At 43.2% G+C, this 576,716-nt stretch overlaps 1 protein-coding gene and 1 pseudogene across 1 annotated transcript; both read left to right on the top strand.

Annotated features, from left to right (window-relative positions):
- Nucleotides 1-63,840: 63,840 nt before the first annotated feature.
- On the top strand, nt 63,841-63,958 carry LOC126203352 (5S ribosomal RNA; annotated as a pseudogene).
- Nucleotides 63,959-193,038: 129,080 nt separating this feature from the next.
- LOC126224580 (uncharacterized) lies at nt 193,039-575,544 on the top strand. The gene is made up of 5 exons (XM_049942206.1): nt 193,039-193,238; nt 297,349-297,650; nt 561,541-561,690; nt 572,542-572,654; nt 574,706-575,544. Exons 1-3 carry the CDS (start codon nt 193,039-193,041, stop codon nt 561,684-561,686), a joined length of 648 nt encoding a protein of 215 aa, XP_049798163.1. The 3' UTR covers nt 561,687-561,690; nt 572,542-572,654; nt 574,706-575,544.
- Nucleotides 575,545-576,716: the final 1,172 nt, after the last annotated feature.

The raw sequence follows: 576,716 nt of genomic DNA, 5'->3' as shown, positions 1-576,716 counted from the left end.
AGGTTTAGGTTTACAAATAATTATGTACCGTACACATGTTTGAAGACATGAACAACTATATTTTTAGTTTCGTTTACAACTTACATAGACTGTTACAGCAAGATGAACCTCAGAAAATCAAGAACAGTAGAAGACAAAAGAACAGAAAGTTCAGACACAGAATCTCGAATGTCCATGGGGTATATTGCAACACAATGCATTTGTTTATTCTTTGGCATACATCGCCAGCTATTCATAGAATAATTATCACTACATTGCATTTACAAACTTCAAATTCATGACTACCCTAGGAGATTCAGTACAACAACAAAACAGTATATCTCATTATGATAGTAATGAACAACAACATAACCAGCGAGAGACTGTTTTAGTACTACGATTTCGTGCAAGCTGTTTCCTAAGGCAACGAGGCGCAGTCTCATTCGACTCGTACTGACAGAGCCCATGAACACCAGTTTTTGATAGATAACAAAATCTATTTACCTGTTCAGTGTTTATTCTGCCTGCTGCAGGGTCAGCTAATGATGACTATTGGCTCATCTATGATTTGTCAATATACTGTTCTTAATTTTGTGTCTGAACACCCATCCTACTACTGCTACGATTGGATTTTCAAAGAGGAGTCTTCTACAGCTGATTGGTTTACAGAATTCATTATGATGAAATTTTCTCGGATTATCGGGCGAGTGAAGACGTCATTTTGTGACAACGTTTCAAAAAGTTTCCTACTACCCATCTTCAGACTAAGATGACGAATAGGAAACTTGTTGAAACGTTGCCGCAGAACGACGTCTTGACTTCACTGCTAACCCGAGAAGACTTCATCATCCAGATTCGCGAGAATGCCTAGATTCCTAGACTTAATAATATTTCTAGCGTTCGTACAACTCATTTATCCTGTCATGCTGCCTTCATGCTTAATGCTGTGCTTTTCTTCGCATTTTCAGTTATGGCCACTTAGGAAATCAACAGTGTAGCCGTCTTGTGTGGAAGCTGCATTGTAATTTCGAACCTTCGTGTTTCCATCCGCGCTCGGTTTTCCACTGTCTGTAGTGCTTACTCGAATATGAGTATCCTCAGTGCAATCTCACACGACTACGTATTGCTCGATTACACGGTGGAGCAGCGCTTTGTACGAAGTGACACCGAGCCGTTTTGACAGGTTGAAGGGGTTTCAGCGCACTGGGCATCCGGTGGCTTTGTTTCGGATGCATCGGGTGAGCTGATGGCACGTTAGACGTGGATCTAGAGTGACACACAGATATCACACAGTGTTGTTCCAGTAACGGATCTACCCGCGCAGCGCTTCAGGAATTGTGCACTTTCTGACGACCAAACGATTGCGTTCCGTTGGCTTTACCTTTGATGAATCACTTCACAGTCGGTTATTTCTCGCAGTCATTGCTCTGTATATCACGGTGTCTTCAGCCCTGAAAAATACAAGGTAATGCAAAATAAAATATGGCGTTCCAGTCTTCGATCGCTATACTTTATTTTCAATTACCGGTTTCGGGCTAGCTGCCCATCTTCAGATCTGTTAGACAAAGTTAAAAATGTAATTAATAAAAGAGATACAGTTAGTGATAGAAACATCTTAGTTTACAAAAAGAAATTTTGGAACGTATTAAATGCCAACATTCCATATATTGTAGTTACAGAGTAACTTGTCCGTACAGAACACTCGGTTCGCTGTCATAAGTAAAGTAAATTTCAATCTGTTAAAACCTTATATCGCAGTTTTTAAGAGTAACCTGATTGGTAACAGTAAAAAGTGCCCTCTACCTATAACAATTGTGAATCTGTTATTATTTCACCGTATATATTAATGGCGAATATTCTTTTTAATAAAACAATTTTTTAAGGCAATAACATATGAATAATCTTTTTTGAGTGGACCATGAAACGAAAAATTTACACTAAATTAAAATTTCTTTTTAAAGAAACATAAAATATAATTAAAATGTAGATATTCATAAAAATTTCTGCTAAAATGCCTGACTTTGAGAACAAAGATTTTAGCTCTTTTCCAGAAATTAAGGAGAAGTTAATTTATTACAGACGGTATGTTGACGACACTATTTTATTATTCAAAGGGAAAAAAGAAGACGTAGAGGAAATGACTAAAGTTTTAAACGAAAAGCATCCAAAAATTCAATTCACACTAGAAATGGAAAACAATGGGGCGATTAAGTATTTAGATTTGACCGTCAGAAAGGAGGGAGGCAGGCACGTTTTCGGCGTCTATAGAAAAGACACTTGCTCCGACAACATCATAGTAGCGACGTCGCACCACCCGGCACAGCATAAAAGAGCGTACTTTCATGCAATGTGCAACAGAGCCCTCAGATTGCCATTAAAGGAAGATGAGTTGCAGAAAGAACTAGGTATTATTAAGCAAGTAGCAGCACCTAATGGATACAGGACACAAAATGTTACACGTATGTTTAACAAGATCAAAAACAAATCCGCGGGTATCAGTAGCGATTCTAGGAAAATTAAAGTTAAGAAGAAGTTTGTCACCCTGACATACAAAGGGCGTGTGTCGGAAAGAATTGCTAAATGCTTTCCAAAAAACATCGCAGTGGCATTTCAGAATGAAGGGCAAATGGCACATAGACTAAGACATAAACCAGCAACGACAAAACAAATGAAATACAATAGTTCCGGAGTATATAAGATTAAATGTGCTGAATGTGACAGTTATTATATAGGACAAACAGGGCGGAATTTTGAAATTCGATATAGGGAACATTGCAGTCATAGCAATCGAACAGCATTTGGAACACACGTAAAAGACAATAGACATGAAGTGAGTAATATAAATGAACAAATGGAGGTGCTACATAAAGCTCCAAAAAGTCTCTATCTCAACGTGCTCGAAGAGATTGAAATATACGCTCATCAAAGAAAAACCCCAGGCCTACTACTTAATAAGCAAAGTGATTTTATGCACAGGAATTATTATGAGATTTTTAAAGACCTGTTTTAGGCTTACTCTTGAAAGCAACAGCACGCCCCAGTAAGAACCAGCTGCAGCGGAACGGCCCTCAGCGTACTGGCGGCGAGATGAATTGGGCGCGGCGGAAGAGGACACGGCGTGGCGGTGTATACGTTCTGACGTAGGGAAATCCACTCCACCACCAATCAAAACAAAGAAGAGGAAACGCACATTTTCGAAACAATATCTACATTTTAATTATATTTTATGTTTCTTTAAAAAGAAATTTTAAATTAGTGTAAATTTTTCGTTTCATGGTCCACTCAAAAAAGATTATTCATATGTTATTGCCTTAAAAAAATTGTTTTATTAAAAAGAATATTCGCCATTAATATATACGGTGAAATAATAACAGATTCACAATTGTTATAGGTAGAGGGCACTTTTTACTCTTACCAATCAGGTTACTCTTAAAAACTGCGATACAAGGTTTTAACAGATTGAAATTTACTTTACTTATGACAGCGAACCGAGTGTTCTGTACGGACAAGCTACTCTGTTACTACAGTATATGGTATGTTGGCATTTAATACGTTCCAAAATTTCTTTTTGTAAACTAAGATGTTTCTATCACTAACTGTATCTCTTTTATTAATTACATTTTTAACTTTGTCTAACAGATCTGAAGATGGGCAGCTAGCCCGAAACCGGTAATTGAAAATAAAGTATAGCGATCGAAGACTGAAACGCCATATTTTATTAATGAACGATCGCGGAATTCCCATTCAGACAATTATGTCTAGTTTTGATAAACAAGGTAATGCGCATAATTAGGAAAAAGCACACCATAGTCTCGGATTACAGGATTGGTGACGAATATTTCGAATGGGTCACACCTTACGAGTAAGATTGCTGGACAAAATATTATTCACTCCCTTAATAAGGCACATTCGTCGCTTTGGAACGCTGGTATCAGGTGGACTTGTGACCCACCACTGATGACGTTCACCATCTGTCCAGAAAGTTCCGGGACTATTTTTTTTCCTGTCGTAGAAGCGAAGTTAGTGCAGTACCTACGGTGGAATATTGAACTAACAACTGTAAAAAGCACATGTATACTCGGCCTGTCGGTTATCAGCAGGCAGAGTTACATAGCTGCATGTAGGGATTTACTTAACGAGGCGAGAATCAGGGAACAGCCAGGAGTGATTTTTGATCGCAATAAAAGTGAAATAGACGTAATCGGAAAAGGTATCTCAGTGGACGGTACATGCGCCAAGGAAGATGTTCGCTGGAGCCTTATAGATTACAAAAGATCGTGACTATGACCGGAGGGGAGAAATATGAATGCCTGTATTTGGAGACAGAAGTACTTCCTACTCTGACGTCAAATGCCTGATGATGTTGTTATGATGTTGATGATGACGCTGATGTAGGAAAATCGTTATTAGTATAATGTCCGTTAATGGTATTCACACAGCTGCCGTACTGTTACTCATTTTAAGAGAGTATGAAGGCAATACAGGCGTACTTGCAGAAGTAAACTCCTGGAAGCACATTAATGAAACATTAGAACTTGACTCTTTTTCAGCTTTCATTGTTTACATTTCTTGCCTTCCTAGGGTACTAGGAAGGATGTATAGTATGATTTTGGTCGTCGGTGCAGTGTTAACACTAATTACAGTTTGTTACTCTCTCTGAAACGTAAGTTATTATGTACTGTAAGTTACAGAACCCGACGGAACGTATTTGGAATGAGTTAGATCACTGCAGACCTCAGCATTCAACGTCACTATTTTCTCTTGTTTTGACTCTTGAGAAAGGGTGGGCTGCCATCACTCCACAGACACTGAGATGACTCACTGAAGCAGGAGACCTCGCTCTCATAAACGCCCCGTATTAATTTGAAAATGTTGCACTTTTTTCTGTAACATGGAGAGCAATTTGTTGTATGACAACAATAGCAGCATGTGAGGTGTATTATTTGTAGCCATGGGGGATAGATAATGAAGATTCTCTTGAAGTTTGCAAAGGGAATAATTCCGATGAATTGGTGAAACAGTTAGTTTTCTTGCTAGGTTCGGAAGCAGGGGGCAATATTACGCGAGATCATGAAATAATGTTTACTGAAGAAGAGCTTCGATTATTGCTAGAAGTTTACGATGGTTGTCCCCGCCCGGACATATAACAGAGGGCAGCATCTGAGGTAACACCCAGCTATACAAATACCTTACCTCAGAGGAGCTCGGCGAATGCTGATGGCTGTTTTGACATGAGAGACATGTCGCCCCCGATTATCATAAGCACCTCAAACATTGGTGATTAAATAATTTTTAACTTCAAAATTGTGGTCAGACGTAGCACAGGGATGCAGAGAGGCATGTGAGTTCCTTGAATATGTATATCTGATTCCTGGTATTTTCAAATGCAGAGATGCAACACGCACATTTAGGATTGATTTTCCTTTATTATATGGTACCTCAAAGCTTGCGTTCCTCCGAGATGGCAAAAACTGAAGTACGATGCTGGTGTCAACAAGTCAGGACTTGCTGATTAATGCTAACTAATCAGCATTTTTATCTATCAGAACTTGTTGACATTTGTTGACTTGGTGGTGTGTTATAAAAACTTGAGGCTCACTGCCAGCAGCTTTTCATTGTTTCTGCATCATCAGAGACGTCCCCATCATTGTAGTCGTCGTACTCATCGCCATCATGTCTGAAGATCCACCCAACAAAAACCAGGATAAAGGCAGTCACCCAATCAGCTGAGCACAATTGCTCTCGACCCGTTAGCATCCAGGATAATGGCAGTCATTCGATCAACTGGTCATAATTATCCTTACCCACCAGCACTGTGTGTGTGTGTGTGTGTGTGTGTGTGTGTGCGTGTGTGTGTTTTGAGAGAGAGACGGAGCTCACATGTGAGGTGATACGTACAGTGCCTAATGTCCATCATTGCCCATCCTGTAATTGTGGGATTTGGCAGCTGCCATAAATGGGTCACAGTCAGCACAGATGTATTACTCAAGTGTTCTGAATGACTTCAAATGCGGATCTAGAAATTTACCTGTAAGCGTGTATAATACGTCGCAACTTTTTATAGCTCTCAAAGCTTTTGTTCTCCACATACTAAATATTACGTGCTAAAAATTTGATGCTCATATAAACATGTAGACAGAAGTATTAACCCATAAGTGTTTGTGACATGTAACGTTCTAAAGATGAGAGATTAAGATATACCAAAGTAAGTAAAGAAAACAAGCTCAAGGGAAATAAAACGGTGAGTTAATCATAATAATCAATACAATAAATTTTGTCTTTCCGGGAAAATTTATAAATAAAAAGAAGAATTCGAGCAACTTCACCGACATTCTAAAGAATATCACGCAATACTTTGTGGATATATCTGTTCTGTATATCATGATTCTGAATCTTTGTAACGCAGAATAATTTGTGACTCGTCCAGATTAACATCCCTCCATACTTCAAAAACTGTACCTTCCTCAGACGCCTATTTCATCTCTCAAATGCTCGATGTGGTTGTCATGAGGGCGTGTGGAAACGTTAGTCCCGTTTTAGTGGTGCAGATGTCACTGGAAGATTATGTCTTACATCGCTGTCATACTGACATTTCTAAGCTTCACACTACTTTTCTAGTTGCAGTAATAGTGTTTTGCCATCTCCACACATCACTCATCATAATATGAGGGAGTGTTGAGGAGCAATGCATCCAAATTTTTATGTGAGAACTCTTAAAGCTTTCTAAACAAAACAGACATTATTAACTTTCTACACCTTTGTTCTTCATGTCTATACAATTATTTCTCAACGAGAAACATGTTCGTTGACACCATCACTGTAGAATATTTGTCTGTGCTCACAGAACTGCAATCACCTTTGCTTGCATCGCTCCATCACTATAAAAATGGGGTCCTCGGAGATTTCCTTTAAGTTTCGGAAACAGATTAAAGTCGAATGGAGTCAAGTCGGGAGCGTATGGAGGATGATCGATGTTGCAGATGTTGCAGCGCTCGTGTGGTCGGGCTTTGTCATTCTGAAGGAGAGGGCGCTCCATGTGTGGACGAACTCTGTAAATTCGAAACTCGATTACAGCTCGCTATTTCTCACCCTCCGACATAGTTACGTCACACACCGCCATGTTACACGCTACAATTCGGAGCCCTCTAGCTGCGTAGGGCCGCAGATATGTAGACTTGTTACCTCTGACATAATTACAACGTCATCGAGAAATCTCAAAGATTTTATTTTCTTCTTCTTCAACTTTAATTCGTTCTCTAAATTTGTCTGTGCTTTCCTTTACTGCTTACTCAGTCAAGGAACAAATCGAATAAAATTGAGGATGGGCTATAAACATGTATAATTCCATTCTCAACCACTGCTTCCCTTTCATGATGCTGAACATTTCTCACTGCCGTCTGGTTTCTGTACAAATTATAAATAGCCTTTCGCTCCCTGTATATAAGCTCTGCTACCTTCTGAATTTTAGAGAGTGTATTCCAGTCAACATTGTCAAAATCTTTCCCTCAGTGTACAATGCTATAAAGATAGATTTGCCTTTCCTTAATCTAGGGCAGGTATTGTCGCGCGTGTTACTATATTTCTCCGGAATCCAACCAGATCTTCCCTTCCGGTGTCTCGAGATCTCTTCCATGTATACAACATTCTTTCATGATTCTTAAACCAAAGGTTACTGATAATTAAATTATGCTCTGCACAAAATTCTACCAGACGTCTTCTCTCCTTATCCCAGTCTATAATCACCTTCTAGTTTTCCTTCCCTTCTCTTTTCTACCACCGAATTCCAGTTCCCGACCACAATTAAATTTTCATCTCCCACCTATCCGAATAATTTCTTTAATCTCATCACACATTTTCTCAGTTTCTTCAACATATGCGGAGTTAGTTGGCACAAAAACTTCAGCCTACCCACATCGATTTTTAAATTTTCTAACCTACCTGATCGATTGAGAGATCTATCATTCCATGTTCCGACACGGAGAATGCAAGTTTTGTTCCTTCTGATGACGATATCCTCCTGAGTACTGCCCGCCCGGACATCCGAATGGGGGACTATTTTACCTCCAGAATATTTTACCCAAGAGGATGCCATCATCGTTAATCCATATGTTAGAGTTGCACGTCCTTGGAAAAAAATTATTGGCGTAGCTTCTCCTTGTTTTCAGCCGTTAGCAGTACCTATATGCAAGACCATGGTGGCTGATGTTACAAGGCCATATCAATCAGTCATCCATACTGTTGCACCTGCAACTAATGGAAAGGCTGCTGCTCTCCTCAGGAACTACACGTTTGCATGGCTGTCAACAGATACACTCCTGCTGTGGTAGCACCTACGGTACGACTCTGTGCTTCGTTTGGACACGCAAGCCACCCCACCACAACGGTTCGCGGGTGAAGATAATTATTTCTTGTCATACTCAAGAATAGTAGAAATCTATAGATATCATTCCACAATTTCTATTGAGGTATTGTGCATCCTTAAAAGACAAGAGGAAAGAATTAATAGTCTCGCAATATGGTTGTTTATAACATGTTGCATTTTGAGGACACTTGTGATCATCAGGGACGATCCATTCCCTCAACTGTTAGAAAATTCCAGAAGACGCAATCTTTGTTTGTTTTTGAAATCTGTTACGTGCTCGTCCCCATCCAGGTAAAGGACAATATTGACTTCTTTGGTTTTGTCTCCTTTCTCAGCCATTTTATGCTTTTCCTTGTAGAGGTTCTGGAACCTGATGCACGTCTGATCATGCAGAAGCCAACTGGTGCTGCAGAAATTGACGGACTTCCTTGTTACATTTCTCATCGGCTTCATGGATGCAAAGCAAACGTATTGGTTCATATGGTTCAAATGGCTCTGAGCACTATGGGACTTAACTTCTGAGGTCATCAGTCCCCTAGAACTTAGAACTACTTAAACCTAACTAACCTAAGGACATCACACACACCCAAGCCCGAGGCAGGATTCGAACCTGCGGCCGTAGCGGTCGCGCGGTTCCAGACTGTAGCGCCTAGAACCGATCGGCCACCCCGGCCGGCAAACGTATTGGTTCAACGTCAATAACGTAGACGATGAAAAACGTTTCCGACTCAGGCAGATGTCTCTAGTTACGACGAATAGTGTCTTCATTATGTGGAGGAAACCTGTTAGAATCGCTGTGTACGACTAGTAGTTTCATTGGAATATTCTAGCACTATTACTAAAGGAAAGGTAAGCTACATGACAGGATTCATTCGCATATGACTCTCCTCGTATTTGTGCCGGTTTTAGCAGAATTATTTTGATACTTCAGGCTTTATCGGGGTGATTTATTAATGGTATGTTTCCAGGTGTTCTTCCTTATGCTGGCCCAGTATCTTATATGATTGGTAGACTCCTACTGAAACATAGCATCCACTGTATTTCGCTCTCTGCGACTAAAATAAATATCCTTCGTAATGTTAAAGGCGCTCTAGTTCTGCGAAAGCCGGGTGTGTATTGCATTTCTTGTAAATATGTCATGTCTTACGTGCAGCACACTATCAGAACAATAGAGGGGAGACCCAAGGAAGATCAGCGACACATCCAACTGAAACAACGAAGCAAAACGATTGCCGCTGACCACTGCCTGAGATGTAATCATGAAATGAAATACGGTCGTGGTGAAAACGCCAAGTTTCTGGGACGGCATAATTAATGAGTCTGTTCAAATAAAGACGTCAGGAAAGCTAATAAACGAGGAGGGCGTGGAGCTTCCAGTTTAAACAAGGCTTGGGATCCGGCCATCAGTTAAGGTCTCGGCTGCCATCACGTCCACTGGTGTTGAGAAACGCGGAGAGAATGTGCGTTTCACGGAATATCAGTGCTGGATCTGAAAAACAGAAGAGCTTGAAATGAAGTAGCGGTTGTCGGTAGTCGAATTCAGCTATAAATAGCGGCGCGAGACCACCAGTAGCTCAGAATCTTGTTGGAGTCCAGGCGGCGAGTACACACGAACAGCAAAACTCAAAGCACCCTGAAGAAGACGGGTAGGACAGTCATAGAAACGTTGTGCATAAAATGTAAACAACTCGGCAGCACGCTGGGAACCACACAATTAGTAAAATTCACAAGAAGCTCTTCTTGTGTGGCACCCGCAACTGTACAAGTTATTTTTGTAAAACGAAGAAACAGCACAACAGCTGCTGAATCAACAATCTTTCTTGCACACACGACCCGCTTCGGAACGCTTTTAATTCCACCGCCTGGAGTAAATTGTGATAGTTAAAATATCGTATTACGAGACAATAAGATGAGATGTTCAAGTTCCAAGTTGACAACCAATACCAGCTGCTGCAAGTTAGCGATAATTCAACTGTCTTACACAATGAACAGAAAGGTCGCATACTCAGTGACCTGGAAGAAATTGAAATAATAGGAAGTCACCTTTCCTATCTCTAGATACTGTTAATGAACGCGCTGACTTTTATCACAAAAATATTTTAGTTGACTATAACATTATGCAGGCAAATTAAGGTGTGTCCGTAACGTAATATTTTCCCTTGTTTTTAGACGTACGGGTTCTCTTCCCTCGTAACGTTATGATCGTACCGTCTGCTGTCACTTCCCGCTTTTCCAGTTTAAACCCTATATTCATCACATATCTGATTCATAACACGCCTACATTGTGGATCGTGTGCTCCCTAAATATTCACGCCAGCAAGTATTAATTGTTGCATAGTTTTCCTGCTAATGTTCCTAGTAGGGCGGCATTGGGGAGCGGTTTTTTATGAGATTTATGTAAGTAATTCCACACAATATGTATTTTCTCTTCCAGTCATTATTGCATCTTACATATTTTATGATTCTGGTGACTTTCGGTGTCGGGTCGTTACGTCGAGTTTTGGGATTTTTCTAGGTCCCCCCTTCTCGTTCTTTTGCACCTTGACAACATTAGAACAAGGATGACCTCAGATGCTTGCAGTTTATTTGTAAGCAACTTCCTGTTCTCTCTTCTATTTTATTTTAGAAAGTTTAACTGTATAGGTCCCATCGAGTCAGGTAAAGAACAACTACAGCGTAAGGCAAAAAGAAGTAGACTGGAGAACATAGTTCCAAGGTACAAAGAAACCCAACAGAGGAAAGGAAATACGTACTAACCTGACTATAGAAGATGTTGAAAGTGACCACCATCCATCTCTTGGCACTTTTGAGCTCTGGTCAGCAATTGGCTGAAGGCGTATCGAAGCTGAACTGCTTGAATTGCCGCGTCTCATCCGAAATGTTCTGCTGCAGTTCTTGAAGACTATGAGGGTTGTTGCGATACACCTTAGACATGACTACACAACATGATCGCACACTGACACATCTGGTGACCTGGGGAGCCAGCTAGGGCCGCGAACAGACTGACCTCTGCTAACGACTACGTCATGCGTGAAGATTGTGTAAATGCGCTCCAAAGTACGGCCGGCTGTAAGGGCAGTTGCTTCATCCTGTTGGAAGTAAATGGAAGTATTTTCCTCCTCAGTTAATGTTGCCACAAATGGTTTCAAAATGTTGGCAATGTAACGCACCGAAGCGAGCGTCTGATGAAAGAAACGGGACCAATTATACGGGGTGCAGACACAGCACACCAGACTAAACCTTCTGATCATGCAGTGGTGTTTCGTGGAAGCTATGCAGACTCTCCGCTGTGCAGAACCTGTGATTCTGTGAGTTGACATAACCACTGAGGTGAAACTAGGCTTAATAAAGAACAGATCCGTGTCCAATCCATTGACTGTTATGTCAGTGAACAGCCACTCACAAAACTAGAGGCGCTGAGGAGCATCTGCTGGATTTAATGCGTGAACAGCAGACACTCAGTAGGGTTGCATGTGCAGGTTCAGGTGGAATATTCGCCCGCTTGATCGACGTGATATGTCGGTCTCTTGTGACGGCAGTAGGGTTGATTTGGTAGAACTCTGAAGCATTTTATAGTGAACTGCAGCCACTTTTTCTGGTGTGTGGGCACGTTTCGCACTGTTTTTTGACTTATTGAAAATAGATCCCTTTTGACGCCATTTTCGGACTAACCGTTGCATGGCTTTCTTTTCTTGCGCTTTGATACCGTTAAACTTCTCAGAAAACAACTGACAAAACCGTTTCCACGACTCTGTTGTCGTGTAACTTTCCACAACGAACACCCGCTGCTCCACTTTGAGTACCCTCCTCCCCTTTGCACTGCTCCACTTGCACTGACACAGCCGGCACTACACTCTGAACCGGCGTGGATCACGTGTCACGGGGTGTGGTTATAAGAACACGTTCACGACCAATCGCATCCAATTGTCCAGACCACTTTGATTTGCCCCACCCTGTAATAGTTAGCACACAGTTCCATTGGGTGGTTTGTTGATTTGGGGAAGGGGACCAAACAGCGAGGTTCAATTGGTTCAAATGGCTCTGAGCACTATGGGACTTAACATCTGAGGTCATCGTCCCCTAGAACTTAGAACTACTTAAACCTAACTAAGGACATCATATACATCCATGCCCGAGGCAGGATTCGAACCTGCGACCGTAGCGGTCTCGTGGTTCCAGACTGAAGCGGCTAGAACCGCTCGGCCACACCGGCGGGCAAACAGCGAGGTCATGTGTCCCATCGGATTATGGAAGGATGGGGAAGGAAATCGGCTCCTCTCTTTCAAAGGAACCATCCCGGCATTTGCCTGAAGAAATTTAGGGACATCACGGGAAACCTAAATCAGGATGGCTGGACGCGGGTGTGAATCGCCGTCCTCTCGAATGTGAGTCCAGTGTGCTAACCACTGCGCCACCTCGCTCGGTCACACAGTTCCATTTACATTAGACTTCAATGGAACGATCGAGTTACATTTAACGTAAACTATTTGATGATTTGGAATAGTACAGCAAAGGCATATTTAGAAGTAGGGTCTTGTCCAAGGCGGCATTCTAATATGAGACCTCCGGTAGACATGTGCAGGTTGTCATTTCCGTACTATACCAATTTCGTCACTCGTCTCTACGAAATCTCCCTTAGAGCAGGAGTGATACACAAGACAGCAAGATTTAAGAACATGCCTCTGCAAGCAGACGTGGGGGGCGCTCTCTTGGCCTAACACCCATGCCTTCTGATTGATTACTGAAAGTATATGTTGGGCTCCGCTGCGTCTTAGCACGGGCCCTATATTGACCTTTGGATTTGGTCCAGCACTTCAGCACTTACATGCGTAGCTGGATAGAAGAGCTTAGTGGTGAACGTAAGATCGTACGGTGAAAGGAAAAGTTAATAAAAACTGAGTTATGTGTACGAATCCACTTTGCGATTGATAACTGGGTTTGTATATTCATACGAGTAGCCAGCCAAACAGTACGTTCTAGTTGCTACGGTTGTCTTACTGAGATTCACACTGCCGGAATATTTCATGTCTGTGGTTACTCCTACTCAATAGCAGGATTGTCAAGTACAGCCCTGCTTTGTGTTCAAGAGTCCTAAATCACAGCGGCGTGACGTCTAACAACCTCTGTATTACGTGTGCTGTTGCAGCCTCTCGTGCGTCATCACCAAGCCACGGCCCCGCCGTTCGCTTGACTGCTACGCGGGGGACCACATTTGTGTAAATTAGGCACTATTCTTCTCCGTGCCTGGTTTTTCCTCTCGAGTGTCGTAAAATCCTTAACAACTTGTTGGGGAACTGAATTGAATGCTGTGCAGTGACAGATTATCATTTATCCAGTGTATTCGTTAAAACTACCATTGCTACGCTCTTCACGCTGTATGTCCAAAATAGAAAATAATAAACGTTGTGTGTGTTTAGCTGATTATTACTTAAGAAAACTGACCGAGACTTGTAGAATGTCTTCTGGCTTTAAATGCTACCATATACATAGCCTGACTTAAGGTTGCCCTTTCTGTCTGTTTCGTAAATTAATTGTTTCGTAAATTATTGTTTCGTAAATTAATCAGTTCAATTTCTGTCAGCTACACTTCGTAGTTAACTGAGAAAGTTATAAATACTGGAATATGAAAGTTTCCTCGTGAGATTCAATCGATTGTAACAGTGCACTCCCACGTCCATGTCAAACAAACGGTTATTGCACCAGCTACATCAGAAACAGACGCCATGTAGACGGAGAACAGGAACTGAAAAAATCAGCGGAAATATCAGATGAGATCTTAGAAATTTTGCGGCACCTCCTACAGACTACGTAACACAGTAACCATCGATTAGATGGGGTTCAACTACAGAGACTGCTTTATTATGTTGTTTGAACTTGAACTCGTGCTGTTCTTCAACTCTCACCTCATGTTTTCTATGAAACTTTTCAACCATTACTTTTTGGCTGGGTTTCGTCTGCTTCTCACTGATACCGGTGTAATAGCAACTTGTGCACTCGCAGAGGAGATAGTACCTGAGGATGAATTTATAATATTCCGTTGTTGTGGTCTTCAGTCTGAAGTCTGGTTTGATACATCTCTCCATGCTACTTTTTCTTGTGCGGTTCTCTTCATCTCTGACTAACTACTGCAACCCACATCTTTCTGAATCTGTTTACTTTATTCATCTCTTGGCCTCCCTCTACAATGTTTACCACCCACATTTCCCTCCAATACTAAACTGGTGTCCCTTGATGTCTCAGAATGTGTCCCATCAACCGATCGCTTCTTTTGGTAAGGCTGTGCCACACATTTCTTGTCTCCCCAATTCTATTCAATATATCCTCGTTAGCTACGTCATCGACCCATCTAATAGCGAGCATTCTTCTGTAAGACCACATTGCGAAACTTCCTGGCTGATTAAAACTGTGTGCCCGACCGAGACTCGAACTCGGGACCTTTGCCTTTCGCGGGCAAGTGCTCTACCATCTGAGCTACCGAAGCACGACTCACGCCCGGTCTCACAGCTTTACTTCTGCCAGTATCTCGTCTCCTACCTTCCAAACTTTACAGAAGCTCTCCTGCAAACCATGCAGAACTAGCATGTTGGGAAGGTAGAAGACGAGATACTGGCAGAAGTAATGCTGTGAGACCGGGCGTGAGTCGTGCTTCGGTGGCTCAGATGGTAGAGCACTTGCCCGCGAAAGGCAAAGGTCCCGAGTTCGAGTCTCGGTCGGGCACACAGTTTTAATCTGCCAGGAAGTTTCATATCAGCGCACACTCCGCTGCAGAGTGAAAATATCATTCCACATTGCGAAAGCATCTCTTTTTGTGTAAACCGCTTATTCTCCACATTTTACTTCCATGCATGGCTACACACCAGACAAATACCTTCAAAAAAGACTTCCTAATACTTACATTTATATTCGACGTTAACAAATTCCTCTTATTCACAAATGCTTTTCTTGCCATGCCATTGCCAGTCTACATTTTGTATCTTCTCTACTTAGCGCATCATCAATTATTTTGTTGCCCAAAGAGTAAAACTCATCTACTACTATAAGAGTCTCATTTCCTAATCTAATCATTGAGCATCACCTGATTTAATTCGACTACATTCCATTATCCTTGTTTTGCTTTTGCTGATGTTCATCTTATATCTTCCCTTCAAGGAACTGTCTATTCCATTCAACTGCTCTACCAAAACCTCTGCTGTCTCTGGCAGAATTACAATATTATCGGTAAACCTCAAATTTTTATTTCTTCTCCTTGAATTTTAATTCCTTTCCAATTTTTGTTTGGTTTCCTTTACTGCTTGCTCAATATACAGATTGAATAACATCGGGGATAGGCTGCAGCCGTGTCTCACTCCTTTCCCAACCACTGCTTCCCTTTCGTGCCCCTCTATTCTTGTAACGGTCATCTGGTTTCTTTACAAATTGTAAATAGCCTTTCGCTCCCTGTAATTTACCCCTGTTAACTTCAGAGTTTCAAAGAGAGTATTGCCGTCAACACTGTGAAAAGCTTTCTCTAAGTCCACAAGTTCTATACATGTAGGTTTGCCTTTCCTTAACCTGTCGTAGGGTCAGTATTGCCTTGCGTGTTCCTACATTTCTTCAGAATCCAACTGATCTTCCCCGAGGTCTGCTTCTATGAGTTTTTCCATTCTTATGTAGAGAATTCGTGCTAGTATTTTGCGGCCATGACTTATCAAACTGATTGTTCGGTAATTTCACACGTGTCGGTAGTTGCTGACAGACGATATATCATCTTGTAATTTAATTCTAGGTTAACTTTCGTTAGGCTTGGAACCTCAAAAAGTTACGTAGACATAGAAAATGTTCAAAGAAGAGCAGCGTTATTTGTAAGCGGTATGTGCACAGAGAGAGGGTGTAGGGAAAATGTTGTCAGCACGATAAGGGTAACTCTTCAATTGGAAGCGCAGACGAGCCAAGAAGCATGTTACTGTCGCTCATATACACTGCACGTAGTAAGCACGACTAAAATGAGAGGAACTCGTGATTATTGAGAGATCTACCTACAGTCAATATTCCCCCTCAGCAGTCACGAATGTGATAGGAAAGGAGGGAAATGGCAGCCTTCGATGATGAACACACAAAACCTAGAACGGGCATTGCGCGAACGTTACAGAAATTCAAAAATTTAACTTGTAATCGTGTTCTCTAGTTTAAACAAGCTAGGTAAGTGTTATCAGAGCTGCTATGTCAAGTAGAATCTTGGACAGCTGAAATTTCGTCGCTAAACAGACTGGAAGCGTTTGAAATGTGGATGTATCCCTGAAAGCTAAAGATCCTGTGGATAGATCAAGCATCTCTTCACTGTGCTGATAAAAATCACAATCAAACTAAGCAAACCAATATATTTTCGGCACATCTCTTTGGCGAGATGTGCAGCTTAAAGCAAATGACTTTTGAAGAAAGGATAGAAGAAATACGTGGACATGGTTGGAGAAGTTTGTGGTCGCAGCATCTTCGACAGTGACTCGATAACATAACATAAATATTGCCACTTTGATTCGAATAACTGAGAAGAGAATCGATGTGGGTACTCGATTATGATAATCAGTCTCCTGTAAGAAGATGACACTCCAAGAGCAGCAACGAGAAGGCTCTTTGTATACTGCACACTGACGTAAAGAGTACTGACATGGCTGGATGAAGCGTACTATGTTGGTAGGTTTGGCCTTCACATTTACATTTCCAACTTCTCTGCGGAACTGCTACTGAAAACTTGTTTTTTTGGAAATTTTTTAATAAGTGTCACATAATACAGTCGTCTTTTGATAAGACGGATGCTGTCAAAACACTCCTATTTCCTTCGTTGTCTCAGCACAGTTACGGTACTAACAACACAGAGGTACACTACCATGTTAACTAATTCTTCCACCTCTTCTTGACAGAACAACTTCATAATTATATCCGAAAGACAGAATGTCGTGTTATGTTCTCAGTGCCGTAGAATGTGCACAATATTTTGCTTTCACATGTTTCACCATCGTTAAAGAACTTTCCACAGATGCTCACGACAGTAGGACACGAAAAGCCGATCTGGTTCGCCGTTTTCTCAAATCCTTCTATGTCTTGAGTCCAGGTTACATTGAGTTGCTGTAGGACAAACATACGGAACTAGCAGCAAGGAAGTTTAATGGATACTTGCATTTTCTGGGATGATTCCGGACATGTACAGTAAAGCTTATAAGGAAGCCGAATACAAGACTAGTATGACCATATCTATGTTTGGGTTTGTCATCCTGTTAGTTTGAAGAAAGACGTCTAAGAAATTCAAAGACTGTCCTGTAAATTGCACACAGCGAAATTTACACCCAATGAAATTTGCACCCAGGGAAGGCTGAGAAACGGTTCATAATGTCCCCGTCCCAACTCCGTGACGAGGACACGCGCTGGCCCGCCCTTATGTGATGTTGTGTTGATGAAGCGGCCTGGAGATGCTCGAACAACAACCGTAATGCCTAAATTTAAACAATCGGAAGCGATTATAGTTTCTTCTATTGTCTGTCATATCTTTTTTTTTCTCGATAAAGCACACTTTAAAATAAAATATGGTCTATTCCCGTGCGTCAGCTTATGGTACAAGTAATGTGCGTGAGATGCGTTGTCATTCTAACGAAAAGGCCACTTTGCATGTATACATGGTGAACCAGAACTTACCGAGAAAATTTCACCGGTTGTCCAGAGATACTTTCCGACTATTTTGGTATGAAGGTGGTCTCCAGTGGTTAGTTACAGAGTAATCACATTTCGTTTCTTACCCTTTGTACCGGTACTGTATTGAAAATATCTGCACAACAGTTACACTATGACGGTATACATTGTGTGTCTTGTTTTGAAGACAAAGTATTCCGTTCACTCGTGGTACTTACTGTTGACAACAGTAAAGTCTGCTTTACTCTTGGTTCTCAAACTTTTATCCTCTACTGCTCGGTCCAGTCTTTGGTTGGTTTTTCCAGCAGGGTTCGTATGTAAACAGTCATACACAACAATATGGTTAGGTTTACTCATGAAGAATCAGCCGATATGCATCTCGTCTATGGGTTCACTGAACACAGTGGACAACGTCACGATGATAGTATGCTCTGCTACTTCTTCAGATTTTGGATGATACCTCTGTGATCTGGCCTCATGGTACGAAGACGCTAAATAAGATTTTGGAACATCTTAACTCACGCGACCTAAATAAGAAGTTCACTGTGGAACTCGAAAAGGCGGTCAGCTGCCGTTTCTGGATATACTGGCCCAATGGACATCAGATGAGTCATTTGGTCACAGTGTGTATCGCAATCCAATAAACATTAATTTATTCCTGCAAGTTGCATCTGTCATCACCCAGCACCCACATCTCAAGACACTGGCCCACAGGACACGCACCTTGTCAGACCAAAACAGTTTGACATCAGAAATAATTTCCTCTCAGTCTTCTGCAAAAATAGATACACGGTCAAACAGCTTCAGGCCTTTCAACCGGCCACTATGCCACACTATAGAGAAAAAGAGCAAGAGGAGGCAAAGACTGTGGTTTACCCACCGTATGTTGGATCTATTTCTGCCAAGATCAGCAGGATTCTGAAGAAAAATAACATCAAGTAAGTGCTCTACCCATCCATTAAAATAAAAACGAGTACTGGTGTTATGCCAGAGCCAAGGTAGCCCCTGGGGGCCGGCAACCCATATTACACCACAGAGGACGAGGTTGTCTATGTTCAAGGCGTACCAAAAGCACCATGGTAAACAATGGCTATTTACATGCAAGATAATGGAAACAGACATTCCGAGCACTACTCCTGCAGCGGGAGCTTGAGACACGGCCTGCAGCAAGTATCACTACGCCAAAACGTGATTGGCTGGAGACAGCTACACTCCTGGAAATTGAAATAAGAACACCGTGAATTCATTGTCCCAGGAAGGGGAAACTTTATTGACACATTCCTGGGGTCAGATACATCACATGATCACACTGACAGAACCACAGGCACATAGACACAGGCAACAGAGCATGCACAATGTCGCCACTAGTACAGTGTATATCCACCTTTCGCAGCAATGCAGGCTGCTATTCTCCCATGGAGACGATCGTAGAGATGCTGGATGTAGTCCTGTGGAACGGCTTGCCATGCCATTTCCACCTGGCGCCTCAGTTGGACCAGCGTTCGTGCTGGACGTGCAGACCGCGTGAGACGACGCTTCATCCAGTCCCAAACATGCTCAATGGGGGACAGATCCGGAGATCTTGCTGGCCAGGGTAGTTGACTTACACCTTCTAGAGCACGTTGGGTGGCACGGGATACATGCGGACGTGCATTGTCCTGTTGGAACAGCAAGTTCCCTTGCCGGTCTAGGAATGGTAGAACGATGGGTTCGATGACGGTTTGGATGTACCGTGCACTATTCAGTGTCCCCTCGACGATCACCAGTGGTGTACGGCCAGTGTAGGAGATCGCTCCCCACACCATGATGCCGGGTGTTGGCCCTGTGTGCCTCGGTCGTATGCAGTCCTGATTGTGGCGCTCACCTGCACGGCGCCAAACACGCATACGACCATCATTGGCACCAAGGCAGAAGCGACTCTCATCGCTGAAGACGACACGTCTCCATTCGTCCCTCCATTCACGCCTGTCGCGACACTACTGGAGGCGGGCTGCACGATGTTGGGGCGTGAGCGGAAGACGGCCTAACGGTGTGCGGGACCGTAGCCCAGCTTCATGGAGACGGTTGCAAATGGTCCTCGCCGATACCCCAGGAGCAACAGTGTCCCTAATTTGCTGGGAAGTGGCGGTGCAGTCCCCTACGGCACTGCGTAGGATCCTACGGTCCTGGCGTGCATCCGTGCGTCGCTGCGGTCCGGTCCCAGGTCGACGGGCACGTGCACCTTCCGCCGACCACTGGCGACAACATCGATGTACTATGGAGACCTCACGCCCCACGTGTTGAGAAATTCGGCGGTACGTCCACCCGGCCTCCCGCATGCCCACTATACTCCCTCGCTCGACGTCCGTCAACTGCACATACGGTTCACGTCCACGCTGTCGCGGCATGCTACCAGTGTTAAAGACTGCGATGGAGCTCCGTATGCCACGGCAAACTGGCTGACACTGACGGCGGCGGTGCACAAATGCTGCGCAGCTAGCGCCATTCGACGGCCAACATCGCGGTTCCTGGTGTGTCCGCTGTGCCGTGCGTGTGATCATTGCTTGTACAGCCCTCTCGCAGTGTCCGGAGCAAGTATGGTGGGTCTGACACACCGGTGTCAATGTGTTCTTTTTTCCATTTCCAGGAGTGTATTTAGGGGCTAGAACCAGCGCCGAAGTTCAGTTCACTCTGGATGCCGAGCTCGTGTCCTTCGACCACTGAAGACTGCGTCTTCGTCTCTGAATTGGACTTTTACTAGTGTGTGTGTGTGTGTGTGTGTGTGTGTGTGTTACCACGAGCCTTTGTGGCAAATTAGAAGTGAACTTTTGTTTGCCTCAATTAGGAGACTTTTACTGGCATCATTGTTGTTACCTTTCCTTTGTTGTTCAGTCATCAACCTTGTGGACTTACATCAATAAAAGTTGTGTTTGTGAAAAATTACGAATTGTCAGTCGAAACAACTCAAAAATGTGAAAGATGACCTTCGTTTACCAAAACCTGAATCTATGCTATATATTGCCAGTGTGGTAAGTTGTACATTAGCCGAACAATCAGAACAGTTTACATCAGATGCCAAGAACATCAGAAGCACATCTGACACGGATAATTAAATCAGCTGTTGCCAAGCACTGTCTGAAACTTAGTGATAACAAGATCCGTGAGGAATCGGGGTTTCTGGCACAGACCCTCAGATACCGTAACAGCGTTATAAGTGAGTCGATAGAGATGAATTGGCGGAAAAGATGAATCGTGACACTGGGTGCCAACTCACCAAAGCTTCTGATCCTGCATTCAAGTTGCTATAAACGCAACGGATGCAGCACCAGAACTCAATAAAAAGGAGACCTGAGAATGTGGACATGGGGAACGAACCTCAGATAGAGCATCAGGCGCACCATATTGAGAACAGAACACCAGTTCGCTGTCGGGCGCACCGGATTGAAAACGAAACGCCACTCAAGGCTAGGAGCGCTGGACCGAAGGTGAAACGTCTTACGGCGTTTCGAGTGGAACGACCTGCAGCCGGAGCGCCTAGAATCGACCGTGGAGGGGGAAGGCCGTAGGTATAAATGCTGGACCCGTTCTACCCTACTAGCAGTTTACGAGTATAGTTGCTCCTGATAAAGACAACGAGGTACGTCATCGAAATATTGTGTACATGGACGACACTGATACCCGTCGAAGCTCCCGACACCTCAAAATGCCAACAGATCGCCGGGAAAACCTGAAGAAATATCAAGCTTGGATGATACGACATGACAGGACATGACACGACATGAAACCCCCTAATAACAGATTTCATCCAGCTAACGGATGTTTAGGTATTTAACTGATATTACTATGTCAAGCAGCACACCACTATTGCTGTATTCGAACATTACCGGATTGTTTTTCTTATTCATTTGCATTAACTTACTTTTGCACATTTAGGAAAAGCTACCCTACACGAAACTAGTTAGAAATTTTGTCTGAATCACCTCTATTCTCCTACAGTCACTCAATGACGACACCTTCCCGTATACCACAGCGTCATCAGCTAAACGCTGCAGATTGCCGCTCAGTGCTCACCCTGTCCTTAAGATCATTTGTGTATACACAGAATAAGAGCAGTCCTACCACATTTCCATGGGTCACTCCAGACGGTATCCTTCTCTCTGAACTCTCAGCGTAGAGAACAATGTACTCGGTTCTATTACTTATGGAGACTTGAAGCCACTCACATAACTAGGAACCTAATCTGTATGCTCGAACATTCTTTAAAGTCTGTAGTGGCACATCGTGACAAAGGACTCCCTGAAAAGATACAAATATACAGTCTACTTGTTGACCTTCATCCACGGTTCGCAGGTTATAATGTGAGAAAAAGGCGAGCTGGGTTCCGCACGAGTGATGCTTTCTAAATCCAAGTTTAATTGTGAACAGAAATTTTCCCGTCTCAAGGAAATTTATTACACTGGACCTCAGAATAGGATTCTGCAGAAAACCGATGTTAAGGATATCGGTTTCTAATACTGCGAGCCCGTTCTTTTACCTTCCTTGTATACAGGATATAGCGCTGGGAGGAAATTCACGATAAATGAAGCTAAGCAAGGGGCCAAAGCTGCAGAGTACGCTCTTTAAAAACAAATTTAGATTCCATCTGGAGCCGGCGAATTTTTTTGTTTTACCTCTTTCAGTTGCATCTCTATGCCAGGAATACCTATTACTACGTCTTCCATACGGAGTCAGTGCGACAGTCGAACGGCGGTATGTTTTTATGTTCCTTCGTGCGTGAATGATTTTTTAAAAGTGAAATTTAAACTTCACCTTTCCTTTTGCTGTTTTGTAATGTCACGCCAGACTGCTCGACGAAAGACTGAATAGGAGTCTTCGCTTCACTTAGCGATTTTACTTAAGCCCAGGATTTTTTCAGGTTATCGGCAAGATCTTTTGCTAATGTATGACGCTCGAAATTGTATGCTTCACGCATCAATCTTCCTACAGACACACAATTTTCAACTAAATTTTGCCTGTCACTTTGTGTAATGAGAATACGACAGTCTCTGCCTCCTCAGGATTTTACGGATTTTGCTATTAAACGACATTAGGTATTTTTCCGTCCTTAATTCACTTACTCTGCACATACTTCTCCAGAGCATGATTTACAATCAGTTTCAACTTTGCCCATAATGCCTCCACGTCCATCATAATGGAATTAACAGTCGGTTGTGTTTAATGGAAATATGGTACATGAACTTCAATTACTTTCCTATTCTCTTACAATTTGCTCTTTATTTGTTCCTATGCAACTTGTGCTTACTCTTTTCACTACTCTCTCCATTTTGTTAGGTAAATCTCAGCCTCTTACTGTATATTATGGTTCTTGGTACATAGCTATCATCTGTCAAAATAATGCTGATTTTATTAGTGTATTTAATAGTACTACACTGACCACGAAAGTTAAGTTAATTAACGATGCAACGTATATCGCTTACTTCACCTGGAACCAAAATATTTAGTGGAGGGGGATTAACCTTTTAATTACTCATGACCATACCGAAGCTTTCACTGGTTTTATTCCATTAATCCTTTGACTTCGCCTTAGGCAGTCTCTTAGCTATCTTTGAGGCAATACCCCACAGGGAAGTTGAAAAACACAATCTACACTGATTGAGAAAAGTGACCGATAATTTTCTTATATCGATAGCAAATCGTGGTACTTTACAAGTGTCTGCTTTTATTATTCTCGAAACAATTTTCAAAATGGGGTTATGTAATAAAAATTCTTGGTGTATCTAGCGATATGGCTCCATATAATGAAAACAGTTAAGATATCCCGTTGGTCTGCTACGTACAAAAGAATTTTGGTCACACTGTAAGATAGGGGCATAAGTTACTTTCAGTATCGTGCAGTGTCTCAGTATGCAACACAACATTCATACATGGGCACGCATATACAAGTGGAGGGGAGGGAATAGCTAGTATTCAGGCTAACTGCGCCAGTTTACACTGTCGGAAAACAAAGCAAAACAAAGATTCCTGAGGGGACTGACGCAACCGCACATTGACTGATACACGCATTATGGTTCTCACCATTGAGGTGGGCCATCGAATCCGATATTATTGCCATAAAGGGAGAGAGGTGGCTTGGCTAAACAAATAAAATCTTACTCTATGTTCGAAATATGAGGTACGATGGTTCCGATTGGTTGTTATTTCGTGCCAGGAGATTGAAACAAACTATTTCAACATGCACGAGTAGATGTAAGTCACACACGGAGGGAGCACGCGGAGTCCGTTGGCACTCACAAAAACAGCCAACATATAAATGCCAAATTTTTAGGTAAAATATGGCTGAGGTTATCAGCATAATTATATGAGACTGTAAGAAGTCAAGTAACATTTGAATTACTCTCGATGCAATTACTACATGCACTATGGTCAGATCTTACTAACAAAGAAATCATTAGATCTATTTACAATACTCTAATGCCTCACGGGCATTTAGAATAGATTTCACACGCATACTTGGTGAGCCCTGTGACTGTAGCACAAGTCACAAAGAAACGATCCACACTTCACAAAATGACTGAATAAAAATATTCTTGCCCCACCTCTGTTCCCTTTAACAAACATTTAGCATGGGTCAACCCACGCATAAATTTGAATTTCTGCTCGTTAAGCTCTGCTCCCACAAATTGGCACGAACATGTGCTCATACCCTCTTCACGAAGAAACCTGCATAAATATCAACTTTATGTCAAAAAGTATGCTTGAAATACAACATCACCACACGTTATCTCAACTAAACAAATTTTCACCTACAAATATTCACGGAAGAGAGTGCAGAGCTGATGATCAAACTCAGTTTCAACGATCACAACGCGATATCAGTTAAATCATCATAATTACCACGGTTAATCCGTCTTCTAACATTTCCCTGACAACACATTGCGAAAGTTGTCGAAGATGATATAATTCACTTTGATACCTCCGTCTCACGGTACCAGCAAGAGCTTGACGAACTTTCCGGAGACAATGTCTCCTTGTTTAAACTCCAGGGAGGGTAATGTCTCCTATTGGCTGTGACCACCTGAGATCCTCTAATTCTCTATTCTGTCGATCTTTGACGAAGCCCTCAGGCAGTTTCTTTGCTTGGCTTTACCCACAGGTTTGCTTCGGCAAGACCACCACCTGCTAAACGTCTTTGGTCAGTCCCTCATCTTTCTATATCCCATATATACAAACTTCACGCAGCCATACATACACGTATAGGTATGGACAAGGAATAGGAAGAGTGACACATCAGACTGAGAGACAGATGGGTCCATTCTCATATCCAGACGTCATAACTCATGAGAATTAAGTGAAGAAATAAATCTCCTTATACCACAGCATACCACGGCAATCAATCTAGTGACAAATAATATTGGCAAGCATGGATCAAATGGAGCGTACTGACAGTATCGCTTCAGTTATCTAAGTGGGATGCTTACAATGTTTGTCTGCTGTTTTTCTAGAAAATAATACTTACCTAGCCTTCTTGATGGATTTATCAACTCTTGTTATAACTGTCGCTATGGTGACATAATGATCACCTATCCCTGTCTCTGTTCTGCACTATCGAAAATGTCAGGCCTGTTGGTAGCTACAACGTTTCAAATATTTCCATTGCATGTGAGCTGTCGAGCTAGCTGTTCGAGACAGTTTTCAGGAAACGTGTTCAAAAGCACTTCACAAGAGTGCCTCTCCGTACCCCTGCAATAAATCCATAGACGTCCCAATCTTTGCCCGGTAGGTTAACGTCACCTCCAACGAATATTGCATGGTCTGGGTGTTTCTGTTCTACTGACCGTAGAGTTTCTTTGCATGATTCTAAAACTATTATGACGGTACCGGGTGGTCAGCAAAAGCATCCGATAATTAACTTAAGTTTCCCTAGACTTATCAGTCGCATCCAAATAACTTTAAAGTTAGACTCAATGTCGGCCACGATAGATCATGTTTTTGTCGACTACAATGAACATTCCCGCTGCTTTGACGCCTAATCTGTCTTTTCGACTTACGTTCCATGACTACATAATATTTTTTAGCGTTCTATTTCGGATTCCAGCCAGAACTGTGTTCCAAGAGACAGTTTTATATGAAGTTAGTGTGCTGTGTCTAGGGAATGACTAGTTTTTTGTGCCGTGTGCTCACCCAATACCCCATAGACATCCATTCAATATATTGTCCCATATCAGGGCGATTGTGTATCATATATCACTTTGTTAAGAGGTTTGGTTAGTTTGGTAAAATGTAGCCAAAGATATCAGCCGGCAAGAGTGGCCGTGCGGTTCTAGGCGCTACAGTCTGGAACCGAGCGACCGCTGTGGTCGCAGGTTCGAATCCTGCCTCGGGCATGGATGTGTGTGATGTCCTTAGGTTAGTTAGGTTTAATTAGTTCTAAGTTCTAGGCGACTGATGACCTCAGCAGTTAAGTCGCATAGTGGTCCGAGCCATTTGAACCAACCACAGATATCACACCATATCACACGTAAACGTGACATGTCGGGTTTCCTGTGTCCTGTTCTTGTTTTCACTGGACGAACCATCTAACATTGCATGGAGGCATTATGTGTACTGTGCGATTCCTGGAATGTGTACCGTTTACGTATGACTTCAAAGCTTAGTTCTGGAATTGCTGCTGAAAGTTGTCTACAGAGACGCTCAGGCACGAGGTGACTGATGACACGATGAAAGGCACACCACTTACGTGAATCTCGTGTTAAAGAGTTTAAAATGTATTAAATGTGTCGCAAGATGCTAAGGGGCGAGCATAGCTCGGTCTTATCCCGCGTGGTCCACAACAGCTAATTGAAATGCAAGTGACTCTTTATTAATAATAAAAGAGATTTAGATACATAAAAGTCTATCCGAGCAGCAGCACGCTATCAGAAGAAGTAGCAGGACACTCCGCGGAATTTACCCTCTGGAGCTTCAGATATTTCACTCAAAGTCTGGATTATTCTCCCTTCAAGGGTTTCGAGGGAATGGTAAAGCTCTCTCCGAAACTAATTCATGCAGATAGGAACGGAGCAAGCGCAAATCCTTATTAACAGTACGCGACATCGATTTGATATTTGCATTATAATTCGAGGTGACCTTACTCCTTATTCCAGTTGTACTGCAACGCGTTTGCTCTAATGTTCGCCAGGAAAACGGTGCATTAACATAAAGTATCAGGACCGCGTTCCTGAGAGAGAGTAAAATGCAAGGAGATTTTAATACTGTTTGTTTACGGGACCAGAACAGACGCACACCACAAAAGCAATATGGGCTCCACAGCACAGAGAATTAAGCAGATGCACTTTATTAGTAACGTAAGTGTAACAGCTATACGGTGATTGTGACTTTTTGGTTGCGTTACTTTCCAATCTGAGGGTTTTCATTTACGGATAGAAAATGGGTAGTATTAAGTTACAATATATTTCAACCTCGCCTACGCAAACACAGTGCAAGCTTGCAGTAACGAAACCAATATATAGGAAGCAGATGGGCTTCTTGTTACAGAAGGACAGAAGATGTAAGGATAAATCCACAGGTCGCCTTGGCGTGCTCCCTCAAGACGTACGGCGCCTTCAACAGAGTTTTGCACATACTCCGCACACCTTTCACAACTGTGCCAGAGGAGATTTACCCAATTCTCATGTGTCTGTCCGGCGTGTTTGACGGCGACTTTTGTGCTTCAAACCACACGCGGCTCACGTACTAAATCCAAATCATTATGTTGAAAAATAACGCTTAGTGTTTAATGGATTCCTTCTAGGCTCCGAAATGGGAGACAACCGTTTCATTTTACTTTAATATTCAGTAATGAGCTTACGTTCCATTTATGCAAATAGTGAACCGCCGCAAGGTGGTAATATAGGGAACACAGCCTTCGGCACGAAATCTCATTGACTAAAGTAGAATAGTCTTCAATTATTAGTTCAGCTTCGAAATGAACACACGTGCCAGCGAAGACATGTCTGGTGACGCTTAACATAGACAAATGTAATGTACTGCGAATACACAGAAAGAAGGATTCTTTATTGTATGATTATATGATAGCGGAAAAAACACTGGCAGCAGTTACTTCTGTAAAATATCTGGAAGTATGCGTACGGAATGATTTGAAGTGGAATGATCATATAAAATTAATTGTTGGTAAGGCGTGTGCCAGGTTGAGATTCATTGGGAGAGTCCTTAGAAAATGTAGTCTATCAACAAAGGAGGTGGCTTACAAAACACTCGTTCGACCTATACTTGAGTATTGCTCATCAGTGTGGGATCCGTACCAGGTCGGGTTGACAGAGGAGATAGAGAGGATCCAAAGAAGAGCGGCGCGTTTCGTCACAGGGTTATTTGGTAAACGTGATAGCGTTACGGAGATGTTTAGCAAACTCAAGTGGCAGACTCTGCAAGAGAGGCGCTCTCCATCGCGGTGTAGCTTGCTGTCCAGGTTTCGAGAGGGTGCATTTCTGGATGAGGTATCGAATATATTGCTTCCCCCTACTTATACCTCCCGAGGAGATCACTAATGTAAAATTAGAGAGAATCGAGCGCGCACGGAGGCTTTCCGGCAGTCGTTCTTCCCGCGAACCATACGCGACTGCAACAGGAAAGGGAGGTAATGACAGAGGCACGTAAAGTGCCCTCCGCCACACACCGTTGGGTGGCTTGCGGATTATAAATGTAGATGTAGATGTAGATGTAGACGCTCTGAACAGCGGTGGGGGACCAGCCTGACACCAGCCATACGGCCCAACAGCCAGACATGATAATCGGGGATGCCATTTCTTTTCATAGCAGGAAACCTTCATCCGCAGCACTCTTACAGCATAGCGATGCGTCAGAGATATTCCACGCCTCATTTTGTTGCCCTTCACGGCAAGCCACCCTGGGCTTACATTTCAGCAAGATTACGCCCTTTCGCACACGACGAGAGTTTCTACTGCTTGGCTTCCTGCTCGCCGAACCCTACCTTAGCCAGCTATGTCGCCAGATCTCTTCCGAATTGATGACGTTTGTATCATTATGAGCCGGGCCCTCCGACCACCTCGGATGATTTAACGCGCCAATTGGACAGAATTTGTCACGACATCCCTCGGAGGTGCCGGCCGCTGTGACCGAGCGGCTCTAGGCGCTTCAGTCCGGAACCGCGTGGCTGCTAAGGTCCCAGGTTCGAATCCTGCCTCGGGCATGGCTGTGTGTGATGTCCTTAGGTTAGTTAGGTTTAAGTAGTTCTAAGTTCAAGAGGACTGATGACCTCAGCTGTTAAGTCCCATAGAGCTCAGAGTCATTTGAACCATTTGAACGAAGATGTTCATGAATGGCAACACAGCATATCGCATCACCAGACTGATGTACAAATTTGCAGTCGGGGTGCATAGGATAACCACGTGAATGCTCCTGCTGTCATATGAAATCATACCACAGACCACGACCCCAGGTGAAGGTCCAATGTGTGTAGCACGCAGACAGGTTGGTTGATGACCATTAACTGGCCTCCTCCTAAGCAATACACGGCCATCACTCGCACCGATGCAGAACCAGCTTTCATCATAAAACACAACAGACCTCCACCCTGCTCTCCAATCAGCTCTCGCCTGATACCAGTGAAGTCGCAGATGGCGGTGGTTTGTGGTCAGTAGAATGCACGGAACAGGGCGTCTAGTTCGGAGCTGTCCCTGAAATAACCGATTTGTAACAATTCACTGTGTCAGTGTGGTGCCAACTGCAGCTCAGACCGCTGCTGCAGATACAGTACGACGCGACAGAGCTACACGGCGAGCACGATTGTCTCTCCTCTCTGTTGTACCACGCGGCCTTCCAGAGCTCAGTGTTCTCGCACTTGTACATTCTCCTGACCACCACTACCAGTAGTCACGTATAGTGGTTACATTCCTGCCAATTCATTCCGCAGTATCGCAGAAGGAACATCCTGCATCTCATACCCTATTACACGAATTCGTTCAAACTCAGTGAGGTGATGATAACGACGTCTTTGTCGTCTTACAGGCATTCATTACTAACATCAACTCGTCACGCCCAACCGCAAATGGAACTAAAGCTCATGACCGTCACAACGTATATTTAAAGCAATCCTGATCTGCATCATCATGATGGTGCTACTGGCGCCCCCCTTACTCTTCCTGATGAAACACGCCTACCAACTTTTGTTTACGGCTCGCAACTCCTTGATGTTTCGATTCTTTTCCCGTCAGTGAATAACCTAAGGCAACAATGCCATTGGCATCATGATGTCAATGAACGGTTGCGTAGAATGGAATATCTAATGTGACATACGGCAGTGCCAGAAATATTATCTCTGTAGGGGCTGCGAAGACAGTAACTGATGAACTACGCCTTAGGCAGTGACCGCTATCCACAAGCACCAAACCATATATACAAAATGCCACTTCAGCTCAGTATAAAGTATCTTCCTCCTTGTAATTTCAGGTTATTTACATGTTATTGACGTATAACATAAAAATTTGACGATGTTTCTCTTTCACTCGGAGATTAATAAACCGGTTAAAAATAATCAGTCTGGATGGTAGATTTAATCTAATTCTGTAACCTAACAGAGTCTACAAGGGAACATATTTCTATGCCTACAATATCTGTATTCAGGATTACAAATTTGTTTCAACGTCGATTAAGACTTAACTTGCGCGCTTGCTAATTTTCTAACGATTAACATAATTCTAATTACACTACTGGCCATTAAAACTGCTAAACCACGAAGATGACGTCCTACAGACGCGAAATTTAACCGACAGGAAGAAGATGCTGTGATATGTAAATGATTAGCTTTTCAGATCATTCACACAAGGTTGGCGCCGGTGGCGACACCTGCAACATGCTGACACGAGGGAAGTTTCCAACCGATTTCTCATACACAAACAGCAGTTGACCGGCGTTCCTTGGTGAAACGTTGTTGTGATGCCTACCATTGTGATGCGTACCATCACGTTTCCGACTTCGATAAAGGTCGGATTGTAGCCTATCGCGATTGCGGTTTATCGTATCGCGACATTGCTGCTCGCGTTGGTCGAGATACAATGGCTGTTAGCAGAATATGGAATCGGTGGGTTCAGGAGGGTAATACGGAACGCCGTGCTGGATCCCAACGGCCTCGTATCACTAGCAGTAGAGATGAGAGACATCTTATCCGCGTGGCTGTGACGGATCGTGCAGCCAGGTCTCGATCCCTGAGTCAACAGATGGGGAAGTTTGCAAGACAACAACCATCTGCACGAACAGTTCGACGACGTTTGCAGCAGCAGGGACTATCAGCTCGGAGACCATGGCTGTGGTTACCCTTGAAGCTGCATCACAGATAGGAGCGCCTGCGATGGTGTACTCAACGACGAAACTGGGTGCACGAATTTCAAAACGTCATTTTTTCAGATGAATCCAGGTTCCGTTTACAGCATCATGATGATCGCATCCGTGTTTGACGACATCGCGGTGAACGCACATTGGAAGCGTGTATTCGTCATCGCCATACTGGCGTATCACCCGGCGTGATGGTATGGTGTGCCATTGGTTACACGTCTCGGTCACCTCTTGTTCGCATTGACGGCACTTTGAACAGTGGACTTTACATTTCAGATGTGTTACGACCCGTGGCTCTATCCTTCTTTCGATCCCTGCGAAACCCTACATTTCAGCAGGATCAAGCACGACCGCATGTTTCAGGTCCTGTACGGTCCTTTCTGGATACAGAAAATGTTCGACTGCTGCCCTGGTCAGCACATTTTCCAGATCTCTCACCAACTGAAAACGTTTGTTCAATGGTGGCCGAGCAACTGGCTCGTCACAATACGCCAGCCACTACCCTTGATGAACTGTGGTATCGTGTTGAAGCTGCATGGGCAGCTGTACCTGTACACGCCATCCAAGTTCTGTTTGACTCAATGCCCAGGCGTATGAAGGCCGTTATTACGGCCAGAGGTGGTTCTTCTGGGTACTGATTTCTCAGGATCTAAGCACCCAAATTGGGTGAAAATGTAATGACATGTCAGTTCTAGTATAATATATTTGTCCAATGAATACCCGTTTATCATCTGCATTTCTTCTTGGTGTAGCAATTTTAATGGCCGGTAGTGTAATTCTGTAACCTAACAGAGTCTACAAGGAAACAGATTTCTATGCTTCCAAGATCTGTATTCAGGATAACAAATTTGTTTCAACGTCGATTAAGACCTAACTTCAGCGCTCGCTACTTTTCCAACGATTAAAATCATTCTAATTATCTACAAATGTAGTGTGAAAGTGGGTTTCAAATTTACGTTGACTGTCTTTATCAGCAGGAAAATAAACGAAGCAACTAGACGCACGTCTTCTTGACGGAGGGTACCGCTGAGAGCGTGGCTCCCCCTCGGCAGACACGGCTGGGCAGACGAGGCCTCGTCTCGTCCTCAGGCGTGGAGCGGCCGTTCTTGGCGCGCAGGTGGCTCTGGGAATAGCCGCCGCCACAAATGGTGAGCCCGGGGGTAGTAAACGCTTTTAACGGTAGCATTTTACGGCGCAGTAACTGTGCTTATAAGAACGGAAGCAACAGATTCCGAATTATGGTCTCAAGATAGCGATCAAACTATATTGCAGTTGCATTAGAAATTCACGTAGGGTAACTTTAAGAAGAGACAGTATTCTAAATAATTATCAGCGATGAAAAATTTTTCGCAGTCATCGTTTTTCGCGGCCATAGGGTACAGATACCTTTAGAGGTATGCTCTTGATGTTATTAGGAACGCTTGTCTTACGTCCACAGCTTAGGTATGAATTATCATTTCGAAACTATAATGTCGTCAACAACAGATCCAACGTTTGAGACATTACTTCAAAAAAATGGTTCAAATGGCTATTAACACTATGGGACTTAACATCTGCGGTCATCCGTTCCCTAGAACTTAGAACTACTTAAACCTAACTAACCTAAGGACATCACACTCATCCATGCCCGAGGCAGGATTCGAACCTGCGACCGTAGCGGTCGCGCGGTTCCGGACTGAAGCGCCTAGAACCGCTCGGCCACCGCGGCCGGCTGACTTTACTTCTACAGAACTAATTGTTATTGACGACTGATAGTTCAATGTAATTATTTAATAATTATTTACACTAACTTTGGCATCGGAAATAATAGTATAATAGTACCGAGGTACGAGGTTAGGTATATACCATGACTAGTCAATGAACGTACATGGTGAACCAGAACTCCACTGACAAAATTTCGGAGACTGTTCAGGGATATTATCTGAATGTTTTGGCATTAGGAGCACATGAACCGCGATGGCTAGTTAGAGAGTAATATGGTAATTATGATTTATAGTGACTTGTTCCAAGAACTGTCTTTGCTTCTGTGAAAATACTTTCACAACAGTAGGAAATCCTGTAATAAGCAGTCACAAAAAATATTAACACGAAATGTTCCGGTTATTCGTGGGCGCCTATGTACAGCGGCAAAACTACCATGGTGTGGTCGTTACGGGAACAGCTGACCATATCGTCGTCCTGCTGGTTTTCCACTACATTCAGTTAACCCGTAGTCGAGATGCATATCGGCTGATTCTTTATTAGGAAATCTGTTGACGTTCAACTAACACTGCCGGACAAACCAGCCGAGGACTTGACCGAGCGGTACTGAACGCATGGTTGAGGACCGGGACTACAGTAAAGCATTACTGTTGTCGACAGCAGGTGCCGTTACTGAATACAACAAGTTTGTTTCCAGAAAAGGTATATACAGCACGTACATTAGACATTTGCACAGTTGTGCAGATATTTTCTATACGGTATCGATACAAGCAGTAAGAAATCAAACGAAATGTAACTACTGTATAACGAGCCACCGAATATTCAGAAAATATCCCTGAACAGCCTCAGAAATATTGACGGTGGAGTTCTGATTCACATTGTGTAAAACTAAAGGTATCCTCAGTTTGAAGTTTGAGCACCGTAGTGTACGGGTAAGCATTGTCCTCTTGAACATGGTTGCCTTTGACTTCATTCGAAGTGAACTCTGTGCCCAGCTAGTTGTATGGGAACCTGCAGTTTTACTTGGAACACAAACCACAATGCTTATTGGCAGTTTTCACGTTTACAGATAATTGTCAGACCGAGGGTAGCGCAGGTCGAACTGCCAGTATTTGGCTGGCAAGCGGAAGAGAGGTAGCTGCGTAAAGTTCCCGCTCATCAGATCTTGCGTTGATGTCCTGGTTTAAATATCAAATCTCTCCGCAGTGTCTCGTGAAATGAGAGCATGTGATACTGTTGGTTTAGATCCGTCACCCGAATGGGGACGCTAAATTTGGCGACCCCGTTGGTTCTATTCGCGAGGACTGCGCTATGTGCCGGCACAAGCACACAACACAAAATTCATACATACTGAAGGATCCACTGAGGATTCGAACTTATAACAATAATTGTATTATCTACCCACTTAGCCCCAAGCCGTGTACATACATGTGTGGAAAATACTACTGTCATTTTTGTACTTACAGTAGTCAGTTTCGCTGTCTCTGCTTGTTATTGCTCGCGTAACAACAAATATATTGTTATAAATGGATGAGATAAAATATATTGCTACGAAAAGAGCCCTGAAGTACTTTTTAGGGATGGTGTGCTGTGACTTTCTTTGGATCATTAATTTTCAACAAAACAAAATATATTATGTTCTTATTAATCTGGAGATGGCTTTCTATAAAAGGAACATTGTTTCGTTACTGTAACTCGCTATAAAGTTCGACACATCTTCCTTACTTTACAGTTATTGAAAAGGTTACTGAAAATTATTTCGTTATCAATGCTGATCATACAGTACGCAATGTTTGTTCAACATCAAAATTTTGCAGTGGAGTTTTGTTAACAGTATAACACCAACAAGTACCACGACTAACACGAGAACATGAGACTATTATCAGAGAAAAAATGTTTTTACTAAAATGTTTGCCAGACCAGAACTACGCACAGCAAGATTTCTTTTATGTCATGAAGGTAAATTATCTTTTTGCACTGATAGTAATATATCATCCGCAGCCCGCGTCCATCTGTAAAACACATCATAAAATCTGCTGCTCTGCCCTGCAATCCCAAAAGCTGAAAGAAATAATTTTAGTTCACTATTACCTGTCCGCTTCTTTGCCGTTCGATTGGTTTCATTTAATACAGTTTGAACGCGCCGTGGCAGCGGCTCGTTCGTTCGTAGCGCAGCTCTGCACCACGAATAATATTTAAATGGCTGAAAATGTCTTAAAAGGATGGGATAAAATACCAGCCAAGCTTATTACAAATCATAATGCAAGTTTTCACTAAGTAACTCTATTCAAAACATTTAGACAGATTAAATTCTTACACACATTTACAAATCATTACCTAATGTCGTCCTTCTCTCAATCTTGAGAAAAGGATGCTACACAAGCATACAATATAGCGTCACAGGCACTTCCTACTCACGTAAATCCAAAAAGACGACAGAGAAATTAATGCTCGGTCACTACTATTTATACTCGTTGTGACATATTCTCATCTTTGTTTGATATTTAATAAGTATCGTCTGTGGCGGTTTCAGTACTCGCCAACACAGATATTATCATTCTAAAATAGCGGTACATAATTCTATACAATTATAAAACATGACACATAATGGTTTTTCTTTATTACACAAAGTTCACACAATCATTGTCCACGCAATTACAATCATCCAGTTCAATTATACTTTTCTACTTTTTTTTTACCACATATAATATGTGTTTTGTCAGGAGACGCTACAGCAGTTTTCAGGAATTTTGTAACACGTGCGTGCCGTATTATTTCTGCTGGAACACTGGGCGCTGGAATCCCAAAAGTTTCCACTAACACAAATTCTGCCAGGTGTTGCATCTCAACGATAGAACCAGGACCCGAACCATTGTACACCCATCCACAGCGGAATATGCATAGGGTTTTATATTATTTGACAGACGAATGTATTCCTACTCTCGCGTGTCAGTCAGGTTACGAGATTAGTTAGGAATTTTTATTCCTGTGCATGAAGATTATATACAAACATAGAAAAGACATTTGATATTTTATAAACATGTAAGTAAAGCAATCTGCTTGTATAAACAGTTTTTTCTTCACAGCAGGTTTCAGTTATACAACACACCACATACAAAGTGGATTAGCCTCACACGTTTCATGCGTAATATCATTACATCGTCACAGTCTATCGATTAACATCAATTTATGCATTTAATTAAATTTAGTTTTCAATACGTATAAACGATCTGACAGAAGAAAGATTTTAGTTACCATCTTAAATGAAGCATTTTTGGGTGCAGTACTCTGTGTTCTGGAAGAAAACTCTTTCTGATTTATGAAAGCGTCACAGACAATGGGAGTTCCTTATCGTGCGCTGGACAAATAATGGACACCCTCCCCCAAACTAGGCTAATCGTGATATCGATCCTGTCGTGTGAGGCCGGCAGACTGATACGAAGCCGCCGCTACAGCGGGTTTGGACATTCATCACGCTTACAAAACAACAAAATTTATCAAAGATGAATGCTACGATAAGTGAATATCGAACTCGCGTCCTTCACGAGTGCCAGCGAAACGAGGCAGCAGTAGACAGAGGACAATATCCCTACGCAGACAGTGCAATTACCGTGATTGTCACTTATGATGATGATGATGATGTTTGGTTTGTGGGGCGCTCAACTGCGTGGTTATCAGCGGCCGTACAATTTCCCAACCTTTGCTCAGTCCAATTTCGCCACTTTCTTGGATGATGATGAAATGATGAGGACAACACAAACACCCAGTCATCTCGAGGCAGGTGAAAATCCCTGACCCCGCCGGGAATCGAACCCGGGACCCCGTGCTCGGGAAGCGAGAACGCTACCGCGAGACCACGAGCGGCGGACGATTGTCACTTATTATAGCAACTCTCGACACTGAATCATAAATTCCCATACATTAACAGTTATTTTAAATCAGACGCTAGCAAGCAACTTAATCAAATCCGAAAGTGGGTACTGTCAATGAAGGTAGAATAAAAAATTTTATCTGAACTTTGCATTTCATATTACATACGTAATCAAGTAACCGATTATTATTTTCACCAACACATTAACCGATAACATGGAAAATTGATTCCAAAATGATCAACGCTATGAACTCCCGTTACCATCCATAGTAGCTGTTCTTGCTGAGTTCCCCGTTGGAGAATGTACCGACGCAAGAGTGGAAAACGCAAACGGTACCTCAAATAGTGCAAAATACAGGGTGTTCGGAAAGTTTCTGTATACTCACAACGTATGTTGGAAGTCACATCCACGGTCGCCTATACAAGTCTGAACCAGTCTAATCTTACTGGAAAACACTTTCTGGAGACATTATTGTGCTATGCTCCTCACGTACGCAATTATTTCAGTTTTTAAGTCATAAAACCTGCTTGGGCGATTGCAGTACACTACAAAATTTGCTGCTCCCTAAAGAAAAAAATCTGGTGGAGTAAGGTCCGGAAAGCTAGGGCGCCATAGGTTTTTGAAATGAAGCGTTCCCCAAAAACACCTTTCCAGAAGGGCATAGTGTTGTTAGCTGTTGCTAGTTGCGTGATCTAGTTGAAACGATGAGTAGTCGATTTCATCTTTTTTTAGCTGGCCTATGAAATCGTGGATATTGCTACCAACGCTCCATCATATAATGGCGTTTCAAGCGTTGCACGGAAATTGTCCGTTGACCATATTATCGTATTCTGTGCGTTAATATGATAAGAGAGGTGAAACCAGGACTCGTCTGTATAGAAGATGACATCAGTGAAAGACGTAAGCCATCTGTAACAACAAATTCACTTTTCATTATAAGTATTTTTCAATTCTTGCACGGCTGTTACTGTACACGGGAACAATTTCAGTGTTTGGCTAACCGTTTTATGCGCGGAAGCCCGATATCTTTTCCTTGCGCCAACTTGCGCACTGATTTTTCTGGTCTCTGTTGAACAGAGTCAGAAATATCCAACAACTTCTGTTCGCTTAGTACAGACGGCCTTCCAGTTCGTCCGGCGTCTAACCATGAACCAGTCACTGGAAATTTATTATTAAGTCGAAGACCCACTTTACAATGAGGTACATCTTTTTACGGGAATTTTTCAGCAAACGCATCCTACACTACACTCGTGTCGAAACACATATTCAGCAAGAAAAATAAATTCCTTAGTTGACAGCACTAAATTTTAAAAACAAAATGAACCTCTAAACATTACACACCACATTCAGTAACATCCATCAACTGAACCAAACAATTAGACGATGTGTAACAGTAGGACGAATCAAAACACAATAGCGTATATATGCCAAAAACAGTTCTGCCAACTTCCGTTCTGTCAGTTTCGAAATTCCAACGTAATCTACATCCGCAGTCCGTTGTCCAGCGGATAATGACTTTCCGAATATACTGCATAAGGTTGAAAGTTGTGGAATACTCGGTGTAATAGTTCAATACAACGTACAGTTGTCTTTGGTCGCAAATTATAATTGAGATTTTTTAAATGTTGCTAGTATTTTAGGAAAGACATAGATTAGCTTAGAAAGGCAACGCTGTGATCATATTGAAGCAAACTGAACAACCATCTGCCATGTTTTTGGAAGTCAGACGAAAGGGACGTGATGTAGGATACAGGCAGATTATGTGTCAGATAACTACGAAATGACGCAAAACTGTTAATGTTTAGACGTTACAAATTTTGAAATTGAAATTTGTGGTAAGATCCTATGGGACCAAACTGCTGAGGTCATCGGTCCCTAGGCTTACACACTACTTAATCTAACTTAAACTAACTTACGCTAAGGACAACACACACACCCAAGCCCGAGGGAGGACTCGAACCTCGGTCGGTGGCAGCCGCGCGAACCGTTACAAGGCGCCCTAGACCGCACGGCTAGCCAGCGCGGCTAGCTGTTACAGCAAGAAGGGAAATTACTCTTGATTGTGACAGACGAACACTTGATTTACATCGGGCTTCAGCAGCTACACATACATACAAAAACTTCAGTCTCAGACGATGTATTGCGTGACTTTCAGAATAAGAAGATGTCGTCTGGAAAATGCAGTTTAGGATCAGTCTTCGTGTGGTTTTAACACACCCTTCACTATACAAAGACACATACAATACAGAAAACTTCCAAAATCAGTTGGTGCTATATGAAACCTACAAGTTACGATAAAAATAGTTAGTAGAAAAACGTTTTGGAAGAAGTATGCTTTTATATAAATTGTATGTAGTATATGGCTAAAGTTGTATATGAAATAAATAGAATAAACTGTGTTTTACGTGGACACTGACTGACGGATCAGGTACATTACGACCTAAGCCACCTCGCCAGTCAAATATACAATTAAGTTGTTGGATAATCTTAAGCTTTTGAAATTAATACTAAAGGCATGGACTATGTAAACCAGCTTTCTTAAATTAGCTTTCTCCTGCATTAATTTATCATCTGCCCATTACGTAGAGCCAAACTTTGCAAATTAACTACCCCTGAGTAAAATCATATTAATATTGTTCCATAGAGTAATTTACACTTTTTACTTGACATGGACAAGGCTCCTGTTATTATCTGAAGAAATAATTTAAAGGAAGTAACTATCTGTTCATAGTAAATTACAGGCCTTTCTGTATGTAATCAATATTTTCGGGCGTGAAAGCATACTTCATTTAAAATTTCGAGAGAGCAACAGAAACAATTATTGGTGTAATGCCTATTGTTAAGAGTCGAAAAGTGTATCACTTACTTTATAATATTCATACAAAAAAGACATAATTCACCGTACCTTATGTCAAGCAACTGAGTTTCCAGTCACAACAGAACTTACGATCTTATGATTCTGTCGTTTCGGAAATGTTGAAAACTATGATGCAAGCCTTTGTCAAACTTCTTCATCGTCAGAAAATTCTGGGAATATCATACGGCTTAAGGTATACGCCATGGAGAAATTGGATAAAATAGGCTTTGTTACACAAGTAAGCAAATACGTCAATGTATACAATTCACAGCGAAGTTACACAACACGTGCAAAAATAAGTACACTAATTTTCAATCTTTTTTCGAGATACATACGTGCATTTATACTCTGAATACACGGCAGGCATGATTCTGAAAAGAAATTCGGTAACTGCATAGCATACAAGAACATACACGAACTTCCCCGCTTTCAATATAACCGCATTAATGACTTCCCGAAACATGGTAACTAATAGTACTGCGTGGCACCGTAGGGAGCGCTGAATAACACTGAGTCAGCCTCTTTATGTATTCTCTACCTCTCTGATATTTTACAGATTTAAGTTTCCGACACTACGATATTTCACATCCCAAACAAATATGTCAAGTGTGTCCTGTCCAGTTTACATAAAAATTAGAACTGTGCAGATGGTGATTGCATTCGTCATGTAGAATTAACATTTTGCAATCCCATACCTGTTCCACACACCTGACTTTACTACTGGCCGTCAGGATGTCGAATATGGTCCTCTGCCTCCTCTCATTCCCTCTCGTGTCTGCCCTTCTCCCCCTTTATTAGTCCTCTCCCTCCTTCGTCCCCCCTCCCTTTTTCGTTTTTTTCCTTCCTCCCTCCTTGTTCTTCCCCCTCCTCCAGGTCCCCCCCCCCCCCCCTTCTGCTTTCGGCTCGGGAGTGTCATCTGTGTGCCGCCATTTTCGTGCAGTGTTCTACAGTGAGTGTTCTACAGTGCGTGTTTTACAGTGAGTGTTCCGTGTTGTGTTTTATGGGAAGTGTTGCGAACGGCCATCATACTGTCGCTGGGTGTGCCTTTTATCTCTTGAGAACAGAAACCAGACTGTTGCCGTGTTTTTTAATTGTGTGTGTATTATGTTACTTGTCTGATTCCTGTGTCTTTTATTAACGTTGCCAACCCCTTTTGCTTTCTGTTTTAACTTCCCCCATTTTTCCGCCATTTTCCACTTAACGTCACCGTTTCATCGCCTGTTTTTCTTGTTTCTTTTCTTCCTCCGTTCTTTAAAATAAAAGTCTGTAGGCTGTAGAGCAGCGTACTAAGCTGCTGCCTGCCCGCCCCCTTCGGGGGGAATTGAAAATCAATAAAGGAAAAAAAATCGAATATTGCTGAGCACCAGGAATGGGTAAGACCGGGTTCGCGGCGACTGCGAAGCCAGAGAATGCTCTCAGACTATAAACGGTTTTCTATGTTCAGGGGGTCCTGCCCAACAGCTCTTATATATTTGAAAAATATCATATTAGCGCCTTCAGTAGCTGGTAAAATTCTTTATTTACACAACCAGTTTCAGTCGTCTGACCATCATCAGATTCTAATATATCAAATAAAATAGTATTGTAGAAGCTTTACTGGTTTAAGCTGTCACAAATCTGTTAACTGATGTAAATGTTAAAAATAACACACGGACAATAAAATGTCACGTACTCACATAAAAGTTTTCACAGCCTCATGTTATGAGAAATGTTGTTGTTGTTGTTGTTATGGTCTTCAGTCCTGAGACTGGTTTGATGCAGCTCTCCATGCTACTCTATCCTGTGCAAGCTTCTTCATCTCCCAGTACCTACTGCAATTTACTTCCTTATGAATCTGCTTGGTGTATTCATCTCTTGGTCTCCCTCTACGATTTTTACCCTCCATGCTGCCCTCCAATACTAAATTGATGATCCCTTAATGCCTCAGAACATCTCCTACCAACCGATCCCTTATCTAGTCAAGTTGTGCCACAAACTTCTCTCCTCCCCAATCCTATACAACACCTCCTCATTAGTTATGTGATCTACCCATCTAATCTTCGGCATTCTTCTGTAGCACCACATTTGAAAAGCTTCTATTCTCTTCTTGTCCAAACTGGTTATTGTCCATGTTTCACTTCCATACATGGCTACACTCCATACAAATACTTTCAGAAACGACTTCCTGACACTTAAATCTATACTCGATGTTAACAAATTTCTCTTCTTCAGAAACGCTTTCCTTGCCATTGCCAGTCTACATTTTATATCCTCTCTACTTCGACCATCATCAGTTATTTTGCTCCCCAAATAGGAAAACTCCTTTACTACTTTAAGTGTCTCATTTCCTAATCTAATACCCTCAGCATCACCCGACTTAATTCGACTACATTCCATTATCCTCGTTTTGCTTTTGTTGATGTTCATCTTATATCCTCCTTTCAAGACACTATCCATTCCGTTCAACTGCTCTTCCAAGTCCTTTGCTGTCTCTGACAGAATTACAATGTCATTGGCAAACCTCAAAGTTTTTATTATTTCTCCATGGATTTTAATACCTACCTTTTGTTTCCTTCACTGCTTGCTCAATATACAGATAGAATAACATCGGGGAGAGGCTACAGCCCTGTCTCACTCCCATCCCAACCACTGCTTCCCTTTCATGCCCCTCAACTCTTATAACTGCCACTTGGTTTCTATAGAAATTGTAAATAGCATTCCGCTCCCTATATTTTACTCCTGGCGCCTTCAGAATTTGAAAGAGTATTCCAGTCAACATTGTCAAAAGCTTTCTCTAAGTCTACAAATGCTAGAAACGTAGGTTTGCCTTTCCTTAATCTAGCTTCCAAGATAAGTCGTAGGGTCAGTATTGCCTTACGTGTTCCAATATTTCTACGGAATCCAAACCGATCTTCCCCTAAGTCGGCTTCTACTAGTTTTTCCATTCGTGTATAAAGAATTCGTGTTAGTATTTTGCAGCCGTGACTTATTAAACTGATAGTTCGGTAATTTTCACATCTGTCAACACCTGCTTCCTTTGGGATTGGAATTATTATATTCTTCTTGAAGTCTGAAGGTATTTCGCCTGTCTCATACATCTTGCTCACCAGATGGTAGAGTTCTGTCAGGACTGGCTCTCCCAAGGCCGTCAGTAGTTCTAATGGAATGTTGTCTACTCCCGGGGCCTTGTTTCGACTCAGGTCTTTCAGTGCTCTGTCAAACTCTTCACGCAGTATCATATCTCCCATTTCATCTTCATCTACCTCCTCTTCCATTTCCATAATATTGTCCTCAAGTACATCGCCCTTGTATAGACCCTCTATATACTCCTTCCACCTTTCTGCTTTCCCTTCTTTGCTTAGAACTGGGTTTCCATCTGAGCTCTTAATGTTCATACAAGTGGTTCTCTTTTCTCCAAAGGTCTCTTTAATTTTCCTGTAGGCAGTATCTATCTTACCCCTAGCGAGATAAGCTTCAACATCCTTACATTTATCCTCTAGCCATACCTGCTCGCCATTTGGCACTTCCTGTCGATCTCATTTTTGAGACGCTTGAATTCCTTTTTACCTGCTTCATTTACTGCATTTTTATAATTTCTCCTTTCATCAATTAAATTCAATATTTCTTCTGTTACCCAAGGATTTCTACTAGCCCTCGTCTTTTTACCTACTTGATCGTCTGCTGCCTTCACTACTTCATCCCTCAAAGCTACCCATTCTTCTTCTACTGTATTTCTTTCCCCGATTCCTGTCAGTTGTTCCCTTATGCTCTCCCTGAAACTCTGTACAACCTCTGGTTCTTTCAGTTTATCTAGGTCGCATCTACTTAAATTCTCACCTTTTTGCAGTTTCTTCAGTTTTAATCTACAGGTCATAACCAATAGATTGTGGTCAGAGTCCACATCTGCCCCTGGAAATGTATTACAATTTAAAACCTGGTTCCTAAATCTCTGTCTTACCATTATATAATCTATCTGATACCTTTTAGTATCTCCAGGGTTCTTCCATGTATACAACCTTCTTTCATGATTCTTAAACCAAGTGTTAGCTATGATTATGTTGTGCTCTGTGCAAAATTCTACCAGGTGGCTTCCTCTTTCATCCATATTCACCTACTACGTTTCCTTCTCCCCCTTTTCCTACTACCGAATTCCAGTCACCCATGACTATTAAATTTTCGTCTCCCTTCACTACCTGAATAATTTCTTTTATTTCGTCATACATTTCTTCAATTTCTCTGTCATCTGCAGAGCTAGTTGTCATATAAACTTGTACTACTGTAGTAGGCGTGGGCTTCGTGTCTATCTTGGCCACAATAATGCGTTCACTATGCTGTTTGTAGTAACTTACCCGCGTTGCTATTTTCCTATTCATTATTAAACCTACTCCTGCATTACCCCTATCTGACTTTGTATTTATAACCCCGTATTCACCTGACCAAAAGTCTTGTTCCTCCTGCCACCGAACTTCACTAATACCCACTATATCTAACTTCATCCTATCCATTTCCCTTTTTAAGTTTTCTAACCTACCTGCCCGATTAAGGGATCTGACATTCCACACTCCGATCCGTAGAGCGCCAGTTTTCTTTCTCCTGATAACGACTTCCTCTTGATTAGTCCCCGCCCGGAGATCCGAATGGGGGACTACTTTACCTCCGGAATATTTTACCCAAGATGACGCCATCATCATTAACCATACAGTAAAGCTGCATGCCCTCGGGAAAAATTACGGCTGTAGTTTTCCCTTGCTTTCAACCGTTCGAAGTACCAGCACAGCAAGTCTGTTATGGTTAGTGTTACAAGGCCAGATCAGTCAATCATCCAGACTGTTGCCCCTGCAACTACTGAAAAGGCTGCTGCCCCTCTGCAGGAACCACGCATTTGTCTGGCCTCTCAACAGATACCCCTCCGTTGTGGTTGGTCCAACGGTACGGCTATCTGTATTGCTGAGGCACGCAAGCCTCCCCACCAACCGCAAGGTCCATGGTTCATGAGGGGGGGGGGGGTTATGAGAAATATAAAATCAATATCATTAGGTAATAAAACCAGAATTATGCTTGAAAGTAAGAGTAGCGTAGCTCACTGATGTGAGTCATTACGAAAACCACATATCATAAAAAGGTAACAGGTTAACCTTTGTGCAGAGTTACTCATTATCATATAATAAGATAAATTACATCTTCAGTGTTTAAAAACTGTGATAGATAGCGTACTCATACATGCTAAAACTGTAATCGGCGTTAACGCTGTGAACAGATTCATACCACGAACAGACGACTGCACAGCTGATCACCGTTCATTAGTAGAACCAAAGATGGCCACAGACGTCCACATACATCGATAGTGACTATTATTTTACTTTAATAAGTTGTGTGTCATCTACTACGATAAGTACATGTGACGATCGTAGCAGTTACTATTAGATGGAACATATGCATCATCTTTGTTTCTGAAACGAACATTAGAAGAAAATTACGAAGAAATACTTGTGACATCTATGTGAGATTTGGATTCCAGGTCAGTACCATTAGGTAAGGCTGAGTTGCAAAAGATGCGTAGCTTACGATGTGGCTTACGATGTGCCTCGCAGAATGGAGAAAAAAAATGGGCTTGTAAAGATTTTCATCAAAACTTTGTGAAGGAAGTCACCATCTCTCTTTTCCTCTTTGTCATTGTGATAGACTCTGTCTCTCACCACTGACTCTCATCCACTTCCACTTTCTCCTTCTCTTTATTCTTTTCCCACTGGAACTGTCTCCTTCACTCTTTTCCCACCATCACCATCACTGTCTACTATCTTCTAGTCTTTATTACTTCTCCGCATCTTTCCCGCTGCCACTGTTCTCCTTTTCTCTCAGTATAAAAGCGCGAATATGTTGTAATGCAGAAAATTATTACGAGTTGTCGTCTTGCATAGAAAGAGTAGGTTGCCGCGCAGCCGAGAGGAGAGCAGATTTTGGTTCTCACGCTGGCTACTGGACCGAGGGAGCAGTGCACCTGCCTGATCCTGCGTGCAAGACGTTACACATACTCTCTCTGAATCTGAAGAAGTACTATTAAATATTAATTGATCTATTTCACACTTAGTATACCACATTCTACGGCTAACGCAACCACACTGTTAAAATTTCAAATCAATAACTTCTGTACTCTTGGAGATATAAATTTTTGCCTAAAACACTTAATAACCGTGCTGGTATTGTGAAACAGAGATATAGACTGTAACGTTTTCACCTGTAGTATCATTTGAAACTGTAACCAAGAGGATAGGTTCATATAAATAAATGTTCTGGAATTTTTTCTAATTTCATTACTACAGGTTTCTGACGTAATTAAAAGTACTTTGGAAAATTATTATTTCATCGTGTTTTGGTTGTGTGAGTATTTTGGAGAGACTGAGAGAGTGATTGGAGGACATAGGTAAAGTGAGAATTTTATTAAAACTAAGTAAATGTATGCGTGAGAAAGTTGTTGTGCAGTCTCGGAATTTGTGACGTATGTCCGAGTGAGGTTTTTTGTAGGCAACCAGAAGAGACGATGAGTATTAAATTAATTGGTAAATTTTGTTGTGGAAAGGAATCGATTGGCTGCTTAATATAATAGCCCACAGGAATTCAACATTTCCCGGGCGCCTGAATAGGTCTTTGTGCCTCAGATCTTTGAGTTGATACAGTCACTCGGGAGCCGTCTACAGATAAACATCTAAACAGAGCTGATCATATTTGTACCGAAAATAAAAAATTCTCACGTTTGATTGGTTCTCGCGTCGCTGACAAAAAGCGACTACAGTACTGAATACTTTGTGAAAGTGTGAGCTTTGTAAGTAGTTCATTTTAGGAGATATTCACTTGTGGACATTTCACATCGTACATAAATTCCGCATGGGGTGTTTCACGGAGATTACGAGATATTATGACGAGCACTTCTTTACAAGAAGCCTACTGAGTGACTGAATTGTTAACGCGCAATTAGGAAATTTTAGACAGTTTTCAAACGAGTTCTACAAGAATCCCGAACGCTCGAGAGTTCAGATAACTTTCAGCTACTGCTCATGGACTGGAGAGATGTGGCCTTTGCCTGGTAGGTATTTAGTCAAATTTTCGTCAATGCTGCTTTTATCGGCTAAATGAATATCTTACCATCGCAGAGTGAAGACGCAGACAGCGGGAAACATATCCAGGTAGGTGGACTGATTGTTTAAACGATAATGAGATATCAACCCGCCCCGAAGCAATGTTCGCATGCCAATATTTTTGCGAAAATTTTTAAAACTATTGAGGAAGGTAGAATGAGACGGCTGGTACCTCACTTTTTAGTCAGAGTCGTTTAATAAAGAGGAGCATATTCGCCTTCTTTGTTCTCCAATAAGAGCATTTTTTCGCTGGTTCGATTGTTTTCCCTGCACAGCAGAGCATGTCACTCATATGAAAAGAACAAGATAGGTCAGTAAAATTTTGATAGTTTACTTACGTGAAACTGAAATAATGCAAAACTTATTTTACTCCTCAGACCGGATTTTACGTGCACAGAAATTTCGCATGTGCTTCAGCACTACAAAAAGGAGTTCTCAGAACCTTTCTGATGATGAGGGAGACTCTTTACATGATATTTCTCAATGGTACGTCACTTTATAAACTACGTTTTCGCCTCACACCGCATTTCACGTGTGTATTTTATGTGCACAGGTAGAATAACTTTGAACCTCAGTATCTCGGAAACGGGTAAAGATATCTAGAAAATTTTACATATTTTTCGAAACTGGAATCTTAGGAATATATCGAAAAAATGGTGTAGAACAGTTTTTTGGCGATTCCTCAGGAACTGCGGATGGATTTACGCAAATGCATCATTCATTCATTCACTCAAGCAATTAAATTAAATCATGAGTTCATCATCGGTGTATCAAAGATATACTCGCCATCAATCAATTTATTAAATTTTACCGCATATTTAACTGTATGAGTCGGGTAACCTTGAACCTCTACATCTGGGATAGGGATAAAGACATCAAGAAAGTTTTCGAGGTTTTTCGAGTGCGGGACCTTACGAATATCGTAAAAAGTTCAGCCATTTGCTGTGTATAGCAGTCTTGTTATCAGCGGCTGGGACTTGCTAGTAAAATTTACGTTTCTAACAATTTTTAAGCCTAACTTACGCATGTTCATCATTCAATCATTCGTCACGAATATAACTGTACATCTAAATCAAGGGATATCAGGATATAGCCGTCATCATCATCATCAGTCCAATTACTTAAGAATTTTTGCGTGCGTATTTTACTTAAACAGGTATTGCTACTCTGAACCCGTATATCGTGGAAACGGATGAAGATATCAAAATTTTTAAGCTGGTTCGAGGTCGGGATCTTAGGTGTACATCGTAAACACTTCAGCCGTTTGCTCTGCGTAGCCGTCTTCGAATCCACTGCGAGCGTTTGGTCCGCTGGTAAAGGTGAAAAAATGGTGAAAAACGCTTTTGCGGGTTTTTCTCAGGAACTGTCCATCAATATAAGCAAATGCATCATTCAGTCATTCATTCATTCATTGGGCATATCCGTCAGTTTAATTAAACTGCAGGTTTACCACGAGTATACTTGTCATCAATAATTCTGTTTAATTTTTACAAGTATTACGTCTGCGAGTCGGCTAACTTCGGACCTCTGTATCTGAAAAGGAGAGAAAAATATAAAAAAAATTCCAGATCGTTCGAGATCCGTATCTTAGGAACATATTGTAAAAATTACAGACATTTGCTGTGCGTAGCTATCTTAGAAGCCACTGCTGGGTTTTGGTCCGATGGTGACTGTGAAAATATAGTACAAAAACCCTTTTTTGGGGTTTTCCGAGGGAATGCCCGTGAACTAATGGTACCTCCAGAAGTCCCATAAAACTCACCGTAGACATTAAATACAAAAAGAACCAACCGATTTGCTCCATTTTCCTAAACAGGAGGACGTGTGTAATATTCATACTTTGACCCTGCACTGTAGGTTAGTGACCCCAAAACGATATTTCTGTCGGATATACAAGGGCTGTTCAAAACATCTGACCCTATGTTTTTATCACCAATAGAACCGGAGGTATGAGCTCCGGAAAATCTCGTTTATATGCGTAGCGTTTTGGAACGTGTTGGTAAGCGTTCTGTCGCATGCATGCCGATCACTAAGATCCTTCAAACATTTTTCATTTTCCTCTGGAGTATATGTCGTGGTGTTTCTTTTTCTGCGAATGATAACGTTCTTAATTTATAGTTAGTAACAAAACAACGAAAAGTCCTCGAAAGCTGAAGAGAAGCTGTTGACCTTGTACCTACACACGCTCTTTATTATATTTCCAAAAATTTAGTAACCCATTCACAACGTGTACCCAAGAAGTGTTTCGTAACTCTTTAAGTTTCGAGTGACAGTGCGCATCAGGTCGTCTTATTTTATCGCCCGACATTGATTCTCGCCCCTATCGTAACGATCACACTCGAAAACAAACGGTGAAATTAAAGTTTGGGTGTCCTTATTAAAGATTTGTATTTAGCACTACTCGTACTTTCAAATTAGGTAGGGCGTTAGTAACAATAATCCTGTCCAATTGAGGCCGTGTTTTGTTTGATCTTTATTTGAAGTGTTGTCAAAAACTGTCGGATAAAATTCCGAAGGGCTGGAGTTCGGTTCTTTCCATACAAAATAAAAACACATCATTGCATTACCTAACTGCGTTGTCATTTTGATAAATTACGTGGGGCTGCTGGAAAGTATTTCCCGTGAGCAGTAGTAATGGCGATGAACTAGAACTAGATAACACAGTTTCTTCACATCTCTTTTGACATAGACAGATAGGGTTCGTCATGACGTCGTCCAGAGCTATTCTTCTTGATATGAGAGTGACGCAATTACTTCGTCCCAATTTATGTCCGGAAAATCTTGCATCTGCGACAAGTTATACACTGAGACTACTTATAATTCTGCAGATTATAGCCACACAACTTCCTTAACCTTGTTAATAAAGTTTCGGCGCACTGTAATGACCTCTTTCGACTGTGCGCGCCAGAGCGCTGACTGCACCACAGTACTGCCGACAAGCGAGTCTCACTCTCTTAATCTCTGCCATCGGCCACTAAGAGCGTCGAGGTTATCCGAAAAGCCACAAAAGACATGGTGTTGATGAAGCATTACAAAAATGTTTTGTTATAGCTTTAAATAGCAATTTTATTACATTTGAATTGTTAACAAACAATAATAGAGAATTACAGAAAAATAAATCACATTCTGCTTAATTCACAATATTTTGGAGGAAAAAGCATACAAGTGCATACAAACTTTCACGAATTGTGATTTAAAACACATCATTTATATTAACCTGTGTAATCTCCCCACTGGAAAATTACCCTCTATCACGCAATAATTAATAATGGTCAATCAAATCATCCACATTTATTTACGTTTGAAAAGTATCTGATCAGATTTCCTAGTAATATATGCGCCGACAGCTCGTCGACGCCAAGGTATTTTTCTAGTACGTTTATTCCTTGGAACAACAGAGGTACGAAAATGTATGCTCCATGGTTATTATAGAGAGAGAGAGGAACAGCTTCGGAAGTATTCGTTTGAAGATTATCGGATTGCTAAAAGAGTTTTATTTATTCTTCTTCGCGCTAAAGCGGGATAGGAAAGAGGATAGTTTGTGCCGTTAGCGCGATAGTAAAGAGAAAGATAAACTTGTACAAGTAAATTGCAAGAGACTTGGAACCAACACCAAACGGAACATGTATGGAAATGAATCAATATAATTTTGCCTCTGAAATAAGGTTTGTGACCATTTTATTCTAGAGTGAATGACGAATGAGTTCTCTGTCTGAATCATTGATGATTGTCTGGGCCCTGTAATTAATTGGGAAGTTTCAGCTGTGACGAAGAGAGCCTGCAATCTCTGAGTTTAGAAATCGTCCAAAAAGGCTTCGTCCACATCTGAAATTTTAGATCTGTCGTAAACTGAACGAATTGTTCAAACGATCGATTTTCCCAACTGAATGCAGCGCTTAATAATAATAACCAATGCAAAGATCTTTTCTAGCAAGCCAGCCGCTGAATATTAAGACGAAGGGCTCCACCAGAGATTCTACTAGGCTGATTTCAAGTAACTAATATAGTTTAAACTGTATACAGATAAAGAACATTTCTGTGTGAGAGTGAAAGAGCGATAAAGGCGACAGATACACTTCTGTACAGACAAAACATTACACCGAGTTAGCGGCAAGCTGCATTCATATAGACTTTCATCATTTACAAAAGTAATCAAGAATTCAATTATAATGGCCAATCCGTGACAGGACACGTTTTTGGACGTTGTTAAAATAATTTTGTTCTCTGTTTCATGTGAACTACGACGAGACAACTTAACTTGGAAAAGAGAAGAGATACTCGCAGGTGAATTAGTTGGATCTTCAAAGAAAAGCAGCACGCTGGGCGCAGAAAAATGGCCAGATCTATAATTTTGCATTAAAGCTTGCTAGTATTGAGGAAGTAGATGTAGATTTGAACATTTACGAATTGTGTTCATGCTACATGTAGAATGGTTGAACTGCCCTAGTTGCATTTACCTGAATAAGTACTATAAGAAAGTAGCCACAGAAGTATTATTGTGTGAAAGGAGATATATACATATTGACTGTAGAATATTTATATGGTTTTAACTAGGGCAATGTTTAAGATGAGTCAAGCAGAGCAGAGCAACACGCAACAGCCTTCAGCTGTGAGCACGGATGATAGTGATGTAGTAAGAAGTGTGGTAGAACCGATCGCTACAGATAGCGTAATAGAACGCCCTGTAGACACGGCTGGAGATGTAACAGCAGGTATGCAACATGGATTAGATCCATTAGTAATTATCATGAGACAGATGCAGATGATAACCGAGAGCATGAATAATATGAAAATAGATATTAACGCGAAATTAGCCTCAGTTACTGAAGGGCAAAACCATTTGAATACAAAATTAGCCTCAGTTACTGAAGGGCAAAACCATTTGAATACCAAATTAGCCTCAGTTACTGAAGGGCAGGAAAATTTGAAAACCGACATTAACGCGAAATTAGCCTCAGTTACTGAAAGGCAAAACCATTTGAATACAAAATTAGCCTCAGTTACTGAAGGGCAGGAAAATTTGAAAACCGACATTAACGCGAAGTTCGCCTCAGTTAATGAGGGGCAGGAAAATCTGAAAGCTGAGATTAAGCAGCAGTTACACGACAGTTTTTCCGAATTAGAGCAGCGGATAGAGGCGAAGACAAAGGAACTTAAAGATCAGGCCGAAGAGACGGAACGAAAATTAACTGCACAAATAGAATTGGTTAAGGCTCAATGTGAGGAATCTACTCACCGCGTACGTGTAGAAATGAAGGAGTATGTGGCTATTAAGATAGACACCGTACGGGAACAGGTGGAAATGGTTCCGCAATTAGTACAGAAGGAAGATGCCATGTCATGTGCAATTGCGCAACTTCCTGAATTGGCACGTACGCAGACGAACTTAAAGGAAAGTGTGGAACATCTGACAGAACGTCAGGACGTTATAGACCACCAAATTAATGTATTAACGGGTAAACTATCCGAAATCACATTAGAAAACAAAAGGCTAATGTGTGAAAACGTTGAGCAAAATGTTAAAGCAGCATTCCAGAGTCTATGCGGCAAACAGGAAGAGAATTTGTTTGCGAAAGGACTTGAGGAAGTGCGATAGCAGTTAGGTGCTGATTTTGAGCAATGGAAACAAACGATAGCAGAGTCGATAACGCGTTTCACAACAAGGCTCAGAACAAATGAATACCGGCCAGCAGCAGAAGTTGCCAGCGACTATAGAGCCAGTTACTGCACATTCGCACACGATACCGACTTGTGTGAGTAACTCGAATATTAAATTGCCACGAGCTAGTTGTTCGCGCGAAGTTTTATCGGACGGAGATTACGAAAGCCTGTGCCATGCCGAAGAAAAAATGATAAAGCATCGGCAATTTCAGATTTTTAACACTGACAAAAGGGGGGTCCATCCGATTGTTTTTATCAGGAGTTTTAGAGGAGTGCTACCCAGAAATTGGTCGGAGTGGCAGAAGATCAGTTTCGTTACTGGGTATATACAAGGTTCGGGGGCGATCTGGGCCTCGGACATGACGTCTGTTTGTTCGACCTATGACGATTTTGAGAAAGCGTTTTTAGCAAAATTCTGGTCAGAAGGGGTACAGGAACGCCTAAGGCAGGAGGTGCTCTACCCAGAGCCTTTCTCTTTTTCGAAAGGAAGCCTTAGGAAGTATTTTGAGAAATATATAAATAAAACTAGATATTGGGACAGACCTATGCCTTTGCCAGATATAATAAACATACTTAAGGCAAGACTACCAACTAGTATACGGAATCAATTAATTTACGGCAATGATAAAGACTTGGAGTCGTTCCTCACGACGTTAGATCATATAGACATTATAGAAGAGAACAACCAGAAAGCCCACAACAATAGATTCCAATATAGGGAGATAGAACCTCCGCCAAATGGTAGGCAAGGGAACGCACAGAGATCGATAAATAGTGGAGAAACCCCTCAAAATATCAACAATAATACCGGCAATAGTCTTGCGAGGGGCTATCCAAGGAACAACAGGAATGGGAAACGATACAATCCCGTATGGGGGAACGAAAGGAATTTCAGACCGCAAGCATGGAACAATAACGGTAATAGAAAGTGGAACCAACCGGGGGGAATAAACTCAAATAACCAACATCAGTGGGGACGGACATCTACGAATCAACCGGTGATTACCGAAGTGACGGATGATGTCAACCACCAGGCGAATCAAAATCCAACAAACTAGTAAGGACCCACTCGTGCCCCGGAGGAGCGGTCAACAATAGGTTGAGGGGCAACAGGATATGTGTACCAATGCTAACGTACAATGATGGACGATTACTGGCAGATGAATTGACCGAGGAATTAGAACCCAAAGATGAAGATAAGGAACAGGTGGCAGTAGCCGAAGTGCAAGTCATTTTGGAGACTGTACCTATAACGGCGGTTTTAGACACAGCTGCAACCACGAATGTTATTTCGGAGGCTCTATTCAACAAGATCAGAAATATAAGACGAGTACCAATTTTTCCAGTTCAAAATTGTAGAATAATAGGCGCCGTTGGGGCCAGATCGGCTAATGTAAAAGTGCAGTCACTACTTAGTGTAGAAGTAGGAAATGTAGCAATATTAAGCACATTCCTTGTTGTGAAAAATTTGGTGGTAGACTGCATTATCGGAGTCGACAGCCTACGTCAATACGGATGCAGAATAGATTTTAAAACAGGAAAATTTTGGTTAAATGTAAATAAACAAGAAATTGAGTTGGACTTGTTGAAAAAGGAAAGCCTTACCAGGAAATATAATAGTGGGATCAGCGTGCAAGTAATCAGGACTGCACAGAACTCTAAACAGCACGTAAATAATGAGGTCCAAGTCAAAGGAGATTTCGGTCAATTAGTGTATGAGAAGTTAAATGAATCCAACTGCATTACGGAAGATCAGAAGAAGCAGCTCAAAGAATTATTATTAGCGTATGAAAACGTGTTTGACGAAAGGCCAGGAGTTATTAAGGGATACATATGCCATCTCTACGTTAAGCCGCACGAAACATATTGTAGAACTTTCTATCCTGTTCCCTGGAGGTTAAAGGCTCAAGTTCAAAAAGAAATAGATCGCATGTTGAAATGGGATTTGATCGAACCCTCCACAAGCCCATACTTCTCCCCATTGTTGGTCGTGACTTAGCATACCCGGTGTCGAACAAAATAAAAGGATTATTTTCTCATAACGACTTAAAAAAGTATAATGAAGATTAGAAGATAGTGAGTAATGGTGTTCCGAGTGACAGAAATGAACGCTCGTAAAAAAACATAACCATAAACTCTGTGTGTAGTGATAGAAACCTTTAAATTGAAATAGTGAATCAGTAATATAGAGTATAGAAATAGTGACTAACTATTATTATCGAGTGTTGTAAAGAAGATAGTGGAGATAGGCTTCACCTGTGTTGGGGTGAATATAGGACTTTAGCATTGCTAATGTCATCAAGAATGATTAAGGATCTGACTGAACTTCAAGAAAATGAAATGTTTCACGCAATTGACGCTGAATAATCTAAAGAGGTTCCGAGTGAATATTCATATATAATCTCATGTGAACGCTTAGATGTGTAAACGTGTGAAGGAATGTGTTGTGGTAGTGAATTGTGAGTGACGGTTAACGCCGCAAAGATAATTTCCCGCGCAAAACAGTTGACGTTGGCGCGAGAATTAAAATCGATATAGACGATACAGAGATGCTTTGTAAGAGACTCGCACCAAACGCGAGGATAAACTGATTCATGTTGCACTTTAAAAGGAATAGGTGTTATAATTAGAAGTTAAGAGTTTTTAATTTATTAATGAATGATTAAAGAAAGTAAATATTCATAGATTCAGTAGTAATTTAATGGTTCGTGTTCGTTTGAGAATTTTTTGTGAAAAATCCATTTCCATATATGAGCATGGATGAACACCGTATGAATCAGAGAGTAAATGAAAGAGGTGAATCCGCATTTCTCAATGCTAACAACTTTTACATTTCAGCGCTCAAACGTAAAAATATATGTATTTAAAATAAAAGGTTTTGAGTATAGCTAAATTATATGACTTATCAAGGAAATATGGATGATGTCTTGGTATAAAATGAACTACACTTTCCATTATTCGATGATTTGAATCCAAAATCTATAGTAAGTTACATGAATCCTTTAAATTACGAAGAACAAATCAGTGATAGAAAATCTGTGAAAACTTTTGGACTTATAAGCACAAGTGGGGAGGCAAAGTAAAAAAGAGTATTCAAACGAGAAAATCGGATGATGCTTTTGGCAACATCATTAAGTAATCGTTGAATTCCGTGAAGTATGTCGTAACAAAAAGGATCCATGAAGCCATAAGGATTTTGCTTTCAAAAAGGAGAATCTTGGACGGTGCAACCTAATCAGTTCTCTTACAGGAAGAGTTTCCCTTTTGGTCATTGCTAATTCTTTTGGAATGAATGTTGCATGTGAATTCGAGTATCCCTGTTCCTTCTACTCTTCCCATTGTGGGCCGCGTAGAAGATCAACTACAGAGTGGGCCGCGTAGAAGACCGACTACAAATGTGGACGTCGGGGACATGCAAGACCCGGGGGAGTTTAGCACCGCAAGATATTGTACTAGAAGCAAGATTGTAAAACGCGAATTCACGTTATTTATTGTAAAACGTTTTTTTTGCTAGAGGCACAAACCACTCTTCTCCAAATTGTGATACAAATTGATCCCTGTCTTTCCTTTAGAGATGAATTTCAAAATTATTTTTGTTCTTCTATAGGCTTTCTTATCTTCTATGTACCGTAGGCTGGGGGTCTAAGCTTAAGAGGTTTTCCAAGGTTTCCCTGCTTAAGAAAGTTCCCGAATGGGTAGACCCTCACATCCGTTCATGAAAGATCATCTTCCTTGGTTGTGCACAGCAAACATAACACCTAGATGCACGTAAAAGCAATACAGCCGCGGTACCTGTCTCTTCATTTCTTCTGTCTTCAACCTTTCTTTCCTTCGTCTGTCTCAAACATAATATTCCTTTTCAGTCGGAGGACTGACAATCATCACTTCCGGGTTATCCACGCTAATAGATAGCTCGCGAAGTGTGTTCGGTAAATCAAAATTGAGCTCACAAACTTCGCTCGCTGCGAGGGGCATTGTAATCTCCCCACTGGAAAATTACCCTCTATCACGCAATAATTAATAATGGTCAATCAAATCATCCACATTTATTTACGTTTGAAAAGTATCTGATCAGATTTCCTAGTAATATATGCGCCGACAGCTCGTCGACGCCAAGGTATTTTTCTAGTACGTTTATTCCTTGGAACAACAGAGGTACGAAAATGTATGCTCCATGGTTATTATAGAGAGAGAGAGGAACAGCTTCGGAAGTATTCGTTTGAAGATTATCGGATTTCTAAAAGAGTTTTATTTATTCTTCTTCGCGCTAAAGCGGGATAGGAAAGAGGATAGTTTGTGCCGTTAGCGCGATAGTAAAGAAAAAGATAAACTTGTACAAGTAAATTGCAAGAGACTTGGAACCAACACCAAACGGAATATGTATGGAAATGAATCAATATAATTTTGCCTCTGAAATAAGGTTTGTGACCATTTTATTCTAGAGTGAATGACGAATGAGTTCTCTGTCTGAATCATTGATGATTGTCTGGGCCCTGTAATTAATTGGGAAGTTTCAGCTGTGACGAAGAGAGCCTGCAATCTCTGAGTTTAGAAATCGTCCAAAAAGGCTTCGTCCACATCTGAAATTTTAGATCTGTCGTAAACTGAACGAATTGTTCAAACGATCGATTTTCCCAACTGAATGCAGCGCTTAATAATAATAACCAATGCAAAGATTTTTCTAGCAAGCCAGCCGCTGAATATTAAGACGAAGGGCTCCACCAGAGATTCTACTAGGCTGATTTCAAGTAACTAATATAGTTTAAACTGTATACAGATAAAGAACATTTCTGTGTGAGAGTGAAAGAGCGATAAAGGCGACAGATACACTTCTGTACAGACAAAACATTACACCAAGTTAGCGGCAAGCTGCATTCATATAGACTTTCATCATTTACAAAAGTAATCAGAATTTCATTATACCTGCTATTGCAGCATGCAAACAGGAAATGATACACAGTATTTTTATGTCTAATATACAGAAAACAATTTGAAACCCCGTCTTCCAATCTCAAGAAAGTTCTGAAGCCTTGTGAACTTTAGTTTTCAAACTACAAGAAGGGTACTTATACGCCTTTGCTGCTGATGCCCTCAATTAATAATCCATGTGCACAATTAAAAATCGTTCGATGTTTGATTTCACAGATAGTTCAAATGGTTCAAATTACTCTAAGCACTATGGGACTCAACATCTGAGGTCATCAGTCCCATAGAACTACTTAAACCTAACTAACCTAAGGACATCGCACACGTCCATGCCTGAGGCAGGATTCGAACCTGCGACCGTAGCGGTCGCGCGGTTCCAGACTGTAGCGCCTGAATCGCTTGGCCACACCGGCCGGTCACAGATAGTAACATAGTTTTACAATCTTTCATGTCCGCTTATTATTGATTCACAATAACAACACAAGTTAACAATAAATTTTAGGAAAAATTTGAAATTTATGATCTTGTTACTTTATAACTTTCGCGTGAAACAATAAGCTTACAGGCTTGGAAAGATTAGTATATCCAAGAAAGTAGAATATGTGCAAATGCTGTCATGTTCGAATTTAAGCTCTGTTAGTGTGTTTGCATGAAAATAATAATGAATTAATTTTATAATAACACAATTTTTGTTGTTTCATTTCTGCTCACATGAAGACAACATTTTGCCACGTTGTTGTTGTGGTCTTCAGTCCTGAGACTGGTTTGATGCAGCCCTCCATGCTACTCTATCCTGTGCAAGCTTCTTCATCTCCCAGTACCTACTGCAACCTACATCCTTCTGAATCTGCTTAGTGTATTCATCTCTTGGTCTCCCTCTACGATTTTTACCCTCCACGCTGCCCTCCAATGCTAAATTTGTGATCCCTTGATGCCTCAAAACATGTCCTACCAACCGATCCCTTCTTCTAGTCAAGTTGTGCCACAAACTTCTCTTCTCCCCAATCCTACTCAATACCTCCACATTAGTTACGTGATCTACCCACCTTATCTTCAGCATTCTTCTGTAGCACCACATTTCGAAAGCTTCTATTCTCTTCTTGTCCAAACTGGTTATCGTCCATGTTTCACTTCCATACATGGCTACACTCCATACAAATACTTTCAGAAAAGACTTCCTGACACTTAAATCTATACTCGATGTTAACAAATTTCTCTTCTTCAGAAACGACTTCCTTGCCATTTCCAGTCTACATTTTATATCCTCTCTACTTCGACCATCATCAGTTATTTTACACCCTAAATAGCAAAACTCCTTTACTACTTTAAGTGTCTCATTTCCTAATCTAATCCCCTCAGCATCACCCGATTTAATTTGACTACATTCCATTATCCTCATTTTGCTTTTGTTGATGTTCATCTTATATCCTCCTTTCAAGACACTGTCCATTCCGTTCAACTGCTCTTCCAAGTCCTTTGCTCTCTCTGACAGAATTACAATGTCATCGGCGAACCTCAAAGTTTTTACTTCTTCTCCATGAATTTTAATACCTACTCCGAATTTTTCTTTTGTTTCCTTTACTGCTTGCTCAATATACAGATTGAATAACATCGGGGAGAGGCTACAACCCTGTCTCACTCCTTTCCCAACCACTGCTTCCCTTTCATGCCCCTCGACTCTTATAACTGCCATCTGGTTTCTGTACAAATTGTAAATAGCCTTTCGTTCCCTGTATTTTACCCCTGCCACCTTCAGAATTTGAAAGAGAGTATTCAAGTTAACGTTGTCAAAAGCTTTCTCTAAGTCTACAAATGCTAGAAACTTAGACAACGAATTACAGGCAAACGTAAAGAAGTGGCGGAAAGCACAGGCGCCTACGTTATATGAGGAGGTTTTTGGAAAGTTGGTGCAAAACTACGACAAATTGTAGGTTAGCAAACTTTTGCAAATATATATTCTTTTGCAAATACATATTCTAAGAACGAAATCGGTCATAGCACTGTAAATATGGTTAATTATACTGTTGATTTTCATTAATTATCAAAACAATAAATGTTCTCGCAAAAAGGCGGACCCTCTTTAATTCAGAGGTACTTGTTCACTCTTTTGGGTGCTCGAATATTTGCATTCGAACGTAAGGCAAATCTCATTTGTACAAGTTCCCGCCTTGGAGGGAGCGACACAGGTCTCGGAATCAGTTTATGTAGTACTAGCAGCTGCTACCAGGCACGGCGAGCACGCTCAAGTGGGAGCACGTCTCGTGACGGCGTTATGCCGGCAGCTGGTGGCCGGAAGGTCGCGTGCTGAGGCCGGCGGCTTTGCCTCGCTCCGCCCTGCTGTGCTGGTGCTGCCTCATTAGGGCGACTCGCAATCAGGGGTCGGCGAGGCCGGCAGGCAGGCAGCCCGCGGTGCTGCTCTCGATAGCGCCGGCACGTGCCTGGCTGCCTGCCTGCTGCCTGCCAACAGGGGCGCCGGCACTGTGTCGTCTTCTGCTGTGCCGCTGCCGCCGTCACTGCCAGGGGCACCGTCTCCACGGATAAGATCGCGGACAACTGTAGCTGCTCTCAGAACACGAAGACGTTTATCAAAAAATATGCTACTTACCATTACAACTGCAGTGACATGAAGGGTGGCAGTTCACTAAATTACCGCGCTCATTTTAACGTGGCCGTCGACTTTTACAATGTAAGCACTTTTACCATTAGGACATATTGATCATAGGCTAATTGGTCACCCATCGTCGAGTTACAACAGAATTATTTCAAGCACACGTAGTAGCCTGCGAGTACCCGCCAGGGTAGCCGAGCGCGCAAACGCGCTGCTTCCTGGACTCGGGTAGGCCTGCCGGCCCCGGATCGAATCAGCCCGGCGGGTTAACGCCGACAGCCTGGATGTGGTTTTTAGGCGGTTTTCCACATCCCGATTGGTGAATAACGGGCTGGTCCCCACGTTCCGCCTCAGTTGCAGATATTTGCAACACGTCCGCACTATTTCACGATTTACACTAGACGCAGGCAGTTGGGGTACACTGATTCCGTCCTGGGGGGTACAGGGTGGCGGCAGGAAGGGCATCCGGCCATCCCTAACACTAACATTACCAAATCAGTTTCACCGCGCCGATCCTGCGATCGCTGCGGGACTATGGCGTAAGCGAAAGAAAGCCTGTGGGCACTGCGCACTATCTGATCAAAAGTGTCCTGACACCCCTGTGTAATCCGGAATTGACCACCAGATGTCACGATAGATGGACCCGCTAGAAGAAATATAGGCGAGGAGTATTCTGTTGTCTGGTGACAAGCAATAACAGAGAAATAGGCGAGTCAGCAGGTCTCAGTGACTTCGAATGTGGGCAGGTCTGTTCAAAATTACTCTAGGATTGACAGCTACGACCTAGGTAGTAGGGGTAAAGCCACACGTAAGGCACAGACGGCATACGGCCAATCCCACGATTGTAGCAGCAGGAAGCACCCGAAACTGCCAAACCTCCACCCTACTACCAAAACACTTCGCGCCTGCACGGTTTCGAGTTTTAGGCACCTTGCTGTCCTGTGTAACCGTTACAGTCTGTTATTGTCCGCCCACCGGTAGACGAGTAGTGCCGGCACGGTAAGTCAGCGTGTTCGGCCAGAGAACTGGTTGGCCTCTATAATAAAAAAACTGAGTGAAATGATCAACAACTAACTTCAACGGATGTCATGTGACGTCCACAATGACCAAATACAACGTTCAGTCACGATAAAAAAAAAAAAGTGGTCAGCGCGACAGACTGTCAATCCTAAGTGCCCGGGTTCGATTCCCGGCTGGGTCGGAGATTTTTCTCCGCTAAGGGACTGGGTGTTGTCTTGTCCTAATCATCATCATTTCATTCCCATATTCCCATCGATGCGCAGGTCGCCGAAGTGGCGTCAAACCGAAAGACTTGCAACCGGCGAACGGTCTATAGTCTGTCTGTAAACTCAAGAGCGAGCAGCGCTTTTGGTGGGGGAAGTGGCCTTTCCCGGAAGAACCCTGCCACTGGCCTACAGGGCAACCGAAAATCAGTTGCCCGTTGCCTATCTAGCGGTGTAGTTCGGCGTGCAGTGGTATACGTCGTTTCTGTTCGTGGGATCCTAGTTGCCAATCTCAGTCAGTTGACTCAGTGTACTCACCGATATACTTCGGTATCCGGAAGTGATGCATAATCGCACTGCATTGCAAGAAAATGTGCAGAATACGAAGAAGATATTTGTGCAGAACGAGCGTTCGATCGTCTCTAACGTTATTACCGCTTGTGTTTAGGAGGCTACACAAAAAGAACTGTTGGCTAATATTACCAGTCCCAATCAAAGGGCTGCAGTTTATGCAAACGTCAGCCTCGCCAAAATAGGACGCATAAGGAAAAAGAAGGCGCATGGATTACTGGAATTGCCGCGAAGGAAAACTAATAATTTAGGAAGGAAACCCATCGTTATAGACAGTTTCACAAAATCGGTCATTCGACAAACGATGGAGGACTTTTACGTAAACCAAAAAATAATGCCCACATTACGGAAATTACTCACTGGCGTGGAACAATGAATACATTTTCGTTGAAGAAAGATGTTTTACACAAGACATTGCGTGAAATGGGATTTACCTGGAAATAGTTTTCAGACATGTTTACGAAGACAGTGACAAAAAAAGCAGTGCGAATCGAACTAATACAACACACGTAATTATAAATTTCTGGTTACTTTTTAAACACTGTTCGTGTTGCAAGAAAAATTCTGCTCTTTAGTAGAAACACAAAGTAAGAACAAGCCTTAAATTCTACAGACTGATTGCACCATATCTGGTTCGTCTTACGAATAGAGGAACATACATTCATATGAATAGGCATTCGGTTCTATGTTTGTAGTAGAATCCTGACTTCAGTTCTTATGTTACTATTATTTACTCTATAATGTTTTGTTTCGAAGAAGCTATCGTCTTTTGTTTTCCTTATAATCTTAACGCATTTGTCTAAAAATAAACGCAGCCGAGACGTATCTGTACACGGTGTCGTCACAGATTTAAAGCGCGCGCCGCGGCAGGACCGGTACTACGTTGTGGAACAGCCTGTAGAAGCGCCCTGTGACGTAGCTGGGTAGGCAGAGTGGGGACTCGCGCGCTCGCTCTTCAGTTTACCGACAGACTATACCCGACGGGAGGCCCTAGTCACACGACGACATTCTGTTATTTTGTTTGTTGTCGTTTCTACTGTTCCATGAGTTATGTTATCTGTTGTTACTGTTATTTGTCCTGTGATACTGAACAGTGTCAGAAAGAAGTTCGCGGAAAATTATCAGTAGAAAAGTTCAGCGTCACTCTCTTGGTCAGGGCATTACCGTTTGAGATCAGTTGAGAGAATTTATTTGGACGTTGTGTGCCTACTTTGAGACTTTCATTTTCATAGGAAAGCTCCCCTTAGAAAAATTAGTGAATTACTGTGCTGGTAACCTCTTACGTTATTTGATTTTCAAACAGCCTAGCAGAACTGAATGTACTCAGACATTTCTCTCTTTACTTTTTCTGATCAACACTAAACTGACACACAATATTTTTAGCGTAACGCAATCTGACTTTCAAAAATCCCTAGAAAAGAATGGCCCTGACTAGCAACAACCTATACCTTTCATGAATCACCTCACAAAAATCTTCGTTACTCGAACTACTGCAATACAGCGAGCGCCACTACTGCCAGCTAAATAAAACATTCTAACTACTGAAGGCATTAACTACTGATTGGCATGGTCAGCAAATGAAAGATTTTGATAGATAACAAACAATATATTTACCTTAATAATGTTCAAAAGTCATAGTATATATATATATATATATATATATATATATATATATATATATATATATATATATATCAGTTCATGATATCCAGTTTTACAAATTTACTCTTTCTGGCGGACACACGTCCAGATCGTCCGCTCCTGAAATTCTGCCATCTCTCTCCCCACATCCACCGCTGCTGACGGCTCACCTCCAACTGCGCAACGCTACGCGCTGTTCACATCCAACTGCCCAACACTACAATAGCGAATATTCTAACAATGCCAACCAGCCACACACTGCACACAGCACAGCCAGTGATTTTCATACAGAGCGCTACGTGACGCTACCAACATAAAAACCTAAACAGCCTACTTACAGTATGTGTACAATTACAACGTCCTTTACACACACGTTTCTGTTTCTAACGTCCCGTACACTGTTTTAGCTCAGTATATAAAGTGCGCTTTTACTCGCCGATAGCGACGTTACAGCAATCAAGATCACGAATTCACAGTTCTGGCGGAAACAGTGCCACACGTCATAAGCAGTTTAAAAGTATCCACAGCGACAGGTATTTAATGCGTGCAGGAGTTCATTAAGCCAACGGCCTCGCCACAGTGGTAACACCGGTTCCCATCAGATCACCGAAGTTAAGCGCTGTCCGGCTGGGCTAGCACTTGGATGGGTGACCATCCGGTCTGCTGAGCGCTGTTGGCAAGCGGGGTGCTCTCAGCCCTTGTGAGGCAAACTGAGGAGCTACTTGATTGAGAAGTATCCGCTCCGGTCTCGTAAACTGACATGCGGCTGGGAGAGCGGTGTGCTTACCACATGCCCCTCCATGTCCACAGCCAGTGACGCCTATGAGCTGAGGATGACACGGTGGCCGGACGCTACCGTTGAGCCTTCCAAGGCCTGTTCGGACGGGGTTTAGTTTAGTTTTAGCAGTTCATTATGTTGTAAAAGAGATAGTAACTCGAAAGCATATTAGTCTGTGCAGTTCGGTTAGCTGCAAACATTTCAGGTCTCACAACGAAAATCACAGTCCATTTGCACAAGTATTGTCACAGCTGTTTGTAGTACTCTACGATATTCACAGTACTTAAACTGTCTAACATTTTGTTCCAACATATTTTCAATATCGAAGACAAGATCCAACTATTAGCCAGCTGTGGGATGTACAATATTATTTTCCCTGAATGATAGGTTTTATACTGGTCAGTCAGGCAGAGATATAGCAACTAGGCAGACTGAACATGAACGCAGCTGGAGGTTACACAATTATGACTTCCCGTTTGCTGAGCATGTACTGAATGAAGGCCACAGCAATCAGCCACAGTTCCATGTCCTTCACTTAGCTAAGAAAGGTCAAAAACTCAACATATAAGTATCCCTGTTAATCAACAAAAACCTGGTCCGCAGTCCTGGTTTAGTATTCAATGACCAAACATAGCACAATGCTTCTCTTCTAAATTTCCCTTAACCCTCACAGTTTTCAAATGGTTCATATACTGAGTGTTCCTTTCTATTTCTCCATTTTTTCATTTATTTTATTTTGATTGCCTATGTAGCCTATATATTCTGTTGTTACAGATTTAATCTGATACTGTATCCCTTTCCATACAGAATACCTCTTCACGCTATTCTGTAGTGTGCTTGCCAAGTACTAATTTTATTTGAATTGAGATTCCTAATTTAATTTTAATTGCTATATAGTCCCTATTTTTCGAGTTTAATTTTAAAGTCCTTCGGGGTCTGCTCTCTTTATTTTTATTTAGTTTTCAAGTTTTAACAGTTTAATTGTATTACCACTTCAATGCCAAAGATGACATTTACGTTGAGTAAATGCCTCTCGCTAGATCGGCAACACTTTTCCAATATTATCTACAAATTTGCTTCTTTAACAGCGATAGCGAGTCTATTAACGATCTTGTAAGCCGAAAACCAGTTAGCTAACTAAACTAATCCTGAGAACATAGACAATATTTTGCCTTCCATTTAAGATTATTGTTATTGTTTGCATCAGCATGACAATGCACGCTGTCATAAAGCAGCACCTGCAAGTTACCATTCCTGAAAAGGACTGGCCTACACAGAGGCCCGACTGGAACCCAACGAAACACATTTGAGATGAGCTGGAACTTCGACTTCATTCCGAACCCCAGCGTTGAACATCACTACGTCCTCTGGTTTCGGTTGGGGAAGACTAGGCCGCCATTCCTCCACAGACGTTCAGACTCCTCACTGAAAGCGTCCGCAGCAGAGTACACATTACTGGATAAATCAAGTCTTTCACTCACTTTCAGTATTTCATTAGAGATATAATTTTATCTTTGATGGGTTAAATAGTCATTAAAACAATAGGATCAGTCACAGTAGGTATTTTGGAAATTCAAAAAAATTTAAACTTGCATTTACAAAGTTTGAACCATATATCTGTGCTGCTGGGTTTATGCACTGTCAAAGTAGGCAACGTAATTTTTGTTATAGGTTGACATTCCCCCTCCCCACCTTTCTGCTCTTTCTCTCTCTCTCTCTCTCACTCTCTCTCACACACACACACACACACACATACACACACACACATATTCACACACCGACACACACACACTCCCACTCTCTCTCACTGTGTCTCCAGTGTAATTTTATGTTTAGTACTCTGTAGCGTTAAACTGCTGGGGCTCTCTTTACCCCACTACCAGTTCGATTGGTATTGGCTGAAAAGTCTCTGACTGTGCAATGAATGGTTACACTTTTACAGAAATAAAAAGTATTAAACAACGGCTACTCCGTCCTTTGACTTTATTGCCCCATATAATAGCATCCATCAACCGCCATTCCACAGCATTGGTCGTCACATAAAATGCCGACCACTGACTACGCGTCTCCATAGCCAACAACAGATAATTTCTTTGACCTACGTAGTGCTGCTCTGTCCTAAATGTTAACAAAATTCCTAAAAATGATGATGCACTCTTAGTACACCTTCGAGTGCTTCCATGTTACACTACTGGCCATTAAAGTTGCTACACCACGAAGATGACGTGCTGCAGACGCGAAATTTAACCGACAGGAATAAGATGCTGTGATATGCAAATGATTAGCTTTTCAGAGTATTCACATACGGTTGGCGCCGGTGGAGATACCTACAACGTGCTGACATAGGAAAGTTTCCGACCGATTTCTCATACACAAACAACAGTTGACCGGTGTCGCCTGGTGAAACGTTGTTGTGATGCCTCGTGTAAGGAGGAGAAATGCGTACCATCACGTTTCCGACTTTGATAAAGGTCGGATTGTAGTCGATCGCGATTGCGGTTTATTGTATCGCGATATTACTGCTCGCGTTGATCGAGATCCAATGACTGTTAGGAAAATATGGAATCGGTGGGTTCAGGAGGGTAATACGAAACGCCCTACTGAATCCCAATGGCCTCGTATCACTAGCAGTCGAGACGACAGGCATCCGCATGGCTGTAACGGATCGTACAGCCAGGTCTCGATCCCTGAGTCAACAGATGGGGAAGTTTGCAAGACAACAGCAATCTACACGAACAGTTCGACGACGTTTGCAGTAGCATGGACTATCAGCTCGGAGACCATGGCTGCGGTTACCCTTGACGCTGCATCACAGACAGGAGCGCCTGCGATGGTGTACTCAACGACGAACCTGGGTGCACGAATGGCAAAACGTCATTTTTTCGGATGAATCGAGGTTCTGTTTATAGCATCATGATGGCCGCATCCGTGTTTGGCGACATCGCGGTGAACGCACATTGGAAGCGTGTATTCGTCATCGCTACACTGGCGTATCACCCGGCGTGATTGTATGGGGTGCCATTGGTTGCACGTCTCGGTCACCTCTTGTTAGCATTGGCGGCAATTTGAACAGTGGACGTTACATTTCAGATGTGTTACGACCCCTGGCTCTACCCTTCATTCGATCCCTGCGAAACCCTACATTTCAGCAGGATAATGCACGACCGCATGTTACAGGTCCTGTACGGTCCTTTCTGGACACAAAAAATGTTCGACTGCTACCCTAGCCAGCACATTCTCCAGATCTCTCACTAATTGGAAACGTCTGGTCAATGGTGGACGAGCAACTGGCTCGTCACAATACGCGAGTCACTACTCTTTATGAACTGTGGTATCGTGTTGAAGCTGTATGGGCAGCTGTACCTGTACACGCCATCCAAGCTCTGTTTGGCTCAATGCCCAGGCGTATCAAGGCCGTTATTACGGCCAGAGGTGGTTGTTCTGGGTACTGATTTCTCAGGATCTATGCACCAAATTGGGTGAAAATGTAATCACATGTCTGTTCTAATATAATATATTTGTCCAGTGAATACCCGTTTAATATCTGCATTTCTTCTTGGTGTAGCAATTTTAATGGCCAGTAGTCTATTTGAAGCTTTATACAATAACCGAAAAATTGTCATTGATAAATACGAAAAATGAAATTCGTGTTTTGCACAGACAATACAAAAGCTGAAATATTTCCACGTGCCACTAACAAGTGTCATTGGTTGCTAGTTTTGTAACACACTGTCGCATATACTAAGTCGTTTCAAAGAAAGTTATAGAATAAATGGAGTAAGGAAAATTAATTATGTGTCTGCGCCTCGAATTTACTGTCATTACAGTTACTGTATAGCAGGAAGAATACATCATTAAATTTGTAGGTGATTTGCTAGTACAGAGCACGCAAATTAAGTTCCCCGGGCAGCTAGCTCCGGCAGCACGAATGGCTCTAGCCCAGCTGGGCATCGAGTCTCCATGCTGCTCCAACTTCGTACCACGGTTCATCAATCGTAGTAATTACCAGCGAGTCTTTCTGAAACACCCTGACAAGATGTTTACAGCGGCAGAGAGTTCTGGAGAACCTACAGCCCAGATTAACAGGCGACCAACCCTGGGTCAGGACCCCGCGCGTAACATGGGATTTAGTTCTGTTCAGTTGAAACGTAACGTCACGGAGAACTCGGAGGTAATTCACAGCTACTAGCTCTAACGAGTCAGGAAAGTAAAACGTGTCGCCGAAATAGCTATACGAACTCATGCCATTACACCTGTTTCTAGGTCCATATCTGCCAACTTTAGTTCCTCTCGAAGCTTACATACGGCTGCATCGATCATGATGCTATTTACAGATCCAGGACTCGCCTGAAAAGATGACGTGGCGCTACTCAGTTCCTGATAACTTTTTTTACATCTTGGTTTTGTTACCTCCAATAGATCTACTATTTCATTTGTAGGCTTCCTGTTGCTTTTCTTTTCCTTTTTTTTTTTCGGGTACCTCTGATCATGTCCCGGTACAAAACACCAATGCCCAAACGCACATGCTTCAAAAAAAGTAAATGCACTTTATCTCCGTGGCGAAAAAATTCAGTATAAGACCAATCTTTGGCATCATGCAGGGATATCAGGAATTGCATGTTTTAATTACAAGACCAATATTTCGGATCAGTGGAAGAATTTCTATTGTAGTGTTTTATGGCAGCCTATGCATGGGTCGGTAATTCCCTACCCTGTCTGTTGCTCATCCCCGAGCAGAGGTGAGGGCTGATAATGAATGCTGCAGGGAGTCCAGTGCTTGTTCTCTTATGGCAGGAGCAAATGTGCAGTTTACGCGCCTTCCACGGCAAGGTTATTAGAGTGCAAATATGAACAGGTTACGATGTGCGTACGGTAGTCAGATGTGATTGACCGGAACTTTGATGATGAGTATATCTGCCCTCAAGTTCCCATGCAAACTAGCATCGAGCCATTGTCTTATCCGAGTCGGTCCCTTTAGCTGAGTGGTCAGCGCGTCTGACTGTAATGCAGCAGGCCTGAGTTCGATTACCGTCCGTCTCGAAGATTTTCTCCAGTCGGGGACTGGGTGCTGTGGTACCTTCATCATCATTTCATCATCATCGACATGCAAGTCGCCCAATGTGGCGTCAACTGAAACGACTTGCAACCTGGCTTGCTGAGTTTCCCCTGTTAGGGACTCCCGGTCATCAGTGCCATAGTATTATTTTTTCTCATTCCCGAATTACCCACACATCTGGAGATTGTACGATTCTACCAGCGATCCAAGCGTAGCACAACTATGAAGCCTCTTCCAAACTGTATCAGATGCTGATAAATCAGTCTCATACGACTACGCAGCATCTCCCTGTCTTTCACAGTGACCACTCAAAATCTGACGCTGCTCCCGCTGCTTTTAAGCCCTGTCAGCACTAAACACGAGCAACACTAATGCACCCTGGTGGCCGTTCTACCTGTTGCAGTATTGCAACTCTCATTGTTTACACGCTCTCCGATGGTGTGTAAGTGAACGAATCTGCACTGAAATCCGACCAAGTCTTCTGATGGTTCAAATGGCTCTAAGCACTATGGGACTTAACATCTGAGGTCATCAGTCCCCTAGACTTAGAACTACTTAAATCTAACTAACATAAGGACATCACACACATCCATGCCCGAGGCAGGATTCGAACCTGCGACAGCGGCCGGCAAGTCTTCTGAGCGCTACATTTTTCTTGTCAGGCAGTTTACATGGTGGTTATAATGACAATTTCGGTACTTAAACCAGTGCAGATGGAGAACTATTTACCGTATTTATAGAAATTGTGTTCAGAATGTGCACTGAAGAATTTTCGTTGCTAGGTGTGTCAGTATCGTGACTGGCCGTTAGGCGCCTGTACTGGTACGGTCACGTAAGGTTGAAACACAAACATCAGTGTGCGTTGCAACTGCAGGCAGTCAACATGGGTCTGAGCAATGTGAGCAGGGCTTCACTTGTAAAACTGTTGTATCAAAACAAAAGCAATAACGCTGCTGGTCTTTGCGAATATTGGCGCATTAAAGGAGTACAGAGAGGTTCTCTTTCCGCGCCGAGGTGGTTCAAATGGTTCAAATGGCTCTGAGCACTATGCGACTTAACTTCTGAGGTCATCAGTCGCCTAGAACTTAGAACTAATTAAACCTAGGTAACCTAAGGACATCACGCACATCCATGCTCGAGGCAGGATTCGAACCTGCGACCGTAGCGGTCGCTCGGCTCCAGACGCCGAGGTGGAAGAACATGATTCGAAAACTCCGAATTAACTGGCGTTTTGGGAATTGATCTTCAGAGAGTCCGACTACTAATTGTGCTACAAGTTGTTCAAGAAGTTATTGTTGCAATGGCTGAGAATACTGGACGCAATGTGCCATCTGCAAGCAGTAAACGACTGTGTCACGACAGCTGAATATTCCATGGTCCACAGTTCGAAATGTGCTTCGAACTTTTGTGAAATCAGGTGTAACAATAATAAGCCAGTTGCAGTTTTTCATATAAAAGAAACAAGTCAGAGTCGACTTGACTAGGATTAACGTACTCGCTCTCCAACATAAGAGGCTGTTACCTTTAATTGTCACGTGAACAATTTGTTTTTTAGACAACCTTATTAATGAAAACATCGAAACTGAAATTCTCACCAGTGTTTTGATTGTTTTTATGTCGTCCTCCATTCCTTCCTATTTTGTGATAACCTTTCTCTTTGCATTTCTACCATATTTAATATTCTCGATAATATGATTTATATTAGGCTGTTCTACCTTCTCTCCACTGCTCCATTTGAACTACTTGATTCACTTATAATATGTCCAATCAACAAATCACTCAGCTTGATAATTATTTTCTTATATTCCTTTTATCGGTAGCTTACCTGTGCACTTAATTTTGACTACTCTCTTGCATCATTTCTTTTCGTCTAGTCTTTTCTTGGCACTGGCTTACGTGGCTTGCCGGGGATGAAACGGTACACGGCAAATAAACAGTTTAGGCAACTGCGTACTACTCATAGGGTACAACAAAATCATTACCGTCATAATTTTTCATCCTTAGAGCCAGCAGTATAATATACGTTTGATAACGATATGATTATTGGAATAGATGCACCAACTAACCTTTATTCACGACAGACTGTTTCGCCCTTTATCGCCATTGCCAAGTGCGTCTAGAATGACGTGACGTCCATATTACGTGAACTGTCTTATAGAACTGTCACTGTTTTAATAAGATGGTAAATACGTTGAAAATAAAATGTTAATTCTGGTGTTACAGTATTTCACAGTTCCACTCTTACGACGCTACGGCCGCGGTGGTCTAGCGGTTCTGGCGCTGCAGTCCGGAACCGCGGGACTGCTACGGTCGCAGGTTCGAATCCTGCCTCGGGTATGGGTGTGTGTGATGTCATTAGGTTAGTTAGGTTTAAGTAGTTCTAAGTTATAGGGGACTTATGACCTAAGATGTTGAGTCCCATAGTGCTCAGAGCCATCTTACGACGCTATATCTTTGTAAACACATAGCAGGCCGCATCGTACTTCAGCCTCATGGAGATATCCACGGCTCATGCGCTGTCTGCATTGTGCAGCTGCATTTCGTATTTCCTGCAGTCGCTCCAGGAGGTGGTTACGCAACTTCATTAATATACCTGCCATTTGGTGCGCTACAAACAGCACTTTGTTCTTTATCTCCTTCCTCCAGCGGAATGAAATCGTGGGCAAAGCGTTGTAAAGGGAGAAAATTGCGTAACAAGCGTTCGTTTGCAGGGCTTCCTTGGATCTGCGTTTACGTAACGTAGCTCAGCGGGCTGGTCGCCTTACTTCGCTGCCTTTGTCGAGCACTGAGAAGTGAATTTGGCTCGTCAGTCTCTCTGAGTAACTAAAGAAGAGAGAAATGAAGATTTTATGTAACTGTAACAGTGTGACAGAAGAGTGGAGGTGCTGGTTGATTAAGTGGGTTTGTAACACATCGACTAGACGTAGGTTTATATTATGTAACTGTGTACCTGCAATTTATGAGGTGTGCATTCTGTGTTGTTAAAACTCCTCGATGTATGGCAAGAAAATTAGAGTTTTGTAACATAAATATGAAAAAAGTGAAATAATACGTTGAAATTGTAAATTTTTATAATATGACTGTTTATGAAAAAAAGTACGTTTGTTAAACGCTGGTTCATGCTTAGGGCACTTGTATTTGTAACATGTAAGGTAGAGGGAAGTTCCTCCGCAACGGAAGTGACATGGCGCAATGTAAAAAGTAGGTTTGGCTGTCGAACTGAGCGGCTCCCCCGTGTGAAAGACACGCGGTATGTAGCTAGCCTTAGCACAGTACACATATACGGTGCTAAGAGAGGCAACGGGAAGCTGCATTATAAGGAATTTGCCTAGGATGTGTATCTGGCTAGTATTTGGTATTCAAGGCATAATTTATAGGCTCTAACATGTTGAAAATCCGAGGCCAAGAACAGATTTTATAGAGCATTCGTACATCAAGAGCCATGAGTACCGTTGGCCGCCATGTCGCCTGCCACCAATCTTCGCCACTGCTTCAAAAAAACTACATACATTCAGCTAAGTAATGTATATGGGCGTGGACCAGTTAATTTGTGTGTTGTTTCAATAATAATAATATAAAACCCAAATTGGCGTCCGGAACCATATTTTATATTTTGATCACGAACCTATGCAGGGTCCCCGCCTAAGTGCTACTAAAACCCAGTAGCCTGATTTAAATGAACAATTTTTGCATTCATGTGTTTAAAAGTGATTTTTTTGCCTAAAGTAAGAGGAGTAGTAAAAGTTAAAGCTAAAACTACAAAAATGAAGTTGGATAGACTTTTGCTAAAGTGTCCTTAGTTTATTACAAAATATAGTTTTGTAGGATTACAGTGCAAGATTCAGTAAATATTATTGCAAAGAATACCTGATTCAGCCGGCCGCGGTGGTCTCGCGGTTCTAGGCGCGCAGTCCGGAACCGTGCGACTGCTACGGTCGCAGGTTCGAATCCTGCCTCGGGCATGGATGTGTGTGATGTCCTTAGGTTAGTTAGGTTTAAGTAGTTCTAAGTTCTAGGGGACTGATAACCACAGCAGTTGAGTCCCATAGTGCTCAGAGCCATTTGAACCATTTGAATACCTGATTCACAGGTAATTAAAGTTCAAGTACATATAAATCTTTAATGAACAGATTTACGATAGTATTGTTAGAAGAAAAATTATGCACATTTTTAAATAAGGTGTATTTTTGGCACCCATCATGAAATATTCCCTTTTTTGAAGTTAACTAAACCCAGTGTTGTATTTTATTGTCTTGCAAAGTAATTTATGAACTACTCCAAGTGAAGTGAATGATTAGCCTTTAGAGTTAGTCTTCACTATTGTAATAGTCAAAGAGCTTTGACTAGTGAAGGTATACTAGTTTATGGGTCCCCATCATATTCTCCATTCATTAAGAAAAAATTTAACTATTACAGTTACTAAGGAAAACTGCTATATGTAGAGGAGCTTAAACAGTGTACTTACGGTGTTATTCATCTTTATTTGTGTTTTTCATGTCAGCTAAGAAGGAAGCCTGTCATGTCCAGATTTAGCTCTGCATTTCATGCAGTGACCTTTCAGTATTTAACTAATTAATGCTCTTGATTGTGGCTGTCATTAGTATGAACTTCGTGAAAATTTGCTCCACATGAGTTACTGGTGTGTGTATTACTGGTAACTGCTGATACACACAGTACAGAATGCTCTGTGTCAATTTGTATCCCGTTTGATATTCAAAGCGAAATCTCAACAAAAGTAATTTCAATAACTAATATTCAGTTTTCTCAAACATTTATTTCCAAATTAATGTGACCAATTAGGCTGGCGACCGTTCATTTTTTTCATTCATTTACGGTCTTACCCCTTTTGTTAACTCCCAAGGTTAAATTCCGTTTCGTTTTTCTGTTAATTTCGCCAAATTCGAAATTATAGTCCGATACCTTTGTCCATTAGACGTACATGCGCTTAAACTTCGAAACCCTCTCAGAGGGTAACATTAGCGTTTTTACAGCACGTCAGTGTTATGGGTTTTTCTCAAAAACTTTTATTGAAAATAAAAATGTCAACAAATTTTATTCACTCCCTAAAGCAGTTCGGAGCAGTGGCCACTTTGCTAAAAAAATTAAATTGTGTTTAACAATAACGAATCTCAATTCAATGGTTAGGCCCATCGGCCACTTTACCAAAAATATTAAAATTTGAGTTCACTGATTAAGCCCAATGGTCACTTCACCAACGACACTGACGGAAAATAATCGCAACACCAAGAAGGAGTTGCGTGACATAAATGAAAGTTGGTAGGCGTGTTTCCACATCACAGATATGATGCCTTTTCCAGTTTCGCGCCAATCGCGTAAGAGTGGCGCTAGTAGCGACACTATGAGGACGCAAATTAGGTTTGCTTTAAATGCACGCTCTAAAGCTCTTGAACGCTACCTACCTTTGAGACCGGACGTGGTGAGCTGACGTTAGTCAAGAATGCCTTTAAGGTGACAAAGACGCCGTTATCAGCATCTCACTGAGTTTGAACGAGAATTTGTAATAGAGCTACGAGAAGCTGGATGTTCCTTATGTGATATTGCAGAGAGACTTAGCTGGTATTTGGCCACTGTACATGACTACTGGCAGCTGTGGTCACGAGAATTAATCGTCGCAAGAACACCGGGCTGTGGACGGCCACGTCGCACTATCGGGAAGGAAGACCATTACGTTCGGCAGCTGGCGCTCGCGCATCGTACTGCACCTTCGGCAGCAATCTGAGCAGCAGTTGGCACCACAGCGTCACAACGAACTGTTATAAATCGGTTACTTCAAGAACAGCTCCGAACGAGAACCCCTGTAACATACATTCCAAGGACACCAAACCACGGCCATTTGCGACTTCAGTGGTGTCAAGGGAGAGCTTGTTGGAAAGCCGGGTGGATGTGTTTTGTGTTTTTTGATGAAAGCTGGTTCTACCTCGGTGCCAGTGATGGCCGCCTCTTGGTTAGGAGGAGGCCAGTTCAGGGCCTGCAACCAACCTATCTCCGTGCTGCAAACATTGGACCTTCACCTGGAGGTATGGTCTGAAGTGTGATTTCGTATGAGAGCAGGAGCATTCTCGTGATTAACTCACGCACCCTGACTGCATAATTGTACATCAGTCTGGTGATTCGACCTGTTGTGCTGCCATTCCCGAACAGATTCCAGGGGGTGTTTTCCAACAAGATAACGCTCGCCCGCGTACCGCTGTTGTAACTCTACATTCTCTACAGACTGTAGACATGTTGCCTTGACCTGGTTGCTCACCAGATCTGTCTCCAGTTCAGCATACATGGGAAGTTGTCAGACGGCATCTCGAACGTCATCCACAAACAGCGATAACCGTACTTGTATTGATCGACCAAGTGCAACTATCATGGAAATCCATCCCAAAAAGTTACATCCGACACCTGTGCGACACAGTACATACATGTTTGTACGCTTGCATTCAACATTCTGGAGGTTACGCTGATATCAACATTTCACATTTTCAATGGCTTATCTTGCGATTACATTAACCTGTGATCTTGCAATGTTAATCACTTAAGTATAATACCTAGACGAATGTATTCCCGAAATTTCATTACTCCACAATAATTATTTTTTAGTGTTGCGATTTTTTCGTCGGTGTATTTACTTCCCCCATGAAACATGGACCTTGCTGTTGGTGGGGAGGCTTGCGTGCCTCAGCGATACAGATGGCCGTACCGTAGGTGCAACCACAACGGAGCGGTATCTGTTGAGAGGCCAAACAAACGTGTGGTTCCTGGAGAGGGGCAGCAGCCTTTTCAGTAGTTGCAGGGGCAACAGTCTGGATGATTGACTGATCTGGCCTTGTAACATTAACCAAAACGGCCTTGCTGTACTGGTACTTCGAACGGTTGAAAGCAAGGGAAAACTACAGCCGTAATTTTTCCCGAGGGCATGCAGCTTTACTGTATGATTAAATGATGATGACGTCCTCTTGGGTAAAATATTCCGGAGGTAAAATAGTCCCCCATTCGGATCTCCGGGCGGGGACTACTCAAGAGGACGTCGTTATCAGGAGAAAGAAAACTGGCATTATACGGATCGGTGCATGGAATGTCAGATCCCTTAATCGGGCAGGTAGGTTAGAAAACTTAAAAAGGGAAATGGGTAGGTTAAAGTTAGATATAGTGGGAATTAGTGAAGTTTGGTGGCAGGAGGAACAAGACTTTTGGTCAGGTGAATACAGGGTTATAAATACAAAATCAAATAGGGGTAATGCAGGAATAGGTTTAATAATGAATAGGAAAATAGGAACGCGGGTAAGCTACTACAAACAGTTTAGTGAACGCATTATTGTGGCCAAGATAGATACGAAGCCCACACCTACTACAGTAGTACAAGTTTATATGCCAACTAGCTCTGCAGATGATGAAGTAATAGATGAAATGTATGATGAGATAAAAGAAATTATTCAGGTAGTGAAGGGAGACGAAAATTTAATAGTCATGGGTGACTGGAATTCGTCAGTAGGAAAAGGGAGAGAAGGAAACATAGTAGGTGAATATGGATTGGGGGAAAAAAAATGAAAGAGGAAGCCGTCTGGTAGAATTTTGCACAGAGCATAACTTAATCGTAGCTAACACTTGGTTCAAGAATCATAAAAGAAGTTTGTATACATGGCAGAATCCTGGAGATACTAAAAGGTATCAGACAGATTATATAATGGTAAGACAGAGATTTAGGAACCAGGTCTTAAATTGTAAGACATTTCCAGGGGCAGATGTGGACTCTGACCACAATCTATTGGTTATGACCTGTAGATTAAAACTGAAGAAACTACAAAAAGGTGCTAATTTAAGGAGATGGGACCTGGATAAACTGACTAAACCAGAGGTTGTAGAGGGTTTCAGGGAGAGCATAAGGGAACAATTGACAGGAATGGGGGAAATAAATACAGTAGAAGAAGAATGGGTAGCTCTGAGGGATGAAGTAATGAAGGCAGCAGACGATAAAGTAGGTAAAAAGACGAGGGCTAATAGAAATCCTTGGATAACAGAAGAAGTATTGAATTTAATTGATGAAAGGAGAAAATATAAAAGTGCAGTAAATGAAGCAGGCAAAAAGGGATACAAACGTCTCAAAAATGAGATCGACAGGAAGTGCAAAATGGCTAAGCAGGGATGGCTAGAAGACAAATGTAAGGATGTAGAGGCTTATCTCACGAGGGGTAAGATAGATACTGCCTACAGGAAAATTAAAGAGACCTTTGGAGAGAAGAGAACCACTTGTATGAATATTAAGAGCTCAGATGGAAACCCAGTTGTAAGTAAAGAAGGGAAGGCAGAAAGGTGGAAAGAGTATATAGAGGGTTTATACAAGGGCGATGTACTTGAGGACAATATTATGGAAATGGAAGAGGATGTAGATGAAGACGAAATGGAGATAAGATACTGCGTGAAGAGTTTGACAGAGCACTGAAAGACCTGAGTCGAAACAAGGCCCCGGAAGTAGACAACATTCCATTAGAACTACTGACAGCCTTGGGAGAGCCAGTCATGACATAACTCTACCATATGGTGAGCAAGATTATGAGACAGGCGAAATACCCTCAGACTTCAAGAAGAATATAATAATTCCAATCCCAAAGAAAGCAGGTGTTGACAGATGTGAAAATTACCGAACTATCAGCGTAATAAAGCTTTTGACAATGTTGACTGGAATACCCTCTTTCAAATTCAAAAGGTGGCAGGGGTAAAATACAGGGAGCGAAAGGCTATTTATAATTTGTACAGAAACCAGATGGCAGTTATAAGAATGGAGGGGCATGAAAGGGAAGCAGTGGTTGGGAAGGGAGTGAGACAGGTTTGTAGCCTCTCCCCGATGTTATTCAATCTGTATATTGTGCAAGCAGTAAAGGAAACAAAAGAAAAATTTGGAGTAGGTATTAAAATTCATGGAGAAGAAATAAAAACTTTGAGGTTCGCCGATGACATTGTAATTCTGTCAGAGACAGCAAAGGACTTGGAAGAGCAGTGGAACGGAATGGACAGTGTCTTGAAAGTAGGATATAAGATGAACATCAACAAAAGCAAAACGAGAATGATGGAATGTAGTCAAATTAAATCGGGTGATGCTGAGGGAATTAGATTAGGAAAAGAGACACTTAAAGTAGTAAAGGAGTTTTCCTATTTAGGGAGTAAAATAACTGATGATGGTCGAAGTAGAGAGGATATAAAATGTAGACTGGCAATGGCAAGGAAATCGTTTCTGAAGAAGAGAAATTTGTTAACATCGAGTATAGATTTACGTTTCAGGAAGACGTTTCTGAAAGTATTTGTATGGAGTGTAGCCATGTATGGAAGTGAAACATGGACGATAAATAGTTTGGACAAGAAGAGAATAGAAGCTTTCGAAATGTGGTGCTACAGAAGAATGCTGAAGAATAGATGGGTAGATCACATAACTAATGAGGAGGTATTGAATAGAATTGGGGAGAAGAGGAGTTTGTGGCACAACTTGACAAAAAGAAGGGACCGGTTGGTATGACATGTTTTGATACATCAAGGGATCACAAATTTAGCATTGGAGGGCAGCGTGGAGGGTAAAAATTGTAGAGGGAGATGAAATGGTTCAAATGGCTCTGAGCACTATGGGACTCAACTGCTGAGGTCATTAATCCCCTAGAACTTAGAACTAGTTAAAACTAACTAACCTAAGGACAATCACAAACATCCATGCCCGAGGCAGGATTCGAACCTGCGACCGTAGCGGTCTCGCGGTTCCAGACTGCAGCGCCTTTAACCGCACGGCCACTTCGGCCGGCTGTAGAGGGAGACCAAGAGATGAATACACTAAGCAGATTCAGAAGGATGTAGGTTGCAGTAAGTACTGGGAGATGAAGAAGCTTGCACAGGATAGAGTAGCATGGAGAGCTGCATCAAACCAGTCTCAGGACTGAAGACCACAACAACAACAGTGTATTTTAACATTTGAATTTTATTAAGACACAACAGACAGTTTGAACTCAGTGATTACAAGCGATGGCCAGTTTACCAAATAAGCATTTTAAAAATTGAATGTATCTAAGGAGGCAACACCAGCCACCAAAAGAAAAGAGATACAATAACTTATCCGATAATTTGAATCTCCACAGTTTGGATTTTAATTTATACATTTATAAACGTGGAGTTCTGCTTCAACACCTGTTTGAAAGGAAAAATGTATCCTTCTTCAGCTTTCTTCTGGATTACTGACAGTGGCCTCAGGGGCGCGGCGCAGCAAGACACTGGCACACCGGGTAAGACTTTCACGTGTTAGCAGAGGTGAAGCCGTTGCTCCCTACCAGTAGTGGTCACGGTGGGCCGGCAGTACGATTTTGACCATTTGACTCGACGCCGAGGAACTTTGTGATTCAAAATGCCTCTCTTTTCCAGCCAGCCGTCGTCGCGCATCCTCTAAAGCCAAGGCGGCGGTCGGTGCAACACTCGGTAATCCACGTCCAATACGGCACAGTAACTTCCAGACAACGTAGAGGTCATTGGAAGTGGATTACACAACGATACAAAATGGTATCGGCCGTGTCTGTTTCAGAGAAATGTAACCTATTCGCTCCCCGCTAAAGAAGGAAATTAAGAAAATTCTAATACTTAATAAAGTGTGCAAATGCTGCTTTCGGGGGCACGGTGGCCAGGTCTCGGGATGCTAGGCCTGGCCAGTTTGCCTCCACCCCTCCCTTTGGGTGCCGGGAAGGTTCCTACATAAAAAAAAGAAAAAAGGAAAAAAAAAACTGTAAAGGCACTCACTCGAGTAAAGCTGGAAATCCGGGTTTGAGTCCTGTCTGGCAGAAATTTTCATTGTCATCATTCCATTATACACTTAATGATTGTTCGTATTCGCGACGGCGAATAAATTTTACATAAACCTAAGTTTTAGCTATATCTACAAGATAAACAGAAAAATAGTTATAGAAAAAATTATTATACACATATTAACATACGGCAGGGTTCTGTGTCGTCGTCAAACGAAATTCTTGTTTAAACTAAACGTTTCGTCACTATTTGCAGAGGACATATTCAAGGGGGTTGCAGCTTTTTCGAAAGTTCGTCCACACTCTGGCTGGCTAGAAAAATTGTCGTCGGCAAATGAGGACGAAACGTTGAGTTTGAACGCAGAATTTACCCGACCACAGCATAACAGCGCGGAAAACTTCCGTAAGTGAGACATTTCCGGACGTAGAATTACTATAACTTGTAAAGATTGGCGATCACCAACAGACAAATGTTTTTATTTGCCATGCATAACAAGTTTATTAACAGTAAAAAATACCCATGTCACTAAGTTACAGATATTGAAATTCATGGGTATAGAAACAAAATGCAACAGTAGCTGGATTTTTCATTTATGGACGACAGTCAAAATACACGTGCATTAGTAAAACAAGTGAAGCCTCTATACATTGTGACGGCCGGTGTGGCCGAGCGGCTCTAGGCGCTGCAGTCTGGAACCGCGCCACCACTCCGGTCGCAGGTTCGAATCTTGCCTCTGGCATGGATGTGTGTGATGTCCTTAGGCTTGTTAGGTTTAAGTAGTTCTAAGTTCTAGGGGACTGATGACCTCAGATGTTAAGTCCCATAGTGCTCAGAACCATTTGAGCCATTTGAACCATTTGAACCTCTATACATTCTTTTCTTTCCAGCATTTCATTTAGAGGCTACTATTAAGAGTGAGTATGAACAATATTTATCATATCGATTATTAATACTAAGTAGGTTATTAAGACATTGAACCGTAAATCTGGAAGACAGGGGTTCAGTCCCAACTAAACGAATCTGATTTACCTATCTGTGCTTTCGCTAAATTGTAAAGATAGTTTTCCTAAAAGAAAACGGCAGTTTTCCTTTCCCTCCATCATTAATGTCCTCGCTGTCAAAGGAGTGTTGACACTAAAATACCTTCCTTGACAAATTCCTTATTCTCTTTATTTTTTTCTGTGTTGAGTAATGGGAGCTGGAGGAGAGAACATACACTGCCTGGCAAAAAAGGTGAAGCACCCAACAGGAGGAAAGGAAATGAAACTTCACGGTTTGAGAGGATATGTGACGTTATTTCAGTGATCATAACACAGAGTCAAATTGACAAAGAAGTTAACGGTATCAGTCCAGTTATCAGAACAACTTGCGCTCCTTCTGGCCTGGATTCATGCACCACTTCAGATGGGAAGGGTGTCACAAAGTCGTTATATGCTCTCCTGAGGCAAGCTGGTACACAGCTATTGTAGCTGTTCCTCAATATCCTGGATATGGCACTGGGATGATGTTGACATCCGATATCGTTCCACGCATGTTCAACTGGGGACAGATCTGTAGCTCTTAATGGCCACTGGAGTACCTTACCATAACGCAGACAGAGACACGGGCCATGGGTGTACGACCATTGTTCTGTTGAAATACGATACTTTCGAACGAGAGGTAATGCTTGAGCGCGCATGGTGTCCGTAACGTACCGTCACAATTCCTTCAACTACTATCAGCCGTGACAGGAAGTCATACACGTACTACACGAATATGAAATAAAAAATGGGGGTTCCTATTTAAAAAAAAAAAACGCAGTTGACATCCGTTTGACCTATGGCAGCGCCATCTAGCGGGCCAACCATAGCGCCATCTGGTTTCCCCCTTCAAGCTAGACGAGTTTCTTTCTTTGTAGTCTTTTCGTCACGATCAATGGATCACCCTGTACGGTCATCATACAAGCGAAACAAATTAAAAACGATTTGGCAAGTTATCTGTATAGTGCGAAAAGTGGCAATTGACCCTAAATAATGAAAAGCGTGAAGTCATTCACATGAGTATCAAAAGGAATGCGCTAAATGGCGGTTATACGATAAATCACATCTAAAGGCTATAAGTTCAACCTCACCCGCCGCATCCACCAGCATCTCCGCCAGCACCGCCTCCTTCCCGTTACCCAGTGTGGCTTTCGGCCGTCCTTCTCTTCCGACGACCTTCTCCTTCACCTCACTCATCTCCTTTCCGAACAGCTTAATTCCCGTCGCTCCGCAATCTTCCTCTCCCTGGACCTCGAACGTGCCTATGACCGCGTATGGCATTCCGGTCTCCTCTTCAAGCTCCAAACTTCGCCCTTCCCATTAACTACGTCCGTCTGATCGGCTCCTTTCTCTCCCGCCGTCCTTCCTATGTCACCATCCATAACACAGATTCCTACACCTTTTTCCCCTCCGCCGGTGTGCCCCAAGGCTCCGTCCTCTCCCCCCTTCTGTACCTTTTGTACACGGCGGACATGCCGCCGCCGTCACCCCCCGTCCACCTTCTCCAGTTTGCCGATGACACCGCCTTCCTTGCCCTTGCCCCCACCCTGCAGCGCTCCCAACACATTCTCCAATCCCATCTTGACCGGTTCACCGCTTGGTGCAACCAGTGGTTGCTCAAGGTCAATCCCTCCAAAACCCAGGCGATCATTGTAGGCAAAACCACCCCTTCCTTCCGCCTCCTTGAATTCTATCTCACCATCTATGGCCGTCCTATCGCCCTCACTCCCACCCTTAAGTACCTTGGCGTCACCCTCGACCGTCGCCTCTCCTGGACTCCCCACCTCCGGACACTCCAAGCCAAGGCACGATCCCGACTCAGTCTCCTCAAGCTCCTCTCCGGCCGTACGTGGGGTCTGGACCCCTCCACCATCCTCCACACCTATAAATCCCTCCTCCGCCCTATCCTTTGTTATGCCCATCCGGCTTGGATCTCCGCCCCCCTACCTTTTATAAATCCCTCCAAATCCTTGAACGCCATGCTCTCCGCCTCGCCTATCGCATCCGTCTCCCCTCCCCCACGCGGATCCTGTACGATCTCATCCCCTTCCCCCACCTCCTCCTTTTCCTTGAAAGGATACGGATCCTGTACACCTCCCGTAAACTCGATCCTCCTCACCCGCTCGTCTCCCCGATCCTCTCCCACCCCCGCCCGCTGCCGCGCCTGTATTCCCACGTCCCACCCGGTCTCCATCTCTCCACCCTCCTTACCCTCTCCCGAGGTGGCTTCCACCAGCTCCCCCTCCCTGATGATGTCCTCCTCCCCTCCATCTACCCCTCCTATCAACTTTGACCCTGCACTCCCCCACTTCTGGTGTCCTTTCCTTTCGGCACCCTCCCTCCCTTCTCTTCCCTTCCCTTCTCTTTCCTTTTCCCCCGTCCCCTCCCTCCACCCCTCTTCCCCCGGGCTTCCCCTCCCCCTTCCTCCCTCCCCCTATCTCCCCTGCCCGTGGCATCTCTGCTCTCCCCTCTCGCTCTCCCACTCCCCTTCCTCCTCCTCCTCTCTTGGCAGGTCCCCGGACTCGCACACGCACAGTGAACATTTGCGCGCCGGAGGTCATCGCCATCAGTGTCTCGTGTGAGTGCCTTCGTTTGTGTTTAGTGTTTGTTCGCCGAAACGCCGCCACTGTTCACGTGTACCATCGCCATCATCCCTGTTTTGTGCGCCGTGTCAACTAGTGTCAGTGATGTTTTCTCGTCAGGCGTGAACGGCTCCGTGTTTTTTGTTTTTTGGTGTCTACATTGTTTTGCCCGCCATTTTGATTGTATTCTCTGTGTCCCCTCTATTTATTACTTATTGTAAATCTCAAGGCTGAAGAGCGGCGTACTCAGCTGCTGATAGCCCGCCTTGTGTAAGGTGATAAAAATCACAATAAAGAAAAAAAATATATAAGTTCAACAAAATACTTAGGGATTACAATTACGAATAACTTAAGTTGGAATGATCAGGTAGATAATGTTGTGAGTAAATCAAACCAAAGACTACCGTTTATTGGCAGAATAGTGAGAAAATGCAACAGGTCTACTGAAGTGATTGTCTACACTATGTTCACACCTCCTCGTCTGCAGTACTGCTGTGCAGTGTGTGATCTGTATCATATACAATCGATGGAGGACATCGAAAATGTTCGAGCAATTCGTTTTGTGTTATCTGAAAATAGGAAGAGAGCGCCACGGGTATGATACGTGAATCGGAGTAGCAGTCATTACAACAAAGACGTGTTTCGTTGCGCCACGATCTTGTCATGAATTTTCAATCGCCAGATTCCTCATAAATAATTAATCATGGATCTAGCGCATTCGCCCTTAAAACAAAATAACAAACATTATAGGTAAAAATACACGAAATTATAAACTTGACCCACTCAGTTGATTCATCTTTTCATGCTCAATCTAGTGATGGTATAAAATTCTGCAGGTAGTTTACCATTTTTACGTTACGACTGTTTTTAATAGTCTTAGTTAAAAAAAACAAACAGAAAACGGTTAATAGTCTAGACAAATGCAACTTGGTAACGTATGACGAAATATGAGAACTGATGTACTACGTTTATTTCGTAATACTGTGGAGCATATCTTGTTCTGACACATTTCCATAAATAAAAATATTTAAACCATGTAAACTGCGTTAAATAAAGAATGTCCTGGCTTTCTGTAGCGCTAGTATTTCATCCAACATCTTCTTTGGTTCAAAATGGTTCAAATGGCTCTGAGCACTATAGGAGTTAACATCTGAGGTCATGAGTCCCCTAGAACTTAGAACTACTTAAACCTAACTAACCCAAGGACATCACACACATCCATGCCCGCGGCAGGATTCGAACCTGCGACCGTAGCGGTCGCTCGGTTCCAGACTGTAGCGCCTAGAACCGCTCGGCCACAACATCTTCTTTATTAGGTCGTATAAACTGTTCAACAACAGTAACATCACAAATTAAGTCCGCCTTGATGCAAAACACCGTGTTATTTGTTTATTTCTTTATTATCCTAAACTCGTTTCGGCGACAAATATCACCATCATCAGTGGTGTTTTTTAATTTAAAACTTGCAGAAAATGGTATGGTTGTACAAACACAATAAAACATTATTACATTTTTTTTAAATCTAAAACATGCAGAAAATGGTATAGTTGTATAAACACATTAAAACATTATTACATTTTTACAAATCGTCTTTTGAAATATAGTTTTATATTGATACTTTTATACTACCTTATTTATTGTATGCTACACCATGTTTTAAGCTATTATTGGCTCTGTTTGTGACATATTTTCTGTGCTCTTTTTTTCTGTTGCCGTCTTTTTAGTTAGCGAACATCATATCATCTTCAACCATGTGAGCGGCTGTTAGTAAACAAATACTCAAAGGTGAACTTCGTATGTGAGCAGTATATACTTGGGGTTGAGATAGTTGTGGAAACCAATTATTTTGGTGTTTATTTAGCTGTCGCTTAGCTATTCTTGTACTTACGTTCGTTGGATGGCGTATGGCTGCTTTTTACACATAAAAACAAAACTTTAGCACTTTGTTTCTGATCCAGAATATTACGCCATCTTGCTCTTCGCGTGTGTCGCGAGAGGCGTATCGCAAGTGGCGAGAAAGGCTATGAAAAACTGTAGAGCGAATTACGACCACTTCTGTTCATTATTTATGTCTCTGTGTGTGATGGGGAAGTGGTTCTTTTGCGTGTGTGTGCTTTCTGTTCTGTCTCTCCGGCCGGAGTGGCCGAGCGCTTCTAGGCGCTTCAGTCTGGAAGCGCGCGACCGCTACGGTCGCAGGTTCGAATCCTGCCTCGGGCATGGATGTGTGTGACGTTCTTAGGTTAGTTAGGTTTAAGTAGTTCTAAGTTCTAGGGGACTGATGACCTCAGATGTTAAGTCCCATAGTGCTCAGAGCCATTTTTTTTTTTATTCTGTGTCCTTGGTCAGTTCTCTCAGAGCGGTAAAGAGTGTGTTGTTGCAGAGTGTTGTGTTTTCATTTATTACGTTTTTCCCTTCTACTATAGCCTTTTGCATGTGGTAGTCTTCTTCTATCGCTAGTTGACGGTATAGACTGTTGCTGTTTCTCAGAATGCGTTGATCGTTTTCGATATTAGTGAGGTTAAGGTTTTGGTTCATTACGTGTTCTGCAAAAGTTGAGCTCTCATGTGCTCTGTGTACCTCGTACGGAAATTTCTGCGTGTTTGTCCTATGTAGTGGGCCTGGCAAGAGTTTAAAACATGCTGTAGCATACAATAAATAACGTAGTATAAAAGTTTCAATATAAAACTAAATTTCAAAAGACGATTTGTAAAAATGTAATAATGTTTTACTGTGTTTGTACAACCATACCATTTTCTGCATGTTTTAGATTAAAAAACCCCACTGATGATGGTGATATTTGTCGCCGAAACTAGTTTGGCATAATAAAGAGCCGCGCGGGATTAGCCGAGCGGTATAAGGCGCTGCAGTCATGGTCTGTTCGGCTGGTCCCGGCGGAGGTTCGAGTCCTCCCTCGGGCATGGGTGTGTGTGTTTGTCCTTAGGATAATTTAGGTTAAGTAATGTGTAAGCTTAGGGACTGATGACCTTAGCATTTAAGTCCCATAAGATTTCACACACAACTGAACTGAACATAATAAAGAAATAAACAAATAACACGGTGTTTTACATCAAGGCGGACACAATTTGTGATATTACTGTTTTTCGATGTAAACGCGGACCAAATGGAAGAGTTCCAAGATAATATGAACTGTTCAACAGTTAATAATTTTCGGTTATTATCGCAAGACTTCTTTAGTTCCTGTGACAATTTTAACATTAAAGTCTTCATAAATGCACCTCAGTGTCGTGGTACGTGATGGGATTTGCGTTACGATTACATATAAAAATACTACTGAATTATACAGTATCTGAAGCAGCCATTTTCCATCATGTTGCAAATACCACCCTTGTACAGACGCGTCACGCCAGAACAGGAGCACAGTCTTGCTGCTGGTCAGCCGTTCCCTGCTGCTTGGGAAATACCGCCTTTTACCTGTGCTGAGCACTCGCTTTGTTGGGTGACCGCACGGCCTGCTCTGAAAGCCGTAAGTCGCATATGGACTGTCGCTGGAAACATGTTTCTGTTGGAAACATTTGTGACGCGGTGTTTCGTAACATGTTTCAGACTTTGTTTATTGTCTCTATTATGTCCACACTGGCAACAAACATTTTTCACAATGTATTCGCATTGTCTGCAATGCTATTGGTCCTATTATTTTCGTATCGTTGCTATGTTGCGTCTAGACACGAGAAACCTGTAATATTGGTGCTGCATTATTAACACACTTAAGGTTGACGCAAGCAAAATTAAAGACGTAGTCGTCGTTGGTGGACCAAAACGTACTACATAAGAACTGTTGGGAATAATTTTCCACGGGAGGCGAGTATGGATGACGGCTCTGATTTCCATAAATTCTCTAGGACGTGATTACCGCTTTTGAAATTCTGGCAAGTACCATTCGTAAAAAATAAATAAATAAATAAATAAATAAATAAATAAATTTCAAGAAAGCAATTACAGTCAACCAATGACATGCTGTTACTCATGGATTTTGGCTACAGGAGCTTTATTTCAGAACCTTGCGTATTTATATCACATTTCGAAGCAAGCTTCGACAAGGGACCTTGTTTTCTTTTCCAAGAAGTTTTTGTCAAAACAAAACGTAGCAGCAATTCTCCGTAGACTACCTTGTTTTTAGTTTGCTCCTGTCGTACTGTTGCTTCGTATATCACACAAGCTGTCCTCACTCAGATACGTACAGCGATAACAACTCGACAATCTGCTGCCTCAGCCTTTTCATTTTTTTTCGGAGAAACTTAATACAGCAAGCGAAAACAAAAGACGTATCGACTCTTCACAGCATAAGCCACAACACGATATATAAACATACGTGCAGTGGTGACATATTGTTGCTAGTCTGAAACATTGTTTTCTTCGATCTTTACCGACACTGCTACGGATAGCTGTTTCCATGTTTCCAAACATGTTATCAGACGGCGTCAACATACAATATTTTTGAAAACATGTTTCAGGCTCAGTGCGTACGTGGCTCTATCCACCATCCGTCGCATAGCCGCTTCAGCCAAGTCAATTCTTAACTTCTACATCTCAAAACTTCCGTCTGGCTGCTATCTCACTAGCATGTGAGTTACGTTACACTCTGCAGTCCAACATCGGACCACTGTCGGATCCGAATATGCCACAAATTTGAATATTTCACGATTCAGTCCACCAGGCAAATGGAGACCCGCAATGAGGCCACTTTCAATGTCTGGCAGGAGCTGATAACACTGTCTCGCACCGGTACGTGGCCTCTCTCTGTCCTTCCCAGTTATCGCCCAACATCTGAAGCTGTTCCCGCCCCCTATATACCCTACCAGGTCTGGCGACAACAGTAAAAGTGGACAACACTAATGCACCATGGTAGCCGTTCCAACTGCTACAGACAATTGCAACTCTATAATTATTTACGTACCTACCGACAACGTGTACGTGTACGAAGTTACATTTGCATCCGACCACTCTTTTCGTGCTTCAGTTTTTTTGTTTTTTTTTTTTTATCATGCAGTGTATACAATTCACAGTCAAAATACAGTCTGCTCCTCTCGGAACCACTCAGCAATCAACAAGGCTTTAATTCTCCGTTCTAAAAACAGATTACAATAACCAATGATAACATCTCCTGTAAGATTCTGAGAAGGTATTTCGAACGTAACCGACGGTAATGGTTGCAGCTACATTCTCAAACCGCATCCCATCCTCTCTCTGTTGAGTAATTTTCAAAACGTAAATCCCTTTCTTCACTGGAATTCGAACGCACTGCTTCTCAGGAGGACACAGTTACAGATTAACAGGACAAGTTAGAATTTTCCGTTCCAGAGACTGTAATGTTCAAAGGAAGTTCTTTGCTGTATTCCACGAGAGGTGTACAGCCCTAGGCGACGACTTAATGATAGGTGGGCAGATGGCATTAGAAAACAGCTGAACAGCATGAACTTCTATATGTCGCAGTGCACGCAAAAGTCTAGAAGAAGCTCTCATTCAGCAGCCGATGACAAATCACTGCTGATGATGATGATTTTTATTAATGAGATAACTAAAGAGGGAGCAAAGAAAAATCCGAACGACAGAAATAAATCTACATTATTGGATGTCATGAAAATGGGTTATAAGATGAACATCAACAAAATTTCAACTAATGGAGTGTAGTCGAATTAGAACAACTGATGTCGAGGAAATCAGATTAGCAAATGGCGCACTGAAATTATTAGATAATGACTGATGATGGGTAGACGTACAAAGCCTATACTCTGATACCGTAAAAATTATCATAACAGCCGATCGTGAAACTGAATGCAATCTGAAGGCGATGTGGACACGTGGTTCAGTAAGGGAAGTGTGTAAGCGGGGCAGAGACGAACGGAGAATTTTCTAGCGTACGAACCACAAATTCGGAAATCCGTTCACATAAATGGCTTTGACGAAGGGTAGATCGCTATGGGCAGGCGCCTTGGAACGAGCATCTCGCAAATGGCCAGAAGGATCACGATCAGCGTGATAGTGTCGTGACCATCTGTCGAAAGAGATTGTAGGAAACCAAGAGTAGGCGACAAGGTGTCGGACGTACACGCATGACGCAACATGGAGGTTGGAGGCTTACTCATGGGGTAAAGCGGAATGGGAGGCGATCAGCTGTAGATTTTGCGACAGACTATAACGCTGGCGCAGACACATGTCAGAGCACCCCGTTAAACGTGAGTTGTTGAGCAAGAGTCTCCACTGCAGGTGATCCCTACGTGTTCCTTCGTTGACCTAAGGACGTCTTCAAGTAAGACTGCAGTGAGCATATTCACATCGTGACTGGACCGTGACAGAAAGGAAACGTTGCCCCTGGTCCAGTAAAGCACGTTTTTTGTTACAAGACGTCAATGACTGTGTCCGGCCATGCCGTCATCCAAGCGAACGGCTACTCAAAATTTGCACCACACCACAAACGGAGCAGGATTATACAAAGAGACATATACATAACCGGGCGATAACATTAACACTGCGAATCTCCTGGCCCTCGGTCAAAACCAGTAGTAATATCTGAGAAAACATAAGGTGGCAGACGACTCTTAACTACGCACATCAAAAAAAAGTTTTGCATCACCCCGGTTCCCAGAACTCCTGAAGAAACACATTAGAGATATTGTGTCAGAGACACAGTCCCATTGAATGTTCAGAGGTGTCACTAAATCCGCCCAAATATGTAAAAAACCATGCATGAGCAGCGCCTATTAGACGGAGGGGGTCCGACAGCCGATCAGTTCCATTCTTTCCACCAGGAAGGCGGTACACTGCTCGTGACATCTGTAGTTCAACCATGCCTATACAGTCAATACCGCGGTTCAATTGCATCCACATTGTTACTTTGTGCCAGGAAGGGGTCTCAACAAAGGAAGTGTCCAGGCGTCTCGGAGTGAACCAAAGCCATGTTGTTCGGACATGGAGGAGGTACATAAAGACAGGAACAGTCGATGACATTCGTCGCTCAGGCCGCCTAAGGGCTAATACTACAGTGGATGAACGCTACCTACGGATTATGGCTCGGAGGAACCCTGACAGCAACGCCACCATGTTGAATAATGCTTTTCATGCAGCCACAGGACGTCATGTTATGATTGAAACTGTGCGTAATAGGCTGCATGATGCGCAACTTCACTCTCGACGTCCATGGCGAGGTCCATCTTTGCAACCGCGAAACCATGCAGCGCGGTACAGATGGGCCCAGCAACATGCTGAATGGACCGCTCAGGATAGGCATATGAAGGCATATGCCTTCAACCAGACAATCGTAGGAGACGTGTTTAGAGACTGTTCGCGCCCCCATCGTGCACATCTTGTGAGTCACTTCCTTCAGGATAACGACATCGCTCGACTAGAGTTGCCTGCATGTTCTCCAGATATGAACCCTATCGAAAATGCCTGGGATAGATTGAAAAGGGCTGTTTATGGACGACGTGATCCACCAACCGCTCTGAGGGATCTACGCCGAATCGCCGTTGAGGAGTGGGACAATCTGGACCAACAGTGCCTTGATTAGATTAGATTAGATTAATACTAATTCCATGGATCATTAATACGATATTTCGTAATGATGTGGAACGAGTCAAATTTTCCAGTACATGACATAATTAAGTTAATTTAACAACATAAGTAAGTTAATATAACAACTTTTTATTTTTTGTTTTTTTATTTTTTTATAATTTTTTTTTTTTGGTTTTTTTTCTTTTTTTCTTAATTTATATCTAAAAATTCCTCTATGTAGTAGAAGGAGTTGTCATTCAGAAATTCTTTTAATTTCTTCTTAAATACTTGTTGGTTATCTGTCAGACTTTTGATACTATTTGGTAAGTGACTAAAGACTTTAGTGGCAGTATAATTCACCCCTTTCTGTGCCAAAGTTAGATTTAATCTTGAATAGTGAAGATCATCCTTTCTCCTAGTATTGTAGTTATGGACACTGCTATTACTTTTGAATTGGGTTTGGTTGTTAATAACAAGTATATATACTGAGAAGCTACTGTGAATAGCCCTAGATCCTTAAATAAATGTCTGCAGGATGATCTTGGGTTGACTCCAGCTATTATTCTGATTACACGCTTTTGTGCAATAAATACTTTATTCCTCAGTGATGAATTACCCAAAAATATGATGCCATATGCAAGCAATGAGTGAAAATAGGTGTAGTAAGCTAATTTACTAAGATGTTTATCACCAAAATATGCAATGATCCTTATTGCATAAGTAGCTGAACCCAAACGTTTCAGCAGATCATCAATGTGTTTCTTCCAATTTAATCTCTCATCAATGGACACACCTAAAAATTTTGGCCAGCCGGAGTGGCCGTGCGTTTCTGGGCGCTACAGTCTGGAACCGCGAGACCGCTACGGTCGCAGGTTCGAATCCTGCCTCGGGCATGGACGTGTGTGATGTCCTTAGGTTAGTTAGGTTTAAGTAGTTCTAAGTTCTAGGGGACTGATGACCTCAGAAGTTGAGTCCCATAGTGCTCAGAGCCATTTTTAAAAATTTTGAATATTCTACCTTAGCTATATGCTTCTGATTAAGGTCTATATTTATTAATGGCGCCATACCATTTACTGTATGGAACTGTATGTACTGTGTCTTATCAAAATTCAGTGAGATTCCGTTTACAAGGAACCACTTAGTAATTTTCTGAAAGACATTATTGACAATTTCATCAGTTAATTCTTGTTTGTCAGGTGTGATTACTATACTTGTATCATCAGCAAAGAGAACTAACTTTGCCTCTTCATGAATATAGAATGGCAAGTCATTAATATATATTAAGAACAACAAAGTAGCCAAGACCGACCCTTGTGGAACCCCATTCTTGATAGTTCCCCAGTTTGAGGAATGTGCTGATCTTTGCATATTATGAGAACTGATTATTTCAACTTTCTGCACTCTTCCAGTTAGGTACGAATTAAACCATTTGTGCACTGTCCCGCTCATGCCACAATACTTGAGCTTGTCTAGCAGAATTTCATGATTTACACAATCAAAAGCCTTTGAGAGATCACAAAAAATCCCAATGGGTGGTGTTCGGTTATTCAGATCATTCAAAATTTTATTGGTGAAAGCATATATGGCATTTTCTGTTGAAAAACCTTTCTGGAAACCAAACTGACATTTTGTTAGTACTTCATTTTTGCAGATATGTGAAGCTACTCTTGAATACATTAGTTTCTCAAAAATTTTGGATAAATCTGTTAGAAGGGAGATTGGACGGTAATTGTTGACATCAGATCCCCTTTTTTATGCAAAGGTATAAGAATAGCATATTTCAGTCTATCAGGGAAAATGCCCTGTTCCAGAGAGCTATTACACAGGTGGCTGAGAATCTTACTTATCTATTGAGAACAAGCTTTTAGTATTTTGCTGGAAATGCCATCAATTCCATGTGAGGTTTTGCTTTTAAGCAAGTTTATTATTTTTCTAATTTCAGAGGGAGAAGTGGGTGAGATTTCAATTGTATCAAATTGCATAGGTATGGCCTCTTGCATTAAGTGCCTAGCATCTTCTAATGAACACCTGGATCCTACTATATCCACAACATTTAGAAAATGATTATTAAAAATATTTTCAACTTCTGACTTTTTGTTCGTAAAGTTTTCATTCAATTTGATGGTAATACTGTCTTCCTGTGCTCTTGGTTGACCTGTTTCTCTTTTAATAATATTCCAAATTGTTTTAATTTTATTATCAGAGTTGCTGATTTCAGACATGATACACATACTTCTGGATTTTTTAATAACTTTTCTTAATATAGCACAGTAGTTTTTATAATGTTTGATAGTTTCTGGGTCACTACTCTTTCTTCTGTCAGATACATTTCCCTTTTCCGGTTACTAGATATTTTTATACCCTTAGTAAGCCATGGTTTGTTAGATGGTTTCTTACGAGTATATTTAACTATTTTCTTGGGGAAGCAGTTTTCAAATGCATTTACAAAAGTGTCATGAAATAAATCATATTTTAAATTGGCATCAGGTTCACGGTACACCTCATCCCAGTCTAACTGCTGTAGGCTTTCCTTGAAATTTGCAATTGTTAAATCGTTGACTGAACGTACTACTTTGGAGGACTGTTTAGTATTGCTGAATGGAGCTATGTCATATATTATAACTAGCTGTGCACCATGAACTTGTGGATAGTATGCCACGACGAATACAAGCATGCATCAATGCAAGAGGACGTGCTACTGGGTATCACAGGTACCGGTGTGTACAGCAATCTGGACCACCACCTTTGAAGTTCTCGCTGTAAGGTGGTACAACATGTAATGTGTGGTCTTCATGAGCAATAAAAAGGGCGGAAATGATGTTTATGTTGATCTCTATTCCAATTTTCTGTACAGGTTCCGGAAATCTCCGAGCCTAGGTGATATAAAACATTTTTTTGATGTGTGTATGATCATACACGACTGTGTGTTAGTCTCCTGCTACTACGGTCGTCCGATTGTTACCAACACAACCTGCGCAAAACTCTGTACCCAACTACCTACGCATCTTAATAAGTCTTACGCAACAGCGCCAACAGTGGGTTATCCACATAGAACAAGTAGCAAGATAAATTCTCACCAGAATGGGACAACGTAAGTCGCTCACATCGTAGTTTAAACAAAATACTTTAGGATTCATTCAATTAATAACGCTCCAATGGTGTAGACCACAAATCTGTACTGTTGTCGCCCACAGTGCACACAATTCACTCTTTGTAAAGAACCACATCTTGTCAGACGGCTACGGACTTCCGTTGCAGAATTTGCGGCTGGCAAACACAGTGCATTGCACGTGTACCACACAGTGCAGTATCAGCCACAAAATCACCAGCGTGCAACCGTCAGCTGCAACAGTACTTCAGTAGTGCTCCACTTGATCTGCAGAAGCCCCACTCTCCGCATCGACTGTGTTCGAAATTCTTTCAGCCGGGAAGAGACACTAGCCGCCCCACCTGGCTGTTGTCTCCACACAGCAGCCACGCCACGCGCAGACAGTTGTCAGGTCCGGCTGACAGTCCCGCAGGACACAAGATCCCTGAGGCCCACGCGTGTGGCTCTGCCCAGGACTCCTTCGTCTCCGTCCAGCACATGACAACCCACCTTTGGGCCCACCCGGGTGGCCCCGGCCCCGGCGACGTACCGTAAGCTGCCCGGCGCTTCCACTACAGCCACGGTGCGGGCCTCCGGTAGACGCTGCTGGCTCCACCAGCTCTGCAATCACGTGTCCGTACCGACCGTCTTGTCGCCGACATTCCATACAAAATGACTCTCTGAAGGCGGGCAAATCAGCAATGCTTCTTGACTCGTCGCAGTGACGTAATGAAACAGGAGCACTTGTTGGAAGGGGCGCCTTGACTTTCACAAGATTTTGCAATAACCGGTTTTGCTGTGCTTCGAGAAAACGACAGAAAACAGCAAATGGTTTATATGTCCTTCTTTCTACTTACAATCGCAGAAAGGATTATCTTTGATGCCTAACCCATGTAAGTGAGAAGGAGCTGAACCATGACGCGGAAGCGTTTGCACGCGTTTTCTGTTCAGCCGAAATTTTTGAAACCAGGGGTTGCTTCTAATTACTGGTTGAATCCCAGACCTCGACGGCAGATATAAGGAAGCCAATATTTCGTCCATTCACCTGTCAGTTTCTGTAGTACCGTAGCTTATAGACACTGCCGGAGCCGGTGGCTCGAAGATTTACTAATACCGGCACCGAGAGCGGCGCTTTGAACATCGCAACCAATGCAGAACCTCTGGGCCGCTGATCAATGAAAAACGTCAGGACAGTGTTATAACCGGCGCGTACCTGAACACTTGTCTTCCAGCTCAAGATTTCTTCGAGTTGCTAGTTGGTCTCGAACATTACACCGAATTGTTGATAGGTGGCTCTGCCGTCAAACATTCGGTGTACTTAGAATGAAACTTTCACTCTACAGCGGAGTGTGCGCTGATATGAAACTTCCTGGCAGATTAAAACTGTGTGCCGGACCGAGTCTCGAACTCGGGACCTTTGCCTTTCACGGGCAAGTACTCTACCGACTGAGATACCCAAGCACGACTCACGCCCCGTCCTCACAGCTTTACTTCCGCCAGTACCTCGTCTCCTACCTTCCAGGTTCGCAGGAGAGCTTCTGTGAAGTTTGGAAGGTAGGAGACGAGGTACTGGCGGAAGTAAAGCTGTGAGGGCGGGTCGTGAGTCGTGCTTGGGTACCTCAGTCGGTAGAGCACTTGCCCGTGAAAGGCAAAGGTCCCGAGTTCGAGTCTCGGTCCGGCACACAGTTTTAATCTGCCAGGAACTTTCATTCGGTGTACTTAGACAAAGGCCCTTTTTGGGCCTCTGCTTACAGCTTGCCACGTCTGCCGTAAGTTGTAAACGGTGTGGAAGTTCTTTTGCACGTGTTGTCGGAGCACTCCCTTAAACGTATGTTGTTGAATAATAGGCGCCTCTGCAGGCGATCCCTACGTGTTCCAATTTAAAATCCACCTGTATCAACTAATCTCTTGCTTACCTGTCCAGATTCCTATGCGACAGATCCTTTGACCACCTTCCATCCATTTATCATAAGCAACAAGGACGTAACATGTGGCTCTTCGGATCGTAGTGGCTACCGACTCGCATCATAACAGTTTTCGAATGGAGAACTTGAAATCGTAGGATGACAGACTTAGGTTCACGATTTTTGTATGCTTTCCAATATTTGACTATTGCTTGTACTTTTCCAGTTAGGTTTTTAAACAGACTAGAATACGCTTTTGGAGAGGTACACAATGTGATCAAAAGTATCGGGACAACCCCAAAAACATACGTTTCTCATATTAGGTGTATTGTGCTGACACCTATTGCTAGGTACTCCATATCAGTGACCTCAGTAGTCATTAGACATCGTGAGAGAGCAAAATGGGGCGCTCCGCGGAACTCACGGACTTCGAACGTGGGAACGTGATTAGGTGTCACTTGTGTCATACGTCTGTACGCGAGATTTCCACACTCCTAAACATCTCCAGGTCCACTGTTTCCGATGTGATAGTGAAGTGGAAATGTGAAGGGACACGTATAGCACATAAGCATACAGGCCGACCTCATCTGTTGACTGACAGAGACCGCCGTCATTTGAAGAGGGTCGTAATGCGTAATAGGCAGACATCTATCCAGACCATCGCACAGGAATTCCAAACTGCATCATCATCCACTGCAAGTACTATGACAGTTAGGCGAGAGGTGAGAAAACTTGGATTTCATGGTCTAGCGACTGCTCATAAGCCACACATCACGCCGGTAAATGCCAAACGACGCCCTGCTTGGTGTAAGGACGATTGAACAGTGGAAAAACGTTGTGTGGTGTCACGAATCACGGTACACAATGTGGCGATCCGATATCAGGGTGTGGGTATGGCGAAAGCCCGGTTAACTTCATTTTCCAAGAGTAAAACTAGGAGGCGTTGGTGTTATGGTGTGGTCGTGTTTTTCATGGAGGGGGCTTTCACCCTTTGTTGTTTTGATTGGCACTATCACAGCACAGGCCTACATTGATGTTTTAAGCACCTTCTTGCTTCCCACTGTTGAAGAGCTATTCGGGAATGGCGTTTGCATCTTTCAACACTATCGAGAACCTGTTCATAATGCACGGCCTGTGGCTGATTGGTTACACGACAGTAACATACTTGTAATGGACTCGCCTGCGCAGAGATCTGACCTGAAACCTACAGAAAACCTCTGGTATGTTTTGGAACACCAACTTCGTGCCAGACATCACCGACCGACATCGATACCTCTCCCCAGTGCAATACTCAGTGAAGAATGGTCTGCCATTTCCCAAGAATCCTTCCAGCACCTGACTAAACGTATGCCTGAGAGAGTGGAAACCGTCATCAAGGTTAAGGGTGGGCCAGTACCATATTGAACTCCAGCGTTACCGATGGAGAGCGCCACGAACTTGTAAGTCATTTTCAGCCAGGTGTCCGGATACTTTTGATCGGCTAGTGTAATTTAACATCTAATACAAATTTTAGTGTTAAAAGTGTATTACAAAAGATTGGTTACCACTGTATGAATAGATCAAATAAGATCTGGAATCGAACTATGGAGAAAAGGAATTTATAGCATAACTTGATATGAGATAGATTGATAGGTCACATCTTCAGACATCAAAAAATAGCCTATGATTATGGAGCGAAGTGTGGGGCAGGGTAGCTGCAGTTATAGCGGGAGATTCAGACTGGACTACAGTAAGTAGGTTCTAGTGGATATGAGATCCAACAGTTATATAGAAACAAGGAAAATTGCACAGAACAAACGTGCGTGGTGAGCTGCATTAAACCAAATTGAGTTCAATGAAACACTGTAGTTAATTTTCTGGGACATCCGTGTAATATTTTGGATCCATATCTTCTTCTTTTTAGCCGAACTGGTATTCAATAAAGTTTAATGAATTTTATATTGAATTCTTATTGAACAAAATATTTTCGATTTAGTACCATCTTGATAACTTGCATGCTAAGTTTCAGAGCTTATTTCTCAAAGAAGCTTCTCGTTTGGCCTGCTAATCAGAGGACATTTCATTATAAAATTAATTTTCCTACAAAAAACACAGTCTACTTGGACTCGATAGAAGGAAACCTGTATTATTATTCACCCATGATAACCACTCGGATGCGCCACATCTTACGACGTTCTCTACACAGCTCTCCTTATTCCGAAATTTGAATAAATAGTTTAAAATATATGACATACTTCTTTCTCGTAGGTTGCATAGTGTTTCAGTCCTACTAGTGTGATCGTACATTGTTTACTGTGGTTGGAAGACTAAACCTCCGTTCATGATTCGCAAGGTAAGAAGCCTCGTGACGTATGCTTTGGGGGAAAGCACTGAGGAGTTCAGCAGCTTCTCGAGACAGGCACCCTCTTTTCCCACGACTAGATGATAGTCAAAGTACTATTCTGGAACCACCAGCAAAACAAATTAATTACTAACCGTAATATGATGGTTCCATGGCGCACGCCAAACAAACAGTAAAGTCTGGAAATGCAGTATAGGGAGCTTGCGATGGAGATGGGCACTGTAAATCACCCACCGTATACTTGCTCAGTTTAATTTACTTTCTTCTGATTGAATGACTACAAGCGGAACTCGCAGAGTTTTTCGACCATAAAACCGCATCCGATAATGCTTAACGGCTCTCTAAAGGCTCTGGTGGCGGTATTTCATTAAAATAAATATTAAAATACGATTCAGTAGAAGATTGCTGAAGTGGAAATGTTTCAGATGTTTCTTATATTCGCAAAACTTAGATTACCTAATTTCAAAACTTCCAGGAAATTACAAAATGTAACGTTAGAAAATACAAGACAGTGTAGAAAAATTATGCTTATAATCATGTGTATTTCTGTTTCATTAGTCTCAAAGTCCATTTCTTTATTGATTATTTTTACATGCTTTAATTCCTTACTTAATCCAATTTCAGTATTCACGCAAGATATAAACTGACTCAAGTATGTCAGTATAATATTGTTTCAAAATGATGTTTCAAACTCATTTAAAGGAAAAAAGCTCAACGTTGTCTATAATTTTCTGTTCAGTAAGGGGTTACAGAAAAAAGACCTGTTTCAATCGATGCAGACAGAGTAGAGTCTTTAATCTTTATTGCTATTGATCCCTCTGTTGCTGGTACCGATACAGGGTAACATCCGTCTTTTCTGCGTCGTTGTAGCATACACTGCATGACAGACATGACCGCTTGGTAAAGAGTAGATTAAAATAGGCTTTTATAGCTCCTGAATTGATTTTTCTACTTCGAACCTGCAAGTAAAGAACACAAATCTACACGTCGTGTTACTGGAGTCATTGATAGTCATTGAAAGAGTGGGACAACCCTAATTTTTATTTTTTGAGTCATCAGTCTTCTGACTGGTTTGATGCGCCCCACCGCCAACTTCTCTACTTCGCCAACCTCTGCATCTCAGAGTAACACTTGCTCCCCACGTCCTCAATTATTTCTTAGATGTATTTCCATCTCTGTCATCCACCACAGTTTTCACTCTTTACAGCTCCCTCTAGTATCACAGTACTTATTTCCTGATGTCTTAACATCTTTCTTTTCATTCTGTCCCTTCTTCTTCTCATTGTTTTCTAAATTTTCCTTTCTTCATTGATTCTGCGGATTCTTCCCAATTCTTGTCATTACACCTATTTTTTAATACTCTGCTGTATCATCACATTGCAAACGCTTCGAATCTCTTCTGTTTCGATTTTCCCACTGACCATGATTCACTATCATGCCTTGCTGCCCTCCAGACGTACATTCTCTGAAATTTCTTCCTCAAGGCGTATGTGTGATATTGATAGACTTCTCTTGGCCAGGAATGTCTTCAATGCCCGTGCTAGTCTACATTTTATGTCCTCCTTGCTTCGTCCGTCATGTGTTATTTTGCTTCCAAGGTAGCATAATTCCTTACTTTTCTACTTCGTCATCAATAACTTTGATGTTAAGTTTCTTTCTACTCTCATTTATGTTGCTTCTCATTACTTTGATCAATTTCTGGTTTACTCTCAATCCATATTCTATACTCAATGGACCGTTCATGTCACTCAACAGATCCTGTAATTCTTCTTCACTTTCACTGAAGATAGCAATGTCATCAATGAGTCTTATAGCTGATATTCTTTCAACATGGATTTTAACCCATTCTTGAACATTTCTTTGATTCTTTGATGTATAGATTGAATAGTAGGAACGAAAGGCTGTAACCCTGTCTTACACCATTTTTAAACTGAGCACTTCATTCTTGACCATCCACTCTTATGGTTCCTTGTACGTTCTTGTACATACTGTGTATTACTCTTGTATCCCGATAACTTACTGCCATTTTTCCCAAAATTTCAAACATCTTCCACCACTTTACATTATCGAAAGCTTTTTCTAAGTCGAGAAATGCTATGAGCGTGTCTTGATTTTTCTTTGTCTTACTTCCATTATCAAACACAACTTATGCATTAGCTGTTAAGCTGATTGTGTGGTAATTCTCGTACTTATTAGCCCTCGCTATCTTTAGAACTGTGTAGCCCAGTATTCCCCTAGTGGTATGTGGGAAACCGCCTAGAAACCACATCCAGGCTGGACAGCACACCGGCCCTCGTCGTTAATCCGCTGGACAGCACACCGGCCCTCGTCGTTAATCCGGGGCTGGCACGCCTATCCGAGTCCAGGAAGCAACGCATTAGCGCTTTTGCCTAATTTGGCGGGTCTGAAGCTGACCACCACTATTTGAAGGTAATTCGAGTATTCGCAAATTTGGAACCTAGTCTCGTTTCGTTAACGTCAGGACGAAATTTCCTAGTTCGTAATAAGATAACAAGTAATCACGGAAAACTAAACAAAAAGTAAATAAAGTGGGAACAAACAACAACATACGCACATTTTGTTTGACGTTTATCTAATCTAATATGTTTTCGTGAGCAGTCTTCTGCTCTACCCTCTATGAAAAATATTTTCTTACCAGTGTAGGAAAAGAAGCCACACTAGATAATGTTTTCTTCTCCAGCAACTCTTATCTGACCTCCGCAAACACACTCTTCTGCCCTACACTGTGGAACGTACACTACTGCCATTAAAATTGCTACACCACAAAGATGACGTCCTACAGACGCGAAATTTAACCGACAGGAAGAAGATGCTGTGACATGCAAATTATTGGCTTTTCAGGGCATTCACACAAGGTTGGCAACGGTGGCGACACTTACAACGTGCTGACATGAGGAAAGTTTCCAACCGATTTCTCATACACAAACAGCAGTTGACCGACGTTGCCTGGTGAAACGTTGTTGTGATGCCTCGTGTAAGGAGGAGAAATGCGTACCATCACGTTTCCGACTTTGACAAAGGTCGGATTGTAGCCTACCGCGATTTCGGTTTATCGTATCCCGACATTGCTGCTCGCGTTCGTTGAGATCCAATGGCTGTTAGCAGAATATGGAATCGGTGGGTTCAGGAGGGTAATACGGAACACCGTGCTGGATCCCAACGGCCTCGTACCACTAGCAGTCGAGATGACAGTCATATTATCCGCGTAGCTGTAACGGATCGTGCAGCCAGGTCTCGATCCCTGAGTCAACAGATGGGGAAGTTTGCAAGACAATAACCATCTGCACGAACAGTTCGACGACGTTTGCAGCAGCAGGGACTATCAGCTCGGAGACCATGGCTGCGGCTACCCTTGACGCTGCATCACAGACAGGAGCGCCTGTGATGGTGTACTCAACGACGAAACTAGGTACACGAATTTTAAAACGTCATTTTTTCAGATGAATCCACGTTCTGTTTACAGCATCATGATGGTCGCATCCGTGTTTGGCGACCGTGGTGAACGCACATTGGAAGCGTGTATTCGTCGTCGCCATACTGGAGTATCACTCAACGTGATGGTATGGGGTGCCATTGGTTACACATCTGGGTCACCTCTTCTTCGCATTGACGGCACTTTGAACAGTGGACGCTACATTTCAGATGTGTTACGACCCGTGGCTCTAGCCTTCATCCCTTCATCCGATCCTTGCGAAACCCTACATTTCAGCAGGATAATGCACGACCGCATGTTGCAGGTCCTGACCGGGCCTTTCTGGATACAGAAAATGTTCGACTGCTGCCCTGACCAGCACATTCTCCAGCTCTCTCACCAATTGAAAACGTCTGGTCAATGGTGGCCGAGCAACTGGCTCGTCACAATACGCCAGTCACTACTCTTGATGAATTGTGGTATCGTGTTGAAGCTGCTTGGGCAGCTGTACCTGTACACGCCATCCAAGCTCTGTTTGACTCAATGTCCGTTATTACGGCCAGAGGTGGTTGTTCTGGGTACTGATTTCTCAGGCTCTGTGCACCCAAATTGCGTGAAAATTTAATCACATGTCAGTTGTAGTATAATATATTTGTCCAATGAATACCAGTTTATCATCTGCATTTCTTCTTGTTGTAGCAATTTTAATGGCCAGTTGTGTATTTCTAGTTCAAACTGAAGACGTACAATCTCTGGTTACTTGTCTATCTCCGTACTTGGCCCGGAAGTGAAGATATAGGCGTCAACTGCCTCTTTTTTACTGACGTCGGTGTTGCAGGCTAGGTAGGAACGCCATGACGGCAGAGTCATTCTGTCGACGTCGACGTCGCCAGGCCCTCGTATCGGATCAGGGGCTCTTCTGGGAGACGGCCCATCCATCAGCGGGCGGTCGCATATCGAATTGCCGGCAGCCACCGCACAAGGAGCAGGTCGATGCCGGCGCACGTGTCCGCACGGTTTCTCGTCAAGTCGGCGAGCGCTTTATGGACGTCGCCCCGCTTTACTCCAATGCTGTGTATCGATATTGAATCCAGGCGGGACTAGACTGTCTGAACGAGTGTTCAGTGGCCAAGCGAGCTGGCGCAGTCACAGGCCGCACTGCACACGTATTTAGCATGAGGATGTTTCATATCACAGCGCGGACATCAAAATACGTGCGTTCTGTGGTTTCTGTAAGTCAACTAACGTGCTACAAGCTGCGTCTGTAAAGTTCGGTGAATGGCGTCAGAAAATGAAGGAGACAAGAGTTACAAAGAGAATACTTTTACTTCCTTTCAAAGTAATAAGTGTCAGCTACAACACACTTCTGACATCGGTTGTAGAGCTGTTGAAAACTGTGACTAACCGCTTGTTGTGGAATGACTTGAAGGACTGTGGTCACGCGTTGTTGGATATCCACATCATTACAGGAGATAAGACCTCGTGCTACCAATAGGCCCCTGAGACAAAGCGACAGTCAATGGTACGGTGCACATCGTGTGCACCGCTTACCAAAAAATTTCATATGACAAAATTCAAAATGAAGACGATGTTGATCGCCTTTTTCGACAGCAAAGGCTTCAATCATCACGAATTTGAGATGGGGAAGACAATAAACACCGTGCCACAGACGGTCGCTTGGCTTCCGTACCGTACTAATAGCACCAGGTCTAATCTGTAATGCTGCGGATACCAAACAATGGTGACGACGGCGCATCGAGCGATTCCACAAGAAGAGTTTGCTGACAGGTTACAAAAACTTTACTACCGATATCAGAATTGTGGCTAATTGTGATTATTTTCAAGAACAGTAAAGGTATTTTACTCGTAACCCTTCTTTCTTTTATTTCCTGATATCATTCAACGAACTCTTCTGTCGCTCCTTGTATACTAAGGTGACAAAGGTCATAGGAGCCCTTCTAACATCGTGGCGGACCTCGTTTTGCCCGACGTAGGCAGCAACTCGTCGTGGCATGGAGGCAACAAGTCGATGGGAGCCCCGTACAGAAATATTGAGCCATGCTGCCTCTACTCTAAAGCCGTCCATAATCGTGGAGTGTCACCAGTGCAGCATTTTCTGCACGAACTGACCTGTCGATTATGTCCCATAAACGTTCGATGGATTTCAAAAATAAAAATGGCTCTGAGCACTATGGGACTCAACTGCTGTGGTCATAAGTCCCCTAGAACTTAGAACTACTTAAACCTAACTAACCTAAGGACAACACACAACACCCAGCCATCACGAGGCAGAGAAAATCCCTGACCCCGCCGGGAATCGAACCCGGGAACCCGGGCGTGGGAAGCGAGAACGCTACCGCACGACCACGAGATGCGGGCGATGGATTTCATGTCTGGGGATCTGGGTGGCCAAATCATTCGCTAGAATTGTCCAGAATGTTCTTCAAACTAATCGCGAACGATTGTGGCACCGTGACATGGAACATCGTCGTCCATAAAAATTCCATCGTTGTTTACTGCAAATGGTCTCCAAGTAGCCGAACGTAACCATTTCCAGTCAATAATCCGTTCAGTTAGACCAGAGGACCCAGTCCTCTCCGTGGAAATACAGCCCACACCATTATGGAGCCACCGCCACTTTGATGATGATGATTCGTTCGTGGAGCGCTCAACTGCGCTGTTATCAGGGCCTGTACAAAGTCTCAACATTTACACAGTCCAGTCTCTCCACGTTCACGAATAATGATGAGGTGATGAGGACAACACAAGCACCCAGTCCCTGGGCAGAGAAAATCTCTAACCCGACCGGGAATCGAACCCCGAAACCACAACTTTGCAAAGTGCCTTGTTGACAACTTCGGTTCATGGCTTCGTGAGGTCTGTGCCTCACTAAAACTCTCTCATCTGCTTTTCCAACTGAAGTCGGGACTCATCTGACCAGGCCACGGTTTTCCAATGGTCTAGACGAGTCAAACCGACATGGTCATGAGGCCGGGAGAGACGCTACAGACGATGTCGTGCTGTTAGCAAAGACACTAGCGTCGGTCGTCTGCTGCCGTAGCCCAATATCGCCAAATTTCATCGCACTGTCCTAGCGGATACGTTCATCGTACGTCCGACATTGATTTCCGCGATTATTTCACGCCTCTTACAAGGCAAACTTCCACCGCGCCCCCCTCAGATTTAGTGGTAAGATGGCTCAGTGGATAGCCCATCAAAAATTGAACACAGACCAAGCATGAAAACAGGAAGAAAGTGCACTGAGTTGTGACAAAAAAAGAAAAATAGAAACAGTGACCGGTCCAAGCACAACAAGTGTTATAAAAGGAAGCTGAAGCAGCACTGGCGTCGTGGGGAAGTGGGCGTGGTGTTGGACTGCCAAGTGGTCGAGTCGTGTTCAAAATTGCCTATTGTCATTTTTTTCTCAACATTATTAACTGCCCGTCCAGTACATGAAGTTTTTGTTCTCCTTCTGTAGTCTTGGCAGTTGTCATACTATACAATGGTTATACAATATGAGTCATTCGATAATACGTTACCGTCGAAAGCAAATGTAATGAATAGTGAGAGCAGGCGAATTGCCACATAGACGTCTCACAGAAATGAAAACAACTAGTAAACGGGAGTGGCCTATGTTAAAACAAAGGAATTCAAGAGGCAAAACTTCCAAAACGGAATGTTGCTTCAAAAACATTAAAATCATATCCATTGACAGAGCACAGAGCAACTGTTTGATTGTGAAACTGTTGCGTTTATTTGTTGCAGCTTATGTGACAAACTATTAAGTTTTTGTCTTTTCTTGGGAGTGATCACATTTGCATTCATACGAACACCTTTATCGGGCATGGAGGTGTATAGCATTTACTTACCACTTGTATAAATTAGGTGCACCGATAAGAGATTCCCATCATATGACACACGTACTATCACTAATGCCGTGTATGTCACAACACACGTCTTTTTCGGAGAAGGATTCGGTTGACTTGTCGCCTTGTCATCAAACGTTTGTGCTACCCATTCGAAAGCCACTACGTTTCGGCTGCTAATGGAGTAGTTGTGCAGAATCAACTGTCATTGTAGGTCCCTATACCTCGCTGTTGCAAACAGATGTTACAACACGACGCAGAAACAAATTTGAATGAAGTGAACAACGAAAAAAAAAGGAAAAAAATTCGCATGAGGGAGGTTTAAACATGGCTTGTCTCTTTGGCACCGTAACCACTTAATGACAACGCCATTTTTCTTCCCGTCTGTTTTATATTGCACTTGTTGTTATTGGCCCGCTCACTGTTTCTATTTTACCTTTTTTTTCACAGACCAGTACACCTTCTTCCTGTTCTCATGCTTGACTTGTGTTCAATTTTTGATACACTGGGCCCTCTTACCACTAAATCTGGGAAACGGCGGGGGGGGGGGGGGGGGGGGGGATGGAGGGGGGCGAGGGAGCGCGGGAGCGAGATGCGATGGGGAGTTTCCCTCGTTAGCAACAAAAACTTTACTCGAGCGCCACTCCTCTTCGTCCTTATGTGAAGTAGGCACTGCGTTGCTGTGGTAGTAAAGCCTAAACTAAAATTTGGTATTCTATTCTCAGCACACTCTTGACACTGTGGATCTCGGAATACTGAATGCCTTCAGGATTTCCAAAATGGAGTGTCCCATGAGTGTCCCATGCGACTAGCTCCAACTACCATTCCCCGTTGAAGTTTGTTGCGACCATAATCACGTCGTAATCTTTTTCACATGAATCACCTGAGTAGAAATGACAGCTCCGCCAATGCACCGCCCTTTTATACCTTGTTCCCGCGATACTACCGCCAACTGTATACGAGTACAATATCGCTATCCCATGACTTTTGTCACCTCAGTGCATATACAGTACTTTTCCCATAGATCCGTAGTGAGGAGATCCTCAAGGATGCAGGATGTCTCGTAAAACAAGAATACGTAATACATACGTAAAAAAACTGGAACAGGTGAGCTAAATCCTAAATGAAACGCTTAACATGGATGTGCAGTACGTCAAAAGAATGACAGAATGGCTTCCTTCGAATTGAACCAGCAAGTGTCCTTCCCTAAATTTATTCAGTCCAAGCTTGCTTTACATTCCTGATGACTTAGCAGTCGACGTGATCTTAAAAGCCTAATCTTCCAATATTCACAAATTTGATAATCACAAGGGGTATTTCACAACGCCTAAGATGTGCCTTTATTGATATTTTGTTTGCAGGATATTATTTCCGTATAATCTGACGTAGGTGCTCTAATTATTCCCAAGTCGAGAGGATGTTTTAGAACTAGTTAAATAGCCGTGAAAGAAGTGACAGCCTTATTTATTTCTCCTAAAGTATGGTGCCATAACTGGCAACGGCCTGTATTGCTGTCGACCTACGTGGCTGCTCCCTAAAAGTTTTCTGAACGTTTGGAAGCACTGTTCAGTACTTCTTACAGGCGGATCCTCAAAATTTTTAGTTGAATTTGGGTCCTGGTGTTCGTGCTGTACCCTTATCCTGTAGCATGTCGTTCACAAAATTATCTCTGCTGGGGTGTAGATAGTCGTCCGTTTAGGAAAATATTCGCTGGTAATACGATCCTATACATCAAGTGCTGTCGAAAACCGTTGTGGATGACATGAGACACCGCAAAGGCTTTGCTGGTCAGTCAGTTTGTCAATATGCAGTTTGGGGCATCCTCCCGGCTCTGACAAATCCCGCCTCACAAACTAATCTGGAAAAATCAGCGAGTCAAATAATCTGACCCAACAAAAAAGTACCTTTATCCACTAGTCAGCAGTAATAAATCACCATGACGATATGTTGGTTTGGGGTGCGAAAGAAATGTATTCAGCGCCCGTACTAACAAATGCCATAAAGATCGCGAAATTATTCAAAACCATAATTACAAATAACGCCCTAAAACACACACAAATGCACACACCACACATGCACACACACAACACACACACACACACACACCACACACATACTCACACACACACACACACACACACACACACACACACACACACACACACATGACTACGAAAAGCATGTATACTGTTAGATTGAAAAGTTACAGGAAAAAGCAGGGGAATCTGAATAGTGCAGAACTTTGTAGCTCTATCCAGTCGAACGTTAAAACTACGTGAAATAATAGATGAAATATATTCGCAGTTACCAATATGGGCAACCATCAGCTGCATGTCCGAAGGAACAACGCATAGTAATTCGGAATAACACAGACACTGCAATTCGTATACGCGAAATAATGTCTTTGTAGCTACTACGTTCACTGGCCCATTAGCTGAAGAGGTGTCTCTCATACCCTGTATACGAATGATACCAACCGATGCATCCATTTATTTTAAGTGACTTCAGTTACCAAACAAGACCTCGTTTGCAATAACAAAAAATAAGGCTCAAGCTCAGAGAGAAGTGTAAAAGGACAGAGTGAAGGAAAAGAAGTAGATGAAGAAAGAAAGGGGGAGGAAGGAGAGTAGGCGTGTATCCAATTTCCATATGTATTTAGTAATTGTTAAGTGTTGCCGGGTTTTCTAGACACAATATAAAATGCACGCAGTTAGAGTGTGGCACACAGTGACTTGCACGCTACAGGCATCACAGACTGGGGGATCCTCTCTAGAGCATGAAGCCATGCGTGAGCGGACAGTTCCCAATATAGAGGCGGTTTAAGGTCACTTCATCCGGTCTTAATGACCAACATAAGAAGCGCAACGGTCGGATAATTTGCTTCAGCAACCGTAGCTTGTTGTATCTCACTGCAAGTTAATCCTTCTCTCAGTTGCGTAGATCTCCGGCGAAATGACAGCCTGTGAGGACATGGCACATCATATGACATCATGTTCGCTGAAGTGTCTTTTGCGGATTGGTCCGCTTGCTCATTTTTCCAAATTCCCACATTACCCATTTTGCAAGAGAGTGAATAACACCACAGTGGTCTAGGGCGCTGCAGTCATGGACTGTGCGGCTGGTCCCGGCGGAGGTTCGAGTCCTCCCTCGGGCATGGGTGTGTGTGTTTGTCATTAGGATAATTTAGGTCAAGTAGTGTGTAAGCTTAGGGACTTATGACCTTAGCAGTTAAGTCCCATAAGATTCCACACACATTTGAACATTTGAACACCACAGACCAGTGTCAACGGAAAACCACAGGGAAACGGTGCCGGCTGAGTATCTGTGTATTTAGAGTGGTCCGATGATTCATGTTGTCTAGTACCCCGCCTTTCCAGCACCATTCAGGTTATGGCAGCGATAGTACTAATGTTGCAGCCATTTCCGCTGCTGGCTGTCGGCACTCCTGGTATCACGGCAACAACGTCACTCGCCGATGGTCATTGACCCGTTAAAGGAAACAAATACCTTCCCTGGGGGTGGATCGTCAGTTCACACCATTCTTCTGAAGCCTTTGTACGTCATTCCCCAAAGAGAACTCTTACCCCACTATTTGGACCTGGGCTTGGATTTGAATAGATGCTTGTTGGTGTTTAAGGCGATCCTGGCTCACGTTACCTGTAGTTGCCATGTTTGCTGTCTTCAGTGTTCCCTGCCACAGACTCAGCGTCGATTTCAGTTTCCATACACTGTGTAGCCTGTGACAAGAACTTACATAGTTTGTGTCACGCTGCGACACAAAAGTAACGATGACGATTCAATTGTTTGCATGTTGTTATTGTGTCATCAAAGCAATGTTTATCGAATTGTGGCGATAGTAGAGATATGCATATGTTGTTAGAACAAGAAAAACACAATCTGACGCAAGAAAACGGTGTAGTATAATAAAGGCTCATTTTGTACCTTACAAAAAAGACGTCTATTTGGCTTTAAGGCATGTAGTTGGACAGTATTTTACTTCTGTAAACGAATATTTATAACTACACTGATGAACCAAAACATTATGATCCTACTTAATAGAGTGCAGTGTATAGGTCCAACTGTAGAACTCAACAGAGCGGCGATTCGTCATGGTATGTATTGGACAAGCAAGTGTCTGGAGAAGACACATGAGGTTTACTCACTGGTCCCGCAGTTCCCCTAAACGTGGGCGTGAAACTGGCAACCGCTATTATCCTACATGTGCTCCACTGCGTTAAGATCAAGGCCAAGATATCGCTATCAAGCTCCTAAAACCACTGTAGCAAGGTCTTGTCATGTGACCCGGGCGGGTATCAAGTATCAAAGAAAACAGATGGCCCACAACAGTGTTCACGTAGTCTACAGGTGTCACGGTGCATTCGCTCACTAGCGCCGGACCCGTGGAAGCACAAGTGAATATCCCGCGCAGCATAGTATTGCCCCTTCTGTGGCGCGGCGTCATGTTCTGAGCAGCTGTTCGCTTGCACGGCGGCATATCTGGACCTACCATCGACCTCGTGAACAAGAAACGTGACTTATACGACCGGACGACACGTTTCCGTTCTATTAGGGTTAAATCTCAATGATTCTGTGCTTCCAGCAGTAGTAACTGACGATGTCGTTACGCAAAGATGGGTAATTCCATGTCAACTCAACTCAGAAAGGTAACATTGAGTAGTAGTGCATTCATTCTTGAAGTCGTCTCTTTGAATAGTTGCTGTGAGCCTTAGTTACAAAAAGTATTCATTTCCGATCTCTAAATCCATATCAAAAACCAGTCAGTTTAAGATTCTCTATCACGTCTACAACTGCGAGCGTAAATTTTTGAAGGAAGAAGGAAGGAAGATTAGGGTTCATCGTTCCGTCGACAACAAAGTCATTAAAGACGGGGGATTAGGGAAGCATGGGGAAGGAGATCGACTGTACACTTTTAAAGGAACTATCCGGCATTTGCCTGGAGCGGTTTAGGGAAATCGCGGAAAACATAACTCTGTCCAGTCGGATGTGAATTTGAATCGTCGTCCTCGCCAATGAGAATCTAGTGTGCTAGCCATTGCGTCACCTCGGTCGGTATAAATATCTGAGACTGCCAGTGTAGATTCCGACTAGCGAAAGAAACAGTAAATAACCAACAGCCGATCAGAAGCATTCTGCAACGCACTTCTTTAACTCTCCAGTTGCAGAGTTTCCAAGTGCAATAGATGTTTCACTGCGAACCTCCACATAGTAACATAATGTTGGAAAATGTCTTTTTGGAGGAGTGTAATTAACCTCCCATTGATGGAGACCTCTGAAAAGTCCTCTTCTGTGTCCCGTTATGCGGGATTTGCGGTCTCGGAGGCGAATCGCTGAAGTTAGCAGCGGCACCGTAATAAATCCACAAAGTTCTGTGACAGTGGATTTCCCAACAGTGGGCATGTTTTTCCTGCCTGTAGAACTCGTTTCCTGCACGGCCCGTAACGGAGATAGAATTCAGAAGTCAATTCAAAGTTTTGTCGGGACGTACATCACGGTAAATTTATCATCTGAAATAAATGTCGCTTAAGGTGCATTTACACCTGTGCCCCTTGCGGCTAGTCATCGTGACGCTGTTGTACTTGCCCCACACACGTAAAGGCATATTTCTGACCGTCTGGTATCGGAAGAGTCTCCTCCTTCACATCTCCCTCCCTCTCCCCCCCCCCCCTCCCCGTGTGCGCAATTCAAATTTGTACCGGTGCATACGCGTCCTTCCCTATTCGTACAACCGCACCATGCGCCTAGTGCTCACGGAAAGTCCCACACGTATAAACGGATCTTTAGAATAACAATTAGATGTAATCTTAATATAATAGATCTGTGCAATAAAGGTCGTTATATTTTGAACACTTTTGCTTCGTATATCGGACAACGATGTTGGAAAGTGATCTAACTCGTCGTAAACTATATGTCACTGCCAAACTGTACTGTCTCAAACTGACATGAAAAGAATATCTCAGATTCATCTGTACTGTTCGTAATCAGTTCTTGTGATACTTCATAGGACCCCACCAGTGTTTGTAATACAGAACCGTCAGTGCTTTCAAAAAATGCATAAAATTTCAGTTTACTTGCACTGTCCACTTCAAGGCTATAACTTCCTGTATCAACAAAAAGATTAATGTGTCATTAAATATTTATTAATGGTTTAGAAGATAGGTCATCGGATTATTGGGATTTAAGCAAAAATACCTAAGATATCTGGCATTTTTATTTCACATTAAATTTCTGGTTTATTTAATACTGAATTTAGAAATGTTTAAATGTCCATTAAGAGAAGAACACAAAACAAGTACACTTACAAGATCCAGAAAAAATGCTTCCAAAATATATCCTCCGTGAGTATGAGTTTCTGTCTGAAAAATTTGAAATTTCCATAGAGAAATTTTTACTTCTCAATTCTTAATTTACGCTACCATAACTACAGTCATTTCGCCTGCTTTTGTTTCATTATTTCGCCTATAGATTGCGCTTCCATCAACTGGCAAAAGCAAAAGTTTATCTCGGCACTCTGCTCCAATAAAGCTTCCCTAAAAAAAATCGTATTCTTTTTCACTTTTCTATTTTAAAGAACATTATTTCGTTTTCAAGTTAGGATCTTCTTAGAATTTCGGAGGCGTCTATTTGTAGCTCATTCCAATTTGTGACGAAACACACTGGAGGAAAATAAAAAAAAGTTAAGATGCATCAAGTTATAAAACTTGTTACACTATTAACAGGTCAAAGTATACCGTGACACGGTGTTGTATACAGAAAATCATCATTGTTATATTGCTGTTAGAGAATGCAAAATGGCTGAGACATCTTTTCCACTTGGTGTGCTGAGCGGCAGTTCACTTGAAAATGACAGATGTAAGATAAGTCAAATAAACAAAAGAAACAGCATAAAAGTGGCAGATAACAGCGTTATTCGTCGACTTCAGGTGACTTTCACAAGATCAAACGATCTAGAGTGTAACACTACGAAACAACATGAAGTGGACGATGCTGGGAAGTTTTGTTAAGGGACCTGAGTATTAAAAGAGTAGTGCGATTTATTCTAGCGTATTGTTGTGCCGTTAGTGGTCCATACCGAAAGTATCGTTTGAAAGACGTCTAAGAAGTTTACTAACGACCTTTTAAAGTCGTGACTGACAGGTTTAGTGCTCAGGAAAGATAAATGAGAATTTTTGAATGAATTGAAACCCTATTCTTGTGGATTCTTGATGGGCAAATTCAGAGGGTCAATATTCAAGACTAAGTGAAATCTTGCTGTATCCATCCATCATATATCTCCTCTACGTTTCATGCGAGTATTATATGAGACACGGCAGTGTATAAGTAGAGATACACTCTCGTTCTTGCCTTGCACCTAATACGAAAGCCATGGGACAAAGGATCGCTACAACCAGAATGAAACATTCTTCACTGTGTCCTGAACAACGTGTTGCGAAATACATGTAAAGATTTACTTTTAGCAAGTACTGGAGCGCTTACATCGAATGCACTGTAAATAGTCCTTGCTACCCTTACTACCGCGCGGGGTAGCCGTGCGGTTTGAGGCGCTTTGTCGCGGTCCGTGCGGCTCCCCCTCTCGAGGTTCGAGTCCTTAGCGTAAGTTAGTTTAAGTTAGATGAAGAAGGGACCGATGACCTCAACAGTTTGGTCCCATACGACCTTACCCCAAATTTCCAACTACCCTTATTTTTCGGGCTTTCAGATCAGCTTCAGCATTACTTCCCTCATCAGATTAAGCTTCACGAAAAGTTATAAATCTTTCTCTTACTGGTCAGTCAAAATCAGCATTCAGCTCTTTAAAACTGATTCCTACATTATAGATCTAAAAATCTGAACTTTCATGAATGTTACACCCAGAAACGAAGTATACCTTAAAAATTTCCATATTGAGTTTTCCCCTAAATGAAATATAGTGAACACCACAAAAAATATTGCTTTCAAAATGAAATTTAGTTCAGTAAACATTCAGATACTCTAAGTCACTCTCAGTTACTTTAGATGTAACTGAGTTCAAGTGTTCAGTAATGTTTTCTTCCTTTCATCTCCATTTAATCACAGAATATTTTGGCATGAACCACTGCCCCTCGGTGTCGCTTTTATTCTCAAATACAATGTTCTGCATCTTCATGGAAACTTTTAAGTCCTCCACAGAATAAACAATAACGTCATTAAAGAGGCCTAAGTCAGTTCAAACGATACAAAATATTTACAAAATCATTTTACATCACGAGAATATACGCACCTAGAATAAGTATCAACTTTCAAGTTGCTATTAATATCTGAAATCATTAAGTATGGTAAAGGCCATAGCCACACGACATTTCACTTCATTTCAGTTTGACCACTAAACGTACCTTTATCATCACCATCCCCAGGATAGACTTTCTTGGCTATTCTCTCACCTCAATTTGACAGATGTGCCGTCTCATTAAATAAGTATAGGAAAATACAGAACATTTTGTCTGGGTGGCTGTAGTTCAAAAGCACTTGAAACTTAAGAGGTATTTATTTCCGTTGACCAGTTAGGTTCTTAGTAAGACTGCTGAATGTCAAGTTTCGCCTTGTTTTCCTACTGGCCAGACCACAAAATTGTCGAGTATCCTTTCTGATAAGCTTGTGTCCGCAGCTATTTTAGTGCCGTGGAGCTATCCCCAAGTCCAGACGCAGCTGCACTTCAGATACATCTTCCACAGAACCGTCACCATACTTTTCTATACTTTTCATCCCCTTCTCCATCTTGTTGTTTGAAACCACGGCCCTGAAGAGAGCATTGTTCACCCAGATAACAGGCAGCTGAAAGTGAGGTAGGTTTCGCAATTCCTCATCAGCAGTATTTAATTAACGCCGTGCTAGAGGTTCGCAGAACAAAACGCCCAAGAAATTGCTCGTTTCTTCAACGATTCCTTCCACTTCTGATTTATTTATTCTTAATTGGGGGTTCCGAGACTGCAAACTAAATTTTGTTGTGGTGCTTATTCAAAGAAATAACAATCGTTAATATCTCAGTCCTTAGCCGTGGTTTCATTGCCTATTATAGTCTTACAAGTTCACTAGTAGCCTGGTTATACAAACGCATACTGGGAAAGGAGCTATCTGAGTTCCATTCCCTTTGTGCCCCCTTCATCGTTGTTAGTATCAGGTATGTTATTTATACTTCTTGTTTATAAAATAAAAGAATAAGAAAGCACTTGTAAATGATCAGCATCTAGCCATATTTACAAAACACTTTGTGATGTGAATATAAACCGACCCGTTCCACATCATTAGGATCTATTTTGCAAATGATGCATGGTACTTGGAACTATAGCTGACTGACTACTAGCCTGTTATCTGGGCAACTAAAATAGCCCATACAACCCATTGACATGTGTATAACAAATTTTGTTTATTATAATAATTATTATTTCATACACGCTAATACATTAGAAGCTGATAACACGAATAAGAACAGATGAAGAAACTAGAATAGTAAAAGTATTACCTACCACTATGAAGCTGCGGTTGACTCTTCAACCAACTTCCCAACTACTGCTACAGCGATTGCTATTAGTACACTTTTCTCATTTGTTTCTTCGTTAGGATCACCGTTACAGTGTGAAGCTAATACTTCTAAACTACTGAAGGTCGTTTCCCAAAACTGGTTTCATCGTTAAACTATCCCGGTCGACAGCCATTTTCTAATGAATTCCTTGGGCTCAGGACAGCATATCAGCAATGTTTCCACTTTAACAGCCTGTTTCATAATTTAGTGCACAATCTCACATCCACATTTTTTTGTAATCGTTTCCATTAACGCGGCACAGATTCTTCCGGACTGTTCCTACTGGTAACCGATCACAACTGACTTCTCTCTATCTGTACCGGACACTGATTGACAGGGAAGGCAGCAAGCTCTCGCGTGAGTGGAGTATCGTGACGTCATTCCTGGCCTTCATGGATACTACGACGTCCGCCCCAATAGCTGAATGGTCAGGGCGATGGAATGCCACGCACGGGGGCCGGGTTCGATTCCCAGCTGGGGTGGGAGATTTTCTCCCCTCAGGGTCTGGGTGTTGTGCTGTCCTCATCATCATTTCATCCCCATTGTCGACGCGCAAGTCGCCCACCGTGGCGTCGCACTCAATAAGACATGCACTTGGCGGCCGAACTTCCCGCCTGGGAACTCACGGCCATACACTCATTTCCATTTCCATGAATAAGTGGCAAACAAATTCACCGCAAAGGCCTGCAACATGTGTTCGATAAATGATAGTAAATTTAATAGACTGATGGGAAATATACTTGGCGACAGAGGCAGGGATGGGAGAATGGTCTGGGAATTCCTACTCCTATCACGAAGGTGATGGAGAGGATGAAATACGTTGGAAAATGAGTCAGAATTTTGTTATTAAGAACTACAGTGATGATCCAGAACATTATGGTCACTGCCCAACGTGGGATTGAATGCCACCTGGTGGCGTTTCGGGCACATGAAGCGGTAAGGAAAGCATAGCAGCGACAAATGGGGAATCAGTTTCAAGACGATTCGGGGAAATGCATTGACATAAGCGTATTTGCCGAAGGTTATATTAGGCGGCAAAAAGGAACAAGCATCTCAGAAATGACGAAGCCGATCGGGTGTAGGCGTGTTACTGTCGTGAGCATCTGTAGAAAGTGTTTGAAGGACAGTAAAACCACGAGTAGAAGAAAAGGTCTCGTGCTCCTCATCTCTAATGACCTCGTTGTCGACGGGACGTTAAACACTAATTTCCACCCTCTCCTCTAGTGCTTCACGCCTAAACAGAACGTGGAAGTCGGAGGCTTGCTTGCCTTGCAAAGTAAGATCGGTTGCGATCTTTGGCAGATCTAATGACAAAGTGTAATTGCGGTGCCGGCTCACCATTTAGCGCACATTGCTGAACATGCCTCTCCTTATGTGTTTCTGTATTTACCCAACAACGTCGCCAGTTATGACTGCAGTCGGTACAAGACCGCCGAGATTGCACTGAATCGGCGGAAACATGACACCTGGTCTGGTAAACCATATTTTTGTTACATCAGATCGATCGTTGTGTTACCATAAGCCGTTATCAAGCCTCAAAACGGATGCCCGAAATCTGCAGCTTACCATGAACTGTGGCCAATGGGGGCAGTATAAGATGACGGAGGACTTTCACCTAGGCATCCATGCGACACACTGAGAGCACTGTGACAGTTGTGAACTATGTGAACATTACTGCAGACCACCTGCAAGCTATCATACTTCCTCTCATCACCGAAAGAGGTAGCGCGGTGGTTAGCACACTGGACGCGCATTCGTGAGGACGAGGGTTCAAACCCACGTCCGGCAATCGAAATTTAGGTTTTCCATGATTTCCCTAAATCACTTCAGGCAAATACCGGACTAGTTATTTTGAAAAGACACGGCTGATTTCCTTCCCCATTCATCCCTGATCCGTGCTTGCGCTCCGTCTCTAATGACCTCGTTATCGCCAGGACGTTAAACACAGATCTCCTCCTCCTCTATGTCTTCCTCGACAGCGATAACATGTCCAGCAGTAATCTGTGTCACAAGGACTGATGTGTGCTGCAGTGGGTTGAGGAGGATGTTAGCGCATCTCCTGACCTTCATTGCTCACATATTCCGCCCTCCCAATCGTATTCCGCACATAAAGACGCTTCATTCGAACCCAGACTCGATAAGATAAAGTCAATGTTGCATGAATTCATGTAAGCGATGGGCAATTAACAACTAAGCGCTCCATGGTTGAAATACTCGAGGCTGGCGTACGCACATACATTCCAGACACGACGGTCACAGAAGCTTTTAGTTTGGGAGAGAAGCCGCACAATGGGACGCCGGCCCTTCAGAGGATGACCCAGCCTATGTCGGCCGGTGACCGCCCGTGTAGCGGACAGCGTGGGCCCGAGTGAAAGGGGGGAACAACCCCGTGTTCGGCTTAAAGGCAAATTCCGCTACATTGTGTGGGAGTGGCCAGCCTACGCATTCTTTACACATAGCACGCAGTTTCAGAGATTTTCAGCCGGCCGCGGTCGCCGTGCGGTTCTAGGCGCTCCAGTCCGGAGCCGCGCTGCTGCTACGGTCGCAGGTTCGAATCCTGCCTCGGGGCATGGGTGTGTGTGATGTCCTTAGGTTAGTTAGGTTTAAGTAGTTCTAAGTTCTAGGGAACTGATGACCACAGCAGTTGAGTCCCATAGTGCTCAGAGCCATTTGAACCAAGAGATTTTCACAGGGAGACAGCAAACGCCAAACGCCAATGCTACAGGTTTCCAGATTGGTCACCTTAAACGAAACGTCATTCTCCCGTCTTCGAAGAGCAATGCTGATTGGCGGACGATATTTCTGACGCCTTGAGCTGAAGGAATAATGGAAGATACCGAAAGATATACCCCTTCACGTCTGGCGTGGAGAGGCGCCGTTCCGTTGTCGCTCTTGGAGTGAGGAACAAGTCTCTCCTCAGTATTTCACTGGGAGAGCACCTCTGTCGAGAGCGAATCGAAGTGCTACTCTATATTGAGTCCTTGCGATTAAGCGTTGTTCACTGTGTTGGCCGACACACTTATTGTGCGGTGTGAACGGACAGAGTTATAATTAAACGCCTGTGAGCGAATTTTGAATGGCATCGGGGTGGACTGGTTATCTGACCGGTGTACCACGCCAGTAGTTAGACGAGGGGCGAATAGGAATCCTTGAGTTCATCAAGGCATAGGGAGAGTTTGATTGGCGAAGGTCAATCCAGATAGAACGAGTGTTATCTTATTTGTCAGTAGCGAGCGGCGCAGACAGCAGTCATCACAGCTTACGGTATTGTGCGCTACAACTATTGTGAGCCCCATATTTCCTCCACAACAGTACACTTCACTGCATTTCACACGCGACAGCCTCGACCGTACCTAGCAACATTCTAAAGGATAATTATTCAAGTTGAGTAGGCGCGCCTCTCAGCCATTCTGCCAAGTCAACAACCATCTTAAACTTTGTATAGAAATTTCATTAGCGAATCCTATCCTTGAGAGGTAACTTCACATTCCGAAAAGAACCAGGATATAACTTGTTCAATTCATAACCAAAAGTGCCATTGTGATTTCTCAGAATTTTTGCAATACAAATAATAGCTGTCGTTAGTTTCATGTTTTTCTTACACTAACTAGGACTACTCCAGTACCCAAGTATCCCACTAGTTACGTAAGAAATTTGTGAATTTTTGTGTGATTTCCTTACAGCGGACGACTCCAGAAGATATTTATTGCTGAAAGTTTTTCAGGCATTTCTCTTTAGAACGTTAGGAGCATCTGTCTGACTTTTGTAGTAGTGTGGGGGTGGAAATTGCATCTTGCAGGCGCCACAGGGTAAAGGGTACATCTCAGATTAATCCGTTGCGCAGAATAACAGAACAACAGATCAACCCCACACCTCAGCATGTCTTGGAGACCAAATTCAACAGCTTTCAACGCGATACGGCCCACCTCAACAAGTCAATTCAATATCCGCATGAGAGTCCTGGTAGCTGAACCAGCGCAAGCACCAATATCGGGGAACAATAAACAGCACCCTAGATAGGTCACGATCCTGCCACTATCGAATTCCAACAAGTGCTGGCCTAGCATGACATTCCCACTAACAGCCAACAATCAAGATCTGTTTCTCAATTAGACTAATTGCTTCTAATACAGGTTGTATCTTAATCGACGGGGTAAACGCATACAGTTGAAGGTACACGATACTAGAAACAAAAAGGTTTCAGTAAACAATGGTTCGCAAATGAACCGTTTGCGAGTTAATTGCGACTTCGTGGTTAGCAGCCACTATCGACGTGATTCCTTGTAAACACTGCTTGTCAGTCCGTAGTGTGTTTTTTTTTTTTTTTTTTTTTTTTTTTTACATTTTTCAGAGTTGTAAACAGAAAGAATATGACATTATAGTTCACAGTCAGAGTGCCACTCATGTCGGTTATTTGCAGAGTGTCGGTTGTTTTTGTACGAATGTTGGCGGTAACACGGAACATTACAGTAACAAGGAGTATGTGAATATGCAATTCGTGTGTAGTAGAGCAATGCACGAGAGGCTGAACGCTTCTCTGCCCAAAGGCACCCGAGAGTCGAACGTTTACAAGGGTGCATAAATGCCTTCGAGAAACTGGGAGCTTTGCGCCTGCTGCAGGAGCAGATTGAGCGGCACGAATTACACCTGCGCATTCAGGTGTGGTGCTGGATGCTGGCGAATACTCTCCAGGAATCTCAACGAGGAGACTTGCGACACAAATTCATGGAATGAGGCACAGTAGTGTTCAGAGAATAATGCATCGTAATGCAGTGCACCCGTGCCACCTCCATCTAACCCAGTGTCTCAGTGAGGAGGACTTTGCTCCTAGTCTAATGTTCTGTCAGTGAATGCAACAAGCTGCAGGCAACCCTTCGTTGGAAAATAATATTTTATTTACAGACGAAGCAGGGTTCACTCTTAATGGCGTGTGTACTTATTAACAGTTCTCTCGTTTGAGCTCATCTCGGCTCCAACTCACATGTCATGCGTGAGTGTCCACATCAGCGACGTTTCTCTCTGAATATGCGGTTAGGGGTACTAGGTGATCGTCTTATTGGATCGTACACTGTATGTTACCGAAAAGCTCAGTGGACGGAATTACGTTCGGTTTCTGCGGCATCATTTTGAAGGAATGCTTCAGTATGTTCCCGTAGAGCAATGCTAGAAGGTGTGGCACACACATAATAGACCACTGGCACATTTAGCTGCTATTGTGAGACGACATCTAATTCGCCAATATGACCGAAGATGGATGGTGGAGGAGGATCTTTACCGTGGTCTCCACGATCACCTGATCTGAACCCCATGTAGTTCTGTGTTTCTGGACACCATAAGGGTGTACTGTACGCCAGCAGTTGAAGAATTGGAGCAGAGACTTGTGAGCTCTTTCTAGAATTTTTAAATGATCCATTCCTCTTTGAAAGGATTCTAAACTCATTACGGTGACGGGTCCAGGTGTGCAGTCGGGTACAAACACGATACTTTGAACACCTCCGCTAACTACGAGTAGAGTCATGTAACTGTTGCTGTATTCATTCCAAACACCTGCACTTCTACCAAAGTATCTCTGATAACTTTTCTTAGTATTGTACAGTACTCTTACCGTTTCCTAAGTGACGACGTTTACACGTCAGTGATGGCTGGTAACAACAGATTGGCAGTTATCTCACAAACGGTTCGTTTGTGGGCCGGTGTTTACTGAGACTTTTTAGCTTCTGCTATCGTGTATTTTCTACTGTATGCGTTTACCCCTTTGATTATGATACACAGTGCGTATATGGCGTTAATCCTACTGACTTCGTGCAGTTGCACTGAAATGTTGGTAATTTATATATCCGAGCATGTAGTACTCTTCATGACAGTTTGAAATTTCTTGCCTGCTGTAATCATGATGTTGCCATTTTAATGGGTGGCAGAGTATTTCAATGTCGAGAGTAATGCTGCAAAAAGAATCAGTCTGAACAGTTATATACTGCGCTGTTTTAGTGTGTGTGTGTGTGTGTGTGTGCGAGTGTACATAAGACAGAATTAAGATCGGAATGTGGACGTTCAAAAAAGTTCATAAAGGAAGTGATAACCTAGGTCTGGTCGTATACGACGAGGCCACGAGACGTCATCGGGTGGAAGTGTTAATCGTTGAGGCGTGTTCTAACATCAAAGAACAGGTGCGTCCGCGCAGCCGTCGGGCAGCGGCGTTGACTGACGATGCCCAGACGCACCGTGCCTGCTGAGTAGACGCTCAGGACCTCACAGCCCTCATTCCTCAAACGTGTCCATCCCGCATCTACAGCCGTTTGCTGCTGCAAGCTACGTCGCACTTTGATAATCGTAATTCTCATCTCAGTCTTACTCGAAAAAGCCTCGGAACTTATCACATAAAAATAGGTACGACAGATGTCAACGTCCATTTCTAGTTTTATCGCAGCCTACCGGCAACCCCTACTCCAGTCAAATTGCTGTACTACCTGTTTTGTAATAAATTAGAGTCACAATTATTGTACCTAAACTGGTACTGGACTACCTCAGGTAGTCGAAAATATCAGATGAATGGAACAATTTAGAAAAAAAATGGTTCAAATGGCTCTGAGCACTATGGGACTCAACTGCTGAGGTCATTAGTCCCCTAGAACTTAGAACTAGTTAAACCTAACTAACCTAAAGACATCACAAACATCCATGCCCGAAGCAGGATTCGAACCTGCGACCGTAGCGGTCTTGCGGTTCCAGACTGCAGCGCCTTTAACCGCACGGCCACTTCGGCCGGCAACAATTTAGAAAACCTCGTAAAAGAAGGCAGTAAACAGACTGTCGCAGAATCCGTACCACTCTTGTCTTCACGCACTTGAGGAAGTAAATAGTTGTTTCATTCGTATTCCTGCTTTGAAACCGACGAAAAGAATTAGACCGTTGTTTATGAACGAATTACCTGACAGTGACAGGGAGCAGCGAACTGCAGCCTACCGTGCTTTCTTGGAACAATTTTCAAACGCCATTTCTCGCTCAAGGATACTGCTTCCCGGTTAGTGTGCGACATATTGCATTCTATACAAGAGATACGTGCTTCCCTCGTCTTACACAAATCTCTATTATGCTCAAGAATTGGAAAGGAACCCAGCTCACGTAATGATATAGCCCGGGATATCACCATCATACCTGTAATAATTTTTTCATAATGCGCGGCCACAGTCATATATAATTCTTTGAAGTCAATACCGCCATTAGACTGCTGTTTATTTACAGTGTTACATTTACACTTACACAATCATGATTTTGGCTTCATAGCTGTCTAATGGCGGTATTGACTTTAAAGAAACCATCATACCTGCTATGACAATATTTTTTTAAGGGTACATGACTGTAAATTCTAGTTTGGAACCGATGACCTCAGCAGTTCGGTTCCATAGGAATTTATCATCTAGTTTGGATAAGTTTCAGAGATGGTTAATAACTCAGCTCGAAGACAAGGGAATTATGAATCATGAGTGATTACAGTGGGACTGAGACCTGCCGCATTTTGCTACTCAGGTATGTGAGTTCATTGCTGAACAGTATCGAGGCGCGTTTCATCAACTTCTCCAGTCCCACAGCCTCATTGAAATAGACACCGCGAAGTCCTGACGATACCACGGCAGGCAACTCGATACGGGGAATAATGAAATCCCACGTCACCCAGGCTCATTACAGCAGTAATGAAGAACTGCGAAAAAGATTTGTGGAAGGCTTTCGAAGTAAGTAGAAAAAAATATACATATGAGTTTTGGCTGTGTTAGTTGGTTTAGTTTCTTTTGATATCGTAAGGCACTATTTGACTTGCATCCTGCGCCATGTGTCACAATGTTTTGTTGAAGACTTATCTTTTCTTGATTAACCTGGCTTGTATGTAAATCGGTCGCCGCGTAGAATTTTATGGATCAGCCACGCTGTGCAGCTCCCGTGCGGATGTCACCGAAGCGTCTTCTGTGCTGAAGGAAATTGCTAATGCTTTCCGGGTAATGACTTATTCCAAATTGTCAAATGACGACTGAAGACGTATTTTTACTTTCAACCATGTGTTTACAGATATTTATTCCATAACTGCATTTTCAATTCAGTCCTTTAACATGACGCTAACACATTTTTTCTCTATGAGAATTCAAACAAGAACGCACTCGATCTAACAGTAGTACAATAGCTTTCTTACAGTACATTAAAAACCATCATTTGTTTTTTTTTTCCTACGAGATTCCATAATAATGTCATAATTCTGTTTATTCTGTCCGCGTCTTCTGGATCCATGGACTGCATACCAGACGACCAGCACGTATTCAGCATTCTCCTGGCTTTCGCTCACTACGGCTACATCTGCTCTTTTATGCCCTCTCTGTAGGAATACGTACGGTACGCACAGTATAAATGTCGATAAAAGTTTGACCTCCCCCCCCCCCCCCCGCTACTTTACTTAAATGTTGCGAACATCTTTAGCTGACGCGAAGAGTCTTCATATAGCGGAACAGGACTTGACCACAGCGTCCTGTTACACTACATAAGCATAACTCCTGAGATGCTGCCCAACGTCTCAAGACGGGTATGGAGACGAACGCAAGGTACAATTATCGAAATAGAGGTCCTCCGGATAAATAGTTTCGGTGTACAAGAACTTAAAAATACAATACACTGTTCTCACTTACGGTGTACGGAGACTTCTCTGACACTCCGTTTACTGTATTACTAAAACAATGCCATTTCTACGATATTATCGGTTCAATTGTACAAATATCCCGAGAAAAAGACGGTCCAAATGTCATAAAAATAAAATTTCTCAACGTGGTCTGTTTGCTTGGTGCATGACGTTTTCTCGTTATCGACGAGATTTCAACACTTTCTAGTGCTTCAGTCTAGCTGTTGCTTCATGCAGATTAACTCCATTTCTGACGCACTTAATCCTTAAATATGAACGATCTTTTTCTCGTTTATTTTTTCATCCTCATTTTTGTTACCAATCAGGAAATAAAGAGTGAGATCGAGCTATTAATCCTGTGCACATCGGTTTCATTCTGAGTCGTAGCATTTTTGTACAACCAGGGATACTCTTCGATGACAGAACTTTATCGTTATTTTATTCTACAACTCTTCAGTTTCAACTTTACTCAGCGATGTTTCAATATTTTGCTAATTTCATGTTTCGACTTCTCCCCAACTCTGGGCCACCCAGTAAGCTGTGTTCTTTGCGTTGACGTATTTTAATTTTATCACGCTTTGGCTTTCCCCACTGTCTCATTTGTGGATGAAAGAATTTGCCACCAATATTTCCTCTTCCATGTTTCCAGTGCGGTTTATTTCTATGGCTCACACAGCAACGAGGCTAGACTTTTTTTCAAGAGGAGCAGACTGCAAATCTTTGTCCGCCCAACCAGATTTCGATTTTCGCAATTCACCAGATATAAAGGATGGCCACAGCAGACGGAATTCCTATTGCACAACGTCTGAGATTGCCGTATAAACTTTGCTAACATCACTCTTAAACAAGGCATGCTTTAAGTATTATTGTTGAATTGTACGGTATACCACATACCAGCCTTTAAAGTCTGCTATAAGTAACAACCCCTACCAGCAAAGTGCGGACGGAGTAGTACATACATCTTAAAAACTTTTGAATCATGGCATCTCAATACACGAGCAAACATCATTACACAGCTCTACAAAATAAAATTTTTTTTTCGTTGCCAGGGAAGTTTGAACGAAAATGGGATATTGTTATGATACTCATTCCGAGTATATTTGTACTTTTTCCAAATTGGCTCTGGTTTTTGAGATATAGGTTATTTGTGGAAATGAGAGTTTCATGTGGATAATATCGACTGCAGGGTCCATATATGGTGTAATGTATTTGCTACCTGTTTTTTAATTAGAGATATTGTACTATCTTTATTAAACAATTGTGCTCAGGGAGTGCATCTGTGTGGTTGAGGATTACATCATGCAAACATCACACTGTCAGCATGTGTTCAGTCCTGTTGTGCGGTGCGTGTGTTGAAGATATTGAGGGTTGTGCAGATTTGAATTCGGCGGTACTCGACATTCATTTGTTGGCCGAGGTAATCCCCGCAACAGCCGATAGGTAGCGTTCAGTGTAAACAAGAAAAATGGCGATGGTCGAAAGTCACACACATGTGCAGTGCAGCTTCAAGGAGATAGAACCTTTTCATCGTGACGTAGCAAATAAGAGGTGAGTATTCATTTCACACAAAACAATTAATGATGTTTGTTGGATGTGATTGACATGCAAATACAAGAAAGTTCTGCATAATATGTAGTATTTGTGCAATTTTGTTTTAGGAAAACATGAGTTCTTCACGCCGTCTTTGCGTGAACCATCCAGATGAGTTCTGTTACATTTGTGGTGAATACGTTCTTCAAAAGAACAGGAAGAATATCACTCCTTTTGTGAAGGAAGCGTATCTGGCATATTTCGGAATTAAACTTGGAGATCAAGACAAGGCGTGGGCACCCCATAAAATTTGTAAATGCTGTGTGGAGTGCTTACGGCAGTGGACAAAACGAAAAAGGAGAAGCTTAAACTTCGGAGTGCCTATGGTATGGCGAGAGCAGAAGAACCATACAGATGATTGCTATTTTTGCATTGTTAATGTGAAAGGTTTTAATAGGTTCAAAAAACGAAAGTGGGAATATCCCGATTTGGAGTCAGCAAGAAGACCGGTGGTGCACAGCAACGATGTTCCTGTACCAACCTTCACAACATTACCCACGCTAACATCATCAGATGACGATGTGCACGGCGAGGAATGTACAAGTAGTGGTTCAGAATACGAAGGACGTGAGACACAACTCCAGCAGTTCGACCAGAAGGAGCTCAGTGACTTGATACGAGAACTCAATCTTTCAAAGCAAGTATCAGAACTCTTAGCATCCAGGCTTAAGGAAAAGAACTGTCTTCATCCAAGTGTTAAAATAACAGCTGACCGGACGAGAGAAGAAAACCTTCTTCCATACTTCAACCAAGAAGAGGTTATAGTGTATTACAGCAATATACCTGGACTTTTACTTGAATTGGGGCTGCCGGAATATAGACCAGAGGACTGGCGTCTCTTCATAGACAGTTCCACTAGAAGTTTAAAATGTGTTCTCCTACACAATGGCAATCGTTACGCATCTATTCCAATTGCCCACTCAACTAAACTTTGTGAAGCATATGCTAACATCAAGATGGTTCTGCAGAAAATTCAGTATATGCAGCACCAGTGGTTGATTTGTGTTGATTTGAAAATGGTGAACTTGGATACACAAAGCACCCATGTTTTATCTGCATGTGGGATAGTAGGGCAAAGCACGAACATTGGAAGCAGAAAACATGGCCTCCAAGGGAACATATGGCTGTTGGTGAAGCAAACATCATTAATGAACCTCTGGTTAGTAGGGACAAGATTGTTCTTCCACCATTACATATTAAGTTAGGACTAATGAAGCAATTCACCAAAGCTTTAGACAGAAATGGTAATTGCTTCACATATATCTGCAATACATTCCCTGGACTCAGTAGTGAAAAACTTAAGGCAGGAATATTTGATGGTCCTCAAATTCGCAGGCTCATCAACGATACCAATTTTACAAGTGTCATGACTGTCACTGAAGCATCGGCCTGGAACAGTTTTGTCGCTGTTGTAAAATGTTTTTTGGGCAATCATAAAGCTCCCAATTACGAGGAACTGGTCAAAAACATGCTCACTAACTTTCAAAACTTAGGAGCTAACATGAGCATCAAATTGCACTTCCTTCACAGCCACTTGGATCGATTTCCTCGTAATCTAGGTGATTTCAGTGAGGAACAAGGAGAGCGGTTCCATCAAGATATGAAAGGAATAGAGGAAAGATATAAAGGAAGATGGGACAGGCATATGATGGCAGATTATTGCTGGAATCTGCAACGTGACTGTTCTGAAGAGACCTATAAAAGGAAAGCGTGCAGGAAGCGGTTCGTCATGGACGGAAAATGATATACTTATAGAGAAACTTTTCAATTATGTTTTATACATGGACAAATGCCTATTAGGTTTTCATAGAAGCTATTTATAAAGATTATTTTCTTTTTTCATTGTAGTTTGTAGTGCTCCAGTTCAGTATTAGCAATTTTTTCTAATTTTTTGAATAAATCATGCATTATCTCAAAAACTAGAGGCAAACTGCATAAATGGTTGCTATATTCATCCTCAGCACCACTAACCCATCCTAAAGCCACTCAAATATCCTTGGCAAGAAAATGAGTGTTGACCAGTGTTATATTTGAATAAGGCACAATCATTATCCATTGTACAAAAGTGTACATTACTCCATAAGCAGTGCTATTCCATAAGCAGTGCTATCAAACAAGCACTAACTGAAGACCCAGCGTGAGGCACGCCATGCAACGTAAATATTTTGACAATTTATTTAATAAAATACTGTTTCGCCTTTGGATCACGACACAGCAGTCATAGCGTGTAGGCTTTCACGGCTGGCGTCTTCAGTAATTAAAACTTCCGGGCTAAGAGGCCGTGGTCCAATAGTAGAAATACTTCTCCCTGACGTTTCAGTCGTAGACTCACCTCAGATGATGTTGCCCGCAGCTGGCAACGAAACGTCAGGGAGAAGTATTTCTACTATTGGACCACGGCCTCTTAGCCCGGAAGTTTTAATTACTGACGACACAGCAGTGTTTATGAGTTGCATAATTTCGATAAGTCTTTGGTAGGATTCGGAAGTTCTGCAACGACAGATGTCTACGTACCGGTCACGCAATTCAAGTCAAGTACGGGCCAGTGGTTTGTGAACCCGAGTATGGTCCCTGCTGGCACCCAGCATTGATTGCATCAGGTTCAGAACAGGCGAATTTAACAGTCAAGGCAGCAGTGTCAGTTCACTATCATGCTCCTCAAAGCACTGTAGCACTATTTTGACCTTGAGGAATTGACATTCATCCTGCTGCAGATGTCATCACCGTGGGGTAGACATCTGCACGAAGGGATGCAGGTGGTCTGTAGTAATATTCACTGGGTCGCAGGTTTCATGGCCTCTTCATTTACAAACTGTGGAATCCCAGGTGAATGTCCTCCTCGTCATAACACTACCACCAACGTGCTGCTTCCGTGGTGCGGTGCATCTGTGCCTATCCGGACACGACCACTGACCTGGTGTAACACGAAACGTCGTCCATCGGAACAAATGATACGTTTCTATTGATCCTCCGTGTAATCTTGATGTTGCTGTGCCCACTGAAATCGTAACTGACAGTGTCACTGGGTCAAAAATAAAACACGTGGGAGTCGCCTGCTGTGAAACCCCATGTCCGACAGCGTGCATCGAACAGTGTGCGATGCACTTGTGCCTGCGCCACATTGGACTTACCGTGAAACCTTTCACAGAACATCGGATATACTACTTTGCAGACTGGAAAACCCTCGTACTTCCACATTCTGTGATGAGCAGTGGACGTCCATCTCCTTGTAGCCTCCTCGTGGTTCCACCGTCCTTCGACCTCTTTCCATAGATACTCAAGACAGTAGCACGAGAAATAGCTGACTATATTCGCCGTTTCCGATATGCTCTTTCCCAGGCGCCGGGGTCATAACTATCTTCCCTTTGTCAAGATCTCTTATGTAAGAGGATTTCCCCATTTGCGACCGATATCGTCGCTTGAATGATTCCCCGTGTTGCTCTCCTAGTTTTACATGCTTACCTGACGGTGTCACGTGCCTGCTACGTCACAAGACGGTATTGAGCCTCGCGGTGGGCAGTGGTCGTAATGCTCTGCCTCATCAGTATGAACTGAATCTTTATTAATAGGCGTGTAACAACGTCTTCTAGTAACTCGGGTGTCAAAACTTTTATCTAAACTTAGCAACCTTAAAAATAGGACCTGATAGTGACTGTTATTGGTAATTCCTCTTTTATGCATACTGTAAAGGTAACAGGATAAGAGATATCTCTACCACCGTGCCAAAGTTTGTGTAGAATATTGCACCGAAACTACTGCTTTTAATGCACTTCAGACTCCTACGAATCCTATAAGTAATTTTTTAAATTTAAGTTTTCGTGGGGATCTACAGTTCCCAACGACTTAATAAAGGAAAATATAGTCCGTAGGCTGTAATGTAGACGATCTTTATTTAAATCGTACGATTAGCTGATTTCGACGATTTGTCATTTTCAGGCACATATAAAGCGTGGAAGATTATCTCATTGTCTGCGTACATCTCCATACATCTACATTTATAAGTAACACATAACACCTCTCACTTTTATATACCACTTTACAGTGGAAAACTCCTACTTACATGTAGTATTACGTATTACATGTATGCGTATTACGTATTACACGTACAGCAAATATACAGACATATGTTTATGTGTGTAAACTGAGAATTCTGCTGGTTCGTCAGTAATAATATGATAAACAAATGAAAATGTATTTCTACGAATTTCTCTGCTGCAAAAAGTGTCAATAGTTTGGCTTCTGGGTCTATATATAGCATTCAGACAATGATGACCTACGATGTAAGGTGTTCCTTATGTCTGGCTTGCTTGCAATTAATGGATTGTCCATTTTTCAATATTTTGTGAAATTTTTTACTTATTTCATGTGTTATTATTAATGTACTGCATAAAATATTTTAATATTGTATGTCTGTCTGTACGCTCTTAAGTAGTCTTTGGTCGCTGATTGATATGCAACACATCAAAGCCAGCAGATACAATATGTAATGTGCCTCTGACATCTGTTATCGATAGTCTACTAGTGTTTTAGTGTATGTGCATCTTTTACCAGGAAATATCAGCTGCTGTGAGATGGCAACCTTCAGTACTTAGAGAAAAGTTGGTAGTATGATATTTAAAGTTGTCACGTTAATGAGGATCCTTTCGTAATGTAAGGAATATAACGTCAAATAATTTGACAGTTACACATGTGATACGTAATATTAGAAAAACAAATGAGAATTTTGCACGGTAGGTGGTATGTTAATGTGAGGTGTGTTCTGTGCCACTTACACTTGATGATGTATGCTTCCACGTTGGTTTTACAGGTGCTTGGAAATGACAAGTTGTCGAAATTAGCTAATCGCACGATTTAAATAAAGATCGTCTACATTATAGCCTACGACGTATTATGTTTACTTTTATTAATTTTGTTTTTGGTAGGAGCGATTATTAAATTTCGGCTAGAGCTTCGGAGAAACTGACTTCGATAAGTGCAGGCTTACTACAGATATTCCAAATGATCACCTTCTGTGACGTCTCACATATCTATGGAGACCCAAGCACTGTTTCATGGTATTAAGTTATCGGACGTTTTAATTTCTTCTGCATTTAAGGAGAAGCACAGAGTATCGTCCTCTTTTAGTCTAAGTATTTAGTTCATGATTATAATTAATTTATATATTTATGACTGATTCGACTGCAGTAAGAGTTGGAACGAGCGTTTGCTCCTCTAAATTAATGAACAGAAGACTTGTAGCGAGCTACTTTCAAAGTTATAAAAGTTTTCAAAGAAAATTCTGCTAACTGCCTCCCATCACGTTCGTTCATTAAAAGTGGAACAATATAATTATCGATAAGATGTCAGATGTCAATTATGTCGGAACAGAAGCAGTAACCCGCCACTTCATACAATTTGTTGTCTCGGCCGGTGTTTTCTGCTGCACAATAACTGTCTCCCAGTTGTACAGCTATTTTGTATAACTACGAGAGGAAGCTCATACTTAACCCTCAAAAACTATAACAGTCGTCTTCACACTAAAACATGTCTGTTTATTTCCTTTGCTCCCCTCCTGATTTAACTGTGAACGGGGACCATAGCAGTTCTGCAAATATAAGAAATCTTGTGCTGAGTCTCTTATATACTTCAGGAGCTTTTCTTCCTGGGAGGATATGGTTCTTCGAGCACTTGACCCATAGAGATCTAGACGCTCCGATTACAAGTTATCGGCCTAGGGAGTTGCCACACGAATATGCGACCGTAATGATAATTTCCGTAATATTTGCTATCTGACTATAGTAATCCAGACCATAGTAACTTTGCCTTATTCCTCAGAAATTGGCGAAAACGAAAGTGACTATTATGAGTCTTAAGAAATGACCACTCTCTGAGAATAACTCACTAACACAGAATAAATGAACTATCTTTTCTGAAAAATGCTTTCAATGCTCTATCCTGACTGGCTCTAATTAAGCCAACTTTCCAATCAAGTAGTCGGACATCACAATTGTTAAATAGCGTAAAACATCAAGAGTCTAACTATAGACCACTCAACGAGAAATTATATATCAACACCGCTACATTTTCCCGTAATACATACAGCCTTACACCACTAGCTTCAAAGTCAATCGTCACATTCACGAAAAACTTCAGCATCACACTTGGCGCAATACAGATCATTACTACATCAAGTACAAATCAGAACAGAACTTTTTTTTCAAAATCTTAAATAATATCAATCTATGGCCGGCGAGGTTATGGTCTCTTTGATGGCTACCTTATTCCCACCCGGCAGTGGGTTGCATGCTGCTGGTGAAAGGTCAGTTACCCCGTTCACCATTCGATTTACATTATGCTTCCTGCAACATTTGTCAGTTTCTATTAATAGCTGGAAAATCCAACTTGACCGGACAGTGGTTGCCATCTCAGCTATGTAACTTCACATCATTACGTGCCTACACCGCGCGATTCCGTGTAATGAAATTTAAAGACGGTCGATAATCCATTACAACCATTAAAATTTACCGGCTCTAGTTGTTATGCTTGAGATCAGCCTCCCAATGAGACATTAAGTCTAAGTCGTGATGAGGCTCGATAGTAGTGTGTGCTGTCTGCCTACCATTCTGAACGACTTTAACTTTAAAATGCTATACGAGCGAGTCCAGAGCTCATTAACCATAATTTAAACAAATTAACAATATCTCCTACGCGTGGGCACCTATTAAGCGAAAGAAATGTAGTCGCAGTGTGACAACAAACTATATACGCAAATAACTCATATTTCTTACCTGAGGATCATCTAGTCAGGATTGGTCACAGGACAATCGGGTTATAACTGCAAAGCAAGTGTGCACTGGACAATACGATTTATTTTAATCAAAGTTCTACACTACTGGCCATTAAAATTGCTACACCAAGAAGAAATGCAGATGATAAACGGGTATTCATTGGACAAAGATATTATACTAGAACTGACATGTGATTACATTTTCACGCAATTTGGGTGCACAGAGCCTGAGAAATCAGTACCCAGAACAGCCACCTCTGGCCGTAATAACGGCCTTGATACGCCTGGGCATTGAGTCAAACAGAGCTTGGATGGCGTGTACAGGTACAGCTGCCCATGCAGCTTCAACACGATACCACAGTTCATATTGTGACTGGCGTATTATGACTGGCATATTGTGACGAGCTAGTTGTTCGGCCACCATTGACCAGACGTTTTCAATTGGTGACAGATCTGGAGAATGTGCTGGCCAGGGCAGCAGTCCAATATTTTCTGCATCCAGAAAGGCCCTGCAACATGTGGTCGTGCATTATCCTGCTGAAATGTAGGGTTTCGCAGGGATCGAATGAAGGGTAGAGCCAAGGGTCGTAACACACCTGAAATGTAAAGTCCACTGGTCAAAGTGCCGTCAATGCGAACAAGAGGTGACCGAGACGTGTAACCAATGGCACCCTATACCATCACGCCGGGTGATACGCCAGTATGGCGATGGCGAATACATGCTTCCAATGTGCGTTCACCGCGATGTCACCAAACACGGATGCGACCATCATGATGCTGTAAACAGAACCTGGATTCATCCGAAAAAATGACGTTTTGCCATTCGTGCACCCAGGTCATTGTACACCATCGCAGGCGCTCCTGTCTGTGATGCAGCGTTAATGGTAACCGCAGCCATGGTCTCCGAGCTGATAGTCCGTGCTGCTGCAAACGTCGTCGAACTGTTCGTGCAGATGGTTGTTGTCTTGCAAACGTCCGCATCTGTTGACTCAGGGATCGAGACGTGGCTGCACGATCCGTTACAACCATGCAGATAAGATGCCTGTCATCTCGACTGCTGGTGAGGCCGTTGGGATCCAGCACGGCGTTCCGTATTACCCTCCTGAACCCACCCATTCCATATTCTGCTAACAGTCATTGGATCTAGACCAACGCAAGCAGCAATGTCGTGATACGATAAACCGCAATCGCGATGGACTACAATCCGACCTCCATCAAAGTCGGAGACGTCACGGTACGCATTTCTCCTCCTTAGACGAGGTATCACAACAACGTTTCACCAGGCAACGCTGGTCAACTGCTGTTTGTGTATGAGAAATCGGTTGGAAACTTTCCTTATGTCAGCACGTTGTAGGTGTCGCCACCGGCGCCAACCTTGTGTGAATGCTCCGAAAAGCTAATAATTTGCATATCACAGCATCTACTTCCTGTCGGCTAAATTTCGCGTCTGTAGCACGTCATCTTCGTGGTGTAGCAATTTTAATGGCCAGTAGTGTACATAAATCAATGAAAATGACTCAGTCAGTTACAGTCGTACGAATATCAGTTTTCTGAGTATTAACAGGAAACAGTTCCTCACTAGGAGCTTAATTGCATCTGAATGTACCGCTAACACATTGGGGTATACTTCAAATCTAACAGGAACAGTGTTTGGTAAGCGCTACGAACTTTCTGAACAGCTCGCAAATGCAACGAATGCAATGCCCCCGAATTAACACAATCAAGCAACCCGAGCTGAGCAGCAAATCCTGCAAATTGTGAGCTGCTCAGATAACGGACAGTGCTAATTGCGAAATGCGAAACTTCTCAGAATTCAGCGAACGTGCCCCATACCGCGGAAGTCAGCACCGGATGAAAACGGCATACAAATGCTGCCACCGTCGTCTTCTGGATCAGGAGAGGCTCAGACATATTCCGCGTGACAGGTCCCGAAAAACACCGTCCTCTGAGCCTAACTACTTTTCGAAAAATTCAGCAGGGACGGGAGAACCTCCAGCCATCGCCACAATGACCAGAGAGAATTTCGCTGTCTTTTCCAGAATACGGGGGAATCGTACACCAATTTGCCATTCCTGGCTCAATGAAAGCCTTTTAATATGCAGAAAGTGGTATGGCTCCAAGCCTAGTTCTACTCATTGGTCGTGCCCTTCGCACCAATGAATGGAGTCAGTCAAGATTCATATGTTTGGATAACAATATTCTGGAGCAAAGCTATGAGCTTTTTCAGGGCGGGCTGGCAATGCCGGGTCGGCCTCTTCTGCGATCTGCGCACAGGAGGGTGAATTTGTGACGAGCAGTTATGATTACATTAGGTTGTGGTAAGCGCCTATAGGACCAAACTGCAGAGGCCATTGCTCCCTAGGCTTACACACTACTACTAAACTAACCTACGACAAGGCCAACACACACACCCATGCCCGAGTGAGAACTCGGACCTGCGATGGAGGGAGCAGCGCAAACCGTGGCAAGGCGCCCAGAATACGCACCTACCCGCGCGGCGAGCAGTTATGCCCTGGAGACTTGTCAGCAGCTTCTTTCAAAGGAGAAAACCGCGTTCGCAGACGAAACGAATATCCCGCAGCTTACTACGATCGCTTTTGTGAAAAGTGGTGCCCTTTCTTTCACCAGAGACATTGTGACAGACATCCTCTGTCAAGCCAGCATTACTAGACGGCCACTTGGCCCATTGGCTGCCCTCCAAGACAAAGTGTAACCTTTTTTCCAGAGCTAGCCAGCCTTGTGCTTTCCTCAAACATAGCAAAATGAGCAAATAAAATCATTAAACATCACATAGCGATATGTGACTGCAACGTCGCAGCTTAGTAACAGTATCTCAACACAGCACGTTACAAATCAGAAGTACCAACTACTAGTATCATACGCGATCCGAGGAAATATCCAATGTAATGTGGAAGTCTAGAATGTCATCTTTTCTAATTGGAAACACCATGATTTTAATGAGTAAGAAATTGCATCAACCAGTCACTATTTATGTTACTAAATATGATAACATAAGCAGCAACTGTTTACTTTTATTACTTCTTCAATAACACGGAACACAGTCACAGTGTTCCTTAACATGTTACGGATAACATCATCTTCCATGTTTTACATCGTGATAGGAACATTATTTGATACTTCCTGAAATTTTTTCGTTCGTCTTATACCGCAAAGTGACTTTAAAAACAGGCTTTTTTGAGCATATCTCATTAAAACAAGGAGGAAATGAGCTAACACTTGAACATGGTTGTAATGAAACAAAAGGCTCATTTAGTACCTTACAAGAAAGGTGTTTATTATTGTTAATGCTGTATATTAGCACAATACTTCATTTCTCTAAACGAATATTTTTATCCACGCCTACAAATATACCTCACAAGTTACTGTATGGTGGACGGCAGGCGGTACATTTGCTTTCGTGTTCCAGTCGCAAATAGAGCGAGGGGAAAACGACTGCCTACATGTCTCCACACGAGCTTTAATTTCTCTTGGCTTAAGTTCCCGGTTCTTTTGCGAAATGTACGTTGGCGGCAGTAGGATCGTTCTACAGTCAGATTCAAATGCCGATTCTCTACATTTTCGCAAGAGCATTCCTCGACACGAATGTTACTTTCCCTCCTAGGATTCCCACGTGACTTCCCTAATCACAGCCGTAACACAATATCACAGTGCATGTGGTGTTACAGGGTGACCATTATTGAACTATATGAAAAAACTTAAACCAGTTTCAAACTATGGCCCGCACACATTTTATTCAACATGTAAACGTCACTACACCCATTCGGATGTAGGTTATGACATGTTCGATATGTCTGCCATCATTGGCGATGACGTGACGCAGACGAATAGCGAAATTCTGCATGACCCGCTGAAGTGTCGGAACATCGATGCTGTCGATGACCTCCTGAATGGCTGTTTTCAGCTCAGCAATGGTTTTGAGGTTGTTGCTGTATAACTTCTCTTTAATACACCTCCACAAAAAAGTGTCGCATGTGTTCAGATCCGAAGAATATGGCGGCCAATCGAGGCTGATGCCAGTGGCCTCTGGGTAACCCAGAGCCAGAAACTGCTCCTCCACGACATCAAACACTCTCCTGCTTCGATGGTGTCGAGCTCCATCTTGCATGAACCACATCTTATCGAAATCAGGGTCACTTTCGATAATGTGGACGAAATCGTCTTCCAAGAACACGTAATGTTTGGTAATCACCGTGCCATCAAGGAATATCGCATCGGTTATTCCGTGACTGGACATTGCACACCACGCAGTCACCCGTCGAGAGCGAAGAGACTTTTCGATCGCGAATTGCGGATTCTCAGTCCCCAAATGCGCCAATTTTGCTTATTGACGAACCCATCAAATGAAAGTGGGCCTCGTCGCTTCGTTAAACCAAACCATATTCACCTCATACTAATGCCCATCATGCCCTGCACCCAACGGTGCAGTTTGAACGTCCTATAGCAAACTGTTCAGAAGTTATAGTTCAATAATTGTCACCCCGCAAGAAGAACGATGCAATGTTTCTTTAAAACATGAAATGTATTCGCAGTTCTGAATACGAACAGTCATCAGCTGTATAAGGGAAAGACGACACCAAAAATCTGTGCCGGGCGGGACTCGAACCCAGGTTTCCTACTTTAAGCGAGCGGTCGCCTTAATCGCCTTTCCTATCCATCCAGACCCAAACTTCCATATGTTGTCGTTCCTGAGTCACAACCTGTATTTGTACACATATTATGTAATTTCCGTAGAGGAGAGGACATTTTAATTGAATGGCGCCGCCTGGAACCCGATACCTGGCATGGCTATCAAGTGACCCACAGAGACAACCAGGTCTGTGGGGCCAGTAACATTTGGCGGCGCTCGCCCTGCTACCTTTTGGCCTAGGCAGTGTTGTCTGTTGACATAAACTCCCTGAGATTAGGCCAACTGGTATACCATTGCCATTATAAAGGTTGCCAGTCTGTAGGGCGTACAGCCCATACGCAACAATCCTCCACCATCTCGAAGGACTTGAAGATGTAGCTCATCTTGACATCTGAGGAATCGAGCGATCCTTCGTTGGCCGCCTGTGAAATTGGTGACCCCAGCAGGCTGAGATCGATGTCCATCAGAGATGGTATCCAGACCAGGAACGGGCTGACCTCGTCAGAGACGATAGGGTGTGTATCCTGTCACTGTGGTAGTTGTGTTGCAGTGTCCAAGGTTCTGGGAGCGGGTGATGGCTAACTCTGGAACAAGAAATCGTGATAATTCACTACTAGGAGGCGTTGCTGTTTTCCGTGGGCGCAGCTGGTTGACAGGCCTGCGGCAAATGGAGCCATAGTGTAGTCATACTGGCCTGTCCCAATAAGTGGGTTACTACAGCTGGGGTCCGTCGGTAGCGATTTTTGGAGAAAACTAAAGCCCAGACGTCATTTCTGAAGGCATAAAGGTGGGTTGTAGGATGGAGAATGTAGACTTTGGACCAATGCTGCCATCCATGGAGTTTTTGGTGGGGTTGACTCCATCCGGAGGAGAGGTAAGAGACCAAAAACAGAGTGAGACTGTGGTGTCACCGCCAGACACCACATTTGCTAGTTGGTAGCCTTTAAATCGGCCGCGGTCCGTTAGTATACGTCGGACCCGCGTGTCGCCACTGTCAGTGATTGCAGACCGAGCGCCGCCACACGGCAGGTCTAGAGAGACGTCCTAGCACTCGTCCCGTTGTACAGCAGACTTTGCCACAGATGGATCAATGACAAATACGCTCTCATTTGCCGAGACGATAGTTAGCATAGCCTTCAGCTACGTCATTTGCTACGACCTAGCAAGGCGCCATTACCAGTTTATATTGAGATTGTAATTATGTATCATCAAGAGCGATGTTCTCCAATTATGGATTAAAGTTAAGTATTCCAAAAGCTTCGTACTTTATTTATTAGACTCAACTCCTTTAATTGTTCCAGACCTCACGCCAATCTGCGTGAGCTTAAACGCGTGCATTTCGGCCTCCTCTAGCAACACGGTGTTGGCTCTTCTGCCAACACATCAGAGACCTTGATCTAAATTATGATGGCAGGGCAGTTTTGATAATTGTGACTTGAACAAGTGATCAAAGTGTTCCGCTAACGAATTGGATGTGGGATGAAAATGCCCTCTATGCGTTAGGATGATTCCATTGAAAGAAAGAAAAAGAGATAAATTCGGAAGGTATTAACTCAGCCCCAATGTTAGTAACTGTGGTTTCCAGAAATCCTCCTGTAGATAAGATCCATGCCAGAGTCAGGATAGTCTGTCGCAAGGATGTTGAAGACTTCAGAGAAACATAGGGGAATCCATTTCCCACATCGATCACGATAAAACAAGTATAGCCAAGGAGGGAGCCTGTAAAGTTTAAATGGACTTGTGATCTGGTCACTGAGGCATACGGCAACAGGAAGTATCTGTGAGCTGGTGCTGCTTGTTTGCTTTGGCAGGTTTTGCGTGGCACCACCATGCTGGCAGTATCCTCATCGATCTCAAATCAGTACACTTGCTGATGGGCCAGTCTCTTTGTGAGCTGAACTCCCCAGTAGCCCTGATACAGAAGGGTCAGGATGCAGTGCTGCAAGGCAGATGGGGTCATGATGTGGGTGCGCTAGTTTTTTTGCTTGCTATAATAGGACTCTTTGAGGGTGGATAAATTCTGGCGCAATTGCCAGAATGCTTGGCCTTCTGGATGTGCTACCTGTTTCCAATCTATCAACCACCCACCGTGCGCCAGACAGAGTAGTTCCCGAATAATAATAATAGTGACAGGCAATTACCTTTGTATCCAAAGCTACAGCTTCTTCTGCTTCTGTGTTCATGTGGCAACAGGCCTCTGCTTCCGAATCGAATTTCATTTCCTTTCCCGATGGCAACATTGAGAGGATGTTGTTGGTATTTTGGGCTGTTGAATGATATCTCATGTCATATGAGTAGCTAGAATAATACATATCTCTGGAGGTGACACGCCGATTTGGTCTGAATTTTCAAGTCTGCTTTGAGTAATGGTAGAAAAGGCCTACGGTCAATCAATAACATGAAACGTCAGCTGTACACGTTATCGTGGAATTTCTTGGGCGTAAACACCATCATCAGAGCCTTTTGTGTTTGGCTGTAATTGTGTTGCTGCTGCCTTTGAGTCGTGGTTGTGAACGAAATAAGACCTCCTACACCACCTACGTCGTGAGATAACATCTCACCCAACCTTAATAAGAGGCATCAGTTGCTACAATTAATGGTCTTGATGCGTCATAGGCCATAAGACCTGTCAGGTGGAGCAGGACTTGCTAGAGATTTTGGAAGTCTTTATCGTTCTTTATTGTACACGGAAGTCTAATTCCACTTCACATTCTTGCTTAACAACTGATGGAGCGGTTTCGCTAAGGCCATGGTATTTAGCGTGAGCTTGCAATAATAATTAAGTTGAATGAGCACAGATTGTAGCTGCTTAATGTCCTTTGGGATTGGAAGTTACTGGACAGGTTGAACAAATTGTGGTGTAAGTGGTATTCCTCAAGCAATGTGAACATGATCAAGATGATCCACCTGAGGGACGAAAAAAAGGCATTTATCTATATTTCACTTGATATTGGCTTGTTGGAGAACAGCTATAAAGACATCAAGGTTGGCTGCCAAATCAAGCGTTTTTACCAGTATGAGAATGTCTTCCAGATAATTCGGCAAGCCAGTTACATCCCACATCAGCTGTTCCAAGTACCACTGAAAAATAGCTGGGGCACTGGTAATGCCAGAAGGAAGCCTGTGATCCCTGAATAGTCCAAACATAGTGTTAATGATTAGAAAGTTCTGTGCTGCCTCGTCCAGTGGGAGCTGAAGGTAAGCATCCCACAAATCACTCTGTGATGAGAATGCCTTCCTCTTGAAAGTACTGGAGTTCCAACTGTAGCTCATTTCTTAGCATTGAAGAAACAGGCTGTGGCTGTAATTGTCTCAAATCCAATGACGCCGGTGGTAAGATGAGAAAATAACTCATACTTGGAGCACATTTAGTAAGAGCTAGCCCCTGACAGATGAATGCTGTAGGAAGTCATGTGCTCTCAAGGGTAATGTATTTAAAAGGACTAACTGGGGATGTTGGTGTAACTCCTTCAGTGTTTTCCGCCAGGATACTTGCCATGAAGACAGTAAAATGCCAGTGAATGCTAGCTGTGAAAGTCCATCTGAAGTATTCTTGTAGTGCAGGTGAGTCTGACTATAGTTTCCCAAATTACGATAGACATGTAGGAACCTGTATCAACCTGCAACTCCATCTTAATGGAGATGACTTCCACTGTGATGGTTAAAAGTCTATCAGTGGGGAAGGGGGATCGATGCAGGCATAATGTACGTTCACCATTAGGGAAGATTGACAGACTTCCCCCTTGTGTCTTTTCTTGCGACAGGAAGAAAATTTAGCCAGGCGATTGTAACACCATCGACGTGGGTGGGTGGTGATGCAGTTGCTGCATGAGGATAACCTCTGCAGGCGATGCACATTGATCGAGAGCTTGCCAGCCGAAGTTGAATCGGAATGTAGAGCAGGAAATGGCTGGGATTGGGGTAGGCGAGTTGGACGGGCTTCAAACACCTGCAAAGGTCATTACTTAACGTTGCTGATTACACAAAATCCTGTACCGGCAACGCCGGCCGCTGTGGCCGAGCGGTTCTAGGCGCTTCAGTCCGGAACCGCGCTGCTGCTATGGTCCCAGGTTCGAATCCTGCCTCGGGCATGGATGTATGTGATGTCCTTAGGTTAGTTAGGTTTAAGTAGTTCTAAGTCTAGGGGACTGATGAACTCAGATGTTATGTCCCATAGTGCTCAGTACCGTTTGAACCATTTGTACCGGCAACACTTTCGCAGTTATGGGCAGCTATAGAGACAGCATGGTTCAATATTTCTGCAGGGGACTTCCAACCACTTGTTGAGTCCATGCCACGTCAAAGTGCTGCAGTACGCTGGGCAAAACCTCTAATGATGTGATGCTTGACTTTCGCGAAAGTATAAGAACAGTTCTCTATAAGAGAGTCGTGTAGGGATGTTTACATGGCTGATACACTAGAAGTGAGAGTCATTAAATAAACCCTGCAATTGGGCTACCTATTCTCTGTAATATTTTCCACTTAGCTTGTGGCAACTCAGAAATTCATGGCAGGCCACTGCAACGTGCACTCGCTAATCAAAATATTCTAGTAAACAAGTCTGAAGGCTGTAATAGAGATGGGAAGGAGACTCCACTTTGGGCCAGAGCTGCTGTAGTACGAGGGCAGTTCAATAAGTAATGCAACACTTTTTTTTCTGAAACAGGGGTTGTTTTATTCAGCATTGAAATACACCAGGTTATTCCCCAATCTTTTAGCTACACAACACTATTTTTCAACGTAATCTCCATTCAATGCTACGGCCTTACGCCACCTTGAAATGAGGGCCTGTATGCCTGCACGGTACCATTCCACTGGTCGATGTCGGAGCCAACGTCGTACTGCATCAATAACTTCTTCATCATCCGCGTAGTGCCTCCCACGGATTGCGTCCTTCATTGGGCCAAACATATGGAAATCCGACGGTGCGAGATCGGGGCTGTAGGGTGCATGAGGAAGAACAGTCCACTGAAGTTTTGTGAGCTCCTCTCGGGTGCGAAGACTTGTGTGAGGTCTTGCGTTGTCATGAAGAAGGAGAAGTTCGTTCAGATTTTTGTGCCTACGAACACGCTGAAGTCGTTTCTTCAATTTCTGAAGAGTAGCACAATACACTTCAGAGTTGATCGTTTGACCATGGGGAAGGACATCGAACAAAATAACCCCTTCAGCGTCCCAGAAGACTGTAACCATGACTTTACCGGCTGAGGGTATGGCTTTAAACTTTTTCTTGGTAGGGGAGTGGGTGTGGCGCCACTCCATTGATTGCCGTTTTGTTTCAGGTTCGAAGTGATGAACCCATGTTTCATCGCCTGTAACAATCTTTGACAAGAAATTGTCACCCTCAGCCACATGACGAGCAAGCAATTCCGCACAGATGGTTCTCCTTTGCTCTTTATGGTGTTCGGTTAGACAACGAGGGACCCAGCGGGAACAAACCTTTGAATATCCCAAGTGGTGAACAATTGTGACAGCACTACCAACAGAGATGTCAAGTTGAGCACTCAGTTGTTTGATGGTGATCCGTCGATCATCTCGAACGAGTGTGTTCGCACGCTCCGCCATTGCAGGAGTCACAGCTGTGCACGGCCGGCCCGCACGCGGGAGATCAGACAGTCTTGCTTGACCTTGCGGCGATGATGACACACGCTTTGCCCAACGACTCGCCGTGCTTTTGTCCACTGCCAGATCACCGTAGACATTCTGAAAGCGCCTATGAATATCTGAGATGCCCTGGTTTTCCGCCAAAAGAAACTCGATCACTGCCCGTTGTTTGTAACGCTCATCCGTTACAGACGCCATTTTAACAGCTCCGTACAGCGCTGCCACCTGTCTGAAGTTAATGAAACTAAACGAGACGAAGCGGGAATGTTTGAAAATATTCCACAAGAAATTTCCGGTTTTTTCAACCAAAATTGGCCGAGAAAAAAAATGTGTTGCATTACTTATTGAACTGCCCTCGTAAATGATAAATTTCCAGGCCTTCATAGGCTTGGAATAACGCACGCTACTGTGTATCACGTGTAGTACTATAGGCCAAGAAGTGTTGCTTAAGTCTGGTCACGTAATTGAACCACGGCTCTTTCTTCTGGTCAAACACCTGGAACAGCGGCTGCGTCCCTCTGAAACCTTTTACCAGGGAGTAAATGTAGGACAACTAGGTTGGACGCGGTGATGGTCGCCATCTTGTCCTCTGTCACTTGCATAATCTGTTGCATGTTATGGAGAAGCAACAACACTTGGGCAGTAACATCTGAAGAGATAGCCATAATGAAACAAAAAATCATTTTCCAAGTTTTCACGATGTAGCATTCACACACACACACTGACCCTGTCAACCTGGGGCACATAGCACGTGCGAAGGTTTTCATTTCGTAGAAAAATTCATCATCGTCCCTCACTAAGTCCTGCAAAAGTTGAGGTGCAATGACAAGACAGCCTGGGTAAACAATATATAACTGTTTTATTGAAAAGTGCATAAACCAAAATACTTCTCTTTTGGAGAAAAATTACTCTAAGTTTGTTACTATTACTGATTAACACTGAACTCGTAAAAGTCCAACTTAGTCTGGGTTGCTGGTCTATAGGGCATACAGTCCGTACACCACCAACGACCTACGAAAAACTGCTTCTAAAACCTCATAGGTATGCCACCTTTTTTTTTAGTTTATCACTTATTCCAATATCTACCACTCCAGCGCTCACGCAGTGATTGAAAGTAGGTGCCGTGAGCTCATGAGATGAAACGGTTCTGGAAGATCGAACTATGTATTTGTTTCCCTCCTGCCCATTCTGTGATGTGCTGGTTTAATGCTGGTGTGTTGGTAGAGCTTGGAGTGAATGATTTTCCACCACAGTTGGATGTGGTTGTAGCAGAAGGTCAGCTCAAAGAGACAAATACCATTTATTTTTATCACTGTTTATTCATTATTGTTTATTATTATTATTTACAATCATTTGGTCTTATTGGCCATGGGTACTGATCTCGCACTTCGAGAAGTGTGGCAAATAATCCACCACAGCCTCTCACAGCTCAGTTGTCTTTGCAGTTCCATCCTTCTCAGTGGCAGGGCATGCCGAGCATCTGTTGATACTGTGTCACGGACCTATAGACATCTTGCAACCGAACCAGTAGTAGACCAGCCGAGACATCTGTCATTGTCGCAGGGAAGGCAGCTAAGTGACGGCAGGGCGACCTAGTATTCCAGACGCCACACTGGATAATACAGGGTGTCCAGAAAAGGACTCCCTGATTTCAAAATTAAATATCTCGAAAACAAAGACCGATAGAGGAATGCAGTAAACGGTATGTTTATTGTGAAAGCTGTAAGAAGTTTATACAGCAGTTTGAAATAATAGTTACAAACGCTGCTAACAGATGGCGCTGTAATCGCCATACGTAATGCCTAGTATAAATAGTGATCCGAAGGCCAGAGCGATCAGTTCCACTATTGAAACGTGAAAGTAGGTTAGCGTACCGAAGGAAGAGATTAAAACCATGTACTCCATTGAACAACGCGTTTTTCTGGTGCTAGAGTACCACAGGTTAGAAGAGAATCCTACGGCAACAAGGCGAAGTTTTCAAGCACGATTTAATGTTCCGAAAGGACCCGATGCGAAAACCATTCGTACGCTCTTCGCAAAAGTTCAACGAACAGGCAGCGAAACTGATGATCTAGTGGGGCATGTTGGCCGCAAGCAAACCGCAGTTACGCCTGAAAATATCGCCACAGTTTCTGGAATTATTCAGCGAAATCCAATGTCATCTGTCCGTAGAATTGCATCTGAGACTGGTTTGAAGCGTTCCAGCACGCAGAAAATACTGAGAAAGAGCCTACACATGTTTCCATTCAAAATTCAAACGCACCAGGCATACCCGTACGAGCTGTGCAACAAAGGGTTGCCTTTGCTAATCAGGTGCTCACAATGATTGATAGTGAAGGATTTGATGTTGGCTGCATCTGGTTTACAGATGAAGCACACTTCCACCTGAATGGATACGTGAATAAGTAGAACTGGCGATTTTGGGGTTCCGAAAAGCCATATTGGTGTGAAGTGAAACCCCTGTATTCTCCTAAAGTTACTGTGTGGGCTGCAGTATGCAGCAGAGGCATTATTGGCCCTTTTTTCATTCGAGAAACTGTCACTGGTGCACGTTACGTTGCAGTTTTGGAACAATTTGTCGCCACACAGAAAGCGTTAGAGGATCGACCAGATACTGAATTGTTTATGCAAGATGGAGCCCGACCACATCGGACCGAACAAGTGTATCGCTTTCTAGAGGAATACTTCGGGAATCGAGTCATTGCTTTGGAATACCCCAAATTTACTGGTGCAGGCATGGATTGGCCTCCATAGTCGCCGGATTTGACTCCCTGTGACTTTTTTTTGTGGGGCACAGTGAAAGACATGGTCTACCCGAAGCATCCCGCCACTCTGGACGAGCTTGAGTCGGCGATCTCTGTGGCATGTGAATCTATTTCGGTTGAGACACTACGAAGTGTGATGGAGAATTTCATTCTTCGTTTGCGCCACCTCTGTAGTGCCAATGGTGAACATTTTGAAAACATTGTGATGTGATTGTTTGCAAAGATTGTTCAGAAATGGTTCAAATGGCTCTGAGCACTATGGGACTTAACTTCTGAGGTCATCAGTCCCCTAGAACTTAGAACTACTTAAACCTAACTAACCTAAGGACATCACACACATCCATGCCCGAGGCAGGATTCGAACCTGCGACCGTAGCGGCCGCGCGGTTCCAAACTGTAGCGCCTAGAACCGCTCGGCCACCCTGCCCGGCGCAAAGATTGTTTTCATACGATTATTTCACTTGTGTATGCTGATATGAGGTGTACAGCGTACAGCGCCATCTGTTAGCAGCTTTTGTAACTATTATTTCAAACTGCTGTATAAACTTCTTACAGCTTTCACAATAAACATACCGTTTACTGCATTCCTCTATCGATCTTTGTTTTCGAGATATTTAATTTTGAAATCAGGGAGCCCTTTTCTGGACACCCTGTACATGACTGCAGCTGGCTGCTTCATTTACACCGAATGAAAATCTGTCAGCATCTTTGTAAAACTACTATAATCTCATCAGTTCATTAGGCTTAGAAACCCCAAATCCGCTTCACAAACTACCAAAGATGAATCTCACACGACACTTTAGAGACCAAAACACATTTACAGACTACACAAACCGTAGCACGGTACACAGTTCATGTCCTCCCAGTTTTCTACTCATCCATAGCACAGTCTGGAACAAAACAGGCATAATACGCTGTGGAGCTTCTGACCAACAAGCACAATGGGGAATTATTTTAGTGATGATACGCCCTGCACATGGGGAAATCCGTTGACGTAAGTGAATTTGACAAGGGCAGATTTGTAACGTCCAGCTCCTGCAAACGTGCATCTTGGATAGGTCGAAGCTGGTCGGCTGTTCACGTGCTATTGTCATGAGCTTCTTGGAACACTGGATGAAAGACGGTGATGGCCACGTCTCATCACAGTCAGTGGAGGTCGGAGGATAGCCTCCTATGTATAGAGCGACAGGCGATGATCTGTGGCTAATATAACGACAGTTATGATATTGGTGCAGCGACCGTTCAGAACATGTTGTTGAACGTTGGGCTCCACAGTAGACGACTGCTACTTGCACGCACTGAATTTAGAAAAGTCCAACTTAGGCTTAAGGAGGTGTGAAACAGTCAGACTTAATGTTCACTCTGGAGTAGAACAAAATAAAACAGCGCTGGCCTATGGTATTTTAGATTACATTGACGAACATAGCGAGCTGTATTTCGCAAGATCTCTGTTTATGGACTGCGTGCTCAATTTCAGTCTGAAAATTTTTGTCGGCCCATAAGCTTCATCAATCACTGCTGCATAGCGCAAGGGATCATCGAGATTAGATCATGAATCAATGTAAACGTGTTGTCTGGTGGGCTGGATGACGCATCTTGTAACACCACGTCGATGGTCGTATCTGGATACACTACCCTGCAGGCGACCAGCTGCTCGAAAGATGCACACACACAGGCCGGTGGGGCGGTATTTTGCATGGTGAACATTCACCTGGGTTCCCTAGAACCTGTGCTAGCAATCGACATCAACAGGGCAGCTGTGGATTATGTGAAAATTATTTTGGATCATCTGCCTCCCTTCATGATGGTTGTCTTCCCCAGTGGCAATGACATCTTCCAGCAGGAAAACTGTTCACGTCACAAGGCTAGAATCGTGCTACAGTGGTCTGAGGAGCTTGGTAGTGAACTCGCGTTGATGTCCTGGCCACCAAATCCGCGTGGACGTACTAGGAGCTGCCTTGGAAACAAGCTCGAGAAAATATTTGCCTTCGACTGTTGGGTCAACAGCATCTGCTCCCAGACCCGTGCACAAACAAAGAGAAACCTTATCAAGTAACTTGCATCGGCTAACCAATTCAGATACTGTTGCTCACAGACAGGAGAACAATTGGCTCTTGCAGTCTATACACAAAGGAGAGAATGATCCTGTAACGCACTTTCTTTCCGATGAAGCATGGCAGTGTACATAAAATCGTCGGCAGTTACATCAAAAGGCTCTGTATGAAGTGTAAACAGGAGTGTGGTGTGCAGTTAGACAAAAAATTGTTGGACCATCTTTCTCCAACAAACTATAAATTCTGATAGATATGTATTTTCAGAGAACTAACTATCGAAAATATGTGTGGTTATCTCGTGTAGGTCAACGCAGAGGCACACAATCCCCCTGTACACTGGGGTGACAAAAGTCATGGGATACATCCTAATATCGTGTCGGACGCCTATTGTCAGGTGTAGAGCAGCACATTTACGTGGCATGGACTCAACAAGCTGTTGGCAGTCCCCTGCAGAAATATTGAGCCATGCTGTGTCTTACAGCAGTCCACAATTGCGAAAGTGTTGCCAGTGCAGGATTTGTGAAAGAAGCGACCTCTCGATTATCTCACATAAATGTTCGATAGGATTCATGTTGTGCGATCTGGTTGGCCAAATATTTCACTAGAATTATCCAGAACGTTCTTCACACCAATCGCGATCAATTGTGGACCAGTGACATAACATCGTTGTTTGGGAACACGAAGTCAATGAATGGCTGCAAACGGTCTACAAGTAGCCGATCATAACCATTCCAGTCAATTATCGGTTCACTTGTATCAGAGGATCCAGTCCAATCCACATAAACACAGCGCACCCCATTATGGAGCCACCATCAGCTTGCACAGTGCCTTGTTGACAACTTGGGTCCATGGCTTCGTGGGGTTTGCGCCACACTCGAAGCCTACCATCAGCTTTTAGCAACTCATATCTGGCCTCTTCTGACCATCCCACGGTTTTCCAGTCGTCTAGGGTTGAACCGATATGGGCACAAATCTGGGAGGGGAGCTGCTGGCGATGTTGTGATGTTAGCAAAGGCGCTTTCACCGGTCTTTTGCTGCCGTAGCCTATTAGCTCCAAATTTCGCCGCACCGTCTAACAGATAAGTTGGTCGTACGTACCACGTTTATTTATGCGGTTATTTCACTCGGTGTTGCTTGTCTGTTAGCACTGACAACTCTACTAAAAGCCGCTGCTCTCGGTCGTTAAGTGAAGGCAGTCGGTCTCTGCTTTATCCGTAGTGAGATGTAATGCCTAAAGTTTGGTATTTTGGGCATATTCTTGACACTGTGGATCTCGGAATAGTGAATTCCCTAACGATTTACGAAATGGAATGTCCCATGCGTCAAGCTTCAACTACGATTCCGCTTTCAAAGTCTGCTAATTCCCGTCGTGCGGCCATAATCACGTCGCACACCTTTTAGAATGAATCATGTGAGAAGAAATGACATTTCTGTCAATGCACTGCCATTTTATACCTTGTCTACGCGATACTATTACACTACTGACCATTACAATTGGTGCACCACGAAGATGACGTGCTACAGACGCGAAATTTAACCGACAGGAAGAAGATGTGATATGCAAATGATTAGCTTTTCAGAGCATTCACACAAGGTCGGCGCCGGTGGCGACACCTACAACGTGCTGACATGAGGAAAGTTTCCAACCGATTTCTCATACACAAACAGCAGTTGACCGGCTTTGCCTGGTGAAACGTTGTTATGATGCCGCGTGTAAGGAGGAGAAATGCGTACCATCACGTTACCAACTTTGATAAAGGTCGGATTGTAGCCTATCGCAATTGCGTTCGTCGAGATCCAATGTCTGTTAGCAGAATATGGAATCGGTGGGTTCAGGAGGGTAATACGGAACGCCGTGCTGGATCACAACGGCCTCGTATCACTAGCAGTCGAGATGACAGGCATCTTGTCCGCATGGTTCTAACGGATCGTGCAGTCACGTCTCGATCCCTGAGTCAACAGATGGGGACGTTTGCAAGACAACAACCATATGCACGAACAGTTCAAAAATTGTTCAAATGGCTCTGAGCACTATGGGACTTAACATCTATGGTCATCAGTCCCCTAGAACTTAGAACTACTTAAACCTAACTAACCTAAGGACATCACACAACACCCAGCCATCACGAGGCAGAGAAAATCCCTGACCCCGCCGGGAATCGAACCCGGGAACCCGGGCGTGGGAAGTGAGAACGCTACCGCACGACCACGAGATGCGGGCACACGAACAGTTCGACGACGTTTGCAGCAGCATGGACTATCAGCTCGGAGACCATGACTGCGGTTACCCTTGACGCTGCATCACAGACAGGAGCGCCTGCGATGGTGTACTCAACGACGAAGCTGGGTGCACGAATGGCAAAACGTCATTTTTTCGGATGAATCCAGGTTCTGTTTACAGCATCATGATGGTCGCATCCGTGTTTGGCGACATCGCGGTGAACGCACATTGGAACCGTGTATTCGTCATCGCCATACTGGCGTATCACCCGGCGTGATGGTATGGGGTGCCATTGGTTACACGTCTCGGTCACCTCCTGTTCGCATGGACGGCACTTTGAACAGTGGACTTTACATTTCAGATGTGTTACGACCCGTGGTTCTACCCTTCATTCAATCCCTGCGAAACCATACATTTCAGTAGGATAATGCACGACCGCATGTTGCAGGTCCTGTACGGGCCTTTCTGGATACAGAAAATGTTCGACTACTGCCCTGGCCAGCACATTCTCCAGATCTCTCACCAATTGAAAACGTCTGGTCAATGGTGGCCGAGCAACTGGCTCGTCACAATACGCCAGTCACTACTCTTGATGAACTGTGGTATCGTATTGAAGCTGCATGGCGGTCAGAGATCACTGGGCAGCTGTACCTGTACACGCCATCCAAGCTCTGTTTGACTCAATGCTCAGGCGTATCAAGACCGTTATTACGGCCAGAGGTGGTTGTTCTGGGTACTGATTTCTCAGGATCTATGAACCCAAAATGCGTGAAAATGTAATCACATGTCAGTTCTAGTATAATATATTTGTCCAATGAATACCCGTTTATCATCTCCATTTCTTCTTGGTGTAGCAATTTTAATGGCCAGTGTTGTACTATTTGTATATGTGCGTATCGTTGTCCATGATTTTTGTCACCTCAGTGTATATGTCACAATATTCAGAGGTGATTTTCATGGTAGGATAATTGACTGGCCTCCTCAATCCCCAAACCTAAATTAGATGCATTAAGCTATTCACAGGACTGCAGTGTAATCTTCTGTAGATAATTTTCAGTTATTTGCTAGTACATTCTTCATTGTACATCCACCGTGATTGATAATAAATAATATGACAAATCTGTTAGCACTTTTAAACTAAGAATTTCACAGAGAGTACCGTTGAACTCAATTTTCACTGCTTCTGCAGCCATACTTCTGTTCGTCATTGCATTTCCAAAACTTTATATTCGAATCAGTCTTGCGTAAGATGTTACATAACGCCACGGCCCGGCGGACACCCTCTGTCTGCTCGCCAGGTGTAGCACATACACGTCTTCCCTCTTGCAGCACGGTTTGAGGTTTCCGTTCAAATACAAGAGAAGAGAATTCTTCTTTCTACGTTTTTCTTAGTTCAGTAACCAGTCAAATCGAGCGCTGAGACTATATATCCATCGTGTCTTGTAATTAGTAATTAAAAAAAATACTGCTGTAAATTTACTATCTGTTCCCCGAGATTGATCTCATTTGAATAAGTTAAATACTCGAGAATGACAAGAGGAGGCTGGTAAACTTGGAAAAGGCCGGGCGATACGGTAAGATTTCATTGGATTACATCATGGTCAGGCAGAGATTCCAAAATCAGATATTGGATTGAAGGCGTACCCAGGAGCAGATACAGACTCAGATCACAGTTTAGTAAAGATGAAGGGTACGCTGAAGTTTGAGACACTAGTTAGGAAGAGCAAATACGCAAAAAAGAAGGATACTGAAATACTAAGGAATAAAGAGCCAAGCTTGAAGTTCTCGGAGACAATAGATAATGCAATAACGAAGGTAATGACATCTCCAAACGGGTCAGTCGTAGAAGGTGAGATGAGAAACGTAGGTGAAAGGAAGTTAACTGCAAAGGAAATCGTGGGCAACGGAAGAAATGTTTCAGTTGATCAACGAAACAAGGGAAATGTTCAGGAAAAACAGAAATATAATGAATGAAATAAATAGGAATTTCAGGAAAGATAGGGCGAAATGGCAGCATGAAAAATGTGATGAAGGTGAAAAATGATCTGACTCAGTATGTAGGAAAGTCAAAACAACTTTCGGTATAATTAGAAGCAAGGGCGTTAACATTAAGAGCGTAATGGCAATGCCACTTTTAAATGTCGAGGAGAGAATGAATAAGTTGAAACGGTACACTGAGGGCTTTAATGAGGGGAAGGGATTGTCTGATGACGCAGTAGAAGAGGACAAAGGAGTCGAAGGGAAGATATAGGGTACCCACTATTAGAATAGGACTTTAAAAGTGGTTTGGAAGACTTGAGATTAAATGATTAAATAATGCGGAAGAGATAGGCAACATTCCATCGGAATTTACCGAGCGAAGTGGCGCAGCAGTTAGCACACTGGACTCTTGCCGGGAGGACGACGGTTCACGCTGGCCGTTGTGGCCGAGCGTTTCTATGCGCTTCAGTCCGGAACCGCGCTGCATCAGCGGTCGCAGGTTCGAATCCTTCCTCGGGCATGGATGTGTGTGATGTCCTTAGGTTAGTTAGGTTTACGTAGTTCTAAGTCTAGGGGACTGACGACCTCAGATGTAGAAAAGTCAAAACAACTTTCGGTAAAATTAAAAGCAAGGGCAGTAACATTAAGATCGTAATGGCAATGCCACTTTTAAGTGTCGAGGAGAGAATGTCTAGTCTGTTTTGTTCTGTTCGTTATGGTGTTATCTGGAATAAGGTACGCAAGCTATTGTGCTGCGCTAGCATTTGTTTCTGTCGTAACGTAATTGCAAATATTTAATGGTGTAAACTGTGTCCTAGTAAGAATACATTAGTAGAAAGTGATCTCCGTATGTTATTTCAAGAACCTACGCCACATTTATCTTATGAAAAGAATATTTATTGAAAATTATTTAGCATGTTTCCAGCTGCTGCGGAGCGAGTAACAGTGATCTCTGTGATACGCTCATATACACATAGTACAACACTGGCCATTAAAATTGCTACACCAAGAAGAACTGCAGATGATAAACGTGTATTCATTGGACAAATATATTATACTAGAAATGACATGTGATTACATTTTCACGCATTTTGGGTTCATAGATCCTGAGAAATCGCCCACCTCTGGCCGTAATAACGACCTTGATACGCCTGAGCATTGATTCAAACAGAGCTTGGATGGCGTGTACATGTACAGCTGCCCAGTGATCTCTGACCGCCATTACGCGGTACATTTAAAAATACACTCCTGGAAATTGAAATAAGAACACCGTGAATTCATTGTCCCCGGAAGGGGAAACTTTATTGACACATTCCTGGGGTCAGATACATCACATGATCACACTGACAGAACCACAGGCACATAGACACAGGCAACAGAGCATGCACAATGTCGGCACTAGTACAGTGTATATCCACCTTTCGCAGCAATGCAGGCTGCTATTCTCCCATGGAGATGATCGTAGAGATGCTGGATGTAGTCCTGTGGAACGGCTTGCCATGCCATTTCCACCTGGCGCCTCAGTTGGACCAGCGTTCGTGCTAGACGTGCAGACCGCGTGGGACGACGCTTCATCCAGTCCCAAACATGCTCAATGGGGGACAGATCCGGAGATCTTGCTGGCCAGGGTAGTTGACTTACACCTTCTAGAGCACGTTGGGTGGCACGGGATACATGCGGACGTGCATTGTCCTGTTGGAACAGCAAGTTCCCTTGCCGGTCTAGGAATGGTAGAACGATGGGTTCGATGACGGTTTGGATGTACCGTGCACTATTCAGTGTCCCCTCGACGATCACCAGTGGTGTACGGCCAGTGTAGGAGATCGCTCCCCACACCATGATGCCGGGTGTTGGCCCTGTGTGCCTCGGTCGTATGCAGTCCTGATTGTGGCGCTCACCTGCACGGCGCCAAACACGCATACGACCATCATTGGCACCAAGGTAGAAGCGACTCTCATCGCTGAAGACGACACGTCTCCATTCGTCCCTCCATTCACGCCTGTCGCGACACCACTGGAGGCGGGCTGCACGATGTTGGGGCGTGAGCGGAAGACGGCCTAACGGTGTGCGGGACCGTAGCCCAGCTTCATGGAGACGGTTGCGAATGGTCCTCGCCGATACCCCAGGAGCAACAGTGTCCCTAATTTGCTGGGAAGTGGCGGTGCGGTCCCCTACGGCACTGCGTAGGATCCTACGGTCTTGGCGTGGATCCGTGCGTCACTGCGGTCCGGTCCCAGGTCGACGGGCACGTGCACCTTCCGCCGACCACTGGCGACAACATCGATGTACTGTGGAGACCTCACGCCCCACGTGTTGAGCAATTCGGCGGTACGTCCACGCGGCCTCCCGCATGCCCACTATACGCCCTCGCTCAAAGTCCGTCAACTGCACATACGGTTCACGTCCACGCTGTCGCGGCATGCTACCAGTGTTAAAGACTGCGATGGAGCTCCGTATGCCACGGCAAACTGGCTGACACTGACGGCGGCGGTGCACAAATGCTGCGCAGCTAGCGCCATTCGACGGCCAACACCGCGGTTCCTGGTGTGTCCGCTGTGCCGTGCGTGTGATCATTGCTTGTACAGCCCTCTCGCAGTGTCCGGAGCAAGTATGGTGGGTCTGACACACCGGTGTCAATGTGTTCTTTTTTCCATTTCCAGGAGTGTACATCATTGACAGATTTCTGGAGATTGCAAGAGCCGACTAGTGCGAGATTGTCGCACAATCACTTTAAAATCACATGCAACCAAGTTGCTGACAACAACGGAAAAGAAAATTGAGGAAGTTTTGGATTACGATCTTTTTGGCTTTACTAAAGGTATATGCTCTAGATAGTCAGTTCTGACATTGCAGTTGATAATGGATGCAAGACTGACGAAAAATCAAGACATGTTCATAGGATTTGTCGACCTGAAAAAAGCGTTCGACAATGTAAAATTGTGCAAAATGTTATACAGTTGAAGAAAAATAGGGGTAAGCTGTAGGGAAAGACAGGTGTTACACAATATGTATAAGAACAAAGATCAAACCATAAGACGCAAAACGAAGGACTTGTTGCGCCGTAAAGTCAGCGCTGGCACGCCAATCGGCAACGACAGAGGTGAGACGGCTGTGAGAAGAGGTCAGCCAATCGCACACTGACCGGCCTCCCTCCAGGACGACAACGCAACAGCAGCGGCCCCTGGGTGAAGAGGACGTAAGCGCCACGCCCGACTGGCGGCAGCCCACTTCGATAGCAGCTTCAGTGTTAACCACTTCGCCAGCTGACGCATCGAAGCCTCTATCATTAGCAATCTCTATGTAGCACAGACTTGCGTTTGTCTATTCTGAAGAAGACTGATTTTTTGTATGTCGCCCTTTGCTTGCGACACATCTATCAAAGTTAAGTATTTGTAATTGTCTTGTTATAATAAAACTCATTAATATGAGTTGTTTGATTGTTTGTCTACTGAACTGATTATGCAGGATTCCTAGACACAAGAGGACGAGGTGCTCGGATTAAAGAGGATTAAGACAGGGCTGTAGTCTTTCACCCCTACTGTTCAATCTTTCCATCGACGAAGTATTGAAAGAAATAAAAGAAACGTTCAAGAGTGTGATTAAAATTCAAGATATAAGGATATAAATAACAAGATTCTCTGATGACATTGTTATCCTTATTGAAAGTTAAGAAGAATTAAAGGATCTGTCGAATGGAATGAATGGTCTAATGAGTGCAGAATACGGATTGATAATATTGAAGAAAGATGAAAGTAATGAGAAGTAGCAGAATCAATATTAAAAAGAAAAGAAAACATCGAATTTGGTGATCACGAAGTAGATGAAGTTAAGATATTCTGCAACCTAGAGAGCAAAATAACCCGTTGCGAATGGATCAGCTGCTTCTAGATAGCAGCCATAGAACGGGTGTAGGCCAGAGCTCCAGGAGAAATTTGGTGCAGGGTACCAGGTCACGACCCTACGACTTATCTTAGAAGAAAGATTAAGGAAAAGCAAACCTACGTTTCTAGCATTTGTAGACTTAGAGAAAGCTTTTGACAATGTTGACTGGAATACCCTCTTTCAAATTCTAAAGGTGGCAGGGGTAAAATACAGGGAACGAAAGGCTATTTACAATTTGTACAGAAACCAGATGGCAGTTATAAGAGTCGAGGGACATGAAAGGGAAGCAGTGGTTGGGAAGGGAGTGAGACAGGGTTGTAGCCTATCCCCGATGTTATTCAATCTGTATGTTGAGCAAGCAATAAAGGAAACAAAAGAAAAGTTCAGAGTAGGTATTAAAATCTATGGAGAAGAAATAAAAACTTTGAGGTTCGGCGATGTCATTGTAATTCTGTCAGAGACAGCAAAGGACTTGGAAGAGCTGTTGAACGGAATGGACAGTGTCTTGAAAGGAGGGTACAAGATGAACATCAACAAAAGCAAAACGAGGATAATGGGATGTAGTCGAATTAAGTCTGGTGATGCTGAGGGAATTAGATTAGGAAATGAGACACTTAACGTAGTATAGGAGTTTTGCTATTTGGGGAACAAAATAACTGATGATGGTCGAAGTAGAGAGGATATAAAATGTAGACTGGCAATGGCAAGGAAAGCGTTTCTGAAGAAGAAAGATTTCTTAGCATCGAGTATAGATTTAAATGTCAGGAAGTCGTTTCTGAAAGTATTTGTATGGAGTGTAGCCATGTATGGAAGTGAAACGTGGACGATAAATAGTTTAGACAAGAAGAGAATAGAAGCTTTCGAAATGTGGTGCTACAGAAGAATGCTGAAGATTAGATAGGTAGATCACAAAACTAATGAGGAGGTATTGAACAGAATTGGGGAGAAGAGGAGCTTGTGGAACAACTTGACTAGAAGAAGGGATCGGTTGGTAAGACATGTTCTGAGACATCGAGGGATCACCAATTTAGTATTGGAGGGCAGCGTGGAGGGTAAAAATCGTAGAGGGAGACCAAGAGATAAATACACTAAGCAGATTCAGACGGATGTAGGCTGCAGTAAGTACTGGGAGATGAAGAAGCTTGCACAGGATAGAGTAGCATGGAGAGCTGCATCAAACCAGCCTCAGGACTGAAGACCACAACAACAACAACCAGGTCACAAGTTTTGTGGAACCAAGTGCTAGCCTTAGGCAGACGAGAGAAAACTTAGCTCATCAATGAAGGGACTTTGAGAAGGAAGATCAGGTAATTATAGTTGGGGGAGCAGGAAACAGTCTGACTATGAATCCAATATATAATATTAGGAGTGACGTGGACAAAATAGGAGCAGAACCTGGGTACACATACGTGGGTTTTGTGGAGATCTTTCAGCACCGTGATCGGCCCTGCGTAGACACTGCTGTAAGACATGTTAACAGTGACCTGATCAGGATGCTCCAGACACATGCAAAACCTCAAATAAGAGTTGTTCCACTTGATGCAATTGGTACGTGGGGATACACTACATAAGGCCTGTGCCTAAATAGGAAGGGGGAAGATAAGTTAACTTCCATACTAGCGGATACTGTAAGAGGGGCCACAGTCACACATGGGATGATCCCTGTGGTTAATGGGCGCAGGCACAGAGGTTTTTTAGGTTAAAGCCCAAGTCCAGACAAACAACAATCAAGAAAAATAGAATAAAAGAAGTTTCATGTACACTAAATAGGGATAAAGTAAGGGTAGTATCAATTTACTTCATCAAAAGATCAGGGGAATAAAAAATAAAGTAGATGAGCTATTAGTGTATTTAGATGATCTCAAAAATAAGAATGAGACTGATATACGTTGTCTGTCTGAACACCATGTAACTGTGGGGATGGAAAGTGTCAGTATAAATGGGTATAATTTAGCATCTTACAGTTGCAGATCTAGCATGGATACAGCAGGAGTTGCTGCATACACAAAACAAGGGTATAAGTACAAAACTGTAGAAGTAAGCAAATTTTGTGTCGATCAGCACTTTGCAGTTTGTGCATGTGGACTACAGCTAGGTAATGTTGTGTTGATATTAGCAACAGTGGACAGGTTCCCATTAGGAGATTGGATGCCATTCATAAAAAAGTTTTACTCCCTACTATGCTGTCTGTCAGACAAAAAGAAGATCTCAATGTAAACTTTCTAAGCAGTTCTGATAGGAAAAGTGAAAAGTGATTGACATATAACTTAGAATCAGTATCAACATCCCTACACGTATAGCTCAGGACTTCAACACTCTAATACGAGGCCTGTTCAGAAAGTAAGCTCCGATCGATTGACAAATTGAAACCACAGTGAACATCAGAAATGTTTTACTTGTAACAATTAGCTACACCTTTCAGCTACTTCTCTACGTAGTCGCCGTTCTGACTTAGACTTTTGTCATAGCGTTGTACCAACTTTTCAATAGCCTCATCATAGAAGGCAGCCGCCAGTGCTTTCCGCCAATTCTCCACGCTGGCCTACACCTCGTTGTCTGTGTCAAAATGTTGTCTTCAAAGACAGCGGTTCATGTGACCAGAGATGAAACCCAGGGGGAGACAATTGCGGACTGTATTGTTGGTAATCTCACATTTCTATTTGAAAACGATGCAGGAGCATCTTCATTGCCCCTGCAGAATGCGGCTGAGAATTGTCTTGAAGAAGAAACACCACGACAGTTATGTAATGTTAGCTGCATAGCTTCAGGCGAAATTTCTCACCAGGCCCTCGTACTTGGCGGCAGACACTATTTTCTAGACATCTTTACGCACTCACTGCGAGCTCAGAAATGAGAAGAGCGACGTGATGCTAACTGGGGTTATACTAGAGACACTACCCAACACATCTGTGTAAAGCTTTATCGGATTTTCATAGTCGTTTCCATTTCGCGACCGATCGGAGCTTACTTTCTGAACGCCCCTCGTAGATAATGTATTTGTACAGCAAGAGTATGTAAAACTAACACATGCCTTCCCTGTGGTAAATGGATAACAGACCATGACGCAGAACTGATTAACTCACAAAAGCAATGTGTACAATTCAGAAACTATTAAGTATAAGTGTAAGGCTGACCCAATTAGTACTGTATGGCTAAAAATGTTACGTAACAATGCTCTGCGGACCCCATTCCTGAGCTGTTCCCTTTCAATTTCGTGATTCCCCTAACTTGCAGCTTATCTTCTCAGTTGCGACACATAAACTTTATTGTGTTTTATGAATGAAGAGAAGTTTATCGGTTAATAAGCTGAAACTATAGCAACAGCTGCCAGTATGACACTAGTAACAAACAGTGAATAATAACGGTCCAGTCGCATTAATGTGACCATTGGCTTTGTCGGACATCAATGTGCAATAACCACTCACAAACGCAGCTGGCAGCACTAGCGTGGACGGTATGTAAAGCGTGTCGGGGGAACGCTGAATGTAGTGCGATCTTTCTCGTAATGCGGAAACGGCGATTTATCTGACATGGAAAAGGGCATGATCATTGGCTTTCGGGCCAGGAGTGGAAGCATTTCCGAAACAGCTAAGTTTGAAAACCGTTCGCGTGTCGTCACGGTTAAAGCATATCATGCATGACAAAATGACGCTATTCGAAACCGGCGCCTAGGCAACTGTGGTGCACCACGGGCCTTAGACGACACAAGTGAACGTCGGCTAATGGGATGTGTACGGGCAAATAGACCTGCAACTGCCGAACACCGTACCACCCAAATAAACCAAAGAGGCTACCTACAATGAATCCTAAACGACCGTCCAGCGAACGTTGTTGCATATAGACCTCCGCAACAGATGAAACTTCTTTAATTAAATGTGTGAGTCTCTACTAACATTTCTGAATGACTGAGAAGATGAAACTTCCACGTTATTTGATTCTGAAACAGCTGAGTAAAACTGAACATACTGAGCCTTTCTCTTTACCTTTCTTTATCATTTCAACATTGACCCACAATATTCCAGCGCAACGCAATCTGATTGCTCAAAAAAATTTCAACCTGACTTCAAATAATTAATTCAAAAGAATGGCCCTGACTAAAAAGAAATCTTAACAATAACCTATACATTTCATTAAGCACTTACCTCACAAAACTCTTCATTACGCGAACTACTGCAATACAGCGAGCGTCAATGCTGCCAGCTAAATAAAATATTCTAACTACTAAAGCCACTAACTACTAATAGGCATGTGGTTAGCAAAGGAAAGATTTTATTGCAAACCAAATAATGTATTTTTTCCTTAATAATGTGACATCCAGTTTAGACACGAATCTAAATCGCCATTGATATCCAGTACAAGGATATATAATCATGAATAATTTTCAGTCTCCAAGTCGGATACTTCCAGATCGTTAGCCTACGCTAACATTCCAGACCTCCGCCCTCCATCAATGCTAACTTCTCACATTTAACATCCATCACTGTTGGCTGTTCACCTCCAACTGCCCAACAGTACTTCCATCACTGCTGGCGACTAACTTCCAAGTGCCCAACACTACTGACGATTAACTTCCAACAGCGAATCCAACCAGCCACAGAGTCTCTTACAAAGAAAGCGCAGTCAGAGATCCAATGCAAAGCGCTACACATCGCTGCCAACACAGAAGCAGCCCACTTACACAGGCACTGGTTCATGCACCCATTCTGATTGCTGTTCATCGGCAACGAAGGCTGGAATTTGCACGGTTATACCGCAGCTGGACGTCCATTGAGTGGTGATAGGTGGCTTCTGCAGATAAACCACGTTTTTTGCTCCATCGGACAGAATGCCGATGACGTGTACAGCTTGAAACGTTTCATCAAAAAGGTCCAATCCGGTGGATGGAGCGTCTTGGTCTGGGAATGTTTTCGTGACATTCCCTGAGTGATCTCGTTATTCTGGAAGCCACTGTGGATCAACGTTAGTACGTATCTACCCTGGAGCACCAAGTCCATCACTAGATGCAGTTTATTTTTCCTCGGCACGACGGCATCTATCAGCAGAACAATGCAAGGTGTCACACATCTCCACTGCAAGTACGTGGTTAGAAGAGCGCCACTATGAACTCACCGTACTCCCCTAGCCATCAAGACTCCCGGATTTAAACTCAATCGAGAATAAGTGTGGCCATCTCGATCGGGTTACACGCGCCACGGATCCTCAACCGAAAAACCTGTCACAGTTGGCCACCGCACTGGAGACGGCATGGCTCTACATCCCTGTCGGTTCCTTGCAGAACCTCATTGACTGACTTCTTGCATATCTCGCACCGGTCTGCTCTTCAAAAGGTGGTTATTCAGGCATTTGACACGTGGACGCATTAATGCTACTGAATAGCATAAATTCCACTCGACATTGAAAAAGGACATTTTGAAAGGTTGCTTCTACCAGAATGTAGCTAAAACATGTCACGTACAGCCAATGGACAATTTTGCACAATCTACTATGAGTGGAAGTGGATTTCTTGCAAAATTCAACATCACTTGTACACTGGCGGAACCGGAAATATTATACTAGGAAACGCTTCTCCGATGTTTATCACACGTTGTGGCGATGTTCATAACAGATATTGTATATGCATCTTCCCGTCACATCCCACACATGCGCCATGGGTGAAAAATCTAGGGCTGGGTGGGCCACCCAAATTCCCGTACACTCCACTAGGCGTTTGTGGTGTGAACTGCAGAGCAGGATCTTGTGATATCCTGCTGGGGTATGCTGTTCGGTACTCAGGTAAAGGAGGGCATGACAACTGGATTTATAATTCTTGCCATTCTTCCCATTTTTGCTACTCGGACCAGTCAGTGTGCTTTTAAAAACCATTAAATGAGCTTGTCGTATCCAACAGCAGTTTGCAGAGTATAGATGTAAAATTAGAAGTAGAATCCTCATTGTCTCGTATCCATGTGCGAGTTGTTAACCACCAGAGCAATGAGTGTAAACTCCAGTCTAGTACCACTCGACACTGCACTCAAGAGGACGACCCTCATTGAATGACTACCAAGTCTTTTATGAAAGTATTTGTTTGGAATGAAGTCTTATGTGGGTGCGAAAGGTGGACAATAAACAGTACATCAAAAATAGGTTATAAGTTTTTGTAATTTCCTGCTACAGAACAATACTAAAGATGACTTTGGCAGAGATGCCGTAATGAGGTACCTGACAGCTCGCAGCACTATTGTCAGCCTACTACATCTGGGGAGAGCTAACGGCTTCAGGAGAAAACAGTAGCCGCATACGGAGCTGCGACAACACGGAGGTGTTTCCATAGAAACGTTCACAAATTCGCGTTACATTATTGATTGAATTAGGCCCACGAAGCTGTAGTGCTCGGCCCACTGCAACCTTCAGCGATCAAGTTAAGCCGACTGACTGTAGATTAGATAACTAATGAAGAGGAATTATTTTCTTCGACACAAAACAACGCCATACGTTTTTATTGTTCAGCCGGGTCAACAGAAACCTCCGATCTCACGCGTCGGCTTTGACCCGTGGCGTAAGGGTGTTGTGTGGTCTGTGACGTCATTACGGCGCGGAGTTTGGTTTGTGAGCGTGGCGTGTTTGTAGATGTTGCCTCGTTGACGTTACCTTAGTAGGAGTTTTAGGGCCTGTAATATATAGTTTACCTTTTTACTGTACTTTTTGTTTTAACGTCGTCTATGAGGCTTTTATCAGTTTGCCATTAGATTGTTCAATCTTTATGGTCTATATGTTTTGTCGCTACTCGTTATGTCTAATGAATCAATATTGTTTTTTCTTTTTTTTTGTTTCTTTTTTTTATCTTTTGATTGACCTACACATTGATCTGTAGCGTAGCCCTGAATACGAGGTTAGGTTGGGAGTTTTTTTTTGGCGGTGGGGGGGGGGGGTCAGGGGGGGGCGCAGCCCCCCCCCCCCCCCGCCTGGCCTTGAGTACCACTTGTTTATTATTATCTTTGTTTGCTATCAATGTTAGCAGATTGTTCTTGTGAAACCTTTGTGTGTGTTGTTTTTCTATGTGTTTTCGTCTTTGTGATACGTATGCAACGTTTCTATATCCGCCATATTGGAATTGTCGTTTCCGCTATATTTGTGACGTCATGGGTCAAAGCCGACGGGTTAGATCGGACGCTTCCGTATTTCCGTTCAGCCAGGTATGTAAAAATGATAGTCTATATTTTGTATGTCCTTAATTCTTTTCTTTAATTTCAATGTAAATGAAACTTAGTATATTCTGTAAATATGTTGCCACATGCTACTTACATTGTATGCGATTTATATGTGAAAGTGGGATAAATTCTAGTACCCGATACCACCCGTCGGCTTTGACCAATGACGTCATACGTAAGGCAAAGATGCTGCAATGGACAATCTATGAATGGAACCGATCATACTCTTAAACAAACGAATGTAGCGTGCCATAAAATAACGCATTTAACGCTACTATTATTTACGCGCGAATTTCATTTAAACTAGTTGAAGATGACTGAAATAAATAAGAACATCAGAGCAATTACGAGTGCATATATTATATTACATTTTCCGCACGTACTGCCAAAATGGTCTGTATAATGAACCGTCGAATAATTGGAATCGGTAACTAGAAGCAACCTATGTAGGACGTCTTTTCTAGTTACCGATTCCAATATTGCTGCTTGTTGCTCAAAAATCTTATAACATATCAGATACGTGCTTAAAAATGATCTTGTTAGTGATCTACAGAATACGACTAGACTTTCAAAAAATGAAAATCTTTAGCACATTACTGCACACGCAAAGAAATAAAACGCAAAAATGACCAAACCTTGCAACCGATAACTATACAACACTAAAGTCACACCAACTACAGTAGCTCCAAGTAACACTCAGTAAAATCGATACACTAGGAGTGACACTAAAAATAAGAGAAGTGTAGCAGAAACATCGAAAAGGAAAACATAAAAGTGGCTACATAAAAAGGAACTTACAGCATATGAACTTCCAAAGGAGTCCAAGATCGAGGCTGACATGAACGAAATAAGGACATAACAAGAAATAATAATGTTAGGAGGTCAAACTGTAACGAAAGAAGCAAAATCAAGAATAACTTATGAGAAAATAATAAGAAACACAAACTATCAAGCACGAATGAGGTACCACCCAAATCACTTCTTCCCTACCACCCGCCCTCAATCAGAAGAAAAATTTTAAAATAGTAAAAAGAATGAAAACACGAGTCAACAACATAAATCGTCCGGCAAAGACACAGCAATACCCCTCGGAACACCATTGTAACCAGAAAATATTAAAACGGCAGAAAACCTCCCTCCAGAGAAACCAAAAAAGTAGCACTGGCATAATACAGTAACATAAAAAAAACGCAACGTAAAACAAGAAAAGAGTATCAGACCCACTAGCGCCTAACTAACAAAACGAGGCTTGTACATTTTGCTGACTACTTTCATAAATGCAAGAAATAAACAATAACCTTTAGGAATACTCTTCCTACAACAGTATTCATCTAAATGGCCTAGCAACACAGAAAGCCTTCTCTTTCCCCGCCCGACAACAGATTTCACAGCCCCCCAATGCCCCTCGATAGTATTAGTACATGCCCCCGTCTTACAATCTTTAAACTGAATATTGTCATTCACGACCAAAACATGATAACCCCTCTCACCCAACCCCTTGTACGAAGCAAACGCATCCGACATGACTACAGAACCTTCTTCCACATATTCTTCTATTAAAGATGTCAAGACTTCCTTTGCCCGATTTGGTACAACCCTAAATACAACATCAGCACAATCTCCTCCGGAAACTACTACTCCAAAAACCCAAAGCCCAACAACCTCGTACCCCCTTTCGTACTTTCTCTTTCAAAAATGTGACTCATCTACTTCAACTATAACCCCTGACCCTCCCAATGACCCCCTATACTTCATAAATTCCCCGCAGACTTCTCTACAAAACGACAAACGGTCGACTACAGTGCCACACGAAACCCCTGCTTCCTGCATGACAGATTTGCAAGAATATTCATAGCAAAAATAGTAGCCACGATATTTCGAACCACGTCCCCCTGCGTATAGATCTCCATAGGTTATTTATTCTGCACCTCCACATGAATTCGTCGGATGTTCGTGATGACGCATCCTTCATCAAAACCATATAATTTCGACAGACACTGCACTTGTAAAATTCAGCAATGATGCCCAATGGTTGCAAAAGTTTTATACTTGATTTACGGTCACTCATTTTCTGAAGCAGAATTTTCGCAGTAAAAACAACTGACTCATCCATAACGAACAGCGTCAGAAATCAATACCTCATAAATCGCAACTACTTATAAATAACGACTACTTTCATTAACAAGAGATGCCGAAAACAAATTACGAGATGAAAACAAAACAATCTACATCGAATTTTTAATATATGCACGTAACGAGGAAATCCAGAGATATCATTTAACGTTCCTCGACAGCAATCTGCGGCCCAAACAAAATAACATCATACATTACGTCATTGGTCAAAGCCGACGGGTGGTATCGGACACTAGAATTGACCCTAAAAGTGCTTTGGTAAGGTAGGAAAATTTGACTATGTTAAGCTTTAACCATCGAGAAAGCGGCAAATGAAAACAGTCAGTCGATGCTGCGACTCTATAGCGTAATGGCAGACGGATGAGAAATGTTTTTAGGTAATGAAAATGTGGTAATTTCTAGGAAAATGAGGCAGTATTCGTTGTGGTGAAAGTAGAACCTTTGAAGAGGTGACGAGGATTATAACACTGAGGCATACGACGTAGTTTAAGCGTGCAGAGATGGGCGAAATGCAGAAGTCGCTAAAAAATCTGCATTGTCGCAGTAAAAAAATAAATTATGAGAAACACGATTTAGATATTTCAACGAAAAAGTGGTGTCACATGAGGAGAAGACTATAGGAAAGAAGAAAATAAGAAAGAAGATCTTCAAGAACATAAAAAGAGACCGACACAGAAGAACAAACTAATTAAGACGCTGAAAGTACGAGAAAGAACAAATCATCTTCACAAAACGCAGGTAAACGGTGACCTTACTGAGGCAGTGTACTGAACAGTTGTGTACTTTCTTTTGGTTGAAATGAAAATGTGTGCTACAGCTCTTTTAGGGACTTTTATGAAAAGTGTCAGTTAGTAAATATTTCGTATGTAAAGAGTGAACTGTGAACAGATTATCTACCTGTTAATTTCTTTGGCGTGAGGACCAAAACGTGCACTAACTTTTAGAATTAAAGTCTTAGTGTAATTGGCGCCATCCTTACTACTAGAATACATCATAATATGAGCTTCCTTAATTGGGAGCATAAAACAAGTTCGTATCTCAGCCTTAGCACATCCCAGTTTCACATCCTTTTTGAAAAGCTGTCACAGGTTTAAACCTGGTGAGAGTTCTATGATGGGAAGGTGCATCGAAGTGAGGGGGGGAGGGGGCCGGGGGGGGGGAATACTTGATATTTTTATATTAATTCTTCCATTGACAAGTCACCACACGTCCTATTGTCCTTTTCCCGCAAATTTTTATGTGGTCACCAGTATTTGTCAGCTACAGCAACAGTATCACAGATGCGTCAAGGTGGCGTTGCAGTTATTTATCTGTGGCTGTAAGCATCCCAGGAAATACTTATCTCGTAGCACATTCTCCATGTGATCATCAACTAAAATTAGACGAATGTGGAGACTGTGTAGATTAAAAACAGTTTTCCAAAGTAATAGTTGCTAGGCTCAATATTCGTTGTCTTCCACTCGGAGTTAAAGTCTCTCACAGTTAAATGTTGTTGCCACGTTAAGTTGACTGTAGGATCAAACGTACGTGATTGCAGACTGCTTGATGTCATGTCTGTCTGCAACTAAACAGAAAGCACTTGTTATAAATCGCAAAATTTTGACATAGAGGTTGAAGATGGTATAAGCTACCACAGGCAATGGTACTCTGTGTATCGATGGTGCTAATCAAAACTTTCATTCGAATTATGAAAAGTACAGACTGCTTAGTAATTATTTATAGTTATATCGTTGTACACTTAGTTCCATACATTAAAAGGTGCTCTAAATGTATCGCTACACAGACATTCAGTGGCATCCAGAGTACCAATTTATCCCTCCAAGTAGTACATCATTGTGTTACTAACTGTATAAGTTCTGTTCTAAGTGTGAAAGAGTGCGTGAGTGTGTCTGTCATCGCCTGTCATCGACAAAAGCCGGAGTGAGGCTAGCGGTGTATAGGTTCAGCTGAATCATCAGTCTAGCACTGAATTATTTTGCTGAAACTGCAACAAGCAAAACTACGGCGTTTTGAGAGACAGTTTCTGACACTGACATACAGAAGCCATTCTATGAAGAGGGACCAAAAAATTTCCGTTCTAAGGCCGTATAGTCTAGAATCAGTATGCCAATCAGGCAAAATCGCCGTGAGCACTGAGGCAATCATTCCACTGACTCGCCGGGTTGAAAATAACCGTCTGGTAAAACATCTTTTTCTACTCGTGAAGAAGTCTGTAACTGTTGCACATACTCGCCCAACAGCAATCGTCGACACTTCAAGGCCTTTCTAAAAGACCGAAGGCCTGATAATCGCTTGGGAGGGGATGAGGACTATAGGGCGGGTGCTAGAGTGTCTCCTACTTGAGTTGTCGTAACTTCCACGCTACGATATGTGCGATGTGGGAACTTCAGTTATCATGTAGCAGCAGCATCCCTTGTCGCAGTTTTCCACAACGGTGGTTTTCTATTGATATGCTGTCCCACACAGATACTTCATTCTCCGATCGATGTCTATCAGTGTTTGTTCTTCGGTAGCCACGAACGGAATGACACCACGTTGGTCCTTTTTGGATGCATTTCGGGAGGACGACGGTTCAATCCCGTCTCCGGCCATCCTGATTTAGGTTTTCCGTGATTTCCCTAAATCCTTTCAGGCAAATGCCGGGATGGTTCCTTTCAAAGGGCACGGCCGATTTCCTTCCCCATCCTTCTCTAACCCGAGCTTGCGCTCCGTCTCTAATGACCTCGTTGTCGACGGGACGTTAAACACTAATCTCCTCCTCCTCCTTGGATGCATTTGGAAATATAGTCACCGAACTTCATGTTTCCGCATTTACCTCACGCACGTCGGAAAGACACGAATTTTACACTAATCCTTTGCCTACATGTCGATTCTTATATACCCGCGTCGGAGGCGCATTACGTTGGAATACGCTGCCGCAACGCCCGCAAATAAAAACTTTTTTGTCGCTCCTTATTAGGGAATTCAATATTCCGAGATCCACAGTGACAAGGATGTGCAGAAAATACCAAACTTTAGGCATTACCTCGCACCACGGAGAAAGCAGTGGCTGACTGCCTTCACTTAACGACCGAGAGCAGCGGCGTTTGCGCAGAGTTGTCAGTGCTAACACACAAGCAACACTGCGTGACATAACCACGGAAATCAATGTGGAACGTACGACGAACGTATCCATCAGGGCAATGCGGCAAAATTTGGCGTTAATGGGCTATGGCAGCAGACGACCGACGCGAGTGCTTTTTTCAACAGGACAATATCCCTTCATCGCCTCTCCTGGCTTGTGACTATATAGGCTACACCATAGGCGATTGGAAAACCATGGCCTGATCAGATGAGTCCTGATTTCAATTGCTAAGAGTAGATGGTACGGTTCGAGTGTGGCGCAGACCCCACGAAGCCATGGAACCAATCTGGCAACAAGGCACACTGCAAGCTTATGGTGGCTCCATAATGGTGTGGACTGTGTTCACGTGGAGTGGACAGCTTGCTGGTTATATTCGGCTACTTGGAGGCCATTTGCAGCCATTCATGGACGTCGTGTTCCGAAACAACGATGGAATTTTTATGGATGAAAATGCACAATGTGACCGTGCCACCCTTGTTCTAGATCGGTTTGAAGAACATTCTGGAAAACTGGAGCGAATGATTTGGCCACACAGATCGCCCGACGCGAATTGCAGCGAACGTTTATGGGCTATAATCGAGAAGTGAGTTCGTGCACAAAATCCTGCACCGGCAAATCTTTGGTAAATGTGGGCGGCTGTCGACGCAACATAGATCGTTATTTCTGCAGAAGACTTCCAGCGACTTGTTGAGATCATGTCACGTCGAACTGCAGACTACACTGGGCAAAAGGAGGACCGACACGATATTATCAAGGGCCCCATGACTCTTTGCACCTCACTGTAATGCGTTCCAGTAGTGAAGTTCAGGAAGTCATTTATCCTGTGAAGCTCTGATATCCACTGTGACACTCCACTGGCTTGCCCTGGTGTTAATACATTACCAGCCCTTGTAAGCAAAACATATAAGGTGCACTCAAAAAGAATCTAGCCAGTGACTATAAAATTAAAACCCCTGAAGGGATCGTAATACCATTGTCTACCGAAAGGCGTGTGGTCTCTGTGAGAGCGCTGAGCCCCCAAACTCTCCACTAGAGGGGCATGTGTGCACACCCAAGTGACGACAGAGCGAGCGCTTGATACTCGACCGTTCACTGCACTCAGTATTGGTGAAAACAGAGAAACGGAGGCATGAAAGGAAGAGCAAACTAGTTTAGTTCGTCTTGTGACATTGGAAGCAATGCGAGGTACGGAAATTCATGGAAAAATAGCAGAAGAGTGCGGAGAAAGCTGCATGTCGGTTACGATTCCTACGCTCAATCCGATCTCTGGGGCCGGCCGAAGTGGCCGAGCGGTTCTAGGCGCTACAGTCGGGAAACGGGCGACCGCTACGGTCGCAGGTTCGAATCCTGCCTCGGGCATGGATGTGTGTGATGTCCTTAGGTTAGTTAGGTTTAAGTAGTTCTAAGTTCTAGGGGACTGATGACCACAGCAGTTAAGTCCCATAGTGCTCAGAGCCATTTGAACCGATCTCTGGGGCAATAGCTGCCACCGTTAATTCGCCCATCTCCAATAATGGGGGCATACACGTACTGGACAATGGTATAGCTAATGCTGTATGGCGTTATTGAGAGTGCGCCATCGGCCATCGGCCATCGGCGTCCTTGGGTCAGCCACGCCTTCAGCCTTGCACCGGACAAACAATGTTCTTCGTACACTACTGCGTCCTGTGATGAATTTCCGTTCCCCCCACCTATCTTTGACGTATTTCCTGATAACTACCAAAAATTAATTTTTTTCTGCTTCACTCAACTACGTACTCCGCATGTAAAAAGAATGGGTCTGAGCACTATGGGACTTTACATCTCAGGTCATCAGTCCCCTAGAACTTAGAACTACTTAAACCTAACTAACCTAAGGACATCACACACATCCATGCCCGAGGCAGGATTCGAACCTGCGACCGTAGCGGTCGCGCGGTTCCAGACTGAAGCGCCTAGAACCGCTCGGCCACCAGCGGCCGGCTTCCGCATGTACAAACCCCTTTTATTCAGTATTTTCAGATTAAAGAATTTATTTGAAATATTTCGTTCTTCTGTAAACTACGGAGAAAATTCCTTTTTCCGCTTATCGTCCTTTTGTTAGTCAAACTTTTGGGGCCGTCATACGACGGATGGCAGCAATCTGTCGCACAGGTTGCCCAGTCTGTCCACAGATCGCACGTGTGTGCGCAGATCGTAGGGACCGATCGCTGATTGCTTGTAATTTCTAACAGCGGACATTCACGAAAGTGACGTTCGTAATACTGGGTGAAATTGCTCGGTAAATCTCTCGTGTACGTTTCTGCAACTAGTTATTTACAAGTAATGAGGCGCAAACAGGACTGAAGCGAAGGACGATTGCAGGCAATATCGCTTTCGATTTCTCCAGCGATCCATGGCTGGCACCCATTATCAAGAAATCAGCTGTGATATATCATTGCGAGCAATCCTTTCCAACCTGAGGAAAGCGGACCCTTGGGAGTGGGGGGGGGGGGGGGGGGGAGGTGGCGGGGGGCGGGGGGGGGGGGAGGCAGAAAGATCAAGAGACAGCAGAAACATGTGGTAAGGCCTGTAATAAGATTTGTGCTCAAATTACAGTTAGCGAGTGCATTTTCTGTAGATTTTCCAGCATCAACTTTGCCTCATGCGTTACCTACTTACTGCTGACACAACGCATTCTTCAGTCAGCACTCAACATTTTTTAACTCATTATTTCGCCTATTGCGCTCTACAGAAGTTAATAGTATTTTTATCGGTTTTGTACGTGGAACGAAGAAAAGTCCGCTAAAAGAAGATTGTATAATGTAGACTACCTGTATACTAGTATGAATGTACGTTTACTGATAAAGGTAACGTCCGATTCCCACAGTCTGTTGTGTGTTATGATGTCATCAATAACGACCCATTGCGACCTGTGCGTCTGGATCGTCATCTAACAACAGCTTAGCCAGCGTTGAGAAACAAATCAAAAGAGTTTTTTGTTGGAAAAGAAATTTTTTAAAATCGCATGAAGCTGGACTGTACTGGGATCTTTCAGCAGGAAAATGAGAATGTTATTGAAGCATCATACGGAATTTCTTTCTTAATAGTAAAAAATAAACAATCTTACACTATTGGTGATACGTTTATCAAACCTTCCATTCTTAAAGCAACGACAATTGTTTTTGGAGAACATAGTCAGCGAAAAATGGATTAGATAAATCTTTCTTGCTTTTTGTGGCAAAACAGCTTTCACCTCCTTAGGATAACACAGGAACCGCCATCTCTCTATAGAATTTAATTATGGTCTCTTTTTCAGTTTTGTCGCCAAATGTTCTTATGAATATAAAAGAACATCCAGTTGAAACATCTACTTTTATATTACTTTACCTGTGATAACCCTCTTTTACTAAAGTGCGGATTGCAGATCGCTATCAGAAAGGTTTTTCGAAAGAAGCAAAAAAAAAAAAAATAGTAATGATTTCCATCATACATCTGACTCCATTATTATTCTTTCCATGGTACTGGAATTAAATTATCTTCTTCTTCTTCTTCTTCTTCTTGTTCTTTTCCAGGATTAAACTACTGCCGGTTCCGAACTCCCAAACAAAATCATTCCCATTTTTTTTCAGATCTTCCAGTATCTCTTTTTCCCATTCGGGATATAGTTCGGGATCTCATGGAGAATTCTGTGACCTGACGTTCTTATGAGGTTTTATCTCTAATGTATATGATGTTTTTGTATTTCTTCTTTCATGTTGAAAATATTTAATTCATCTACATACTCTGCTATTCACAATAAAGTGCCTGGCAGAGCGTTCAATGAACCACGTTCAAGCTGTCTCTCTACCGTTCCACTCTCGAACGGCGCGCGGGAAAAAAGGGCACTTAAATTTTTCTGTGCGAGCCCTTATTTCTCTTATTTTATCGTGATGATCATTTATCCCTACGTAGGTGGGTGCCAACAGAATGTTTTCGCAATCGGAGGAGAAAACTGGTGATTGAAATTCATGAGAAGATCCCATCGCAACGAAAAACGCCTTTGTTTTAATGATTGCCACTCCAATTCAGGTATCATGTCTGTGGCACTATCTCCCCTACTTCGCGATGATACAAAACGAGCTGCCCTTATTTGTACTTTTTCGATGTCATCCGTCAGTCCCACCTGACGCGGATCCCACACCGCACAGCAATACTCCAGAATAGGGCGGACAAGAGTAGTGTAAGCAGTCTCTCTAGTAGATCTGTTGCACCTTCCAAGTGTTCTGCCAATGAATCGCAGTCTTTGGTTTGCTGTACCCACAACATTATCTGTGTGATCGTTCCAATTTAGGTTATTTGTAATTGTAATCCCTAAGTATTTAGTTGAATTTACAGCCTTCAGATTTGTGTGATTTATCGTGTAATCGAAATTTGGTGGATTTCTTTTAGTACTCACGTGAATAACTTCACACTTTTCTTTATTCAGGGTCAATTGCCACTTTCCGCACCCTACAGATATCTTATCTAAATCATTTTTCAATTCGTTTTGGTCATCTGATGACTTTACAAGACGGTAAATGACAGCATCATCTGCAAACACTCTGACGACTACTCAGATTGTCTCCTACATCATTAATATAGATCAGGAATAACAGAGGTCCTATAACACTTCCTTGGGGAACGCCGGATATTACGTTCTTCTGTTATACTCGATGACTTTCCGTCTCTTACTACGAACTTAGACCTTTCTGACTGAGGCGATATTCCATAGGCACGCAGTTTGATTAGAAGTCGTTTGGAGGAACGGTGTCGAAAACCTTCTGGAAATCTAAAAATATTGAATCATTTTGACATACTATGTCAATAGCACTCATTCCTTCATGAGTATAAAGAGCTAGTTGTGTTTCGCAAGAACGATATTTTCTGAATCCCTGCTGACTATGTGTCAATATATTGTTTTCTTCGAGATACTTCATAATGTTTGAATACAGTATATGTTCCAAAACCCTACTGGGAATTGACTTTAGTGATATGGGCCTGTAATTCAACGGATTACTCCTACCTCCCTTTTTGTGTATTGGTGTGACTTGAGCAATTTTCCAGTCTTTAGGTGCGGATCTTCCTGTGAGCGAGCAGTTGAATATATCTGCTAAATATGGAGCTGTTGTATCAGCATACTCTGAGAGTAACCTGACTGGTATATAATCTGGACCACAGGCCTTGGCTTTATTAAGTGAATCAAGATGCTTTGTTACACCGAATATATCTACTTCTATATTTCTCATCTTGTCAGTTGTTCTCGATTGGAATTTGGGAGTACTTACTTCATCTTCTTTGGTGGAGGAATTTCGGAAAGCCGTGTTTAATAACTCTGCTTTAGTGGCACTGTCATCAGTGACTTCATCGTAGTTATCACGCAGTGAAGGTATTGATTGCGTCTTGCCAGCGGTGTGCTTTATGTATGACCAGAATCTCTTTGGGTTTTCTGCCAGATTTCGAGACAGAATTTCGTTGTGGAAATTATTATAATCATCTCACATTGAAGTACGCGCTAAATTTCGAACTTCTGCAAAACTTCGCGTCTTGGGGATTTTACGTTCTTCTAAATTTGGCATGTATTTTTCGCTGTTTCTGCAACGGCGATCTGACCCCTTTTGCGTACCATGGGGGATATTAATTTATGTGGTATATATCTGTCAACTGCTGTCGATACTATCTCTTTGAAATCATTCCACAACTTTTCTACGCTTATGTTGTGTCTAGACAAGACAGCCTAGACACAATGAGAGGAAGCCGAAAGGCACGCGCTTAAACTCACGCAGGCTGGCGTGAGGTCTGAAACAGGATACGTAATGAATGCTATAAAGAAAAGTACGTAGCTTCTGGAATACTTAACTTTAATCCACATTTGTAGAACATCGGTCTTGATGATACATTAATAGAATCTCAATATCAATTGAATACGGCGCCTTGCTAGGTCGTAGCAAATGTAGCTGAAGGCTATGCTAACTATCGTCTCGGCAAATGAGAGCGTATTTGTCAGTGAACCATTGCTATGAACGTCGGCTGTTCAACTGGGGCGAGTGCCAGGACGTCTCTCTAGACCTGCCGTGTGGTGGCGCTCGGTCTGCAATTACTGACAGTGGCGACACGCGGGTCCGACGTATACTAACGGACCGCGGCCGATTTAAAGGCTACCACCTAGCAAGTGTGGTGTCTGGCGGTGACACCACAGCTTACATGATCAGATCGGAAGGAGTGAAGACTGTCTCTTAAAAAGGCGTTTAGAGCATCATGTTCTAATATCTTCATTTCTAATCACGTCTCTTCTTGCACGCCCCTTCGTCTTCCTTAGGAACTTCATCTCTGTTGTCAGAATTTATTTATTTATGTTTTGTAGGAACCCGGCTTTAGCGTCCACAGGATAGCGCAGGAACCGCCATCAGTTTATAGAATTTCATTATGGTCTCTTTTTGTACTTAATAGACCAATTTTCAGCTAATGATACCACAGACAGCGTATTTTATTTTCATATTAGAATCAAAATCAAAACTTGTAGCACAGCTTAAATAAGAGATTTGTGAGACTTGTTCTACAACTGAGTTGTTCAAAATAATTTTTGGCCTCTGGTACCACTAGGACATACATTGGTCAGTTCTTGATGCTGATAGTAAATTTAACTGTTCAAGCGTCTCTCGCCGGTGCACTGAATAACTGTGTTTTCTTTAATTAATGGCCATGTTTTATTAAAAAGCAAAGTGTTTGCTGTTAGTAACTTTAACTGTGCTACACCTCTCACCGGTGTACTGAATAACTGTATTTTCTTTCATTTATGGTCATGTTCTATTAAAAGGCAACGTGTTTACATTTAGTAAATTTAATTGAGCAAACACCTCTCACCCGTGCACTGCGTAACTATGGGTCACGTTTTTTATAAAAGGTAAAGAGCTTCTGACAATGTGTATTTAGTTGTGTCCAGTATTTTCTCAGTGTGTCGCAAGCTTAAAACTGATTGACGCTTTTCTGTTTCATAAAGTTCGACTTTTGCTCTTGTTAGATGTGCTGTTTTGTGGCGTGTTTGGCTGCATGTAAATAGATCACTAGTGGAAACGTTAAGATGGGGCCAAGTGGGTTCCTGTTGTGCATGGCTGTTGGTGGGCCAGTATACTTGTATGTCTGGTATTACGTTTGTGGCTTGTGTACTTGTTCCAACGGGTTCACCTTCTTATAGGGTTCTTCCTCATGAAATGTTAATTGAGCTACTGTTGATGTCATTTTAATTTTATAATGGTTTGCGATTTTTCTTGTATTCTTAAAAGAGTTCTTGAAAATTTTTAAGTTTTTGGAATTTTCTTGCAAAAGTATTTGTTTAAAAATACTTGTTTAAAATAGTTTTCTTAGTTGGCCCCTTTTAAATAAATGCGGATTACAGGCTTTGCTTAAAATAACAGGTTATTTCAAAGATGATTAAACTGCAATACTGAGTTGTAAATCTGATTGCTTCTTGCTCATTCATTTAAGATACATGCTGTTGACGGTATTTACTGTCAAGTGTACTTATTACTGGTGTGTACACCTGGGTGTTGTGTGAAATAAAGATATTTTTTATGCAGGCCCAGTAGCCGCCACTCGTAGATCCCCTTGTCCTTTTATTACATTTAATTACTAGCAGAGCGTAGTTATGTAGTTATTTGGTCAAGTAGGTGGTGGTATTGTAAATATTGGTAGTAAGCAAGCAGTGTAATGTAACTAATACACTGTCGCATGATTCAAGTAAATTATCCATTGTACTCGTAATATTGTGCTGTTTCAGATTGTAGAATCCTGAGAACAATGAGTATGAAGGTCTGATTCATTTGAGGGAAAATTACCTCCAGTTTGAATTGCACATTAGACAGCAGTCTGAGAAGGGCAGCATTAACGAGTTGTGCTAGTGGTTGCGGGTTGCTTTGGGCTTACAGGCAAACATCACCCCTCAGCTACTGCGGAGGCAAGTGCAGCCTGCTCCACGTGCAGGGCACTGCTGTCTGATGTGCAAGTGGGTGTCTCTGCATTTAGTGTTGCGTCTCTCCTGTACACAAATCTTTCAATTGCAAGCCTTTTAGATCATTTAGAAAACGGGGTCGAGCACGTATGTTTAATTAATAAAGATCCTCAGAGACTGTCAGAAATTCAAATGTTGCAAGAGGAAGTACCAGCAATACAACAACAAGTGTCTTCAAATGGTTCAATTGGCTCAGAGCACTAAGGGACTTTACTTCTGAGGTCATCAGTCCCCTAGAAATTAGAACTACTTAAACCTAACTAACCTAAGGACATCACACACATCCATGCCCGAGGCAGGATTCGCACCTGCGACCGTAGCGGTCGCGCGGTTCCAGACTGTAGCGCCTAGAACCGCTCGGCCACTCCCGGCCGGCTCAAGTGTCTTCCTTAACTGGCTAGATGAAGATGATGTAGGACGTGCAGGACATGGAGATATGAATCAAAGGCTTCATCCCTGTAAACAATTTTATAAATTACATAACCCTATACCTGCCATTATTCAGGAAGTTCTGGGGCTATTAGTAGGAGGAAGTATCGACCAGACGGAGCAATTATTGTGGTTCGCTGTTAAACTACAACAAACCCACGTATTGCAAGTTCCGTGTAGTGTTATTTTCCAATTTATTTCCCCTTTAACTGTTGGTTGAATGAGTAGGATAGTTGTGGAAACCTTGCAAAATGAGAAAGCCTTAAGTGCGCTCCACAAGAAAATTCTTTCTGGACGATTAGAAACTCGGATGGACAATGTCCTTTATGAAGATGAAAAACAGTTCTGTCAGTTTATAGTGTAGAATCGACTGACCAGAAAAGGGCATACAACGATCTGTTGGATCTAGAAACATGTATTTTGTTCTCTCTCGTGTCAGGAGAGTTGATGTCACCAAGCAGGCAAGCAGGTACGTGGCCGCCTTGTGACCACGGATATCCGCCATTAGGCTGCCGTCGGGAATGCACAGTGACTAAACTACGCTTACCATTGCATGCGGGCTTAATTAAAAATATGAATGCAAATACTTTTTATTTTTTTAGTAGCTGTCTGTCCGATTACGAAGTCTCGTAAACGGTTGGCCCTGACTAGTTTTAGTTTGCAACCTGACTGCATAGAACAACAAAGAATGAAACGAAATTTCTGTTAACACAATTAATTAATTAAGTCCCCAGCAACTATGAAAGCTACGAAACAACAAGGCACAAGTGTAGCTGTTCTGTGTGTGGAAGTGTGATTCAACGTACACATCTGGCACGGTTCTTCCTCAATAAGACAAGATATTTTAAACACCATTTATACTGAAGTAATTAAAAAAACAGAAATACTATAATTGCGCAAGGAAACCAGAATTACACTCTAATACAAGAACACGAGCCAGATGCTTTGTTGACTGAACCTGTGACCAAGAGGCATTATTTTTTAACACATTGAAATAATGAAAAAAAAAGAATTTTTTTTTACCTTCATATATATTGACGAAAAGCACACTCTGATCATTACAGGATCCCCAATCCAACAATATCTGGTGTCTAGCCCATCAAAACAGTATGACAACATCTGAACAAGCACTCTCCATGGGAACTTCTCAACAACGACTCACCACTGCTACATCTCAACAAGCACTGCCTACTGCTACTTCTCAATAAGCACTCTCCACCACGACTTCTCGACAAGCACTCTCCACTACCACATCTCAACAAGCACTGCCTACTACGACTTCTCGATAAGAACTGACTACTACGACTTCTCAATAAGCACTGCCAGTGGAGGCGGCGGAATAATACTCTTTGGCGCAATCTCTGGCGCTGTGGCTCCACGGGCCAGAATTTGATGGTATTTTTGCCAGCATTGGTGGTGAAAATACAACCAAATTCGTCCAAAAAAAAAACACAGACAAAAATAAAAGATAATATTAATAATTAAATATCGCATAACTAGATAAAATTTTGGCTTTGCACTGACCGTTCCATATCCTAATATATAAAATACAGTAAGGAATACAAATGCTTGCATTCATGTGATTTTACATAATACACTCCTGGAAATTGAAATAAGAACACCGTGAATTCATTGTCCCAGGAAGGAGAAACTTTATTGACACATTCCTGGGGTCAGATACATCACATGATCACACTGACAGAACCACAGGCACATAGACACAGGCAACAGAGCATGCACAATGTCGGCACTAGTACAGTGTATATCCACCTTTCGCAGCAATGCAGGCTGCTATTCTCCCATGGAGACGATCGTAGAGATGCTGGATGTAGTCCTGTGGAACGGCTTGCCATGCCATTTCCACCTGGCGCCTCAGTTGGACCAGCGTTCGTGCTGGACGTGCAGACCGCGTGAGACGACGCTTCATCCAGTCCCAAACATGCTCAATGGGGGACACATCCGGAGATCTTGCTGGCCAGGGTAGTTGACTTACACCTTCTAGAGCACGTTGGGTGGCACGGGATACATGCGGACGTGCATTGTCCTGTTGGAACAGCAAGTCCCCTTGCCGGTCTAGGAATGGTAGAACGATGGGTTCGATGACGGTTTGGATGTACCGTGCACTATTCAGTGTCCCCTCGACGATCACCAGTGGTGTACGGCCAGTGTAGGAGATCGCTCCCCACACCATGATGCCGGGTGTTGGCCCTGTGTGCCTCGGTCGTATGCAGTCCTGATTGTGGCGCTCACCTGCACGGTGCCAAACACGCATACGACCATCATTGGCACCAAGGCAGAAGCGACTGTCATCGCTGAAGACGACACGTCTCCATTCGTCCCTCCATTCACGCCTGTCGCGACACCACTGGAGGCGGGCTGCACGATGTTGGGGCGTGAGCGGAAGACGGCCTAACGGTGTGCGGGACCGTAGCCCAGCTTCATGGAGACGGTTGCGAATGGTCCTCGCCGATACCCCAGGAGCAACAGTGTCCCTAATTTGCTGGGAAGTGGCGGTGCGGTCCCCTACGGCACTGCGTAGGATCCTACGGTCTTGGCGTGCATCCGTGCGTCGCTGCGGTCCGGTCCCAGGTCGACGGGCACGTGCACCTTCCGCCGACCACTGGCGACAACATCGATGTACTGTGGAGACCTCACGCCCCACGTGTTGAGCAATTCGGCGGTACGTCCACCCGGCCTCCCGCATGCCCACTATACGCCCTCGCTCAAAGTCCGTCAGCTGCACATACGGTTCACGTCCACGCTGTCGCGCCATGCTACCAGTGTTAAAGACTGCGATGGAGCTCCGTATGCCACGGCAAACTGGCTGACACTGACGGTGGCGGTGCACAAATGCTGCGCAGCTAGCGCCATTCGACGGCCAACACCGCGGTTCCTGGTGTGTCCGCTGTGCCGTGCGTGTGATCATTGCTTGTACAGCCCTCTCGCAGTGTCCGGAGCAAGTATGGTGGGTCTGACACACCGGTGTCAATGTGTTCTTTTTTCCATTTCCAGGAGTGTAGTTTACACAATATCATGTGGTTAAACAATTCAATCAATAGCGTCAGCAATGACGAATATGTGCAGGTAAGAGTCTCATAACATTTCATAAACAGTAAATACACAAAAAATCAGTTTATACTAATATTCACATAAAATCTTGTCAATATATCAATAAACAAGTAGTTGACAGTTCCAGCAGTAGCATCCAGCAATGGTCAACAGGTGCAGACACCAACGAGTGACATTATTTCAGTAGAAACAGTTCCATCAGTGGCACCCAGCAATGTTAAACAGGTGCAGACACCAACAAGTGACATCATGTCAGTAGAAGCAGTTCCATCAGTGGCACCCAGCAATGTTGAACAGGTGCAGACACCAACAAGTGACATTATTTCAGTGGAAGCAGTTCCATCAGTGGCACCCAGCAATGTTGAACAGGTGCAGACAGCAACAAGTAACATCATTTCAGTAGAAGCAGTTCCATTAGTGGCACTCAGCAATCTTGAACAGGTGCAGACACCAACAAGTTACATCTTCTCAGTAGAAGCAATTCCATCAGTGGCACCCAGCAATGTTGAGCAGGTGCAGACACCAACAAGTGACATCTTCGGTAGAAGTAATTCCATCAGTGGCACCCAGCAATGTTGAGCAGGTGCAGACACCAACAAGTGACATCATTTCAGTACAAGCAGTCCATCAGTGGCGCCCAGTAATATTGAGCAGGTGTAGACAGCAACAAGTGACATTTCAGTAGAAGCAGTTCCATCAGTGGCACCCAGCAATGTTGAGCAGGTGCAGACACCAACAAGTGACATTATCTCAGTAGAAGCAGTTCCAACAGTGGTACCCAGCATTGTTGAACAGGTGCAGACACAGACAAGTGACATCATTTCAGTAGAAGCAGTTCCATTAATGGCACCCAGTAACGTTAAGCAGGTGCAGACACCAACAAGTGACATTATGTCAGTAGAAACAGTTCCAGCAGTGGCACCCAGTAATGTTGAACAGGTGCAGACACCAACAAGTGACATCATTTCAGTAGAAGCAGTCCATCAGTGGCACCCAGTAATGTTGAACAGGTGCAGACACCAACAAGTGACATCATTTCAGTAGAAGCAGTTCCATTAGTGGCACCCAGTAATGTTGAACAGGTGCAGAGACCAACAAGTGACATTTCAGTAGAAGCAGTTCCATCAGTGGCACCCAGCAATGTTGAACAGGTGCAGATAACAGTCCATAATATTCACTATCACTAATCAGACAGTTCATCAGAGTTTATCAGCAGAAATTAAACATCTCCTAGTGGCACCCATCATGTTGAACAAGTGCATGCAACAGTACATAATATTCACTATCACTAATTAGACAGTTCATCGGAGTCCATCAGCAGAAATTAAACATTTCCAAGTGGCACCCATCATGTTGAATAAGTGCAGGTAACAGTCCATAATATTCACTATCACTAATCAGACAGTTCATCAGAGTTCATTAGCAGAAATTAAACATTTCCAAGTGGCACCCATCATGTTGAATAAGTGCAGGTAACAGTCCATAATATTCACTATCACTAATCAGACAGTTCATCAGAGTTCATTAGCAGAAATTAAACATTTCCAAGTGGCACCCATCATGTTGAATAAGTGCAGGTAACAGTCCATAACATTCACTATCACTAATTAGACAGTTCATCAGAGTTCATCAGCAGAAATGAAACATTTCCAAGTGGCACCCATCATGTTGAACAAGTGCAGGTAACAGTCCATAATATTCACTATCACTAATTAGACAGTTCATCAGAGTTCATCAGCAGAAATTAAACATTTCTAAGTGGCACCCATTAATGTTGAACAGGTGCAGGCATGAACAACAGTTTGAATGCACACACAATTGCTTTTACAAAATTATTCTCAATGCTCTTACACTAAACATACAAATAATAATAAACACACAAATGATATCAGATAATTGTCATATTAAATATTACAAATACACAAATATCAGTAAACCTATAATATTTATGGGTGTCAGTGCACGCCACAAAAAACAAGTAAAATAATATTTAGGAGATAGGTCGGTACCAATTATTTGGGATTAGGAAAGGAAAACACACAAAACACACTCGCTCACCTTTCATCCACATTAAGTGCTACTGTGTAATTGAACAGTGTTAACTGTGTAAATGCAATTCTGTCAAAGATTTGATGTTCGACATGTATATCAAGTAGTAGTGGCAGCAATGTATAACAGTCAATAATAGTTAGTCAACGTCATAGTCATCATGTCAAGACCAATGTTTGCCAAGCCAAATCAAAATGTGCGGTTGCTGAACAACTGTCAGTGTGCCAAGATATGCAATTACTACCTCTCTCCAAAAAAAGTATGTACTGCTTATTGATTTAACAAAGTGTGTGTAGACAATCTTCCTTCCACTTGAGTGTTCTAGTCTGCCATCTTCATCCTCCTTGTTCCATATAAACCAACAAAAAAAAATATGCTCCTCACTTACTTTACCTCTTATCCACCAAAACTCCAATAATCATCAGCATCACATAACCTTAATACTTCAATAATACCTCTTACGTCAATACATATAAACTTCATCACCAATATCATTTACCTTACCTCTTGTCCACCAAATCACCAATAATCATCAACTTCACACAATCTCAATACCTCAATAATACCTCTTCAATACGTCGACACATACAAACCTTATCGCCAATATCATTTCGCTTCCATAACAACTCTTTCCTCTAGTCAGTCTCCTCGAACAAGAACAGATAAAATCCTAGTGCAAACTTCAATTCATCATCCCATACAATCCGAAGACACAATGTCCACACACAACCTCTGTGTAATCCATCTGACCCAAATCTTCTACTCATTATGAATTATAAAATACATTTTGGTTACCTTGTCCATTATTAAATAAAAGAAATGCATACTTGACCTCTAACAGCCTTTAGTTTGAATAACTTTCAGTAAGTTAGTACGAGTACGGAGTGTGAATGATAGTTATAATTCACAGTGTGTACACCACTTTAAGAATCATGGCAAAACAGAAGCAAACATGTGGAGTATTTCTTGTGTCAAGTGTCACTTGCTATTTCAATTGCTCACGAAGAATGCAGTGTAATAACTGTCAATGGTCTAAACCTAGTGTTGGTATGTCATGCCGTTAGCTTCCTTCCTATTAACATAAATTTATACAGCTTCTATAAAACTTCCAGCTCCTGTGACTTCTATGAAGTTTCTTGTACTAATGTCGTTCGTCGAATTATAGCAGTTCATTTTCTTATCTTAAAATATAAAGCACTGAGCGTAAGCAAAACATGCAATAGCGAGTAAATATACCAGTAGAGAACAGACTGTCAACAAGTGGATGCAGCACAATCCCTACAACGAGGCTCTGCCAAGCGAACAATAATTAATACCATAGTGTAACCTAAACTCCATGTTCGTACACCATACATCAGCATTTCTATATACCATATTAAAGAATAGTTAAGACAACAAACAGAAATGTATAAATATGCAATCCATACGCAAAGCAGCAAATATGTATCTTACATAATAAACAGGTCATTAGCATCATATCAGCGTAAGCAAATAAATGTTCATATGTAATTTAATAAGTAAACATGAAGGCGCAAGCAGATAAATCACAAAGTATAACTTACATACATAACCATAGCAGCACAATTAATCAGGTGACAATTATAATTTAAATAAATAAGCACAGCAGGCACATAATAAAAAAAAATGTGACATCAGTGAAAAAGCATAGCAGCCATGCAATGCATAATATACACAAATAACAACCCTGTAGATTAATCAATCATTGTCAAAATCAGTTAATGTACGCAAGCACGTCGCTTCACAAGTAAATTCATAGATCATGAAATTTAGCACAAAGTATGTATCACGTAATCGCGAGCAGCAAATTACGTCTAAAGTACGTACCTAAGTGGAAATATGTTACCTGAAACATAAACTCAATTAATAGTTACCTTTTTAGTTTATTAGTTTCTTCTTCTAAATTACATTCTTCCTGAAAATTTCTCGATAGCAAGTCCTCTTAACGTGGGACACACACAGAATTTACCTGAAGGTCTTAAATATTTTATACAACCGTATCCTGAAAAATATTGAACGTTAATAACATAATTTATCAAGTCACTATAGCTTTATACTGAATTTAATCGGAGAAATTAGACTGTGTATTTGTTTACGGCTGTCAGTGCATTCGCACTGAGCGCTCGATCAGCTGTAGGTAAGCGTGACGTAGGAAGTAATTGTTTGCGGTCAACGACTGCCTTGTGCGGCGCGCAGACTTGACTGTTGCTTTGAGTATGTGCCGCCGCCAAAACACAGCGCGGTATCTTTGTATTCTCTGCATGTTTACATGTAGCTGTTAGTTTCTCAAAAATATGTCATTCCACAAAAATTTTAACGTTCGATATATGATGTATTCCCTTAGAGCGCCGAGATTTAAGAGTTTCTACTTCGACAGTGTTATCATGAATAATTTTGCGAACCCTATATGGACCGTTATAAAGCAGAAAAAATTTGCGACACAAGCCTTTTCCTTTGTGAGACAAACGGTGAGACTTAATTAACACCTTTTGACCAACTGACAAGATTTTTAAACGACCCGGACGTTTAGCTGATTTCTCTCTTCCAGCTGCCGCAGATGCAATATTTCGTAGAGCCAGGTTGACAACTTCAGAATGCCGCAGTTTCCGTGAAGGCGGAAAAGGAACGATTTCAGAAATGCGATTTGTCGGTGCTTTATTTTTTAATATCAATATAGGCGGTAAAGAAGTTGAATCATTAGGGAGTTTATTCAGAATGTTTTGAAAAATATGAAGATACTGATCCCAAGTTCTGTGATTCTGATGACAATAAAGACGACACAATTTATTGATTTCCTTCATCCATCTCTCTGAAGCGTTAGATTGAGGGTGAAAAAGTGAAATGAAGATTGGTTTAATCTTACGACGCCGTAGAGTACGAAGCCAAATTTTAGAGCGAAACTGTGATCCATTATCTGATATAACCTTATCAGTATGACCCACTTCTTTAAGAAAATGTTTGATGAAAGCGTTAGATACTGAACGAGCTGTTGCTTTGCGTAAATGTGTAAAACACACATATTTTGATGTCAGTTCCACTGCTACCAAAATGTACGCAAAACCATTAGTAGAACGAACCACTGGACCGAACAAATCGACTGCAGCCATCTCCTTTAATTTCGCTGGAATGATAGGAAATAACGGTGCTCTGTGAGAAATAGTTGGCGGCTTAGCCTTTTGACATAATTTGCATTTGGCAAGAACAGATCGAATACGTTTTTCCATATTACTGAAGTAGCAATTTTCTCGTAATTTATGAAAGCATTTTCTGGGACCAAAGTGTGCATAACTGAAATGTGTGTACCAAATCAATTTATTGACCCACTCATCAGGAATACAAACTAACCAAACAGAGTTGTCGACCGATTTTCGTTTAAAAAGAATATCATTGCGAACTAAATAATACTGTCTAATCGCTACGCTTTCCTTTCTCCTCCACTTCTCCTTAATGTCCTTCCAGATTCGATCCTTATCTTGCTCCTTAGCGATGTCCTGGAGCGAAGACGAAATAAAATTCTCAAACGCAACACCTTGAATATACATCAAACAATAATTGTTTTCTTTGCAGTCCTCTTCAGCACTTTGTTTCAAACCCATAGGTGCACGTGATAAAGCATCAGCAATAATACAGTATTTGAAGAACCCTGTATGTAAACAATACTAAAGTCAAATTCCTGTAGATACAGCGCCCATCGTGACAATCTGCCATGAGTTAATTTTGTTGACATAAGAAATTCCAGAGCTCTATGATCGGTGTAAACCTTAGTATGTCTGCCATACAAAAATATGCGAAATTTTGTGAAAGCCCATACAACAGCCAAAGCTTCAAGTTCCGTAATCGAATAATTCTTTTCTGATTTAGAGAGAAAACGACTTCCAAATGCAATAGTTTTCTGTACTACAACGCCGTCTTCTTCTATCTCTTGAAATAAGTGTGCACCTAGGCCTTTGTATGATGAGTCCGTCGCCAAACAAAAATCTTTAGATAAATCCGGATGTGAAAGAAGTGGAGCAGCAGCTAAAGCATCACGAAGTTGTTCAAATTCTGATTGAGCTTCCTCATCCCAACACCAACTAGATTTATTTCCAGACAGTTCACATAAACGAGGTGTGGCCAAATTGTCCAATCTAACAAAGCGTCTAGAAAATTACAGACACCGAGGAAACTTCGAACACCACGTTTTGTAGTAGGAACAGCATAATTACGAATAGCGTCTAGTTTTCCTGGATCAGGAAGAATACCTTCTGTAGAAATAATATGACCAAGAAATTTCACCTGAGAACGACCAAATTCAGATTTTTTCAAGTTCACTGTAATGCCAACTCTTGCAAAAATACGTAATAATGAATCAAAAATTTTGTTATGCTCACTCCAAGAACGTTTAGCAATAAGAATATCGTCAACATATGAAGTAATATTATCACGAAGATAAACAGGTAAAACTTCGTTTAAACTACGAATGAATGCTGCTGAAGTTACAGTAAGTCCAAACGGTAATTTCCGAAATTGCTTTTGGGTAAAATAGTCATATCCGGTTATTCTTTACCGACTCTCTAGATAGATTGATAGTTGAAGAGTTGTTTTGATAGATACAAAGAATAGTAAAAGAGTAGGCAGCAGTGCAGAAAACTAAAAGGGAAATAGCACTACTACAGCTCGTGGCCCTGTGCACGCTACGGCACATATTCACTTAGTGTAGTGAATCCCCTGAGGACATTAATAGCCGCACATAATTTCCAGTTTGTGACTTAGTGGCCAATTTGGTGGAAGTGCGTACATAAATTGATCTAACCATGGACATGGATGTATGTCATTCTTAGAATTGCGAAATATCTTAAATTTCCGAACAGTTAAGAAGTGTTTATAGTCAAAGGTTTCTCCTCGTGGCGACAAAGACCTACCGCGTCTGTCCCAGTCCGAACGTCGATTATTGTCAAGTTCGCGCGCCTGGCGCTCTCTTGTTGCATCCCGTAAATGAAATAAATTATTGTCTTCAAAGCCCTCTGCTATCTGTGATTCTAAATTTCTTCTGCTGTCTTTTCCTACGATTTCGCCTTCAATTTGTTTGACTTGCTTTTGTAATGCCTCAACTTCCCTTTTAACGCGTTCACTAAATTTTCCCTGTTTTTCAACATGCTTATTTATGTTCTGGTACTCTTCGGTTTCTGCAAATGGTAATGGAGCTGTATCATCCGAATCTCTGTCCCCATTTAAACTAAGATTTGTCAATTTATCTGAAATCTCCTCCACTCTTTCCGATAAGTCACCTATTTGTTCTTTCTGTTTATTTACGTCTTCCGTAAGTGTCGCGACTCGGGTTTCGGTATTGACACATTTAGTAGTTAACTGTTCATACTGTTGCGTTAGGTTATTTATTCTGTCAATTGGTACGGATTCCTCGATTCTTTCAAATATTTCTTCCTTATCGTGTGCACGTTGTAAATTTAACTCTGAAAATTTTTGTACTATTACGCGATCTCTTTCTTCCTGTTCTCTGTCATGTTCCACTTGTCTAATTTCTATTGAAATTAAACTATTATTGTGAGCATTCAAAATCGGTTGTACTTCTTCTCTAATTTCTTTCTTTGATTCATCTTTCGTATTTTTGAAACATGTCCCTATTCGTGAGCTTAACCGTGTTGCCATTGCTTCCATCTCAGTTTTAATTGTTCCTATCTCAGTTTTAATTGTTCCTATTTGTGAGTCTAACCGTGTTTCCATTCGTGATCCCAAACTTAATATAGCACCCATCAACTGCTCCATATTAACTGGTTCGAAATTCTTTTCGCCCCTAACATTTCCCGCAAAACTAACTTCCTTCGGCATAGCCATAAAGCTATCTGTGTTCGATAATATTCCAGAGTCTTCTGTCGTTAATCTCGTATTCTGAAAATTTTTTGATTGTGAACAATTTTGAATTAGTTCCGGACTATTTTCCCGACTTATTAAATTGTTTTCAACTTCATTATTCATCATACTGTTCTCCTGTGTTGGCGAGTTCGCCATGTTAACAATTTCGTCATTCTCACTATTCATCATTTTTGCCTTTTTCATCGATCGCGTAATCATTTACAAAACATACAAAACTCGTCACTATACGAAAATTACACACAATGACACTTTATCACCAACAATATCATTCACACGAAATGCTTCCCTCAAACACGATTAACGAACAATTGAAATCTTCATAATTGCACAAAATTATCAAACCCGTATACAAAACAACAAAAATTAAATTCTGCAAAAAATACCATTAGAAGAATGACTATTACCAAATCTACACATGCAATATAGACTACAATTACTAAACTACGAATTACTACAACAATACTACTGTCTGCTATTTATACAATCAGAAGAATTCCAAGGGACGATCCGAAGCAGCGGTCGCCACGTGCATGGGGGCTTAATTAAAAATATGAATGCAAATACTTTTTATTTTTTTAGTAGCTGTCTGTCCGATTACGAAGCCTCGTAAACGGTTGGCCCTGACTAGTTTTAGTACGCAATCTGACTGCATAGAACAATAAAGAATGAAACGAAATTTCCGTTAACACAATTAATTAATTAAGTCCCCAGCAACTATGAAAGCTACGAAACAACAAGGCACAAGTGTAGCTGTTCTGTGTGTGGAAGTGTGATTCAACGTACACATCTGGCACGGTTCTTCCTCAATAAGACAAGATATTTTAAACACCATTTATACTGAAGTAATTCAAAAATGGCTCTGAGCACTATGGGACTTAACATCTACGGTCATCAGTCCCCTAGAACTTAGAACTACTTAAACCTAACTAACCTAAGGACAGCACACAACACCCAGCCATCACGAGGCAGAGAAAATCCCTGACCCCGCCGGGAATCGAACCCGGGAACCCGGGCGTGGGAAGCGATACTGAAGTAATTAAAAAAAAAAAGAAATACTATAATTGCGCAAGGAAACCAGAATTACACTCTAATACAAGAACACGAGCCAGATGCTTTGTTGACTGAACCTGTGACCAAGAGGCATTATTTTTTAAGACATTGAAATAATGAAAAAAAAGAATTTTTTTACCTACATATATATTGACGAAAAGCACACTCTGATCATTACAGGATCCCCAATCCAACAATATCTGGTGTCTAGCCCATCAAAACAATATGACAACATCTGAACAAGCACTCTCCATGGGAACTTCTCAACAACGACTCACCACTGCTACATCTCAACAAGCACTGCCTACTGCTACTTCTCAATAAGCACTCTCCACCACGACTTCTCGACAAGCACTCTCCACTACCACATCTCAACAAGCACTGCCTACTACGACTTCTCGATAAGAACTGACTACTACGACTTCTCAATAAGCACTGCCAGTGGAGGCGGCGGAATAATACTCTTTGGCGCAATCTCTGGCGCTGTGGCTCAGTGTATCCACCTTTCACCATATGTGTGGGCCTAGTTTGACTCTAAATCCGTGTGCACTCCACTTGAATCCGGTAGTAATGCTTCGTTGGTCGATTACGATTGATATTGTAGTTACTGCTGAGTTTCTAGGTTTCCTGACTTGAAAAACCATCAACCAGAACTGCCGTTCGATGTCAGGGTAGCCCCACTTCATGTTTTATTATTTAACACGGCCAGTGAAGTTTTTGATGTAAGGGGGTTAACCGTGAAGTTTTTGTTGGGCTGCAGTTTTTTAGAGACTGTGCAGAGTCTTCTTCATTATACAGGGGGTCGGGTGAATTTAAATTCCAGCCTGAAAACAGGTATCCATTTTCTGTTCCTGGTAGATACATGAAGGTGTGTAGTGTTTCTGTTAATGGGCCTGAGTTTCAGGTGGGATATCTGCCTGAGTAGGAGGCCTCCGAATTTGTGGAGTTATTAAATGGGTTTCGTGAGGCCCTGACGGATCAGTTGGGAGTTACTGATAAGATCAAGTATCAAATTTATATCTACAGCATACTCCAAAAGCCAACTAATGGATAACCAACCAGAATCCGCTGCGACAGACGAAATATAAGCTTTTACCATACAAAATGGAAAAAAATTGCATAAAATTGCGAATCAGTTGTTACATGATGGTGTAGGGAGACTCGATTTCACCATAAGTGACTGCAATATTTTTGGTCCCAAAGCAGAATGGTAAAAGTTATGTCTGTTGTCGATATCGGGCATTGAATAGAAAGGTGGTTGTGGAATATGTGCCACTTCCTCAGCTAGATGGTCTGCGGCGGATAAGGTCATCACCATAGTAGATCTTAAACAGGCATATTAACAAATACCCCTTACACAAGATTCCAAGCCGTTAACTGTCTTTTCTACTGATAATAACCTTTCTGAATTTAATAGGTTTGCCTTTGGTTTAGTCACAGGTGTGGCAGTCTGGTCTCATCTATTGGACTCTGTCCTGGGCGATCTTAAATTCAAATTTGTATACAACTCTCTGCACGATGTGGTTGTGGATAGTACTAGTTTTGATGAGCATTGGACCATCTGAGCCAAGTTTTGGGGCATTTGAGAGAGGCTTGACATTTAGTTAAGCCTACAAGGATTAATTTAGCCCACAATGAAATATTCTTTTTGGGGCACATTGTATCCTCCAAAGGGATTGGCATTGATCAAAAACATACTTAGGCAGTCCATAAGTTCCCTGTGCCTCTGGATAAGAAGGACGTTGCCTGATTTGCTGGCTTACATGTGGAACACATCAAACAATATATAAATACATTGCTAAAAATAGCTGTGAATTATTCTAAAGGCAGTCGCCACTGGCTTCTCAATCGGCCTGTGCGGTGATTTCTGTGCGAACTAACACTAGTTTTGACTTACTGATGTTTAAAAAAGTAAATAAATGATAAAAATGTACATTCATTTTGAGGACTTTGCATACTGCAATTGAAACAATATTACACACAAAGAATTCACCGTAAAGTCTAAGCTGGCAAATCTAATCCGTGAAAGACAGATACAGTCTGTAAAGTAAAATTTATGGCAGAAATTTCACAGCCTTTCAAATTAAAAATAGGAGAAGGTGACAGCCTATCCGCAATTCTTTTTGATAATGTTATAGAGAAAAAAGTGAGAATTTGGAACGAAAACTTATTGAACTCAACATCTCACCTATAAGGTTATGAAGAGGAAGAAAAAGATCGAAGTCAACTGTCTTGCATTTGCTCATCATTTTGCTATACTTTCCTAAAATGTTGCATCTGCTACAACGCAAATAAATCTGCTGGATAAAATAGCCAGCAGAACTGGCTTAAGAATTCCTGCAGGAAAAAAAAATTAACAAACGTTAAGGATGCTCCAAAATTCCCGAATACAGATATTGGTCAAATAGGTAGGGTAAAAACATTCAAAGATCTAGGGGAGATAATCCAAGAAAATGTTTCGGAAAAGTCTGCAATAGAGGAAATGTTGCATAAAATGGGGAGAGCGTATGGTATCACCAAAGACCTCTTCAAAGAAAAGCGCCTACCCAAAAATGCAAAAATAAGGCATTACAGCACAGTAGTGAGGCCAGAATACCTATATGCAAGCGAATTCCTGATATTAAACTATAATTTAGATTAATTAGAAGAACTAGAAAGACGCATTATAAGGAAAATATTAGGACCACAAAACACAGTAGAAGTTTTTAAATTATGAAGTAATGCTAAAATCTACCAAAATATAGAAAATATCACAAACGTAATAAGAAAAAGAAGACTCATGCTTTCTGGACTTTTGTTTCGAATGCAGGACAGTAGATTAACTAAAAAGATTTTCAAATATTTAGGGGGAAAGAAGTCCACAACAAGCTGGGTCAACGAAGTACTAAAGAATTTAGAAAGAAATAGTATAAAAAAGAAGATATAAACAACAGAGGAGCCTTTTTGGAAAAGGTATTGAAAATGGAAGGATTCCAAGGAAGGGTAACTAAAAAGACTGGTTCAAGATGACCTGAAGACAGGAAGAAGAAACATGATGAACAGATGAAAGCATACCTGAAGAAAAGAAGAGAACAAAGGGCGGAGAACTGAATTTGGAACGTGGTCCTCAGTCGGCTTATTTGCAGTGAAAAAAAAGTACAATTGCGCTTGATTACAGGGATAAATGTTTACGAATAACTAATTATTGAGACACAAATGGCTTCATTTTAACATCAGTTCCAATTAAAAATATACACCTTGAGCTCTAGGAACTTACGTACGTACCAGCAGAAGACACGTTACACTTTACGATGCATTCACACCCAGATTTCCCAAAGCACAGTATAATTATTGGCTCAGTTTGGCGCTAAATTCATTGAGATTTAGAGTGCACAGCCTACTGGCATAGAAAAAATTTTACTTTTCTTAATGTGGACCATGCTCTCATATGTGAGCATGGAGAGTTACTATTATAATAGGCCAACACTGGAGGAGGGAGGGGGAGGAGGGGCCATGGGGGTCGCTATGCCTGCTGGTATCTGCTGGCACCGGCCGAGCCCAAGGCAACCCTTAAAAGGTTCCTAAACATTAGAGTTCTTCGTTGCTATCTGCTCCTTGAGCAAAGTACGACGAGGCGACTGCTGCTGCCAGAAACTTTTCTCTATATTTCATACACGGGGACACAACTAGAATGCCAGGGGACACAACTAGAATGCCACGTTCATTTTCAATGAGGTGGCTGGCAACATGTCCGTTAAAACTAACGTGAACATATTCTTTGTAAACAAAGTGGGAGGAGCAGCGATAGCAATGAACAATAAAATATTATGTAGAAAAGTCTTGACCTATAAAGGCACTTTTATTCACAAGTAGTGAACGGTTTCGACGAAGTGTGGACCTTCGTACCATATTCAGGTGATGACCTGCGGAGACGCCACTGTTCGGTTTCTGAGAGTGGCATTTACAGTTCCTGTTCCGTTCCATCACCTCCACACGTCGTCATTTGGAAGTCCGAAGATGATGCGCATCGGGTCGAAACCGGTCACCAGTTTACGAAAAAAAAGTTTTTTTTATATAAACAAGACTACTTGCTCTACAATTTATTACTAACCTCAAGTCGCCCTCTAGTTTGTCCCACATACCAACATCACAATTATTAGCGACTGACTGCCGTACATTTCTTAATTCTAATAAACACAGACGCTGACCACACACCTTCTATATGGAATCGAACCCAGCTACGTATTTGTGGACACATTCTTCTCTTTTTGTGCCTGGAACAAATGTTACTCACTAATAGGGTGTAAAGGCCAACGGTCTTGCCGCAGTGGTAACACCGGTTCCCGTCAGACCACCGAAGTTAAGCGCTGTCGGGTTTGGATGGGTGACTCTATGGGTCTGCCATGTGCTGTTGGCTTGTGGGGTGCACTCAGCCCTGGAGAGGCCAACTGAGGAGCTTGTCTGAGAAGCAGCAGCTCTGGTCACGAAAACTGACGACGATAACCGCATCCAGTGTCGCCTATCGGCTGAGGATGACACGGCGGTCGGTCGGTACTATAGGGCTTCCGAGGAATGTTCGGACGGAAAGTAACGTGTGACAAACTGTCAGATTTATTTTGGGTGTGCATATTTGTGGATGTACACAAACGTAGGTACCTTGAAGATAATCGATATATGAATTGCCAAAGCTGCTTATGAAGTGGCGGGGACCACGGAGGGCAGTCGGTGCGAGACTGCCGCCGCGTTAGCCAGCTCCGGGCAGACACCTGCTGCTGGCGGCAGAGGGAGCATGCTTCGACCAATCAGAACGAAGCGCGCCGGTGGCGGCGGCGGCGCCTGGCGTCCACGGGCTGCGCCGGCGTCCGGCGGCGTCGGCGGCGGAGGCGGCGTCGGCGGCGGCGTCGTGTCAGTCGTGCGTCGCCGGCCACGCGAGAAGTTGCCGCTGCCGCCCGGCTGCTGCGACTGGGGCGAGCTCGTCTTCGCCCACAGGTCGGTGTACGCCTGCTTCTGCCATCCTCCCGTTCTACGTACGGCCCACACACGGAATTTCACTAGCGTTAGGTAGGAAAATTCTCCGAATTCCATTTACGATTTATTTCTAGAAGTTCTACATTTTTGTAGTGGACATACTATTCTGTCGTTATCTTTTTCTTCCGAAGCTTTTCAGAAGTACATTAGCAGAAACAAAAAAGTCAGCAAATCGAACCTACTGGAACTTTTTCTTTGTTCTTTTTTTTTTTCTTTTGCAACCTTAAATTTTGTCAGGTACACATCTCGTCGCTGTTCGGTGCAACGGAGTTAGTTTTAGGAATCACCGAATCTACTTAAGTTTTATATGGAACTGTAATGAATAGGATTATCAAAACCCCATTAGCTATTTCTCCGTGGTCAGATAACACTTTTATGACTCCTATAGCGCTGGCAATATGTAATACATTTCATTACATTACTTATCATATGACTGTTGTATATTAATGGAAAATAATTAATGTAAAACGCACAGTACTACACCATACACTAAGAGTCTTTGAACTCAATTAATATTCTCTCGAGGCGGGAAACGCTTTGCTTACTCCCTTTGTACCGGCATCAATTTCTTTTCAGGCTGAATACGCTACTGATGTCTCGTGCAAAAATTTACTGACTACATTTCTTGTGTGTAAAGTGGCAAACTATTCGCTTGTATTAGCAACAGAAGTGGACCGATCTATTGATGGTGAACAGAATCTGTTTTGTTGTAAATTCAATTCATAGAGAAGGAAATGTCACTTTACAGAGAAAACTGTTAAGGAAGCTAGTCTAAAAATTAACACTTACTTTGCTTACGATTATAATATGCGAAGAAGAATTTCTAACATTCAGTTCTGACATTATCAGTTTTCAATAGTTTCTTCGGTAGTACCTTGTGCGATTAAAACTATAGCTTAACCCTTTAATGCATAGTGTAGCTGATCAGCTACTTCATTTCTTCGATGTATCCTATACTGAGCAACATTTTGTAACAAATTCGTTATGTAGTTAAGTGTATACACTCTACTGCAGCTTCTAAGCTGCTAGGAGTTCTTCATAGCGATCGTAAATGGCAGGATGAAATGAACCAGTTCGACAATCAGCTGTGTGGATGTACTGCCGCGCCTGTGTTTTGGCGGAAGGTAGGGACATTTGTTTGTTTTTTTGGTGTTTGTGCACTGATTTGCGGGTTTGAAAATTACTTTTTTATTTTGAAAACGTAAGTAGATATAGTGTAGACAGTTAATTCGAGTGTCTTTACGATAGATTTGAAATTAGGTCTGTTTTCGTGTCTGTAGCGACTGTCAACAATAATACCTTGTTAATTTAGTTTAAAAAAAAATTTCAATTTTATTCGTAATGTAGGCACTACAAACTAAACGTGGTAATTTTTACAGCTTGAAATAGAAAATCATGCATTTAAGGGTTCATAGTTTCACTTTCGTGTGAGTGTGTTAGACAAGCTTTCTGAGACAGCTCTATATACGTGGAAGAACACTTAACCAGAATAATACCCCGAAAATTCTTTCTCTAGAGAAAAAGTAGGATAATATCTTAAACAGTGATAGATACTAATAGAGCTGTCACGTAGTAAGAGATCGGCAATATGTATTCATCGTTTTGGAGGAATATGTTCTATTTCTCTTATGTTCTTCTTTTTTTTGCGAATAGTTCCGGATTGCAGTTTCATCATCAAGCACATGCGAATGCTTCTGCGACACCGGAAACAGTCGCGAAGTAGTGAAACGTAAATCATAAATGCAAAGTGTAGCTATGAAACTTCTAATTCCAAAACAAATACTTTATCAGCTACAGACCAGCAAATAGAGTTCTCCTTCCAAAATAATAGAGAATATCGTGAAATATGTATTCCGCTGCGTATATTTTGTTGTTTATTTGTTTTACGTTATCATTTGAGACTTTCAGGTTCATCTCTCACGGGAGAAGCAGAGGATGTGTGAATCTGGTAGACAATCACACATTTTAGAATGTATAATGTCTGCGTCGTAACATAAACAAGTGCAATAGTTAGATTATCAACAAATTTCGTTTCGCATTCTTCTGTTTTAACTAGACCCACGACTTGTAGGAGCATGCTATTTGTAACGGTGAAGCAAAGTTGTTATCACTTTTTAGCGAAGCATCATGTTGTACACTGTGTCACCGGTGGTCACTTCATACGCTGTAATGGAATAGCTGCCAACATCAAAATCTCGACATTAGCAGTACAGAATTTTGCATCTACTAGAAACTAGCGTTGGCTACGTTACGTCACTGCCTACTCCCTGACGACATGAATCGCCAGTGAAAGAGCTCAGGAGTTGTCCGGCTAAGCTTCCACTTAGCGACTAGAGAAGGAGCTACAAACACGGCCGTCCGTGACCTGGTTTCCCGCACGCCTTCTCGGGAGGAAATAGCGCTTTGACAAAAAGCGGCTCACACTAGAGAGGAAAAAGATCTCCTTCTCGAAACCACAGATTTGTTTGTCTGTCTTTTCATTAATGAACTCGGGGAGATAGTCTCGCCCGCATCTCGTGGTCGTGCGGTAGAGTTCTCGCTTCCCATGCCCGGGTCCCCGGGTTCGATTCCCGGCGGGGTTAGGGATTTTCTCTGCCTCGTGATGGTTGGGTTTTGTGTGCTGTCCTTAGGTTAGTTAGGTTTAAGTATTTCTAAGTTCTAGGGGACTTATGACCACAGCAGTTGAGTCCCATAGTGCTCTGAGCTATTTGAACCATTTTGATATAGTCCCCAATTCGGACTGTTTCCTGTTGGGTATCTGCTCTGCTACAGTTCCTGATAGTTAAGAAAGCGCAATCTGACAAATTCCTTTGAACAGCCTCTTAACACCTACTGTTAATGAAAGTCACAAAGCACTTTAAGCGAACGTAAACAGCAGTGTGAGATGCAGGCCATCGCACTGACCGTGTAATAAAATCTACAGAGCGATAACGAAGTCCTACTACCCCCTACCGTGTGTCCATATATTCACAGATCGTCGTATTGTTTTAGTGTGGGATAATGGCAGAGGACAACTTTGAGGTAGTGTGATTACTCTTTATCATTTCTTTCAGAATGTTTGTGTAAACACCATCGTTTTTATACACTACTGGCCATTAATATTGCTACACCACGAAGATGACGTGCTACAGACACGAAATTTAACAGACAGGAAGAACATGCTGTGATATACAAATGATTAGCTTTTCAGAGCATTCACACAAGGTTGGCGCCGGTGGCGACACCTACAATGTGCTGACATGATGAAAGTTTCCAACCGATTTCTCATACGCAAACAGCAGTTGACCAGCGTTGCCTGGTGAAACGTTGTTGTGATGCCTCATGTAAGGAGGAGAAATACGTACCATCACGTTTACGACTTTGATAAACGTCGGATTGTAGCCTATAGCGATTGCGGTTTATCGTATTGCGACAAGGCTGCTCGCGTTGGTAGAGATCCAGTGACTGTTAGCAGAATATGGAATCGGTGGGTTCAGAAGGGTAATATGGAACGCTGTGCTGGATCCCAACGGCCTCGTATCACTAGCAGTCGAGATGACAGGCGTCTTATCCGCATGGCTGTGCCGGCCGCGATGATCTGGCGGTTCTAGGCGCTCAGTCCGGAACCGCGCGACTGCTACGGCCGCAGGTTCGAATCCTGCCTCGGGCATGGATGTGTGTGATGTCCTTAGGTTAGTTAGCTTAAGTAGTTCTAAGTTCTAGGGGACTGATGACCACAGATGTTAAATCCCACAGTGCTCAGAGCCATTTGAACCATTTGAATCGCATGGCTGTAACGGATCGTGCAGCCACGTCTCGATCCCTGAGTCAACAGATGGGGACGTGTGCAAGACAACAACCATCTGCACGAACAGTTCAACGACGTTTGCAGCAGCATGGACTGTCAGCTCGGAGACCATGTCTGCGGTTCCCCTTGACACTGCATCACAGACAGCAGCGCCTGCGATGGTGTACTCAACGACGAACCTCGGTGCACGAACGGCAAAACGTCTTTTTTTTGGGATGAATCCAGGTTCTGTTTACAACATCATGATGGTGGCATCCATGTTTGACGACATCACGGTGAACGCACATTACATGCGTGTATTCGTCATCGCCATACATACTGGCGTATCACCCGGCGTGATGGTATGGGGTGCCATTGGTTACACGACTCCGTCAGCTCTTGTTTGCATTGACGGCACGTTGAACAGTGGACGTTACATTTCAGATGTGTTACAACCCGTGGCTCTACCCTTCATTCGATCCCTGCGGAACCCTACATTTCAGAAGGATAATGCACGGACGCATGTTGCAGATCCCGTACGGGCCTTTCTGGATACAGAAGATGCTCGACTTCTGCCCTGGCCAGCAAATTCTCCAGATCTCTCACCAATTGAAAACGTCTGGTCAATGGTGGCCGAGCAACTGGCTCGTCACAATACGCCAGCCACTACTCTTGATGAACTGTGGCATCGTGTTGAAGCTGCATACCTGTACACGCTGCATACGAAGCTGCATACGAAGCTGCATACCTGTACACGCCATCCAAGCTCTGATTGACTGAATGCTCAGGCGTATCAAGGCCGTTATTACGGCCAGAGGTGGTTGTTCTGGGTACCGATTTCTCTGGATCCATGCACCCAAATTGCGTGAAAATGTAATCACATGTCAGTTCTAGTATAATATATTTGTCCAATGAATACCCGTTTATCATCTGCATTTCTTCTTGGTGTAGCAATTTTAATGGCCAGTAGTGCAACAGAGTCTAATTTTTCTCCATGTACGACGTGAAGTTCTCAACATCGCTATGAACGTCGAACAGCATCCTTAAGTTCGTCAACTGTCTCGCAACTTGTGGCAGCAACCTTCCGTTCTTTGACCCTCATAATGCATTGACGCAAGATGATAGCTCAGGACCTCGGGGTAGCCACTCCGAAGTTGTAGGCATTTGGACAGAACCAAACCCAGTCCATTTACCAGGAAATACTTCACTGCGATCTTCTCTAACAGCAATAGCATGATGGGCTGGTGCGCCATCCTTCTGGAACCATACGCTGCCGAGCAGTTCGCGATCTTACAGATGTGCAGAATAAACCAATCACGCAATGTGATTCACAGCACCGTAGGAACGAATGTACCAAGTGGGCAGCGCAGATCATGCCAGTCTGGTGCTTTGTGTTCCAGTTTTTCATAAAAATGTCCTTTTTCTTTATTTCAGAAGCAAACGATTCTCGCTTTTGCACCGAGATATATTGCACACTCGTCCGAGAAAAACTGTTTCCTCCTAGAAAGAACAATTGTAAAGACATCGTGCTCACAAGCCTCATGATGTTTTTGCATGCCATTGTCACTCAGTAGTTTACAAACGAAGATTTAAATGCCTTTAACTTCAAATCATTCTTCATAGGTTTGTCTATTGCGGAGGATGGAACTTCCAGCAACTATGACAGCACACGAAAGGACGTTTTTAGCGAACGTTCGACAGACGTAGAAGCCTCCACAAACGTAAGTCGTATTAGTGCTCGTCCTGAGCGGAGCTTATCTTTTATGCAACCAGTGGCAAAGAGCTTTGTCAAAAAAAAAATGGTTCAAATGGCTCTGAGCACTATGGGACTCAACTGCTGAGGTCATAAGTCCCCTAGAACTTAGAACTACTTAAACCTAACTAACCTAAGGACAACACACACATCCATGCCCGAGGCAGGATTCGAACCTGCGACCGTAGCGGTCGCGCGGTTCCAGACTGTAGCGCCAGAACCGCTCGGCCACCAGCGGCCAGCAAAGAGCTTTGTCTGCCACCTAAAGTTGTCGGTTTAGATGGATAAGGTTTCTGGAACCTTAATGTGAAATCATGCTGAATATTTGTCATTGATTTTCTTGCGTGACGTCGTTCGTGAACCCGCGTGCACATTACAATCCGATTCTCCGCGTTGTAAGAGGGACTCATTACCCTTGATTTAGCTGTATATCAGCACCTGCAACAAAAAGAAACAATAATTCATTAACATCTATGTAATACGTAGAATGAAACTGCCTACGTGTTAAGCTAAAACTACAAACATGTTTGGATGTCCTAGAACACGTCCCATTACTGCGTATTGCTACAGACTCTATCAAAACACTGACTTAATAAATAGTGTACGTTTCTACGAACAACATTTCTGACAACAATAGTTTCTGTAAAAGAAACGAAAATAAAACCAAGACTGCAGTCAGATAAAGATAAAAATCACTAAAGAGAAGTAGCATTTAGTCCTTAGTTAGGTAAACGCTTTAATGAGGATTTTGACATATCTCATAACTGGTGTCTTCCAATATCACTTTATTATTGTTAGAAAAAGAGCGTAATATTTAAAAAAAATCTCCTAAAATATTAGACTGTTCTCTATTGGCCTAATAAGGAGAAATTTAGTAAGATGTGGTTCCAGTTCGTTATGCTTCGTTTCAACTTACTTTGCAGTTATATACGTTGTCAGAGTGGATAAAATGGGAATGTTTGTTGCAGACTTTAGAGTGCAGTTATCTTTGTGTTGCTTGACGTTACTTCCCTAGATAATGTTACATATAAGTGTACCACTTTCCAAGATGAGTGTGAAGACAATAACCAACCATATTCCTCAGTGTACTTAATACGTTCGCAACACATAATTTTTTCTTGCGCCTACTACTGACCATTAAACAACATAATGAAACTGTGTCAGCTGGTGTTGATGGAAGTTAACAACCGCTTAGAACGTAACTGATGCAGTTATGTATATTTTCACTTACAGAAACGAAGAGTTAGCTACAGTGTAGTCAATTCTACAGTAGATCATGTAGTACTTGTAGTCAATTCTACAGTAGATCGTATAGTATTTTTTCATACCTCTCTATGTATTTCATTGTTTTCAATATTCTGTGATTGGTGGTGTACCCTGTGCAGCATTAATAATCCAAGATAGGTAATGAGAGAAAAGCGAGTCCATAGATAATTTCATAGATGCAGTCGTTCGGATCGAAAACACACTACATGAAATCGAATCTGATGGGAGGGCTTGGCCCTTTGAGTTAAATTTTGATCAGCAAGAGTGTGTACTGAGACATTGTCTGTGACAGTACAGTGAAATCTATTTAGCATCTGTAAGGATAAAGACAGAGAGAAGTTAGGACCATTTTAAGAGCTGCCTACTTGTCCTGAAGGTATAGAAGGAGAGCTTAAAGACAACCATGCTCCATCTCTAATTACTTCCTCTTCAACTGGACGTTAAATCCTAATAATGGTTTTCGTTTTACGGTGTGGTTATAATTAAATTTGCGCTACTTGACAGAGCCCACATGAAAATCGCATAATAGTAGTAGGACAATGAAACTTTGTGAAAGCATTTGTAAGAGCGTGAGGAATAGAAAGAATAAACCATTGAAAGATAAACTATTTAATTTCCAAATGCGAGGATAATATTTTTGTTTACGTGCCATATTTACGATACAGGCTACAAACATTGCTCACTCTGATGGTCTGGAACCACATTACAGATATCATTTCACAACTGTTCACAGCACTTTTCGAAAGAGGAACCATGAATGGCTCAGCTATCGTGACATAGCTCGTGCTCTGCTTGAAGATCGCACATTGCCTGCAGCACTCTCAGCGATGGCAACAGTGACTTCACCAACAGTTTGTATTGCACCTGAACGTCGTACTGTACCAGAAGCAGTTGTCAAATCGCCGGTCAATTCTAATTTCCGAATCATGTTCTTCGCCCCGCGTGCGGAAAGACGACCTCTTCATATTCCTGTAACTCGTCGATACTCGCGAATAGCAGCGGCACTATTGCTGTTGCTTTGATGAAACAGCATTACGGGTAAAGCCCCGCTCACCTTGTCCAGATCCACTGTGACTGTCTGCAACTGTAATGCTCGCTGATGCTTGTGTTTCACCCCTGCGTCTCTCTACCATTATCGGCGCCTAGCGGCAAGTTATAATACTAACACTGCTGAGAAGGCAAATCTTTCAGAGGAGAGTCTGAACATCACTCCTATACAGTTGGGTACCCATACGGTAGTTTTCCGTCTGTACTAGGTAAAGTAGCGAAAAATGAATTGTGACCACCGTGTATAAGCCCGCTTTACAAAGCAGACTTGTAAATGCCATTAAACTGACAGAACAACAGAGGTCAGAATTCAGTCACGCACTACTGCAACTACAACTTTGCCTACGAAGAAATGCGTTCCTCACACCGTGCGCTTTATCAGCTAGTTGTATACACGATATTAAAAAAAAAAAAAAAAAAGTTATCCGATTTCACAAGGTTTAAAATTTCTATACGAATAAATATTAGCTTATGCATCGAAATTAAAAGCTCTAGTTTGGTGCCAGTTGTGAGCTGATGGTTAATATAATTGCCAGGTTCATGCATTTTAGTAACAGCATTTTTTCTCCTGTCTCTGTGCAAAAGCATGCAGAGAGTTCGACTATCATCTGAATGTTTGTCGTGTGTCCGTTGGGGGGTACATTAAACGTATGACAGAGGTAAAGCCGGCCGGTGTGGCCGAGCAGTTCTAGGCGCTGCAGTCTGGAACCGCGCGACCGCTACGGTCGCAGGTTCGAATCCTGCCTCGGGCATGGGTGTGTGTGACGTCGCTAGGTTAGTTAGGTTTAAGTAGTTCTAAGTTCTAGGGTACTGATGCCCTCAGATGTTAAGTCTCATAGCACTTAGAGCCATTTGAACCATTTGTAAGAGGTAAATAAAACTTTTATCCTAAACGTAATTGTAAAAAGTATTGCAAGGTTGTGTGTGTTTGTGTGTGTAAAATACATACACTTGTAAAACTGGTAAAAGACGAAATGGGAGATAAGATACTGCGTGAAGAGTTTGATAGAGCACTGAAAGACCTGAGTCGAAACAAGGCCCCGGGAGTAGACAACATTCCATTAGAACTACTGATGGCCTTGGGAGAGCCAGTCATGACAAAACTCTACCATCTGGTGAGCAAGATGTATGAGACAGGCGAAATACCCTCAGACTTCAAGAAGAATATAATAATTCCAATCCCAAAGAAAGCAGGTGTTGACAGACTGGTTGGTTGTTCTGAAAATAAAACGTCATTAGTCCTATGTGCCAGTTAAATTTCACTTCAAATGTCTATCTTCGTTCATAGAGAAGATATACCCGAGCCGAATGCGAATGAATTTTGTTGAAACAAAACACCCTGTGTTTTGCTGGTGCTTACGTTCATTAGCTGCTCTATCTAGAGATGCACTTAACGTTAACTTGGTGCACATGGGGGAATTGATTCTCAAGGGAGAAGAATGGACTTGTTTGTTTACAACGCCCATTCCGCTCGTGCCGATGTTTATGGCACAGTTCCCACGAAAGCGTCATTCAAACGCTGGAAGGCTGACGCAGCAAAGCCACCGAATATTTCTGCTTCGTCACTCTTAGCACTGTTCCTCTTTCGTGATGGTCTCCTTCGAATACCCTCACTCATATCAGAGCCTTTTGTTCTGCGAAATATTCAATACAGTATTCTGTGTATAAGACTGAAGCAAAAATTCGTAACAATTTCGGTTAATTATAATGATATCTTTGCCACATCATTTATCACAAGTGTCTTTATTAATTTGGAGTAATGAGTTTACAAATACGGCATGAATTTTGCTGATTCGAAGATATTTAATTCTATGCGTCAATTAACGTACCAAGCAAATGTGAAATACTTGCAATAAATATTTTATTTTTGCAGGACAGCGGAGAAAAATTAGAGAAAATGTTTCGAAACAATTAATCGGGAGAACACCATTGGAAATTGCACGGCAGCAAATAACTTCTGACATCTTGTGTCGATTGAAAATGAGGTACACTGTGAGCGGGATTAGCTAAGCGGTCTAGGCGCGGCAATCATGGACTGTGTGGCTGGTCCCGGCGGAGGTTCGAGTCCGCCCTCGAGCATGGGTGTGTGTGTGTGTGTTTGTCCTTAGGATAATTTAGATTAAGTAGTGTGTAAGCTTAGGGACTGATGAGCTTAGCAGTTAATTCCCATAAGATTGCCCACACATTTGAACTTCCTTTTTTTTAGGTACATTGCAGTTCAAATGGTTCAAATGGCTCTGAGCACTATGCGACTTAACTTCTGAGGTCATCAGTCGCCTAGAACTTAGGACTAATTAAACCTAACTAACCTAAGGACAGCACACACATCCATGCCCGAGGCAGGATTCGAACCTGCGACTGTAGCGCCTAGAACCTCACGGCCACTCCGGCCGGCAGTACATTGTAGTGACTCGTTGTCTTGAAAAAGGTCATTGCATTTTGATGAATACTATTTGTATGTAGCAGACTTTATAGTTAGGGCATACACAGCCTGGATATATCATTTTGAAAATAAGACCGCTTCTGCTGTAAGTCCTTTATTTATAGGTGCCACCGGTCTCGCAGTATTTTAGCTGCGAGCAGATGCAGTCCATACAAATGTAATGGCCAGAACCTCATATAAGACAAGAAAACGTAACTTTAATGAAAAAATGTACGGGATGAACACAAAATCAGGTCATGATCCGATAGGGCAAAGGGAACGGGGTGATCCAACGTTCATAGTCAGCGATTTTTGCTAAGTAGCGGACGTCAACCGTAAAATAACATAAAATAATTTATAACGCTCCCATAATACCTAGAAAGAACGAAAGCTCAAAAGAAGAAATTCCTAATACAAAAACTACTAGGTAGGTAAAATACTAATAAATTCCACTCACCATCAATAATAGTATCTGTCGAGTTAATGGATCCTTATATACCGAAAAAGTGACCAAAAACAGAACATCTTTTATCATCTATGGGGTTAAGTAAAATTAAGCAGATCACGATCCATCTTTTACCTAAAAAGGATTGAAAAAAATCTTGATAAAAAGCCCAGTTATTCAATCTTAGGCGTAAATTTTAGTCCATGTTAAAAAAAATCCTATATAACACTATTTTAAGGTTAGCACGAAACATACATGAAGTCAGAAAGTAAAGCATTGCGAAGCCAGATGGCAAGAGGCTGCGGCTCCCACCCCAAGGGAGCGCACTGGACGTATACCAACAGGCGGCGTGTCAGTACGGAGCTGCAGGTGCGCCACTTAGCGACTTGGAGAGAAGGTTCATGTGGAGCGCGTATGCGCATCCGCAGATAACTAGAAATGTAGAACGATGACTAGGCTGATGGGAAAGCTGGGTGATCCGTTAAAATGTGTTAAAACCGACGTAACATCATAAAAAAAAGAACAGAATCTAGACTAGCGCGATGCGCTTTACAGGAAACGTGCTTGTTTTCAAATTCAGTAAAAGTATGAGGAAGACAAGATAAAGTAATTTAATTTTGTTTTTTAAAATATAGCACCCAAAACGAAGCCGGAACAAACCGTTAATTCTACCGGGGACTTCTTAATTTCACATAACCCCATAGATGATCATATACTGTCGGTTTTTGATCACTTTTTCGGTATATGGGGACCCGTTATCTCACTAGATACTGTTACTCATGGTGAGTGGAATTTATTAATACTTTGTCTCCGTGTTAGTATTTTATTAGGTATTTTCTCTTTGTAGCTTTCATTCTTTCTAGGTATCACGGGACGGAACTATGTTATTTTAGGATATTTTGTGATTGACGTGCACTACTGTTCATCGTGTATCTTTTAATTTTAGTTATGTTTTCTTGCCTTATGTGAGTTTTTGTCTCTTACTCTTTATGATGTTAGAAAGAATTCCTCAAACACCAGATAAAATTGATGTTTATTGACCGGTTTCGCAGTCTAATGTCACATCATCAGGTGTAACCTACATGGTAAAAAAAAATGTATAGTGCCACGAGTTTGTGGATAATAAAACTAATAAACGAATGCCTAAAACATAATCATAACGTTAAAAGGTCATAGGCTTACCCATCACACCTAGTCAAAATTTACTATTCAATAAATATTGTCAATAGCATTACAACAAAAGGTAACGAAGACTTGGTCCATTCAGTTAGGACAAATTGCTGACGGGTGAAACTTGCAGTTACAGAGCAATGTTGAAAACATAAGGGCAAAGACTGCGGGTGATAGTTGACTACTGTGTCACTAATATTGTCTAATGGCTGTTCTATGGAGCCAGCGCTCCACTCTTCTCGGTGATTGCTAAGTTGCTCCAAAATGGCTATTGTGATCTCGTTAATAAGCTAAATTAATAATGAAGTTGTATAATGATTGTTTACATACCTCGTAATGGAATTCCATGGATCCACCGCTCCACCGCTAAAAAAAAGGCTATTGTGATCTCGTCAATTAGCTAAAATAATAGTGAAATCCAAATAAAATCACACATCTGCTCCGGTGCGACGAGGTAAAAGATACTGTAAATAAAACTTTAAACTGTTTCAAAGAGGTGTGGGACGGAATTTGTATGATTTGTAAAATTAGTACTTCCATCAATGACAGTTGCTGAACTGTGTACTTATATAGCAAACTGCCGGTTTATTATTTCACTCAGAATTAATTGATCGGACTCTTACCATTTACACTGTTAAATAGTTATAAGCAAAGCAATTTGCTGTTCGATACTCAGAAAACTGTCGACTGACTTCCACTTATAAGGCCACAGAACCTTAAAATGTCACGCTTTGCTGTCAAAATAACACGAAAATAATTCAGTTTCTTGCTTGAAAGGACACGGCAGATTTACGTCCTACGGATGCGATTATTCCGATCTATTGAGTATTTGACATATTTTGGCTGCTTCTTGCTGTTGCTTCTGTGCTGACCTTCTAAAATCTTCTCGCCTGTGATTTATTCTTTCTTCTCCGACGATTTCAAGTCTTCTTCTGTGATGTTTTCCTAAAAATAAAGTCTTCTACCGAAGTATATTAATTTGTGGTAGCAAATGCGCCCTAAACATCTTCTAGAATGTTCTAAGCTCGACTCTCATCTCCGAATAAAGTAACAATGTTCTCTGTCTCACGAAACTGTCATTATTTTCTTCCAAATTTGCCCTCCTTTCACCAGTAGTGAAACTGCTCCCCCTTTACTAACTGAATTTATCTCAAAATTAAACTGTGCTCGCGTCATCATCTTAATACTGCTGCCTTGACGTGCTTCGCTCATCATTAGTCAGTTCACTCTTTCAGGTATTCGCTACACAGATTAAAACATTCCCTATCAGCTGAAGTACCAGAACTTTACAGACAGTATAGATAGGTGCACTGAAAATAATATTACAATTCAAATAACATTACTAACTACCATATCAGTTTGTCGTTACAAGTTAATACATACAAAAATAACAAAATTTAGAAGAAATAAAATACACTCCTGGAAATGGAAAAAAGAACACATTGACACCGGTGTGTCAGACCCACCATACTTGCTCCGGACACTGCGAGAGGGCTGTACAAGCAATGATCACACGCACGGCACAGCGGACACACCAGGAACCGCGGTGTTGGCCGTCGAATGGCGCTAGCTGCGCAGCATTTGTGCACCGCCGCCGTCAGTGTCAGCCAGTTTGCCGTGGCATACGGAGCTCCATCGCAGTCTTTAACACTGGTAGCATGCCGCGACAGCGTGGACGTGAACCGTATGTGCAGTTGACGGACTTTGAGCGAGGGCGTATAGTGGGCATGCGGGAGGCCGGGTGGACGTACCGCCGAATTGCTCAACACGCGGGGCGTGAGGTCTCCACAGTACATCGATGTTGTCGCCAGTGGTCGGCGGAAGGTGCACGTGCCCGTCGACCTGGGACCGGACCGCAGCGACGCACGGATGGACGCCAAGACCGTAGGATCCTACGCAGTGCCGTAGGGGACCGCACCGCCACTTCCCAGCAAATTAGGGACACTGTTGCTCCTGGTGTATCGGCGAGGACCATTCGCAACCGTCTCCATGAAGCTGGGCTACGGTCCCGCACACCGTTAGGCCGTCTTCCGCTCACGCCCCAACATCGTGCAGCCCGCCTCCAGTGGTGTCGCGACAGGCGTGAATGGAGGGACGAATGGAGACGTGTCGTCTTCAGCGATGACAGTCGCTTCTGCCTTGGTGCCAATGATGGTCGTATGCGTGTTTGGCGCCGTGCAGGTGAGCGCCACAATCAGGACTGCATACGACCGAGGCACACAGGGCCAACACCCGGCATCATGGTGTGGGGAGCGATCTCCTACACTGGCCGTACACCACTGGTGATCGTCGAGGGGACACTGAATAGTGCACGGTACATCCAAACCGTCATCGAACCCATCGTTCTACCATTCCTAGACCGGCAAGGGAACTTGCTGTTCCAACAGGACAATGCACGTCCGCATGTATCCCGTGCCACCCAACGTGCTCTAGAAGGTGTAAGTCAACTACCCTGGCCAGCAAGATCTCCGGATCTGTCCCCCATTGAGCATGTTTGGGACTGGATGAAGCGTCGTCTCACGCGGTCTGCACGTCCAGCACGAACGCTGGTCCAACTGAGGCGCCAGGTGGAAATGGCATGGCAAGCCGTTCCACAGGACTACATCCAGCATCTCTACGATCGTCTCCATGGGAGAATAGCAGCCTGCATTGCTGCGAAAGGTGGATATACACTGTACTAGTGCCGACATTGTGCATGCTCTGTTGCCTGTGTCTATGTGCCTGTGGTTCTGTCAGTGTGATCATGTGATGTATCTGACCCCAGGAATGTGTCAATAAAGTTTCCCCTTCCTGGGACAATGAATTCACGGTGTTCTTATTTCAATTTCCAGGAGTGTATATTCCTGTAAAATCTGAATTTGGTCGGGAGGCTGTTGCTTATTCAGGAAAGCGGCCGAAGTATCTTCCTTACAATATGGATACATAATGATCTGAACAGACACTCATTTCTGAATTCGAGGAATTTCTGTGCTGCAGGAATGAATTTTCGTAACGTAATATTAAACTTGTCTGCTAGACGAAACAACGACAGTAATCTACTGAGTTGATAACCTTAAACAGCAATTGAAATTTCCATACCCCATCACACCAGGATTCTACGGTATTCCTTTCCATTTCATACAGAATTAAAAATGATTTATGTTCATCTACGACAACAACCTTCCGATGATTTCTCAAGCAGGGAACTGTTCTCTGAGCACGGCAGAAATGACAGGCCACACCCATGACTGAGAAAGGCAGCACACCTGATTCTTAGTAAACTATAACCACATTTATACGCAGCAGACTGCTTCCACTTGCAACTTCCTGGTAGATTAAAACTGTGTGCCGGACTGAGACTCGAACTCGGGACCTTTGCCTTTCGCGGGTAAGTGCTTCATATCAGCAGGCCACAGGATAAATTTTTTTCTGTGTACGATCACCTTACCGTAGGACATTTCATCATGAATTTTGTGCAAGCTGCCTAGTTCAATTCTCTTACACAGCTCTAAGAAACATTACTGTAAAGTCACCCAAAACTTCGTAAGAGATCGTCGCATCCACTGTTAATAACATTATACCACATAATCTTTACATGCGCAGAGTGAGCTAAGGTACTCTAGACGCGTAGCATCAGAAAACGATTTTCACTCAGAATTTGCGCATGTGATTCACCAGCCATCCCCCTCCCCCCCCCCCCCACCACCACCACACACATAAGGTACAGCTCCTCTTATAGTAATCAGATCGTCTCTGTACGACAGGCTTTCAATAGCCTAGGCAGACAGTCTCATGACAATGAGACTGGGGCAAGTCTACAAAAAGCTTCACACAAACGTGATACGGCACAACACGAAACGAATTTTCTGTTCTCTAGTATGGCTGAAGTCCTAAACAATAGAGCGAGATTTAGTTATTCATGTATTTAGCATCCAGAAAATGTAGGTTATTCAGCCAGCTAAAAGGTACAGGACATACAGAGACAAAATATCTTGGTATGAACCACATGAATTGGCTGACATAATATGAAATTAATTAAATCACCAGTTTAAGGAAGGATGATAAACTGCTTAAATTATGGTTAAATACTGTTTACAATTAGATTATAGGAGTATAAACTTTTTCACTGCCAGCATAGTTTCCAGTAGTGTATTGCAACTACAAAGATATCAATCGATTTATAAGAACTTCCAAAACTCCTTGCTGATACGAAGTTGGTCAAGGAGAGCAGGCTAGCTGCACTTACGACAAATTTCAATTGCTGTTGCAAAAACGGTAATCTGTTACTTTCCCATCTCGTACATGCCAATAGTATGTTGTTAATGTAATCTTCTGTAGGCTCGGTGCGATCACAGTAAATGACTGGACTGATTCCAGTGCGGTGAAGGACGCCGGGAACCATCAGTGGTTAAATATTATGAGGAAAAGAGTTGCTGTCAATAGCCTAGGTTTACCAACGTCGTGACGCCAATGTCCACATGGATTAGCGGATTGAATACAAGCATCAGATCAATCCTTGTTTATAGTAGACGGATTGCAGCCTTCTTGTCATCTTTGGCAACCGTAATTCGTGAGCAAGCGATGCAATTTAGAGGGTGGAGGTTTGCTGTCGACTGGAGAACCACTTTTTGTTGCCCTCTTCGCGACAAGTGCGACTTCTTCATTATGAATACTAACACAATGGGAATGCACAGGAATTCTAAAGTCGAACACTGGATTTCACTCTGGATTCATTTCCCAATAATAAGATAAGGTTGCTTTCCCTGGAAGACAACTGACACTGCATGTGATGAAATTAGATCCTTGAAAACACGAAGAGATGTAACAATTCTTAATACTTATAATATGACTATTAGCTTCTGTTTCTTTCGGCTGATGGAACTTATTGGAGACACTTGTGGAGAGAGAAAGGCACACCCCGAATTTTCTTCCTCTTTTATTTTAGAATCGTAAGTATGTAAAACGTCTGGCAGTATTTGACATATTGTATCAAGATGTGTAAGGGTAATTTTTCCGTTTTGAACTGACAAAATATGTAACAGAGCAAGACAAACTACTGAAAGGAATTGGGAACTTGGGGACATCTTCTACATCTACATCTACATTTATACTCCGCAAGCCACCCAACGGTGTGTGGTGGAGGGCACTTTACGTGCCACTGTCATTACCTCCCTTTCCTGTTCCAGTCGCGTATGGTTGGCGGGAAGAACGACTGTCTGAAAGCCTCCGTGCGCGCTCTAATCTCTCTAATTTTACATTCGTGATCTCCTCGGGAGGTATAAGTAGGGGGAAGCAATATATTCGATACCTCATCCAGAAACGCACTCTCTCGAAACCTGGCGAACAAGCTACACCGCGATGCAGAGCGCCTCTCTTGCAGAGTCTGCCACTTGAGTTTGTTAAACATCTCCGTAACGCTATCACGGTTACCAAATAACCCTGTGACGAAACGCGCCGCTCTTCTTTGGATCTTCTCTATCTCCTCCGTCAACCCGATATGGTACGGATCCCACACTGATGAGCAATACTCAAGTATAGGTCGAACGAGTGTTTTGTAAGCCACCTCCTTTGTTGATGGACTACATTTTCTACGGACTCTCCCAATGAATCTCAACCTGGTACCCGTATTACCAACAATTAATTTTATATGATCATTCCACTTCAGATCGTTCCGCACGCATACTCCCAGATATTTTACAGAAGTAACTGCTACCAGTGTTTGTTCCGCTATCATATAATCATACAATAAAGGATCCTTGTTTCTATGTATTCGCAATACATGACATTTGTCTATGTTAAGGGTCAGTTGCCACTCCCTGCACCAAGTGCCTATCCGCTGCAGATCTTCCTGCATTTCGCTACAATTTTCTAATGCTGCAACTTCTCTGTATACTACAGCATCTTCCGCGAAAAGCCGCATGGAACTTCCGACACTATCTACTAGGTCATTTATATACACTCCTGGAAATGGAAAAAAGAACACATTGACACCGGTGTGTCAGACCCACCATACTTGCTCCGGACACTGCGAGAGGGCTGTACAAGCAATGATCACACGCACGGCACAGCGGACACACCAGGAACCGCGCTGTTGGCCGTCGAATGGCGCTAGCTGCGCAGCATTTGTGCACCGCCGCCGTCAGTGTCAGCCAGTTTGCCGTGGCATACGGAGCTCCATCGCAGTCTTTAACACTGGTAGCATGCCGCGACAGCGTGGACGTGAACCGTATGTGCAGTTGACGGACTTTGATCGAGGGCGTATAGTGGGCATGCGGGAGGCCGGGTGGACGTACCGCCGAATTGCTCAACACGTGGGGCGTGAGGTCTCGACAGTACATTGATGTTGTCGCCAGTGGTCGGTGGAAGGTGCACGTGCCCGTCGACCTGGGACCGGACCGCAGCGACGCACGGATGCACGCCAAGACCGTAGGATCCTACGCAGTGCCGTAGGGGACCGCACCGCCACTTCCCAGCAAATTAGGGACACTGTTGCTCCTGGGGTATCGGCGAGGACCATTCGCAACCGTCTCCATGAAGCTGGGCTACGGTCCCGCACACCGTTAGGCCGTCTTCCGCTCACGCCCCAACATCGTGCAGCCCGCCTCCAGTGGTGTCGCGACAGGCGTGAATGGAGGGACGAATGGAGACGTGTCGTCTTCAGCGATGAGATTCGCTTCTGCCTTGGTGCCAATGATGGTCGTATGCGTGTTTGGCGCCGTGCAGGTGAGTGCCACAATCAGGACTGCATACGACCGAGGCACACAGGGCCAACACCCGGCATCATGGTGTGGGGAGCGATCTCCTACACTGGCCGTACACCACTGGTGATCGTCGAGGGGACACTGAATAGTGCACGGTACATCCAAACCGTCATCGAACCCATCGTTCTACCATTCCTAGACCGGCAAGGGAACTTGCTGTTCCAACAGGACAATGCACGTCCGCATGTATCCCGTGCCACCCAACGTGCTCTAGAAGGTGTAAGTCAACTACCCTGGCCAGCAAGATCTACGGATCTGTCCCCCATTGAGCATGTTTGGGACTGGATGAAGCGTCGTCTCACGCGGTCTGCACGTCCAGCACGAACGCTGGTCCAACTGAGGCACCAGGTTGAAATGGCATGGCAAGCCGTTCCACAGGACTACATCCAGCATCTCTACGATCGTCTCCATGGGAGAATAACAGCCTGCATTGCTGCGAAAGGTGGATATACACTGTACTAGTGCCGACATTGTGCATGCTCTGTTGCCTGTGTCTATGTGCCTGTGATTCTGTCAGTGTGATCATGTGATGTATCTGACCCCAGGAATGTGTCAATAAAGTTTCCCCTTCCTGGGACAATGAATTCACGGTGTTCTTATTTCAATTTCCAGGAGTGTATATTGTGAAAAGCAATGGTCCCATAACACTCCCATGTGGCACGCCAGAGGTTACTTTAACGTCTGTAGACGTCTCTCCATTGATAACAACATGCTGTGTTCTGTTTGCTAAAAACTCTTCAATCCAGCCACACAGCTGGCTGATATTCCGTAGGCTCTTACTTTGTTTATCAGGCGACAGTGCGGAACTGTATCGAACGCCTTCCGGAAGTCAAGAAAAATAGCATCTACCTGGGAGCCTGTATCTAATATTTTCTGGGTCTCATGAACAAATAAAGCGAGTTGGGTCTCACACGATCGCTGTTTCCGGAATCCATGTTGATTCCTACATAGTAGATTCTGGGTTTCCAAAAACGACATTGTACTCGAGCAAAAAACATGTCCTAAAATTCTACAACAGATCGACGTCAGAGATATAGGTCTATAGTTTTGCGCATCTGCTCGACGATCCTTCTTGAAGACTGGGACTACCTGTGCTCTTTCCCAATCATTTGGAACCTTCCGTTCCTCTAGAGACTTGCGGTACACGGCTGTTAGAAGGGGGACAAGTTCTTTCTTCATAATATGAAGAATAAATTCAGCTAGCGAGAAGGATCACAATATTGCTTACGAATTAATTGTCTGACTGTTGGAGACTTAAGGTGTTTTAACGAGTCAGAAAGCTGCTACAAACACAAAACAGGCTCAGCAAGCCGAACTGTTTCTATGCATCCACACAACAGTCTGTTCGCGGCGTCGTCAGACCGGTGTGCAAGATCGCGGCGTCGCCGTGTCGTATTCTATGGCACCTGTAACGAGGAAGAAATGACGTTGTTTGTGTTATTTAGCACTGCGGCACACAACGTATCTAGTTTCAGTCCTTCTCCTTTTCTGTTGAAATCGTTTTCGTGCTTGGAGTTTCTATCACTTCTCTGGAAATCCTAGCGAGGTAATTATTTGATCTTGTTCATACCACGATGTCAGAAAAATGAACTGGGTGGCTTCTCGGTTCTAGTGCGTGATCTGTTTCTGCTGATTTAACCGTCTTGCCCAGGTGACAATTGTTCTTGTTCCTTGAGGTGTGTATTAATGCTTCGTTTTGTAGCTTCTATCTACACCTGACCGCAGGGGCAAGAGATTTTATATACTCCTGCTGTGGCGAGCAGTGTTCAAATATTCGTGCACATTTCTTGTTGGTTTAAACACCGTACCAGTACTGTGTTTTATGCATACTTTGCTGATGCGATTTGTGATAATTTTTACAAATAGAACAAAAACTTTCCCTTAATTTGTTTCTTCTTTCGTTAGAAGCTCCAGATCATTTGGGACATAGCGCCCTATTTATCTCTTTGTCAGAGTAGCCGTTTCTTCTGAAGGCCGTTCTGAAGTGATCGAGCCCGTCCTCCTAGCACTGTGGTTCACAGATTCTTTTAGCCCGGTATATTAAGGTTGTGATCGCTCCTCTTTTCTGATTGGAATGGTAATTGATATTTTTGTGAAGGTGTCTTTCCGTAAGTGAGTATGGATTTCTGTAGGCTTAGTTGTTCAGAAAATTTAGAAATTCAGTGTGTCCTTTTTTTCTCCATGAGTCCATATAACAAAAGTATCATACACACAGCAAAGTCAACAAGGTGCTATCCTCTTCATTGTCTGAAGAGCTGCTGCGTCTTCAAATTTTTCCATATAAACATTCGCTACAACTGCGCTGAGTCGTTTCCCCATAGCCGCCCCATGGGTTTACTTGTAAAATTTGTTGCCCATTGAAAGTAAGTTGATGCAAGACAGTGTTTCAAGAGACCTACCATATCCTTTGCGAAAATACTTTCCAACTGTGTTATCACCTCATTAAGAGTAACTCTACTAACCTGTGTTACAACATCAAAACCGACCATTATATCTCTTAGACTCAGCGTCAAGAATTTTAAAGTTTTCGATAAATTGGCCAGAATATTTGATGTAAGAGTCATTTTTTTCCTAAAAAGCTTAGGAGTGGGTCGAATTGTTTGGCAATCCAAAAAAATGTTCAAATGTGTGTGAAATCTTATGGGACTTAACTGATAAGGTTATCAGTCCCTAAGCTTACACACTACTTAACCTACATTATCATAAGGACAGACACACACACCCATGCCCGAGGGAGGACTCGAACCTTCGCCGGGACCAGCCGCATTGGCAATCCCGTATGTCGGAAATCACTGGCGCTAACGATCGGTCTCAATGGTATGGCCAGTTTCTGAATCTTTGGTAAACCATGCAAACGTGGTGGGAATGCCCCTGAGTTGATGAAACCTTGCTAGTCAATGGGACAAATCTAAGAAGCGTACATCGTGAAACGTCTAGAGCTTCCAATGAAAAAGAACCACCTGAAGGGAAAATTTTCCTTCAAATTGTAAAAACAGTCAAAGGTCGCATCACCAAATTACTCAGAAAACAGTTTATTGGTACTGTGCTTAAACCAACAGGAAAGGTATGCGAATATTTGAACAATTCAAAGGGCCTACGCCCGCCGCTCGCCACAGCACGAGCATATAAAATTCCATGCACTTATTGCCACGTGTACATAGAAGCTACAAAAAGAAGCATTAGTTCCCACCTCAAGAAACACAAGATCATTTGCCGCCTGGGCAAAGATAAATCAGCAGAAGCAGATCACGTACTAGGACCGGGAAACCACCAGATTCGTTTCTCTGACACTGTGGTTTCAGTAAGATCAAATAATTACTGTGCTAGGATCTACAGTGAGGCAATAAAAATTCCAAAGCACAAAAACAATTTCAACAGAAAAGGAGAAGGATTAAAGAAGAAAATTTGTGGGCCCTAGTGCCTAATAAAACAAACAACACCTATTCTTCACCTCTACAACTACGTAGCATACATCACTACGATTCTGCGATCTAGGGCAGAGGGCTGAAGAGTCACGAACCAAATGTTTCATGGATACATACAAACAGTTAAGATGAATATCGACAAAAGTAAAATAAGAGTAATGGAATTTAACTAAATTAAATCAGGCGATGCTGAGGCAATTGGATTAGACCTTAAACACAGACGAGTCTGAAGCAGCTTTCTGAGTCGTTAAAGCCTCTCATGAAGACCCAGTCAGTGGAAGAGCATACATTAGGCGGGGAGCTATGTCTTGGATCACGGTCTTATGCGCTTAAATCAAATATCAGCAATATCTCAAATACTGGCCTTGAAAGACTTCATTGTGTGAGTCTCACAACATTTCGGTTTACATGTCAAAGTCTCCCGACCTCTACCTCTGCTTACTCGTCACAGTCTCACGCCAGAGCTCATGGACTGGTGCGTGCCTGTGTTGGTGTGTATGGGTGTGTGTGAGAGAGAGAGAGAGAAAGAGAGAGAGAGAAGGAGAGAGAGAAAGAGAGAGAGAGGGGGGGGGGCGGGAAGGGGGATCGCTTAGGCAATCTTCTGCTCGATAGATCAATGACGCTTGATGTATTACAGAAGGCTGCGGGGAAGAATTACGGTAATGGATTGTCGCATGTAGGGAAGTAGATCCACGTGTGATCAGAGGGACTAATTAACGAAGGAGCTCGTCCTATCGGCTAACGGTGTGCGGTTCTCCACGGACGGCGGAAGTTTGCTGGCGAATCTAGTGCGTGGTTTCCTTATTGAGTTCTCTGTAACTGCAGGCGGAACGTCGGGCGTCAGTGGAGCACAACACACGGGAATTTTCATTCCTCTGTTTACAGTACTTGCATACTGCAGCAACAGCCGAATTACGCTATGTGGCAAAGGAACACTCGACACAAGGCACCTGATTTCACAATGTAAAAGTTACTGTTCTAAAAGTGACGGAGATTTTCATGATCAAAGACGTATATTTTTAGTTTTCTTGCCGTTCGTTCGTTGTAGCCTTAGAATCTGATTACTTTTCTCCTCCGTACTATCGGTTTACAAACCACCACTGATTCTATATCAAGGATAACATGAACGGTGCACTGAAATTCAAAAATATGTGACGAGCAAGTTTGACTGTAATTACTCATTTATGTCGTTGTTAGCACTTCATTCCAAAGACTACTTTGATGCAGCTTTCCACATTAGTCTATCTTGTGCAAGCTTCTTCACTTCTGTGTAACTATTGACACTTCCATCTACTTAAACCTGCCTTCTGTAGTGAAACTTTGGTCTCCCTCTACAAAATTTACCACCCTCCCCCCCCCCCCCCAAAAAAAATACTTTCCTCCCTAACTAAATTAACTATAACTATTCCTTGATGTCTCAGGATGGGTCTCATGTACCGAACTCTCATTTTAGTCAACGTTCCACATCTTTAGTCTTCACGTCTACTCACTGATTTTTCAACATGGCCACCCTGGCGACGAACAAATTTCTCTCAACGAGAGACCAGTTTATTGATACCGTCACTGTAGTATGTCTGATTTTGTCGACGGAGCCACTACCGCGGCTCTGGTTGCACCGTTTCGTTACTGTCAAAGTGAAATCTTCGAAGGTTTTCTTCAAGTTCTGGAAACATATGAAAGTCGGATGGGACCCCTCTGGACTTTATGGAGAATTATCGAAGACAGGGAGACAGAGGCGTCGGGCTGTTGCAGATGTCGCAGCGCACGTGTGGGGTCTGACATTGCCATGTTGCTGGAGAGGGTGCCCCATGTGTGGACGATGTCTTCCAATTCGAAACTCGATTACAGGACACTGTTCCTCACACACCGATATACTTACGTTACAAATGGTTGAAATGGCTCTAAGCACTAAGGTACTTAACATCTGAGGTCATCAGTCCCCTTGAGTTAGAAGTACTTAACCCTAACTAACCTAAGGACATCACACACATCCATGCCCGAGTCAGGATTCGAACCTGCGACCGTAGTAGTCGCGCGGTTCCGGACTGAGGCGCCTAGAACCGCTCTGCCACAACGGCCGGCACTTACATTACACTCCATCATGTTAACACTACAATTCGGAGCCCTTTAGCGGCAGATGGCTTCAAATATGTAGACATGAAGCATAAAGAAGCAGAATGTTAATAACGTTTGTTTTACGTAAAAAGCTTTGAGAGTTTTCACATAAAAAATTCAGAGGAATTACATTTCATCACACCCTCGTATTCTCTTTTCTCGTGTATACTTTTCACCGACCACATTTCACTTCCGTATAGCAGGAAATAAATTTGTTTTGCATTGTTATTTGTCAGAGGATGTCAGGAAACAGGTTAACAAAATAATACCTCCTTAAATCTGGTAAATAATTTTGCTGTTGTGCTGCACTTTTCATTAATGCAAAACTACGTGAAACTTACCATATTCACTTATACGCGATACTTTGCACACAATTACAACAGAGTGAAATTTACATTATTAAAAACCATTTGTTAGGTATAAAAACATAGTTTTAAACACCAAATGAACAACTGCTACTATCGAAAAGTTGATGAATGGAGTTGTAATATCAGTCAAAATATATCTTCTACTCCTGGTCCTTTGGGATTTTCCTTAAGAGACGAGTCACAACGTTTCCAAATGCTCCAATATCTGGTTCATTGTCTAATCTGAATTTTAGATTATTTTCTTGCCCGCTGTAGATTTCAGTTTCGTGTCCAAACTCCATTTATCTACTCAAAACGAGTAATTTAAGTCCCATTTATGTGTAATGTTTGTCATAATATGCATTTTCATGTTTTGCCTTGCTTTGGTTGCACACATTTCTGCATCAAGCGACAAACATATAATCATTGTAGCTGAAAGACATTTTTTATTCACATAATGAGTTAAAGGCCTGATTTTGTACAATTTGTCATGATTTTGACATACGGGGTGTGGTCACTTTGGATTGTTACTGAAATGCAAAGTTTTCATCAGACTGTCAAAGTATCTCTGAGACATTGTCTATTTTACTATATCAACACCAATAACGTATTTCCAGAGATCACGAACAGCGGGAGGAAGTGTCGGAGGAAGCGCAATGAAGAGCTAATAATGTGTACGCGTATAAATATACAATATGAACATTAATGAAATCGACAAACTGCAGAGACAGATTGCCGCGGTGGCCGAGCGGTTCTAGGCGCTTCAGTCCGGAACCGGGCGACTGCTATGGTCGCAGGTTCGAATCCTTCATCGGGGATGGATGTTTGTGATGTCCTTAGGTTAGTTAGGTTTAAGTAGTTCTGAGTTCTAGGGGACTGATGACATCAGAAGTTAAGTCCCATAGTGCTCAGAGCCATTTGAACCATTTTTACAATCATTAAAGCTTTTGTTTTTTCTACCATATATTTAACTCCTTCCAATTTCTCTTTGCTTTCGTTTACTGTCTGCTAAAGAACGGATTGAGCCATGGTTGTAGTCATTTGAAATTAGGAAGTGAGTTGTCAAAAACTCTATAAAAAACGTGTCTGATTTCTTAACCCAAAGCTCCACTGTAAATAGCATATTTCCAGATCCATAAAAAAAACTTCGTAACACAGCAACGAGCATAACTGTAACTTTGTTTATAAAGCCGTACGAACTCTACAGGTTATGTATAGACAAAGACAGTCCTCTAAAAAAAACAGTAGGACTATACTTATGGATGACCGCACGAATCACTTCAGGGCGGATTGCTACGCGGGTTTATGTAAACTGTCCCTCGAACTATCTTTATCTTACGGTTTTTAACATGGCTGTCAATCAGCGACTGTTATACAATACAAAATTTTGAAAAACACAGCCCTCAGTCGTGAACACCATTAATTTGTAACCTAGGTTTCTCTGTCACAAGGGACACCACCTCCTTCGGACAAAATTAAAACTAAAAGCTACAGCATAACGTACCAAAAAATACGACAGCTACGGTAATACCTGACAGCGTCAGTTAGTCAGAATTAAAATAAAATGCAACAGAGGTGCAAGCCGCTAGGGGCTGCCATATGACCTCTGCTACAGTCAACACAAAACTCTGAAGGCTGGAGCACCATCATGTAGCAGCAACATAACCCTACTGGTCCCAAAATACGGTCGCCAATTATCCAACCCACACATTCCGGCAGCGCCGATGCTGACGATTCGATGTCGCCGTACCATGGAAGTTCGCATACTATCCCACACATGAAAAATATGAAAGTTGAAGATACCACTCCCCGTATAGGTGGCCTCATCAGTGAATAGGATGGATGACACAAATCCAGGGTCGTAGTTGCCTGGTCAAGAAACCGGTGACTAAACTGCTCCAGATGTGGATAGTCTGTCGCTCGTAAGCTCTGCACATGCAGTAAGCGATAAGGGTAATAAAAATTGCCATGGAGAATGTTCCACACGGTCCGCCTGGCTTACCCTGTATTGACGGGGCAAGTGCCTGGCACCGATACTGCGGTCGCCTTTCGCATTGTCTTCACATCTTCCTCCAAGTCTGGCGTCCGAACATTTCCGGTGCGCCTTTCATGATTTCCTGCTGCCTGAAACGACCCTGTCTCAGACAAACGGCGAAACACTGTGGCAAACATTGAATGTTGTGGTTGTAGTTGGCGGGGATAGGTCTCTGAGGCAAACTTGCTGCCTACCGCCAGTTGCCATTTGGCTTTCCGTAAGTAAACACCACGTCGACAAGCCCTCGATTCGAATACGGAACCACTGTGTACAAAGCTGTATCACATTCACAACAAGGTGAGTCAGCAAGAGAAGTGGATCGGACATTACATTATCAATTACTATGGCAGAATAGGGCACATGGACATGACGTATGAGGAACAGTACCATTCTCTAGAAGGAAACCATCCATACTGCCATTGAGGCTGCATGGTACAATGAGTATTAGACCGCAGTTTCTGTCACAAAGTATGATTGGATAAATGGTCTCTAGCATGAAAACCACGAATTTCCGGACATAAGTTCATTAGGCCTTTTTTATTCCGTATCCTGTCATGGACCAATACCTAGAGTTTGTACACGGTGGAAAAAATCAGCCTATGCAGGATGTTACAAAAAGGTACGGCCAAACTTTCAGGAAACATTCCTCACACACAAATAAAGAAAAGATGTTATGTGGACATGCGTCCTGAAACGCTTAATTTCCATGTTACAGCTCATTTTAGTTTCGTCAGTATGTACTGTACTTCCTCAATTCACCGCCAGTTGGCCCAATTGAAGGAAGGTAATGTTGACTTCGCTGCTTGTGCAATTGTGCAATCACGTCATCAACACAGATTTTCTGTGAACGTTTGGGCAGGCATTGTTGGTGATGTCTTGATTGGGCCCCATGTTCTTCCACCTACGCTCAGTGGAGCACGTTATCATGATTTCATGCGAGATACTCTACCTGTTCTGCTAGAACATGTGCCTTTACAAGTACGACACATGTGGTTCATGCACGATGGAGCTCCTGCACATTTCAGTCGAAGTGTTCGTACGCTTCTCAACAACAGATTCGGTGACCGATGGATTGGTAGAGGCGGACCAATTCCATGGTCTCCACGCTCTCCTGACCTCAACCCTCTTGACTTTCATTTATGGGGGCATTTGAAAGCTCTTGCTACGCAACCCCGGTTCCAAATGTAGAGACTCTTCGTGCTCGTATTGTGAACGGCTGTGATACAATACGCCATTCTCCAGGGCTGCATCAGCGCATCAGGGATTCCATGCGACGGAGGGTGGATGCATGTATCCTCGCTAACGGAGGACATTTTGAACATTTCCTATAGCAAAGTGTTTGAAGTCACGCTGGTACCTTCTGTTGCTGTGTGTTTCCATTCCATGATTAATTTGATTTGAAGAGAAGTAATAAAATGAGCTCTAACATGGAAAGTAAGCGTTTCCGGACACATGTCCACATAACGTATTTTCTTTCTTTCTGTGTGAGGAATGATTCCTGAAAGTTTGGCCGTACCTTTTTGTAACACCCTGTATATGTGTAGATGCAGATAAATACTAACGAGTCATATTCAAAACAACTTTCCTCTATTTTTCACTCAAGACGTTTCCTATTGAGACATGTACGTAATGTAATTATTCGTCTTCATTCAGCAAAGGCTTTACTGAAGTTATATACTACCAGGTTCCCTGACGAGAAAGAGAAATGTACTATGTGACTTAGGGTGAGAATAACACATTATATAGAAATTCGCAGATAAAAAAGCAGGATAACAATCTAAACATAGCAGCAGTTCTTCCTAAGTTTAACCAACCTTAATTACTCTTTAATTATAATGTGTACTGGAAGGTAGACTCACCATTGCTGCCAAAGACAATTAAGATGTACATTGAGGCCGGGAGACGTATCTTAGATCCAACGCCATGTAGAGGCTATTCCAGGTTTAGCGTTTACTAGGCTATAAGTGCTACTTGATGTGTGGCGGTGGTCCAGTGCGAACGGCCACGTCTCCCGCCGTGGCGCTACTTGTGCTGAGACGGAGAGACTTCTGACGGGGAGATAAATGAGGCAAACACTGTAAGGCAGCAGCCGTCTCACAGAAACATTACTCTCCTAACTGCTGACAGTCGAAATTGAAGAAGAAACTGGGACAAAGAATCGCTAGCACAAGCCGCAAATCGCACCATCTTGCTGTACAATTCTGCGAACGCAGAAACTCTATTTGTCTTCTTTCTTCCACGTTGGCCGGACCTAAAGACACGTCACCTGCTCATTATTGACCATAGAACCTTAATTTTCTTTACCTTTAGCTACATTAGTTTTACATGCTATCGATTTCAGAGGGCCCTTGACAGATCACTTTAATCAATAAACTGGCAAATTTATGCTGCGTATTTCCAGCAGTCTGGGTTAATAACGGGACAGCAGCTTGTGTTGACCGGTTTGATTTATAAACGAGCCAGAGTTGCGAAATTCAGTTTTTTTATTTAATTGATGATTAGTTTTGAGGTTACCTGAACCCATTTTCAAACCGTCCAAACATACAAAATGGTGGTATCTGTACTAGCAAACAAACCATGTTAAGATTATACATACACTTCTATCGAAGTCAAGTTTTTTTGACATGACCAGCTTCCTCACCTCCCTCTCCCACGAGCTCTCCTAACTGTAACTCACTTACTCGCTGTAAGTCGTTCATAACCATCCATCCCCCAGTTCTTTATTCTCACTCACTCATTCAGCCCAACTCATTGTCTTATCTTTCTGTATCTTACTGTCACTATCTCCTATCTCCCAACCAGTGTGTCAATATTTTCAAAAACCTCCCATCCCACATTTCACCCCCTTAGAAGTGGACTTTCGAATAATCCTTTCTTAAACGACGCTTACGGTATAGAATCAACAGTCTCTCCAAATTTCAACTTTCTGTCCTTAACAGTTTGGGCTGGACGATGGATGAGTCAGTCAGGCAGGACATTGACTTTCATACAAGGTGGTCCATTGATAGTGACCGGGCAAAATATCTCACGAAATAAGCGTCAAACGAAAAAACCACAAAGAACGAAATTTGTCTAGCTTGAAGGAGGAAACTAGATGGCGCTATGGTTGGCCCACTAGATGGAGCTGCCATACGTCAAACGGATATCAACTGTAGTACGTAAAGAAATATTAATGTTTTACTTGGACCACATTTTTCGCTTTGTGATAGATGGCGTTTTAATACTCTCAAACGTATAACTACGTTGGGTTGGGGTTGTTTGGAGGAAGAGACCAAACATCGAGGTCATCGGTCTCATCGGATTAGAGAAGAAGGGGGAAGAACGTCGGCCGTGCCCTTTCAGAGGAACCATCCCGGCATTTGCATGGAGCGATTTAGGGAAATCACGTGTAACTACGTGGTATCACGTAACATTCCGCCAATGCGGACTGTATTTGCTTCGTGATACTTTACCCGTGTGAAAATGGACCTTTTACCAACTGCGGAAAAGGTCGATATCGTGTCTATGTATGTCTGTTGTGATCAAAATGCCCAACGGGCGTGTGCTATGTATTCTGTTCGGTATCCTGGACGACATCATCCAAGTGTCTGGACCGTCCGCCGGATAGTTACGTTATTTAAGGAAACACGAAGTGTTCAGCCACATGTGAAACGTCAACCACGACGTGCAACAAATGATGATGCCCAAGTAGGTGCTTTAGCTGCTGTCGCGGCTAATCCGCACATCAGTAGCAGACAAATTGCGCGAGAATCGGGAATCTCAGAAACGTCGGTGTTGAGAATGCTACATCAACTTCGTTTGCACCCATACCATATTTCTATGCAACAGGAATTGCATGGCGATGACTTTGAACATCGTGTAGAGTTCTGCCACTGGGCACAAGAGAAATTACGGGACGATGATAGATTTTTTGCACGCGTTCTATTTAGCGACGAAGCGTCATTCACCAACAGCGGTAACGTAAACCGGCATAATATGCACTACTGGGCAACGGAAAATCCACGATGGCTGCGGCAAGTGGAACATTAGCGACCTTGGCGGGTTAATGTATGGTGCGGCATTATGGGAGGAAGGATAATTGGCCCCCATTTTATCGATGGCAATCTAAATGGTGCAATGTATACTGATTTCCTACGTAATGTTCCACCGACGTTACTACAAGATGTTTCACTGCATTACAGACTGGCGATGTACTGCCAAAATTATGGATGTCCGGCACATAGCTTGAGTGCAGTTGAAGCGGTATTGAATAGCATATTTCATGACAGGTGGATTGGTCGTCGAAGCACCATACCATGGCCCGCACGTTCACCGGATCTGACGTCCCCGGATTTCTTTCTGTGGGGAAAGTTGAAGGATATTTGCTATCGTGATCCACCGACAACGCCTGACAAGACGCGTCAGCGCATTGTCAATGCATGCGCGAACATTACGGAAGGCGAACTACTCGCTGTTGAGAGGAATGTCGTTACACGTATTGCCAAATGCAATGAGGCTGACGGACATCATTTTGAGCATTTATTGCATTAATGTGGTATTTACAGGTAATCACGCTGTAACAGCATGCGTTCTCAGAAATGATAAGTTCACATAGGTACAAGTATGACATTGTAACAACCGAAATAAAATGTTGAAACGTACCTACGTTCCGTATTTTAATTTAAGAAACCTACCTGTTACCAACTGTTCGTCTAAAATTGTGAGCCATATGTTTGTGAGAGACTACCAGCAGCGGATTTCCCTCTATAAGAAGCATTTTGCCGATGGTTTTTGCACAGGACCATCACAATTATGGCATTTCTGTCATCAGTCCGACGAAGCAGCGTTTACCGGAACTGGCATCGTCAATCTGCATAATCATCATCTGTGGGTTATAGACAATCCTCCGAGAATGGTTGTGGGATCTCATCAGCATCGGTTCGGCATTTTGTGTGGGCAGGGGTTCCCAGCGACCACATACAAGGACCGGTTATTAGGTACCTGCACTTCCTGCGGAATACTCTGCCTCGGCTGCTTCGGAATGAACCTTTGAGAACACGAATGGCATCTGCATGACGGAGCACCGCTGTACTTCCCCATTACAGTTCGCCGACACCTCGAAGACATCTTACACGATAAATCAGTCTAATCTAAAAGCCGTAAATTCAACAAAATAACTAGGTATTACGGTTACGAACAACTTGAATTGGAAGGAACACATAGAAAATGTTGTGGGGAAGGCTAACCAAAGACTGCGTTTTATTGGCAGGACACTTAGAAAATGTAACAGACCTACTAAGGAGACTGCCTACACTACGATTGTCCGTCCTCTTTTAGAATACTGCTGCGCAGTGTGGGATCTTTACCAGATAGGAGTGACGGAGTACATCGAAAAAGTTCAAAGAAAGGCAGCACGTTTTGTATTATCGCGAAATATGGGAGAGAGTGTCACAGAAATGACAGGATTTGGGCTGGAAATCACTAAAGGAAAGGTGTTTTTCGTTGCGACGGAATCTTCTCAGGCAATTCCAGTCACCAACTTTCTCCTCCGAATGCGAAAATATTTTTTTGACACCGACCTACATAGGGAGCAACGATCACCACGATAAAATAAGGAAAATCAGAGTTCATACGGAAAGATATAGACGTTCATTCTTTCCGCGCGCTATACGAGATTGGAGTAATAGAGAATTGTGAAGGTGGTTCGATGAATCCTCTGCCAGGTACTTGAATGTGATTTGCAGAGTATCCTTGTAGATGTAGATCTTCTCCGGTCTTTGCATAAGACGCGGAGGCCCTGTAGCATTGCCTGCTAGACACTGGACTCAAAGCCCCTGGGTCTTTACCTTTGGTGGCATCGGAAAAGCGTTGCGTATGCTGAGTCATTTCCTGATGTGCAGACCCTTCAAGAGCATGGCCACGACGCCTGTGACGCTATTCGGAGAGAGGCCGGAACGTGCGAAAAAGTGCGGCAATCCACGATTCGACGTGTATACGCGTGTATTCCATCCCACGGAGGCCACTTTGAATATCTGTTGCGAAGTGGACGTGATACAGCTGTGTACTGTGTTCCAGGACGATTTCTTGTCGTTGCACGCACACCGCCCATTTCGAACACACATTCATAGGACTTTTTTCCTACATTTCCAGTTAGGATCGCGTCGGAGGTTCGAGTCCTCCCTCGGGCATGTGTGTGTGTGTGTGTGTGTGTGTTGTTCTTAGCATAAGTTAGTTTAAGTAGTGTGTAAGTCTAGGGACAGATGACCTCAGCCCTTATATATTCACACACATTTCACCATTTGACCAGTCAGGAATCCGTCTCTGCAGTTTGTCGATTTTATTTATGTTCACACTGTATATTTATACGCATATACATTATTAGCTCTTCATTCCGCTTCCTCCGACACTTCCTCCCGCTGTTCGTGTTCTCTGGAATTACGTTATTGGTGCTGATATAGTAAAATAGACAATGTCTGAGAGATGTTTTGACAGTGTAATGAGAACTTTGCATTCCAGTGACAATCTAAAGCAACCACACCTCGTATGTCGAAGTCATGACAAATTGTACAAAATAGGCCTTTAACTGATTATGTGAATAAAAAAGTCTTTCAGCTGCAATTAGTCAGTGCTTGTCGCTTGATGCAGAAATTTGCGCAACCAAAGCAAGGCAAAACATGAAAATGTATATTATGACAGACATTACACATAAATGGGATATAAATTTCACAATTTGTGTAGATAAATTGAGTTTGGACACGAAACTGAAATCTACGGTGGGCAAGAAAATAACCCAAAATTCAGATTAGACAATGAACCAGATATTGGAGCATTTGGAAACGTGCTCGTCTCTTAAGGAAAATTCCAAAGGACCAAGAGTAGTAGATCTATTTTGACAGATACTACAACTCTATTCATCTACTTTTCGCTAGTAACTGTTGTTCATTTGGTGTTTAAAACTATGTTTTCATACTTAACAAATGGTAGCTGATGATGTAAATTTCACACTGTTGTATATGTGTGCAAAGTGTCGCGTATGAGTGAGCATGGTAAGTTTCACGTAATTTTGCATTAGTGAAAAGTACAGCGCAACAGCAAAATTCTTTACCAGAATTAAAAGGAGGTATTATTTTGTTAACCTGTTTCCTGACATCCTCTGACAAATAAAAATGCAAAACAAATTTATTTTCTGCTATGAAACAAATGCGGAATGTAGGATTAAATTACCACCACGAAAAATTAAAGTTACGTCGTCACTTGTTATTTCCTATCTGCAGTTACATGTCTGCAGTCCTGGTAAACAATGAAATCCCCACAGTGACGTGCCGCTAGAGGAGCCAATATAAAATGTCACTGCTGACTGACGAAATTTTCAGGGCAACAATAGCGCAAGCATCCACGCTGAACTATTGGAAGAGTAGGACAATACACTGAGGTAACAAAGTCATATGATAGCGATATGCACATATACAGAAGGCGGCAGAGTCGAACATTCATGCGAAAATTTTCCGACGTGATTAAGGCTGCACGATGAGAATTAGCAGACTTTGAACGCTGAATGGTAGCTGGACCTAGACGCATGGGACATTCCATTTCGGAAACCGTTAGGTAAGTCAGTATTCCGTGATCCACAATGTCAAGAGTGGTCCGAGAATACAACATTTGAAACATTACCTCTCGCCACGGACAACGCCGTGGTCAACGGCCTTCACTTATAGACGGAGAGCAGCGGCGTTTGCGTAGAGTTGTCAGTACTGACAGGCAAGCAACACTGAGTGAAATAACAGCAGAAGTCAATGTGGGACGTACGACAAACGTATCCGTTAGGACAGTGCGCCAAAATTTGACGTTAATGGGTTGTGGCAGCAGACGACCGACGCGAGTGCCTTTGCTAACAGCATTACATCACCTGCAGCGCTTTTCCTGGGCTTCTGACCATATCGACTATACCGCAGACGACCCAAAACTGTGGTCTGGTAAGATGAGTCCCGATTTCAGTTTGTAAGAGCTGATTGTAGGGAGGCGCAGACCCTACGAAGACTAGGATTCAGGTTGTCAACAAGATAATGTGAAAGCTGTTAGTGGCTCCATAACGGTGTGAGCTGTGTTTGCCGGCCGCGTTCGCCGAGCGGTTCTAGGCGCTTCAGTCCGGAACCGCGCGACTGCTACGGTCGCAGGTTCGAATCCTGCCTCGGGCATGGTTGTGTGTAATGTCCTTAGGTTAGTTAGGTTTAAGTAGTTCTAAGTCTAGGGGACTGACGACCTCAGATGTTAAGTCCCATAGTGCTCAGAGCCATTTGAACCATTTTTGAGCTGTGTTTACATAGAGTGGACTGGGTCGTCTGGTGCAACTGAATGGATGATTGACTAGAAGTAGTTATACGATATGGCAGTGCCTGTGTTATTCTGATTACGATGCAAAGTTCCTTTGGACATTCATGCATGTCCAAGGGAAAAGGCACTGTGGCGACTACAGCCGACTTGAAATACACTAATGAATTCGCATTTGCGAATAAGGGTAATCATCAAATGTAGGATGGAATGCCAACAATGCAAATTTGCGCCGGACAGGGACTCGAACCAGGATTTCCTGCTTATCGCGAACGGTCACCATACCATTCGGCTATCCATGCACGTCTCACGGCTAGACCCAAAACTTCCAAATGTCACCAACCATGCGTTTACGACCTCTACTCGAACATCCATTATATATATTCCCGTACAAGTCAGACGTTGTATTGGAATGACGCTAGCCTGGTATCAGCAGATAAATATTACATTGCAGAGCCTGTGTTATTCTGATTACGATCCAAAGTTCCTTTGGAGAGTCATGCATCAGGATAAAAGTGGCACTGCAATATCGTATTTCTGTGATGATACCGAGCATGCGACTTTCAAGCACAACGTCTGACCTGCACTAAGATATACATAATGGATGTACGAGTACAGGCCGGGGACGCATGCTTAGCGACATACGGAAGTTTGAGTCTAGCCGTGAGTCGTGCACGGATAGCCGAATGGTAAGGCAGCCGCTCACGGTAAGCGGTAAAGCCGGGTTCGAGTCCCGGCCCGGCACAAATTTTCATTGTCATTCCATTCTGCAACTGATGGTTGTCCTGATTCGCAATTGCGAGTTGATTAACGCAAAAATAGTTATGTTCGGCTAATTGGAGACATTTGAAGCCTTTCATGGATTTCATGTTCCCAAACTACGATGTCATGTCACCGGTCTACAATCATTCGGGACTGAACTGAAGAACATTCTGGACAATTTGAGCGGAAGATTCGCGCACCCAGACGCCCGACATGAATCGTGTAGAATATTTATCAGTATTTCTGCTGGGGACTTCCAGCGACTTGTTGAGTCCGTGTCATGTCAAGTTAACGCACTACACTAGGCAAAAGGAGGTCCGACACGGTATTAGCCAATGCGTTTCGTCATCTCGGTGTAATGCATCATCATATGGCACAGTACTCATCTGGCGCAGGTGTTTCCACTGCGGCCAGAGAAGTTTAAATGACGAATAACAAAGCAGAAGTGCACTCCTTTCTGCAGAACCGAGAACTGCAGTTGAAGTGAAAGATCTGGGACCCTAAGATCGGTCCAACACAATCGAGGTGTCAGTGTAGAAATTGGAAATCGGTCTTGGATCAGTTTGCAACAACTTATACGACATTTTGAACGTGACACAGCTCGCCGCTAGCTGGGTTTCACGTCTGCTCACATCAATCGAAAACGCCACTGAACTTAGGCAGCAGTGGAGGTGCACTGTCAGAGGATCAGACTGCCGAAATATCCTGACGAGGTTACGGGAACCTGTCGAGACGAAGCGCTGTTGTAACCTGTCCAGGAGCATGGTTTTGCTCCACAACTCCCCAACTCAATGTGGACAGAAAGTCAGTCACATATGCTCTTCCTTCCGGCTGTAAAATTTTTCCTCAACCCCTCAACCCGTTTGCTTCTAATGGTGTCCAGTCGCATCTTCCTCTTTCTTCGAATGAAGAAACTTTACATGTCTGGTAAAGGCGTTGGATAAAAGTACGGAAACAACGCGATAAATACATGCCTTAACATAAATGCAAGTGCTATCCAAACCCGCAGGTTTCACCCTTGTATCTCACCACGAACGGCACCTGTGTGATGACCTCCACACTTTGCAGGTGTCAGTCATGATAAGAACAGTGTTCTATGTAGATATTAGTGCGTTATTTCGGAGATAGGTGAATTCGAAAGTGAGCTACTTGTTGGTGCTCTTAAGGTGCCCCTTCCGTAACCAAGATAGCACAAGTGTTTGTTTTTTCAAGAGGCACCGTATCAAATATTTATACCGCATACAGGGAAAGCGGAAAAAACGTCATCTGTCAAATTGAAGAGGATCGTGACGAAAATCAAGAGGACGAAGCTGCAAAAGTCTCTACAGAAGTCCATGTCACTCCCGAACCCCGTCAGCACCAAAAGGGCGAGCTGGATTTCCAAAACCACAGATCAGTCACGCAAATACAGCGTGACCACCCTAAATAACTGCTTGTCCAGATGCAAATTCCAAAATCTTTCAAGCAAATGTTCTTTAGCCACCAGGAGGACATCAATCACCATGATTGCCTTCGTTGTGGCTTTGTTCTTTTACAAAGATATGAACAGCGGTATGACTTTTTTAAATGGCACCCTGTATTTTTTATTCTGTAATTCATCTCCTCTCCTAAAGACCTATTCAAAAATGTACCCCAGTGTACCATTCATTGAAACACAACGTTATTAATTACATAACACAACATTGACGTTGACGCTCCCAGCACTTAGTGCAGGTACTCGGGGTAATGGAACACATCCACGTGCTGACGTTGACAGAGGACAAATGTAAACATAAGTAGAATGTACACCCCTCATTCCGTCAACCATCGTCAGTTGGAGAGTTGTCTGAGCAGAATGTACACCAACGAAAAGAAGGTAGAAATACTACTTATCTATAGGGAATGTAAGTTAGCAGGACACAGTAATTGCAATACTGTTTTCTTATGTACGGGTACATTTAGTACAGTAGTTTAGTCCTTTTAAATACTGTTGCGTAGAGTAGCCATACAGTAAAGACTGTCCTTCCTACAAACTGCATCGACATAACATTTCTTTTATTGTTGTTGTTGTTGAAGATAGGCGAAATGTTACGAAGGCAGCGAAAGTGTACAGAGAACGATATCCTGACAAGAACCCACCTTCCCGACGGATGTTTTCTCGTCTTGTTGCAACGCTTCAGGAAACGGGAAGTTTCAACCCACGACAACTCAGTCGTCGTAGCACTCGCGCAGACGAAGCTGCCGAAGTTACTGTTCTCGCTTCCGTTGCTGTGAATCCACATGTGTGCACACGACAGCTTGCACACGAGATTGGCATTCCTAAAACCAGTGTACATCGTATTCTCATACTTCACTGGTTCATTCCCTACCATGAACACCAACATCAAGAATTGCATGGGAATGATTTTGAGAATCGTGTACAGTTCTGTCAGTGGCCACCCCTCGCCAACCAGAACTTCTCCAGTATTCAATTTACCGATGAATGTTCCTTTTCAAACAAAGGACAGGTAAATACAAGGAACATGCTTTATTGGTCCAGCAACAACCCACGATGGCTTAGACAGTTGGAACATCAGCGTCAATGGAGAGCTAACGTCTGGTGTGGGATGCTTGGTACTACAGTTATTGGCCCTTATTTCATCAATGGTAGTCTAAACGGCACAGAGTACACCAACTTCGTCAGACTAATTCTTCCTCCTCCTCTGGACAAAGTGCCGCTAAGAACCAGAATGCTTATGTGGTACCAACACGATGGATTTCCAGCACATAATACCTTGCGTGCACGTCGTGTTCTGAACCGAAGGTATCCTGCCAGATGGATTGGTCGAGGAGGAATATAGTTTTATATTGACACTTTTATACTACCTTATTTATTGTATGCTACACCATGTTTTAAGCTATTATTGGCGCTGTTTGTGACATATTTTCTGTGCTCTTTTTTCTGTTGCCGTCTTTTTACTTAGCGAACATCATGTCATCTGCAACCATGTGAGCGGCTGTTAGTAAACAAATACTCAAAGGTGGACTTCGTATGTGAGCAGTATATACTTGGGGTTGTGGTAGTTGTGGAAACCAGTTATTTTGGTGTTTATTTAGCTGTTGCTTAGCTATTCTTGTACTTACGTTCGTTGGATGGTGTATGGCTGCTTTTTACACAGAAAAACAAAACTTTAGCACTTTGTTTCTGATCCAGAATATTACGCCATCTTGCTGTTCGCGTGTGTCGCGAGAGGCGTATCGCAAGTGGCGAGAAAGGCTATGAAAAACTGTAGCGCGAATTACGACGACTTCTGTTCATTATTTATGTCTCTGTGTGTGATGGGGAAGTGGTTCTTTTGCGTGTGTGTGTGCTTTCTGTTCTGTGTCTCCGGCCGGAGTGACCGTGCGATTCTAGGCGCTATAGTCTGGAACCGAGCGACCGCTAAGGTAGCAGGTTCGAATCCTGCCTCGGGTATGGATGTGTGTGATATCCTTAAGTTAGTTACGTTTAATTAGTTCTAAGTTCTAGGTGACTGGTGACCTCAGAAGTTAACTCGCATAGTGCTCAGAGCCATTTGAACCATTTGAGGAGGAACAGTTACTTGGCCTGCTAGGTCTCCTGAGTTAAATCCTCCGGACTTTTTTCTTTGGGGATACATTAAAGACATTGTCTATTGCGATATTCCAACAACTCCAGAGGACATTCAGGAACGTACCGCGCTTGCTTGTAATTCTCTTCAGCAGGCAACTCTGGAAGCTGTAAATCATTCTTTCATTCAACGAGTGCACCAGTGTATGGGTGTCGGGGCCACCACTCTGAGAAACTTTGAATGTTCTACTCGTAGGCAGTGGTACAGGAGAGTCAAAGTCAATTTTGTGTTATGTTTTTACTTGGTTTTTATTTGTTTTCTGACAACTCCAGCAAGTGGACGAGTTTGTGATCCCGGCTCAAAGTAAGTGATGTGTTATGTAATTAATAACGTTGTGTTTCAGTGAATGGTACACTGTGACATATTTTTGAATAGGTCTTTAGGACAGGAAATGAATCACAGAATAAAAAAATACAGGATGCCATTTAAAAAACTCATACCACTGTTCATATCTTTGTAAAAAAACAAAGCTACAACGAAGGCAGTCATGCTGATTGATGTCCCCCTGACATTTAGGGTGGTCGAGATAAATGGGACACCATATAGATAGGTGTGTGTGTGTGTGTGTGTGTGTGTGTGTGTTCAAATGTGTGTGAAATCTTATGGGACTTAACTGCTAAGGTCATCAGTCCCTAAGCTTACACACTACTTAACCTAAACTATCCTAAGGACAAATACACACACCCATGCCCGAGGGAGGACTCGAACCTCCGCCGGGACCAGCCGCACAGTCCATGACTGCAGCGCCTTAGACCGTCGGCTAATCCCGCGCGACGTGTATGTGTGTGTGTGTGTGTGTGTGTGTGTGTGTGTGTGTGTGCGCGCGCGCGCGCGCTGGAAGGAACAGACACCATTTTGACCCAGCGGCCATTATGAATTAAGACACAAAGGAATTACACACATCGGCTGCGAGTGGGAGACCCGGTTTCGGATCCCGGTCCTGCACAAATTTTCAACTCCCCCCACTGATTTGAATCGATGGCCGCTCGCAGCTGATGTCTGTAATTGCTTTGTGTCTCAAGTGATGCAAATGCTCTTAACAAGAAAACGTGGTGTCGAAGCCATAAAACATGGAAGGAAAGGAGGAAGGAAGGAAGATTAGATGTCCGTAATTGCTTTGTGTCTCAAGTGATGCAAATGCTCGTAACAAGAAAACGTGGTGTCGAAACCATAAAACATGAAAGGAAAGGAGGAAGGAAGGAAGATTAGATTTAACGTCCCATTGACATCGAGGTCATTGGAGACAGAGCACAAGGTCGGATTGTGTCAAGGATGGGGAAGGAAACCGACCTTTCCCTTCCAAAGGAGCCATCCCGGCATTTGCCTGGAGCGATTTAGGGAAGTCACGGTACAGCTAAATCTGGATGGCCTATTGCGATTTTGAACCGTCGACCTCCGGAATGCATCATAAATCCTGGACAACGGAGCAATGGACTGAATGTCATTTGATTGGATAGGTGTTTCACACTGCATCCAATTTCTGTCCGTCTTTTCGTCTGGCGTACGCTATCCCAAGCCTAAAATGCACACTCCCTGCTCTCAAGAGTGAAATTGCCAGATGTTCGGTGATGATTTGGGTAATCACACCGTAGTAGACCGTTGGCGCAAAAGTTACTCTGCAAAGTCGAGTTGCTGCCAATGAGTATGTGAGCATTTTGGGTGATCAGCTACACCTGATGGTACAATATTTGTTCTCCAATGGTGATACTGTGTTCCAAGACGACACTGCCCCTGCACACACAACTCACATCGTCGAATCGTCCAGGACTGGTTTGTGAACACGACGATGAATTGTCACATCTGCCACAGCCACTACAGTCACCAGATCTCAATATCATTGAGCCTTTGAGGTCTACTTTGGAGACAAGCATGCATGATCCCTATTCACCTCCCTAATCATTTCCTCAACTTGCCACTTTTTTTGCAGGAAACATGGAATAAGATTACCTTGAACACCATACAGGATAACAGGAACCTGTTTTGCATGCCAGCGGTTTCTTATACAGAGGGGTCAAAAAAATGTATCCACTGTTTAAAAGTCCATAACTTGCAAACTAATTGACGGAGTTGTCTCGTTTTTGGTAAAAGTGTAGCTTAAAGTCCAACTTAAAGATCTCACTGTAGGTGTTCGTAATGGTCATCATTAACATCCACACACAAACAATGCCGCCAAACTGCAGCACGAACTACTGACTGCAACGTGTTCAGTTGGATATTTGTACATGAATGTACGATGGATTCTCGAAGTTCATCCAATGTGCGTGGCTTTTGTCGATAAACGACGTCCTTTAGTGTTCCCCACAAGTAAAAGTCCAGAGGAGTTAGATCTTGGGAACGTGGTAGATACTCCACAGCACCTCTACGGCCTATCCATCTTCCTGGTGGATTTTCGTCGAGATACGCCCTAACACGATTTTGGTAGCGGGCTGGGGCACCATCTTGTTGAAAGTAAACTCTTCCAAGTCTCGGATGGCAGGTAAAATGGTTCTCTGAAGCTTCTGAAGGCACACCTCACCAGTAACTGTGCTATCAAAGAAGAATGGCCCAATCGAGCCCTGGTAAGACAACCCACACCACACATTTACTCCTGGTAAATTCACGGCTTTGTCTACATGGACGTTCGAAATTTCGGCGGCCCAGTAGATGCAATTGTGGCGATTTGCTGTGCCATTGAGTTTGAACTGTGCCTCATCAGACCACACAATCATCTCTGCAAACTCTTCATCGTTGTGCACCATGTTAGTAAACCACTCGCAGTACTCCATTCTACGATCTGGGTCGTCCTCGTTCATTGCGTGTAGCAATCGTGGGATGTAGCACTTCCACTTTGCTGTCTTCAAAATTCGCCAAAAACTTGATCGACTCACTCCAGTTTCACGGGCACACTGTCTCACAGACTTCTGTGGTGAGCGAGTGAATTGATGTAACACACGACAGGAGTTAGCTGGACTTGTTACTGTTACAGGTCGTTCAGATAGTTGCTTGTGTACACCTTTAACACAGCCTTCGGCTTCAAATTTGTCTCGAATGTGACGAATCGTTAAACGTGTCGGTGGCTCTGCTTGATACTCATTTCGCCATTGCCACTGAAGCTCATTAATGTTTTCGTACTTAAAATACCACTTCAAAACTGACTTCCTTTCATCGAATGTAAGCCTTGCGCCAGCCATGTTTATTCGAGTAACTAGGTGCAACTAAGAACAAAACACTGACTCTCTGGCGACTGTCATCTGTCAAAACAAAACAACGCAATACAGCGCTTGTGTGGCGATTGCCGAAACTACAAACTATTACACTACCAAAGATGAGACAACTCCGTCAATTAGTTTGCCAGTTATGGACTTTTAAACAGTGGATGCATTTTTTTTTTGGATCCCTCTGTATTGTATCAGGCATGGTAATATGTTGTGTTTTTGTTACTTCCACATTTTTGTCAACCCCCTGTACTTCCAGAATCACAAAGAGTTGACAGTGTAAATCATACGTATGCATAAAAATGAAGATTTCTACAACCAAAGCCTCCCCCAAATCACCCAGTGCTGGGAAAAATGTGTCGCTTTGGAAGGTGACAATGTAGAGAAGAACTAACAACTAGTTTTATTATCAAAATATCCATGGGTGTACTGCCGGTCTAGAGTGTCCAACGGGCACAATATTTCGGCGATCATACATGTCGCCATCATCAGGTGAACTGACGGACTGAGCTCCTGTGAACGTGCCGGTACGGAGATCCGTACGCTATGGCTGCTCATGGGGAACTGGGCTCGGTCGCGGCGGCGGATGATTTAAATACCCTCCGCCCGCGGCGCACGCCCTCCGCCGTCCGCGCCCCGCTCCACGGTCACGCGGTGGAACAGATTGCGACGGCGTCTGAGATGACGTCGGTGTGATGGCTCTGTCCGCCGTGGTCGTCACAACTATGCGTTTGTTCGATTTACTCTTGATTAACCCAATCGCTGGTTCCCAAGCCTTGCTAAGATTATAGCCACAGTCACGGTTTATGAGGTCGTCATTGGTGCGAATTTCGATGGCCTCTCTAACAACGCTGTTCCAGTATCTCGACGTCTGTACCAGAATCCTCGTGCGTTCATACTCCATGGCGTGATTTTCCGACAAACAATGTTCAGCGACCGCCGACTTGCTCGGATACATCAGTAGAGTGTGCCTCTGGTGTTCACGGCATCGATCCTCTACGGTACGCATCGTCTGACCAATATACGACTTGCCACATTGACACGGAATCTGGTACACGCCGGCCTTCCTCAAACCGAGGTCATCTTTGGTGCTCCCCACCAGTGCACGCGTTTTATTCGGAGGACAAAACACAGTTCCGATCCGTGCCCGGTACTGTAGACCGGCAGTACACCCGTGGATATTTTGATTATCAAATACGCCGGGAGAAACTCAAGAATCACAACTAGTTTTATGGTAGCAGCTTCCTTTTTTTTTTCGAGGTGATAGTAATAAATTTTTGACTAATCATCGTACTTGACGCTTACTCCGGCAATTATGAACCTAACACACCATCCGTCGTCCACTGACAAAGGGTACAATCAGCAGGATTCGAACCCCTTAACAACAGAACGGAGCGCCGTTGTAAAGGCGTGCTTTATCGACCTGGGACACAGAGGCGTGCTCCGAAGCGCTCTATAGAGACGAGAGACGGCCGTAGTCTAACCGGCACGGAGTCCGCCCTGTTGTGTAATTTCCTCTGGCGCTGACCGTTTGCAGCAGCGCTCCGCCCTTCATGTGTTGGCTCAGCGTGGCACACTGACCGCGCCGGTCATTGCTGGCTGTGCGGTGCCGGGCTGGTTTATTTCTATTGCGGGCAGCGGGCGTCATATTTCAGCTTTATTTGTGGCGCCCCGCCGCCGTCTGTCGGCACTATCCGCCAGTAGACGAGACACGCCTGCAGGCGGCCGCTGGGCTGCCGAGCGCAGAAACGGCGAACGACCCTTCTGGAGGGATCAGCGGGGGTTCCCCGTAATGCGTCCCAAAATTGCCGGGATTTGAAGGCGCGCGCCCTGCTGAATCGATAGCGCTCACGCGAGTCTCACCAGCTCTGGCCCCTTTCTTTATAGGTTTTCTGCAGAGCCCTCCCAGCTCAGATCCTATAACTTCGTTACCTTGCGAGTCTCTCTCTCTCTGACGTCGACACCAGAGCGAAATTTCGTCTCGCTGCTGCCTAATGTGATTACCACCTTGCACCTAGCTTTTTAGCGAGTTATGTGTGTAATGCTCTCTCTCAGAAAAGTACGTCGAGATGCGAAAGGCACACAGTATGAGCCCCTCAAGCTTCTGTCAGATCCTCCACGCTGCTAGCTGCGACCCTGTCTTAATAAACGTATCTTCTAGTGGGAATGCGCTGGTGTGTAACACGTAAGGACGCAAGTAACTTTCGCGTAACGTGTCACTGCCACGTAACTTAACTCAGTGGAACTTGCACCATGAATACAAAGAACTGCTACAAGTATAATACAAAAAATAGGGGTACTCGGTGCAAAACGACATAGCGACACACAGCGGGATTGTGCTGTTTCTAGACTGGAGAATGCTGCAACCCATTGTAGTGGCACGTAGCAATGTCTCTGAATGGAAAGGAAAATGCGACAGCCATTTTGAGTTAGTTTAGAGAGAGACTTCTAAGTGATGGCTGTCCGTAGCGTTTTCGATTGTGCTTTTACAGCTTTCCATGAATTTAAAAGCGAGATAAGCCGTTAACTCTTATTTTTTTGAGGATAAAACAGCTGCAGCTCTATAAACTTTATTATTAGCGCGAGCAGTTTCGTAGCATTTTAGCTGCATTATCTCATGCAATAAAATCAAGTCACGTTCTGATCAGAAAAGAGATTGGGATGACCAACCGTTCATAGAGAGCAATTTCTCGCTACGTGGCGGACGTCAGTTATAAAATAGCGAAAATTTTCTGACTATTAAGGTTGGGTAATCCCATTCTCTTTTCTGATCAGAATATGACTTGATTTTATTGCACGTGATAATGAAGCTAAAATGCTGCAAAACCAGTCGTGCTTAAAAATAAAGACATTACAGCTGAAGCTGTTCTACCTTCAAAATGATCCCGGCTGTTGCTGACCTAACTATAGAGTCTTCTGCGTTAATTCTTAATTGTATGCCCTTAAATTACGCTTAATCTGAAAGTGCATGCCATTCGCTACACGTTAGCTGCATAATACGTTTAAATCCGTCACTTATTATACTCAATAAATGTTGCTAACCTGAAGTATCCTCTTAGGACAGAACGGCCGGAGGAAAATGGGATAATGTCCTGTTCTTCTCCTTTTATTTTTTTCCTTTTTTTTTTTTTCAAGTAGACTTCGAACTACAAATTTCGTTTTATTTCCTTACTTTTCCAGATCAGATGATGTGAACTTACATTGGAAAGGCTCATGGACAGCAACTGGATATTAAATCAATTGATAGTGCAGTTTCAGCCGTTTTGTCTTCTGAAATGGGAGTTTTAAAACCATCTAAGAAGCTTAACGTACCCACGTCAACCTTGGAAAGATACTTCTGCGAACCTAAGAAAATCCCAATTACAGAGTTGACAATATCGGGTGGTAAATTTAAAAATGTGCTCATTACATAACACAAAGACGAGCTGATAGATTACCTTAAGTCAATGGAGAGCAGATTTTGTTTAGTCCAGCGGGAAACAGCTCATTGTCATATCATTAGACTAGCAGCTAGCAGAAAGAAATGGCTTACCACACAGATTTGACAAAGTAATTCTTGGCATCCTGTGTTGTGTATTCGCCAGCCAGAAAATAAATGTTATGAACGAGCGCCGGGATTCAACAAAGTAACTGTAACATTAAAAAATATTTTCTGCTCCCAGTCACAATAAAAGATTATTTATTTGTCACACGACTGGTTTGGGGCTTGCGCCCATCTTCAGATGTTTGTACATTCATGTACATTTTTATATGCTGGAGGACACTGTATAAATATAAAAAATTATTTGCTGGTGACTAAACAGATACAAGTGGGACAATTGTAAGTGGCAAGGCAGCATTTGTCGAAAATATATCTGTACTTACATAAAGCTGAAGCATAATTATTATAGATAGGCTGTGGTGACCGTTTTTCCACTTAGTTACACACTTATAATCATTTTCAGGTTCAAAATGGTTCAAATGGCTCTGAGCACTATGGGACTCAACATCTTAGGTCATAAGTCCCCTAGAACTTAGAACTACTTAAACCTAACTAACCTAAGGACATCACACACACCCATGCCCGAGGCAGGATTCGAACCTGCGACCGTAGCAGCCCCGCGGTTCCGTACTGCAGTGCCAGAACCGTACGGCCACCGCGGCCGGCCATTTTCAGGTGCATATTTCAGTTTTATAAAGTTTAGCTGCATGTTTCACTATTACGATGTGCACTCGTGAAATGCACTGTGTTTAAAAACAAACAAATTGAAATTTTTCTACACCCTATAAGGGAACAGTCACGGAGTTCTAACAGCATCCACTATGGATAAAATTCGTTTAAGTAACTTTAACTTTGTAGTCAGCTTTAAAAATAATTGTACAATTTTCAAAATGAGAACTAAATATTTTCTTATTCTTGAGGATTATTTTCAAGATTCCATATTTCTCAGTCTAAAATGTTCAAAAATGGTTCAAATGGCTCTGAGCACTATGGGACTTAACAGCTATGGTCATCAGTCCCCTAGAACTTAGAACTACTTAAACCTAACTAACCTAAGGACATCACACAACACCCAGCCATCACGAGGCAGAGAAAATCCCTGACCTCGCCGGTAATCGAACCCGGGAACCCGGGCGTGGGAAGCGAGAACGCTACCGCACGACCACGAGATGCGGGCTTAAAATGTTCATTAAACAACTTTATGTCTTGGTTTTAAGATGATATTCCAAATAATTTGAACTTTTATGCAATAATTAAAAAAGAAGTGCCTGATCCCATAGCCCGTCGTTGGAAGAGAACGGGAAATACGCAAGCGTTTCTTTGAAAAATGTAAGAAATGCGTAACAAGCAGTCATAAGAGATTTTCAAGTAAGGGATGTTAGGTCATACGACAATGTGGTTTTTTATTCGTTTAAGAAGTTTCGTTATGCTTCCTTATTTTACAAAACTGGTTAAATATGAAATATCCCGTTCCGCTCCGATTTCCCCTAACTGAAAAAAAGTGGGCAACGAGACTCTTTTAATCAAAGACACGATTTATGATGACCCTCTGGATATTCCACAAGGGAAACATTGTTCTTAATAGGGTGCCTGATCACCATAGACAGCAGCGCATCCTCTGTAACGTGCTCTCATGCTCCACAAGATTGGTAAGGAGTTCTTGTGGCAGAGTGTTCGATTCCTCCAGCAGTGCGGTTGGCAGCTGTTGGATGGTGGTTGGCGCATGTCGATGTGCTGGCTTCAGTGCGTCTCCCCACCGCGTCCCTCACGTACCTGATTGGATTTAACTCGAGACAAGTAGCGGGCCAGTCCATTCGTTGGATATCGTCTCGTTCCAAGAGCTCGTTCATCTGCGCTGTCCGATGCGGTCGCACATAATTATCAATAAAAATGAAGCCAGGGTCGAACAAACCCCTGAAAAGACGCATGGATGGGTACAGTGTAACAATATCGTTGACCGGTGAGTGTACAGTGGTCAAAGATCTGGTGGTCAGTATGCCCATGCAACGTTACGTCTCCCCAGACCATAACATCTATACCAGCGAAACGATCTTGTTCGACAATGCTCCAAGGTGCGTTACGTGTTCCCACCTCTCGCCGTATAAGGGTTGTCCCAGAGGATCACGCGACCCACCTCTCGTTGGTCAAGTCCCTGTGCTTGCGGCATCATCACGAATGGTGCCTCCGACATAAGAGGGTCAACAGAACACAAGGTACTGGGCGTCGGAGAAAGAGACCACCCTCACGCAGTAGCTGCGCCACTGTGGAGCGTGAAATTACGTGCCTTGCAGTTCTGTTAAGCGTGATTGCAATTCCACTCGCTGTTTGACGTAGGAGACTTCTTGCCCGTTGCACAGTGTAATAATCATCTCGTGCTGGCAGTGCACTGTGGTAGACTACCATCTTTTTTTCGGGCAGCAGTACCTCGGAACGCTCCCCGTGCCTTAAACAATGCTACGGGCACTACCAAACTCCTGGGCTATCCACTCGCCACTCTTCGTCCTTCTTCCAGTTTCCCGACGATTCTTTCCTATGTGAAATCGTCCAGGTGTTGTCTCCCTGCTTTGTTGTAATGGAGAACACCAACGCAGAGCTCCGTAACTGCCCACTGATTGACACATACACACTGTCTTTCCCGTTCCTTCAAATGCCTCGTTTTGCGGGGACACCACCGTTTGGCTCTACAATCACGCTGACCTCACAAGACGTGTGACGTCCTGCTGTCTGTGTGCCCGACTGGGAGATCTCTGGCAATATGCTCTCGCACTTTTATTCTTTTCAGCCAAGTAGTGAATATGTTGTGTTACTAGCTATCTTGTACTTAGGTTTAGCAAAGCAGTATATTAAGATGTTTCAGTAAGAGCACAAAGATAGGAGAAGAATTGTCGACGTATTGGACTAAAATGACTGCGCCCGTATAGCATGGGCAGCGTACTGAAAGATCCGCTTGATTTTCGGACACGGAGAAGGGATGTATGAAGAACACTGTTGCTATTAGAATTCGGGAGTTTTTGCTGAGGATGCTATTTTTGAACTGTTAGTTGAACACGCAGTTTATTCGGAGAATACGTATCAGGGAAGTTCGTTGTATTTAAAACTAAACTACACTCCGCCCGAACATGCCATGAAGGCCCAACGGTACCGACCGTCCGTCGCGTCATCCTCCGTCCACAGGTGTCATTGGATGCAGATATGGTGGGGCATGTGGTCAGCACACCGCTCTCCCGACCGTATGTCAGTTTACGAGACCGGAGCCGCTACTTCTCAATCAAGCAGCTCCTCAGTTTGCCTCACAAGGACTGAGTGCACCCCGCTTGCCAACAGCTCTCGGCAGACCAGATGGTCACCCACCAAAGTGCTAGCCCAGTCCGACAGCGCTTAACTTCGGTGATCTGACGGGAATCTATGTTACCACTGCGGCAAGACCGTTGACTTCATAGCATTTAAAGGGAGATAAATGAGCTGCAAATTAAATTACTTTAATCAGAAATAATTAAAACTATGCATGGGATCGCAAACCATAATTTATTGATATACAAGTTTCATGAGGAGTCAAATTAACTTTAGAGTTATCATTAAGCAAATGTCTATTGCAAATAGCGGTATTTTTGTTCTGTCATAACACTTTGTAACGACGTAACAAAAATACCCTCAAAAACGCTAAAATAACTATGGACAATATGGCCACACAAATGAAGAATTTTTGCGTTTGTCGATGGTCTTATGTGATGGGAAGTGAACCATGGTTATTGTCACGTGTCGTTGTTTTCGATACATCTTTGTTACCTCCTGCCAGCTTGAAACTATGTACTGGACCGCGACTCGACCCCGGAACCCTGCCTAACACAGTCAGTACTCTTATCGTCCAGGGCTATCTAGAAACGAATCACTAAGGGCCCCCACAGTTGCACTTCTGCCCGCTCATCTCTCCTGTTTTCCGTAACCGACGGAAGTTCTACTGCTTCTCTTGGGGAACTAGCAGTTCCAGGAGTGTTAGTTACCTTGGAGAAAGCAACAATCCAGTACTGCTCCATGCTGTGGTAAATCGCCCTAGTCCAGATATTGTCTGTTATACGTTAGTAAGAAAAGCATGGTCAAAAAGTTAAAAAAGAAAAAAAAACTTGTGCGTACTAGTAGGACTCACGCTTCAAAGGTTCCGTACAAACTTTATTATGTACATAGATAGTTCATTCATGCAGGGAATCGAAAATCTCTACGACTTTTGCCTATTATCGATATCGATACTGGCAAGATACAGGTCCCGAAAATTGTAAGGCTTTCGAGAATGTTCTAATTTCATGTTTACTTTTTGTGTAATTACTCATTCGCTATTGTAATTTTGATTTATTTTGTTAATTTTCAAGTTTTACTAACATTCTCCGTTAACTGGCAGTTGCAGATGCATTGAATTTGTCTGCTCTCATCCCTGTTTCGATTACTGGTAAGATTTCATGGAAATCTCGAGAGAAGAAAATTGTACAGCTGACCATAGGGCTACTGTTGTTATGCAAATGTCTAATTGTTCTGTGGAATGCTTCAAAGGATATTTTATTGGATATCGGAACCTCATATCAAGCAATGAAGGTTCAATCCCAAGTCACTTACAAGTACTGCTTTGCTTTGAAACATTAGAAATACTGTACGTGTCATAGGCGTAGCCTGTCTGGGATTTTTTTTAATTACTTTTATTATTGGCTTTTGGAATGTGTCCATACAGCCATCTCCAGAGCGTAACGTCAATTATAACGATACGAACGTAAGGACAACATAACACTCAGTCCTTAAGCAAAGAAATTCTCCGACGCGGTCGGGAGTCGAACCCAGACCTCTTCGGTTAGCAGTCCGCTGCGCTGACCGCGCAGCTACCGAAGTGGACTCTCAAGAACGTTCGCATGGAGGACCTACGACAACGGTAGTCTGGCGGCCTTACACCCATCAGCCCTAGACGCCAAAGGCCTTGTTTTCACAGCCGCAGGGGTTTCACTTCACTGTAGCTCACCCAGTTAGTATTAAATACTTATGCACACAAACCTTCCTCCTGAATCACTCTACCTATTGCTGAAAACTATATCAAAATCATTACAGTCGCTCAAGAAATATTTGATGTATAATGAAAGCAATGTATGTTCGTAAGCATAAAAGAAATATTTCTTATGATATATAGTTACAAATTAGCACTTTTCCGATTTTGTTTCCTTTAGCTGAACTGCGAAACCTTGATTCTTGGCGAATTTCATGATTCTAGGTCAACAAGCAATGCATGATAGGTTTTCATGAGTGAGTTTGCGGGTATCCAAAAGTGGCCGTATCTTTTGATTGCATTGACTTTTAAGATCAAATGTTTTCCACCACTGAGGGCCATATACTTTGGTATGCGACATAAGTTTTAACTTGATACCTCTTCCCGTTCCTGAGAAAAAGGAGTCTTAACGGTCGAACAGACAGATAGATGGACAGTAAAGTGATCCTAAAAGGATTTCGATCGACGTACAGAATCATAAAAACGTACGCGGTGTAAAATAAGAGGAAATGTACCCTACACATATGCTACAGCTAGAAGGCTAGCTGATTTGTTTTAGTATCGTGTAATTGAGTGACAGCGTCATTTGTTTTACGTAAATGATTCAGCAACTGTTTCAAACAACAATATTTGTTTCCTTCAGAGGTTTCCATTCCTCCTTTGTCAGCGAGAGAGAATTTTCCGGCGGAAGGGCTTCCTACGCTTGCAAGAGAGACGGCAGCAGAAAACGCGAGTGATCGATCATAATCTCGGCTCGGCGTCCTTATCACACGATTGGTGGGACGTTGGAGCGACTCCCCTCGCTGGACGGAACGAGTCAACACCTGGCGCGCGGTTGCCGGTCGGCAGCCCAGCTCCACGAATACGAGCACTGTTCACGTGCGACGCCATTGCAACAGAATCACTCATCCTGCTACCTTCCAGTCAATACTAACGACAGCGTAAACGACACAGGAAAATATCGTCTTCGTGTTTTCATTTTTACGTCAAAGTGTATTTGTTACCTATTGGAAAACTGATCGGGGATGCGTATCTTCAAAATATCACCACACACACACACACACACACACACACACACACACACACACACACACACACAGATTCTTCGTTCTTCGTACGAGGGAAAAACTTTGTAAGACCCCTCAAATAAACTAAGACTGAGGAACCGTCGGCACAGCTACGATGGACGTGAAACAAAAACATGCTGTATCCGCAGTATTCCACAACTTGCGATATAACGAACCAGTTCAGCTATATCTACATTTGTCACAATGTAGGATGAAGCAGTTAGACAAACTGCCTCAAATACGCTCTAAAGCAAAAAAAAAACGTACCACAAAGAAATTATCCGAAAAGGGCGGAAATCGGTAGATGTGATGTACATGTACGGACGAACAAATGATTATAATTTAAGAAAAATTGGTTGACCTACTCAGGAGAAAAAGGTTGACATGCTAGCATGAAAACAACGCGTTGATCCACCTCTGGCTCTTTTGCAAGCAGTTATTCGGCTTGACACTGACATAGAGTTGATGGATGTCCTCGAGAGGGATGTCGTGCCAAATTCTGTTCAGTTGGCGCGTTAGATCGTCAGAATCCTGAGCTGGTTGGAGGGCTCTATCCATAATATCCAAACGTGCCCAATTGAGGACAGATATGGTGCTCTTCCTGGGCAAGGTAGGGTTTGGCAAGCACGCAGATGAGGAGTAGAAACTATCGCCGGGTGTGAACGGACATTATCTTGCTGAAATTTAAGTCCAGGATGGTCTGCCATGAAGGGTAACAAAATGGGGCGTACAATATTATCGAAGTACCGCTGTGATGTAAGGGTGCCGCCGATGACTACCGTAGACGTCCTGCTATGAATTGAAACGACACTCCAGACCGTCAGTCCTGACACTGTCATGCCGTATGGCGGGTGACAGGCTGATGTCCCACCGCTGTCTGGGGCATCTTCAGACACATCTTCCCTGATCATCGGGGCTCAGTTCGAAGAAGCACACATCACTGAAGACAATTCTGCTCCAGTCAATGAGATTCCAGGCATCGATGACAAGGGAACACTTGTCTGGGACGTCCCATACGGCGGTGGTATACCTGCTTGTCACCCGTCATTTGGCAAATTGCACAGTAAGCAGGGCATATGTGGAGAGAGCGATAGTGGTGGGGGTTACGGGCCGATGCTGAAGGTGAAATGCCAAGCGCTAGAGGGAAAGTGCCATTCCATACTGAAGTCTACACCCACATTTTTTGTAAATAATAAGTTGTGTCTCCACAGCCACACTTGCATGGTGATCATTCAAAAAGACCTATCATCTCTGCTTTTGTTAGTACCCAAAAAGAATTCCATGGAAAATGCAACTAAAGCAGTGATTTATTTTCGCTTGGCTTGTTAAAAAAGCGAAATGAGTGACAAATTTTGAGTAAAACTACACATTTCTCTTGTTGCCACACTAAAATTTGCTTCTTTTGCTAAAACACAGCAACATTTACACAGTGTCATCTCACTAACATGTTGTGCAGACGCAATTGCGAGGGAATTCTGAAACAATGGTTTATCAAGTAAGGAACTGAGGGAAAGCAAGATCAGTAACTTTTTGAAAAAGCACATCCTGGTACAAAAATAGATGTGCAATGTCTTCGCTTGCTTAGTTACAAAACCCATAGCATTTCTCACTTCACCAGCTGTCAACGGTCCTTAAAAATTGCATTATTCCTTTGAAAAAGTTTGCAGTTAGTGGAATAACATGGTAATAATGAAGTTCTGTATAATAAACATATGGCAAAATTCTCTCCTCTTTGCATGCTATCATTTGCTAAAATCTCATTTCAGTATCTCAAACCGTTTATGAAATATGAGGAATGTTGTGGATATTTCACTCTGGCTTTATTGCTGCCGCTCATAATCATAAATGAGTGAGCTACGTTAGATCAGTTTTCTCGAGATTGGTGACGGGTAAAGACATCTACCTAAAGATAGAAAAATCCACCATAATCTAAATAAAAATTTAAATTTCATGTGCAGCAACATATCCTTTAGGAGGAGATTCAACAACTCTATCAATAAATGCCAAGCCGAGTAACTGCTTGAGTAAGGGAAAGAGGTGGACCAGGGCCTTATAATCTTGCTCAATTTGTGAAGCTCTTTCTTTGAGTAAATAATCCAGTTTTTCTGAAATTGCAATCATTTCTTTGTCTGTACATGTATAGCACATCTACTTATTTCCATGCCTTCAGGCAGTTACTTCCTTGTGCGTCGTTTTCTTTTTATTTTTTTTTATTTTTCTCACAGTGTATATCAAGAACTAGTGTTAGCAGTGATTGGCAAAAATATGGAAACACCGTGAGAAATGCATGCTTGACCATAAATTTAGATGCTATCCAAGCTTGCACGTTGCGCTGTTGTATTTGACGACGAATGGCATCTCTGCAAGGTCCTCAGCACTTCGCATGTGTCTGTCGTACTCAGAACAGTGTTCTGTGTAGTTGTGATTGCATTATGTCGCAGCTAAAGATATAAATTTGCACATGGGCAAACTGTTGGCGCTCGTATTATGGGTGCTCCCGTAACCAAAGTAGCCGAATTTTTTGATGTTTCAAGAGGTACCTGGTCGAAGATTTATACTCATACAGGAAAAGCGAAAAAACATCATCCGATAAGTGCGTGTTGAGTGATCGTGACGGACGGTCGTTGAAGAGGATTGTGGGGAAAATTAAGAGGATGACAGCTGCTAAAATCACTGCAGAACTGAATGTTGCACTCGTGAATCCTGTCAGCAACAAAACAGCGTGAAGAGTATTCCAGATGCTGGAAACTACAGGGAAAGCTGTAATTCCAAAACCACTCATCAGTGAAGCAAATGTTCGCAACAGGAAAACATGGAGACGAAGCCACAAAACCTGGTCTGTGGAGCAACGGATTGACTGTCATTTTATCGGATGAGACCTGTTTCACACTGATACTAACTTCTGGCCGAGGTTCCGTCCCAAGAGTAAAACATAGCGTTATTTTAGTGATGATTTGGACAGTCATATCGTGGTTTTCCATAAGCCCCTTACTTATTCTGCAAGATCGTCTTATTTTCAAGGATTATAGGCCGTTTTGGCTGATGGGAGTGGTACAATAATTGTTCGCCACTGGTGCTACTGTGTTTCAAGACAAAAGGACCCCGTTTCACACAGATAGCACCCTCCAGGACTGATTTTGTGAGGACAAGGATGAATTGTCACATCTTCTCGGGGAACAACAGACACTAGTCTCTATAGTTTACTTAATAAGGAGGGAGGGGGGGGGGGCGTGGTGTGATCGCCATCCACCTCCATCGTCGTTACCTGGAATAATGTTATAAGATTCCTTTGAAAACCATACAGGAGCTGTATTTATCCATTCCAAGACGACTGGAAGCTCTTTTGAATTCCAGCAGCTTCCCTACACCGTATTAGCCATGGTAATGCGTGTGTTTTTGATGTTTTCATATTTTTGTCTACACACTGTAGGCTGAGATGCATTTATCGCTAATTTATGACTAGCTAGTTAGTTAATTATCTGACGCGCGCAACTAATTTTTAATTGTCGTAGCTACCGAATTATGATACCAGATTTGTTTTTTGATGGAACTACATTACTCTGTTGTAATGGAAATAAACTGCAAGATAAATCTCAACGATAAATCATTGTTTTTAACCTAATAGAAGAAAGCTAACAGCGACGCAAACCACATCTCGCCGTTGGAAGTAGAAATCACACAAACGTCTGCTTTTCTGTATGAAATGTATGATATAATAATCTAGCATCTGTCTATAGCATTTCAATTACACTGATAAGCTAGAACATTATAACGACTGCCCATCGCGACCTTAGATGCCTCTGGTGGCGTCGCGCATGTGAAGCGGTAGCAAAAGTACGTATGCGGAGCACACATGGCCGGGAAATCACCCTAGTGAACGTATTGGCTGTGAATGGGGAATTCGCTTGAGATAGGTGACTTTGATAAAGGGCAGGTTATTATTACGCAGAGCCTGTCAACAAGTAACTCGAAAAGGGCAAAGCTGGTCGAATGTTCACTTGCTACTGGCGTGAGCATCTACGGGAAGAGACAGAACAGTGAAACTACTACCAGACGGTAAATGGTTGCACGACCACGACTCTTCACAGAACATTTATCTGCTCTGTAAAGTAGGACATATTGTGATCTATGGCATGTCTGCCGAAAGAGCACAATGCCGGTTCATGCACAACTGTTTCGGAGCTCACCGTTCATAGTACATTATTGAACATGGAGCTCAGCAGCAGATCACCCCTACGTGTCCACATGTTGAGCCAACGACATGGTCGACCCCACGTCGATGTCTCTGCTATCAGATTCGCCTGATGTAGATCCTATGGAACCCGTCTGGGCCGATATCACGTGCCATCACGGCGTACGCAAATCTGCAGCCAATTATTTACACTAATTGCATGATCTGTGAGCAAAAGTCTAATGCCACATAGCTTCAAAAACCTAATAACAAACTGTTGGATCCGAGACACGCAGAATCAGTGATGTCTTTCGTTCGAAAGACGGACAGACAATCTATTAAGCACGTGGTCACAATGTTTTGGCTCATCAGTGTATTTACTGAGACTTTATGACATGGAGATACTCTCCTATGATGAACTGTTTAACTAGGTACAAGTCTAACACAGTACTTGGGCAGCTATTCTTCTAAACACTAAATTTTTCTAAATGTTTTAAGGCCGTTCTTTCTCTTTAAATAGTTTACGGAATGTATAAATCTTTCTACTTGCTTTACTTTTCCTTTGTTGTTTGGTAATTATTGTTCCTACAGCTGCCTCATGACTTTTCCATTGTTGTTTAGTAATCGTTGTTCCTACAGCTGCCTCATGGTCACTGGTACTAGTTTCAAAGTGGAAGTCCAAAAAGAGATGAGGTCTATTTAATATTTTAGGTTCAAAAGGTTCAATTGGCTCTGAGCACTATGGGACTGAACGTCTGAGGTCATCAGTCCCCTAGAACTTAAAACTACTTAAACCTAACTAACCTGAGGACATCACACACATCCATGCCCGACACAGGGTTCAAACCTGCGACCGTAGCAGTCGCGCGGTTCCGGACTGAAGCGCCTAGAACCGCTCGGCCACAACGCCCGGCAGTATTTTAAGTCTAAGGGCATACTATAAAGTAATGCCTTCGAATTTTTTGAGAAATCTCTTAAAACTTTTTAAATACAACGAACTTTATTAACATTCTACATCTTTATCATTCATGCCTACATATTTATTTCTCTACACAGTCACCCTTCTTTTCTTTTTCTTTCATGTTTCTTTCAACGAGAGATCAGTTTGTTGATATCATCACTGTAGAATGTTTGACTTTGTTGACGGTGCCATAACTTCACCTCTGACTGCAGCGCTTCATCACTATCAAATTGAAGTCCTCGAAGGTGTTCTTTAAGTCTGGACACCGATGAAAATTGGATGGACCCCAGTCGGGGCTGTATGGAAGATTATCGATGACAGTGAATCCAAGGAATCGGATTGTTGCAGAAGTCGAAGCGCTCGTGTGGGATCTGCCATTGTCATGCTCAAGGAGAGGGTAGTCCATGTGTGGACGAACTCTTCGAACTGGTGCTTTCAGTTTTCTGAGGGATTGCAGGACGCTGTTTCTCAGGCACCGACAGTGTTACATAACACATTCCCATGTTAAAAGGTACAATTCGGAACCGCCTAGCGGCAGAGGGTTGCAACATGAGTCAGCGAAGCGGAAAAGTCTACCGAGTAATACGGACGAAATGTAATACCTCAACCGATATTGAGAAAAGAATAAAAAATTCAAAGCCGTTACTTTTCATCACGATCTCGTATTAAAATGTTGACAGTTTGGATGGGGAGGGCTCTACTGCAGCGACTGGAAGATCCTATCGTCGTCTTTAAGCGTTGCGAGTGTTCAACATCTATCTTCTTCGAGGTTAACGCTGAAAATTGAGTTGGCTATCTGTACTATGGTAGGGAAACCTGAATTGAGAAAATCTTTGGAAAAAGGAAATCGCAAAGAACCTACGCTGCAGTTTGGTAGTTACGTATTTTCTGTATCTGACGTGACAAACTACAGCTGAAGGGTGTAGGTGGTGCACAGGGGCTGCTGTTGTACACCACTAGTTGAAATTCGACTGTTACAAGTTCGCGCCCCTGTGACTGACGTAGAGAGACACGTATGTCAAAAAAAAAAAAAAATACAGTACTGTACACTATAATCTCTGTTTACCGCTTTCACCCTGAGATACGGACAGGCGCAGGCGACCAGTCCAGGATTACGGATTTCCAAGAGCATGACGGAATTATCCGAAGTATGCTTCGTCTCCCTTCGTGTGTCGCCATAAGGGAGTGCTCCCTGTCTTTTTTAGCATAGATAAGTATCTTCTGTACGCCGTTTGTGTGGAGGGAGCGAGGGGTGGGGGGGATGATGCCGACTGTTGTTACTTTTATTTTGCCGAACTGCGGACCCTCTGCTTCAATGCCTTTGCTCAGCGTTCCCAAGCCTAAAAGACCACTGGGTTATGAGTTCGCACGAGTGAAACATAACAACCAAGTGCTCACAGCAGGCCCGCTCCAGCTGTGTCACGGAAATGCCGACGTGACCAACAGAGGCCTGTCGTTTAAGCCAAGGTGGCCGCTGCCAACAGTAGCTCCGGCTGGGAGACACAGCCGGGTAGTTCCAGGGATGAAACAGTACGCAGAGAGACCCACAGATACAGCGTCTGCGTTCCTACTGTTTGCTCAAACGTATCGGTTCTTTCACGATAAGACTGGAGGCTGGTGTCGCAGATCACGACAGTATTAGAGAATTGAGGCTACATCTTGGGATCAGTCTAGTTGTCGACAGTAGAAGCTAACTAAATTTATACCCGTATATTATACTGAATCTTCCCTACACAATCTCCCGTGCAATTTCAATTTCTTTCTGTTGTCTACTGCGACAAATACACCACCTCCATTTCCCGTTAGCCTATACTGTCTATGTGCATTTAAATTTACACCAAAGATCTCACTGCTCTCAAGTTCTGCTTTTAGCCAGCTTTTTGAACCCAGTATTCCGTGAACTCCACTGTTGCTTAGAACTGCTTCATCCTGGCCCTTTGTTGTGTGTGTTACGGTAGCTAATCTCCAGGATTCTAACAGCCTTATCTGTGAATGGCTTTTCTTTGAAGTTTACACTAACCCTCCTTGAGTACACATTCTCTGCCGTTCGCTGAAATGATTCCAGAATGCATCTTCAATATGTTGAATGATAACAGGGAAACGGCACGAACGGCACAATTTGTTCACTCGTAAAATGTTAGAATCTAAATATTCGAAGTTAATCTATCCGCCAACGAAAAACGGGATGTTGGCTTATAGATGCCGCGCGGAATGGCCGCGCGGTTTAGGGCGCCACGCAACGGTTTGCGTGCCCCCTCCCGCCGGAGGTTCGAGTCCTCCCTCGGGCATGTTGTTCTTACCAAGTTAGTTAAAGTAATGTACGTATAGGGACCGATAACCTCAGCAGCCTGGTCCCTTAGGAATTCACGCACATTTGAACATTTTTTGAGCCTGTAGGTGTAAAATGCAACGATTTGGCACTTTGCTAATTTCGTTGCACCTTCTACTTCACTATGAACACTGAAGCGTCAGTATATCGTATTAGAAACAGCGAGGATCGTAGATCACAACGAATCACGTCTTCTCCAATTACGCCCTTTGTCGAATGACATCTATTTCGATGCAGTATTAAGCTAGCTACTTTTCTCGCCATGTTTTTTGCGTATTCAACACTTTTTAAAATGATTTACTATGAAAGTGTATGTGATTTAACCGCATACACGTTACACACTTTACAGAAATATTAGACGATACTTTTGACTCTGGTGGTCTCTTAGTCTGTAATTCTTATGAACAGATTCGGAACACGTCTTCTCTAAGATAGTGGAGACATTACAAGATTGAACGATCGACAGAATACTGTCAGGAAACCGCGATCCCGTTGATATTATAGCCAGATGTTAGTACACCATCTGATCAAACGGGACTCCTTACTAGTGGCATAGGTGCACCCTTCGCTTTTATGGCGGCTTCAGCTCCGCTGGGGATACTTTCAGTACAGTACCTGAATGTCTGTGGAGGAAGAGCAGGTCATTCCGAAACGAGAGAAGGTATTGATGCTGGAGGCTTGGCTCTGGAACGAGGTCACCGTTCTAACTCATTCCAAAGGAGTTCCATTCTACTGAGGTCGGGACTCTGGGCAGGCTGGTCTATTTCATGAATGCTATTGTCCAGAAACCGTCGGCTCACGAATGTTGCCTTATGACATGTACCTTCTCATTCTGCTACAGTCATCATGTGCGAATTGTTCCTCTGCTGCACGCAATATACAAAGCTGTAATATGATTCCTTATCCTCTCGCATGTAGCTTTTCCCTAAGCACAATTCTAACTATGAAGTAAATAACAACCCCATACCGTAAAACCACCTCCTACGTATTTCACTGTTTCCACTACACACGATATCAGGTACCGTTCTCCAGACATTCGCCAAACCCAAATGCAAACCCTTTCAGCGGACTGTCACAAGTTAAAGCGTGATTCGTCACTCCTAGATATCCACTATAAAGAAGCGTCGTTCCTTACATCACCTCAAGCTTCGCTTATGAATGACGACAGAAATTTGCTGCTTAAGATGGGCTGCTCGGCCATTGTGTCCTGTTCTTTTTGAACTTCATATTCACGGTTACTGTGCAAGGTGTACTGCTGGCAACACTTTCAAACTCACGAGTGATCCCTGTGCTGATTTCATGCGATTTTTATCAGCCACCCTCACAATGTTCGGCGGTACCTGTCCGTCAGTACGTGAGGTCTAACTGGTCTTGGTTGACCTGGAGATATTCCTTCGCATTTCCATTTCAGAATCACACCACCGTCGGTAGGACATCTTAAGCAAGTTTGAACCTTACGGATTTGTTACTCAGATGAAATTCAATGACTAGCCCACGTCCGAAGTCACTACGCTGTCTTCGTCGACCCATGCGGCTGCTACTGCGTCTCTTCTGACAATATTGGCGCGTCCGCTTCTTGTGGGATCTGGCGGTCAATTCCGTATTACGCAGGGGCGTTCGGATACTTTTGATTAGATAGTGTAGATCATAGGAAATCCGAAGAAGAAGGAACTGAAAGAATTCTAAATGCGGTTTTACCGAAAAACGTCAAACATTAAGTATGCAGATAAAGTGGGAAATGAAAAAGTACTACTAAAGATAGTTGAGGATTGCAGTTTATTTAAGACCTTTTATCAGAAGAAAGGGACATCTCTTAAGGGGTATAGAAATGGTTAAATTGGCAGTATAAGCAGCAGTAGAGGGGAACAGTATTGGAGAAACGACTAGAAAATGCAAAGAAGATTACACAGAATGTGCGCTACAGTGATTTCGTATACATTAAAGATGAGCAAAAACAGACAAAGGTGGAGAACAACATTACTTAAGAATGTAAGTCGCTATTTCCTTACATCTCTTGCCGTTTCTGCTACGTTTTAGTAACTTTGTGCAGAAAAACACCCTGCAGGATCGTGGACATCTGCATTATAGTTTCAGCCCTTTCCGTTATGTTCCGGAAATGGCTTACAGCGCTTAAAGCGACGTTCTTCGACTCTGCAGTATTCGAGCGAAACTTCCTTGCTTAAGACGCCAGTAAAACAGCCATAAAATATGCAGAATTTTCGGAGCGATGTGCTCGGCTATCTCCGTGTTAGCTCATAGAATGCCTTACCAGGGAGTACCGTTTTTTTACACTGGATTACTCGCTCACGAATGAAACCCGCCGTCATTTGCTCTCTCACACAGTCGAAATTTGCCTTGATGAAAGAAGGGCGAAAATGAAGGGGTACCTAGTTTGTGTTAGATGCCAACACTCAATAGTTTCCGAGAAAAATAACAGCCTAGGTTTTGATGCCACTTCATCAATTCACGCGCAAGTCATTGAACCAAGCGAGTCGGAGGCATAGTGACTAAGAGCAGATTTCCCATTTTTCGCTCTGTGTTCAAATCAAATCGTATGTAGCTGTTTTCTCATTTTTTTTGTGGATTTATGTAACATCAATGACAAAAACTTTTTGTGAGGTCGTAAAATACAAGAGGATTATTGATAAAAGAAATAAGTAATTCAAATCTCATTAAAATAGATTTTATTGTCACAAATCTTGTATAATCTCATACGATTAACAGTAACTGAAAATGAACAATACATAAGTTCTTTGATTTTTTTTACATTTGTACTTCAAACTAACCAGTGCATTCCTCAGGCATATATATAAAATCAAAGCATAAAAATTGAGAGTACCAGCACAAAACCTACAACGTGTGGAGGCACATACGGCACAGTTACATTTCTTTATTGTGAATGTCATTAAGAAGAACAACATTGATAACATACCTAACTACTTCTAGCGATAATTTCGCACGTATCAATGATGATATATTAAAAACCTCCACAAGTTGATCTGATATGTGTTTCGAATCCATGTGTGGAATCGGTCCGTGCCCACGGCAGTGCACAGCGCTAACATGCCCAAAAAGCAGGGCGCGAAATGTGATTTCTCAGCGGATCATATCTCGTCTTCTATTGATCGCAGATATATGGGGTCAAGTGTTTCGGACAGCCCTTGGCCTAGCGATCATTGGTATACTTTTCGGAAGAACGGACATATTGTAGCTATCCTTTGATACAGGATCAGAATTTAAACATTACAAACTTTCTCCAGACCACTAAAACTGAGCAAGTCCGTTGGTTCTTTTGCATTACGTGTGGTGTAGAGTATGCCTTACACGGCTTATAAAAGCATCTTCTTTTCATGGGCAGTTCCTGACAAAATCGCGACAAAGCTTGATTTTCAGATATCAAAGGTACCAATACTGGGGATGACCACTTCTAAAACTCCTATTCACGGTAATTCGTCGAAATTTTTATCGTATACTCTTAATATGATGTTCTCGAGGAACATCGAATCTTTTGTCGATAGTATGATCCGTTACCGACACCAAAGGTTCAAATTTAGCGTAAAAAAAGTGAAATGATCGTATTGAATTGTTAGCCGGGAGGCCCCATTCGGGGGAGTTGGGCGGCTGTATTGCAACTCATTTTTAGTTGACGCCACTTCAGCGACTTGTGAGTCAATGATGATGATAAAAGACACACAACACCCACTCCTCTGCCAGGAATCGAACTCGGGCCCCCTGCGTGGAAGGCGGTAACGCTACCGCTACACTACCGAGGAATTATGCACGTAAAACAAGTACTTAACAACCGGGTTGAGCCACAAACATAGTTTTTATTAATATAGTGAACACATGGAAAGAGTTCTGGGGTCGTCACAAGGGTTATGAGGTCGCCAAACTATACTTTACACGCAATTTTTTCATCAATAAAATTTTATGATGCACTGTCTCCGAATAATGGGCATTTCACGCCTATACAGGCTTTCTTGATGTGGAAATTATTCGGTGGTGCCACTTGGTGGTGTAAACACCTCACAAAAAATTATTTTGTCGTCCGAGATCCTTTCACCTTTCATACTACAGGCGTCGCCTGAAAACTTGCATTTCTATGTGAAGTAGTGTAAAGTGAACAGAGAGCAAAAAAGGAGAATATGCTCCTGTTTAAAAGACTCTGACAAAGTGGGGAACCAGCTGCCTCAATCCCCATTCTGTCTTCCTCACCAAACATTTTGGCATGCGAACATATTCACACTTTTTTGTGCTGAAAGAGAGTATTTTTGTTCTGTTGTTGCAACTACAAAATGCGTATTTTTTTTCACCAACGCGTTTCGCTTTATTGAGGTAAATTTTCGTCAGTGATCTGTAATTAAGTTTAGAGACCACTGATTATGCTTTACCTCAATAAAGCGAAACGTGTGTGGTGAAAAAGAAACACGTATTTTTGTAGTTGCAACGACAGAACAAAAATACTCTCAAGAATTGTAAAGCAACTACAGACAACATGGCCACACAAATGAAGAATTTAATTGAAAGAGAGCAGCAGGGAGACAGTGATATTGGAAGAGGGAAGAGACAGTATCAGTGGGAGAGAGGCAGAGGAGACAGTTTGGTGGGAGAGCCGGCCGGAATGGCCGTGCAGTTCTAGGCGCTACAGTCTGCAACCGCTACGGTCGCAGGTTCAATACTGCCTCGGGCATGGATGTGAGTGATGTCCTTAGGTTAGTTAGGTTTAAGTAGTTCTAAGTTCTAGGGGACTGATGACCACAGCAGTTAAGTCCCATAGTGGTCAGAGCCATTTGAACCATTTTTTGTGGTGGGAGAGAGAGAGTGACAGTGAAAGAGAAAGATAGATGTATGAAGATAATAGCAGTGGAGAGCAAACAGAGAGGGGATAGTGATGGTCAGTGAGACAGTGGGAGTAAAAGAGATAGATGGATAGAGACAGTAACCGTGGGAGCGAAAGAGAGAGGAGACAGTGGAAATGGACAAGAGAGATGAGTGGAGACCCTCCGCCTCTTCCAGACCGTCGAACTGCGAACTTTAACATAAAAAAATTTGCCCACTTTCCCCCGACTCCTGTACCCACATATCGACTCCTGTACCCACATATTGAAGTTTCCCAGTCTATGGTTCAAAATCCCAAGCAAACCATCGACACGTGTGGAGAGGAGACAATGGTAGTTGAAGAAAAAGAGAGCAGACTGTAAGCAAGAAAGGAAGAGACAATGGCAATGGGAGAGAAAACAATGAGACAAAGGCAATGGCAGTGGACAGAGAGACAATGAAAGTGACAGACAAGGAGACAGTAGCAAGGAAGAGTGAGAGAAATGGGTAAAGACAGTGACTGTGGGAGAGAGAGACGGGTGAAAGTGATAAGGCAGAAAAAGGAGAGAGTGGAAAGAGACATATGTAGATAGTTGCATTGAGAGGGAGTTGCTGCGTATGAAGATTTCACTACAAACAGGGACTGCTTAAAAATATTTAGATTGTTCTGTATTAAAAGAGAGCGAAAGTGTTTGTATGCCAAAATTTGACGAGTAAGTTGGAATGAGGACTGAGTCGTTTATAGAAAAGCATATCTATCTGTTTGTCAGTTGGTAGTGGTCTCTAATTTATCATACCAAAACGGCACGTGAACGATAAATATTTAATTATAATTTATTCGTCGCTATGTTTTGGCACAGGACACGAACTCACAACATGACTGAAGGCTCTAAAGTGGATCCACGGAGCAGTCATTTCGTTGGGATGTCAGTTTAATCTCAGTTAAAAGTTACGTAACTGATTATATAAACAGCTGCTTCAGTGACACGATTTAACTAATCAGCAGAAGAACTGACAGAAATGTAAATGTTCTCTAACAATAATGTCGATATAATTGTGCTTTTTTCAGCTCCTTCTCCCTGGACGTATGCACAATGGTAAGTGACTATCGAGAGAACCTGTCATATAATTCTAGCAAAGCACAAAATTTATGCGCAGGTTTTTCTAAAAAGCTTAAACCGCCACCGATTATAGTTTATTCACCTCATCCTCGTAAAACACACAATATTTTGTCCTAAATTCTTACCCACCAATTACCTGACATAAAGTGCTAGTGAGTTGATGTTTTACTTCCGTTAATCCATAATCAGCATAAAGTGGTTCACTGGAATGATTTTTCTTAAACTTACACAATTAAAATATGAAAGTCTGTTTTTACTGCTGACGTTATATTGCGTAACTTAGCGCCGTAATTTACAGTTCGAGTCTACTCAAAACGTCAGCATGACATTTAAAACTTGTCCGTATAGTACTGTTATACAGATCAGTAAAGGTTCTTTTCTATCTGCGATTTCTATCTTCACATCATTCCCACTGCATGTTAAATGTGCTGCAGACGGCATCTACTACTTGTCTCTAAAGAGTTGCCACGTATATCACTTATTTATATCAACATTTATTAAAATATGACCAGGATCTTACACTTTATTAGTACTGTGCTGTGCATTACTATACACGAATATAATGAATTATAATTCTTCACTATTTTGTCATGCGGTCATATTTGAGATTCAAAAACGTAAAAATAAGTTTCTAAATGATATAGAGCAATCATATTTGTGTTTTTATTGACAAGAATATTTCATTTTGTGCATGTTGGATCACCGAGATATAAATTAACATATCTGTCACTTTCATCAGATGAAAATTTTATAACCTGAAATCTATTATTGTACAAAGCAGACAATTTGCATTAACACATATTTCTGAAGACATGACTGGGAGACTTGTGAGTCGAATTTCAATCGACAGGCATACCATCAAGTGCTGTCCCTCACAAAGAATCTCTTCACAAGCTGCGAAGAGGCACAGTAATTGATTCATGAACAGTGTTTCCTAGCTAAATGGAAGATTGCTACAACGGTTAACGTTACAAGTACGTTCTGTAAGCAGATAAGATAATTCAATGAATGCAGTGTCTATAAAACAAAAAAGAAACAAAGCGAAATTTCATCAAAAATGATCCGTCAGTTCCATGAATAATAAACCTAGTTGTTCGTTTTCTTTGCCAGATTAAAAAATTAACATCAAATGTGAGTAGTCTAATGCCATGGGTTGGTTCTTTCAACATTACCTCCTTCTAACCACACGAAGCATATGTATGAAAACCGATACTGTAGTAAAGGCCAGGCGAACGTTCCAGCGTGCGAGAATATGAAATATGAATCCGCACTGTACGCTGACATTGTGACTTTACCTTTCATATCACGAACAGAAACCATCTGCTCATATACGTTCCTTCCGAATTCCGTCGAAATAATTAAACAAACATTTGATATGTTGTAATCTTCATCACTGCCTCTATACGAACAGCCCAATTCTGGAATAGAACATGCGCTGCAGTAACAAACCACTAGGATTATTTCACATAAATGTCTTAAGATTTTATTCAAAATTTCAAATCCCGAAATTTTTTAAATAGTCTGAATTATGCTATCAGCACTCCGTGATAGTTATCAAGGTTCTTCTACCTAGAAAGTAATTCACTCACAGACCAAGAGAATCTTCAGGGAACAGAGATACATTGAAACAGTGAAGTTGTAAGGTTGTGGCGGAGAAAACAAAATATCAACTTATGAGCTATTCTCGTCACTTTGAGAGATGTAGCTATCAGAAACTTTCATGAATTAGTATTACTTGCTGCGTTACATTGTCAGTTTTCATCCACAGTTCATGATCAAAAATGCCACGTTATCGCCACTGCATTTATTAGCTATTTTAGAGAGACATAGTTTTGAAACTTCCTGGCAGATTAAAATTGTCTGCCGGACCGAGACTCGAGCTCGGGAGCTTTGCCATTTTGCGGGCAAGTGCTCTACCAACTGAGCTACCAAAGCACGACACACGCCCTGTCCTCACAGCTTTAATTCCGCCAGTACCTCGTCTCCTACCTTCCAAACTTCACAGAAGCTCTCCTGCGAACCTTGCACAACTAGCACTCCTGGAAGAAAGGATATTGCGGAGACATGGCTTAGCCACAGGCTGAGAGATGTTTCCAGAATGAGATTTTCACTCACACTCCGCTGCAGAGTGAAAATCTCATTCTGAGATACAGTTGTGCTAATTAATGTCTACTTTCTGTTAAAATGAGCACGAGTCGTTTAAAAAGCTAGCAACGACTTTAACTACGTCTCCTATTAGCGGTAGAATTTTAAAAATTGAGCTTTACACAGGGTGTCCCATAAATGTTGCAACCAACTTCTAGGCGAGACAGAGAATATCATAAGTATTGAGAACTGCACAGTAACCCACGGACACAAACGTCGGCGGACGCCTCTAGGTCGTGCTGTACACATGGGTACTGGAGGGTAACGTAAGGATTTCCTTATTGGTACGCTTTTAGCCAGCATACCAGGAGTATGGAGCAGTATATGAACAGCGAACTTGCAGACATGCATTTAGTGTATGGAACAGCTGGGGGCAGTGGACGAGCCTCTGGACACACCACAGTAGCCGGCCGGTGTGGCCGAGCGGTTCTAGGCGCTTCAATCTGGAACCGCGCGACCGTTACAGTCGCAAGTTCGAATCCTGCCTCGGGCATGGATGTGTGTGATGTCGTTAGGTTAGTTAGGTTTAAGTAGTTCTAAGTTCTGTGGGACTGATGACCTCAGATGTTAAGTCACATAGTGCTCAGAGTCATTTTTGAACACCACAGTATGTTTGCTCGTCTGCATCGAAGTTTGTGCGAGTGCGAGCCATTAAGAAGAGGCAGGGCTAGTGCGGGCAGGCCACGACCTGAGCGTTCAGTCGTTAGGGAAGAAAATGTGTTGTATGCCGTGGAGACTAATCCAAGCACCAACATCCGTACCATTGCCTCGGACCGACTTAAGGTTGTGTCATAGCACTGACCAGCGTGTTTTGACCGCCGAGTCCTTCCACGCCTTTCGTTTCCAAAGGCGTTTATTGTACCCCTATGATCATCTTGCATGTGTGTTTCGTACAGTGGTTTCTGCAACGAAGTGGAAGAGACTTATCTACATCTACGTGATAACTCTGCTATTCACAATAAAGTACCTGGCAGAGGGTTCAGTGAACCACATTCAAGCTGTCTCACTACCGTTCCAGTCTCGAACGAGCACTTAAATTTTTCTATGCGAGACCTGATTTCTCTTATTTTATCGTGATGATCATTTCTCCCTATGTAGGTGGGTGCCAACAGAATGTTTTCGCAATCGGAGGAGAAACCTGGTGATTGAAATCTTATGAGAAGATCCCGTCGCAACGGGAAGCGCCTTTGTTTTAATTATCGCCACTCCAATTCAAGTATCATGTCTGTGGCACTATCTCCTCTATTTCCCGATAGCACAAAATAAGCTGCTGTTATTTGTACTTTTTCGGTGTCATCCGTCAGTCCCACCTTATGCGGGTTCCACACTGCACAGCAATACTTCATAAAAGGGAGGATAAGCGTGGTGTAAGCAATCTCTTTGGTAGACGTGTTGCACCTCCTAAGTGTTCTGCCAACGAAACGCAGTCTTTGGCTTGCTCTACCCACAACATTATCTATGTGATCGTTCCAATTTAGCGTATTTGTAATTGTAATCCGTAAGAATTTAGTTGAATTTTCAGCGCCCATATTTGTGTAACTTATCGCGTAATCGAAATTTAGCAGATTTCTTTTAGTACTCATGTGAATAACTTCACACTTTTCTTTAATTCTGGGTCAATTGCCACTTTTTGCACCTTACAGATATCTTAAATAAATATTTTTGCAGTTCGTTTTGGTCATCTGATGACTTTGCAAGACGGTAAATCACGCCATCATCTGCAAATAATCTTAGACGGCTACTGAGATTGTCTCCTATGTCGTTAATATAGATCAGGAACAATAGAGGGCCTATAACACTTCCTTGGGGAACGCCGGATATTACTTCTGTTTTACTCCATGACTTTCCGACTATTACTACGAACTGTGACCTTTCTGATAGGAAATCACGAATTCAGTCGCACAACTGATGCGATATTCCATAGGCACGCAGTTTGGTTAGAAGACGCTAGTGAGGAACGGTGTCGAAAGCCTTCTGGGAACTTTGCACTTCTCAGCTAATATGTTGTTCACCGATGAAACTGCATTCACTAGGACTGCGTATTCAGTCACCACGATGAGCATTTTTGGGCACCAGAAAACCACACGGTGTGTGACCCACGTGGTTAAAACATCGTTTCACAGTTAATGTGTGGCCGGGTTTGGTCGTTAACGGCTTAGTCGGTCCGTACCTCCTGTCATCCAGCTTGACCGTCGGGAATTACCAGACTTTTCTGGAACAGATTCTTCGCGGCTTGCTTGAACATGTTCCAGCATGTATTAGGTGCAGGATGTCGTTCCAACAAGGTGTGGCGTCTGCTCATTTTGGACTGTCTGTTTGTAGGCGTTTCAACAAGTCATTCCCGCATCGAATGATTGGACTTAGTGGACCGATTCCTTGGTCCCCACTGTCATCAGATTTATAGAGTCTTTATTTTCTTTCTGTGAGGAGCCATGAATCTCTCATGTACCGCGAACCAAAGGAATCTGAAATCGATCTCGTCGCAAGAATCGTCTGCGCAGCTGCTACAAACAAAGAAACTCTCTATGTGTTCATTGCTCTGTCAGTGTCAGACATGTTGGCATCTAATGGTGCAAACTGAGAGCATCTGTTTAACATTAGAATTGTATTCTGTCGTACACCAGATATACTCATTGATCCCAATAAATGTTTCAAATGAATCACTCTGTTGTTTCCTTTCGGATCTTAGACCTCTGCTACCGCTTATCCTTTAATTTTGCGGCCGTGGGTTATTAACCCATTCTCCATCCTTATGATGTGCCCCATCTCCCCTAGAAGTCTGTCGCAATATTTATGGGACATGCCGTTTTTGCAATAAAGTGCGGTGAATACGATATCTCTAGACGCAGAAGTCGCTTGGGCGTTCGTCAAGAGACCGTTGGAGGCTCACCATCTTTCAGGACATACAGGGTGGGCAAAAAGCTGGCCTGGGATACATTTCCAGGAAGACTGACGCGGGATTGACCTTTGTTAGTGAACATCACGGAAGATGCTAGAAATGGCCACTGTTGGCATCGATACAGTGCTGTGCTTGATACATAACGCGGAGCACCTGTACATGAGAGATTGAGGCATAACGTTTTCAGTGTTCAGCAGCTGCTCTTCCAGTGTGTGACCAAAAATATCCATACAGTCACTTTCTGTGAACTTATTCACATATGGATTAAACAGTTTGGTCAAAATATCGTGTTACCATGTGGACCCAAAACAGTGCATAGCAACCGCCTATCTTGAGATTATGCAACGCCTCTTCAGTGTACTGATACGGATTTTCTCGTGCATAATGACATGTATTTTGTGAGTTCACATACCATGACAGGCTGAACCAGGTGTCATCTCAAAAATTGGAAAACTGATGATCCAGTAGTCCTAATTCTACTTCACTCAGAAACCACAGCTGTCCGCTGTGGGCGAGCGGTTCTAGGCGCTTCAGTATGGAACCGCGCGACCGCTACGGTCGCAGGTTCGAATCCTGCCTCGGGCGTGGATGTGTGTGATGTCCTTAGGTTGGTTAGGTTTAAGTATTTTGATTTTATCCATACTGGATGAGAGGTCGTGGTTGTGAATGTCAATGTTAAAAAATAAAATTGATAACGATGTTTTAATTTTATTAACAATTTTATTGTGCCTGGTGCATGTTCCATTTTAGCGAGTTTTAACAGGTTCTTCTACTTTTTATTATTCTGATGATGGAAGCTTAACTGCCGGCTGGAGTGGCCGTGCGGTTCTAGGCGCTACAGTTTGGAGCCGAGCGACCGCTACGGTCGCAGGTTCGAATCCTGCCTCGGGCATGGATGTGTGTGACGTCCTTAGGTTAGTTAGGTTTAAGTAGTTCTAAGTTCTAGGCGACTGATGACCTCAGAAGTTAAGTCGCATAGTGCTCAGAGCCATTTGAACCATTTGAAGCTTGACTTCCGAAACACGTCACTCTTAGTGTTTTACACTATAAACAAGTGGTTGAGCCGATATATTTTTTAACATAGGTTTAAGTAGTTCTATGCTCTAGAGGACTGATGACCTCAGGTGTTAAGTCCCATAGTGCTCAGAGCCATTTGAACCATTTCAGAAACAACAGGCAGAACCCAACACAGGAAGTTCCCTCTGGACGCTTTAATTCATGTGCAACATTAAATCTTTAAGGATACAAATGCAGATCCTTTTTGCTAATGCCTCGACACGACAGTGTCTCAATTCCAACCAGCCCCTATAAACAGCTTTGGGATTTCTTCCAAGATTTTCTTCACTTGAGCAATGTTTCGAATTGTTACGGTTTTTATTTTCTACAGCACCCGTTTCGCGATATTTTGCCACTCAACTTCGCACTGCTGACTTTTCTGAAGGTTTTTCCAAAATACTTTCAACCTTAAACACTTGCGCAGACAGCTCTGCGCAGGTTTCCCACGAAGTTTGTTTCACACAACCATCGACAATGAACACGCACTGTGTTATAGTGAGCACCATTTTGTACTGCCTTCATCTACTCACTGATCACGTCCGCTCCTCTCACTCACTCTAACGTTATGAAACAGCAAAGTACTGGAGATGTGTATGCACAGAGATGTGAGAGCAACAGATTTGTGCATCGACATGAAGGTTTCCAATATTTTCTGCCACGAGCACTTCTTTCGTTCATTAACAAGGGCTAATATCGGGAACGACGCATCACGAAGGAATAATCCTGCTTGGAGGACGCTGGCCATAATGCTCCAAACGGTCTCGGTTATGGAGAGATCCGACGACGTTACAGGCCAAGGTAGTGTTTGGCAAGCGCGAAATCAAAAAGTAGAAACTTTAGCAGTGTGCGGGCAGGCATTATCTCGCTGAAATGTAGCCATGAAGGTCAACAACAGGGCGTAGAATATCGTTGACCTACCGCTGTGCTGTAAGAGTGCCGCAGATGACGTCCGAAGGGATTCTGCTATGAAAAGAAATGGCACTCCAGAACATCACTCGTTATTGTGGAAATTGGAAATTTTGGGAAAATTCCTATGGGACCAAACTGCTGGGGTCATCTGTCCCTAGGCGTACACACTAATTAAACTAACTTAAACTTAACTTACGCTAAGTACAGCACACATCCTCATGCCCGAGAGAGGACTCGAACCTTCGACGGGAGGAGCCGCACGAACCGTGACAAGACCCCCAAGACCGCGCGGCTACCCCGCGCGGCACTCATTATTGTCAGGCAGTACAATGGACGACACTCAGGTTGGTACTTCACTGCGGTCCAAGGCATCTCTAGACACGTCTTTGGCCTGGAATCTCATTGTATTGAGTAGAATTGTGTTCAGTGATGAGTCTCACTTCGAAATGGGCTCCGATGATCAGCGAAGACGTGACTGGAGACAGAAGTGGCATATCAACTTGACTGTCGCCCGCCATATAGCCTGACATCCTGGAGTGAGGTTCTGGAGTACTACACACCTGGAAATTGAAATAAGAACACCGTGAATTCATTGTCCCAGAAAGGGGAAACTTTATTGACACATTCCTGGGGTCAGATACATCACATGAGCACACTGAAAGAACCACAGGCAACAGTGCATGCACAATCTCGGCACTAGTACAGTGTATATCCACCTTTCGCAGCAATGCAGGCTGCTATTCTCCCATGGAGACGATCGTAGAGATGCTGGATGTAGTCCTGTGGAACGGCTTGCCATGCCATTTCCACCTGGCGCCTCAGTTGGACCAGCGTTCGTGCTGGACGTGCAGACCGCGTGAGACGACGCTTCATCCAGTCCCAAACATGCTCAATGGGGGACAGATCCGGAGATCTTGCTGGCCAGGGTAGTTGACTTACACCTTCTAGAGCACGTTGGGTGGCACCGGATACATGCGGACGTGCATTGTCCTGTTGGAACAGCAAGTTCCCTTGCCGGTCTAGGAATGGTAGAACGATGGGTTCGATGACGGTTTGGATGTACCGTGCACTATTCAGTGTCCCGTCGACGATCACCAGTGGTGTACGGCCAGTGTAGGAGATCGCTCCCCACACCATGATGCCGGGTGTTGGGCCTGTGTGCCTCGGTCGTATGCAGTCCTGATTGTGGCGCTCACCTGCACGGCGCCAAACACGCATACGACCATCATTGGCACCAAGGCAGAAGCGACTCTCATCGCTGAAGACGACACGTCTCCATTCGTCCCTCCATTCACGCCTGTCGCGACACCACTGGAGGCGGGCTGCACGATGTTGGGGCGTGAGCGGAAGACGGCCTAACGGTGTGCGGGACCGTAGCCCAGCTTCATGGAGACGGTTGCGAATGGTCCTCGCCGATACCCCAGGAGCAACAGTGTCCCTAATTTGCTGCGAAGTGGCGGTGCGGTCCCCTACGGCACTGCGTAGGGTCCTACGGTCTTGGCGTGCATCCGTGCGTCGCTGCGGTCCGGTCCCAGGTCGACGGGCACGTGCACCTTCCGCCGACCACTGGCGACAACATCGATGTACTGTGGAGACCTCACGCCCCACGTGTTGAGCAATTCGGCGGTACGTCCACCCGGCCTCCCGCATGCCCACTATACGCCCTCGCTCAAAGTCCGTCAACTGCACATACGGTTCACGTCCACGCTGTCGCGGCATGCTACCAGTGTTAAAGACTGCGATGGAGCTCCGTATGCCACGGCAAACTGGCTGACACTGACGGCGGCGGTGCACAAATGCTGCGCAGCTAGCGCCATTCGACGGCCAACACCGCGGTTCCTGGTGTGTCCGCTGTGCCGTGCGTGTGATCATTGCTTGTACAGCCCTCTCGCAGTGTCCGGAGCAAGTATGGTGGGTCTGACACACCGGTGTCAATGTGTTCTTTTTTCCATTTCCAGGAGTGTATCTCTTTCCGTAGCAGGAGTCCTTTCGTTGCCATCCGCGGCGGTGATATTCTACGCCGCGTTTTGTTGCCCTTCATGAGAAGGTATCCGAAGCTTACCTTTCAGCAAAATATTGTCCACCCGCACACGACGGGAGTTTCTACTGCTTATGTTTGAGCTTGCCAAACGTTACCTTGGCCAGTGAGGTCCCCGGATCTCTCCCCCGTTAACAAAGTTTTGAGCACTACGAGCAGAGTCCTCCAACCAGCTCGAGATTTTGACGATCTAAAGCACCGATTGGAGAGAATTTGGCACGATATCCCTCAGGAGGACATTCAACAACTCTGTCAATCAGTGCCAAACCAAATAACTGCTTGCGTAAGGTTGAGAGGTAGGCCAACGCGTTTTTGACTTGGTCAATTTGTGAAGCTCTTTCTCTTGAACGAGCCGTCTAATTATTCTGAAATTGTAATCATTTTTCCTTCAACGTGCGTCGCTTTTCTTTTTTAGAAAGTTTTACCGAAATGCATGAAGAGGCGCAAGAGGACGTTTGATACAGAGACCGGCAGTGAATCCTAAACGGTAACTGATGTAACGTGTTACATACATACAGGGTGTTCAGAAGTGGTGGGCAATATTCAGGGATATAACAGAATTATCATTCGAAACAAAGAAGTCAAGTAAAGATGGGTTTTTGATCCTCGATACTATAAACAGATCTCTTCCACTTCAAGGTCTTTGCTTTCCGTATTTTGGTAAGTGGTAGTACGGACCAAAACAAGAAAAAAATGTCTAGTAAAGATGTTCAAATGGTTCAAATGGCTCTGAGCACTATGGGACTTAACAGCGGAGGCAGGATTAGAACCTGCGACCGTACCGGTCGCGCAGTCCCATACTGAAGCGCCTAGAACCGCTCACCACTCCGGCCGGCAGTAAAGATGTGCTCTGATATGCATACCTTAAGAGCTATGAACACTAGTTCATCTTCGCTACTTTGAAACTCAACTCTTCTAATGAAAAAATACTTGTAACTCTGAAGGCATGCGTTTCAGAGCACGTGTTTACCGGACTTTTGTTTTGTTTTGGTCCATACTACCATTTCCCAAAATATGGAAAGCAAAGAGCTCGGAGTAGAAGAGATTTGTTTCACAGTGTCGAAGATCAAGAATTGTTCACAGCTCTTAAAGTATTCGTTTTAGAGACCATGTTTACTTGCCTTTTTCGGTTTCCAACGATAATTCCTGTCATATCTCTGAATATTGACCATCACTTCTGAAACACTCTGTATAGGCGGAAAGATCAGTGGATTCTACGATTGTCGAATAATCAATAGAATATGGGTATGGAGCTATTGGAAGTGGAACGTCCACATAAAATTAATCGAAGGAAAGGCAAACGCCAGATTGAGATTCACTGGAAGAATTTTCATGGTGTGCAATCCACTCAGGAAGGAAGCATGATACAATACACGCTTTGGATCGGTATTTCAGTATCGCTCGTCAGTCACGGAGCCGCACCAAATAGAATTGACAGAGGAAGTGAAGAAGAACCAAACGGGAGCAGCACCTTTCGCCTCACGTCTGTTTAACAAATGCTAAAGTGACTAGGAGTTGCTCATTCAACTCCAATGGCAAATGCTGTAAGACACCAATTCTGCATCACGGTGTCATTTACTGTTAAAATTCTGAGAGACTACGTTCATAGAAGATCAATAAATATATTATTTATTCATACGTATATCCCGAGAAAAGATCATCTAGGTAAAATTAGAGAGAATCAACCTCATACGAAGCCTTAGCAGCAGCCATTCTTTCCACGTACCATTCGCATCTGCAACAGGGAAAGGGGCATTACAATGCCACACGCCATAATGTGGATTGCAAAGTAAAGATATAGTTGTATCTATGTTCCAGCACCAGGACTGATCTCATTCACGACAGTTTCAGACGGACATATCTTTTTCTAACCGTTCAGAGTAGAGCACGTGTCTATTGGGTGTTTTCTCTCCAGAATGGTCTTACGTTCAAGATGAATGGATGCTGTGGTGCGGCGTAAGTCTTTTCTGAAGTCACATGTCTGGTAAAAGCAGCACAGCTATCGACTCTAAACATTATTGAACTTTCATTTCACGCTTTTAATCAATACAAATGCTTATATTCACTCAACTAATACGCTACTGAATCATAAAACTTTCGTGAATGAGCAATGTTAATCGTGCTACTGGCCGAAAAACCTAAGCACGCTCAGTTTTGTCGTCCATGGACATTAGACACAAACCCAGTGAAACACCTATAAATTATATATATTTATTGACAATAAATTACCAATAAAAAACACCCTGAATAGTTTATAAAATTTTCAAATGACAGTGACCTTACACGCAACGAACGGCATGCCCCTCAAACAGTCTCTTCGACCTTGCTAACCGCTGCCTCCAAAGAATACATTTACACATGTATGGTAAAGGCAAAACCTAAAACACGCGTATATTGAAATATTACATAGCTTACACTGGGAAATAATCATTCAACATAATTAAAAGGAAACCTGCTTGGCACTTGCGTAGCCAATCTTGGGATGAAAATCGAAATTAAATTAGGTGAGCCAGTATCAGCAAAATGACAACTCGTTTCAAATATTGTCAAGGTGCACACATGTCATGAAAAGTTTGAAAGAGGTATGAACGTGGTGTTGCCACACAGCTTACGACCAGAAACTTGTCAATAGAAACTTATGAGGAAAAACCGAGATTTGACACATGTGAGCGCTATCATGCTAGTGTGTGCATGTATATATTGATGAGAAATGATTGTTGAGAAAAAAATCGATAGGTTTCCGAGTTGGCCGGCTGGTGTGGCCGAGCGGTTCTAGGCGCTTCAGTCTGGAACCGCGCGGTCACTACAGTCGCAGGTTCTAATCCTGCCTCGGGCATGGATGTGTGTGATGTCCTTAGGTTAGTTAGGTTTAAGTAGTTCTAAGTTCTAGGGGACTGATAACCTCAGAAGTTAAGCCCCATAGAGCTCAGAGCCATTTGAACCATTTTTCCGAGATGATTAGCACTGAAGTAAGCTAATCACTCCGTTGCGCTCCCAAATTGAAGCGGCCCGCCAGAGACAGTGTCGCCAAACGTGTCCTTCATTTGATTCCGTAAAAGCGAACAAGGGAGCCATACAAAAATTGAACATGGGACGGCACCAAGGATCGAATCCGAGTCATAGGCTCAGCAGTTTCGTGCGCTATTATTGACGCTATGAGAACAGCTGACACTAGTTTATTGTATCTGCCAGACAGCTTGAATTTGCTCACGCAACGACCTGATTGGCTAACTACAATGATAATTAAATCGGAAACGGCGCAGCGTTTCCAAATTCGTACTAAACAATTATTTCTCAGCACAGCCTACCCTGAAATGCCCTCAGAGGCTTTTCAGACTGTTTCTGACAGCTGTATACAAACACTTTACGATTTTAGCGTATGAAGGTTTCTTGAATGTTACGTAGCATTAAGAATCGTGTCTCAATGCTATGCACACAACGAGCAGGCAGCCTTTGGAGCTATTGATCATTCTCTTATTTTAACAACTCCACACGGTGTAACGATACATGTTTAAAGAAGATATCGAGATATTTTTAAAATAATTACTTGGTGCACAGTAACGATGTGTTGGAAATACTTCTCTCAGTAAAGCCCTTAATTAGCACCACTATACTCCTTACAAACAAAATTTACACCCATAGTAACCGTACTACTTAACACCTAGGGTTTGTCATTTTTCAAACTCATAATAGCGCCTGCATTCCAGAGTGTACAAATGACACGAGTGAGCAACAACAGCAACAACAACAAGAATAATACGAGGGTTGGAACTTAAATAGTGGCAACTATTTATTCACGACTGAAACAAAAGAGTTACATGTTTGCACCTGTTACTGTCCTTCAAAGTAGTCACCAGCGTTGTGTAGAATATGTTGCCAGCGATGTGGAAGGCGTGGTATACTGTTAGCAGAACCTGTTCTGTTGATGGTGCGAATGGAGCGCTCTGCTGCCTATCGATTCCCTGGAACAGTTCTGAAGCGAATGCCACGAAGTGGTTCCTTCATCTTCGGAATCAAATAAAAGTCACAAGGACTTACGTCGTATTACTGTTCGTTGTTGGAGCTTCACCTACGACCAGCTTTGCAAGAAAAGCGGTGTCACTTTCTGCGCAACCCACCCCTCATTTTGCACGACAATGCGCGGGCGCATACAGCGCGAGCTGTAGCTACTCCGTTCGGTCGATGAGACTGGGAAGTACTGTACCATCCACCATACTCCCCGGACTTAAGTCCTTGTGACTTTGATTTCGGTTAGCTCTCGTGAGCACAACCCTTGTTCGTTTTTAGGGAATCAAATGAAGGACACGTTTGGCGACACTGTCTCTGGCGGGCCGCTTCAATTTGGGAGCGCAACGGAGTGATTAGCTTACTTCAGTGCTAATCATCTCGGAAAAATGGTTCAAATGGCTCTGAGCTCTATGGGGCTTAACTTCTGAGGTTATCAGTCCCCTAGAACTTAGAACTACTTAAACCTAACTAACCTAAGGACAACATACACATCCATGCCCGAGGCAGGATTAGAACCTGCGACCGTAGTGACCGCGCGGTTCCAGACTGAAGCGCCTAGAACCGCTCGGCCACACCAGCCGGCCAACTCGGAAACCTATCGATTTTTTTCTCAACAATCATTTCTCATCAATATATACATGCACACACTAGCATGATAGCGCTCACATGTGTCAAATCTTGGTTTTTCCTCATAAGTTTCTATTGACAAGTTTCTGGTCGTAAGCTGTGTGGCAACACCACGTTCATACCTCTTTCAAACTTTTCATGACATGTGTGCACCTTGACAATATTTGAAACGAGTTGTCATTTTGCTGATACTGGCTAACATCATCTTCTTTCAAAAGCGGAATCCCTAGATGTTCCGTACGCTCACTCTCTGGAACCCTCTTTGACTTTTTCTGCACTGATCACTTCACCATTGTTTCGCTACTATGATAAAGAATTAACAGTTTGCATAATTTATCCTTTGGCAGAACCAGGAAAAATCAATTTTCAACTTACGTTCAAGGCTGCCAGGCTCGGTAAAAAAGAGCATTTGGGCATGTATTTGAATTTCAAGAAATCTCTTGTAAGAGCGGTAACGAACATTAGGTTTAATAAAATGTTTGTACTTGATGCAATTTAAATTACGAAACCAGCCGTGCCTTTAATAGAGGATTTACAACAGTTACAGCGATTTATATTCAACATACAAAAATTTTCATCTAAGTGAGGGACCTTGGTAATAATAAAATGTAAAGCATAGCGAAGGCTGCTAAGAAAACCAAGGAGAAATGTTGAAAGGGATCTATATTTCAAGGAGAAGAAATAAAAACTTTAAGTTTCGCCAATGGCGATGTAATTCTATCAGAGAAAGCAAACGACTTAGGAAAGCGTTGAATGGAGTGAATAGTTTATTGAAAATGTTATAAGATGAATATAACAAAATAAAACAAGGGCAGTGGAATGTAGGCGAATAAACAGGTGACACTGAGGTAAATGGATTAGTAAATAAGAAACCGCGAGCAGTAGATGAATTTTAACATTTGGGGGTTAAAACGATGGCAGAAGTAGAGAAGATATAAAATGGAGAATGGAAATAGCACTAAATTGCGTTAAAATGGAGAATGGAAATAGCACTAAATTGCGTTTCTTATAAAAATAAACTTGGGAAGCTCTAATAGATGATGAAATTTATAAACACAAATATTTAGAAGACTTTCCTGAAGATATTTGAATGGACTGTAGACTTTGACGGAAGTGAAACGTATACAGTAGACTACTTAGACCTGAGGAGAAAAGTATCTTTTGAAATGTGGTGCTGCAGAGGAATGCTGAAGATTAGGTTGGGTAACTGACGACGTGGTACTGAACCGAACTGGAAAAAAAGATCAGCTGACAGTACATATCCTGATGCACCGAGAAATAGTAATTTTGGTAAAAATTGTAATGGAGAACAAAGCTTGACGACAGTAAGTACGTTCAAATGAATATAGGCTGCAACTATTATATAGAGATCAACAGGCTTACACAGGACAGACTATGGTAGCGAACTGCATCTAACCAGTCCTTCAGACGGAAAACCACAACAACTACAACAAAAACAAACGCTTTAAGCTCAAGTTAATTCGGTTATTTTAAGCTGCGAAATCTTTTAATTGAATAATTTACGTACGTTGCAGATGATTCCCGAAGATGGATTGCTTGATTACTTCATTCATTTTCGTTTTTGGGTAATAAATCGAGGTAGATAAGGATTTTAACGTCCAGTCACGATGAGATGATTAGGGACTGAGTTACAAGATCTAACTGAGAACGGAAAACGCCCGTGTTATTTTACAAGGTACCGTCTTGACATTCTCCATAAGCTATTTACAAATACCACAGAAAGCGTAAAATTACAGATTGTCGGGCAGGGATTTGAACCACCTTCCTCAGAGCAATACAACCAGTGTCTTACTACCACGACAGCTCTTTTGTGGGAGATTTCGAGGGACGCTTTTATCCATTTCTTAACTTGTAAGTACTCACAGATTAGACCCGGCTTAAAGGCCGTCACTCATTCTAGCCAGGATCCGTCAGCGAAACACTATATAGCAGAGAAGACTGACAAGGAAATGGATGAGGCTGACTGCAGCACCGTTCCAGGAAACCATCAATAAACTTGTCCGATAAATTTCAACACGAGTGTACCGCCATCAGTTTAGCTCGACTGTTCGTCGCTCCGTTCCGCATTCATCGCTGATGGAAATTCCTTTGAGGGTCGCTAACATATTGTCAGCCATCTACACGGTGATGACGCCACCATATTTGTGTGATCGATCCGCGAAATGTGACCAGTCTTTTGGCCATAACTAATCGATCCGTGTAGAAGAGAAAGATACAAATCAGTAGAATATGCAAAGCAATACTATAGGTCGTTAAATAAATAATTTTCTGGATCCTTTAAGGAAATCTGTGCGACAGCAATATAATCATGTGACATTTTCAAGACACGAAGAGTTATGAAACCCGACAGCAAAACGCAGAAACCAGCCGTAATTCTGAAGTGCGTTTAAAATTAGTTGCGACTTTTGATATTTGGTTCACCGCAAGGGACATGACGCAATTGTCCAGGTAACACCAATGGCGAGCCGGATTTCTCCACCACGCCACCAGCAGTTTGGTTGGTAAAGTGCCCCTGTTGCCACGCCACGGATAAACAGAACCACAGTGTGTCTCGTTGTAAAGTGGTATTTTCTGGCGTTGAATTGTTCTACAGTCGTCAGGTACTGTGAACGAGTGTTTCGTGTTGGGGCCGCATTGACAACAACAGTGCAGCACGTCTGAAAACGAGATTCGAAATAAAAGTGGGCGTCCAGGAACACGTTTACCGTGTTCTGCTTGAAAATGTTCCTTCGAATTCGACAATAGCAATGGACAATACCACTCGGTTGTGATGAGTAAAGCTCCAAGAATGCAGCGGAGGAAAGCGGCTATTTTCCTCCGGGTAGAAAGAAATGTTCAGTTGGGTAAAGCTGAACGTAGCGTGTGTAAGGCGAAGTTGCTCGCCTGGCTAGCCGCGCGGAATGACGCGCTGCTTCGCGAACGGGAAGGCGTGACGATCCCCGGCACGAATAAGCCATACGGATTTGTGTCGAGGTCTGGTGTGCCGGCCAGCCTGTAGTTGGTTTTTAGGCGGTTTTCCATCTGCCTTGCCGAATGCGGACTGGTTCCCCTTATTCCGCCTCAGTTACACTATGTCGGCGATTGCTGCGCAAACACTCTCTCCACGTACGCGTACGCCACAATTACTCTACCACGCAAACATTATGAAACGTTCCCGGGGGATGGTCCAATGGGGGCGGAACCGCACAATAACACTGGGTTTGGTGTGGGGCGGCGGAGGTGTGGGTGGACTGCTGTGGCCTGTTGTGGGGTTGGGGACCACTGCGGGCTACAGCAGGACGAAGCCTCTCCGTCGTTTCTAGATTCCCAGTTCAATACAAAATAGGAACACAATATACAAGGCGAATTTAATGGCACTTTTAGTATTGTAAAAGCCAAAACCTCTATGGTACCAAGTCGACGAACTGTCTAAAGCTAAAGGGCATAGTTTAATCAGGCTTTCTGCGTACGATGCTCATTGAAATCCGACTGAGAACATATGGACCTAGGTGAAAAGTAATGTGGCAAAAAACAACAAGATATTTACCCTCAGTGAGGTTGAAATGCTGACAGAAGAAGTCATGGCAAATGTAACATCACGAGTCTGGTCTCAGGTGGTCAGCAACATCAACAATGTAGCTGAGGCGGGGATTCATGAAGGACTGTGTCCAGTTTTGAGTAATACGTTACTTCTGTTGTTGCTGTGTTAACACCTGCTTCTTGTGCCTATACGCAGCGGAGTTTACAGATATACATCCCACTAACATTCTAATGCAGTTGAAATCGTTACAAAATCCTAAAACACAGCATTATTAAACTAACAACTGAGGGCGAGACATATCAATGCATATGCGAAAGCCCATTCTCTTATATTTTTGCAAAATCTACCACTACTCTCGTTTCAGAGACTATTGATAGTCCTTAAAAATTTCGTTATTTCGTTGTAAAAGATCTGTAGCTGCTTGAATATAGAGGTAGATATGGAAGCTTCGCATATTAATTATATGGCAAAATACTCTCCTCTTTGGGTGCTATCATTTGCCAAAATCCTGTTTCGTTGTCTCAGACCGTTTATGAGACACAGCGTAATTATGAATATTCCATTCTGGCTTCTTCACTGGCTTGTACGTTCGTGAAAGAGACCTTTACATACATTCAATTTTCTCGACGTTGGAGATACAAAGCGAGATCATTAGAGGTTTAAATAATAATTCAATTTGTTATCTAAATTTCGTATGTAGCAACATATAACCTAAGACACCAACGCAAATTCATAGAGACTCCTATCTTTCACTGCCAACTGTAAGAATGTTCTTGCAGTAGTTTAGCTAACACTAAAATATCACGTTAACTACGACCTTCAGCGAAATCATACGTAATTCATCATGAGGCAGACGAATGAAGGTATAAGATGCCCGAGATCCAGAATTCATTAGCACACGGTTCCTTTAAAATCGTTAGAGAAAGGTCGCAGATCTGCCGGCTTGTGCAGCTGACAGGTTACGCGCCGAGCGGGCATGGCGTTACCGTCGCCTGCAGACACGTTCAGCACACGCTGGCAAACTACGCTCACCTCCACTCGGTTCGTGCTGAACTGTCAAAGGCCGTAACTAATTTTAAACACACTATAGAGGTCTCCCCCAACATGAACATTCAGTCAAAATCATTTGACACTTTTCGGAGAGCGCAACAGAATGAATGCTCGCTTAGCCTCAGTTATAAGGGCATCGATGTTACACTGAAACACTGAAAATAAATACTGATGACTATCAATATCTCATACTGCACTATCAACAGCAACTCTGAGACAATATCAGAAAGCGTAATGGATATTGAAAATATATTTCTCAAGTTTTCTTCAGAGAGTATGAGAGAGAACACCTTAAAACTGCTAATTATATAGATCAAAAAACAAAAAAAGATTTAAATTCATCCCTCGATATCCATGATTCGTCCTCGTACCGTTTGGTTGCGAATTTCATGTATCTTTTGTATGCTTGATTGTTACAGTCTGAGTCCGAAGTTGCTTTTCTCGGTTGCGAAATGTATAAGGCCAGTACGTTTGCTATCCTGCGTCCGATTTTCCAAAAAGCAATTTCAAGTCAGTTTTGCTGAGATCATGCAGATATTTTATGTTCAGCATTTAATGAGGAGCGTAAATTACAGCCCTATAAAACATTCTAATTGCAGCGTGTAAATTTTCTGCTCCATGAAAAAGACACAAACAGTTACGGAACATTCGGCTTATCATGCTCCTGGTAATTACAGTATGAGCGACTGTTACGGTTGCCATCCTGTCTCATGAGCTTTATTTTCGTGGGCCTACACGTTACAAAAGAAAACCATGTGTTGTCAGCTGTTCCAGAATTATTTTCGTTTCATGAAATATTAGACCGTTTAGTCCGCTAGTTCAACACATTAGTGGCCGTGTTTGGTTTTTTTTTTTGTTTGTTTGATATTTTTTTTGTCATTTCAATGATCTTCGTACACCTGGATGCACTTCAAGACATCTTTTTTGGGGAATGTGAGTACTGTCCGTGCTACACAACTGATTTGTCTTTTAATTCTGTCTTTCTTTCCTCATTTCTCGTCTCTTATTGTGCGGATTCTTAACCTCCTCATTTCTACTGCCCGTAATCATTCTTTCTCTTTCATTACACCCCACCCCTCACTTCCAAACAGCGAAATAGGAATTTGCATAGTTATACAAAAATTTACCGTAGTCTCTGATCGAACTTTAATTCTTTCAAATTTTTATATTGTGTAACATTTATTTAACTGAAATTTCTTACGTTGTTTCTAATGTCCGCTTATCCTTGGTGTCATATGATATATTCCATAACGTCGACTGGATTTTTGTCATCGCATTTAGAACTACTAGGTGTAAAATAATAGCTGAAAATAAGTAAAGTGGAAGAATTCATTCGAGTTTCTAAGTTGTGTCAGACTATGGAAAATTTGGAAATTTGTGGTAAGGTCTTATGGGAGCAAACTTCTAAGGTCATCGGTCCCTAAGCTTACGCACTTCGTAATATAAAACTAACTTACGCTAAGGACAACACACACACCCATGCCCGAGGGAGGACTCGAACGTCCGACGGGGTGAGGCACGCGGACCGTGACAAGGCGCCTGAGACCATGCGGCTACCCCGCGCGGCGTTAGACTATGTAGCTAACTTGAATTTTATTTGGAAGCCTCTGTTGAAATGCTGATAAAGATAAATGAATAAAACGTAGGAACTAATACGACACTTAGTACGATGAAAAACAGGTACAAAAAGACTATTGCTTAATATCCCGTCGACGACCATGATGGGAGAATAAAAGAGGTGTATTGTCACGGCCGACCAAGTGACACAACATAGGTGTCAAAAAGCATAATCTAATCTAGGGATCGCAAGATTTCCCGATGGAACACATCATGAAGCATCTTCAATTCCGTCACCAGAAGAAAACATAATTGTCGTATAGCTAAGCAATAGCCGGCCGCGGTGGTCTCGCGGTTCTAGGCGCGCAGTCCGGAACCGTGCGACTGCTACGGTCGCAGGTTCGAATCCTGCCTCGGGCATGGATGTGTGTGATGTCCTTAGGTTAGTTAGGTTTAAGTAGTTCTAAGTTCTAGGGGACTAATGACCACAGCAGTTGAGTCCCATAGTGCTCAGAGCCATTTTGAGCTAAGCAATACCTTCGTCCTTTCTTTGTGAACAATGACGTCTACTTATATATCGCTTGGAGACTGTTATTACGTTATGGATCATTTGCACAAAGCAGCAGTTGATCCGGAATTAGCACACAGATAAACAAGGATCATGCTAAACTCGGAAATGTGAGTTGTGTAAAAGTTAATCACACCTTATGTAGCGGTAAAAAAGGATCAACTGTGATTGGCATCTTCTCGTATAGCCATTTAAATTCAGTTGTAGTCGTCGTATCACAGCCTTCTGACTCTACAAGAGAACGTATTCTACAAGTTATAAAAAAAATTAAATTTTCCTCGAGCTATTTTAATCTCATCTTCATCCACGATAATGACGGAATCTGAAGAAATGAATTAAAATTTGTGCCTAGTAAGCAAGGAGACCAGGATCAAATCCCGGCCATGGTACAAATTTTAGTTCATTTCCTCAGCTTCCATCATAAATAAAAAAATAATAATAGTTGACACTGTAATACTGCAACTAAATATATGAATACATTGCTCACACACAACTGAAGAACGAAATACTTTTTTGCTACCTTAATTTAAAGACATTTCGTAAAAACGTAGCGCCAGACTAAGGCAGGAGCATCGAACTACACCGCCTGACAAAAAACGTGAAGCTCCCAGAAGAGGAGTAGGAAACGAAATGAAACTTCACAGGTTGAGAGGGTATGTGATGTTATTTCGGTGATTACAATTTTCAAAGAAATTGACAATATGAGACCACTTAACAATATGACGTTGCACCCTCTATGACCTGAATTCGTGTACTGATTCGGTTGGGAAGGGTGTCATAAAGCAGTTGTATTTTCTCCTGAGATAAATTGGCCCACAATTACCGTTACTGGTCCTTGATATCCAGGATACTGACACTGGGACGGAGTTCCCGTCCAAACTGGTCCCACACATGTTATGTTGGGGACGGATCTGAAGATTTTGCGGGCCCAGGAGTACCTCAGTGTCACATAGAAACGTCATACAAACACGTTCCGAGCGTAGACTAGCATTGTCCTGCTGAAAAATGGTACCACGAGTCTGTCGTATGAGTGATAACACATGAGGTGCCATCAGAGTTTTGTCAGTTGTTATCCGCTGTAACCTGAGCTCATACGTCATGACATCATGACGCCAGGACTAACACCACTCTGTCTCTCCAAAGCATTGGAAAATTGGGGCATCTCCCAACAATTCGTCGACAAGGTGTAGGGAAGCAGCCTACTCACGCCGTATAAGATTCACATCAGTCTTTCCATTGTGAGCCAGCCAGTCCGCTGTAACTAGCTGTGACGTCATAAATGTTGCACAATATTTTAAAAATCAAGTAAATAACCTGAAACGTTTCTAGCATGTCAGGAGTAATACTAAATCAATATGTGTTGAATATCAGTTCAATAACTTCAACCATTTTTGAAATTTGGACATTTTTCTGTAAAAATCATTGACGCAACAGAAAAGAGCTAGAAACTTAAAAATTTATATTTAGATTCCTTTTGCATAATAATTTAGTAGAAACAGTATTCTGGATCTCGCAAATTACAGTTTAGCTGAAATTCATGATTTTCTGGTTTTAGTCTTAAAAATTAAGGAAGCAAGACAGATTAAGTAGGCGAATAAATAAAGCTAGGATGTATAAATTTAAGTAGAAGGGAGATCCGCTATAATCATAAAGATGTGAGAAGTTTCAACTGAATAACTATAAAACTATAGCGATAGCGTATCTCCAAAGGGCAAGTTCAGAGCTCGTCTACTGCGTGTAGTGTAATTCAATTAATTCTCTCGCCCAAAATATTTGACTTAGCCATGTCAGACTTTTATTATGATTACTTACCTGAGTGCTGATTGCACATTTAAATTGAGAGCTTCATCGGCCATCAGCAAAGGAAGCAATGATTTATTCGATAATTTAAAGTGGTGCATTACTAGCCCAGCGGCTAGTCGGGGGAGCGGATTTGATCAGGCGTTCCCTTAGCCGTCCGCACCGCGGCTTTAGATGTAAGAACGCTGGGCGACAAGAAAGGCCCCATTTCTCTCCAGACGCTGATTAGCGCACCACCTGTGCCGGGAGTCGCGTCGCGTCGGTATCATTGCTACACTACTGGAAATTGAAATAAGAACACCGTGAATTCATTGTCCCAGAAAGGGGAAACTTTATTGACACATTCCTGGGGTCAGATACATCACATGAGCACACTGAAAGAACCACAGGCAACAGTGCATGCACAATCTCGGCACTAGTACAGTGTATATCCACCTTTCGCAGCAATGCAGGCTGCTATTCTCCCATGGAGACGATCGTAGAGATGCTGGATGTAGTCCTGTGGAACGGCTTGCCATGCCATTTCCACCTGGCGCCTCAGTTGGACCAGCGTTCGTGCTGGACGTGCAGACCGCGTGAGACGACGCTTCATCCAGTCCCAAACATGCTCAATGGGGGACAGATCCGGAGATCTTGCTGGCCAGGGTAGTTGACTTACACCTTCTAGAGCACGTTGGGTGGCACCGGATACATGCGGACGTGCATTGTCCTGTTGGAACAGCAAGTTCCCTTGCCGGTCTAGGAATGGTAGAACGATGGGTTCGATGACGGTTTGGATGTACCGTGCACTATTCAGTGTCCCCTCGACGATCACCAGTGGTGTACGGCCAGTGTAGGAGATCGCTCCCCACACCATGATGCCGGGTGTTGGCCCTGTGTGCCTCGGTCGTATGCAGTCCTGATTGTGGCGCTCACCTGCACGGCGCCAAACACGCATACGACCATCATTGGCACCAAGGCAGAAGCGACTCTCATCGCTGAAGACGACACGTCTCCATTCGTCCCTCCATTCACGCCTGTCGTGACACCACTGGAGGCGGGCTGCACGATGTTGGGGCGTGAGCGGAAGACGGCCTAACGGTGTGCGGGACCGTAGCCCAGCTTCATGGAGACGGTTGCGAATGGTCCTCGCCGATACCCCAGGAGCAACAGTGTCCCTAATTTGCTGGGAAGTGGCGGTGTGGTCCCCTACGGCACTGCGTAGGATCCTACGGTCTTGGCGTGCATCCGTGCGTCGCTGCAGTCCGGTCCCAGGTCGACGGGCACGTGCACCTTCCGCCGACCACTGGCGACAACATAGATGTACTGTGGAGACCTCACGCCCCACGTGTTGAGCAATTCGGCGGTACGTCCACCCGGCCTCCCGCATGCCCACTATACGCCCTCGCTCAAAGTCCGTCAACTGCACATACGGTTCACGTCCACGCTGTCGCGGCATGCTACCAGTGTTAAAGACTGCGATGGAGCTCCGTATGCCACGGCAAACTGGCTGACACTGACGGCGGCGGTGCACAAATGCTGCGCAGCTAGCGCCATTCGACGGCCAACACCGCGGTTCCTGGTGTGTCCGCTGTGCCGTGCGTGTGATCATTGCTTGTACAGCCCTCTCGCAGTGTCCGGAGCAAGTATGGTGGGTCTGACACACCGGTGTCAATGTGTTCTTTTTTCCATTTCCAGGAGTGTATAAACAGCCTCGGATGCCGTAATAAGTTACTCAGGATACTCGTAACCATGAAATCGTTTTCCAGTGAAGTGTTAATTCTGGGATGACTTTAATGATCTATCTTCAGTTTGCGTATGTCGTATTTTCATGTGCCGTCGCGGGACAGACATTCTACCATTATTAGCGTGGCGTTTGATGAACATTATCATCAAATTATGGCGAGCATTCACTTAAACATTTAATTTGAACAGTTATAGTTGCATCAGTGCATTAGACTCTGAACTGCTTCTCTTAGTTGGATTGTGTGGATTCTTTTTGGTCTGTGACTTTCAGAATATAGTGAACATTTTAGAGAAAATGGTTTTTTGATTATGAATCCCAGACAATCTCCTAATTCCTCAGAGCTATAAGCTGTAGCTATAAATATATTTCTCAGATGAAGTGGGCAAAAGGATTTCTAATTACAGGCTTCACGTTTTGCTAATCATTTTCTGGTTGCCAATATTGTAGTTAGAGAGCCAGTGTTGAGAACAGCAAACAACAGCATTAAATAAATAAATAGTAGGAACAATATATATAACAAATTATTCCACCCGCCGCCCCACAGAGGGTCAACCAGGATAGGTGAAGAGAACGATTCTTCGCTGGCCACAGTGAGACGCCATTCATCACTAGTCCACACTTTCCGGTCACAGCACCACACTGCTCCAAATTCAGCTCTTTCTGTTGTGATGTCAACTGTATCCTTCGCATAAGATGGTAATTCACTTGTCGGGTTGCCGTTATTCTCAAGCCAATTGTGTGGAATGACACAGAATACTACAGCGACTCCCTTACTTGTTGTCGGTTGGAAAGCGTAGTTAAGGAGTGACGATATGCTTGATGCACAATACGGACCTCTTGCCTAGTGGTGCTCAGACGTGGTCGACTGGAACCTTCACAGCGAATATGCTATTCCTGACATTCACTTCCAGTCCATCATTGGGCCACAGTCATATCCGAATACCCAAAAAATCTGGATGTTGCATGTTTCGACTAGCCTGCCAAATGAAGACCCACAATAATGCTCCTTTCAAACTCTGTTAGGCGCTGATAACACTATCTCATACGAGTATGCGGCATCTCTGTCTCCTTCAAAGTGATTACTCAGTATCTGTCGCTGTTCACGCCCATTATACACTATATCGTACCAGGCCTGGTAACAACACTAAAGAAGAACAACGCCAATGCAGTCTGGTGACCGTTCTGTTAGAGGACGTTGCACTTCTGTACATACCCGGCAATTGTGCGTACTTGTATAAAGTTACATTGATATCCGACCATGGGTGCTTCATTTTTGTTGTCAGGCAGGGTATTTGCAATTATCATTATACAGCCTAAGTTCGACAGCAGGCAATAAAACTGGACACATCTCAAAAATGTTTTCTAGGAAGCCGGTGTTCACAAGATGGCTACACTTTAATCACTAGCCGGCCGTGGTGGGCGTGCGGTTCTAGGCGCTGCAGTCCGGAACCGCGGGACTGCTACGGTCGCAGGTTCGAATCTTACCTCGGGCATGGATGTGTGTGAGGTTAGTTAGGTTTAAGTAGTTCTAAGTTCTAGGGGACTGATGACCTAAGATGTTAAGTCCCATAGTGCTCAGAGCCAGAGCCTTTAATCACCGAGCCCCCACATCTTACCGAGCAAGCTGGAGCAACGTTTAGCAAAATTTGGCAAGCATTCAAGAGGACGACGGTAGAAATCCTCGTCCGGCAATCCGAATCTATGTTTTCCGTGATTTCTTAAAACACTTAAAGCAAATATCTGGATGAATCTGACAACTGCGCGCGCGTTAATGAACCGAAGCAGGATGCAGACGTTCGTGTAGGTGTCATTAATGACGTTTTTCTCAGACAATAAGCAGGGTCTTTCGTCCACTCTTAACCCCGCTTAAATACAGTTGGAAAGCCTGACACGATCCAGTCGACTATAGTTTGCAGCCGAAGCCAAATTGGCTACACCAAATGGTTCAAATGGCTCTGAGCACTATGGGACTTAACATCTATGGTCATCAGTCCCCTAGAACTTAGAACTACTTAAACCTAACTAACCTAAGGACATCACACAACACCCAGCCATCACGAGGCAGAGAAAATCCCTGACCCCGCCGGGAATCGAACCCGGGAACCCGGGCGTGGGAAGCGAGAACGCTACCGCACGACCACGAGATGCGGGCTTGGCTACACCATTTTACAGACAACCGCAAATGGCCGTGATCTGTCTGCTGTCGTACGATGTATTTTCTGTATTTAAAGTGCCTCTTAGAACAATACCTCATCATGCACGGGTGTTTGATTCAGACTTTTCCTTAAATTATCTAAATTTATTTTTAAACTTTCTCATTTGCGATTCGTTCTTATGTTTAGTGCATTAAAGTCAACAGCAACATCTCTCCAAGCTAATCTTTGTTGACTGTAATTAACTTGTCGTCCTTTAGCCTTCATTTAGAGACTTTATGTTCTTATACTGGCTCAAGACGATTTCTACCTATATATCGTTTTTAACTGTGAAGAAGTTTAATGAGCGCGCCTTCTTCTGCTTACTCTCCTCCGTCTTTGCATCATGAAACTGCCTATAACAATCACTGTGTATTCATGATGTACGATCAATACCTACGATCCAATTGCGATAATTTATAATTGAAATAACGGTGTTACCAAGAACTACTTTACATATACGCTGAAACCAGTTTATCTGTTCCAAGTTAAGTGTTACAAAACATAGGAAATTCATGAACAGGGTTCATTTTCTGAAGGCCAAAAATAATCTCTATTGTCTATTCTATATATCATATTTTCATCATTCGCCATGTTTGCGTCCAAAATTTGGAACTTCCGGAATAAAGTCCAGCGCCAGTATGCAGTAAATCGTATACTGAAGTCAAAAGACTTATGATTTGCTCTAAATTGGGAATTTAGAGCGTGATGCTCGCAATGGACAAAACATGATGCGTGCAACAATGTACTAAAAGTTCTTAAGCGATCTAGCGGTGTTATTCGCAAAGTTGAGTGTTATCACACTCTTATAAGGTATTTACTTTCTTTCTTACTGTGGCACATAGTAAGAACAAGACGCTAAAATGGTGTGGCGGAATAATATTCTGCCATCGACCACGATGCAGTGCCCCACCTCCTTCTCATTCTCTACCTTCACCGCCCAGTATCTGTTTAGTGGTTGCGGCGTTTGTTGTGGTGCAGAGTTGCATGCCTGCAGGGGCCGCGAGCAGTAAACTACGCTGATGCTCCGTTCCACGGATTTGCATTTATCATCACTAACACGAGGGAGACAAGGTATTTTTTGTGTCAGATCTATTATTATTGAGTTAAAAATTCTCACGGTTAGCATTTCGTAAACTAGGAAGGTCCTGTATTATTACGCCGAGTTTATGAGAAATAGATAGTGGAATGAGCCCTAGCTCTGAAAAACGTTGTTTTAGAAGTGTGCCTAACTGAAAGATGTTTCATTCAGTCTTACGTTAGAGAAGTCTTCAGATTTCTGAAACTTCATTTTCACAATTTATCAGTCGTGCTACTGTAAAATTTTCCATACATTGTGTTCTTCATCTACGTTGCTCCTGTTTGTTTTCTAATCTCCAGGACCACCTTACATTTGGTCGCTCTCTCGGTCCTTATCTATTGCAATCCATCGTAATCCTCCCTTGGTGCTATTCTGCGTCTTCAAACATACTCCACTAACAACTGTACAGTGCATGGTGAAGGGTACATCATATTAGCTTAAGCGATTTTTTTCCAAATTCATTCGCATAGTGAGCTAATGAAACATGACTGTCTGTACGTACCATAAACACGCTCATTTTCGTGACGTCTACGAGAGATATACGGAGAGTGACAGCACAATGGTCGCACAACCTTCTTTGAATAGAGCTTCTCTAAATTTACTCATCACGGTTCCACGGAAACTACGCCGTCTTTCGTCCATGGATTGCCTCTGAAGTTTCGCAAACACTTAAGTATGGCTATGTCAATATGTTAAAATCCTAGCATTGCGTCTTTGAATTCGTTAGATGTCATTACTTGACAAGGACACCAAACATTGGAACAATACTCTAGGTAGAACTGGTCGCGCTATATCCACACAATTTCCTTAACAGATGCATTACATTTTTTCAGAACCCTATCGACAAATCTAAGCCTTTCATTCACCTTCCTTCAAACTGATTTTACGCGATCTCCCCATTTCATTAGTATTATCCCTAAATATTGACATTATATTCTAAATATTTATACTATGCGATTTGCTCAAGATGTTCACCACTAATCCCGTAGTCTCGGGTTCCTTACCTTTGTTATAGGCGTTATCTTACATTTACCCAAAATTAAGGGATCTACCACTCATTACACTAGGCGAAAATTTTGCCCAGCTTTTTTTGCAATCTGCCAATACCATTCATTGTGCTTGTCCTGCCCATCTTTATTTCATTTTCGTTACGATAGTAAATATGTCTCGCACTCCAGTTTATTCCGTCTCTAACGACCTTGCTGTCGACGGGTTGGTAACCAATAATCGTCATTCCTTTCTTCCAATCTGTTCTCTGATTCATTCAGTTGCTTCCTGTCTCACTCAAAAAAGGAGGCCACGACGTTGGGATGACAGAAGGAAACTTCGTACACCCCTAGTAGGTCATTAAAACAGCATAATGCGCAATTATTAAGGTGCACTACTGTGGCAATTCCGAGAGAATTGCAAGAGAAGCTTTACGCGTCTATTATGTGGCTTATGTATCTGCATTTTAGAGCTCAATAACTTTAACCGAAGCGGTAGTACAGTGCCTAGCGTCGCGGCTTTAGACGTTTGCGCTCCGTGTTCACGAGCAGATTACTGTTTTTATTTTTGTTTTTATCTACAGGTGTCCGTAGAAGATTACTACACAGTAAGCGCCAGTTTTCGGAAAAATGATGAGTATGGACGGTTTGCTGTGAAATTATTGACCATTGTCTTTTCGGAAACGATCGAGTATCTACAGATAAACCTAGACGCACGTTCGGTTATTTTGACCCCTCCTTCACTGGGAAAAATGATTTGGCATTTATCGTGTTCTCCTCGTTGCCAATCTTTGAACGACTTCTAAATTCTATCAGAATGTCACCGAATATTTGTACAATATTTTTCAGAGTTACTTCATTATAAATAACTACATCATGTGTCAAAAAAAGTTTGAACTTTCGTTTCACATTATCCGTGCCGTCGTTCATGTACGGTACGGCCAGTGAGTTTTCCAATAAACTTCTCTGTACATGTCTGAAGTTACTTCCACATTTAAAATGACATGTTATGTCCTCCCTGCCAAAAATTCTTCAGCCCAGTTTAAAATTTCGTTTGAAGCTTTATCTGATAGGATTCGACAATGTCCGTGTGATACTGAGGCAAATTGTTTTCGAAAGCTACTAAATACTGCATCCACTTGATCGCCTTAATCCATGGCTTTCAACATGCCATGTGAAAAAAAACCCTCGTTGGTTATCGCATGACTAAGTTTTTCGAAATTAATATCGGTTGGAGTGGAGTAGATCATTCTGTTCTACATGCAACAGTTTTGGAAATCAGTGCGTTGTGCATTCGCTGTCTGCGTGATGGACTGAAACACGATTCTGTGTTTGTGTGATGTAACTCCCTCTTTTCAGTAAATTCAGTACCACTTAAAATGTCTATCGCATCACGCGCAACGAGAAACAACGGTTAATTTACACCGCAACGATGTTCAGTTCTGGCTATAAATCTGTATTCACACTTCCGAACTACTGTATTGGATAATACGACAGTTAAGAATTCTTCCAGCAACTGTTGGCACGTAGTTGTATGAGGGAACCTCTGATATTACGAAAGTGAGGACACAGATACTGCAAAATGCGTCGTTACTGGCGTCAAGGTTTTTTATTGTTTACAGTTGGGAAGTTTGTTATTCAGTCCAGAATTACTGAGTTTTTCAGTTTACATAAGTCGATCACAGGGGCACAGAATAATCAAACGAGAATATCCTACGTTCCAACCATGCAAACAGTTTAGTATCTCATTTATCTGTTCCAAACGTAAAACACTGCCACTGGAATTTAACGCAGTCTCATTCGTCGTCCCTGGTGGAAGTTGTAACGAGTGCTATTTTCCTGTACGTCCCTACATTGCGGTGTTGCAGCTTCATACTACACGGAGGTAGCTGATTCAAATCCTTGTCGTTTGGAAGAATTGTCATCACCACAAATGGACTAGCACAGGGAGACGAGGGTGTTAAAAAAATGGTTCAAATGGCTCTGAGGACTATGGGACTTAACATCTCAGGTCATTAGTCCCCTAGAACTTAGAACTACTTAAACCTAACTAACCTAAGGACATCACACATATCATTGCCCGAGGCAGGATTCGAACCTGCGACCGTAGCGGTCGCGCGGTTCCAGACTGAAGCGCCTAGAACCTCTCGGCCACCAACGGCCGGCCCGAGGGTGTTCATATCACGATTTTATGCCGTTTCCCTTGATTAAATATCGCGCTGTCCGTTGTGTCTTGCGGTGTAAGAGGATTAGACACTTTTAATGTAGTCCACACTTCGCTTGCAGATGGTTTTCTAGATAAGCAGCCAGTGCGATCCAGCAATAGTCAACCTCCACCATCCTTATCAGCAACACAACTCTACGGTCTGCATCCTATAATGACATCCTGTACTCTGAAATTTTACCTCTAAAACTTACGAGGTTTCGGTAATAATAAGGATTACTGAGGTTTGTCGGTTGTTCAAAACTCGAAATGGATTACTACTTTCTGAGTTACTGAAACACGCAGCTCCATGCAACTGTTTATTGATGAAAAGCTATACTAGAGATCTTATGTGAAAAAACAGTCTACGAATTGACGAAGAGTGGTTCTAAGTCTACATGAATACATTCGGGAGATGCAAGTGCGTTATCTAGTCTGGTAGCTGTATATATAGGATATTTATTGTGTTGTGCACATACACAGCGTACACCGCTTATTAGCAACATAGCTCACACAAATAGTTCAAAGTGACGACCGCCAGGCTCAGTTCATGGTTGCTTAGCAACGGAACATGAAATTCTGCAGCACTCTCTCAAAGACCGCCCGCAACTCGTGGTCGTGCGGTAGCGTTCTCGCTTCCCACGCCCGGGTTCCCGGGTTTGATTCCCGGCGGGGTCAGGGATTTTCTCTGCCTCGTGATGCCTGAGTGTTGTGTGCTGTCCTTAGGTTAGTTAGGTTTAAGTAGTTCTAAGTTCTAGGGGACTTATGACCACAGCAGTTGAGTCCCATAGTGCTCAGAGCCATTTGAACCATTTTCTCTCAAAGACCCCTGTCTCTGTTGTACCAGGAGAATGGCGGCTTGAACCTAGCAAGCAAGTCTTCATCCGTTTCTACGGGAGTTTCCATACACCAATGTCTTGACAAAAATTCAGCGGAAACACTCCACAGATGTGAGGTCCGGCTTTCGTGCTAGCCGTGGAACAGGATTTCACGTTCCAATTCAACGATAAGGGAGGTACTTTTCAGGTCCTTGCGGACGTTAGCATCGAAGTGGGCTGGCGCACCATCGTGCTGAAATCACCTACTTTCACAGACAATAAGGGGTACAGTCTACACGCGCCGTTGCAGTACATGCATTGAGACTGGCTGTCGTCACTTTGAACAGTTAGTATGAACCATGTTGTTGTTATTCGGTGTACTCTGTGTATCGCCGTAACACAATGAAAATGCATTTCCGACCATTGGTTTCCTATCTCAGTATAATCGGTTGTGGACACACTATCACCTGTTTCAAATCGACTCAAAGTTTGAGACAATCTGCAGATCTGCGCGATATGGTCAAGAAATTTCAAGATTCTACAAAGTGGGTGATCCGAGTGGGCCAATAGCGTCTAAAAACTGCTTGTTAGTCTGTTATTGCCACAATAGAATAATACTATGCATTATCGTCCACTCAATCTTACAGTACAATCTCGTAAATAAAGAAAACAACATACGACAAAGCTCTCTTGATACAAAGTCCCCGAGGGACGGCCGTTGAAATGTTCGTGCCTAAAACAAAAGTTTCTAAAAATAAATTTAAACTAGAAACATTCATTCCTTTCCGTAAGGTTGCAGGGAATCTAACGACAGTTGCGTTGGACGGGATTTGAGTGTAAACGAAAAATATGAAAGCACCTTAAAGAGTCTGTCAAATTGGAACTGGAGTCTTGAACCTCATCTTTCGTGGGCCAAGGATTATCTAAGTATAACTCACCACCTACCCTCATCCCTCAAAGCATCCATTCTGCCAGACTTCCGCTTTCCAGACGACGCGGGGGGACAAACGCAAAGTCCTAGGGTCGAGACGTGACCGCTCACACACTTGCTATTTGTCACAAAGTGTGAAATCGGAGGCCACCCCGCTGAATATTTGAATATTAATTCTAGAGTAGTGAAAAACAACCTCCCCTTCTCCCCTCAAGATTTTGTTTATTTATATAATTTATTTTTCTGATTTGTTTCTATGCGTCATATCGCGTGAGCTTATTGGAAATGTAGACTACTTAAACCTATAGAAACGAACCAAATGGCCAAATATGCAAATTAAATAAAGAATTTAACAGTTCCTAGAAATATTCACTCTCGATAAACCAACAAATATCTGTTGCAACATTTTCAAAATAATTTTGAAGTGCTTATGTTGACATTATCTAGAATTTAATCTGGCGTTAGTCATGCGACTCGTTTTATGTCATTTCGTGTTTTTTATATCCAGCTCTTTGTAAATCTGCACTTACTATGAGCATAATTGAATCAACACTAGTATCTCGTAAACATATATGATTCCAGCTTTTGAACTACAGCATTGACTGCAAACTTCAGTACATTTCGTAAAATCAATAATCCAAAATCTAGTAAGCCAACTAGTGCTTTGTGGAATGCTCTGATTACATGAGAGTATGTATTCAGAAAGAACACTCTGAATATGAGCTCCTTTCTGCATAAACTTTTGACCCAGAAAATTATTTATAACGCAGTCTGGCCATACTTCAAAAACATGTTTACCTTGCACAATGGAAACAATTGCACGTTTGAGTAAATTTTGTGATCACAGTCACTTCAACCAATTCCATAATCTACCTTATTGATGAATTACGGCCAATGAGCATGCGTGGATCAGTCTGCTTACCTAACACCTTGCCGGCCGAAGTGGCCGTGCGGTTAAAGGCGCTGCAGTCTGGAACCGCAAGACCGCTACGGTCGCAGGTTCGAATCCTGCCTCGGGCATGGATGTTTGTGATGTCCTTAGGTTAGTTAGGTTTAACTAGTTCTAAGTTCTAGGGGACTAATGACCTCAGCAGTTGAGTCCCATAGTGCTCAGAGCCATTTGAACCATTTTTTTAGAAGTGGATAGTTCCTGTGAATTATTATGGGTGGAGGTTACACTCAACAACCGAGCTAGGTCCAGCATCACTGGTCAAAGTGTCTTTGGTGTATTTTTGTTATGGATATGCTGTCGTTTCGTCGTCGGTCACAATATTTAATTTTTCTGTTGAAGTCCAACAAGTTTCTGAGCTAGAGCTCCATGATTCAAGACTACGATGACTTTTTAGGGCTTCCGCTTATCACCTTTATTTGTGCACGGAATTATCTTCTATATAGGTAAAAAAGTTACACATCTGCACATAGTTTATACTTGAAATAATGTGATATATTTGTCTTAGTAGGTGTAACGCCCAAAAATCTTCACAGTAGTCCTAGAGAATAGAGCTGTAGGACCGAAACGTGTTGGACTAAAACAAAAAAATAACATTTTGAGGGCGAGAACGGCATATTAGAAACAAAAGTATTCTAAATCTGCATGTTACAGTCACGAATGCCCCCTTCGCTTGCGTCTTTACCTTACGTCTGCGCATCAAACTTGAGCGTTCCTGATAGACAAATTGGTTGTATTGGTTGGTTGGTTGTAGATGGCGGGTTGGTTTATGGCATGGTGTGCAGGTGGGTGGGTGGGGAGGGGGCGGGGAGGGAATAGGTTAAGACATGGTCCACTCACGGCATTATGTTCCTGTCTCGTGGCTTAATACTGTAGCCCAGAAGTCTACCTGCTCTTTAGCTCAGTCAACGAAGACCAAAAAAGATCGAATAGGGGAAAAAATTCCTATAGTCGCAAATGTTTACAAATTAGAAGGGGTATAATTATTGATGGCAGGTTCCTAAAAGGTGCCTGAGGATGCGGTTTATCTATTCAGGAATCGATTACAAACGGACTGAATAAACATAATATAATGAAAAGGCAGTAAGCTTCTCTAGATCGCGAAATCTGCATCCATCATACTGATATAGGTTTTCCTGTTTGTTTCATGGAAAAATTTATACATCAAAACCACTACGAGAGCAGTCATTATGTTCTAATTATATCAAACTTGGTAGTGAAGCTAATTCTTCTCTACATATTCACCCTTCAGTGGGACATATGATGGACAGTCAAATGAAAACTGGGCACCCTCTACAAAGGAACCATGGAATGGCTCCATTCAAAAGTAAACACTGGCAGTGTGGGAGCAGGAGTTATCGCGCAAAAGGATGATTCCATTTGACAGCATTCCAACTGCCCGAGGACAAACGGCAAAGGCAACAGTGGAAACATACCACTTCTCGCCACCCTAAGGCATCCAGAGCTGTTCACACTAGTTCCGGTAAGGGCATGATGACCTTCTTCTAAGACTGCTGGGGCCTATGCTCGTCGAATTCCTCTAGCATGGAACGACAATCAGCGCGAAGCGCTATGAAGAAACTGTGCAGAAGCTGTGAAGCGCCATAAAGTCAAAAGTCCCAACAGTGCTGTCGGATGTAATCATCCTATTGCATGATGATTATGGCGCTCGTATTTCAGTGTGTACAGAGATTGCAAACATATAACTGCAAACAAACATAAAAGTGAAACTTTATAGCAGATTAAAACTGTGCGCCGGACCGGGACTCGAGCTCGGGACCTTTGCCTTTCGCAAACAAGTGCTCTACCATCTGAGCTACCCAAGCACGACTCACGCCCCGTCTTCACAACTTTACTTCTGCCAGTATCTCGTCTCCTACCTTCTAAACTTTACAGAAGCTCTCCTCCGAACCTTGCAGAACTAGCACCCCTGGAAGAAAGGACATTGCAGAGATATGGCTTAGCCACAGACTGACAAATGTTTCCAGGACGAGATTTTCACTCTGCAGCGGAGTGTGCACCGATATGATTCACTTGCCCGCGAAAGGCAAAGGTCCAGAGTTCATGTCTCGGTCCGCACAAAGTTTTACTCTGCCACGAAGTTTCATATCAGTGCACTCTCCGCTGCAGAGTGAAAATCTAATTCTGGAAAGATTTCTCGGGCAGTAGCTAAGCCACGTCTTCGCAGTATCTTTTCTTCCAGGAGTGCTAGTTCTTCAAGGTTCGCAGGAGAGCTTCTGTGAAGTTTGGGAGGTAGGAGACGAGGTACTGGCAGAAGTTAAGCTGTGGGGGTGGAGCGTGAGTCGTGTTTGGGTAGCTCAGACGGCAGTCCAACTTTGTCAGGGCAGCAGTGCGCACCGCGCTCGGCCGTCAACGCCACTGCACGCGCTGAGTGTTGTTTACTTCCACGTCACCGCGCTTCTCAGTCGAACAAGTTATAAGGGCCAACTCTTACAGGAAGAACGCTCTTAAGTTCACCTTGTCAAATGATTACGCACGACCCAAAGCACTGGCCGTCTAACGCTCCCTACACGAAGATGTGATGATCCCTTGTGACGATATCATCGACAGACACGTGTCGATCATTAGCAGCATGTTAAGATAACTTACAACCCCGCCTGGAACGAAATTATTCAATGACGCGACGTGGACTAAAATTTCGACTCTCCGACGGCAACGTCGGGCCTGGGGATGTGGACCATGCAGGACTTGGCCTCCGGACGATCCGTGTATTCGAACTGCCTTTCGAGGTGAATGAAGGTGATGTCATCGCGGCTCTAAGCCTGTACGGAAAAGTCCAGAGTCACGTAGCCGAGACATGGGCACAGTTTAAGACGTATCCGGTGCTTAACGATGTGAGACAAGTCGGAATAGATCTCAAACGGCACGTCCCATCGTACATTTCTATAGATGGCTGCCGCGCGGTGGTCATTTACGACGGACAACATCGAACATGTTCCGGTTGTGGCTAAGAAATCCATGTGGGCAATGAATGCCTGCAACGCCGCATCACATAACTACTGCACGACGTACCCACCCCGAAACCCCGGAGAAGCACGTCATCCCCAGGTTTCATGGCCTACTGTTTGGAAAACGATCCATCAATCGTACCACACCTCTGACAACACCGCGACGTCGTATCTTCTCGTCAACGGCAGATATACTACAAGACAGAAACTGCATCGCATCGCGCTGGCAGACTCACCCCTGTCCCTCGAGTGCAATGTCGAAGATACAGATTTACACCGTTTGCTCATGTAGTAGGTGTTTTTTTTACTCTACAAAAACATCAAAAAAGCACTTACCCGCGGAAAAAAAGAAAAAAGTCGGTAGAGCACTTGCCAAATAAAAAACACAAAAAATAAAAAATAAAATGTTACTTAGAGCACTCGCTCGTAAAAGGGAAATATATCGGTTTCGAGTCCTGGTCCGACATAAAGCTTAGTCTCCCAGAAAGTTTCATATCAGCGCACACTCCACTGCAGAGAGAAAAGTCATTCTGGAAACAAAACTATACTTTTGTTTACACAAAATTACAACATTCCTTACACAACTAGTTACCTAGTATTCTCCTTCTGCACGTCAGTGAACGTGTGTGGACTTACAGTCAAGAGGATGCGGGGATGAAAGAATAAACCTTAGTAAACAAAAAATATTACTTTACTGCGAAAGAAAAACAATAATGGTAATAAAGATTACACTATGACACCTTATGAAACTTTCTGCTTTTTAACTCTCAGATGTTAATTTTTACATTTTTATTGCCCAACCGATGTTCTATACATGCTGATATTATGAAACCTAGTTGCAGTGACATGCAAACTTCAATATCGATCCTTGAAATTCCGAGATTTTAACTTTAACCAGTGCTCTGATGTATCTTCTATTCTGAAAAAGTATTCCTCTACACATGCGCATAGTATGCTCCGTGCTACCTTCAAAATGATGGTGAGCTCTGTTTGAGAGCGTCGAACTTTTCTTGATATTGATTCTTAGGTAAATGATTAAATGTAATAAGAGATCTGCAGTTATGGAGTTAAAGATTAATGAAAACCACCTTATCTGTATAACTACGCATTAACTGTATTACGGCCGGATTCGTAAGTTGAACATCTTGGGGTTTCTGAGTGTAACAATAGGCGCCTCTTATTACACATCTAGTGCGAGCGCTTGCAATGATAAATGAAGGACCGGTGCCGATTAATTTTAAATAATCCCATAGATGATCACATACAGCGGGTTTTTGGCCATTTTTTCGGTATATGGGGACCAGTTAGCTCACCAGGTACATCTACATCTACGTGATTACTCTGCTATTCACAGTAAAGTGTCTGGCAGAGGGTTCAATGAATCACCTTCATGCTGTCTCTCTACCGTTCCACTCTCGGAGAAAACGAGCACATAAATTTTTCAGTGCGAACCCTGATTGCTCTTATTTTATCGTGATGATCATTTCTCCCTGTGTAGGTGGGTGCCAACAGAATGTTTTCGCAATCGGAGGAGAAAACTGGTGATTGAAACTTCATGAGAAGATCCCGTCGCAACGAAAAACACCTTTGTTTTAATGATTGCCACTCCAATTCACGTATCATGTCTGTGACATTATCTCCCATATTTCGCGATAATACAAAACGAGCTGCCCTTGTTTGAACTTTTTGGATGTCATCCGTCAGTCCCACCTGATACGGATCCCACACCGCACATCAATACTCCAGAAAAGGGCGGAGAAGCGTTGTGTAGGCAGTCTCTTTGGCAGACCTGTTGCACCTTCTAAGTGTTCTGCCTATGAATCGCAGTCTTTGGTTTACTCTACCCACAATATTATCTATGTGATCGTTCCAATTTAGGTTATTTGTAATTGTAATCCCTAAGTATTTAGTTGAATTCACAGCCCTCAGATTTGTGTGACTTATCTCGTAATCGAAATTTAGCTGACTTCTTTTAGTAGTCATGTGAATAACTTCGCACTTTTCTTTATTCAGAGTCAATTGCCACTTTTCGCACCATACAGATATCTTATCTAAATCATTTTGCAAGTCGTTTTCATCATCTGATGACTGGCACCTCGTCATTTCGGGAGAGTCCTATGTTGTTTAATGCTATATTATGACTGACGTCCGGTACATAGCTGAAAAATTGCTGACTATAAACTCTGGGTCATTACATTCTCTTTTTTGTCAGAACATGACTTGATTTACTGCACCTGATGATGCAGTTATAGTGATACAAAACCGGTCGTGCTCCTAAATAAAGTACCCACAGCTGAAGCAGTTTTATCTTCAAAATGATATATCCAGCTGTGGCTGCCCTGATTAGAAAGTCTGCTGCCTTTCAAAAGTTGTTTTCTACCGCTCCCACTAATCATTAAAAAAAAAAAGACGGTAGAGCACTTGTCCGCAAAGGCAAAGGCCCCTAGTTCGAGTCTCGGTCCGGGACGCAGTTTTAATCTGCCAGGAAGTTTCATATCAGCTCACAATCCCCTGCAGAGTGGAAATGTCATTCTGGAAGCATAAAAGTAATTACAATATGTAATTTCATTTTTTTTCTTTGTGATAATTAAAACTCGTGACTCCCACTCGTAATCGAGGAACTGACTGAGGGCTTTCACTTGCCGCAGGACCATGAGCGACCCGTCGAGCGAGGACCCTTCGTCTGGGGGCGAGGGCTCCGGCAGCGGAGGCGGCGGAGGCGGCGCGGGCGGCGCGCCCGGCAACAAGGACAGCAAGCTGTACGAGAAGCCCAGCGGCGGCAAGAAGAAGCTGCTGCGCCTGCTCACGGTACTCGCCTACGTCATGTCCGTGTCCATGGCGGCCATCATGCTGTCGCTCTACTACGTCTTCCTGTGGGACCCGCACGGCACGGGCCCCCGCTACGGCCACCTGGCGGCCGACCCGCAACCGCGCCTCAACTACACACAAGGTGAGGCCCGACTGGCGCATCTGTGCCAACAGCCTCTCTGTGCGAGGAAAGTCACCGTGCCACCGCGCCTCCGGCAGATGCCTGGGCTGTGCTTTGCCACAAATATATCAGCAGCTTCGTACCAGGTGGTTATAATTAAAATGCAGCTAGTCACCGAGGGGAAGTGGCAACAGAACGACTATTCACGTTGGTGTGTAGGATATATGAGTCTGGCGACATACCATCTGACTTTCGGAAAAGCATCATCCACACAATTCCGAAGACGGCAAGAGCTGACAAGTGCGAGAATTATCGCACAATCAGCTTAACAGCTCATGCATCGAAGCTGCTTACAAGAATAATATACAGAAGAATGGAAAAGAAAATTGAGAATGCGCTAGGTGACGATCAGTTTGGCTTTAGGAAAAGTAAAGGGACGAGAGAGGCAATTCTGACGTTACGGCTAATAATGGAAGCAAGGCTAAAGAAAAATCAAGACACTTTCATAGGATTTGTCGACCTGGAAAAAGCGTTCCACAATATAAAATGGTGCAAGCTGTTCGAGATTCTGAAAAAAAGAAGGGGTAAGCTATAGGGAGAGACGGGTAATATACAATATGTACAACAACCAAGAGGGAATAATAAGAGTGGACGATCAAGAACGAAGTGCTCGTATTAAGAAGGATGTAAGACAAGGCTGTAGCCTTTCGCCCCTACTCTTCAATCTGTACATCGAGGAAGCAATGATGGAAATAAAAGAAAGGTTCAGGAGTGGAATTAAAACACAAGGTGAAAGGATATCAATGATACGATTCGCTGATGACATTGCTATCCTGAGTGAAAGCGAAGAAGAATTAAATGATCTGCTGAACGGAATGAACAGTCTAATGAGTACACAGTATGGTTTGAGAGTAAATCGGAGGAAGACGAACGTAAAGAGAAGTAGTAGAAATGAGAACAGCGAGAAACTTAACATCAGGATTGATGGTCACGAAGTCAATGAAGTTAAGGAATTGTGCTACCTAGGCAGTAAAATAACCAATGACCGACGGAGCAAGGAGGACATCAAAAGCAGACTCGCTACGGCAAAAAAGGCATTTCTGGCCAAGAGAAGTCTACTAGTATCAAATACCGGCCTTAATTTGAGGAAGAAATTTCTGAGGATGTACGTCTGGAGTACAACACTGTATGGTAGTGAAACATGGACTGTGGGAAAACCGGAACAGAAGAGAATCGAAGCATTTGAGATGTGGTGCTATAGACGAATGTTGAAAATTAGGTGGACTGATAAGGTAAGGAATGAAGAGGTTCTATGCAGAATCGGAGAGGAATGGAATATGTGGAAAATACTGATAAGGAGAAGCGACAGGATGATAGGACATCTGCTAAGACATGAGGGAATGAGCTTCCATGGTACTAGAGGGAGCTGTAGAGGGCAAAAACTGTAGAGGGAGACAGAGATTGGAATACGTCAAGCAAATAATTGAGGACGTAGGTTGCAAGTGCTACTTTGAGATGAAGAGGTTAGCACAGGAAAGGAATTCGTGGCGGGCCGCATCAAACCAGTCAGTAGACTGATGACCAAAAAATAAAAAAAGTCACTGAGGTCCAGTCTGTGCTGTAATTATCCTATAGCAGCGAAACGTGGGAAATATGCTAATGCGTTAATGAGGAACCGATTTACGGGGAAAAAATAAGTTCCATTTTTGGCAACCAAGCAAGTGCAAATCTGGTGCTGTACACCACCTCGTCGACGACAGTGTAAGCCGCACTTAATAATAAAATCAGCATTATGCCTTTCTCACTTGTGTCACCTTTTCTGGCTACGTCCCATTCTTAATCCATTACACGTAGAAACATTTCTGTACGACTTTCTCGCATTCACAGCGCCAGATTTGCACCTGGTGGCCAAAACAGGTACTAATTTTTTTCAACGTGAATCGGTCCTGCATTAACGCAATAGAATATCTGCCAGGTTTCGCTGTCATACGACAATTACAGCTCAAAAAAATGGTTTACATGGCTCTAAGCACTATGGGACTTAAGATCTGAGGTCATCAGTCCCCTAGACTTAGAACTTAAACCTAACTAATCTAACGGCATCACACATATCCATGCCCGAGGCAGGATTCGAACCTGCTACTGGAGCAGCAGCGCGGTTCCGCACTGAAGCACCTAGAACCACTCGGCCACAGCTGCCGGAAATTACAGCTCACGCTGGACCTCTGTAAGTGGCTGCATTTTAATTACAACCAACCAGTACGTTGCACACGAAGTGAACGCTAAGGCCAATGACAAAATTTCGGATTTGTAATTTATTAATTAAGGTTTCCGTCAGAGTTGAAAATAATATTTTTACGAGTGACTATTCTGGAACATTTTCGTTCATTCTCAAACAATTACTTATGTCAGAAGGTACAATGTTATTGACAAAACATGAAATACAGCATTTTCAAACATTTTGTATGCACAGATTACAGCAGTGCTATAAATCACTAATGACGTACATGAATTTGTAATATTTCACTGTGCATAACACATTTGTTTTTACATCAGATCAATATCTCAAATGTTACTTAACTTTATTATCGTTGTCGTGATACAGCCAAACTTGGATAGGCGTCTTTAGTTGTCTATAGGTAAAAACCAAACAGGTGCCTACAATTATTTATCATGTGTGCATATGCTCTGTCTCTCAGAGATCATAATCTCGTAACTCAGTACATAGATGATGTACTGATAAAGGTATCAGACATTGTCGCACTACTTTATAAATTACTGGTGTATCATAAGCTAACTGCTTTACTGAATCCTGGGTCATTTTTAAAAAGACGAAAATAATTATTGTATTTAAATTTGGACTGTTCGTTCATCAGTTGACCAGGCTCCCTTACCTTCCGATTACATATTTCCCATTCTGCATGTGTGTACTTCGTCCGTTTAGGTGCGAAGTGCAGAATTTTCGTTGTATTCTGAACACCGCCAGTTGTATGTTTTGTTCTTCGCGTATTATCCCAAATTACAATACTGCTTTTTAGCATCATTTGCAAAGCACAAAACATACATCGGATGGTATTCAGAGTATTACGAGAATTTTACACGTGGCACCTCAAGAATGAAGCTAGACATACTTGAAGAATGGAAAATACGTAAACGAAAGAATTTCGAATTTTAATGCAGTTTTTTGATCTTTTAAAAATGATCCATGATTCAGTAAAAAGATAAACAAAAATACATTTGAAACTTCCTGGCATATTAAAACTGTGTGCCGGACCGAGACTCGAACTCGGGACCTTCTGCATGGTTCGCAGAAGAGCTTCTGTGAAGTTCGGAAAGTGGGAGACGAGGTACTGGCAGAATTTAAGCTGTGAGGACGGGTCGTGAGTCGTGCTTGCGTAGCTCAGATGGTGCCGGCATGGTAGTTCAGCGTGTTCGGTCAGAGGGTTAGTTACCCTCTGTAATAAATAAACTGAGTGAACGGATCAACGAAGTACCTGAACGGGTGTCATTGGACGTTCGCCCCTAACAAATTCAACGAACAATATAGAACAAAATGAGATCAACTAAAAGAAGGGAAAAAAAGATGGTAGAGCACTTGCCAGCGTAAGGCAAGGGTCCCGAGTTCGAGTCTCGGTCTGGCACACAGTTTTAATCTGCCAGGAAGTTTCATATCAGCCCACACTCCGCTGCAGAGTGAAAATCTCATTCCAAAAACACATTTCTTTATTAACAACAACAAACCATAATAAATAAATTTGTTTTGACAATCAATAAACAAGAACTACGGTACTTGCTGACAGATTAAAGCTTTGTGCCTCTCGCAGGCAACACCCTTATCGACTAAGCTAATCAGGACCTATTCACTGCGCCTCCTCACACCTTCATGTCAGCCAATTCTTCTCCCATTCTGGAAACGACATCTCAGTTGTGGCACAGCTATTTCTCCGTGTCTAATAAATTGGAACACCTACAGCCCTCTTTACAATGTGACTGATTTTATGACTACCAGTTTCGGTTCTTCAGTGCGTCCTCTTCAGGCCCTAAGTGACGCTGAGGGGGTTAATTCCAGTTAAGGCCTGAAGATGGTGCACTCAAGCACCGAAACTGGTAGCCACATAATAAATGACATCCTCGAAGTTTGAAAAGTAAGGAGGAGGTACTGGCCGAGCTGAAGCTGCAAGGATAGGCCGAGACACATGACTGGGTGACTGTCGGTTGAAGCAATGTACGCAAAAGTCAAGGACAAGAGTTCGAGACCCGGTCAGGCAAACAGTTTTAATTTGCCAGGAAGCTTCAAAAAGCGCGCACTAAGCTCTAGAAAGAAAAATTCCTTGGGAAAGAAAAATTTGCTCGTGAGTTCACACAACTGACACGTACAGTTTCCAAACGGAACATGCGCTTCCTACGGCTCAGTGTCGGTCATGGTTTCTCTTACCATATGGCGGCACTGACGAAGACAAAAGACGCCTGCTTGGCAGCGGCGCAGCTCAGATCACCATTAATTAGTTTTTATGGGTTTTTTCCTTTCTTTTCTCAAAATGTCGTCAGATGAGTGTCCAATTGTTCAACTGGCTCTTAGCACTATGGGACTTAACATCTATGGTCATCAGTCCCCTAGAACTTAGAACTACTTAAACCTAACCAACCTAAGGACAGCACACAACACACAGTCATCACGAGGCAGAGAAAATCCCTGACCCCGCCGTGAATCGAACCCGGGAACCCGGGCGTGGGAAACGAGAATGCTACCGCACGACCACGGGCTGCGGACAGTGCCCAATTGTTTCCGTCCACAGGAGCACAACTGCTTCCCGTCCCTATCGGAGAGATGATACCTCGTTTTTAGGAGCCCGAGATAAGTGTTGCTGCATCCAAAGAAAGAACTGTGCGTGAGTATTGTGAAGGTCGCTATCAGCTCTATAAGATCGGCGCATATCTTCCCAGTAGAGTGGATCACATACACTGCCCAGTCATATTCATTTGATCACCGGCACGAGGCTGCAGGGAGAGTGTCGTGAGCTTCTGAAAGGTACGGATGACGCCGTGACCAGCTGCGCGAGGTTTCTTGGTCGAGGATCCATGGCGCGAACAGGCCGATCGAGGTGGTCCCACAGATTCTCGATTAGCATTAATTCCGGGGAACTTAGCGGCTAGGAAAGTATGGCGAACTCATCCTTGTACTCACGTACCCTGCGATCTGCATGACACATTGCAATGTCCCGCTGGTAGAAGCCACCTTGCCGAGGGGAAACAAAATGCATGTAGGGGTGGAAATGATCCACAAGGATAGATGCATGCATATGTTGATCCACTGTGCGTCCAGAATGACGAGATCAAACAGGATGCCGTGAAATCATTACCCAGATCATAACGCTCCAACCTGGTTGCAGGATGTTTCCTTTCAGGTGTTTCATGCCGTGCACGCCAAGGGCGATCTGTCCGTTGGTGCATGAAAGGTGATTCATTTGAAAAGGCCACCTGGCGCCACTGAGTGGACGTCGAGTTGCGTTATTGGAGCACAAATTCAAGTCTTCATCGCCGATGAACCGCAGTCAGCATGGACTCATGAATCAGGTGCCTGCTGAGGAGGTCCACACGCGGTAGTTCACGAGGCAATGTTGGTAGCCTCTCGGCGTTGCTCAGCAGCTGCACATCTATTCGCTCGTACACATCTCCGCAACCATCGATCACAATTATCATGTATGCCTCGGCGCCGGTTTTGGATAGCGCCATTCTGCCACTCGCGGATACTTTAACCAACGCGGCACGCGAACGGTTTACAAACTTAACCGTTTCTGAAATGCTTCCACCCTTGGCCCCCAATTCAATGATCATGACCTTTTGGACGTCAAATAAATTCCTGCATTTCTGCATTGTGACGTCCTCCTGACATGCTTTATGTAACCTCCACTGCTAGTGGTGCCACAGGCCGTCTGTGAGTGTTTATTGCACGTTGACGTCTAACATAGGCGGTGTGACATTAGTCATTAACGTGACTGGATCATGTAGAAATGGTTCTGTACTGATATAGTAGAGGCATAAGTTCAATGTTTCCACAGCGCAGTACTTCTTGTCCAACAATAGACAATAACTCCCGTCTGCAGAGAAAGACGGATTTTACTGTCATTGTACGATTTGCTTCTTAGCGTTAATCCCATTTAGTATGGGCACCGCTGTATTCAAAATTTGTAAATTTATTTTATTTAACTTTGTAGCCAGATGCTCATCTTGTCGCCGCAGTCGTCGGATTCCTAAGGGAGGGAAGTCGTGTGCGCTGTCTGTTTATGAACTGCGCAAACTTTGTTCTCCATGTGATCATATTTTAACTGTTCGTGTATCGTTTTTTTTGTGGGCCTGGAGATGTGAGAGTAGTCCAGAATTTGCCTAAACGGGCATGGCAAACTGCTTAGAATCCACTTGGTCGGCGAACGGGCTGCTGTCCTTAACCACAGCGAGGATTTGATCAGGGTCTGACTTACCTTTCTGTTCATAAGCTAGTGCTCTGCAAGTTGCGAAATACGAGCCGGTGTTTACTGTCAATGTGTGAAGAGAGCAAGAAAATGAAACGCTATCACGAGCATAGCTGTAGCTCTTTTTATGCCATATATTATACGCATATATTTTGGTGAGTATTTCCTGTCCGCCATATAGATGACATCAGTGGCATCAGCAGACTCGATATTTTTGCATATTCGGTAGACCAGAAACCTATAAATCAACTGTGCCACACTTTCTCATGTTTGTGCAAACTGCAGAGAGCAAACTGTACAATATACATACAGAGCTGAGTTACTTACGCATGATTATCGAAACAGATACCTGAACTTAGCATAATACTTACGTACTGATCCCTTGGGTGTAAAGATTAATAATTGCCATTGCACGATATGGCTTTAATGTAGCTTTCTATTTCTTGTCGTTCTCAGTTCAGCAATCCTTTCCGTATTGTTTAAGTACAGCTGGCTACTTCTCTAGATGTACATGTGATCATTTAATTTGTTAACAATCAGCACAGTTGTGAATGTTCCTTTGCAACTGTGAAAGAGTGCAGTGAGACCGCGCAGTTTCAGGTTGGTTGGTTGATTCGGGGAAGGAGACCAAACAGCGAGGTCATCGGTGCGATCGGATTAGGGACAGATGGGGGAGGAAGGCGGGCGTGCCCTTTCACGGGAACCATACAGGCATCTATCTGAAGCGATTTAGGGAAATTACAGAAAACCTAAATCAAGGATGGCCGGACGCGGGTGCGAACCATCCTCTACATCTACATCTACATCACACTCCGCAAGCCACCTAATGGTGTGTGGCGGAGGGTAGTTTCGGTACCATTATCTAATCCCTCCAACCCTCTTCCACTCGCGAATAGTGCGTGAGAAGAATGATTGTCGGTAATCCTCTGTGTTGGCTGTTATACGCGAGATGTATGTGGTTGCAAATAATATGTTGTCGAACTCCTCCTGAAAAGCGCTGTCCCGAAATTTCAATATAAATCCCTCCGTGGTGCACAACGCCTCTCTTGTAGCGTCTACCAGTGGAGTTTGTTTAGCATCTCCGTAACGCTCTCTCGCCAGCTAAGCAATCCCGTGACGAAAGGCGCCGCTCTTCATTGTATCTTCTCTATCAGTCCTTCCTGATAGGGATCCCAGATAGATGAACAATACTCAAGAATCGGGTGAACATGCGCCTTATAAGCCACTTCTTTCGTAGATGAGTTACATTTCCTTAAGACTCTTCCAATGACTCTGAGACTGGTGTCTGCTATTTTATATGGTCATTCCGTTTAACATCGCTCTGGATAATTACGCCAATATATTTTATGGCAGACGCTGTCTCCAGCTGTTTTTCATCAGTACTGGAGCTGTACAGTAGTGGATTTCTTTTCCTATGTATGCGCAATATGTTACATATATTTACGTTCAAGGTCAACTGCCAGAGTCTGCACCATTCATAAATTCTCTGCAGGCCATTCTGCAAATTCTCCTCCTCCCGAATGAGAGTCCAGTGTGTTAACCACTGCGCCACCTCGGTCGGTCCGCGCGGTTTTAAACTAAGTTTGTGGACTACAATCATCGCACAGTTTTTCAGACCTTGCTCACTGATCACAAGCTGTGTCCGGACTCATAAACGCTGTACTACCGACCGGACGTTCTCTCTTAAATAAACTTTTCAAGCAAGAAGTCTCGCCTTTTAACTGTACACTCGCCTTTTCCTGCCACGAAAATAACGCCTTTCAGCAAGCACCCTGCCGACAGCACCTAGGCAAAGAAACAGTGGGAGTGTGAGACCGCTTACAAGCTATGAGTGACTTTTCCTTCCTTGCTCCATACGTCTTTCCTTTTCAAATCTCGTCTTGTTCTTCAAATGATGAGATTTACGGGTTAGAAAGTTCAGTGGAAGGCAGCATGATTAGAGTTTCAGATAAGAACGTAGCTTGTGTCTCCACCATATTAAACTATTTTCAATGTTCCTTTTCTCAGTGGAACACTGATATTTTTTTCACATACATATACACAATTCGTTAACAATCTAACTTTTTTTAATTAGTATATGAAAATTATAATTTTGAAAAATAACCCTTTTTGCGGGTAAATTTTTAAAACAGTAAATTTCAAAGTTTCCTTTATAATATAGCTAAAAAAGTGTACTAAGACAATTGACTGTTAGAATTTCATTGCTATGGGATAAATGGTTTCAGAGGAAGAGTAAAATATACTAGAATATACAAAAGTTACGGGAAACAACCTGAAGTTTCATTGCACTCACAAAGTCTTTAATACATTGATAGCATTTGCCATAGATTATTCTGCCACTAATTTGCAAGCACCATGCAGCAAAGCATTATGAATTTTTATGTGGAGATCTTTCTAACTTCATAATGGTAAATAAGACTTTCTCTACTGTTAACCAATTTCCAATAGTATATGTGCAATATACAAATCTAACATTTTTTGCTTATATTCACCGTCTTCTATCTTCCAGGTGCTCCTGACTTTTTCTTGACAATTTTGGAAGTTGATCTCGGAATTTCTTTGCTCAGAACAGAAAAAAACGCATGTTGCTTTGTTGCTTTAGGAAATGCAAGACAACAACCCGTGCAGCTAATAGCTGAAAGCTCAAATCAATGGAAAAAGTCCCTAGGCTTATAAATTCATAAAAGAGAAGCCACAGAGCAACGAGTGGTCGCCTCTCGCTGTGCAAGCTGCCATTTAAACTGACGGTTGGGATCTTTAAATAAGGATTTGGAACAAAATACTTTTATATTCTCACAAAGCATACTTTAAACGGTCATAATCACCAATAAAAGTGAAGTTCGTATTTTCATCATTTTCGAGATTCCTTCTGCCCTTAATGTCCCGTCGACATCTAGGTCGTTACAGGTGGAGCACAAGTTCGAGTAAGAGAAACGTGGCGACGGAAATCCGCCGTGTCCTTTTGAAAGGCATTTGTTTTAAACGATTTACGGAAACCACTGAAAACTTAAATGTGAATACTGGATACCCGTATGGAGATTTAATCCGCCGTTCAGAAAGTTTGAGACCGACCTATTTTACCGTTTGTGTTCCTGTCGGAACTGGTAGGTTTAATCTATACGTGCGCTTTTTGCAATCTTTTACTTCCATGTTCCAAATTGTAGGACATGTCCGAAAGAACAGACGCCGCGCACTCATATAATTGATACTCTCAGTCGGGCAATGGATCCTCTTTCTTCAGTGCGCATGCACAAATATGTCCACCCTCCTGTGGAACTCTCAAGAGTAGCGAACAGTGAGTAGAATGGACACGGACTGCGGATAGGTAGCGCTCGGTGCGAATGTGGATCAGCCGTGAGGCGTGGCGAAATAGTCCTTCCACTCTCACGACAATGCTGTGTCAGGGATGACGCAGTGGTTAACGCACCTGCCTAGTAAGAAGGAGGTCCAGATCCGGTACCCATGCCGCGTAATGTCCCGCTGCAGCTGGCAGTAGTGACAACCGTCAATTTACATGTGATGTTTCACAGCTGCGGATTCTGCGTGGTGTCTGTTCTTTCGGACAAGCATGCCGTACATTAAGGATATGCATTTCATCTTTACATTGGATATCACAGTTATACAACGTTTTCAGGCCGCATATAATAAGTCGTGATTTCGATACCAGCACAAAACTGACCTAACTATCTGTCTCTGCAAGAACGCGGAAGAGACGAACAACACACAATCTAGACCTCTGGCCTCGCACAACCTAGACCACAAGCACCATACAAACTAGATTACGGTTTTAAAATAACCTAGACCTCAGGCACTTCGTGACCTACAACTCGGCCAATGTCTCACTTAGATCTCAGAGATTATACTGTATAGATTTCAGGTACCACACTTCTATGACTTCGTGCCTTACACGAGGGCAGTTCAATAAGTAATGCAACACATTTTTTTTCTGAAACAGGGGTTGTTTTATTCAGCATTGAAATACACCAGGTTATTCCCCAATCTTTTAGCTACACAACACTATTTTTCAACGTAATCTCCATTCAATGCTACGGCCTTACGCCACCTTGAAATGAGGGCCTGTGTGCCTGCACGGTACCATTCCACTGGTCGATGTCGGAGCCAACGTCATACTGCATCAATAACTTCTTCATCATCCGCGTAGTGCCTCCCACGGATTGCGTCCTTCATTGGGCCAAACATATGGAAATCCGATGGTGCGAGATCGGGGCTGTAGGGTGCATGAGGAAGAACAGTCCACTGAAGTTTTGTGAGCTCCTCTCGGGTGCGAAGACTTGTGTGAGGTCTTGCGTTGTCATGAAGAAGAAGTTCGTTCAGATTTTTGTGCCTACGAACACGCTGAAGTCGTTTCTTCAATTTCTGAAGAGTAGCACAATACACTTCAGAGTTGATCGTTTGACCATGGGGAAGGACATCGAACAGAATAACCCCTTCAGCGTCCCAGAAGACTGTAACCATGACTTTACCGGCTGAGGGTATGGCTTTAAACTTTTTCTTGGTAGGGGAGTGGGTGTGGCGCCACTCCATTGATTGCCGTTTTGTTTCAGGTTCGAAGTGATGAACCTATGTTTCATCGCCTGTAACAATCTTTGACAAGAAATTGTCACCCTCAGCCACATCACGAGCAAGCAGTTCCGCACAGTTGGTTCTCCTTTGCTCTTTATGGTGTTCGGTTAGACAACGAGGGACCCAGCGGGAACAAACCTTTGAATATCCCAAGTGGTGAACAATTGTGACAGCACTACCAACAGAGATGTCAAGTTGAGCACTGAGTTGTTTGATGGTGATCCGTCGATCATCTCGAACGAGTGTGTTCGCACGCTCCGCCATTGCAGGAGTCACAGCTGTGCACGGCCGGCCCGCACGCGTGAGATCAGACAGTCTTGCTTGACCTTGCGGCGATGATGACACACGCTTTGCCCAACGACTCACCGTGCTTTTGTCCACTGCTAGATCACCGTAGACATTCTGCAAGCGCCTATGAATATCTGAGATGCCCTGGTTTTCCGCCAAAAGAAACTCGATCACTGCCCGTTGTTTGCAACGCACATCCGTTACAGACGCCATTTTAGCAGCTCCGTACAGCGCTGCCACCTGTCGGAAGTCAATGAAACTATACGAGACGAAGCGGGAATGTTTGAAAATATTCCACAAGAAATTTCCGGTTTTTTCAACCAAAATTGGCCGAGAAAAAAAATGTGTTGCATTACTTATTGAACTGCCCTCGTAGTTGATGACTAACTACAGTATTAATATACATAAGTGGAACACTTCATTTACAGTTGGAAGTTCTACAAGTTTATTAGCTTCATGAAGAGTGCAATTGCCATGTCTCATCATATATTCCAATTGCTTTTTTTTTTTTTTCAAGTTCTTCCACACGTTTATCTTGATCAACTTGGTAACTTATTTGCTTTATTCTATGTCTACATTATTCGTTTGTTTTTGTTGTATAGTCTTCCCATTGAAACTATCGTTACGACTGAGGCGCCATGTCACGGACTGCGCGGCCCCTCCCGCCGGAGGTACGAGTCCTCCCTCGGGGCATGGGTGTGTGTGTTGTTCTTAGCATAAGTTAGTTTAAGTAGTGTGTAAGTCTAGAGACCGATAACCTAAGCAGTTTGGTCCTTTAGAAAGTCACACACACGCTACGACTGAAACCGGTAGAAGGAAAGCAACTCCTTCTGAAACGTCCCCTTAGAAAAATTATAACTGACTGTGCTGGTAAACCTCTTACGTTATTTGATTTTCAATCAGCTGAACAAAACTGAACGTACTCAGACATTTCTCTCTCTACTTATTCTGATCATCACTGAACTGATACACAATATTTTTTGAGCAATGCAGTCTGACTTTCAGTAATCCCCACAAAAGAATGGCCCTGTCTAACAATAACCTATACCTTTCATGAATCACTTACCTCACAAAACTCTTCGTTACCCGAATTACTGCAACACAGCGAGCGCCAATAGTGCCAGCGAAATAAAAGATTCTAACTACTGAAGGCACTAACTACTGATAGGCATAGTTAGCAAATGAAAGATTTTGATAGAGAACAAACAATGTATTTACCTTAATAATGTTCAAAAGTCATCATATATATATCCATCAATTCATGACATCCATCTTTACAAATTTCCTTTTTCTGGCGGACACACGTCCATATCGTCCGCTTATAGTAACCTCTCAAAACTCTGGCATCTCTCTCTCCACATCCACCACTCCTGGCGGCTTACCTCCAACTGCACAACGCTACGCGCTGTTCACATCCAACTGCCCAACACCACGCAACAGGTGCAATAAAATTTAGAAAACGATATAGTCGACTAAGTAAGTGGTTTTCTCTATTTGTGCTGCGCCATTTCTTTTCACTGTAATGAACATATAAGAGAATAAAACAGCAATATTTCACCTCATCTGTGGAATGGTAAAAAGAATATTAATTAAAGAGGCAACTGAAGAAACGCCATTGAAATCCGTAAAACACTGCTGTTATGTTGCAACTTTACGGATATGAGACTTACATAGCATACAAGGAAGACATAAATCGAATAGCGACGAAGATAGAGTAAGAAACGAAGTTATTAGGAATGAGCATAACATATTTGTAATAAAAGAAGAATGCAATACGTTCAACCAGGAATGTAACATGCAAACAGAATACAACAAGGCACATATAGTAAAAAAAGCTTTGCAGCACATACCGAAAGGGATAAGAAAGGCAAGTCGGTCCAGGAATCGATTACGCTAAGAAGCTAAAGCCACGGAACAGGTTCTCGAACCTAATCCATGTATGTAGATGATGGTGATAATGAAGGCGTATCTCAAATAATTGTTTATTCTGTATAACCCTTTCTGTAACGATATTGCACTTGATGCATAAATTAAACACCGGGTTAACGATGTGTCGCCGCTCCGCTTGTAACATACGTATCTTTCAACAACAAAATTTCTTCGTGCATTGCTACATATAATTGTGGCATTTTTTCGTCCTACTATGAGCCTCTTCCCACTACAACAAATAATACAATACCCAAGAAATATGTGCATCAAAAACATTATTTATGGATAGCACAGTCCCAATGTAATACCAAAATCAGAATGAAAAAAATGGACTGACTATCGACCAAGTAGCAGCAAGCTGTAATTATTGTCGTTGGAACGTCCAACAAAGATTGTAAGGAGACACACAGTGACTTCACATCTACTATAACTGTGATCGAGAGGTAGAGGTGTCTAACCACCCTTCCATAACAAAATTAGCTGGTTAAAAAGAAATTCAAAGTCAAGTATTAGGATACGGGTGAGAGGAAAACCTCTGAAGCTATGTTACCAACACGGCGGAGATCATGGAAGCCGCCATCTTGGATGCAGTTCGTAATTTTCAAATGGAAAGGAAGTCATGTGACATTTCAAAAAGTTTTCGGATTTTACATTTTATTTATTCATCTACATTAATATTATTTTCTTCAAAGTAGTCCACATTACATATTGTACATTACGGCAAGGGCTTCTTCCGGTCTCCGAGACACATCTGGAACTCGATCTTTGGCATAGCACTCAGCGTTTTCAGCGATGCGCTTTTAATCTCATGTGTGCTTCTAAACTGACAGCCCGTTAAGATTCTCTTTATTTTTAGAACCAGAAAAAGACACTCAGACGGTGCCATATATGTCGAATATGGAGGATGTGCCACATTACTGTGTTGTTTTTTGCCAAAAATTCACGAACAAGCAATGAAGTGTGGGCAAGTGAATCATCGTGGTGCAAAAGCCATGAAGTGTTTCACACGTTTCATACCCAAAACATCCGAAAATACAACGTATTTCATGGTATGAGCCAATCGATATATCAACATCATCAGCTGCTCTGATTGTGATTCGACGATCGTTCATTATCATTTATTTCATTTTTTCCACTTTTCCATCGGTTGTTGAAGTGCTGGGGCGTCGAGAGTCTTCAGCGTCTTCACGGCCATCTTGGGAAAGCTTCTACCACTAGTAAGCCATTGTTTTATTCATTTCAGTCTCACCAGAAGCAATATTCAACGTTTATAAAACTTCGTTACATTTTATTCCATTTTATAGCAAAATGTAACGTAACTTCTCTTCTCGATTTTTAAAGCAAATCTATAATGGCCACTCGTAAGCAGATACATATAATAATCCTTACAACTGACGACAGACAGAACATTGTTTGGATAAGTTTCACACACGCTTACCAACACAACAATGAAAAACAGCACGGAACGAATACAACCCGCTAAATTACACAATTTCCGATACATTTTGAACACACCTTGTACGTCCCTCGTATGTAGAAAATTAGGGAACGATTCTATATCAAGTACAAACTGCTGAAAGTCAGTAAGAATTCATTAGAAAATTAGAAACCTAATTGAGTTAAATCAGGAACATAAATCCCGAGGATACTCGTTACAAACACAGACGAGTCAGGTCACATTCAGATCGTTGCTGAGAATACAAGAACTAAAGGTGTCTGGTACCACGTGGCAGTCTTCCCTGATATGTTATTTGAAACAACAGGCTTCATCTGGCCTGTGAACTCTAAGTAACTAAGGCGTTTTCGCAAGCGTTGGGTCTCAACAACAAGCCGATTCTGCCGATTCACTTTCCTGTATCTTTATTCTTCCACCTAACCATCTCACAATAGTATGTTACTGCACTTCGAAATAAAATTTCAAAGAAAGGCAGACGAATAGACCAGTCGTATCAACAGCAAGTTTTTCTGTCTCGAGAATATCGAGTTATAATATTCTAATAAATCAAATCGAAAGATATTGTCTATTCTCACGCCCTTGATCACAACGCGAATCACAAAGTACTTTTAGAGTTAGAAAAGCTCTGTAGGAGCATGTCATTTTAATTGTTCGAACATTTTCCGTTCAAAGCTTTTGACAACCGAGCAACATTTACTTACGTTGTAGGTTCAGCTCTTTCGCACTGTTACTCACTTATCCAATCCATTATCTCAAGGGAAACTCTCATTGGACTCTGTTTCTTAGTGCTGTGAGTCCTGCTATCAAAATAAGCCAAAACAGACAGATTCCACTTGTCGCGCGGTGTGTAGCGTTTCAGAACATGTTAATCGTCAGAGACCTCAGGCAGCCCTGAAAGATGACACGCATGGAGGCCTATAAAATCTATATGTCTAAATCACTATGCAGTAACTTGCCCACGGTATAGGTGAACTGAATCGTGGCTGGCTCCCTACCACGTCCGATGCAGAATGCCGCGGACGTGTGGCGGCAAGAGAGCAAACACCGTCACCGATAATCTCCTTAGAGAAATCTCAACCACACATTCCTGCAGTACACAATAGTTACCCTAAGTATGAACTACTGTAAAGACACTACCAAATGACGTCCTCCCAAATACATATTCTAACGCCAGTCACTCCAACAGATCGAAAATGGTGTTCTTTAAAGGGAAAATAACAATCTAAAGGCTTCAATAAGGCACGGAAACACCAAGGATGTTTTTTAAAACTTGCAGCCTTAAAGCAAAGTTACAATTACAATACTGAATTTTTACCACAAAATTATTTAGTGGAGGCTTAGAAACGTTTCTACATTCGGCCCAGCACCTGATAATCAAGTCAACTTAGCGGAGAAAAGTTGAGGCACCAGTATACAGTATATACTGAAACAGGCTGGTTGCTAATTGAGCCACTGTATTACAATAAGAGCATATCACTCAGCCACTGCAGCAAAAACACAACCTAGAATAATTTTCATTTCCTGCTGATATTTCAGATAACTTCCCCCCATGAACCATAGACCTTGCCGTTGGTGGGGAGGCTTGCGTGCCTTAGCGATACAGATAGCCGTACCATAGGTGCACCCACACTGGAGGGTTATCTGTTGAGAGGCCAGACAAACGTGTGGTTCCTGAAGAGGGGCAGCAGCCTTTTCAGTAGTTGCAGGGACAACATTCTGGATGATTGACTGATCTGGCCTTGTAACATTAACCAAAACGGCCTTGCCGTGCTGTTACTGCGAACGACTGAAAGCAAGGAGAACTACAGCCATAATTTTCTCCGAGGGCATGCAGCTTTACTGCGTGATTAAATGATGATGGCGTCCTCTTGGGTAAAATATTCCGGAGGTAAAATAGCCCTCCATTCAGATCTCCGGGCGGGAACTACTCAGAAGGACGTTGTTATCAGGAGAAACAAAACTGGTGTTCCACGGATCGGATCGTGGAATGTCAGATACCTTAATTGGGTAGGTAGGTTAGAAAATTTAAAGAGGGAAAAGTATAGATTAAAGTTAGGTATAGTGGGAATTAGTGAAGGTCGGTGACAGGAGGAACAAGACTTCTCGTCAGTTGAGTATAGGGTTATAAATACAGAATCAAATAGGGGTAATGCAGGAGTAGATTTAATAATGAATAAAAAAATAGGAGCGCGGGTAAGCTACTACGGACAGCATAGTGAACGCATTATTGTAGCCAAGATAGACACAAAGCCCATCGCCACCACATTAGTACACGTTTATATGCCAACTAGCTCCTTAGATGAAGAGATTGAAGAAATGTATGATGAGATAAAAGAAATTATTCGGATAGTGAAGGGAGACGAAAATTTAATAGTCATGGGGGACTGTAATTCGATAGTAGGAAAAAGAAGAGAAGGAAAAGTAGTAGGTGAATATGGAATGAAAGAGGAGTGGCCGATCGGTTCTAGGCGCTACAGTTTGGAACCGCGCTACCGCAGCGGTCGCAGCTTCGAATCCTGCCTCGAGCACGGATGTGCGTGATGTCATTAGGTTACTTAGGTTTAAGTAGTTCTACGTTCTAGGCGACTGATGACCTAAGCAGTTAAGTCCCATAGTGCTCAGAGCCATTTGAACCATTTGAGGAAGGCGCCTGGTGGAATTTTGCACAGATCATAGCTTAATCATAGCTAACACTTGGTTTAAGAATCATGAAAGAAGGTTGTATACGTGGAAGAGATCTGGAGACACTGGAAGGTTTCAGATAGATTATATAATAGTACGACAGAGATTTAGGAAGCATGTTTTAAATTGTAAGACATTCCCAAGAACAGATGTGGACTCTGGCCACAACCTATTGCTATTGAACTATAGATAAAAACTGAAGAAATTGCAAAAAGGCGGGAATTTAAGGAGACAGGACTTGGATAGACTGAAAGAACCGGAAGTTGAAGAGAGTTTCAGAGAGAGCATTACGGAACGATTGACAAGAACTGGGGAAAGGAATACAGTAGAAGAAGAATGCGTAGCTTTAAGAGATGAAATAGTGAAGGTAGCAGAGAATCAAGTAGGTAAAAAGACGAGAGCTAGTAGAAATACTTGGGTAACAGATGAGATATTGAATTTAATTGCTGAAAGGAGAAAATGCAAAAATGCAGTAAATGAAGCACGCGAAAAGGAATACAAACGTCTCAAAAATGAGATCGACAGGAAGTACAAAATGGCTAAGTAGCGATGGCTAGAGGACAAATGTACGGATGTAGAGGCATATATCACTCACTAGGGGTGAGATAGATACTGCCTACAGGAAAATTAAAGCGACCTTTGAAGAAAAGACTGCCACTTGTATAAATATCTAGAGTTCAGATGGAAAACCAGTTCTAAGCAAAGAAGGGAAGGCAGAAAGGTGGAAGGAGTATATAGAGGGTCTATACAAGGACGATATACTTGAGGGCAATATTATGGAAATGGCAGAGGACGTGGATGAATATGAAATCGGAGATATGATACTGCGTGAAGAGTTTTACAGAGCGCTGAAAGAGTAAGTCAAAACAAGGCCCAGGGAGTAGATAACATTCCATTAGAACAACTGACAGACTTGGGAGAGCCAGTCCTGACAAAACTCTACCATCTGATGAGCAAGATGTATGAGACAGGCGAAATACCCTCAGACTTCAAGAAGAATATAATAATTCCAATCCCAAAGAAAGTAGGTGTTGACAGGTGTAAAAATTACCGAACTATTAGTTTAAGAAGTCACGGCTGCAAATTACTAACACGAATTCTTAATAGATGAATGGAAAAACCTCGGGGAATATCAGTTTGGATTCCGTAGAAATGTTGCAACACGTGAGGCAATACGACTTATCTTAGAAGTTGGTGAAACTTCCCCTTTGTATGTATAGAATGACAGTGCTGGAAAAACTCTTACGTTATTTGATTTTCAAACAGTTGATCAAAACTAAACGTACTCAGACAGTTCTCTCTTTACTTATTCTGATCATCACTAAACTGACACACAATATTTTAAGCGCAACGCAGTCTGACTTTCAATAATCCCTACAAAAGAATGGCTCTGACTAACAATAACCTATACCTTTTATGCATCACTTACCTCACAAAAATCTTCGTTACTCGAACTACTGCAATACAGCGAGCGCCAATAGTGCCAGCGAAATAAAAGATTCTATCTACTGAAGGCACTAACTACTGATAGGAATAGTTAGCAAATGAAAGATTTTGATAGAGAACAAACAATGTATTTACCTTAATAGCGTTCAAAAGTCATAGTATATATATAATTTTGTGACATCCAACTAAACAAATTTCCTTTTTCTGACGGACACACGTCCAGATCGTCCGCTCATAGTAACATCTCAAAACTCTTGACATCTCTCTCTCCACGTCCACCACTGCTGGCGGCTCACCTCCAACTGCTCAACGCTACGCGCTGTTCACATCCAACTGCCCAACGCTACACAAGCGAATATTCGAAAAGTGAGTCCAACCAGACACAGACTGCACACAGCGCTGTCAGCGGTTTTAATACAGAGCGCTACGTGGCGTCACGAACATAAAAAAACCTAAACAGCCTACTTACAGTAGATTAAGGTAAGGCAAACCTACGTTTCTAGCATTTTTAGACTTGGAGAAAGCTTTTGACAGTGATGACTGGAATACTCTCTTTCAAATTCTGAAAGTGGGAGGGGTAAAATACAGGGAGCGAAAGGCTATTTGCCGGCCGGGGTGGCCGAGCGGTTCTAGGCGCTACAGTCTGGAACCGCACGACCGCTACGGTCGCAGGTTCGAATCCTGCTTCGGGCATGGAGTGTGTGCTGTCCTTAGGTTAGTTTGGTTTAAGTAGTTCTAAGTTCTAGGGGACTGATGACCTCAGAAGTTAAGTCCCATAGTGCTCAGAGCCATTTTTGAAAGGCTATTTACAATTTGTACAGAAACCAGATGGCAGTTATAAGAGTCGAGGGGCATGAAAGGGAAGCAGTAGTTGGGAAGGGAGTGAGACAGGGTTGTAGCCTACCCCCGATGTTATTCAAAAAATGGTTCAAATGGCTCTGAGCACTATGGGACTTAACATCTGTGGTCATCAGTCCCCTAGAACTTAGAACTAATTAAACCTAACTAACCTAAGGACATCACACACATCCATGCCCAAGGCAGGATTCGAACCTGCGACCGTAGCAGTCGCGCGGTTCCGGACTGAGCGCCTTAACCGCGAGACCACCGCGGCCGGCCCCGATGTTATTCAATCTATATATTGAGCAAGCAGTAAAGGAAACAAAAGAAAAACTTGGAGTAGGAATTACAATTCATGGAGAAGCAATAAAAACTTTGCGGTTTGCCGATAAATTCTGTCACAGACAGCAAAGGACCTGGAAGAGCAGTTGAATGGAATGGACAGTGTATTGAAAGTAGGATACAAGATGAACGTCAACAAAAGCAAAACGAGGATAATAGAAAGTAGTCGATGCTGAGGGAATTACATTAGGAAATAGACACTTAAAGTAGTAGATGAGTTTTGCTATTTGGGGAGCAAAAAACTGAAGGTAGTCGAAATAGAGAGTATGTAAAATGTAGACTGGCTATGGCAAGGAAAGCGTTTTTCAAGAAGGGAAATCTATTAACATTAAGTATAGATTTAAGTGACAGGCAGTCTTTTCTGAATGTGTTTTTATGGAGTGTAGCCATGTATGGAAGTTAAACATGGACAGTAAACAGTGTAGACAAGAAGAGAATAGAAGCTCTCGAAATGTCGAAATGACGTGCTACAGAATAATGCTGAAGATTAGATGAGTAGATCACGTAACTAATGAGGAGGTACTGAATCGAACTCGGGAGAAGAGGAATTTGTGGCACAACTTGACTAGAAGAAGGGATCGGTTGGTAGGACATGTTCTGAGGCATCAAGGGATCACCAATTTAGTATTGGAGGGCAGCGTGGAGGGTATAAATCGTAGAGGGAGACCAAGAGATGAATACACTTAGCAGATTCAGAAGGATGTAGGTTGTAGTAGGTACTTGGAGATGAAGAAGCTTGCACAGGATAGAGTAGCATGGAGAGCATCAAACCAGTCTCTGGACTGAAGACCACAACAACAACAACATTTCAGAGAAATAATATAATTGATTAATCTCCCGTTAAACATGCATTAACGAATAAGGCCACACTACTCGGCTTCCATAATTTAGTCCCGACATGCCAAATCAAAGCCAAACCAGGTATGAAAATTCATCCCACTAAATAATTGGGTACAGGCTAGAATTTACGACATTAATTCACAACTAGTGCTGCAGACATACACGAGAATTACAATCTTAAGCCGAATTACTAAAATGCTGTGAGAGAAAAAGATTGCCGTGTAAGAACACGACAAAAGTCAGGGTTGCTTAGCATAGTGGACTTCTCGTTCCAGGAACACTTGACATCAACTACAGGCCAGTAAAATATTCAAATGAGGTAACAAAAAGTTATACACACGACATATCATAAGAAAGTTCCAGTACGCAAATTTAAAGTCTCATACAAACAAAATTTAACAGTTCCTATCTTTCCTAAATTCTCTATGCCTTTTTTCAATGATACCACACGACAAGAAAAATAATTAGCTTTGTGTTTGTTAAAGCAATATATTTTAAGATGACAGAATGAATGAATATTAGCTGATGCACTCTTTTTTCGTTATTCTGTACAATTACTGTAATTTTCTTGTTACCACACAATATTAATAAAAGTTTCTCTGGCTTCCAGCCACGTCAAGTGGTTTAAAATCCACGAGCTTTAGGCCGAATACACCTCGGCCATTGTCAAGTGGTGACTGTCTTCTGGTTGCTGCTGCAATCCTTATATAGCCACGCTGCCTTCCGTGACGTCACTGGTACCCGCTCCGGCACCGTATATGGTAATGGTTATGTTGTGAGGCCGCCGCGCCCTCTTCGACCTTCTGATGGCCAAGTCCCACGCTGTGCTTAGCTGCAGGCCGCCGTCTTTATTGAGTGTGTTGTCACAAATTTTTATTTCGATAGCTTTTTTTTATCATGCTATCCCAAAAACTGTTAGTCCGTGTGATAATAGATGTATCGTCGAATGCAATACGATGACTAATGCATGCTCTGCTACCGTTGATTTCTCTGGGTACCGTAGACGAAAACATCTTTCGTATTCTACACAGCGCTGTCCGATATAGAACCGTCCACACCTACATGGTATTTTATATACTCCTGGCGTGGGACCCATCCATTGGAAGGTTGAAGCGGGCGCGGCGACCGCACAACGCAAACACTACCATGTATGCTGCCGGAGCGGGTACCAGTGACGTCACGGAAGGCAGCGCGGCTATATAAGGACGGCAGCAGCAACCAGAAGACAGTCACCACTTTACAATGGTCGAGCAGTACTCGGCCGAAAGTTCATGGATCTTAAACCACTTGACGCGGCTGGAAGACCGAGAAACTTTTAATGGTGCATATCGCCATGAAATTATGCGGTCCTATACCACACAATATGTCTGATAATACGAACTAAGACAAAACTGTTACGAAACATATTATGCGCAGCCATTTAATTTCTCTAGCGGATCATGCACCAGTAACTCAGCTCTGTGTGATAGACCTGGATAAACTACGATAGCCGGCCTGAGTGGCCGAGCATTTCTAGGCGCTACAGTCTGGAACCGCACGACCGCTACGGTCGCAGGTTCGAATGTTGTCTCGGGCATGGATGTGTGTGATGTCCTTAGGTTAGTTAGGTTTAAGTAGTTCTAAATTCTAGGGGACTTATGACCTCAGCAGTTGAGTCCCATAGTGCTCAGAGCCAAACTACGATAACTCTCCTTGCTAATTAACAGCAAGTTGCCTCAAAAATGAACGTAGACTCAAGATCTGTGCACTTATCAACTGCCACTGTGGGAAACTTCCTGGCAGATTAAAACTGTGTGCCGGGACGAGACTCGAACTCGGGACCTTTGCATTTCGCGAGAAAGTGCTCTACCAGGAGAGCTTCTGTAAAGTTTGGAAGGTAGGAGACGAGGTACTGGCGAAAGTAAAGCTGTGAGACAGCGCGTGAGTCGTGCTTGGGTAGCTCAGTTGGTAGAGCACTAAAAGAAATACTTCTATCATTTTACGTAGTACCAACGTAATCATTATCATCGAATCACATGATTACTTGAAAGTTTGTTACATATATATCTCAATTTATGGGCTTTTTCCATTCCTAGGAATGCATTGGTCTGTTCGAGATCTGGCCCATTAAGAGCCCTGTTTCTGTTCAACCGATTATCAGACACGCTGATGGTGGGGTAAGTGAGGGATCCCAATTGGGAATAAGCTGGAGGGGCTTACCAGTTTCGGCACATGCCTTACAACCAAGAGGAACGTTCCGAAAACTCTGTTTGGAACCGAGGTTTTCCAATCATATTACTTCATTTCTGGAACATCAGCCATCGTTAAGGATAATTTCCCGGCCAAACCTTAAGATGCTGTGTACGTGTGAAGAGAGTACATGTTGTTTTTGTCCTACTGAACTATTCTGGAAGATAATCTTGACGGGAACACTTTTTCTACGTATGACTCTGCGTTACGAACTGCGAACGATAGTTTTACAGAGAAAATGAGGAAAGTAATTAAGTCAATTATATATTTAAAATTCATTTAAAATTTATCAAAAATGGTTCAAATGGCTCTAAGCACTATGGGACTTAACTTCTGAGGTCATCAGTCCCCTAGAACTTAGAACTACTTAAACCTAACTTACCTAAGGACATCACACACATCCATGCCCGAGGCAGGATTCGAACCTGCGACCACAGCGGTCGCGGGGTTCCAGACTGTAGCGCCTAGAACCGCCTGACCACCCCGGCCGGCTAAAATTTATCGTTACTGATTGGAAAACAACATTACAAAATTCTGAAACTCCTCCACTTGCTGCCCAATAGATTTCTCATTTTATCGTGATTCTATGTTGCTGACGTTGTCCACTACATAAACACTTTTCATGTTACTTTCATTATGCAACCGTCCGTTAATCACCCTATTGTTTCAAGATCAGTAGACAAATGTACATTTCTGGACTGCAATCACTTAAGAAACTTGCGGAGTTTTGTCACTTAAACAACATTCCACGATGACTTATACTTTCTGCAAATATGATATTTACTGGAAGACACAAAGTGAACTAATTTGCGCTTATTTCTGCTGCCCACACGTTTTGTACCTTACAGCTCTGAAGAGATCGGGCGGCGTTTGGATGTAATTTGTCACCAATGATAAGCTGTTTATATTTATAATCATAGGTCTTGTAATCGGAGTAACAGTCTACATATATCCACGAAACAGAAGCGTTTTAAATATGTGTTGAAACACATATTTAACCCTTTATTACACTGGTTTCTGAGTTTTCAACAGATAAAGCGTCTCATACTAATATGTTAACTATAATTAGACATTTGGTGAACTTACACATGAAAAGTGGTGACGTGTTCCGATTTGCATTCAGAGCAGCATCAGTTATTCGCCAGTTCTGCTGCTAATAAATAAATACGTAAAAACATGACAAATAAGGAGAATATTAAATCTTTGACTTAAAGCAAATTATAAACAAACGGCGTCGTACTGAAGTCACGTGAAGATTTCCATTTGATGTTAGCGACATGTGCACTAAACTATGCTGACTCCATAGATATTCCTGTTCTACGACAATCGGCCACTCTCTTCGAACTTGCCACACACGAGTGGAGTAATGACCATTTACAACCAGTATTTCGAACAACTCTGTGTCATAAAGTTCTGCTAAGGAAAATGGACTACTACATTTGGCGTCGGTGGCAGTTGATTTTCGTATGCCGACAGTACTCGGAAGGGATATAAACGAAATTTATTAAATTTATTTAAGACTGCTTTCCTTGATCTCTGTAGGCTATGTTAATTCATTAACGTGACGTGTGTTGTGTACATCTTTCCAAACTACATTTCGCAAATACGTCGTAGAATTCTGACTTCCTTTTTTTGCCAATAGCAATCGTAATATTTGTTCAGTAGTCATGAGTCCCGGTATGCAAATGATTTTAATACCCACTTGAAAAATGATCTCCTGGTAAGCTCTATTTTACAAAAATACAAGCTTACTATCACTACAAAAAGACGCTCTCATTTCTTTAAATTCGACGGCAAACACTTAACACAAGATACACAAATAATATTTAACGCTATTTTAATATTCTGTAACGTAAGCTATTGATTCCCCTCACACTGACTTAGACGGTACAGTCCTTTTATTCCTATAGATAACATTTTATAAATGATTAAAACATTCACGTAAGTTCCCACAATCCTTTTAATTCCATAAATTCTAGAGTTATCTCCTTCCCTCGTTTCCAGTGGAAGCTTTATCTCCCAATGCTCTACGAAGTAAATACCAGAGTTCTGGAAAGGCAATTATGTTAAAAACTAAGACAAAAATTACTATTCTAATGAAACATGCTATATATTAATTTTGAATTGTTTCTCCAAAAGCACATCATTACATAACTGTAGCGAAGTCCCACAAAAAGAAGTTCTAATGAGGTCACTGTAAGCATAAGGATCAATAACTGATGCTTGTTAAGGCACAAATTCGTTTCTGATCTGCACGATACAACACGTTTTTTTTTCTTTTTTTTATGAATAGCTCTTCCTGCTTGGTTATCAAAACATTCCATTTGCTTTATTGGTTTGGACGAACTTCTGAATCGTTGTAAGATGAATGAAGGCTAGACAAGGATTGTAGAGGGTTTCAACAGTGCCCCCTAATCACATAGCTACTGCCCTCTAACGGTTTGGTGCGGAAGTGCTGCAGTGGCATTCTATACGTGACAGCTATAGTGAACTGTGAGCAAAGGGCTAGACTGCAGATGGCCTCTTCCTTTCAACTACACCTCACCAAGTCATGGCACACCAATAAAACTCTTCATTTACGCAAAACTGTTCATCGAGCCGGAATCTGTCTCTTAACGAATGCAGAACATGTCGATCTTGTACAGAAGTTACGCGTGAAGTTTACCAACACTGACTGCTTCGTGTGAGTGGCGACAGAACGGGCGTCCAACCACCCTCTAACATTAACAGTGCCAAATCCGATAATAATCATGCGTGCAGGATGAAAGCAAAAGACAAACAACTGTTGCGTCCGGCATTCAGTGAACTACGCATTACCCGATGGGCAAAGGGGGTTGTATACGTTATACCTACAAGAAAATACACACACATCAAAAAAAGTTTTGCATCACCCCGGTTTCCAGAACTCATGAAGATAGACGTTGACTGTGGATATTGTATCACAGACACAGTCCCTTTGACTGTTCAGAGATGTCACTAAACCCGCCCAAAGATGTAAACAACCATGCATGAGCGGCGCCTATGGGACAGATGGGGACCGACAGCGCCGCGCGGGATTAGCCGAGCGTTCTAAGGCGCTGCAGTCATGGAATGTGCGGCTGGTCCCGGCGGAGGTTCGAGTCCTCCCTCGGGCATGGGTGTGTGTGTTTGTCCTTAGGGTAATTTAGGTTAAGTAGTGTGTAAGCTTAGGGACTGATGACCCTAGCAGGTAAGTCCCATGAGATTTCACACACATTTGAACATTTGGTCCGACAGCCGAACAGTTCTAGTTATTCCACCAGGAAAGAGGTATACAGCTCGTGCTGTCTGTTGTTCAACCGTGCCTAGACGGTCAGTACCGCGATTCCATCTCGTCCGCATTGTTACTTTGTGCCAGGAAGGCTCAACAATGGAAGTGTCCAGGCGTCATAGAGTGAACCGAGGTGATGTTGTTCGGACGTGGAGGAGATGCAGAGAGAGCAGGAACTGTCGATGACATGCCTCGCTCAGGTCGCCCAAGGGCTACTACTGCAGTGGATGACCGCTACTTACGGATTATGGCTCGGAGAAACACTGACAGCAACGCCACCATGTTGAATAATGCTTTTCATGCAGCCACAGGACGTCGTGTTACGACTCAAACTGTGCGAAATAGGCTGCATAATGGGCAACTTCACTCCCGACCTCCATAGCGAGGTCCATCTTTGTAACCACGACCCCATGCAGCGCGGTACAGATGGACCCAACAACATGCCGAATAGACCGCTCAGGATTGCCAACACGTTCTCTTCACCGATGAGTGTCGCATATGCCTTCAACCACACAATCGTCGGAGAAGTGTTTAGAGGCAACCCGATCAGACTGAACGCCTTAGACACACTGTCCAGCGAGTGGAGCAAGGTGGAGGCTCCCTGCTGTTTTGGGATGGCATTATTTGGGGCCGACGTACGCCGCTGTTGGTCATGGGAGACGCCGTAACGGCTGTACGATACGTGAACGTCATCGTGCGACCGATGTCGGCAGCATATTGGCGAGGCATTCGTCTTTATGGACGACAGTTCGTGCCCCCCCCCCCCCCCCCCACGGGCACATCTTGTGAATGGCTTCCTTCAGGATAACGACATCGCTCTACCAGAGTGGCCACCATGTTCTCCAGACGTGAACCCTATCTAACATGGCTGAGATAGATTGAAAATGGCTGTTTATGGACGACGCGACCCACCAACCACTCTGAGGTATCCACACCGAATCTTCATTGAGGAGTGAGACAATCAGGACCAACAGTGTCTCGATGCACTTGTGGATATTATGCCACGACCAATACAGGCATGCAACAATGCAAGTGGACGTTCTACTGGGTATTAGAGGCAATCTGGACTACCATATCTGAAGGTCTCGCTGTATGGTGGTACAACATGCAATGTATGGTTTTCATGAGCAATAAAAAGGGTGGAAATAATGTTTATGTTGATCTCCATTCCAATTTTCTGTATAGGTTCCGGAACTCTCGGAACCGAGGTCGTGTAAAACTTTTTTTGATGTGTGTATTTGAAAATGCTCCACTATCTCATTAGAGACAAATGCTGAAATGGTCACATGTACGTAGAAGCCTCCAAAACAATCGCCCAACAAATTATTCTCCAATATGAACGAAAAACTATGTAGTCACCTGCTGTCTTTACGCTTTACATCAGAGACAACCTTGTGATGCAACGATGTATGTAATTCGCCATGAAACAGTTACATATTTAGGAGCAATGAATGTGTAAGTGAGGCAATTACTGTTCTGCAAACTAAAGCTTCTATCTGTTGACTTTAGAATATACGTAATGCACATTCCCACCCTCTAGTCCAAGGATAGGCAACCTTTTTCACCTGCGTCGACTTTTCTATCACTGTTAACAGTAACATTTTCTAACAGCCACCCAGTTCCATAGTAATGGCGTTTTATACAGAGGGGAAAAACTTTATTTTACAAAATTTGTAAGGCAGCGTTATAGCAAGTTAAACAACATTATAATAATTACTTACCAAATACTTTATGTCAAAATTTTACGAAAAACAAATGTAAATGTTCTTAAAACCTCTACCACCTGCAGCCCATCAATAAAGCTGCAACGCCCACTAGTGTGCCACAGGGACAGGCCTAATTACCGATGCTCCAGTCTGTCGAATTTCTGTCCAAAAACGGCCAACTATAGCGAATCGTCACCCGCAGTTGATCACAGTCCACACCATGTTTTTACGTTCCTACCATCAAAAGAAGTCTGTCGTTGTCTTACCCGACCAAAATTTTTACTTTCACCCACAATGGTCCAAAGGTGAGGGTAATCTTACAAATAGAAACGTTTACCTCCAATACCTAAATTTCACTAAAACAGGGAATTTTTATGTTATAGCTGTAAGGGGCAATCAAAATGCTTCCGTTCGAAGGCCGTGCAGACCAGAATCGTTATGCCACTCTGGCAAAATCGCAGTGAGCACTGAGACAATCATCCCACTGACAAACCAGGTTGAGGATTCCAGTTTCGTAAAATACTGTGTCCTGCTGTGAGAACATAACTGCCTGCAGCACATCCTCGTCCGGCAGGGAATCGTCGACTGTTCAAGGCTTTTTTTGTGGAAACGAAGACGTGCTTATCGCATGAGAAGAGATGAGGACTGCAGGGCGGCTGTTCGAATGCCCCCCACTTGTGCGTAATGGACGAGGCTGTCCTCGCAGATCTACCGGCTTCTTGTGTCGCATCGTGATCAGCACGGACCTTGGCGCACCATTCCTCAACGACTGTCTCCGACAGACATGCTGCCCCATACGCATTCTTCATTCCCCGATGGATGTCTACCCGTGTTTGTCCTTCTGCAACCTGTCTGGACGCATTTGGCAATAACGTCGTCATAGTTCACGTTTCCACATTTAGTACAAGTACGTCGGAAAGATACGAAAGCCACATTGATCCCTTGCCCATATGTCGGTGCTTGTATACCCGCATCGTAGTCGCAATATGTTGCATACAGGCTGCAGCAACGCCCTCAGACGATAACTTTTTAATCCCCCCTTTTAAGTAACAAAGAAAAATAGCTCGTATTCATTAACTGAGGAGTCGTGGAAAACACAGACTTTTCTTAATTTTTAGCTGTTACATATAAAACTAAAAACAGGCATCAACGCTGAAAAAAAAAAGAAATGACAGTGCTCGAATGAAAACAAATCGTTTATCGTAACATATTAGTACGCGAATAGCGACAAATGAAATTCTGGAAAACGGGAATTCGTTAAAATCTAGTATAAATTTAAATGTTGTGAATTCTTTTATTTGTCTGGAGTGTAACGTTGTACGCTAGTGAAAAGTTGACGATAAATTGTTCAGACGGAAAGAGAACGGTAGTATTTGGAATGAAGTACTAAATAAGAATGCTGAATGTTAGATGGACAGATGGATTAACTAATGAAGGATATTGAATAGAATTGGAGACAAAAGAATGTTACAGTACAACTTGACTATAAGAACTAATCGGTTGAGAGGACACACCCTGAAGCATCAAGGAATCTTCAGTTTGGAAATGCAGTGGACGGGGAAAGGGGGGGGGGGGGGTGAGGGGTAAAATTGAAAAGGGGACAAACGTTTGACTACAATGAAAATATATTCAAATGTGTGTTTACAGCAATTACGTAGAGATGAGGAATCATGCACAGGTTAGACTAGCATGGAGAACTGTCCGAAACGAATCTTCAGGTTAAAGACCACGATCAAAACAACGGCAATAGTGTGTGACGATTTTTCGACCCGAACTGTGTCCTCTAGCTGCGGTTAGTTTCTTCAAACTCAGTCAGCTCAATGGCAGTGGTTGCTAAAGGCGCTTCTTGCACGCTGCTAGAGTCCGACCATGTCAAGCACAGCATTAATGACTGTCTGATTCTCTGGCTACTTGATTGTGACTTTTAGGTGCTTTTCGAGAGCTGTCTAGGCAAAGGACTGGCTGATATCCAAAGCCACAACGCACGAACGACTAAAACTTATAAATACATGCCAAATTGTCAGTCATATGATATGGGAGATATCCGCTGATATCTTAGGTTTAGTAAAGCACTAACCGGGTATAGCGGGTGCCACACATGTAAGGCAAGCATCGCCAACAGCATACAAAGAAAGCCACAATACCAGACCTAGAGGAAGACCGGACATCGGGAGTATCAACACAATTGGACGATATAACGGAATACAGCTCACTTCTAGCTTGCACCGCAAGAGGGGCTTGCCAGCTGACACGAAATCCATGACGTCCGTAGTGCGGACGCGTAACCAAACAGCTCAGGCCGCCCAGCGCTGGTGCATCCCTCTTGCTGTTAATCTCTGTGTCCGGCGCGGGTACAAAATTAGTGTTAATTATGACCAGTAGGCAAGAATAGTATCTGTTGAAGACTGAGACCGCCACTTCTTGCAACGTGTATGCGCTAACGGCAGAAACAATGTATAAGAAACTCGCCATGGAAAAACAATAGAATAGTCTTACAACGTCATGAAGCAAATATGAATATTAAATGAGAAACACTTCCTAATATTCTGCAAAATGATATTTGTTTGATCACGAACCAGTTGTCGGCTTCTTAGGCCATCTTCATGCGACTGCTGAGTGTCGCAAAAACAGATAAAATGATTTAAGACTTATACATTATTTGTACAGAAGATACAAAAATGATCAAAAGTGTTTACATAGAAATGTTACTTTTTTGTCACATAGAAATAATTAATTAACTAGAAAGGGGGAAAACAAAGCTTTTGTGTAGAGATAAATTTAGCTACTGATGAGAAATAAGTTGAGTTTCCCACATGAATCTAGTATCTGTAGCGAAAACTTAGTTTAACAAAAGGGAAAAAGGAAACTGAGTCTGATCATTTAATACTAAGCTGCCATTCTTGTCATACAGCTCTTGATTTCCAGTATTACCAGTATGGTCTTCCTGCTTTCCCTAATGGAATGTAAAACTTCACGCTTTTCCACACTACTTGCACCAGAGAGTGATGTGCATAAAATCGTTTGCAATAAATATGCAAAAGTATATATTGGTGAGTCAGGCTGAGCTGTGGCAATTAGATAATCTGAACACAAGAGGAGCTGGAGTTTAAGAAAGAAAGGGTCAATATTTCTCGGTCATATCTTAACAGAAAACCATTCGTATGATATAGAATAAGAAGTTTTAACTTATATCTCGTCAGTTGTTAAATGTATCTCCGCATAAAAACTTTCCTTCCCGCTTTTTTATTTACTGTTTTTATTTTTATATGACAAAAATTTTTTGTATCGTATGTACAAATAATATCTATGTAAGTCGCACATCATTTTATCTGTGTTTGCGACACTCGGATGTTACCTGAAGATGGCCTAAGAAGCCGAAAGCCGCATCGTGACCAAATAAATATAATTTTGCAGAACATCTGGAAGTGCTTCCTATTTAATATTATTATCATGTTATGCCAAGCACAGACGAAAACTACAGTTAATTTTCAGCTAAACTTGGAAATCGATCACATCTCCCCTAACTGAGACATAAATTAAAGCATTAGTATCGTAGTCAGAGTAGCGTTTGAATGATTTCGTCAGAGTGTATCGATTAGGAGCACGCTTTTGCAATCATACCCCTGCTGTCGCCTCAGTTTCAATTGCCATCAAGAAAACGAAAAACACATCTGAAAGCCACTGTTGTAGTTTGCTGTGTAATACCTCATTCCCACCAATTCGACACAAGTAGGGTCCCCATAGTAATCTTTCATATTTCTTGTCACGCTTATTTTTCAGTCTGAGTTCCATTATCTTATTTAAATGATTTAGCATACGTGATGATCTCACTTCAGAGACAATTAATTCGTAAGAATGTAAAACGTCTGAGAAATCTAAGAGCACGAAATTACTACAGTTAAAACTAGGTAATGAAATGCTTTAATGATGGTTATATGAGTCGAGTTTGTATTTTTAGTTCATTAGACTCAAACCCACATTATTATAGCAGGCTTAGTACACTCAGGAGTATCTCGTATTTCACATTCCGTCACCTCGTAAAAAGGACCGATCTCTTCTGGGTGGTCAAAATGAAAGTGGCCCGGAATACGTTTACAATAAAACTGACACGGTACTGATACTAATTTACGAGCATCACAGATGATGCTAGAAATAGCTACTCCTGAGACCGATACACTGCTGTGTTCAGTTTATCAAACTGTAGCACAATAGCTCTATCTGAGCGTTTTCATCGTTGACCTGCAGCACTTCCACTGCATGAACATTATTTGAGTACACTTCACCCTTCAATTTGCCCCACAGATGAAAATCACATGGAGAGATATCTGGGGACAGTGTCCAGGAGACGGCACTGTCTCTGCTGTTTTTCCTCTCTTCACTATTGAACACCTCATGCAGTCATAACGAAGTTGTCAAGGCAGTGTGAGCTGTTCCTGTGTTTTCGTAAAAGTATTAACACAGTCGTTTGTATTCTGAAAGTTGATTCGCATACGGGCTAAATAGTACGTCAAAACCAGTACGTGAGCCTTTCCCGAAAGCCAGAAAACAAAAGCGTTTGCCTCGCTCTAAAAGGGTTGCTTAGTGTAAAGTTTGACAGACAGCAAGAGGCATGCCGCCAAGTCGCGAGCACCTGGCACCCTTTAAGCGAAGAACCGAACATTCCCGTTACAAACAAGCAAGTTTATTGTTTATTTGGGCTCCTTATTGACAGCTCAAAATGCAGACAAATATTCGTTTCAATAACATTTGTTTTTGAGTGGGGTCCGCCTTTAGCGAAATGCAATTTCGTTTCTTGTCCCAGACATGTTTCACTGCAGTTGCAGTATCATCAGTGGGTTTTTTATTAAAAGTTTCTTACCACATGGTGTGGTTTTCCTGCTGTATTACGTTTTTACAGTATCTGTTTTCCTTTACAGTTTGTCATATGCAAGTTTTCTTTTTTCGTCATCTTCTTCACTGTCAAGCTTCCATAAATTTGGTAGAGGATTTCAGATTGTATTCAACTATTAGAATTTTATTATGGGATGGCAATATCGGCATTAAGCCATTTTCAAGCGAAAGCTTTTGAGATACAGGCAGAGATATTGCGCTATTATCTCTGCCTTTATATCAAAATCTTACGCTTGAGAATGGCTTAATGCCCAAATTCTAACAGCTAAAAGCAAGATGCAAGCCTTTCATTCAATTTCAAAGACAGAACATACTTCTATGAATAAGGCATGCTGTTTTTGTGGTGTATTGTAGCAAGTCTATCTTACTTCAAGAGGAAGTCGAGCAGACTCTACAACACACACACAAATTGTTAGTAATCCAGTAAAACTTGAGGATGGCAAATATTTAACTTCGGAAACAATTATATCCTCGTAGATGACACGTATTTGATACTGTCACTTATACACTACTGGCCATTAAAATTGCTACAGGCCCGCATCTCGTGGTCGTGCGGTAGCGTTCTCGCTTCCCACGCCCGGGTTCCCGGGTTCGATTCCCGGCGGGGTCAGGAATTTTCTCTGCCTCGTGATGGCTGGATGTTGTGTGATGTCCTTAGGTTAGTTAGGTTTAAGTAGTACTAAGTTCTAGGGGACTGATGACCATAGATGTTAAGTCCCATAGTGCTCAGAGCCAAAATTGCTACACCAATAAGAAATGCAGATGATAAACGGGTATTCATTGGAGAAATATATGATACTAGAACTGTCACGTGATTATATTTTCACGCAATTTGGGTGCATAGATCATGAGAAATCAGTACCCAGAACAACCGGGTGATACACCAGTATGGCGATGACGAAAACACGCTTCCAATGTGCGTTGGCTGCGACCATCATAGTGCTGTAAACAGAACCTGGATTCATCCGAAAAAATGACGTTTTGCCATTCGTGCACTCCTGTCTGTGATGTAGCGTCAAGGGTAACCACAGCCATGGTCTCCGAGCTGGTAGTCCATGCTGCTGCAAACGTCGCCGAACTGTTCGTGCAGATGGTTGTTGTCTTGCAAAGGTCCCCATCTGTTGACTCAGGGATCGAGACGTGGCTGCACGATCCGTTACAGCCATGCGGATAAGATGCCTGTCATCTCGACGAGGCCGTTGGGATCCAGCACGGCGTTCCGTATTACCCTCCTGAACCCACCGATTCCATATTCTGCTAACAGTCATTGGATCTCGACCAACGCGACAGCAGTGTCGCGATACGATAAACCGCAATCCCGATAGGCTACAATCCGACCTTTATCAAAGTCGTTAAAGTGATGGTACGCATTTCTTCTCCGTACACGAGGCATCACAACAACGTTTCACCAGGCAACGCCGGTCAACTGCTGTTTGTGTATGAGAAATCGTTTGGAAACTTTCCTCATGTCAGCACGTTGTAGGTGTCGCCACCGGCCCCAACCTTGTGTGAACGCTGTGAAAAGCTAATCATTTGCATATCACAGCATCTTCTTCCTGTCGGTTAAATTTCGCGTCTGTAGCACGTCATCTTCGTCGTGTAGCTATTTTAATGGCCAGTAGTGTAACATTTAGCACTTCGTTCATTGTTGAATGATGGTTTCACATCGAAGTACAATTTTCTATAACTTGATATAAAGTGCTGCATAACTGTCCTGTTTGGACGCAACCGGATCTATGCTAAGTCGATACTGTCGCCGTAAACGATGATTACAAGGGGTCGCTGGGACCGGGCTGAGCTTCACTGCGGCATCTTAAGGACGCACTTGGAGGCGCGTCTACACCGGTGTCAGATTCGCTGATGCGTCTGGAAGCGGCCGTCTATACTTGCGGTGCCACCATGAGGTACCTAATTTTGCGTGGGACCTCGCTCTGCACACGACACCAGATTTTCCATCAAATAAATCTGTTCATTGCCATTAATCCGACAGCACGATGTCAAACGTACGACGAACGAATAAACATCCCGAATGTCACTGTTGTGTTATCTTTGCCGGCGCCAGTAGCGTGTCGGCTGCGATACGACAATAGGCAGCGAAAACGGGGCTGAGAGCAGAAGCGGCCGGCGGACCTGAAAAGCGTTGCGCTGATTGGACGGCCGGCTGCAGCGCCTTTGTTCTCCGCAGCGACGCCGAGGGCCGGCCTGAATGCGCAGCAAACAGGCGCGCCCGCCCTCCGAGGCAGCTTAGGTATTTCCATTCAACCTTGCTGCGACTTTTGTCCGCCTAACGGATGGCTGCCTCTTGGTCCGGCCATTTGTTGCTCGGTAACTAGAGTGTATGCAAGGAAATAAGTTGTATAATATTCAGCTGTCTTGCTGATGCCAAATGCAAAGAAGCCACTGAATCTTTTTAGGCTACTTAGGTTCACATATTCTGAAAACAAAAAACAGTGACACCTTGTGAAACACATTCGCCGCAAGATGTATCATTAAGCCGAAACCTCCAGACGACGCGTTCAGCCACTTCCTCTCGATAACCGTACGCAATAACGTGGCCGGGTTGTACACTGCTGGACACTGCACCGTTAGGAAGGACAGGAAATGACGAATTCCATCATCATCATAGGCATCGGCTCGATGACAGCTATGAAATGTCTTTTGGCAGCTTCATCTGTGGATTCTTTGGTGGCTAAATAGTTCTATTTTGGACATACAGATTCTCCCGTAGTAATGATGTTGTGTTGGCAGAAGAGCCAACACCGTGTTACTAGAGGAGGCCGAAATGCACGCGTTTTAGCTCACGCAGGCTGGCGTGAGGAGGGAAGGACTATACCGACTTGAGGTCTGGAACATGACAATGAATTAGAACTCAGAAAGCGGACGTAATTAGTTTGATACTTAACTTAAATCCATTAATGATGAACGTCGCTCTTGACGGTACATGATTCACAATATTATCTGTTCAGAACAGAATCTTGAAGAATATGGCGCCTTGCTAGGTCGTAGCAAATGACGTAGCTGAAGGCTATGCTAAACTGTCGTCTCTGCAATTGAAAGTGTATGTAGTCTGTGAACCATCGCTAGCAAAGTCGGCTGTACAACTGGGGCGAGTGCTAGGGAATCTCTCTAGACTAGACCTGCTTTGTGGCAGCGCTCGGTCTGCAATCACTGATAGTGGCGACACGCGGATCCGACGTATACTAACGGGCCGCGGCCGATTTAAAGGCTACTACCTAGCAAGTGTGGTGTCTGACGGTGACATCACAAATGGTATACCCAATTGGTGTTGACTGAATGATGTAACAAGTTTCTTCCTCTCAAGAGGTCTTCTTCTCTTCTGCCATCTCTCTTCCTGTCCTCCTGCAATTGTCTCTGCTTTTCAAAATTAAGTGTTCCTTGGTGAACAATTTGTCGCCATTTGGATACCTCTAGGGCTGCAGTCTTCCAATCATTTGTGTTTATTTGACATTTTGTCTTATTTGACTTCAGGACATCTTGATAGTTAAATGGTAAATGTCGTGTGACTAGGGCCTTCCGTTGGATAGACTGTTCGCCGGGTGCAAGTTTTTTGAGTTGACGCCACTTTGGCGACTTGCGCGTCGATCAAATGATGATGAGGAGGACAACACAACACGCACTCCCTGAGAGGATAAGAAACTCCGACCCAGTCGGGAATTGAACCCGGGTCCTTAGGATTGACATTCTGTCGCGCTGACCACTCAGCTACCGGGGGAGGACATCTTGAAAGATTACCGTCTGCTTTGTGGGAATCGTGGCAAAGGGACGCAAGATGAGAGATTACCGTTTTGTGGGAATCCAACAACCTTTCTTACAATAAACCCAACAGAGGAAGCCAGATGAAAGTTAACTGTGTTGTTGTGGAGGAGAGAGAACTATGCTTTTGCCTGTGCTTTCTTACAACCCTCTGGCAACGCTCGTATATCTGCTGTACGCGGCCCTCGTCATTTTTGTGAACTTCCTTGTTTCAATACTGGCCCACAACAAGGCGGAAACCGACGCCTGACATCGACATTAATAAAAGAGGTAGTCACAGCAACTAGCCCTGAATAGAAATGGCGCAACGGATAATTGGGGTAGGGGTACATGAGAGCGATACCTAGACAACAGAGCGTGTCCTATTTTGCACGTTACTAAGCAAGGGGTTGAAGGACTCACACGCTGATGTGTGGGTCCCTGCGTTCCATAACTTTTTGTTATTTTTAAAACTCTTTCTTTCTATAAATAAATTCTCTTAAATTGACTCCATTGTGATTTCAGGGTATGTTGAAGATTGATGATCATTCATAACCTATTTATTTTAAACATAATCATTCGACATTACAGCAATTACAGTAATTATTCCACTTTACACAGATTACATTTTTCAGCTTATACCTTGGCTATCTTGTATGCTAATCTGCACGCACATTATTGTTTTACGGGCAAGATGGAACTGCGTTTGGCCAAATGTGTACCATCAAATTCTACCATTACTTTCCCTAGAACATCGACTATGTGAGAGGGGAATAACGGACAAACTGGGGACCAGAGACACATTGACACAGGGGTCGAAGGAGTTTAGCGGAGCGATATCTGTTTTGTCGCTATTTGAAACTCGTGTCCACCGGCAACGAACGATCGACCACGTGGAACTACAATACATCTAACTACAAAGGGACTGAAAACGACAATTAATTTAACTATGCCGTGAGGCGGCGAACTACGATGTGACCGTTCGATGTTATAATTTGGCTACCCAATGGTCAACCACTTTCACTATTACTAGCATGGGGCCGACCACGTGTTCTAAGACCCCTTCGCACACAGGAACATTTTTACAGTTCAATTTTTCGACCAAAATAAATCTCTCCCGTTTGAATATAGTTCTTTGCACTCGATTTGCGCGATAGAAAAAATGGTTCAAATGGCTCTGAGCACTATGCGACTTAACTTCTGAGGTCATCAGTCGCCTAGAACTTAGAACTAATTAAACCTAACTAACCTAAGGACATCACACACATCCATGCCCGAGGCAGGATTCGAACATGCGACCGTAGCGGTCGCTCGGCTCCAGACTGTAGCGCCTAGAACCGCACGGCCACTCCGGCCGGCTGCGCGATAGAATTTATGCATTGGAACTATTGATAAGACTTTGTAGCTTACCACCCCACGTGGCTTTGTACACAGGATGGGAGCCTACTCTGTTTCCACACAAAATTTCCGAAATAAACGAGAAAGCAATCATTACGTACATTCATTTCCCTACATAATCTGAAGCTGGAGATAAAATAGAATCAGTTCAAATACCTTTCTTCCTGTGAACACCGAGACAGACACACTGAGGACACGTCTGCTCACTAACCCGTCTTCTGTAGAACTCCAAGAATATACTTGGCCGTGATCAACCTCTCCACCTCAAATCTTATGATGATGATGATGATGAGACCCATACTTCTTTACAGAGCGTACGGGAACGACGCGGGACACCCGCGCCGCCTTGCTAGGCAAGGTCCTAGTGGACGTGGTTTGCCATTGCCTTCCTCCGACCGTACTGCGGATGAATGATGATGATGAAGACGACACAACAACACCCAGTCATCTTGAGGCAGGAAAAATCCCTGACCCCGTCGGGAATCGAACCCGGTACCCCGTTCTCGGGAAGCGAGAACGCTACCGCGACACCAAGATCTGCGGACAAATCTTGTGATACTGGAACGTATTTGATTTCGACCTGCCTGTGCTGTATCTTTGATCCCCTACCCAGGAGTAAGGATGGCACTATTATACTACTTTGGCTGTTTCCCAACTAGTATTTGGCTACACATTATGGAAAGGTGGGAGGAGGATCAGGAACGTTCACGTGCATGATTTGCATTCAAGTATAAGTTACAAATGATACACGACTTATATAAATATGTATAATGAAGCCTAACACATTCTCCATCCGTTCACATGGGGTTCCGCTGCACCCGTGGCCGGCCGCATCGTGCAATAAATTGGCAGCGGAACCGCGTCAGTTTGTATTCCCGGTGCTAGCGAGCAGCGAAACCTGCTGCTTATGGAGCGGTAACTACTGTACCGTTTCAATCTTTATATCGTTTTGTTGGGGGGGGGGGGGGGGTCATAGATCGCTTCTATGGCTGTGGAGAAAGCTCTGGATTTGTTATTTGTTGGTTGCTGCTAAATTTTCTATTTCGGTTGATTTTGTAGTCTACCACTGGTTTTTGAGAGCTCTGGTTTTCCTTTGAACATCAACTTTGGCATGAAGATAAGGTTGCTTTTTGTGGACTGATTTTGGATCATTTTGCCAGGCATTGTAAACCTTTCTTCTTAATCGAACATGCTTTGAATTTCATCATCATTTTCATCAAACCAGCCTCGATGTTTTCTTTTGAAGAATCCAGTTGATTCTTGGCAAACCGAAAGCATTATGTTTTTCAGACTGACCAGTGACTTTTGCTTCACAATGTTCTGAAAATTCTTTTGGGCCTCTTTTTGTTTTAGTAGTTCAATATTTAGCAGATGTTTTGCTTGTTTGTTTTGCTTCCACCGTTTGGGTGGCACTTGTAGAGCCAATTCCATACTAATATGGTGACGGAAAAGGAAATTCTGTACCAAAATATAATTAATGTAGAGTAATGAAATTTCGAGAATACATTTGTCTTGGTAACAAGTTCTAGTGACTAACATTGTAACATCATGAGTTAATGAAATCGCGAGGCAAGCCCGTTGAAAATGTGAAATACTGGTACCTTAATAACCGATGTAACTACCAGAATGCTGAATGCAAGCATCCAAACATGCATGCATGCATGCTGTCGTACTGGTGCTGGATGTCAGTTTGTGGGATGGAGGTCCATGCCTGCTGTACTTGCTCGGTCAGTACAGTTTGTGGATGACACTGGGGTTTCTGTCCGATAATGTCCCATATATGCTTGATTCTAGACAGATCTGGTGATCGAGTAGGATAACAAATAACAAAATCATTTCTGATATTATAAATATAAAAGATTTTGAATATGGCTGCATTTCAGCAACTGTGCATGCAAGAGCTTTGATGGATTGGAAATAACGGCCAAACAGTTGTAAAATACAGGTTCATTAAACCTTAGCCATGGTTTCGACGGTTTTGAACTGTCTTCTTCCGAAGATATTGTACGTAGAATCGCATATTACCTACACTCCTGGAAATTGAAATAAGAACACCGTGAATTCATTGTCCCAGGAAGGGGAAACTTTATTGACACATTCCTGGGGTCAGATACATCACATGATCACACTGACGGAACCACGGGCACATAAACACAGGCAACAGAGCATGCACAATGTCGGCACTAGTACAGTGTATATCCACCTTTCGCAGCAATGCAGGCTGCTATTCTCCCATGGAGACGATCGTAGAGATGCTGGATGTAGTCCTGTGGAACGGCTTGCCATGCCATTTCCACCTGGCGCCTCAGTTGGACCAGCGTTCGTGCTGGACGTGCAGACCGCGTGAGACGACGCTTCATCCAGTCCCAAACATGCTCAATGGGGGACAGATCCGGAGATCTTGCTGGCCAGGGTAGTTGACTTACACCTTCTAGAGCACGCTGGGTGGCACGGGATACATGCGGACGTGCATTGTCCTGTTGGAACAGCAAGTTCCCTTGCCGGTCTAGGAATGGTAGAACGATGGGTTCGATGACGGTTTGGATGTACCGTGCACTATTCAGTGTCCCCTCGACGATCACCAGTGGTGTACGGCCAGTGTAGGAGATCGCTCCCCACACCATGATGCCGGGTGTTGGCCCTGTGTGCCTCGGTCGTATGCAGTCCTGATTGTGGCGCTCACCTGCACGGCGCCAAACACGCATACGACCATCATTGGCACCAAGGCAGAAGCGACTCTCATCGCTGAAGACGACACGTCTCCATTCGTCCCTCCATTCACGCCTGTCGCGACACCACTGGAGGCGGGCTGCACGATGTTGGGGCGTGAGCGGAAGACGGCCTAACGGTGTGCGGGACCGTAGCCCAGCTTCATGGAGACGGTTGCGAATGGTCCTCGCCGATACCCCAGGAGCAACAGTGTCCCTAATTTGCTGGGAAGTGGCGGTGCGGTCCCCTACGGCACTGCGTAGGATCCTACGGTCTTGGCGTGCATCCGTGCGTCGCTGCGGTCCGGTCCCAGGTCGACGGGCACGTGCACCTTCCGCCGACCACTGGCGACAACATCGATGTACTGTGGAGACCTCACGCCCCACGTGTTGAGCAATTCGGCGGTACGTCCACCCGGCCTCCCGCATGCCCACTATACGCCCTCGCTCAAAGTCCGTCAACTGCACATACGATTCACGTCCACGCTGTCGCGGCATGCTACCAGTGTTAAAGACTGCGATGGAGCTCCGTATGCCACGGCAAACTGGCTGACACTGACGGCGGCGGTGCACAAATGCTGCGCAGCTAGCGCCATTCGACGGCCAACACCGCGGTTCCTGGTGTGTCCGCTGTGCCGTGCGTGTGATCATTGCTTGTACAGCCCTCTCGCAGTGTCCGGAGCAAGTATGGTGGGTCTGACACACCGGTGTCAATGTGTTCTTTTTTCCATTTCCAGGAGTGTAATTCTGTTACTTGTAAATCGGTATTTCCGTTACGACAAGCCTTAGAGGGTAAATAAGCTACTGTATGTGGAATAACGTCAGCTATCCTCACGTGTCACCTGTTCAAATAAGCATAGCTTGTGATATGCACTCAACCCCACTCGAGCAGTGTGGAGGGTCGTGGGAAAGACCATGTCACTACGCACAGTGCTACTGAAGTAGCTATACATCGTAAGATGAGCACATTATTCAACAAGTGTTATGATTTCTTACTTGGTTTATGTTCAGTGATATAAAAAAATATGTTCTAATCGTTTCACAAGTCGCTTTTTTGGTTTTTACTTTTTAAAGTACCCTATGTTCTTCTTCTGGTTTCAAGCTACCTTCTTGCTAAATTTCATCAATATCGGTTCAGCGATTCAGTCGTGAAAACCTAACAGTCAGACTTACTTTCGCATTTATGAGCTTCAATGGATTAGAAAATACAGACAACCAGTTGCAAAATACAGGTTTATTAAACCCTGACAACAGTTTCTATAATTTTAAAACTGTCTTATACAGAAGGTATTGTATGTAGTGGTGGTGGTTAGTGTTTAACGTCCCGTCGACAACGAGGTCATTAGAGACGGAGCGCAAGCTCGGGTTAGGGAAGGATTGGGAAGGAAATCGGCCGTGCCCTTTCAAAGGAACCATCCCGGCATTTGCCTGAAACGATTGAGGGAAATCACGGAAAACCTAAATCAGGATGGCCGGAGACGGGATTGAACCGTCGTCCTCCCGAATGCGAGTCCAGTGTGCTAACCACTGCGGGTATTGTATGTAGAACCACATATTATCTATAGCGTGTTTTACATGTGAACCCATGTCGGCAAATGTCATCCAGTGACACTACGGAGTGTCAAAGCTATTGGCGCTGGCGCCTGTAAATGTGTGTACATACAAGGTGATCCCGTGATGATGATACAAACTTTCTAGAACGATTGAGAAGGATTAATGTAGCAATTTGAGGTAAGGTCCCTGTACCGGAAACGAAGGAGTCGAAAAGTAAAAACGAAAATTGTTCTGGTACATCTGACTTTGACGCTCTGTATAGTCGTTGGATGACATTTTCGGACATGGGTTCCTATGTAGAACTTGTTCTACAAGTCTCCTATACAACCTCTAGAAGAGTGTAACATGAATTGTGAAACACCATGTGTATACGACGTGGGAGTCCTTGACTCCATCCAGCACAAACGCGTGTCATCCACATAATCGCTACTTATCTTACGTGATTTAAGCGTAGTAGCTCTCTATTGTAGAGCTTCGTCTTGAAACTATTTAAAAAGTTTTAAGATAAAGCTCTACAGCAGAGAGCTACTACTTTTAAATTATGTATTTTAGATGGTAATTAAGTGGATGACACGTGCTTGTACTGAACAAATCAACGACTCCCACATAGGATATACACTCCTGGAAATGGAAAAAAGAACACATTGACACCGGTGTGTCAGACCCACCATACTTGCTCCGGACACTGCGAGAGGGCTGTACAAGCAATGATCACACGCACGGCACAGCGGACACACCAGCACCCGCGGTGTTGGCCGTCGAATGGCGCTAGCTGCGCAGCATTTGTGCACCGCCGCCGTCAGTGTCAGCCAGTTTGCCGTGGCATACGGAGCTCCATCGCAGTCTTTAACACTGGTAGCATGCCGCGACAGCGTGGACGTGAACCGTATGTGCAGCTGACGGACTTTGAGCGAGGGCGTATAGTGGGCATGCGGGAGGCCGGGTGGACGTACCGCCGAATTGCTCAACACGTGGGGCGTGAGGTCTCCACAGTACATCGATGTTGTCGCCAGTGGTCGGCGGAAGGTGCACGTGCCCGTCGACCTGGGACCGGACCGCAGCGACGCACGGATGCACGCCAAGACCGTAGGATCCTACGCAGTGCCGTAGGGGACCGCGCCGCCACTTCCCAGCAAATTAGGGACACTGTTGCTCCTGGGGTATCGGCGAGGACCATTCGCAACCGTCTCCATGAAGCTGGGCTACGGTCCCGCACACCGTTAGGCCGTCTTCCGCTCACGCCCCAACATCGTGCAGCCCGCCTCCAGTGGTGTCGCGACAGGCGTGAATGGAGGGACGAATGGAGACGTGTCGTCTTCAGCGATGAGAGTCGCTTCTGCCTTGGTGCCAATGATGGTCGTATGCGTGTTTGGCGCCGTGCAGGTGAGTGCCACAATCAGGACTGCATACGACCGAGGCACACAGGGCCAACACCCGGCATCATGGTGTGGGGAGCGATCTCCTACACTGGCCATACGCCACTGGTGATCGTCGAGGGGACACTGAATAGCGCACGGTACATCCAAACCGTCATCGAACCCATCGTTCTACCATTCCTAGACCGGCAAGGGAACTTGCTGTTCCAACAGGACAATGCACGTCCGCATGTATCCCGTGCCACCCAACGTGCTCTAGAAGGTGTAAGTCAACTACCCTGGCCAGCAAGATCTCCGGATCTGTCCCCCATTGAGCATGTTTGGGACTGGATGAAGCGTCGTCTCACGCGGTCTGCACGTCCAGCACGAACGCTGGTCCAACTGAGGCGCCAGGTGGAAATGGCATGGCAAGCCGTTCCACAGGACTACATCCAGCATCTCTACGATCGTCTCCATGGGAGAATAGCAGCCTGCATTGCTGCGAAAGGTGGATATACACTGTACTAGTGCCGACATTGTGCATGCTCTGTTGCCTGTGTCTATGTGCCCGTGGTTCTGTCAGTGTGATCATGTGATGTATCTGACCCCAGGAATGTGTCAATAAAGTTTCCCCTTCCTGGGACAATGAATTCACGGTGTTCTTATTTCAATTTCCAGGAGTGTATTTGTTTGGCGTAAATTGCATAATAGGTAGAGCACATGATTAACATTTCTAGGACGCTTAAAAGTATACGGGTTGCGAAATTTAGTTCACAGAGATACCAACTTTATCATCAACAATTGCTTTAATCCAGCTGGGAATTGCATCGGCATGAACAAGAATGACAGATACAAGTACGTCATTCAATGTTGTTTCAACTCTGTACCACATTTCAGCACATTAGGCGTGCCAGTCACTCAGAAAGTCATGACAACATATGTATAACCTTTGTTGTCAAAATTATGGCCTACGCGAACCAGAAATGATCAATTTGCGTGTACCAAATGGCACCCCATACCAACGCAAAAAGTGCTGACGCCATATGCCAATAACGATGTAATCTGGCAACGCTCATTCTTTGCGAAACATCTACATGTGGATACGCCCTTAGTCATGTTGTACACAGAACAGGGCCTCGTGTAGAAAGACGACTTGTGGCCGTTGTTGGCTTTGGGTGCACCACTGTCGGAGTGTTTCTTTCTGCTGCCTCGCCGAGAGAAGCTACTGCAAGAACACTATTCTGACGACGGTTGACACCTGCAACGAATTGAGAACATTGCACAGGTGCCGTTCGTGATCAAATACAATAACGCACCTGTAGGCTTGGCTAGCATCAGCATTCATGTTCAAGCGTGCATTTCTCGCTATGCCTCTATGTGTTGTGGCGTAACAAGCTAGTCACGCCACACTGAGAAGGAAGCCGAAAGGCACGCGTACACACACGCCGACTGGCGTCAAGTCTGGAACAGGATACGTATTGAATACTATAAAGAAAATACGTATCTTTGGAATATACTTAACTTTTAATCACTCCTTGTGGTACATCTCTCTGGACTATACAAATGAGACTCGTAAGATACATGCACTGTGACAATTGGCGCCTTGCTAAGTCGTAGCCATTAACTTAGCTGAAGGCTATTCTAACTGTCTCTCGGCAAATGAGAGCAAAGGCTTCGTCCGTGTAGTCGCTAGCAACGTCGTCGTACAACTGGGGCGAGTTCTCGTACGTCTCTCGAGACCTGCCGTGTGGTGGCGCTCGGTCTGCGATCACACAGTGGCGACACGCGTGTCCGACATGTACTAATGGACCGCGGCCGATTTAAGCTACCACCTAGCAAGTGTGGTGTCTGGCAGTGACACCACACTATGTTTTTTGTCCAACCGCTGCAGATTACCTGGTTGAACAGGCACGTACGACCGAGTGAACAATATGCATATTCTCTCGTGCACTAGTTGCGTTGGGTTGTGGAGATACTGAATGAAAATATGCATATTCTCTCGTGCACTAGTTGCGTTGGGTTGTGGAGATACTGAATGAAAATATGCATATTCTCTCGTGCACTAGTTGCGTTGGGTTGTGGAGATACTCAATGACGTTGAGTATAGTCCTCCTGAACCAATATATTCCATAACTGATGGCAGTGGTTTGATCAGATCATGACGAGCCAAAATATTGCGGAACTATTAACCACTGTCTCAATCAGTGACGATCCTGCCACCTTCGAGTTCCGACACATGGTGGTAGAAGTTCCCCCTTTTGTCATGAGACCTAACACGGTCTTCTCACCAACAAACAACATTCAAATGGGATTTGCGAAATGATTCTTTATTTGAAATAATTCGTATAAACAACTGCCGTATTGCATCCAAATTCATGGGTGACATGTAGAAGACCTCCTTTAACAGGTAAAAGTATAATGCTTCCAAATGCACGGGTGCCACGTGGAACACTTCTATAGCAGGTGAATGTGTACAGTAAATTACAGAATGTCCCACAAACGTAGCTACAAACGTGAACGGATTGTAGACGGTGTCCTCAGGAATAAATTTAGGATAGGAACCTGTGTCCAGAAACGTCATCCAACGACGCTACAGAGCGCTAAGTTACTGGCGTAGGCCCCTGCCACTCGACCACTGCTTGAGCAGCAAACGTGACTTCGTATGCTGACGAACTGTAGGCGTTATTCAGTGACTGATTGTCCCGATCACTGCTGCTTAAAAAGGCCTTATCTCCTATGAATTTGACGCTCTGTTGGCAGTCTCGGACATGGGTTTCCATCTGCAGTTTATTTTTATAGTATGTGCGAAAAAAATTTGAAGTTCTACAGGATTCCAGGAGAAAAACAAACTGCAGATGGGAACACTTGTCCAGAACCATCACCCACCAAGGCAACAGCGCATCGCATTCATAGGAGACAAGGCCTTTCTTCTCCACTGGCGGTCATGCCGATTAGGCGCGTTGACTGAATAACTAATAATATTACGAGACATTCCACCTGTGGTCTGTCAGCATACAAAGTCACGTTTTCTGTCGAAGGGGAGGCCTATGGCAGGTGCCAGCGTCTATAACTTCGATGCCCTGTACTGTCGTTGGATGACGTTTCCGGATGTGGGTTCCTATCCTTAATTTGTTCCTTGAGACTCCCTCAACAGCCCCTCAAAGTTCGTGACAATTTTCCGGGACACTCGGTATAAAACACAATGTGCTGAAGTGATATTGTATTTCCTCTCGAAGTAGGCCATACGTGAAATTTTGAGCCTAATTATATGGGGTTTAATCAAAAGTTCACGTTACAAAAACATTTTTAGATAACTAGGACAATATTTCACACTGAAGTCAGCGCGGCTCGTAACTGTACACGCGGAACTACCTCGTTTACAGACCCACATTCGCTGGAACGTTTTTGCTTCTATTATCGCATATTTTGATCCATGTTTTCACTGTTAATTACTAAGCACCGAGTATATTGTATAACACGCTATTCACAGTATACGAGAAAGATTTTGGTCCACTGACATTCTTCATTTCTATCCTGTAATTGTTAAGCTAATGATCTCCATTGAAGGATGAAATTATTCTACTTAGTATTATTTACTCTGTACCTGACGGGGGGGGAAGGACCGTATTGCATCAGAAATACTAAATTTCGGGCCCTTTGATTGTTCTGTCGTGCCCATACGACTAATAGACGAACAAATATCCATATTGTATACTACAAATTCTTTCTCTCATCCTGCATGATCTACGTATGTTTCGGAGCCTTTGGTTGCTCTGTCGCGTCCGTACGGCTAATAGACGAACAAATATACATCATGTTTACTACAATGTCGTTCTGTCATCTTTCATGATATACATGTGCGCAGTCGCTTGTGCATCCGCGGTGGTAGTCCACGCACCTCTGGCAACGAGCGGTTCCCGATGCAAATTATGCGACGTGCTACACCATTCTTAGCAAAGGAAAGGGTTATCGATGAACTGACATCAATTTAGGGATTTGCTTTACTTACAAAACAGTCTTAAAGAGTGGTAAGTCACGATTTTATCCGAGAGACAACCGTAAAATAACCACAACTACTAACCAAAGATGTGAGATCTGTATCAACATAATTGCGTTCAGAAAGGTTCCAAGACCCTATCTCTGCACTGGGAAACGAGCGCCTCCAACAACCAACATACCGTCCCCCAACTGGTTCCTCGTAACTTCCTGCTACGGTCGCAGGTTCGAATCCTGCTTCGGGCATGGATGTGTGTGATGTCCTTAGGTTAGTTAGGTTTAAGTAGTTCTAAGTTCTAGGGGACTGATGACCACAGCGCTTGAGTCCCATAGTGCTCAGAGCCATTTGAACCATTTGAACCTCGTAACTTCCGCAAAAGTTTCTTCAGACCCAAAACAGAACAACAGTTGCAAGTGAAATAGGTCAAAATCGAAATACTCCAACAACATACAGAAACAAGTGCTGCTTATTGACTTTGAGTAAACCTCGAGAAGTGCACCTTTCCTTCCAACAGCTGCTCCAGCTTTCTAATATTTCCACGAGAGCACAGCCGATCAAACATATGCGAGCGCAGAAATCCCAACACTCACTAGAAAACTAGCCTGTGCATGAGAATGCATATGATAAATCTTGAAGTTGTTACGGCACTAGATGAATGTCGGTCACCGTGGATCACATTGCCCCAGCCCCATACCATGACTCGCCTTCTGCGAACAAGAGGGCCGCCCGCCGGCCGGTGTGGCTGAGCGGTTCTAGGCGCTTCAGTCTGGAACCGCGCGACCGCTACGGTCGCAGGTTCGAATTCTGCTTCGAACATGGATGTGTGTGATGTCCTTAGGTTAGTTAGGTTTAAGTAGTTCTAAGTTCTAGGGGACTGATGATATCAGATGTTAAGTCCCATAGTGCTCCGAGCCATTTGAACCATTTTTTGAGGGCCGCCCGATCCAATGGCAGAGTTCGCAATCTTCAACCAACACCCAAAATTGATTCAATATTGAGGCCTTTCAGCCATTCGACCAATGATCGCAAAGAATAAATGGGTTTCGACTCAGATGCGAGATTTATGTTGACTAATGTCCCTTTTCCACAAATAGTTTTCTTTTTATTGCCATCCGTATTTAATATCCTTTCTACGTAGTCCGCCGTTAGTTATTTCGCTGCCCAAGCAGCAAAAATCATCGAGTGCTCAAGGGGGTGGAGATCTCTTCTGAACTGCACGTTGCGAGGCATCCCAGATATGCTCAACAACGTTCACGTCTGGGGAGTTTCGTGGCCAGCCGAAGTGTTTAAACTCAGAACACTGTTCCTGGAGCCACTCTGCTGCAATTTTGGACGTGTGCGTGTCGCATTGTTCTGCTGGAATTGTCCAAGTCCGTCGGAATGCACAATGGACACGAATGGATGCAGGTTATCGGACAGGATGCTTACGTACGCGTCACCTGTCAGTGTCATATCTATATGTATCGGGGGTCATATATCAGTCCAACTCTACACGCCCCACACCACTGCAGAGCCTCCACCAGCTTCAAAGTCCCCTGCTGACATGCAGGTTCCATGGATTCATGTGGTTGTCTCCACACCCGTACACTTCTATTCGCTCGATAAAATTTGAAACGAGACTGGTCCGACCAGGCAACATGTTCGCAGTCATCAACAGTCCAATGCCGATGTTGAAGGGACCCAGGCGAGGTGTAAAACTTTGTGTCTTGCAGTCATCAAGGGTACACGAGTGGACTTTCGGTTCAGAAAGTCCAAATCGATGATTTTTCGTTGAATAGTTCAATACACTGACACTTGTTGATGACCCAGCATTAAAATCTGCAGCAATTTGCGGATGAGTTGCACTTATGTCACCTTAAACCGTTCTCTTCAGTCGTCGTTGATCCCGTTCTTGCAGGATTTGATGTTTTGCAGGATTCCTGATGTTCAGGGTACACTCGTGAAATTGTCGTACGGGAAAATCTCCACTTCATCGCTACCTCGGAGACGCTGTGTCCGATCCCTCGTGCGCCGACTGTAACACTACGTTCACACTCACTTAAATCTTGATAACCTACCATTGTAGCAGCAGTAGCCAATCTAACAACTGTGCCACACATTTGTCTTATATAGGAGTTGCCGACCGCAGCGCCGTACTCTGCCCGTTTACATGTCTCTGTATTTGAATATGCATGCCTATACCAGTTTCTTTGGCCCTTCAGTGTATTTATCGAGGCTTCTTACGCGGAAGAAATTAAATTTCTACTACTACGGTGCCCACGCCGAAGAAATTAAATTTCTGCTTTTTAGTGGAGTATGCTCTTTGAGGAATGCTTCCAACAAGTCAGTAGTCCTTTGGCAAGAAACACGACACAAATTGTATTATCTCAGCACGCCTCACTGGCGAACCTGGGTGGTACGGAGAGGAACTAGTGACAAAATAGAATCCTTGAGTCGATTCAGAAGATCGGGTTTGATAGCAAAATTCACAGCCACTTCAAAAAACATTTGCAAAATGTTTTTGTCAATTTGCTCTGTCCCTTATTAGACAAACCCCCATTTAAAATTCGTGACGTCTCCTGAGAACTCTGTTTCATTTAACTTCTTTTTAGGTTTCCGTACCTCAATCGGTAATAACGGAACACTCATAGGATCATTTTGTTTTCCATCCGTCTTTCTATCTGTCCGACTCTTCAAAAATCTTTTTCTCGGGAACGGGTAGGCTATCGCGTTGACATTTGTGTCAAATACTAAGGTCTACAGTCCTTTGGCGACGTAAAAATGTGCGGCATTTAAGAGAATGCAGCCAAACCATACAGCCATTTGCGTCACACACACTGACTGAAAAAAAATCGAAATACCAAAAAATAATTAACATAGAGTAATGATATTTCGGAAATACATTTGTCTAGGTAATATATTAAAGTGATTAACATTGGAAGGTTAATGGAAGCAAAGCCATTGCAAATGTAAAATGCTGATACATTAGTAACCATTGTAACCGCCAGATTGTTGAATGCAAGCACGTAAACGTGCGTGCCTTGTTTCGTACAGGTGCCGGATGTCACGTTATGGAAAGAGTTTCATGCCTGTTGCACTTGATCGGTCAACACAGGAACGGTTAATGCTGTTTGTAGATGACGCTGCCCGCGAGACTGCTACGGTCGCAGGTTCGAATCCTGCCTCGGGCATGGATGTGTGTGATGTCCTTAGGTTAGTTAGGTTTAAGTAGTTCTAAGTTCTAGGGGACTGATGACCACAGATGTTAAGTCCCATAGTGCTCAGAGCCATTTGAACCATTTTTTTAGATGACGCTGCAGTTGGCATCCGGTGATGTCCTTTATATGCTCGATTGGAGACGGATCTAGTGATCGAGCGGGGCAAGGCAGCATGTCGACACTCTGTAGATCATGAGGGGCTACAACAGCGGTATATGGACGACTGTTATCCTGTCGGAAAATACCCCCTGGAAAGCTCTTCTTGAATGGCGGCACAACAGGTCGAATCACTATACTGACGTACAAATTTCTTATCATGTTGTGCGGAATAACCACAAGGGTGCTCCTGCTGTCATCAGAAATAGCAGCCCAGGCCACAATTCCAGGTGTAGGTCCAGTATGTCTAGCACGCAGGCAGGTTAGTTGCAGCTTCTCAAGTGGCCTCCTAACCAACAGACGTCCATCATTGGCACCGAAGCAGAACCAGCTTTCATCAGAAGACACAACGCACGTCCACCTTTTCGCCTGATACCACTGAAGTCGCACACGGAGATGGTTTGGGGTCAATGTAATACACACTACACGGCGTCTAGCTCGGAGCTACCCTTAAAGTAACCGAATTGTAACACTTCGGCGTGTTAATGTGACGCCAACTGCTGCTCAAAATGCTGCTGCAGATGCAGTACGATGAGCCAGAGCCATACGCCGAACACGATGGTCTCCCCTCTCGGTAATGCGACGTGGCCGTCCGGAGCTCGGTCTTCTTGCGACCGTACATTCCCGTGATCACCGCTGCCAGTAATCGTCACAGCGGCTACATTCCTGCTAAGTCTTTCTGCAATATCGCAGAAGGAAAATCTAGATTCTCGTAGCCTTATTACGCGACCTCGTCCAAACTCGGTGAGGTGTTGAAAATGGCGTCTTTGTCGCCTTAAAGGCATTCTTCACCACGTCCTGTCTGTAAGGTAACTAACGTCCTCGACCGTTACAGCGTTTATTTAATGCAAACCTGATTTGCAGCCTCATAATGGCACTACTAGCGCTATTCTTATGTGATTGGCTCGAAATCTGAATAGACATCATCTCTCAGAGGTGGAAACACGCTCATCAACTCTCGTATATGTCGAACAACTCCTTCTTGGTGTTGCGATATTTTTTCCGTCAGTGTATTTTGGTACACACAAACTCGGTCATCAAAACCTACAGCGTACTTTGCATTGACCTAGAATCATGAAGTTTATCAAGGAGCAAGATTTCACATCACAACCAAAGGAAAAATTCGGAAAATTGTTTATTTATATTAATATTACATGAAATTTTTTTTATTATTTGTGCCTCGGTCTGTTAAGACCCTTTTTTCTCAGGAATGGGTGTGCGTAACACCTTAAAGTTTATGTAACGTACTGAGGTCTATAACCCTTTGCTGGTGTAAAAATGTTAAGCTGTTAAGTCAATACAGTCAATAGAGACGCCTATGTATGTCACACATTTTGATATTCGCAAGCTCACCTACTAAAACCTATAGGGTACTTCCCCTTGTCGTAGAACCTGAAATTTGACAAGAAAAAAGATTTCACAGTACAAGCAACGGTAAAAAACATAAACTTGTAAATTTGTAGTTATGTCACTCAAAAGATATTTCTTTTGTCATTTGTTACTGACTACAAACTTGAAATTAAAACAATCTCGAAAGTCTTGAAGTCGTTGGGACCGATATATTGCCAGTATCAACGTTGATAACAGGCAAAAATCGTTCAGACCCTCAATTTCTGGAATAAATTAACTGCCTACATGATGAAGTTTGGAAATTTATGGTAAGTTCCTACGGGACCAAACTGCTGAGGTCATCGGTCCCTAGGCTTACACACTACTTAATTTAACTTAAACTAACTCACGCTAAGAACAACACACACACACACCCATTCCCGTCCGGGATGGTTCCTTTGAAAGGGCACGGCCTATTTCCTTCCCAATCCTTCCCTAACCCGAGCTTGCGCTCCGTCTCTAATGACCTCGTTGTCGACGGGACGTTAAACACTAACCACCACCACCACCATTCCCGTCCGCAGCTCGTGGTCTAGCGGCTAGCGTTGTGCCTCTGGATCACGGGGTCTCAGGTTCGTTTCCCAGCCGGGTTGAGGATTTTCTCTGCCCTGGGACTAGGTGTGTGTGTGTTGTCCTCATAATTTCATCATCATCATAATCATTCGTGAAAGTGGCTAGATTGAACTCTGTACGAGTTGGGACTTCGTACGGGCGCTGATGACTGCGGAGTTGAGCGCCCCACAAACCAAACATCATCATCAACATCAACACCCATGCCCGAGGGACAACTCGAACATCCGACGAGGGCAGACGTGCGAACCGTGGCAAGGCGTCCAAGACCACGCGGCTACACCGCGCTGCAATTAAGTTCGTACGGAACCGTTGTGGGCAAGCCATACTCGCACCTGTAGAATTTTTTTCTGTTTATGGCAGGAAAGACCTTTTGGAGGTGTGCAGTTATTCGTCGTTCATCATTTATCTTTCAACTGTAATCTGTGATTCCAACATCCTCTTTTCTACCAAGTTAAGGGAGGCAATGTTTTCTATAATCACAAAATTTTAAATGAAATTTTCTACGCTTTTTGTGTGTGTATTTAACATGTTGAAGTAAAATTTCGAACCCATATAGTATTAGTTAGTGTCGCCCTATTTATTTGCTCTGTGGTTAAAACTGCACTATTTATTACTCCGTTTCAGTTTATAATTGTATCTAAGAGTGTTAGATTTCTGTCTTACCGAATATTGTTTCTACCAAAGAAAAATCATGGCGCATTCTCTGCGTTGTTTCCAAATATATATTCAACTGTAAGATAACTTTTTCCATATTCCGAGGACGGCATAAAAGTAAGAAAGAAACACAGCGTGGACGACCCAGTGTTAGTCCGATAACAAAGTCACCTGAAACGCAACAGCGAAGCGAGGAACAAAAAACAGAGAAACAAAGGAAAAGAAAAGGGACGTTGTTTCGCCGACTCGGCACTCAAATGACCTCAGGTGCTACGCTAGGGACGAATGTAGGCGCGCAGGAAATGCAGTTCTGTTGTTACAGTTCCCCGTATTGAAATTTATTTTCGGAAACCACACGGATTCCCATCTGCTCCGGGGACTGCTGTTAGGCTTCAGCCTGGATAGCGGTAGAGAAGGAGACAGTGCAACGGGACGCTACGCTTTCTCGCTCACAATCAGCAAGGCTTCTTTTCTTCACGAAATTCCTCAGCTGATGCACAATCTTCAAGATGAGGCTGAAAAAACACCATACGGAACATATAAAAAAATTTACAACAGCAAAACAGAATTTAAATTTCGGCTGAAAAACTGGAAAGTTGTAATATTGTATTATTTTCAGTAACCAAAGCACAAGGTAGCGAACATTACGCCTCATTTTGTAGCTGCATTCTGATTTCATTGATATTGCCTTCAACGTATTGAACGATAGCTACAGAAATCGAATTTAATTTGCAAATCTTTATTGGAAAAAAAAAGCTTGCAGTTCATGCGAAGTAAATCTGTCTAAGTCGATAGAGAGTGTTACGACGTTAGTGTGGTCGAAGATGGCTGGACGCAATGCGTTGATTATAATGCAGATTATATGGCGACTATGTTGATACAAACTTTGCTATTCTTGTTTTTGGTGGTACTAGTTTTTCACCTACCAATCGCAAAGGGAGACACACGAGATCACATTAATCATACAGTATAGCTAGTTAATCTGTATACGACATTGTCCTTATCGGCCAAATACAGATCCTAACCCCAGCCACGGGTAATAAATTTGAGAGGGCCACAGTTACAAGACAGCAAGCACTCTGAAAAACTGACGCACGATGCTATATTTGTCTCAAGTATTATACGTTGCGTAGCGTTATGTGTTTGTGTTTTTCTATAACAATCAAATATTTGACAAAAAATATATCATCACGGTTTTTCGTTACTGAAATCCAGAAATAAAATGTTTTTCAGTAATTATGTGTAACATGAACAGAGGAGCATCGCATCCTATATGATCATAAGAAACCTGCATCGAAGACGGCGTTAAATGTCACAGCAAAAAAAAATAAAATAAAAAATAAAAAATAAAAATAAAAATAAAAATAAAAATAAAAAAAAAAGAGAGAGATAGGTGGTTTCTCAGATATCTAAAGAAATTATGTAATGTACGCCTCTGATCACAATTAAATTATTTATCAAGTTAATGGTTTTAGAAATTAAATCAAAACGCATTCAGCCACGAATCGTGATTTTTTTTTTTCAATACACGATTCATTTTGAGCCCTGGAGATTCATCTTTGCATATTAATTTTAGTAAGGTTTGAAGGTCCTCTTGATTTTCTTCCTTGTTTGTGATTTAAAATTGGATTGTTTTGAAAATCGGCCTTATGCAAACACAATTTGTTTATTTTTGTATTTACCCAGACATGTCTCGACACCTATGTGTCATCTTCTGTGGGTCAAATTTCTATTTCTGTCAATCAGAGTATGAAATTTATAATAATTTAACTGTTGTAGGCCTAAGAATTACAATATGTGCAATTTGCTATGTTTTGTTTTGACGCTCGCCTTAAAATTACATCGCTAAATGAACTGCATTATTACACGCCTGTTTTTATGCTAGTTTTCGTCGATTTTCTAACAACATGTCATCTGCAAACTAGCCATGAAGAAAAATTAATGCGTATTTCTTGATAAGTGCAGTTCATTGCCGTAGTCCCCTGGCCGCCAGACTACCCGGATTTAAAACAATCAAGAACATGAGCGACCACATCGATCGGGCTGTTATCGACCCGAACCGAGAAACCTGGCGCAACTGTCACGGCACTGGAGTCAGTATGGCTCCGCATCCCTGTCGCCACCTTCCAGAACCTCACTGACGCCAGTCCGCACTTCGAAACATGCTTATTCAGGCTTTTGACAGGTGATCACATTAATCTAACTGGACAGTATATCACGAACATATGAATAGAAGGAGAATAAATACTACCCTAAAACCAGAATTAAATACAAGCTTCATAGATTTAATGGTCGTTCTACCTAAACTCCGAAGAACACCAACATATGCTATCATTTGCACGTACTACCAATACTGTATATCGACTACCATTAATTCGAGATATTTCAGTAGCTCATCTCTTCTACTTCCCAATAACAGTAAATGTCGGAGCAGAACAAGTAGCGAAAACCTTACAGTAAACTGTACGCAGCGTACGGTGTCTGAACTGTACACAGCATGTCGTGCCTACACTGCCCGTAGCATGCCGTGTTTGCTCAGCATACTTCCGCCAGGCAGTCAGCAGAATGTTTACGCTCCGTGTTTTTGGATCTCGTCTTCAACGTTACCTACGACTACCAGACCATTTATGTCATGACTTTAGGACTACTCGGCAACGTGAAGATATTCTACAAACGAAATCAGTCGTAGTACAACAAATGTGTAATAATACAGCAGAGATGACTTTTATTAATCACTACTCCTGAGGGTCTGCCACTCGTGGCCTCGCGGTAGCGTTCTCGCTTCCCGAGCACGGGGTCCCGGGTTCGATTTCCGGCGGGGTCAAGGATTTTCACCTGCCCCGAGATGTCTGGGGGTTGTTGTGTCGTCTTCATCATCATCATTCATCACCATTACAGTCGTAGGAAGGCAACGGCGAAATCACCTCCATTAGGACCTTGCCTAGTACGGAGGTGCGGGTCTCCCGCATCGTTCCCCTACACTCTGTCAAGAAGCATCGGACTCCATTTAAATTTTCAATTGTGAGGGTCGGCGTAGTGTAAACGAAAACACTCCTAACCTAGACTCCATGGTTGATGTTTATGCATCTAACCCGCATTTAAGAGGAGACCATTCAGAATGAGGTCTCTGTGAGTTGCCTAAATCGATCAAACTGAATGCCGGTTTGGTCCTCTGAAAAGAATACGGCCAATTTTCTGCGTCATCCTCACCTTACACGAGCTTCTGTGTTCTCTTTCTCTCCCTCTCTCTCTCTCTCTCTCTCTCTCTCTGCGTCCGTGTCCGTGTGTGTGTGTGTGTGTGTACAGGAAAGGAGTATGCATGAGACTACTTCATTGATTTATCTTCGGTAACATAGCATTATACACTCCTGGAAATGGAAAAAAGAACACATTGACACCGGTGTGTCAGACCCACCATACTTGCTCCGGACACTGCGAGAGGGCTGTACAAGCAATGATCACACGCACGGCACAGCGGACACACCAGGAACCGCGGTGTTGGCCGTCGAATGGCGCTAGCTGCGCAGCATTTGTGCACCGCCGCCGTCAGTGTCAGCCAGTTTGCCGTGGCATACGGAGCTCCATCGCAGTCTTTAACACTGGTAGCATGCCGCGACAGCGTGGACGTGAACCGTATGTGCAGTTGACGGACTTTGAGCGAGGGCGTATAGTGGGCATGCGGGAGGCCGGGTGGACGTACCGCCGAATTGCTCAACACGTGGGGCGTGAGGTCTCCACAGTACATCGATGTTGTCGCCAGTGGTCGGCGGAAGGTGCACGTGCCCGTCGACCTGGGACCGGACCGCAGCGACGCACGGATGCACGCCAAGACCGTAGGATCCTACGCAGTGCCGTAGGGGACCGCACCGCCACTTCCCAGCAAATTAGGGACACTGTTGCTCCTGGGGTATCGGCGAGGACCATTCGCAACCGTCTCCATGAAGCTGGGCTACGGTCCCGCACACCGTTAGGCCGTCTTCCGCTCACGCCCCAACATCGTGCAGCCCGCCTCCAGTGGTGTCGCGACAGGCGTGAATGGAGGGACGAATGGAGACGTGTCGTCTTCAGCGATGAGAGTCGCTTCTGCCTTGGTGCCAATGATGGTCGTATGCGTGTTTGGCGCCGTGCAGGTGAGCGCCACAATCAGGACTGCATACGACCGAGGCACACAGGGCCAACACCCGGCATCATGGTGTGGGGAGCGATCTCCTACACTGGCCGTACACCACTGGTGATCGTCGGGGGGACGCTGAATAGTGCACGGTACATCCAAACCGTCATCGAACCCATCGTTCTACCATTCCTAGACCGGCAAGGGAACTTGCTGTTCCAACAGGACAATGCACGTCCGCATGTATCCCGTGCCACCCAACGTGCTCTAGAAGGTGTAAGTCAACTACCCTGGCCAGCAAGATCTCCGGATCTGTCCCCCATTGAGCATGTTTGGGACTGGATGAAGCGTCGTCTCACGCGGTCTGCACGTCCAGCACGAACGCTGGTCCAACTGAGGCGCCAGGTGGAAATGGCATGGCAAGCCGTTCCACAGGACTACATCCAGCATCTCTACGATCGTCTCCATGGGAGAATAGCAGCCTGCATTGCTGCGAAAGGTGGATATACACTGTACTAGTGCCGACATTGTGCATGCTCTGTTGCCTGTGTCTATGTGCCTGTGGTTCTGTCAGTGTGATCATGTGATGTATCTGACCCCAGGAATGTGTCAATAAAGTTTCCCCTTCCTGGGACAATGAATTCACGGTGTTCTTATTTCAATTTCCAGGAGTGTATATTATTGTTTTGTGTATTGGAACTTGATCCTCATTATATAGCAATACAAATGATGCATCTTACATAGTGCCACACTGCAGACTGTTATCAAAGATTCGAGCCAACGGAATAGGTTCTCAGACATGGCTGAACACTTTTTAAGTAATAGAACCTAGTACGTCGTTCTGGACGCCGAGTGTCCATCGGAGACCATGGCATCGTCAGGACTGCAGCATGTAAATCTGACATTGTCGCTGTTGTTCTCTATGTACTGAAACTGTCTGATAGACAAAGTAAGCAGCGACCTGCGACTGTTTCCCGATGATGCTGTAGTGTACAGGAATGTGTCGTATATGGATGACTGTAAAAGAATCAGATAGAATTTCCATGTGTTATGACGTATGGTAGTTTACTCTTAGTGTGGAAAAATGTAAATTAATGAACATGACTAAGAAAAATAATTCTGTAACGTTCGAATACAGTGCTAGTAGTGTGCAACTTGGCACAATCACATCTGTTAAATATCTAGGAACAACATTGCAAAGAGCACTTAAATTGAATGAGCACATAATATAAGTCACAGAAAAGGCAAATCGCCTGGTCTACTATTTTATTGGGAAATTATAGGTTAGTATAGCTCATCTACATAGGAGACCACGTACAGAAAACTAGTGAAACCCATTCCTGAGTACTACTCTAACGTTTAGAGTCCTCACTGTGTTGGATTAAAGAAAGACATAGAAGCTTGTTACCGAAAGTTCGATGAACACTTGAGTATAACAGAAATGCTCCGTGAACTCAAACGGGACCGCTTGGAGGGAAGATGTTCTTTTCGCGGAAACTTTAGAGAACCAGAATTCGCAACAGATTGCAGAACGACCCTAGCACCACCGACATACATCTCGTCTAAGGACCTCGAAGGCAAGAGAATCAGGGCTTGTACGGAAGCTTGTAAAAACTCGTTTTTCGCTCGTTCTATTTGCGAGTGGCAAAGGATGGGGGTTGACTAACAATGCACAAGGCACCCTCCGCCATACTTCGCATAGTACCTTGCGCTCCATGTATGAAGATGTACTATATTATCCTCTTCTGTCGTAAATAAACTGTTACCGAATCAGACATACTTTGGCGTCCGACAGCCAGATGCCGTCAGTAGGGCGGTCAGTGTGATTGCCAGGTCCGACTGTAGCGCGCCAGACGGTGTGGCGACGCCTCGAACTAAACGATGGCGCCTCCGACCCTGCACTGGCGTCGGGGACCATTAGCACCGTTGACGCATTTCCCGGCCGGAACGGGTCGCCCCGCTTAATGGCCACGGTCGTCCCCCACACTAACCGCTAATTCCCTCTCGGTGCTCTCAGCGACATTTCAAGTGGACAGACGATCCGTCTAGCGCGGCAGCGGAAGGCTCCCGTTTCTACAGGTTGGGCAACGCGTCCGTCTCAAGCCCGCATTCTACGCACTGTGCAAACACCACAGGGGTTGTCTCAACAAGATTCTTCCATTCTCGCAAAACTGAAGCTTCTGAGATTAGAAGAAGATACAAACTGAGGATAGGTTTTTAACTTACCCACTGGAACTAAGTGTTTACCTTGGCGCCAGATTTGAGTTGACAGTTCGATTGGTTCCGATGTTTCTTGCTGCACCTAGATCGCTTCAGTTACAAATGTGCCGCATGATTTTCGTCGATAGTATGAGGTTTCACCTCCTACAGCTCAAAGCGTCCTACGATGACACAGCAGTTTCAAAGCAGTGGTTCTTTATGTAAGGAAAAATGCACAGGTCTCCCTCGTGTATTCGTTTAAGACGTAAAATCCATTCGACTGGGTTTTTCACGTAGTTCACAGAAATCTGCTCGTCCTGCCAGCCATAAAATGTGTGGCTAGGGCCTTCCGTCGGGTAGACCCTTCGCCGGATGCAAGTCTGACGATTTGACGCCACTTCGGCGACCTGCGCGTCGATGGAAATGATGATGATTAACAACACAACACCCTGTCCCTGAGCGGAGAAAAACTCCGCCCCGGCCGGGAATCGAACCCGGGCCCTTAGGATTGACATTCTGTCGCGCTGAACTCTCAGCTACCGGAAGAGGACGTGCCAGCTGTGAGATTGCTATTCGTCGTGTGTGTATTTGCGTTGGCGTATTTCTTAACACTGAGCTACACCACGACCGAACGGCCGTGTGTGTGTGTGTGTGTGTGTGTGTGTGTGTGTGTGTGTGTGTGTGTGTCTGTGTTTGTAGTGAGCGAAGTGTTATGAAACAATGTGTGGTGGTGGTGGTTAGTGTTTAACGTCCCGTCGACAACGAGGTCATTAGAGACGGAGCCCAAGCTCGGGTCAGGGAAGGATTGGGAAGGAAATCGGCCGTGCCCTTTCAAAGGAACCATCCCGGCATTTGCCTGAAACGATTTAGGGAAATCACGGAAAACCTAAATCAGGATGGCTGGAGACGGGATTGAACCGTCGTCCTCCCGAATGCGAGTCCAGTGTGCTAACCACTGCGCCACCTCGCTCGGTAAACAATGTGTGTATAGTGTGTGTGTGCAGTGACTGATAGTGAGATATGAGTGAACGGCGTGGCATTACATTATTTAATAAGTTATTTGTAAAAAAAGAGTATTGTATACCAGGAGTAAATCTAATGATTATGTCTAACTAGAAGTCTGTAAATATATGTGTATACGAATTAGGTTATTTTAAATTGGTCTAAACTCGTAAATACTTTGTCATGTCCTACATCCTTGTAAAGAGAGATCTGCGGATGAATAAAGCTACTACAACTACCACTACTAGAAATCTCACATTACAGCATTGGCCTACAACCTCGTCTGATGATGTCACGGAATGCCTTTTTTGGGGAGGGGGGTGGGGTGGAAAGGGTAGTGAAACACTCCATCTACATGGTTACCATTCCAACAGCTTAGAGGAACTACGGAAAATCGCAGTCTGGTCAGCCGAACGGGCAATGATTTTCAAATTGCGTTTCACCCGGTGTCCTACTGCAGACTGTTGACGAAGATCCGAGCTTCCGAATTAGGTTCGCAGACGTATGAGTGGCGCGAAGATGTCTTAAGTTATAGAATCCAATAAGTTGTCATCGACGGAAGGTGTTCATCAGAGATAAAGGCGTCGTCAGGAGTGCCCCAGGGAAGTGTGATAGGACGGCTCTTACTTCTCTACATACACAAATGATCTGACAGATAGGATGAAGAGCAATTTACGGCTGTTTGCTGATGGCGCTGTGTGGTACAGATAAGTGTCGTCGTTGAGTGACTCTAGGAGGATACAAGCTGACTCGGAAATTCCAGTGAGTGCGGTGAAAAGCAGTTTGTTTTAAATGTAGAATGCGGATGAGGAAACAAGGAGAATTAGGCAGAATTTCTAATTGGTATGAAGAACGGCAGTTTGCTCTAAATTAAGAATGCGAATGATTAGGAAAAACATTCCTGTAACATTCGAACAGAGCTTTAATAGTGTGCTGCTTGACACAGTCACTTCAGTTAAATATCTAGGCCGCTGCAAAGCGACATCAAATACAATGAAATGGAAAGCGAATGCTCCACCTCGTTTTACTGGGAGAATTTTTGGGAAAGTGTAGCTCATCTGTGAAGGACACGCTATGTAGAACGCTAATGTGAAGCATTTTTAGTACTGCCCGAGGGTTTGGAATCCCTACCGAGTCGGATGAAAGGAAGACATCGGAGCAATTCAGACGTGTACTGCTACAATTATTACCGTCAGGTTCGATCAGCACGGAAGTATTACGGAGATGCTTCGTGCACTCAGACTGGAATCCATGGTGTGAGGACGAAGCGCTTTTCGCGAGGCAGTATCGTGGAAATTTAGAGAACTGGTATTTGAGGTCGACTGAAGATCGTTTCACCAATGTACATCCCACGTCCGGATCACGAAGCTTATAGACGGTCGTTTTTCTCACGCTGTATTTACGAGTGGAACAGAAAAGAAAATTATTTGCAATACTACAAAGTAATTTCGCATTGCACTGCATGGTGGCTTGCGGAGTTTGCATGTAGAAGTGGATTTGAATCTTTGTCTTTTCGAAAACGTCAATGGTCCTTTCACCGCGGCTCCAATTCACTCTATATGTATAAGTGCAGTAGGCTGAGTTGACTAGTTTTATCTATGCGCTGCTTTATAGTCTCTCCAAACAAGCATAGCTGGACCAGTAGAGAAACGTCCATACATGAAACCATCCTCTTAATTTCATAGTTTTAAATGATAATTCAGCAGTTACAGGAACATTCTCCCAGGTAATCGTCCCATTCATCGGATGTGCAACACATGTTGATTGGTTGTGATTGCAGCACCTATATTATTTGTAGTATCAGGTATGCTACTGTCAGCAAACTTCAAGTATTCATACATGTGCGAGGGGCGTTCAATGAGTAGTGTAGCACTTTTCTGTCTGGTAATTGCGGTTGAAAAAAATGCGGAATTTGTTGTGGATCATAGAGCAATATTCCCACTTTAGCCCTTAAAGTGCCATAAAGTACCGATAGGTGGCTGCGCTATATGTAGACTTCAAATGAGGTCTATAATGGAGGTGCGTCCCAAGCAGAGGGCTGTCACTGAGTTTCTTTTGACGGAAAACCAGAGCATCGTACGTTTCATAGGCGCTAGCAGAACATGTACGAAGACCTGGCAGTAGTGAACAAAAGCACTGTGAGTCCTTGGATGAAGCGTCTGTCATTATCGCAACAAGATCGTGCAAACTCGTCCGATCTCTCGTTCAAATGTTCAAATGTGTGTGAAATCTTATGGGACTTAACCGCTAAGGCCATCAGTCCCTAAGCTTACACACTACTTAACCTAAACTGTCCTAAGGACAAACACACACACCCATGCCCGAGGGAGGACTCGAACCTCCGCCGGGACCACCGATCTCTCGTGTGCCGGTCGGCCGCACATAGCTGTGACTCCTGAAATGCTGGAACGTGTGGACACTCTCATTCGATATGATCGACGGATCACAGTGAAACACCTCGCTGCTCTACTGGACGTCCCTGTTGCTAGTGCTGACATACTCATCCACCAGTTGGGGTACTCAAAGGTGTGTACCGACTTGATTCATCGCCGCCTTACGGAAGACTATAAGGAGCAACGAAGGACCATCTGTGCGGAATTGCAAGTGTGTTACGAGGCTGATCGTGGAGGTTATTGATGGGCAAGAAGTTGGCTCAGACGTCATCCAGTAGAGTGCTACCAAGGTGGCAGACAGGTCCTCCCGGTAAGGTGGCGTAAGGCCGTCGAAATGAACGGAAACTATGTTGAAAAATGGGGTGCTGTAGCCAAGAAAGTGGGTTATAATTTGGTGTATCGGAATCCTGAATAAAGTCAACCTTATTTCAGAAAAAAAAGTGTTGCGTTACTTATTGAACGGCCCTCGTACTTCCACCATTCTTGCTACGGTGTACTAAGCTTTTTATAGTATTTCGGCTTTACTGAGTAGACAACATCGCACTATGCTGTATAAATTACATTCACTGCAGTAGATTTTGTTGTGCTTTAATTATTGCAGCACCATAATTTTATGTACCGTGTGTATGAGATGAGTAGAATGTGTGTATGAATGAGTATTTTCTTTTTAGCATTAGTAACCTGATTATAATGTGCATTGCTCTGAGCCGAAATAGTATTTGTTGATTACTCCATCAGATAAGATATGACATCGTATTGTCGTTTGTCGCGTTGTGATGGACGATAACATCAGTAGAGTAAACAATCCACTTTTTGATAATGCTAAAACTATTCAGCTCTCTTTTATACTTCTTTAAATACCTTTTATTGCTTCAACGATATTCCTCTTTTGCTTAATCTGTTGTCCTTCATAAAGTCCTATGAACTACCATTTTGAGTGTCTCAAATGTAAAATTTTGGCCAAAACTGTGCTGAAATGAACAATTTCCACTTTTTTTTATTACTTCATTGAAATTATGTCCCCATTTTAGGTATCATTCGAAGATCTGAGAATTACTGATGCGCACTGCTATCAACAGTCTCATTCTGACAAAGAAGAGAGCCTCTGTACTTATTCAACATTCTTACGAGTTATAAGCAGATTCCACGAAAAAGCTATGACAAGAGCACACTTGAAAATGAACAGACTTGTTGAATAACCTACTTTTTCTTTTTTTTTTTTTTTTTTTGGAAAAATGCTCTAGTGTTTATCCTTTTCCAATTACAAATGCTTAAACACAAATTACACATACATATCAGAAAAACTTTCAGTCATTCCCTATTTAACAGCTTCCTTGAGATCTAGGACAAAGATGAAGTGGTTCTTGACGGAGTATCACGAAAGATTTTCAAGATCCGTTCTGTGACAGTCAAATGTACAAAAAGCAGCCAATTGAGGCAACAAAAATTAGGCACTGTTCCACACAGTGAAATGTTTAGTAAAAACTCTTATGGCGACCCTTGCCAAGTGTTCTTACACATCAAATACGCATTGCTTTTTATTCTGGCGATGTGCAGCTCTTCACGGGGCTATAAGCTCCCATCAAAATTCTTTGCCCTGTTTAGCAAGTGCCGTGACGATACATACGTGCCTTCAATAGGATAGTAGTCGCTTCATCCCACTGCGTTCTGTTCTGTTTGATCGGAGGAACACATCTTTTTTCTACTTCCTCTATAGTTAACTCTACTATCCCTCATAAAAGGTAAACAACACAATTTCAATTTTCCTATTACCTTTCTCAGCAAAGCTCACGCTACCTGTGTTCGTTATGTCTATGATGTTCTACATTTTGATCACATTTCAGCATCATATACGTAACTAACATGGCTGCGTGCAGACAGCACAGAGATTGTCGTACCCTCTGTCTTCTCTACTGCCTTATCAATGAACGCTGTCCCTTTTATATCCCCTTGACCTTTACGCTCTTGCCTGAACAACATGGCAGAAACACCAGCTCCCGTCAGAGCAAAATCCTTCTGTCCCACTCCATCGTTCATCCACTTTCTCCAAGTCCTTCTTAGTAACAAGAACCGACTCTGGAATAGCCTCCCGCATCATATTACAGAACTGAACAACATCTCCAGCATAGGAGGACAGTTAACGAGTTATCTGCTAAAGCAAAAATATTGACTACTATTGTAGTTATCCCTTACATTCCTCTTTCCAACTTGATCTTCCTCATTTTCCAGCATTCTTATCCGAAGTAGTCTCCTTAAATTTCCTGTACCCGGAATTCGCTATAACAGAAAACATCTATTTTGTACACGTATAAAGTCTTCTAGTATCTGCCACTATCATTATTGTTATTATTATTATTATTACCACTATTTGTGGCAGGAACTGCATTAGTATAAGATTTCCGAAATTAACTTCATTAGTTCATAGTCATTATAACTTACTCAAATTGCCGCTTCAGATACTCAAATCATTTTAACTCTATTTGTCATAATAAATTTTTTATTTCTTAGGTTACTATGATGTAAAAAAGGTACTGTATGTTTGAAACCCTAGTCCGATGTAAGAGAGGACCTAATGGCTCTAATCAGATCATGTTACATAAATAAATAAATATTACCTACTTAGGTCTGAACTGTTAGCCACTACACAGACATCCCATCCCACTAAAATTATGAGTTTTCCAGTGTCTCTTAATTAAAAAGTAATCGTACAGTTGTTGGTTGTCAGTGCTTGAATACCAGGAAACTCAAACGGCAATCCACACTGCAGTTTTAGTCTTACATCAGACCAAATTTAAGTGGCAAGAAGAAAAACGTTTTCCAATACATAAAACTGGTGACCAATCACTTTTACTGATGTATTCCTCCCACTCTGTTTTATCAGCTAAAAGCCCAATTTTGAACTCACATGACGTTTCCTGGTCCATAGAAAAAGTAATATGAAAGAACTCTGTCATAAAAGATACTTTAAAATAAATTTCTGATCAGGTAATTAAGTTGCACCATTACACTTTCTTAAACAGTGACTTATTATTGGGTCTGTAACTAGTATACTGCAGAATGAATAGATTCGTGTAGATAGTTTCAATAGCACGCTGTCGTATCCAGTCGTCTGTTATTGCTTCAAATCAAATGTCATACATCGCTATAATTATTTTGATGCTACATTTATCTTACCTTGTTTCAGTATTTTCTTTTCATTAATGTTTCTGCACACGTATCAGAATCTTGTGCAACAAAAATATAAAAATAAATGTAAATTTACTTCGCTTCCCATAGAGAGTAAGTTCAGCTTTAGGAATGCATGAGAACGTTTTCAGATCATATAGATAACTAGGTATACCCTTATCGATTTCAGATTTTGCTGCTGTGTTAAATGATTTAGCAAAAATGCTTTCTCGCCGAAGGTGCACGTAGATCATAGTCTATTTATGCTGTGGATTTGTTGCTGATTACATTCCATATCGAAATAGTGCCTGTATCAGTTCCATTTTTAGTGAATTCTGTTAAGTGCTGTGAACTAGTTCATCACTTATACAATAATATGCGTCCCATGTTGTGAACATGAAGGAGAAACCACCTTTTTATTTATTCTTTACAGCAACTGGTTTCTGAAGCTCAATAAACTAACATCATAGTTTATCTACCGCTCGTTTCGCCGTAAAATTACTTTGCTTTTAACTAATATGAACTTTATCAGCGGTGATTTTTCACTAAACGTAGCCGTACCACACTCTCCCTATCGAATTCGTCTGTTTTAAACAGGAGTAAGTTGCTATACCTCGTTTAAAGTGTGACTTATAGCCATTTCCATAAAAAATAGCAATCATGGCTATGAACTTACAAGACACCCGAGGACGATAGCTCGTTGTCATTAAGCTGTGCTTATAATACGGTATTTCTCTGGAAGTGTCGGCTAAAATTCGTAGTTATAGCCTATCAATTAGTATAAACCTAATTAATTTAAAAGTTCGCATATTTCAGTGTGATTCAGTTTTGCAGTCATCTGCGTCTACCTGACAACCTTTCGCCTAGGTGACTACTCTACTCTTCACAATTAAATACCTGGCAGAAGTTTCGCTGAACCAGCTTCAAGCTGCTTCTCTACCGTTCCACTCTCGAACAACGTACGGGAAAAACGAAGACTTAAATCTTTCCATGCGAGCTCTGAAAAAAAATTGCTCTGAGCACTATGGGACTTAACTTCTGAGGTCATCAGTCCCCTAGAACTTAGAACTACTTAAACCTAACTAACCTAAAGACATCACACACATCCATGCCCGAGGCAGGATTCGAACCTGCGACCGCAGCGGTCGCGCGGTGCCAGACTGTAGCGCCTAGAACCGCTCGGCCAACAAGGCCGGCTGCGAGCTCTGATTTATCTTATTTTATAACAATGACCATTTCTCCGTAAGTGGCTAGGCGCCAACAAAAATCTTCGTGTTCGGAGGAAGAAGCTGCTGATTGAAATTTCGTGAAAATATCCTGCCGTAACGAGAAACTCCTTTGGTTTAGTGGTTGCTGCCCCAATCGCGTATCATATCCGTAATCCTCTCTGCCTGTTCCTCAATAGAACAAAACGAGCTGCCCTTCTTTGAACTTTTCCGACATTCTCTGTCAATCGTATCTGATGTGGATTTCCAGAAAAGGACGGACAAGCGTAGTACTATTGGCAGCCTCCTTAATAGACCTATTGCATCTTCTAAGTGTTCTTCCGATAAATCGCATTTTTGGTTAGCTTCCGCCACTACATCATTTATGTAAATGTTCCAGTTTAATATAGGCTTGACATCACTCAAGTATAGGACCGATCTAGCTAGTATGAAATACAAAAGTAAAAACTTCAACAGAAAAGATCGGCAATTAAAATTTTATTTATGATGACTGGTTCCGACAGATATAAGTTGTCATCCTTGGATCTTATAGAAATACACCTCAATAAATCTCAATCATATGTGCATGTAGATTTATTGAGGTGTATTTGCATAAAATCCTATAATGGCAGCGTAGTTTTGGCGAAACCGGTTATCTCAAATAAGAGTGTAGCTAGCGATATTGGCTGTTGAAAGTTTAACGTGTGTATTTCTTTCCAGTTTGAGTTATTCGTCCGGGTTCGATTCCCGGCGGGGTCAGGGATTTTCTCTGCCTCGTGATGGCTGGGTGTTGTGTGCTGTCCTTAGGTTAGTTAGGTTTAAGTAGTTCTAAGTTCTTGGGGACTGATGACCATAGATGTTAAGTCCCATAGTGCTCAGAGCCATTTGACCCATTTTTTTGAGTTATTCGTAATTGCAATTCTTAAGCATTTAGTCGAATTCAGAGCCTTTAGATTTGTGTGAGTTATCGTATAATCGGATTCCTTTTTGTACTCTTGTGGATGACTTCAAACTTTTCATTATTTAGAATCAACTGCCACTTTTGGCGCCCTACAGATATCGTTTCTAAATCAATTTGCAATTGGTTTTGATCATTTGAAGACTAGCGAAGATAAATGACAGCAACATCTGTAGACTATCTAAGAGGGCTGCTCGGAGTGTTTCCCACTGCATTTATATAGGTCAGGAACAGTAGAGGCCCTGTAACGCTTCCACGGCGCACGGCAGATGTAACTTCTGCTTTACTCGATAACTTTCCGTCAGTTACTACGCACTCTCACTTCTTGACAGGAAAACTCTGAAAACTCCGAAGTTCATCCGTATTATTGAGAAATAATTATTTGTAGAGTGAACTAAAAAACGAAAAGTTTCCAGTTTTCCTGTCATAACTGCGTCATAAACTGTTCATATCCCGGAGGAAGGAATAATATGTCTTATAATTTCTCTTTTGATAATCCATATTATTTTGTCAAAGAAAACTGAAAGTGAAGCTGCCCTTCATCATAGCACAAATTATAATAGTAGATGATTTCAGTAAAAACTATCAAAAGGATCTAGTTCATGTTCCACAACTTAAATTTAGTGCGATTTCTTCCTTCTCATCGAACAGAATTTACAAAAACTAATCATACACATACTTGACGAACAAAGTACAGCAAAATCCACATCTTCAATACCCTATGCGTAATTATAGATTGATTTCAAAACATAATAATTAGTGCATAAGGTAACGCAGTTCAACGAAAGTGAATTTGTACAGAGCAGAAGAAACTTTTTCTGGGTGTATTAGAAATTTTCCTTTCACTCACTGCGTGGAGCACACAAGCTTACAAAATAATCCGTCCCAAAGACTTTGTATCATGTCCTGCTCAGTCAGGTGGAGAGATACTCGCTCGAAAATCAGCCGACGGCGGTTGAAGAATATCCTTTGTGAAACGTTACAGGGTGTGAGAGCAAGTGAACGTGGTGGCCAGTGCAACACTAGTTAATTTCCAGCAGTTTCACACCCAGTCCATCGCTGTAGAATGTGGTTACTGACATCATCACGAACATTATATTGCGGCACCGGCTCAGGCAAGATGTCACAACCGGTCAAAGGGTACGCAGGCCAGCTAGAAGTCGAAAAAATGCTTGCGTCTACATTCTGCACTGCGGCACGCTACCACCAGCTTGGACTAGACTGCTACATGCCGAAGCAAAGCACAGCGTTTCTGCAGCCGGCTACGTGACGGGAGTCATAAACACATCCAGACGGAGCGATTATAAAAGCTCGCCACTCAGCCATTATTACCAACACTGAATCGGTGTCATGCGTTCCACCGGCACTGTATCCACATCTATCTCGCGGCTATAATTAAAGTGCAGCCACTCACGAAGGTTCAGTGTGGGCTGCAATTATCGCGTGGCAGCAGAACTTGGTATGTATGTTGATGCATTACTACAACACCAATTTACACTGGGAAAAATTAGTTCCAATTGTAGGCACCAGGTGCGAATTTGGTGCTGTAAACTGTTTGTAGAGGTAGGCCCGTGGTTCAGTCGTGTTCCGGCACTCGGCCAGTGCACATAGCGCGGTGACAGGCGGTCGCGCGGGCCAGTGTTTACGTCGCGAGCAGTGCTGACAAGGGAACCTCCCCATCGCACCCTCCTCAGATTTAGTTATAAGTTGGCACAGTGGATAGGCCTTGAAAAACTGAACACAGATCAATCGAGAAAACAGGAAGAAGTTGTGTGGAACTATGAAAAAAATAAGCAAAATATACAAACTTAGTAGTCCATGCGCAAGATAGGCAACTTCAAGGAGAAAGTGAGCTCATGAGTGCCGTGGTCCCGTGGTTAGCGTGAGTAGCTGCGGAACGAGAGGTCCTTGGTTCAAGTCTTCCCTTGAGTGAAAAGTTTACATTCATTATTTTCGCAAAGTTATGATCTGTCCGTTCGTTCATTGTCGTCTCTGTTCACTGTAATAACTTTTGTGTCTGTGTTTTGCGACCGCACCGCAAACTTGCAGTTAGGAAAATATTAATTGACCTTGTTATTGAAGTCGCGAGCTATATTTACCGGATTGATATTGCCCACGGAATACATCTCACTTATTTAATGCACTCTCCTCCAAAGTATCGAACAGTCAACTGCCAGCCAGGGAGCCTCGTTAGCAGGAATACTCTCTCTTCCGTGCGCTGTAGTCGACTGAGGGTCGTGTTTCCATGTTTGTTTAGGTGTAGCGTCCCCATACTACGGCGCAGTTACCTCGCATCGGGCGGACAGATAATAATTGTCTGAAAATAAAAAATTAAACTTTTCACTCGAGGGAAGACTTGAACCAAGGACCTCTCGTTCCGCAGCTGCTCACGCTAACCACAGGACCACGGCGCTCATCAGCTCAGATGCTCCTTGAAGTTGCTTATATTGCGCATGGACTACTCAGTTTATATCTTTTGCTTATTTTTTTCATAGTTCCACACAACTTCTTCCTGTTTTCTCGATTGATCTGTGTTCAGTTTTTCAAGGCCAATCCACTGTGCCAACTTATAACTAAATCTGAGGGGGGTACGATGGGGAGGTTCCCTTGTGAGGTGGAGAGCTGAGCAGCGAGTGCGAGCGCTGTTAACGTTCCTTTCTGTATAACTGTTGTAAGTAAGATGTCGACAATTAACAGAGCGAACAGCGTTCAGTGTGTTTTCGATCGCGCTGCCTTGCGACCGACGGCTTTTGACATTCATGAGTGGATCTTTGAGGATCTGAAATTGCCTGAAGATATAGTCGACACGTTCCAGTTGGACTTTGTGCAGTACTCGTTATTTATCAAATTTATTTCGAGTGACACTTATGAGAAATTCGTTGAGGAGCATGCTGGTGTGAGACCATTTCGTCATAATGATGGCAGTATTAGTAATGTCCAAATCGTGCCTTCGGGATACGGAGTGAGAACCGTCAGGGTATTTAATGTACCACCTGAGTGCCCTAATGACCTGATTGCACGTTCTCTGTCGCTGTACGGCGCTGTTTTGTCAGTTACAAATGAAAAATGGTCGAGTGCATATCGCTACCAAGTTAACAGCGGGGTGCGAAGTGTACGTGTAGACTTAAAAAAGCATATACCTTCGTATGTTACCATTGGCGGCTGTCGTGCACAGGTAACTTACATTGGACAACCCCCTACCTGTTCGATCTGCCATTCCACAGAACATCTGCGGATGAACTGTACACGTCGACGTCCATTTCAACTTCCACGGGAACGTCCTGCAGACGGTAGTGAAAAGCTTGTTCCGCTATTGAGTGAGGTAGTCGCGGGGACTGTACAACCACCCCGGCAGCCGGAACGTGTTAGCGAGGCGGAGATGCCAGTTCAGGTGGAATGCAGTGCCAAAGACATTCGCGGTAGGACGGACGTCGATTCGGCACCGTCATCCTCACCGGGGCAGTTACCGCTGGATAGCAACGATGAGCCAGCCACCTCTGAAACTAAGCCCTGTGAGATACAGGAGCGGGTGCAGATCAGTTTGCCTGAACCACCCCTATCGGTAGAGACTGCAGCAGAAACGAAGAAAGGCCGCCGAAGGAGAAGCAAAGGGAATAGTAGCAAAGAGGAAAAGTCGGATGGTTTGAGACCCGTACACATGTCAGAAAGTGGCAGCGAGACTGAACATCAATCTTCTTGCTCCGTGCGCTGCGAGGACACCGCGAGGCAAGAACGCATCCGTGAACAAACCAAACACCTGAAGGCACTACTGAGCGCTGAGAGGGAACAGAGCACCGTAACGGCTAAGAGGAAGAGCGAACAGAGTAGCGAGCAGCTGCAGCAGCGCTCCCGCAGGAACTCGGTGACGTCAGTCGCAGCCCCGCGTGGTGGCCAGGCGGACGCGACCACGTTGACAGACTCAGCCGGCGGTGGCGGGCAGGGCGGCGCGCACACCGCGAAGCACCCCGACAGCAATGAGCCGTGGTGGCAGCAGAACGAGGAGATGCAGCAGTAGCTGCTCTCGCGTATGACCATCGCGCTGCGACATTTCCACTCCCTGACCCGTTATTGGTTTTGACATTTCGTTTCGTACTCAAGACGTTCCCGACGAGTTTTTGTTCAAAGCCGTCGAGAAGGACGATCCAACACTCAGAGCTCATTGTCCTTTGAACCATCAAGTGCGATAGCCAAACCTACAACGTTACCACACTTAACGTCAATAGAATTCAAAGTGCGGTGAAACTCCGTTCGCTAACTGATTTCTTGTATGGTACCAGCGTTGACATTGCCCTCCTACAGGAGGTAGTCACAGTCTTAGAAGTGCCCGGTTACGTTCTCATTGATAACATCAATCTCCAGGATGCTGTAGGCACTGCCATACTTCTGCGCGACGGTATCCCATTTACGGATGTGCAGCGGCTGCCTAGTGGTCGTGGCATTTCTCTTCGAGTGAATGGTGTGCAGATTGTTAACGTGTACGCCCCCTCAGGTAGCACTCATAAGAGAGATCGTTCAAAATTTTATAAAAACGAGGTTCCCATTCTTCTTAGCGCCTATCGTGCACATCTCATCCTCGGTGGTGACTTCAATTGTGTGCTTAACGACAGAGACCAAACTCCTAATACGAACAGATGTATCGAACTTGAACATTTAATTCATGGCATGCGTCTTCACGATACATGGCAACAACTGCACGGTGAACGGGTAGCGTACACCTTCGTAACCAGTCATTCTGCCAGTCGGCTGGATAGGATCTATGTGTCCGATGCCCTCCAGCGACACACTGTGAACTGTGACATAGCTCCTGTCAACGTCTCCGACCATTGTGCGTATCAGTGTTACCTTAACCTACAACGCCAGCAAATATACCGCGGGAAAGGCTACTGGAAATTGAATGTCAGCCTTCTGCAGGATGCCCAACTTGAAGAGGAGGTGAACATAACGTGGCAACAACTCCAGCGGCAACGACGTCGTTACGATAGCGTTCTCCAGTGGTGGATTCAGTGTGCTAAGCCTAAATTACGCCTCACCCTCATGAGCTACGCCCGACAAAAAAGCTATTGGCAGAAACAGACTATTGAGTTTTATTATCGCTGTTTGAGAGAACTGCACAGTCGCTCTAACAATCCTTCTCGCGATATCGACGTAAATATAAAGCGAAAATCACGGCGATACAACGCCAACGAATGCAAGGCATCATCGTGCGAGCCCATCCCAAGGACGTTGCCGCCGAAGAACGGGCCTCTCTGTACCACATCCTGAGAACGACGAAACGGTGTAAAGCCATGTTGATTGAAGCCGTCGTTGATGACGCTGAGAATTCCATCACGAAGCAACGTGACATCATCTCGCACGTCTACGACTATTACAGTCAACTTTACAAGAAGCAATCCGTTGATGAACACTCGTGCGACGATTTTCTTAGGACCTTGAGCTGTCGCTTGTCACAACAGGATAATGCAAATCTGGCATCTCTTTTCACAGAGGACGAAATCCGACTGGCGGTCCACAGTGCAAAGAAAGGGAAGTCCCCAGGACCCGACGGTCTCAGCGCTGAGTTTTACCAGCGTTACTGGAACCTCCTCGGTCCGACACTCCTCGAGATAGCGAATGAACTCTGGCACCTGGACGTTATACCCAAGGCATTTACGGAAGGTGTCATCCTGCCCTTACCGAAAAAAGGGAACAGCAGGAAGGTCGAAAACATGCGACCCATCACACTCCTGAATGACGATTTCAAAATCATCACCAGATCGATTAAGCTGAGGATGCAAACCGTTATGTACAAGGTTTTGGGCAGTTACCAGTACAGTGCAGTGCCAGGCCGAAGCGCAATCTCAGCTGCCTGCGATTTGAGGGACATCATCTGTTCATATGCTGAAACCAAAGGACAGGGCGCTCTGATCTTTCTAGATTTTGAGAAGGCTTATGACCGTGTACGTCATGACTTCCTCTTTAAAAGCATGAAGAAACTAGGATTTGGATCTCATCTCATAGAATTAATTCGCAAACTTACTACAAACGCCTCTTCACGGATTCTCATTAATGGTAATTTTACAAAAGAAGTTTCCATTGAGCAATCCATCCGCCAAGGCTGTCCTCTGTCAATGATTTTGTACGCCATTGCAGTAGAGCCGCTACTGAACAACTTAGCGCATAGCGGGATCGGGATTAGCGTCGTGTCTGTCACTATCCCTTGCATCGCGTATGCTGACGATATATGCGTAACTGTGTCATCATCGCAACAACTTCTGTCAGCGGAAACTCTTTTACAAACATTCACATTTCTTTCAGGAGCAATACTAAACAGAACTAAAACCACAGCTTTGCAGATCGGTGGTGGTATCGGAGACATATCCCATATTACCTGGTGCAAGGTCAAGGATTATCACACAACCCTCGGTGTTACCTTTGAGGCCAAACCAGACAAATTCCTGACGAAGAACGGGTCACACATGCTTAATAAATTACGTGCTGCTTTGATACTTCACTCCGACCGGGACTTGAACATACTACAGAAAGTTGAGACCATCGAGATCGCCATTACGAGCAAGATGAATTATTTGGCGCAAATTCTTCCAATCTCCGACCATCTAGCCAAGAGTATACAACAAGCGTTATGTTGGTTTCTTTTTAGGGGGCACATTTTCAAAGTTCAATTCGATACCTTAACCTTACCTTCGTTCAAAGGTGGCCTTAACCTCATTAAAGTACACAAAAAATGTGTCACCCTGCTCCTAAATCGCATCAGGAAGGACTTCCGTACCCGGAGGACCAGTATCATCGCAAACCTCATTCAGCGGTGGAAGCCTCATAGCCTTGACCCACCCGTTAATATCGCCGGCATTCCACTTTCTTACCGACATGCGCGACTGTACTACATGGAAATGAGCTACATTCGACACAGCATCGTCGATAACGGAAGCCTGACGAACAGGAAGCTTTATGGCCTTCTCATGACAACAAACCACAGGAATAGTCTCGAAGAAAAAAATCCACATACACATTGGAGTATAGTATGGCGGAATGTGCACAGCGACGTGTTACCGTCACGCGTCATAGCCGACTGGTATCTAACAGTCAACGATAAAGTAGCAACGAATGAAAAGCTACATAAAATTGGCCTTCATCCAACGCCCAACTGTGACGCATGCGGAAGAGTCGATACGCTTCTTCATAGGTTCACGTGCGGACTTGCAGAAGAAAATACTACATTTCTTCGTCAACGATTGTCGGTGATAGACCGTACGACGCCCTGTGGTGTAGACCTTTTAGAGATCATTCAGCCACAAAAACTGAGATATCCACGAGCAAAAAACAACGCTGCAACGTGGATCATGGGCCACACAGCATCGTTTATTATGCAGAATAGGCATGCTACTTTCCTCGCCTATTATTCTTACATAGAAATTGAACACTTTAAAATGAGACAACATTGTGACTACAGGAGGATATTTGGAAATATGCTGAAAATCATAATTAACGGTTAAATGCTTCAAATACAATATTTCGGATAGCAGAGTTTGCCAGTGACCTGTATGTATGAATCCTATTTGCTTCCTAGGACTTTAGTTCTTGTCGGAATTTTACGATACTATTCAGATGCTCACCAATGCAGAAGGCATTTTTTTCTTTCCCATTTTCGTTTTTTCACATTTCCCTTTTCTCGCAGAGCAGCGGAGCAACTTTCCTTCAACTATGAAGTGATACTCTTTTGTGCACCATAAAAATTTCTGTTTACTACTTGGCGCAAAAAAAAAAAAAAGAAAAAAAGAAAAGAAAAAAAACTCAAGAAGACATTTCATTTCTTATATTGCGCAACGGCAGCCTAGAAGAAATGATATATACTTTGTTCATTCTATTCTCATTACAAATTGGAGCAAATGTTTACTTTCCTTAAAAAAAAAGTAGTCTAGGGGTAGCGTCTAAAAAAAAAAATAGTGGTCTAGGGGTAGCGTCTTTAATTCATAATCAAAACGTCTTCGGTCCCGGGTTCGATCCCAGCCACTGCGTAACTTTGATAAATAATCAGCATTGGCGGCCGAAGACTTCCGGCATAAGAAGTCAGCCTCATTCTGCCAACGGCCTTGTCAAAGAGGGCGGAGGAGCGGATAGAGGTTCAGGGCACTCTCTTGTCCTAGGGGTGGAATATTACCCCTAATGGCGGAAGAATCAGCAATGATCAACGACATGAGGATGCAGAAGGCAATGGAAACCACTGCATTAAAGACACGTAACGCGTATCCACAGGACATGTGGCCTGTAATCGAAGAAGTATCATGATGATCTCTCCATTGGCAAAAGATTCCGGAACAGTCCCCCATTCGGATCTCCGGGAAGGGACTGCCAAGGGGGAGGTTACCATGAGAAAAAGATTGAATAATCAACCAAAGGATAACGTTCTACGAGTCGGGGCGTGGAATGTCAGAAGCTTGAACGTGATAGGGAAACTAGAAAATCTGAAAAGGGAAAGGCAAAGGCTCAATCTAGATATAGTAGGGGTCAGTGAAGTGAAATGAAAGGAAGACAAGGATTTCTGGTCAGATGAGTATCGGGTAATATCAACAGCAGCAGAAAATGGTATAACAGGTGTAGGATTCGTTATGAATAGGAAGGTAGGGCAGAGGGTGTGTTACTGTGAACAGTTCAGTGACCGGGTTGATCTAATCAGAATCGGCAGCAGACCAACACCGGCAACGATAGTTCAGGTATACATGCCGACGTCGCAAGCTGAAGATGAACAGATAGAGAAAGTGTATGAGGATATTGAAAGGGTAATGCAGTATGTAAAGGGGGACGAAAATCTAATAGTCATGGGCGACTGGAATGCAGTTGTAGGGGAAGGAGTAGAAGAAAAGGTTACAGGAGAATATGGGCTTGGGACAAGGAATGAAAGAGGAGAAAGACTAATTGAGTTCTGTAACAAGTTTCTGCTAGTAATAGCGAATACCCTGTTCAAGAACCACAAGAGGAGGACGTATACTTGTAAAATACCGGGAGATACGGGAAGATTTCAATTAGATTACATCATGGTCAGACAGAGATTCCGAATTCAAATACTGGATTGTAAGGCGTACCCAGGAGCAGATATAGACTCAGATCACACTATAGTAGTGATGAAGAGTAGGCTGAAGTTCAAGACATTAGTCAGGAAGAATCAATACGCAAAGAAGTGGGATACGGAAGTATTAAGGAATGACGAGATACGTTTGAAGTTCTCTAACGCTATAGATACAGCAATAAGGAATAGCGCAGTAGGCAGTACAGTTGAAGAGGAATGGACGTCTCTAAAAAGGGCCATCACAGAAGTTGGAAAGGAAAACGTAGGTACAAAGAAGGTAGCTGCGAAGAAACCATGGGTAACAGAAGAAATACTTCAGTTGATTGATGAAAGGAGGAAGTACAAACATGTTCTGGGAAAATCAGGAATACAGAAATACAAGTCGCTGAGGAATGAAATAAATAGGAAGTGCAGGGAAGCTAAGACGAAATGGCTGCAGGAAAAATGTGAAGACATCGAAAAAGGTATGATTGTCGGAAGGACAGACTCAGCATACAGGAAAGTCAAAACAACCTTTGGTGACATTAAAAGCGGTGGTAACATTAAGAATGCAAGCGGGAATTCCACTGTTAAATGCAGAGGAGAGAGCAGATAGGTGGAAAGAATACATAGAAAGCCTCTATGAGGGTGAAGATTTGTCTGATGTGATAGAAGAAGAAACAGGAGTCGATTTAGAAGAGATAGGGGATCCAGTATTAGAATCGGAATTTAAAAGAGCTTGGGAGGACTCAAATAAGGCAGAAGGGATAGATAACATTCCATCAGAATTTCTAAAATCATTGGGGGAAGTGGCAACAAAACGACTATTCACGGTGGTGTGTAGAATATATGAGTCTGGCGACATACCATCTGACTTTCGGAAAAGCATCATCCACACAATTCCGAGAATTATCGCACAATCAGCTTAACAGTTCATGCATCGAAGCTGCTTACAAGAATAATATACAGAAGAATGGAAAAGAAAACTGAGAACGCGCTAGGTGACGATCAGTTTGGCTTTAGGAAAAGTAAAGGGACGAGAGAGGCAATTCTGACGTTACGGCTAATAATGGAAGCAAGGCTAAAGAAAAATCAAGACACTTTCATTGGATTTGTCGACCTGGAAAAAGCGTTCGACAACATAAAATGGTGCAAGCTGTTCGAGATTCTGAAAAAAGTAGGGGTAAGCTATAGGGAGAGACGGGTCATATACAATATGTACAACAACCAAGAGGGAATAATAAGAGTGCACGATCAAGAACGAAGTGCTCGTATTAAGAAGGGTGTAAGACAAGGCTGTAGCCTTCCGCCCCTACTCTTCAATCTGTACATCGAGAAAGCAATGATGGAAATAAAAGAAAGGTTCAGGATTGGAATTAAAATACAAGGTGAAAGGATATCAATGATACGATTCGCTGATGACATTGCTATCCTGAGTGAAAGTGAAGAAGAATTAAATGATCTGCTGAACGGAATGAACAGTCTAATGAGTACACAGTATGGTTTGAGAGTAAATCGGAGAAAAACGAAGGTAATGAGAAGTAGTAGAAATGAGAACAGCGCGAAACTTAACATCAGGATTGATGGTCACGAAGTCAATGAAGTTAAGGAATTCTGCTACCTAGGCAGTAAAATAACCAATGACGGACGGAGCAACGAGGACATCAAAAGCAGACTCGCTATGGCAAAAGAGGCATTTCTGGCCAAGAGAAGTCTACTAATATCAAATACCGGCCTCAATTTGAGGAAGAAATTTCTGAGGATGTGCCTCTGGAGTACAGCATTGTATGGTAGTGAAGCATGGAGTGTGGGAAAACCGGAACAGAAGAGAATCGAAGCATTTGAGATGTGGTGCTGTAGACGAATGTTGAAAATTAGGTGGACTGATAAGGTAAGGAATGAGGAGGTTCTACGCAGAATCGGAGAGGAAAGGAATATGTGGAAAACACTGATAAGGAGAAGGGACAGGATGATAGGACATCTGCTAAGACATGAGGGAATGACTTCCATGGAATTAGAGGGAGCTGTAGAGGGCAGAAACTGTAGAGGAAGACAGAGATTGGAATACGTCAAGCAAATAATTGAGGACGTAGGTTGCAAGTGCTACTCTGAGTTGAAGAGGTTAGCACAGGAAAGGAATTCGTGGCGGGCCGCATCAAACCAGTCAGTAGACTGATGACAAAAAAAAAAAAACTGTTTGTATAACGGTGTGGCATCCACGCTGTCATTTGACAAGCCGTAACGTGAGTGAATATGGTCCTCGAGAGGAGAGACTATGCGCTGTTAATAAAACTACTTTCAGCGAGAGACAGCAATTACAGAGCATCGCCGACTGAAACATCTGAGGAAAGGCCGGATGTTGTTAAACTACTTACAGAAGATGATAATGAAACTAGAAAACACGGGTGAGCTTGGTGTGGTACCTGGAAGAGACAGGTGTCCTGTCCCAGTGGAATACATTGATTAGTTGCTGCTGCTGTAACTGAAATATCGTATGGCCTAGGGCTTCCCGTCGGGTAGACCGGTCGCCTGGTGCAAGTACACTACTGGCCATTAAAATTGCTACACCACGAAGATGACGCGCTACACACGCGAAATTTAACCGACAGGAAGAAGATGCTGTGATATGCAAATGATTAGCTTTTTAGAGCATTCACACAAGTTTGGCGTCGGTGGCGACACCTACAACGTACTGAAATGAGGAAAGTTTCCAACCGATTTCTCATACACAAACAGCAGTTGACCGGCGTTGCCTGTTGAAACGCTGTTGTGATGTCTCGTGTAAGGAGGAGAAATGCGTACCATCACGTTTGCGACTTTGATAAAGGTCGGATTGTAGCCTATTGCGATTGCGGTTTATCGTATCGCGACATTACTCCTCGCGTTGGTCGAGATCCAATGACTGTTAGCAGAATATTAAATCGGTGGGTTCAGGAGGGTAATACGGAACGCCGTGCTGGATCCCAACGGCCTCGTATCACTAGCAGTCGAGATTACAGGCATCTTATCCGCATGGCTGTAACGGATCGTGTAGCGACGTCTCGATCCCTGAGTCAACAGATGAACACGTTTGCAAGACAACAACCATCTGCACGAACAGTTCGACGACGTTTGCAGCAGCATGGACTATCAGCTCGGAGACCATGGCTGCGGTTACACTTGACGCTGCATCACAGACAGGAGCGCCTGCGATGGTGTACTCAACGACGAACCTTGGTGCACGAATCGCAAAACGTCATTTTTCGGATGAATCCAGGCTCTGTTTACAACGTCATGATGGTCCCATCCGTGTTTGGTGACATCGCAGTGAACGCACATTGGAAGCGTGTATTCGTCGTCGCCATACTGGCGTATCACCAGGCATGATGGTATGGGGTGCCATTGGTTATACGTCTCGCTCAACTCTTGTTCGCATTGACGGCACTTTGAACAGTGGACGTTACATTTCAGATGTGTTACGACCCGTGGCTCTACCCTTCATTCCATCCCTGCGAAACCCTACATTTCAGCAGGATAATGCACGACCGCATGTTACAAGTCCTGTACGGGCCTTTCTGGATACAGAAAATGTTCGACTACTGCCCTGTCCAGCACATTCTCCAGATCTCTCACCAACTGAAAACGTGTCGTCAATGGTGGCCGAGCAACTGGCTCGTCACATTACGCCAGTCACTACTCTTGATGAACTGTCGTATTGTGTTGAAGCTGCGTGGGCAGCTGTACCTGTACACGCCATCCAAGCTCTGTTTGACTCAATGCCCAGGCGTATGAAGGCCGTTATTACGGCCAGAGATGGTTGTTCTGGGTACTGATTTCTCAGGATCTATGCACCCAAATTGCGTGAAAATGTAATGACATGTCAGTTCTAGTATAATATATTTGTCCAATGAATACCCGTTTATCATCTGCATTTCTTCTTGGTGTAGCAATTTTAATGGCCAGTAGTGTATTTTTACTTGACACCACTTCGGCGACTTGCGCGTCGAAAGCTGTAACTGACCATGCAGCACGAGCACCGGGTAGTTTAAGTTCTTGCGCAGTGTCACGAGTATTGACTATCCCAAGGTCAACAATACGGGGACTTTTGCTGACTATTTTATACTGGTACCTTATAAGAAGGAGATGGTGCAGCAACTGAAACCTTACGATCCACAGCAACGTTCTGAATTTGCTGTTAGGGAACTAGCATTGATGGAAAATTGGTGACACGTGGGCAAGCAATATTCTATGGAGTGACTAGGCATATTTACACTATACGGTGCAGTGAATACCCTGAACTGCCGAACAGGGGGTAGTATTAAACAGCGTGTTGTGCACAAAGAGCCGTTGCACTGTGTGGTGCAGATTCACGAGCACCTCTATTCTCAGTCCGCTCTTGCTTGAAGAGGACACACCCGGAGGACGTATCAGGTGTACCTTGACATCTGCACGTTACCTAGCTCTCCTTCCACAGCAAGAGATTCCTGCTTTTGAAGAGCGCAGCTGTGTCGAAACCACTGTTTTCAAGCAAAGTGGGGCAACACATCATGTCATTCACCCAGTGAAAGGTCTACCTAATGTAACCTTTCACGAACGTATTATTCCCAGTTGTTTCCCAAATACGTTGCCTGCAAGGTCACCTGATCTGAATCCATGTGTCTTTTGGCTCAGGGATAACTACAAGAACGCATTTACAGGGACATTTTCGGTCTGGACGTGAAAGCCACTGTTCAGGAATGTGTCGCTCAGATTCCACCGGAACTGCTACTAGCAACTGTTGAGCATGTCATTTTACGGATGCATTTTACGGATGCAGGGTCTCGTCAACGTCTCTGGTGCTTACATTGAGCAAATTGTGTAAGTGTCGGATATAATAAAATCAACATTATGCCTTTCTCGCTTGTTTGACCCTTTCTGCCTACGTTCCATTCCTAATTCATTAAATATATAAATTTTTCTATACGTCTTTCCTACATTTACAGCGCCAGATTTGCACCTGTTGGCCAAAATTGGAACTAATTTTTTTCCAGCGTAAATCGGTTCCGTATTAACGCGTTAGAATGTCTACCAAGTTTCACTGCCATACAATAGCTACAGCTGGCGCTGTGAGTAATTGTACTTTAGTTATAAGCACCAGGTACATCTACGTCAAACTGATCAAGCCACCTAACGCTGTTTGGTGTAGGATATCTCTGGTTCGCAAAAGAAATTATTCAGATAGTTAAAAAAGACGAAAATTTAATTGTGATGGGGGACTGGAATTCGATAGTGGAAAAGGGAAGAGAAGGAAGAATTGTAATTAAATATGGACTGGGGGAAAGCCGGTTGGTAGAATTTTCGTACGGGATAATTTAATCATCGCTAATACTTGGTTTAAAAATCTTAAAAGAAGGTTGTATACAAGGATGAGACCTGGAGACATTGGAAGGTTTCAGATTGATATGTAATGGCTAGACAGAGATTTAGAAATCAGGTTTAAATTGTAGGACATTTCAGGTACAAATACCAGAGATGGCACCATTCATCAATCGTCTTCAGGTTATTTTGCAAATCTGTACTGTCTTCTGACCTTGTTACTTTCTTAAAGCTTCCAAAGTTATGTACCAGATCATTAATAAACGTTGTTGACAGTACCGGTCCTGTCACACTTCCTGGGGTACTCCGAAAATTACATTTACGTCAGTCGATTTTGTTACATTAAGAGCGACGTGTTTAGTTATATCTGCAAGGAAGTCTTGAATCGAGTTGTACAACTCGGTAAGTTCGTATTTTTTTCACTAAGCGGCAGTGTCGGGACAGCGTCATATGCCTTCCTTCAAAGAACACGGCATCAACACGAGCGATGATGTTTGCAGCGCGACGGATCTCATTGAGGAAAACAGCGAGCTGCGTCTCGCAATCCATGTTGATTTTTATAATTTTCGTTCTCCAAAGACGTCGTAATTCTTGAGCATAAAACATGTTCCATAATTCTACAACTGATTGGCGTCAACGATATAGGTCTATAATTGTGTGAATCTGTCCTACGATCCATCTTGAAAACTGGAATTACTTCCGCTTTTTTTCAGTTTCTAGGTACCCTTCGGTGCTCCAACGCTGGACTGCTGCCAGAAGGGGAGCAAGTTCTTTTGCATAAACATTGTAGAAAGTTATACGTATCTCACTTGCTACTGATGCCTTTCCACTACTGTGTTGTAGCTTCTTTTCTCTTTCATGATCGTTTGCCTCCATATCTACCATTTCAACGGTCGTACGATGACTGAACGGAGGTATGGTGTTACGATCTTCCGCGGTGAAGCAATTTCAAAGTACCGAATTCAGTGTTTCGACCTTCTCTCTGTTATCTTCCGTTTCAGTGACAGTAAGGTAACTGAGTGAATGAGGATGTCGAACATCTTAGGGTTTTTACTCTGACCGCTGACAAAAATTCACTTTGAAAGTCACTGACCGCTTCTCCCATTGCTCTCTTTACGCTCATTTCCTCTATAAAAGTCGTCGGTCGAATGTATAGGCAAGTAGCTACAGCGTGATTGAACAGAGTCATTAAATAGGCGAAATCTCTGGTCTCCCAGCTGCCAGATAGCCCTGATGGCTCCGGGATTCGAACTGAATCTGCCGAGTCGAGGCTACCTATTGGGTGTTATCACATGACGCTCCAGCCTGATTCCGAGAGTCCTAGGTTCGACTAGGTGCGTCTGCACACCCATTCACCTTTGGCCGCGGGCAGTGTACGCTGTGCCAGCCACCTAACGTTGCTTACTGCGGGGCCAACAGCTGATTTCCGTCAGCAAGGCGCCGTCGCCGCCGGTCACTGTTACGCTTCGACAGCCGTCTGCTGCTTTGGTGTACTCACCGCTGCCCACTAGCCATGCCCAGCTCCTGCGCTGCAGTCGTAGACGTCTTGTATGGAAGCATTGAACAATAAAAAATACTATTGCCGAGTAAGCATTCTTGACTCCAAGATGGTCTCGGTACCGGAGATCTGATCCCACAGGTTCAATGGGGCTCTGAGCACTGTGGGACTTAATTTCTGAGGTCATCAGTCCCCTAGAACTTAGAACTAACCTAAGGACATGACACACATCTATGCCCGAGGCAGGATTCGAACCTGCGACCGTAGCGGTCGCGCGGTGCCAGACTGTAGCGCCTAGAACCGCTGGGTTTCCCCGGCCGGCGATCCCACAGGTCTCAGCTCACGCCTCCAAGGCACGGGTGGGCATCCGGCACAATGATGTCAGCGTATCGGTCATAACATAGTGCTGCCACTGTAGTTTGTTACGAAAGTGTGGACGCGTGCTGTCTTGTTAAAATATGAACTTGATGCTGTTCTCCTTCTTCTGCAGGACGTGCTTCAATTGCAAGCCGGTGGCTGTGGCCAAGCGGTTCAAGGCGCTTCAGTCCGGAACCGCGCGACTGCTACAGTCGCAGGTTCGAATCCTGCGTCGGGCTTGGATGTGTGTGATGTCCTACAGTTAGTTAGGTTTAAACAGTTCTAAGTTCTAGAGGACTGATGTCCTCAGAAGTTAAGTCCCATAGTGCTCAGAGCCATTTGAGCTTTAATTGCAGCACAGGTGAGCAACCGCTGTCACAGCGGATGAAATGTCGCACTGAGCTGGACTGGGACTTGTCTAATTAACGGCATTATGTGTGTCATGCGTCAGGGGACGTGCAAATTCAATACTTTCTGTACTCCAGTACCGCTTTTAATCTAATGTGTTAGCTTATCAGTAATAATTACTCATTTGAAACCGAAACGTCGCATTGATTGCTCCAGTATAGAGGAAACTGGAATGATTACATTCAACTCCTGGTACATATATTTCTTAATGATACATATTGTTCGTAACAAAAATTTTTGTTGTACTGTGATTTGGATATTCTCAGTGCATGACACAAAGTTTCTGTATTTTAGTGCAGTGTCTATGTTGTACAATATAGTTCGCAGCAACGCTTCTTTGACGGTCAACAGCCGCATTTCAATTAAGAAATGATTCGAAAATTGCCATTATGATTCCGCATCAGCTGTAGAATATTTCACAACAAATAAAAATTTATACCGGAGCAGAACTCGAACCAGATTTCGCGTTTGCTCCGGGCGGCCGCCTTTACCATGCATTTTTAGCATCTAAACTATATTCATATTTCAGGACTAACTTATAAATCAGCGCTGCCTTCAAAGGCGTTTCTAAGACCATTGAGAATGAGATACTTGGCTGCCTGTTGCAAAGGAGACGTGCATGCATGTCCCAAGCAACACTGCTTCGATCTGTACAGAGTAACACAGACACTGCACTAGAGTGTAGTATTTCACGCCCTACCAGAGCAATGTGACGAACGAAAAACCAACCTGTGCGGGAATCACGGTAGTATAGTGTGGGAACGAGGGAAAACGTAAGTTTGGGCGGCTCTTGGAAGCGCGTTCAGATAGCTGTAGTTGTCAGATAGCTGTAGTTGTTAAGGTAACGGCTCGCGACAGGCGGGATATCTCGATTCGAGTCCTGGTCCAGTACAAATTTTCGTTTGTTTTGAAATATTCTACAGCTGATGCGGAACCATAATTGCAATTTGCGAATCATTTCTTATTTCTCATTAGAGTTTATCTTGTTGTTTACGTTTCTGAGTGGAACTGCATGGCAATTAGTAATATTTCGTAAACAAACCTCTATTATTATACATGGCATTTGGCTAACACGAAAGAGAAAGTATATGGTTTGAAGCATCATCAACAACGCGGCATCGTAGAAGCGCCGTATCGGATACGACGCCGACGTGGAAAGAAATCGGATATCGTTTCAAAATGAGCCATTCCCACATTCACGTTAATAGATTTTTGCAAAACATAAATCTGCACTGTAGGGGGGCGCAGGAAAATTTGCAACCTCTCTCACCTCTCCTCCTGAATGCGAATCCAGTGCCTTAACGTCTGAACCTAATGGATCAAATCAAAATAAATAATCCAACGATGGTATTTAGAAACTTGTATGGAAGTGAAACGTGCTCAATAAGTTGCACAAAGAGGAGAAGAATAGAATGGCTTCAAATGGCTCTGAGCACTATGGGACTTAACTTTTGAGGTCATCTCTCCCCTAGAACTAAGAACTACTTAAACCTAACTAACCTAAGGACATCACACACATCCATTCCAGAGGCAGAATCCGAACCTGCGACCGTAGCGGTCGCGCGGTTCTAGACTGTAGCGCCTAGAACCGCTCGGCCACTCCGGCCGGCGAAGAGAATAGAAGCGTACTACTACACAGGAATGCTGAGTATTAGATGAGTTGATTGCATGAGTAATGAAGAGGTATGGGACCGAATTGAGGAGAAAAGAAATTTGCTGCTTCATGACTAAAAGAAGAAAAACATTGATGAAACATACCCTGATATGTCAGGGAACAGTTAATTTCGCTATGGAGCAGAATGTGAGGGACAAAAATTGTATACGGACACCAAAGATTGATAGTAGTAGACAGGTTAAAGAGGATGAAGAGCTCAATAAAAATAGTCTACGAACTGAAGACGACAACAGCATTTAAATACTCTTAAATTTTGACAACGGAGAGCAGCGACCTAAGTCTATATTTAAAAATCAACAGTCCAGATCGCAATAATATTTCTTTATTAACCGCGTACGGCTTATCTACAACTTTTTTAGACCCCCTATGGCTGGTGCTGGCAACTCTTCAGATTTTTCGTGATTCCACGATCCTACACTACTATCCTGGTATCACGAAAAATCCGAGGATCCGCCAGCACCAGCCATAAGGGGCCAAAAAAAGTTGTAGATAAGCCGTAATTGGTTAATAAAGAAATATTATTGCGATCTTAACTGTTGATTTTTAAATTTAAATACTGCTGGGGTTCGCTGTTTTCTCTCATCAGCTCACATGAAAATCAATGAAACACTAATTTACAGGGGGGCAGAGCAGTAATAACTCATCTGGTCTCGTGACAGGCAGTAAGCACACTACGATTTACGTCAACGGGAAATATGCAAATAAATCCCATAATCGCAAAACTCTTAGGTGTGACAGAGCAGAATAAATGGCTTCTGTGCTGTAAGTCTCCTGGAAAACCGAAACTTATAATGAAGCAGCACTACACCGAAACTAAGAGTTCCACAATTTATAACGGTGATAAAGCGAGCAAGAGAATTCCACGAAACTTTAGCGTAATGTGAAAGACGTGTTCAGTAATTTTGTACGGTATATGGAAATTATCTTCGCCGCAAACGCTCACGTCAGCCAGATCCTTTCAGCACCGCCTGAAAAAAACCTTAATTCGTAGCAGTGTATCCGACTGACAGGTATCCCTGACTTCTGAAAGAGCATTTGGACGTTCTCTGCGGTGAATGTAAAATTTAGCTTCATCAATTCCATCGGTTTCCGCTTGAACTCATTAGCGATTCGGTTGTGAATATGGTTTGTATATGTGAATGACAACACAAATTGAATGAGGAGAGCGTCACAGATTTCTGGCAGGACAAACTCATATTAGCTATATACTTGTCCTGCCAATGTTCATAGAAAAACTTGACTTTGATATACGTCTATGTAGAATCTTAACAGCGTTTCCACAATATTACGGAATAGTCTATACTATACCGCCGGTTTGAATGATTTAAAATGGGTTCAGTTAACCCGAAACTAGTCATGTATTAAATAAAAAATTGAATCTCGCAACTTCGGGTGATTTCTTCATCGAATTGATTAACACAAGTTGCTGTCACCCATAAATTTGGAAATTATTTCCGTCCATCACCCAAATACGGGAGGACTCGTCTATTCCAAGTCCTCTTGTTTTGAAAAACAAAAAAGTAAAAAAAAGTGGATGAAGTGGCTCTGAGCACTATGGGACTTAACTTTTGAGGTCATCAGTCCCTTAGAACTTAGAACTACTTAAACCTAACTAACATAAGGACATCACACACATTCATGCCCGAGGCAGGATTTGAACCTGCGACCGTAGCGGTCGAGCGGGTCCAGACTGTAGGGCCTAGTACCCCTCGGCCACAAAAAAGCAAAACAAATTTGAATAAAGTGTGAAACGTTCCCGAACTCACATCTTTATTCATATTCCTTAATTATCTTTTTTTTTCTCTTGAAGTAACCGTACTTCAGTTTCATGTGAGCTTTGCGATATTATTCGTAATTTTTCACACACTCTCATTCTAAGAATTAGTTACGAATTTTGGCTATACTTTCCCTTCTTGCTTGTCTTTTTATTTTACTCTCATTTCCATGCAGTTTATCTATTGCATTTATTAGAATGCTTACTGACAGTACATATTTATTTTTGGTTATTTGTATTCATTATGCTGCACACATCTATATCAGCATGAAAGCAAGGTATCTCGTCCGGAGTAGAACAAGAATTGTAGTTTCTAATCTTGACAGAACTGACAGTTAGTTTTGTAGTGTCTTGTACTGTAGGAAGCTAGGAAGAGTATTTTATTATGGGTTGCCAGTATTCTCTTCTTAAAACACAAATGCACAGGTGAATTGACATGGTTCTTTATTTAGATCAACAGATAGCTACTACATAACTTTAATAGGGTCTATGTGTTGAGATACAAGCTCATCCCTAATAGTCCTCTAGTAGACAATATCGGTACTCTTGTTATTACAACTAATCTGGACACAATGCACTGTCGTAACCTGTGATGTGAACTGACAGACACCAACTGGAATGCGCATAAGTCCGGGTCAGTGAGCTAGTGACTGAGTAACTGAGGCCCTCCAGTCAACGGCAGCGGCCTAAATACTTGCGATCGAGAAGGCGTTGGCGGAATGTTGCTTGTCGGTGTGTCTCTGGCCTCTCTCGTGACAGGCGCGCTTGATCGAGCACCTACTATCGACCTTCGCGCTACATCTTTGCCGACCAGTGTGCTGACGACAGCTAACGCCAGGACAAGTTTCCTAACAGCTTTTCAAAGTAGCTTACAATGGGTTTCTTCGACGTTGATCATTACACTGTTTCAAATTTTTAGGCATCAACGAAATGTAGGAGAATAAAATGAAACTATCTCTGATAGAGTAGGCTTCGGGAGGCTCAGCCAATAGTTCTCACTGGCTGGAGATATGGAGGGGCATATAATCAGCACAATGCTCTTCCGGCCGTTGTCAATTTTCGTGACCGGAGCCCCTACTTGTCAGAAATGCACCTCCTCAATTGACCCCACAAGGCCTGGGTACCTTGCTTGCCAAAGCACTCGGCAGACCTGGACGGTCGTGAATCCAAGTGTTGGTCAAATCTGACAGCCCTTAACTTCAGTGGTCTGATAATAGTAAGTGGCAAGGCCGTTGTCGTGGCAAGACAAGCAGTTGTCGAATTGTCAGTAAAAATATGCTTTTTGTTCACATATGCATTAATATAATTTCCCAATAGGTTGATGCACTATGCCTAAAAGTTGCTTCTATTCACCACATAAGTGCTATTCTCGATATCCTGAAAAATATTCGTCTCTCTCATATCATTTACATTGAACTGAAACCATTTTCCAGCTAGAACATTCTTAGCATGTGAGACTAATAAGATGGTAAATAGATGTCAAATGTTTCGAACCGAATGAACGTAAAAGCAACTCGTGATTCACATCAGCACTGATGTGTGTAGCACAAATAACCATAAACAGAAATGTACTATTTCCATCGCCAAAACGCTTTCTGGGCAACTGGACTGATGACTATTGTACGTCGTAGTCCAGGACTCTCCTGGAGTATTTTTTCTTACAGTAGACATGGTAATATACCGAATTTATTTACACGATAGAGCAGAAATTTCTTACCATGACCCTGCATAGCCTTGGGGACTACATGAAATTTCATGTCGCCGCACGATATTGTTCAAAGCGTAGTTTCATGGACTTCGCTCTCGTGTGCCTATCCATGATAACGAATACCTGTTGTACGAGGGACATTTCAAAAATTATTCACACTATTTTTTTTTTTGCTTAGACGTTTTTCAATATTTCCTTGCAGTCCTTCAGTAAAGTCTCCCTGCTTCTCTATGACTGAATCCCAATGACTCGGAAACTCTAGTATTCCATCCAGGACACCACTTATGTTCATTTGTCGAATGGCTCGAGTAACGGTGGTAGAAAGCTCTTCAAGAGAACGATAACTACATCCATGAATAGATTTTCTCAATTTCGGGAACATGTAGAAGTCTGACGGACTCATTTCCAGGCTGTAGGGAGGATGCGGCAATATTTACCATCCGTATTCGTTCAGTTTTTGGGCTACGACATTGTCGATATGCGAGCAAGCATTGTACTGGAGAATGAGTGGCCCAGCCTCGAGCAACTGAGGTCGGATTTTGAAAGTTTTTCTGCGCAGGTTTTGCATGAAGTTACGACAGTACACTGCTGTGACACTTGTTCCACATGGGACTGTGTCTGTTATGATGATTCCCTGGTGATCATAAGCAAAAATCATCATTTGCCTGAGCATTGCTTGAGGGCGTCGAAATTTTTTTTGAACGTGGAAACTCTGAAGCTCCCCACTCGTTGGACTGTGAGTTCAATTCCGGTTCAAAGTCTCTAATCCCTGTTTCATCAGTAGCGAAATGCGACACAGGAATCCTTGATCTTCACGGTCGAATCGTTGTTTGAGCACGGTTTCAATGTTCAGGCTTTTTCGCTTCTCTTCAGCAAACAAACAGCGTCAGACCCATCTCTACTCAAATCTTACTGCTGTTGCTTCAGAGAGTTCCTCACAAGTCACACTGCGATCTTCTTCAAGAGAATCTGCCACAAGTTTCACACTTCGCTCGCTTTTCGGCTTCCGTGGCTTGGATTATTGTCCATTCCCTTGCCTCCACCGTGAAAACGATTAACCTTCACAGTACCCGAAATTCCAGCAGGATCCATTTCTGTCTCTCGCCAATTTCGTGACAGGGTACACAGCGAAAAAACAAAAACACGAGCTTCTTCCTCAGGCTCCCAACTACGTCTGACATAATTTTCGTTGTTGTCGCATCATACAGTCCACAGTAATTCCAACCTGAACATTATTTATGAAATGTCCCTCATATAACATAAATAAATTTAGCATATTCTCCTAATTCTCGTATGATCCTACCGCAGAACACATATTAAGAAAGGAAAAAACTGCAACACCGGATTTTATTATTTCACATTTTTTCTGCTAGTGGTGGCCGCATAAACATAAATCAAATCGTACACTTTAGAAAAAACCCTGAAATGCCTTCTCATTCCATTGAAAAACGCTGGAAGCCGATGGTGAACTCCTGTGCTCTACGTATGTAAGCCGGAGGCAGGCCATAAAAATGCGCATATAAACTAGCGCTTAGCGGACAGATGCGGACGTCACGAATTCGGCGCCCACGCCTTCATGCGCCCTCATCTGTTTCCCGGTAACACTTGCACGTTATGGAAGCAGGCGCTGCGCTGTGAGGCGGGCGTCTCGCTCTTTTCCACTGCAGTCACAGACTGCAACGCGCGCAGGAGACGGACTTACTCTTTTACGACTGTAGATATGCACCACTTTCTGGGACTGCGCCACGTCATCACAGTCACTTCGCTTCGTGTGAATCAGACATCCTCAACTGATCATAACTCAACAAGTGTTTCTATGTAAATTACGGTGGTGCAGGACTCTGTATAGAGTGAGCATAGTGTACTGCATAGGTCGCCAACATCAAACGCAAATTGTCACGTGACTTATTTACAACGTTGTTTGTTTACATTTTGAGCTAAGCCTGAATCTTTCATACTGGACGCATTTTCCTTTTTTTACATGCACTGAGGTGCCAAAAGTCATGTGATATTTCCTAATATCGTGTCGGACCTCCTTTTGTACGGCGAAGTGCAGCAACTTAACGTAGCAAGAACTCTGAAAGTCTTTGGAAGTCCCCAGCAGAAATATTTGGTCATGTTGCCTCTATACAGGTCCATAAGCGCCAAAATGTTGTCGGTGCAGGTGTTTTTTACACGAACTGACGTTCGCATTATAGCCCATAAATGTTCGACTGGATTCATGTCGGACGATTTGAATGGCCAAATCATTCGCTCGAACTGTCCACAATGTTCTTCAAACCGATCGTGAACAATTAGTATGGCGCGGTGACATATTGCAATGTCATCTATAAAAGTTCCATGGTTATTTCGGAACATGCAGCTCATGAATGGCTGCATCTACATCTACATCTACATGATTACTCTGCAATTTACATTTAAGTGCTTGGCAGAGGGATCATCGAGCCACAATCATACTATCTCTCTACCATTCCACTCCCGAACAGCGCGCGGGAAAAACGAACACCTAAACCTTTCTGTTCGAGCTCTGATTTCTCTTACTTTATTTTGATGATCATTCCTACCTATGTAGGTTGGGCTCAACAAAATATTTTCGCATTCGGAAGAGAAAGTTGGTGACTGAAATTTCGTAAATACACTCCTGGAAATTGAAATAAGAACACCGTGAATTCATTGTCCCAGGAAGGGGAAACTTTATTGACACATTCCTGGGGTCAGATACATCACATGATCACACTGACAGAACCACAGGCACATAGACACAGGCAACAGAGCATGCACAATGTCGGCACTAGTACAGTGTATATCCACCTTTCGCAGCAATGCAGGCTGCTATTCTCCCATGGAGACGATCGTAGAGATGCTGGATGTAGTCCTGTGGAACGGCTTGCCATGCCATTTCCACCTGGCGCCTCAGCTGGACCAGCGCTCGTGCTGGACGTGCAGACCGCGTGAGACGACGCTTCATCCAGTCCCAAACATGCTCAATGGGGGACAGATCCGGAGATCTTGCTGGCCAGGGTAGTTGACTTACACCTTCTAGAGCACGTTGGGTGGCACGGGATACATGCGGACGTGCATTGTCCTGTTGGAACAGCAAGTTCCCTTGCCGGTCTAGGAATGGTAGAACGATGAGTTCGATGACGGTTTGGATGTACCGTGCACTATTCAGTGTCCCCTCGACGATCACCAGTGGTGTACGGCCAGTGTAGGAGATCGCTCCCCACACCATGATGCCGGGTGTTGGCCCTGTGTGCCTCAGTCGTATGCAGTTGTGGCGCTCACCTGCACGGCGCCAAACACGCATACGACCATCATTGGCACCAAGGCAGAAGCGACTCTCATCGCTGAAGACGACACGTCTCCATTCGTCCCTCCATTCACGCCCGTCGCGACACCACTGGAGGCGGGCTGCACGATGTTGGGGCGTGAGCGGAAGACGGCCTAACGGTGTGCGGGACCGTAGCCCAGCTTCATGGAGACGGTTGCGAATGGTCCTCGCCGATACCCCAGGAGCAACAGTGTCCCTAATTTGCTGGGAAGTGGCGGTGCGGTCCCCTACGGCACTGCGTAGGATCCTACGGTCTTGGCGTGCATCCGTGCGTCGCTGCGGTCCGGTCCCAGGTCGACGGGCACGTGCACCTTCCGCCGACCACTGGCGACAGCATCGATGTACTGTGGAGACCTCACGCCCCACGTGTTGAGCAATTCGGCGGTACGTCCACCCGGCCTCCCGCATGCCCACTATACGCCCTCGCTCAAAGTCCGTCAACTGCACATACGGTTCACGTCCACGCTGTCGCGGCATGCTACCAGTGTTCAAGACTGCGATGGAGCTCCGTATGCCACGGCAAACTGGCTGACACTGACGGCGGCGGTGCACAAATGCTGCGCAGCTAGCGCCATTCGACGGCCAACACCGCGGTTCCTGGTGTGTCCGCTGTGCCGTGCGTGTGATCATTGCTTGTACAGCCCTCTCGCAGTGTCCGGAGCAAGTATGGTGGGTCTGACACACCGGTGTCAATGTGTTCTTTTTTCCATTTCCAGGAGTGTAGATCTCGCCACGACGAAAAACGTCTTTGCTTTAATGACTTCCACCCCAACTCGCGCATCATATCTGCCACACTCTCTCCCCTGTTATGTGATAATACAATACGAGCTGCCCTTTTTTGCACCCTTTCGATGTCCTCCGTCAATCCCACCTGGTAAGGATCCCACACCGCACAGCAATATTCTAACAGAGGATGAACGAGTGTAGCGTAAGCTGTCTCTTTAGTGGACTTGTTGCATCTTCTAAGTGTCCTGCTAATGAAACGCAACCTTTAGCTCGCCTTCCTCACAATATTATCTATGTGGTCTATCCAACTGAAGTTGTTCGTGATTTTAACAGCCAGGTACTTAGTTGAATTGACAGCCTTGATAATTGTACTATTTATCGAGTAATCGAATTCTAACGGATTTCTTTTGGAACTCATGTGGATCACCTCACACTTTTCGTTATTTAGTGTCAACTGCCACCTGCCACACCATACAGCAATCTTTTCTAAATCGCTTTGCAACTGATACTGCTCTTCGGATGACCTTACTAGACGGTAAATTACAGCATCATCAGCGAACAACCTACGAGAACTGCTCAGATTGTCACCCAGGTCATTTATATAGATCAGGAACAGCAGAGGTCCCAGGGAGCTTCCCTGGGGAACACCTGATATCACTTCAGTTTTACTCGATGATTTGCCGTCTATTACTACGAACTGCGACCTTCCTGACAGGAAATCACGAATCCAGTCGCACAACTGAGACGATACCCCATAGGCCCGCAGCTTGATTAGAATTCGCTTGTGAGGAACGGTGTCAAAAGCTTTCCGGAAATCTAGAAATACGGTATCCACTTGAGATCCCCTGTCGATAGCGGTCATTACTTCGTGCGAATAAACAGCTGCGTTGCACAAGAACGATGTTTTCTGAAACCATGCTGATTACGTATCAATAGAGCGTTCCCTTCAAGATGATTCATAATGTTTGAATACAGTATATGCTCCAAAACCCTACTGCAAACCGACGTGAATGATATAGGTCTATAGTTCGATGGATTACTCCTACTACCCTTCTTAAACACTGGTGCGACCTGCACAATTTTCCAATCTGTAGGTACAGAACTATCGGTGAGCGAGCGGTTGTAAATGATTGCTAAGTAGGGAGCTATTGTATCAGCGTAATCTGAAAGGAACCTAATCGGTATACAATCTGGACCTGAAGACTTGCCCGTATCAAGCGAGTTGAGTTGCTTCGCAACCCCTAAGGTATCTACTTCTAAGAAACTCATGCTAGCAGCTGTTCGTGTTTCAAATTCTGGAATATTCCATTAGTCTTTCCTGGTGAAGGAATTTCGGAAAACTGCGTTCAATAACTCCGCTTTAGCGGCACAGTCGTCGGTCACAGTACCATCGGCACTGCGCAGCGAAGGTATTGACTGCGTCTTGCCGCTTGTGTACTTTACATACAACCAGAATTTCTTCGGATTATCCACCAAATTTCGAGACAATGTTTCGTTGTGGAACCTATTAAAGGCATCTCGCATTGAAGTTCGTGCCAAATTTCGCGCGTCTGTAAATTTTAGCCAATCTTCGGGATTTCGCGTTCTTCTGAACTTCGCATGCTTCTTCCGTTGCCTCTGCAACAGCGTTCGGACCTGTTTTGTGTACCGTGGGGGATCAGTTCCATCTCTTACCAATTTATGAGGTATGCAAATGGTCTCCAGGTAGCCAAACAGAACCATTTCCACCATGTCGTAGCAAAGAGGCTCCAAGTGCAAGTGGTGTGACTGGCTGATGCCTGCTGTCCTATACTGCGGCGGTAGAGGACGCTTGTAGTCCAGAGCCAATGGAGCTGTGGCTCAGCAGGCACACACCACTGGGTCCACCAGATCCCGCGTGCCCACTATCAGCGTTTGACGGTAACTTGCAAATCCATTGCCAACGGTGACACCAGTGGGGTAGTATTGATGCGTGACACCACAAACGTATACCAGTACTATGAGACAATGTGGAAGAAAATTATGCATGATTAACATTTTCATAGTCTGAACGGTGTAGCAGACATTATCATCAGTGAAGAATAGATGCAGACTTCATAGTGAAACAAATGATTATGAAAAGGAAGGAATTCAGTTTGAGAATTCACATCGCCTTGATAGATTTTCAAAAGGCATTTGAACAGAGACTTGATTTTGATCAGAAAAGGTTTTCCAGATAACCTAGCAATAGCGATCAGATGTCCATATTGAAATACCAGGCAACAAAATGTACCACTAAAAACAGGGTTATAAAGGGTTACTGTGTCTCCCTAACACTTTTTAACACATATGTGGACAAGGTCACAGCAAGGTTGTCAAGTGTGCTATGACGCTCTCACGGCAGTGTAGACTAAATAGTATTTTATATTCAGAAGATGGTATTGTTGTGCAGAGAACCCGGATTCGACACCTGGTGCTGCCAGTGCGTTTTCCTTGGTGGGAGGACTGGAACGAAGTACACTCAGCCTCGTGACGCCAATTGAGGAGCTCCTTCATTGAGAAGTACCGGCTCCAAGATCAAGAAAAGCGACAACGGCCGAGACAGCGGCGTGCAGACTCAGCGCCCCTCCATACTGCATCCAGTGACGCCATTGGCGGAGGATGACCGGCGGCCTGATTGACTTCTCGGGGCCAGAATGTGGAGCTTTACTTTGCTTTTTGCTTTCGCTATACAACTTAAGAAATACAGCACAAGAAATGGGACTCGTCTTCATATAAAACAATATACCGGGTGATCAAAAAGTCAGTATAAATTTGAAAACTTAATAAACCACGGAATAATGTAGGTAGAGAGGTAAAAATTGGCACACATGCTTGGAATGACATGGGGTTTTATTAGAACAAAAAAAAAAAAAGTTCACTAAATGTCCGACAGATCGCGCTGGACAGCAAAACTGCTACCGTGACGGGTGAGAGGTACGCCGATATGTTACAGAATCGCATCATCCCCAGCCTGGCTGATAAACACCTGCTGGAACGTACGATGTTTATGCAGGGTGGCGCTCCACCCCAAATTGCTAGACGCGTGAAAGATCTCTTGTGCGCGTCGTTTGGTGATGATGATTCAAATGGCTCTGAGCACTATGGGACTTAACAGCTGTGGTCATCAGTCCCCTAGAACTTAGAACTACTTAAACCTAACTAACCTAAGGACATCGCACACATCCATGCCCGAGGCAGGATTCGAACCTGCGACCGTAGCAGTCGCACGGTTCCGGACTGCGCGCCTAGAACCGTGAGACCACCGCGGCCGGCGTTTGGTGATGATCGTGCGCTCAGCCGCCACTTTCGTCATGCTTGGCCTCCCAGGTCCCCAGACCTCAGTCCGTGCGATTATTGGCTTTAAGGCTACCTGAAGTCGCAAGTGTATCGTGATCGACCGCCATCTCTAGGGATGCTGAAAGACAACATCCGACGCCAATGCCTCACCATAACTCCGGACATACTTTACAAAGCTGTTCACAACATTATTCCTCGACTACAGCTATTGTTGAGGAATGATGGTGGACATATTGAGCATTTCCTGTAAAGAACATCATCTTTGCTTTGTCTTACTTTGTTATGCTAATTATTGCTATTCTGATCAGATGAAGCGCCATCTGTCGGACATTTTTTGAACTTTTGTATTTTTTTGGTTCTAATAAAACCCCATGTCATTCCAAGCATGTGTGTCAATTTGTATCTCTCTATCTACATTATTCGGTGATTTATTCAGTTTTCAAATTTATACTGACTTTTTGATCACCCTGTATAATACGAGGGCGTCTGAAAGTAATGCCTCCAAATTTCTGATAAGAAGACTCTTAAAGATTTTTTAATAAAACTAGAGTTATTAACGTTCTACGTCTTTATTCTTCAGTGCCTACATATTTATTTCTCAACATAATCGTTCTAGCGACGAACACTTTTTGTCCAACCACAGACTGGTTCCTGGATACCTTGTATAAGGTATGACGGAGTCACAACCATCACCTCTGCTTGCACCGCTTCGTGACTATCAAAGTGAAGTCCTAGAAGGTGTTCCTTGAGTATTGGTAAAAAATGGAAACTGAATGGGACGAAATCGGGACTGCTTAGTGGATTATCAGTGACAGTGAACCCAAAGCATCGGATTGTTATACATGTCGCAACGCTCATGTGTGGTCCGCCATTATCATGTTGAAGGAGAATGTGCTCCATTCTCGACAAATTATTTTTCAGGACGGCTCGTCTCTCTCTCTCTCTCTCACACACACACACACACACACACACACACACACACACACACACACAAACACACACACTAACTCACATACACACAGGGTGAACACGGTACAGAGCTGCATCGCATCCACGCCACAACAGATGTTCAGAGTGGCTTCCATTGGATTGCAGGTGATTGGAATAGTAGTTGTTGTCATGCAGAACTCGCATATTCGTACTTTAGCTTACACCATGTTGGCGAGGCACTTCCCTGGAGCTTGTACTAGGGTTTCCAAATCTTGTGTACTCACAGTTGCCGCCTTACTGCACGTTCGTCTGTCTGAAAGGACCCAAGATCATATAAACGCCCAAAAAGGGCTCGAAATGTTGTGCGATCTGCTTGGTGTCTCTGAAGGTACTTGTTTTGGTACAGCCGTGTTGCCTCTCGACTGTTTCCATCTGCTTAGCTGTACACGAACACCATCTCGGCTTGTTCCCGACATGTATAGTGGGACACTCTACTGCTTAAAGTACGCTGCGCCTATCACATAGTCTGAAAAACACAAGGAACTCACGGCACATGGTCAGAGGAACTTTCATTCGTCAGCGCCCTATACTGTGGCAACAATGCATTTCTAGACACTTGTTCGTAGGATCTTTCTCCCTCCATTTCCACTAAGGAGTCCGTCACTGCCGATTGTCACTTTTATTAATGTTCACGCTATACATACGTGGGGTGTTAGAGGTATAGGTACACATATTGTGATCATTGGTATCTTAATATGTACCATCTTTACTGTGTAAGTTCTTTTTTCTTTATGTGTAACTGTCTTCCCACAAACACATCACTTAATTTACTACCTTATGTTTTCTGCATGGCCTCGTAAGCACTCCGTGAAGTGGACTACGCCTGCCAGTATAGATTATCCTTTTCCCTCCACGCATCCACACTTCAGTACCAGACATGCTGCCCAGGGGAAAATAAACTTTAATGCCTTCCTTGTGCCACGCGTACTAACCAACCTAAAAACATACTGCTAGTAATATCTATAATTATTAGCCTGCAAATGAAGTAAATGCTGTTGTAATGTTGTCCAATGCACTGCCCTCAGTCATCACTAGAAACATGTGCACTTATACTCCTAACACCCTATATATAGGGTGATCCAGCTGCCCCAATAGATGTCGCTTATTGCAGTCTGCTATGCTCTATCTGGCCTTTGTAAAGGAATCATGAGATTTTCATATTCTCTCACTCTGTACATGCAAATTACTAGTTCTACAGAAAAAATGAACAGCATCTTTTTGCGGACAATTTAATTTAGTCAAATATAGATAGATAAAGCGAGTAAACACTGTCAAAATACGAAATATAATCTATGAATACTACGTAATAGCTCTCCACACCAAAGCTTCGCAAAAAATTTTGCTCATGTTTACAGGTCAGTCAACTACACAAAAACATCGAAAAACATGTTTGGTAGAAAAATACAAACCAGCCACCGCTCAGGTCTAGCCAGATACTGCAATGGTATGAACAGAAACGGGTATAGACCACGATTTTTACTGGAACATGTATTTTAAAGGTCAGATTATAAACGAAAATTCAATGCAGACGATATCCTAACATGTCTGGGAGTTGCGTGTGGGCGTGGGGGTGCGTTTGAAGGTCACTTTTGTACGTTTTTCTTGAGTAACTCGAAAACAACAGCCTCTCAGGAAAACATATCCCAATCGAAAATTTCCTACAAAGAGGTGTTAATTTTTTCTGCAAGACTAATAGTTTGCGTATAGCGAGAGAGAGAACATGAAAATCTCGCATGTGGTTTATGAAGACCAGATACAGAATTGCGGGTTGCATAACACTGCATTGGTACGGATAGCTCAGTAAGGGGCAGCGGTATAGTAGGTAGAAACGGAATAGGGATCGCTCACACAGACGGAGACATGGGATGCAAGGGTCCGGTGGAACAAACAGGCTACTCCTCATAGCAGAGTCCACGTAGTGAAAGGCTGACCAGATATGTGGCCCACAATACAGCGAAGGTTGTCGAACAGTGAATTACATCCTCCCAAATAAAAGTCCAAACCGAAAAACGTAAATAGGCATAGTGGAACTAAGAATGCTCGTTTGACACATAGACCAAACGAGAGATTTGCTGAGACATTGCCATCTATCAGCGGTGTCGCGCCACAGGCCACCCCCACCTCACATGCCGACTGCACCCTCCAGAGACTCTGGGTCTACTCTACGGACAGAAATCCCTGTGATCTCTGACCGCACGTAGCTGTCGATGCTCGAACTGGTCGGGTAATCTGAATCATTGTCAGATACAAAACTTCGTTTCTCTAAATCTACTATGCGAATGATGGCATTATTCCTTCTCTATGCCTGCCGTAAGCGAGCTTAACCTCTGTTTCTGACAAAATCGTCGGCCACGAACACTAAATTCTTAATGTTTCTTTTTCCCGAATGACCCTGATGCCAACGAGACATCTAATCCTTCCATCCTTCTTTTCGTCGATTCTGTAAGTTTCATTTTTGCGTCTGTGGAAGAAGTTTGTACTGAATAGTATACAGAACGACAGAATATGGACTGAAAAAAAAAAACAAGATAAGTCAAAAGGTTTGAGAAGCAGTATAAGTGAGATCAGAGATACATTTACTCGTAACATCGAAACTGCGGACCATGTCGTAGATGAAACGAATGATTCTGTTTCCTTTGAAGCAAAATAACGCATGAACGAAGAAGCGAAGAGAATATAAGAACCAGGCGAGTCATAGCATAGAGAGCTTTCCTCGCCGAAAGAGGTCCGCTAGTTACAATCATAGGTCTTAACTTAAATTTCTCAGAATGTACATCTGAGAGACAATGTCGTATGAAAGTGAATGATGCAGCGTTTGAAGACAGGAAAAGGTTACAATCGAAGCATTTGAATGTGGTGATACACACAGGATGCTGAAAATCAAATGGACTCAAAAGAAAAGAAATGAGAAAATTCTCTGCAGAATCGACGAATAAGAAGGAATGGGAAGATCTCACACGTGCTAAGAAATCGCAGAATAAGTTCCATGAAATTAGCTACAACCGCAGAGGGCAAAAACATTATTGGAAGGTGGGTATTGCAATATATCCAAAAAATATCTATGGCCATTGTGTACAAACGCTACTTTCAGATGAAGAGTCTGATACAGGGAAAAAAATCGTGGAGGGCGACATGAAACCAGCTGGAAGTCTAATGACGAAAAATAGTGTACAGGAAACCTAGGTGTAGTATAGTAACATGTAAAAACAAATTTAGGCAGTGGTAGCTACCAAGTCAATCATGTGCTGTAAACATACGACTACAAAGTTACAAACTAAAGCATTATATCACAGTAAGTTGCTTACTCCTTGAAAACGATAGGATAAGAAGTCAGAAATGTGCCTTCTAATTCAAAGATTAAACTATCAGAATGAAAAATGCTCTTATTGTAGAACAAAAAGGCCAATATGTCCTGGACAGAGTATCTTTCCGACTTATCTTGCAGCTTCAAAGACATATAAATCAAAACATCTTGACATATTCGCGCTTTTACTTATTAGTATTAGTACCTATGTCATGTAATATAATGCATAGTAACCTGTCGTATAACATGAGATATGCCTTCATGTCAACCAACATGGCATTTGTCTTGTCTTGCAGTATGATAAAACGTGTCATTAAACTTCAGGATGCATGCATCCAAACTCTCGGGTAATTTATAGATGTATTTCACTCTTTAGAAGCACGTAAATCTATGTCTATTTGTTCTTACACCTCTCAGCGTATCTGTTTACAGAAATGGGTCTAAGAAAGCTCATGGTGCTGGGGAAATACGGTTAACTCTTAGAAAAGCCCGCCGGCCGTGGTGGTCTCGCGGTTCTAGGCGCGCAGTCCGGAACCGTGCGACTGCTACGGTCGCAGGTTCGAATCCTGCCTCGGGCATGGATGTGTGTGATGTCCTTAGGTTAGTTCGGTTTAAGTAGTTCTAAGTTCTAGGGGACTTATGACCACAGCAGTTGAGTCCCATAGTGCTCAGAGCCATTTAGAAAAGCCCGGGCGTATCAAGATAGTTTGATTTAAATGTCTTTGAAGCTGCCATGTAAGTCGAAAAGCTAGTTATCTTGTTTTACATCCTTCATACTGTCCAGGACATATTTCCTTTTTTGTGCTACGATAGAAGGATTTTTCATTCTGTTTCCGAACTTCCGCTCTACCACAATTTTGATATTAGACCGCCACAGCTTGGCAGCCGATAAAAATTTTTGTTGACTCGGACGACGACTGAGAAGGTAGGTTTTTTAATTATCTGTCGAACCATGTTGCTTATACTGTGACAACGGGTAAAGCTTTCATAAAACAACAAGACAGTCATTCGTTACTTGTGGTTGTCTACCTTTTCACTATATCTGAACGAAATCATACAAACTTGAAATATGGAAGTGGCACGCGAAAAAAACTCACAAAAACCGTGTTTTTTGCCCGCAAAATCTAAATTAAGTTAGACTTTTGAAACCGAGTTTTCAGTTTTATCGAAAGAATGCAACCTTTTATTTATTTGACTTTCTTTAAACCGTTTCCGTACATTTAATTCACCTAAGAAGGAATTTTCAATGTTACATTGAGCTCGATTATAAACCATAATATCCCCGATAAAGATCGCAGATTTTTTTTTTTTTTTACTTTATTTATTTACTTTCGCGCAGAGTTTGAACCGACTCGTACAAATTTAAAATATAAAAGGAGCTCGCTTCGAAAACCTCAGAGAAAAGCGTTAAGCCATCGTATCTCGACAACGGATAAAAATTATTGGATTAAAAATTTCGTTTTGGCTTTATCCATTTATCTACTTTCCTGCAAAATTTGAACACATTGCAACTGTTTTAAAGAATAGGAGTGGTGCGTATCAGAAACCTCCTAAAACAATGTGTTTTTTACACGTAAAATCCAAACGAATCATGATTTTTTAAACTTATCTTAAACCGAGGTCCGATACACCGACTGTCCAAATTTGAAACATCAGTCTCTCTCCAGTTCGGTGTAACTTGGGATTGCTTTTGCACGTAAAATCCGAACAATGCCATTAGCTGAGCATTGATTTCAGCCCAGTTAAAATCTTTTACAAAAGGAATTAATGGTTCAAATGGCTCTGAGCACTATGGGACTTAACATCTGTGGTCATCAGTCCCCTAGAACTTAGAACTACTTAAACCTAACTAACCTAAGGACATCACACACATCCATGCCCGAGGCAGGATTCGAACCTGCGACCGTAGCAGTCGCGCGGTTCCGGACTGAGTGCCTAGCGGAATTAATCTTTTGGCACTATTTGCCTGTACGTCAGATCCGGTTCAGCGTTCAAATGTTGGTTAATATACTGTAACATAGCTACTGTAAGATAGATGTTATAATGGCTATACCAGTAACTGCTGGTCCGGGACAAACCAAAAACTTTCTACCCCATGCTCCTTGCCCAAATAGGAACCGATCACAAAGAGGGCCTCCCCCGCTCCCAAAACGCAGTTCTGCTTGCGATCTTTCCAGACATATTTCTTACAGCGCTTCCGCACTGTCAAAGATAGTGGTATTCATCCCAGGACTGACGTCTTACGATAACATTCTTCATGTTTTAGTAATGACTAAAAGAACATAACATATTGCTTAGTTCTGAATCACGTAGCGCTGATCATGTTATCTAATGGTGATGTAGATGTCATTTAAGATTTACTACAAACGATTCATTCGCCGCTGACCTTAAAAGACTTCAACTATTTTCTTTTGGAAAGAAAATGATTATATGACACAATATACTAACTTCAGCTGAATTCTGTATGAAGATTCTTGTGCCCCCAATTACAAAAATTTCAACACATTTTGTAAAAGTAATTTGAGTACAATTTTCAGTTCCTTATTGGCTGCTCTTAGTCTGAGTAATTTCTCTCTGAAAGTAAGAAAGACTCTTTAGTCCCAGGATTACCTCACGACCTGTTGCGGTAGAACCTGTGCAATCTTCTTCCTGCATAATGCTTTTGTCAGACTTCGATTGCCTCTTTCCTCCTTGGCAAAACAGGCTCCGACTTATCGCCAGCCCTGCTGCACGGCCTTCGAGCGATAGAATGTAATCTCCTCCAGAGGAAAATTAAATGCTCCTTTAGGCAGAAGCAGCCACATGTAGCAGTCCCGCCAGTGCTGTTCGTTCTTCACTGTCCGTCAGACAACGACGGTTCCAGGTGAGCTGACAATAAACCTCACAGCAAATCATTCGACAATGTCTTCTATACTGGAGAGAGGGCCTTCCTTCGGCCCTTAATTAAGATGCAATAACAGCTCTTGTCTTTCACGCCATCATCTACGGTTACAAACGAACAATAGAAAATAAATTAAACAGTACACTTATAGAATGAAATTTTCACTCTACAGCGGAGTGTGCGCTGATATGAAACTTCCTGGCAGATTAAAACTGTGTGCCGGACTGAGACTCGAACTCGGGACCTTGCCTTTCGCGGGCAAGTGCTCTACCAACTGAGCTACCCAAGCACGACTCACGCCCCGTCCTCACAGCTTTACTTCTGCCAGTACCTCGTCTCCTACCTTCCAAACTTTACAGAAGCTCTCCTGCGAACCTTGCAGAACTAGCACTCCTGAAAGAAAGGATATTGCGGAGACATGGCTTAGCCACAGCCTGGGGGATGTTTCTAGAATGAAATTTTCACTCTACAGCGGAGTGTGCGCTCATATGAAACTTACTGGCAGATTAAAACTGTGCGCCGGACCGAGACTCGAACTCGGGACCGAGTCTCGGTCCGGCACACAGTTTTAATCTGCCAGGAAGTTTCAGTATACTTATAACTTTTATTGACTGCTGCATTAAACTTCAATGTGACGTAGATACATGGCACTATTTTTCAATGCAGTTACCAAGTATCTGTAAACAATAGTCAGAATGTTCTGCCAATTATTCAGTGCCACGTCGATAGAACTCCACTCCTTGGCCGCGGAGCCATTTGAAAAACATTGTGTGAACTTCCTCATAGTTAGACAATCTGAAATTGCTGCAAATCAGTTCCTCGATTGTCTGGACATTGTCGTCTGCGGTCGATGACGATGTCCTTCCTTCCTATCTCGTTGGCCTTGATCAAATTGTCGGCACCATTCCTCTACGGCTGGACACGACTCTGTATTTGGCCCACATACCGCAGGGACTTCACGGTGAATTTCTATGCAGTTCAGATGTTATGTCCACAAAAATCGTAACGTCCCGCGAACTTCGTCTCGGGCTTATGTTTCCAGTTTCCACCCTTTCTCACTCCCACTCTTTTTTTTTTTTCGAGTCATCACTCTTCCGACTGGTTTTATGTGGCCCGCCACGAATTCCTCTCCGGTGCCAGGCTCTTTATCTCAGAGTAGCACTTGCAACCTACGTCTACCATTATTTGCTGGATGTATTCCAGTCTCTGTCTTGCCCTCTACAGCTCCCTCTAGTACCATGGAAGTCGTTCCCTGATGTCTTAATAGATGTCTTATCATCCTGTCCCTTCTCCTTGTCAATGTTTCCCACATATCCCTTTCCTCTCCGATTCTGCGTAGAACCTCCTCATTTCTTACCTTATCAGTCCACCTGATTTTCAACATTCGTCTGCAGCACCATATATTAAATTCTTCGAGTCTCTTCTGTTCCGGTTTTCCCACAGTCCATGTTTCACTACCATACAACGCTGTGCCCCAAACGTATTCTCAGAAATTTCTTCCTCAAACTGAGACCAGTGTTTGGTACTAGCAGATTTCTCTTGGCCAACAATGCCCTTTCTGGCAGTGCTAGTCTGCTTTCGATGTCCTCCTTGCTCCGTCTGTCATTGGTTATTTTGCTGCCTAGGTAGTAGAATTCCTTAACTGGATCTACTTTGTGACCACCAATCCTAATGTTAAGTTTCTCGCTGTTCTCATTTGTGCTACTTCTCATTACTTTCGTCTTTCTTCGATTTACTCTCAACCTGTATCTTGTACTCATTAAATTGTTCTTCCATTCATCAGATCATGTAATTCTTCTCCACTTTCAGTCAGGATGGCAATGTCATCAGCGCATCGATTCACTGATATCCTTTCACTTTGAATTTTAATTCCACTCCTGAACCTTCCTTTTATTTGCATCACTGCTTCTTCGGTGCACAGATTGAACAGTAGGGGTGAAAGAGTACACTCCTGTCTTAGACCCTTTTTAATCCCAGCACTTCGTTCTTCGTCGTCCACTCTCTTTATTCCTTCTTGGCTCTTGTACATATTGTACATTATCCGTCTCACCCTACAGCTTAGGCGCACAGTCCGGAACCGTGCGACTGCAACGGTCGCAGGTTCGAATCCTGCCTCGGGCATGGATGTGTGTGATGTCCTTAGGTTAGTTAGGTTTAAGTAGTTCTAAGTTCTAGGGGACTCATAACCACAGCAGTTGAGTCCCATAGTGCTCAGATCCATTTCATTTTCAACCCTACAGCTTACCCCTATTTTTCTTAGAATTTCGAACATCGTGCATCATTGACATTGTCGAGCGCATTTTTCAGGTCGACAAATCCTATGAACGTATCTTTATTTTTCTTTAGTCTTGCTTCCAATATCAACCGCAACGTCAGAATTGCCTGTCCGGTGTCATTACCTTTCCTAAAACCAAACTGATCGGCATCTAACACATTTTCAATTTTCTTTTCCATTCTCCGGTATATTATTCTTGTCAGCAACTTGTATGCATGAGCTGTTAAGCTGATTGTGCGGTAATTCTCGCATTTGTCAGCTCTTGCGGTCTTCGTAATTGAGAGGACGATATTTTTCCGAAAGCCATATGGTCTGTCGCCAGACGTATCCATTCTACACACAAACGTGAATAGTAGTTTTGTTGCCACTTCCCCCCGTGATTTTAGAAATTCTGACGGAACGCTAGCTCTTCTGCCTTATTTAATCTTAATTCCCTGCTAACCGTACCGCAGCAGAACCGCGGCTGCAAGAAACCCATAACATGTGTTATTTCCTGACAATGCCCAACTTCTGTTGTACTATGGAACGACATGTGCAACTTTCTCTCAAAAGTTTCTACATACATGTTCATTTCGCAAGTGACATTACATAGTGTGGCTGAACGTACCACAGTCACATCGTCTCCTTCAACTCTCTTTCAAGGTTTGTGTGCAGAAAGCATGGCAATAATTCTCAGAATTTCTCTGATTTTAGCAACCTGGTCATTTCGCTATCTATAAGTGGCGATCAAAAAGCTTCCGGTCGAAGGCCACACTAATGCCTTGCTTAGATATAGATGTTTATACACCATATCGCCATGGTTCAAAAGTGGCTCTAAGCACTATGGGACTTAACAGCTGAGGTCTTCAGTCCCCTAGACGTAGAACTACTTAAACCTAACTAACCTAAGGACATCACACACATCCACGCCCGAGGCAGGATTCGAACCTGCGACAGTAGCAGCAGCGCGGTTCCAGACTGAAGCACCTAGAACCGCTCGGCCACAGCGGCCGGCCCCATCGCCATGGCGCCTGGTTGCGAATATATGCTGCAGCAATGTCTTCAAACGGAAACTTTTTGATCGCCCCTTATGCACTGCGCAAGAAAATTAAAACGTCTCTTTTTAGAACCCATAATTATCTTCCGTTCTGATCATACGTTTGAAATTTGGCTCAAAAATGCCTACCATGAACAGTGACAGAACACACATATACCTCAAGAATATGCGTATACCTGTAACAAATCAAGTTTGACCATGAACACAGACAGAACAAAACACATCTGTTTCTTTTCAAAATTCGTTAGCTGCTAATCAAAGGGAAAATTTGTTCTTTTACTTGCGAAGCATTTTGATAAAGAAACTAAAAATCGAATAAAAGGCGCTAAAAATAAATAATGCAACCAGATAACAAGAAAAAGTTGAAACGCATTTAAACATTATGTTCTTTCTTTTCTTCAGTCGATTTAATGGGCCACAATTGATTTTTAGTTACCATTTACGAGAAAAATATGAAGTGTAGTTGATTCGGTAGGCATAGAGGCAGTGGCAATTAAATTAGCTAACGGTCTCGTAGTTGGAACTGTGATCCACAGGAGCATCGTTTTTGTAACGTTCGTATAGCTGCGTCCTGGAGACGCAACGGACGCTCACGTAACATGCAGCCCCTGGCTAAGCGGCTTACCTGCGCTACGCGAACAATAGCCGACGCCTCTGGCTTCTCGGAAAGCGGGCGCGGTCGACATCGCTGGCGATCCACCACATCCACCTTCTCTATCAGCGATCTTCTTTACCCCTACGTGTGAGTTATCTGCCATTTACAGAATCATTTTCAACATGATAATTGAAGCATTTCCTTTTTATGTATGGTCGATACGGTCATCACACCTTAATATAAAATCATAGTTTGAGACACTGTATTCATTTTTCTCGACCCCGTCACTACTTACATTAATGATTCTCTGCTCAATACTTCATCTTTATGTTCTGTGTGCTGACCTACTTTCGTTTGCGCTTGGTAAAGCAAATCATTTTACCATAAACTGGCAGCGGTTTGTGGTTTCATTAATTTCCTGCCAACACATGACAGATCACAAGATTATCACCACTGATATCAGTCGTGCATGCGACCCTGTAACCATCACTGTCGTAAGTATGCTGTAAATTTCGAGCAATTTCTCCTCTTTACTTTGTGTGCACACTAACACCTTAAACAGACACTAGGCTTTCACATTTTTGTCTGACGCACATTGTCCTAAAATGACATTTAAAAAAATATTACTCATACCCCAATACTGACAAAAGTTTTCTGACGGTTTTTCTTAGTTGTTAAGCTAATGCTGGAAGTGTACATCCCGTCCTAAATACTCCCAACTGCGATTCCCCACTACCAATTCACCTGGCATTCGGCTGAAATGACTTTGACTCTACAATGGATCCAGATTCTAACAGCCATCTCTACATTTACCAGTTCTCATACGCCATGAAACTAAACATTTGCACATTGTTGTAGTACTGAGTTGCTGATTTTGCCGTGTTAACGGATTTCGGCTTGGTCACAATTTGGACTCTCAGTACTTCGCTGACAACGTTCACGGATAGACAGACCCGCAACTTCCCACGTGAAATAGCTCGCACCCATATAAGAGCCTGTACCAATTTTGTGCATTACCACAGCTTCATTGTGCTGAGTTTTCTTCAATGAATGAATCAGTATTCGTGAATTCCTAGACTTGACTTAGACATCGTTCTGCGTGAATCAATTGTCAGCGAAAGATTCACGTTCGTATCTTGTGAGATAAAAAAGAGCACATTCAAGTGCCCAACATGAACATAATACTTGACCCAGTTGCATAAAATGACGAGCTGCAGTCGCGGAAAAAAAAACAGAAGTGAAAATGCGTGACAGTGTAAAAAACGTGGTGTTGTTCTATATTTAGATGACTGTTTAGAGGTCTGCCGTACCCAGCAACCATATTACAGCAGCAAAATGCATAAATCCTCTGTGAGATGCTGAGACCATTTTTATTGCACTCAAAAATTATTATTATTCTTGGCCACTGTACCTATTAATTCTATATTGTCTTACGCATTACGTACTTATGCCATTTTCAAAGGGTCTATAAGAGAAATACATAAAAGGGTATCAGAAAAGAAATATTGGTACAGTTACACGAAACGTACTTCCTAAAAACGGAAGAAGCAAGCACTAAGTGAAAAAACATTGATAAAATACTTGAGAAACACATCAAAAAAAACGAAGAGAGGTAGAAATCACTAAAATATCTGTAACACTTTCTTGGGTAAAGCGGAACTGAATTTCTCAACATGGATACAAAATATCTGGTCTACATTACTTGATGACTGTACACAGCGAAGCATTAGGTGAAGAAGATCGCCAGATGGCAATATTATACGATGTTTATGAAAAGTATTTGTTTTGAAATACAGAAGTACTGATACAATTGATTGATACAATGTAGTTTTAAATGACAAATAATATCCTGCTGTACCTGTTATACCACCCAGTTTATTATCTAATAAATATCCATCTCTTGCAAGGAGACACGAAAATTATCACCGCAAGATTGCGTTAACGTATGAAAATGTAATTAAAATAAGTGAACATCTAGCTGTTCAATAAAATAATAAATTAATACAGATACATAATTTAGTATCCATAAATGCATATGTAAAAACGTTGAAATTGGTATATTGGTATTCCAGCCTCAAGATGAAACAAAATTTACAAAGTTAAACGCAAAATGGCAGAAAGTGTATTCAATATGTAATAATTTTCCAGAGATAAGTATCAGTGAATAAAATGTAATACCAAACGTAATCTAAGGACAGGACTACACAAGATGAATGTGTATTTGTATACATCTCAAGATAAACGTAAAAAAAATGCACATCTGGCAAATCATGTGATCATGCACAAAGTGCAAGCTACTTCACAGGTGGTGAGCTATAGCACACTGCGAACGTAGCATTAAAAATCCAGCGGTCTTGTGTAACAAAATTCCACTTACAGAACCAGCAATTCGTAAAAACTAAGGAAGCAGTAGGGAAAAGTAGGATACAACAGATAAAGCATGGCGGCAATATATTATGACGTAAGTCTGGAAGGTTGCACAAATGAAGACTTTAAAAAATTCTATAAATTTTTAATATTTCTAAAATGTTGTCCATATCACTTAATAAATAATCTGATCACTGTCTTACGGCAAGCTGAACCTGAGAAAATAGTTGTTGCACATAAAATGAACAACTGGGTGCAATACCATAAACATGCTCGCTGCGTAATAACAGTATTAGCTGACACGTAAAAAATCATACTAGCTGACATGTATTAAGTATGCTTGCACACATCAGTAGCGTATTTAAAATGGATTTCATGTGGTTAAGCAAACTTAGAATCTCCGAACCATTTTAGGATCGACTGGGGAGTGAAACTCTACTAATATCTTTATTTATTAGGTTTTTCATTGATATAATTAATACACTTTACTTGTTGTATGGGGCGTTGGGGCTGTACTGTATATGTACCACACAATGATCTGCTTTAATGACGTGGTCATTAAAGAAGATCGCTATGTGATATAGAAATATCTCCATACTTAGAATTGTTGCAAAAGTAGAAGCAATAAATAAAAAGGGAGCTTCTCGTTCCAAGTCCCGTCGCCATTTGGTTTATTACAGATAGAGCATTGACGGCAAAATCGGCTGTGATTGTAACCAATCAGGTATTCGTTTGTCCCTACTTAAAGTAACTAAAAAGACAGTAAATACCAATTAAAGTGTATTCACCACCGTCACCTCTATTGGTGCAATAGAATAGTGATACAAACCATTACGTAATCAATGTCTGAAGAATAAGTATGTAGGACAGCATGAGTATATAATATAACGCTCATAGGAGGATTGTGGCCTAGAATACCTCTCAGCATTCCATCAACACTGAGAAACCACGCGGAAAAATATACCAAGTGAAGCGTGCGAAGGTAACCGGAAAACTATAGTCATATGGAGAACAAAAACAGTTAGAAAAGTATTGATGGTCTTTATTTATCGGACAAATATGATGCTGCTCTTTACTTAGAGGTTCTCAACACAGGTTCCCTAACTAATTGATTTCCAAGCACACATACAATACCATTTTGCATTATGGTCTACAATCAAACAGGGAATGTGAGTGGCAGACACTGTATTTTTTCGCACCTATACCTTATATATAATCAAATTGTATCAATTATAGGACATTTTAACTCAATGACTTCTTTTTAATCTTAACACAATGTTCATATTCGTAAGTGAAGGGCAAATCAAAGAAAACATTTGAAGGATATGAAATAAGCTTCAAAAGAGTTACATTGGTATAAAATGTTGGCAAGGAAATTAGAAAGCATTTCTAAAATATAACCTACGGAGCACAGCTTGTGTGGACATGAAATACGGAATGTCAAGAAATCAGAGGAGATGAAATTTAAAACATTATATGATGCTAAAAGGGACTGTTAAAATTAAGTGTAAATAAAAAAATGGGAAAACAAGAGATGCCTTAAACAACGGGCAAGGGAGGAAGTCTGTCGGATTCCCTTGTGAAAACAAGGGGTAAGTTCGTTGAACGCACAAGAGGTACTCAAGAATAATTAGCTCCGTTCTGGAAGCAGCACTGAACGCCAAAAACTGAAAGGAGAGACGACACTTAGCATACACAGAACGAAATGTCGAGGACTTTCGTTCTGCAGTCACGAAGATGAAAAAATGCTGGTATGTGAATAGTAAGATATGTATAATGGCCGCTGGGTGATTTCATAAAAGTTTTCCGTCTAAATTTGTCTCTTCCTGTTTGGTCTGTGGATTCCTTGACGATTTCTGTAGTTGTACTCTATTTACCGACGAATTGTTCTTTTTTCTGTTGTTCCAAGTGCAAACAGTTCACACTTTCGCTCAATAATAAAAGTACCTCACTTGTATGTCTCCGAAACGTTCCTGTTTAATATTGAATGAGAGGTTGGTTGCAGTCCTCCAGACGGTCAGATTATGTCCTATAGATGAAAAGTAGATCCTACTAGCTCGTACATTACTCGGCATTAAAACAATCTGTTTCTGAAATTTTAGTTTCAGGTCTGTCAAATAAAATTACTTTCAGTGTCCAAAGTTGACGTACAGTTGCAACTTAGTGACTCCTACAAATTCTCCATGATGCTGCTCTGATACAGAGAGTTTCATTTTACTTCATCAATTAGATGAGATGCTGCTACAGTAAAAACAGTCTCAGTTTTACAGATGGTTATTAGCGTGAGGCACATCCGATTATTAAGGTGAGTTAAGTGGCAGCTTGAACTACATTTTCTTTAAACGAATTACAGTACTGCAGTACTGATTTTCGGTATCTATTACTTCAAGTAGCGAACTCAGACACAATCTGCAAGTCACATAACCCGTGAACTCTGAATTTCACTATATATACGAACCTGATACTGCAAGTGAAAATTCCATGATTTGCTGTTAGCTGGGTACTGATCCTATTAGACTATTCAGCAGCAGTTTTTCACAGCATTGTCCGTTGCTCTGTCTTTCAACAAACTTTCGCCTGCTACTTTGTAGAGGAAACTGAATTATTGTTCATACGTGCCTACGTTCTAGTACGTTCACATAAAATACTTGAGACACACTAATACTGTGCGCATGCATCACTCAGTTTCCACCGAAAATCATTTTGGAAATAAGAATTAAATATACCTGTGAATTCACCTTATCATTTATTTATCAAAACTCATCTAAAATCCACGTCCTGTTTGCTGGCATATCGGCACATGTTCCCCTACGGCTAACACACGTACAGCGAATTGTTCATCTCGCTGCTCCTCCAGAACGATCCCTTTAATATGCAAGGCTGACGCAACGGATCTCGCTTGATGCTCGCTGGTGCTCCATCAGCGTAATGGAGGACGGAGCTCTTTTTGAACTTGTATCACACTCCACAGCGCAGAGGGAACTATATAGTCAACGATCTAGTAGCAAAACCGTGTGTCCTCATATCAGCTCCCCTGAACAAACATTGCATTCAGGGTCTGAAAATACAAAGAGTTTATCAATATTTACCTTATGTTTTCTTGAGTTTTTTCGGTTTTGAAGGCATTTAGGCCTTCTTATTTTCTGTGCTCTGTTGTCATGATATTGCTTATTTAAAATTCTTTTGGCATACTTTTGTGTAAAAAAAATTATGTATTTATAATGTCTTTTGATTCTTCTTTGTTTACTAAATTATTCTTGACGACTGATTCATTGCTTCGTGTTTCTGTCTGGTCCGATTCTTATTATTTTTGTATATCCATATGCTGATTTGAATACATATCCCTATATCATTTTTGTATTGTCTCTTTGTCTTTTCAGTTTCTTTTATTAAGTTTTTTTTTCCCCATTTGCTCCATAATAATTGCTGTTATAGGTCCAGATTATTTATTTGCTCGTCATTCAAATTTGCTTGTGTTTATTGTTATAACTTTAATAATGAAATTGTACTGCTCCTTTATAGGGTTAAGTGAATGACCTTTTTTATATTTTTGAGATAATAGTGCTTCCTACTCTACTATATACAATGAAGCGCCAAAGAAACTTCTATAGGCATGCATATTCAAATACACAGACATGTAAACAGGCAGAATACGCTACTGCAGTCGGCAATGGATATATAAGACAAGAGGTGTCTAGCGCAGTTTGAAAGTGTTGTTAATAAAAATTCTCTATTTAAACTAGACTGAACTGCATGTGACTGCTTTAGTCTTTAATAAAACTTGCATCTGACTGCGTATTTCACTGAACTGAACTTTATCTGACTGCATGAAAATATTCTTGGAAAATTAATACTCAAAATACATATCTGACTGCATGAAAGTTTAGTGGTAAAAATAAATGAAAGTCACCAACCTGCATCTGACTGCCTCTGTGGACTTAGCTCGTGCACTCCTTCCCGTTTAGCCGACAATAAAACATATATTCAACTCAGCCGTAGTGCAATGGCATAAAATTGTCATTCTATATAACTTTACTCATTTTTGCCCTGTTTGTTACTTAATAAAAATTCTGTCCTGATCTGAATAATTTGCCAACTGTTCAATGGCATATAGATTATTTTACTCTGATAAATGAAATTATTAGCTTTACTCATGGGAACTTTACTTTAATGTACTTTTTGGTTCAATGCAAGCACAGGATGCGGAGAACGACATAAGGTGTGAGATGAAACTCTAATTTTATCTAAAAAATATTTATTGTTCAAACTTTTAAGGCACATGTGAAAAACTAAAAAAACTTCTATAGCATGGATTTACGAGAAAGTTTCACAAAACGCTTATTGCATCAACAATGGGATTTCTGTCTAACATTTAGACATTATTTAACCAAAGAAAACCTATTTTATTAATTATTCTTTCTAGTTTCCCCAGGTATGTGCCGAGTTTCGCTCAATACGATAGCTTATTATGTGCGTAGCGCCAATTCTTACTTTGATGCTGTCACGACCCGGCTGCCTCCTGCAGGCATCTAGCTCCGACTCGAAACGCGTCTGCTGTCTCTGCGCATCTCCTCACCACTGCTCAAACTTTTACCGCGTGCACCTAGCTCTGTTAGCTGTCAAAGATCTTACTACTCGAGGATGTACAACTCGTCCAACCTTGCAGTTGGGAACTATCGACATTTTTCACTGGATCTATCCTGATCTAATCTCAGCACATACCTTTCAAATTGTGAGATCGGTTGCTACTGCTACAATGGCAGGTTATCAAGATATAAGTCAGTTTGAACATTTCCCGTACGACCATTTCACGAGTGTACAGTGAATGTCAGGAATCCGGTAAAACATCAAATCTGTGACATCGCTGCGGCTGGAAAAGATCCTGCAAGAACTGGACCAACGACGTCTGAAGAGAATCGTTGAACGTGACAGAAGGGCAACCCTTCTGCAAATTGCTGCAGATTTTAATGCTGGGCCATCAACAAGTGGCAGCGTGCGAACCTTTCAACGAAACATCGTCGATATGGGCTTTTGGAGCCGAAGGTCCACTCGTGTACCCTTGATGACTGCGCGCCACAAAGCTTTACGCCTCGTCTAAAGCCGTCAGCATCGATGGACTGTTGCTGACTGAAAACATGTTGCTGGTCGCACGAGTCTCGTTTCAAATTGCATCGAGCGGATGGACGTGTACACGTATGGAGACAACCTCATGAATCCATGGACCCTGCATGTCAGCAGGGGACTGTTGAAGCTTGTGAAGGCTCTGTAATAGTGTGGGGTATTGCAGTTGGTGTGATATGGGACCCCTCATACGTCTAGATACGACTCTGACAAGTGACACCTACGAAAGAATCTTGTCTAATCACCTGCAGCCATTCATGTACATTGTGCATACCGACCGACTTCGGTAATTCCAACAGGACAATGCGACACCCCACACGTCTTACTCATGTGAGACAGCGTTATCAGCACCTGACAGAATTTGAAATCGGCCTCCTTATGGTCTCCTTTTAGCCAGTTGGTCGAATCGTGCGAAATCCAGATTTGCGGAGCATTCGGAAGTGACTGTGGCCCAATTTTGGACAGCATATGAACATGCAGACAGCCATATGGTTATTAATCTTAGAGATATGCTGTCCATCGTGAGAAACTCTCGGAATTTAACAGAAAATAATCCTGTACATTCTTGTAATGCCTGCCAATGGAATTGGATGAACATCCCTGTGATGATTCGGTGAAGAAACGCGCTGCTCTTGTTCGGCTTTTATTTCCTCTATTAATAGTCCTTCGTATGGGACCAATTTTTTTTAGGTTTCTGTCAAAGACGCTGCCTGCCTTTTCCCATTTAGTTTATTGTGATCGGTTAAAGGCAAATCTCTTTTCTGACCATGTCGATGCGGCTCGCCATGAATTTCTCTCCTGCGCCAACCTCGTCGTCTCAGATTTGCTAGACATATTCCACAGTCTGCCTTCCGCAACACAGTTAAACTTCTACGGCTGTCTCTAATACCATGGAAGTTACTTCTGAAGCGTTGAAACATGCCACCTCATTCTGTCTCTTCTTCTCCTCAGTGTTTTCCATATGTTCCTCACTTCACTGATTCTGTGGAGAATTTCCTCGTTCCTCATCTTATCAGTCCACCTTTTTTACAACATCCTTCTACGACACCACATCTCAAACGCTTAGATCCTCTTTTGTTCCGGTTTTACCACAATCCTTAATTCACTATGTTACAGTGCTGTGCTCCAAACATGCATTCTTGAAAAATTCTTGCTGAGATAAAGATGAATGTTTCATACTAGCAGGCATGCCTTGGCCAGTAATGCCGTCTTGATGCCTACTCATCGAAATCAATCTGCTCCAACATCTGTAGACAGATCACTAACCTTATTACAAAAATTATGGGCGAATCACACGGCCATTGGTCACTAAGCATGCTCCCTCCCATTCATTACTAACGATGCACGGTTCATGCTAACGTAAGAAGCGTGTTTTCTCCGCAACCAAAAATTTCTTCGCCGGTTCACGTGTCCTCTCCGTTGTAAGCTACTTTATGACCGAATGTTATACGGTCATAACCTAAGGTCACGTATCAACATTGGCCACGCTGTTGTGTTTGGAATACACACTTCCAGACTGCTCCACTTCGATGAATTCTGAACGACCTGTTCTCGGTCGTTATGTGTTATTGCCCAGAACCGCAGTAGTAACAGACTTCTCAAAGATACGATGAAGCCGGCCGGAGTGGCCGAGCGGTTCTAGGCGCTACAGTCTGGAACCGCGCGAACGTTACGGTCGCAGGTTCGAATCCTGCCTCGGGCATGGATGTGTGTGATGTCCTTAGGTTAGTTAGGTTTAAGTAGTTCTAAGTTCTAGGGGACTGATGACCTCAGCAGTTAAGTCCCATAGTGCTCAGAGCCATTTTTTTGATACGATGAATTTACATTTATATTGAGGATATCACTCTGAAGCGCGTAGCAGACGGTAGCCTACTATTATGTACTAACTACGTAGTAGCGCTGCTACATGCTTAACATGATCTGCCAAATCTCTGAGGGATAGATACACTGATGAGCCCGAGCATTACGATCACTTGCTTAACAGCTTGTTTGTCCGTCTTTGGAACGCAATTCATCACTGATTCTGCGTGTCAGGGATCCAACAGTTTGTTTCTAGGTTTGTGGAGGTATGTGGCATTAGATGTCTATGAACAGGTCGTGTAATTCGCGTAAATAACAGGCCGCTGATTTGTGTACGCGGTTATGGCGCCAGATAGCAACCCAGATGTGTTCCATAGGATTTACATTTGGCGGATTTGGTCGCCGAGACTTCAGTTTGACTTTGCAGTAATGCCCCTCAAACCACTGTAGCACGGTTCTGGCTCCGAGACACGGACAATTATACTGGTGGAAGATGACATCACCGTCAGGAAACATCAAGCATGAAGGGATTCAGGTGGTTCGCAGCTGTCAGCGTATCTTCGACATGCAAACCCAGGAGAATGTCTCTCAAAGGATATATTGCTCCCATCAGCCTGCGTAGTTGGCGCGCTGCGCGTTTCGAGCCGCCATTCGTCTTGAAGATGGCGTTTGTGAAGATATTCATCGACCTATTGTAGCAAAAATGTGATTCGCTCGAAGAGCCGACACGTTTCCATTGATCGACTGTCGACTCCCGATGATCCTGTGCTCACTGCAATCGTAACTAACGTTGTCCGGGGGTCAACATGTGAACACGTAAGGGTGGTCTGCTGCGGAGCTCCACGTTCAAAAATGTACGATGAACGGTGCGTTCCGAAACAACTGTGCGTTCACCAGCATTGACCTCCTTCGGCAGAGACGCCACAGATCATCATCTATCCTACTTTACAGAGCACACAAGCCTCCGAAACCCACGTTCTGTGAAGAGTCGTGGACGTCCAACCTTTTAGCGCCTAGTGGTAATTCCAATGTTCTTCTGCCTCTTTCCGTACATCCTCACGAGAGTTGCGCGTGAACGTTCGACCAGCTTCGCCGTTTCGAGATATCGTTCACAGACTCTGCGTAATAATAATCTGCCCTTTGTCAACGTCGCTTATCTCAACGGATTTCCCCATTTGTATCCCATATCTTCGCTAGGGTGATCCTCCGTCCTTGTCTGCTCCGCCTACATCCTTTTATTAACGTCTCATGAGCCCGTAATGTCACCAGGTGACATCCAACGTCGCGGCGGGCAGTGTTTATAATGTTTTGGCTGTTCAGTGTACACAGGAAGTTGAAGCAGTCCGGGATCCAGGATTCGGGGAAGGCGGTGAGATCATTAGCTGCCGCCCTCACTTTTAACGTGCCACAGATCGTTTTACGATAAATAAAGTTGGTGGAATCCAAACAGTTAGAAATACGACGATACTTGATACACAGTACGTGCAGAATACATTAGCTGCTTCAGCTCCAAAATAAGGTTTGGTCCGCATTTTTCTGAAAGATCTTATTATTAATAATTCTACTGACTATGACTTAAGCACCGAGAAAGAAAAGGAAATGAGGGAAAAATTAAATAAGTTATAGACAAATTAGAACAAAATTAATTCCGAGGCGCGAGTCAGAAAGAACAGAAATGAAATGGTATTAATGGCAGCACCAAAGGAGGAGTAGTGGGGAAGGGATTCAATTCGTCTTTCCACATGCCGCTTAATCACAACTTCTGTGTTCAAAAGACTTTGGCAAGTGAAGTGCAGTACATATATTACTTATCCTTTATTCATTTAAAAAATATTATTTGCATAGGCTGCTGTTAGTTGAACTGGTCATGCATGAAGGACTTGTAATACAGAGAAAACTACAATGCAGTATTTCTTCATTTATTTATTGATAGCCTTTGAAAAAGCACGCATCTACCCGTTCGTATAGCGTACACGCAGCGCTCTAGCTTGCGAGACAGGTTGAGACACACCCGAATTAAATCCACGTGGCGGATTAATGACTGTGACTGGTGCACCAGCCTCCCTGAGTATGATTTTTAGGCGATTTTAGGGGGTTATTCCCCACTTTCTTCCTTAGAAAATGTGATACACAAAGAGTTAAAATACGATCCCACGTATAAAGTTTACACAGTTCGCGGGCGGGTGGCGCACACAGCTGCCCTCCCTTACGTAACTGACGAATGCGGCGACGTAAAGGGCATCCGACAAGAAAGTTAAAGAAAACAGAAATTTGCCAAAACTTGTGTACAACTGACCCCGCAGCTAAACGCGGTAAACTCTAACGAAAAAGAAGAAAAGCAGGCATCCAACAATTTAATGGGTAAATGTGACATATAACTGACTTCAAAATTATAACAACAACGAGCTCCCACAAGTATGCTAACGTCATAATTTATGTAATATATGCTCTACAGTCACATTAATGCGGCCACCTGTCAAGAGCCTGAATAACCAGCTTTTACAGAATGGACCACTGCGAGACGTTCAGGAAGAGAGTCAATGAGACTCTAGAAGGTACCAACTGTGCCATGCGGACTCCAGTGTCGTGGCGAGCTGCACTAGGATTCTCTGTTGAGAATCGATGGCGCTGACAGCTCGATTGGGTGGTCCACAGATTCTCGATTAGGTTTAAATCGGGAAGTACAGCTGCTCTTCGAACCACGCACGTACACTGTGGGCTGCGTGACACATAGCGTTGTCCTGTTGGTAGACGCCATCGCGATGAGGAAAACAAACTGCATGTTGGCTTCGACATGGTTCCCAAGGGTAGATGTGTACTTGTGCTGAGTCCCTGTGCCTTCATGAATGATGAAATCATCCATAGAATAACCTCCGGTCTTATCCTTCTGACGATTGTTGCTTTCAGACGTTTCACGCCGTACACACCAACAGCCATCAGTCTTATGGAGCATAATAGTTGATTCATCTGAAAAGACCGACGGCCACTGTGGCCGAGCGGTTCTGGGCCCTTCAGTCTAGAACAGCACTGCTGCTACAGTAACAGGTTCGAATCCTGCCCCGGGCATGGATCTGTGTGATGTCCTTAGGTTAGTTAGGTTTAAGTAGTTCTAAGTTCTAGGGGACTGATGAACTCAGATGTTAAGTCCCGTAGTGCTTAGGGCCATTTGAATTTTTTTTTTAGGCCACCTGTCGACAGTGGACGTCCAGTTGTGATACTGGCGTGCAAATACCACCCTTCGTCGCCAATGAAAAGCAGTCAGTACGGGTGCTTGAACAAGACCCCTGCAGTAGAGGCATCAGTGTCGTCAGGGAGACGCTGTTGATAGTCCTTGGCTCATCTGGGCGGCCACTTGCTCAACAATTGACTCCTGCAGCAGAGGCCTCAGTGTCAGTGATGAGACGCTGTTGGTAGTCCCTTGCCTCATCTGGGCGGCCACTTGCTCAGCACTTGAGTCCTGCAAGCAGAGGCCTCAGTGCCGTTAAGGAGATGCTGTTGGCAGCCCCTTGGCTCATCTGGGTGGCGACTTGCTCAACAGTTGACTCCTGCAGCAGAGACCTCAGTGTCGTTGAGGAGACACCGTTGGTAGCCTCTTGACTCATCTGGCGGCCACTTGCTCAACAGTTGACTCCTGCAGCAGAGACCTCAGTGTCGTTGAGGAGACGCTGTTGGTAGCCCCTTGAATCATCTGGGCGGCCACTTGCTCAACAGTTGACTCCTGCAGCAGAGATCTCAGTGTCGTTGAGGTGACGCTGTTGGTAGTCCATTGGCTCATCTGGGCGGCCACTTGCTCAACAGGTGACTCCTGCTGCAGAGACCTTAGTGTCGTTGAGGAGACACTTTTGGCAGGCCCTTGGCTCATCTGGGCAGCCACTTGATCAACAGTTGACTCCTGCAGCAGAGACCTCAATGTCGTTGAGGAGACGCTTTTGATAGCCTGTTGACTCATCTGGGCGGCCACTTGCTCAACAGTTGCACATTTGTTCGTTCGTACACACCTCAGGAGACGTCGTACACCCCTGTCATCCATCGCTTGTGGTGCACCACAGTTGCCTCGTCGCCGGTTTTGGGTAACGCCATTTTACCATGCTTGGTAGACTATATTTTAACCATAGTAGCACGCGAACAGTTTACAAACTTAGATGTTTCGGAAATGCTACTACCCTCGCCCCGGAAAGCCAATGATCCTTCTCTTTTGGACGTCAGACAAATCGCTCCGTTTCCACCTTACAGCTACGACTGCACTGTTTCCGCGTCCCGCAGACACGCCCTGGATACCCTCCACTGCTAGTACTGCCACCTGTCGTCTGTGAGTGGTATCGCACGCTGACGTCGAACATAGGCGGTAGTCACATTGACACGAGATCTTGTTAAATCGATATGTGCACTCACAATTATCAGCATTTTACTAAGCGCTACAATTATTGAGAACACTGTCCAGCAAATCTTGGTCACACGATCTTGTAAAGGAGGGGAACGCTGTGTCTTTCAATCGTTTTCACTGGCGTTCGGTAAACGAGTTCAGGTCAGATTGTGCATATACAAGGGTTGAAACTTAAATAGTGGCAACTATTTATTCACAACCGATACAAAAGAGTTACATGTTTGCATCTGTTAGTGTCTTTCAAAGTAGTCACCAGCGTTGTGTAGAACCCGCTGCCAGTGATGTGGAAGGCGTAGTATACCGTTAGAAGAGCCCGTTTTGTTGATGGTGCGAATGGAACGGTCTACTGCCTGTCGAATCTCTGGAACGGTTCTGAAGGGAATCCCACGAAGCCAAAACTGAAACGCCAATCTCACGAATGGCATCATTATGGGTCGCCGTGAAAGTCGAAAGTGCGTCAGAGCACCTGTATGGTGAAAGTAAAGGTGATTCTGTGTACGACTGTGATGATGTTATGCTAACGCATTACGTTCCTCCACGGCAGAAAATGCACAGTATTACTGTTCGTTTTCGGAGTATCAGCTGCGACCAGCTTTGCGAAAGAAGTGGCGACACTTTCTGCGCAACCCACCCATCATTTTGCACGAAAATGCCCGGGCGCACACAGCGCAATCTGTGGCTGCTCTGTTCGGTCGTTGGACTGGGAAGTTCTGTACCACCCACCATAATCCGGATTTAAGTCCTTGTGACTTTGATTTGATTCTGAAGATGAAGGAACCACTTCGTGGGATTCGCTTCAGAACTGTTCCAGAGAGTCGACAGGCAGTAGACGGCTCCATTCGCACCATCAACAGAACAGGCCCTGCTAACGGTATAGTACGCCTTCCACATCGCTGACAACGGATTCTACACAACGCTGGTGACTACTTTGAAGGATACTAACCGGTGTAAACATGTAACTCTTTTGTATCGGTTGTGAATAAATAGTTTCCACCATTTAAGTTCCAACCGTCGTAGTTGGAACGTCTGACAACAAGCCCATCCGCGCGGGTACACCATTACACGAGCAATTGAAAAGTACCCCGTGTTAAACATACAGGGGCTAGAGGAAAACATGAAACTACCGCGATAAATACATAGTTGTTATAAACCTGCCGCTTGCACCACGAACGGCACCCGCGAAATACGTAACAAGTGCCATTCGTGGTCAAACAATGTTCTGTGTAGTTGTGAGTGGAACATTTCGGAGCTAAGTTAATTCGAACGGGGGTAGATTGTTGATGGTTGTCTGGCAGTTGCTCTCGTAACCGAAGTCGTTTAAGTGTCTGTTGTTTCAAGAGATGCCGTGTCGAATATTTATACTCCATACAGGGAAAGTGCGAAAATATCGTCCGGTAAATCACAATGTTGACGAAAGTGTGTGGGTGATAGAGACGGTCATTGAGGAGGACTGTGACGAACAACAGAAGGATGACAGTTACAAAGGTCACTGTAGAGCTGAATGTCACACTCGCGAACCCTGTCACCACCAAAAGCCCGTAACAGCAAAATATGGTACCGAAACCAAAAAAGTTGTACTAAGCAATGGAAGAAAACTGTTTGGTCGGCTAAGTCTTCTTGTACACTGTTACCAACTTCTGGTCGAGTTTACGTCTCAAGGATGAAACATGGTGATGATTTGGGCAGTCATATTTTGGGATTCCATGGGCCCATTTTTTACTCTGGCAAGGATTATGTGAGAATTTTGGCTCACCAGCTCCGTCTCATGGTACACATATTGTCCCCCAATGGTGTTGCCTTGTTCCAAGACCATAGGACCCGTGTTCACACAGCTCGCATCGCCTGGGACTGGTATCGCCAGCCTTCGTGGTCTGCTTTGGGGAGAAGAGCGCGTGCTGGCTATCCACCTCCTTCATCATTACCTGAACTACCACTGTTTTGCAGGAAGAATGGTATTGATTCCCCTGAAAACTATACAAGACTTGTACTTGCATATTGCGAGACGACTGCAGGCTATCGTGAATGCCAACTGGTTTCGAACACCGTATTACGCATGGTGATGTGTTGTGACTTCGGTGTTTACGTATTTTTATCCAATCCCTATATTTTGTAATGAATACAATTCTTCACTTAGTTTTCTTGCCTTCTCTATTTCCCGAAAGTTGACTGTTAAATTTGGAAATTAATACATGTGAAAATATTCATATTTTTACTAAAAATTTCTTTATGGGTTGGTCATCACAACCATGACACACCCGTATTCGTAGCACTTTATAACTCTGCACTGCTCCTCCCGGCGGAGGTTCGAGTCCTCCCTAGGGCATGGGTGTGTCTGATTGTCCTTAGGATAATTTAGGTTAAGTAGTGTGTAAGCTTAGGGACTGATGACCTTAGCAGTTACGTCCCATAATACTTCACACAAACATTTTTTTTTATATAACTCTGCACGTTATTACTCCAGATGTGACTCATTAATCCTGCAGTCAAAGGGTATCATGTCTTTAAGTTTCCTTAGTGCACAATTTCACATTTCTTTACTTTAAGACAAGTTTCTGGCCTTGGAACAGGCTGACATTTTGACGAGATCTAAGTGGATACTAGTGAAATTGTTACAGCATAGGGTTTCCTCATAGATAAGGGCATCATCTGTAAAAACCCTGCCGACCGGAGTGGCCGAGCGGTTCTAGGCGCTACAGTCTGGAACCGCGAGACCGCTACGGTCGCAGGTTCGAATCCTGCCTCGGGCATGGATGTGTGTGATGTCCTTAGGTTAGGTAGGTTTAAGTAGTTCTAAGTTCTAGGGGACTGATGACCTCAGAAGTTAAGTCCCATAGTGCTCAGAGCCATTTGAACCTTTTTTTTTTTTTAAAAAAAAAAACTCTGAGTCAACAATTAATACGATCCGCAATGTCTTTAACGCTCCCCTGCGGCACATCAGATCTTACTTAAGTGTCTGTAGATATGTTCCCATAAAGGTTAAAGTGCTGCGCCCTGTGGATCACGAAATTTTCTGTTCAGTCGCAAAACCAGTTGAATATACCATTCGAACAAATACGACTTTATAGGTGGCGTACTGATCATTTGGCGAATTTTCAACACGCTATACTTAACGAGCCAAGCAGTTCTGTCACGCTCGCGTCTATTCTTCTTTGCTGCAACATGAATTCAGAACAACTGATCACTCTGGAGTGCTATAGATGGTACAGGACTGGTACCAAGTGGTCATGTGACCCTCGACCACTGACATAAGTCATGGCAATGAAGCGCTGCATATGTGCCAGCCAGTTGTGTGGTATCAGTGCTGTATTAGTGGAATGTAATACTATAGCTCCTGGAAGTGAGTTCGCTTCGGTCGGATTATTGTGAGCTTTTACCGTGATATCTCAAGCGAACATGCAGAACCAGTTGACAGTATACGCACAGCTCTTTTGAAATCATTCACAATGCGATGTGTTTTCCTTTATCACCACTGTAGTTTTTTACTGTAACTTTATCGCGTATTTCCGATAACGGCCACAAGAGGCCAAGTGCAATAATACCGTGGTCAGGTATCTGACGCAATGACTTAACAGACTGGTAGGAAGGAGCTATAGCATTTGGACGTGCCCATAGCCACCCAGCGAATGAAGTCCAATTCGTTGATTTACCAAAGCGGGTTTGTCCATCGTGTCTACAAGGAATGGCCTAGTACTCACTGTCGTGTAATACGCTGTAAGAACAATGGTCGTAAAAGAATGTGACGGCTTGACAATAGCAAACTGTTTTACCCCGACAGGAACTGTCGCTGTTGATGAATGTAGGTCTGTCTCAATCAGTTTCCGAGTGAATATTACGGAGCAAACTGCTTGCAATGGACATCTGGGTCGAGTGCCTCGCAAATGGCCATTGCTCGTAGCTGCACATAAGGCTGCACGTCTTCAGAGGCACAAAAAACACATAAAATGGACACTAGATGAATGGTTGGGTATAGTATGGTCTGACGTCTCACGACTTTACCTCTTTTCAAATAATATAAGAAGTCCAGTGCACCGACAGCCCAATGGGAAGTTTAATCCGCAGGAGGAGGATGCAGTTCAAGCCGAAGAACGTTCTATGATGTTTTAGAGGTGTTCTTCATACCATGACGTGGGACTACTCATTCAGGTTTATTTCAACATTTTCGGTGACCAAATGTTGCCTTTTCTTCTACATATAAGTAATGAGTATGTTGTGGTCACTCCCGTCAAGATACGTGTTCATGGTGACTGAGGACAGTGAGCTGAACAATATTACAGCGGTATTTACTCCATTTGTAGACTAATAATTTTAGCTATTATGACAAGTATGGTTCTAGGTTGGTTAGTACTTCGAAGTAAATGTGGCAAGAGCAAGTAATTAGTACTTATCTTTCCCTGTGCAGCGGGTCAGGTGTTGAAGTGGGGACGCGAGGACGCAAAATGATTAGTCTACACTGACATGCGTAGCCCACTTAGAGTTGCAGCTACGACTGTATAAAAAATATCATCATCAGCATTTTCTTCCAGCCAGCTGGGTAAGAACCTCCTGAACGATTTACCTCTCCTCTTGAGACCATGAACCTGTTCTGCCCATCTTTTCCTAGGCCCCCCAATCGGCCTTTTTCCTGCTACGTTCATCTCCAAATACTGTAATGAGTTCGAGTCGTTTGCATTCGCTTCACACGAGCTAACCACTTCAGTCCCGCAGCACTCGTTCTTTCCCCAATGGTCAAGGGCCTAGAACCGCTCGGCCACTCCGGCCGGCCCTGCAGGTCTTTCCTTACATATTCGTTCCTGACTCCCTCTCTCTTGGTGTTCTGTGGAGTTGACATAAGAAACTTTCTCTCACACGCTTGTATTCGACTCTCTTCTCTTGTTTATGATAAAGCTCTCACGCTGTGCGTCATGATTGGCAGGAGACAGGTCTTACACGTTGTCTGTTCAGCTCTTAGAGGGACTCCCTCGTCTCAAATTAGGTTTCATACTTTATACAAAGGTGGATCCTTTGGCTACTCTGCTTAAAATTTCCAATTTGACACTTCCATCACTTAATATGACACAACTCAGGTAATTGAAACTTTTCACACATTCAGCCTTCTCTCTTCCAGTATGATGTTACAAAGCGTGGGTATCTGCTCATCTACACTGCCCTTCTTACTCAAGTCAATTCGAATTCTTTAAATTTTTTATTCCTGTATCCAGTCTCCTTAACCTCCATTTCCGTATCTCCCCAAACGCCGACGTCATCGGCAAAAGTAACAGAATGGACATCTTCATTTTTTATTTTCTTTATTTCTTTTGTGGTTGTGCCAATAAACGTAACGAATAGTAATGGGGAAAGCTATCCGACTTTCTGAACACTTCCCTTGGTGTTAAACCATTTTGATCTTCCACCTTCTACTTGCACACCCATCATAGGATGTCTGAACTTTTTTAATCTACATCTACATTTATACTCCGCAAGCCACCTAACGGTGTGTGGCGGAGGGCACTTTACTTTGTAGACTAATAATTTTAGCTATTATGACAAGTATGGTTCTAGGCTATTCTAGGCCTATTCTAGGCTGGTTAATTACGCAGGAACATTATGTTTTGCCAAGCATTCACATATTTTACCCCTTGGCACACTACATCAGATACTAAATTATATGACGTGTTTGTGGGAAGGCTACGTCGGCCTGTGTGGCCGTGCGGTTCTAGGCGCTTCAGTTTGGAACCGCGTGACCGCTACGGTCGCAGGTTCGAATCCTGTCTCGGGCATGGCTGTGTGTGATGTCCTTAGGTTAGTTAGGCTTAGGTAGTTCTAAGTTCTAGGGGACTGATGACCTCAGAAGTTAAGCCCCATAGTGCTCAGAGCCATTTGAACCATTTGGGAAGGCTACGAGATGCAGAGGGAAAACAATTAACACACTGAAGGTACCAAAAATCACAACATCTGCCTTATACTCCTAATGCCCTCTGTATTCTTGGTTTGACGAACTCTAAGGCACTTATCCGCACCTCATGTGGCCCGCAAATTGCCACATCACAAAAAAAATTTTGGCACTCTTTGGTACAGCGGGTGAGACGTAGTAGTCAACAACTCCACAATATGTGATGCCTCTAAGGGACCTAAAGGTTTCAGTTGGATATGGTATTCCAGAACAAACTTGAGAACACTCTTCCTCACCGGATTCAGACCGAAATCAAATCCAGAGGTGGTGTTACACGGTATTAGCATGATATCTCCTTAGAATGACGAAAGTTTTTGTCTTGCGCGGTTACAACGACAGTAGCGTCACTGCCACACGTCCTGTCAGCCTGCTAATGACAGACTACGGGCTTCTGACCGACTAACATTCGGACGCTGGTGTGCTTCTGCTTTTTCGCCGCTTTGCAACTTTCAAAGCGTTGCTGTCCGCCGTTGTCCGCATCCTCTCAGCCGGTACCACTGATGTCGGCGAGAGGCGGGACGCTCGTTAACTGAGCAAACAGCATTCCATCCATCAGGTAGGCTTAACTGGCTTAGCGCGCCATCGACAGCGCGGGCAATAAAGCCAGCCTACCGGTATCGCGGTAATCTGAGCGTCACAAGCGCCAAAGCTCAAATCCGCCAAACCGACGCCACCCTCAATCACTACGTGGCCAAGTCACTTTGGTCTAGCCTTCCGACAAAACATTACCGAGACTTACTCCGGGAATTGCGCATCATAGATAGCAGACCCCATGATTAGGGTGGAAATAAGAATCAAATAATGAATAGCAGCTTACGTAGAAATATTGTAATTGCACTACAGAGTGGCACAAATAAATCGGGGATCAGATCTTACTCGCTGTCTCGAAAAGGAAGAAAACGATCTTAAGGTATTACCGATCTATCTATGACGAGTCTGTTAGAGTAGGAGAAATATTCAGACGTAAAATGAACTTCCGACGTACCCGAAGGTAGTATTATAGGATCATTCCTTTTGACAACATATATAATTGAAGGTAATGTTATAGGACCATTAGTTTTCACAACGTATACAGGGTGCTCCATTGATTCTGACCGGACCAAATATCACATGAAATAAGCATCAAACGAAAAAACTACAGAGAACAAAACTCGTCTAGCTTGAAGGGGGAAACCAGATGGCGCTATGGTTGGCCCGATAGATGGCGCTGCCATAGGTGAAACGGATATCAACTGCGTTTTTTTTTTTAATAGGAACCCCCATTTTTATTACATATTCGTGTAGTATGTAAATAAATATGAATTTTTTAGTTGGACCACTTTTTTCGCTTTGTAACAGATGGCGCTCCAATAGTCACAAACATATAAGTACGTGGTATCACGCAACATTCCGCCAGTGCGGACGGTATTTGCTTCGTGATACATTACCCCTGTTAAAAAGGACCGTTTACCAATTGCGGAAAAGGTCGATATCGTGTTGATGTATGGCTACAGTGATCAAAATGCCCAACGGGCATGTGCTATGTATGCTGCTCTGTATCCTGGACGACATCATCCAAGTGTCCGGACCGTTCGCCAGATAGTTACGTTATTTAAGGAAACAGCAAGTGTTCAGCCACATGTGAAACGCCAACCACGACCTGCAACAAATGATGATGCCGAAGTAGGTGTTTTAGCTGCTGTCGCAGCTAATCCGCACATTAGTATCAGACAAATTGCGCGAGAATCGGAAATCTCAAAAACGTCGGTGTTGAGAATGCTACATCAACATCGACTGCACGCGTACCATATTTCTATGCACCAGGAATTTCATGGCGACCACTTTGAACCCCGTGTACATTTCTGCCACTGGGTACAAGAGAAATTACGGGACGATGACACATTTTTTGCACGCGTTCTATTTAGCGACGAAGCGTCATTCACCAACAGCGGTAACGTAAACCGGCATAATATGAACTATTGGGCAACGCAAAATCCACGATGGCTGCGACCAGTGGAACATCAGTGACCTTGGCGGGTTAATGTCCGGTGCTGCATTATGGGAGGAAGGATAATTGGCCCCCATTTTATCGATGACAATCTAAATGGTGCAATGTATGCTGATTTCCTACGTAATGTTCTACCGATGTTACTACAAGATGTTTCACTGCATGACAGAATTGCGATGTACTTCCAACATGGTGGATGTCCGGCACATAGCTCGCGTGCGGTTGAAGCGGAATTGAATAGCATATTTCATGACAGGTGGATTGGTCGTCGAAGCACCATACCATGGCCCCCACGTTCACCGGACCTGACGTCCCCGGATTTCTTTCTGTGAGGAAAGTTGAAGGATATTTGCCATCGTGATCCACTGACAACGCCTGACAACTTACGTCAGCGCATTGTCAATGCATGTGCGAACATTACGGAAGGCGAACTACTCGCTGTTGAAAGGAATGTCGTTACACGTATTGCCAATGCACTGAGGCTGACGGACATCATTTTGAGCATTTATTGCATTAATGTGGTATTTACAGGTAATCACGCTGTAACAGCATTCGTTCTCAGAAATGATAAGTTCACAAACGTACATGTATCACATTGGAACAACCGAAATAAAATGTTTCAACGTACCTATGTTCTGTATTTTAATTTAAACAACCTACCTGTTACCAACTGTTCGTCTAAAATTGTGAGCCATATGTTTGTGACTATTACATCGCCATCTATCACGAAGCGAATGAAAGAGGTCCAACTAAAACATTCATATTTCTTTACGCACTACACAATATGTAATAAAAATGAGGGTTTCTATTTAAAAAAACGCAGTTGATATCGGTTTGACCTATGGCAGCGCCATCTAGCGGGTCAACCATAGCGCCATCTGGTTTCCCCCTTCAAGCTAGCCAAGTTTCGTTCTCTGTAGTTTTTTCGTTTGACGCTTATTTCGTGAGATATTTGGCCGGGTCACGATCAATGGACCACCCTGTATAAATGACCTAGTGGACAAGGTCGGAAGCTCCTTGCGGCTGTTCGCGGATGTTGTATGCAGAGAGTTCGGAAATTCCCATTAGACATTTCTTGGACTTGTAGAGGGGACAGAGTAGATAATATTTTGAACTGAAATGCATGTTCAGAAACGTACCGTTTCCACTCTACTACCATTTCAAAACATGTTGGTAACGTCACCCCTTTGACAAGGAGTTTAATTAGGGTTGACGTGGTACATCACTTGTTTTACAATCTCACTCGTTAACAACCAAGGAAACAGAACGGAAACACGATGCAGTACGGTCTCTTCCAGTTTGGGAGCGCGGCGTCTCCTTGGAGCGTCACAGTCACGCCTGCTGACAGTGATGGTACCCCTTTCTCGAAGTTGTTACGTAATTGTGACGAAACGGGTGCGCGATAGTGTCGAACGTTTTGGATGACGATCTTCATAAAGGCGACGAGCAGCTCTCCCACGACCGCGAGCTTCGCCATACAGAAGGATCATACTGGTGTATTCTGCAAAAGTATATTCAGTCATTTTGTTCTAAAACTCACAGACCAGTGGATGAGGCTCGAACCAGGTCAGAGAGGTGGGATGGACGTCAAATGACATCATCCGATCCCACGTAAGCACCTCCCAACATCACTGCACTGTTGCATACCTACCCACCAAATTGTTTTCAAACGGCTGTAACACGGAAACTTACTATGCTTATCCATTACGGATATTTTAGAACCGTGACTGTTAATTAAATGTAAATAAGTTGTATAAAACTGCAACCAGTCACTTTTTTGAATGATTATATTTTATTCCCTGAACCGGTTTTCGAACCTTTTCAGGTTCATCTTCAGATGGTTTCTGGAAGTTACATCATTATTTCTAGAATAATGCTGGGTGCTGGTTCTATGACAAAAAGACGGAACACGTTTTATTGTATCGCCATGACTATTGCTTATCTGTCGATATGCATGTAAATTTAGTTTTTTATTTACTGCGACAGTATGGGCGGCTTTTTCCGTTAGTATCTGTCTCCTTTCCTAGGGAACATTTCTCACCAAATTGCCAACCTCTTCGACATACAACATAAAAATAAGCTTCTTCACCAACAAAAAAATACAAAATAAAACCATACACAGCAAAATGTTCAAATGTGTGTGAAATCTTATGGGACTTAACCGCTAAGGTTATCAATCCCTAAGCTTACACACTACCTAACCTAAATTATCCTAAGGACATACACACACACACATGCCCGATGGAGCACTCGAACCTCCGCCGGGACCAGCCGCACACTCCATGACTGTAGCGCCCCAGACCGCTCGGCTAATCCCGCGCGGCCTTACACAGCACCAAAACCACTATGCAACAGTATCAAAAGTCATTTGCAACTCATGTCTAAGCTTCTACATTGGACAAACTGGTAGAAGCTTCACAAAAAGATTTAAAGAACACCTAGATGCACTCCGTCTTAACAACATGAATAAATACATTTTTGCCTCACATCTTGCCCAACACAATCATTCTGCAAACAACACAGAACAAAATCTCAAAATTCTCCATTTTGCCAACAAAGGCACGATACTTGACGTTCTTCAAGAAATTGAGATATTTATCTACACAATGACAGCACCTGACTACCTACTCAATGACCAAATTGAACTGAAAAAAAAATTTTTCCTTCAGAACTTTGACGATCTACTAGTTCAAAACAAGTAAGCACTCAACCAACCCCACAGCGCCTCCCCACCCACTCTCCTCCCTAACGACCCCTCCTTACATCCTAACTACACTGGTGTCAATGTAATATCCTACCACAGAAAAAACCTGTACTATATTTCTAAATGGTAAAGCCCTCTACTGTTAACATAATCAGTACTTTTATACCTATTACTTCTAGCTGGAACAAACAGAAATTGCCTTTACCAATATTCCACATCACTTTAATGTAAGAACAAAAATAAGTCAACAGTTCACTTGAACTTCTGTTCTTGGTTTTTAAATACAAAGTGTACGGTCATACAAACAGATTTAGTCCGTTACAAACACTAAACTTCTATACATATATCTTTAGCTAAAGTAAACAGATCCCAGATCATGTTAACGTAGCAACATAAATAAGTCAACAGTTCATTTGAAGGTTTGTTATTAGTTTACAAATTTAATTTAAATATAAAGGTCCTAGTCATACAAACAGATGTATCTCATTGCATATACAATAACTCTGTATTATTGATTGCTGGGCGTTCATGTTAATGCTAATCACGATTAAAATATTTGCTATAAAGTAATTTATTTATTTATTTTATTTTGTGCTCTAATGTTATAGTCGGGCTGATTAAAATATTTGCCCTTATATCGACTTTAATGCATGCAAAAAACAAATTACAACTCTATGCAAAGTAGGCCTACGCCATATCTTTTTGTCAAGATCTTTGTTACAAGCAACAGTTGTAAAGAGCATATGGGATGCTAGCAAAGTCTGGCTGTCAGAGTGTAAAGTAATGTAGTTTGTGTGAAAGTGTGTGTAGTGATATAACAACTAGACCTCAAAATGGAGGCAGACAGATGGACACTACCGGAAAAAGCCGCCCATACTATCGCAGTAAGTAAAAAACTAAATTTACATCCCTGCAGTCGCCCAATGCTCTGTGTCCTCTGATGAGCCACGTACTGCAAATGTGTTACCTAGTAATTTAGCTTTGACATGGACGCTTCGGCCTGCTATTCATAGATACACTTAGAGATGCTGCTCAGTCCCTGGTAAAGACTTCAGTCAATAAATAACGGTGGATCTGTAGCGGATGTTTTAATCACGAATGTGACTAAGAATCAGTTTAAAGTGCTACGAACCATGTAAACAGCGTAAGCACATTTGTGAGGTTTGTTTGCTCTCACTTTAATTTTTTCAAAACGAACAATCGTCATTTGAATAATCTTGACAGTACCAATGAAAACAGTGTTTCGCAATGTTATCTATTTTCGAAATCCACAACGCCAGATTTTTTTTCTTCACTAAACTACTAAAATAAGTTCATTTTTTCATCACAGCGTACAATATGCACCACGTATTAAAAAACTTTAAGTCAGGTTATGGTATGTATGGAAAAGCATTCGTGGCTCCATAAGAACTGACATAAAGAAAGGGTAGCTATAATTAAACTTTCGCTATTTGAACATGAGTAGATGGAAAACTATTTACACCACGGGTACCCAATTTCATAGGGACAGCATTCACACTTCGATGCAGGATTTGCATTTTTAGTAGTGTTAGTGTCATGAAAATTGGAAATTTGAGGTAAAATCTTATGGGACCAAACTGCTGAGGTGTTCGGTCCCTAAGCTTACACACTACTTGCTCTAACTTGAACTAACTTACGCTAAGGAGAACACACAGACACCCATGCACGAGGGAGGAATCGAACCTCCGACGGGGGGAGCGGCGCGTTAGTGTCATGATATGCCGTTAGACGCTTCTATTGGTATGGCGACGAAGGGTTGAAACACATGAATCACTGTGCATTACAGTTTGCAGACAGTTAGATGGGTCTGGACAATGTGAGCTGGGCTTTACTCGTAAAGCTTTTTTATCAAAACAACAGCAATATTGTTACTGCTCTTTGCGAGTATGGATGCGTTAAAGGAATACGGAGAGGTCTTCTTTCCGCCCTGGGGTTGAAGAAGTTGATCTGTAAGTTCGAGTTACCTGGCGGTTTGGGAATGGCTACTGCGAGAGACCGACAGCCTATTGCGCCACAAATGGTTGAATAAGTGTCCGCAGCGGTAGCGTTACCGCCTACCACGAAGGGGGCCCGAGTTCGAGTCCCGGCAGGGGAGTGGGTGTTGTGTATCGTTCATCATCATTGACTCGCAAGTCGCCGAAGTGGCGTCAACTAAAAAGGACTTGCAATACGGCAGCCGAACTCCTCCGAATGGGGCCCCCCGGCCAACAATGACATACAATTTTTTTTTATTGAATAAGTTACTGTAACCATGGCTGAGAATGCCGGACGCAACATCCGGTCTTCAAGAAGTGCATGAACTGTGTCGCAACAGCTGAAGATTTCATGGTCCACCGTTGTATCGGGCAGCAGTAGAGCAATCACTAGTGTGGTTCCAGTCTGTTGTGGATGCAGATGATCGGCACATCGAGCAACGTTTGTAGCCCGGAACGTAAATTTGGCACGCAGTTAATAAATATTACCCTCTCATGTGGAAATTAAAATGTGTTTCTTTCAATGGTTTATTCGTTATTTCTCTTCTACAGGTCCTTATAAATGTTTTCACGAAGCTTCGTTGCCCTATGATCACACATTTTTCATAAGTGCCCCTTCAAGTAGCGAAAGTTCAGTTACAACCACCCTGTATTACATAGATATTTTGTGGCTCTGAAATTTAACGAAGAACAGCGGATTTCTTGACAAAAATACCGCAAGCTCTTCCGAGGAACGGCTGTCGACTCGGACATAATGCGATCCAACGACTCGAAATAACTCCGCACCACATCAATAAGGACCCTCTGTTTACGCCAAATCTCCGCATTGAGCATGTAACAAGTTAAAAAAAACCGACAAAAATTTTGTACCACAAACCGTGGATCTTGCCACTTATCACCGTATCAGGAGATACCGTGAGTGTGTTAATTCGGGACAGCCACCGCCGTCAAAGACAAGTGTGATTACAACCTGTTGATGACAGGGGGCGCCAACGACAGTCATCGATTGTGAAAGCGGATGCACGGGCCACAGTGGAGCAAACCACTCGCTAAATCAATGGTAATCAACATCAGTTGGTGAGCGGTCAAATTATCCAGAACCATCTCCTTTTCATGAGGAACGGAATCCTTCTCTTGAGTACACACAGACGTGACACAGAGATTAACACCTGCGCAGAAACGAAGCTCAAAGCATAAAGTGACACACGTCGTGGTCCACGTTAGTACTTGGCCGATGTTATAATAGGCGGACAGGAGGTGGATAGGGATAGTAGTGATAGCGAATTCTGTACAGAATGAGTATAGAATCAGTATCGTAGTGGCACTGGATGTTACACGGCAGCTGGGTTTGATGTGGTGCACTGGGATGCATATATTGTATTTACCCCTTTAAAGTGAAGCTGGCCAAAATAAAATAAAATACGTATTGCGTTATTTTGACGCCTACATACGCGACAAGTTTCTTCAAGGTCGTTTATTTACACCTTATAAGATTCCACTGTTCCTGTGCGAAGCTAGACCAGGTTACTAGTTCAATAAAATTTCCCACTATAGCAAACATCAATGGACCGCGAAAGGCAACGATGGTCGAAAGATCGATTTTATTTGGTGACAGAGATTTTACGCTGCAACGAGGCACCATAGCCAGAAAACATTTATTGGCAATTTCTTTAAGAACTTATGTAGATCTGACAACAGCCGAACCTCGGCGACTACTAATAGACATATTAATCACTGCTTAACTGGCGACTTTTTTGAGTATGAGCCTCTTTGTCTTTAGACAAACTCCAGGATACCCCAAAGGGTGTCGTGTATTCTCCGCCCTGTGAATTTTCCGCCCTGTGAATTTTCCGCCCTGTGAATTTTCCGCCCAGAAAAGGTCGAGCAAGGGCTCACTAATCCCCTGGGGAAGCGAGCTAGCATGCTCAAGCCGTACCGTACAAGTCATACTATATGTTGCATGTAACAATTTCAGTGTTGTTAGTTCTGATATGTATATGTTTTTACGTAGAGAGTTCTTACTGATTAAAAGTAAAAAAAAAAATTATTGTATTAATTTATACAGAAATTTGGTTTAGAAGAAATACACAGCGACGTTGCCCAAGTGGAGCACAAAATAAGTAAATAAATAAATAAACAAGTAAATTACGGTCAGGTTTTTGGAGGGCCATTTGTTGGCTGGTTGAATGCGGAAATTTGTTAAACTTACGTCAGAGAAGCACTCGACCCAAAGGATATGAAAGAAGGCGCAAAAATATTATAGTTCAAGAGTGCATTTGTAGATGATCAAAAAATTGACGAGACTAACAAAAATCAAGAACCTGTTAAGGAAGTCTTTCTTGATAAAACTGAAGGACTTAAAGAAAACGTAGAAAATCTTGCACATAAATGTCATGGAAAAGAAGACAGTGTATTAGTTGAAGAAAGAGCAAATGAAGAAGAATCCAATGAAAGTAGTAGTAATATTTTCTTTTCTGACATCTGTCAGTGACCTTTGACTGTCTTGTAAATCTAACAGTTGAATCATCAATATAGCGACAAAAATTTAAAAACAAACATTACTCATTCGTTCCTGTTTAACAGACAATGAGTTAAAAAAGAGTGTTAACTAACAGTTAAGGTCTGACTCCTTCTATATCAGCCACAGCGTGCGAATGTTTTTAGAACTCGGATGGCACATTCAACTAAAAATTACAGTGTGTACTATTCTTGCTGTAGTCTCTTTACCACTGGCACGAATTTGAAGAACGCATATAAATTTGTTAAAAGTTTTCAAGCGTGGAACAAGTCTAACTGTAAACAGAGCTACCTTACCTAGGCAGCACCTCGAACGAAGGAATGGTCCTATCGGAATTAGTAAATAAATAAATGATTTTGTGAGGATGGTAATTGGTAAGGATGACAGAAGTCCGCGTAGGGTTCCAAAATACATAGCTAAACCACTGCGTAAATGTCAGTCTGCACTAGAACAAAATATTCTACGTGTAGGTAACAAAATAGGAAATTAACACAATTCTGTTTTCCTCTCGTGCCCTCTTCTTTGCCTGGTTCAGATCCTCTGTACTTCCAACCTTGCGTCATGCAGAGCTCCACATTGATGCTCGTGCGAAAAGAGCACTGTAGAATCCTTGGTTTTAAGCTTTCCTCGGCAATGCTTCTCTTTCTGTTTTGAACAGCGCCAAATCACAGTTCCATCTTCCTTCGTTTTCTTCATTGTGTCAGAATAACCTTCATAGTGGCAACTAGGCTTACCACGAATTGTCGTTGAAACTTCCATATCACAAATACTGAGATGGTAATATCCAATTGGCACGATGAGAAGTCTACGAAAACTAGAGCGATACTAACAGGCACACGGGGCTGTGCGGGCGGAGTTCAAATGGTTGAAATGGCTCTGAGCATTATGGGACTTAGCATCTGAGGTCATCAGTCCCCTAGAACTTAGAAGTACTTAAACCTAACTAACCTAAGGACATCACACACATCCATGCCCGAGGCAGGATTCGAACCTGCGACCGTAGCAGTCGCGCGGTTCCAGACTGTAGCGCCTAGAACCGATTGGCCTCAGCGGCCGGCGGGGCGGAGTTACGGCAGAGTCCAGGGAACAGGTAGAGCAAGGTGACTAGGACGGTCCGGCTGCAGGCAGGACAGGATACAACGGACGCAGGTACGAGGCGGAGAGTTCGCAGATTTCTAGTCGGGCGTAAAGTTCGCAGGGCGGAGAATTCATACATTCGCCCCAAAGCACTAAGAGATTGAAAATGAAAGAGCCCTGTAATACACGAAAGAGGAGAGGCATCGCGCTATAAATGCACATTCGTGTAACGAGATCTAGTCCAAGAGGACGAGGACAAAGTACTCAAGCTACAGTTACGGACGGTCGTTACTTCTTGTTTAATGCTTAATGCAATCCCGAATAGAGGGAAGAGTGCGAACCAAATTAAGAGAAGCTTATAAACAGCAAGAGGCGCAGACTGCTATCGCAAACTGTACTAAACTTTGTGAGACCAGTCTCTACACCCGGGCGCCCATGGCTTATGTTTGATTAATTACGCGGCAGCTTGCTACACGTGGAAGGTAACACAGTAATGCAGTCATTTTTTGGTCTAGAAGTAGACTGTGTTAGCAATAGAACCTAAAAACCGATGCCTCTATTTCTGAAGGTAGTGAGAATTCATTAACAAGTGACAACTGTGTGCGCTGCGTCCTAATATCATGGTGTTGGACTGATGGTATGCTCAACACTGATGTGCTATGGACGCCACCAGTATTCAAAACGGTTCTTTGAAATATCAAACATGTTGGGCCAAGATTCTCCGCTTAGTTCCGCTGTATGCTCGTAGCACTGGCGATTATTTCCATTTTGTTATCAACAACGATTGGCGTTTCCGGGCTTGTATCGAAACCATCTGGGAATCGATTGAAAATCATATTGGTCTAGGACCACCTACCGCGTCTGCTCAAGAGCTTGAAATTGCTCTTTTGGAGGAGTCATAACAAGAAGATGTAAAGCATAGTCATTTACTACTAACATTTAAGATACAGCGCACTTACGTCTACGTTGCCTGATGACGGTGAAAAACTTCTTTTACAATGTTCTGACTGGTGTAGAGAAGGGCTACCACTACTTACTCCAAGATAGTCCAGTATATTATACTATAATTGAAAGTGTAGGCATCAATGCACACACATGAGCAAGTAGTGTCTCTACAGATACGACTGTAATTCCCTACCCCGGCTGCTGTTAGTCTCCGACCAATGGTGCGGGATGACACAGAACGTTGCAGGGAGACCATTACTTGATCGCATATGCACTGAAGAGCCAAAGAAACAAGTACACCTGCCTAATATCGTGTAGCCCCCCCCCCCCCCCCCCGCGAGCACGTAGAAGTGCCGGAACACGACGTGACATGGTGACATGGATTCGACCAATCTCTGAAGTAGCGCTGGAGAGAGTTGACACCATGAATCTTGTAACGCTGTCCATAAATCCGGCAGAGTACAAGTGGTTGGAGAACTCTTCTGAACACAACGTTGCAACGCATCCCATATATGCCCAATAATGTTCATGTCTGGGGAGTTTGATGGTCAGCGGAAGTGTTTTAACTCAGAAGTGTGTTCTTGTAGCCACTATGTAGCAATTCTCGACATGTGGGGTATCGCATTGCCCCGATGGAATTGCCCAAGTGAGTCGGAATGCACAATTGACATGAATGGATGCAAGTGATCAGACAGTATGCTTACGAACGTGCCACCTATCAGTGTCGTATCTGGACGTGTCAGGGATCCTATATCATTTCAATTGCAAACGCCTCACACCATTACAGAGCCTCCACCAGCTTGAACAGTCCTGTACTGGCATGCAGGGTCCATGGATTCATGAGGTTGTCTCCATATCTCGATGCAATTTGAAACGAGACTCGTCCGATCAGGCAACATGTTTTCAGCCATCAACAGTCCGTCGATGTTGACGGTCCCAGAAGAGGCGTAAAGTTTTGTGTTGTGCAATCATCAAGGGTACACGAGTGGACCTTCGACTCCGAAAGTCCATATCGACGATGTTTGGTTGAAAGATTCGCACGCTGAAACTTGTTGATGGCCCAGCAATGAAATCTGCAGAAATTTGCAGAAGGGTTGGGCTTCTGACACGTTGAACGATTCTTTTCAGTCGCCGTTGGTCCCGTTCGTGCGGGATCTTTTTCCGACCGCAGCGATGTCGGAGATGTGATGCTTTACCGTATTCCTGAAATTCACGGTACACTTGTGAAATGCTCGTACGGGAAAATCCCCACTTCATCGCTACCTCGGAGATCCTGTGTCCAATCGCTCGTGCGCTGACTATAACACCACATTCAAACTCATTTAAATCTTGATAACACATCATTGTAGCAGCAGTAACCGATCTAACAACTGCGCCAGACTCTTGTTGTCTTATATAGGCGTTGCCGACCGCAGTACCGCTTTCTGCTTGTTTACAATTCTCTATATTTGAATACGCATACCTATACCAGTTTCTTCGGCGCTCCAGTGTAGTAGGAGCCCATGTGAAGAGGTTACGATGTTCTTGGTTCACAATAGAGCAATCCTCCCTTACGTGGTCATACGTAGTCAACTAGAACCTTGACTTCGAGTATACCTAACTCCCATACCCACGAAATCCAACATCGGTTCACTGTCACCTCCGAATGCCCAAGAGATGTGGACATGGCACGATTCGACCAGTAGGTCAAACAGAGACCTACAATGAAGCACCTAAAAAATTCTGCCACGTCTTGTCTCACACTAGTACGCAGCATCTCCATATTCTTTACAGTGATTCTCAACATCTGACTTTGTTGACATCCTTTATATACTCTACCAGGCTTGGTAACAACACAACACGAGCAACACTATCACATTCTGATGGCCGTTCTGCCTGCCACAGGGAATTGCAGTTCTAAATCATTTACGTACCCGCCGATGATGTTTACGTGTATGAATTTACTTTGGTGTCTGTTACATTGGTATGTCCTCTAGGTGCTTCCCTTTTTAGGTCTGGCATGGCATATGAAGAAATTCATGTTACTACTATAAGCTGCTTTTGCTGAATAATACTTTATTGTTGTCTAGTTTCAGTAGTAAGTACGATTTTCAGCTCGACGTAAGAATACAATATATTAAAGATTTCTTCGTAGAATAGATTAACATGGAAAACGTCATAACAAGTTAACAGTTGTCTTGACCGAGAAAATTTACAACAAAATATTCTATAGTTTTCCCATATGTTCTCCCCATCATGTATTTCGAATAACCCTTTTGGAGGGTACAAGAAGTTAGCATCGTTTCTGCTTCTTTGTTTTCATCCGCAGTTTCCTTTGGGCCCACATTTCTTTCATTCTTCGAGAATGTTATTCCTTCTGTTCTTGTCTCCTCCTTCTGCCAGTTCTTGATTTTCTTCAGTCCTGAAGGCCTGCTTTTCTATTGCTTTGTTAAAAAGTGTTCTTTTTCTTATTGCCCCTAAGTCGACTTCTCCATTTTCGATATCTCTTGCTACTTCTCCCAACAATGTGCTTTTGGATTCGTACTTGTTTAGTAAGTCAAAGTTTTGATTGGCTATTCATCCTGCATGTGTGTCCATAGAATTTTAATCTCATCTTTCTCGTTACATCTGTTACCTTTTCTACTTTCAGATAAAGTTCTGTATTAGATGTGTTATTTGGTGGACACCATTGCAACTAGCTGAAAAAATATGGAATGAAAATTAACACAAATAAAAGTATTGGCAATAGGAGGAAATAAGGAAATAAAAATTGTGCTGAATGGAGAAACACTAGAACAGGTGCAAAATTGTAAGTATCTTGGTTGGTTCAAATGGCTCTGAGCACTATGGGACTCAACTGCTGTGGTCATTAGTCCCCTAGAACTTAGAACTACTTAAACCTAACCTAACCCGGACATCACACACATCCATGCCCGAGGCAGGATTCGAAACTGCGACCGTAGCAGTCGCACGGTTCCGGACTGCGCGCCTAGAACCGCGAGACCACCGCGGCCGGCTAAGTATCTTGGAAGCAGGAAAGACACCGACTGGAAGTGCACCACAGAAATTAAAACAAGGATAGCAATGGCAAAAGAGGCGTTTTATAAGAAAAGGAGAATCTTCTGCAGCGGTCTGGACAGAAAACTCAGAAAGAGACTCATAAAATGTCTTGTATGGAGTGTTCTTCTATATGGCACTGAAACATAGACTATGAGGAAAAAAGACAGAGAAAGGCTGGAGGCTTTTGAGATCTGGACATGGCGGAAGATGGAAAGAATAAGTTGGATGGACAGAGTAAAAAATGAAGAGGTACTGAGAAGAGTGGGAGAGAAAAGACAGTTACTAGATGTAATAAAGAGAAGAAAAAGAAATTGGATTGGGCATATATTAAGAAAGAATGACGGACTGATAAAAACAGTTTTAGAAGGTTATGTAGAAGGGAAAAGGAAGCGAGGAAGGAAGAGATTCCAGATACTGGATGACATGATGGATGGTACAACATACAGCAGCCTTAAGAAGGAAGCAATGGATCGCAGAAAATGGAGAGGCAAAGGACCTGCTAATATAGCAGATAACTGATGATGATGATGATTAGATGTTAATCTGTAACGTGATTCACTGCTGATTTTGCGTCGTAGTATTTTTCTGATAATTCTCCTAGTATTTTTCTGATGAATCTACTTTCAATTTTTTCCAATTCTTCAGAATCTAGTTTAAGAGTTTCTGAGAGTATTTCTGGTCTTACCACTTTTTCATAGTAACAGTTTTGTGTTCCAGGATAATGATTTTTTAGTGTACATTCTTCTTGTTAGTTGAAAGATGCTATCCATTTTACATATTCTAGTGTCTATTGCTGCGCTTTCCTTTGTGTTGTTTGATGTTCTTTCCCTAGATATTCAAAATGGTCTGCTTATGATAATGTGTTCTTATTTATTTTCGGCATTTGAAGTGCATTGGGCCTACTGACGTTTGCATTTTTTAAATGATATTTGCAATCCTACTTTTACTACTTGTCGTTGTATTTCTGTGATTTGTTCTTGTGCATGTTCAAGTGCGTCTGTAATAAGCACTATGTCATCAGCAAAAGCTAGGCAACTACAGTGAACTTGTTTGGATTTCTTCTTGTGTACCTGTAACATTTATGGCCTCCCTCCATTCTCTAACAACTTTGTATTACGATGTACTTTCAGTTTGACTTGAAAATCTTACTTCCTACGGAAACTAGCCAATAAAGCATTAATAATAAAAAGCACCTTTTGGTGATAACGTGAATTCGTTAAGTGTTCGAAGCTAGTCCATTGGCGGAAAACCAATTAACAAGTGTGTTGTTGCTAGAGTGGCGATCAAAGGCAGGTGTCGGGAGCCGTGAAGGTTGTCTGGCGCCCGGTCCTTGGTGAGCCAGCGCTACGGAGCACGAGGGACTAGGGGAACCCCCGTGTGGTGTGCGCAGACAGCGCTGCTCATCGATTGGCCGGCGGCAAAGCGGCGCGTGCTCAAGCACCAACCACTAGCCGCTGGCCGCCGGGCTGTGTGGGCCATGTCCACAGCAGCTGGTCACTTTGTAGCGCGTCTCTGCTGTTTATACGGGGCTCGGTGCCCGCGGTGACACTATTTCCCTCTGATAGCTTTCATCGGTCTGCCCCCTCCCCTCCTCCCTCCCTCAGCTGTGCTCGCATCGTCAGTTCCCGGTAGGTAGACGGGGAAAGACAGCGAGGTCATTACAGACGGGATATTGCCACAGGAATAGAACAGGAACTCGGCAGTAGCCATGTTAAAGGAACCACCCAGGAATATGCGTCGTAGAGATTTACACCGTCGTATAGCTTTCGGAAGAATGTCACCTGCAAAGTCCTTAACAGCTCATACACTCAATTTGCTGTCAACAACAATATCCAGAATAATGGATAACTGAAGATCTGTTAGAAGAGTTTGAGAATCCATTTGGTTATAGGAAAGGCAAAGGCAACAGATGGGCAGGACTTAACGACAAACAGAAACTCTTTTATAAATGTGTTGACCCACAGAAGGCCTTTGGCAATGTAAAATGGTTCAAGATATTAAAATTCAAAGAAAAATTGATGCAATCTATTGTGAAATACGGGCGCTACACAATATGTATAGGAAACAAGAGGGAACAATAAGAATGGTTGGTCAAGAAAGACGTTCTAAGTTTAAAAGCGAACATGGCCGGGATGTAATCTTCCTCTCCTATTATTCAACCTGTGAACAGAAGAAGTGGGATTAAAACTCATCGTGAAAAGAGATAAATGACAAGGTTTACGCGTGACATTTGTATATTCGGAGAAATTGAGGAAGGATTAGAGAACCAGCTGAACGGAATTAACAGTCTAATGAGCTCAGATTATTGTTTCAAAGTAAGTCAAAGAAAGGCAAAAGTGATTAGGAGCAGCAGAAATGAGATTAGCGACAAACGTAACGTAAATTGGGTACTACTTCGTACACAGAGTGAAGGAATTTTGCTACATTGGAAGCAAAATAGCACCTAACGGACGAGGCAGGGAGGATGTGACAAGCAGAACAGCAGAGAAAAAACTGGCGTTCCTTGATAATAAAACGCTAAGAGTATCAAACATAAGCTGTAACATGAGGAAGAAATTTCTGAAAACATATGTCTGGAGCACAGTATTGTACGGAAGTAAATCATTGGCTACAGATGAACCGGAGGGCAAAACTAGAGCAGCGAAGCGATTGAGATATGGTATCTCGAAAGGCTGAGGAAATAGATGTACTGGTAAGATAGGAACTGCGGCGTCCTCCACAGAATCGGCGAGGAAAGCAATATGTGGAAAACACTGCCTACAAGGAATAGGATCACAGCGCATGTGTTAAGACATCAGATACCAGAGGCTGCATTGGAGGACGAAAAGTAGATGGGAAGACAACAAATAGTCGAGGACGTTGAGTGTTGGTGCTGCTCTGAAAGGGAAAAATGGTACATGAGAATCGTTGGAAGTAAATCTGAGCCATGCTGATCTTCGCACTGGTCCAGCGCTGCAACCACTTCCAAACGTGTTGTGCAATACCAGTCGTCACGTGAGTGACACAGGGCAAAGAAGTAGACGATTATAAAGTGAGAGAACGACTTTTTGTTCAACATATTTATTCTATATTGTGAAGGCAGCTATTTGTGCTCCAGTAATTTTGACGATATTTTGAGCATTTGCAGCACTGTAATAAGTGTCTTGAATCTCGACAAGCGTTGCTGTATTATGTGGAAACTGCCACTAAGTGTATTTGAGTGTCTGAGAAAACGCAATAAGATCGACATCCATAAATTGCCATAAAGTGTGTTGATCGCAGCTAAACTAAAAAATTTAAAGGTAAAAACACCTACCTCAAATCCATAAAAAAGAATAAAATGTTAAACCAATTCTTTTGAGTCTTAATTAAGGAAACAGGAGTGACCCGCTGATATAACATCGAATTGTAGTGTATGTGTTCCAACATTGGCACCCATCAGGGTAGCCGAGAGCGCTAACGCGCTGCTTCCTGGTCTCGGGTAGGCGCGCCGGCCCCGGATCGAATCCGCCCAGCAGATTAACGCCGAGGGCCGGTGTGCCAGCCAGCCTAGATGAGGTTTTTAGGCGGTTTCCCACATCCTGCTAGGTGAATATCGGGCTGGTCCCCACGTTCCGCCTCAGTTACACTCGTCGCAGACATTTGAAACACGTTTGCACTATTTCACATGCAGACAGCTTGGTCACACTGATTCCATCCCTGGGGGTATGGGGTGGCGGCAGAAAGCCACCCCTAAAACTAACCTTGCCAAATCCGTTCTAACCGCGCCGACCCTGCGATCGCTGCGGGACTATGGCGTAAGCGAAAGAAAGAAAGTGTTCCAACATTATGAAATACGTCGAAGAAAACGATGTACTCACAAATAACCATCATGGATTCAGAAAAAAATCGTTCTTGTGAAATACAGATAGCTCTTTACACACACGAAGTAATGAATGTTATCGACAGAGGATCTCAAGTTCATTCCATAATTCTAAATTTCCAGAAGGCTTTTGATACACTCCCTCATAGGTGGCTCCTAGTCAGATTTCTTGCCCATGTAGTACCATCACAGTTGTGCGACTGGATTCGCGATTTCCTGTTAGGAAGGCCACAGTTCCCTGTAACTGACGGGAAGTAATCGTGTGAAACCGAAGTGACGTGTGGTGTTCTCTAAGCAAGTGTTATAGACGCCCTGCTGTTCTTAATCTGAGGAGTCCTCTTACATTCCAAATGATGCTGTCGCTAACCGTCTAGGCAAGTCATCAGGAGATCAAAAAGAATTACAAAATGTTTTATACAAATACCTGCATTGTGCGAAAAGTGGCAGTTGTCCTAAGCAACAAAAGTGTTAGGTCCTCCACATGAGTACTATAAAAAATCCTTTAAATTTCGGTTACAGTATAAATCACACAAACTTAAAGGTCATCGATTCGATTAAATTCCTAGGTTATGATGACAATAAATTGGAACTTGCACTTAATTAATGTTGTAAAAGGAAGACTGGGTTTAACGTCATGTGGATATAGAGGTCCTTGGAGACGGAACACACTCTCGGATTTTGTCAGGAATGAGGAAGGAAATCCGTCGTGCCCTTTCGAAGGAACCGTCTCGGCATTTGCTAGGAGCAGTTTAGGGAAATCACGAAAAACTTAAATCGTGAGGGCCGGATGTGAGTCCAGTTAATGTTGTGGTGAAGGCAAACCAAAGAATGTATTTTATAGGCAGAACACTTAGAAGATGGAACGTACCTACTAAAGAGATCGCCTACATTATGCTTGTCAGTCCTCTCCTGGCATAAAGCTACGTGGTATGGGATCCTTACCAGATATGACTGACGGAGTGCGTGGAAGAAATTCAAAGTAGAGCACGTCGTTTTGTATTATCGAGAAACAAGGGAGAGAGTGTCGGATATAATACGCGATTTGAGGTGGCAGTCATTAAAACAGAGGTGTTTATCATTGCGACGAGGCTTTTTCACGAAATTTCGTCACCAACTTTCTCCTTAGAATACCAAAATATTTTGTTAATTCTCACTTACATACTGTGGATAGAAATGACCATTGTAATAAAATAAGAGAAATCACAGCTCGCGCGAAAATATTTAGATCTCCACTTTTCCCATGAGTTATTCGAGAGAGGAACGGTCGAGAAGTAGTCTGATCGTGGTTCTAGGAACGCTTTTCCAGACATGAAAGTGTGAACTGAAGAGTACTCTTGTAGATGTGGATGTGGATGTAGAGAAAGCAAATATTAAAAACCTACATTTTTACGTCTGTTCTAACGTAACGACATGTCCATGTACACATTTCTCCATTTTCAGATTTTTCAATATTATCAAAAGGATAATTGCTACTCACCATATAGCGGGGATGCTGAGTCGCAGATAGGCATAACAAAAAGACTGTAACGAAATAAGCCTTCGGCCAACAAGGCCTTTCTCAAAAATAAAGGACACACACATATGCACACACATACACTCACGCAACTGCAACTCACACACACATGACTGCAGTCATGTGAGTGTGTGAGTTGCGTTTGAGATGCCAGAGGCTACAGTTACATGTGTGTGAGTTACGTTTGCGCGAGTGTGTGTGTTTGTGTGTGTGTGTGTGTGTGTGTGTGTGTGTGTGTGTGTGTGTGTGTGAGTGGGTGGGTGGTGTGTGGGTGTGCATGGATGTGTGTGTCGTCTATGTTTGAGAAAGGATTTGTTGGCCGAAATCTTATTTTGTTACAGTGTTTTTGTTGTGCCTATCTGCGACTCGGCATCTCCGGTATATGGTGAGTAGCAACTATCCTTTTCATGATATTGTTACATTCCTTTCTGGATTTTCCATTTTCAGATTTTTCGTACGATTCATTTGTTATTCTTAACTGTATACTTTATTAATTGTATAATGTTGTTCGTTTACAATGTTATTCCAAATTACCAAACTGGTATTAACGGGGCGAATTATCTAGAACATAAACAGCCATCTAGAATGGTGGCGACAGTGGTAGCCTGAGAGTAAGCATCGATAAAAGGAATGTTTAGCCTCTGTTTGTCTTATAAAACCCTCTGGTGGAATCCGGCCTTCTGAAACACGTTGTGTAAGAATAAATTAATTCAGAGTCAGAGAGTTAATATTGTTTTCATCACTGCTTATTGTCTTGTAGTTCTAGAAGACCTTATATATATAGGTAACGTCATCCTGGAATCGGAAACGAGTCTCATTGTTTTAGAACATGCTGTAATATCATATTAGTGCATAATATGACTCTATGTGAATGCATGTCATTCTGGCCTCAGACCGGTCAATCAGGTCCGAGCGACCGCTGCAACATCTCAGCCAATGGCGTCACTAGGATGCGGCATGGAGAAGAGAAGGGCAGCACACCGTTCTCCCGGCCTTGAAGTCACTCCTTCCCATTCAGGTAGCTTTTCAATCAGCACCACGAGGCAGAGTGGACCCTCTTCCAGTCCTCGCCCTGAGAAAAAAAATCCCTGGCAGTTACGGGAATAGAAGTTGGGTCCTCTCCTCGGCAGGCAGCAACTCTGACCACTCTGCTACCTTGGCAGACACTAGACACGACAGCGTTTTACGTGGCATTTTTTTCTCGACACGGTTGGTTCGATCCCTAATATTGCATTCTATGGCATGTTTTCTTTCAATACATGACAGTCTCTATCCTAGTGTTTATTTCGTCGGGCGGGTTGAGATTTTTTTATGAGTTACTAAATTTATTTTTATTACTGCTGAAGATCACCAACTGCATCTGGTTTCGTTTCCATTTGTTTTCTGGATTGCAAAATGTGCAATTAATCACCTCATTTGTAGAAAAATTTCTTTTTAATTTTTTAATACACTGGCATCCAACTTAGTCAAAGCATATTCCTATAAGCTAAATTTCATGTTTTATTGATTGTCGTACTGTACGCTGATCTTATTGCGAACTGGAGCCTTTTAAAGCTGAATGGCAAGTTAGCTGAAATGGGTAAAATTCGGGGTATGAAAACCGACTTATCTTTTTCTTTCCGGGTTAATAATCCCACTTTTGCTGTCACAAGTAGAAGATGAAGAGCTAAAGACAGAGCACGAGTAGACTGTATGAGTAATACGGTATGTAAACGGAGATAAAAAATCTAATAATCATGTCTAGATCAGGACCAGTGGCATACTTACGTGTCTGGTGCAGCAATGTCGTCAGCGCTGGCCGTGACGTATGATGGAACGAAAAGAGAGGATGAGCCAGTGAGAGCAGCGGACAGATGACGTGTTTCGAATGAATATTGTCGCATTCTCCAGTCAGTATATCGCAACCTCCAGCAGCATAACGAATTCAGAATAAATCGACAAATATTTTGACAATCGAGAGTATTAAATCCATTTAAGCTACAATGCCAACCACTATCCCGTAATCTGTGGTTTATTCGGAAGAATCAGGTATATGTGATAACAAAGATCATTAATTTAACTTTTTCGAGCAAAACTGTCGTATTCCATCCCAACCTAGGCCTCGGGCTAAACTACACCTCAGTTTGTTATAGCACCCAGGTTTTTTAGCTTTCACATTCGTTGGTTTCGCCAGCTCTCAACCAGTCACATTCCAACATAATAGCCTCGGAAAAACACATATTTCTGACAACAGCGAAGTAGAAAATGGTTTCTATTTCGGCGAAAGATATATATTGCCTCTTCTCTCGCATCTCATCCGTTACGTGAAAGTATTATCCCACTGGGTACGCGAAACTGATACGTTGTCAACTTATGAGCAGTAGCGAAACACGGCCGTGTCTACCACTCACTCGCCCTTGTCTAGACTTCAGCCATCGTGGGGGATGGGGAGGCTAGAGTAGGGGAACGAACAGAAGAAAAGTTCCATGTGAATATGAGCTCGGTAGTAGTAACGAGAGAGGAAAAGTACTAAGTTCTGCAGTAAATTTAATTTGCAACAGCGAACCGACAGTTCAAAAATCATAAGAGGAGGAGATATACTTGAAGAAGGCTTGAGACATGAGATGATACCAGATGGATTACATCGTGATTAGACAGAGATTCCGAAATCAAGTAGTAGATTATAAGGCATAGCCAAGGGCAGATGTAGGTTCATATCATAATTTAGCAACGATAAAGAGTAGACTGAAGTTTAATAGGATCGTCTGAAAGAACCAGTGTGAAAAGAGTTGGACAGATGTAGGTACAAATAAGGCAACTGCGAAGAAACCATGAATGACAGAAGGAATACTTCATCTGATCGACGAAAGAAGGATGTTCAGAAATGCTCAAAACAATACAGGCATAAAGTAACAGAAGTCTCTTAGGAATGAAGTAAGTACTGAGGAATGATGAGGTGCATTTGAAATTTTTTAAGGCTGAAGATATTGAATATCACATCAGTTCAAAAGGAATGGGCATCTCTAAAAAGAACAATCACTGAAGTTGAACAGACAGATGTAGGTACAAATAAGGCAACTGCGAAGAAACCATGAATGACAGAAGGAATACTTCATCTGATCGACGAAAGAAGGATGTTCAGAAATGCTCAAAACAATACAGGCATAAAGTAACAGAAGTCTCTTAGGAATGAATTAAGTAGAAGTTGCATGTAAGTTAAAGGAAAATGGTTGCAGTAAAGATGTGAAGAAATCGAAAAAGATATGATGGTGGAAAAGACAGATTCAGCATATAGAAACGTCGAAACAACCTTTGGTGTAGTTAGAAAAAGTAAAGGCGTAACCATTAAGAGTACAAGAGGAACTCCATCGTTAAACGCAGAGTAAAGAGCAGATAGGAAGAAAGAGTTTATTGAAGGCCTCTACGAAGTGACTTGATAGTAGAAGAAATGAAATTCAACATTTAGGACTTGCGCTATTGAGTGGTTTTCTGCAAATGATCTCAATATCAATTTAAAAAAAAAACTTAACATATTCAGTTGAGCAAGTTTAGAGAGGTACTACACAATGATAAGTGTAACACATGCTGAGAAAATTATAGGGTGGAAATTTCAAAATTTTAACTCTTCATATTGACGAGAATTTAAACTGAAAGAAAAACACATTCTGGGATTCCTAAAACAACTTATTTCAGCCACTTCGCACTTCAAATCACACCAAATCTCGGGGAAAGGGGGGAGGAGGAAGACAAATGAGCAAGTTAAAATATTTTACGTACTTTAATTCAGTAGTATCATGTGGAATATTGTTGTGGGTAACTCATCTTCGAGAAACAAATTTTGCATAGTTGAAAAACGTGTTGTAAGAATAATATATGGCACTCACCCACGAACATCTTGTGGATATCAGCTTATGGAGTTAGGCATTTTGATTACTGCTTCACAGATATTTATTCTCGTTAAGTTTATTGTAAATAATCCACCGCAGTTCAAAAAGAACAATTATGTCTACAATTTCAATGCCAAAAAATGTTTTATTATTCCACATTAAGATTGTCTTTAGCACAAAAAGGCGTGCACCACGGTGCAACTATAATATTTGATCACTTACCTAGTGACATAAAATGTCTGACAGACGGCAAAGTCAAATTTGAAAACAAACTGAAAAAGTTTGTCGTTAGCAACTACTCCTGTTTCGTAAAAAAAAATCTCTGTTTTTGTAATATGTAAAAAGACGGTGGGTAGAACCGGATATGACGGTGACCACACTCATATCTCGGCAATCACATAGTACTGTCACGCAACCACTAAAGCGCAGAACAATGGAACCATCGGTGACACCAGAAACAAAAACCAGTTACTGGCGGAGGGTGATTCTGGAGGTTCCCTCATCTTCAGCTAAAAACGTTAAACGTTATGTATTTTAACTTCGTATATATATATATATATATATATATATATATATATATATATATCGTATTTTCTGAGGTGAAGATCGAGGGCCGCTCCAGATTTTGCCGCAACGCGTTTGGATAGCACTTAAAAGTTACGGCATGACTGAGCAATAGTTGTTAATACGACCGCATCTGGCTGGCATTCTTGTCTCGTACCATCATGCGCTGCGTGTAAGCTATACGAGCAGATCACTGTAATAAATGAGAGTGCGTGGTCTAAAATTCTATTGAGAATTAACCTTTGCAGAAACCGTAACTGGATTTTTTGTGTACACACTCGTGTTAACCTTATATATATGGTGCAAACAGCAGTTCTTTACAACGGACCACAGTGGTGTAGGGGAAGTCAAGACGAACTATTTGGTACAAGACACTGGGGGGTCAATCGAACTGGGAGATAACCTCAAATTGGCACACACAAACCACCTAACCCATGGCGCATGCGCACCGCGCGAGATTTTCAATATCGTGTCGCCCTTTTATATCAAAAGCTTTCGTTAGCATTAGTAAGCTAACCTCTCCTGTGAGGATAATGAAAGGGAAAGACTTTTGGCCACGTTATCCAAAAACTAATAAAGTTTCCAACTCTATATAAGTTTAACCCTTACGAGCACAGTAGTCTCGTACTAAGGATATCAGAGGAAAAAACGATTCAGTTGTTCATTTTACATTGTTGTTTCTCCGTCCGAATAGGCACTGAAGGTCCAACGAAATCGACCGACCGCCGTGTCATCCTCAGCCGATAGGCGTCATTGGATGTGATTTTGGAGGGGCATCCGGTCAGCACAACGCTCTCCGGGCCGTTGTCAGTTTTTGTGACCGGAGCCGCTATTCCTCAATCAAGTAGCTCCTCAATTTGCCTCACAAGCGCTGAGTGCACCCCGCTTGCCAACAGCGCTCAGCATACCGGACGGTCATCGATCCAAGTGCAGGCCAAGCCCGGCAGCGCTTAACTTCGGTGATCTAACGGGAACCGAAGTTACCACTGCGGCAAGGCCGTTGGCAAAATTGTTACAGATCAGAAAATTGTTGGATAACGTTTCCATAAACCTCAGTTTTAAAATGTGTAAGTGGACGACTATGTCAGTCACTTTATAGGGGGAGAGAATGTTAAAAATCTCGCGTGCTACGCATGCGCTATAGCTTAGTGACTTTTGCAGACCCATTTGAGGTTGCTGCACGTCTTGATGGACCACAAGTGTCTTACGATCCGCCGTGGTTGATCAAATTGAGTTGAAACACGCTGATGTCCCGCGACTGGCGCATTGGCTGACAGGCAATAAAAGGTTGACAGCATACAGGTCACCTGACAATCCGAACCGTTCCAACACAGCAGTGTAATCCAGTTGCTCATGAATGTAGTTTTCATATGAACCAAGCACCAAATAATTCGCTGACATGAAACATTTCCGAATTAAAGAATATAATATTCAAGTAACTATGAGATCGCCGTACATTACGTCAATCCACTCGCAGTTTCGACGGAAATATTATCTTCGATTCCGCTGCTATTCTGTTTATTTTAGTCTGAATGTCTCTCACGAACACTGTCCATTCACAATACCACGACCAAATGGTAGTATCAAAGATAACTATTACTTGCTGCGTGTAATCACCACACTGGGAAGTGTCTCAGCCAGGTACTAATACTTGTCCATGACTATCTGGCTACGCAATACCTGTTGTGCCTCCTGCACTTGGTATGAAGGATGAGTGGTTGGTTGGGTTGTTTTTGGGGGAGGAGACCAGATAGCGAGGTCACCGGTCTCATCGGATTAGGGAAGGAAGAGGAATAAAGTCGGCCGTGCCCTTTCAAAGGAACCATCCCGGCATTTGCCTGGAGCGATTTAGGGAAATCACGGAAAACTAAATCAGGATCGCCGGACGCGGGATTGAACCGTCGTCCTCCCGAATGCGAGTCCAGTGGATGAGTGGTGTAAGATTCACAACGTGGACACAACGACCGAGGTGGTCGCGGTACATTGAGTTCCGTGAAAATTTTGTAACGAAAAATATATCCAGCCCTGCTGTTACTTTTTCAAGAACTTCACTAAACTGTGCTGTCGACTGCATGGCAGGAGTGGGGACGCGACGACAGGCAATTCCTAATCGCCGGTATCTTTCAATCCCTGTTGTCTGATATCAGCGAGTGAGGTGTATGCCGCTGCAGCGACACGCTACTTTGCTCCCGTGGCGCCTGGTAGCGGGCGAAACGACACAGGACGTTACGACCCTTCGACCGCGATGTTTACTGCCGCTTCTGAGTGCGCAGCCCCACTAGCGCTATATACGCTACGGCGGCTGCGGCTACTGCTGGCATTCAAGACTGTGGGAGACGGCCTCCGTCATCGTGACACAGATCGGAGGCTAGTTGATGATCTCAGTCGCCTGTCGGACCCTTCTCCTGAAGGTCAGAGTCTTCCTAGCTCGAGGACGAGCTTCCCGGAGTAGTACAGATTTGTCGCACTCGTTATGGTGACCTGTCACCGCAGTCTTGCTGTGTTGTCCGAGCCGTATGTGCCTCTTCTGTTCCATTAGGCGATTGTTCATAGACCGCCGTGCCTCATCTACACTGAGACAAAACATTATGACCATCTGGATAATCGTGTGGTGATACACATTTGAAGTGTACACTGAAATGATCAAAAATGAGGGAACACCGATATGCACCTATACAGATAGCTGTAGTATCCTTGAACACAAGGTATAAAAGGGCATCGGCGGTACTGTCGTTTGTACTCAGGTGATTCGTGCAAAAAGGTTTCCGGCGTGATTACGGCCGCACGACGGAAATTAAGAAATACTGAACGCTGGACGCACGGAACATTCCACTTGGGAAATCGTTAGGGAATTCAATATTACGAAATCCACAGTGTCAGGAGTGTGCTAAGAATACAAAATTTCAGGCATTACCTCTCACCACGGACAAAGCAGTGGCTATGGCCTTCACTTAACGACCGACAGCAGCGGCGCTAGCGTACAGTTGTCAAGTTGTCAGTGCTAACAGACGAAAAGCACTGCAGAAATCAATTGCGGAGGGGGGGGGGGGGGGGTTATGTTATGTTATGTTAACCAGGGACCTAGAAACGACGGAGAGGCTCCGTCCCCGCCACAGCCGCAGTGGTCCACAACCCCACGACGAATAACGCAGTCCACTTCACCCCTCCGCCGCCCCACACCGAACCCAGGGTTATTGTGCGGTTCGGCCCCCAGTGGACCCCCCAGGGAAAGTCTCACACCAGACGAGTGTAACCCCTATGTTTGCGTGGTAGAGTAATGGTGGTGTACGCGTACGTGGAGTACTTGTTTGCGCAGCAATCGCCGACATAGTGTAGCTGAGGCGGGATAAGGGGAACCAGCCCGCATTTCCCGAGGCAAATGGAAAACCGCCTAAAAAACATCCACAGACTGGCCGGCTCACCGGACCTCAAATTCGCCGGGCGGATTCGTGCCAGGGACCAGGCGCTCCTTCCTGCCCGGAAACCATGCGTTAGACCGCACGGCCAACCGCGTGGGCGGTGGGGAGGGGGGGGGGGAGTGGGATTACGACGAACCTATCTTAGGACAGTACAGTGAAATTTGGAGTTAATGGGCTATGGGAGCAGGCGACCGACTCGAGTACTTTTGCTAACAGCACGACATCGCCTGCAGTGCCTCTCCAGGCCTCATGACCATATCAGTTGTACCGCACACAACTGGAAAATCTGAACTGGTCAGCTGAGTCCCACTTTCAGTTGGCAAGAGTTGATGGTAGGATCCAAACGTGGCGCAAACTCCACGAAGCCATGGAAGCAGGTTGCTATCAAGGCATTGTCCATGCTGTTAGCTGCTCCGTCGTAATGGGGTGCGCTGCGTTTGGATGGAATGTACTGGGTCAACTGGTCCCCTGAATGATCACTGAGTGGTAATGATTATCTTCGATTACTTGGAGATCATTTACAACCATTCATGGACTTTATGTTCCTAAACAAAGATAGAATTTTTGTGGATGACAATGTGACAGGTCACAGCGCCACAATTGTTCGCGACTGGTTTGAAGAACATTTTGGACAATTCAAACGAATGGTTTGGCCAGCTAGATGGCCCGACATGAATCCCATCAAACATTTATGGGACATTAGAGAGGTCAGTTCGTAACCAAAATCCCGGACCGCCGACACTTTCTCCATTATCATAGGCTATAAAGGCAGCGTGGCTGCAGGGGGACTTCCAGCAACTTGTTGATTCCATACCACGTCGAGTTGGTGTACTACATCGAGCAAAAGGAGATCCGACACGAATTAGAAGGTATCCCTTGACTTTATGTCACCTCGGTGTAATACAGCAGCGAAGTCCTTGTTAGGTTCTCGGTTATAGTGGCAGCAGACATCTATGAACAGGACACAAAACTGGCGTGAATTACGTTATGGTAATTTGAGGACAGGGGAGCTGTCGCTCGAAAGCGCCCCACATGTGTTCAGTTAGGTTCAGATCAGGCGAACTGGGTGGTTATGACATCAATGTCAGTACACAAGCATGCTGCTCAAACCACTGTATCACCATTATAGCCATGTGGTACAGACAGTTATCCTGCTGGAAAATTTCATCGCCAGTGGAGAGGACTTCAAGAATGATAGGATGCAGGTGGGGCACAACACTGCTCATGTAGTCCACAGCTGTAATAGTGCCTTCGGTTACAACCAAAGATCCAGCTTAATGTCTCTTGTGGCATAATACTACACCTTGTGAGCGTGTGGGTGCTATTCTGCCGATCTGCGCAACGGATTAATCTGAGATGTACCCTTTACTCTGTGGCTCCTGCAAGATGCAATGTCCGCCCCCACACTATTACAGAAGTCAGACAGACGCTCCTAACGTTCTAAAGAGAAATGCCTGAAAAACTTTCAGCAATAAATATCTTCTGGAGTCGTCCGCTGTAAGGAAATCACACAAAAATTCACAAAATTTCTTACGTAACTAGTGGGATACTTAGGTACTTGAGTAGTGCTAGTTAGTGTAAGAAAAACATGAAACTAACGAAAGTTATTATTTATTTTGCAAAAATTCTGAGAAAACCACAACGGCACTTTTAATTATGAGTCGAACACGTTATTTCCGGGTTCTTTTCGGAATATGAAGTTATCTCTTAAGGATAGGATTCGCTAATGAAAATTCTATACAAAGTTTAAGATTGTTATTGACTTGGCGGAATGGCTGAAAGTCGCGCCTACTCAACTTGAATAATTATCCATTCGAATGTTGCTAGGTATGGTCGAGGCTGTCACGTGTGAAATGCAGTGAAGTGTACTGTTGTGGATGAAACATGGGGCTCGCAAGAGCTGTAGCGCACAATACCGTAAGCTGCAATGACTGCTGTCTGCGCTGCTCGCTGCTGACAAATAAGATAACTCTCGTTCTATCTGGATTGACCTTCGCCAATCAAACTCTCCCTACACCTTGATGAAGTCAAGGACTCCTATTCGCCCCTAGTCTAACTATTGGCGTGGTACACCGGTCAGATAACCAGTCCACCACAATGCCACTCAAAATTCACACGCAGACGTTTAACTATAACTCTGTCCATTCACACCGCACAATAAGTGTGGCGGCCAACACAGTGAACAACGCTTAATCGCAAGGACTCAATATAGAGTCGCACTTCGATTTGCTTTCGACAGAGGTGCTCTCCCAGTGAAGTACTGAGGATAGACTTGTTCCTCGCTGTTTGAGTACATGTACGAGCGCGCACTCTCTCGTTACATGTTCTCGCTCCAAGAATGACAATGGAACGGTCCTTCTCTATGCCAGACGTGGAGGGGTATATCTTTTGGTCTCTTTCATTACTCCTTCAGCTCAAGGCGTCATAAATATCGTCTGCCAATCAGCATTGCTCTCCTAAAACGGGAGAATGACGTTTCGTTTAAGGTGACCAATCCAGAAATCTGTAGTATCGGCGTTTGGCGTTTGCTGTCTCCCTGTGAAAATCTCTGAAACTGCATGCTATGTGTAAAGAATGCGTCGGTTGGGCGCTCCCACACAATGTAGCGGAATTTGCTTTTAAGCCGAACACTGGGTCGTCCTTTCACTCGGGCAAACGCTGTCTGCTCTACGGGCGGTCACCGGCCGACGTAGATGGGTTGGGACTGGCCTCCTGGCGTGTGGTTGCCTCTCTCGAACTAAAAGCTCCTGTGACCGTCGTGTCTGGAATGTATGTGTGTACGCCAGCCTCGAGTATTTCAACGACGGTGCACACTTGCGATTTATTGGTTATTTGCGTATCGTTTACATGAATTCATACAATATTGACTTTATCTTATCGAGTTTGGGTTCGAATGAAGTGCCTTGATGTGCGGAATATGATTGTGAGGGCGGAATATGTAAGCAATGAAGGTCCGGAGACCACGACGTCTTACAACCTACCGAAATGCGTGCGTGATGCGGTGCATGTTTTCATGCAGCTGTCCGCCTGGGTGATGGATGGCGTGTCCTGACATGACCCTCGACTTGATATAACAGAAACATGGTTCATTCGACCAGGCCACAATTTTCCATTGATTCACGATCCAGTCTCCATGATCCCGTGCCCACTGTAATCTTCATTGATATCGTTGTGTCAACATGGGAAAATGTAGGTACTCAATTCTGCTGTCGAGCCCTGTGTCCAAGAGTGTGCGCTGAACGGTAAGCTCCGGAACATTTGGGCCTGACCTATCATTGTAAACTACTGTCAGACCTGCCATAGACCGCCACCTATCCGGCCTTATAGAGCGGGAAAACCTCGCAGTTTCACGTTGGGTGATGCACGGACGTCCAACACCTTGTCACCAACTCGTGATTTCACAGTCATTCAGCCAATTTCCGTAGCTCTCACGACAGTGGCACGTGTGACTCGCTATTGCAGAGGTTCTCGCTCTCTGGCCCTCCGCCATAACAGTCTGCCCCTCGTTAAAGTCGCTTATGTTAGTGGATTTCCATTCGTGGCCCATACTGTCGCTAGAATGATTCCCTCCGCTTCTTCCCCCCCTCCCCCTCCCCTCCTCCCACCTCCGCGCCGCCATTGGCCTCTTTCCTTGCCACTTCACTTGCCCACAAAGCCACCAGAAGCCACCATGACGTAATTGGAACCCTACTCGTTTACATGCTGCTGATGGTATCTGCGTGTGAGACGTTACACTGACAATCGACTGTGTCTTCTGGGACTTTTTGGCCAGACAGTGAATGCAGGGAAGTTTCGCCGCATTGTACACTCCGCTAAGGAATAAAAGATTCATTCCAGAAATACTGCATATGTTGTTGTTGTTGTGGTCTTCAGTCCTGAGACTGGTTTGATGCAGCTCTACATGCTACTCTATCCTGTGCAAGCTTTTTCATCTCCCAGTACCTACTGCAACCTACATCCTTCTGAATCTGCTTAGTGTATTCATCTCTTGGTCTCCCTCTACGATTTTTACCCTCCACGCTGCCTCCACATACTGCATATGTCGCCACTAAATTATTCTCAGAAATGTGATTTCTCCCAGTACTGCTAATCAAGGAGATACCAAGGAGAACTATGGTAAAATTTGCAGTGTAGGAGAAAGGTACTGAAAAAAGTATTCTTGGCTAAAATGAAGCGCATCTTTGATTACATGCTTTATTTTCTCCATAAGCACAGATTTCACGACGACTTACTTTACTAATCGGAAGTTTTTAGCTATGTTTATTTTGTGACATACAATATAAACCATTACATGCACGAACAACATCAAGTTTGGAAACAATATTTATCGGGATACAAAATTTGGAAGCGGCTGTAAAGTTAGCAGCTCCGAGCAAACAGTGGTGTGGAGTTGCAGATGTCTTCTTCGATTCAAAGTAACTCTGAATATTCATTACACATTTACACAGAAATCTCCTATGCAGACAGCAGGGCCCGCGAAGTCTCGAAAAGAGCAACCCGTTATCCCAAGAGTTAAGGGCGGAGACAGATTACGGGTGGAGACAGGCCATTTCCTCGATTGGAATCCTCTTTCGGTATGCGCATTTCTAACACCTAGTTTACTTCACCATAACCAATAAAATTGCACGTTGCTGACGCCTGTTACCGCAAAAGTATCTCGAGATAATGTGCTACCGACCTGAAAAAAAGAAAATGTGTTATAGTTAACTTTGTGCTACTTTTTTTCCGTATACACATAAAACGCTATCTTGTCAAAGACTAACATTATGGAACCATGGACTTGTAGAAATGCAGATAATTTCTACTGATCTTAAAACAGCAATCGGAGCACTGCTCTTTACTAAATATATTATAAGTAAATAGATCCCTTTTGGCTGTCGAACTTCAAAACATTTCCTTGTACTTACTGTCCATTATACTTTTGGCAATGGGACTACGTTCAGTAATAGTTTATTGCTTTTCTAGTCACAACGTTTCTCAGTGCTGCTGGCAGGGAAAAATTCGGTAACGTCGCAGATGTACTGACGACTCGCGTCCTAATGCTCTATGGTGATCGTAGTGCTGTAAAATTAAACGAAAGCAAAAGATTTCGTTATGCTTTCCGAAGTATGCGTGATAAAATTACCACATGCAGCCTTCCACAATTCAACTACTTGTGTATTTGTATGATTTTTACATCAGTGTACTTCGGAAAGTACTTTGAACTAATCAGTTTTTGTTCAACGAGAGCATAAACAGCAAAACTTTTAATTCTTCATAAACGTCACAGTTTTCCACACCATTGCCACTGCACAATACTTTGATTGCAACAAAAGCGTCAACGCCTATTTCATCTCCACCAAGTCAGCGTAGAAGAAAAAGCACGAGACCTATTCTGCCGTCTGAGGACGGAACCTTGAGATTAGAATCCAGTAATACATTTGTTTTCTTAAAATGAATGACTTACATAATACTGGCTGTCTACAATCTTTATTTGCTTAGTAAATTAGCCATACAGTCGAACAAATCTGGAGCTATTTTCCTGTTACGTAATGTTGTTTGTTTTGTCTTTATTTTACTGAAACTACAATAATATAGTGCTACTAACACACACACACACACACACACATCTACCTTTGGTTTTCAGGAGATCAGACAAATGCCATCCCAAATATTCCCACTTTACTCTGCTCACAGCTTGCTGAGTTTTGACTGAAAGGAACTAAGACTTCCACAATGGCCCGCCCTACCCATATCAGTAGCGCATGAATAAAAAGACTGTATAAGTTTGTTGCACTTTTGCACTTCAGGTATGTTATTTCTTTTTAACACAAGTTGGGCGTTCCAAAATGCACAAACTACCTCATTCACAGTGAGTGTGCGGGCCATTGGTATGCTATGTCAGCATAGCTCGATAAAATAAATGTAAATCAGATACGTCCATTTAATTCTTCTTTAATTCACACTCGTCCAGAATGCTATTAACGTTAACACCTTAGCGCAGCGTTGTGTCTCGGTACAGCAAATTAAACGAGCACGGGATGACCACAAATATATTCCGCTCCCGTAAAACCTACCCTCATTGGCCTGCGCAGACATTAACTTAATCCTGAACGCTTCATCGGTGTCAATGGGATATACTGAAATACCAGGATTAGGTCTCTACACATTCCTCTTCTAAGTGAGCCGAACATTTATCACTACGCCTATTACCGGTGATTGCGCAGTGTGATATTGTGTTTGTGTTGGAGTCAACGAATTGAAACTTTTTTCTAAATAAAATCGTATTTTATTTCCAGTATGTACTGGATATTAATAAAACCGAAGTATGATATCCTTAACGTGGAAATTATTCTTACGTAAAATATCAAAGCAATCATCATAGTACACAAAAAGTCACATATACACTCCTGGAAATTGAAATAAGAACACCGTGAATTCATTGTCCCAGGAAGGGGAAACTTTATTGACACATTCCTGGGGTCAGATACATCACATGATCACACTGACAGAACCACAGGCACATAGACACAGGCAACAGAGCATGCACAATGTCGGCACTAGTACAGTGTATATCCACCTTTCGCAGCAATGCAGGCTGCTATTCTCCCATGGAGACGATCGTAGAGATGCTGGATGTAGTCCTGTGGAACGGCTTGCCATGCCATTTCCACCTGGCGCCTCAGTTGGACCAGCGTTCGTGCTGGACGTGCAGACCGCGTGAGACGACGCTTCATCCAGTCCCAAACATGCTCAATGGGGGACAGATCCGGAGATCTTACTGGCCAGGGTAGTTGACTTACACCTTCTAGAGCACGTTGGGTGGCACGGGATACATGCGGACGTGCATTGTCCTGTTGGAACAGCAAGTTCCCTTGCCGGTCTAGGAATGGTAGAACGATGGGTTCGATGACGGTTTGGATGTACCGTGCACTATTCAGTGTCCCCTCGACGATCACCAGTGGTGTACGGCCAGTGTAGGAGATCGCTCCCCACACCATGATGCCGGGTGTTGGCCCTGTGTGCCTCGGTCGTATGCAGTCCTGATTGTGGCGCTCACCCGCACGGCGCCAAACACGCATACGACCATCATTGGCACCAAGGCAGAAGCGACTCTCATCGCTGAAGACGACACGTCTCCATTCGTCCCTCCATTCACGCCTGTCGCGACACCACTGGAGGCGGGCTGCACGATGTTGGGGCGTGAGCGGAAGACGGCCTAACGGTGTGCGGGACCGTAGCCCAGCTTCATGGAGACGGTTGCGAATGGTCCTCGCCGATACCCCAGGAGCAACAGTGTCCCTAATTTGCTGGGAAGTGGCGGTGCGGTCCCCTACGGCACTGCGTAGGATCCTACGGTCTTGGCGTGCACCCGTGCGTCGCTGCGGTCCGGTCCCAGGTCGACGGGCACGTGCACCTTCCGCCGACCACTGGCGACAACATCGATGTACTGTGGAGACCTCACGCCCCACGTGTTGAGCAATTCGGCGGTACGTCCACCCGGCCTCCCGCATGCCCACTATACGCCCTCGCTCAAAGTCCGTCAACTGCACATACGGTTCACGTCCACGCTGTCGCGGCATGCTACCAGTGTTAAAGACTGCGATGGAGCTCCTTATGCCACGGCAAACTGGCTGACACCGACGGCGGCGGTGCACAAATGCTGCGCAGCTAGCGCCATTCGACGGCCAACACCGCGGTTCCTGGTGTGTCCGCTGTGCCGTGCGTGTGATCATTGCTTGTACAGCCCTCTCGCAGTGTCCGGAGCAAGTATGGTGGGTCTGACACACCGGTGTCAATGTGTTCTTTTTTCCATTTCCAGGAGTGTATAATCAGAAAGGTTATCATTATTACCAATTTTAATGCCATACACAGTTTAATGTCAGATTGTTTGGAGAAATTGTATGAGAAAGTTTTGCTTTTCGAAAAAGTCTAATCAGTAACTCTAGACAAAAGCTAACGATAATCGTTCATAACTGAAGGGTTTCAGCTTCCTTGATTACGATGTCCCATGCTCTTAGTCTTCGAAGAAGCTTTCAATCTCTTCACCGCCAACAGCATCCAAGTTTTACAGGAAAAAGGCAAGGTGCGAATGTAAAACGTTATAATGTAGTGATATTTTAAAACCTATTTTTTGTAGCTGTCAAGCAGTTCATTCACTGTAGAAGCGTAGTTCTCATCTACCGCCTAAAGTTATGCAACTCGACATATATGACTTTCGCGTCAAAGGTCTTATCGATCAAGAGTTTTCTGATTTGTGGTCCTTCTATCAACTTGGTCTCATCCTTCGAATGATCGCAAGCCTCGACCTGTTTATTAAGAACTTTTGCAAAATTCTTCATTGGGCTCAATATAAAGTAGAACTAGTGCGAATTTACTTCGCACAACTGATGGTTTGTTATCAACATATTCTTTTACTGCAGTATCCATTATTCTATAGGCCATTCCCTGACATTGTCGTAGTTTCTGATGTATCGACTGCCGCAAAAATACAGAAATTTACAATATTTTATTAAATAATCCTGAAACCAGGAAGTATTGCAACAGCTTTAAAATCACTTCAGATCATCCATTTAAGTTTTTTATATTTGATGACCAGGCTTTCATGTGTTTCCTTCTTATCCACTGAATGAGCCGAAGGTATTGGTGGATGTTTATTGCCAATTATATTTTGAATATATAAAACAACAAGTGAACCCAGCAATACTTCGTAATTGCTCAATATGTATAGGAATTGTGTATACTTCCCAATCTCCTTCTCCCCCTCTCTCTCTCTATCCATCTCTCTTACATCCTAATCTTACATCCTAATCTCACATCCTACATCCTTACATCCTAATCTCGTTCTCCCCTCTCTCTATGTCCATTTTCTCCTCCGCCTCTCTTTATCAATCTTCTTCTCTTTCCCCCTCTCTTTGTCCATGTCTTTCTCCTTTCCCCTTCACTGTTCATCTCCTCCTCACCCCTCTCTCTGTCCATCTCCTCCTTCCCTCTTTCTCTGTCCATTTTCTCCCCTTCACTCTCTCTATCCATCCCCACTTCCCCTTTCTCTCTGACCTTGTGTCCACTTTGTTGTTACTACAAACGAAACCTCGATTGGGAAATGAAGTCACTTGAAATGAAATAGTAAAACGGTTAGGATAAAGGAGAGACCTCTCCAGCTGCTGGGTCTGTGAATATAGTAGCTTCAGTGAGAGTATTTCTCAGTTTTAATCCGTGGACAGATAGGAATGCAAAGTTTTCGATTATTCATAATCCATAGTACAACAGTATTCTAATTATAAGTCGATAAGCCATAAATACAACATTCCTCTTTCCTCTTAAAACTGGCTACAACGAAGAAAACAAAACAGCTAACTGTTGTGTCTAGTATTTTCTTAAAATCTATATAAGGGGGACAATATATGTGGAAGAAACAATGTGTTTAATGATTTAAATGTCCTGCCATGTAAGTTAAAACTGACTGCGAGAAAGAAAACGAAATCACAAATTTTCACAGTACGGCACTTTCTCTTTTGGCGGAAAATCTGTCCATTATCGTTTGAAAAAATACATAGCCTATGTCCATCTGGATGTTAGTAGAATATTGAGTAACAATTCGAAGTAAAACGGTCAAGAACTTTTCGAGATTTTTACTAACAATGTTTCTTCTTCATACATTACATACATATTTACATATTGCATTGTACTAAACTGCAGACCTAGAAACGACGGAGAGGCTTCGTCCCGTCGTAGCCCTCAGTGGTTCACAACCCCACAACAGGCCACAGCAGTCCACCCACCCCACTGCCGCCCCACACCGAGCCCAGGGTCATTGTGCGGTTCGGCCCCCAGTGGACCCCCTCCACCCCTACCCCCGGGAACGTCTCATACCAGACGAGTGTAACCCCAGATGTTTGCGTGGTACAGTAATTATGGTGTATGACAGTGCGCAGCAATAGCCGACATAGTGTAACTGAGACGGAATAAGGGGAACCAGCCCGCATTCGCCGAGGCAGATGGAATACCGCCTTCAAAATCATCCACAGGCTGGCCGGCACTTCAGACCTCGACACTTATCCGCCGGGCGGATTCGTACCAGGAACCGACACGCCTTCCCACTCGGGAAGCAGCGCGTTAGACCGCGCGGCTAGTTGGGCGGGCCTATTTACATTTACATATATTTAAAAAGTATACAGCTAATGCCCGTCCGTTTATTAGACATCGTGTAAAAATCTGAAATAAAATGGTACAGAACTTTTCGAGGTTTTTGCTAATAATGCTCCTCTTTACATATTACATATGTAGCTATTTACCACATATATTTAAAAATATATAGCCTAAATCCGTCCGAAAATTTGTTAGAGTACATGTAAAAATAGGAAATACATCGGTGAAAAACTTTTCGAGATCTTTAATAACAACGTTTCCCCATTAGGTATTAGGAACATACTTGTGTACCGTATATATTAAAAAATAAGTAACCTATGCCTCTCTGAACATAAACATTTGTATTAAATTGGTTAAGAATATTTCTAGATTTTTGCTAACCTACATTTCCTCTTGATGTGTGCATGTACACAATATAATTCAAACATAAGCTACTTATTTCTGTATGTACATGCTGTTTCACAAGTTATGGTCAACATTCAGGGACATGACAGGGATAATCATTCGAAAAAAAAGTCAAGTAAACATGGGATCTAAAACGCACACTTTAAGAGTTATGAACAATTCTTGATCTTCACTGCTTTGAAACACAACTTTTCCACTGAGCAAGTTCTCATAATTTCTTGGCTGCTTCTAATGAACAAGTGCTCATAACTTTTAAGGTATGCATTTTAGAGCACATGTTTACCGGATATTTTATCTTGTTTTGGTCCATACTAAACAATCCAAAATATGGAAATCAAAGAGCTTGCAGTAGAAGGGATTTTTGCACAGTATCGAAGATCAAGAATTGCTCATAGCTCTTAAGGTATACGCTTTGGAGCCCATGATAACTTGATATTTTTGCTTCAAATGATCATTCCTTACATATCCCTAAATATGGACCATCATTTCTGAAGCATCCTGTATGTCTGTCCGTACTTTTATTAGAGTACCGTGTAAAAATTTTAAATAAATTAGTGAAGATCTTTTCCAGATTTTTGCTAACAACGTTTGTAATTTATGTATTACATACTGTATATATTTAAAAAGTATGTAGCCAAGATTCGTTCCAAATTTTATTAAGGCATCGCGTAAAAGTTTGAAGTAATCGGTCAAGAATTATTCGATATTTTTGCTAGCAATGTTAAAAAACCACTTATTTTTATATAGTAGTACAGATATAGCTTTCTACATACCATATACACTATGTGATCAAAAGCCAGACACCCCCAAAAACATATTTTTCATTTTAGGTGCATTGTGCTGCCACCTGTTGCCAGGTACTCCATATCAGCGACCTCAGTAGTCATTAGACATCGTGAGAGAGCAGAATGGGGCGCTCCGCGGAACTCACAGACTGCGAACGTGGTCAGCTGATTGGTTGTCACTTGTGTCATACGTCTGTACGTGAGATTTCCACACTCCTAAACATCTCTAGGTCCACTGTTTCCGATGTGATAGTGAAGTGGAAACTTGAAGGGACACGTACAGCACAGAAGTGTACAGGCCGACCTCCTCTGTTCACTGACAGAGACCGTCGACAGTTGAAGAGGCAGACATCTATCCAGACCATCACACAGGGATTCCAAACTGCATCAGGATCCACTGCAAGTACTATGGCAGTTAGGCGGGAGGTGACAAAACTTGGATTTCATGGTCGAGAGGCTGCTCATAAGCAACACATCACGCCGGTAAATGACAAACGACGCCTCGCTTGTTGTAAGGAGCGTAAACACTGGACAATTGAACTGTGGAGAAACGTTGTTTGGACCGACGAAACTGGGTACACAATGTGGCGATCCGATGGTAGGGTGTAGGCATGGTGAATTCCCGGTGAACATCATCTGCCAGCGTGTGCAGCGCCAACAGTAAAATTCAGGGACGGTGATGTTATGGTGTGGTCATGTTTTTCATAGAGATGGTTTGGACCACTTGTTGTTCCTCATGGCACTATCACATCACAGCACAGGCCTACGTTGATGTTTTAAGCACCTTCTTACTTCCCAAAGTTGAAGAGCAATTCGTGGATGGCGACTGCATCTTTCAACACGATCGAGTACCTGTTCATAATGCACGGCCCGTGGCGGAGTGATTACATGACTATAACATCCCTGTAATGGACTGTCCTCCACAGAGTCCTGACCTGAATCCTATACAACACCTTTGGGATGTTTTGGAACGCCGACTTCGTGCCAGTCCTCACCGACCGACATCCATCCCTCTCCTCAGTGCAGCACTCCGTGAAGACTGGGCTGCAATTCCCCAATAAACCTTCCAGCACCTGATTGATCGCATTCCTGCGAGAGTGGAAGCTGTCATCACGACTAATGGTGAGCCGATGCCATATTGGATTACAGCATTATCGATGGAGAGCGCCACGAACTTGTAAGTCATTTTGAGCCAGGTGTCCAGATACTTTTGATCACATAGTGTTCAAAATGGTTCAAATGGCTCTGAGCACTATGGGACTCAACTTCTGAGGTCATTAGTCCCCTAGAACTTAGAACTAGTTAAACCTAACTAACCTAAGGACATCACACACATCCATGCCCGAGGCAGGATTCGAACCTGCGACCGTAGCGGTCTCGCGGTTCCAGACTGCAGCGCCTAGAACCGCACGGCCACTTCGGCCGGCTTCACATAGTGTATATGTTTAAAAACGTGTAGTCAATGTCCGTTGATACGTTTGTTACAGCATTGTGAAAATGCTTGAAGTAAATCGGTAAAGAACGTTTTGGAGACTTTTGCTAAAAATGTTTCCATTTTATACAAATGCATATATATTTATATACTATACATATTCAAAAATGTTTGGCCTATGTCTGTCCGAACGTATATTAGAATGTCATGTAAAAATTTGAAGTGGATCCGGTGAAGAACTTTTGGGAAATTTTGTCATTAGAGAAACATGCGAAAATCTGAAGCAATTTCGTAGAGAAGTTTTCAGTATTTTTGTTGGCCTTACACATTTATAAAGCGTATATTTACTTATATATCATATACAGGGTGGTCCATTGATCGTGACCGGGCCAAATATCTCACGAAATAAGCGTCAAACGAAAAAAATACAAAGAACGAAACTTGTCTAGCTCTAAGGGGGAAACCAGATGGCGCTATGGTTGGCCCGCTAGATGGTGCTGCCATAGGTCAAACGGATATCAACTGCGTTTTTTTAAAATAGGAACCCCCATTTTGTATTACATATTTGTGTAGTACGTAAAGAAATATGAATGTTTTAGTTGGACCACTTTTTTTGCTTTGTCATAGATGGCGCTGTAATACTCACAAACATATGGCTCGCAATTTTAGACGAACAGTTGGCAACAGGTAGGCTTTTTAAATTAAAATACAGAACGTAGGTATTTTTGAACATATTATTTCGGTTGTTCCAATGTGATACATGTACCTTTGTGAACTTATCATGCTGTTACAGCGTGATTACCTGTAAATATCACATTAATGCAATAAATGCTCAAAATGATGTCCGTCAACCCCAATACATTTGGCAATACGTGTAACGACATTCCTCTCAACAGCGAGCAGCTCGCCTTCCGCAATGTTCGCACATGCAATGGCAATGCGCTGACGCATGCTGTCAGGCGTTGTCGGTGGATCACGATAACAAATATCCTTCAACTTTCCCCACAGAAAGAAATCCGGGGACGTCAGATCCGGTGAACGTGCGGGCCGTGGTATGGTGCTTCGACGACCAATCCACCTGTCATAAAATATGCTACTCAATACCGCTTCAACCGCACGCGAGCTATGTGCCTGGCATCCTTCATGTTGGAAGTACATCGCCATTCTGTCATGCAGTGGAACATCTTGTAGTAACATCGGTTGAACATTGCGTAGGAAATCAGCATACATTGCACCATTTAGATTGCCATCGATAAAATGGGAGCCAATTTTCCTTCCTCCCGTAATGCCGCACCATATATTATCCCGCCAAGGTCGCTGATGTTCCACTTGTCGCAGCCATCGTGGATTTTCCGTTGACCAATAGTGCATATTATGCCGGTTTACTTTACCGCTGTTGGTGAATGACGCTTCGTCGCTAAATAGAACACGTGCAAAAAATGTGTCATCGTCCTGTAATTTCTCTTGTGCCCAGTGGCAGAACTGTACACGACGTTCAAAGTCGTCGCCATGCAATTCCTGGTGCATAGAAATATGGTACGGGTGTAATCGATGTTGATGTAGCATTCTCAACACTGACGTTTTTGAGATTCCCGATTCTCGCGCAATTTGTCTGCTACTGATGTGCGGATTAGCCGCGACAGCAGCTAAAACACCTACTTGGGCATCATCATTTGTTGCAGGTCGTGGTTGACGTTTCATATGTGGCTGAACACTTCCTGTTTCCTTAAGTAACTTAACTATCCGGCGAACGATCCGGACACTTGGATGATGTCGTCCAGGATACCGGGCAGCATACACAGCACACGCCCGTTGGGCATTTTGATCACAATAGCCATACATCAACATGACATAGACCTTTTCCGAAATTGGTAAACCGTCCATTTTAACACGGGTAATGTATCACGAAGCAAATACCGTCCCCACTGGCGGAATGTTACGTGATACAACGTACTTACACGTTTGTGGCTATTACAGTGCCATCTATCACAAAGCGAAAAAAGTGGTCCAACTAAAGCATTCACATTTCTTTAAGTACTACACGAATATGTAATAAAAATGGGGGTTCCTATTTTAAAAAAACGCAGTTGATATCCGTTTGACCTAAGGTAGCGCCATCTAGTGGGCCAACCAGAGCGCCATCTGGTTTCCTCCTTCAAGATAGACGAGTTTCGTTCTTTGCAGTTTTTTCGTTTGATGCTTATTTCGTGTGATATTGTGCCTGCTCACTATCAATGGACCACCCTGTATATTTAAAAGTGTGTAGTCTATGTTCGTAAGAACATTTATTATAATATCATGTAAAAATCTGAAGTAAATCGTTAAAGAACTTTTCGAGATTTTTAGTAACAACATTGAACTACAACTTGTCCTTATATAATAGTTTAGAGGATAGATAGAATATCAAAATTAACTATAATGCAAAAAAAAAATCATAATTTTAAATATCTCGTAAACCTTACGTAATACCAATTTCGAAGAGTACGTCTTGATTATCCTACAACCAAAAATGCATGGAAATTGATATGTCACACACCAGATTCAAACTTGTTGACCTGTGTTATGGGCATGGAACGATAAATGAACTTAAAGCCGGTGCTAGTGCGTAGCACGCTTTTCTGAAAAAGCAGCAAGAACGCTAATGAGCCCAACGGACCCATATGGCGGACGGGTGACCAGCAGTATCACATATCCGCATTCCACAAGTCAGAGCAGACAGGATTGAGATTTAACACAGGATATTGATACACAGTGCCGTAATAAGGAATTCCGCCATCATCCCCCTTCTCTTACTTTTCAGACACAGACAGTGGAAATTTGTACCACCAATAGGATGCCAGACGACCGTCTCTCGGTTAGAGCTAGAGTGCAGCTGGGCCACTGCGGCGGGTCGATTGGGCGGTGCGACCCTTGAAAGTTGGCGGCGTGGGCATGCATAAGCACCCATCGAGCAGAGCGGGCTGACAGCTCTAGTGGACCCTCCTCCCCGGCAGCCAACGAGGCTGATGGCACTCACTCTAACTGTGAGTACTGCGCACTTTGAAGGCATTCGCAACAATTCAGCACGTCTTACCGGTGTTGTCCGTCAGGAGTGCAGAATCTCTCGTATCGCAGAGCCGTAGCTGTCTCGGTCCACACCTGCTTTTGTCTTTGTTAATACCGAGTGGGCCATAACTCAGGTGTCAGCTGTCAGTTGTCAAAAACGCTTCTGGTGCAACAATACTAAAAAATGAAAATACAAATTTATTACCAAAGTTCAAAGAACCTACAAAAGATGCTCAGAGTGATTTCCATGCTGTTCTAATCAAACATTGCATCTTTTCAACACTCATTTACAAATTTTGTCGAAAACATTCTGGAAATGTAGGTTTTCAAATTGTAACTGGATTGACGGAATAGCCTCATTTTTCGGAACAAAAAATGGCTCTGAGCACTATGGGACTTAACATCTGTGGTCATCAGTCCCCTAGAACTTAGAACTACTTAAACCTAACTAAACTAAGGACATCACACACATCCATGCCCGAGGCAGGATTCGAACCTGCGACCGTAGCGGTCACGCGGTTCCAGACTGTAGCGCCAAGAACCGCACGGCCACACCGGCCTGCTATTTTTCGGAACAGCCCAGACTGAAAAATCCACGGGTGTAATATCTGCATATCGTGAAGGACATTCAGTAGTATCCCGTCTGCCTATCCATTCATCAGAGTTTTCGTTTAGGAAGTCTCTCACAATAAGTGCATAATGCAGTAGTGGTGAATCTTTAAGCCATGTCAACTTTTTCTTAACCGTCTGCAGATTTTTCAAAAAGTGGACTGTTCTGCAGTTCTATCAACACTTTTCGACGCACGTCTAGGTAATTTACAGAACAGGCAGTACCGTTGAAAGAATTAGACCCAATTAGCTCACCACTGAAAATCCCTGCCGATGCACTCACGCCACAAGACTTTCTGTACACATCGCCACATGGGGATTCGTAGAGTCCTAGTACACACAAGTGTGTCTGTTCACTCTGCCACTCGCCTTAAAAGTCTCTCCAGACAATGCTTTTGTAAAACTTGGGATCGGCTTCTTGTCGGACTGTGTACACCGCGTAGAACCTTCTTTAGGCCTTGAAGTAAAGTAGACCAGTATGGTCTTAATTTCAGCTTCTTCTGAATCCTTCGTGGGCTTGTTCTTTGTATTCCACACCTTTTGGACGATTTTCTTTATGATTTAGTTGGTGACTGCTCAAAAACTGCGCGACAACTTCAAGATTCTCTTCTTTAGTAACAGACTTTGGCCTGCGTGAAAGAGGGAGCACCGCTAGCGATCCAGTATCTTCTAATCTTAAGTTTAACCTGCGAATACCTCGCGAAGATGGAAGTTCGATGTTTGGAAAACATTCCGCCAAGAAATCACAAACATCACTCTAATTATGAGCATGTTTCCAACATGTTTGCAAAACACGAACATGCGGTGTCCTGTAGTTAATTTTCCGTTCAGTGTTTAGCAGATATTAAAAACAGCATAACCTCAGACAGCTTGTGCCGACTGGCTTATGGGTACTACGCACTAGCAAAGTTTACGCTAGGCAAAACAAGTTCTAAGGATTGCTAGTGAAAAATGATTTGTGGCACACCCCATATTTCCCTATCACAAGTCACAGGATCTGTGTGATATGATTTTGCCTAGGTTCCAAATTTAAGGGCGCGGTCGCAAAAGCATTCGATGTGTTCGTTGTCTACAAGTACAAAGACGAGGACAAACAAGATTACCACAATTTTCATAAATGTGATACATTTTCGACCAGAGCAATGGGACGCAGAAAGTAATGCATACCAAGACTGCAACCTTACAAAGGGACGTTTTTGCTGCTTACATCGTATTTTGTTTCCACAGGTCATAGAAACTGCATATTTACCATTGCCGTCCACACGATTGCAGCCACTTGTCCGACAGTACTGCCTGGCATCGCTGACCGGCAGTGTTTGCGGCAATACAATTCCGGTCCGCAAGTATGGTCACGAAGTAGAGAAAGCGAGGTAGTGGAAACGAGTGCGGCTCTTTTGCTTTTGTTTTCCACAAGGAGAAGTGTTGGCAAAAAGAAGATAAATTGGGCTGTGTAGATGCGTTCTTTTGTCGGTAAGAGAACTGCTTCCGAAACTTCAACTCGTGAACTGATGTCATATACAGAACTCTTACAGAACGTTGAAATATAATTTCGAATATATCATAAAAACAGTTGACCCGAGAATTGCTAAGACCAGTACCGATATTACAGACTGTATACCAGTCTGCATTCAGTTTCTCGAACATTCTTCGGATTTTGACTACTGATGATTCATACAGAAATCTAATGTACTGCCTCAGAGTGTACTTTTCATCGATATGACTCTTGATATCAGACAGACGCCCTAGCGTGAAGACTCAAGGAATTCATTAAGATAGTACGAAATAACTGTCAGATGTTTATGTTATTTAGTACATTTATATAACTATGAGTTTCATAAATGCGAGACATTTTCAACCACTATTATTGGGCGTGAAAGTTAATGTATACGAAGAGCGCAATCGAAAAAAAGGACAGTTGGCAGGCTCGTGCCAATGAACACAGAAACTGACGTTATGAAGCTTTAAAAAAAGTTTTCGAAATTTTAGAAGTACAAGGTGCGTTCCGTAAGTAATGCGACTGTTGTGTACATAGTTCCACGTAGTCAGCGCGTACAGAACTTTCCCACTAGAGCGCGCCCTGCTAAGCACAACAGCGCAGGCGCAGCGCTCGTCTGACTCCGCACTACGAGATGGCGCTGCCATAGAGACGGACCAAATTCTGCTTCCGCCGATCCGCGTATTAATATGTAACGCAGCCAATGAGATTGCTGCTAACGTAGAACCTTTTCTCCTCGCGGATCACACTCGCGCAGTGATACATGAACGCGTGAGGTATTATACCGAGTGTACAGACCTCCGATTAGTCTGTACCAGTCTGCATTAGTCTGTACCAGTCTGTACGAGTTCTACATTTATCTGCACCAGTCTATAGTCAAGTTTCAGTCTGCGCCTACTAAGATTACCATATTCCTGTACATAGCCATGAAGATAAATGTATAGACACTTTGGTCAAGTATCAGAGGTACATGTGAGAATAAGATTAACATACCAATACCAAAGGAACTTCAGATTGTCAATTGTAAATAGCATCCAGAACCAAGTTAAGTAATTTTTATGCTTGTTATTATTTTTAATAAATGTGTGTGGAAATTAATCAAGTTCTGTTTAAAGTTGGTTACCGTCAATCTGCTACTCTAAGCGTGCAAGTGGCATTTCTACCATCTGACATAACGGCAGAAGATAAAGACGCCACGATAAGACCACAAGACATATTGCTGACACTCGCCTACTCCGTTAGAGCGACAAGCCAAATAATCTGATGGTGTGTGTACTGAAGGTCTTACAGTACGCACACAACAGCGACCAAATTCATAAAAAATCATTTATTGAATATATTCGTACAAACAATCAAAAATTTTCAAAATAGCCACCCTCTTGCGTCGATACACTTCTGGAGGCGGTGTTAACATGCCTGTAAGGCATCCTGGAATGACTTTTCCGGAATGTCCTTCCGAGCTGATGTAACATGCGCCTGGATGCTTTCAATCATGTCCCAATGTTTTCCTTTCATGACTCCTTTTAACTGAAGAAACAAGAAAAAGTCAGTGGGAGCCAGGTCAGGACTGTAGGTAGGCTGGGGAACCAATGGGGTCTCGGTCCTGGCCAGGAAGTCGTTGACAATGAAAGCGCTGTGACTCGGTGCGTTGTCGTGGTGAACTTTCCACATGTCCTTGATGTCGCTTCAGCAGCATGAGACCCTCCTCTTCAGTCTTTTGAGCACTTCCAAGTAGAAAGCTGAGTTCACTGTAGTCCCAGTAGGTACGAATTCGTGGTGGACAATGCCTCTGACGTCAAAGAAAAATGCTTCAAATGGCTCTGAGCACTATGGGACTTAACTTCTGAGGTCATCAGTCCCCTAGAACTTAGAACTACTTAAACCTAACTAACCTAAGGAAATCACACACATCCATGCCCGAGGCAGGATTCGAACCTGCAACCGTAGCGGTCGCGCGGTGCCAGACTGTAGCGCCTAGAACCGCTCCGCCACCCCAGCCGGCTGACATCAAAGAAGACAATGAGCATGGTTTTGATCCTGGGCTTGCTCATGCGTGCCTTCTTGGGATGGGGCGACGATGGGGTGTGCCACTCTGAATTCTGCCTTTTTGTCTCAGGGTCGTACTCAGAAATCCACAACTCATCACCAGTGACAACTGAGTTTAAAAAATGAGAATCATTTTCATACATTTCCAACATTTCTTGGCACCGAAGCACGCGCATGTGCTTGTGTTCGTCGATCAACACTTTTGGGACGAGTTTGGCAGCACCTTCCTCATGCTCATATCTTCGGTCACAATGTGGAAAACGGTTGTTTTTGACATGTTTAGAGTTTGTGCTATCAATTGAAGGCTCAGCCGTCTGTCAGAGTTCAAACAATCGGGCACACGAGTCACATTTTCGTCGACCCGTGCGGTTGATGGCCGACCACTGCGAGGTTCGTCGGTGATCCCCTCTCGGCCCTCCATGAACGACTTGGGTCATCGGAAAACTTGTGATTTGGACAAGCAATCAGTCTCAAAGGTATGCTGAAGTATTGGAAACGTTTCGGTGGCGGAGTTCCAAAATTTAACGCAAAATTTGATAGTGTACCGTTGCTCTAAAGAATGATCCATTGTGCCGCGTTACATAAACTCAAAACGCGCGTCCTGACTCTCCGGCAGCTCGCAGCCGAATGAGACAAAGAGAGTTTTGAAGTTAACATCCCCCTCCACTCAGCCCAGCCGGTTACAACACGCTGTGGCGTGCCGTTGCGTCAGAAAAAAATTGGCAGCATTACTTATGGAACGTACTCTGTATACTGCTACGGTGGCAGCCAGAATATTCTATTTCAGATTTCAGTCTGTGTATGAATTAGGAGGGCGTATTAAAAGTAATGCCTTCGAAAACTCTTAAATGTTTTAAATAAAACAAATGTTATTAACATTCTCTATCTTTATTCTTCATTTCTACATATTTGCGGCCCTCTGCTGCTAAAGGGCTCCGAATTGTAGCGTGTAACATGGCGGTGCGTAACGTAACTATTTCGCTGCGTGAGAAAAGCGTGCTGTGATCGAGTTTTGAATGGGTAAAGTTCGTCAACACATGGAGAACACATTCCTTCAGCATGACAGTAACTACGCACGAGCGCCGCGACATCTACAACAATCCGACGCTTTAGTTTCACAGTCATCGATCATCCTCCATGCAGTCCCGGCTTGGCCCATCCAATTTTCATCTCTTTCAGAAACTTAAAGAACACCTTGGAGGACTTGACTGTGATAATGATGAAGCGATACAAGCAGAAGTGTGGTTGTGGTTCCGTCAACAAAGTCAAAAAAATCAAATGACTCTAAGCACTATGGGACTTAACTTCTAAGGTCATAAGTCCCCTAGAACTTAGAACTACTTAAACCTAAGTAACCTAAGGACATCACACACATCCATGCCCGAGGCAGGATTCGAACCTGCGACCGTAGCGGTCGCACGGTGCCAGACTGTAGCGGCTAGAACTGCTCGGCCACTCCGGCCGGCTCAACATAGTCAAACATTCTACAGTGACGGTACCAATGAACTGCTCTCTCATCAAGATAAATGTGTTCGTCACCAGGTGAATATGTTAGAAATACATATGTAAACACGAAAAATAAGGACGTGGAAATTTTGTTTAATTTAAAAAGCTTAAAGAGTTATAAAAAATTCGGAGGTATTCCTTTTCGGCACGCCCTCGTACTATGTTCCACATTTCTGGCAGTAGACGCACGTCTCAGACTTATATAATATTCACGGTTATCTCGCTTGCCGACTTCTACATTCTGCTTGCCTCTACGTATGCCCATCTACTTTCGAAGTGAAGTAAAATTAAATTGTTTCAGCGCTCAGATTGCATGACTAGTTCCTGAAGCACTGTCATCGTGAAAAGGAAGAAGCAAGGCTAAGAGAAGGATAGGGACACATATGGACCGGCCATACTAAATATTCTCCACCCTTGGTGGACAATGTCGACAACGTCTCAGTCATTCCTCGGCAACTGCTAGCAATAGCCTGCTTCATCTGCAATACTGACGGCAATACCGCAGCATTTCCGTGTACTGCAGTCACATTGCGGCAATGTTGACAGCAACACTATTACGACCACGTATTGTCCTAAAATATGACCCATGTGACCGCACCTTTAAGGAGAAGGTCTGGTTCGGTAATGAAGAGGCGCAAACATTGCCGAGCAACGATGACCGACGTCTCCCAGCGTGTGGTTACTATTCGTGAGAACGGCAGTGGCGAGTAAATTAGTCGGGAAATATCATGGAAATGTGGAACATAGTACAAGGGCGTGCCGAAAAGCAATACCTCCGAATTTTTTATAACTCTTTAAGCTTTTTAAATTAAACAAAATTTCTACGTCCTTATTTTTCGTGTTTACACACGCAATTTGTATTAACCTTTACAAAAAGGGTTGACTTTTCAAGTATTCCCAAAGACGAAACTGGTTTGGAGTAGACAGTGATCGAATCAGGCACAGGACTCAATTTCTGTCTAATATCTTACAAAAAACAAATATTGATGTTTTTAACAATCTCTTTATCTTCTTTACAGAGGTTTCGGAGTCAACGCCTCTATGTTCAGAGATAGACGGTATGTCTCACTTCAAAGACATAATTACAACGAAAAGCATGGTCGTTTCTTAGACATTACAATTGCATCTAATAGGAAGTTTAGATCGCCCTGATATTTTTGTTCTAGTTGCACGCATGGCTTTCATAAGTTTTTCTCTGTGATACCGAATGCTGCAGAGTATGAAGCTTGATTCAAAGCAGTAAACATTAAGGCACTGAGCGCCTATATTCCGTTTTACACTACACTTAAACCTCAGAGCATTGCATGATCTCTTTTCTAAATGTTGTCCACAAAGTCCCACTATCATTTCCAAAAATCATAACTACAAAGCTATTGGAAATAGAGCACCATGGTTTGTTGTAAAATATTTAGCAACTTTTTTTTCTGTTGCATCAGAATTTAATGTGTGTCCCACTCGTCGTTCGTAGGGCACAAAGGTAATACTCGAGTTCTTCCTATGTAGGTGTCAGCATTGCAGCATCAATAGTTCGGTCTCCTTCACTGATTCGTGCACCAGTAATCATTCTCTGATGTATATACGTGATCCTTGTCAAAAAATCAGAAAAAGAAGAACCGGGTGGTTATAATTACAAAGCAGCTACTGGCGGAGAACCAGTGTCGGTTGTAATTATAGTTGCTGTTGTTGTGGTCTACAGTCCAGAGACTGGTTTGATGCAGCTCTCCATGCCACTCTATTCTGTGCAAGCATCTTTATCTCTAAGTAACTACTGCACCCTACATCCTTCTGAATCTGCTTAGTGTATTCATCTCCTGGACTCCCTCTACGCCGGCCGGGGTGGCCGAGCGGTTCTAGGCGCTACAGTCTGGAACCGCGAGACCGCTATGGTGGCAGGTTCGAATCCTGCCTCGGGCATGGATGTGTGTGATGTCCTTAGGTTAGTTAGGTTTAAGTAGTTCTAAGTTCTTGGGGACTGATGATCTGAGCAGTTAAGTCTCATAGTGCTCAGAGCCATTTGAACCATTTTTTTAACTCCCTCTACGACATTCACCCTCCACGCTGCCCTCCAGTATTAAATTGGTGATCCTTTATTGCCTCAGAACAAATCCTACCAACTGATCTCTTCTTCTACTCAAGTTGCGCCACAGGTTTCCTCTTTTTCCCCAATTACAGTATCTCCTCATTAGTTTCATGATCTACCCTTCTTCAGCAGTCTTCTATAGCAACACATTTCGAAAGCTTCTGTTCTCCTCTTGTCTACACTGTTTATCGTCCATGTTTAACTCCCATACATGGCTACACTTCATACAAATACTTTCAGAAAAGACTTCCTGACACTTAAATCTATACTCGATGTTAACAAATTTTTCTTCTTCAGAAACTCTTTCCTTGTCATAGCCAGTCTACAGTTTATATCCTATCTACTTCGACCATCATCAGTTTTTTTGCTCCCAAAATAGCAAAACTCATCTACTACTTTAAGTGTCTCATTTCCTAATCTAAATCCCTCAGCATCACCTCATTTAATTCGACTACATTCCATTATCCTCGTTTCGCTTTTCTTTATGTTCATCATATATCCTCCTGTCAAGACACTGTCCATTCCATTCAGCTGCTCTTCCAGGTCCTTTCTTGTCTCTGACAGAATTACAGTGTCGTCGGCAAACCTCAAAGTTTTTATTTCTTCTCCATGGATTTTAATTCCTACTCCAAATCTTTCTTTTGTTTCCTTTACTGCTTGCTCAATATATAAACTCCTGGAAATTGAAATAAGAACACCGTGAATTCATTGTCCCAGGAAGGGGAAACTTCATTGACACATTCCTGGGGTCAGATACATCACATGATCACACTGACAGAACCACAGGCACATAGACACAGGCAACAGAGCATGCACAATGTCGGCACTAGTACAGTGTATATCCACCTTTCGCAGCAATGCAGGCTGCTATTCTCCCATGGAGACGATCGTAGAGATGCTGGATGTAGTCCTGTGGAACGGCTTGCCATGCCATTTCCACCTGGCGCCTCAGTTGGACCAGCGTTCGTGCTGGACGTGCAGACCGCGTGAGACGACGCTTCATCCAGTCCCAAACATGCTCAATGGGGGACAGATCCGGAGATCTTGCTGGCCAGGGTAGTTGACTTACACCTTCTAGAGCACGTTGGGTGGCACGGGATACATGCGGACGTGCATTGTCCTGTTGGAACAGCAAGTTCCCATGCCGGTCTAGGAATGGTAGAACGATGGGTTCGATGACGGTTTGGATGTACCGTGCACTATTCAGTGTCCCCTCGACGATCACCAGTGGTGTACGGCCAGTGTGGGAGATCGCTCCCCACACCATGATGCCGGGTGTTGGCCCTGTGTGCCTCGGTCGTATGCAGTCCTGATTGTGGCGCTCACCTGCACGGCGCCAAACACGCATACGACCATCATTGGCACCAAGGCAGAAGCGACTCTCATCGCTGAAGACGATACGTCTCCATTCTTCCCTCCATTCACGCCTGTCGCGACACCACTGGAGGCGGGCTGCACGATGTTGGGGCGTGAGCGGAAGACGGCCTAACGGTGTGCGGGACCGTAGCCCAGCTTCATGGAGACGGTTGCGAATGGTCCTCGCCGATACCCCAGGAGCAACAGTGTCCCTAATTTGCTGGGAAGTGGCGGTGCGGTCCCCTACGGCACTGCGTAGGATCCTACGGTCTTGGCGTGCATCCGTGCGTCGCTGCGGTCCGGTCCCAGGTCGACGGATACGTGCACCTTCCGCCGACCACTGGCGACAACATCGATGTACTGTGGAGACCTCACGCCCCACGTGTTGAGCAATTCGGCGGTACGTCCACCCGGCCTCCCGCATGCCCACTATACGCCCTCGCTCAAAGTCCGTCAACTGCACATACGGTTCACGTCCACGCTGTCGCGGCATGCTACCAGTGTTAAAGACTGCGATGGAGCTCCGTATGCCACGGCAAACTGGCTGACACTGACGGCGGCGGTGCACAAATGCTGCGCAGCTAGCGCCATTCGACGGCCAACACCGCGGTTCCTGGTGTGTCCGCTGTGCCGTGCGTGTGATCATTGCTTGTACAGCCCTCTCGCAGTGTCCGGAGCAAGTATGGTGGGTCTGACACACCGGTGTCAATGTGTTCTTTTTTCCATTTCCAGGAGTGTAGATTGAATAACATCGGGGATAGGCTACAACCCTGTCTCACTTCCCTTCCCAATCACTGCTTCCCTTTCACGCCCCTCGACTCTTATGATTGCCATCTGGTTTCTGTAAAATTGTAAATAGCCTTTCGCTCCCTGTATTTTACCCCTGCACCTTCAGAATTTGAAAGAGATTATTCCAGTCAACAATGTAAAAAGCTTTCTCTAAGTCTACAAATAGTAGCAACGTAGGTTTACCTTTCCTTAATCTATATTCTAAGGTAAGTCGTAGGGTCAGTATTACCTCACGTGTTTCAACTTTTCTACGGAATCCAAATTGATCTTCCTCGAGGTCGGCTTCTACCAATTTTTCCATTCGTCTGTAAAGAATTCGTGTTGGTATTTTGCAGCCGTGACTTATTAAACTGATAGTTCGGTAATTTTCACACCCGTCAACACCTGCTTTCTTTCGGATTGGAATTATTATATTCTTCTAGAAGTTTGAGGGTGCTTCGTCTGTCTCCAGCATCTTGCTCACCAGATGGTAGACTTTTGTCAGGACTGGCTCTCCCAAGGCTATCACTAGTTCTGATGGAATGTTGTCTACTCCTGGGCCTTGTTTTGACTTAAGTCTTTCAGTGCTCTGTCAAATTCTTCACGCAGTATATTATCTGCCATTTCATCTCCATCTACGTCCTCTTCCATTTCCATAATATTCCCCTCAAGTACACCGCCCTTGTATAGACGCTCTATATACTCCTTTCACCTTTCTGCTTCCTCTTCTTTTCTTAGCACTGGTTTTCCATTTGAGATCTTGATATTCATACAAGTGGTTCTCTTTTCTCCAAAGGTCTCTTTAATTTTCCTGTAGGCAGTATATATCTTACCCCTAGAGATATATGCTTCTACATCCTTAGATTTGTCCTCTAGCCATCCCTGCTTAGCCATTTTGCACTTCCTGTCGGTCTCATTTTTGAGACGTTTGTATTCCTTTTTGCCTGCTTCATTTACTGCATTTTTATATTTTTCTCCTTTCATCAATTAAATTCAATGTCTTTTTTGTTACCCAAGAATTTCTACTAGCCCTCATCTTTTTACCTACTTGATCCTCTGGTGCTTTCAATATTTTATCTCTCAAATCTGAGCATTCTTCTTCTACTGTATTTTTTCCCTCGTTCTTCTCAGTCGTTCCCTAATGCTCTCCCTGAAACTCTCGACAACCTCTGGTTGGCCCTATTTCCTTAACTTGCCACCTTTTAGCAGTTTCTTCAGATTTAATCTACAGTTCATAACTAATAAATTGTAGTCAGGGTCCACATCTGACCCTGGAAATTCTTACAATTTAAAACCTGGTCCCTAAATCTCTGTCTTGCCATTATATAACCTATCTGATACCTTCGAGTGTCTCGAGGCCTCTTCCACTTATACAAGCTTCTTTCGTGATTCTTAAGCCAAGTGTTAGCTATGATTAAGTTATGCTCCCTGGAAAATTCTACTAGGCGGCTTCCTCTTTCACTTCTAACCCCCATTCCATATTCACCTACTATTGTTCCCTCTCTTCCTTTTCCTATTATCGAATTCCAGTCCCCCATGACTTAAATTTTCGTCTCCCTTCACTATCTGAATAATTTCTTTTATCTCGTCATACATTTCTTCAATCTCTTTGTCATCTGCGGAGCTAGCTGACATATTAATTTGTACTACTGTTGTAGGCGTGGGATTCGGTCTATCTTAGCCAATAATGCGTTCACTATGCTGTTCGTAGTAGCTTACCCGCGCTCTTATTTTTTTATTCGTTATTAAACCTACTCCCGCATTACCCCTGTTTGATTTTGCATTTATGACCCTCTATTCACCTGTTCCTCCTGCCACCGAATTTCACTAATACCCACTATATCTTTCACCTATCCTCTTCCCTTTTTAGATTTTCTAACCTACCTGCCTGATTAAAGAATCTGACATTCCACCCTCTGATCCGTAGAACGTCAGCTTTGTTTCTTCTGATAACGACTTCCTCCTGAGTATCCCTGCCTGGAGATCCGAATGGGGGATTACTTTAAGTCCGAAAAATTTTAACCAAGAGGAAGTCATCATCATTTAAGCATACAGTAAAGCTGCATGGCCTCGGGATAAATTACGGCTGTAGTTTCCCCTTGCTTTCAGCCGCTCGCAGTACCAGCACAGCAAGACCGTTTTGGTTAATGTTACAAACTCCGATTAGTCAGTCATCCAGACTGTAGCCCCTACAACTGCTGCCCCCTCTTCAGGAACCACACGTTTACCCGGCCTCTCAACAGATATCCCTCCGTTGTGGTGAGCCTCCACACCAATGGCAAGGTCCGTGGTTTATGGGCGAAGGGGTAATTATAGTGTGACAGTGGAACTTGGTAGATATGCTAATACGTTAATGCGGAACCGATTTATGCTGGGAAAGAAGTTAGTTCCAGTTGTACCACGAGATAAAAATATGGCGCTGTACACTGTTAGTATGACGGAATGTCATTCATGTTGTCATTTGACAAGCCATAACGTGAGTGAACAATTTGGCTATTGGGAAAAGAGACCGTGCGCTGTTAGTGCAACGGTTTTATGTGAAAGGCAGCAATTACAGTGCTGCATGGTGAGAGTATCGGCGACTGAAATGTCTAAGAAGAGTCCCGTGTCATTAAATGGTTTAAAGATGATGATAACGAAATTCGAAAACGTGGGTGACATTGGTATTGCACCTGTAAGAGGGAGGCGTCCTATCCCAATGGGGACCGAGCGAGGTGGCGCAGTGGCTAGCACACTGGACTCGCATTCGGAAGGACGACGGTTCAATCCCGCGTCCGGCCATCCTGATTTAGGTTTTCCGTGATTTCCCTAAATCGCTCCAGGCAAATGCCGGGATGGTTCCTTTGAAAGGGCACGGTCGACTTCCTTCCCCATCCTTCCCTACTCCGATGAGACCGATGACCTCTCTGTCTGGTCTCCTTCCCCAAACAAACCAACCCCCAACCCTATCCCGATGGAAGTTATTGATGGGGCTGCTGTTGCTGTGGCCATTCAGCTCGTGCCCTGGGTAGTGCTAGTTCTAGTGCAGTGGTACAAGAATTGTCCATACCACTGCCAACAGTACGGAAATTTTTGCGATCTATTTTATATTGGTATCCTTACAATATCCAGACGGTGCAGCAACTGAGATCTCATGATCCGCCACAACGTTCTGAATTTACTCTTCGGTTTCTGGCATTGACCGAAGTTGCTGACATGTGACTGGACATTCTATGGAGTGACGACGCGTATTTACACTACAGGGTGCTGTGAATACACAGAACTTCCGACATTAGGCTACTGTTAAACGGCGTGTTATGCCGAAGAACCATTGCACTCGCAATATGTGACTGTGTGATGTGAATACACGACACTGTTACTCTCGAATTGTACAGCATGTGATTCTTGGTTTGGAAGCGCACAACCGTGTGGAAACCACTATTTTCAAGCAAAAGTGGGCACCACTTCATGTCGCTCGGTCAGTGAAAGAGCTGCTTAATGCAACCTTCCACGTACATGTTATCTCCAGAGATTATCCAGATACATGGCCTGCAAGATCACCTGATTTGAATCCATGTGACGTATAGGTCTGGGGATACAGAAAAGAAGGTGTTTATCAGAGCCATGTTCGGTCTCTACCTGATCTGAAGACCGGGAACACGTGGCTCAGATTCTACTCCTGCAAGCAACTGTTGATCACGACGTTTTACGGATGCTGCGTCTCGTCGACTCCTCCAGTGCTTACACTGAAAAAGCTGTGTAAGCAGCGGTTAATAATAAAATCAACATTATGCCTTTCTCACTTGTTTGAGATTTTCTGCTCACATCCAATTCCTAACCCATTACATGCAGGAACATTATTGTTCGTATTTCTTGCATTCTCAGTGTCAGATTTGATATATCGTCATACAAACCGTCTACAGCGCCAGATTTGCACCTGGTGGCCAAAAGTGGAACTAATTTTTTCCCAGCGTAAATCGGTTCCGCATTAACGCATTAGCATATCTACACAGTTTCACTGCCATGCGATAATTACAGGCCGCACTGTACCTCTGTGAGAGAAGCTGCACTTTAATTATAGCCTGCCAGTATAATGGCGTGACACCGTAAGGCGCGAGGGCCATGCGATGGCACCGTCTCAACATATCCACCTATCCCGATGTTTGTCATTCAGCATATCCCGCACGTTCAAACTCCACTGTGAGGGTGCACCGTCATGTTGGAAGACGATGGACGGCTGCAACTCTTCAATTTGTGGTACCAGGAACTGTTTGAGCAAGTGCAGGTAAACATTCCCACACCAAACATTATGCTTTCGCTGGATGCCCAGTTATCCGTGTGGTCTAACGCACTGCCTTCCGCGTGGGAAGGCGTGCCAGTCTCCGGCACGAATCCGCCTGGCGGATTAGTGTCGAGGTCCGGTGTGCCGGCCAGTCTGTGGATGGTTTTTAAGGCGGTTTTCCATCTGCCTCGGCGAATGTGGTTTGATTCCTCTTATTTCGTCTCAGTTACACTATGTCGGCAATTGCTGCGCAAACACTTTCTCCACATTCGAGTACACCATAATTACTCTACCATGCAAACATTTGGGTTACACTTATCTGGTGTGAGACGTTCCCGCGGGGAGGTGGGGGGGGGGGGTTGTCCACTGGGAGCGGAACCGGGCAGTAGCCCTTGGTTCGCGGTGTGGGGCGGCGGTAAGGTGTATAGACAGCTGCTGTAGCCTGTTGCGGATTTGTGTTCCACTGAGGGCTATGGATGGCGGGGACGAAGCCTCTCCGTCGTTTCTAGGTCCTCTGTTCCCTAAAGTACAATACAAGCTTCTGGCTATCACGGATATATTCACGAATTTTTGGTGTTTGTTTCGAAGCCCCAAATGCGAATGTTGTGGCGATTAGAATGTCCAGAAATGTGGAATGTTGCTTCATTGAAAACAGGCACCTTTTTGTAGGTAGTTATTGTCAACGTTCATTGAGAAAAGCAAGGAACACGTAAATGCGTGTCGCAAAGGACAATTGTTTGGATGGAATGATTGGACCATTTGGACTTCGTAAGCAAAAGTGCATAACTGCTTGTGTAACTCTTCACGGGCAGTTGATCTTGCTTCCTGCAATTCGTGTGATGCACGACGAATTCGCTTCGGAAGGCTGCGTTGAAATGCAATTTGCGTTCTGTCATCACGTGCTTGAGACACAAGGGGACGTCCACTTCGAGGAAGCTGTGTACCAAAGTTGTCTCTTTAACAATTTCGAACGGCGTCGCTATACTTGTTTTTGCCGGTGATACCCTCCCGTAGTGGCGTCGATAATTCCGCAAAACTGTTGTCACAGATTTCGATTCTGCATCGCAGATGACACGCTGCGCATTTTCCTAGCCTGTTACCATTTTGATGCACTGTAAGACAAATCTGCAACACAGGAGAAGGAAAAAATCTGTGAAAGCTGCTATGCGTTTTACAACAGATCACGCTTCTCTATCTCTAACAGCTTGCAAGTTAGGTTTTTTTTTTTTTTTTAATGGTTGCGAGAACTTATGGGCACTCAATACGATTACAGTTGTATCTGCTGCTTGTGCACCAATAACTAGTTTTTTCACTGCGAGGTACATGATACCATGTCTTTTGTCTGTTACTGCTGAGATTAAGACTGTTCAATTCCACGTGGTCACAAACATGAAAGAATTCCTACCGCAAGTAGAAATCGGTATAAAGCTTAGCGTTCTCCTTTTTGTATTTTTCCATTTTACTAATGAGAGTTATTTTCGTACATGATTGCACTTTGCAGATAATAAATTTAGTGTCAAGTTCGCGATACTCTGAATAATTAAATAAACATAGTTTTAAACCTTACAGAAACTGTATTGTAAAACCTTTCTACGTCAGCTACTCGCTCTCAAGATTTGATCAAAATACAGGATTTCAGCTTCATTTACTGATGGCAACATTAAGGATCCATTCCCCTCAGTCAGCCTATAAAATAAGTGATTTTTACGGTATTATGTTGGAAAAACTAATGAAGCAATTAACATAAACCTTTTGCAGATAATTTATTGACTCCTTTCCTGACTTTTTTTAAGAAATTCACTCATCACTAAGCCCTCCCCCCCTCCCGCCTCCCACCCGTCCAAGAGGGGGGTATTGAAAATGAAGTTTGTCCATGATAGAAGTCTTACAGTATGTAAATCTTATCTGAAATCAAAAACCAAGCAATTTTCCTAATCTACAGGATATTTCGCACGCAGTAATGGCACAGGTTTTTTAAGTTTGACAAAATAATAAAATAGCGTTTGAAACAAAGATGTAGTTTTGTCGTGTGTTTTTATTCGGTTCTTTGTAACAACTAATGAATAAATTAAAATACAAAATAGCCTATTACTCCCTTCGGACATGCCCGATGAGTAATTCAGCCAAATTTCAGAAGAACATCGTTATTAGTGTGCGTGCAGCTCACTCCGTCAGCTTGAGATACAGTGCATTGTTGGCACATGATGCGCTAATGGAATTACATAAGCGGAGCAGAGACGAATGGGGAATCATTCTCGCGACGATACGGACCGGGGTAAATCCACTGATACAAACGTTTTTGACGAAGGACATTGTTATAGCACGGTGCCTGGAAACTAGCTTTCCGGAAACGCCGAAACTGGTCGGCTGTTCGCGTGCTACTGTCGGGGCACCTAAGCAAAATGGCTGAAGGACAATGAACCATGAGCAGGCCACAAAGTGTTCGTCCACGCCTCGTCACTGATTGTGAACTCCATGCGCCCGTTTGACAGTCTGTATCCCAGATGGCGTTGTGTTCTAAGCAGACTTGTTTACATTCGTCATTCGTCCGTCTTCAACTGACCACTTTGTACGTGTACTACAGTTAGTGAGGTAACTAAAAGTGTTTCGTTCAAACATGGTAGAATATTCATTTTCGTGACGAGGTGGAAATGATTTTTACCTAAGACCACGCGAATGATAACGGACACGAACCTGCACGGCTCTACCAGATGGCGTTTCCAGACCGTAGACAGTCGAGTCACCAACCTCCGGTGCTCTGCAAAGTCGCGTTGCCGAGACAGAATCCACAGCATCCCAGACTACTGACGAGAGAGACCACGTGTTCCTCGTACACCCGACCAGGAACAACACGTTCTATGAGGGTATCGAAGAAGAGCCAGGTATCAGCGCAAGACAAAGTGGCCTTGGCCTGTGGTACATCTCCAAGTTCAGCAAGAAGGATACTTCAAAAGCAACTCATGTATCCACATCATCTTGAATGGTGCAGGGACTTCGCCTGCCGATCACCCACCACCGGAGATCTTTTGCCGATGATCTGTTGCACAAAATGCCTTTCCATTGTGTGTCTCTCCGGTTTTGTTTGAAGACGAGGCAACGTTTCTAAGGGATGGAATAACAAATTTGCGCTACCAATTCATATGGGCCGATCGCGATCCTCATGCTACAGTACAGGCTAGTCATCAGCATCAGTTTAATGTACGGACTGGAATTGTAGGTAACTGGCGGACTCATACGTTCGCCTAGCACGCCGTACAGGCTCTGTCTGCATACTGCATACTGCACTCCGTCTACAGGCCACATGTGGCTCATCGGGACCATCTGACCGCCGTGTCATTGCAGTTCAGGATGCGGATAGGAGGAGGGTGTGGTCAGCACACCGCTCTCCCGGTCGTTATGATGGTTTTCTGTGACCGGAGCCGCTACTATTCGGTCGAGTAGCTCCGCAATTGGCATCACGAGGCTGAGTGCACCCCAGAAAATGGCAACAGAGTATGGCGGCCTGGATGGTCACCCATCCAAGTGACAGGCTCTGTCTACAGGGGCTTTATTAAGAACACCCTCAAAGACCAACCAGAAGACGTGCCTCTGCGACTAAGAAGAAACAGGTAGTACACTCCTGGAAATTGAAATAAGAACACCGTGAATTCATTGTCCCAGGAAGGGGAAACTTTATTGACACATTCCTGGGGTCAGATACATCACATGATCACACTGACAGAACCACAGGCACATAGACACAGGCAACAGAGCATGCACAATGTCGGCACTAGTACAGTGTATATCCACCTTTCGCAGCAATGCAGGCTGCTATTCTCCCATGGAGACGATCGTAGAGATGCTGGATGTAGTCCTGTGGAACGGCTTGCCATGCCATTTCCACCTGGCGCCTCAGTTGGACCAGCGTTTGTGCTGGACGTGCAGACCGCGTGAGACGACGCTTCATCCAGTCCCAAACATGCTCAATGGGGGACAGATCCGGAGATCTTGCTGGCCAGGGTAGTTGACTTACACCTTCTAGAGCACGTTGGGTGGCACGGGATACATGCGGACGTGCATTGTCCTGTTGGAACAGCAAGTTCCCTTGCCGGTCTAGGAATGGTAGAACGATGGGTTCGATGACGGTTTGGATGTACCGTGCACTATTCAGTGTCCCCTCGACGATCACCAGTGGTGTACGGCCAGTGTAGGAGATGGCTCCCCACACCATGATGCCGGGTGTTGGCCCTGTGTGCCTCGGTCGTATGCAGTCCTGATTGTGGCGCTCACCTGCACGGCGCCAAACACGCATACGACCATCACTGGCACCAAGGCAGAACCGACTCTCATCGCGGAAGACGACACGTCTCCATTCGTCCCTCCATTCACGCCTGTCGCGACACCACTGGAGGCGGGCTGCACGATGTTGGGGCGTGATCGGAAGATGGCCTAACGGTGTGCGGGACCGTAGCCCAGCTTCATGGAGACGGTTGCGAATGGTCCTCGCCGATACCCCAGGAGCAACAGTGTCCCTAATTTGCTGGGAAGTGGCGGTGCAGTCCCCTACGGCACTGCGTAGTATCCTACGGTCTTGGCGTGCATCCGTGCGTCGCTGCGGTCCGGTCCCAGGTCGACGGGCACGTGCACCTTCCGCCGACCACTGGCGACAACATCGATGTACTGTGGAGACCTCACGCCCCACGTGTTGAGCAATTCGGCGGTACGTCCACCCGGCCTCCCGCATGCCCACTATACGCCCTCGCTCAAAGTCCGTCAACTGCACATACGGTTCACGTCCACGCTGTCGCGGCATGCTACCAGTGTTAAAGACTGCGATGGAGCTCCGTATGCCACGGCAAACTGGCTGACACTGACGGCGGCGGTGCACAAATGCTGCGCAGCTAGCGCCATTCGACGGCCAACACCGTGGTTCCTGCTGTGTCCGCTGTGCCGTGCATGTGATCATTGCTTGTACAGCCCTCTCACAGTGTCCGGAGCAAGTATGGTGGGTCTGACACACCGGTGTCAATGTGTTCTTTTTTCCATTTCCAGGAGTGTATATGCATGACGGAGCACTGGCACATTCCAATTTCTGTTGTGCCCGAGATACACTGGCTGGCATCTACCATAACACATGGGTAGGTAGAGGCGTCCTGCACGTTGCCCGATCTCAATACTTTGCGTTCCCCAAAGTTTTTAAAAGCATTTTTGAAACACCCTGTGTACTATATGATCCAAAGTATCTGGAAACACCTCTGAATGAAGAAAGATGTCACGGGAGGCGGTCCCGTCATTGTAAAAGAAGGTGAAGAAATCTGTGTTGTCAGCAGAGAAGAAGTGACAGCAGAATAGAGATCAGTGACTTCGAACGTGTAGTCGTTGAATGTCAGTTGAGGAACATCCGCCCCCGGTAGATGAGCGCCGGCACGGTAGCTCATCGTGTTCGGTCAGAGGGCTGCTCGTCCTCTGTAATAAAAAACTGAGTATAGCACTCAACGATCAACTTGAATGGATGTCTTGTGACGTCCGCCCAGACCATACGCAACGAACAATACCGAACAAAATAAAAAAAAGAGTGGACAGCGCGACAGGATGCCAATCCTAAGGGCCCGTGTTCGATTCCCGGCTGGGTCGGAGATTTTCTCCGCTCAGGAACTGGGTGTTGTGTTGTACTAATCATCATCATCGACGCGCAAGTCGCCGAAGTGGCGTCAAATCTGAAGATTTGCACCAGGCGAACGGTCTCCCCGCCGGGAGGCCCTAGTCACACGACATTTACATTTTTTTTACTTGAGGAACAAATACTTCAGGGACATTGCAATCCTTCTAGAGCTGTCCAAGTCGTCTATTGGTGACGTGAATGTGAAGTGGAAACACGAAGCAGCAATCGCAGCTAAACCATGACCAGACAGGCGTCATGTGATGACGTACAGGGACCGTTGAGCGTTACGGGTGGTGATCGTCAAAAAATTGGATAAAATCAGCGGAAAGAATCACTCGTGAGTTCCAAAGCGCTACCAGCAGTCCAGCTACACAATGACTGAGGATATGGAACTAAAAAGAACAGGGTACAGTGGTCGAGGAACTCCTTACAAGTCACACATTTCTGCAGTCAGTGCTGAATGACGGTTGAAGAGGTGTAAACAGTGACGACATTGGACAGTAAATGGCAAAGGTGGGATTTGGAGAGATGAATCACGTTATGAGGTGTGGCAGTCTGATGGAATGGATTGGGTTTGGCAAATGCCTGGAACCGCTACCTGTCATCATATGTAGTACCAACAGCGAAAGGAAGAGACAGGCGGCATTACGTCGTAAGGGTGGGCGGGGGTTCGTGGTTAGTGTGTGGTCCCATACTTTGCTTAAGAAAATCGTAAATTCGGAAGCATACGAAGTTTTACAGCATAACGTAGCACCCTGTGAGAAAGCAGCGTCTGTAGACAATAGCAGTGGTAAAATAAACTATCCTGCCTAGAATCCCAACCTGAATACAATAGAAAACTTTTGGGTTGAGTTAGAACGTCGACTACGTCCCAGATACCAGCATCGGCCATCACTACCTTCACTGGTTTCGGCTCTTGATGTAGAATGGGTTTCCATTCCTCCAGAGACATTCGTACATCTGGTTGAAAGTGTCCCCAGCAGAGTTCAAACGGTCATAAAGGCAAAGGGTGGAGACATGCAATATTATAAGGGGCATTCAAATGAAACCAAGTCACTAGTGTAAAGTAACGATAACGATTTTATTTACTCAAAAATGTAGTAATACACACTACACATACTCAAAAATAGTCATCAAAACTGTTGGCACATTTATCCCATTGCGACACTAGCCGGTCGATTCCATCCTTGAAGAAGCTAGTAGGCTGCTGTCGGATCCAGGCCTGGACCCAGTCACACTTCGTCGTCCATTGCGAATCGACGTCCGCCAGTTGCTTGTTTTAGAGGTCCAAACACACGAAAGTCACACGTTGTAAGGTCGGACCTGTTCGGTACATGTTTCAGCGTTTCCCTCCGAAACTGCTGAACGTCGTCATCACGGCATCGTCTTCCAGTGACTCGCGCCCCTCAAGGATTCGTCTGCGCCATTCCACAACACTTGAACGACTCAGACTGTACTCGCCGTACACAACCTTCGATACATTTCACGGCCTCCAACTCCCTCCGCCGCCAAAAATCGAACCACACCTCATTGTTCCTGCTTACTGCCCTGCGTGTTCGCTAGTGGACCATAACTTGTGTGACCACCTTCCCTTCGGCGTGAAACCACACTGGGCAGTTACGTGGTGCCACCTTACGTGTAAGGCAAAGGTACACGCACTGACCAGGTTTCATTTGAATAAACCTCATAATATCCACTAATATATGTCCGAATACCTTTGGTCAGGACACTTTCGAAATTTCACATGGTCTCCGTTCTTCATCTCTTTCAGGCCATTTCTGGTTTTCTTGCAGCCGTTTATCACTTTCTCCTGACACGTTACAGATGTTCTTGCATAATCTGTTTTCATTCGCCAATGCCAGATATCCGTAAAATATCATACTGCGTTTTCTCCTGGTTACAATCGCATGCTCAATTTTTTAGAATTGTCTTTAGTACTTCTCTTCCCGTATTTACCATTGTGTCTTAAGAGTCCCAATACTTTTCTCTGTCGTTTCGCCTCTTTGTTTTTCGTGTAATCTATTCATCTGATTCGCTCAACTCCATGTATCTACCTTCGTGCACAAATTATGAGTTTACCACAGCAATGTGACGTTGCAACTTTCCTTCAGAGGGAACAAATCTGTTGTTACATACATCTGTAGTCAACTGATACTCTTTTACCATCTTTATTGCCCTGCGTTTATTAGGCACTACATCATGGCCATTCGTTTATATTATCGCATCAAGATATTTAGGTTTAAAGTTTTAACTTGATCGTAACCTGCATTCCCCTTCTTATAATTTTTAAAGCTAATAATCGATTTCTAAACCTCTTGTTTCGACAATATAATCAATACAGATTCAACATTAGCGGCGAAAGTAAACTAGATCAACAGGTTGCGATAAAAATAAAGAGCGTAGTACACAGCATAGATAATGCAATAACATCCCTGTTTCGGAGTGAATAGGTGATGTACAAGCGAGTCTCAAAATTACACATTTACCATTCAGACACTGTTTTGGCTGGTGCAGAAACAATATGGTACATTCGACATTCATAGTTGCATTCATGTAAATGATATCCGCTATGCTAATTGTTTATTACGCTCCATTTGACGTTTCCGACTATCGGTGACATCTGCAATCCTCATTTATGAGCCAAGATTTACAACTGCGATACAAAATATTTCATAGAAATAACTGTAGATTTTGCTGACCTTATTACTCTTCGTAGGCTATCTTTTTTTTTAAGTGTTCGGCACCACATGTTCGAAACAATGAAGTTTTGTTAAATGGACTGCGGCCCAGATACGAAGTGAGCTGTAGAAAATACACAGGAACCTTGCACACGCAACAGGAGCGTTTATTATTATTATATTATTATTATAATGAATTTGAACGTGGCCTTACTAGCAACGCAAACCTCGCACTGAGTTTTTTTAGCTATGAGGACGTGCTTATCTTCGCTACTTGGAAACACAGTTCTTCTAATGAATAATTGCTCATAACGAGTCGGGGCGTGGAATGTCAGAAGCTTGAACGCGGAAAGGAAACTAGAAAATCTGAAAGGGGAAATGCAAAGTCTCAGTCTAGATATAGTAGGGGTCAGTGGAGTAAACTGGAAAGAAGACAAGGATTTATGGTCAGATGAGTACAGGGTAATATCAGCAGCAGCAGCAGAAAATGGTATAACAGGAGTAGGATTCGTTATGAATAGGAAGGTAGGGCAGAGGGTGTGTTACTGTGAACAGTTCAGTGACAGGATCGTTCTTACCAGCATCGACAGCAAACCAACACCGACATCGATACTTTGTAGGTATACATGCCGAGTTGCAAGCTGAAGATGAGAAAGTGTATGAGGATATTGAAAGGTTAATAGAGCATGTAAAGGGGGATGAAAATCTAATAGTCACGGGGGACTGGAATGGAGTTGTAGGGGAAGAAGTAGTCGAAAAGGTTACAGGAGAATATGGGCTTGGGACAAGGAATGAGAGACGAGAAAGACTAATTCAGTTCTGTAACAAGTTTCAGCTAGTAATAGAGAATACCCTGTTCAAGAATCACAAGAGGAGGAACTGTACTTGGAAAAGGCCGGGTGATACGGGAAGATTGCAGTTAGATCACGTCATGGTCAGACAGAGATTCCGAAATCAGATACTGGATTGTAAGGCGTACCCAGGAGCAGATATAGACTCAGATCACAATACAGTAGTGATGAAGAGTAGGCTGAAGTTTAAGACATTAGTCAGGAAGAATCAATACGCAAAGAAGTGGGGTACGGAAGTATTAAGGAATGACGAGATACGTTTGAAGTTCTCTAACGCTATAGATACAGCAATAAGGAATAGCGCAGTAGGTAGTACAGTTGAAGAGGAATGGACATCTCTAAAAAGGGACATCACAGAAGTTGGAAAGGAAATCATAGGTATAAAGAAGGTAAGTGCGAAGAAACCGTTGGTAAGAGAAGAAATACTTCAGCTGATTGATGAAAGGGGGGGAGTACAGAAATCTTCTGGGAAACTCACGAATACAGAAACACAAGTCTCTGAGGAATTAAATAAATAGGAATTGCAGGGAAGATAAGACGAAATGGCTGCAGGAAAAATGTGAAGACATAGAAAAAGAAATGATTGTCGGAAGGACAGACTCAGCATACAGGAAACTCAAAACAAGCTTTGGTGACATTAAAAGTAACGGTGGTAACATTAAGAGTGCAACGGGAATTCCACTGTTAAATGCAGAGGAGAGAGCAGTTAGGTGGAAAGAATACATTGAAAGCCTCTATGAGGGTGAAGATTTGTCTGATGTAACAGAAGAAGAAACAGGAGTCGATTTAGAAGAGATAGGGGATCCAGTATTAGAATCGGAACTTAAAAGAGCTTTGGAGGACTTAGGGTCCAATAAGGCAGAAGGGATAGATAACATTCCATCAGAATTTCTAAAATCATTGGGGGAAGTGGCAACAAAACGACAATTAACGGTGGTGTGTAGAATATATGAGTCTGGCGACATACCATCTGACTTTCGGAAAAGCATCATCCACCCCATCCCGAAGACGGCAAGAGCTGACAGGTGCGAGAATTATCGCACAATCAGCTCAACAGCTCATGCATCCAAGTTACTTACAAGAATAATATACAGATGAATGGAAAAGAAAATTGATAATGCGCTAGGTGACGATCAGTTTTACTTTAGGAAAAGTAAAGGCACGAGAGAGGCAGTTCTGACGTTGCGGTTAATAATGGAAGCAAGGCTAAAGAAAAATCAAGACACGTTAATAGGATTTGTCGACCTGGAAAAAGCGTTCGACAGTGTAAAATGGTGCAAGATGTTCGAAATTCTGAAAAAAGGAACGGTAAGCTATAGGGAGAGACGCGTCATATACAACCAAGAGGGAAAATAAGAGGACGACCAAGAACGAAGTGCTCGTATTAAAAAGGGTGTAAGACAAGGATGTAGTCTTTCGCTCCTGCTGTTCAATCTGTACATCGAAGAAGCAGTGATGGAAATAAAAGAAAAGCTCAGGAGGGGAATTAAAATTCAAAGTGAAAGGACATCAATGATACGATTCATTGATGACATTGCTATTCTGAGTGAAAGTGAAGAAGAATTACATGATCTGCTGAACGGAATGAACAGTCTAATGAGAAGAGAGTATGGATTGAGAGTAAATCGAAAAAAGACGAAGGTAATGAGAATTAGTAGAAATGAGAACAGCGAGAAATTTAACATCGGGTTGATGGTCACGAAGTAGATGAAGTTAAGGAATTCTGCTACCTAGGGAGTAAACTAACCAATGACAGACGGAACAATGAGGACATCAAAAGCAGACTAGTTATGGCAAAAAAGGCATTCCGGCCAAGTGAAGTCTACTAATATCAAATATCGGCCATAATTTGAGGAAGAAATTTCTAAGAATGTACGCCTGGAGTACAGCATTGTATGGTAGTGAAACATGGACTGTGGGAAGACCGGAACAGAAGAGAATCGAAGCATTTGAGAAGGTGGACTGATAAGGTAAGGAATAAGGAGGTTCTACACAGAATCGGAAAGGAAAGGAATATGTGGATCACACTGATAAGGAGAAGGGACAGGATGATAGGACATCTGTTAAGACATGAGTGAATGACTTAAATGGCACTAGAAGGAGCTGTAGAGGGCAAAAACTGTAGAGGAAGACAGAGATTGGAATACATCCTACAAATAATTGAGGACGTAGGCTGTAAGTGCTACTCTGAGATGAAGAGGTTAGCACAGGAGAGGAATTCGTGGCTGGTGGCATCAAACAAAATCGTGTACCTCGAACCACTGCAGCACGAGTCTGTCCTTGTGAGACGGATACTTATGGGCAGGAAGATCACATCGTCGCAGGGGAAGACATCAAGCATGAAGGGATGCAGGTGGCTCGCAGTACTGTTGTAGTCCACCGCTGTCATGGTGCCTTCGACTACTACAATAAATCCTATGGAACCCCAGGTGAATGTCCTCCATAGGATAATGCTGTCCTAGCCGGCCTGCGTCAGTGGCGCGGTGCACGTTTCGAGCAACAGTTCGCCTGGATGACCGTATTCTCGGAAAGGACCATCCATATGGTGTAAAAAGAAATGCCCGCATCTCGTGGTCGTGCGGTAGCATTCTCGCTTCCCACGCCCGGGTTCCCGGGTTCGATTCCCGGCGGGGTCAGGGATTTTCTCTGCCTCGTGATGGCTGGGTGTTGTGTGCTGTCCTTAGGTTAGTTAGGTTTAAGTAGTTCTAAGTTCTAGGGGACTGATGACCATAGCTGTTAAGCCCCATAGTGCTCAGAGCCATTTTTTTGTAAAAAGAAACACTTATTACCCGACCAGGCGACACGTTTCCATTGATCCAAGGTTCCAGACTCGTTTACCCCATGTCCACTGTAATCGTAATTAACGATGTCTTTGGGTCAACATGGGGACACATAGATATCGTCTGTTACGAAGCCATATGTTCAAAATTGTGTGGTGTGCTCCGAAACACCTGCACAAGCGTTGTACTCTGCCACAAGATGTGCCAGCAGATCTGACACAGACTGCTACATATTGTGTTTTACGGAACGGTCAGCTCATTGGCGTCCACATTTTTTGTTGACGTGTGGACATCCAACATCTTGTCGCCTATTTCTTATTTCGCCGTCCTTCAACTACTTTCCACAGATGCTCGTGACAGTAGTACGTGAACATCCCGATGCATTCACCGTTTCCGAGATACTATTACACAGGATCCAGGGAATAGCAATTTTCCCTTTTTCAAAGTCGCTTACGTTAGTGAATTTCCCCATTTCCGGCCTGTATCGCCGATAAAATGACCCCCTATTCGTCTTCGCTCCGCTTCTAAAAGGGTTCAAATGTCTCTAAGCACTATGGGACTTAAGGTCAGCAGTCCCCTAGACTTAGAACTACTTCAACCTAACTAACCTAAGGACATCACACACATCCATGCCCGAGGCAGGATTCGAACCTGCGACTTTAGCAGCAGTGCGGTTCCGGACTGAAGCGTCTAGAACCGCTCAGCCACAGCGGCCGGCGCTCTGCTTCTATACTTTTATTGCTTTGTCACTTGCCCACAACACCACCAGGCATCATTGAGTCTGGAGGTGATGTGTGGTCGTAATGCTTTGGCTCATCGGTGTTAATTCGTACGGAATATGTAATCAACACGTGCCACTGGCCTGAGAACTTATTGACAGACAGCGACAAGTTACATTGCACTGACAGTAGAGTTGCGCGCTACCAACACTACACTCCTGGAAATTGAAATAAGAACACCGTGAATTCATTGTCCCAGGAAGGGGAAACTTTATTGACACATTCCTGGGGTCAGATACATCACATGATCACACTGACAGAACCACAGGCACATAGACACAGGCAACAGAGCATGCACAATGTCGGCACTAGTACAGTGTATATCCACCTTTCGCAGCAATGCAGGCTGCTATTCTCCCATGGAGACGATCGTAGAGATGCTGGATGTAGTCCTGTGGAACGGCTTGCCATGCCATTTACACCTGGCGCCTCAGTTGGACCAGCGTTCGTGCTGGACGTGCAGACCGCGTGAGACGACGCTTCATCCAGTCCCAAGCATGCTCAATGGGGGACAGATCCGGAGATCTTGCTGGCCAGGGTAGTTGACTTACACCTTCTAGAGCACGTTGGGTGGCACGGGATACATGCGGACGTGCATTGTCCTGTTGGAACAGCAAGTTCCCTTGCCGGTCTAGGAATGGTAGAACGATGGGTTCGATGACGGTTTGGATGTACCGTGCGCTATTCAGTGTCCCCTCGACGATCACCAGTGGTGTACGGCCAGTGTAGGAGATCGCTCCCCACACCATGATGCCGGGTGTTGGCCCTGTGTGCCTCGGTCGTATGCAGTCCTGATTGTGGCGCTCACCTGCACGGCGCCAAACACGCATACGACCATCATTGGCACCAAGGCAGAAGCGACTCTCATCGCTGAAGACGACACGTCTCCATTCGTCCCTCCATTCACGCCTGTCGCGACACCACTGGAGGCGGGCTGCACGATGTTGGGGCGTGAGCGGAAGACGGCCTAACGGTGTGCGGGACCGTAGCCCAGCTTCATGGAGACGGTTGCGAATGGTCCTCGCCGATACCCCAGGAGCAACAGTGTCCCTAATTTGCTGGGAAGTGGCGGTGCGGTCCCCTACGGCACTGCGTAGGATCCTACGGTCTTGGCGTGCATCCGTGCGTCGCTGCGGTCCGGTCCCAGGTCGACGGGCACGTGCACCTTCCGCCGACCACTGGCGACAACATCGATGTACTGTGGAGACCTCACGCCCCACGTGTTGAGCAATTCGGCGGTACGTCCACCCGGCCTCCCGCATGCCCACTATACGCCCTCGCTCAAAGTCCGTCAACTGCACATACGGTTCACGTCCACGCTGTCGCGGCATGCTACCAGTGTTAAAGACTGCGATGGAGCTCCGTATGCCACGGCAAACTGGCTGACACTGACGGCGGCGGTGCACAAATGCTGCGCAGCTAGCGCCATTCGACGGCCAACACCGCGGTTCCTGGTGTGTCCGCTGTGCCGTGCGTGTGATCATTGCTTGTACAGCCCTCTCGCAGTGTCCGGAGCAAGTATGGTGGGTCTGACACACCGGTGTCAATGTGTTCTTTTCTCCATTTCCAGGAGTGTACAATTCTGTAGTTTTGGTATAGTACATAAATGGCGTACTTGGTAGACTACCCGTAGTGTTGGTAGCATTGGCAAGGAAAGGCATCTAAATGAATGTGTGAGAGACGAGATGCGAGTCGATGACTCCTCTTTGTCTTTTTGTTCGTTTCTCACAAAATTAGAGTCGCACATCGTTAGTTCAAAATTGCTCTGAGCACTATGGGACTTAACTTCTGAGGTCATGAGTCCCCTAGAACTTAGAACTACTTAAACCTAACTAACGTAAGGACATCACACACATTCATGCCCGAGGTAGGATTCGAATCGGCGACCGCAGCGGTCGCGCGGTTCCAGATGTAGCGCCTAGAACCCCTCGGCCACCCCGGCCGGCCATCGTTAGTCCACTGTGTATTTTATATCCTTACAAAATATAGATTTCATTTTATAAGTAAGATAAATTAGTTCATCGCGTAACTTCTGAGCTTTTATGTAACCAAAGCAATTGTTTTTGATGCAAGTATGGTCTACGTGGATGCGAAACAGAGGGATGTTTTACTAAATATAATTTTTTTGCAGTTCGGATCGCTGCGAAACGAACAGGCAGAGAGTCACTGTGGTTGTGGAAGGTACCGGCAGGGATGTGTAGCCCTGCTGACCCGCCACACCCAGGCCAGCTGCGGTAGGTTTCTCGCTTGAGAAACCCTGCGCTATACAACCCGATCGAGGTGGTCCCACAGATTCTCAAATTACTTTGAATCTGTAGAGTTTAGTGACCAGGGGAGTACGGTAAACTCATCCTGATGCTCTGCAAACCGCGCTGTGTGACACGTTGCATTATCCTGATGGTAGATGCCATCGTGCTGAGGAGAAACAAACTGCGTGTAGAGATGTAACATGGTCCCCAAGGAAAACTTGTGTTAATCCATTGTGCCTTCGAGAATAACGAGATGACCCAGACAATGCCATGGAAACATTCCCCAGAGCTAACGCTCCGTCCTCCGAACCTGGAGCCTTCCGACGATTACTGCGCTTGTCAGTTTACTACTTATTGCTCAAATTTTAGTATTTTGTTTATCTTTTAGAAATTACATCCAGCTGTATTGACATGTATTGAAAATCAAAACTGCCCTTTATTCGCAGTGACGTAATAGGTTGCTGTGGGGTATAGCTTCCGTGAACTAACTCTACAAAGCCTGATGTGGGAGAACTATTCATCTGAATTTAGATACTTCTCTAGAAAAGCCTTTTGAAACAATTGTAGCACGTGGTCAAAATACCTCGTTTCTGATTAATAGTTGCCCTCAACAGATGGAGTTTTAATTACTATTATTTAATCAAATCACTGATAAACATTCTCTGATGACTCTCGTAATACTTTATCTAGAAAAATCAGTTTCAATTTCGTAATTCTGTGACCAAACGGAACCGTTTGATAAACATCACAATAACATTATGTTTGATTTTTATTTTGTCATATGTCGACTAATTTTAGTTGTTGTATCTGCCTAGCCCTTCCACATTCCCTTCAACCCACTTCAGTCAATATACAGAGTGTTTATAAATGAATATCGGGGTTTTAACACTTTATAACATTTATTACATTAAACTTACAGTTATAAATGATATGTCAAATGAAAGAGCAACTCAAACAGTTTTACCAAGAACCTTATAAGTGTTCACTGGCATAGCGAAGTACGCGATTGGTTGAACTTCACTGTACCCAAGCGCTGGACAGGCCGCAAGGGGCCCAATGACAGGGCTTGCTTTGCATGGCCTCCACGTTCACCCGGCCTAACGCCCTGCGATTTTTTCCTTTGGGGCTTCATCAAGGGTCGTGTGTACGTGCCTCTACTAACAGCAGACATCCTTGGATTAAGAAACCGGATTGAAGCAGCTGTTGCTACAATCACTGAAGAGACACTTATCAACGTTTGGAAAGAACTCGGCTATAGACTTGATGTGTGCCGTGTGACAAATTGTGCTCACATTGAACGTTTATAAGGTTCTTGGTAGAACTGTTAGAGTTGCTCTTTCATTTGACATATCATTTATAAATGTAAGTTTAATATAATAACAATTATAAAGCTTTAAAACCCCGATATTCATTTATAAATACCCTGTATTAGAAACGCGAGTTGCATACCAACAGACCCAGCAATCTGTGAGGGACACCGAATGTCATTTAGAAGCACTGAGATATCCATATAACTGCCGGCCGGGGTGGCCAAGCGGTTAAAGTCGCTACAGTCTGGAACCGCGCGACCGCTACGGTCGCAGGTTCGAATCCTGTCTCGGGCATGGATGTGTGTGATGTCCTTAGGTTAGTTAGGTTTAAGTAGTTCTAAGTTCTAGGGGACTGATGACCTTAGAAGTTAAGTCCCATAGTGCTCAGAGCCATTTGAACCATATCCATATAACTGGCCATCAGCATAACCTTAAAATTATATGAGACTTAATTTGTTTCATAAAGCACGTCTTAATTCTAAAGTGGGGCTCGTTTGATGGCATGGGAATGACGTCACAAACCACCAGACTAAGAGAAGCAGCCCCAGCCGAAGGTGAGCAGCTGTGTGTTGTGTTGTGTGTGAAATCTTATTGGACTTAATTGCTAAGGTCATCAGTTCCTAAGCTTACACATTACTTAACCTAAATTATCCTAAGGACAAACACACACACCCATGCCCAAGGGAGGACTCGAACCTCCGCCGGGACCAGCGCAGCTGTAGTCAGAGTCTTGACATGATACCGACAGGTTTAGTAAGCGGAAGCTTTGACATCATGGTCATACTTTTAAAAATGTCCCCTGATGTTTTCGTGAATGTACCAGCACTGATTCAGGATTAATATCATCAAAAAAGTGGACCCGTACAATTGCAACCCTGGACAACCACCGCAAGATAAGTTTATCCGCCACAGTTGTGGATTTGGGATTCTTCATTATTATGGGGGCTCGTATGAACGTCATTTTCAAGTTAAGCTAAAGTAGACAGATGTCAGGGTTACTCAGCCTTCTGCATTGTAATATACATGGTTCCCTCTTGGCAAGCTGGCTACAAGGTCGTCGAGACGTTGGTACACAAGTCTGTCTCGCTCTTTGACGGCAGCCCTGCTGAGATTATCTGATTTTGTGAGGAGAGCTCCTGCAACGACGTACTGCAGGTATCAGCTGGTCCCAAGCGTGATAAGTCTGGTTCATTTTGGCAGATGCAGCAGGCCATTCCATTCGGTTGTTCCTCTTTCTTGCAGGTGGCTGAGGTGTGCTCGTGCATTAATGTCCTGGAAACAGAATTCATCGGTGTAAAGTTGACCTTAAGGCTGGCCAACAGGTTGGAGGACCCTGCACCGACATAGCACAGCCCTCAAATTAGCCGCGATAGCGAAGCGAGAGTCCGACATACGTGCAGGATGTCGACTCAGAAAGTGACTGACCAACATCCCTGTAGGACTGCCCGCCCGGAACGTATATTTGTACCTGGCCGCCTCCACACTCTTCTACGGCGATCATTAGGCGTCAGACTCAGGTTCCAATCTACCATCTTCTCACACTTCGATGCTGTCGATCTAGAGTAACGAAGAGAATCATAAGTCACTGACTCAGGTTTCATTCCACCTTCTCCTTACACCTCGATGCTGTGAATCTGGAGTATCCGATGATTAACGTTCATTCACAACTAAATACTTGGAACTAAGAGCTTATATATGTTACAGACGCCTACATAGTAATACAACCTTTTTTTCATATCTAACGTCCGTGGCGAAGATTTTAAAAATGACGCACGAGACCCAGCTTTCAGCACTGTTTTTCCTTAACGTTTCCTAACGTCATTTCTGTTTAAAGCACGGCTAATGTTGTTAAATAAGCAAGATGGCGCACTGGCTAGCACACTGGACTCGCATTCGGGAGGACGGCAGTTCAAACATGCATCCGGCCATCCTGATTTAGAGTTTCCGTGATTTCCCTAAATCGCTTCTGGCAAATGCCGAGATGGCTGCTTTGAAAGGGCACGGCCAGCTTCCTTCCCCATCCTTCCCTAGGGACCGACGATCTCGCTGTTCAGTCCCCTCCCCCAAATCAACCAACCAACCAAATGTTGCTTTTCTTAAAGCACAAATATTTTTAAAAAATCTAATGTCAAGCTACACCGGCGCATGCACACCTGTCCCGATATATCTAACCAAAGCTACAGCTGTTGCAGAAACTGAGCATTCTTTATTCAAGTTAAATATATTTTTGAAAAATGCTTACATTCTAAGGCGTAATTATCCAATATATAAGAAACTATCAGCCTCGATTGCGGTAATGAAACCAACGTTTACCTAGGTTTCAGCCTAAATAATTGAGCCTTCTTCAGAAGATGCACCTGAATCTATAATTTGTCTAAGAGGGCATGGTCTAGAAATAAAACTAAAACAGCCTGAACAGCCGTAGTCACATTTTAAAGATGCGGTACATAAGTACCAAGTCAACACCAAGACTAAACTGAAGCTCTGGCGTGCGCTTCGCCTCCGTGCGGTGGGCCTCGGGAGCTCACATGAAACCATTTCTAGACCATGCCCTCTTGCTTAAAAAAGCAAGGTGAAGACAAATGCAAAAAAAAGTTACAACTCAGAAGACGCGTAAGGTGGGTTAATAACGTCACATTGGCACCATACTGGGCTGAAACCTAGGTAAAGGTTGGTTTCATTACCGCAATCGAGGCTGATAGATTCTTATATATTAAATTATCAAAATTGCTGACTGTGCTGCAATGTTGAAAGTACATAGTTATCCAGTTTGGCAATACCACCAATAGGAGAAGCGTGGTGCAAATGGTCATAGGTGTTTTTGATTGGTGAGAGAGTGTAGCAGAAAAGTTGAAAAATGTTAAATAGCAGAACTAGAAGCAAGACGGCGCACATTTCTGTAGAATGTGCTTGGTAAACTCCAATACCCCATCTTTCAACGCAGAAACCACAAATGTCCTTCGGCCCACTATGGAATTGCCCCGAGCGGATGAATTAAGCCCTCACAGATGCATAGAAGCAGTCATTCTTCACACACTCCATCCCTGAATGGAAAAGGAACAGCGTCTACCACCGGTAACTCCCGCTAGATCCTACCACCGAGCGGCATGTACACCGGTGGCTAACTCTCGACTCTACCGATTATGCTACGAGCAACACATTAACGTGTAACGTATTACCTATTATCTAGAGGCAACGAACAACTGTGACATAATTTTGGGTGACCCTTCAACAAGACAGTTTTCTAAATAAATGGGGTATCTCATTCTTTGTGATAAATTAAGTGGAAATTATTCTATGATCTGTCGTTGGCTTAAAACAATGGACTTACGCCATTTTCAAAATAAAAGATAAATTAAATTCACTGTCCAACAGAATAACTTTTTCGAAACCCCATATTTCTCACCCATTGAGATGCTTAAGTTTGAAATTTAGCTCAAAGGTGCATACAACCTTATTCTGTAATGGTGCAAAAGCGTGGCGCACTGAAACATCACCCTCGGGCCCGACGACGCTTAAAAAAGCAAGGTGAAGACAAATGCAAAAAAAAGTTACAACTCAGAAGACGCGTAAGGTGGGTTAATAACGTCCCATTGGCACCAAATTTCACCGCAATTCTGCCCAATGTCACCGTGGAAGTGTCACACGATCGGACTGTCCTCAGACTCCCTCTTACTCACATTTCACCCCTCACTCCTTCTTTTGAAGCCTCCGAGATGGAGGCCGAAAACGCGACATTCATTCTTTACTTAAAACTTCCGGGCTGATAGGCCGTGGTCGAAGTATAAAACTGTCTCCTAACGTTTCGTCTCTGACTACGGGAGACATCTTCGGAGGTAAAGCGGCGAACTGCGAAGAGGACTCGAGGAGGCGCTGATTATATAGGCAGTACAGAGGGCGCCACTGTCGATCACGTGGCGTCGGCTATGAGATTGTCTCTGGTAATGCCAACATTCTCGATTGAAAGTAATCGATCGTCACGCTTGCGGTGCAACGCTGACATCCAAATTTTATCCAGTTTAACACCTTCGTATTTCCTGTTAAAATTATTACGATGTTTATCAATCTCGATAGCCTCTCTATACAAGCGTGCATAATAATACGAGGTTTTTGATATGACGCTCGTCTCGCTGAATTTTATTTCATGATCACCTTCCTGGTAAACATGTTCCGCTACGGCCGATTTATCCGTGTGACCTAGGCGGCAATTACTCTTATGTTCGACAAGACGGGTGTTCACACTTCTCTTTGTAGTACCGATGTAAACCTGACCACAACTACAAGGAATTTTATATACCCCCGGTGTAGCCAAAGGGTGCCGTGCATCTTTTGCTGACCTTAAAAATTCTTTTATTTTCCTAGTAGGTCTGAAAATAGTTTCCACCCCATACTTGCCTAAAACTTTCCCAATGCGATCTGTGACCTTGCTAATGAACGGAAGAAAAACTTTGCCCATGGACGACTGTTGTTCGTCGTTACTCCTGATTCTCTGCCTAGAGCGAAGTGCTCGATCTACATCCTTGCTAGAAAAGCCACTCTTCACGATAACTGACCGTAGGTGTTCAATCTCATCTTTTAAATAAACAGGTTCACAAAGTTTGTGCGCCCTGTCTGCCAATGTTTTCATTACACCTCTTTTTTGTCTAGGGTGGTGGTTTGAATCTTTGTGTAGATAACGATCAGTATGTGTGGGCTTTCTATACACCTTATGGCCCAACGTTCCGTCCGGTCGTTTAATCACAGACACATCCAGGAAGTTCAATTGCCCATTCCTTTCTGTCTCCATAGTGAACTGGATTTTCGGATTAATGCTGTTTAAATGTGTCAGGAAGGCATCCAAATCCTCTGCTCCGTGTGTCCATACCACGAACGTGTCATCGACATAGCGATACCATCTGGCTGGTCTCTTACTGGCCGTCTGCAACGTTTTATACTTCGACCACGGCCTATCAGCCCGGAAGTTTTAAGTAAAGACAATACCGGCCGTGAAAGTTTACATTGTATGAGCGACATTCATTGTTGAAATAACGCGATTTTGTTATGAGAGCCCAAGGAAAACATTCCAGATACATAGCCGCTAAGTACATGCACGAAAAGGCCACTGGGAGTGACATAAACGATCTCAGTGGAATCACGCCTTTCCCTGGTGCGTTGATTCCCACACATTTCGCGATCGAAGACGACGGTTTGCAGTGTGATGAGCTACCGGAAAACGTTCTTCACAACCTTTGACACTGATGATAGCTTCCCTGAGGTCATTGCGGGACTGCATCCCCATCGAATGTGAGCGCGTCAGTTTGGAATGCAGCGCAAGCGATTTTTGCTTTCGCGTACAGGTGGAATCACTAGGGACCCTTCTCAACGATCCGATGAAATTTTAACGTGATTCAGAGCAGCTACGGGTGCTTATGCTTTTTCAGTATTCCTACCTTGTGTTCCGGCAACGGCCTTGCCGCAGTGGATACATCGGTTCCCATCAGATCACTGAAGTTAGGCGCTGTTGGGCGTAGCCAGCACTTGGATAGGTGAGACTGTCCGGGCGTCCATGCGCTGTTGCCATTTTTCGGGGTGCACTCAGCCTCGTGATGCCAATTGAGGAGCTACTCGGCATAATAGTAGCGGCTCCGGTCACAGAAAACCATCATAACGACTGGGAGAACGGTGTGCTGACCACACGCCCCTCCTATCCGCATCCTCAGCTGAGGATGACACGGCGGTCGGATGGTCCTGATGGGTCACTTGTGGCCTGAAGAGGGTGTGCTTTTATCTTGTGTTCTCCTACGGCGTGATAACGGTGGGATGCGACATTGTCACATCATTACAAATAAAAAATATTCTGATTTTTTTTTCTTTACTTGCCATATTTCATGATTCTAGGTCATTGGCAAGCACCCTATAAATTCTGATGGGTGAGTGTCAAAATATGTGACATAAATGCCCGTATCTTTTGAGTGCACTGGCTTAGTAGCTTATGCCATTTGCACTGCGAGGGACCCACAGAGCATTGTATGTGACACAAATTTCAACTTGGCACGTCTGCCCCTTCCTGAGGAAAACGATTTTTAACACTCGGACGGACAGACAGACAACGAAGTGATGCTGTAAAGGTTTCGTTTCCACCGAATGAAGTAGTGAACTCTAAAAGCAGTAAACTAAACTAAACTCCGAACGAACAGGCCTTGGAAGGCCCAACGGTACCGACCGGTAACCGTGTCATCCTCAGGCCACAGGCGTCACTGGATGCGGATACAGAGGGGCGTGTGGTTAGCAAAAAATGGTTCAAATGGCTCTGAGCACCATGGGACTCAACATCTTAGGTCATAAGTCCCCTAGAACTTAGAACTACTTAAACCTAACTAACCTAAGGACATCACACACACCCATGCCCGAGGCAGGATTCGAACCTGCGACCGTAGCAGTCCCGCGGTTCCGGACTGCAGCGCCAGAACCGCTAGACCACCGCGGCCGGCTGTGGTTAGCACACCGCTCTCCCGGTTGTATGTCAGTTTACGAGACCGGAGCCGCTACTTCTCAATCAAGTAGCTCCTCAATTTAACTCACAAGGGTTGAGTGCACCCCGCTTGCCAACAGCGCGGGGTAGACCGGATGGGTCACCCATCCAAGTGCTAGCCCAGCCCGACAGCCCTAACTTTGGTGATATGACGGGAATATGTGTTACCACTGCAGCAAAACCGTTGACCGAAAAGCAGTATATTTTATTTTAAAAATATTTCCTTTGTAATTTCTTGTCCTCCTTCAAATTTAAGATTAAAACATTCTCGAATGTCTTTGTGTTCCCAGGATCGATATCCTGGCAGTATCAATGTCGCTAACAGGCAAAAATTGTCAAGATTCTCGATTCCCGGAATAGATTAACTGTCTATATACATACTTGCAATTCAGATTGTACGGAACCCTCGGATCGCGACACCTACTCGCAGCTGGCCTGTTTTTTTTTTTTTTTTTTTTTTTTTTTTTTTTTTTTTTTTTTTTTAAAGTTTATCTTAGTTATTTCATTCTTTTCACTCAAGTAGGAACAGAGCAGCTGGGGTTGGGGTAATGTAGCATGTGTGTGTGTGTGTGTGTGTGTGTGTGTGTGTGCGAGGGGTGGAGGGGGTAGCTGACTGTGAGATACGATGTGTGCCCGACGTTTTGTTGAGTTGGAAGTGGGGTGGGGGCTAGCATTTGGATGGAGAATGGGGAGGAGCTCTTGCTTTTTTTGCTTACGATCCGTGTGCCCCAGGAAAGGCAGTTAACTGTGAAGCAGATCTTATAAAAATAATTTGATCTCCAGAGGAGATCTGCAGCTGATAGGCAGTTGGTGGAGGGAGTGGCAACTGACCCTTAACATAGACAAATGTAATGTATTGCGAATACATAGAAAGAAGGATCCTTTATTGTATGATTATATGATATCGGAACAAACACTGGTAGCAGTTACTTCTGTAAAATATCTGGGAGTATGCGTACGGAACGATTTGAAATGGAATGATCATAATATTAATTGTTGGTAAGGCGGGTGCCAGGCTGAGATTCATTGGGATAGTCCTTAGAAAATGTAGTCCATCAACAAAGGAGGTGGCTTACAAAACACTCGTTCGACCTATACTTGAGGCTCATCACTGAGGGATCCGTACCAGGTCGGGTTGAAAGAGGAGATAGAGAAGATCCAAAGAAGAGCGGCGCGTTTCGTCACAGGGTTATTTGGTAAGCGTGATAGCGTTACGGAGATGTTTAGCAAACTCAAGTGGCAGACTCTGCAAGAGAGGCGCTCTGCATCGCGGTGTAGTTTGCTGTCCAGTTTTAGAGAGGGTTCTGGATGAGGTAACGAGTACATTGCTTCCCCCTATTTATACATTTCACGAATGTAAAATTTGAGAGATCCGAGCGCGCACGGAGACTTTTCGGCAGTCGTTCTTCCCGCGAACCATACTCCACTGGAACAGGAAAGGAAGGTAATGACAGTGGCACGTAAAGTGCCCTCCGCCACACACCGTTGGGTGGCTTGCGGAGTATAAATGTAGATGTAGATGTAGAGAAAGAATCTGGAAACACAAAGTGATTAATGCCGACTGTAAAACAACACTAAAATGTTTATATATCCTTTGTTTATTCTTTTTTCTAAAACTCACATAACAACACTCGTATGTGCGACGTTTTAACCTTATAATTCTTAAGAACTTTATCTTTTTGTATTAATATAAATTATTTAAATACAATGGCGACTATACACAATTTGTATGCGCTTCTCTCTAGTGGCTGAAACGAGTTGTTTCTCCAAAAAAATGGATACGTATCGTCTTCCTCTGTGGAAGGGGAAAACGTAAGAAGCAGAGATGTACATTTGATTCTTACTATACGTTATCTCAGTTCGAGGTTGCTCATTGAATTACTGCTTTAACATTTTATTAAAAATTTATGACACAATTTCTAGCCAGGATAGAAGGCGGAAAGCACACGTTACAACGTGCCACAAGGCCCCGCTAGCTGTAGTTCCACGCCTGCACATAATAGTTCTTTAACATCTGAGGGTTGTCACTATACTCTTTGTTTTGAGTTGTACGTTTTGTTGATAGCATATTATATGATTTTTTACTGTAGTGGGAACATTTTCACAGAAAGAAAAGTAACTGGGATAACAAAACGAATATATCATAGTTAAATTACTGCTGAGACTTAGAGGCCCTGATACCTAAATACTCATAATTTATTCTTGAACAACCTTCGAAATTTCGTTGGTGGAATTCGGTATAAACGTCTGTAGCACAGGAACGCTTGGTAGAAGGTGTAAAGTAAATGGGAAGCTATGAGCTGCTACAAAATAAATTAATTTCAGAAAAGCGTTAATTGTCTGAAAACCTGAGCTGTATATATCGCAGCTGCGGAGCAGTTTCATTTTGTTTAGTAAACGAAGCTCTGTTGTTGGCTACCGACACGTTTCTGCAGTTAGAGCGTGACTTGAAGCTACGTAGAGACATCTCAGGGCCAGTTTACGCATTGCAATACTATTTGGAATTGGAGCCGCTACGCGGCGCTGTTGAACCGCTATTGATCGAGCGTTGCCTGTGTCCAACGTGCAACGGAAGCTGTGCGTCCGCACAAAATACTGCATCTCTGCAGAGATGCGATTTGTAACATTCAGATGATCTTTTCTGGTTCCGAAAGCGTCCTAAGGAGCGTCATACGTCGTTCTAAGCGTTGTAAATAACTTTCACGTGGAATAACTCGCAACAAGAATTAAGTTTGCTCTCGCCTGTAGACGAGAACGAAACGGGACGGCTCAGCTGTTTATCTGACGATCTGCTGGCGGCTGTTTATCGTCGTGGCGGCGAGAGGGGCCACGAGTGGGCTAGTTTGGGATGTTCCGTAGAGAAGAAGCCAACATTTCTTCCGCGAACGACCTGTGCTGACATCTGTGGGCCTTCGGCGCCTGCACCAGGGCGCTGCTCTGCCGGCTAACCGCGCTAAGTGCCGCGGCGTTTTCCAGTCACCGTTATTTTTGGATGTGTGCGCCGAACCCGTGACTGAATACACAGATAAAGTAACTATAGAAAGTTTAAGTGCATCACAGGATATTTAGCAGAACGAAAGACAGTCGACTCATCTCAGTGAAAAGTGAGAACTGAACTGTAATAAGAACAACATCGCTTCTGTCAACACCAGAAGATCAAAATGTAGGGGGCGGTAAGGTCGTGTCTGAAGTGCTGTGTGCTGCAGTGGAACATAAACATCAAATTAGAAGACGCTCAGCTACTTATTGATAAGAAGATGAGTAAATACAGGAAAATTGTGTTGTAGCGATTGTTTGTAGTGACAGTGTACTTTTCCGCGGTGAAGTCATTTAGCGAAGCCTGCACATCGACAAATTGTGTTTTTTGTATACATATCGACGATTTTACGCATTTATGTAAACCAGTTACGTTCGGCAAATTTTCTACTACATGGTTCTACGATTTGAGACATATTGCCATCCTGAATAATGCTACGAAAATAAACACTTCTTTTTATGTGGCATAAAGTGCGGGTTGGTTTAACAGCAAAGCTGCAATTTTAGTTCGTAAAGTCTGTGCAGATTTGGACCAGGTGCACTGTAGTGTCAGAGTGATCCCGTTTCGCTCTGGAAAATAAAGCTGGGTTGTTACCTGCCAACTCATTTTTGCAGTGCTTGCACGACTTGAAGTTGCGTACAGATATGCAATAGAGAACGCTACGTAGATGTGTGACATTCGAAAATTACTAGAAAGTAACAGGAATTCCAGGTCCGTAGAATACAAAGGCTTCTGATGTAAATGGAAAAGAGAGATGTATTCGTTGGCCTCAGCGTATTACAGAACGTAATAATAATAATGCTGCACGTTGCTAGGTGCACGGTGTACGACGTGAGTAAAGTTAATTAAAAAGGCTGTGAAGTGCATTGGAAGAGCTACATAGTGAATGATTGAATAATGACTGCAAATTAAGCACAGCACTGAGAGACTTGCTGTTAGATACTGCAGCGTCACAGTCTGGGAAAAATTTCTTGTGGGCAGAGAACAAGGGTAAACTGGCTTTGAGCAAGTGAACGCGTGACCTGAGGACGAATCCTTTAAGATAACAGAGAAGATGAGCGGCCGAAAAGCTCCGATGCTGACGAGGACGGCAAGTGGGGGAGCCCGCGAGGGTGGTGGCTCCACGAACGGATCCGGAGGCGGCAGCAACCCCGTCAAGCTGGCGGGCGAGGAGTCCAAGGACAAGCTGTACGAGCCGAAGCACTCCAAGAAGCTGGTGCGCGTGCTCACCGTGGTGGCGTACATGTTCTCGGTGTCGCTGGCGGCCATCATGCTCTCCGTCTACTACGTCTTCCTGTGGAACCCTCGCGACCCGCCCGTTGGGCCCCGACCGGCCTCCTCCTCCACCCCCAGCTGCCAGCTGTCGCCGCCCCCCGTGCAGTACCAGCAGGACCTGCAGATCTTCCGCCAGCACTTGATTCAACACCACCAGCAGCTGGAGCTACAGCCCAATGCTGCGCCACAAGGTGAGACTGTGCCGCGCCGATCGTCGTTTGTCACTCGCGGTAACCTTCTCTTTCGTACGTTGAGTGAGGCTTTGAGATCAGACACGTGTTGACGTAGATTCCGTTCTGAGGGACGGGGCCACCAACTGTTGCTGCCTCCCTCCCTCAGTCCTACTCACCTTAAATACCGGGTGACCAAAAACTCAGTATAAATTTGAAAACTGAATAAATCACGGAATAATGTAGATAGAGAGGTACAAATTGACACACATGCTTGGAATGACGTGGCGTTTTATTAGAACCAAAAAAATACAAACGTTCAAACAATGTCCGACAGATGGCGCTTCATCTAATCAGAATAGCAATAATTAGCATAACAAAGTAAGACAAAGCCAAGATGAGGTTCTTCACAGGAAATGCTCAATATGTCCACCATCATTCCTCAACAATAGCTGTAGTCGAGGAATAATGTTGTGAACAGCACTGTAAAGCATGTCCAGAGTTATGGTGAGGCACTGGCGTCAGATGTTGTCTTTCAGTATCCCTAGAGATGTCGGTCGATCACGATACACTTGCGACTTCAGGTAACCCCAAAGCCAATAATCGCACGGACTGAGGTCTGGGGACCTGGGAGGACAAGCATGACGAAAGTAGCGGCTGAGCACACGATCATCACCAAACAACACGCGCAAGAGATCTTTCACGCGTCTAGCAATATGGGGTGGAGCGCCATCCTGCATAAACATCGTACGTTCCAGCAGGTGTTTATCAGCCAGGCTGGGGATGATGCGATTCTGTAACATATCGGCGTACCCCTCACCCGTCACGGTAGCAGTTTTGCTGTCCAGCGCGATCTGTCGGACATTTTGTGAACTTTGTTCTTTTTTTTTTTTTGTTCTAATAAAACCCCATGTCATTCCAAGCATGCGTGTCAATTTTTATCTCTCTACCTACATTAAGTTTTCAAATTTATACTGCCTTTTTGATCACCCTGTATACGATGGTCATTCTAATAGAAAAGAGAATCATTTATCGAGAAATTTTACTCCATAATAAAGAAAGAAAACTATTTTGACACCTTGTCAACTTCTTGAATCAGTCACTAACATCCTCTTTCAATTCATTGTCATTTCCACAATGCTTTCCATTCTAAAAATCCATTAGTTTGAGAAAAAGTTGACACTCACTAGTCATTCCTTCGTCAACGCAGCACAACGCAGGCGAGCGTTATCGCAACAACAGTCGCTGGGCAACCATCCACTCCGTCTTTTTTATCCTGTCGCCATAACCATTTTGATGTTCACAGTTTGTTTGACTGTTTTTGATTTTTAGGGATATGAGCGAGCCACTCCTCTTTCTGGTGCTTTGATGCAGGACTTTTATGCAATATCCACGACTTGTCATCTGTAACAGTGTAGTTCATAAACACCTCTCCATTCTTGTTGTACCAAATGAGGAAAGTCAGTACAATTCCCATTCGTTGTGTTTTGTATTCTTTTGCCATATACCGAGGAACCCATCCGGCACACAGCTTTACATAGCCCAAATCACCATTAAGAATTTGCTAAAGAACTGAGTGTTAAATTTCAGTCCTTGATTTGAGTTTGTCAGTCACAACAGAAGGTTGGACAGATAGTTCTCCGTCATGAGCATTCGTTCGTCCGCTGTTAAATGTGATGCACTACTTTTAAACTGAAATTTCGTTAGTCAAATTTGCATAAAACTCGGTTATCTGTCTGTAAATTTTGATAGGGTGATCTTTCTTTGCCTTAAGAAACCGTATTACACTAAGAACCCCCACACGCTTGGGGGGAAGGAGGAGAGGGAGTCGTTAATTACATTTTACAATGACACAAATAAACAGTAAACGCCGTTCATACTTACAATGAAATGAACACCCTTAGCTGCTTACGTCAACGGGCACAGATGAAACTGTGTGCCCCGACTGGGATTCGAACCCGGGATCTCCTGCTTACATGGCAGGCGCTCTGTCCATCTGAGCCACCGAGGACACAGAGGATAGTGCGACTGCAGGGATTTATCTCTGGCACGCCTCCCGCGAAACGCACATTCTCAACGTATTGTCCCGCACTACATTCGTAGTGCCCCCGCCCATTATACTCATTAGTCGCGGCGCGTTGCCGATTCCCGTAAGAGTTCGGGCACTGTTTGTGGATTTGCACAGAAGAAGAAGATGGTCAAGTGGCCGGTGAGGACATGTCCGAAAGAACAGATACCATCTTAGTATATATACCGTTCATACTCTTTGCGCCATACTGGTCCCAAAAAATAGTTCAAATGGCTCTGAGCACTATGGGACTCAACATCTGAGGTCATCAGTTCCCTAGAACTTAGAACTACTTAAACCTAACTAAGCTAAGGACATCACACAAATCCATGCCCGAGGCAGGATTCGAACCTGCGACCGTAGCGGTCACGCGTTTCCAAACTGAAGCGCCTAGAACCGCACGGCCACACCGGCCGGCCTGGTCCCAACAATTAAGAATGTCTATGACATGTTGGTGGGGAGAGAATTGCATGTCTCGTCACATCAAAACGTTCTTTACTGTTAGAATGACGCTCGTAACTTGCCCTCGCCCTTCTTAATCAGCCACAGAGCCCTATGATTTTAAAAATAGTAACAGTATATCATTGTTATTGTACTAACACAATTTATATAATTTATTGTTGTTTATTACATCGGTGCAGAGAAACAACTAAGAAATTGCAGTTCAGACAAACATATCATCGGAAAAGAATTTATCCAAAAAGTTGGGCAGCACTTGCGTCACGCAGCTGTGTTAAGAACTACATAGCAACAAACTTTTCTAACTTCGTAAATTTCATGATTTAAACGGTGTAAAATTGAAGTGCTCGCTCACCATTTTAAGTATTTCACTTAGCTCTAGAACTTTGAACACAGATCTGCAAACTACGGCTATGCGATAATATAATACGAAGGGGGCGGGGGGATGCTGTGCTTATTTCTCGTTTGTACCTGTGTTCGGGAAACTCAGTGATTCTGTAATTTTTGCATAGGGGGGCATCTTTCCCCTACTGCCTTGCCTTCCCTCAACTTCCTTTGGTTTGACAGTTCCACTTGAGGACTCATGAACGGTGCGACAATTGCTGTTGTTTGCATGTATGGTGAGCCTGTGAAATGCCGCCTTTTCCTGTCCGATATGTTTTCTATGCTCGGTCGGGATTCAGTCCAATGCACACAACTGAATAGCATCCTGCAGTAAACGTTTTGCCATTTTCAAAACTGAGTTCCCACTACATTATATCCTCAACAAGTTATCTGAGAAATATGGAAATGAATGCATGTAAAAATATAAACAGTATTAGCAAAATGTTGTTTTGGTGAGAGGGAAGGATTGTCAAAACCCATATGACCCCTCTACCCTCCCAGGGCCCCCGCCTGACGTTAAAAACCTTTTGGCACTTTTGGCACTTTGCCGGCCGGAGTGGCTGAGCGGTTCTAGGCGCTACAGTCTGGAACCGCGTGACCGCTACGGTAGTAGGTTCGAATCCTGCCTCGGGCATGGATGTGTGTGATGTCCTTAGGTTAGTTAGGTTTAAGTAGTTCTAAGTTCTAGGGGATTGATGACCTCAGATGTTAAGTCCCATAGTGCTCAGAGCCATTTGAACCATTTTCCATCTACAGAGGGGTGTGCATTGATATAAAATGCAAGAAGTTTGCAACAAAACCATTCGAAGTATACAGGGTGAGTCACCTAACATAACCGCTGGATATACTTCGTAAACCACATCAAATACTGACGAATCGATTCCACAGACCGAACGTGAGGAGAGGGGCTAGTGTAATTGGTTAATACAAACCATACAAAAATGCACGGAAGTATGTTTTTTAACACAAACCTACGTTTTTTTAAATGGAACCCCGTTAGTTTTGTTAGCACATCTGAACAAATACGTAATCAGTGCCGTTTGTTGCATTCTAAAATGTTAATTACATCCGGAGATATTGTAACCTAAAGTTGACGCTTGAGTACCACTCCTCTGCTGTTCGATCGTGTGTATCGGAGAGCACCGAATTACGTAAGGATCCAAAGGGAACGGTGATGGACCTTAGGTACAGAAGAGACTGGAACAGCACATTACGTCCACATGCTAACACCTTTTTATTGGTCTTTTTCACTGACGCACATGCACATTACCATGAGGGGTGAGGTACACGTACACACGTGGTTTCCGTTTTCAATTACGGAGTGGAATAGAGTGTGTCCCGACATGTCAGGCCAATAGATGTTCATTGTGGTGGCCATCATTTGCTGCACACAATTGCAATCTCTGGCGTAATGAATGTCGTACACGCCGCAGTACATCTGGTGTAATGTCGCCGCAGGCTGCCACAATGCGTTGTTTCATATCCTCTGGGATTGTAGGCACATCACGGTACACATTCTCCTTTAACGTACCCCACAGAAAGAAGTCCAAAGGTGTAAGATCAGGAGAACGGGCTGGTCAATTTATGCGTCCTCCACGTCCTATGAAACGCCCGTCGAACATCCTGTCAAGGGTCAGCCTAGTGTTAATTGCGGAATGTGCAGGTGCGCCATCATGCTGATACCACATACGTCGACGCGTTTCCAGTGGGACATTTTCGAGCAACGTTGGCAGATCATTCTGTAGAAACGCGATGTACGTTGCAGCTGTTTGGGCCCCTGCAATGAAGTGAGGACCAATGAGGTAGTCGCCAATTATTCCGCACCATACATTTACAGTCCAGGGTCGCTGTCGCTCTACCTGTCTGAGCCAGCGAGGATTGTCCACGGACCAGTAATGCATGTTCCGTAGATTCACTGCCCCGTGGTTTGTGAAACCCGCTTCATGGGTAAACAGGTAGAACTGCAACGCATTCTCTGTTAATGCCCATTGACAGAATTGCACTCGATGATTAAAGTCATCACCATGTAATTTCTGGTGTGAACCGGATGAAAGCGGTGATGATGCAGTATGCGCATGACACTACTTTGACTCAGTCCACCGGCTCTCGCAATGTCCCGTCTACTCATGTGTGGGTTCATGGCAACAGCAGCTAACACACCAACTGCACCCGCTTCTCCTGTGACGGGCCTCTTACGGACCCGTTTGCGTGCTACGACCATACCTGTTGCATACAGTTGGCGGTAGATGTTTTGCAATGTGCGGCACGTTGGATGCTCTCTGTCCGGGTACCGTTCTGCATACACCCTGCAGGCTTCAGCTGAATTTCGTCGACACTCGCCACAGATGAGTATCATCTCCGCCTTTTCAGAGTTCGAATACACCATGGTCACAGTTCCTACAACACTACACTATCACAGACGTCTGGTAACACGGTGTACTACAGTTGGTCTGCGTGCAGAGACGAATGCAGAATAACAATAGCAGCAAGCGCTACATGCGGACACTGCGACAGCTAGACCAAACCACAACAGTGCACTACAGCCACACTCGTAAACACGGTCGTCATCGTAAACATGTCCCTGCAGATGCTGCTCGCCGACCGTGGCCCGTGTTTGTTAGAACACGCAACTGAACGTCGGAGGTTTCAAGCGTCAACTTTAGGTTACAATATCTCCGGATGTAATTAACATTTTACAATGCAACAAACGGCACTGATTACGTATTTGTTTATGTGTTCAGATGTGCTAACAAAACTAACGGGGTTCCATTTTTAAAAAACGTAGGTTTGTGTTAAAAAACATACTTCCGTGCATTTTTGTATGGTTTGTATTAAACAATTACACTAGCCCCTCTCCTCACGTTCGGTCTGTGGAATCGGTTCGTCAGTATTTGATGTGGTTTACGAAATATATCCAGCGGTAACGTTAGGTTCAAAATGGTTCAAATGGCTCTGAGCACTATGGGACTCAACTGCTGAGGTCATTAGTCCCCTAGAACTTAGAACTAGTTAAACCTAACTAACATAAGGACATCACAAACATCCATGCCCGAGGCAGGATTCGAACCTGCGACCGTAGCGGTCTTGCGGTTCCAGACTGCAGCGCCTTTAACCGCACGGCCACTTCGGCCGGCTGTAACGTTAGGTGACTCACCCTGTATATACTGCGTTGTCATGCTGCTTCCTCCTTATATTTTAGCACTAATTCAAGCAGTGTGCCCTTAGAAATTCTCAGATCTGTGAATCGATTCAATTTTTCGGAACTGGACCTGGAAAACTTTTTCCATGCGTAAGTTGATGCAGAGTTACACTGACCGACAAAAAATAAAAAATTAAGCATCTGCAGAGTTACACTGACCGACAAAAAACAAAAAATTTAGCATCCGTGAGACATGGTCAGACGTCAGTGGAACTTCGTACACCTGTACACCACTGATGGTTATGTAAATGATTAGAGTTTGCAATTTCCTGCAACAGGTAGAGCGACCACGAGATTGCAGTAGTGTTGTTCGTGTTTGTTACCAGGCCTGGTTGGCTGTATAAGGGGCGTAAACAGCGTCAGATGTTGAGTGATCGCAGTGAAAGCGATGGAGATGCCCCGTATTTGTGTCAGACAATGTCATCAGCACCTTAAAATTTTGAAAATGGCCTTATTGTGGGTCTCCCTCTGGCTGGATGGTTGAATCAGTATCTAGATTTGTGAGGTAATCAGATAATCAGATGTAACAGTTGCCAGATGTGGAACTGCATGGGAATGTGAGGGCAGGCATACTAGTTGTCAAGATCCTGCTCGACACATCTGACCACAACAAGGATGGATCGCCATATTGTGCTCCAGTCACGTCGTAACCCTTTCTCATCTGTGCCTGCCAACCGAGAACAAGTAATGGACTCCATGAAACATTCTGTGTCATCCTGCACCATTGGTTGGAGTCTAGCAGCAGCCAGACTAGGGAATTACCGCCCCAAGGGTAGGCTGCCGTCAGTAGCACAGCACAAACGCCTGCGTTTGGAGAGCTGCCGCAACTGGGAGGCATGGACTGCTGATGAATAGCGTCGCACTGCGTTTACCGATGAACTGCGGTTCTGTACCACTTTGGAGGACCATCGACGGCGAGTGTGGTGACGACCTGGGGAGAGGACTCATTCTGCCAATGTTTTGCCGAGACCCAACAGTGTTCCTCCTGGCATCATTGCGTGAGAATCAATTGTGGTTGACTTCAGGCTATGTCTGGTAGTGATTGAGGGAACTTTGACCTTGCAGTCTTATGTAACGGATATCCTGCGTCCTCATGTGTTACCTCCCATTCAACAGCATCGTGGTGCCGTTTTCGACAGGATAATGCTTGTCCACACATGGAACATGTCTATGAAATGCCTGCGTAAAGTTGAGGTAGTCCCGTGGCAAGCAATATCCCCAAACTGTTTCCGATAGAACATGCGCTACCATCTCTGACAACATCTCCATCCCCGTCATGTGTTACCTCCCATTCAACAGTGTCGTAACGCCGTTTTCAACGGGATAATGTACATCCACACGTGGAACATGTTTATGAACTGTGCGTGAAGTTGAGGTAGTCACGTTGCTGTCACGGATCTGTTCGTTATAGAACGTGAAGTACCGTCTCTGATGACATCCCCGTCACAGTGCCAGTATTAAGCACCATCCACAACTATTGCCACAGGAGAGGTTAAATGGCTTTATGAGACCCTTACCAACTGAGTAAGTACTTGTATCTAGTTCATATTGGGTGCAACGTCATACTGATATGTGTGTTACGCTGCCAAGTATTTTATAAATTTGACTCGATTTTGTAATCGGTGAAATAATTTGACCTACCTTCTCAACCCGTGAAATTTCATTTCGTTTCCTCCTACCCATCCAGGCGCTTTCTTTTGTCAGGCGGTACATCTACGTTTAAAGCCGTTATACACTCCTGGAAATGGAAAAAAGAACACATTGACACCGGTGTGTCAGACCCACCATACTTGCTCCGGACACTGCGAGAGGGCTGTACAAGCAATGATCACACGCACGGCACAGCGGACACACCAGGAACCGCGGTGTTGGCCGTCGAATGGCGCTAGCTGCGCAGCATTTGTGCACCGCCGCCGTCAGTGTCAGCCAGTTTGCCGTGGCATACGGAGCTCCATCGCAGTCTTTAACACTGGTAGCATGCCGCGACAGCGTGGACGTGAACCGTATGTGCAGTTGACGGACTTTGAGCGAGGGCGTATAGTGGGCATGCGGGAGGCCGGGTGGACGTACCGCCGAATTGCTCAACACGTGGGGCGTGAGGTCTCCACAGTACATCGATGTTGTCGCCAGTGGTCGGCGGAAGGTGCACGTGCCCGTCGACCTGGGACCGGACCGCAGCGACGCACGGATGCACGCCAAGACCGTAGGATCCTACGCAGTGCCGTAGAGGACCGCACCGCCACTTCCCAGCAAATTAGGGACACTGTTGCTCCTGGGGTATCGGCGAGGACCATTCGCAACCGTCTCCATGAAGCTGGGCTACGGTCCCGCACACCGTTAGGCCGTCTTCCGCTCACGCCCCAACATCGTGCAGCCCGCCTCCAGTGGTGTCGCGACAGGCGTGAATGGAGGGACGAATGGAGACGTGTCGTCTTCAGCGATGAGAGTCGCTTCTGCCTTGGTGCCAATGATGGTCGTATGCGTGTTTGGCGCCGTGCAGGTGAGCGCCACAATCAGGACTGCATACGACCGAGGCACACAGGGCCAACACCCGGCATCATGGTGTGGGGAGCGATCTCCTACACTGGCCGTACACCACTGGTGATCGTCGAGGGGACACTGAATAGTGCACGGTACATCCAAACCGTCATCGAACCCATCGTTCTACCATTCCTAGACCGGCAAGGGAACTTGCTGTTCCAACATTACAATGCACGTCCGCATGTATCCCGTGCCACCCAACGTGCTCTAGAAGGTGTAAGTCAACTACCCTGGCCAGCAAGATCTCCGGATCTGTCCCCCATTGAGCATGTTTGGGACTGGATGAAGCGTCGTCTCACGCGGTCTGCACGTCCAGCACGAACGCTGGTCCAACTGAGGCGCCAGGTGGAAATGGCATGGCAAGCCGTTCCACAGGACTACATCCAGCATCTCTACGATCGTCTCCATGGGAGAATAGCAGCCTGCATTGCTGCGAAAGGTGGATATACACTGTACTAGTGCCGACATTGTGCATGCTCTGTTGCCTGTGTCTATGTGCCTGTGGTTCTGTCAGTGTGATCATGTGATGTATCTGATCCCAGGAATGTGTCAATAAAGTTTCCCTTTCCTGGGACAATGAATTCACGGTGTTCTTATTTCAATTTCCAGGAGTGTATATTTATAATCCCTGATTTTAAATGTAGTGCTCAAGCGAAAAACTTTTTAACACTATCAATGATTCATCCACAACATTTTTCAGCTCAGGAGCTAATGACTATATTTTCGACCAACTTTTTCAGCCAATAATATCTCTCCTAGCACAACTATCCCCCTCACAGATGCAGTAGTCCATTATGTAGCCAGATTGTAGTCCCAATGACTAAACTTCCCACTAAGAAAGGGATAGAAAGTGGGGGTGACAAAGTGAGAAAAGAAAAGAGAAAGCAACATTACTGGTAGAAGCTAGGAGCATTTGCTTTACTGTTTGGCAGCACCTGGTCACATATATTAATTTTCCAGGGAAAAGTTAGCAATTAGACTAAAGGAAGTGTTTTAACCTTTTTTAAAAGAAAAAAGCGCACCAGGACACTGCATGGTGCACAGAGTGCAGGGCAGTTTGCTCCAGATGCGAACAGCAGCAACAGAGGAGTTTGCCAATATTTTGAATATCTTTGTTGTGTGGATTGGCAAATCTATGTTACGTTAGATAAGTGAGACCTTCATTAGTGATTATGATGAAATGACAGATACTTGATCTTGATGCGAAGTGGTGGGTGCAAACACATTAAGGAGCCGATAAAGTTGACATAGAGTATGTCAGACAGGTAACTTATCTTGCTGCAACTACATTAATTGGACATACACTAAGGTGGCAAGAGTCATGGGATACCTCCTGATTTCGTGTCAGACCATCTTTTGCCCGGCTTAGCGCAGTAACTCGACGTGGCATGGACTCGACAAGTTGTTGGAAGTTCAAAATCTGTTAATTCCCGTCGTACGGCCACAATCACATCAGAAACGGGTGATTTCACAAGTTTATGTTTCAAATTCTATGAAAATATGTTCCTAAGCTTCTGGATATTTACCTGTGGCATTTTTATGTGTAGTGTACCAAAGCCAATGTTATCACTCGCTTTGCTGAAGTCTAGTAGTGAGAGTGTTTTAGCCTCAGGTTATATTTCAGGTAATCAGTCTCCTTCATTAGTGTAGTGTTTTTGCAAAGGTTTTAACGATAACTAGACTGATCTTTGGCATATAATTTGAATTTACGACAGACCATGAACAATATAATCCCGGGTTTTGGACACTGCAGGTAAGGTGGTAACATATATGACCATGTGAATGGCAATGGGATGGGGATGCATGAAAACACATTTCCTGGCAGAAAAAAAGCGAGTAATTCAATCTTTGTTGGTTTATAATGAGTGTATTCCAGAGTCAGTTCACGCAACCATATGATCTGAAATGTGTGCAGGATATTTCGCCTGCCAGTCTCTGAACACGAGAGGATTTTTTCTTATTATCTATGCTCAAACTGCCAATCTTTTTATGTTAACTGATTCTTCCGTAGCTTCTTCGTAGAACTATATAATAATAAATGAAAAGAGTATATACCTAGTTCAAATAAAACCGCATATTGTCCCACATTTTACAATTTAATTAAATGAACGTCTCTTTTGTGGACGGATACCTAGTACCTGGAAACGTTCACGTGTTGTAATAACTAAAAAAAGGGTGCAGATCGTGATCCCGCTATTAAACTGCAGTATCGACCAACTTGTTCCTTGAGCACTTTAGGAGAATTGCTGAATGAAGTCATCCAACATTTAGCTGTTAAAAATATTGCTCTGGTGTGCAAAACTTAAGAACGAAAGTTACTTTCGTGATTGAGCCACTGCCAAATTATATAGCTCGATGAAACTTGGACCTCACACTGAAAGAACTACTACAGTACAGTACAGTACAGCACGGAAGGTAAGTGAAAGAAATACAAATTGGGACGAACAGACCTCTGCCTCTCCGCGCAACTTCATCAGACGCCTTATCCAACAGAGACGGCGGAATGCGACACTATATCTGTCAAAAGATGTAACGCGGCCACAGAGGAAGACTACTCCCTCAATAAATCGCATCTCTAAGACCCCCCCCCCCTTTCTTGCACCAACAGAACGTCACGGAAAGCTACACAGCATCGGCTGCGCAGCTAACTTAAAACACGAATGTTCCACTCGCTGATGCTGCAAATGATGATTCTGACACGCCAGCGACACTCAGAAGAGAACCACCTCAACCGTCCCTGGTAATGGAATACTAAGAAGATTGTCGAACACTGTACAATAGCTTAGACGCTAGTGCACTGAACAGTTCAGAATGGCGACATAAGAAGTGTCAGCATTTAAGATGCCTTTTCACTCGCGCTCTGCAAACAAGAGAAGCTTTTGAAGATATAAATCAAGAAAGTGCCGTTCAACATCTTGTCAGACTACTTGTATCACTCCATACCAGCCAGTAAACACCTTTTGCACTGGGTCGTTGGTGTGAACAAATCAAAGAACAGGAAGCTCTACGAAATGGCGACACCTGCAGTAATGAAAATCACTACTGAAGACCCGGGACCCAAGGGATGACCACCACTGTGTTTTCGCTGCCAGTGCGCTCTAGAAACAACCCAACCATGGAAATCCGTCTCTAAAATCACGAAAAACACATCTTCAAATCCAGCAAGGGTGATCACGTCTCCAACTACACAGCTTGGAACATACACTACTGCCCATTAAAATTGCTACACCAAGAAGAAATACAGATGACAAACGGGTATTCATTGGACAAATATATTATACTAGAACTGACATGTGATTACATTTTCACGCAATTTGGGTGCATAGATCCTGAGAAATCAGTACCCAGAACAACCACCTCTGGCCGTAATAACGGCCTTGATACGCCTGGGTATTGAGTCAAACAGAGCTTGGATGGCGTGTACAGCTACAGCTGCCCATGCAGCTTCAACACGACACCACAGTTCATCAAGAGTGGTGACTGGTGTATTGTGACGAGCCAGTTGCTCGGCCACCATCGACCAGACGTTTTCAGTTGGTGAGAGATCTGGAGAATGTGCTGGCCAGGGCAGCAGTCGAACATTTTCTGCGTCCAGAAAGGCCCATACAAGACCTGCAACATGCGGCCATGCATTATCCTGCTGAAATGTAGGGTTTGGCATGGATCGTATGAAGGGGAGAGCCACGGGTCGTAACACAACTCAAATGTAACGTCCACTGTTCAAAGAGTCGTCAGTAGGAACAAGAGGTGACCGAGACGTGCAACCAATGGCACACCATACCATTACGCCAGGTGATACACCAGTATGGCGATGACGAATACACGCTTCCAACGTGCGTTCACCGCGATGTCGCCAAACACGAATGCAACCATCATGATGCTGTAAACAGAACCTGGATTCATCCGAAAAAATGACGTTTTGCCATTCGTGCACCCAGGTTCGTCGTTGAGCACACCATCGCGGGCGCTCCTGTCTTTGATGCAGCGTCAAGGGTAACCGCAGCCATGGTCTCCGAGCTGATAGTCCATGCTGCTGCAAACGTCGTCGAACTGTTCGTGCAGATGGTTGTTGTCTTGCAAAGGTCCCCATCTGTTGACTCAGGGATCGAGACGTGGCTGCACGATCCGTTACAGCCATGCGGATAAGATGCCTGTCATCTCGACTGCTAGTGATACGAAGCCGTTGGGATCCAGCACGACGTTCCGTATTACCCTCCTGAACCCACCGATCCCATATCCTGCTAACAGTCATCGGATCTCGACCAACGCGAGCAGCAATGTCGCGATACGACAAACCGCAATCGCGATAGGCTACTATCCGACCTTTATCAAAGTCGGAAACGTGATGGTACGCATTTCTCCTCCTTACACGAGGCATCATAACAACGTTTCACTAGGCAACGCCGGTCAACCGCTGTTTTTGTATGAGAAATCGGTTGGAAACTTTCATGTCAGCACGTTGTAGGTGTCGCCACCGGCGCCAACCTTGTGTGAATGCTCTGAAAAGCTAATCATTTACATATCACAGCATCTTCTTCCTGTCGGTTAAATTTAGCGTATGTAGCACGTCATCTTCGTGGTGTAGAAATTTTAATGGCCAGTAGTGTATGTTTCATGCCACGCATAAATGGTACAAATAGTGCGGAGCTTAATATTGCTGCACACTAGGATACAAGTAACGCTCCGTGTTTTAACGGGGATAGTTTCTGCAGTGAGTGTTCAAGGGCGTGTGTTCAAGAGTGTTACGAAGTTCCAGTGAGATTCTGAGTGAGAGCCAGTTTCACTTCCAGTCCCAGTCGCAGTCGTTGCCACACCTCCAGCCATCGCAGCTCACATGTCAATAGAAGTTCCGCCGCTCTTCGACAACGCACGACACTGCCACAGCAGTGCCTATGTCGGACTGGGACTTTACTGTGCACTCTCAGATCAGGACTGTCACTGGCTAGGAATATTGTACAACGATCTCTTGAAGTTGAGTATTTGCGTGCCTCTGAATAACTGTATGTCTTAAAAATAGAACAGTAGTCATTTCAATAACTGTGCTTATAGGTATGTGTGCCTGATGTTTGCTCGTGATTGTCGTCCTTGTTTACATTGACACTCAGAAAGCAGGGACTATTGCACTCTGGGTTCAGAAACGAAGCAGCAAATGACAACAGGCGAAAGTTAGCAGAAGTTCGTGGGTCGGAAATAGATCGATGCGCAAAGCATAAAACAAGTATCACCGCCATGCACTAACAAAATATCTTGCCGAGATACGAGAAAATTCTGGTCCTAAGTATAATATCCAAGCAGGTTGAAGCTTCTGTGCCGTCACTCGTCGACCAGTCCGGTGTGACAATAGAAGACAGCAAAAGGAAAGCTGAAGCTTCAAATTTCGCGTTTAAGAGATCATTCACGCAGGAAGATCGTACAAACATACCGTCGTTTGACGGACTCCCGCATGAAGGACGTAGTGATAGCCATCTCTGGCGTACAGAAGCAACTGAAAGAGTTGGAAACAAATAAGTGGCCAGGGCTGGATGGGATCCCAATTCGGTTTTACGGGGAATATTCCTTGGTACAGGCCCCTTGTGTATTGTGTATTGAAACTGGAGACCTAGAAACGACGGAGAGGCTTCGTCCCGCCGTAGCCCTCAGTGGTTCACAGCCCCACAACAGGCCACAGCAGTCTACCCACCCCACCGCCACCCCACACCGAACCCAGGGCTGTTGTGCTGTTCGGTCTCCAATGGACACCCTCCGGGAACGTCTCATACCAGACGAGTGTAACCCCAATGTTTGCGTGGTAGAGTAATTATGGTGCACGCGTACGTGAGACAGTGTTTGCGCACCAATCGCCGGCATAGTGTAACTGAGGCGAAATAAGGGAAATCAGCCCACATGCGCCGAGGCAGATGGAAAACCACCTTAAAAACCATCCAAAGGCGGGCCGGCACAACGGACCTCGACATTAATCCGCCGGGCGGATTCGTGCCGGGGAACAGGCCCCTTACTTAGCTTGTATTTAATGCGAATCTCTTGCTCAACGCAAAGCCACAAGTGACGAAAAAAGAGCAGGTTACTCCAGTATCTAAGAGAGATAAAGAACAGATCCACAGAATTACAGACTACTACCCTTCATACCGTTCTGTTGCAGAATTCTTGAACATTTTATCACTTAAAATATAATAAATTTCCTTGAAATGAAAAACTTTTGTCTTCAAATTAGCACGCGTTAAGAAAGCAACGCTCGTACGAAACTCAACTTTCCCTTGTCCCACATGATATCCTGTTGGCCATGAATGAATGGTAACAGGCGGGTTCCAATTCCTAGCGTTCCAGAAAGTTTTTGACACTGTGCCCCACAGCTGACTGTTAATGAAGGTTCGAGCATACGGATTAGGTTCCCAGACGGGCAAGTGGCTCGAAGATTTCTTTACATGTAGAACCCATTACATTGTCCTCGACGGCGAGTGTTCGTCAGAGACAAGAGCCTCGTCAGGGGCGGCTCAGGGAAGGGTGATACGACCGCTCTTACCCTCTATGATCTGATGGACTGGGTGCGCGGCAATCTGCGGCTGTTTGCTAATGATGCGGAGGGGAACGGGAAGTTGTCGTCGTTGACTGACTGTAGGAGGGTACAAAATCACTTAGACGAAATTTATAGTTGGCGTGGTGACTGGCAGCTTGCTCTGCATGTAGAAAAACGTAAGTTAAAACAGATGAGCAGGAAAAACAATCTCGTGATGTTCGAATACAGCATTAGCAGTGTACTGCCTGTCACAGTCACATCGTTTACATACCTGCGCGTAACGCTGCAAAGTGATTTGAAATTGAATGAGCACGTAAGGACGGCAATAGAGAAGGCGAATGGTCAATTCGGTTTATTGGGCGAACCTTAGGAAAGTGTCGTTCATTTGTAAAGGAGACCGCGTGTAAAACACCAGTGCGACCCAGTCTTGAGAAATACTCGAGTGCCTGTGACCTCCACCACGTCGGATTAAAGAAAAATATCGAAGCAATTCAGAATCTTGCTGCTACGCGGGTGAGTCAAATGAAAACATCAAATATTTTTTAAATATTATTTATTGTGCAGAAGTGGTACAAAGCTGTATTACTTTTCAACATAATCACCCCCACGCTCAATGTAAGTCCTCCAGCGCTTACAAAGTGCATAAATTCCTTTAGAAAAAAATCTTTTGGTAGTCTGCGCAACCACTCATGCACCGCGTGGCGTCACTCTTCATCAGAACGGAACTTCGTTCCTCCCATTGCGTCTTTGAGTGGTCCAAACATACGAAAATCACTTGGGGCAAGGTCTGGTGAGTATGGTGGATGAGGAAGACACTCAAAATGCAGGTCTATGATTGTTGCAACTGTTGTACGGGCAGTGTGGGGCCTTGCATTGTAATGTTGCAAAAGGACACATGCTGACAGCAATCCACGTCGCTTTGATTTGATTGCAGGCCGCAGATGATTTTTTTAGAAGATCTGTGTGTGATGCACTGGTGAAAGTGGTCCCTCTAGGCATGTAATGCTCCAAAATGACGCCTTTTTCGTCCCAAAAGAGAGTCAGCATAATCTTCCCTGCTGATGGTTCTGTTCGAAACTTATTTGGTTTTGGTGATGAGGAATGGCGCCATTCTTTGCTCGCTCTCTTCGTTTCCGGTTGGTGGAAGTGAACCCAGGTTTCGTCCCCAGTAACGATTCTTGCAAGCAAGCCATCACCTTCTCGTTCAAAGCGCCGAAGAAGTTCTTCACAAGCATCAACACGTCGTCCTCTCATTTCAGGAGTCAGCTACCGTCGTACCCATCTTGCAGACACTTTGTGATACTGGAGCACATCATGCACAGTGTGGTGTGCTGACCCATGACTAATCTGTAAACATGCTGCAATGTCAATCAGTGTCACTCCGCGGTTTTCCTTCACTATGGCTTCAACTGCTGCAGTGTTCTGTGGAGTCACAACTCGCTGTGCCTGACCTGGACGTGGAGCATCTTCCACTGAAGTCACACCATTTGCGTACTTCCTACTCCACTCGTAGACTTGCTGCTGTGACAAACATTCATCACCGTACTTAACCTTCATTCATCGATGAATTTCAATAGGTTTCACACCTTCACTACGCAAAAACCGAATAACAGAACGCTGCTCTTCCCTGGTGCAAGTCGCAAGTGGGACGGTCATCTTTATACTGATACTGCGACGGGATGTGTGCATCTGCACTATGCTGCCACCTACAGGCCATTCTGCACACTGTTTATAGCACGCTTACCAACTTACAAGATAATGGGGCGAAATTTCGATTTGTTATTACAAATTTAAGGTTTTCATTTTACTCACCCTCGTAGATTTGTTACCGGTAGATTCGATCATCACGCGAGTGTTCCAGAGATGCTTCGTGAACTCAAACGGGAATCCCTGGAGGAAAGATGATGTTCTCTTAGGGAAACATTATTGAGAAACCTTAGAGAACCGGCATTTGAAGTTGACTGTAGAACGATTCTACCGACACCAATGTATATTTCGCGTAAGAGTCACAAAGATCAGAGAAGTTAGGGCTCACAGGGGACCATACAGTCAGTCGTTTTTCCCTCGTTCTGTTTGCGAGTGGAACAGGTAATCAAATGACTAGTAGTGGTGAATCCACCATACGCTGGTTTGCGGAGCATGTACTCGTATGCAGCTGTAGATGTAGACAAAATCGGTATCTCAGCATTCCTCGTCAACATCCTACGTTGGCGATGAAGTGTACGTACAACGGCACTATCACCAGTCATGCCTCCTGCGAGGCGGTGTCTGAGGCAACGCACAAGACGTCCACTCACAGGAACGCCCCTACGTATGGACACAGAAGCAAACCCCAGACAGAACACTACTGAAGAAGCTCAGCCATCAAAACCCCAGACAGAACACTACTGAAGAAGCTCAGCCATCAACACCAGCAAATCTCCTTCACAGTATCAACACAACAACACCGTCGAACGTACTAAGTGACGAAGACTGCCTGCTCCTTGAACCGCCGAGAGACATTGCATCGCACCACACTGTTCAACTCACCACGCTGTTTCATAGCTGGAGAAACTGATCTCCAGCGACGCCTGCTGATGGACACCTTCCAACACCAGATACCTGCCACAGCTCAGAGAGCTATACCAGCGTCCACCACAGCGCCTTTAGCTTTCCTACTGAACGCATTATCTTCCTGTGGAATGCCAATAGCCTCCACAACCACGTTGGTCAGTCCGCTACTTTCTCTAGCATGAATCAGTGATCTTCTGCCAGATGCGCGGGACACACTTAAACCGAGTTTCTTTGTACAGCATCAAACTGCTTGTGCTACCATACAGATAGACTGAGGGCTGGTGGTGATACATTAGTCTACATATGCCAGTCCCTCCGCCCCTACCAAATTACTGTGCTCACATTAACGACCCTGGAGGCAATCGGAGTCACGGTGGATACATTATGGTTCGCATGTTTTTCATCGTTGCCTGCAGGCCTCCCAGAGGAATCCTGGTTCCGCTGCCTTGCGAAATATGTGGTGTGGAAGTCCAGGACCACCATCGCCATATGCCGCCGTCTGTTAAGTGTTACGAGCACCACGACGGCATCACCGTGAAGCCCTAAGAGCTGATTGTTCACCTGTACAACAGAAGCCAGACCGGCCAGCTCGATATCGTCGTCATAATAAGCATCGGGCATCGCATCTTTGCGTCCATTAGAAAAGCGTTATCCTCAGATCACCTGGCCGTGGTGTTTGATATTGATGCTATCCCTGCACTGCCACCCAGTCGCGGCATATTTTCCAGGGCACCCAATGGCCGCACTTCCAAGCCACAGTTGCAGAAGCAGTGACGACAACTCCAGATCTTGAGGACGCCGGCGCTACAGCACTCCATCACAACGACGCTACAAGCAGACCACGCAGCGACGCCCTTTCATGCCCAAATACAACGCGACTACTCGCGACCGTTACCGCTGCACACCCTCAATGCCAACTTCTGTGAGAGGCAGCGCACGAGGCAGCCACAGACCAAACGGTGCCTCAACAGCCTCTGCCGTGACGTCATTTCCGCAGAAGAAGAACTCCGCAACCGCGAATGGGCCACAAACTCGCCATACTCCGTCTAGACAACGTACCGGTATCAGCCTGGTGAATTACGAAGATGTTCCTGCAGCGTTCTCAGTGTATGCCACCGCTCCAGGACGATCAGTGCATCATATGTGTACCCGACGAAAAAGGGAATACGTTGGTAGACATCTTCGCTGCCAGTATCAATTCAGCTGAAGATCCTGTGCACCACAAAATCATCCATACAGCAGTAATCAAGCTGCTACAACACCTCGCCGACAGGGAAAATGGAGACAAAATTCACTCGGTAACACCACACGTGTCTGAAGATGTTCACTGCCACCTACAGCACACGAAGGCCGACCCTCTACTCAAGCAGCTCCCCTGTATTTCCGTCGAACACCTGGCAACTTTAATTAGATTCTACGGACTGCCTACTATTCCGCTGCCTGAAAACACGCCAAGATAATGGCTGGTCCTAAGAAGGGCAAGGAGGTCAAGCTGGCTGGAAGTTACCAATCCATTAGCCTACTTCCAGCCCCCTCAAAACACTCCGAGTGGATTTACCTACATAGATTATGCCAACACACCGAATTGGTGACGACAATAACCAAGGAGAAGTTCGGGTCTCTTCGAGGGTATTCGACTGAGCAGCAACTCCTCAGACTTAAGGAGGACGTTTTCGACACACTGAAACGTCAGGAATATATTGGATCGGTGTTCTTGGACATCTCCAGGGCGTTCGCATTGTGTAGCACAGCGGTCTCCTGTGTAGACTCTTTTACAGGGGATTTCAGTGTTGCACTCCCTCTTTCCTTAAAGCTACCTTGCCGAGTGGACATTCCACATGTGGGGGCCGAGCGAGGTGGCACAGTGCACACTGGACTCGCATTCGGGAGGACGACGGTTCAATCGCGCTTCCGGCCATCCTAATAGGTTTTCCGTGATTTCCCTAAATCGCTCCAGGCAAATGCCGGATGGTTCCTTAGCAAGGGCACGACTGACTTCCTTCCCCGTCCTTCCCTAATCCAATGAGACCGATGACCTCGCTGTCTGGTCTCCTCCCCCAAAGACAACAGCGCCACATTGGGCACACCACGGATTCCCCACATTTTGACGTATTTGTGCAGATGTATTTCACGGGTCGGTCCTCAGGTCCCAAAAGCCGATCGTGTACAGCTTGCCTTCTACGCTAATGATTCTGCAGTCTTCACGTGCAGTATGTGATCACACCATATGCAACATCATCTCCAATAAACCTGCTATGAAATAACTCTCTGGGTCTCGAGTGGCAGCTCAGTCTCCTGTACCTGTGAACCTGTTTGCTGCTAATCTACATCAACAGCAACGCTATTCTATGGAATGACACCAAACGTTACCTCAGGATCACGTTCAACAAATGTCCCACATGGCACCAGCATACCCTGGACTTCCTCCACAAAGTTGCCGGTCGCGTCACTGCCTTACGCTCAGTGATGAAAGATATCTCTGCCCTATCACCGCACTACTTTGTGCTATCATCCTCAAAAGTATCCGTACGACCTGAATTGCATTACACCTGATTTATATGCAGGGCATACAACGTAACGTTCTTGCAGATCCTCTAATCGCTTTTCGGTACAGTTATCTCACTATACAAAATGATTACTACAAGAGACCATTAGAGAACAATGCTGTGTATGGCTATCAATCCGCATGAAAATTAATGTCATGATACTGCAAATGTCAGGAAACACGTTGTTAGAGGTGACACAGTTTTAACACGTGTAAATTAAAAATTTATTGCAATAAATGACATTTCGAAAAGCAAGTTTCAACTTGACACTACAGAATGAAAATTTTTGTACTGGGCTGCGACCCAGGACTTCTATTCAGCAACTACAGTTCCTGTTAACTAACCACGATAAACTTCAATATTGTTTCAGTCACTAGTAACAAAGTAAGCGCATGTTTGTACTTGAAATGACTTAGCGTAAAATTTGTGTTGATTGGGATCAAGCCCAGCACCTAATCGGATTTTTAACTAAAATAATCAAATGTTAGACATCGATTTTTTTCACCAATAATGAGATGACTGGGACTGAAATGACGAGACGAAAAAAAATGCCTTACCGTGATTCGTATCCGGCAGCTATCATCGTTGTTTTCTAGTCACGAAAAGACGCGAACTACCGGTTTATTCCATCAGTAAAGACCTGTGAGCACATTGTAAATGGAAATAACGTGACGAAAAGTTGTGTGTTGATTGTGGGTCGACTCCAGACCTCTTATTGTTGACTTCACACGAAGAGACATTAACTACCGAATTGCTTTTTTATCAGCAGGTGAAAGTGGTCAGTAGCTAAGAGTGGCATGTTCGAATCTGAAATGATGTGATGAAAAGTTCTGTGTCTGACTGGGAGTCGAAACAGGTACCTGTTTATTGTTGACAGTGCATGAAGTGATATTAAAAATCATAATTTTTTTCTCCTGTAGTTGTTGTGCCCCTTCTAATGCTAGAAATGATGTGTTAAAAATGATTACCTGAAGCACGAATCGAACCCAGACCTGAAACAAACGAAGCTACAATCAGACAACACACCACCAAACTACACATATGGGTGGCTCATGATTTGTATGTCGGACCAGGATTCGAACACAGAGACATGGCTTTCGTGAAGACCTCGAGGAGTTTTGTATCTTGAGGAAGAAACGAAATGATGGAAGTATATCGGCTGCGCGGGATTAGCCGAGCGGTCTATGGGGCTGTAGTCATGGACTGTGCGGCTGGTCCCGGCGGAGGTTAGAGTCCTCCCTCGGGTGTGGGTGTGTGTGTGTGTTTGTCCTCAGGATAATTTAGGTTAAGTAGTGTGTAAGCTTAGGGACTGATGACCTTAGCAGTTAAGTCCCATAAGATTTGACTCACATTTGAACATTTTTGAAGTATATCGTCCTGTGAGAGTCAAATCCCTGAGAGGGGAGATCTGTGTTCAAATCCCAGTCCAGCACCAATATTTCAACATCTCAAGTTCAAGCAAAATAATAAATAAGTGCCCTGTGACCTTTCATAACGATTGATTCACTAATAATATAAAATTTCTGGTGTCGGAAAACTTATTCATGACATAGTTTTCACTTGGTGCGACTTGCGACTCCAGTCATGGTCCAACCTAGACCGACACTCTTTCAATTGGTAGCGAGGGGCATCATGTTTACTGTGGATTTGGAACTGCGATGCAACCTTATGTTGTTCAATTGGCGTCACCAGAGGTGAAGAGGTTCTGTTTGTGCACGTTAAAAATGGTTGCCTGAAGTATGAATCGAACCCAGATCTAAAACACACGAAACTAGAATCATCCAACTCTCCACCAAACTACACATATGGCTGGATCATGATTTTATTATAACAAAGTATGCTCCACACAGGATGATAATTCTGACTCTCTGGAGGTGGATTACAGGCTGTGTAAAACATTCATTTCCTGGTTCTGCCGCATCCTCATTCCCAAACTGCCTCGGCTACCCTATTCCCAATCAGTGAAATAAAAACACATAACAGCCATCCGTGCGAATTAGTAAATGTGGACATTTCCGCAGGAATTGCTGCTTTCTATTAGATCTGTGTACTGTTTTGTATAGTTATAATGCAGTGGTAAATCTGCACACACTACACGCATAACCTAGAACTCTGGCACTTTCTCTCCTTATTTTTTTAAACAGCATTTCGTCTCATGTAATTAGATAGGCAAGGGCATTTCGACCTTTTATCATACAGTATATGATGTGAGGGCAGTGACATAATTAATCTACCAGGACAAAATTTACCTGAAAAAGGTAAGATAACGCATACGTTCATGAAGACGTATAGACGTATTGTCACTCAAGCTATAGTATATTTACCAATCGTCATTTTTATTCAAAGTTCTAGAATTTTTCTTCGCGTTACTTATTGACTGTTTCACATTTGAAGGTTAGAGGATCCTTGTTTAAGCGTTAGAAAATGGAGAATGAAATGGAAAAAGATTATCATATTTGTGACATTTTGTTCTCTTTAGATTTAGCAGAGAACTGTAGGCAGAGGAGGCAGCTGGAAACAGTTCTGCCATGTATGGGGTAAGCACATTGGAGAAATGTTTCAGAAAATAGTTTCCTCGTTATGAGTAGCATCATTTCGACGTGAAACAGTAGGCACATGCGATAAGACTAACAGATTTTGACGAATGATGTTATTCCAGTTTATTACAGTGGTCCATCCGATTATGAGACTCGTGCATTCAATTGCAATGTTAGGCAAAGAAGAAAGAAAATAATATTAGGACTAAATGTCCCATCGACTACTAGGTCTTTAGAGACGAATCAGAAGCTACAGTTGGGAATGATAGGAAGTTAAGTTGACCATGCACTTTCAAAGGAAAGGTCCCAGCATTTGGCTTCGTCGATTTACGGATATAATGGAGAACTTAAATCAGAATGGTTAGACTGATATTTGTACTGCCGTGTATTAACTCAATAAAAAGAATATAATAGTGTGCTCTAACAAAAAGTATATCTGACAAAGGCCAGTGTGAGTCTTCAAAAGGTAACGTTATGCATGTCGTGGCGCAAGGAAGGTGCTTTTTTTTTTATTAACTGCCTCCCAGGGGTATGTCCATGGGCGTACCCAGCGAGGGGCAGGGTGGGGGGGGGGGGGCAGCTGCCCCCCTCCCCCAGTAGATATTCGCAGTTTTTCACTAATTTACTGTTTTATTTAATAAGAAATGCTGCATGTTTTCTCGGATTGTACAAGTGCATTCTTGTATTTAAAATGTTTATTAAAAGCAGTTTTTCACTGGTCTACTGTTTTATTTAATAAGAAGTGCTGTATGTTGTCTCGAGTCCTTGTTTCCTGAGACTAGTATGACCTCCCCCCCCCCCCCCCCCCCCATCCTGGGTACACCCTTGGGTATGTCCATCACATTTGGCATTTGCAAGAGCATCATCAGACTGTTTTAGTTAGAGTGAGCAAATATATTGTTAATGATTAATTTTCCTCTTCTGTTTATCCATTATATTCAGTAAACCAGCAGAATAATTCTGAACGACCCCAGGAAGTATGTTGATGGTCACATAGTTGCCAAATGTATTCCGTATAGTTGCCTGTTCTCCATTAGACTGGTGACAGGAATAATACATTCTTTCAGCCGATGGATTTTCTGAACTGGCTAATACTGGTAAAACTCACGCATCAAAGACATGACACCGGCTGCCACGGCACCGTATTGACCACGAGTCGAAATACCTACACTGTAGGTTCAAAATGGCTCTGAGCACTATGGGACTCAACTGCTGTGGTTATCAGTCCCCTAGAACTTAGAACTACTGAAACCTAACTAACCTAAGGACATCACACACATCCATGCCCGAGGCAGGATTCGAAACTGTGACCGTAGCAATCCCACGGTTCCGGACTGCGCGCCTAGAACCGCGATACACTGTAGGCCATTGTGTTTCTTCCAGTTTCTATAACTGTGACACTGGTCTACAACGTAGTTACAATAATTTACAGGTGCTCTGACTGCGAGTTCAAAATCATAAAAAAGAAGCAGAAGGAATTTTTGGGCAGTTCTCGTGTCAGGTACCTGTCATAGCTCTATTGGTTTTACCTGCTCAACTGTAACGCAAACCGAAAGCTCATTCACTGGAAGTGATTCGCTTTCTTTAGCATCAGTAGATGCTATTTGCGTTATAAATAAATACCATCAGTTTTTAACACTACACACTAAAAAACATAACGTGTAGACTTTCACGGCCGGCTTCTTCAATAGTTAAACTTCCGGGCTGAGAGGCCGTGGTCGATCTGTAAAACATCTCATTCCTAAAGTTCCGTTGCCAACCGCGGACAGCATCTTCCGAAGTGAGTCAGTGATTGGCTGCCAGGCCGTATATATAGAGCGCATAGAGGGCACCATCATAGGTCACGTGGGGCCGACTGTAAGTCTCTGGCCAACGTTATTATTCTTATTGTCGAATGAAGGTAATCGATTGTCACATCGTTGGTGAAAAGTCGACCGCTATATCTTACCTAACTCTAAGCCTTCCTCTTTTCCATTAAAATTCTTGTGGTGTTCTGAATCTCTATAGCCTCTCTATAAATGCGTGCGTAATAATGCGATGTCCTGGCTAGCAAGCTCCTCTCACTATATTTTATTTCATGATCACCGTCTTTAAAAATATGTTCCGCTACAGCTGATTTGTCGGTATGTCCCAGTCGACAGTTCCTTTTATGTTCAGTTGAACGGGTATTGACACATCTTTTCGTTGTTCCAATATAAACCTTCCCACAGCTACACTTGTATCTTGGCCAGAACTTTCCCAATACGGTCCGTAATATTGCGAATAAATGTGAGAAAAAAATTTCCAGCTGACAGTTATTGTTGCTGAATGTTGTCAGACTTCTTCTGGGATAGAGTGCTCTATCTATCTCGTTGTCAGCGTGGTGTTTTCATGGGAACTGACGTGTTTCATTTCCTGTGAATTGTTCACTATTTTCTACTCTCTTTCTGATTGCCCTCCTGAATCTACACTGCCGCAAAACAATTAACACACCCTTTTAGAGGTTTCCAATTCACTCACGATTTATTGCAGCAACAGTGAATATGGAGTGTCCGGAATCGCGCTGCTTCTACGGTCGCAGGTTAGAATCCTGCCTCGGGCACGGACGTGTGTGATGTCCTTAGGTTAGTTAGGTTTAAGCAGTTCTAAGTCTAGGGGACTGATGACCTTAGATGTTAAGTCCCATAGTGCTTAGAGCCATTTGAATATGGTGTGCATGAAATGATTACATTTACAGATCAATAACACAAGTGGTTCTGAGGTACCAGGTATCAACCCACACTGAAACCCCAGTGTGGTGCAGTCTCCACGGGCAGCAATGCAGGCGCTGATTCTGGCATGCGGTCGATAGAACAGATGGCGAATTATGTCCTGGGATACGTTATGCCACGCCTGCTACACCTGTTCACGTAGTATTGTAGGAGTTGTTGGTTGACAAGTAGCACAGTCACTTCTCGTCCCATCATATCCCACATGTGCTCGACTGGGTACAAGTCCGAAGATTTTGCTGGCCAGGGAAGTTGCTGCTCGTCTTGTAGAGCACGTTGTATTTAATTAGCAGTGCGTGGGCGAGCATTATTCTGTTGGAACAACACATCACCTTCCTATTACAAGAAAGGCAAAAGAATGGGTCTGAGAACATTGTGCATGTACCGAACGCTGATTAGCGTCCCCTTCAGAAACACCAAAGGTGAATGAGAGCTATAACGGTCAACAGATCTAGACCGTATGCGCAGACGATCATCACTTGCATGCAGACAGAACATGCTTTCATCGCTGAAGACCGTGGTGCCCATTCCATCCTCCAAGTGATCCTCTGGCGGCACAAGTCGGGCTGTGCATGTCGATTCTATGGCGTGAGTGGAAGACAGGCTAGAGGTGTGCTTCCCCACATTCCCATTTGTAATAACCACTTCGCAACAGTTCGTGTTCACACGTCTAGGCTCACAAGCCCTCTTATCTGAACTGTGGTAGCTGTACACCAGTGCTGGCCTTACAATACGACGATCCCGGCGAGCGCCTGTGCTGTGTGGACGTCCAGAATCTCGTCTATGGGTGTCAGGATGTTCATGTGACCACTGGTACCTGCATCGTTGCACAACTGACGCAGCATGTCCAACTTGTGTGGCAATTCTCCGAAAGGACTCTCACGCAACTCGAAAGACCATTATTTGACTCGTTTTAAAATCGTTCAGTTGGCTGTAGGAAGCACGAGTGTGTCTCCGTGGGATGCTTCACACGTCTGGTGCACCGCACTGAGCCTTCCGGCTGTGAGCGTTCCCTATTTAAGGGTAGACACAATTGGCGCTCTGGTAGCTATGTCACTACGCCAACGCTATCCTTTGCCGAACGATTTTGAAACCATTATCAGTACATCTATTATCTCCCAGGTAAATGAATGTCGTGTGACTAGGACCTCCGTTTGGGTAGACCGCTCGCCGGGTGCAAGTCTTTCGATTTGACGCCACTTCGGTGACTTGCGCGTCGATGGGGATGAAATGATGATGATTTGGGCAACACAACACCCAGTCCCTGAGCGGAGAAAATCTCCGAGCCAGCCTGGAATCGAACCCGGGCCCTTAGGATTGACATTATGTCGCGCTGACCACTCAGCTACCGGGGGCGGACATCTCCCGGGTGGAATGCGTCTTCATTGGATCAAAATCGACTTATCTTTCCAGGTTCTAGGTGTACTAACTTTTTTTCCGGCATTGTATATCACTATTAAGCTTTCTAAAGAAATTGCGAGATGATAGTTGGGCGTTATCCAGAGACTGGAAGTGGTGCATGTTTCCGCTTTAGTAGTACCAATTTGGAACTTGGAAGCTGATCTGAGTCTGACGATAAATTTTTTCCCTAATACCATAATTGCTTTCCGAAGTGAGGTAGCTTCCCGCATTGCATGAGGACTGCGATGATGATGGTAGTGGCTGGAGAACTCTCCCTGTCACGGTTTCAAATTACCAAAGTATGTGTCTACAACGAATTAAAGGCATCTATAGCTACAGGTACTTGGAGTTTGTTGGCAGTGTACGGGCGATTGCAAAGGGGAATGTTTATGGGAGCAATCACTTAGATTTGTTTCGAAATGTTTAATTTATTGGATAAACTTTATTCCATTTAAAACTGTTGTGTTACCAATTTTCGCATTTTTCAAGTTATTCCACGGTGATGCCAATGCTGATGTTTCTAGTCTCAACGAGTATTTGCCATTCTGGTTTTGCCCTATTTATATGAGCCCCAGTTTTATTATTATTATTATTTCTTTACTTTCTCAGACGTTAAGTCTGGTTGAGAATGGAAAGTGACGCGGACCTTGATCAAGCGTCACTTCCTATTAACTGTACGGTATGTGTTATATTGCATTTAGGAACTTTCGGGTAATTGAACATGTATCAATAATTACGGATTTCTGTAGTTGTACATATATGTTTGGATGTACCTGTATTGCATTGATGTACTGGTGGATATTGTGTGGTATGACTCCTGTAGTTGATAGTATAATTGGTATGATGTCAACTTTATCCTGATGCCACATGTCCTTGACTTCCTCAGCCAGTTGGATGTATTTTTCAATTTTTCCTCCTGTTTTCTTTTGTATATTTGTTGTATTGGGTATGGATATTTCGATTAGTTGTGTTAATTTCTTCTTTTTATTGGTGAGTATGATGTCAGGTTTGTTATGTGGCGTTGTTTTATCTGTTATAATGGTTCTGTTCCAGTATAATTTGTATTCATCATTCTCCAGTACATTTTGTGGTGCATACTTGTATGTAGGAACTTGTTGTTTTAAAAGTTTATGTTGTAAGGCAAGCTGTTGATGTATTATTTTTGCGACATTGTCATGTCTTCTGGGGTATTCTGTATTTGCTAGTATTGTACATCCGCTTGTGATGTGATCTACTGTTTCTATTTGTTGTTTACAAAGTCTGCATTTATCTGTTGTGGTATTGGGATCTTTAATAATATGCTTGCTGTAATACCTGGTGTTTATTGTTTGATCCTGTATTGCAATCATGAATCCTTCTGTCTCACTGTATATATTGCCTTTTCTTAGCCATGTGTTGGATGCGTCTTGATCGATGTGTGGCTGTGTTAGATGATACGGGTGCTTGCCATGAAGTGTTTTCTTTTTCCAATTTACTTTCTTCGTATCTGTTGATGTTATGTGGTCTAAAGGGTTGTAGAGGTGGTTATGAAATTGTAGTGGTGTAGCTGATGTATTTATATGAGTGATTGCTTTGTGTATTTTGCTAGTTTCTGCTCGTTCTATAAAGAATTTTCTTAAATTGTCTACCTGTCCATAATGTAGGTTTTTTATATCGATAAATCCCCTTCCTCCTTCCTTTCTGCTTAATGTGAATCTTTCTGTTGCTGAATGTATGTGATGTATTCTATATTTGTGGCATTGTGAGCGTGTAAGTGTATTGAGTGCTTCTAGGTCTGTGTTACTCCATTTCACTACTCCAAATGAGTAGGTCAATATTGGTATGGCATAAGTATTTATAGCTTTTGTCTTGTTTCTTGCTGTCAATTCTGTTTTCAGTATTTTTGTTAGTCTTTGTCTATATTTTTCTTTTAGTTCTTCTTTAATATTTGTATTATCTATTCCTATTTTTTGTCTGTATCCTAGATATTTATAGGCATCCGTTTTTTCCATCGCTTCTATGCAGTCGCTGTGGTTATCCAATATGTAATCTTCTTGTTTAGTGTGTTTTCCCTTGACTATGCTATTTTTCCTACATTTGTCTGTTCCAAAAGCCATACTTATATCATTGCTGAATACTTCTGTTATCTTTAGTAATTGGTTGAGTTGTTGATTTGTTGCTGCCAGTAGTTTTAGATCATCCATGTATAGCAAATGTGTGATTTTGTGTGGGTATGTTCCAGTAATATTGTATCCATAATTTGTATTATTTAGCATGTTGGATAGTGGGTTCAGAGCAAGGCAGAACCAGAAAGGACTTAATGACTCTCCTTGGTATATTCCACGCTTAATCTGTATTGGCTGTGATGTGATATTATTTGCATTTGTTTGGATATTAAGTGTGGTTTTCCAATTTTTCATTACTATGTTTAGGAACTGTATCAATTTAGGATCTATTTTGTATATTTCCAATATTTGTAGTAACCATGAGTGGGGTACACTATCAAAAGCTTTTTGGTAATCAATGTATGCGTAGTGTAGCGACCTTTGTTTAGTTTTAGCTTGATATGTCACCTCTGCATCTATTATCAGTTGCTCTTTACATCCTCGTGCTCCTTTGCAACAGCCTTTTTGTTCTTCATTTATAATTTTGTTCTGTGTTGTATGTGTCATTAATTTCTGTTTAATGATTGAAGTTAATATTTTATATATTGTTGGTAGGCATGTTATGGGGCGATATTTAGCTGGGTTCGCTGTGTCTGCTTGATCTTTAGGTTTCAGATAAGTTATTCCATGTGTAAGTGTATCAGGGAATGTGTATGGGTCTGCAATGTAACTGTTAAATAATTTAGTTAGATGTGAATGTGTTGAGGTGAACTTCTTTAACCAGAAATTTGCTATTTTATCATTTCCAGGGGCTTTCCAATTGTGAGTAGAATTAATTGCTTGGGTGACTTCATGTTGCAAAATTATCACTTCAGGCATTTGTGGTATCATCTTGTATGTGTCTGTTTCTGTTTGTATCCACCGTGCATGCCTGTTATGTTGTACCGGGTTTGACCATATGTTGCTCCAGAAGTGTTCCATGTCTGTTATGTTTGGTGGATTGTTTATTTTAATGTGTGTGTTATCTATTGTCTGGTAAAATTTCTTTTGGTTTGTGTTGAATGTTTGGTTTTGTTTCATTCTATTTTCACTTTTTTTGTATCTTCTGAGTCGTTTGGCTAATGCTTGTAATTTCTGCTTCTTTTCGTCTAATTGCTCTGTCGCTTCTTGTTGTGAGATTTTACCTAACCCTTTTCGTTTTTTTTCCGAGATTTCATTTCTTATAAATTGTGTTAGCTGTCCGATGTCTTTTCTCAGTTTTTCTATTCTGATCTGTAGCCTGTGTTGCCATGCTGGTTTTGTAGGTTTCTTCTGTGTGTTGGTTGGTTCTGATCTCGGTCTAGTGTGTATATTTAGTGTAGTGAGTGCTCCTATATAAACCAGTAGTTGTAACTCTTCCATAGTTGTGTTTTCATTTATTTTGTTGTGTATGATTGTGTTGATAGTTTTTATTGTTGTTTCGACTTGTGGGTTATTTGGTGGTCTATGCAAGAATGGTCTAATGTCTGTATTTGTGTCTTTGTATTCTATATATGTTAGCTGAAATTTTTCTTCTATATCTAGCATCTGTGTCACTTCGTGTTCTATTTGTGCTTGTTCTGGTGGCTGTCTTAAGATTTCGTTTTCCTCTGATTGTTTAATTGGTGCGTGTTGTTCTTTGTTTGTTTGCTCTGGGATGTTTGAGTCCATTACTGTATTTTCTTCTTCTTCTGATTGCACATTATTTTGTTCCAGTATTTGTTGTACTTCTTGTTTGATGTTTTCTAATTCTGACTGGGGTATCCTGTTATTTCTGATTATTACACGGATCTGATCAGCTAGTCGTTGTTCTGTTAAAAATTTTAATTCTGGGTATCTGGTAATAAATGTTGTGTATACTTGTGATCTGTATCCAGTTGTGTTGGTTCCTAGGTTTGTTGCTTGGTAATAACAGAACATGAGGTGTCGATTAACTTCATCTGACCATCTCATCCTCTGTCTTTGTTTTCCTTCTAGGGTGGTTGCAGGAAGCATATCCTGCAAAACACCTCTATTTGGATTTAAATCATTTTCCAGTTGGCTAGCAGTGTCGTTACCATTGTGGGCGGGCATAGGGTTCAAGCGTCGTCTCCGACCATGACGGCGCTTGTCCGAGGCTTCTTTAGTTCTGTCCTGAACCAACTAATCACACTAAAAGGGGGGTTAGCCCTATTAGTGGTTTGTTCTTTTCGTCGCCTTTTACGACTGGCAGAACATACCGGAGGCCTATTCTTTTCCCGGGCCTCCACGGGGAAATTATTATTATTATTATTATTATTATATAGATAAGCATGAGCCAACGAGCAATAGTATCAGGAGAGAGGTTAATGTTGCGCAGGAGCTATCTCGAAAGTGTTATTGAGCCTTTTCAGTAGTCACCAAGATGAAATTACAATTAGCGTTGCCCACTGTGTAGGATTTGGCCACGAGTACTGTAGTATTTAACATAGCAGTGTGTTCTAGCAATTACCTTTCAATGATTCAAATATGAATGTACTGATAGCTTTTAGGCGTCGTTAGTGTGAAACAGCTAGAAAATAAACTACAAACAAAATGGGCCAACTGCAAGGAGCTGCATAGAAATTCCGTTTCACACTGGCTTACGTAAACCTCTTCTGGTTGCTTTGGTTTCTCTCTGTGTTACTAAGCTGTGCGAGAATTGAAAAGTTACTTCACCAGGTGCTTTTCGTTTTTGTTGGCAAAGCATAACCATCAATTATATTGTAACTGTTGCAAATAGATGACACTTCTCGTTCCTTTGGTTTTTATAGACATAATGTCAGTTTCACTTAGGGATGACATTTTCGAGATATTCCTGTAATCATTTTGTGTTCCTTGTTCTACATTCTTATCAAAAGTGCCTCTTCGTTCACGTTATCAGAAGCTGGAATCGAACATTCACTGCACTCATTCACTTGTTCATTTTATTCACGACTTTTTGAGTTCAATATTTTGATCACTGCGCAAGATTTCCTTGCATATTTCGCTTTTATAATTTGAAACAATATGTTATTTGCAGCTTATGAAATTTCTTTGTGGATGTTCGCATTTTTATCAGTGTTGTCTTGTGCTTTCATTCGTGTTATTGCGTTTTAGAGGTGGTCGTATATTCACTGTCATGTCGAATGAAACGGAGAATGTATAGAACATAGCGATGCGCCTTAGAATCACAAGACGACGGAGTCACTTTTAACGGCAATAAATAAGTAAGGGAGAGAAATCGTGTGTGGAATTTATCTGTTGATCTTGTGAAATTTTGTCGGTATATTACCGTGTTTTAACTGTTTGTCTGTCGTACGTTCTGTGGCGGAGATCGGGAATCAGTCCAACCTAAAACGTCTGAAAACCACAGCCAGGCTGGCCGGGGTACTCACCCCCCTGTCTCGCAAGCTACTGAACAGCACTCTAAGCTGTGCGTGCTGGTACCTGCCTGCCCTATTTAATAAAGAGTGCAAAGCAAGGTTGGCTATTGGTTAACACCCCGGGCACTTCGACGTCACTACAGACGGAGCACAAGCTCCGAAGAACAACGGCGGAAGTAATCCGCTGTTATGTGTTTGGACAAGAACGTGCTAGAGGGGGAGGGAGGAGGGAGGCGGCTCATATTAGGTTCATGGGAGCTGGAGGGGCAGACAGCAGACAAAACGGAGCACAATTTCTTACTAAATGAAATTCAAAACTATTGAAAAACAATGTTTAGTAATAAAATGTGTCAGTGCTACTACTTTATACGTACCTACTACTACACTGGAAGCTCGTTTATACGGTGTGGGACCGTTGCTCGTCCGGATTATCGAAAATCCGGATAATCCTGAAATCCAGAAAAAAATTGGAGTGGCATTACTTTTACGTAATCTGGTAGAGTTACTGAAAAAGAACACAGCGACTTTTATACACTGAAGTAAGTTTCTCTTGAGCCAAATTCGAATTTCGTTTGTGTGTCGCACAATCACCAGCACTGTTTCGGTCGAAGGAGTACGACGAATGGCTGGCCATAGTGCTTCTAATTCTTAGTACTTGGACACTTGCATCTCCTTTCTATTTGACATTTCGCAACAAGTGAGGCCAATACAGTACTGTAAAACTCAATGTTAATTTGTCAACTGACGCTCTGACAGAATCCGTTAAAGGCGATTGCCTGATCTTAAATGTAATGATTGCACTATTCCTTCCGGAATATTAAATACTCTACAGCAGAATTTCCGAAACTGCTGTTCTGCGGGAAGTGCATAAGTACTCAGCAAAAAACTATTAATAACATGGTTTTTTTTACTTCGAAATTTTGACGATACAAATTATTTTTTTAAAATATGATTGTGATTTCTGTGTTATTGCTTACGATTTGAAACTGAAGTAATCACTGAATAAAGCAAGTTTTTATCATTTTTTTTATTTTATTGACCTTTAAAATAAACAAGGTGTTCCATCAAAGTACCAGGATTATGAAGTGCTCTGTCAGAGAAAATCTTTCTGAACTCCAGCTCGATGATGTCTGGATAAACAGGGTTCTTGTACACCTTCAACGTGCTTAACCGAAAGATTACAGAGAATTAGCAGACATTATACTGCTTGGTATTTTGTTTTTACATATAAGCTTATGTCGGCTTTATCGCATTCATCAGTACATATGCAACCAACAGCTTTAATTTAAACTTTACGTTTACTTTTACAGCGTCAAGACGTGAGTACTACATCCAATGTAAAAAAATCTTTCAAGAGCCGTTTTACGTTTTCAGATTGCAAGAAGAAGAGCAGCGAACGGCAAAATAATGTTGAGATTGCTCTAGGAACATTTGCTACTCGTCAATATGCGTTCACTACATATTCTGGCTTTCTTCAAACTAATACTGAATTATTACGCCTCTGTGTATACTTGGGAATGATCGGAATTCGGTTTGCGAATATCATGCTTTTTCCTTGTGAAGCAGTAGGCTTATGGCTCTGAGCACTATGGGACTCAACTGCTGAGGTCATTAGTCCCCTAGAACTTAGAACTAGTTAAACCTAACTAACCTAACGACATCACAAACATCCATGCCCGAGGCAGGATTCGAACCTGCGACCGTAGCGGTCTTGCGGTTCCAGACTGCAGCGCCTTTAACCGCACGGCCACTTCGGCCGGCCGAAGCAGTAGGCATAATATGTAAGAATGGCTGAATACTGTATAAAACTACAGTGATGTGTTAAGATACGATGCTTCATATAGGGCTTCCTGGATTTGTTCTGGTTTTGAGGGCGTCTGTGCTTGTATGACGGCAGCTATACAACTTCCTAGAGGAAACCCCGATCTTCTTTTTGCGTCTAGAGAAATTCGATTGATTGGCAATAAATAAATTTTAATAACTCTTAGTTAAAAATCACTAAATGAAGACTGACACGTCTGTAGTTTCGTGCGTTTTTTATTTAAAAAAAAGAAGAAGAAGAAGAAGAAGAAGAAGAGCGGCAAACACGCTTAGATACTCCCCTGTGCACGTATTTTCCATACTACTTTATTAAGAACAATAGGAAACCACCGACAATCATCGATCACATACATCACGCCGCCCGCCAACCATCGCCCAACGTGTAGTCGACGGAGGTTGTGTGTCCGGGAAAATAATCAGATTTGACCCAAATGGGTTCAAATGGCTCTGAGCACTATGCGACTTAACTTCTGAGGTCATCAGTCGCCTAGAACTTAGAACTAATTAAACCTAACTAACCTAAGAACATCACACACATCCATGCCCGAGGCAGGATTCGAACCTGCGACCGTAGCGGTCGCTCGGCTCCAGACTGTAGCGCCTAGAACCGCACGGCCACAAAGGCCGGCTGACCCAGATGCCCTGGTTTTTCGAAGTCTTTGTCCAGGGCCGGCATTCAACAGATAGCAGGCCTCACTGCATGTACAGTATCGATCCGCGAAGTTCCTTTACATTCATTTATGTGGTTTGATATTTGAATAGTGTCAGATCATTTACTATTTTCTAAAATAACGTTTACCTGGGAAATGTAAACTACCATTATTTCTGTGTAATAAGACAGCCACTTAATTGGAGAATACGACTACTTGTTTCCCAAATTCCTTGTACAATACCCTCGCTCTTCTTTCCTGTACTTTTCACGTACCGCCACCAGAATGATATGGTTGAAGTCGGCTACTTTAAAAGTTTCCTCGGGGTAAATCAGATTGTTGTTGTTGTGGTCTTCGGTCCTGAGACAGGTTTGATGCAGCTCTCCATGCTACTCGATCCTGTGCAAGCTTCTTCACCTCCCAGTACCTACTGCAGCCTACATCCTTCTGAATCTGCTTAGTGTATTCATCTCTTAGTCTCCCTCTACGATTTTTACCCTCCACGCTGCCCTCCAGTACTAAACTGGTGATCCCTTGATGCCTCATAACATGTCCTACCAACCGATCCCTTCTTCTGGTCAAGTTGTGCCACAAACTCCTCTTCTCCCCAATTCTATTCAGTACCACCTCATTAGTTATGTGATCTACCCATCTAATTTTCAGCATTCTTCTGTAGCACCACATTTCGAAAGCTTCTATTCTATTCTTGTCCAAACAATTTATCGTCCAAGTTTCACTTCCATACATGGCTACACTCCATACAAATACTTTCAGAAACGACTTCCTGACACTTAAATCTATACTCGATGTTAACAAATTTCTCTCCTTCAGAAACGCTTTCCTTGCCATTGCCAGTCTACATTTTATATCCTCTCTACTTCGACCATCATCAGTTATTTTTTTCCAAAACTCCTTTACTACTTTAAGTGTCTCATTTCCTAATCTAATTCCCTCAGCATCACCCGACTTAATTCGACTACATTCCATTATCCTCGTTTTGCTTTTGTTGATGTTTATCTTATACCCTCCTTTCAAAACACTGTCCATTCCATTCAACTGCTCTTCCAAGTCCTTTGCTGTCTCTGACAGAATTACAATGTCATCGGCGAACCTCAAAGTTTTTATTTTTTCTCCATGAATTTTAATACCTACTCCGAACTTTTCTTTTGTTTCCTTTACTGCTTGCTCAATATACAGATTGAATAGCATCAGGAAGAGGCTAATCAGGAAGAGGCTACAACCCTGTCTCACTCCCTTCCCAACCACTGCTTCCCTTTCATGTCCCTCGGCTCTTATAACTGCCATCTGCTTTCCGTACAAATTGTAAATAGCCTTTCCCTCCCTGTATTTTACCCCTGCCACCTTCAGAATTTGAAAGAGAGTATTCCAGATAACATTGTCAAAAGCTTTCTCTAAGTCTACAAATGCTAGAAACGTAGGTTTGCCTTTCCTTAATCTTTCTTCTAAGATAAGTCGTAGGGTCAGTATTGCCTCACGTGTTCCAGCATTTCTACGGAATCCAAAATGATCTTCCCCGAGGTCGGCTTCTACCAGTTATTCCATATTACCCTTAACTTTTATCCTGCGGAAATGGCTCGGAAAACGTGCCTGTCCTAGACGCATCCTAGTGATGGATGTAATCCTGAAAAAAAATAAACTCTCTTTACATGATATATTACTGGGCGCCCTCAGTACATAGTTCTACCAATTGTTGCTATATTCTCTATATTCCAGGATCTTTTCTCACAAACTCCAGATGTTCTGCTGCAGCCATGTGTTCCTGTTTACGTTTCAACGATTAACGAAACAGCTGTAGTTGAATAATTGTACTGTTCGAAAGTTCGCAAAGAGTAGGGGGCTGCGTCTGTGAGATTTGTCGGCTGGCCCTCCCCAATGATTATCTGACTGAGCCAGCGTGGCTGCCGGCAGTCGCCCTATGCAAACGCTGGGCTATTTCCGGAAACAGCGGTGGACGCTACAGCACCGCTAGCAGCACTGCTGCACTTCGCAGTTTGCGCCTATTCTGCGCTGCCTGCTCCTCTCAAGAGGGTTCTCAATAAAGGATCACATACCTCTTTCTCTGGAATTTCGCTACAGTTATCGTTTCATTAAAGAAAAAAAAATCACTCCTCTGCAAGATAGTTATTACTCAAATGGAGCACCGAAAGTATGTAAGAACTTGACACAGTTTTTCATTGATTTTTACGATTGAGGTTACTCAGCTACATACTGCCTTGCAACCTCAGAAGGTAGGACGTCAACCCTCCTCAAACTGATTGCTAAATCCTTTGTTATCATCAGCCTTCTGACTGGTCTGGTGCGGCACGCTACTATTTCCTGTGCTGTCGCAATGTCTTCGAGTCAGAGAAACATATAACCTCAACATCCTCAGTTACACTAAAAAAAAAAAGCGTCGCCCCACGGAGGAATTATCCAGCATGAAACTTCCTGGCAGATTAAAACTGTGTGCCGTACTGAGACTCGAACTCGGGACCTTTGCCTTTCGCGGACAAGTGCTCCACCAACTGAGCTACCCAAGCACGACTGACGCCCCGTCCTCACAGCTTTACTTCTGCCAGTACCTCGTCTCCTACCTTCCAAACTTTACAGAAGCTCTCCTGCGAACCTTGCAGAACTAGCACTCCTGAAAGAAAGGAGACGAGGTACTGGCAGAAGTGAAGCTGTGAGGACGGGGCGTGAGTCGTGCTTGGGTAGCTCAGTTGGTAGAGCACTTGCCCGCGAAAGGCAAAGGTCCCGAGTTCGATTCTCGGTCCGGCACACAGTTTTAATCTGCCAGGAAGTTTCATATCAGCGCACACTCCGCTGCAGAGTGAAAATCTCATTCTGGGAATTATCCAGCAGTTATTCAGCTTGGCATTGATTGATAAAGATGTTGGATGTCCTCCTAATGGGTATTGCTCCAAATTCTGTCCAATTGGCAAGTTAGATCGTCAAAATTACGAGATGGTGTTGGAGGGCCCTGGCCATAATGCTCCAAATGTTCTCCGTTGGGGAGAGATCTGGTGAGCTTGTTGGCCAAGGCAGGATTTGGCAAGCCTGAAGACAAGCAGATAGACACTCTTCTTATATGTGAGCAGACATTATATAGATAAAATGTAAGCCCAGGATGGCTTGCAATGAAGGGCAACAAGACGTGGCATAAAATATCGCTGATGTACCGGTGTGCTGTAAGGGTGCCACAGATGACAACCAAAGACTTCCTGCTATAAAAATTAATGGTACCCCAGACCACTCTTGGTTGTCAGGTTGTATGGTTGGCGACAGTCAGGTTGATATTCCACATCTCCATACACATCTTCCCTCGCCATTGGGGCTCAGTTAGAAGACGGACTCATAACTGAAGACTATGCTACCACAGACAATGAGACTCCAGGCCGAAGACGTGTCTGAAGACGCCCTAGACAACGGCGGGATACCATCCCGACTGTCACCCGCCATACGGCATGACAAGCGGAAGTAGTGGTCTGGGGTTCCATTTCTTTTCATAGCATGACCCCTTTGCTTGTCATCTGTGGCATAGTTACAGCACAGCACAGCATTTTGTTGCACTCCATGTCAAGTCATCCTGGGCTTACATTTTAGCAAGATAATGCCCGTTCATACATGACAAGAGTATCTACTGCTCATGCTTGCCAAATCCTACCTAGGCCAACAAAATAGTCCAAATGACTCTGAGCACTATGGGACATCTGAGGTCATCAATCCCCTAGAACTTAGAACTACTTGAACCTAACTAACCTAAGGACATCACACACATCCATTCCCGAGGCAGGATTCGAACCTGCGACCGTAGCGGTCGCGTGGTTCCAGACTGAAGCGCCTAGAAACGCTCGGCCACTGCGGCCGGCTCAAGGCCAACAAGGTGACCGGGCCGCTCCCTCGACTGAGAAAGTTTGGAGCATTCTGGTGAGGGTCCTCCCACACCACCTCGGCATTTTGACGTTCTAACTCGCCAGTTGGGCGGAATTTGGCACGATTTCCCTTAGGACGACATCCAACAACTTTATCAACCAATGCCAACCTGAATAAGTGCTTATATAAGGCTCATAGCTCGATCAATGCTTTCTTGACTTGCTCAACTCGTGAAGCTCTTTCTCTTGAGTAACTCATCCCATTTTTCTGAAATTGTAATAATTTGTTGGTCCGTGCATGTCCATCACATCTATTATTCCGTTCCATTCGGATAATTTATGCACGATGCGTCATCTATTTTGTCTTAGACTGTACCTGATATTCCAATATTGGTCTTCCTCTACAATTTTTGCCTTCTACGACTCCCTCTAACACCATGAAGTTTTTCACTAGTGTCCTAACACGTCTCATCACCCTGCCTCTCTTTCTGCTTAAGCGTTTTATACAAATTCCTTGCTTCTGCAGATAAATTCTTCATTTCTTATCAGTTCACCTAATTTTCAGCATCATAACTCAACCACTTTGATTCTCTTCTCATTCTATGTTCCCTGCACTTCAGTATCTACCTCGACATAATGCTGTTCTCCAGGTGTACATTATCAGAAATTTATTGCACAAATCTAGGCCCATATTTGATACATTTCTTCTAGTGAGGAATGCTCTCCTTGCCTTTAAGAGTCTGCTTTTTATGCCCTCCTTCACCTTGCCTGCGATGCACTCTTCTGCTTCTTGGGTACCACACCAGGTTGTCTACTATATGGTCCCCAATTTTGATGCAAGTCTGTTGCTATCCTCAGTCAGATGTGTATTGATCCCAAAATACCTTGTTTTCCTTAAAACAACCCTAGGCTACCTTCCTTGCTATTCTGTGGTAGCAGAGCGAGGTGGCGCAGTGGTTAGACACTGGACTCGCATTCGGGAGGACGACGGTTCAATCCCGCGTCCGGCCATCCTTATTTAGGTTTTCCGTGATTTCCCTAAATCGCTACAGGCAAATGCCGGGATGGTTCCTTTCAAAGGGCACGGCCGACTTCCTTCCCTGTCCTTCCCTAATCCGATGAGACCGATGACCTCGCTGTCTGGTCTCCTTCCCCAACCAACCTGTGGTAGCAAGATGTCCCATGGGTGACCATTGCTCCAGGCAAATGCCAGGATGCTTCCTTTGAAAGGGCACATCCGACTTCCTTCCCCATACTTCCCTAGTCCAATGAGACCGACGACCTTGCTGTCTGGTCTTCTTCCCCACAACAACCCAACCCATCCTATGCGTGATTAGACACCTGGGTTGCGAAGTGGGAGACACTCAAATCTGTAGTAAGGCAATCAGTACATTCTAGGTGGTTTCCCAACTTGTTTCAAGAATTTCTACAATATTCATAAGTGATCACAGAACTACTAGCCAGTACATTCTAGGTGGTTTCCCAACTGGTTTCAAGAATTTCTACAATATTCATAAGTGATCACAGAACTACTAGTAAAAATATATAGCACGAGTCCGATATAGCCACCTCATTAGCAACATCTGTTTCACATGGGGAGGGGAGGGGGGAGGGAGAGGGGGAGCAGATCATGACCAGAGGACTAGATTTCTTATGCAGCAGAGGGGACATGTACTTAAGCATTTGAAGGAATAAGAGGATAAATTAAAACAACATGTAGTCAAAGTAAAACTCTCTGTCACTACCATCACTCATATAGTCTGGATGGAAGCTACCCAACATAATTATCCCACAGATTGCAATGACTGCATTTTTCTCGGCCCACCTTCTCCAGCTTTCCACATCCTAAGACACTGTGGGCTGTTTTAGGTCATAGGCCATTGTAGAGCTAAAATCTTTTCAGCCGGATCCCAGTCAGCTTTGATTGGGACAGTGCTCTCAACTGAGAAAATACAAAGTGAATTATTAGTTCAAACAACTGTTTTACAATGAAGGGAAAACTCCAGGAAAGTGTACTCAGAACCCCCTAAATACCTCCGGTTTCGCTTTGAAATGAGAGACAGCGTTCATTAGTCTCCACTCCTGCGTTACTGTTTTGAACTCTATTACTAACTTATTCACTGGAGAAAAAAAAAATCTTCTGGAAATAGTTATAAAGACTGCAGTCACTTACCATAAAATGTACATGCATTAGTGTCCATAGGGACAATACGGTTTATTTAATTTTGCTTAAAACTAATCTGTTCCTAATAAGAACTTCTTCCGCCTAGAATGGTAGACTCATAGCAAGACAGATGGTGAGGTGATGTACAGTGGCTGGATGCAGTGTACCATGTGAGCCACAGCGAAAAGTATCATTCTGTCAATTCTGTGGTGTACATGCGTTTGGAGGTGTGCATGTTTAACATTTAGCATTTGTTTTCATGTTACGGCAAGTATGATGACAACTAATTCGCCACTGCAGATTTCAATACTTGTGTGTGCCATAAAGCAAATAGGGCTTTTCTTTCCATCATTCCTCTTCATGGTCTGATGTGCCATGCCATAATTTCCCCTCCAATCTCGTCATCTGAGAGTAGCACATACACAAACATAACATGTATAAACAAAATCTGTAGTGTGCCGTGCACATCAAAATATCAAGAGAAGATCACAAGGAAAACACCCGTCCCCAAGCAGTCAAGCCTCGTAGTTGCCAGCTGCCTGAAGAGAGAACAGTTTAGGCTTGTTGTGTGAAGTAGAAATCTTACAAAGCAAATACTGGCTGATGTGGTAACCAAACTGTTTCTTAGAAAGGAGGTTAATATTTTCAAATAATCACTTACTGTGGTTGATTGCCAAATGTCTTTCAAATACTTTGGAAAATATGCAAATCATTGACATGAGTCAATAATTTTGGGAACGGTTTTTAACATCCTCTATGAAAATCTATACAACTTTTGAAAATTCTAGTAGAAGACATTTGAAAGAGTAAATGTGTGATAGGTTCACATATCTAGTAAACTCATTGAAAAGACATTCAGTTCACATGGTTCAAGCAGCACATTTAGTGTGTATGTGTACCTATACATAAATATGAACATTTTTCTTTCTGTTTTTTTTTTTTTTTCCACAATGAAACTTTAACAGGACCGCTTCGTCACAACATTATTTAACATGGGCTTTCAACAGACTTATTATGATTTAATTATAGTTTTTTTTTAAATCGTGTTGGAAAAAGAACTCTTGGCTTTACAGCTATTTGTACAAGTACTATGAATTCCTGTTTTGTCTTGTGTTTTAGTAGCGTAAATAGTTGTGCTCAGACGATATACGAGACGTGTATATAATATTGCAACAAATGTAACACACGCCAAATAAGTGAGACTATTTTAGCACAAATGGTCATTTTTATGTACCTCATTTATATAAATAACACGCCAAAATATTATTAGGCCTATTACAAGCAAAAAGATTTCTGTTAGGATATAGTTCCACATTTCATTCATATGCTCTAGTTTCTTTAGCATGAAATCGAAAAGTAGCAGTACGAAATTCTTATATAAATTTGGAATCGTCATATTCTTCCATATAATTTGTGAGATGTTCCCCGTTTTTTGTCCTTCCTCGTTCTAACACACAATCTTGCCATCATTTATTCCGTAAGTATCCCTGCCATTGTCGAAACTTATTCTCTGGTTACCTTCACAACTCTGCCAGAATCACCGGTTCAGTTATCCGGCGTTTATTCTCTGGTTAGACGTTATTGTGTGTTCGTACAATGCGTTTTCTGCGCTATTCGCAACAGAGGTTAAAACGGCTGCTAACAGGGGACTGTACAATTGGTCCTCAGTAGTACAGTGATCTGGAAAAAATTTTCCGTCAAAATTTCATTTTCTTGGATTCACCAAGGAGATAATATAAATCTTTCTTACCTGTTATTCCTTTTAGTTGTTTATTTCCACTCTGGTAGTCTGTATCTATGGATTTCGCTAATAATTATAACAACGCTGATCATTTGCACACCCAAGCAACCACATAGACAAACAGCGATTGGCATTCACCCATTTAACTTGACTCGGCTCGTCCCCTTTTGTCTGCGGGAAGTTTTTTTTTTTTAATTATCTACACATGACGGGGATTCCCCTGTCAGACAACACGAACACTATGTGCGCATTCAAAAATCAACGTAGATTCGTTCAGAAATCAACTTAGAATGTATTCGAAAATGTTTAAAAGCCAACTGGGATGCGTTTCAAAATCACGCGAATAATCGATGGACCAACGGGCACTATATGCTAAGCGCTTTGCTAAACAAGGTTTTTTCCTCAAGAATATGAATTTGGCGTGCCCTGAAATTGCCGCCCGGGGTGGATACCCCGGTTTACTCCCCCCCCCCCCCCTCCCCTCTCCCAGATCCGGACCTGGATGCACTATAAAAACAACGCGTGGCGGGCGGCTTCAATCACTACTGTAGCATAATACTGTCAAGTGAACTTTCACAGAACCCAAAGAAATTCTGATCATATGTAAAGGCTTTTTTAGTGACACCAAAGTTAAGTGTCCAGTACCTTGCAAATGCAAATGAGATAGGAACTGAAACTGAGGTAGCAAAACCAAAGCTGATACGCTTGAGTCCATTTTGAAATGTTCCTTTAAAAAGGAAAAACCTGGAGAATTGCCCCAGTTTAATCCTTTTACCACTGAAAAGATGAATGAAATAAGTAATAGTGCTAGTGGCATTGAGAACCAACTGAAATCATTAAAACTGAACAAAGCTCCAGGCATTGATGGATTCCCTGTCAGCTTCTATATTGAATTGGTGGCCGACTTAGCCCCTCAGAAGAGTAGATCCTTTGAATAACAACCTGTGCCCATTTCTTGGAAAAAGGTACAGGTCTCATTCGTATATGAGAAGGATAGTAAGAGTGATCCACAAAACTACTGTCCAATATCCTTGACATCAATTTGTTGTAGAATCTTAGAACATATTCTGAGCCCAAACACAATGAAGTATCTTGAACACAATGATCTCCTCAATACCAACCAGCATGGATTCAGAAAACATCAATAATGTGAAACCCATCTCACACATTTCCCACATGACAGCTTTGGATCAAGCCAACCAGGTAGTGCAGTCTTTCTTGATTTCTGAAAAGTATTTGAATCAATACCGCACCTATGCATATTGTCAAAAGTATCATCATATGGGGCATCGAGTGAAATTTTTGACTAGACTGAGGACTTTTTGATCGGGAGGCCACAGCATTTTATCTCAGATGGAGAATCATCATCAGGTGTAGAAGTAACTACAGGCATGCCCTAGGTAAGTGTTTTGGGAACTTTTGCTGTTCATGTTGTTTGTTAATGATCTTTCAGACAATACTATTAGTAAAACCAGACTTTTTGCAGTTGATGCAGTTATCTATAATGAATCACTATCTGAAAATAGCTGCCTACATATTCAGTCAGATCTCAGTAAGATTTCAGCATGGTGCAGAGATTGGCAACTTGCTCTAAACATTCAGAAATGTAAAATTTTGCACATCACAAAACAAGAAAACATAGTATCCTATGACTATAATATCAATGAGTCTCTGTAGGAATCGGCTAACTCATACAAATGCCTGGGTGTAAAACTTCATTGGTATAGGAAATGGAATGATCACATAGGCTCAGTCATGGGTAAAGCAGTTGGTAGACTGTAGGATATTGGTAGAACACTGGGGAAGTACAATCAGTCTACAAAGGAGATTGCTTGCAAATCACTTGTGTGACCTGTTCTACAATACTGCTCAAGTGTGTCGGACCCGTACCAGGTATGACAAACAGGGAATATTGAACATATACAGAGAATGGCAGCACAAATGGTCACAGGTTTGTTTAATCAATGGGAGAGTGTTACAGAGTTACTGAAGGAACTGAACTGGAAGACTCTTGAAGATAGCTGTAAACTATTCCGCGAAAGTCTATTAACAGAGTTTCATGAACCAGCTTTAAATGATTACTCTAGGAATATACTAAAACATCCTACATATAGCTCACATATGAATCACGAGGATAAGATTAGAATAATTACTGCATGCACATTGCACAGAGGCACTGAACCAGAATAATTACTGCAAGCGCAGAGGCACTGAAACAATCATTCTTCTCATAATCCACTCGTGAATGGAACGTGAAGAAACCCTATTAACTGGTACAATGGGACCACTTTGCAGCGGTTCACAGAGTATAGATGTAGATATGAGCAAGTGCATTGTCTTCACACAGAACCCATGACCTGTTCTTCCACAGTTTGAGACTTTTTTTCTCACGGGGTTGAGCAAGCACCTCTAGGCAATATTGAACCTTCAGGAACACAATTAAGATTCACAATTCCATGATTATAAAAAAGCACAATCATCATCACTTTGAATCTTGATTTGCTCGTTCAAGCTTCTTTCACCCCCAGTGAAGTTGGGTCTTTCTAGTGCATGGATTGGTGCATAGTTTCTGGATCATAAGTAAAAAACCAGGATTCATCACATGTTACCACTCTCTCTACAAAATTACAATCATTTTCAATGGTATTCAAAGTGTAAGTACAAACATTTTCATGGGCTTCTTTTTGTTCTATCATGAGAATTTTTGGCACCAGTTTCACACATACTTTTCTCTTGCTAAATTGGTTATGTAAAATTTGCCTTACGTGTTCTTTGGCATTTTCTAAGTTTCAGCAATGAATTGAATACTCAAAGGTCAGACTGTATAAGATTACTTATTTTTTCAATATTTTCACCACCTTTGATGTTGAAGGCTGTCACGGGCGTGAGTCATCTTCAGTGTCTTCTTGGCCATCTTCAAAACGTTTGAATCATGCAAAAACTTGCATAATGTGATAAACAGTCTTTACCATACATTTCTTTTAGAAACAGATAGATTTCAGTAGCAGTTTTTCAAAGATTCATTTGAAACTTCACACAATTCATTGTCCTGTTATTACACTTACCATTTTTCCAGCAAAACAAAACTGCAGCTCTTACACAAATAAGAGCCACGACCACAGTGATTTATCTACAAACATTTAAGAGGTAACATTTGACTGAGAAGGCTTCACACTTCACAGCTATCAGTTGTTCATCATGGTGCACATATATTTATTCTGTGATAACATCGGTCCCATTATTTCATAGCTACACTCATACTATTACTAATACTAGAATCAATAGTAGTGGTGGCAGTACTAGTAGTAACAGTAGTTTTTGTTGTGTCATTGTGGCATTGAATTTCTCCCTGATCAGCTTTATGAACAAACAGAGGGTGTCACCATAGGATGATGCACGTCTGTGGTGTAGGCACATGAGTGGGAAAGGCTTCAAACATTTCTCAAATATCTGGACTCTCTGCACCCCAGCAGCAGACACACCGAGAAGCAGGAAGAGAATGATGAACTCTGCTTTTTGGACATCCTAGTCAAATGCAGAGCAGGCAGCACTTCAGGACACAGCGTGTACAGAAAAGCCACCCCTACATATTTGTACCCAGATGCCTCCAGCTGCCATCATTCTTCACAGCACAAGAGAGTGCTATGTATACTGTTCCATAAGGTCTATGCAATATCGGATGAAGCAAGCCTACCAAGAGTGCTCGGAAACAAATCCAATTTGCTTCCAGAGAGAAGGTACAAGCTCAGCAAATAGAATATGACAAGGAGGATAAGACAATGGCATAACTGCTGTAAAATGGTAAAGTATAAAAAACAAAATCAGCATACTTGTAGCTTGGTGTTGCATTAACTGTGCTTTCCATCCACCTACAAAACTATATGCACTATTAGTTGTGGCTCCATAAATCAGATGTCTATCATAATACACGCAAATGTGGTAAGGCATATCTCACACAGATAGAGCAGACAATCAAAGATAGGTACCAGGAGCATAGGAGAGACACCAAACTCAGCCAACACACAAACTCTGCAGTTGTGGAACACTACAAAGCTACAGGGAACTTAATGAAATATGAACAAAATGGATCTCCTAAGGCAGAGATTGTGTTTTAAAGGAAGCTATCAAGATACCAATGGCTGGTGGTCTGATAAATAGAGACAGTGGCTTTACTCTCAGTAATGTGTGGGACAAAGCACTCAGCCAAATGAAGTCACACCATCAACTGAACAAACATCTGTGCCCAATGGGGGCAGCGGAAGCAACGTAGGACCAGAGTTAGTGCTTAACATAAATGATGCTTACTTTATACGTACCACTTCAAGATGATGGCAAGTTATGCTGTTGAAATATCAAGGTTCATGCACAACGGTACCTGGTCAGACAGTCAAGAGCAATACAAATAATTAATAAACAAATAAATACTTCCAGCAGGGTGGAGAGCAGGTCCACAATAATAAAAGGGGGAAGCTAAAAATGTAATGAATACCAGTATGATCAACAACAGCAAAGCAAGATGAGGGGAAAAGTCAGGTCAATAGGTGGGTGGGTGTAGTCGAGCAACCCAGAGTGCTTAGCATATGGCAGAAGGTGTCCCTCTCAGAACCATTCCACCATCACTCCATTACAGATGGAAAATAGAATCCACATTCTCAAAGGAAGCATAAAATCTATTCAACTGTTTCTTTTGTCATCAGCTTATATGAAATCTTCTAATATGGAAACATATTACGTCAGTTGAATTAGATCAAAATATTTCATCATTAGAACAAATGTCATTAAGAAAAATTGCGGTATTCTACTATATCAGTCACTTCCTGTCCAAGTTGACTAAATCCACTCTCATTTCAGCAGATGTTCATAATAAACCTTAGAAGCAGCTATCTCAAGTTCCATTCACATGGAGTACATCAACAGTACAACATTTTGTAGCTAAGGAATGTTTTGCGGCAAGTTCAAGTAGAGATGTATAGTTGGTTCATGCAGAAGAAAGTAATGAAGTCTACTTATGGTCTTTGCAAATTTAGTTTAAGAGTGGAGTATTCATTAACCATGTTCTGTAGATCCCATCAAAAAGGAGAACCTTCATATATATAAAACTAATGGAAGTATACATTAGCAAAAGGTAGGAAACTCACAGAAACTTTATCTGTATATTTTATTAATAGTAAATTATCACTATACAGCTAACTGATGTTGGTGCTCACACCAGCTAAATGTAACCTCATAAATTAGGAGGAAAACCACTATCTACAGAGAAACTACTGCTTCTTCAGTTATGTTAAATAGCTGCTGTTTATCTTCTATTTGTACCTTGGTACTTATTTGAACACTGGAAAGTCCATGATGGAATAGCAGCAATGTGAAAAGGATAGATAGCTACTCACCACACAGAGGGGGCATTAAGTCACAGGTACAATGAAAAGACTGAGAACACTTTTCATCCCTGCTGATACCTGTGTTTAATGTGTAACAGCTGTAAGTTTCATTGTTGTATGTCTCTTAGTTTTTGTTCAGTGCCGTATTGAGTACAACGCTGTGTCAGCACAGTTTGCGAATTTTGATATTCAGAATTAGAGAAGCATTAGAGAAGCATTAAATTTTGCATTACATTCGAGAAAACATTTACAGAGACACACCAAATGATGCAAGAAGCCTACAGTGATGCATGCTTAAGCCATATTCGGTGTTATGAATGGTTCACACAGTTTAAAAATGCCAGATGGAAGTTAAATATGACCCTCATTCAGGACACCGACGACACTTGTGTCAGGAACATCAATGGAACTGTGCATGCCAATCAAAGACTGGCTGTCAGAGAGATTGCAGAAGAATGCAACATTGCAGAAGAATGTAACAGAGTGGGTCATGTCATGAAACCATGACACAGCATTTTGAAATGCATTGTGTTGCCATCAAGTTCGTTCCACAGCTCACCTTGCAATCTGTGAAGAGCTTAGGGATCATGCAAATGAGAATCGAGGTGTTCCTGCAAGAGAATCATAACTGGCAATGAGACGTGGGTCTACGGTTATGATGTTGAGACCAAGGTTCAATCTTCATAATGGGTCAGGAAAGATTCTCCAACACAAGAAAAAGTCAGCTCAGGTCAAATGTCAAAGCCATGCTGATAGTTTTCTTTGACTTTGAAAAATTAGTTCGTCATGAATTTGTGTCACAGGGTCAAACTGTCAAACTGTTAACAGATGGTACTATTGGGATGTGTTGCGAAGTCTGCGAAAAAATGTGAGAAGAAAATGGCCTGAAATATGGCAAGACAATTCATGGCTCTTGCATCACAATAACACACCCACACATTCAACCCCGTTGGTGCATGACTGTTGCACAAAAATTGAAATCACTGTGCTGTCTCATCCTCCGTACTCTCCAGACCTGGCCCCTGTGGACTTTTTTTGTTTCCAAAGTTGAAAGCCCCACTGAAAGGATGAAGATTGGTAATGATAGATGACATAATATTCACAGATGGCACTTGGCACAATCCGCCAAGTGGCCTACCAAGACTGCTTCCAGAAGTGGAAACAGTGTTTGGAATGATGCCTTAATTGTGGAGGAGAGTATTTCAACAAAGACCATGCACAAAAATAAAAGGTAAGCTTAAAAATTTTGTGGACAAAGTTCAGGAATTTTTTGGACAAACCTCGTACATGGGTACTTTTCAAAGAAAATAGTTTCCATCATCTGTAACAAAAGATGAATATTTATGATACATTACTACTAGTCATGCAACTTCATAATGAACACTTCTATTGGCTATGTAGCCATCAGGAATTCTCAATCCTATCATTCTGAGGCGATTCTTGGAGAAATAAACAAGTATATAAGTTGAATCTGGATAACTGGACAAATTGTACTGGTAAATAATGCAGAATTTTTTTACTTTGTACTGAACTGACACAGATATGCAATTTCTTGTTTTTCATTTGATGGGGCTTTGTTGAATAACTTTGCACCAGAATACGTAATTTAAATCTGGACCCTAGACAAGAATGTAAAGTTTACATTAAGATTAATTTTATCCCTCGCATTGTGCAAATTCCAGTTCAGTTAAAAATAGTTTTTATTATTAATAACACAGACGCTTCAGGAGTAAATGTGCTGATGAACAAATGTAAGTATTACCGGAATCATAGAGAGGTCTATGCAAGATATTCAGTAATCTACTTTACGTAATCTGCTATTCTTATTGCTCCCTGTTGCTGAACAAATAATTTCTTTATTTTAGTTGCAATGCCCCAGAGGCTGGAGAGAATTAAATGGGTCTCTACTTACAGATGAGTTGCCTATCTACAGTTTTATAGCTGGGTGTTACTACAGCATACTTAAATCTGTCAGAAAATATGTCCTGAATCATTGGGTGATTACAAACACAACCTAATGATAATGAAGTTGGAACTAGATTTTAATATTGTGTGTAATTTTGATACCAATTATCTGGCACTGTCACTCCATTATCTTCCTTACAAGAAATTTCACAAACAGTTGTAATGAATACAGCTCGACAAATTTATTCCCTTGTAATTAAAGATGGATTTGTAAAAAAAAAAAAAAATTAAAAAATCTATATGTAACAACATTTTGAAGAATATACAGAACAGTCATAGATAATATTGAACATATTAATGTTTTGCCACGATAAGTTTACCATTTTTACTGGCACTGTCACTACTGGAGAAAATTAGCACTAATTGGAGCATATTAGTTTATCCCCAAGTGCTGCCAATAGTTCCGCATGTCACCTCTGATTTCATATATGCATAAACACGAGTATGGCACCAGGACTGCTGAAGGAGTCAGTACTGCTATGTGCTCACCATTCCTTTCTCCTAAGCACTCCTGATGTGGGGGGCAAGGCAGACTCCTGCCTCTCCCAACAGCCGTCGTGTAAAGGATTGGCTTATCACTGCCACAGCGTAGTACTTTTGCAAGTCAGTTGTTGATTTATTTTAAAGCATTTAAGTATAAATTCTTTTGTTACAGATGGAAGTTCTCCACAATTTCAACCACTGCATCAGCAAGTGGAAGCTAGTAGTAACATCACCAGCAATCTAACATCATTGGTTTCAAGTCCACCTGTTCCGCACACAACAATGAACCAGACAGCATCTGAACAACTGGCTACATAAAGTGGTAAGAAAGAGCCCAAAATAATTCCATACTGTTCATAATTTTATATATCTTGTTTTGAGACAGTTTCCACAAGGAATCCTCAGTAAAGAAATGAGTATATTCCACCATAGAATTAAGTAAGAGGAGTAGATATTTATGGTACATCAATTTTTTTCTGTTTAACACCTACAGCACCACGTTGCATCTAGAAACAATGTCTTATTAAGTCATCCAACCAGCACAACTTGTGTTTGCAAATAAAATATAAGTGGATAGATAAAAAATCTGCTCACCAAGCAGCAGCAACAGAGCACACACATATAAAGGTTAAGGAAATTTGCAAGCTTTCAGAGCCAGTGGCTCCTTTTTCTGGCAGAGTGTTTTTAAGAGGAAGGAAGAGGGATGAAGAAAAAGGACTGGTGAGGTTAAGGAAATGAGGAGTAAGTAGGAACACCAGGTCAGTGGAGACCTACTGGATGCCACGCAGAGTGCCCGTGCAGTTTGAGGCACCATGTCACGGATTGCGCGGCCTCTCCCACTGTAGGTTCAAGTCCTCCCTCGGGCATGGGTGTGTGTGTTGTTCTTTGCATATGTTAGTATAAGTTAGTGTAAGTAGTGTGCAAGTCTGGGGAACGATGACTTCAGCAGTTTGGTCCCTTAGGAATCCACACAGATTTGAACATTTCAACCTACAGGATGGGATGTAACAGAAAGATCGACTGTTGGGGACTGCACTGGATTATATTTGAAAATATGAGAGCTTAAAGGTGGAAGACAGGGTTATAAGCAAGAGATAATTACTGACAAAAGATCATACAAGATTTATTAAGAACTGAAAGCTAAGTGCATCAGATGTGGTAGAGGTGAGGGGAAAAAGGCTGATCAGAAAATTAAAGATATTGAAAACTAAATGGAAGAGATGAAATGAACAGTTACTGAGAATAAATGCTAAGACCAAAGAAATCAAAGAACCCAATTTGGTCCATCAACACTACCTCAAAATAATCTCTTACAAGCCTTCCAAGAATCCCTAACATCCAGCATTGCTTCACAATCCTCTCTCAGGTCCCTACAACATAACTCCAAGCTGTCTTCTGCAGAACTCCAGGCACTTGATTCCCTAAAAACTGATGATTCTGTCATTATCCTCCCAGTGGACAAGGGATCTACCACTGTGGTACTTGACTGACAGGAGTTGTGAGTGACGGTCTATGGCAACTGTCCAACACCTCAACATACAGATCCCAGCCCTGTCATACAAACTGACTGACAGTCCCTCCTTAAAACCTCATGCCCCTCACAAGGACTACTGCCTCAATCCATAGAACATCTTATCCCACACAAATCAAGCACCCACAAACTCAGTCACCCTTGCCATCCCACAGTTGCTGGGTTCAAAGCACCAAACCAATGTGTATCTGCCTTAGTTGATCTAAATCTGCAAACTATAGCTAAGACTTACTTCCCTTATTAAAGACACTGACCATTTCCTGTATCATATTAAATCTGTGTCAATCGCACTCCCATCACACACCTTGCTTGTCACCACTAATGCCATCTCCCTCTATAACAACATCCCCTATGTGCACTGTCAGCCTGCTGCCGAACATTACCTCACCTAGTGCCCACCTGATTCCAAATCTATGACATCCTTCCTGCTCAATTTAATTAACATCATACTTACCAACAACTACTTCACCTTTGACAACACGCATACAAACTGATCAGGGAAACAACCCTGGGAACCAGGATGGCTCCTTCCAATGCCAACCTTTCAATTGTTTACTTGGTGGAGCTTTTCTGATATCCACAGGACTTCAGCCCCTTGTTTTGTTTAGATACAATGATGACACCTTTGCCACATGGAAATTCTTGGAATCTCTAAATACATTCTTCAAATTAAATTTAAAATGGTCCTATTCCAAGTCCCATGCCATTTTCCTTGATGCTGACCTCATCCTTATTGAGGGTCAGATATACACATCTGTTCACATAAACGTACTAACAAACAACAGTACTTACATTCTGTCAGTTGCCATTCTTTCGATGTCAAACATTCCCTCTCAGTCAGCCTTGGCATTACATACTTACCTCACACACTTGTTTAAAATCATATTTCTCAGGCTATCACATGCAGTACTGGTACTGCTGATGCCTCCAAAAAACAACTTATGAATACATCTCTTGTCACTCAGTATTATCCTGGTCTTTAATACAGCTACTTCAACACTACTGCCTCTTCCTAAAATCATTTCCTGTGATAAGGTCCATTTTGCCCACCACAGAACAGCTTTTCGTCCCCCCATCCCCAAATCACCACAATATCCTAGTCAGATCCAATACTCCTACACCCATTTCCCTACCCTATTGCTCCTACCCCTATGACCATCCCCACTGTAAGATTTGCACTATGCACCCTCCTACCAGCCCTGCAAGTGGCAAAACTTACACTATCAAAGGCTGAGATATCTGTGAAACAATATGTTGTGTACCTGCTGTTATGCAAACATTTTACATTGATATGACTACCACAGAGTTGTCAGTCAGGATGAATGGACACAGACAGAGGGTGTACACTGGCAACATCCAATATCCTGTTGCAGAGCATGTACTACAACATGACAGTCATGACCCTTGTGCCTATTTCACCACATATGCCATCTGGATTCTTCCTCCACACACTAGCTTCTCAGAATTCTGCAAGTGGGAACTGGCATTACAACATGTCCTTAGTTCTAGCCACTTACTTGGCCTTAATTTAGGTTAATTTTTTTTTGGTCTCACCATTTCTTCTCAGTAACTATTCCTTTCTTCATTCCATTTTAATTTTCTATATCTTTTATTTTCTGATCTGTCTGAAACTTCCCCTCCCCCACCCCCACCAATCTCCACCACATACAACACACTTAGCTTTCTGCTCTTATTAACTTTTGCATGATCTTCTGTCAGCAGTTTATTTCTTGCTTATTACCCTAACTTACACGTCTAAGCTCTCAGGTTTTCTAATCTCATCCACTCCAAGCTTTTCATCCCATCCTGTCCAGTAGGTCTCCCCTGACCTGGGGTACTGAGTGACTTTTTCAAACTTTCCCCATTTCCTAAAGATTGCCAGTCCTTTTCCTTCATCCTCTTCTTTATCTTTAAATCCCCCTGCCACAAGGAGCCACTAGCTCAAAAACCTTGCAAATTTCTTTACCCTTTATATGTGTGTGTTCTTCTGCCACCGCTTGTTGAATATATTTTTGTCCATATAATTACATCATAGCTTGTATTTTGGATGATGAAGACATGTAAATCAATGTAAGTATATACATAAATGATCCCCTATAATTAAAGTCACTGTTATTTAATACAGTGACAGTGGTTAGGACATTTATCAGCATAAATTTTTAGATGTTCTCTTTCAGAATTATACAGTTATTCTAAATGATGGACCCATTTTCAAAATGTTGTATTTATTCAAGTACAAATCAAACTGAACAAGCTTTATGCCAATAAAAAGAGGAAGTTTCAAAGTTTTTTTCATAATGTTTGAAATCAATTTAATAAATTGTAATTAATTAGTTTTTAAAAATTATTTAATAATAATTAGAAATGTGATAAATATTATGAAAGTTCAATGTGGCCGCCATTGGCTGCATGGCAAACATCGACGTAGTAGCCAAATTCGTCCCGCACAAGCGAAAGCGTATCTGCTGTTACTGAGTGCACAGCAGCAGTGATCAGGTTCCGCAGATTGTTCAGGGTGGTTGGTACAGGTGGGACATAAACTGCTTCCTTCACACAGCCCCATAAGAAATAGTCGCAGGGTGTGAGATCAGGAGATCTCGGTGGCCAGAAGTGCAGAGCCAGGTCCTCAAGTCTCATGCGACCGATCGAGCGCTGAGGAAGATACTCACTCAAAAAGCCTTGTACATTATGGTGTCAATGGGGCAGAGCTCCATCCTGTTGGAAAATGAAGTCCTGGGAATGTTCCATAACTTGAGGGAACAGCCATTGTTCCATCATGTCCAGGTACGTGATTCCCATTACAGTTCTTTCCGCAAAGGAAAATGGTCCATAAACCTTTGCATAAGATATGGCACAGGACACGTTGATCTTCGGTGAGCCTCTTTCATGTTGCAACGGTGAATGTGGATTTTCCAAACCCCTTATGTGAACATTTTGTCTGTTGACTTTTCCACTAAGGTTGAACATCGCTTCATCACTAAAAATTACAAACTGTAGAAATGCGTCATCCTCCATCTTTGCTAGCACATAACCACAAAATGTGAGATGATTCTCTTTATCATTGGGGTTGACAGCCTGCACAAGTTGTAATCGGTAGGGATTGTACAGCAAATGCCAACTCAGAACTTTCCATACAGTTGGTTGGGGTATTCCAAGTTCTCGTCTGGGTCGACTTACTGGGACTGCACACAAAACTTTCTTGAATTCATTGGACATCATCCTCTGACACAGGGGCTGGCATGTGCTTTTTCCTTTGCACACATTCCCAGTCTGTTTAAATTGCTTAAAATAATGGATAATGCTTTTGCGAGTTGGTGCTGGAATACCAAATTTGGTACAAAATGCATGCTGCACTACAATTTGCGACTCACTTTTTGCAAACTCATAAACGCAGTAAAGCTTGGGCTCCACAGTTGCCATCTCACTCACAACTGACAGTGAAACAGAATGACGGCCCTACTGTCGTGTGAACTCTACCGGCCACTTCTGAAACTATCACTTCCCACCTGCCGCCACCCACCAAAAACTTTGAAACTTCCTCTTTTCATTGGGATAGAGTTTGTTGATTTTCAATGTGTACTTGAATACATACAAATTTTTGAAAATGGGTCTATCATTTGGAATAACCCTGTATTCCTCCTTTCATTGGGATAGAGTTTGTTGATTTTCAATGTGTACTTAAATACATACAAATTTTTGAAAATGGGTCCATCATTTGGAATAACCCTGTATTGTTTGACGCTGACACCAGTACTGCATATAAATGTATACTGCCAGGAGGGATTGCTTGACATAAAAGACAAACTGAAGTAAATTGACAGCAGTAACAATGAGATGCAAAGCAAAAAAGTTAATATGACGTATTTTAAGAGTATAAAATATAATAAACAAAATCCACTACATTAACAAATTTCAGCTTACCAGTGGCTGAATATGATGAATACACAAACCTTTTACAGCTTACATCCTATTTTTCCAGGACAACAAACCCAAAAACAGTGGCTAAGAATATAAAGAAAAAAATATTCCAATTTAGAATTGACTGACTGTCTTTCATCATTATCTTCCTTTCAAGCATTGCCCATTCAAAACTCACAAACAAAATCACTCCCATCTTTACCCAGGTCTTCCAACATCTCTTCTCCCACTTAGTTTGTAGTTCAGGATCTTCTGAGGAATTCTTTGACTTAGCAGTCTCATGAGGAATTCTCTCCAATTTTCATATTTTTGAACTTTTTCATTCATGTTGAAAATATTTAATTCTGTCCTAATATCTCCATTTCTAATCATTCCTCTTTTTATGCAGTCTTTAGTTCTTCTCATGAATTTCTTTTCTGCTGTCTGGATTATTATTATTATTATTAAGATTGTTAGTAGTAGTAGTAGTAGTAGTAGTAGTAGTAACCTGGCTTTCACTTTCATAAGATAAGACAAGAACTGCCATTACTTTATACAGAATTTCATAGTTGTTCCCTCCCAGACGAAGGCACTTGCAGTGGTGGGGGTGAGGTTTGCATTCTTCAATTAAGTAGAAGAAAATCAGGCAGCCTCATCACACAACTTAAGCCATGCAGCAGCTGTGGGTTGTAAAAGTACTTACAAACAGCTTCGGATACAGGACTGAATCAACTGTTTGTCTTTTGAGATAAAAATGGAAGCTATACCCCAAAGAACCCACTTCTAAAAACTAATGATCTCTTCTACTTCACATTTTTGTCAGTCCTGTTTCCTCTAGAATATTTTCCTATCATCAAATTATTTGGACTGTGGAACTTAAATTCAGGTAAACATTAATTTTCATATGAAATAGGCTCTAAGTTTTCTAGTAGAGGCCTACAGACAAGTAATAGCATAGGCCTACTCTGAAATTAGTAAAGTTATCACTTGGAATGAAGTGGTAGATAAAAACAACAGTTGAGAAGTTAAAGAGGAAGAGCATGGCTTTTACTTCACAGAAATTGGTTTTCTACTACCACACACAACCTGATTTATAACATATCAAACAAGTGTGAGCAGATTAACATTAGTAGTTATTGCTTGTTAGTATACTTTACAAAAGTAGCTAGCAATTGCTCATAATTTATAACTGAATGAATGAACAAATAACTGAAAGAGGAAAGACAACACTTCACATGCAGGGGAAAGACTGGTTTTAATTCCTGTTCAGATTTATTTCTCCTTATCTTGCTTTTCTTGTTGAGATAATATCATTTTATATTTCACACATAATGAATATTGTTCCCAAAAATGATAAAACCACAATGAACCAAAAAAATGTGAATGTGGACATTATTTTGAAGAGTAATGAGTCCACAAGTCATTTATACTATTTTGTTACTAGTTTGTATGTATATACAGAGAGATTCAGCTATGCTGTTATCCTCATGTTTAAAATATTGTAATTCTATTTCCACTCAAATTACTTGTGAAAAAGTCCTCACTAGATAACATATAGTCTCTTTCCATAGCTACATTAATAGCACACTTATTGGTATCATCTTTGCTTTTCATATACAGCTACAATAATTTCTCCTGCTAGTATCAGAGTTATAAATGAGACAAATTTAACAGCATATCACTCTTCAAAATTCTAATAGTTCTTTTGGAAAAAGTATAACACTTACCCAAGATTTATTGATTTTGAACTTGAAAATGATTGATGTCTTATTAGGAAGTTCTTGTTATATGGAACTGTTGCTTCATCGTGAGCAGGCAATCCAGCTTTACACAGCTAAGAGATCTTCTTACAAAAGTGGAACAGTGGAGAAAAACTGATAATAATCATACAGGGCTACATGTGGTGGGACTGTCATACCAGTTGGAAGGGAACAGACATGGCATCTAAGGATGATTCACCAGTTAACTACAGTAACAGTTATGCTCGTGTTTCTGTAAGAGCCCTGAAAGAAAGGTGCTCATCAAAAATTGAACAGATTTGTAAAACGGGATTGACACATAAAGATTCCTAAACAAAACTTCACGTCAGGATACACTTACGCTGTAAATTTAAATCAACAACAGCAACAAAAGAACAATGTGGTAAGATCATAAGCACTTCCTTCAAATTTCATTTATATCTTCAAGTTTTTGAAATATCAACTGCCCACTTCATTACATGTTTGCAGGCATTGGTGCTATGATCTATGGACAAACCGAAGGTATTCCTCTGATATCACTGCACATTCAGCAACAGGTGATGTTTTAAATCCTCTTGGGTCATTAGAGCTTGTCCAAGTGTGATCAAAAAGTAATGAGAGTTGTTGTTTTTCTTAAAGATTGTTTGTTTATTCATCAACATCAACATTGTCCCCTTCAAAATAATTCCCTTCAGATATAACACATGTGCCAGTGCTTTTGCCACACTTGTAAGCACTTCTAGAACTCACTTTTCATTATTGTGTTCAGTTCCTTCAGCAAATCTGTTTTTATCTCATCAGTGATGGCGAAACAACATTGTTTCATGGTTCTCTTGTTTTGTTGTTTTGCCAAAAAATCATGAACAAGCAGTGAGATGTGAGGGGAAACATGCAACTTCCATGAGTTGTTTTGCCACAATTCTGGTCATTTTCATCAAACTGCTTTGTGTGAACCATAAGACAGGATATCACGGTGCATTATCCAATTGCAATGGAAGAAAGCAGCAAGAAGAACCTTCATATGTGATCGAATTTCATCAAATTTTTTTTCAGTCTAGGTTCTTCGGGCAGTTTCTATTGGGACGATTGGGCCTCAGTTTCATCACACCCATATACCTTTTTTTCATCACCAATAATAGCTTTCTTTAGAAGTTCTGTTTCATTGAATTCATTCAGCAATTCCTGAGCGACAGCTACACAATGTCATTTTTAGTCAAAACTCAACAATTTGAGAACAAACTTTGCTGCTAGACATTTCATGCCCAAAACATCCAAACAAATTGCTTGTCATGAGCCAAAAGGTATGCTGTCATCATCAGAAACCTCTCTGATGGTGATTCGGCTATTTTTCAGAACCATTTTCTTTACTTCTTCCCCATTGCTATCAGTAACTGACATGCTAGGGCATCCAGGGCGATTGTCATCTTCAATGTCTTCTCGAACCTCTCTGAAACGTTTATACCACTTGTCTTATTTTCCTAGTAGATTCACCAAAAGCCAGTCAACATTTCAAACATGGTGCTGTACTTTATTCCATTTATCAAACAAAGTTTAATGCAAATTCTTTGATCCATCTTTTTCAAAAGTAAAAATTCACAAAGCACTGGAAAGCATGTATAAGCTTTTCGACTGTCAACAATAAAATAAATATTCATAATAGCTGGAAATGCAAACACATATCAGGAATGTGTATAGCAACAAGATAATTTTTCTGGGGAAACCAAGTGCACAAAGCCTGCAAAATTAAAGAATTTCCATTACTTTTTATCAAACCTTGTACACAGACTTCATATTTGAGTTTACCCCAAGAGAGAAAAGCCAATGGGACCAAATTAACCTAGTGTCAGAAAACTCAATTACACTTTCATGTACTATCCAGCAAACGGGAAAGGGCTGGGTGGGTGCTCTCGTAGCCACAACTGAGTAGTGATACAGGCACACATCATGCTGTTACCAAATACATCTATGTATTTCAAGTGATAATTCCTGCAGGAGAGCCAACAGCACTTTGGTAAGAAACTGTGAGTATCTTTTAAGCATTAGGGTTTCTTTAGTGACGTAAGGATAAGTCGTGTAGTCTCCAACACTGCCCACACGAAATGTTCACACTCTGCGGTCTCTGACGTTCAATGTGTTTCTGCCAGTGCAGATTCTCTGTGTCCCTATGAAGCATATTTCTTATATTCAACTTTCCATAGTTTGTAGTGGTAGCTTCATCAGTGAAGAAAATTCCTTGAAGAACTATTCTCCTTACGTCAAATCAAAACCAGGAAAACCGGGTGATAGAATTCCATGTGTCTTCCACAACCCTGCTGGTTAATCTGCTGGTGAAGTGGTACATGGTACAGATGAAAGCTGCTTTCACATAGAATGTGAACATTGCTAGGCTGACTTATTCCAGAGACAGTGGCAATTTCCCTGAAGTTAACTTGTGCATTATAAACAACTACCAGAACATCTACATCTACATTTATACTCCGCAAGCCACTCATCGGTGTTTGGCGGAGGGCACTTTACGTGCCACTGTCATTACCTCCCTTTCCTGTTCCAGTCGCGTATGGTTGGCGGGAAGAACGACTGTCTGAAAGCCTCCGTGCGCGCTCTAATCTCTCTAATTTTACATTCATGATCTCCTCGGGAGGTATAAGTAGGGGGAAGCAATATATTCGATACCTCATCCAGAAACACACCCTCTCGAAACCTGGCGAGCAAGCTACACCACGATGCAGAGCGCCTCTCTTGCAGAGTCTGCCACTTGAGTTTATTAAACATCTCCGTAACGCTATCACGGTTACCAAATAACCCTGTGACGAAACACGCCGCTCTTCTTTGGATTTTCTTTATCTCCTCCGTCAACCCGATCTGGTACGGATCCCACACTGATGAGCAATACTCAAGTATAGGTTGAACGAGTGTTTTGTAAGCCACCTCCTTTGTTGATGGACTACATTTTCTAAGCACTCTCCCAATGAATCTCAACCTGGTACCCGCCTTACCAACAATTAATTTTATATGATCATTCCACTTCAAATCGTTCCGCACGCATACTCCCAGATATTTTACAGAAGTAACTGCTACCAGTGTTTGTTCCGCTATCATATAATCATACAATAAAGGATCCTTCCTCCTATGTATTCGCAATACATTACATCTGTCTATGTTAAGGGACAGTTGCCACTCCCTGCACCAAGTGCCTATCCGCTGCAGATCTTCCTGCATTTCGCTACAATTTTCTAATGCTGCAACTTCTCTGTATACTACAGCATCATCCGCAAAAAGCCGCATGGAACTTCCGACACTATCTACTAGGTCATTTATATATATTGTGAAAATCAATGGTCCCATAACACTCCCCTGTGGCACGCCAGAGGTTACCTTAACGTCTGTAGACGTCTCTCCATTGATAACAACATGCTGTGTTCTGTTTGCTAAAAACTCTTCAATCCAGCCACACAGCTGGTCTGATATTCCGTAGGCTCTTACTTTGTTTATCAGGCGACAGTACGGAACTGTATCGAACGCCTTCCGGAAATCAAGAAAAATAGCATCTACCTGGGAGCCTGTATCTAATATTTTCTGGGTCTCATGAACAAATAAAGCGAGTTGGGTCTCACACGATCGCTGTTTCCGGAATCCATGTTGATTCCTACATAGTAGATTCTGGGTTTCCAAAAATGACATGATACTCGAGCAAAAACATCTGTTTCATTTGTTCTGCTCATTGCAAATTTGCTCCTTACCCTTTGCATAATATTCCAATGCCCTTTCAATAACAATTTTTTGCACATTAAGGCAGTGTCATTCTTGTTGGCAACCATCTGCCTGGACATTTTGCGCATAGAACTCAACTGTTGTCTTTGCGTTTCTTCAGTGCTCACTGTAAAAAAAAGAAGCATATCCAGTTTTTTTCTCTTGGTTTGTAGAAGAAAATTTATTTTTTTCAAACTAACTAGCATGTGTACAACACAGAATGAAAACAAAATTCCACTGTGCCCCTATTTTACAGGTACTGTGGCAGTGCAACCCAATGTTTCCTCAATGTCCGATGCGAAGTATTTCCTTATTTGGGTATGAAATCATGAACTTCGCATAAGAAAACTATTGGTTTCATGTTCACAAGTAAGTTTCAAGTTCTAAATATTGTAATTACCTAAAAACTAGTAAGCAGATTCTGAAGAGTGAAAACTGTTGAATCTCTCTGTTTTAGAAATGTGGTACTATCTGCATAAATAAATACAGTTTGATTTAAAAATGCAATGTTAATACCAACATCCACGTAATTAATATAGCTCTGTAAGTAGACTATATATCTTTTAGCAAGTAATTTCTCACATTTCACCAAGGTGAAAACAGAAATGGTTCCAGATATACACTGACGGCAAAAAAAGTCACAACACCAAGAAAGAGTTGTGCAACACAAATGAAAGTTGGTAAGTGCATTTCACATTTCACACCAGTCACATAAGAGCAGCACTAGTAGCACTACTACGAGAATGCTAATCAAGTTTGCTATAAATGCATGCTGTAATGGTTGTGAATATTAATTACCTTTGAGATTTGATAAGGTGAGTTGGTTAATCAAGAATGCCCTTAAGGTGACAACACTTTACCAGGTCTGGATGAGGCCTTGTAATAGGATATGAGAAGCTGAATGTTCCCTCTGCAGTATTGTAGAAAGACTTGGCATGAATGTAGCCACTGTACATGTATGCTGACAATGGTGGCCATGGAACATACAGCCCCAAGAAGACCGGGCTCTGGACAGCCAAACAGTACTACCGACAGGGAAGACCACCTTGTTCAGCGTAAGGCTCTGGTGCATCATACTGCATCTGCAGCAGCAATCTGAGCAGCATCTGACACTACAGTGACCCAGTGAACTGTTACAAATCATTACTTCAAGGACATCTCTCAACCAGATGTTCTATAGCGTACATTCCACTAACCCCAAAGCGCCACCATTTGCGACCTCAGTGGTGTCAAGCAAGAGCTCATTGGAAGGCAGAGTGGAGGTCTGTTGTGTTTTCTGATGAATGCTGGTTCTGCCAGTGATGGCCGTGGATTGGTTAGGAGGAGGCCAGTTAAGGGCCTGCAACCAGCCTGTCAGCATGCTAGAAACAGTGGATCCACACCTTGAGTTTTTGCCTGGAGTACAATTTTGTATGACAGTAGGAGCACTCTTGTGGTTATTCCACATGCCTTGACTGCAAATCTACACATCAGTCTGGTGATTTGACCTTTTCTGCTGCCACTCACGAACAGCATTCCAAGAGACGTTTTCCAATAGGATAATGCTTGCCCACACCACTGTAATAACCCAACAAGCTCTACAGAGTGTCAACATGTTGCTTTGGCCTGCTCAATAACCAAGTCCGTCTCCAATCAAGCACATACAGGACACCATCAGACAGCAACTCCAACATCATTCACTAACAGCATTAGCCATCCCTGTACTGACTGACTATCCAACAAACTGACATCTGGCACCTGTACAACACAATGCACGCACATCTGCATGCTTGTATTCAACATTCTGGCAGTTACACCACTTATTAATGTACCAGCATTTCACAGCTGCGGTAGCTTATCTCGCACTTACCTTAACCTGTGATCTTGCAGTGTTACTTACTTAAATATGTTACCGAGACAAATGTATTCCCAAGATTTCATTATTCTATATTAATTATGTTTTGGTGCTGCTTTTTTTTCCATCAGTGTATTTCATGTGAACAGCTGAGCTGAACCCCGTTGTACACTACTATACTTCAGTCAGTAAGGTAATAAGAAAGTAAAGGCAATATAAATATTTATTAAAAGATGATTCACACAGGAAACTAAGATGCAGTACCATGCACACAGTATCATCTTCTAGAATTAATGCATAAATTAAGTTTTCCTGTTTTACTGCACAGACAGTATATTGTTATTGTTTTTTTCTTTGTGTAAAATGACTTTGACTCAAATGAAAAGAAATTCACCAAGTGTCTGTTTATAAATCACTCATAATCAAGGTATTCCATATCACCACATTTCTGTAATGAAAATAAATTACCCCATATTTCTACTAAATTTTCTAGAATGCTTAACTTTTATATATGTTATGCACCACTATCACTCATCACAAAATGTATCCGTGGCACATTTAATCTGGTCATGAATCTCATTTACAGGCTGCTGCAATAAACTGATGCTGCTCAGGGTGCTGGACAAAAAAATCAAGAAAATGCAGAGAGACAACTATAATATTAATCATAAATCATAACTTTGATACTGAAGATTTACAGAGGTTTTTAAGTTGTGGATGCTTGTGATATGATGAAGAAATTCCATGGCATCAAGACTGATAATTATTTAGTGTGACAGAAAATCCTTATAGTGCTTCAAACTTAGGCTACAGTATCATTCTTGTCCCCTCCTTATGTTTTTACCTTATTTTATATAAGTTTGCTGTGGATGTCACATTATATTTAGGCTGTTAAATTTTTTGTACTCTAATCTTAGTATCAACAACAATAGTTAAGACCACAATTGCAGATCTCCATGTAAAAAATTGTAATATATATAATGCTGAAGCAATCAGCACAATTTTAAAGGAGACAATAGGAAACAATAAAATAATGTAGCAGTGAAATATTTTTAATGTTTTATATGCTGTGAAGACTATGAAGATAATGTTACCACTCTACTACTATGTAAATTAAATAACTGCATTTTGATGGAATTAAAAAACATGAAAATTTTACAATATCCAGTTCCATAAAAGATAAGTTAAATATTAACATAAAACACACACACACACACACACACACACACACACACACACGGAGTGAGAGACAGAGAGAGAGAGAAATGGATGGTTGTGTGAACACTTTACTATACTGTATTGTGTTATGTGCATGTCTTTTTAAAGACACAGTAATTCTTTTGTCTGCTTGAAAATTTCTCCTAATTCTAAGGTGAAACAGTTTTATAAAAACTATGTTATTTGTTGATTGTTACACAATTTTTAATAAATACATAGAAATTTTTTTACTGTTTTAATACAACTGTCAGCGTTTTCTAAATCATTTTCTTCCAACACTGTAAAACCACTGCCTCCATATCACCATCATTACTTCGTGTTAACTGTCAATAATATGGCAAAATAATATTTTAAAAGTTAACTCCTTTCACATCAGAGAACCACATATGACATTATTTAAATCTGCAGATTTTTTAAGTTTGAAAATAAGAATTTGTCATAGCATACGACCAGTTTCTTGAGGTCTTCAAGGAGAAGAAGTGGTCACAAGCACTTCTGCATATGATACATGCAACAACAGTGCAGGAATGTAACAAACGTCTGAAGGGTACATTTCTAGATGCACCCTTCTATTTTCATGAACAAAACTGCTGCTGATGTGGTGTCTTTCGCTGATTGCACTACATGCAACAATAGTCCAGGAACTGAAACATTTTAAGGTGACATTTCCAGATGCACCTTCCTATTTCCATTAACAAAAGTGCTCCTGCTAGGGTATCTTTTGCTGACTACACTGTAAACAGTTCCTGTGTTACGTTATATTGAAGTCATCATTAACAGTACAGTGTTAGTTTCATCTGGAGCAGAGGGGGAAAGAAGGCGAAGGAGAAAGAGAGAGAGGCAGGAGGGGGAAGAGGAAGCACTGTGTTGTTCATTCATTTTTATTTCCCACACTATCCAATTTCTTCTTTTTTGTGTCACATTGGAATGTTATGATAACAGTTCATTGCAAAAAAAAAGGGGGGGGGGGGTGAAACATGAACTAAACAACACAATGAATCACAGATATGGCTCGACTTTGGATGCAAATACCACCACACTAAGACCACAACCTACATTATTTATTTCTTCTTTAATTCAGTCATGTTACAGTCTTGCGTAAAAACAGAAATGTGTGTTCATGTAATGAGAACACTGCTTTACTGAAATGTCTCATCATCAGTGATTACCACTAGGGTACCTTTTACCCATATTAAATAAAGAAATTCTTAAAACTGGTATATTCCACATTTTGTGTACGGGATGGGCTGGCCTAAGGATGGATATCCGCACACAGGGCCCAGCCTGCAGGCAATAGTTTGCCAACCTAGGCGCTCAGCAGTATTTCAGGAACAGGACCTGGGGCTGAGTTTTGGTTAGTGACATGGGCATTGTCCTGA

The sequence above is a fragment of the Schistocerca nitens genome, chromosome 1 (assembly GCF_023898315.1).
Source record: "Schistocerca nitens isolate TAMUIC-IGC-003100 chromosome 1, iqSchNite1.1, whole genome shotgun sequence".
NCBI lineage: Eukaryota > Metazoa > Arthropoda > Insecta > Orthoptera > Acrididae > Schistocerca > Schistocerca nitens.
Note: the sequence above shows the minus strand (reverse complement) of the source record. Positions and strands in the feature narration are given on the sequence as shown.

Bases quoted from the DNA above. Each gene is read 5' to 3' on its own strand.
- LOC126224580 (XM_049942206.1), top strand. From the start codon at position 193,039: ATGCTTCGACCAATCAGAACGAAGCGCGCCGGTGGCGGCGGCGGCGCC. The intron at 193,239-297,348 runs GTCGGTGTACGC...CACTTGCCGCAG, and splicing joins GAGCTCGTCTTCGCCCACAG to GACCATGAGCGACCCGTCGA. The intron at 297,651-561,540 runs GTGAGGCCCGAC...CTTTTGTTACAG, and splicing joins GCGCCTCAACTACACACAAG to ATGGAAGTTCTCCACAATTT.